The sequence below is a fragment of the Pongo pygmaeus genome, chromosome 15, assembly GCF_028885625.2.
Source record: "Pongo pygmaeus isolate AG05252 chromosome 15, NHGRI_mPonPyg2-v2.0_pri, whole genome shotgun sequence".
In the NCBI taxonomy this organism is placed as follows: domain Eukaryota; kingdom Metazoa; phylum Chordata; class Mammalia; order Primates; family Hominidae; genus Pongo; species Pongo pygmaeus.
In genome coordinates, this window is record NC_072388.2 from 64,093,959 (window position 1) to 64,670,674 (window position 576,716).

At 39.9% G+C, this 576,716-nt stretch overlaps 1 protein-coding gene and 2 pseudogenes across 11 annotated transcripts; 2 read left to right on the plus strand and 1 right to left on the minus strand.

Annotated features, from left to right (window-relative positions):
- Positions 1–13,995: 13,995 nt before the first annotated feature.
- On the plus strand, positions 13,996–15,990 carry LOC129012349 (polypyrimidine tract-binding protein 1-like; annotated as a pseudogene).
- Positions 15,991–22,381: 6,391 nt separating this feature from the next.
- Positions 22,382–479,122, plus strand: FUT8 (fucosyltransferase 8). 11 transcript variants are annotated; one of them, XM_054449583.2, is made up of 13 exons: positions 70,365–70,549; positions 109,481–109,605; positions 188,910–189,007; positions 194,149–194,212; positions 294,692–295,121; positions 351,326–351,441; positions 351,559–351,721; positions 370,834–370,948; positions 409,289–409,526; positions 457,817–458,063; positions 460,206–460,382; positions 469,246–469,396; positions 478,092–479,122. In XM_054449583.2, exons 5-13 carry the CDS (start codon positions 294,919–294,921, stop codon positions 478,407–478,409), a joined length of 1,728 nt encoding a protein of 575 aa, XP_054305558.1. In that variant the 5' UTR covers positions 70,365–70,549; positions 109,481–109,605; positions 188,910–189,007; positions 194,149–194,212; positions 294,692–294,918; the 3' UTR covers positions 478,410–479,122. The 11 variants fall into 11 exon arrangements, with proteins under 11 accessions (XP_054305562.1, XP_054305558.1, XP_054305557.1 ...); XM_054449582.2 differs by lacking the exon at positions 109,481–109,605 and adding an exon at positions 113,447–113,532; XM_063651682.1 differs by lacking the exons at positions 70,365–70,549; positions 109,481–109,605 and adding exons at positions 113,447–113,532; positions 195,397–195,500.
- Positions 262,019–262,771, minus strand: LOC129012351 (eukaryotic translation initiation factor 1A, X-chromosomal-like; annotated as a pseudogene).
- Positions 479,123–576,716: the final 97,594 nt, after the last annotated feature.

Consider the following 576,716-nt stretch of genomic DNA (forward strand, 5'->3'; position numbering starts at 1 on the left):
GTGATGGGATTACAGGGATGAGCTACTGCGACCAGCCTGGAGCCTCTTTATGACAGCACTAATCTCATTCCCGAGGGCTCTGCCCTCATGACCTACTTACCTCCCAACGGCTCCTCCTCTAAATACCATCGTTTTGGGGATTAGATTTCAACATGTGAATTTTGGGAGGACACAAACCTTCAGATTATAGCAGTTACCCTCCACAAGCCTCACTTTTCTTAATTTTGTAATATAGAGAATGGTAGTTCCTTCCTATTAGGATTTTTATGAGGAGTTAGTAAAATAATGCTTGTAAAGTGCGTTTTAAAAATTCAGTAATTACATTTCAGAGACACAGCCAACATTACTGCTATTTTTGTATTATATTTATTATTATAATTCCATACTTGGCCTTGTTTTCCAGAAGAATACTTACACAACAATTCAGGGTCTTTTTCCCCATGTTTTTGGATAGCTGCATTCATTCATCTATTACATAATAATAATAGAATATATTTTTATATATATATATATTTTTTTTTTTTGAGATGAGTCTTGCTCTGTTGCCCAGGCTGGAGTGCAGTAGCACGATCTCGGCTCACTGCAAGCTCCACCTCCTGGATTCACGCCATTCTCCTGCCTCAGCCTCCCGAATAGCTGGGACTACAGGTGCCCGCCACCACACCTGGCTAATTTTTTCTATTTTTAGTAGAGACGGGGTTCCACTGTGTTAGCCAGGATGGTCTTGATCTCCTGACCTCGTGATCTGCCCACCTTGGCCTCCCAAAGTGCTGGGATTACAGGCGTGATCCACTGTGCCTGGCCAATAGAACATACATATATTATGTAATAATAACAGCTGACATTTAAATAGTATATTCTATGTGCCAGGCATTGTTCTAAGTACTGGGTATACTCGGTATGTACAAAACTCATTTAATCTTCCCAATATTGCTGTGAAGTAGGTACTGTTATTATTCATATTTTATAGAGGATAAAATTGAGGTCCAGAGAAGTTAAGCATCTTGCCCAAGATTACACAGCTAGTAAGTCATAGAACTAGAATTTTTGGTCCCAGAGAGTGTGGCTCAGAATCCATGCTCTTAACTACTTGGCTATTGAACATGCACATTATTTTCAAAAACTCTGGGAAGAATGGAAGCACAAAAATATGAATTAAACACTGATCCTACCAGAAGGGAGATAGTAGCCAGGGGGAGTGATAAGACACAGTAAGATCATACCCACCCATGGAGGGTGATCATGTGGCCTGGAGGCCCATGTGGGCCTCTTGACCTGGCTGAGTTATCCACTGGAATCGGCTTGGGTCATTGGACGAAGTCCTTGTTGGAGCCTCTGTAAAGTTAGTTAACGCACTAACAGAGCATTGCTGGCATCTTTTTGCCACAGGTATCAGCACAGTTGGTGGTCCCTGGCCCACTGGAAGGCTGGATGATAGAATGTGGCTGGATAAGTATAAACCCACCCTAGTATTAACTGAAAAAATAACTCGAAGTACAGAGCCTACTGAGTGAGGGTTGAGTCATTGCCTCATTGAGACATTGTATCATTCACTGACTGGGCACCTGTTTTTTGCCAAGTTCTCTTCTCTGTGATGGATGTTACATGGAAAACATGTTTTGTTTTGTTTTTTCCCTCCTGAGCACACTCTCAAAATCCCTAGGATTATTCCCACTTGCCCCTTCCCAGCTTCAAATGGTTTATGCCTTAGTATAAACGTTTAGAAGGTTGGAGCTAAAAAGGTCCTTGATAGTGAGTGGTATCCTGGATACCAGTTTGCAAGAACCAATTGTTAAATTTTCAGGAATTTTGTAAGCTGATTGTTAAACACAGCCGTTCTCAAAAAATTGAATTATATAAACTTACAATCAAATAAACCATATTAAAACAAAAGTAATAAATATTCAAAACTGATTATTTCAGTAGAGTGCAGTGGCTTATGCCTGTAATCCCAGCACTTTGGGAGGCCGAGGCAAGCAGATCACCTGAGCTCAGGAGTTTGAGACTAGCCTGGCCAACATGGGGAAACCCCATCTTTACTAAAACTACAAAAAAAAATTAGCCGGGCATGGTGGCAAGTGCCTGTATTCCCAGCTACTCCAGAGGCTGAGGCAGAAGAATCACTTGAACCTGGGAGACAGAGGTTGTAGTGAGCCAAGATCGTGCCACTGCACTCCAGCCTCAGCGACAAGAGTGAGACTCCATCTCAAAAAAAAAAAATATATATATATGTTTTTATATATATTTATATATATATGTTTATATATTTTTATATATGTTTTTATATATTTTTATATATATATTTCTTTGGGGGAGAGGACACCACACTTCTCAATAAAGAGAAACATTTCTGTAGTCTAGAGGTCTTTTTTTTTTTTTAACATCTATTATGCCATGAATTCATAGGGAATAGGTTCCAGCAGCTCAGGCTCCTTCCCATTGGTTCTCACAAAGTGTGCTGCTCTGGATGGAGCAGGCTGGTGCTTCAGTTGAACCCAGGTACCTTTCTCTTTGGCTTCTTTCTTTTTCTGATCATTTTCCTTTACGTGTTTCAGGAAGCTATCTTGGCTCTTAGAGTGCTTAATGTGCTCAATACGCACATTAATTCTCTTGGCAAGAATCCTGCCTTTAACTTGTTTGTTTACAACAATGCCAACGGCGTGCTGGGTAACACTGCAGACTCTTCCAGTTTTGCCATGATAACACTTGCGGAGCATTCCTTTTTGAACAGTACCCATTCCCTTGATGTCTATGATATCTACAATATCACCTTTATTTCTTTTTATTTATTTATTTATTTTTTGAGACGGCGTCTCACTCTGTCGCCCAGGCTGGAGTGCAGTGGTGCGATCTCGGCTCACTGCAAGCTCCGCCTCCCGGGTTCACGCCATTCTCCTGCCACAGCCTCCCGAGTAGCCGGGACTACAGGCGCCTGCCACCACGCTCGGCTAATTTTTTGTATTTTTAGTAGAGATGGAGTTTCACCGTGTTAGCCAGGATGGTCTTGATCTCCTGACCTCGTGATCCGCCCGCCTCGGCCTCCCAAAGTGCTGGGATTAACAGGCGTGAGCCACCGCGCCTGGCCGATATCAACTTTCTTATAGATTCACATACATGTGGCCAAAGGAACAACTCCATGTTTTCTAAAGGGCCTAGAGAACATATATTGGGTGCCTCTCCTCTTTCCCTTTGTGTTCGTCATTTTGGCGAATTACTGGAAGATGGCGGTTCTGGCCAAAAGGAAGGAGCTATTTTATTTTTTATTAGGCAGAGGCAGAAATGGATATCAGGGCCTGCTCAAGGGCACATGGATGTGTTGGCGGGTGTGTGTGTGTCGTGGCGGGGACTGGGTGATGGGGAAGGTGGAAGGGTGGCGAAGTGGAGGGAGAAGAGGATATGGGAGTCAACAGATAAAAAAGAAACATTTAAAGGAATAAATTTTGGGGGTTAAAAAAATAACTCTGGGTGTGAAGGAGTGTACAATTTCCCGAGACTTCATAAAGTCCTGCCAACTGCTTCCCTCTAGCAAAACCTGATTCCGTGTGTTATCAGTCAGTTGTGCCTTGTTCTGTAATCTCAATCACACAGCGCCCAGTAAGAACAACAAATGCATTGCACAAACACATCTTTGTGGTAACACCACAATGAAGAATTCTGTAAGAAATGTGGAATGAGTTTGCTAGGGCTGCCACAGACAAGGGGGCCTAAACAACAGAAATGTGTTTGCTCGCAGTTCTGGAGGCTAAAAGTCCAAGCTCAAAGCATGGTAAGGTTTGGTTTGTTCTGAGGCCTCTCCTTGGCTTGCAGATGGCCGCCTTCTCGCTGGGACCCCACAGGTCTTTCATCCATGCCTGCGAACATGTCTGTTGTCTCTCTCTCTGTCCAAATTTCCTCTTCTTATAAGGATACCAATCATACTGTATTAGGGCCCACTCTAAAGACCTCATTTTCACTCAGTCATGCCTTTAAAGAACTTATCTCCAAATACAGTTACATTCTAAGGTAATACAGGTCAGGAATTCAACATAGGAATTTTATGGGGACACGACTTGGCCCATAACAAATGTTTAGACACTGTTCATTCTATACTGCATGAATATGACCCCAGTCACACACTTAGATATTAAGGGTATCTCCTCATTGACCCCAAGAGGTTTTATTATCTACAGAAATTGACTGTCATGCCTTGGGCTAAGAGCTTATCAGATGAAATGCCTTTAAAAGAAAGTATTGATTCCTCCCTTTCTTGTTAGGCACGAGCCAGGTGAAGCAAGAATTGTAGACCCCAAACTTCCTGTTTTCATCGTGCAGAAAGCTCTACTGCAAAGATGGTCAGTGTGCCTAAAACCAGAAGAGCTTTCTGTAAGAAGTGTGGCAAGCATCAGCCTTACAAAGTGCCCCAGTATAAGGGCAAGGATTCCTCCTATGCCGGGGGGAAGATGCGCTGTGATCAGAAGCAGAGTGGCTACGGTGGGCAGACCAAACTGATTTTCTGGAAGAAGGCTGAAACTACCCAGAAGATTGTGCTAAGGCTGGAACGTAGTGAGCCTAACTGCAGATCCAAGGGGATGCTAGCCATTCAGAAATGCAAACTTTTTTTTTTTTTAAGACAGGGCCTCACTCTGTTGCTCAGGCTGGAGTGCAATCATGGCTCACTGCAGCCTTGACCTCCCTAGCTCAAGCAATCCTCCAACCTCAACCTCTCGGGTAGCTGGGTCTACAGGTACACACCATTATGCTTGGCTAACTTTATTTATTTTTTGTAAAGGCAAGGGCTCACTATGTTGCCCATGCTGGCCTTGAATCCCTGGGCTCAAGTGGTCCTCCCACCTTGGCCTCCCAAAGCACTGGGATAATAGGTGTGACCCACCACACCTGGCTGGGATTTTTTGGTGATTTTTTTTCATTTTGAGGAGAAAAGGTTGAAGCTATAGAAAAATTACCTGTTCGTACCCCAAACCTCATCATCATGCAATCTACACAGGTAACGAAGTTGCACATATACCTGAATCTAAAATAAAAGTTGAAAAAGAAAAAAAGAAAAATTACCAGTAGGAAAATAAATACAGTGATATTCTTGCTTAAAAAAATTTTTATGCTGACTTAAAGAATTTTGAAGGTCCCATTTCTCCTTCAAATTGCCTTTTTGTCTTGTTTTTATAGGAATTAATTTAGGTGGGAGGTCCTGAAAGGGTTTGCAATATTTGCAGAAGCTACTAATGCTGTAGAAACAGGTGCAGTGGCTGAGCATGGCTGAAAGGAGGTAGCAAGACAAGATCACTGGTCACGGTAGAGAGGGTGGGTGAATATCAAACTGTCCCTCATCTAAAATGCATTGTGTATTTCCTCTTGGACTGTGTATTTCCTCTTGGACTGTGGCACCCCTTCCTTCACTCTTCCCTAGATCCGTTGGCATTTGTCAGACATCTAACAAAAATGGGCTTGGCAACTGCAAATACACAGGTGAGTGATATCATCAACTCCCTGCCTGTGTGGCTTTACAGTTCATCTGGTTAGCTACTAAAAAAAATGATTCAAAAAAACATAGTCCCTTCCTTCCAAGCAGAGAGGTCCCTAACCAGAGGGGTCACAACCAGTAAATCTCTTTCAGTCTCCAGAAAATGACTTAAAAGATTGTAGGTTGGGTGTGGTGGCTTATGCCTGTAATCCCAGCACTTTGGGAGGCTGAAGTGGGAGGATCAGTTGAGTCCAGACGTTTGAGACCAGGCTGGGCAGTAGTGAGACCTCATCTCTATAGAAAAATTAGCTGGGCCCCCATGGTGGCATGCGCCAAGAGGCTGAGGCAGGAGGATTGTTTGAGCCCAGGAGGCAGAGGTTGCAGTGAGCTGTGATTATTCCACTAAACTCCAACCTGGGCAACAGAGTGAGACTCTGTCCCCGCTGCCCCCCAGAAAAAGATGCAGTTTAAAACTTTTATGAACTGAAGTAAAACTCATTCCTATCTCCCCATACGCACACATTCAAATGAATCAGAAATATGAATTTTAGATCTTCCTTTAATGACCTGAGTAGTGAAAAACAAGAAAAAGCATTGTTTACACACGAGATGATAAACCACTTGGGGATAAGAAACAAGATGTGTACTCTACAGCCCCGTGCATTCTTTGCATGAAGCAGATACTCGATATATATTGACTGATTGGATCTGAATCTCCAAGAGGAAAGATAATTTAACCAAAACCACTACAGTCCTTAAAAAATGTCATCACTGTTTCAGACTGTGGAAGGAGGTGAGGCCTGATTTCTCCAGAAAGCAAGCCCAGGTGACAAAAGGGAAGACGGCACTCCTCTTTCTTCAAGGGCATCTAGAAGTCTTTGTTTTTTTTTAAGTGATGAATTGGAGACAAGGGTCTGACAATGAGTTCCATCTGCCCTTCCTGCTGCCATACCAAGGCATGCACTTGAGTAGCCAATAGCTGAGGTGTAATGGCTTTGTAGCCTACTCTCCATCAGTAGTGACCCAGGGCTGCCTCTGAAACTGCCAGACTCAGAATTAAAATCCAATCAGTTCAACAGATATTTATCGTGTTGTTCATAATAACAGATATCACAGTTGTTGTTATTCAACAGATATTTAATGTGTTGCAGAAGAGTGCTAGTTTAGATTATAATTAGAGAAGAACCCAGGAATCTGGTGAGGTAGCTTGGAAGAAGATTAGCTTTTAAATGTTGAAGATTTCTCTCTAAGACCTAGGCATGGGGTCCCAAAATAATCAGCAGAACCTAAGCTGCTAGATGAGAAAATATATGTCTAAAAAGCTAGGATGCTCACCATTCCACACTGGTTATTTGACGATTAGCGTGATCTCAACATGGACAGTGTTCCCTTGGTCAGTGATAGTTTTAGGTATAGGTATGTGACCCAATGCTGGTCAATAAAAAACAAAAAGAACCAATGCAGGAAGGCAGGGAGCGGACAGCAAAAGAGAAGGTTTCCAAGAAAGGTTAATACTGATAAAATGCTCCTCCATCACTCTTTATATATCAGATAACAGCCACCACTTGAACACTCTAAGAAGAAAAGAATTTAATTCAGGAAATTAGGTGCTTAAAAATTCACTGGTAGGCTAAAGGAGCAGGTCCTAGGCTATGTTGCCAGCAATAACCAGCAGAACATTGCAGAAATGTGTGCTAAAGAAGCTGCTACCTGTGTCCCCGTCAAGAAGCTGGAGGGACCAGGAAGCCACCACAGCAGGTGTGGCTCCAGAATGACACCTGCGGAAGTCCAATCCCCCTGTGCCCATATTTGCAAGGAAACAGCAGACAACACAGACCACAGCCTCCTTCCAAATTTCAAGCAGGCGCAACTGATGTGCATTCTTCTGTGTGAAGAATCCTACCCACTAGTCTATTAATGGAACACTCCTGCCCCTGTTCCCTCCCACCCCTCACTCCGTCCCAGGAGAGGTAAGTGAGGTATCTGACTGGCAAGTGTAGAAGAAGAAACTTGACATGCATGGAACCATCCCCTCCTCTTCTCTTTTCTGCCCACAGGAAGTATGCTTTGTGCCCTGTACAGACATTTCCCCTGCAGGAGATGAATATTTGGAGTTACCCATAGAAAACTGAAAAAAAACACATTTATATGCACACACACACACACACATCTCACTATGGAAAAAGTATGAGGCTGCTGGCACCAGAGGTAATTAACCCAGATGTTCTAGCTGCCCTAGGCCTTGCATTGAGAGGATCAATATCTTATCATACTTGTAACCCACTCCCTGCCCACCAGTTAGGAAGTTCTGGCTTGGAGAAGTGTGCTAATTAGTTCAAGGCCACAAAGTTAATATATTAATAGTTGATCTTTGAATAACACAGGGACAAGGGCACCAACTCCTGTGCAGTAAGAACTTCACATATAACTTTTAACTCCCCCAAAACTTAACTACTAATGGCCTACTGTTGACTGGAAATCTTACCAATATTATAAACAACCAATTAACACATATGTTGTATGTCCTATATACAATATATACGCTTATATACAATAAAGTAAGCTAGAGGAAAGAAAATGTTATTAATTATAGGCCTTGCATGGTGGCTCACACCTGTAATCCCAGCACTTTGGGAGGCCAAGGCAGGAGAATCACTTGAGTCTAGGAGTTTAAGGCCAGCCTGGGCAACACAGTGAGTCTCTATCTCTACAAAATAAAAAATAAAAAAAATTGGCTGGGCACGGTGGCCCAACACTTTGGGAGGCTGAGGTGGGCAGATCACCTGAGGTCAGGAGTTTGAGACCAGCCTGGCCAACATGGTGAAACCCCGTCTCTACTGAAAATATGAAAATTAGCCAGACATGGTGGTGGGCACCTGTAATCCCAGCTATGCGGAAGGCTGAAGCAGGAGAATTGCTTGAACCTGGGAGGCAGAGGTTGCAGTGAGCCGAGATAATGCCTCTGCACTCTAGCCTGGGTGACAGAATGAGACTCTATCTCAAAAATAAATAAATAAATAAATAAATAAATGAAATAATTACCTGGGTGTGGTGGTGTGCACCTATAGTTCCAGCTACTCCAGAGGCTGAGACAGAAGGATCACTTGAGCCCAGGAGTTGAAGGCTGCAGTGAGCTATGATTGTGTCACTGCACTCCAGCCTGCATGACAGAGCAAGACTCTGTCAAGAAAGAAAGGAAGGAGGGAAGGAAGGAAGGAAAAAGGGAAGGAAGGAAGGAAGGAAAATAAGGGAAGGAAGGAAGGAAGGAGAAAGAGAAAATATATTTATATGCATTATATCGAAGTGTATCATCATTTCCACTTCATCCTTATCATGTTCATGTTGAGTAGGCAGGCTGAGAAGGAGGAGGAGGAAGAGGAGGGTTTGGTCTTCTTGTCTCTGGGGTGGCAGAGGCAAAAGAAAATTCACATATAAGTGGCCTGTGCAGTTCAAACCTGTGTTGTTCAAGGGCTAATTGTATATAGAAATTTGAGCTCAGATCCTCTAAGTCCAAATCCAAAGAATCTCAAACACAGTCTGAGGTGGAAGAGGCATTTGTTACCTGCACACATCCCCACTATAGCTTACTGGGTCAGAGAAGGTTCAAAGGGATGGCCTTTCCTTCCAGCCTACATCTACTTGACCAATCTCTATCTAGAGATGCAACTTGCCTCCTATCAGGTCTCTTCATTTCTGAGCCAGAGCAGGTTTTTCTAGTTATCTTCTGGAGAGGGGAGATCAGAGGAGTCTGCATTAAGGCTCATGATCTGGGTAGTCCTCTGCTGATCTGGAAATCCACCATGGGGTGGGCAGTGCCTATTAGATAACCAAGATGCTGTCCCCACTTCTGAATACAAGCTAAGCCCCCCTGTCCAATGTGGTCAGGACAGTAGATATTTCTCTAAATAAAAATATCTGCAAGGGGAACCAAGGAAAATGGTAAAAGCATACCTTAAACTTTCAATTTTAACTTAAAGCACATAAAGGTAAGTTTAGGTACCATTTTCTTTAAGGGTAGGATCAAGGCATTTTCTTGGAGCAGGTATCTATTAATTGGAGTTCTGCTTTATCTTTCTTGCATTCACTGTATCTACAGTTTATTTATTTATTTTTTTGAGACAGAGTCTCGCTCTGTTGCCAGGTTGGAGTGCAGTGGCACGATCTCAGCTCACTGCAACCTCCACCTCCCAGGTTCAAGCAATTCTCCTGCCTCAGCCTCCCGAGTAGCTGGGATTATAGGAGTGCGCCATCATGCCCAGCTAATTTTTGTATTTTTAGTAGAGACAGGGTTTCACCATGTTGGCCAGGCTGGTCTTGATCTCCATCTCATGATCCGCCCACCTCAGCCTCCCAAAGTGCTGGGATTACAGGCGTCAGCCACCATGCCTGACCTACAGTTTATTTATTCTACAAATATGTGTTGTGTTCCTACTATGTGCCAGACATAATTTAGGTGATGAGGACACAGCAGTGAACAACACAAAGTCTCTGCACTCACAGAGCTTACTTTTCTCTTGGAATCTACCATACGTTCCAGTTTGGGTTTCATTAGAGTATAATGAGAACTTAAACACACAAGGCAATCCGAGCCTTACTCTACATTACTGAGAATTACCCTAAAATGTTTATGAATTTTTTGCTAGTCTTCACCACGTGTCTTTCCCACACTAATTCAACAGCAACTCTTGTGTGTAACTTCTTTTTATCAAATCTTTCCAAAGCATACAACTCCAGTTTTCATAGGAACAAAAACTCATTTTTGCACTCATATTTCATTGGTTTTCATGATAATTAAATTGCACTATCAGAATTGCAAGTACAATGGGCAGATGTGGGTTGGGAACCAATAGCCCTGGCTTCTCGTGAGTGCTTAGCTCAATTTGTGGGAGCAGAAGTACCTGAGAGTGCCTCTACTAGTTGGGTATCTGGCACGCCGTGGGCATTAGCGGGTTCTATAGAGGCAACACGGAGCATCTGCTAACCGGATGATTTGGTTAGGTGGAGGTTCGCTTCAAGAGCTTCTGCCATATTGACCCACGTCTCTTCTCCAGACCAAATGCCACTCTTCTGTTGAAGGGTTCAAGTACTTATTCTAAAGCTTTACAAAGGTGGAGGAAACAAGACATACCTTTGTTTAGCTACATTTTGGTTTTTATAAAATTCATAAAGGCGACAATATGTTTCTGTGCTGCCTTTTGTGTGCTCTTATGTGAATGTTCTCCTTTTCTCTGCAATCCTCTCTCACATATGGCCCTTGTCAGGTGCCCCAGGCATACCACTTCCCTTAGGAAAATGCAGTCCCAGCCCTGCAGTCCCTTCATTTATTTATTTATTTATTTATTTATTTATTTATTTGAGATGGAGTCTCTCTGTTGCCCAGGCTGGAGTGCAGTGGTGCAATCTCGGCTCACTGCGAGCTCCGCCTCCCGGGTTCACGCCATTCTCCTGCCTCAGCCTCCGGAGTAGCTGGGACTACAGGCGCACGCCACCACGCCCGGCTAATTTTTTGTATTTTTAGTAGGTCGGGTTTTCACCATGTTAGCCAGGATGGTCTCAATCTCCTGACCTTGTGATTTGCCCGCCTCAGCCTCCCAAAGTGCTGGGATTACAGGCGTGAGCCACTGCGCCCGGCCTGTCCCTTCTTGAGCCTCACAAATTCTGTCTCTTCAGGCGTCAGCTTGGATCACTGCATTTTGCCTTAGCTCAGGCTTTTGCTGGCTCTGTAGAGGCAAGAGGTAAATTCTGACACATGAACAGGGCTAAAGGAGAAGCAGGAGAATGCTGGCTTCTTTCCATCAAGGCAAATGTACATCACCACCACCAAATAATGTAGATTTCTTCAGAAAACCCTCCAGTCTGGTCTTATTTTTCATGAAAAATGCACATTTCTCTTATTATTATAGCTTGGCCCCTATTTTCCTGGCTGAATTTCATGACAAAGAGCTCCCCTCCCCCAACACACATTAACTGAAAATGCCCCCACTCCGGGAACAATTTGGGACCAAAGGCTCAGTGTTCAAATGGCATACACGGATGTCAAATCTTCTCCCCAAACAGTAGAGGTGGATCATTCACCTCATTTTCTACAATAGAGCTCCCGCTCTACAGGAGAGCCAGTTGCCCTCCCTTTGTAAAGGGATAAGAAGAGAATATGTGCCTATTTATCCTGACAACACAACAGAACAAGCCATATTAGAGAAAAACAGGAAAAATAATGATGCTAAGAAGTCAATGATAAAGACTGTTCCATGCTCCACAGTGTTCCTTAGGTGACAATGAGGTGATAGAGATCATTTAATCCAACCAGTTTATGTCAAAAATAAGAAAACCAAGACACTTGGGTGAAATGACTTGCACAAGACAGAGCCAGCCTGAGGCAAAGTTGGGGTAAGAAGTCTCTGACAGTGAGTCATTTGTTGCATCCACTACACCAGCTGTTCTCAAAGTGTGATCCATAGACCCCTGAGGGTTCCTGCCATTCTTCTGAGGTATTCCTGAAGTCAAAACTACTTTCATAATAATCATGTGATGTTTTCTGCCTTTTTCACTGTGTTCGACAATTTGTACTGGTGGTGGGTAAAACTACTGGCATTTTAGCATGAACCAAAGCCTAAGCATCCAACTGTACTAGTCATCACTGTCACACACTTGCAGGAAAAACGAATGCCAAATTCACTTAAACAAATGCCCTTAGGCTGGGTGCCTTGGCTCACCCCTATCATCCCAGCACTTCGGGAGGCCTCAGCCAAGGCCAGAGGATCACTTGACGCCAGGAGTCTGAGACCCTGCCTCTACTTAAAAAAAAAAAAAAAAAAAAAAAGAGAGACAGAATGTCTTTGGTGAAGCAGTCAAAATTAGTTATATTAAATATTGACAATTTTCAAAATAATCTGTGTGCTATGGTTTCAGTATGTCCCCCAAAGTTCTTGTGTTGGAAACTTAATCCCCATTGCAACAGTGTTGAGAAGTGGGACTTTTCAGAGGTGATTATGGTCATGAGGGCTCTGCCCTCATCAACGGATTAATGCCATTATCACAGGAGTGTGTTGCTGATAAAAAGGAGGAACTCGGCCTCCTTTCTCCTCTTGCACATGCAGCTCTCTCGCCCTTCTGCCTTCTGCCATGGGATGACAGAACAAGGAGGCCCTCCCCAGATGCGGGTCCCTTAACTTCTCAGCCTCCAGAACTGTAAAAAATACATTTCTTTTCTTTATAAATTACCTAGTCTGTGATATTCTGTTATGGAAACACACAACAGACTGAGACACTGTGTAACAAAATGAGAAGTATGCATAAAGTACTTTTGCTGTGTTCCAAACTATGATAGTTATCTCTAGGAAAAACACTTAGGCGATTATTTGAGTTGTGAGTTGAACAAACCACTTTTTTTCATGGAGCATCTTTTTTTCTTTTTTCTTGAAAGAACAAATGACAAAGAATGCTATTTCAGACTAAGCATTTGGCAGACATTTTCTTAAAAATGAACAAAGGGAGCCTGTCACTTCAAGGAAAACAACTGATAGTATTTGTTGCTGATGATAAAATTTGAGCTTCCAAGCAAAAATTAGAATTTGGAAAAACTTTTGTTTACCACTGTGGAGCTCGACAGCTTCTCAATACATAAGGATTTTTTTAATGAAGTAGATTGGTGATATTAACGACCGTGATTTTTTTCTGATATGGTATAATAAAATGTGTCAACATTTGAAATACCTGCATAATTCAAAGACAAATATTTTCCAATGACCAAGGAATGCATTGTATTACAAAATCATGCATGGGTAAAAGATCCATTCTAAGTACACAACAAACCAACGGATTTTAACGTAACAACACGAAAAGTTAATTGACATAATTTCAGACTTCACATTGCAACTAACCTTTAAGACACTTGTTTTGGTGTAGTATCAAAAAAGAATATCCAAAATTATCTAAGAGGACTATTAAATACTCTTCCCTTTTCCAGCTACATATCTGTGTGAAGCTGGATTTTCTTCACACATTTTGACCAAACCAACATATTGCAATATACTGAATGCAAAAGTAAATATTTGAGAATTCATTCATCTTCTGTTAATGCACACATTTTAAAAATTTCAAAATATTTCACAATGCAAAACAATGCCATTTTTCAAAACTGTAAAATAATCTCATTTTTCTTGCTGAAAATTTTGTTTGGAAGATATGATTTTTAAAAATAGAAATATGGGCCGGGCACGGTGGCTCATGCCTGTAATTCCAGCACTTTGGGAGGCTAAGGCGGGCAAATCACCTGAGGTCAGGAGTTTGAGACCACCCTGGCCAATGTGGAGAAACCCCCTCTCTACTAAAAATACAAAAAATAGCTGGGCATGCGCTTGTAATCCCAGCTACTCGGGAGGCTGAGGCAGGAGAATCGCTTGAACCCAGGAGGCAGAAGTTGCAGTGAGCCAAGATCGTGCCACTGCACTCCAGCCTAGGCAACAGAGTGAGACTCCGTCTCAAAAATAAATAAATAAATAATAAAATATTCTGGCGCCTCCACTCCATTCCCCGCGGGTCTGCTGTGTGTGCCATGGACGGCATTGTCTCAGAAATAGCAGTTGGTTCAAAGCGGGGATCTGACGAGCTTTTCTCTACTTGTGTCACTAACAGACCATTTATCATGAGCAGCAAGTTGGCCTCTGCAGCAAATGGACACGGCAGCAAGAAGTTCAAAGGTGACAGAAGAAGTGCCGGTGTCCCCTCCAGAGTGACCCACATCCAGAAGCTCCCATCGACGTCACCGAAGGGGAGGTGATTTCCCTGGAGCTGCCCTTTGGGAATGTCACTAACCTCCTGATGCTGAAGGGGAAAAACCAGGCCTTCATCGAGTTGAGGACGGAGGGGGCTGCCAACACCGTGGAGAACTACTACACCTCGGTGACGCCCGTGCTGCGTGGCCAGCCCATCTACATCCAGTTCTCCAACCACAAGGGGCTGAAGACCGACAGCTCTCCCAACCAGGCGCGGGACCTGGCGGCCCTCAGGCCGTGAACTCGGTCCAGTCGGGGAACCTGGCCTTGACTGCCCCGGCGGCGGCCGTAGATGCAGGGATGGCGATGGCCGGGCAGAGCCCGGTGCTCAGGATCATCGTGGAGAACCTCTTCTACCCCATGACCCTGGATGTGCTGCACCAGATTTTCTCCAAGTTCGGCAAAGTGAACACCATCACCTTCATCAAGGACAACCAGTTCCAGGCCCTGCTGCAGTACGCGGACCCCGAGAACGCCCAGCATGCCAAGCTGTCGCTGGACTGGCAGAACACCTACAACGCCTGCCATAACGCTGTGCATTGACTTCTCCAAGCTCACCAGCCTCAACGTCAGGTACAACGACAAGAGCAGCGACTACTACGCCCAGACCTGCCCTCCAGGGACAGCCAGCCCTCGCTGGACCAGACATGGCCGCGGCCTTCGATCTTTCAGTTCCCAACATCCACGGAGCCCTGGCCCCCCTGGCCATCCCCTTGGCGGTGGCAGCAGCTGCAGCAGCAGGCCGGATCGCCACCCCAGGCCTGGCGGGGGCAGGAAATTCTGTCTTGCTGGTCAGCAACCTCAACCCAGAGAGAGTCACACCCCAAAGCCTCTTTTTTTTTTTTTTTTTTTTTAGACGGAGTCTTGCTCTGTTGCCCAGGCTGGAGTGCAATGGCATGATCTCGGCTCATTCCAACCTCTCCCTCCCGGGTTCAAGTGATTCTCCTGCCTCAGCCTCCCGAGTAGCTAGGATTACAAGCGCGCCACCACACCCGGCTAATTTTTGTATTTTTAGTAGAGACGGGGTTTCACCATGTTGGTCAGGCTGGTCTCGAACTCCTGACCTCGAACTCCTGACCTCATGATCCGCCTGCCTCAGCCTCCCAACGTCCTGGGATTAAAAGTGTAAGCCACCACGCCCAGCCTCCAAAGCCTCTTTATTCTTTTCAGCGTCTACGGGGACGTGCAGTGCGTGAAGATCTCGTTCAATAAGGAGAACGCTCTGGTGCAGATGGCGGACGGCAACCAGGCCCAGCTGGCCCTGAGCCACCTGAACTGGCACAAGCTGCACGGGAAGCCCATCCGCATCGTCTCGTCCGTATCACACCCTCGAAGCACCAGAACGTGCAGCTGCCCCGCGAAGGCCGGGAGGACCAGGACCTGACCAAGGACTATGGCAACTCGCCCCTGCACCGCTTGAAGAAGCCAGGCTTCAAGAACTTCCAGAACATATTCCAGCCCTCGGCCACCGTACACCTCTCCAACATCCCGCCCTCAGTATCCGAGGAAGATCTCAAGGTCCTCTCCTCCAGCCATGGGGGCGTCATAGGATTCAAGTTCTTCCAGAAGGACCGCAAGATGGCGCCGATCCAAATGCGCTCGGTGGAGGAGGCGGTCCGGGCCCCCATTGACCTACACAACCACGGTGTCTGGGAGAACCACCACCTGCGGGTCTCCTTCTCCAAGTCCACCATCCGTCCCCCCACGGCCGGGCCCTCTGGCGACAACTTCCATCATTCTAGAAAAAAGCCACGTTAAAAAGCAGCTGAAGTGACCTTAACTGACCAGTGATTTTCTTTCTTTCTTTTTTTTTTTTTTTTTTTTCTTCTGAGACAGCGTCTCGCTCTGTCGCCCAGGCTGGAGTGCAGTGGCGCGATCTCTGCTCACTGCAAGCTCCGCCTCCCAGGTTCACCCATTCTCCTGCCTCAGCCTCCCGAGTAGCTGGGACTACAGGTGCCTGCCACCACACCCAGCTAATTTTTTGTATTTTTAGTAGAGGCGGGGTTTCACCGTGTTAGCCAGGATGGTCTCGATCTCCTGACCTCGTGATCTGCCCGCCTCGGCTTCCCAAAGTGCGGGGATTACAGGCGTGAGCCACCGCACCCGGCCTTTATTTTTTTAAAAAGAAATCAGTTTCCCTGTTTTTTAAAAAATTAAATCTAGTTCACCGTGCTAAAATTAATTAACTTAATTTAATTTAAATAGAAATATGTTATTTATATTAACATGTAATGGGTTATTATTGTGATCTTAAAATTGACAAATATTTTAAATTTTCTGCCACTAACCTACATACATTTTAAGAGTATATACAGGGGTCCTGAGACAAAAACGTTTGAGAACTGCTGTATTACCCCATCTTGCCCTCCAGAATGTGGACTGAAGGGAAGTACTTCTTTCCTTTCTACTTAAATAACCCAGTGCTGTTACTGTTTTATTTTAAAATCCAATCTACCCTCTTCCTCCAGAACTATTAAAAAATAGACTGCAAAAGAACCATAGCTTCCTGAAATCAAAGGACCCAAAACAAAGAGAAAGCAAAAGCAGCGAATAAAAGGACTTCTCCAGAGACTGGCAGGCCGACCAAAGACCACTTCCCCTCCAGCCAGCCTGGTAGGAGTTGCCTATTCCTTTTTGCTTCTTTGTTCTCACACCCAGTCACCCACTCCCATCCCCTACATCCCAACCCCCATCCTGGAAAGCTATTGTTCTCCAGGGCCTCAAAACACAAAGGGACTTCATAAATCTTTGGGCTGATTCCCCACCCCATCCTCACTCTGAGATTACAGTGCAGGGAAGGGCACTTTCAGATTCTGCCTGAGCCTCCACCAGCCCCCTGTTCTCAGGCTTGGGGCTGAGATGAAAAAGGAACACCACTGTTTCTGGCCTGAAAAGGAAATGTAAATGCCTTGCAAGCCAGAAGCTGCCAGAAGACCATTTCCCTGTTAGTAAACAGGGCTGCCTGAGCCATCTTTCTCCTCTTTAATAACCTGTGGGGCACCTATTGATTGCGCATGCTGGTCCCTCATAAATTAAAACAGGGATGCCTTCCGGTTGCTCTATAGCTGCGTAGATGGTGAAATTGGCTCACTAATACTTCATGCTCATGGAGCACAGTGTATCCCGCCACATAAACATGAAGAATATGTATCATCAGGCTCTGGGAATGCACGGAAAACAACCCAGGAAGCTTCTGGGCATGCTGCAGACTTTAATTAGGCAGTTTCGTCCACTAGGATTGGAGACCAGCAGAAACACCAATTGCATGCCTCCTGCCGCAGCCTGTTCTGCTTTCAAATGGAAGGGAGGAGCAAGCCCTGGTGGGTAGGAGATGAGCCTCCTCCTCTCTCTTACCAGGATGGGCACCCGTAAGCAGAAAGGAATGTTCATCTCTCATGCTGTGGTAGAAAGAGCACCAAGTTAGCAGTCAGCAAACATTCAAAACTTCTGCTTTAGCCACTTACAGCTACATGATCATGGGCGCAAGTGCCTTAACCTCTCGGAATCACAGCATCTCATCTGGAAAGTTGACAAAGTAATAACACCTAGCTGCTTGTGAGGCTTGAGGAAAATAAGTCTTTCCTGGTGTCCAGTATGGTCTCAGTAAATACTGAAACTGAAATTGAAGCAGATGAAGAACAGGGTGGCAGGTACAGGGCTGATACTATTTCTTTCTCTCACCTCAAAAATCTGGCATCAGGAACTTTCCACCACTACCCCTAGCCAACATTTTGCTCTTTAAGTAAGAAGTGAGGCCCTGCAACTCATAGCTTGGTACATTGGAAATGTTTCTCTTACCCTTCCATCTTTCTGTGCCCGCTCCTGAGCTGGCTCTCAACTGAAAATTCATTTAGTAGGAAACCTCTCTAAAATGCATGGTAAACATCGAAAAACATGCTAGCATAGTTTACCATTCTACCAAAAACAGCTTGGCACCCACATACCAACACTTGGCAGAACCTTCCGAGTTTCTCTAACTTTAAACAGACCCTAGGCGACCAGATCCATTTATACTTCCCAGAGTGTGTAGCATTTCATTAAAGTTTTACCACAGTCCCCTTCCTCTGCCATTGCTAATTAAAATGAACAAGGACAATGTGGAGAGCCATATTTTGCTATTCCTGGAAATATCTGCTGCTCCAGGGAGGGTGTAGGACATTGAATGGTCCCCTCACCCTAAAGAATATGGTCGCATCCTGGAACTCATGGGTGGGTCCAGGATGTGATCAGGTATGAGAAAAATGAAGCAAAAAAGGTCTTGGCAGATGTAAAAATAAAGGATCTTAAAATGAGATGATCCTGGATTACCTGAGTGGGCCCTAAATCCAATAACTAGTGTGTTTTTGTTTTGTTTTGTTTCTTTTTTAGACAGTGTTTAACTCTTGTTGCCCAAGCTGGAGTGCAATGTCGTGATCTCGGCTCACCGCAACCTCCGCCTCCTGGGTTCAAGCAGTTCTCCTGCCTCAGCCTCCCAAGTAGCTGGGATTACAGGCATGTGCCACCACACCCGGCTAATTTTGTATTTTTAGTAGAGATGGGGTTTCTCCATGTTGGTCAGGCTGGTCTTGAACTCCTGACCTCAGGTGATCAACCTGCCTCGGCCTGCCAAAGTGCTGGGATTACAGGCGTGAGCCACTGCGCCCAGCCATGACAAGTGTTTTTATAAGAGACAGAAAAGGGTCCGGTGCAGTGGCTCATGCCTGTAATCTCAGCACTTTGGAAGGCCAAGGTGGGAGGATCGCTCGAGACCAGCCCAGGCAACATGGTGAGACCCCATCTCTACAAAAAATTAGCCAGGCACAGTGGCATGCACCTGTGGCCCCAGCTAGTCAGAAAGCTGAAATGGGAGAATCGCTTGAGCCTCAGATGTTGAAGCTGCAGTGAGCAGTGTTCACACCACTGCACTCCAGCCTGGGCAACAGAGCGAGACCCAGTCTCAAAAAGAGACAGAAGAGGAGAAGGCACAGAGGGGAAGTCCATGTGAACATGGAGGCAGAGGCTGAAGTGATGCAGCCACAGGCCAAGGAAAAAGAAGCCACCAGAAGCTGGAGAGGCCAGGGAGGATTGTCCACTAGAGGCATTGGAAGGAGTGTGGCCCCACCAACACCTTGATTTTGGAGTTCTGGCTCCAAAACTGTGAGAGAATCAATTTCTGGTATTTTAGGCCACCCAGTTTGTGGTCATTTGGTTACGTGCAACATACAGAAAAATGTCTGGTAGGATACATTCCATGGCAGATTGCTGGTAGTTGCCCTGTCCATTTTTCCTTCCTTTTTAGTAAAAAAAAAAAAAAAAAACCGACTTTTGGGCGGATGGTCATGTGCTCAGTGAAAGCTTCCCTTCCCCAGCATCTCTTGCAGCGAGATGTGGCCATAAGACTAAGTTTTGGCGAAAGAAGTATAAACAAAGAAGTGTAAGAGACTTCTACAAAGTCGCTTTATGGGAGAGTGTTGTGGGTTAAATTGTCTCTCCCCAAAATTTATATATAAAAGTCCTAATCCCTCGTACCTCAGCATGTGACCTTATTTGGAAGAGGGCACTCGCAGATGTAATTAGTTAAAATGAGGTCATGAGGGTGGGCCCTAATCCAATATAAATATGTCCTTATATAAAGGGGAAAATTGGACACAGAAACACACACACAGGGAGAATGCCATGTGACGACCAAGGCAGAGATTGGGGTGATGCTTCCACAAGGTAAGGAAACTCAAAAGATTTCCAGCCAATCACGAGCAGCTAGGGGAGAGGCATGGGATGGATTTTTCCTTACAGTTCTCAGAAGGAACCAATCCTGCCTGATACATTGATGTTGGACTTCTAGCCTGCAGAACTGTGAGAACTGTGAGACAATAAGTAAATTTCTGTGGTGTGAGCTGCTCAATTTGTGGTCCTTTGTCACAGCAGCCCTAGCAAACTAATACAGAGAGATATGCCCTTCCACTTTTCCGTCTTGCTACCTAGTCCTAATATAGATAAGAGGGGTGGTTCTCCATTAGCCATTGTGCTACATGAGGATGGGGGCCACACTCACAGATGGTAGGGCAGGGAGCTAGAAGAAACTTGGGATCCTAAAAACTTCATGGAGGTGCCATATTAGCCCTGGACTGCCTATCGCTTGGCTTATCTTTCTGAAAAATAAATAAAATTAAAGCTTTTGTTATGTTTTTTGAAACATGTAGTTGAATTTTTTTTTTTTTTTTTTTTTGAGATGGAGTCTCTCTCTGTCACCCAGGCTGAAATGCAGTGGTGCAATCTCGGCTCACTGCAACCTCCGCCTCCCAGGTTCAAGCAATTCTCCTGTCTCAGCCTCCCGAGTAGCTGGGATTACAGGCATGCGCCACCACGCCTGGCTAATTTTGTATTTGACGTCAGGTGATCCGCCTACCTCGGCCTCCCAAAGTGTTGGGATTACAGGCGTGAGCCAGTGTGCCCGGCCAGTTGAATATAATCTTAACCAGTACACACACAATTTTGATAAATGAGTTCTTTGGGGAGAGGACTGAGATTGGACTGTCATAGGTAGGAAATGTTTGCTTTACCTGTATGTTTCAATTTTGATATCAGGAATATACTCGTGTACTCCTTTGTAATTAAAAATAAATCTGTTTTATAATAAATAAATTACAAGGAAAAAAGAGGGATGGGAACCTGTAGATTCAAGGAGACCTAAGAAATATATCAACTATAATGGATGATTGGATGCAGGAAAAAAACAAAAATAAATATATCAACCAATTGCAATGTATGAGTCTTATTTGGATCTTGATTTAAACCCCAAATTTTTTAAATGTACAAGATAATTGGGGAAATTTTAATATTAATCAGATATTCGATATTAAGGAATTATTGTTTTTATGAATGCTAACAATATTGTAGTGATGTATTTAGAGTGTTCTTATCTTTTAGACTCTAAAACATGGTTTTCAACCTTGTCACAATTGTTATTTTGAGCCATGTAGTTCTTTGTCGTGAGGTGCTGGCCTGTGCATTGTAGAATGTTTGGTAGCAGCCCTGTTTCTACCCTGTCTTCCAGCAGCTAGATGCTGGGTGCACTCCCCCTCCCCACAACGTTGTAAAAACAAAAAAGGTCTCCACATATTGCCAAATGTCCCCTAGGGGGCAAAACTGTCCTGGGCTGAGAATAACAGCTCTAAAATTTAGAGACACTGACTGGACTATTTATGGGCGAAATGATTCGATGACTGGATTTTGCTTCAAAATAATCCAGGTGATGGGGAGGGAAGACGGTGGGTAAAATGTTCCATAATGGAAAGTTAAACATACATTTAAAATTTTTGAAAGAGTCCATTTGGACTTCTCTTTCCATCAATATGGGGAACTTAATATTCTTAAATAGTCTCTCACTATAAGACAGGAGTATACTGGATAAAATGCAACAAATGTTCACCTCCTTGGTCCAAGATCTTGTCTCATGTCTCCCACAAGAGCATTAAAATCCAAGGATCTAGGTTCCAAGTATGACTGGGCAAGCCCTCCCTCCCAACCCTCCCCGCCAGGCATCCTCGATGCTGCACCCCGGGCATACTCAGCTAGGAGCTGCTCCTGCGTCTTCTTCAGCTGCTTGGTAACCCTAACTCCTGAGATGTCCTCTCAGCTCTGCCCCCTGGGCCTCCTCCTTTCCTAGTCCCCAAGCTTAAGCTGGAGGGGGTGTGCTTGGAACCAGATTCATTAGGGCCATGTCTTGCCCATCCCCCAGCCCATCAGCCACCTCCTCACTGTTTGCAGGTGCTCTCTACAGAGCACTGAGCAGCCCACCCTTTCACCAGGCTCACACCTGCGCCCGTGTTCTCCACCAGCTGCTTCACTCCAGCCCCTGCTCAGGACAGCCGGGCCTTTCTAGGGCCCACTCGCCCCTGGGTGTCTCCTCTCAGACCGGCTTTCACGCCCACCTGGTCTTCCCCAAGACATGGAGCCTTCAGAGGTTTCATCAGAATTACCTCAGGATGTGGGTTTTGAGTTGTCATCCGAGCCCATCAGGGGCCAGAGTGTAGGTGGGCCCAGGGGCCTCTGAGCTAGAGGGGAATGGGGCTTGAAAGGCCTCTGAGCGGAGCCAGGAACCCGCCCTCTGGGAGCCTGGGAGCCGGGCTGCGCGCTCAGGTCCCAACACGAGGTCCGAGGAGCTCTCTGCTTGCTTCAGGGGCCGCAGAGGGAGGCTGACCATACCTGCGACACCACCTCAGTGCTGGACACCGGGCGGGAAGCCTCTCTTGCACCGACTAGACCAGAACGGCAGACATTTTCCCGACAAGGAAGGGGAGCAAGATTGAGTAAGATAAGCCCGGTTATTTTTATACAGACATTGTTCCAACCACAATGACTGTTTTCGAAGGTGGGCGGTATTTGTTTGGTGGAAGGATCTTTGAGGTAAGAGGCAGCAGGATGCTTTAGCACCACCACTTCCTTTAATTTTCTGTTCCCTTATCAAGCCACCAGTTTGGGTTCTCCATTTTTCTGCCTGGTAAAGAAGTAGAATGAGGTGAAATCTGGCTACCTACTTCCCCTGGGGGGACAGTCATGGCTGCTGGTGAGTTTCAAGTGATTTGAGAGCTGTTGGTAGACTTAAGTGAGGAGCTCTTTCCCTCCCCTTCATAGAAATGGAATAATGTGCAGGTTTCTAAGGGGACTTAGGAGTCGGAGAGCCGTGGGTTCAAATCCCAGAGCCTCCATATTTTGGTTGTGTGAAAAAAAACAGTGGGCAAGGTAGTCAACATGTCTGTGCCTCACCTTCCCCATACATAAAATGGAAATACGCCTACTTTTTCATAAGGTTGTTGTGTGGGTATTCTCAGTAGATGCCTACTTGAAATATTTGGGGGGGGACAGCTGTGGCCAGATGCGGTGGCTTATGCCTGTAATCCCAGCACTTTGGGAGGCCGAGGCAGGAGGATCACCTGAGCCCGGGAGTTTGAGACCATCCTGGGTAACATGGTGAAACCCTATCTCTACAAAAAATACAAAAAATTAGCTGGGTGCCGTGATGTTTGCCTGTGGTTCCAGCTACTCTGAAGGCTGAGGAGGGAGGATCACTTGAGCCCAGAAGACAGAGGTTGCCGTGAGCGCCATGACACTCCAGCCTGGGCAACAGAGTGAGACCCCCATCTCAAAAAGTAATAATAATAATAGTAATGTGGCTGTGCCTATGATCACAGGCGTTATAAACAATAGCTGCAATGTATTGAAAGCCTGCTCTCAGAGATAAAGACTCTTTCCATCCCCAGGCCCTGTTGTCAAGCAACTAAGTAGATTCAGAGAAGGAAGAGAGCTGACTAGCAAAGAGGGAGCAATGGAGAGCCATTTAAGATGTTGGGGCAAGAAAGTCATTTAAATGATCAATTATAGGCACAACGTGACTAATACTATTTGAGGGCGGAGGCCTATTGAGTTCTTAGAGGTGTTTGTGGTTAGGGCTCACCAAAAATGGTGCTCCTAGCCTTTGATTGTGGTCACTTGTTTTTGCCTGCCCACCATCCCTCCTCCATCCTGAATACCAAGTGTTCCTTTGGGAATCACCCATCTTCCACTCTCTGTCCATGTAGTTCAAGTGAGGTTGACCTCAGTCCCTGACTCCAGGGGTGGGTGTATGACCCAGGACCGACTAACTGCAGTCATAATGAGTGGTTGAGGAGTAATCCCTTTGTCCAGAGTGAGCCAATGAGAGTCAGCATTAGGACTTCTGAAAGAGGCACCCTTTCTCCACTGGGGTTGCAAAGCTGAGGGGGATGTAAGCTGTCTTTACCACTGCATGAGTAGAGTTTGCTGGAGAGTAAGAACAACAGAGAGAAAAAGCAAATCCAAGAGAAAGATAGATTTCTTGTTGCCCTTGCTGAGCACCTGGAGCTAGCCATTCCTGAAGATGTCAAATATCTATCTACGTGAGCTAACATATATCACCTTCTGAAAGATACTTGAACTGAGTTTCTGTTAGTGGCAACTAAAGGAGTTCTGACTAATTCATCTTTCTATTTATTTTTTATTTTGATGAAAAATTTGCAGTTGTTACATTATGGCATAAAAACAGAACTCTGACATGTTTGACAACATACTTTTGACAGTTTTATCTATTTCTGACAAGGACATGCTGGGAAGTTGTGGGAACATATCTCCTGTGTCCGTCCCCCTCCTTTCGAAGTATATTTTTATTCAGAGATACATAAATGTATGCTAATGATCTTATGATGATGATGATCAGAACTGTGCTCCAAGAAGATTATAGCAACCATGAGTAGGATTAGAGTAGGGAGAGACAAGGGGCAAAAATACCCCTCAGGAAGCCAATATAACAATTCAAATGATAAGTAGGAAGGATTGTCTCAAGGTGGTAGCTGCAGAAATGGGAAAGAGAGAGGTGAGATCCTTGTGGTTTGGCAACAAATTAAAGGGTAAATGAGTGAAAATAAAATGCTTTTATCTACAAGGCCCTACAGAAACTGATTTCCCCCCACCCCTGCTTTATCCCTGATATATTTCTTATCATTCTTTCCCTGGCCTGGTCTGCCCAGCTACATTGGTCTTTGCATTTACTGTGCCCTCTGCTTGGGACACTCTTACTCCAGAGGTCAGGTAGTTCAAGGAGTTCAAGTCCAGCCTTGAGCCCCAGAGGCAGAGACTGCAGTGAACTGAGATCACACCATCTATTCCAGCCTGGGTGACAGAACAAGAGCGTGTCTCAAAAAAGAAACTTTAAGGAAATAATTTTTTTTTTCTTTTTTGAGCGGCGTCTCACTTTTTTACCCGGGCTGGAGTACAGTGGCATGATCTCAGCTTACTGCAATCTCCAGCTCCTGGGTTCAAGCAATTCTCCTGCCTCAGCCTCCCGAGTAGCTGGGATTACAGGTATGCCACCACACCTGGCTAATTTTTGTATTTTTAATAGAGATGGGGTTTCACCATGTTGGCCAGGCTGGTCTCGAACTCCTGACCTCAAGTGATCCACCCGCCTCAGCCTCCCAAAGTGCTGGGATTATAGATGTGAGTCACCGCGCTCGGCCATAAAAATTTTTGAAAAATAATGTTGCCCACAGTACTTAGCTCTCTCTCTCTCTCTCTCTCTGTCTCTCTCTGTCTCTCTCTCTCTCTATATATATATATATTTCTTTTTTTTTTCTTTCCTGTCTCTCTTGACTAAAATGTAAGTTCCATGAGGGCTCCATGACTTTTGCTCACTGCTGAGTCCCCAGCACCTAGGACGGAACCTGGCACAGAGGAGGTATTCAATGAATATTAGTCAATATTACAAATCTTGAACAACTGAAACAATGCTGTGGCATTGACAAATGCGGAAATACGGGGAAGATGAGTGGGAGCAGGGTTGGTGAGGGGGAGGCGTGAGAGGGTGACTCATTTAGAACCCATGGAATTTAAGGTTAGCTGTGTAAATGACAATAAAGCCTGATGGTTGAAATGCTGGCCTGGTGCTCAGGAGCAGCCAGAGGTGAGGGTCTTTTGGGGAATTATGCATCAAAAGTTGGTGAAAGCTGTGGAGTCAGTGAAATCTCTGGGGATACCATGGGAAAAGAGACAGGTGAGAACCGGGGACAAAGTCCCAGAGGTCCTAAGATGACCAACCTATTTTTTTTTTTTCCAGGACTTTACTGGCTTAAAAACTAAAAGTCCAGGCCAGGCGTGGTGGCTCACACCTGTAAACCCAGCACTTTGGGAGGCTAAGGTGGGTGGATCACCTGAGCCCAGGACTTTGAGACCAGCCTGGCCAACATGGCTAAACCTGCCTCTACTAAAAATACAAAAATTAGCCAGGCGTGGTGGCGCGTGCCTGTAGACCCAGTTAATTGAGAGACTGAGACATAAGAATCTCTCAAATCCAGGAGGCAGAGATTGCAGTGAGCCGAGATCCCACGACTGCACTCCAGCCTGGGTGACAGAGCAAGACTGTTTTAAGAAACAAAAACAAACAAACAAAAAACTAAAAGTCCACATCTTGGGAACCCCCTTGGTCCCAGGCAAACTGAAATGGTTGGTCAACCTAAGAAGGTGGAAGAATGGGGAAGTGCCAGGTGGAGGAAGCAGAGGCCAGCAGCCCAGAGCTTCCTCCCAGAACCCGAGGAAGGGAGGGCTTAGGAGGACAGGGCTCCTTCCTTTTCCTGCCCAAGACCAGTTTGGTTCTGACCTTCTAAGCCCAGAAAGGCTGAATTACCTCTGAGTTCCTGACCCCCACACCTCCCAGCAACACTGGATAGCTTCCTGATAAGCCAGGTAACTGGTTTGGTTCCAGGGCTTGGTCCCCAGCTCCAATCAATTGGAGAAAGTATGAACCCTTAAATTTTGAGTCAAGGGGGCTTTGGTGGTGCCCTGGCTCAGGAGTTCTCAGTTGGTGATCGTTGTCTGCTTGTCCTAAGATGGAGCTTAAGAGTGTAAGTGACTCTGCAGCCACTGTGGCTAAGGAAACAGGAAGCTGCCTCTCCTCTTGTAAACAATGCAGGCCAAGATTAGTGGTACTTGCAAGGTGCCAGCTCTTACAAGTGGGCACTGAATTGTGCTCACCACTAAATTTCAAATAAGGAAGATTATTGCTGGATGTGTAGAAACTAAAAAGAGACTGGGTGCGGTGGCTCACGCCTGTAATCCCAGCACTTTGGGAGGCCGAGGTGGGCGGATCACAAGGTCAGGGGTTCAAGACCAACCTGGCCAATATGGTGAAACCCCATCTCTACTAAAAAAATAGAAAAATTAGTGGGGTGTGGTGCTGGGCGCCTGTAGTCCCAGCTACTCGGGAGGCTGCGGCAGGAGAATCGCTTGAACCGGGAAGCAGAGGTTGCAGTGAGCCAAGATCACGCCACTGCACTCCAGCCTGGGCAACAGAGCAAGACTCTGTCTCAAAAAAAAAAAAAAGAAACAGAACAGAAAAGAAAAGAGAAAAGAAACAAGCAACACAAAAGAACTCAAAGGAACATTTCCAACTTCTTTTTAACTTGGCAGTACAGTGACCTAAACCAGGTATGTGGAGCCTTGATTACTATAAAGAGCAAATAAGACAAAAATTAGAAAATATCTTGTACATTTTAAATAATGGTGCAAATATAAGGTCCTGTCACTGAGTCTTGTTTGAAATAACAGAACTATCAATATTTGATCAATAGAAAACATGGTCCTTGTCCTTAGAGAGCTTTATGGCTTACCTGCAGAGGCTCATAAGAATTTAGCTATATTTACTCCGCCATATATAAGGGAATAGAAATAAATATTGTGTTAACTCCCTGACTCTCACCCCTTCTCAGTTCCCTAACCCACAACACACATATCTTTCTTTCTTTCTTTTTTTTTTTTTAAACAGGGTCTTGCTCTGTCACCCAGGCTGGGGTGTAGTGGCACGATCATAGGTCATTGCAGTCTCAACCTCCAGGGCTCAAGCGATTCTCCCACCTCAGCCTTCCAAGCAGCTGAGACCATAGGTGTATGCCACCACACCCAGTTAACTTTTTTATTTTTTGTAGAGATGGGGGTCTCGCTATGTTGCCCAGGCTGGTCTTGAACTCTTGGGCTCAAGCAATCCTCCCTGTAAACCCAGTACTTTGGGCCTCCAAAAGTGCTGGGATTACAGGTGTGAGCCACCATACCCAGTCATATCCACCTTTCTAATGAGCATGGACAAAGATGCCCTAGTTCATTCAGACCAGAAGGTGATGGGGAATGTTTCCAGTCACCTTTCTTTACCCACAGACCTATTCTCGGAAGAAAGGATCAAGAATGGCCGGGAGCAGTGGCTCGGGCCTGAAATCCCAGCACTTTGGGAGGCCAAGGCGGGCAGATCACCAGGTCAGTAGTTTGAGACCAGCCTGACCAACATGGTGAAACCGCGTCTCTACTAAAAACACAAAAATTAGCCAGGCATGGTGGCAGGCGCCTATAATCCCAGCTACTCAGGAGCCTGAGGCAGGAGAATCACTTGAACCCGGGAGGTGGAGGTTGCAGTGAGCCAAGATAGCACCGCTGCACCCCAGCCTGGGCGACAGAGCGAGACTCCGTCTCAAAAAAAAAGAAAGGGTCAAGAATGTGGCAAGTCTGGGCTTTAATACATTGCCTAGAAATTTAATTCAATAAATATCTATAGGCCATCTATTTGAGGCCTAATGCTGCATTAGGCCCTGTGGTGATCTAAAAGAAAGTCCCTGCCCTTAATCTCACCAGAGTGATACAGCTAAGGTCCCTAAAACAAGATCTTATATTACTAAGTGTCAATGTTAACTATAAGTGCAGTAAGATTCTAGAAAAGGGAAACATGAACTTTGTTGGGTTTTTGTTTTTTTTTTTTTGAGACGTAGTTTCATTCTTGTTGCCCAGGCTAGAGTGCAGTTGTGCAATCTTGGCTTACCATGACCTCTGCCTCCTGGGTTCAAGTGATTCTCCTGCCTCAGCCTCCCGAGTAGCTGGGATTACAGGCATTCGCCACCACGCCTGGCTAATTTTTGTATTTTTAGTAGAGAAGGGGTTTCTCTATGTTGGTCAGGCTGGTCTCAAACTCCCGACCTCAGGTGATCCTCCCGCCTTGGGCTCCCAAAGTGCTGGGATTACAGGCGTGAGCCACTGCGACTGGCCATGGAAACATGAACATTTTAAGCAGACTTTATACTTCATGAAGGCTAGGCCATCAACTGGACAAACTGACAAAACAAAAGGAAACTTGATGAGTCAAGGTGTAGAAGAATGAATGAGTGTGGCATTTGGAAAAATAGCAGCAAGACTTTCTGCTGAGATCCAGCTTGAGAAGGAAGGGGGAATGTTTTATCTTTCCTTAAAAAATATAGGTTGCTGTTGGCAGTATAAAAAGAATCTGTGGCTCTTAAGAAGTTAAGAGGCGGCTGGGCGTGGTGGCTCACGCCTGTAATCCCAGCACTTTGGGAGGCCGAGGCGGGCATTTCACGAGGTCAGGAGATCGAGACCAACCTGGCTAACGAGGTGAAACCCCGTCTCTACTAAAATTACAAAAAAATTAGCCGGGTGTGTTGGCGGGTGCCTGTAGTCCCAGCTACTCGGGAGGCTGAGGTAGGACAATGTCGTGAACCCGGGAGGAGGAGCTTGCAGTGAGCCGAGATCGCGCCACTGCACTCCAGCCTGGATGACGGAGCAAGACTCCATCAAAAAAAAAAATAAAAATAAGAAGTTAAGAGGCTTAAATGGAGAAACCTCCACAGCCTAGGACTTGAGTAGATAACCTAGCACTTTAGGCATTTAAGACTCCAAGTCTTGGAACACAAAGGCCCATGGTGCCTATCCATCAGGACAGGACAGATTATGCTTTGGTAACAATGAATCTCTAATGTCACTGGCTTGATACAGTAAAGCATTCATTTCTTGTTTATGCGCCATGTCCAGTGTAGATAAGGATGGGGTAGAGGGGAGATTTGCTCCATATAATCTCTCAAGGACCCAGGCTGATGGAGGTTCTACCATCTTAGAATGTTGCCATCTCATGTGACTTTCAGGATTGCTGCAGCAGGGCAAAAACCCTGTAGAATGTTTGTAAGTGCCAAGACTGAGGGTGGCTATCATTTCCACCAGTAATCAATTGGCTAAAACCTAGCTGTACGTGAAAGGAACAATGCAATATATAATCTTCCTTTCTGCCCTGAAAGAGGAAAAATGAAATAGGATTTCATAAACACATATAATATCAATCATGACCAATTATCCAAAGAATCTTACTTTGTTAATAATAGCTAACACTTATATTTTGCTAATCTTTACAATCATCCTGTCAGGCAGCTTTTATTATTATCTCTGTTTTATTTTATTTTACTTTATTTTATTTTTTTTAAACAGGGTCTTCCTCTGTAGCCCAGGCTGGAATGCAGTGGCATGTAGCCTGGAATTCCTAGGTTCAAGTGATCTCACCTCAGCCTCTTGGGTAGCTGGGACTACAGGTGTGCTCCACCACACCTGGCTAATTTTTTAATTGTTTTGTAGAGATGAGGTCTCACTATGTTGCTCAGGCTGGTCTTGAACTCCTGAGCTCAAGTCATCCTCCTGCCTCAGCCTCCCAAAATGCTGGGATTACAGGTGCGAGCCACTGTGCCTGGCCATCTCCATATTAAAGATAGGAAGGTGAAGCAAAAATAAATTAAATTATTTATTCATGGCCCCACAGCTAGTAAGTGGCACAACATGGAGTCACTCAAGAAGTTTTTCTCTGGAGTTCATACCATGCCCAGGCTGGAGTGTAGTGGCAGATTCATAGCTCACTGCAGCCTCAATCTCCCCTGGCTCAGGTGATCCTCCTAACTCAGCCTCCTCAGTAGCTGGGACTACAGGCATGCACCATCACACCCAGCTACAGAGTTCATGTTCTTAACAACTATGTTCTACCTCCTTTGTCATGGGCTCAGTTAAAATGGAAGTCAAATCATGATTCCATGTACCCTGCATCTCTTACATTGGGGTATAGAAAGCTTCTAGCAATGGTGTCATACTTGACTCTGACTAGTCCACCCTGCCAATATTCCCATAGCATCAGTTGTATATATACACTCACCATGCTCTTGACTGGCCTGTCTTGGTACTCTATCTGTTCAAAGGGATGTGGATGAGAGCTTGATTGTGTGTAAGCTATATGGATATACATATATATATACACACACTATATGGGTATATATATATGGATATAGATGCTGTTTCTAAATGCAAACATTCTTGCATAGGCATCAGCAATCCTCAAGAGCATTGTGTCGTCTGTTTCTGTCCTCGTTCCCCTGTTCTCAACTGCTCTCCAGCACAAGTTATTCTCATTCTTTGGAAAACAAAAGTGAACTATGTTTTTCTCCTAAATCAGTGTAATGGAGCAGATTATGTACAGATGAGTAGTTGGGGGAGACATTGGCAGCTGGCCCTGAGCAGGGCTGAGTAATGGAAATCCAAGTTATCTCAAGCCTCAGAATTATTCAAGTTTCCTTATGTAACCTGTGTGTCCAAGGTCAGACTAGTCTGAAAACAACATAAGGTTACAATTTCAATAACTTCCAGTCTTTAAACCTAATGTGATCAGGGATTTTGTTTATGTTGTTCATTATTATATAGTGAGTGTCTAGAACAGTGCCTGGAATATAGTAGACATGCAATAAATGTTTGTTAAGTAAATTTATTGACCACATTCTGGTCCTCTTTGGAGGCATGATAGTGTAGTGGTAGAGTGATATAGTTTGGCTCTGTGTGCCCACCCAATCTCGTGTCAAATTGTAATTCTCAGTGTTGGAGGAGGGACCTGGTGGGAGATGATTAGATCATGGGACAGAATTCCCCCTTGCTTTTCTCATGATAGTAAGTTCTCACGAAAGCTGATGGTTTAAAAGTGTGTGGCACTTCCCCCTTCGTTCTCTCTCTCTCTCCTGCTCTGCCATGGTAAGACGTGCTTGCTTCCCCTTCGCCTTCCACTGTGATTGTTAGGTACCTGAGGCCTCCTCAGCTATGCCTCCTATACAGCCTGCAGAACTGTGAGTTAATTAACCCTTTTTTCTCCATAAATTGCCCAGTCTCTGGCATGTCTTTATAGCAGTGTGAGAACAGACAAATACATAGATCATTGACTTTAGAATCAAATAGACTTGTGTTTGAACTTCATAAGCTGTGTGACTCCTCGTTAGTTATGTACCCTCTCTGACCTCTTCCTTCCTCATTGGTACAATGAGGCTAATATTACCTACCTCTTGGATTGTTATGAGAATTAAATGTGATAATTGATGTCAGGCATTCAGTATATTGAAGCTAGCTATGGCTCTGCCCTATATCACAAAAATCCTTGGAGCCCAGCCTGGTCACACACACCTGTAGTCCCAGATACTCAGGAGGCTGAGGCAGGAGGATGGCTTGAGCCCGGGAGTTTGAGGCTGTAGTACGCTATCATCGTGCCTATCAATAGCCACCTGGACAATATAGCAAGAGCCTGTCTCTAAATAAATAAATACATTTTCAAAAAGAAAAATCTCTGGAGACCTTGTTGTTCCTCAGGGTTCCCCTCAGACATTTCTGAAAGTCTTCATGGGTATCTCAGGTATGTTCACCAGTAAGTCTTCTTAGCTACCAAATCTCACATTTATCTTGGATTCTCCACCAACCTCCACCTCCTCTACTCTGCTTACTTTTGGTCTTGTCTGACTCTGAGCTCTCGCCTACCATTTTGCAGTGCCTGCCATGTAGGGTGCTAATATCTGAGCAAATAGTGCTGCCTCCTGCTTAAAGTCAATGATGTCAACACTGAGTCAACAGCACCGAGGCCGCTGCAACTGCCACTCCCTAAAGCTTAAGGTATTCACCAAAGGTACCACCATCCCCCATTGCAGCTGCCTTGTTCCTGTCTCCTAGGTCACCTCGGAGAGCCTCCCAGCTGAGACTCTACCCATTGAAGCAGGAAGTGTTCCTTGGTGGCTCCTATTCCACAGGTCCCATGTGGATCTGCACATTAAGGAATATCCCTGAACCATACTCACTTCTGCTTGTCCCCACAATGCTGTCTGTGTGTCCTCAATATCTCAAAGAAATTTTGTGTGACTGTGTCTACATCAGCTCTCCATCACCTAAGCCTCCTATCCTATTCTATGTGATTAGGACTTAATCACAGCTGTGGGATGCTGGGTGGGAAACAACTGGAGAGACATACAGCCAGCAGTTACTTGAAACCACTCCTTCCCCCCACCAGAAGCCAAGGGCATTATTACCAACTAGTGTTTTTCAGTTTCTCTCTCTTATTTATTTATTTTTAGATACAGGGTCTTGCTCTGTTGCCCAGGGTAGAGTGCAGTGGTGTAAGCATAGCTCATTGCAGCCTTGAACTCCTGGCTCAGTACATTGCAGCTAGCTATGGCTCTGCCGTGTATCAGAAAAATCCTTGGAGCTCGGCCTGGTTGCACACGCCTGTTGTCCCAGCTACTCAGGAGGCTGAGGCAGGAGGATGGCTTGAGCCCAGGAATTTGAGGCTGCAGTACACTATCATTATGCCTGTCAATAGCCACGTGGGCAATATAGCAAGACCCTGTCTCTAAATAAATAAATAAATAAATAAATTTTTAAAAAGAAAAGATCTCTTGGGGCCGAGCGCAGTGGCTCACGCCTGTAATCACATCACTTTGGGAGGCCAAGGCAGGTGGGTCACCTGAGGTCAGGAGTTTGAGACTAGCCTGGCCAACATGGTGAAACCCTGTCTCTACTAAAAATACAAACATTAGCCGGGCATGGTGGCGCAAGCCCGTAATCCCAGCTACTCAGGAGGCTGAGGCAGGAGAATCGCTTGAACCCGGGAGGTGGAGGTTGCAGTGAGCTGAGATCGTGCCATTCCACTCCAGCCTGGGTGACAAGAACGAAACTCTGTCCAAAAAAAAAAAAAAGAAAGAAAAGGAAAGAAAAGAAAAAAATCTTTGTAGACCTTGTCATTCCTCAGGGTTCCCCTCAGACATTTCTGTAAATCATCAGGGGTGTCTCAGGTATGTTCACCAGTAAGTCCTCTCAGCCCAGGAGTTTGAGACTGTAGTACACTATCATTATGCCTGTCAATAGCCACCTGGGCAATATAGCAAGACCCTGTCTCTAAATAAATAAATAAACAAATAAATAAATAAATAAATAAATATGTTTTTAAAAAGAAAAATCTCTGGAGACCTCCACCTCAGCCTCCTGAGTAGCTGGGGCTACAGGCACGTTCGCCGTGCCAAGCTATTTTTTTTTTTAATCTTTATTTTTGTAGAGACAGGGTCTCACTATGTTGTCCAGGGTGACCTCAAACTCCTGGCCTCAGTGATTCTCCCACATCAGCCTCCCAAGGTGCTGGGATTACAGATCTGAGCCAACCCACTCAGCCTCTCACTCTCATAGAAAGAGTTCTTTTCTGGTGGCTTCTAGGTCCCTCATACAAAAAAAAGGCTCCTGACAGGGTTCTCCACTGGCCCTATACCCAAGACCAGACATGTCTGAGCCCCCAGCTAAAGACAGCTTGTTTCCAGCCCAGAGCCTCATTACTTTTAAAAGGGAAAAATTCGACAGTAAAATCTAAAAGCATTAACTTTCTTAGGCATTTCAGATTTGATCAACCAAAAATTAATACCGAGATTTACAAAATTAAGGGCTTCTTGGATAAACATTAGAAAAACAAAACTGATTAAGATTATTTGGTAAAAAGCAGAGGTAGAAAGTTCTACCCTTTAAGAACAGATTAGAGGAAAAATTGCACAGAAGCCGGTAAGGAAGGAGTTATCTGCAGAGCTGGCGTCTGATATGCAAAATGCTGATAAGGCTTAGAAACTCAGAAGACCTGAGGAGGCCCCCTTTGATACTGTTTGATAAAGCAACAAGCGCAATCACAGTGCCAGGGCCTGTGCTAGGAATTGTACGTACCCTGTCTTTAATCTTCAAACAACTCTGTGTTACTGGAAAAAACACCTGCCCACACCCACTCCCTCCCCTACTCACCCAACAGGGCCTGGGAGGAAAAGAAGGCCTGTTTCTCAGAGCAAATGTAACCTGGCAGCCCTTAAAAATACAATTGGTGGCCAGGCATGGGGGCTCATACCTGTAATACCAGCACTTTGGGAGGCTGAGGCGGACAGATCATCTGAGGTCGGGAGTTCAAGACCAGCCTGACCAACATGGAGAAAACCTGTCTCTTTTAAAAATACAAAAATTAGCCAGGCATGGTGGCACATGCCTGTAATCCCAGCTACTCGGGAGGCTGAGGCAGGAGAATCTCTTGAACCCAGGAGGCAGAGGTTGCCGTGAGCTGAGATCGTGCCATTGCACTCCAGCCTGGGCAACAAGAGCGAAACTCTGTCTCAAAAAAAACAAAAAACAAAAAACAAAAAAAAAAAAACAAAAAACAATTGGTAATTTTAAAGCTTTAGCAGAGTCCTTGGATATGTGGAGGGAGAGCAAAGTTTGCAGCAGGAATTGGAGAGAGATGAATTGGTTGTGTTATGTTATGCAGTTGTTATCCTTTAGGAAGGGTCTGTGTTTCCTCTAGAAGGTGAGGGCAGAGGAGGAAGAGAAACGAAAGAAAAGGAAGACAAAGTGGCTTGAGAACATAGCGGGAGACTGGATCCAGAACAGGGAAAAATGCCAAGGGACAGACAGACTGAGAGAATATATAATATATATGTAGAGAGAGCTTATATCTATAGAGTTCCATATGTGTGTGTGTGTGTGTGTATAAATTTTGTATAGAGAAAGGATCTCGCTTTGTTGCCAGATGGGTCCAAAACGCTTAACTTCAAGTGATTCACCCACCTCGGCTACCAAAGTGCTGGGATTACAGGTGTGAGCCACCATACCCAGTTAACAATATTGATTTTTTAGTATGCCTAGCACGATATAAATCCCTCCATGTCAAGCTTGTCTAACCCACGGCCTGTGGACTGCATGTGGCCCAGGACGGCTTTGGATGTGGCCCATCACAAATTTGTAAACTCTCTTAAAACATTATGAGATTTATGCACGGACCCTTTGTTTTTGTTGTTGTTGTTGTTGTTCTTAGCTCATCAGATAGTGTTAGTGTATTTTATGTGTGGCCCAAGACAATTCTTCTTCCAATGTGGCCCAAGGAAGCCAAAAGATTGGATACCTCTGCTCTATGCAAAAGCTTTAGGTGACTGAGTTTTTGTTGAAATTAAGGAAAGAACTGAGCTCTACAACTGGATTGACATGGCATAGGTTAGAGGCAGCGTGTGAGAGGTGATGAGCCAATATTCCAGAATTCAAATAATCCTGGGGAAGCAGGAGTTCACAGCCAGGGTGATTGTATGCATAGGACGATTGTATGCATCTTCAGAAAGTTTTCAGAAATCCCAGGGGGGTAATGGACTGCCTATACCCCTGTGACGGGTATTTGAGGACATCTTACCTAAAAATTAAGGGCCAGGAAGACTCTCCAACCTCTGTTTATATCTAAAATTACATAGTATGTATGATTTTTGAATCAAGTTGTCATTTTGCATCACATTTATAAACATTTCCAATGTCATTAGAATGTCTTCACTTTAAAAGTTTAGCGCAATGTGGGTACACCTTAATTTTAATTGTATAAAATTGAGTATTCTGGCTGTTTCCGGCCTTGTTTTATGTTTTGTGGTTTTTTTTGCAATTATAACTACCGCTATGATAAACATCTGTGCGATAAATTTTTACTAGGCAGCAGCTTAACCATGCCAACGTAATCCAGACTGACTAGGATTCTCAAATTTAGTCTCCATCGAGAGACCAGATATGCAAATGGACAATGGCCAGACCATATATGAAAACTGAACTCTGATCCACAACCTCTGTAACGACCAGCCCAGGAAGCCAAACCACAGCCTCTGTAGCAATCAGCCCCCAAACAGTCAGGACTTGGTCAATCATTGCCAGCTTCACTAAATTTTGGCCCTCCTTCCAACTCAGGACCAACCAGAGAAAGCCAGATATGCTCTCCACACCAATTCTATAGGGCACCCTGCTTCTCAGTAGCCTGCCTCCAGCTCTTTCATGCCAACAACCTCCTATCAGAGCACACCTGAAGCCCTCCCCTTTTTTTCTCACTCTAAAGCTTGCCTACTCCCCCGCCTGACTTTGACTATCTGCCAAAACCAAGTGCTAGTGGCTGACTCCCTCGCTATAGAGAGCTCTCCATAAATCTTCTCTGCTTGTTCTCATTCGGGTTTATGTCTACACTCCTGGCAAAGCGTATCTCAGGTCAACCTGGTAGATACTGAACCCAAAGGAATATCACAGGCCAAACACTGCATAGGAGACTTTTCTACCATGAGCCATTGGAAAATTCCTGGCCATTTCTAGAAGGATATCTAGCAGAAAAACACCACCTCCACACGCCATGCATACCTACCAGATAGAAGGCCCTGGGCCCCATGTCGGCTTTGACCACTTGACGCCTTTGCAGTACCAGAAGCAGCAGAAGCAGAAAGCCACAGAAAATAAGTCAGCTGCTGAGTTCAAATTGCCCCAGTCCATCACGCTGCCGTGTTGCCAGCCTGTGGTGCCAGGCCAATTACTACCACAAGCACTGAAGTCACTTTTCAGAATATGGTCAAACAAACTCCAGCAGGGCCAGCCAGGTGTTAAAACACTCAGACACAATTGTCAAAGCAAAGAATTATGTGCCAGTAAATATAAGTCAGGGCTCCAGTTTAGTAATCACCTGGCTGACAGCCTGAAGGTTAACCCCTTCTGGACAGACCTGACCCACTGTCGATTCAGAGAGACAAGAATAAAGAGGGCAGAAGGGGATGGGGTGGGAGGGACCAGGCGTGGGGTCCAGTCAGACTGAAACTGGGGTGATTTTCTGTGCTGTCATTCCTAGGCCACCACAACTTTGGGGGCCTTGGGTGACTGTCAACTCAGGTCATCTGTGAGGCAGGTATGACTGTTTCCTATGTCTTAAGCCTCTTAAGTTCACACAGTTACCCAGAAACATCAGGAAATGGAGAGAGATTGTCTCCCACTGTGTGTCCAGCACTGAGGTTCCCTTAAGGTTTGCACGTTTCTTTTTAGTATTTAACTCCTTGAAGGACACATGACAAGTAGACCCACCCTTATTTGATTAGGACTCCCTCACCAGGGGTGTTACAAGTGCCATTGCAGATGCTTACATTCTAGGCACACAAGAAAAAAATCTGAAAAGCTCCTCTCGCCCAGCATTCTGAGAAATGATGCTGTCTAACTTTAAATAGGCTTTTAAAGTCTATTAAGCGTCGTTTACAAATCCCATTGGGTTTTAATCTCTGCAAACCTTCCGAGTTGGTATCACCATTATCATTATTCCCTTCTGAGGCTCAGAGAGTTTGACTGACTTGCCCATGAGCACGAAGCTAGGAAGGGACACAGCTGGGGCTCATCTGACTCCAGAATCCAGTGGTACTTTGGGATGGGGCTGGAGGATTAGCGGCGGGAGGCGGGTAGGAAATCCAGCTTTCACTAGAGCTGGAGATGCTTGCCCTAAGCTTCCTGATACAAGGGGAGGGTGGTGATTTTGAGGGTTTACAAGGCTCACAGGGAGACCCATGGCTGGAAATCACCTCTGGGTTCTCTTCAAGCCCCGGAAAGGGAGTGCCCGAATGAAACAGCTCTTCTGGTATTTTAATGGAACAAAAAGCCCGAAATACAAGGAGCTCGCTGGTTGCTGGGACGGCCCCTAACTTACTCTGTAACTGTAATGAACTGGTCATTTCCTGGATGTAAAGGAAAAGTTTAAGAAAAAAGTGACAGAGAAACCCCCTCCCAGCCCCCCAGCCCCCCAGCCCAGCCAGCTGCAGCGAGGAAAACAAATGAGCTTCTATAGATGGAATGGTTTGTTTGAATAGAGGCTAATTGTGGCTCCTCTTTGCTTGTAACCTGGGGTCAGGTGGCTGACACCCAAACGGTTCCCTCAAGGCAGTAACTACGAGCCCCTGGAAGAATGAGCACATGAGGGGACCACTTACAAGAAAGGTCTGAATCTGGAAGAAGCAAAGGATCAAGTCAGACGTGTGAAGAGTAAGGAGCCCGAGGATCTAGAGAGAAAGGACATTTTTCTGTGAAGAGTTCCCCCTCCTTATCCTCTCTCCCTGCCACATTTAGGTAAAAAGACCCAGTGATGAATAGCACCTGCCAGCCATGGTAGGCATGACCAGAGTGGCAGGTGGTCTGTGCACAGGGTGCTGGATGAGGGCAGAGGAACCCATGGAGGTGCAAGCCTGTTTTGCTGCCCCTCCTGACCCCAGCATCCCTAGCCACCAGTGTGATAAAGTGAGTGCCTCCAGGGGGCAGGAAGGCAGAGACCCTGCCCAGCCCCTTCCCCTGTCCTCTGGCCTCCTCATCTGCCTCGCACCACTTCCTCCCACCTAGCTCTTCTCTCCTGGCCAGCCTCCCACACGCAGGTGCCAGTGAGAATAACACTTGCACTTAGATTGATTCTGTATTTTCTCTCCTTTTTTTTTTTTTTTCTTTTTTGAGATGGAGTCTGTCACTGTGTCACCCAGGCAGGAGTACAGTGGCGTGATCTCGGCTCACTGCAACCTCCGCCTCCCAGGTTCAAGCAATTCTGCCTCAGCCTCCTGAGTAGCTGGGATTGCAGGTACCCACCACCACGCCCGGCTAATTTTTGTATTTTTAGTAGAGACGGGGTTTCACCATATTGGCCAGGCTGGTCTCAAACTCCTGATGTTGTGATCCACCTGCCTCGGCCTCCCAAAGTGCTGGGATTACAAGTGTGAGTCACTGTGCCCAGGCTTCTCTCCTTTTTACTAAGTTGTCCAGGACACGCTCCCCTCAGGGTGCTAAACACCCTCCTGGCCTGAGAACAAAAGAGAACAGAGCTGGAAGTGGAGGAAGCCATTCTTCTGCTTTTCTTGATCTCTGATCCTATACCCTTCTAGCACCCCAGCCAGCTTGTGCCCCCCTGAGTGGCATCTTCCTGCTGTGGGACTCTTGTGAAAGCCACATCAGGGCCCTGTGGTAGTGAGGGGGAGAGAGCTACCAGTGACTCTGATGGGAAGGAGATCTCTCTGTGCTGTTGCCATCACAGGGCTGGGCCACGTGCTTCAGAGACTGCCTAAGAAGGGAGCTCAGGATGCTTGAGGTGGGACTGAGTTTTGACCTGAAGACCTTTGAAATGTTTATGAAAAGAGGAGAAAACACACAGGGAAATTCAACAATAAACCTAGGCTTTTAAAAGAATCCAGAAGTGAGTCTTGAATTTTCTAAGAGGCAAGACATGGATACAGCTTTAGGGCAGATGGTTACTTAGTTTTGGAAAAACCAATGTAATGGCTCATTTAATTGTGCAAATGTGGGGATATAGTAGCTGGAAGGGAAAAGTGCTGTAGTGGTAAAGTGAATGGGTGTGTCTGTGTTAGAGTCTGCCATAGATCTCTGCTGCTTCCTTAGGAAAAACTAGATTTGCTGAGGAAGAAGTTGACCTGTGCCAGACTGATGCTCCATTGTAGCTGCCTGTGTTCTTGTACTACTCATCATAGATGAAGACTCTGCTTTTGTGAAGTCTTTGTGGGGACCTGGGTACACACAGTTGAGATTTTTTTTTTTTTTTGAGACAGTCTCGCTCTGTCACCCAGGCTAGAGTGTGCAGTGACGCCATCTTAGCTCACTGCAACCTCCGCCTCCCAGGTTCAAGTGATTTTCCCACCTCAGCCTCCTGAGTAACTGGGATTACAGGTGCCTTCTACCACGCTCGGCTAATTTTTTTGGTATTTTTAGTAGAGATGGGGTTTCACCATGTTGGCCAGGCTAGTCTTGAACTCCTGACCTCAGGTGATCTGCACATCTCGGCCTTCCAAGTGCTGGGATTACAGAAATGAGTCACGATCCCTGGCCAGTTGGGGAGATTCTATATGCAGCCCAGCCCTACAGACTGCTTTGGGATTCCCAGGAGAGACCCTGTTGGCCAAGACATTGGTGTCCCCATCATGGGCATTACTAATAATGAGGCCCTTTTGAGTGGCTTCTCTAGTGTCAAACATTCACTAGGTAAGGCTTAGGATTTCTTTCTTTTCTTTTCTTTTCTTTTTTTTTTTTTTGAGACAGGGTCTCGCTCTGTCACCCAGGCTGGAGTACAGAGGCGCAATCTCGGCTCACTGCAACCTCTGCCTCCCGGGTTCAAGTGATTCTCTTGCCTCAGCCTGCTGAGTAACTGGGATTATAGGCATTCGCCACCACGCCCAGTTAATTTTTTTGTATTTTTAGTAGAGACAGGGTTTCACCATGTTGATCAGGCTGGTCTTGAACTCCGGTTCAGGAGTTCTTATCCTGAGTCCATGGACCCGCCGTGAAGTCAGTGAATAAAATTCAGAGACTCTATGTACTTGAATGAAAAAAAAATATTTATTTTTACTAACTTCTAAATGATTTTAGCGTTTTCTTGAGTAGTAATACAGGTAGGAAACTACAGTCGTATTAGCAGAACTGGTGACTTTATCACTGCTATGGTTTAGATATGGTTTCTTTGGTACACCCCCCCCCCTCAAAGAAATTGATCCCCAGTGTTGGAGGTGGGGCCTAATAGGTTTTAGGGTCATGGGGCTGAATCCCTCATGACTGGCTTGGTGCCTCCTTGAGGTAATGAGTTCTCACTCTACTAGTTCCTACAAGAGCTGATGGTTAGAAAGAGCCTGGCACCTTCCCCCTCTCTCTTGCTTCCTCGCTCACCACATGATTTCTAAACACCAGCTCCCCTTTGCCTCACACCATGAGTGGAGGCAGCCTGAAGCCCTCACCAGAAGCAGATCTTATGCCATGCTTCTTGTACAGCCTGCAGAATCGTGAGCCAAATCAACCACATTTCTTTATAAATTACCCAGCCTCAAGTATTTCTTTATAGCAACAAAAAACAGACTAAGATAGTCACCAATAGAAACTATAGATATTTTCATGTCACCTTACTGTTGTTGATGTTATCTTGAAATATTGTGTACATTCATTACTGCTTGAAATTTACAGTAGCTATTAGGCCTGTCCCTAGAAACTGGCAGGGTTAAACTCAACTTCCAGCTGGCATCAGGTGATAGAATTACTTGCAGGTAGATTAACAGTGGACCAGACTCAATCCTTGGCTTAGGCCATCCTGAAAGCCTATAAGCTACGGATCCATTTGGGGAAAGGTGAGAGTACCTATGGAGTATTTACAGCCAATGCACCTATCTTGAACACAACTCATTTTACCAGTGAAAATTAATATCTAACATTTATTATGCTAGCTAACAAGCCCTCTGGTGTTAATATGAAATAAAGATGGTTGAAGTTGTAGTGGTGTTGCCCTCTGGTTAGATCTTTTTTGTTTAGAGTTCTGCTTATAATCTTTCAGATGTTATTCATTTCTGAAGAGTGCATTTCTTTTAGAAGACTCCAAATGTTAATTAACTGCTCCTAGTGTGTAGATGACACATATATCATATTAATTATGCTGAAATATTTAAAAGTAAATGATCGCAATATAATGCAAATCAAAACTGACCCAGAAGTTTGGTAGAAACTGTAGGTTATCTGACACATCCAGTGAATCCTTGTGCTTCTTTTGGGTAGCTAAACATCAAATGTCTTCTTGAATTTACAGTTGAAACCACTTGGGAAACAGCACCAGGTAAATGGCCTCATGTATTAGTCTGTTCTCATGCTGCTATAAAGAACTGCCTGAGACAGGGCAATTTATAAAGGAAAGTGGTTGGTTTTTGTTTGTTTGTTTGTGTGTTTGTTTGTTTGAGATGGAGTCTCTCTCTGTTGCCCAGGCTGGAGTGCAGTGGGGTGATCTCAGCTCACTGCAAACTCTGCCTCCTGGGTTCACGCCATTCTCCTGCCTCAGCCTCCCAAGTAGCTGGGAGTACAGGTGCCTGCCACCAAGCCTGGCTAATTTTTTTTGTATTTTTATTAGAGACAGTGTTTCACCATGTTAGCCAGGATGGTCTCGATCTCTTGACCTTGTGATCTGACCGCCTCGGCCTCCCAAAGTGCTGGGATTACAGGCATGAGCCACCACACTCAGCCAGGAAAGTGGTTTAATTGACTCAGTTCAGCAGGGCTGGGGAGGCTTCAGGAAACTTAAAATCATGGCAGAAGGGAAAGCAAACACATCCTTCTACACATGACGGCAGGGAGAAGATTGAGAGCTAGGTGAAGGGGGAAGCCCCTTATAAAACGATCCGATATCATGAGAACTCACTCACTATCACGAGAATAGCATGTGGGAAGCCACCCCCATGATTGAATTACCTCCCACTGGGTCCCTCCCACCACTTGTGGGGATTATGGGAACTACCATTCAAGATGAGATTTGGGTTGGGACACAGCCAAACCATATCACCTCACATACTACTGTACCCCTTGGTCAAGAGTGGACTGTCAGAGCAAGTCTGGCAAACTTTCTAATGCTGGGTCATTAGAAAAAGAAATTCCTGGAGCAGAAAACCACTGCTGCATCTCTTTGTTCTTTCCTTGGAAAGAAACATTATTTCACAGAAAGACAACAGATAAATGCTGAATGGTTGCTTTCCCCTGCTCTTAGCTATACATTGCAAATGTCCTATTCTCAAAGATGCTAGCTCTAGCTAAATATAGCCAAGGTATTGAGTCTAAGAGCAGGGGATGCCGATCTTTATCACTCTTGGTATCGTTTTCAAATGTAAAGAGGCTCAGTGCCCTTTAGCAACTAGAGACCAGGATTCAGTCTTCTCCTTTTTGAAATTGAACTACCTTTTGGCCAGAAAGAATGAAGTTATTTAAAACCTCAGCATTATTAATGCAAGAAGGGACCACAAAGAGTACTTGGTCCCTCTTCCCCACTTAACAGATGTGGAAGGAAAGGCCAAGAGAGATACAGGGTGATCATCCCTAATCTGAAAATCTGAAATTCAAAACATTCCAAAATCCAAAACTATTTGAGTGCTGCCATGATGCTGTAAGTGGAAAATTCCACACCTAACCCCACGTGATGGGTTGCAGTCAAAACACAGGCACGCAACATGCAGTTTAAATTCGTGGGGTTCTTAGGGTTTGTTTTTATTTGTAGTTTGTTTAGAAATAGGGCCACCCAGGTTGGAGTGCAGTGGCTCAATCAAAGCTCACTGCAGCCTTGAACTCCTGGGCTCCAATGATCCTCCTGCCTCAACCTCCCACATAGCTAGGACTACAGGTGCATGCCACCACATCTGGCTTGTGTTTTTTTTTTTTTGGGACAGTCTCGCTCTGTTGCCCAGGCTGGAGTGCAGTGGCGCAATCTTGGCTCACTGCAAGCTCCGCCTCCTGGGTTCATGCCATTGTCCTGCCTTAGCCTCCCAAGTAGCTAGGACTACAGGCACCTGCCACCACGCCCGGCTAATTTTTTGTATTTTTAGTAGAGACAGGGTTTTACCGTGTAAAGCCAGGATGGTCTCAATCTTCTGACCTCATGGTCTGCCCGCCTCAGCCTCCCAAAGTGCTAGGATTACAGGCGTGAGCCACTGCACCTGGCCTTTTTTTTTTTTTTTTTTTTTAAATTAATGCTACAGTATTTTTTACTTTTAAGTACTTATGTGTAAGTAAATGTTAGAAAATTATTGCTGGCCATGGATGGCAGCTCACACCTGTAATCCTGGCACGTTGGGAAGCTGAGGTAGGAGGATCACTTGAGGCCAAAAGTTCAGGACCAACCTGGACACTATGGTAAGACTCCATCTCCACAAAAAAATTTTAAAGTTAGCTGGGCATGGTGATTTGCACCTGTAGTCCTCGCTACACAGGAGACTGAGGTGGGAGAATCGTTTGAGCCCAGGAGGTTGAGGTTGCAGTGAGCTATGATGGCACCACTGCACTCCAGCCTGGGCAACACAGCGAGACTGTGTCTCAAAAACAAAAACCAAAAACAGGGAAATGATTGTTTATTGGTAGCACATAAATTCAGTCAGGAGTTATGGTGATGCCAAATAACTACAGGTTGTCCACATACGTGGCTGCGATAATGACACCTTTGCTTTCTGATGGTTCAGTGTATGCAAAGTTTTTTTTAACACAAAGCTATTATTACTATTATATTTTTAGAGACAGTGTCCTGTTCTGTCACCCAGGCTGGAGCACAGTGACAAAATCATAGCTCACTGTAACCTTAAACTTCTACATTCAAGGTATCTTCCCACCTCAGCCTCCTAAGTAGCTGGTACAATACGCTGGCTGTTTTAAATTTTTTGTAGCGACGGGGTCTCGCTGTGTTGCCCAGGACAGTCTTGAATTCTTGGCCTTGAGCAATCTTCTTACGTAGACTTCCCAAAGCACTGGGATTACAGGTGTGTGCCACTGAGCCTGGCCCAAGCATAAAATTATTAAAAATATTGTATAAACTTACCTTCAGGCTATGTATATATGGTATAGATAAAACATACATAAATTTCATGTTTATTTAGACTTGGGTCCCATCCCCATGATATCTCATTGTGGATATAGGTAAATACTGCAAAATCTGAAAAAAAAAAAAAAAAAAAAAAAATCCCAAACATTTCTGGTCCCAAGCATTTCAATTCAGGGATACTCAAGCTGTATTTGTTTAATGGCTACAGAGCAGGCATACTGACCAGTCTGAGAGGGTCTTCCTTCAACACAAATATCCAGTTTCCGCTGAGATGAGACAGTGGGAGATGATAAAATTGTACCTTCAAAGTAAATGTGTAGCCTATATACTGGCAATAACCACTCAGAAAATGTGACAGGAAAAATACCTCACTTATAGTGACAGCAAAAATGATAAAATTCCCTGGGTAGATTTCTTCAGATCGTCCACAAAAACACATTCTGGATGGATTAAAGAGCTAAGTGTAAGAAACAAACAAACAAACAAACAAAAAACCCCACAAAGCTATAAAGTGCTAGCAGAAAAAAATAGGAGATTATTTTTATGATTTTTGAAGAGGGACGAATGACCTTCCAAAGCAAGAAACAAAACCCAAATCATAAATAAAAAGATCTACGGATATGATTGAATAAAAATGAAAAACCACTGTAAATAACAGCAAATGACAAGCAACAGATTAAGAGGAAATATTTGCAACATTTATAACAAGCAAAGAGTTAATACCCACAATATATAAAAAAATATTTGGCCGGGCACAATGGCTGACGCCTGTAATCCCAGGACTTTGGGAGACTGAGGCAGGTGGATCACCTGAGGTCAGAAGTTTGAGACCAGCCTAGCCAACATGGTGAAGCCTTCTCTCTACTAAAAATACAAAATTAACCAGGTGTGGTGGCAGGCGTCTGTAATCCCAGCTACTCAGGAGGCTGAGGTGGGAAAATTGCTTGAACCCAGGTGGCAGAGGTTGCAGTGAGCTGAGATCATGCCACTGCACTCCAGCCTGGGCAACAAGAGCAAAACTCCATCTCAAAAAAAAAAAAAAATTTTTTTTTTCAAAGAATAAATATAAAAAACAAAAATAATTCAATTAAAAAAATGGACAAAGAATGTGAACCGGCCAATCACATAAGAAATACAAATTTTCACTGGGCATATGAACAGATGATTTTAGGGAAATAGATTTTTAGTTGTGTATTTCAGATTACACTCAGCTTTAGAACCATCCAAACAAGAGTAGTAAATCACAGGCTACATTCTCTTTGCCTTTAAAAAGTAAAAATAAAAATAAAATCATAGGCAAAGGATGGTCTTCGGGGAAAGGCGCTTTCCGGAAAGTTGGAAAGGTACAGGTGGAGTTACTGTTCAAGGACAGCTGGACATGTTAAGTTTATTTCAAGAGCCAGGAGAACACAAGGTTGGTAACATCCCTGTAGACAGAAACATGGCTTGTGTGTATAATGGTCTTCTTAAAAGGCGGTAAAAACCCTGGGTATAGTGAGATTAAAGCATAAAAAGACTTGAACTTTTCCATATCTGCTTTGACTCCCCTTGGGTGCACAGTGTACCCCACTCTGAGACCTGGGGACCAGGGAAAGCTGCTTGGAGACATCCACCTTTGCTCCACGCAGCCACTCCACTGCTGATAAGATTTTATATTGTCAGCTACTTAAATCCAGACCTTAATTTTTTCTGCATTGGGTGTGTGTGTTTTCTCTGTGTTCTCATCCTATCATCTGATAACTACCTGAAATGCTGCAATGTTTATCCTAATTAATCTGAGAAATGCAAATTAAAATGTGCTATAACAAGCCTAATTAGAGTACATCTATTTTTGTTTAATTGATCAGAGAAATATTTAAAATACTTCTAATAGCCGGTGTTGGCAAGAGATGGGGTAAAGTACACTCTGATAAACTGTTGGTAAGGATGTTATTAATAAAACCATTTGAGGATCCAGTTTGGCAGTATCTCTTAAATACCAAATATTTATTCCCTTTGACCTAGCAATTAAAATTCAGGAATATGTGCACATTTTTTAGGCAATATGGATGAAGATTTTATTGCAGTGTTATTTTTGTTGAAAATCAGAAGAAACCTAAAAATTGCCATTAATAAGAAATGATGAAATTAACTACAGCATATCCATGCTGTTTTAGTTTATGTTCTCTCAGAATCAGACCTTGTCAGTAGGATTCAAGTGCAAGATGTTTGGAAAGTGTAAGTAGGGAAATGGGGAAGTGATACAGGGAAGGGCAGAAAACCAATGAAGGGTGTGTTATCAAGCCAGTTATAAAGATAAGAAACTAGAGTTTAATCTTTTAGAGAAACTCCAAAAACAGTACAAAGCACATGCCTCAGAATTAACCTAGCTAAGGGGTCAGAGAGCAGGAGTAGTTATACTCCTACAACTTTTAGTCATTGGCTAAAGGCTGTCTCCCAGAGGACCATTCGTTCCCAAGTACTTCCAGCCAACCATCCGTTGGCAAACCAATTTCAGTGGCTGGAGGGAGCCATCTAACAATGATACGGTTTGGCTTTGTGTCCCCATCCAAATCCCGTCTCAAATTGTAATCTGAGATTGGGGTGTGGCCTGGTGGGAGGTGATTGAGTCGTGAGGGCAGATGTCCCCTTACTGTTCTCCTGATAGAGTGTTCCTGAGATCTGGTTGTTATGATAAGTCTCTGCTGCTCCCTCCCTGCTACCGCTCTCACTCTCTCTCCCTCCTGCCGCCACGATTGTAAGTTTCCTGAGGCCTCCCCAGCCATGCAGAACTGTGAACCTCTTTTGTTTATCTCAGGTAGTTCTTTATAGCAGTGTGAAAATACACTAATACAAACACGACGGAGGGACTGGCCATTGGAAGTCAGGCTGTTATAGGTGGAAATGACGAGAGTTCCTAAGAGGATACGCACATGACACAGACAGTGTCTGCTATACATGCTAACAAATACAAAGAGGACATTAAGAGAAACAAGGCGTCTATGCTACAAGACGGACTAAGGAGCAAATAATTAGATATCAAATGCTTCCATTTTAGCAATACAAATGATACATCAAATTGTCTGTAGTGGTTATCTCTAAAAAAAAAAAAAAGGCTGAAGGATGTGAATTTTCATTTTTTATTTCTTTGTTTATTTATTTATTTATTTTATTTATTTTTTGAGATGGAGTCTTGCTCTGTCACCCAGGCTGGAGTGCAGTGGTACAATCTCAGCTCACCAGAACCTCTACCTCCCGGGTTCAAGCGATTCTCCTGCCTCAGCCTCCCAAGTAGCTGGGACTACAGGTGCCCGCCACCATGCCCCGCTAATTTTTGTATTTTTAGTAGAGATGGGGTTTAATCATAGTGGTCAGGCTGGTCTCGAACTCCTGACCTTGTGATCTGCCCACCTTGGGCTTCCAAAGTGCTGGGATTACAGGCGTGAGCCACCGCGCCCGGCGTTTTCATTTTTTAGTATATACATTTTTGAGTTTTGTTTTATTTTTACAACGAGCCTATAGAGTACTTTTTAAATTAAAAGAAACAATGAAAAAATGAGCAAACGTTCATGGGAAACAAGAAAAAGGTAAGGAAACGGAAAATACATTCATTACTTTAGTCATTCCACAAATTTGTATAACGTACCTTATGTGCAGCAGGCTCCACATTAGGGACGGGCTACAGTGGCCAGTAAATACTTTCCTAATGGGCTTACTATACTCAACCTAAGAGTCACCTCTTGCAAGTTCTTGGCATTGGTGGAAAGTTAGGTTTTTTACCCCTTGAAGCAGTAATGCCATTCCCAAAGCTTCTGAAGCTAAATGTTTATACTTTTGGGGGATTTCTAGGTCCAGTTAAAAGGGAAAAAAGCACAAAGCTTCAGAATACATGTGAATTTGCTTGAAAAAGTTGAAAGCACTATGCACATAGTAAATTGTGATTGTTTTCATATGTATCCTGAACAGCAGTGAAGTGTTCATTGACAAATAAAAAGGGTGGTGGCTTTTTCATCCATTGGGAATTTTAACTGTATTTTCCAGGTACAGTTCTTAAGTGTTTGTGCTAGGTGTTAGCAAATTCTTCTTATTATTTTTCGAGGCAGGGTCTCTGTTGCCCAGGCTGGTGTGCAGTGGCATGATCTCAGCTCACTGCAACCTCGACTTCCTGGGTTCAAGTGATCCTCCAGCCTCAGTCTCCCAGGTAGTTGAAACCACAAGCACAAGCCACCGTGCCCGGCTAATTTTTGTAAAAATGGGTTTCGCCATATTGCCCAGGCTGGTCATGAACTCCTGAGCTCAAAGCGATCAGCCCACCTTGGCCTCCCAAAGTGCTAGGATTACAGGCATGAGCCACCACACCCACCCAGCAAATTCTTTCTGAAAAAAAAAAAAAAAAAAAAAAAATCTATATTCCCCTCTCCTGAAATCAAAGATGCCAACTCTGTGGAAAAGAAGAATGCCCATGGAGAGGCCCTTTTAGTTCTCAAACATTGACCTCTACAACTTTTGTTATTTCCTGTTGAAAACCTTAAGAATTTTTTTTTTTTTTTTTTTTAAACACAGTCTCACTCTGTCGCCCAGGCTGGAGTGCAGTGTCATGATCTCAGCTCACTGCAACCTCCACCTCCCAGGTTCAAGCAATTTTCCTGTCTCAGCCTCCTGAGTAGCTGGGACTACAGGCGCACAGTACCATGCCCTGCTGATTTTTGTATTTTTAGTAGAGAAGGGGTTTCACCATATTGGTCAGCTGAAAATCTTAAGAATTTAAGAGGGGCGGCAAGGCACAGTGGTTCACGCCTGTAATCCCAGCACTTTGGGAGACTGAGACGGGCGGATCACCTGAGGTCAGGAGTTTGAGACCAGCCTGACTGACATAGAAAGACCCTGTCTCTACTAAAAATGCAAAATTAGCCAGGCATGTGGCACATGCCTGTAATCCCAGCTACTTTGGAGGCTGAGGCAGGAGAATCACTTGAACCCAGGAGGCAGAGGGTGCAGTGAGCCGAGATCTCACTATTGCATTCCAGCCTGGGCAACAAGAGCGAAACTCTGTCTCAAAAAAAAAAAAAAAAAAAAAAAAAGAGGGGGCATCTGTGCAGCCTTGTGTGAATTGCTTCAACCTCTTTGCTCTTCAGCCTCCTCATTCAGAAGGCAGAGATAATAGTGGACCCTCACAGGGATGTTAGAGGACCAAAGGGGAAAGTGGATGGCACAATGCAGAGCCCAGGGCAAGTGCTCAGTTTGTGTTGGTCCCTGTCCTTTCCTGCTGGCAAGAACCCCTTCCTGACCTCAGTGAAAAACTATCAAAAAAGCTGCTGAGTGAGTATTGCCCCACCTTCTGATGAGACCTCTGTGGCAGACAGACCCTAAGGTGACCACTGATGATTTCCCGTCTCCTCGTGCCCACACCTCTGTGTAATCCCCTCCCCTTAAACCACAAGTAGAACCTGTGACTTCCAAAGGTAAAGAGGTGTCAGTCCCTTAATTAGGTTACATCACATGGCAAGGCAAAGGGATTTTGCATTGTAACTAAGGTCTCAAATCAGTTCATTTTGAGTTCATAAAAAGGGAGATTATTCTGGGCAGGCCTGGTTTATTCAGGAGAAAGCCCTTTAAAGAGTGACTAGGACCTCCCTAAGTCAGAGAAACTCTCCCCATTGTCAGCCTTGAGGATATAAGCTGCCATGTGGTGAAAGGACCTAACAGAGAGGGCCACATGGCAATGAACAGTAGGCAGCCCCTAGGAGCTGACAGTAGCCAGCAAGTAAACTGAGATCTCAGTCCTATAGCTGCAAAGAGATGAATTCTACCAACAACCAGAGGGATCTTGGTAATATATCCTTCCCCAGCCAAGCTTCTGATGAGACTGCAGCCCCCTAGCCAATGCCCTGACTAGTGAGTTCCTGAAAGCAGAGAACCCAGCTGATCCACAGAAATGGTGAAATAATAAATGTGTGTTGTTTTAAGCTCTAAGTTGTGCAACTTGTGCAACAGTAGAAAACAAATACAATCTCCCCCAGCTCTTCTGCTTAATATTAAGCTGATAAAAAAAAGATTAAGGGCCAGGCCCAGTGGCTCATGCCTGTAATCCCAGCACTTTGGAAGGCCAAGGTGGGTGGATTGCTTGAGGTCAGGAGTTCAAGACCAGCCTGACCAACATAGTGAGACCCCATCTCTATTAAAAATACAAAAATTAGCCGAGTGTGGTGGCAGGCACCTGTAGTCCCAGCTACTTGGGAGGCTGAGGCAGGAGAATCGCTTGAACCTGGGAAGCAGAGGTTGCAGTGAGCCAAGATTGTGCCACTGCACTCCAGCCTGGGCGACAAAGTAAGACTCCATCTCAAAACAAACAAACAAACAAACAAGGATTAAAAGGGTGATGAGCATAATGAAAGAATAGAAGAAGAAGGAAGGTAAATAGAAAAATTTTATTGAATACTTATTATGCATCAGGCACATTAGTCAAGGTGCTGAAAGAAGACAACTGGGACACTCAAATGGTAAAGTGAAGAGAATTTAACATAGGGACTATATGCAGAAGTGTGCATAGGGTTAGGGTGCTCAACAAGGAATGCTGAGGCCATTAGCATCTCTAGGTCTGAAAGGGTAAGAGGAGAGAGCAGAGATAATGGGACCATTATGGATCTTCTTTGAGGGAGAGGACTGCCTGACAGTGGCTGGGGATGGAGGTAGAGATATACAGCCTCTGTTGAAATGGTGACCTAGCATTGTGAAAGCCAGGGAATTAAACACCCTGGGCTCTTTCTTATCCTTCTGAGCAGCCAATGTCTTCTGCCAGTAGCTCCTTTGGATGAATCCAACTAGAAGCCAGAGGGCAAAGGACACTGGGTGATACAGTCTTAGAGGTTGGTCTCTTAGGGCACAGAGCAGGGATGAAGAAATGGATAGAGAATGGAACTGGAAGGGCAAATGGAGAGGGATGAAACTTCATGGATTAGCTCATTGATGTTCATGACTTTTGGCACATGAGGATTTAAGCACAGCAATGTTAAGTAACTTGCCCAAGGTAAGATAACTAGGAGGTGGTAGAACAAAGTTTGGAACCCAGGCAGATCTAGCCCCAGAGCCTGGACTCTTGACCACTACAGATACAGTTCTCAGGACCGCTTGTCTCTGCTGCCTTTCTATTCTGGGTTTTCCTTTGAAACCAGACAATCCCTTCTACTGTCAGCAGCAGTGCAGGCCTGGCACCTCTTTCTTCTCAGTGTCTGGCCACATTCACATTATCCAAGTGAAGTGCTAGCATCTTGCTTGTGGTTGACAGGAAAGGACCCTCCATCATCAATGTGTGTGACCAGATGAGAAAAGAAACAAGCCTTTTCTCATGAGATTTCCAGCCTAGTTGTTCGGGACCAACAAGATCAGAACTCTCCAATGTTTTAAGAACCATGAAGCACAGCCTTTGACATTTCCTCCCGGGCATCCCCAAATTACTTCAAAGTGTTTGTTCACACCTGGCAGGCGGGCAGGAGAGGGAGCGAGAAAGCCATCTGTGGAGATTTGTAGCCCTCACTTTCATCGGCAAAGCCTCCCCCTCTGAAGACATGATGAATTCAGCTATTTTGGGAGCAGGGATTATAGATGTGACCCACCTGCCTCAGCTCTGAGTAACTGCCTAAAATTCTTGACAACAGCAAAAAGTAAGGAGAATGAAAGTTAAAAAAAAAAAAAAAAATCTCTCAGTATAGTTCACTAACCTGCCAAATGCTCGATTGGCTTCTTTATAGGCCCACAGCTCATTTTCTTCCAGAAAATGTCCCAGGAGAACAGCAAGGATATGGGATCTGTGGAGACGGAGGTCTTGGTTCTGGTCCCAGTTCTGCCATGTATTAGCAGTGTGACCTTGGGCAAGTCATTCATCTGGCAAACATTTATTGAGGGCTTTATCTATGAGAATCATGGAAATGAAAGGTACAGTTCCTGCCTTCAGTGAGTGTACAGAAAATTGAGTAGAAAAAGATATAAGTAAGTAACTGTATCACAGTGTGATAAGCACTAAGACAGAGGTCCCATGAGAGAAGCCTAGAGGAGGGGTACCTAGCTCAGCCTGAAGGTGTGGTCAGGAAGTCTCCTAACCTCTCTGAGTTTCAGTTCCTCAGCTGTAAAATAGGGAGCTTTTATATATTTGTGAAGGGAACTGATAGAATGAAATGTACTTCATCTCCCAAATGAAGCCCCTTCAGTGACTTGCACCTGTTTCTGTTTGTGAAAAGAAAGCTCGTCACTGATCCTACTATCCCTCCATTCAGGACTCTTTTTTTTTTTGAGACAGGGTCTCACTCTGTCACCCAGGCTGGAGTGCAGCGGCATGATCTTGACTCACCACAACCTCCGCCTCCCAAGCTCAAGCAATTCTTGAGCCTCAGCCTCCCAAGTAGCTGGGATTACAGGCATGCGCCACCACTGCCTGGCTAATTTTTGTATTTTTAGTAGAGACGGGTTTTCACCATATTGGCCAGGTTTGTCTTGAACTCTTGACCTCAAATGATTCACCTGCTTTGGCCTTCTAAAGTGCTGGGATTACAGGTGTGAGCCAGCGTGCCTGGCCACACTCAGGACTCTTTTGAGAAAAGGTTCTTGCCTCTCCCTGCTCCTACCTCGGTTTCCCCCACACACACCATGTACTTTCTTGGCTACCCATATGATCCATATGTATTAAATACTTTCCACGTAAATGTGCTAATGTGCTAAACTGAGAGAGATGAGATTTACTGTACTGGGAGAGGCAGGGAGCTGCTGGACAAAAGGGATCAAAACTCAACTGGGGCAAAACAAAGAACAAGGAGGAGAGGTGAGATTTGACAGGAGGAGGACAAGGAAAGCTGAAGGCAAATTAGACCAGCTCCTGGGAGAATCCTGACCTGTGCCCAGATAGGAACATAGGAAATACCTTGACGGATCCAGAAGTTCAGGACTGTTTGACACTACATGAGGAAGAAGAAAAGCCAGCAGAACTGCTTCTTTTTAGTAGCCAGATTCGTTTAGCAAAAGCTCTGTCTTCTTAAGGGAACAAAATCAAAATGAAATTAAGAAGAGAACACAGACTTCTTGGATAATTAGGAAGATGATACCACTGCTTGCAAAGGCATATGCTTTCCTTCAAAGGCAAATCAAAAAGTGCATTTGTCATTCATTAATGCCTGCAGGCACTCATTCACTTAGTGCTGGGCACTAAATGGAATACAAAATTGTATAAGACTCAGCTCTTGCCTTCAATTTTATCCTAGTAAGCTTTTCAATATAATTGTTTGAAATTTTTTTTTGTAGAGATGGGGATCTTGCTATATTGCCCAGGCTGGTCTCGGTCTCTTGGGCTCAAATGATTCTCCTGCCTTGGCCTTCTGAAGTGCTGGTATTACAGGCATGAGCTACCATGCCTGGCCCTAGCAAACATTTATTGAGCATCTCCCTATGTCAGACACTGGGCTCCATCCCAGGATTTAAAACTAAATAGCTGGGCGTGGTGGCTCATGCCTGTAATCCCAACACTTTGGGAGGCCAAAGTGGGCGGATCACCTGAGGTGAGAAGTTTGATACCAGCCTGGCCAACATGATGAAACCTTCTCTGTACTAAAAATACAAAAATTAGCCGGGCATGGTGGCGCATGCCTGTAATCCCAGCTACTCGGGAGGCTGAGGCAGGAGAATCACTTGAACCTAGGAGGTAGAGGTTGCAGTGAGCTGAGATTACCTGGGCGATAGAGTGAGACTGTCTGAAAGAAAGAGAGAGAGAGAGAGAGAGAGACAGAGAAAGAGAAAGAAAGAGAGAAAGAGAAAGAAAAAGGAAGGAAAAAAAAATACAGCACAATTTCTTACCTTAAGTAGAAAATCTGGTGGATTTGCTAATAAAATGTCTTCACACTTCTAATATTCTAAACATTGACTTGAACAGATATTATTCTTGCCTGTGATTCTGTCAGTTTTCTGGCCCTTGTTGGAAGAATAAATCCTCTGAATTTATTCTAGAGGCCTGGCAGTTCAGCTCTGAGCTCACAGTAGTTGTGACTGAGAGAAAAAATGGTCTGTTTCCCTATCTCTCCCCTACAGGTCTAAAAACGTACCTGGCTGGATCAGGAACATCCACTTTTTTCTCCAAATGAGAGGTTACACAAAGTGAGTCATTTTTCTAGCTTTTTAAAAAGCTTGATTCAACCCTCCAATTTCCCACCTTTCTCTTCCACCTGCCTTGTTTAATAATTAGGCTGTTTAATAAATGCGTTTGATGAAGAGGAGCGGGAGGAGGATGGTGATTGTTAGGCCTTACACGTCCCTGGGTAATGTAACAGCGTCCTCAGCCAGAGTCACTATGTTCTGGGTTGTCCCCTGAGCATCTTGCTGAGTGAAAAGGCCAGAGGCCCTTCCTGCTTTAGGGTCCAGGTTTGACTTACCTTGGGTCATTCTTTCCCTAAGGGCCCTGCCAAGAAACCAGGTTTGGTTCTTATCTCTTAACTTCCTTTTTGTTCTGCTCCTAGTTTAGCTTTCATTTTTCTTACTTGGAGCTTTTACTAACAGCAGATGACCACTACTTTTCAAGTACCTGCTGGGTTTGGAAGGTAGACAGCAAACTAGACTGGGTGAGGTGAGAAAAATCATCCAGGCCAGCTTGTCACAATGCAGAAGGGTCAGGAGGCCTCACTGGTGAAGCACATTTCAGTAGGCAGGCACGCAAGGCATGGACTTCAGGAAAGGAAGTGGTGGGAACCTACCCATAGATGAGAGAGAAACAGACAGCGAGACAGGGGGAGGTCAAGCTGGAGACAGACAGACACACACGTGTACGGGGGCCAGTGGGGAGGAGAGGAGAGAGACTATGTTCACAGTGACAGGCTACATAGCCTGGGGGAAAAAGGAGTCACAGAGATATGGGTTCATATTTCAGCTCCACCATTTATTAGCTCTATGTGACTTGCATATTACTAAGCAGGTCACTTAGACTTCTCTAGCTTCTGTTTCCTCATCTATAAAATAGAGCTAATAATACCTATCTTGCACAGTCATTGTGAGAACTAGTGATAAAATATGCGAAGTCACTTGCACACAATAGGCCCTCAATTAGTGGAAGCTGTAGTTATTTTTGGAGTACTTTTTATGTTCTAAGTACTTAGCTAAGTTTGGGGGATATGGGTAGAAACTGTGGTGTGACAAATAGGAATATCCAATGAATGGTCCTAAGAACTCTTTTTGGGGTTGCCTAGCAATGGGCTACCTTCTTCTTTCCCCAAGAGGAGAGACTGGCTGTGCCCAACTTCAACTTCCTGTGGTACCAGGAGACCTGAAGACACTAGCTGGGCATTTCATAGCACTTCCTTAAGCCATGGGCCCCTAAGCTCATGCTGATCAGTGTCTGAACCCTGAAATACTTTCCCACCACAGCAAAGACCCTCTCAAGTTGACCTATGAAAAGGAAGAGCCACCAGGGGTCCCTCCTCAGATGCTTGATGGTGCATCCAAAAAGCCAACAGGATCCAGGGAGAGCAGAGGACCTGGGTACCTGCACCTTTCTTGAGTTTTACCTGCCAATACCAATTAGCTTTTGTCTTAAATATATCTTATGGCTAGGTGCCGTGGCTCACGCTTGTAATCCCAGTGCTTTGAGAGGCCAAGGCAGGAGGATTACTTGAGGCCAGGAGTTCAAGACCAACCTGGGAAATATAGCAAGACCCCACCTCTACAAAAAAACATTTAAAAACTAGCTGGGTGTGGTGATGTGTGCCTCTAGTCCCAGCTACCCCGGAAGCTGAGGTGGAAGGATCACTTGAGCCCAGGAGCTCAAGGCTGCAGTGAGCCATTATCAAGCCACTGTACTCCAGCCTGGGTGACAGAGCAAGACCCTCTGTCTTTTCAGTTATCAAATAAACTAATATTTCTTTGTAAGACCATATTGAAGGGTTTCCCTGAATGAGACATGTTCTGGAGAACTTCAGTACCGCCACTATTTACTGATGGCTTACGATCATAGAACATCATGATAAGGTTTGTGTGCAACTGGATCAAGTAAGACCATGGATCTGAGTGCATTTTACAAACTGTAGGGTGCTGTACTAATGTTAGCCAACAAAATGTCTTATGTTGGCCGGGTGTGGTGGCTCATACCTGTAATCCCAGCACTTTGGGAGGCCGAGGCGGGATGATCATAAGGTCAGGAGTTCGAGACCAGCCTGACCAACATGGCAAAACCCCGTCTGTACTAAAAATACAAAATTAGCCAGGCGCGGTGGTGCATGCCTGTAATCCCAGCTACTCCGGAGGCTGAGGCAGGAGAATCGCTTGAACCCGGGAGGCGGAGGTTGCAGTGAGCCGAGATCATGCCACTGTACTCCAGCCTGGGCAATAGAGCGAGCCTGCGTCTCAAAAAAAAAAAAAAATGTCTAATGTAGTATGAGGACTACATTTATACAGAAGTAGGTTGAATGGTTCTCGCAGTGTTTTTTCTCAATACCTAGGGAGATATTTTGCACTCTGGAGCAAGGGAAGAGTAAACGCTGAGGCTGATGTTGTAGGTTGCTGCGTCTGCTATCAAGTGCCCACCATGGAAGGAGCCTTTATAAAGCCTCAGTGTCCTTTTGCCTCTGAGTGCCTCTGGCATCTAGCAACCTCTGTCTCCCAAACCACTCAGGTGATTAATCTGAGGTTTCCTAACCACATGGATTTCACCAAACCACCAGATCCTACCTGCAATGGGAGCAGAAATTCCTCCCAGTTTCTCCCTGGGCATCCGGGGTCTGAGTGCAGCTCTCCCTGCCACATAAGGAGGGTTGACTTGGTGGAGAATATGGGAACAAGTATAGCATCTTAAAACACCCCTCAGCTTAACATTTTACTTCTCTCTGCTTCAGCTGACAGCTTGAGGAAAACCAAATTGGTGGTTGGCTGGTTGGGTTTTTTTTCAACCTAACAACAAGCCTGGCTTAGAACTATTCATTCTTCAGCTCCCGATACTGTGTGTCTATAGATAAACAGGCATATATATTATCAACTTTTGTTTACTTCTCCCCTAATGGAAGTCCATTAATTTCCCAAAATATATTACAGAATGACTTGCCTGTTGCCAGCATTGGGAGGATAAATTAATCTTTAGTCCCTAGATGTTTAAGTTGGAAAATAATGGGAAATAGAAGAAATAGAAGGACCGAGATGACTCATTTATTTCAGATGCTCACCCTAAACTACTTCGGAAATGCCAGCCGTGAGTTAAAACCCGAATTCTAGAAGAATGACCTAAATCACACTTTACCAGAGAGACTCTTTAATTCCTTAGCAAAAATTGCACTTTATGTCTAGAATGGAAGAGGTTGATGATGGCTCGAGTCAAGTAGCATGAACTTAACTCCATCTGATCTGGGGATAAGGAATCAATATTGTCTCTCTAGAGAGGGCAGAAACCTCTTTAGAAGAAGATAAAGGGAAGCCACCGTCAAGTATAAGATACTGACATCCTAAGCCAGGCACGGTGGCTCACACCTGTAATCCCAGCACTTTGGGAGACCAAAGCAGGCGGATCACTTTTGGTCAGGAGTTCGAGACCAGCCTGGACAACATGGTGAAACCCCATCTCTGCTAAAAATATAAAAATTAGCCGGGCATGGCGGCAGGCACCTGTAGTCCCAGCTGTTTGGATGGCTGAGGCAGGAGAATCGCTTGAGAACTCCAGCCTGGGTGACAGAGTGAGACACTGTCACAAAACAAAAACAAAAAAATTAGCCTGGCATGGTGGTGTGTGCCTCTAGTCCCAGTTACTCAGGAGATCAAGGCAGGAGGATTGCTTGAGCCCAGGAGGTTGAGGCTGCAGTGAGCCCTGTTCGCATCACTGCACTCCAGCCTGGGCAACACAGCGATACTCTGTCTCAAAAGAAAAAAAAAAAAAAAAAAGATACTGACATCCTATAATATGTTAGTGCTGAGAAAGAGAGAAGGAGAGCTGGCTTGGGAAAAGAGCAAAGAGATCTTTTTTACTCACTGAATCACAGGCCAAACCTGCTCCCCTGTTTATTCTGTGGTGATCCTCCTAACTTAATTTTCCCTAGGTACAACAAATGAGGTGGCCCTACAGAGATACGTTAACTGATTTTTCTATAAAGTGATCTGAAGTCTAAGGATCTCAGGATGTAATGGATAGTAAAGCCCAAGATTATGATTTAGGCAAAAATCAGAAAGGAGACTCAGCTAAAGGAAGAGAAATTCTTGGCTGGGCACAGTGGCTCACCGCCTGTAATCCCAGCACTTTGGGAGGCCAAGGCGGGTGGATCACCTGAGGTCAGGAGTTTGAGACCAGCCTGGCCAACAGGGTGAAACCCTGTTGCTACTAAAAAAATACAAAAATTACCCAGGCGTGGTGGCAGTTGCCTGTAATCCCAGCTACTCGGGAGGCTGAGGCAGGAGAATCGCTTGAACCCCAGAAGCAGAGGTTGCAGTGAGCCGAGATTGCACCATTGCACTCCAGCCTGGGCAACAGAACAAGACTCCATCTCAAAAAAAAAAAAAAAAAAAAAAAAAGGAATAGAAGTTCTCTTTATTGAAAGTTAATAAGAATTCATATTTTACTAGCTACTGCAGGGAAGCAACTAATCTTACAACATAATAGATGTTGTTAATAATGTTCATTACCTCCTTGGATGCCACCAATAAATGACTGTCAATTTTATACATGTATTGTCCAAGTTGTAAATCTGGTCTTGGAATAACAGGTGGTAAAGTGGTAAAGTCCTGGAAAGCTTAATAAGGGAGATTGTTTACTTTGTGTATAAATAAAGGGAAGGCTTTGAAGGAATGATGATTATTATGTGGGAACACGAACTGGCATAGTCATTATGGAGAACAGTATGGAGTTTCCTCAAAAAACTACAAATCAAACTTCCATATGATCCAGCAATCCCCCTACTGGGTATATACTAAAAGGATATGAAATCAATGTATTGAAGAGACATCTGTACCCCCATATTTACTGCAGTACTATTCACAATAGCCAAGATAGGGAGTCAACCTAGGTGTCCAACAAAAGATAAAGAAAATGTGTTATATATACACAATAAAATACTACTCAGCCATAAAAAGGATAAAATCCTGTCATTTGCAATAACATGGATGGAATGGAGGACATTGTGTTAAGTGAAATAAGCCAGATAACTTGAACAGAAAGTTAAACACCACATGTTCTCACCCATATGTGGAAACTAAAAAAGGTCAATCTTATGGAAGTAAAAAGTAGACCAGAGGATACTAGAGGCTTGGGAAGGTAGCGGGAAATGGGTATAGGAAGAGATTTGTAAAGGATACAAAATTACAGCTAGATAGGAGGAATAAGTTGGAATAAATTCTAGTGTTCTACAGCACTATAGGATGACTATAGTTAACAGTAATATATTATATAGTTTCAAATAACTCAAAGAGGTTATTGAATGTTCCCAACACAAAGAAATGATAACTATTTGATTAGCCTGGATAGTAGTAGATAGTCCTAGCTACTTTGGAGGCCGAGGCAGGAGGATTGCTTAAGTCCAGGAGTTTGAGGTTACAGTGAACTATGAACTATGATCAAGCCACTGCACTCCAGCCTGGGCAACAGAGCAATACCCTGTCTCTAAACCAAAAAAGATACATGTTCAAGATGATGGATATGCTAATTACCCTGATCTGCTGATCACTATATATTATGTGTATTGAAATATCACTATGTGTCCCATAAAATGTATTGTTGTGTGTGTCAGTTAAAAATGATTTTTGACCGGGTGTGGTGGCTCACGCCTGTAATCCCAGCACTTTGGGAGGCCGAGGCCGGCAGTTCACCTGAGTCTGGGAGTTCAAGACCAGCCTGACCAACATGGAGATACCCCATCTCTACTAAAAATACAAAATTAGCCAAATTAGCCAGGCACGGTGGCACATGCCTGAAATCCCAGCTACTCAGGAGGCTGAGGCAGGATAATCGCTTGAACCTGGGAGGCAGAGGTTACAGTGAGCTGAGATCGCGCCATTGCACTCCAGCCTGGCAGCAAGAGCGAAACTCCGTCTCAAAAAAACAACAGAAAAAAAGATTTTTAATAAAAAAAAAACTTATAAATGGAAGAGAGAAGAGAAAAGGAGAGAGAGAGAGGAGAGGGAGAGAGAGAGAGAGAGAGAGTGAGAGTGTGTGTGTGTGTGTGTGTGTGTGTGTGTGTGTGTGTCAAAGTCTAAACCTAACCTAACCTTGGGCTGGTTACTTAGGTGGGCTCCTTGAGAGCAGCATTATGTTGGTGAGGGTGGTCTTGGGGCCAGGATTGGTCCTCAGCCTTGCAGATGTAGGATCTCCATTTTATTAGTATACCTGGCAGTGGGCAGGCTCTAGTAGGGTTGACAGAAAAATACAGGGTGCCCAGTAAAATTTGAATCTTAGATAAACAATGAATAATTTTTAGTATAAGTGTATCCCATGTGATATTTGTTTTGTTTTAGAGACAGAATCTCTCTTTGTCGCCCAGGCTGGAGTACAGTGCTGCGATTGCCGCTCACGGCAACCCTGAGAACTCCTGGGATTAGGAGATCCTCCTGCCTCAGCCTCCCAAACAGCTAAGACTACATGTATGTGCCACCATGCCTGGATGCTAATTTTTAAAATTTTTTGTAGAGACAGGGTCTCACTATGTTGTCCAGGCTGGTCCAGAACTCCTGGCCTCAAGTGATCCTCCCAACTCAGCCTTCCAAAGTGCTAGTATTACAGGCATGAACCATTGCACTTGGCCCCAATATTTGTATTTTTATTTGCTAAATCTGACAACCCTATCTAGGAAGCATCCATTAATTAACTCACCAGAGACTTATTTGTAAACCAGAACCCCAATGTGTGGGTTTACAGGGCAGGGCACACCTTTCAACACAGCAGAGCCTTTGTGCCTACTATTTGCCCCTCTCTCCTTTAGGTGTTTGGAAAACCAAGTTTGTCATTGGTGAATTTCAAATTGTAGTAAAGCCTGTTGAGTAGCTTCATGGGCTATGCATCCAGGCTACAGTAGAACATAGGAACTCTGGATGTTTGACTGCAGGGACACCACTCAGAACCTGGAATAACAATCCAGTCTAACAGACACAGTATCTTTCTTCCCTAGACAGTGTTGCAGTAATGCTGGGCTTCCACTCCCCTTTTTCACTATTTATTTATTTTTATTATTATTATTATTATTTTTTGAGACGGAGTCTCACTCTGTCACCCAGGCTGGAGTACAGTGGTTCCATCTCTGCTTACTGCAAACTCTGTCTCCTAGGTTAAAGCAATTCTCCTGCCTCAGCCTACTGAGTACCTGGGATTACAGGCACCCATCACCATGCCCGGCTAATTTTGTATTTTTAGTGGAGATGGGGTTTCACCATGTTGGCCAGGCTGGTCTCAAACCCCTGACCTCAGGTATCTGCCCACCTCAGCCTCCCAGAGTGCTGGGATTACAGGCATGAGCCTGCACCCATCCTCAATATTTAATTTTCAATGTTTTTATGTCACTCAAAACTGCTTGTAAACACACTGCCATTTTAAAGATATCTGCTGATTCAATCTATTTCGTGTTGATTGTTGTGCTACTTTTTAGGGAGCCATACTAAGTCTTGCTCGTCTTGCTGAGTTTTGGGAAGCTTGGTAGTTCTAATGATTAGCAGGCATTAATTTTATGAGATAGTTTCAGATATGTACGGATACATCTGTGATTTTCTAAAACAGAACATAATTTTGATCTTACACTCTCATTCTGTGTAATGCAGAAAAATTAATCCAGTAGGAAATTCATTCATTCATACTCATCCTCTCTTCTTTGATCTCCTTTAGCTGGAATCTCAGTTGCAGGAGAGTGGGAAGGGGGAACCCTTGTAATACCATGTGCTCAGAGTTGGTAGCTCCAGAGATGGGGAACAGCTTATCCCAGGACATCCAGAGATACTAGCATAGCCCCGTGTTGTCCCCTAAAGCAGCTGCATGCCCATCTAGTTTGCTCAGCTCATGCTGCTATTGACAAAGGGTCAAACTCTGTAAACTATTTGAAGAGATTTATTCTCAGCCAAATATGAGTGGCCAATGGCCCATGACACAGCCCTCAGGAGATCCTGACAACATGTTCCCAAGGTGGTCAGGCTACAACTTGGTTTTATACACTTTAGGGAGACATAGTATATCAATCAATATCTGTAAAATATATATTGGTTTGGTTCAGAAAGGACAACCAGAAGCAGGGGCTTCTAGGTCATAGGCAGATTCAAAGATTTTCTGATTGGCAATTGGTTGAAAGAGTTATTATCAATAGAAAGGAATGTCTGGGCCAGGTGCAGTGGCTCATGCCTGTAATCCCAGCACTGTGGAAGGCTGAGGTGAGCAGATCGCTTGAGCTCAGGAGTTCAAGACCAGCCCAGGAAACATGATGAAATACCATCTCTACAAAAAATACAAAAATGAGCTGGGGTGGTGGCTCATGCCTGCAATCCCAGCTACTCGGGAAGCTGAGGCAGGAGAATTGCTTGAGCCCAGGAAGCGGAGGTTGCAGTGAGTGAGACTGTGCCACTGCACTCCAGACTGGGTGACAGAGCGAGACCCTGTCTCAAAAAAAAGAATGGCTGGGTTAAGATAAGGGGTTGTGGAGACCAAGATTTTGTCATGCAGGCGAGGCCTCCAGGCAGCAGACTTCAGAGAGAATAGACTGTAAATGTTTGTCAGACTTAGTCTGTTAACAAATCTTAAGGTCTATGCTGATGTTAATGCTGGTCAGCTTTTCCTGAATGCCCAAAGAGAGGAAGGTATGATGAAGCATGTCCGACCCCCCCTTCCCATCATGGCCTGAACTAACTTTTCAGGTTAACATTGGTATGTCCTTTGCTGAGATGAGGAGGTCCATTCAGGTGGCTGGGAGCTTAGAATTTTTGGTTTGCACTGCCATCCATCATTGTTTCTCCATGGCATGACCACTTTGAGCTGCCAACTCTCCCTCTCAGCTCACTTCTGAGCACTTCTCGGCATGACAGTGGGGCAGTCCAGCTACTTTCCCACAGCTACCACAGCCAGAAACAAGGCTGTCACTGAGCTCTCTCCCCCATCACCCGAACAACCATCTGTGCTCTGTTGACCCCATATCACTGTAGCATAAGCAAATCTGTGGGGTCAGCTGCCCTCCCTAGATAGGAAGTAGACACAAGTTTCCTCTATTCTTAGTTTCCTCAAGGCTTATCTTGTGTTCTACTTGCCAGCCAGAGTTCCCTCTCTGCTAAAATAATTCACCCTGGGAAGATGATAGGGGCCTTCCTTGGAGACCACACATCTCTCCAATCTAGATAACCCTACGAAAGTATCTAGGGGCTGGTAATCTTGCATGGAGGAGTGGGGAGAGTTCTTTCAGACCATTCTTATTTGGTTCAAAATAACTATTTAGGGCCAAATAGTTCCTGAATGCTCAAAAAGTATTTTCTCTCAAATCTAAGTCTTGTGTTCAGCAATCTCATTTGAATCTCAAAAGTTAACCACTGACTTTCTTTTTCTTGGCATTCCAGCTATGATAACCTCACTTTTCCCTGGGGCAGGGCATGCCTGGGTCTGCAGAGCAGTAGAATGTGGTGAAGTGTGTTTTGTTGATGGTAGAAGGGAGGACCTGTTTAATGTCTCAAAATACCTTCTAGAGTTGCAATGTTCCTGCCTCTATTTTTATGCTAAGTACCTTAAACCCATGTAATCTTCAGAACAATCTCAAGAATTAAGTATAGTCATTCCAACGCAGATGAGGAAATGAAAGTTCAAAGGGAGAATGGGGAATTTGTTAAAAGATTCCTGTTTTAAGTGGTGGCAGAATAATGAACCTAGGATAACCTGATTCCAAAGTCTTCATTTTAAACCCCAACAGTGAGGCTGGGCATAGTGGCTCAAGCCTGTAATCCCAGAAATTTGGGAGGCCGAGGCAGGAGAATCACTTGAGGCCAGGAGTTCTAGACCAGTCTGGGCAACACAGTGAGACTCTGTCTCTACAAAAAATAAAAAAATCAGCTGGGCATGGTGGTGTGTACATGTAGTCCTAGCTACTTGGGAGGCTGTGGCAGAAGGATCGCTTGGAGCCCAGGAAGTTGAGGCTGCAGTGAGCCATGACAGTGCCCCTACAATCCAGCCTGGGTAACAGAGGGATCTTGTCTCTAAATAAATAAATAACCCCCAACAGTGGCCTCATATCTTGTTCAACAACTAACTCTCTAGGAGATTTGTTAAAAATAATTTTGATATGCCAGGCTCTCGCCTGTAATCCCAGCACTTTGGGAGGCCAAGGCGGGTGGATCGCTTGAGGTCAGGAGTTTGAGACCAGCTTGGCCAACATGGTGAAACCCTGTCTCCACTAAAATACAAAAATTAGCAGGGTGTGGTGGTGCGTGCCTGTAATCCTAGCTACTCAGGAGGCTGAGGCAGGACAATCGCTTGAACCCGAGAGGTGGAGGGTTGCAGTGAGCTGAGATCATGCCACTGTACTCCAGCCTGGGTGACAGAGTGAGCCTCCATCTCAAAATAATAATAATAATAATAATAATAATTTTGATAAAGATCCACTCCAGGAGATCCTGATCCAATTGATCTCGGTTAGAGCCTGGTCATTAGTATTTTGAACAGTGTCAACCTTGTGAAAGGAAAATAAATCTTGGGCCCCTCCCCAAAGAGAAAAGTCAAGCTGGGAACTGCTTAGGGCAAACGCCTCCCATTCTATTCCTTAAAGGAGTTAGCTACTAAGATAAAAAAGCTATATACCTGCCTCACGATTTGTCTACAAGGAAATTCCTTTTGGACAAAGGACAAACAGAACTCAAAGTCATCCCTCTGCTCACTGAGATAAATGCATATCTGATTGCTTCTTTTGGAAAGGTTAATTGGAAACTCAAAAGAATGTTTGTCTGTCTATGACCTGGAGGCCCCCTCCCTGCTTCAAGTTGTCCCACCTTTCTGATTGAACCAATGTACATCTTACATATATTGATTGACGTCTTATGTCTTCCTAAAATGTATGAAACCAAGCAGTGCCCCGACCACCTTGGGCACATGTCATGGGACTTCCTGAGGCTGTGTCACGGGTGCATCCTTAACCTTGAAAAAATAAACTTTCTAAATTGACTGAGACCTGTCTCAGATATTTGGGGTTCACAACCTAAATTAATGAGATTCTGAAGAGATGATTAAATATAGAGTTTGTAACCATAATCGTTTCATTGCCCAATGTGCACAGCAAGTCAATACGCTGAAACACCTAGTTGCAGGAGAGAAAGAGGTTTAATTGTAGGGCAGCTGAATGTGATGGGAGGAAACCTCAAATCAGTCTCTCCAAGGAATTTGGGGCTAGAATTTTTAGTGATTTTGGAGTGGGCTGAAGTGTGGAGATCTTTGCTTGGCCCAGGGGTGCAGGATGAAGTCATAGAACAGGCAGATGAAGAAACTGTATTCTCATGCTGATTCTGCTCTCCTCTGGGGGTCTTCAAACTTGTTGGCATCAGCTCAAATTTGGGATCTGAAAAACATCTTAAGCAATTCTTAAACAAAAGCCTTATGATTCTAATGTCAGAGATTATATCTATCTTAATCAGAGGACTCATGATTCTAACCTCAGACAGAAATACTATCTGTAGGAACAATGAGGATGCAAGTGGTCAGGATCTAGTACTCCGTAACTTTCACTTCCTGTTGTTACAAGGAAGTGAGCCAAAGTGCAGCCTAATTAATGCTTAATCATAACTATATTTCTGTCCAGAATTCTTGTTAACACGGTGAGGATGGCTTCAAGTTTATTCAAGCTCAAAGCTTGAGGGTGGCCACCCAAGAGCATAGATTCAAGTTGCCCTAAACCCACACTCTGATTAGAAATAGCTACAAGAGGATTTTTAAGGAATAAAGAAGAGGCAGCTTCTAAATTGTTTACCAAGAATTCATACTAAAATAACATAAGCTATTGATTGGGTATGTGTTATTCTTTGCATCACAAATTCCAACATGAAGATAATGGGTAAGGCAGTTAAGCAGGAACAAAATGCCTTTACACAGTTGCCCTGGACATGGGCGCAGAGATGTGACTGAAGCCCCATACTCCTGTCTCTCCAGGCTTGATAAATTTTGCATACTTCACATAGCTCGGACTGATCTGAGCTATTTTTCTTTCTCAACAGTCTCTGTAGTCTCCATAATTCAGAGGCCCACCAAAATTTGAAAGCCAGCTCTACCACTGACTAATTGTGTGGTTTTGGACAAATTAGTTCATCTCCTAGTATCTCAGTTTCCTCATGTGCTAAATGGGGGATAATAACAGCTCCAACACCATTGAGCTGTTGTGGAAATTAAATTAATTTAAAATGAAAGCACTTGGAAGAGTACTTGGCACATAATAAATGCTCAGTAAGTGTTAAAGATTGCTACTTTTCCTGTCCCTTAGCAGCAACTAAAAAATATCTTTTAAGGAGCGCCATTTCCCGGACATATTACAAAAAAGGGGAATTGCCTGCATTTACATAGATTTTTTGATAGTTGATGTCTCTGAGAGCAATATTCTTTTAGCTTCTTCTCTAAATCCAGGTTTATGCCTAATTTAGATCCCACGGTCTCCTGTGGTCCTAACCACCTTGCGAACATGTTATGAAGGTAAATTGAAGTTAATCTAGGGATGGAATGATGAGAGCAGGTAAAAGATAAATAGTTCAATGGTTCTCAATCTTGGCTGTACCTTATAACTATCTGGAGAGCTTTAAACAATGCCCAAGTCAGCTGGGCGTGGTTGCTCATGCCTATAATCCCAGCTGTTTGGGAGGCTGAGTCAGGAGGACTGCTTGAGGCCAGGAGTTTGAGACTAGCTAGGCAACATGGTAAGACCCCCTCTCTATTATATATTAAAAATAATTTTTTAAAAATGCCTAAGTCATACCCCAGACCAATTAATATCAGAATCCGTGGGAACAGGGCTCAGCTATCAGTCTATTTTAATCTCCAGATGATTCCAGTGTAGCCACTGGCCTCATCTTAGCTCGGCCGAGCTGGTGAGACCCAGTAATCTGTATTCTAACAGCCTTCTGCAAATCTCAGGACCTTTGGTGTGAACCATGCCATCATCCTCCCAATGTCCAAGCCTCTGATTTCACTTCTCTGCCCAGTGGGTGTGACTTGAAAGCAAGACAGGAGGTGCAGCAACCCTTTGTTTCTCTAAGAAGGTACAGGGAGATCAGTTCTGTATATCAAATCCTGGTTTATTCTAGCCAGACCTGTCTTAGGGACAATGAGGGTCTTTCAGCCTAAATGCTTGCTTCTCAAGAAGCAGGTGAACCAGTGAAGAAGGGCCCCACTCTCTCCAAGTGGAGACTATAGCATTTGCCTAAAATACCCCTTCTCTCCAGTCCTAACTGTCCTGGAAGCTTCTCAGAGGCCAAATATGTAAACAAGTTCCAAACCAACACATCTGCTTTTCATTTCCTGCGGAATGCTAAAACGAGTCTTTTAAGGTTGCTTAAAATATGTTCTCTCCTCCCGCCCCACCCCCCAGGGCATTTGCTGTGCGTCCTCAGACCACCTCAGCTCCTCCTTCCCTACACCTGGGACTCTTCTGCGCAGACTTGGCTTCAAAGAAGGCTCACGGTTCTTCCTGGCATTTGCTTTTTGGGCTTAGCGAGTGCACATTCAATATCTTTTTCTTGAAAGCACTGTCTTCAGTCTCCTCACTTGTCCCTTTCTCCTCTGGCAAGTGTAATGCTATCAACATTTGAAACTGGCCTGATTCCCTTGTGTCCGGTAAATGGCCTTGCTGCTGAACTTCTTTAGGAGAACTGCAAAGAAACTAGAGCAGGGGCTAAAGAGAGCTGCTCTCTTGGGGCTCAGATGCCCCTCCTGGGGCCCCACCTCACGCTAGGTGGGTTTCCTTCCTAAATTTGAGCAACGATTCTGTGTGACCTTAGCCACCCTTAAGTTTGCTCTGCTTCTGTTTAGCATCTGTTGAGGAGTGACCTTTGCCACTAATTAATGAGGGTGAGGCCCCATTCAGTTGCAAAGAATGTGGAATTGCAAACAAACTTCCAAGTGGAAAGACTAGTTCTAGGGGGAATGTAAGTAGGAAAGGTGCTCCGCATTCTCCTTTTAGTATCAGAGAGATGCCGCCTTGCTCCTCCTGTTCAAGGAGCAAGGCGGCATCTCTCTCCTAAATATGCTGCTGTGTCTCATACCTCAGCTTCTCAGGGCCCTGCCAAGAGCCAGTGAGGTAACATAACAACAGCTGTTACTGCCCCAATGTATCCTCCCTCCAATGTCAACAACATACACTTTGGAGTGGCCTCTTTATGTTAAGGCCTTGAGCTTTAAGACTCAGCTCTGGCCTTTAAGAATCCTATGTTCCCATTGAAGAGACAGGATGTTTGTAAAGATAGCAGCTAGAGACCATGCCCAACAGATAACAAATGTTAAAGGAATACATAAGTATTGAACAAATATATATGGAGCACTAATTGTGTTTTGTTGTAAGCTCTGAGGCTAAAGTGTTACAGGACTTTCTCCTCAGTTCAGCTAAGAGCCAGATTCTTGGCACACAGCCACGAGAGATTAGGCTTGCAGACACTTTGAAGGGTGAGAAAAATGGAACTTATTGGGCAAAAAGGAAAATAAATGGAAACAGGGACTCTCAGCAAAGTGAGAGTCCTGCTAGCTGGTTTTTCCTGCCTCACTGATTGAATCCCACATACTACCCTGGATCAGGAGAGGCCAGGCTCCTTCCTGCTGCAAAGGGTGTGAACTTCTGCAGCTCCACCCTGTTCTCCCAGTGCGCAGGCCAGTCGGAGTTTCTCAGGGGACCCCTTTACACTTGGCTGTCTCAAAAACAGGGAGCAAAACAGATAAAACCCCTGGCTTTATGGATCTTATGTTCCTTATATACATAAGGAACACACACACATATATATATGTGTATATATATATATGGAACACACGTATATATGTGTATATATATGTATATATGTATTTTTAGGTTCTGGGATAAATGTGCAGAACGTGCAGCTTTGTTACATAGGTATACACGTGCCGTGGTGGTTTGCTGCACCCATCAACCTGTCATCTACATTAGGTATTTCTCCTAATGCTATCCCTCCCCTATTCCCCCACCCCCCGGATCTTATGTTCTAATGAGACAAGACATACTTTGAGAGGCCAAGATGAGTGTGAGCACATAAATATGTGTAATACACCAGCTTCTGGGAAGTACTTTGAAGGCAAATGAAGCAGATTAAGGAGGGTAGAGTGACATGGTTAAGAGAATGTGGTTTTTTAGATGGGAGATCAGAGAAGACCTCTCTGGTAAGGAGACATTTGAGTCAAAATCTGAAGAAGGAGGGAGTGAGTCATCAGAGTCTGTGAAGAATTTTCTAAGCAAGGCGAGCAGCAAGCACGAAGGCTCTCAGGAAGGAGTGTGCTTGGTGAGTTCTAAGAACAAGCAGGCCAGTGTAGCTGGAAAGTAATGAGCAGGAGACCGTGGGCAGGAGAAGACATGAGAGAGGTGACAGAGTGGATCACTGAGGACCCTGCAAGTGGTGGTAAGGACTTTAGATTTTCTTTTGAAGCCATTGGAGGGTTTTGAGCAGAGCAGTGACATGATTGGACTCACACCTTGGAAGGATCACTCTGTGAGCACGGACTCCAAGAGTGCACAAGGAGAAGCGTGAGGCCAGTGAGAAGGATGCTGCAATAATCTAGGATGAGATGAAGATGATGGTGGCTTGGACCAGAGAGAAGGGACTAAGGGTGGTGAGATGAAATTAGATTCTGATATATAATGAAGGTAGAGTAGACAAGATAGATGAGATATAGGGTTATGATTTATGACATAAAGAGAGAAATCAGGAATGAGTCCAATGTTTTTGGCCGTTACTCAAGGTTTTAAATTCGTAGGAGGGACAGGCTGCCTCTGGTTAAGATAATAAGGGAAAAATTAATGAAAGACCCGAGATTTGAGCTGCACTTTGAAAAACTAGTAGGATTTTGTGACTTATAAAAAGTCTCAAGGGCTTATTTTGAGACCATTTTATCTCCTGGAGTGCAGCCTCCTACCCTAGTTCCACTTCTTTCAGTTATATCAACCAGGAGCTCTGGGATGGGGGACTCAGTCAGCCCAAGGAAGGTGAATCTGGATTCTTTAGGCCCATCATGAAAATTTTCTACTCTTGCCAGTAACTGGTTTAGAAATGGGCTGGTTTAAGAATGGGCATGTACTGGCCTGGGCATGGTGGCTCATACCTGTAATCCCCATACTTGGAGAGGCCAAGATGAGAGGATTGCTTGAGTCCAGGAGTTTCAGACCAGCCTGGACAATATAGTGAGCCCTCCTCTCTACAACAATAAAAAATAAAATTAGCAGGGCGCGGTGGTGCGTACCTTTAGTCCCAACTACTTAGGAGGCTGAGGTGGGAGAATTGCTTGAGCTCATGTGTTTGACACTGCAGTGAGCCATGATTGAGCCACTGCACTCTAGCCTGGACCACAGAGTGAGACCCTGTCTCAAAATAAAATAAAATAATGGGCATATGCTATAGTTCTGGACAATGGAACATAAAAGGGAACTCTGCAGAAGGGACGTCTGGGAAAATCTCTAAGTCTTCAAAAGGAAACAAGGTACTCTGGCCTTGAGATGTTGTTAAGGACATAGAGCTTGAACTGCTATTGCCATCTTGCAAACATAAAGGGGAAGGTAAAGGCAACAGCTGCAGAGTGGCAGAGAGAAAAGGTGGACAAGCATGGTTCCTTGAGAACATCGCTGAGCTATGGAATTACCCAACCCTGGAACTACACAACTTCTGAATTTTTTTTTTTTTGAGACGGAGTCTTGCTCTGTCGCCCAGGCTGGAGTGCAGTGGTGCGATCTCGGCTCACTGCAAGCTCTGCCTCCCGGGTTCATGCCATTCTCCTGCCTCAGCCTCCTGAGTAGCTGGGTCTACAGGTGCCCGCCCCCACGCCCGGCTAATTTTTTGTATTTTTAGTAGAGATGGGGTTTCACCATGTTAGCCAGGATGGTCTCCATCTCCTGACCTCATGATCTGCCACCTCAGCCTCCCAAAGTGCTGGGATTACAGGCGTTAGCCACCTCGCCCGGCCCTGAATTTCTTTTGTAAGATTAAAAAAAAAAAATCTCCTTATCATGAAATGCTTTTGAGTTGGGCAGTTTCTACTCGAAGCTCAAAGTACATCGTTTTAGATAAGCAATAAAGATTCTGGTTAGAAGAGGGCAAAAACAAACACTTTGAGGCAAGACTTTCTTGGAGACAAGAAAGCTCAAAGCGTATTTGGGGAGGATTGGTGAAATAACTTGACATTCATTCATAAATTCATTCAGTAAGTATTTGTTGATGCCTACTGTGTGCCAGGCACTGTTCTAAGATCTAGGATTCTGCAGGAAACAAGATTGACAGGGTACCTCTCATGGAGTTTATTACCTTGTGGAGGAAAGAGGGGTGCATGTGGACATTGGCTACTGTATTGGACAGCACAGGCATAGGGTCTGGGAAGGCCTAATTCAGGGAAAGCATGAAAGGATGAAACTGTGAGTTTTGGCAATGGCTTTAGGCTTCTGCTGCTCTGCTCTGGATTCATTCTCCAAAGAGATTTATTAGGTCAAAGGGCATAAATATTTTTAGGATTTATAATTACTTTCTTAATTGGTTACATCAATTTATGGTACTACCCAAGGAATACAGGTCCTGATATTACTGGGTTTGGATTTGGGGATTTCCATTTTAATTTGGTAGGGATTAATTTAGTAAAGGAGTTCATTTAATAAAGTTAATTTAATTAATTTAGTGAAAAAAAAACCATGCTTTTAATTTGTTTCTTTTTGATAATTAGTAAAATTGACTACTTTTTTGTGTTTGTTAATACTTGTTCTTTTGTTAATTGTTTTGTTAGTTTTTGTTCAGTTATCAGCTAAGGTCTTAATGGGATTCTTATCAACTTATCTGAGTTCTTGACATAGTTCTTGTTGTAAATATAACTCCTGGTATGTTGTTTGTTGTTAATTCTGGTGATATGTTACATATAAAATTTCTTTAGAAAGATTTTTTTATTTTTTTGAGACAGAGTCTCACTCGGTCACCCAGGCTGGAGTGCAGTGGCACGATCTCGGCTCACTGCAACCTCCACCTCCTGGGTTCACGCCATTCTCCTGCCTCAGCCTCCCAAGTAGCTGGGACTACAGGCGCCCGCCACCTCGCCTGGCTAATTTTTTGTATATTTAGTAGAGACGGGGTTTCACTGTGTTAGCCAGGATGGTCTTGATCTCCTGACCTTGTCATCCACCCGCCTCAGCCTCCCAAAGTGCTGGGATTACAGGCGTTAGCCACCGTGCCCAGGCTAAAAAATTTTTTATGTAGTTAAGTACTTTAATATTTTCTGTGTAGTATACTATATTGCTATACTAGAAGCAATATACTATTGTTTATACTATAAGCAATTAGTATTGCTTATAATTATAGTCATCTTCCCATTACTGTTTTGACAAATTTTCAATCCTATTTTCTTCTGAACTTTACAGTATTATATGTTTTTAAGACTTTAAATCAAACAAAATTAATTTTAATATATAAGGTGTGGATCTCAATTCTTCCCTTCCCTCTTAAACTGCTGGTCAGTTATCCATCCACCATTTATTGAAAAATATTTGGCCAGGCATGGTGGCTCATGCCTGTAATCCCAGCACTTTGGGAGGCCAAGGCGGGCAGATCATCTGAGGTCAGGAGTTCGAGACCAGTCTGGTCAACATGGAGAAACCCCGTCTCTACTAAAAATAGAGAGATTAGCCAGGAGTGGTGTTGTATGCCCGTAATCCCAGCTACTTGGGAGCAGGAGAATCACTTGAACCTGGGAGGTGGAAGTTTCAGTGAGCTGAGATCGCGCCACTGCACTCCAGCCTGGGTGATAGCAAGACTTTGTCTCAAAAGAAAAAAAAGAAAAGAAAAAGAAAAATATTTGTTTATCTCATTGTATCATGATAGCTTTATCATACACTGGGTTATTTATGAAGAAAAGAGATTTGACTCACAGTTCCATAGGCTTAACAGGAAGCATGACTGGGAGGCCTGGGGAAACTTAAAATTATGGCAGAAAGTGAAGAGGAAGCAAAGCATATCTTTCCATGGTGGAGCAGGAGAGAGCTAATGAGCGAGGGGGGAAGTGCCACACACTTTAAGACATCAGATCTTGTGAGAATTCACTCACTATCACGAGAACAGCATGGGGGAAATCCACTCCCATGATCCAATCACCTCCCACTAGGTCCCTCTCCCAACATTGGGATTTATAATTCAACATTTGATTTGGGTGGGGACACAGAGCCAAAGCATATCAGGGTGTATATTTGTTATGATCTTTCTATTATATTACAGAAATCTGTCTTTATTTTTTTTTTTTTTTGAGATGGAGTCTCACTCTATCACCCAGGTTGGAGTGCGCTGGCGCAGTCTTGGCTCACTGCAACCTCCACCTCCTGGGTTCAAGTGATTCTTCTGCCTCAACCTCCCGAGTAGCTGAGACTACAGGCGTGTGCCACCATGCCTGGCTAATTTTTGTATTTTTAGTAGAGACGGGGTTTCACCACGTTGGCCTGGCTGGTCTTGAACTCCTGACCTCAGGTGATCTGCCTGCTTCGGCCTCCCAAAGTGCTGAGATTACAAGCACGAGCCAATCTGTCTATTCTTTTTTTTTTTTTTTTTTGAAATGGAGTCTTGCTCTGTCACCAGAGCTGGAGTGCAGTGGTGTAATCTCGGCTCACTGCAACCTCTGCCTCCCGGGTTCCAGCAATTCTCCTGCCTCAGCCTCCCGAGTAGCTGGGATTAGGTGCCTGCCACCATGCCTGGCTAATTTTTTGTATTTTTAGTAGAGACAGGGTTTTGCCATGTTGGCCAGGCTGGTCTTGAGCTCCTGACCTCGTGATCGCCCACCTTGGCGTCCCAAAGTGCTGGGATTACAGGCGTGAGCCACCGCGCCCAGCCTGTCTATTCTTAAATCAAGACTTCAATACAGGAAGCCAGGTGTGGTGGCTCATGCCTGTAATTCCAGCACTTTTAGGGGCTAAGGTGGGAGATTGCTTGAGGCCAGGAGTTCAAGACCAGCTTGGGTAACAGTGAGACCCCCATCTCTACAAAGAAAAAAACTTCAATATTTTATTTTTTTTATAGGTTTTTACTTTTGGTAGATCTCGTTCACCCTCTTTCATTCCCTTCCGCAACAGATTTTCTTTCTTTTTTTTTTCTTTTGAGTCAAGGTCTCTCTCTGTTATCCAGGCTGGAGTGCATTGTGCAACCATGGCTCACTGCAGCTTCGAACTTCTGGCCTCAAGCAGTCCTCTCACCTCGGCCTCCCAAAGTGCTGGGATTACAGGTGTGAGTCACTGTGCCAGGACTGTTTTCTTTCTTGCCTGTTTAGAATTTTCCTTTTCTTTGTTTCTTTTGTCATATGTTTAAAAACATCCTTCTGGGATTTTTACCAAGATTCTGCTAAATATGTAACTTAAATTGTAGGAAACACATATTTATATAATATTTAGGTTTCCCATCCAGGAACTTCTATTTTTCCATTCATTCACATCTTTTCAGACAACATAGAAGTTTTTTTTTTTTTCTTTTTTGAGACAGAGTTTTGCTCTAGTTGTCCAGGATGGAGTGCACTGTTACGATCTCAGCTCACCACAACCTCTGCCTCCTGGGTTCAAGCGATTCTCCTGCCTCAGCCTCCTGAGTAGCTGGGATTACAGGCATGCACCACCACGCCCAGCTAATTTTGTATTTTTAGTAGAGATGGGATTTCCCCATGTTGGTCAGCCTGGTCTTGAACTCCTGACCTCAGGTGATCTGTCCGCCTTGGCCTCCCAAAGTGCTGGGATTACAGGCGTGAGCCACCATGCCGGGCCATCACATAGAAGGTTTTATAGATTTCTTTATAAAGAAATGTATGTATATACATATATATGTTTGCATACATACATTGTATCTTAGACTGGGTGCCATAGAAATGCACTCTGAGATGGAGAGTTGTCTGCAGAGGGTGTTTTACAGAAGACACACCTGTAACAAGATGGCCTGCAATGGAGCTGTAACTGGGAACTTAGCTGATTCCAGGGTGGGAGGTGGTGGTGGGGATTGGGGGAGATCCTCTGAAACTGGAATGGGACTTTGAAGTTTAGCAGTTTACAATTAAAATACAATCTTTGAGTGGACTAGGATGCTCAAGTCAGCCTGACCATTATATGTTCTTTCCTTAGATAAACCTCAGAGACAGCCAGGTTATCCAGAGATGCTTAAGAAACATGAAATCAGATCAAGGAGTGAGCTAACTTCAAGAATTATCTCCCAGCTAAGGCAGGTTATGGCTAAGTCTGGAAGTATACATGGAAGTCTGCTTGGCAAAGAGATTCCTCCCCACTTAGCCATGTTTAGGGGGAACTGATGTGTTTGCCTGATTGACTAACTCCCCCACATGCACTAGGTCTTTTTCCAACTAGGGTTCAAGTTTCCGTTTGAGGCATTACTGTTATGTTCTTCTCCTGCCTCCCAGAAATTATTCCCAGAACACCTGGACTGGAATACTGTCTCTTCTTAATCTCTTCAGTCACAAATTACAATCTTTAGATTTACCTTCAAATATGTAGCTAATCACATTTGTGGTATGAGGATCTTACTAATTTAATTTTGAGATTAATTTTCTGTCTAGTTTTTTTCTGGAGGCAACTTATTGTGATCTCTAAGGATTGACAATGGCTTCTACAAAAATCATAATTTAATATGATGTCCAATATTAGGTACTCTTTATTAAGAAGACTCATTCTAGCTCTACTAGCACTTAAAAATGAATGTATATTGAATATTAAATGCCATTTTTGCATTTATAGAAAAAATCAAACGATTTCTTTTGAGCTTAATAGGTTGTGATATTTCCAATTAAGATATCCTTTTATTTGAGGAATTAAGTCCTCCTTCTGTTAATGAATTATTTTGAATACACAATGTACGTACATGGCGCAAAATTCAGAAGGTATGTATAGGTATCCAGTGGAAGTTAGTCTCCTTTCCTCCCCTGACTTCCATCTACTTAATTCGTTTCCTTGGGGCAGCTGATGCTATCAGTTTCTTGTGATTATTCCAAATGTGTCTTATGTATTTTCAAATATTCTTCCCTGTATACATAAATAGTAGCATACCAGCTCGAACCCAGGAGGCAGAGGTTGCAGTGAGCTGCGATCATGCCACTGCACTCCAGCCTGGGCAACAGAGTGAAACTATGTCTCAAAAAAAAAAAAAATTAGTAGCATACGATTCTGTACTATTTAACATATTGCTTTTCTTGATTAACAATATTTATTTGATATAGTTCCATATTAATAGGTATAGAATTGTTTCATTCCTTTTAATGGTGGCATATAATTCAATATGAATGTAATAATTTATCACTCCCTTATTAGTGAACAATTAAATAGTTGTTAGCCAATTTGCTTTTACAAACAATGCTGTAACTAGCATCCTTGTGCAGGTCATTTTCCATACATCCAACTATATCTGTAGGATAAATACCTGAAACTGGAATTGTCGGGTCAAGTTCATTTTTGGTTTGAAAGTTATTGCCAAATTCCTGGCCATAGATTTATGCCATTTACCATCCCATCAGCAACAAATGGGTGTGCTGGTTTCTTCTTGACAATATTGGATATGATGAAGCTTTTTGATCTTAGTCAATCTGGAGTTGAAAAATGACATCTCATTGTAGTTTCAAAGTGCTTTTATCTTTAATAGTGTGGTCAAGTTTTTCATATGTTTACCAGCCATTTGTATCTCATGTTGAAGCTAAAGTTTGTAGTATAGTATGATTTGGTCTCTGGATCTCAATTTTTGTCTTGCGGAACCCAGAACATGCCTTTTCCATCTCTATAGCTTTTGCATTCATTTAATTATTATTATTTTAAGAGATGGGTCTCACTATGTTGTCCAGGCTGGCCTAGAACTCCTCAGCTGAAGTGATCCTCCTGCCTCAGCCTCCCAAATAGCTGGTAATACAGGTACACTCAACTGTGCCCAGTTCGTTTAAGTTCATTTTGACTACAAGTAACACAAAACCCTGACTCAACTGACTTTTACGATGAGGAAAATCAATTAGCTTACATGATGACATCATGTCGTGGGATAAAGTAGCTCTAGGGTTGGTTAATTCAGCTACTCAACAAAGTCATTGAAGTCCCTGGTTTTTCTGTCTTTCTGGTTTGCCACCCTCCAGGTAGATTATCTCATGGTCACGAAATGACCACATTACAGCCAGGAATTTCACTGACACAGTAAAGCATCTAGCTGAAAGAAACAAACTGTTTCTTTCTTTCTTTTTTTTTTTTTTTTTTGAGATGGAGTCTCGCTCCGTTGCCCCAGCTGGAGTCCAATGGCGCAATCTCGACTCACTGCTGCCTCTGCCTCCTGGGTTCAAGCGATTCTCCTGCCTCAGCTTCCCGAGTAGCTGGGATTACAGGTGCCTGCCACCATGCCCAGCTAATTTTTGTATTTTTATAGAGACAGGGTTTCACCATGCTGGCCAGGCTTGTCTCAAACTCCCGACCTCAGGTGATCGGCCTGCCTCGGCCTCCCAAAGATCTGGGATTGCAGGCGTGAGCCACCATGCCCGGCCAAAACAGACTCTTTCTTACCATGAGTCTCTTTAAGAACAAGGAAACCTTTTCCCAAGCCTGTTCCTGAAAGTTCTTTCCTGAAATTTCATTGGCCAAACTCGGGTCTTATACTCATTCCTAAACCAATAATTGGCAAGGATCCTGGGATCATAATGATTGGCTCATGTTAGTCAGGATTTCCCCCTAAATTATATAGAGCAGTAGTAGACACTCTCTCTCCATGCCTTCCCAAAATAATTGACATACTGCAAGGAACACAGGGATTCGTTATAGGACAGACAATCAACTGTGACTGCCACAGCATTGCACAAGCTATTCCTTTTGCCTGAAACCTCTGTCCTCCATTTATTTTCCCACCTAACTTACATCCTTTGAAGTCTAGACTCTGAGTAGCTCCAAGGAAACCATCTTTATGCCCTCTAGGTTGGGTAGATAACTTCCTTCTCCTCCCTGGCAGCATGTGCTACCCTCATCACACTGCACTGTAGGCTTCACTTCTCAGCCTCCCACCACTCCCCAGCTCCTTGAGGGCAGGGCCTGGGTCCCATTTGTTTCTGTATCTCTAGCCACTAGGACAGTGCACAGCACTGGACAGACACTTAACTTGTGCCTGCTGAAAGAAATCTATTTGCTAGTATTTTATTTTAAAATATCAAGTCTAGATTCACAACAGAGATCCATTTCCAGGCTTTTCTTTTGTGTGCGCATGTGTGAATGATTTGTTTGTTGGGATTTGGAATTAGGATGATCTTTTCCACATAAACCAAACTGGAGAGTTTCCAGAACAAGTTGTTTAACTTGTGGATTATTGGTTCCTTAAAAGCCCAGAGGCTCAACACATATTTCCTGAACACGGACTATGTGTTGGGGCACTGTATAAGTTGGCACTTTATACAAGAGTAGTATGAGAGCTTGTCTCTGAATGCGTAGTTTATGCTTTAAGGCAGCATTTTTCAATTGTGGGTAATGAAATCAATTTCGTGGGTCAAAACCATCATTAAAAGGGGAAAAAAAGAATTCAGTGGAGTAGAACAAAATATATCAGAGTATATTACTTTTGCTAAAACTTTTGGCCCAGTTGTGTGTGTGTGTGTGCATGTGATGTACCAGATCAAGATATAAAATGTACTTTTACAAATGGGTCACATTTGTAAAAGTTTAAAGCCATTGCTCTAAGGGTAAGTATATTTTCTTTTCTTTCTTTCTTTTTTTTTTTTTGGAGACAGAGTCTCGCTTTGTCACCCAGGCTGGAGTGCACTGGCGTGATTTTGGCTCACTGCAAGCTCCGCCTCCCGGGTTCACGCCATTCTCCTGCCTCAGCCTCCCGAGTAGCTGGGACTACAGGCGCCCGCCACCACGCCTGGCTAATTTTTTGTATATTTAGTAGACACGGGGTTTCACCGTGTTAGCCAGGATGGTCTCGATCTCCTGACCTTGTGATCCGCCCGCCTCGGCCTCCCAAAGTGCTGTGATTACAGGCGTGAGCCACCGCGCCCGGCCTAGTATATTTTCTTTGCTCTTTCTCTTTGGAGTTTTTTTTTTTTTGAGATAGAGTCTCGCTCTGTCTTCTAGGCTGGAGTGCAGCAGCACAAACTCAGCTCACTGCAACCTCTGCCTCCCAGGTTCAAGCAATCCTCCCACCTCAGCCTCCCGAGTAGCTGGGACTATGGGCGCCCACCACCACGCCCAGCTATTTTTTGTATTTTTAGTAGAGATGGGGTTTTGCCACATTGGCCAGGCTGGTCTCGAACTCCTGACCTCAAGTGATCTGCCTGCCTTGGCCTCCCAAAGTGCTGGGATTACAGGCATAAGCCACTGCACCCAGCCCGAGTATGTTTTCTTTTAACTTGCAATGTCTGGGCTCTATGAAAAGAGGGAAAGACAAGGATTTGAGATTCTGTCTCCCACACTACATTCCTGCCCTGCCAGCTGCCACCCTTGGATTTGTTAGCCTGGCATAGACTTTAGAGTCAGGAGGCAGAAGTCAATTCTCAGGTCTAGGACCTACGAACTCAGCAGCCCTGAGCAAGTCACTGGACCATTCAGAACATCTGTTTCTCTCTTGTGGAATGGAGATAATAATACCTGTTTCACAAGGCAATTAAGAGGATCGAGTGAAATATGTGAAAATATTATTTAGTAAACTCCCTTTAGGTCCTCAGAGAAGAAAAGCAAACTTCATCTGTAGGTTAAAAAACATCCTGTCTCCTGTGAAGAGGGGAATGGCTTCACAGAGAAAGTTGACGGGATGCTAACACCCACAGGCTGCAGATATTTAAATCAAAAAAGGGGAAAAATCAATGGGAAAAGGTCAGGACACTCTCATTTTTCTAACGAGCAGTTATTTTTTATTTGTCCATGGAGTGCAGTGTCACGGGGAGGCTGGAAGTGCTGACAGTGCACGCTGCTGAGTCAGGGGAGGGGATACGTTGCTGACACTGTTTCCTTTTCATAAACTTAGCAGGAAGGACCAGCCACTGGACTCTGTCCTCCCTTTCACCCTTGGCAGGGGGTGCGGTGGGGGTCATCCAGCCTGGTGATCACTCAGGTTGGAAACTGTGGTTGAAGGTTGAGGAGAAATAGGGTGAGGGTGACAGCTCACAGCAAGCCAGTCAGAGCAGCGGGTCCATCGTGAGGGTCAAACCTCACACTTCTGAAATTCTCTCTTATATGGCAGTCTCTGAGCAATGGTCACAGTGGAGAAGTTGGGCCCAGGCTGTCCCATGATTCATTTTCTCTAGCTACAGGCAGCCTACCTCCCTTGCAAATGCTCTGTAGGCTTCATAGCCTGGGTTCTCCTGTTGTCAGCTGTATTAACAGGGAGCCATAGATGGGCTTCCTTAAATAAAAAGTTAACTTATTTGTCGTTACCCTCGAATTGCTGAGACTTTTTTTTTTTTTTTTTTTTTTTTTGAGACAGGGTCTCACTCCAGGATGGAGTGCAGTGGAACAATTGTGGCTCACTGAAGCCTCGACCTCCTGAGCTCACATGATCCTCCTACCTCAGCCTCCCAAGTAGCTGGGAATACAATGTGTACCACCTTGCCCGGCAACTTTTTGGTATTGGTTGTTATTTATTTATTTATTTATTTATTTAGGTAGAGATGAGGTCTTGCAATGTTGTCTGGGCTGGTCTTGAACTCCTGGCTTCAAGCAATCCTCCAGCCTTGGCTACCCAAAGTGCTGGGATTACAGGAGTGAGCCACCGTGCCCGGCCGAATTGCTGGGATTTGGAAGAAAGACTTTGTAGGGGATCCTCCCCTATACACACACACACACACACCCACACACACACACATACACACACAGACACACACACCCCTTGAGACAAGACAAGGAAATGAGAAGCTGGCTCACCTTGGCAGGCAGGCAGAGCAGCGGAGGTCACTACCTACCTGGGCTAGGACTTGTCCTTAAGGGACATCCTAAGGGAATGCAGAATAAGAGGAAGAGGTAATTCCCAGTGTTTCAGGTGAAGACTAGGGATCCCCCAAAACCTAGTGGTTCTTCAGTTGGTTGGTTGTTTTTTTTTCCAGACACTCTGTCCTTAGGGAGTCACATCTGGGATCATGGCACTTCACACCCTGTTCTTTAACACACTTCAAATCTGCCTTGGCCCCAAGGGTGCCAGGGTTCCCCAGTGTGCTCAGTAGAAGAAGATTGTGAAACAGGCAGGGGGGTCAGACTCACACCCATACAGGGCAGGAGAAAGCCCTGGGCCATGTGTGAACAGCTGCTGCTCCATCTCCCCAGCACAGCTGGGCACATCTGTGTGCCAACACTCATCTCTAGTTGTGCTTTCTTGAAGGTCAGCGGTGATCTTTTAGTCATCAATTCCAGTGACCTTAACTCAGGCCTCATCTTCCAACCGACCAGCTGTTCTTTCTGAAATGCTCACCCAAGTGAGCTAGTTCTTTCCCTACTCCTATCACAACTCTTCCTTGGGTTCTTCTTTCTCTTTTTCTGCATTTTATGTCTTTCTCAAACCTCTGTCTTTAGCCCTTTTCTTTCTCTGCCATCTCTCTCTCTCTAGGAAACTTCGGTTTCTTTTGCGACACGAAGTAGTATCTTGTCAAGACTTGATTTTTGTCAAGTAACAGTACCTACTCCAACTAGCTTAGGCAAAGAATGAGTCTATAGGGCCCAGTAGAGAAGTGTGGGTACTCTGGGCAGGGGCTGAAGCCAGGACAGATAGAATTTGCCGAAGCACTGGTTTCTGCACTCTGTGTGTCTGCTCACATCTGCCTCCCAGATAATCTCTATCTCTCCCTCCTCTCCTCTCCAGGGCCACCATTTTACATGGAGCTTTCATGACCTCTTTAGTGATTTCCCTACTGTTGGTTGTATCTTCCATCTAAGCTATCTTATTTCACCAGCTATGCCCTCTGCCTATGGTCCCATGTTTTAGAGGGTCCCATGTTTTAGAGGGCCTCACTCTGGCCCACTTTGGCTATACCTCTCATGGCGGAAAGAACCCACCAATGGGATGTTCCCACTCAGAGCCCATATTCACCTTCTAGAGCCTAATTCCTGGGCTTGGGCCAAGTACTTCTCCAGGTACACTTCCCCAAGGACAGACCATACCACTGTTGTACTTATTCCTAGGCATGAAAGGTGCACAATAAGTGTGATGAGGTAAGAGTGGGAATGTGGATGGAGCTTGGTCATGTCTATGTGAATGTACTCAAGGCCCTTTGTCATGTGGGACAGTGCCTGGGCTAGGAAGAGAAGTGGGAGGTGGGTCAGGGGCCAGCTCTTTCCATTCCACCATGTCCCCACATGGAGCTCTGAGAAGTTCAAGAATTTCATATTTGAGCTTGGCCTTCCAGATTAGCCCTTTTCTTTCTCTTTTTCAAGGGCTGTATATTTGTATCTGTGTGTATATTTTGTGTTTATGAGGGGATATTTGTCAGTATAGGGGAATTGAAATATTTTATTTATCATTTTTTTAGTGTAATTTACAACTTTTATATATGTAGTATGTGGACTTCCATCTGCACTTGTGCCCAAGGCCCCGCAAATCTTAGGGGCAAGTCTGTATTTTATTATGGCCAGACTTGTAAAGAATTATATTCCCCAAACAAAGCTCTATGTAATCAACTGTTTGATGATAACCACTACTGCATACTGGGAAGTAAGAGGCTCTGGCTGTTCATTCCTTTGGATGAAAATAACAGTCAAGTGGGACCTGCCTTTCAGTAGAAAAAGGGTCAGGCCAGGCTAGAGCTGGTGAAAACTCACTGGGGACGACCAGCCTGGCCAACATGGCAAAACCCTGTCTCTATTAAAATTAAAAAAATTAGCCGGGCATGGTGGTGCACACCTGCAATCCCAGCTGCTCAGCAGGCTGAGGCAGGAGAGTCGCTTGAACCTGGGAGGAGAAGGTTGCAGTGAGCTGAGATTGTGCCACTGCACTACAGCCTGGACAAAGAGCAAGAGTCTGTCTCAAAAAAAAAAAAAAAAAAAAAAAAAAGAAGAAGTAGCCAGTCTGAAGTTGCTGAGGAGAATGAGGAGAACAGGTCACACATCAATGTAAAGGAGACTTCATTCCTAAGGTCACTTTTTGCCTCTGTTTCAGATTTTCCTATAGTTCCCATGTGCTGGAACTCATCCCAGCCTAATTCACGTAAGGCCCTTCTAGGGTGCAGGAGCAGACCACAGAAACCTGGCTTAGTACTTAGCATTACTTAGCAACAGCTTCTAAGGAGCAGCTCAGGACAATAATGAGCATACAGTGTGGATAATCCATCTCCTGTTGATATCTTTAAGGGGAAAAATTAGGGGGATAATCCATTTGGACCAGGAAGAAGTATAAGTGGGTAAGACTGGAAGTCGGGGGAGATGAACTAGGGCAAGATGAAGTTCCATAACGTTCTCCACACTTCCGAAGTCGAGTCAGGTGCTTGTGCTGGGCGAGAGGACGGAATCCAGGATAAAGCTTCTGTTCAGCACAGCTCCATCTGCCAATGCAGATAACTTGGGATATTTTCATGCCAGATGTGCAAGGATCAAGAGCTTCACAGAAAAGTTGTTGAGCTTGAGAGACAAAGAGGTAATTTTTAAAATAGGGAATATGGAGGAATGTATATTCTAGGAAAAGCCTTGAGTATAAAACTTTTAAAGTTTTTCTTTTTTTTTTTTTTTTTTGAGACGGAGTCTGGCTGTCTCGCCCAGGCTGGAGTGCAGTGGCGCCATCTTGGCTCACTACAAGCTCCGCCTGCTGGGTTTACCCCGTTCTCCTGCCTCAGCCTCCCCAGTAGCTGGGATTATAGGCGCCCCACCACGCCCAGGTAATTTTTTGTATTTTTTAGTAGAGACGGGGTTTCACCATGTTAGCCAGGATGGACTCAATCTCCTGACCTCGTGATCCACCCGCTTCGGCCTCCCAAAGTGCTGGGATTACAGAGATGAGCCACCATGCCCAGCCTAAAGTTATATATATATACACACATACATATGTGATTTAAATATATAGATAGATATACATGTGTAACTTTTTTTCTCTTGAGACAGAGTCTCACTCTGTCACCCAGGCTAGGTGCAGTGGCGCGATCTCGGCTCACTGCAACCTCCACTTCTCGGGTTCAAGTAATTCTCCTGCCTCAGTCTCCTGAGTAGCTGGGATTACAGGTGTGCACCACCACGCCTGGCTAATTTTTGTATTTTTAGTAGAGGCAGGGTTTTGCCATGTTGGTCAGGCTGGTCTTGAACTTCCGACTTCAGGTGATCCACCCGCCTCGGCCTCCAAAAGCGCTGGGATTACAGGTGTGAGCCACTGTGCCTGGCCCATATTTAACTTTTTAAGTTAAATAACATACACAGCTTTCCTGGACTTCAAAACCTGGTGTTAAGGACAGACTTTCCAAAATAGAGATACCAGGCTGTTTTTACATAAAATTGCTTTATCTCAAACTCATTGGTTAGGCTCTAATGGAGGGAAGGGGATGCTGATGTCTTAGGACAGCTGCCTGTGAGAAGCTTGAAGAGCTGACTTGTGCAGTGCTTCTTAAGCCATAGCATGCGTCGGAAACACCTGTCAGTGCTGGTTTAAAATGCAAAATTTGCAAGACTTTTTTTTCCTTATTTATCTACTATGGTTTGAATGTGTCCCCCAAATTTCATGTGTTAGAAACTTAATCTCCAAATGTGACAGTATTGAATCTTTAAGAGGTGATTGGATCAAAAGGTTTCAACCCTTATGAATGATTAATCCATTTATAGGTTAATGGATTAATGGGCTAATAGACTAGTAGGTAATCATGAGAGTGGAACTAGTGGCTTTTTAAGAAGAGGAAGAGAGACCTAAGCAAGCATGTGAGCTCACTCAGCCCCTCACCATGTGATTCCCAGTGCAGCCTTGGGACTCTACAGAGAGTCCTCACCAGCAAGAATCCCCTCACAGATGCAGCCCCTCAATCCTGGACTTCCCAGCCGTCATAACTGTAAGACATTAATTACTTTTCTTTATAAATGACCCAGTTCCACATATTCTATTATAATCAACAAGGAACGAACTAATACATTATCTAAAATTATCTCCTGAAAGCAATTATAGTAAGGATCTTGCTTTTTAAAAAACAAAAAATTATTGTATATATTTAAAATTTTAAAAAACTACTTTAGCCAGGCGTGGTGGCTCACGTCTGTAATCCCAGCACTTTGGGAAGCCAAGGCAGGTGGACCACGAGGTCAGGAGTTCAAGACCGGCCTGACCAAGATGGTGAAACTCTGTCTCTACTAAAAATACAAAAATTAGCCAGGTGTGGTGGCAGGCGCCTGTAACCCCAGCTATTTGGGAGGTTGAGGCAGAGAACTGCTTGAACCCGGGAGACAGAGGTTGCAGTGAGCCGAGATCACGCCACTGCACTCCAGCCTGGGGGACAGAGCGAGACTCCGTCTAAAAAAAAAAAGAAAGAAACATAACATCAAGTGTTATGGTTTTGTATTGTGTCTCATTCCAGAAAAAGCCCAGAAATCTGAACTTCAAGTAAGAACTCAAGCTGAGGGCAGTGGTTCACATCTGTAATCCCAGCGCTTTGGAAGGGCGAGGTGGGAGGACCGCTTGAGCTCAGGAGTTTGAGAACAGCCTGGGCAACAGCAAGACCTTGTCTCTACTAAAAATAAAAAAGGAGTCCCTAGAACTCAATGACAGTCTCTCTTCTCTTGGTCCCTGTCAGGGCTGTACAGAAACCCCAGAGTCTCCCAAGCCAGCTTAGTCCTGCAACAGACATGCAGAAGGAACATCTGTAGCCTGAAAGAGGAAGGTCAGACACTGACCTGGCTTCACAGGACCCTACGAGTCTTTAGGTATGAGTGGGCCCAGGCTGCTGGCACTGACCAGGCTCACCTTATCTTGGCTCCTGGGCTGAATGGCTGAGCTTTCCAGGCTTGGGCTGGGGAGGTCCCTCTTATTTAGCTTCCTTGTCAGCAGTTTCCAGAAGGTGAGAATTACCTGCCCAAGGTAGTAACCTTAAACTGCAATAGAAATAACTCTCTGGGCTAGAGATGCCAAGGTTGTACCGAAAGTTTCCAAGGAAGTAGAGCACTTATTCCAGTCTCTGTGGACAGAGACAGTCTCTGTCTCTGTGTCCCCATGAAGGCCCTAGTCTTCCTCCTTTGACTGGTGTGTTGGCTATCTGTAAAGCTTGGGCATGGGCAGGGCAGGCCGCAGGGCCCAGTCTGGCTTCCCGTGGAAGCCAGTGAGTTTCCTGCAAAGAGGAAGTTCTGGCTTGTAGGCCTCAAGGGCAGGGAGAGAGGCCTTCTTTAACCCCAGCAGTAAGAAAATGCTCATTCTATTCTGTGTAAAGGGACCCTTAGTGTTTCCTGGGCTGACACAGAGAAGAACTATTTATTTCTCAGCTATCGTTCTCTGACTTGGCAAGCTCAGGCTGGAGTGGGGAAAAGCAGATCCAAGACAATCATGTGACGGAATTACACCTGCTGAGGTAAAGAACGGTGCTGCTCCCCAAGCAAACATTCTTGCAGACTCTGCACTGCAAACTCAGCTCAGGAGGCGCTGGGCTAATTTGTCTTTTGCCAACTAAAGGCAAATGGAGGAGGGCAGAGCCTGGCAGCTTCTCCTACTGCCTGGTGATTTGAGGATCACTCTGCCTCCCTCCCCGCTCTACCACTCTCTCACTGATGCCTAAATAACAGGTAGGAATTCACTCCACTTTGCCAAGGAGCAAGGAAATGCACATCTTTACTTTTTAAAATCAAATGGAATCATGCTGTGAGCCCCACCTTGCCCTGGCTGGTGCAATCCCCAATATTAATGATTATTGAAATCCTCTCTTTTCGGTTGGGCCATACTAGAATCCAGGGCCCTGCTTGGTAATAGCAAAATGGGGCAGGGGATTGAGTTAGCCAATAAAATAGCCACCATTATTAATGTTGCTACTTTTGTTATGTGACACAGCTATTGGACTAAAAGGTTTCCCCTCAAAGTGCCTACTTTACCTGCAGGCTCTGCCACAGGGGCCCTTGTTGATATTTCCAAGGTTATATAGCTAGAGATTGTCCTTGAGGTATTAGTCATGTGCCAGGTTTGAGTGGTGTTGGTAGTAGAAGGAGTGTTGAGAAAACTTTAGATCTTCTCCCCATAATCTAGGTCAGCATCCCCTGTTCCTTGTTGTAGGTAATTAATATTTTCTCATTTTCATGTATGTAGCTATGTAAACAGCTTAGAGCATCCTCTTTCCCTCCCAGCCTTTCAATCAGATTGCTGCCCGTAAACCCCTCCTACAGAGACATTCTGACTTCCAGGCACCAACTGCTCCCCTAGACACCAGCAACCTCCAGAGCCCTTTACAGAAAAGGCGCAAGGCTCCATTATTTGAGGATGCCTCTCCTTAATGTCCTCCCAGACTCATAGAATCCAATTCTCTCTCTCATCCACAAAGCCCTAGCTTCTCTCCACCCAATCCCCACCTCATCCTCTGGGGTACTGCCATCTAATTCCTTCTTGGGTTTGACCCTTGAATTATAGAGAAACCATTAGCTAACTGCTGCCACCACTACCCCCAAGACAAAATGAGGAACAAAGACTGACCGCTAAACACAAAGCCTTAGCTAACTGGGGAGCTAGGAGTTCAGTGAAGAGGAATAGAACTTTTTCTTCCGCCGGGTATAGTGGCTCACGCCTGTAATCTTAGCACTTCGGGAGGCTGAAGTGGGTGGATCACCTGAGGTCAGGAGTTCAAGACCAGCTTGGCCAACATGGTGAAACCCCATCTCTACTAAAAATACAAAAATTATCCAGCCATGGTGGTAGATGCCTATAATCCCAGCTACTCAGGAGGCTGAGGGAGGAGAATCGCTTGAACCTGGGAGGCAGAGGTTGCAGTGAGCCGAGATTGCTCCATTGCACTCCAGACTGAGTGACGTCAGAGTGAAATTCCATCTCAGAAAAAAAAAAAAAGAAAAGAAAAAGATTTTTTTCTCTTTTTTCCTATAGCAGAAAGGGAAAAAAAAGCCTCATTCGATTATCATCATTTGATTATCGTTCTGTTACCAGCGTCATTCCTTTGGGTGAGTCATTGCTGCCTCCAAGGGATCCCATATTAGGATGCCCCCTTGGGAGGGGTAGGAAGCATGACTAACACCTGAGTATAAAGAGGTTCACCCTACACTTCCTGACGTGGCAGGTGAGAGAGTGTGGGTGGGGAATTGGGAGGGGACTGCCTTTCCTTACTTTAGAGTCCTGTCCAATGGCTGGCTTTGTGGTTGGCTCCATTAGGGAGGGCCCACCAGAAAGCCTTCTCTTCTTTCCATTGAAGACAAGCGTGCAAGTTTTCTGTGGTTTGTTAGGGCTGGGCCACCATGTCCTTAGTAGGCAGCAAGGTGGGGCGATGACCTCTGATATCAAACCATCTGGGAGTTACTGCTGCTTTGTAAAAAAACAGAGGCCCAAAGGTAAAATGTTGAGAGAGCAGGGTACTGGAACACCGGCTCACATATCTGGCAGAGGCACTGAGGCCACTACTGCTGGCCTCTTTCTGTGCCACCTGAGTTGATTTTATTCAACTCATATGGTCAGGAGCAAGCACTGGGACAAAGTTCTCCCCAGGAGAGGTGAGAACCAGAAGGGAGCTTCTGGGTCTCATCTGAATTAATAGAAGCCATGAGTACTTACTCCGGCAGGAGCCAGGTTCCTTCACTTACTAGGTGTGTGACCTTGGGCATTTACTTATGTTCTGTGATTCAGTGTTCTTATCTCTAAAATGGGGATAATATGTCTACTCCACAGAAGTGTTGCAGGGATTTGTTAGTGTATTTAAAGTACTTGGAAGAGTGCTTGTCACATAGCAAGTATTATAAAAATGTCAACTGCTGTAGTTACTGTTGTTGCTGTCTGCAGAAGCCAGGTGTGGACCACAGAGCCAGAAGCCTTGGGCAAGTCTCCGGAGCTGAAACTAGAAAGAATTATTTATAACAGTTCCCATCCCGCCTAGGGCTACAGATAAGACAATAGCTGTAAAACAGTCTCAGCTTCCCTGGGAGGGGCAAAATACCCAGATTCACTGCTAGAATACTCGAACAGAGGCTATTTCTTTTGGGCTCTGCAGCCTAAGCAGACCCTACCCTTAGGTGGTTGAGATACCCCCTTAATGGCCATGATTTGAGGATCCCCAACACATCTCCATCATAGTCTTGCCTCAGCATCTAAAATTTTCTTCAGGGCTTCCAGTTTGGAAGATGTAACCTATTTTACAGCCAGACTGTCTATGTGTAAACCCCCGCTCTGTCACTCAGTAGCTGCATAATTTTGGACAGGTTATTTAATGTCTGCACCTCAGTTTCTCATCTGCAAAAGTGAGGGTAATGGCAATAGTCTCTTGATAGAGCCAGAGTGCGAATCACATAAAATAGTGTGTGTGAAGTTTTAGCAAAGTGCCTGGTACACCCTGAACTGGTGGTAATGGTGGTTTGACTAGAGAAGGCATAAATTTGCAATTTAATAGTGACTACTGGATGAACTTGGAGGACATTATGTTAAGTGAAGTAAACCAGGCACAGAAAGACAAACACCACATGATCTCCACACATATGTGAAATCCAAAAGAGTTGATTTCTTAGAAGCAGAGAGTAGAATAGTGGTTACCAGAGGCTGGGGAGGGTAGGGAGGGGAGGAGAACAGGAGAGGCTGGTCAACAGGTAAAAAGTTACAGTTAGGAAGAATAAGTTCTAGTGTTCTATTACATGGTAGGGTGACTGTAGCTAGTAACAATGCAGTCTATGTTTCAAGATAGTTGGAAGAGAAGATTTTGAGTATTATTACAAAGAAATGATAAATGTTTAAAATGATGGGTATAACAATTACCTTGAGTTGATCATTATAAAGTATATACATGCATTGAAAGATCACATTGTATCCCATAAATATGTACAATTATTTTGTCAATTATAAATACATTAATTAATAAAAATATTTATTAAACCATAGATACTCAATATTTAAACATTTTATAATAACAATTATCACATGTACAAAAATGTTGAAAACTAATACAAGTAACACCTTTAAACACATCATTTACTTTTTTTCATTATTATTATTATCATTTTTTGAGATAGGGCCTCACTTTGTTGCCTAGGCTGGAGTGCAGTAGTATGACCTCCTCAGGCTCAAGCGATCCTCCTACTTCGGTCTACAGAGTAGCTGGGACTACAGGTGCATGCCCGGCTAATTTTTGTGTGTTTGGTAGAGATGGATGGGGTTTCTCCATGTTGTCCAGGCTAGTCTTGAACTTCTGTGCTCAAGCGGACAGCCCCATCTTGGCCTCGCAAAGTGCTGGGATTATAGGTGTGAGTTACCATGCCCTGCATCATTTACACTGAATAATTGTTTTATCTATGTCTTTGCCATTTTGTTTTCTGCTGTTATTTGTGCTTTTTTGTGCTATTATTTAACTGTTCGGTGAGTACATATATTTTCCTCTTAATAATTTGAAAATAAGTTGCCGAGCATCATGACACTTTAAATACTTCAGCATATGGTTGCCCCAAATAAGGACATTCTCCTACACAACCAGAACACTATTACCACATCTACAATAACTGATAATTATTCTTTAATATTATTTAATACTGAGTCCATATTCACACTTTTTCAGTTCCTCCCAAAATGTCTTTTAGAACTGTTTTTTTCCTATTAAGAACCAATCTTTTCTTTTTTAGGGGCACTGACTTTTGAAGAGACCAGGCCATCTGTTTTACTTTTGGGGTTTGTCTTACTGTTTTCTTGTGGTGGTGTTTTTAGTGAAGTTTTGAAGAAGAATGAAAACAATCTGGAGCTTGAGCTGGAATCCCTGGGCTGCCCCAAGGACACATGCTCTGTTGCCCATCAAAAATGAGGGAAGAAACCAATAAACAAGGGACATTCATTTTCTTGTTTATTGCAGCAAAACATACATAACATAAAATTCATCATTTTAACTATTTTTAAGTGTACTATACAGTTCAGTGGCATTAAGTACATTCACATTTTTGTGCAACCATCACAACCATACATCTCCAGAACTTTTTCATCTTCCCCAGCTGAACCTCTGAGCCTGTTCAACACGAACTCTCCATTCTCCCCTCCCCTCAGCTCTGGCAACTGCTATTCTACTTTTTGTCTTTGTGAATTTCACTAGTCCAAGTATGTTACACACTACTTGTCTTTTTGTGATTGGCTCATTTCACTTAGCATGATGTCTTCAGAGTTCATCCATGTTATACCGTAGTCAGCATTTCCTTCCTTTTTAAGGCTGAATAATAATCCATTGTATGCATGGAACACATTTTGTTTATCCATTCATCTGTTGACTGACACTTGGGTTGCTTCCACCTTTTGGCTAATGTGAGTAATACAGCTATGAACATGGGTTTACAATCTTCTGATTGCATCCCTGCAAGGCACACTCTTTTTTTTTTTTTTTTTTTGAGATGGAGTCTCGCTCTGTCACCCAGGCTAGAGTGCAGTGGCGCGATCTCTGCTCATTGCAATCTCCACCTCCCACCTCCCGGGTTCAAGTCATTGTCCTGCCTCAGCCTCCCGAGTAGCTGGGATTACAGGCACATGCCACCACACCCAGCTAATTTTTGTATTTTCAGTAGAGACAGGGTTTCACCATGTTGGCCAAGATGGTCTTGATCTCCTGACCTCATGATCCGTCCACCTCAGCCTCCCAAAGTGCTGGGATTACAGGCATGAGCCACTGCACCTGGCCAGGCACACTCATTTTTACCTTATGTTGTGGGACTAGCCCTCATGCATCCTCTGATAACTGGTAATTTTGCAAATCATGTTTCAAATCTGCATGATTCTCTCCCTTTTATCAAAATCTAACATGAAACAACTCTGTCAGTCTTGCCATTAGCTGGGTTTACAGCCATCTATACCAACAATAGAAAAGTGGGCACGACTCACAGCAGGTGTTTCTGCATTGCTTAATGTGGCAAGTATACTGATTATACCATTTTGGAGTAAGAAGACAAACATTCCAAGCTTTTAAAGCTAAATTCAAAGGCCAGAGATGCCTTTTTAAATCAACCTAAAGCATTTTTAATCTGTTAGGCTCCCATACGTCAGAGGACTGGCCTATTAAAGGCACTTGTTCCAAGATTCCAAATGTACACATGTGATTTATATCTAGCTATCCACAAAGTATGAGAGGAAGCAGGGCAAAGTAGAATGAGCTCTGAACTGGATAATGAGGAGATGGGGATCCAGTATCCGGACTCTGTTGATAACCATGTGACCTGGGGCAAAGCCTCAACTTTTTTGTGCCTGGGTTTTCTCATCTGTCAAACGGGAAGTTGGCTTATAGCCCTCAAATGCTATGATGGGCTGAGCTACATTTTATTTATTATTATTATTGTTTGCAGAAGTCTATAATAGGAAGTCAGGTGTGGAAATGGGGAAGCACTGAAGTTGAGTTCACAACTTAGTGAACACAAATTAGTTGGGTGACCCTGGAGAGATTCTGTAATTTTATGAGCCCATATTTTCTCAAAAAAATTGTTCTGCAAAATGGGGATGGTAAATGCTGCAGAGCAGTGATGAAGATGGTAAGTCATCAGGTATGATGAAAGAACTTTGGAAACTTTTAAGGTGCTATACAATCACATGAGAGTGATTACATGGTGATTTTAAACTGTAAAGAGCTCTATAAAGCCAGGCATGGTGGCTCATGCCTGTAATCCCAGCACTTTGGGAGGCCGAGGCAGGCGGATCACGAGGTCAGGAGTTCGAGACCAGCCTGACCAACATAGTGAAACCCCGTCTCTACTAAAAATACAAAAATTAGCCAGGCGTGGTGGCGTGCACCTGTAATCCCAGCTACTTGGGAGGCTGAAGCAAGAGCATTGCTTGAACCCAGGAGGCAGAGGTTGTGGTGAGCTGAGATTGTGCCATTGTATTCCAGCCTGGGCAACAAGAGTGAAACTCTGTCTCAAAAAAAAAAAACAAAAGCTCTATAAATGTAAGGAACTACTAGAGACCTTGTAAGAATAGTAAGACTAAATTACTATTGTCCTAAGTAAGGGCACTAACCTTACTGACTCATACAAACTCAGTATTTTACATTAAAAATAGACTACGGCCAGGTGCGGTGGCTTGCGCCTGTAATCCCAGCACTTTGGGAGGCTGAGGCTGGGGGATCACCTGAGGTCAGGAGTTGCAGACCAGCCTGGCCAACATGGCGAAACCCCGTCTCTACTAAAAACACAAAAATTAGCCGGGCGTGGTGGCATGGGCCTGTAATCCCAGCTACTTGGGAGGCTGAGGTTGGATAATTGCTTGAACTCGGAGGTGGAAGTTGCAGTGAGCAGACGCTGTGCCACTGCACTCCAGCCTGGGTGACAGAGCAAGACTCCGTCTCAAAGAAAATAAATAAATAAATAAATAAATAAATAGATTATAACTCCCATTCTCCTCTCCCCAAGAATCCACTTTTAGTGGCCTTGAGTATTTCCTGAAATCACTGGGAATGTTGTGGTAGATCCTCCCCTATCTCTATTTTATAAACTTTCATCAGCTGTTTGAAATGCTTTCTTTCTTTCACTCCAGAACTTGTTGCAGCATATCTTGTTTCAACAACCCTCCAGCCTGCCAATGGAGCTTTGGTTTCGCCAGTTGTGATGACTCTGAAGCTCTTTGTCAGTTCTTTTTATTCCTGGAACACTTGATCAGCTAGTTGGGTTGCATGTTGTTTTAACCCCTGAAGAGCAGATTCCCAGGCTTTGCTGTTTTACAATCTATGATTTAGCTATGATTGTTTTAACAAGTGTTTCCTGCCAAAGCTTCAAATAGTCCCTGTCAACAGTTGTTCCCTCTACTCTTTCCAATAGCACAACGCTGTCTTCTAAGGAGCATGCTGTGTTTTCAGTTCAAAAGGGGGACTGTTTGAGGGAAAGAATACAGGAATCAATGAGCTGAGAATTAAGCTAATGACTCAATGGATTACAGATTGCTTTAGAAGCTGGATGTGGTGGCTGTAGTCCCAGCTACTCAGGTGGCTGAGGTAGGAAGATTACTTGAGCCCAGGAGTTCGAGGCCAGCCTGGGCAATATAGCAAGACCCCCATCTCAAACAAACAAACAAACAAAAAGCCCAGATTGCTTTAGGGTCAAGGGTGATACGCAATGCTAAACAATTAGTATGCATAGGAATCACCTGGAATTCAAAATAAAAGTACAGATTTCTGGACCTGACCCCAGATATCCTCTGATTAAGAAATTCTGTCCTCATAAGCCAGGCGCGGAGGCTCACTCGTGTAATCCCAGCACTTTGGGAGGCCGAGGTGGGCGGATCACAAGGTCAGGAGATCGAGACCGTCCTGGCTAACATGGTGAAAACCCGTCTCTACTAAAAATACAAAAAATTAGCCAGGCGTGGTGGTGTGTGCCTGTAGTCCCAGCTACTCTGGAGGCTGAGGCAGGAGAATGACGTGAACCCGAGAGGCGGAGCCTGCAGTGAGCTGAGATTGTGCCACTGTACACCAGCCTGGGCGACAGAGCAAGACTCTGTTTCAAAAAAAAGAAAAAAAAGAAAGAAATTCTGTCCTCATAAATGAGACTGAAAAAAAAAAAAGAACTTCTGGAGTAGGTAATGAGGTTCAGGACACACTACCTTAGCATATTGGACATTTTAAACTGAAAGAATTTGAGACATGGCAGGTACAGAAAGGACTTTCTTTTCTTTTTGAGATGGAGTCTCACTCTGTCTCCCAGGCTGGAGTACAGTGGTGTGACCTCGGCTTACTGCAACCCCTGCCTTTTGGGTTCAAGCGATTCTCATGCCTCAGCCTCCCGAGTAGCTGGGATTACAGGTGCCCGCCACCAAGTCTGGCTAATTTTTGTATTTTTAGTAGAGATGGGGTTTCACCATGTTGGTCAGGCTGGTCTCAAACTCCTGACCTCAGGTGACCCACTGGCCTCGGCCTCTCAAAGTGCTGGGATTACAGGCGTGAGCCACTGCACCCGGCCTAATTTTTGTATTTTTAGTAGAGACGGGGTTTCACCATGTTGGTTAGGCTTGTCTTGAACTCCTGATCTCAGGTGATCTGCCCGCCTCAGCCTTCCAAAGTGCCGAGATTACAGGTGTGAGCCACCGCGCCTGGCCAGGAAGGACTTTCTGACCATCTCCTGAAGGAGGTCATAAAACCCTCATGTGAGAGACGCCCTGTCTATACTGGCAAGAAATGAGCATCCTTGCCTCTAAAGACAAAGGGACACAGAGAAGAATCTGAACTCCCAGGCCTTGCTGTTTTCCTCAGTTTACCATGCTTAGCTCACACCCTTTTGACCTATCTCATTTTTCCACCACTCCCCACTCTTCATCAAACCTAGCATAAAACCACTCAGGTTTTACCACTTCTTTGAGTCTCCATTTCTTTATGAAGGCTGCCATGCTTTCTATTTACACTTATTAAATAAATTTGTATGCTTTTCTCTTGTTAACCTGTCTTTTGTTACAGGGGCCCCAGCCAAGAACTCAGAAGGGCAGAGAAAAGCTATTTTCCCTCCCTTACAGTGGGGTCATTTTACACGTGCTCCTGGGTGATTCTGATGCAGGGGTCTACATTTTTAGAAACTTGGTGGAGAACGCTTGTTCTCCTACTATTGTAAATAAATTGATTCTGAACAGACCACAAATTTACTTTGCTTCAGTCTCCACACTCACAAATGGCTATAAAAGCAGTAACCATCTTTCCTACCTCACAGGTTTAAAATAGGAGTACAATGAGATAACAGATCCAAAACCTTTTTTTTTTTTTGAGATGGAGTCTTGCTGTGTCACCCAGGCTGGAGTGCAGTGGTGAGATCTCGGCTTACTGCAACCTCCACCTCCCGGGTTCAAGCAGTTCTCTTGTCTCGACTCCCAAGTAGCTGGGATTACAGGCACCCGCCACCATGCCCAGCTAATTTTGTATTTTTAGTAGAGATGGGGTTTCACCATGTTGGCCAGGCTGGTCTCGAACTCCTGACCTCAGGTGATCTGCCCACCTTGGCCTCCCAAAGTGCTGGAATTACAGGTGTGAGCCACCGTGCCTGGCCTCATTTTGAAAAGTAAAGAGCTCCTGCTAGTAGTGCAAGGCACCCTTATCCTTCTCAGCATTCTTTTGCATCAATGGAGCAGACTCCAGCCAACAACCCATCTTGCCTTGTCCCCCATAGACACTTTTAGGTATTCGCTTGAAGGGATGAAAGCCTCAAGAACCTGCCTTTTGTCCATCTGGTCCAGACAGGCTCACATAAGTTTATTCCCTTCCAAAGAGAGTATGACAGGACCACACACATTTCTGCCTGAAATCTTGCCAAGATAGAATCTGAAATGACTCTCCTAATAGGCCTAAGTCTTCCTTGAAATCTAGGCACATCTGCATCTTTAATGATCCCATTAACTTCATTTTCCACAATGTCACATCATTCCTGGGCCACACTCGATTGCACGCGTGTCTTCTCTGTGAGCCAGGGCTTACACCTGAGGGCTTGCAGTCCACACACACCCCGCATGCTTTGGCCGTGTTCCCAGGTACAGTATGTACCTTTTGAAGTTTTGAGTGATCAACTTCACATTAATCTATTCTCCCTCACTCTATTCTAATCCTTTTGGCAAAAACCTGTTCCAAGGTATTCTCCCCTTATTTGACCACATTCAGCTTGAAACAGAATAATCAGTTTTACTTCCAGTTAAAGCAAAATGCTGTTTTCTTTTAGATATATTAGGCAGCCTACTGCTAGACCCTCAGCTGCTTTGCAACTTCACTAAATACTCTGCAATGTCTGATGAGTGTCTGAGTATCTGCAATTACCCTGCCCTCCTAAAGAGCAAAGAGGGGCATGATTCCCCTCCTAAGACCTAATAAATTCTTCCTCTCTCTCTCTCTCTCTCTCTCTCTCTCATTCATTTAACAAATAATTATTGAGCATCTAGTATTGTAAGAGGCATGTGAACAAGAGCAACTCCATCTTGAATAGGAGCTGGGTAAAATGAGGCTGAGACCTACTGGGCTGCATTCCCAGGAGGTTAAGGCATTTTAAGTCACAGGATGAGATAGGAGGTCAGCACAAGACACAGGTCATAAAGAGCTTGCTGATAAAACAGGTTGCAGTAAGGAAGCCAGCTAAAACCCACCAAAACCAAGAAGGTGATGAGAGTGACCTCTGGTCGTCCTCACTGCTGCACTCCCACCAGCGCCATGACAGTTTACAAATGCCATGACAATGACAAGAGGTTACCCTATATGGTCTGAAAAGGGGAGGTATGAATAATCCACCCCTTGTTTAGCATGCAATCAATAAATAACCATATAAATGGGCAACCAGAAGCCCTTGGTGCTGCTCTGCCTATGGAGTAGCCATTCTTATATTCCTTTACTTTCTTTTCTTTTCTTTTTTTTTTTTTGAGACAGAGTCTTGTTCTGTCGCCCAGGCTATAGTGCAGTGGTGCGATCTTGGCTCACTGCAGCCTCTGCCTCCTGGGTTCAAGCGATTCTCCTGCCTCAGCCTCCTGAGTAGCTGGGACTATAGGCATGCGTCACCATGCCCAGATAATTTTTGTATTTTTAAAAAATAAACTTGCTCTCACTTTATGGACTCACCCTGAATTCTTTCTTGCACAAGATCCAAGAACCCTCTCTTGGGGTCTGGATCCAGACCCCTTTCCTGTAACAGTATGTGTCTAGCACTGGAGAGACAGCGCAAGACAAAGTTTCTACCCTTATGGAGTTTATGTTCTAATAGAGAAGACAGTAAGTAGTCGAATGAGAAAATTTAAGGTAACAGTAAATATTATGAAGAAAATGAGACACCGTAATGTTGTGCAGAGTGAACGAGGCAGGGAAGTTGCTACTATAGATTGGGTAGTCAGGGAAAGGCATCTCTGAGGAAGTGAGATTTGAGCTGAGACCTAAATGGACCAGACTTAGAAAGACTGGACATTGGAAAACTATTACACTAGTTTTTCCCCTGATGGCTTTTGTGGGGTTTGTTTGCTTGTTTGTTGGCAGAGAAAAGAAATCCTGTCTTAATGCTTTGATCACAATGACATTATATGTTATTGCTAGGATATGTACCCAACAGCCCACCAGAATGAGTATTCAGCCTATACCCTACCACAGCTCTGTGCTTTTCAAAGCATCTCTTTGGTTAGTAGTGGCAAGATGATCCAAAGGATCCCTCAGAATAGACTTTTAAAAGGCCTACCTCATCTAATTAAATTAAGCAGCTTACTATAGTGTTGTGTCTTAGAGCCCCAGGAAATGACTCCCGCCCCTCAAAATATCCTAGACTTTCCAGCTATGCTCTGGAGATTGAAATTCTTTTAAACCAGTTTTTCATTGTACAGTCAGTTAAAAGGTTTAAAATGCAATACCCTCAGGAGAAGTGGCAAATTGGTCCTGTGCACACGCCATGGTTCTGAAGAGGCTGCTGTAGATTGGTTCTGCACATGCCATGGTTCTGAAGATTCCTTCTGTAAGAAGGGAGGGGAGAGGAAGAGACATGTGCTAGAGACTACTGGAAAAGCAAATGTAGAGGAAAGCGTAGAGCTGAGAAAGGGGAAATGGAAGAGAGAAAAGATTCTGTGTCCTTAAGCAACTGATTCCCTAAGGACTGCAACATCTCCAGATTTCTCCAGAGCTCTAAGAAGTCAGGTGTACTTTGGAGCTGGCCAGAGGGGTTGGCGGTGGGCTGTCTTCTCCTGTCCCCATCCTGAAGACTCGTTTCTACATTACAGAAAGTGGATTTCCCCATGGGATGGAGCAGTGTGTATCCTGGACCATTTTGCCTTGGAGGAAGTTTAAAGGGAAGGCCTGAATCATTAATTTTATAGGGAGGATAAGAAAGTGGCATTTCATTAAGGAAATGACTCTTCATCTTTAGAGTCTAGAGCATAAGAAAGCCTCAGTGGGATGAGATCTCCATTAGAAAGGGACCACTGTTAAGAGTCCATTCCACAGGAACACTGTGAAGTCTAATGGGACAGGAGATGGGGTAGGATTGAAAATCTGGAGGGATCCTCCCAGCACTGAGCAACTACCCTTATTTTGTAACCCTGGGCCCAATTTGGAAGGGTGGTAAGCATGGAAGAAAAGGATGGAAAGAAAAGTCCTAAAAAGCTCTGTGGAGTGATTTAAGGACTATTTAGAATAATAAAGTAACCCAAATAAATTCTGAAGCCCTCAGGAGGCTCAGTTTCCCCAAATCATAATCAAAGAAGGTAATCCAGAAACCAAGAAGAAATTTAACATGCACTCCAATCTTTAGAGATGCAAATCTCTAAAAGAACACTGCAGGGAATTCGATTCAGAACCCAGAGAACACTTCTGAAATTCTCTTTTCTCTCCTTAATCCACATCTGACAAAGGCTTTTACCCACCAAATCCTGCAAATTGTCCCCAATACCCAGGCCATGTGTTTATTCCCTTCCTTCATTCCCCCATCTCTTTATTCCCACTTCTCCAATCCCATTTCTTTATCTCCCCCAGTTCTTTCTTCAGAAGAAAAGCTGGCAAACTGATTTGGGAAAGAAAGTATCTTTATAGCAGTGCTGTTTCATGGAAATATAATGTGAGCCACATAATTTAAAATTTTCTGGTAACCACTTTAAAAAAGTAAAAGAACATAAGCAAAATTACTTTTTTTTTTTGAGATGGAGTCTCGCTCTGTTGCCCAGGCTGGAGTGCAGTGGTGCGATCTCGGCTCACTGCAAGCTCTGCCTCCCGGGGTTCATGCCATTCTCCTGTCTCAGCTTCCCAAGTAGCTGGGACTACAGGTGCCCGCCACCACGTCCAGCTAATTTTTTGTATTTTTAGTAGAGACGGGGTTTCACCGTGTTAGCCAGGATGGTCTTGACCTCCTGACCTTGTGATCCGCCCGCCTGGGCCTCCCAAAGTGCTGGGATTACAGGCGTGAGCCACCTTTTTTTTTTTTCTTTTTTTGAGACAGAGTTTCACTCTTGTTGCCCAGGCTGGAGTGCAGTGGTATGATCTCGGCTTACTGCAACCTCCGCCTCCTGGGTTCGAGCGATTCTCCTGCCTTGGCCTCTTGAGTAGCTGGGATTACAGGCACCTGCCACCACGCCTGGCTATTTTTTGTATTTTTTTTTTTTTTTTTTTTTGAGATGGAGTCTTGCCCTGTCGCCCAGGCTGCAGTGCAGTGGCGCGATCTCGGCTCACTGCAAGCCCCGCCTTCCGGGTTCACGCCATTCTCCTGCCTCAGCCTCTTGAGTAGCTGGGACTACAGGCGCCGGCCACCACTCCCAGTTACTTTTTTGTATTTTTAGTAGAGTCGGAGTTTCACCGTGTTAGCCAGGATGGTCTCGATCTCCTGACCTCGTGATCCGCCCCGCCTCGGCCTCCCAAAGTGCTGGGATTACAGGCGTGAGCCACTGCGCCTGGCCTATTTTTTGTATTTTTATTAGAGACGGGGTTTCACCATGTTGGCCAGGCTAGTCTCGAACTCCTGACCTCAGGCAATCCACCCACCTTGGCCTCCCAAAGTGTTGGGATTACAGGCGTGAGCCACCATGCCCGGCTGCAAAATTACTTTTAATGATATATTATGTCTAACCCAGTATGTCCAAAATACTATTATTTCTACACATAATCAATATACAAAATTATTGAGATATTTTACATTTTTTATGCTATGTCTGAAAGTCAGCATATATTTTCCGTGTAGAGCACTTAAAATGAACTAACCACATTTTAAGTGCCTAATAGCCACATGCAGCAAGTGGCTACCCTGTGGGGCAGTAAAGCCTTACAGATTAGGTGAATGGGCAGGAAAAGAGGAAAGACCGGGCCCCAAATATGGGAACATGGCCTGCTTCATGAAGAAATTGTCACAAGTTGGTGCAATGGCAAAATGATAAGAATAAGGACAAGGTACCAAGTTTTTCTTAGAGGCAAATATATTCAATTTTTAAATTTCGAGATTGTGTCTCTGCCAACGTGTCAGAGATGTTTAAACCAGAGTGACTTCATCTTGTATAGGGGCTGGGTAAAATAAGGATGAGACCTACTGAGCTGCATTCCTAGGAGGCTAGGCATTCTAAGTTCCGGGATGAGAAGGTCAGGTCAGCACAAGATACAGGTCACAAAGACCCTGCTGATAAAAGGATGCCGTAAGGAAGCTGGCCAAAACCCACCAAAACGAAGATGGTGACAAAAGTGACCTCTGGTCCTCCTCACTGCTCATTATACACTAATTATAATGCATTACATGCTAAGACTCTCCTACCAGAGCTATGACAGTTTATAAATGTCATGGCAATATCAGGAAGTTACCCTATATGGTCTAAAAGGGAGAGGAAACCTTAGTTCCAGGAAATGCCCACTCCTTTCCCAGGAAACTCATGAATAATCTACCCCTTGTTTGGCATATAATCCAGAAATGACTATAAGTATATTCAGTTAAGCAGCCCGTGCCACTGCTCTGTCTATGGAGTAGCCATTCTTTATTCCTTTACTTTCTTCATAAACTTTCTTTCACTTTATGGACTCGCCCCAAATTCTTTCTTGCTGGAGATCCAAGAACCCTCTCTTTGGGTCTGAATCAGGACCCCTTTCCAGTAACAAAGATGAGACGCTCCTCACAGAAATAGTCATTTATGAAATTATAATAATGATAGATGCTAGTATTATTCTTCTTCATGTCATCGTGTGGCTAAATAAAAAAATGGTAACTACAGTGTTTCTCCCATTAAAAAAAAAAAGTTTTATAGGATCATGAAATCCAAATGGCAGGAAGTCACTGCTTTAGAGCACACATAGTCTTTTTTTTTTTTTTTTTTTTTTTTTTGAGACGGAGTCTTGCTCTGTCACCCAGGCTGGAGTGCAGTGGCACTATCTCCGCTCACTGCAAGCTCCGCCTCCCGGGTTCACGCCATTCTCCCGCCTCAGCCTCCTGAGTAGCTGGGACTACAGGCGCCCACCACCAGGCCCGGCTAATTTTTTGTATTTTTTAGTAGAGACGGGGTTTCACCGTGTTAGCCAGTATGGTCTTGATCTCCTGACCTCGTGATCTGCCTGCCTCGGCCTCCCAAAGTGCTAGGATTACAGGCAAGAGCCATTTCACCCGGCCACACATAGTCTTTTTAAAAACACATTGGCCCATTTAATCATCACAACTATATGATACATATAAATATATATAAACAAAAATATATATGTATAACTATATATATAGTTATGTACAATTTGTCTATATATAAATTATATATTATGTATATAATTTGTCTTGAAACTGTAGAAGAAGAAAAAACTTTTTCCTCTATTCTCCTAGGGTCTCCAGCTGGAGCTCTGGGAATTAAGCTGACAAAAAAACAGATTAGCAAGAGAAAAACAAATCGTTTATTAACATGTGCAGCATGCGATAGAAACTCAGTGATGAGCAGTGATAAGTAACTCAAAGTGGGGTGGCTAAAACTTGTTAACATTTGAACAAAGAACAATATGTTGAGAAGTGACAAGACAAAGGAAAAGGGGTTTAGGCTTTTCGGGGCAGCAAACTGTGGGACGCTAAATATATGGGTGAAACTCCTGGAAGATAGAAGTTGGTTTAGTAATGTTTGTCATGTAGATTTCTCTCAGTGCCGTCTCTGGGCCAATAAGAGTTTCAGATGATTAAGAAACTAAATCTTCTTTTAGTCAAATGGGAGTGTGGGAGGGGTGGGCAGAGAGCTTTTTTCCATTTCTCAGTTGTCTTCAGCTTAAAATAATCCTGTGTCAAAGGGCCATATTTGGGTGTAGCCCATTCTAGTCCCCTGCAAAACGACCACACACCTTCACAGTTGTACAGAACTTTTCTTCCTGAACTATTTGAGAGTTAATTGTTGATCTGACGCCCTATCACCCTACAAATTTTAATGTATATTTCCTACAAACAAGGATGTAACCTACAAAAGCCATAATAAAGCTGTGAAAATTAGGAAATTAACGTTGATGTATTACTATCGTTCAATATTTAGATCCCATTCAAGTTTTAGTAGTTGTCTCAATAATGTCTTTATTAGAAGAATTAATTGGTCTTTATTAGAAGAATTAATTGGTCAGTCTCTTTGACTTATATGACCTTGGCACTTTTGAAAATTACAGACCAGTTATTTCATAATAAATAAGTAATTATGAGGGATTTACTTAGAAACTGCAAATACTGCAGTCCTCATCAGACTTTTAACTTATTAGTTACATATTTTGATGCTCAAATTGTTTCCAGCTTAGTCATTAGGAGTCCTTCAAGCTGACTTTCATGTCCTTTGACATGTCACCATCATTCTTTAAGCACTTTCTTGTTTTCTGGCACAACACATTTTCCAGGCTTATTTTGTACTTTCCTTGACCCAGGAGTCAGCCATTTCTCCAAAGAGCCCTAGTGAACAATTAAGTTTAGAAGCCGAGATCTGGGTGCTAGGTGTGCTTGTTACTACTGAGGCATCACTGTTGCCCAGGGCTGCTCAGTGAGCAGAGCTAAGGAATGTATGTATGTATATATATATATATATATATACACACAAACACATACATTTACATCTCTAGTTTTCTATTTATCTCTCCTGTGTTGGAAACCATGTGTTCATAGTGATACCTCCAATTCTAATTCAGTATCACAGAGCACATCTTCATTTTCTCTGTTTCTGTATTTGTACCTCCCTTCTCTGGCAGTAGAAACCTGACCCTCGTTATCTGTAATTTATTTACATATTTGATCAATCCCCCAGGTGTAACCAAGCTCCTGTTCCCACTGCCACCTCCTCCCCTACACAAATTCTTTTCTCTCCTCCTTTGACCTCTGATGCCTTGTGCTGGGGCATTCCCCACATGGAGATCCTCATCCACCTTGGCCTTCAACATTGCAGACCAGGACTCCTCTACTTATCTTCCAACGCTTCTAGTAAATTTTTAAGAAAACTGAGAAAACGGATTTCTGTAACTGAGATAATTGAAAAAATGATTTCTATATTTTCAAACTATCTTAGTTTCATAACTAACTTCTTTCTCTTCCTTCTTTTTTTTTCTTTTGGGACAGAGTCTTGCTCCGCCACCCAGGCTGGAGTGCAGTGGCACGATCTTGGCTCACTGCAACCTCTGCCTCCCGGGTTCAAGTGATTCTCCTGCCTCAGCCTCCTGAGTAGCTGGGATTACAGGCGCCCACCACCATGCCCGGCTAATTTTTTGCATTTTTAGTAGAGATGGGGTTTCACCATGTTGCCCAGGCTGGTTTTGAACTCCTGAGCTCGGGCAATCCGCCCACCTTGGCCTTCCAAAGTGCTGGGATTACAGGCATGAGCCACCGTGCCTGGCCTCCTTCCTTCTTTAGTAGAATGCTGTTCCTGTTTCATGGTGCAATTTTTCTCCTATCTCTCTGATAATACTTTCAGTTTGTTTAGCCTCTTCTGCTTCCTTCATTGTTCATTTCTCCTGAGTTCCTTTGTACTGTTACTTGCTTTTGGTCTCTCTTTCCGGTTGGAGGCTTTCCTCACATACCTGGTGTGTTCCTAGCTTTCTGTTCCTGTATGAGAGTGAGGCACTGAGGAGCCAATTCTAGGCTGAGGAGCCCTAGAATTCGGGGTAGGGAGTAGAGATGCCAGATAAAATATAGGATGCCCAATTAAACTGGAATCTCAGATAAGTAATAAATAATTTTAAAATATAAGTGTGTCCCAAATATTACTATGAACATATTAATAATAAGAAATTACTCATTGTTTATCTGAAATCTGAATTTATCTGGCCATTCTACCTGGGATCTTAGTCAACAGGATCCCTGTCCTTAGATATGGACAGGATGCAGGAGGGGGGGGTCCCTGGCGAGGGCTCCACCCTCAAGCTTGGACCTGCAGCCCTAAATGAGAACAGGCATTCCTGTTTTTGCACCCAAATGTTGCCTTTTGGCCTGTCATGTCCCCCTATCCTGTGGCCATATAAACCCCAAACCCCAGGCTCCACAAGCAGAAGAGTGGCAGAGTGAGAGAGCAGCAGAGTGGCACGGCAGAGAAGGAGAGAAGAAAGGAAGCGTCTGAATGTTGAGAGGAGTTCGGCTGGGGCAGTCAGAGAGGAGATAGGATGCAGAAAGACCGAACTCCAGGGGAACGGCAGGGCTAAAAGAGCGGTGCAACACCACTAGACACTGCTGTGGGGCCAGAGCCCAAAAGTGCTCGCCCCAGCTCCTGCACCTGCTCACCTGTGTGCTTCCCCTCCCATAAGGTGTTCCAGCATGCAGCGGCCAAATAATGAGCCACACCTCTGTTGCACGTACCACAGTGGGTCAGGGAACTCTCCCATTTCAATTGTATGGGATCCCAGTTTTTCATAGGTTTATCAGTTTTCTCTGAGAAAAATTCTTCCATTCGCCCCTGGGGGCTATAAGCCTACCTGCTAATGCGCCAAAAGCCAGTTGTAGGAGGGCAACAGTGTAGAGATGGTCTTCAGTGCCACCGTCCGTCCTTTTTCCAGCTGTGCCAGATCTCCCTCTCCCAGGCAGAATCCTGGAGGAATGGGGCAGGGACAGCTGCCTGGCAAGGAGAGTTAAGAGGAGAAGAACCGGAAGGGATCTAACTTGGTTTTATACAAACTTTCAACCAGTGCTCCTGTTTTCAGGCCTGCCCAGCACTCCCACCTTCGGAGGAACCAGTTGCCCCCAAAGGCCAAATCTTTCTGGGATTCTCAGACTCATTATTCTGTTTTTCCTATAGGTTTAGGTTTCAGCTTTCTCTATTGTTTATTTCTCTTATTTGCTGTGTCTTTGTCTAATGCTGTTTGTCTTTGTGTGTTTATGTCATTTAAAAATTTCTTTGCTGAGTTTGTTTTTGTGAGAATAGAGATAAATGTGAGTATACAGTCTGCCATGTTTCACTGGACAATAATGATTTTCCATTTATTTTATTGGTTTATATACCTGGAGGAGAAATTGTCTATAATGTACTACATATTCAAATGTCCTGGGAAAAAGGGGTTTGGATAAACATGGATTTTTCTCTGATTCTCTCTTTCCTTTATACCTCCACTTCCCCTGCCCCTGCCCACACCATGAAAGACCGAAGGTGACTCTGACTGATATGAGTTCTTTGGCTTTCCATACTTGGTATTTTGGCACTATTGGTTCCTCAAGTTCCCCAAAGACAGCTGGACCAGTGTGCCTATAAACCTTCAATCCTAACCAACGGTGAGTTTTTTTTTTTTTTTTTTTTTGACGGAGTCTTTTTCTGTCACCCAGGCTGGAGTGCAGTGGTACAATTTTGGCTCACTGCAACCTCTGCCTCCTGGGTTCAAGCAATTCTTCTGCCTCAGCCTCCCAAGTAGCTGGGACTACAAGTGTGTGCCATCACGCCTGGCTAATTTTTTTTTGTATTTTTAGTAGAGATGGGAGTTCACCATATTGGCCAGGCTGGTCTCGAACTCCTGACCTCATGATCCACTGGCTTCTGCCTCCCAAAGTGCTGGGATTACAGGTGTGAGCCACCTCACTGGCTTACCAAGGGTGAGTTGTAAACCTAACTATTCCCTGAAGGTCTGTGGCTTAGAGCAATGAATTTAGATAAGGTCAGGGTTTACTGTTGTTTATTGCCTTACAATAAGAGCTGTTTGTTCATTGTAATTGGTTTACAAAAGCTCTTGAGTTACTAATAAATAAACACAGGGGTGGGGTGGTCATTTCTTAAGTAGAAGGTGAGAAATCCTAAGGGTATATGAAGTCTGAGAACTCTTGTCTTTGTTTAGTTCCTCAATACACCCTTTAAGATGAGCCCAGGAAATTTCAGATATCTGATTACTTCCAAAAAATTATTTTCTGCCAACTCATATCATCATAATTAAACTGGTTGTCACATGTGGCAAATATTGTAGGCAATAAAATTCAGGCTAATCACCATAGTTAAGACATGGACATAAACAGCAAGACTAGGGTGGAGAGGACCAGGTGGGGTGGCTCACACCTGTGATCCTAGCACTTTGGAAGGCTGAGGAGGGAGGATTGTTTGAGCCCAGGAGTTTGAGATCAGCCTGGGTAACACAGCAAGACCACATCTCTACAAAAAAAGTTTTAAAATTAGCTGGTTGTGGTGGTGCGTGCCTGTGGTTCCAGATACTTGGGAGGCTTAGGTGGGAGGATCACTTGAGCCCAGAATGTTGAGGCTGCAGTGAGCCATGGTGGTGCCACTGCACTCCAGCCTGGGTGACAGAGCAAGACCCTGTCTAAAATGGAAAGAATAGGGCGGGAGTACTAATAGCTCTCACTTGGCTTGGCCCCATTTTACAGATGAAATAGGCTCAGAGAGCCTTGTAGCAAGTAAGTAGTGTCACTGGTATTCAAACTGATGTTTGTCAGACATTGCCTCTTAGAAAGGAATATTTTGAATTCAGAATCTAAAAAGTTTGTATTCTGTGGCTGGGTGCAGTGGCTCATGCCTGTAATCCCAGCACTTTGGGAGGCCAAGGCGGGCAGATCACTTGAGGCCAGGAATTCAAGACCAGCCTGACCAACATGGTGAAACCCTGTCTCTACAAAAAACACAAAAGCTAGCCGGGCATGGTGGCGCATGCCTGTAATCCCAGCTACTCAGGAAGCTGAGGCCGGAGAATCGCTTGATCCAGGGAAATAGAGGTTGCAGCAAGCCAAGATCATGCCACTGCACTCCAGCCTGGGTGTCAGAGTGAGACCCTGTCTCAAAAAAATAGTAATAAAATAAATAAAATAATAAGAAAAGGTGTGTATTCTGGAAAGCATAGAGTAAAACCAAAGAACTTTCTGCAGAAGAAAATTTCTATTTGTCAAGTATGGTTTTCCATGATTATTATTCTAGCAAATATTACAGGGCAGTGAGACTAGGAAGACAGTTGGCAGAAAGGCTTCTGTTTTGGTGGAGAGAGATGGAGCAAATACAATATTTTGAACCTGATTTTAGTATCAGCCAAACAAAATCAAGAAGAACATGTGGTGGTGGTAGAAGCAAGAAACGAAAATCTCTCGTTTCATCCACAGGTTTTTTTTTTTTTTTTTTTTTTTTTGAGACAGAGTCTCTTTCTGTCACACAGGCTGGAGTGAGGTGGTGTGACCTTGGTTCACTGCAACCTCCACCTCCTGGTTTCAAGTGATTCTCTTGCCTCAGCCTCCCAAGTAGCTGGGATTATAGGTGCCTACCACCATGCCCGGCTAGTTTTTGTATTTTTAGTAGAGATGGGGTTTCACCATGTTGGTCAGGCTGGTCTTGAACTCCTGACCTCAAGTGATCCACCCGCCTTGGCCTCCCAAAGTGCTGGGATTACAGGCATGAGCCACTGCGCCCTGCTCACAGTTATTAAAAGCACTGATTTTTTTTCTTTCATAGCAGACAAGTTCATCTTCAAGAAAACTAAGAGATCTCTTCCCCTGACAAAAAACAACTCCATGTTTGATGGGACTCAGACCTGGGCTCTTCTGTCACCTCTAGGTAGGGAGGTCTTGGAGAGCAAGGTGAGTTCCTATGAAGAGTTTCATGTGAGGGATAGAAAAAGATGGATGTGTCAGTTACTCTCAGGTAGCCCGGAAGAGCCTGGCAATGTTAGATTTTTATGTTCATTTTAATTGTTTTGATGTCTTAACCTAGTAATAAATTGTCATTTAATCACTTTTATGCAATAATAAAAGGTGCATAAAATGTTACTGCTGCTTCCTGCTCAGGCTCCCCTCCCCAGCATGGAGTGTTATTGAGATACATTTCATTCAGATAAGTTGGCAGTTTTATCAGAGCATAGAGGACACCCTGACAATTATCCTGCATGCTGCAGCAGACAATATGAAAAACCTCTAGGTCCAAACTCCCTCTGGCTCCCTAGAGTATATTTTACAAAAGTTGCAGCTTTGATGGAACTGGAGAGTTTGGTCACCAGGTTATTTGATTGTAGGAAAAGTCCATATTCTGCTCCAGGACTTAGAGACTAAGGTCAGTAAATGGGGAGATAAGTGATTAACAAATGTGATATTCTTGCCTGGTGGTAAAAATAAAAAAATTTTTAAAAACCCAAATGTGATAAAATGGGCATTCTGTGTTAAATCAAAGCTGCATGGGTTTTAAAATCAGGTTTATGTAATAATATTTTGGAATTCTTTCCAATTATAGTGAGATCAGAGTGTTCATGGAAAGTCACCATCCACAGACATTGGAAAAATAGTCGTTCCCAATTTCTGCTATGTGATCCTGATATGGCCTTGCTGATTTGTTTGCTTTCTAATTCCTTGGTTTAAGTGGAAAGTAGGATCCTCTTTACAGTGTTACTGTGCAGAGTAGTAATTGTCAACCTCGATCTTGTAAAAAGCAAGAACCTTTCTGAGGATGTTGCAAACTCTCAAGAGGTTTGAATCTAGCCTAGTATGTCCCTCCCACCGAGTGCATGACATCAGGAGAACCAGTTGTGAAATTAAACAATGATAGGGTGATGCAACTTCAAAGAAGTTGGAAATTTTTGATATAATACGGTTATAAAGCTACAGGTTATAAGAATAAGTGACTTGAATTTATGGTGAGTCATATGACAATCTCAGCACTTCACTTGGTGGCTGTTTCCAAAGGAGGGAGAAGGAAAAGACAGAGAAGAGATGAGGGGCAGAGGGAGAGCTGCCTCAGTTGTGACAGTTCTACCAGACCATAAATTAAGCTAATTATTAGTATCAGCTATTACTTATTATTTACCTCAATAGTGCTGCACTGTAATTCTACAACTCTTAACTTGGCAAACATGTTGTAATGGAGCTAGCTGTATGAAAGAGTCTATATAAAATTAACTTTACTATTCTTGTTATTATAGTTTAGGAGTCACCCTACCAAGTGGGTATGATGATGAAGGTGAGCTGCTAAGAAAGAGTTTGAGAGACAGCTGATGTTTGTTTCAAGCCAATCTTCTTTAACCCGAGGCACCAGGAGCAGAGGGCCAGTGGGTAAAAAGGTTAAGTAGGATGGAATCTACAATAAAGCCAAATGTGTAGGTTCTATTGCTGATCTTGTCATTATTTTGGATTTTTGGAGTGGAGATGAAATGAAAATGTTTGTTTTGTATCTACCTGCCCAGGATGCAAGAGGGAAGAACAAGACTCTACGAGAGAAATAGAGGCTCCCCTAAAAAAACACATTAAGTAAATGTCAGGTTATGTCACCCATAAAGTCTTCCAGCCATAATAATTTCACCTGAAAGCTATTTATTTTGGAAACACAGAAAACCCTGTCTGTTTCACATTAAAGTTTCACATTAATACTCCCTCAGTTTGCCGATGTTAGAATACTTCCAGGACTATAGGTGAAATAAGTCTACTAGAAGATTAGCCAAACATCTGTTTGTCTACATAGTGACCCTTACAGCATCAAAATTTTTCTTTGACTCTTCCATGTAAAGAATTATGAAAAATACAGTAATACTTCTAAAAAAATTTCACAAGGGTTTTTTTTTTTTTTTTTTTTTTTTTTTTGAGATGGAGTTTCACTCTTGTTGCCCAGGCTGGAGTGCAGTGGCACGATCTCAGCTCACTGCAACCTCCGCCTCCTGGGTTCAAGCGATTCTCCTGTCTCAGCCTCCCTAGTAGCTGGGATTACAGGCACATTCCACCATGCCCGGCTAATTTTTGTATTTTTAGTAGAGATGGGATTTCATCATATTGGTCAGGCTGGTCTCGAACTCCTAACCTCAGGTGATCTGCCTGCCTCGGCCTCCCAAAGTGCTGGGATTACATGCGTGAGCCACCTCGCTCGGCCAACACAAGAAGCTTTTTAAACAAATAAAAATAACATGCAGAAACACAAGAAAGCAGCATCATATAAGCAAGGTTCAAACATTCAATAAATATCTAGTGAGTGGCCAGGTGTGGTGGCTCATGCCTGTAATCCCAGCACTTTGGGGGGCTGAGGTGAGCAGATCATTTGAGGTCAGGAGTTTGAGACCAGCCTGGCCAACATGGTGAAACCCTGTCTCTACTAAAAATAGAAAAAAACTAGCTGGGCATGGTGGTGCACGCCGTGGTCCCAGCTACTCAGGAGGCTGAGGCAGGAGAATCGCTTGATCCTGGGAGGCGGAGGTTGCAATGAGCCGAGATGGCACCACTGCACTCCAGCCTGGGCAACAGAGGGTGACTCTGTCTCAAAACCAAAAACAAAAAAATATAGTGAGTACTAATTACCTTATGTGCTTGGAGCTGAAATTGTAGTGGGTGAGTGATGCAAACCAGGATCCAGTCTCCACAGCACTGCATGCTGTTCTGGGTTCAAGAAAAGGGGGCCTGATTATTTTGAGTCTGTTTTTTGTAAGTGAGTGTCTTACTCTGATTGTGTTGCTATAACAAGATACCATGGACTGAGTAATGTATAAACAATTGAAAGTTATTTCTCATAGTTGTAGGGGCTGGGAAGTCCAAGATCAAGGTTCTGGCATTTGATACCTGGTGAGGGCCATCTTGCTGGGCATCCTCACATGGCAGGAGGGGCGAACACTGGGTCCTCACCTGGAAGAAGGCAAAAGGGCAAAAAGGGCCTGAGCTAGTTCCCTAGCCCTTTTATAAGGTACTAATCTATTCAGGAGGGCTCTGCCCTCATGACTGAATCACTTCCCCAAAGGCCCCGCCTCTTAATACCAGCAAAATAGGGATTAAGTTTTAACAGGAATTTTGGAGGAGACACATTGTAATAGTCCATTTTTGCGCTGCTGATAAAGACATACATGAGACTGGGAAGAAAAAGAGGTTTAATTGGACTTATATTTCCACATGGCTGGGGAGGCCTCAGAATCATGGCAGGAGGTGAAAGGCACTTCTTACATGGCAGTGGCAAGAGAAAAATGAGGAATGAGCAAAAGCAGAAACCCATCAGATCTCATGAGACTTATTCACTATTACTAGAATAGCATGGGAAAGACAAGCCCCTATGATTCAATTGCCTCCCCCGGGTCCCTCCCACAACACATGGGAATTCTGGGAGATACAATTCAAGTTGAGATTTGGGTGGGGACACAGCCAAACTGTACCACACATTAAAACCGTAGTAGAAGGTTAGACAAAAATAATAAATGGATAGGGATAGAATAACGTAGTATTTTAGAGGCGTGGTTCAGAAGCCTATGGCAGGGGTCCAACAGCAGCTTTGGAAACAATTTCTAGTGGTTCAATATTCAAGCTGTGGAGAGCCAAGTAGGGATGCTACCCTTATTTTATCCCAACCTCTCCCAGCCTTCTGCAACCTCATCGCCAACTTTACTCCCACTTGAAGGGTCATCCCTCTGGGGTCCTCCAAGCCTCCTTCAGGCAGGCTGGTCATGTTTCTTGCCTTTTCTTGCAGCTACCCCCAATCCCAACTTGGTTCACTTGGATGTCAGTGAAGGAAATCCTTGGCAGCTACTTCTGAATGTATTGATCCCAATTTTGGTAAGTGTTTCCCAGAGAAAGGGACAGTCAGTGTCACAAGTTTCCCATTTAGAGGTTCCCATTTACCATCTGGAAAATTAGAAGTCTTCTAGCTTGCTGGTCCGCTTGCCTGTACCACATGGCATCGATAATAGCAGGAGGGTCAGGCAATGCAGGATGGCTCAACCTCAGCTGCCATGCACTGAGCCTCCACAATTGCCTAGGCATTGTAGAAAGAGGTGGCACAGTCCTAGCCCTTGATAGATTTGGAATCTAAAGTTACATTTTTTTACGTTTAAAAGAAGAACTTAAAAATATGCAGGTTAAATCCACTTCCTAAATATTTATTGATTGCCATTAACTTGGACCATTTAACACTATCTTTTTGAAGCCCCATCTCCCTTTGCTCTCACTAATGGAGTGTTCTCAATAATAGGCTTTTTCTCTTTCTTAAATGATCTTCTACAGCTCTTTCCTTTAAACTAAACGAAAGGAATATTATCATAACTGAAATATTTTCCTATTCAGCTAGAAATGAGCATTTAACTTAAAACAAATTGCAGGCCAGGCTTTAAAGGGCCATTAATTAGTAATGGTACCAGAGGATCAAGGTGACTAGATGGCTGAAATTGGACAAAGTGGGCCTAATTTTTGCTTCTTATTCCATCTGACAACATTTGTCCTTGAAAAGCACATTTAATTACTGAATGAGGTACTGTGGTAAAATTTCAGTATGGTGCCTGGCACATGGAAAGCATCAGTAACTATTCCAGGCCTCTTGACCCTTTGCCTTCTACCTTCTTTGCTCTCAGCAGTCATTCATACCTTCCATCTCATAATGAAAATAATGGCTTGAGCTCACTCAACTTTCCTCAACTTAAAGCTTATCTTTTTGGTATTCCTTTCCCAGGCTGACTACTACACTGATAATTTTGATGCCACCCACCCCAGGCTGCTCCAGGACCATGTTCTTCCAATAACTTCTTCTCTACTGTGTATCTTCATTCTCTCTTCTTTGTCTCCTTACCCATAGTCAACTCATATGCTCTAAATTAAAATCCAGCAACACTTTCTCTCCACCTTTTTAATTGTAAGTTACTGGCTGTTTTCTCCTACCTATTGCACCAAACTTCTTGAAAGAGTAGTCTACACTGTCTCCCTCCAGGTCCTCATCTAAAATCTACCCCTTGCCTATTGCAACTTGGCTTCTGCTACTACTAAAACTGTGTTCCCAGAGATCTGTAATGACCTCCTATTTACCAAATCTAAAGGCCTCTTCCCATTCTTCTTTCACCTCTCTGTGGCATGTGATGTGCTTGTCCACTCCTTTGATGAAATTCTCTTTGCTGCTTTTATCTGCTGTTCTTTAGCATCTGTGCTCTTTATAACCTCTCTGTCAGTACCTTAAATGTTTGTGTTCTCAAATGTCCACCCTTAGCTGCTTCTGTTTTGCTCTGGATTAGTGCTTCTCAATCTGGATGCCTCTAAGAATTATCTAGGGAGCTCTTTGAAAACCCAGATGAAATCCCATTAAATCTGAGTAAATATCTACTGATTTTTCTTTATTTTTGAGACAGATTCTCGCTCCGTCACCCAGGCTGGAGTGCAGTGGCGTGATCTCGGCTCACTGAAACCTTCGCTTCTCGAGTTCAAGTGATTCTCGTGCCTCAGCCTCCGAGTAGCTGGGACTATAGGCACACACCACCAGGCCTCGCTAATTTTTTAAAATGTTTTTAGTAGAGTTGGGATTTCACCACATTGGCTAGGCTGGTCTTGAACTCCTGACCTCGGGTGATCTGCCCGCCTGGACCTCCCAAAGTGCTGGGATTACAGGCGTGAGTCAGCGTGCTCGGCAAGTTACATCTGATTTCTAGCTTCACCCAGAAATTCTGTTTAATTGATCTGGGGTTGGGCCCTGACATCTCTTTTTTATAACACTTCTCAGTGCAGCTAGGAATGAGAACCACACCTCGAGAATAGCTGCTTTTATCCTTAGTTCTTGCCTCATTCCTGATACATAGACTCTATTGTCTAGCTCTTTGCTGAGCATCTCAGTCTAAATGCTCTGTAGTATCTCACTTTCTATGTGGTCCAGATCAAATTGATTAAACCCCAAATCTTTTTTTTTTTTTTTTTGCCCCAATTCTATGAACTTCTGTGTTATAGGGTCACCATTTTCTCATGCTGCCAAGCTGGAGACCTGGAAATCATCTTTAAAAATCCCTTCTGCTTTGCCCTTTCTCTTACTTAGTTGCCATATCCTGTAGATTTTATTGCAGATCCTTTTGAAATCTGTTCTCCCTACCACCAACCAATGCCCCATTTTAGAATCTTATTGCAATCACTTCTTACCTGGCCTCCCTGCCTTCAGGCTCTTTCCTATTCATTCCATCTTACACATGCTAGTAGAGAGATCTTTCTGGAACACAGTTCTGTTGATACCTACTCAATAACCACCATTGGATTTTTTTTTCTTTGTCTTTTTTTTTTTTTTTTTTGAGACGAAGTCTTGCTCTGTCACCCAGGCTGGAGTGTAGTGGCATGATCTCAGCTCACCGCAATCGCCGCCTCCCAGGTTCAAGCGATTCTCCTGCCTCAGCCTCTCGCATAGCTGGAACTACAGACATGTGCCACCACACCCAGCTAATTTTTATATTTTTAGTAGAGATGGGGTTTCACCATGTTGGCCAGGCTGATGAACTCCTGACCTTGTGATCCGCCTGCCTTGGCCTCCCAAAGTGCTGGGATTACAGGCGTGAGCCACTGTGCCTGGCCCCATTGGATTTCTTTTAACCAAGAATAAAATAGAGATTCCATAGTAAGGCCCTCGTGATCTGGCCCCAATTCTCTAAAACCATTCCTAGATTCCCATCTCTATGATGTTACCTAAATTGCAGTTGTGTTTCCCCAATCACGAGTTCCTTCTTGTCTTTGCTTATACTATTCTCTTTGATTAGGACTGGTTTCAACTCAGGTGGTTCAAATGAAGGGATAATTTACAGAGATATAGTCAGGGTAAAGGGAAACCACAAGAATGGTTGAGGTAACCAAAGACTAGCAAAGTGGGAACCTCTTATCTTCCGTAGGCCCAAAGGTCCCATGGGATGAAACGCTGCCATCATAGCTCAGTGCAAGTTGGAGCCATGGGAAAGGGGCCATCAGTAGGAAATGTAGGCAGAGAGGGTGGTAGCCACTGCAACAATCACAGTGTGGAAGCAGAATGGGCACAGTGAAGAAATATCCCAACTTCTCTGTCCTCCTGCCCTGTAATCTCCAGCCAGTGTCTTCACTGGCCGAACTCAACCAGAAGCCAATGAACCACCAAGGATAGTCAGTTAAGGCAGGATACTAGTCAGTTAAGTCAGGATACTAGTTAGGAAGCAGGGTAGTGAGAGGTGCGGAATAGATGGTGGTGCAAAGGACGAGAAATTAAATGGAGAATAACCACAAAATTCTCTTCTTAAAATTAAATTTATTAATTTTGAGATAGGGTCTTGCTCTGTCACCCAGGGTGGAGTGCAGTGGTGCGATCATAGCTCACAACAGCCTCCATCTCCTGGGCTCAAGTGATCCTCCTGCTTTAGCCTCCCAAGCAGTGGGACTACAGGCATGCACCACCATGCCTGACTAAAATCCTCTTTTATATATAGTAAAATTCCTTTTCTCTTCTAGGACACAGTTCAAATGTCACCTTTTATGTAAAGTCTTCCACCATTTTTGTCACCCTAAGATCCAGTTATTTCAATTCTCTATGTTCCTTTAGCTGTTGTAATGCCTTCATTATTGAAGCTATCAGTCAGATTTATGATACAATTATTTATGAGATCTGCATCCATCTCTCGTATAATATTTTGTGATTTTGGATGAAAGGGATAGTGCTTCATTTGGTTCAGTGTCTTGCAGGTAACAGGCACTCAACTCTTGGTTGCATTTAAATACATTTTCATGTTATCACCTTCTCAGCCTCTGTCGGGAAGATTTGTATATACTTGTAAACCATTGTCCTCACATTTTAAAATATTTCTAATTTTCATATGAGTTTGTTTCTTGGTTCTACTTCCACTTCTTGCTGGACTTTTCCCTTCTCTTTACCTACATTTCTTAGGTTAGATTCTTTTTTTTTTTGAAGATAGAGTTTCACTCTTGTTGCCCAGGCTGGAGTGAAATGGCATGATCTCAGCTCACCGCAACCTCCACCGCCCAGGTTCAAGCAATTCTCTTGTCTCAGCCTCCCGAGTAGCTGGGATTACAGGCATGTGCCACCATGCCTGGCTAATTTTTTTAAATGTATTTTTAGTAGAGACGGGATTTGTTTATGTTGGTCAGGCTGGTCTCGAACTCCCGACCTCAGGTGATCCACCTGCCTCGGCCTCCCAAAGTGCTGGGATTACAGGCGTGAGCCACCGCCCCTGGCCTTAGGTTAGATTCTTAACTGTAGCTTATTAACAGTTTGTTGGGAATAAGCCCTCACTGATCCTGGCAAGGGTCTAAAAATCGCTAGCTTTTTCCATATCCAAAGTGTTGCATATAAAAATAGTTTTCTTTCATTTTTGCATGCACTATGCTTAAAAATGAAGTCACAGAAACCAATTTTTATTCTCCCTTAAACTCTGAACTCTTCTGAATAGAAGTTATGCTTGGCTTAACATGTTTTGCATATAGAAAAGGCTGTGTGATGCTCCTATTCTTTATAAATACCAACACCAAATGCAGACAACATATTTTTACTATGCAAACACTATTGTACATTAATGGTTTTGACTCACATTTGATTGTGCCTTTTAGATTTTTTATATGAAAATGGCTGTTTTCAGGCCCAATGAAAATATTATTTTTACGTTTGTGGTATTGAAAATGATAAAATAATGGCAGAAGTTATAATTGTCAGAGCAATTCTGAGTTTTCATGTCAACTATTGTATTTTTCTTTGTCTTTTTTGTAGAGACAGTGTCTTGCCATGTTGCCCAGGCTGGTCTCAAACTCCTGGGCTCAAGCAATCCACTCATCTCAGTCTCCCAAAGTGTTAGGATTACAGGCGTGAGCCACGGCACCCAGCCTATTATATTTCACATTTTAAGAAGTTCAGTCCAGCCACGGTGGCTCATGCCTGTAACCTCAGCACTTTGGGAGGCCGAGGCGGGTGGATCACTTGCGGTCAGGAGTTCGAGACCAGCCTGGCCAACATGGTGAAACCCCGTCTCTACTAAAAATACAAAAATTAGCTGGGCGTGGTGGCACGTGCCTGTAATCCCAGCTACTTGGGAGGCTGAGGTGGGAGAATCGCTTGAGCCCAGGAGGCAGAGGTTGCAGTGGGCAGAGATTGCGCCCTTGCACTCCAGCCTGGGTGACAGAGTAAGACTCCATCTAAAAAAAAAAAAAAGAAGTTCAGTGGTGTGCGCCTGTAGTCCCAGCTACTCAGGAGGCTATGGCAGGAGAATTTTTTGAACCCAGGAAGTGGAACTTGCAGTGAGTCGAGATCGTGCCATTGCACTCCAGCCCAGGTGGATGGCTTGAGCATAGGCATTTGAGACCAGCCTGGGAAACATTGTGAAACTCTGTTTCTGCAAAAAAATTAGCTGGGCATGGTGGTGTGCACCTACAGTTTTAGCTACTCAGGAGCCGAGGTGGGAGGATCTCTGAGCCCAGGGAGGCAGAGGCTGCAGTTAGCTGCGATTGCGCCACTACCCTCCAGCCTGGGCCACAGAGTGAGACCTCGTCTCAAAAAAAAAAAAAAAAAAAAAAGAAAAGGAAGTTCAACTTGGGTCTTTGTTTTTTAATATCTTTTCTTAACATGCTCATGCCTTCCTCTACTTTCTGGAACATATGGAACATAGTTATGATTGCTGTTTCAATGTCTTTGTCTACCAATTTTATTTATTACCTGTATCATATCTGGATATGTTTCTATTGATTAATTTAGTTTTTTCCCCATTATGGATTATATTTTTCTGATTCTTTATATGCCTGGTAATTTTTTCTTGTATTCAAGTATTGTGAATTTCACATTGTTGGATGCTGAATTTTTGTTTATTTGTTTTTGTCTTCCTTTAATTTTTTTTTTTTTTTTTTTTTTTTTTTTGAGACAGAGTCTCACTTTGTTGCCCAGGCTGGAGTGCAGTGGTGCGATCTCAGCTCACTGCAACCTCTGCCTCCTGGGTTCAGGCGATTCTCCCACCTCAGCCTCCCCAATAGCTGGGATTACAGGCGCCTACCACCATGCCCGGCTAATTTTTGTATTTTTAGTAGAGACAGGGTTTCACCATGTTGGTTAGGCTGGTCTTGAACTTCTGACCTAAGGTGATCCGCCTGCCTCGGCCTCCCAAAGTGCTGGGATCACAGACATGAGCCACCATGTCCGGCTAAATATTTTTGAGTTAAATATTGAAATATCCTTTAAGTATTTTGACACTTAAATTTAAGTGACTTGGAAACAGTGAGCCTTCTGAGGCTTGCATGTAAACTTTGATAGGCAAGTGCAGAGCAACTTTTAGTCTAAGGCTAATTTGGCCTCACCTTTCTGAATCCTCAGCCTGATGCTCCACATATCACCAAGTTTTTCCATTCGGGGAATGTGAGCTATTTCCATTCCTGTGTGATTGCCAGTAACCGCTCCATTCAGGTGTCTCTTTCCCTGGTCAAAGGTAGTTTCCTCACATATGTATGCTGACAGATACTCAGCTGAAGACTCAAGAGGAAGCCCCTGCACAACTCTAGAACTAGCTCTTTTTGTGCAGCTCTCTCCTATCTGGTAATCTACCCTATGAATTCAAAATGGTAACAGGCACAGTTATCAGCAGTTGTTGAGTGCCTGTAAATTCAGGACTCTGCCTCTCTGAATTCCCAACTTCATCTGTTCAATTCAGAATATCTGCCAGGCTTTGTTGGGGTTTCTCTTGCCTGTGCTATAGCCTGGAATCTTTCCAGGCAGTGAGCTGGGGCAATTATAGGTTCACCTGATTTGTTTTTCTTCTTTCAAAGATCATCGTCCCATGTTGCATGTTGTCCAACATCTGAAAACTGTTTTGTATATTTTATCTCATTTTCAGTTGCTTAAGGTACAGAGTAAATCAGGCCCATGTTATTCCATCATGCCCACAAGTAGAAGTCGCAGTTTTGGTTTTTAAATAGGGGATGAGGAGGTATGTTTAGCCAATTTTGTGTCAGAAAAAGAAGCCGGAGTATGATCATGGCCCAATTATTCATCTTCTTCTTAGCCTTACGGTCTTTATTTATAAGATGAAGAGGTTGGTCTATATGATTATAAAGTTCTTCTCTGCCTCTTAAATTCTGTGATTTTATAAGTAAGCACAGGAGTATCTTTATAGAGAAATTGCTGTATCTTTCCAAAGTGATAAAGTTTCAGCAGTATGGAACTCCCATTTTGCCATAGTCGAGCAAATTTAGGAGAGATTTGTGTTTTAATAGATAAAGAAGGAGTCTTTAGTTAAAAACTTGAAATGGACAATACCAATCCTACAGTACACACATGAAAAATGACCAAATAATCTGAAGATGAGGAAATGTATAGGAATATTCTTTGTTGCATTATTGGGCCTAAGCAAACTGTATTAGATATGTAGTAAGTGTTCAGTGCATATCTGTTGACTGTCTCAGTGGCACATGGATCCATTTACCTAATAAGGAAAACTAATTGAAAAAGCTTCCACTATAGCAAAAGTAAAAATGTATCAATATCTGCCGGGCATGGTGGCTCACGCCTGTAATCCTAGCGCTTTGGGAGGCCAAGGCGGGCAGATTGCCTGAGCTCAGGAGTTCAAGACTAGCCTGGGCAACATAGTGAAACCCCGTCTCTGCTAAAATACAAAAAATTAGCCGGGCGTGATGGCTTGCACCTGTAATCCCAGCTACTCAGGAGGCTGAGGCAGGAGAATTGCTTGAACCCAGGAGGCGGAGGTTGCAGGGAGCTGAGATCGTACCACTGCACTCCAGCCTGGGTGACAGAGTGAGATTCCATCTCCAAAAAAAAAAAAAAAAAAGAAAAGAAAATCCATCAATATCAGATTTGCTAGTGGTACATCCACATAATGGAATATTGTGAAGCAAACATAGTGCAGCTGAGTGGTATGCATTAATATGGAATAGTTTCAAAGAAAAATTGTTAAATTTTATAAAATATAAAAACAAGATCACTACATTTTATATATATAAATGAATATATTAAAAAATATAAATGTATATATGCATACATAAATGAATACATACGTATATATATTTGAGACAGGGGCTTACTCTGTCACCCAGGCTGGAGTACAGTGGCATGATCCTAGCTCACTGTAGCCTTGGACTTAAGTGATCCTCCTGCCTTGGTCTCCCAAAGTGCTGGGATTACAGGTGCAAGCCACTGTACCTGAAATACTATATATATACATATATATATATAAAATATTATTTTTTATTTTTATTTTTTATTTTCTTTTTGAGACAGGGTCTCATTCTGTCACCCAAGCTGAAGTGCAGTGGTGTGTGTGATCGTGGCTTCCTGCAGCCTAAACCTCCCTGGACTCAAGCGATCCTCCCACCTCAGCCTCCCAAGTAGCTGGGACCACAAGAGTGTGCCACCACACCCAGATATTTTTTTTTTTGAGTCAGAGTCTCACTCAGTTGCCCAGGCTGGAATGCCTCAGCCTCCCAAGTAGCTGGGATTACAGGCACTTGCCAACAAGCCCGGCTAATTTTTTGTATTTTTAGTAGAGATGGGGTTTCACCATATTGGCCAGGCTGGTCTTGAACTCCTGACCTCAATTGATCCACCTACCTCAGCCTCCCAAAGTGCTAGGTTGACAGGCTTGAGCCACTGTGCCCAGCCCTGGCTAATTTTTGTATTTTTAGTAGAGGTGGGGTTTTTGCCATATTGCCCAAGCTGGTATCGAAATCCTGAGCTCATGTGATCTGCCCGCCTCAGCCTTCCAAAGTACTGGGATTACAGGTGTGAGCTACCATGCCCAGCCATGGCATACTGTATACATTTTTGTTCTCTTTAATTTATATAATAATTTTATAATAAAAAAGATTTAAAAAGGAAAAAGCAACGTGCATAATAGTATATACATACTATATATAAAAATATGTTTAAAGGCAATATATAAGTACATTTGGGAGGCTGAGGTAGGTGGATCACGAGGTCAGGAGATTGAGACCATCCTGGCCAACATGGTGAAACCCCGTCTCTACTAAAAATACAAAAATTAGCTGGGCCTGTTGGTGTGCGCTTGTAATCCCAGCTACTTGGGAGGCTGAGGTGGGAGGATCGCTTGAGTCCAGGGAGGTTTAGGCTGCAGGAAGCCATGATCACACACACCACTGCACTTCAGCCTGGGTGACAGAATGAGACTGTGTCTCAAAAAGAAAATAAAAAATAAAAATAAAAAATGATATTTTTATATATGTATATATACAGTATGTCAGGTATAGTGGCTTGCACCTGTAATGGCTTGAACCCAGGTGGTGGAGGTTGCAGTGAGGTGCAGTGAGATTGCGCCACTGCACTCCAGCCTGGCGACAAAGCGAGACTTCGTCTCAAAAAAAAAAAAAAAAAAAAGTACATGCTTGTAAGTAAGATAATACATCTAGAAGGATAAACAAATTGGTGACACTGGTGCTTCAGGGGAGGGGGACTAGGGGACAGTGTAGAAGAGAGGTTCACTTTTCCTTTTATGCCTTTTTATATAACTTTTGAATTTTTTATCATGTGCATGTTGTCTAGTTTTCAAAAAATGCAGCTACTAGATATACATAAATTGACTTTTTTCAATGAAGTAATTCAAGTTCTCTAAAAGGGTTATTATATTCCTACATATCAGTTTGAGAAAATTTCCACATCTCTAAACTAGATGATGTATTTAAGGGCGGCATACCACACCCACTTTTACTACTATCACCCCCAGGAAAGTACAGGGCACCGCCAAGTCTATGATTAATTTCCTATTCTTTTTTTTTTTTTTTTTTTTGAGATGGAGTCTCGCTATGTCGCCCTGGCTGGAGTGCAGTGGTGCCATCTCGGCTCACTGCAACCTCCGCCTCCTGGGTTCAAACGATTCTCCTGCCTCGGCCTCCTGAGTAGGCACACACCACAACACCCGGCTAATTTTTTGTATTTTTAGTAGAGACAGGGTTTCACCATGTTAGCCAGGATGGTCTCGATCTGCTAACCTCTTGATCGGCCTGCCTTGGCCTCCCAAAGTGCTGGGATTACAGGCGTGAGCCACTGTGCCCGGCCTAATTTCCTATTCTTTGTGAAAATAATTGTCATGCTAGTGATACCTACTGGCATCTGGAATATGAGGGAAAGAACAAGACCATTTGTATCCTATGGTCCTATGTACATTTTTATACTATTTAATTAATCTTTATAATCTAACCCCCCATATTTCTGGCTTCCAGAGGGGCTACCAAGAAATCACAGGGTATGAGAGCTGGACAGTGAGGCTGTGTGATTTACAAGATGTTAACTTTTGGCCAGTTTGCTACTTTCATATTCTACAGATGATGTAGCTGTTTGAAAGAGAATAAAATTACACCCACCCAGTGGAGATGCTAACTTTTTTGTTTTTTTTGAGATGGAATTTCACTCTTTTTGCCCAGGCTGCAGTGCAATGATGTGATCTTGGGTCACTGAAGCCTCTGCCTCCCAGGTTCAAGCGATTCTTCTGCCTCAGCCTCAAGAGTAGCAGGGACTACAGGCAAGTGCCACCACACCCAGCTATTTTTTTGAGTTTTTAGGAGAGAAGGGGTTTCACCATATTGGCCAGGCTGGTCTCAAACTCCTGACCTCGTGATCCACCCGCCTCAGCTTCCCAAAGTGCTGGGATTACAGGCATGAGCCACTGTACCTGGCTAATTTTGTATTTTTAGTAGAGATGGGGTTTCACCATGTTGGTCAGGCTAGTCTCGAACTCCTGACCTCAAGTGATCCACCCACCTCAGCCTCCCAAAGTGCTGGAATTACAGGTGTGAGACACTGCGCCTGGCCAGCTAACTTTTGTTTTGTTTTGTTTTGAGATGGAGTTTTGCTCTTGTTGCCCAGGCTAGAGTGCAATGGTATGATCTCGGCTCACTGCAACCTCCACCTCCCGTGTTCAAGTGATTCTCTGGCCTCAGCCTTCCGAGTAGCTGGGATTACAGGCATGTGCCACCACGCCTGACTAATTTTGTATTTTTAGTAGAGTCGGGGTTTCTCCATGTTGGTCGGGCTGGTCTTGAACTCCCGACCTCAGGTGATCCTCCTGCCTCGGCCTCCCAAAGTGCTGGGATTACAGGCATCAGCCACCGCGCCTGGCTAACTTTTTTGTTAGAGGGCAGAATTACTCCTCTGGCAAGCTAACTTAAAAGAAGGACTTCTAGACATAACCTGTGTTCCTTTGAGTGTCTGATACCCCTCAGGTAAAACCCAGCTAAGTATTCCCTGGAAGATATGGAGAAATATTTGGAAACGTGTGCAAGGCCACAATTATAAAATCCATGGCTCATTATGCAAGTCAGAAAATTGCTATGCCCAAGGTATTTTCTTTTGACTCTTATCTGCTTTAAAATTTCTGGTGCTGTTGCTGGTTTTGACTTCCTGAAATACCAATGCAGCAAGTAGGTAGTCAGTTCATGAAAAATGCCTCCAAGATCCAGCCAGCCAATGAAAGAATATGAAGAATAAGATTCCTGACTTCACGAAGTTTGTTTTGTCACATGAGAGGCTTATTATTGTGTAGAAATCGCTATAATACATGAATAATAGGAGGGAAAACATTACTGTTCAAGGAGAAAAATGTTATTTAAAATGGCAGTGTTTTTCGTGGATTACACATTGGCTGGAAGCGTCCTGCTTCTTCCTCTAATCTGAGCAAAAGATTAAGAATTTAACAAAAAGGGGCCCACTGTTAGTGTTGCCAGATTTAGCCAATAAAAGTGCAGAACACCCAGTTAAATCTGAGTTTTAGAAGACAACAAATGATTTTTTAGCATAAGTATGTCCCAGGCGATACCTGGGGCGTACTAAAAAATGATTCGCTGTTTATTTGAAAGTCAAATTTAATGAGCATCTGTATTTTATCTGGCAATGTTAGCTGCTACAGAGTAGGAGTGGATGTATTGTTGCTGTCTTTCCTTGCCTTTTGGTTCCTTTGTGATAAGGTGGGTGCTCCTGACACCCTCCACACAAGTAGGATGCGACTAGGGGTGAGAACACAGCTGAGAGTTCTTGCTATGCTGCAGAGCCAGGGTGGAAGAACAGGTGTAGAGTGAACTAACTGAGAAACAACTGTGAGACATGCCTCCATTTTGCCCCCAGATAACCCAGATGGAAGTTCCTTTATAATATATAAGATGGAAATTTAGCCCTTTAATGCCAATACTAAAGGGAAGGGTGGCCCAAGAAGGCAGAAGGACCCAAAGAGATTCTGTGCTGTGGAAATTGTGGAGTAAGTGATTGGTAGAGATTCCGTAAACTAGGAGGATGTGAGATGGGGTGCATCTGCTATGTGGAGTCAGGCTGAGGGAGCTCTTTGCCTCATGCCAGCTAGATGCCAGAGCTGGAGAACACAGGTATGAGAAGACAAAGATAGTGAGTGGGCCGCATAGGTGGATTTTTTTCAATGAATTGTGGAGGATTTTGGAGACCATGTTAAAGATTTGAGTGTTAATCCATGAAGCCATGGGGACTTTCTGAGGGTTTCTGAGCAGGAAATGGCCTTAGCAGAGCTTGCTTTAGAATCTGGCATCTCTTTATAGTGGGATTATAAAGGGGAAATAGAGTGGAGACAGAGTGATCATGTGGGAGGGGAATAGTCAGGGCTACTTCTAGTCTGTGTGGCATCTGTATTAGTCTGTTCTCACACTGCTAATAAAGACATACCTGAGACTAGATAATTTATAAAGAAAGAGAGATTTAATGGACTCACAGTTCCATGTGGCTGGGGAGGCCTTACAATCATGGCAGAAGGCAAAAGGCATGTCTTACATGGCAGCAGGCAAGACAGAGTGAGAGCTAAGTGAAAGGGGGTTTCCCCTTATTATTATTATTATTATTTTAGATGGAGTTTTGCTCTTGCTGCCCAGGCTGAAGTGCAATGGCGCAATCTTGGATCACCGAAACCTCCACCTCCTGGGTTCAAGTGATTCTCCTGCCTCAGCCTCCCACGTAGCTGGGATTACACACATGCACCACCATGCCTGGCTAATTTTTTTGTATTTTTAGTAGAAACAAGGTTTCTCTATGTTGGTCAGGCTAGTATTCAACTCCCAACCTCAGGTGATCTGCCCACCTTGGCCTCCCAAAGTGCTGGGATTACAGGCATGAGCCACCATGCCTGGCCTGGGGTTTCCCCTTATAAAACCATCAGATCTCATGAGACTTATTCACTACCATGAGAATAGTAGGGGGAAACCACCACCATGATTCAATTATCTCTCACCAGGTCCCTCTCACAACACATGGGAATTATGGGAGCTACAATTCAAGATGAGATTTGGGTGGGGGTACAGCCAAACCCAATAATTCTGCCCCTGGCTCCTCCCAAATCTCATGTCCTCCCATTTCAAAACCAATCATGCCTTCCCAACAGTCCCCCAAAGTCTTAACTCATTTCAGCATTAACTCAAAATTTTACAGTTCAAAGTCTCATCTGAGACAAGGCAAGTCCCTTCCACCTATGAGCCTGTAAAATCAGAAGCAAGTTAGTTACTTCCTAGATACAATAAGTTACAGGCGTTGGATAACTACACCCATTCCAAATGGGAAAAATTGGCCAAAACAAAGGGGCTAAAGAACCCATGCAAGTCCAAAATCCAGGGGGGCAGTCCAATCTTTTTTTTTTTTTTTGAGATGGAGTCTCACTCTGTCCCCCAGGCTGGAGTGCAGTGGCACAATCTCGGCTCACTGCAAGCTCCGCCTCCCGGGTTCACGCCATTCTCCTGCCTCAGCCTCCCGAGTAGCTGGGACTACAGGTGCCTGCCACCATGCCCGGCTAATTTTTTGTATTTTTAGTAGAGACGGGGTTTCACCGTGTTAGCCAGGATGGTTTCAATCTCCTGACCTTGTGATCTGCCCGCCTCAGCCTCCCAAAGTGCTGGGATTACAGGCGTGAGACACCGTGCCCGGCTTTTTTTTTTTTTTTTGAGATGGAGTCTTGCTCTGTTGCCCAGGTGGGAGTGCAGTGGCACGATCTTGGCTCACTACAAGCTCTGCCTCCCAGGTTCAAGCGATTCTTCTGCCTCAGCCTCCTGAGTAGTGGACTACAGGCACATGCCACTATGCCAGACTAATTTTTGTATTTTTAGTAGAGATGGGGTTTCAGTATGTTGTGCAGGCTGGTCTTGAATGCCTGACCTCGTGATCCACCTGCCTCAGCCTCCCAAAGTGCTGCGATTACAGGAGTGAGCCACCGCACCCAGCTACAGTCAAACTTTAATGCTTCAAAATGATCTCCTTTGACTCCATATCTCAAATCCAGGTCACACTGATGCAAGAGGTAGGCTCCCACGGTCTTGGGCAGCTCTGGCTCTATGGCTTTGCATGGTACAGCCTCCCTCCTAGCTGCTTTCATAGGCTGGTTTTGAGTGTCTGTGGCTTTTCCAGGCACATGGTACAAGCTGTTGGTGGATCTACCATTCTGGGATCTGGAGGATGGTGGCCCTCTTGTCACAGCTCCACTAGGCAGTGCCCCAGTTGGGACTCTGTGTGGGGGCTTCAACCCCACATTTCCCTTCTGTACTGCCCTAGCAGAGGTTCTCCATGTGGGCCCCTCCCCCACAGCAAACTTCCGCCTGGACATCCACACATTTCCATACATCCTCTAAAATCTAGGTGGAAGTTCCCAAACCTCAATTTTTGATTTCTGTGTATCTGCAGGCTCAATACAATGTGGAAGCTGCCAAGGGTTGGGGCTTGCACCCTCCGAAGCCATGGCCCAAGCCATAGCTTGTCCCCTTTTAACCATGGCTAGAGTGGCTGGGATGCAGGACACCAAGTTCCTAGGCTGCACACAGCAGGGGGTCCCTGGGTCCAGGCCATGAAACCATTTTTCCCTCCTAGGCCTCTGGGCCTGTGATGGGAGGGGCTGCCGCAGATGGCTCTGACATGCCCTGGAGGCATTAACATTTGGCTCCTGGTTACTTATGCAAATTTCTGCAGCCAGCTTGAATTTCTCCCCAGAAAATGGGTTTTTCTTTTCTATCACATTGTCAGGCTGCAAATTTTCCGAACTTTTATGCTCTGTTTCCCTTTTAAAACTGGATGCTTTTAACATCACCAGAGTATCTCTTGAATGCTTTGCTGCTTAGAAATTTCTTCTGCCAAGTACCCTAAATCATCTTCCTCAAGTTCAAAGTTCCACAAATCTCTAGGGCAGGGGCAAAATGTCATCCATCTCTTTGCTAAAACACAGCAAGAGTCATCTTTACTTCAGTTCCCAACAAGTTCCTCATCTCCATCTGAGACCACCTCAGCCTGGATTTCATTATCCACATCACTATCAGCATTTTGGTCACAGCCATTCAACAAGTCTCTAGGAAGTTCCAAACTTTCCCACATTTTCGTCTTCTTCTGAGCCCTCCAAACTGTTCCAACCTCTGCCTGTTACCCAGTTCCAAAGTCACTTCCACATTTTCAGTTATCTTTACAGCCACACCCCACTCTTGGTACCAACTTACTGTATTAGTCTGTTCTCATCCTGCTAACAAAGACATACCTGAGACTGGGTAATTTATAAAGAAAAAGAGGTTTAATGGACTCACAGTTCCATGTGGCTGGGGAGGCCTCACAATCATGGCAGAAGGCAAAAGGCATGTCTTATATGGAAGCAGGCAAGACAGAATGAGAGCCAAACAAAACAGGTTTTCCCCTTATAAAACCATCAGATCTCATGAGACTTCTTCACTACCACAAGAACAGTATGGGGGAAACCACCTTCATGATTCAATTATCTCACACTGGTCCTTCCCACAACACATGGGAATTATGGGAGCTACAATTCAAGATGAGATTTGGGTTCGGACATCAGCATCTGTGAGTAAATTAGAAATGGCTGGGAGGATGCAGCCTAGGGCACTCAGTTTGGCAAGACTATGCCAAAGCACATGGTTTGGTGACTAAATCAGGGGCTGGATTTTAGTTCCCCATTATCCTCTAATGTTAATTAACATTAGTGGCTTAATGCAATAACTATTTATTTAGTTTTAGTTTTAGTTATTTTAAGAGATGGAGTCTTGCTAGTTTGCCCAGGCTGGAGTGCAGTGGCTGTTTATAGGCGTGATCATAGCTCACTGCAGCCTTGAACTCTTGGACTCAAATGATCCTCCCACCTCAGCCTCCTGAGTAGCTGGTACTACAGGCCCATGCCACCAGGCCTGGCTAAGATTTATTTCTTGCTCATGTCACAGTCCAATGCCTATAGGGTTGCTCTCCTCATAGTGGATAATTAAGGATCTAGGCTACCACTATCTTATAGTGGGATGATTGGAATATGTAGCCTCTAAGATCACCAAGGCAGATGAAGAAAGAGCTGGAAGTTCTTGAAGGGGCACTTAAGACCAGGCTTGGAAGTGACTCACTTCTGCCCACATTTTATTGGCTAGAGTGTGGTGTGAACCTGACTACCATGGTGGCTTGGAAATATAAAGGAGCACAGTAACTTGTAATGTTCTATGGCTAGAAAGCACTAGAGGATGATTCTAGTAGTTTGAGAGGATTATAGGAATATTAGGGGAAATCTGGTGTACAGCAGATCCTTGAATAATGTCATGTGGTTCAATGTAATTTCATTATAATGATGATGAGAAAAAAATTCTCCAACACAACCGGGGGCCACTGTCTGCAGAGTTTGCATATTTTCCCCATGTCTGTGTGGGTTTTCTCTGGGTACTCTGGTTTCCACCTGTATCCCAAAGATGTGCACATTAGATGGATTGCCATGTCTACACTGTTCCAGTCTGAGTGTGTCTGTGTGTGTGTGTGTGTGCACGTGCGCGCACGTGCCCTGTGATGGGACAGCATACTGTTCAGGGCTGGGTCTTGCCTTGACCCCTGAGCTGCTGGGACAGGCTCCAGCCACCTGTGATCCTGAACTGGAATAAATGGGTAAATAATTATCTTCCTTGTTTTTATTAATCCTTCTTAAATGTATGTATAGCTCACATTTATTTCAATGGTAAATATTAGAAGTGTTTTGGTCTTTATTTAGAAGTTTGGTGATTTTTCGTGACCAGAAATATGCCATAGGAACTTAACTCTTGTTTATATCAATTAGCCTATGGTACAATTGCTTTCCTTATATGGCATTTTGCTTAAAGTTGCAGTTCCCAGAAGCCTATTGATGCCTTAAGTAAGGACTTGCTGCTGTTCATTCAATTTTCATTTTGACTATAATAAAAGTGTAATATCCTTTCTCTTATACACATCACTGTAGAGATTTAATGAGCATCCATGTCTAGCAATTTAGTTTTTCTAGAACATATGGAAAATGGAGTCACAAATACAGAAGGACCTCCAGACATTATATTTATTTATTTATTTTGAGACAGGGTCTCATTCTGTTGTCCAGGCTGGAGTATAGTGGCACAATCATAGCTCACTGCAGCCTTGACCTCTGGGGTTAGGTGAGCCTCCTGTCTCAGCCTCCCAAGTGGTGTGTGTCACCACACCCTGCTAATTTTATGTATTTGTTTATTTATTTATTAGAAGACCAAGACACTACCAACACTCTGCTTATTAAAAAAATTATTTATTTATTTATTAGAAGACCAAGACACTGCCAGCACTCTGCTTATTAAAAATTGTATTTATTTATTTATTTATTAGAAGACCAAGACACGCCAACACTCTGCTTATTAAAAAAAATTTTTTTAGGGCCAGGCATGGTGGCCCATACCTGTAATCCCAGCACTTTGGGAGGCCGAGGTGGGTGGATCACAAGGTCAAGAGATCAAGACCATTCTGGCCAACATGGCAAAACTCCGTCTTTACTAAAAATACAAAAAAATTAGCTGGGTGTGGTGGCACGTGCCTATAGGCCCAGCTACTTGGGAAGCTGAGGCCAGAGAATTGCTTGAACCCAGGAGGTTGCAGTGAGCTGAGATCGCATCACTGCACTCCAGCCTGGGTGACAGAGCAGACTCTGTCTCAAAAAAAAAAAAAACAAAAACAAATAAACAAACAAAACACCCAAGTTGGCATCTATGTGTAAAAATGTTCTTGTTTCATCTGCATGTGACACTAGAGTTCTAGATTTACTGTGATGAATGTAAAATTTATCCCAGTTCTTTTGGTGAGCAAAATGGTAAGTTGTGATTGGGAGACAGTCAAGGAAGGATAAAAATTTCCCCACCACAAAATCAAAACTATCTGGGTTCAAACCTATTTACCATAGCTTCAGTTAGCCTCTCTGTTACTAAGTTAAGCTCATGGAGGATAAAGACATTTTTTGGGCCGGGAATGGTGGCTCACACCTGTAATCCCAGCACTTTGGGAGGCCAAAGTGGGTGGATCACGAGGTCAGGAGTTTGAGACCAGCCCGGCCAACATGGTGAAACCCCGTCTCTAGTAAAAATACAAAAATTAGCTAGGCATGATGACGCATGCCTGTAATCCCAGCTACTCAGGAGGCTAAGGCAGGAGAATCGCTTGAACCCAAGAGGCGGAGGTTGCAGCAAGCCACGATTGCGCCACTACACTCCAGCCAGGGCGATAGAGTGAGACTCTATCTCAAAAAGAAAAGATATTTTTTGAATATTATTGCATAGGCTCAGACAATCAAAACAGACCACTGACCAATGAGAATTTTGCCATATTGGTGAACATCAGCCCTGACAAACAGCCCAGGACACTTGAAATCCAAGGCCATGAATGTTCATAGGTCTTAGACTTTCATGATAATCCAGATTTTTAATATTAGACTTAGTTGTTGGATCACTTGCCATTTGGTGAAAAAAATATGGTCATCACAGGCATAGTTACATGGTAGGAGCTGGCAAATGCATTCCTTATAAGTTGCAGAGGAAAGTTAACCACGCATAGTTTTGTGTTAGAGGGACATGGAATATTAAAGGTAAAAGGACTGCATGGATTATTTTATTAGGGTAAGAATATTCTTCATCTTTAAAATAAGGCCAAGGAAGGAAAAAGTTAATTAGATTTCTTCTATTATTTAGAAATGGGGACATAAGCATGTATAAGGTTTCCTATGATATTTTAAAAACAGCTATTTTAAAAGCTATTAAAACTTCATTGGAAACCATTTGCAAGATCTAATAACAAGTAAAGACAAAACTTCTTTCATTTAGTCTGTTGTAATAAAATCTACTTTCTTCATTCATTCATTCACTCGTCTACTTATTCAATAACTGTTCATTGAACATTTCCCATAGGCCAAGCACTGTTCTAGACACTGGGGATATCATGGTCAACCCATCTGATTCCAGAATTTTTAAAAATATATTTTGCTATTTTGTACATGAAATATGGAGCCTGAAAGAGTGAATAGAACATTGGGTTTAGGATTGGAAGACCTGAATTCTAAATGCAGTTATCACAAGCATAAACTATTTTTCTTTTTCTTTTGTTTTCATACCCTTCATGTGGCATCCAGTCAACCATAAACTATATCAATGGTATCAAATAACTATTCAACCATGCCGCAAATCTCATTAATCTTTAGTTACTTTTTTACCCAATCATCAAGTTCTTCAAAATTTTTGAAATTTGCCTTCTGCTATCCATTCCATTATTCTCGATATTTCTTGTTTAAGTTGTTATCCAGAGCCATACCACATATGGGTGTGTATGTCATGTACTACAAGTGGCAGAGACATTAGTGTCCATCAAATATCCATATACTCCTCTATATTTCCCTGTTAATTCCGTTAGTCTTCCCTGTTGGTTCAGGGGTATATGACTTCTGTTGCCATTATTTATATAAACTCTTTGCTTCAACACATGATAGCATTAGCTTTTGATAAACCTACTCTGGAGATTAGCTTTCCAAATGGCTGTCTCAAGGCTGGGTGTGGTGGCTCACACCTATAATCCCAGCACTTTGGGAGGTTTGGGAGGGAGGATTGCTTGAGCCTAGGAGTTCAAGACCAGCCTGGGCAACATAGAGAGACACTGTCTCTACAAAAAATTAAAAATTAGCCAGGCTTGGTAGTGTGCACCTGTGGTTCCAGCCACTTGGAAGGCTCAGGTGAGAGGATTGCTTGAGCCTGGGAGGTTGAGGCTGCAGTGAGCCAGGGTGGTGCCACTGCACTCCAGCCTGGGCAACAGTGGGAGACCCTGTCTCAAAAAAAAGGGCTGTCTTTCTTATATGAAGACAGTTTTGTACCATTATCATACAGCTTTCACCTTTTTGCTATTTTTAAAAGAAGCCATGAGGGTTGCACTTATATAACTCATAACTTCTCCTGAGCCCACATTTTCCCAGACCAATGTAAGGGAGGCTGAGTCAGTTGGTGAGAAGCTACGTGGTGTAAAGATGAGCTCCAAAAGCCCACTTGACTTCATAAACAGAACCAAATCCAACAATTATTGGAAACAACACACTGGGGAATTTGCAAAAACCAATATGAGGACTGACACTGAACTGAATTGCTAAGTACTGAGAATAGAAGGAGGGAATGGTAAGATCTATGAGTGAATATTGGAGAGATTAGGAGAATTGCAGAAAATTGAAGGAGAAAGCAAGGGAAAGGAGTATAGCAGGGTACCAAAGATGTCAGCCAGTTCCTGTGTTTGCTACGCCCACGCCCATAGTCCTTGCTGAAGGGGTAGCCACCACCACCTTGAAGTAGTTTGGACCAAAATAACACCTGATTCAAGGCCAGAAGACCCATGACATGGCTTGGAAGGAAGAGATATGCAGGCCCAACAAGACTTCCTTCTCTGGAGAATGTGTAATAGGAAACTGAGAATTTGCAAGTTAAGATAGTATCTATGCCATAAGGAAGATGAAATTATAAGGGATCCAAAATTATAAGGAAGCAGTAACCAAAAGGTAGAATAAAGAATGAAAAGGCTGGGCATGGTGGCTCACACCTGTAATCCTAACACTTTGGGAGGCCAAGGCGGGCAGATCACTTGAGGCCAGGAGTTCGAGATCAGTCTGGCCCACATGATGAAACCCCATCTCTACTAAAAATACAAAAAAATTTGTGGTGGTGTACACCTGTAATCCCAGCTACTGGGGAGGTTGAGGCACAAGAATCACTTGAACTCGGGAGACAGAGGTTGCAGTGAGCTAAGATTGTGCCACTGCACTCCCTCCAGCCTGGGTGACAGAGTGAGACCCTGTCTAAAAAAAAAAAAAAAAGGGATTGAGTTGGTATTGAGAGAAGAGCAGGAAAAGGAATGCCATGGGGAATGCAGAAACGTGAGAGACATGGAGGGGCAGCTTTTTAGGTGCCTCAGTATCCGACAGTGTTTCAGCTCTGGGGTAAGTCTCAGTTTTTGTGTTTTTAAACAAGCCCCTCTTCTTTTGAAGTAAACTGAGTGATTCCTGGGTCCTTGCACTTTAAAGAGCTCAAGTAAGTTGCATAGTCTTCTCAGCCATTTGATATGTGAGTGTAGGAGCCCAAAACATGGAGTGTGATTTTTTTTTTTTTTGAGAATGGGTCTTGTTCTGTCGCCCAGGCTGGAGTGCTGTGCATGAACACAGCTGTCTGCAGCCTCAAACTTGGGCTCAAGTTATCCTCCCACCTCAGCCTACAAAGTAGCTAGGACCACAGGCACACACCATCATGCCCAGCTAATTAAAAAAAAAAAAAAAAAATCTGGGGCTGGGCATGGTGGCTCACACCTATAATCCCAGCACTTTGGGAGGCCGAGGCTGGTGGATCACAAGGTCAGGAGATCAAGACCATCCTGGCTAACACGGTGAAACCCCATCTCTACTAAAAACACAAAAAATTAGCTGGAGGTGGTGGCAGGCGCCTGTAGTCGCAGCTACTTGGGAGGCTGAGGCAGGAGAATGGCATGAACTCGGGAGGCGGAGCTTGCAGTGAGCCGAGATTGCACCACTGCACTCCAGCCTGGATTACAGAGCGAGACTCCATCTAAAAAAAAAAAAAAATTGTACAGATAGGGGTCTTGCCATGTTGCCTAGGCTGGTCTCCAACTCCTGGACTCAAGCAATCTCCTGCCTCAGCCTCTTAAAGTGCTGGGATTTTAGGTGTGAGCCACTGTGCCCACCTGGAGTGTATTTTAAACTAAATGATCAGTCTTGAAATAAATACAAGTTAACCCCACTTGACCTCTATCTATGTAGGTTTATAAGTCTACTTGTAAATCACACCAGTACAATTTATAGGGAGTTGTTTTTAGAACCTTTACTCCTTGCTTTAAATACCAACAGTTGTGTTATAGCATGTACTGCAGAACTGAAATGACATTCAGACTTTGGTCTAGGAAATCTTGTCAATCACTTCTTTCTTCTGCTTCCTTAGATTCTGTTTTCATGTTATCTTGATTTTGGATTTAGATCAGATAATTATAGGGTCTGCAAAGCCTTGCTTTAGTTTAGGATTTTTGTAGAGCCATAAATGGCTAATATTTATGGTGTACTTATTCAGTGTCAGGCTCTGTTCTTAGGAGCATTATATGTAATAACTTATTTAATACTAACAACAACCCTATGATGTAGATACTATTATTATTTCTACATTACAGATACTAAAAAATGAGACAGAGAGAGAGTTTTAAAGTTTCCCAAGGTCTCACAGCTATTAATTGGTGAGCAAGGATTCAAATATAGTTAGAATCAACATTCTGAACCATGATTTTATATGGCCTTGTTCCCATGGAAACTAGAAGATCCTGACTAACCAGAGGTTATGTTTCTCAATCCTGTTGGCAGTTATATTGCAATGAAAATTAATTAACTCATTCAATAAATATGCTACATGGTGGGGATCAAGACAGATAGGCAGGATCTCTGCTTTCAAGAGGGCCTCTGGTTTTTCAGACTTTTGTCAGTTTGGTTAGAGTTAGTGTTTTCCCATCAGACTCTAATTTGCCCTTGGGTTAACATATAAGGTAGAATTTTTGCCTCTGAAAAGCTGAACATTGGAACTTCAGTGACTTTAGCAAGGTTATTCTTGCTGGAGCAAGTATTTATATCATACTGATAGTGGTTAATTTTTTTTTTTTTTTGGCTGGAATTTTTCCTTATGACCTTGCTCCTACCCATCCTTCCCCAGATTGTCTATTTTTGGATTTTTAATTTTTAAAATATAATAATATGTACTTGTTTCTGTAATAGTTCTTTCAAGATCCTTTTTAGATTTATTTCTTTTTCTTTTCTTTTTTTTTTTGAGATGGAGTTTTGCTCTTCTTGCCCAGGCCGGAGTGCAATGGCATGATCTCGGCTCAGTGCAACCTCCACCTCCCGGGTTCAAGTGATTCTCCTGCCTCAACCTCTTGAGTAGCTGGGATTACAGGTGCTAGTAGAGACAGGGTTTCACCATGTTGGTCAGGCTGGTCTCGAACTCCTGACCTCAGGTGATCCACCCGCCTCAGCCTCCCAAAGTGCTGGGATTACAGGTGTGAGCCACTGCACGGGGCCAGATTTGTTTGTCTGTTTGCTTTTCTTTGAGACAGAGCCTCACTCTGTCGCCCAGGCTGGAGTGCAGTGGTGTGATCTCAGCTCACTGCAACCTCCGCCCCCTGGGTTCAAGTGATTCTCCTGTCTCAGCCTCCCGAGTAGCTGGGATTACAGGCGCCCACCATTGCGCCCAGCTAATTTTTTTGTATTTTTAGTAGAGATGGGGTTTTGCCATCTTGGCCAGCCTGGTCTCGAATTCCTGACCTCGTGATCCACCCACCTTAGCCTCCCAAAGTGCTGGGATTACAGGTGTGAGCCACTGCACCCGGCCTTGTTTCTTTTTTTTTGAGACAGAGTCTTGCTCTGTCGCCAGGCTGGAGTGCAGTGGCGCAATCTCAGCTCACTGCAACCTCTGCCTCCTGGGTCAAGTGATTCCCCTGCCTCAGCCTCCCAAGTAGCTGGGATTACAGGCATGTGCCACCACACCTGGCTAATTTTTTGTATTTTAGTAGAGACGGGGTTTCACCATGTTGGTCAAAATGGTCTCAATCTCCTGACCTCGTGATCCACCTGCCTTGGTCTCCCCAAGTGCTGGGATTACAGGCGTGAGCCGCTGCACCTGGCGCCAGCCCTGCTTCTTTTTATACAGCCTTATTGATCCAGCCTAACTCAATATAGTTTATTAAATCGCAATGGTATTGCATCAATAGTATCAGAATTTATTAAACTGCAATAGTATTGTATCAATAGTATCAGAATTAGTGGCATATAACAGTAAAACCTAGATAATAGTGGCTTAAATAAAACAGCAGCTTATTTATTTTTTTACATAAAATAATTTTGGAAATGAGCAATCCAGGATTGGCGTGGAGTCTTGACAAAGTTGTCAAGGACCCAGCTCCCTCTCAGTCACTATTATGTTATTCCCAGGATACAGCTATCCTCCTCATGGTCCAAGATGGCTGAAAGGGCTCCAGTCATCACATCATCATGCCTCAGGTAATAGGATGGAGAGAAGTGATAAGAAGGGTGCATCTCCTTCATTTTCATGATTTTTAAAAAAAATGTAAGCACTGCACAATATTTCTGCTTAGATCTCAATAGGCAGAACTTAGTCATGCGGCCACATCCATTGCAGGGGAGACTAGGAAAAGTAAGATTTTAGTTGAGTTCCAATAGGACTATCCAGAAATGGGGATTTGTGATTATGGCAAAATGAGAGAAAAGATATAGGAAGGTAAATCTGAAGTGTCTTCTACTGGGAGCTTACATATAGTTAGTATCTTATAAAAATTTGTTGATTCACTTTCATAAACTTGATGGTCATATTCTTAGTGGTATCATCCAGGTCATTAATGAAAGGTAATACAACTAAGAATTTTTCCTCTTCTTATTTTTTTACTCTATGATAACAGAGCATATTATTGCATTAATTGCATCTACAATAAACCCACCTGGAAATAGCTTAGGCAAGATGGAAACAATATTGGAAGGATACAGGGAAAGCCTAGAAAGAGAGGAGCCTAAGCAGAAGAAAAGGCAGAAATTCAACTACTGGTCAGGAAAATCTGGAACTGAGAATTCCAGTATAAGGATACTTCTGTCTTCTCTGCTTCCTCTGTCCACTGACTTTATTCTCTAATGCAGAATGAGTTTCTCCACTTGGCAAATGACTAATGGCTTCTCCCAGATTTTATGTCTAGGCGAGGCATGAGATAATCTCTCTTCTCACATCTAAATATCCTGGAGGAATGGGTTCATTGGCCCATCTTGGGTCAGGTGTCCCCCTCTTGACCAATTAGGTGTGGGCAACGGACAGCAGTAACACAGCTCTTGTTGCTGCCATCATGATAAAAGTGTGGGCATGAGAGCAGTAGTTCCTATAGGAAAGGTGGATGCTGGCCACACACTAATATAGGTATACATTAAAATTATATGAGATGATAAAACACAGGTCGGTGGTCTGAATTAAATGAATGGTAAAGGAGAACAGCATCTATCCTAATGCATAAAAATGGTTTAGCTATGAATAAACATCATTTAATAGGGCTGCAATGTATACAACATTTACTATATGTCAAGAATTGTACTAAGTGCTTTTTGTATGTTGAGTCATTTATTTTATACAACCCCATGAGCTAGGGGACATCATCCCTTCTTATACATGGAAAAACCAAGGCTCAGAGAGGTTAAGTAACTTGCCCAAGGTCAGATTGTTACTGAGCACTGTTTAATGTGCATAGAGGCCAATGGCCAATACCATGGCACTGGCTTTTGAGAAAATAAAAGCTTTATTGCAAGTCAACTGCAAGGAGACAGGAAGATATGCTCAACTCTGTCTCCCTATGCAAGGCTTGTTTTCTTTTTCTTTTCTTTTCTTTTCCTCTCTTGCTCTCTCTCTTTCTCTCTTTCTTTCTTTTTTGAGATGGAGTCTCGCTCTGTTGCCCAGGCTGGAGTGCAGTAGCACAATCTCGGCTCACTGCAACCTCCTTCTCCTGGGTTCAAATGATTCTCCTGCCTGAGCCTTCCAAGTAGCTGAGATTAAAGATGCCCACTACCACGCCCAGCTAATTTTTCTATTTTCTTAGTAGAGACAGGGTTTCACCATGTTGGCCAGGCTGGTCTTGAACTCCTGGCCTCAAGTGATCTGCTCACATCGGCCTCCCAAAGTGCTGGGATTATAGGTGTGAGCCACAGCGCCTGGCCTGGGCCAGGTTTTATAAGCATAAAGTAATGAGATGTGATCTGATTGGATCTTGCAATGAGGTGATGCTGGGAGGTATGATTTGATTGGATCCTGCCATGGTGTGATGCCAAGCTTGATACAATTAGATCCTCGATCCTACAATGTGGTGTCCCCTTCTTAATTCAGTCCTCACTCCTCAGTCAGAGCACTTAGGTTCCCGCTGTGGTTGCAGACTCGGTTCATCTGGGCATGTTCAGGTTAGGTGACCTTCAAACTGGGGGGCCATTGGTAACTGAAAAACAACTCACAACTTTGTTACATAAAAGTTGAACCAGATTGGTGTGATGTGGTTACAAAATAGCTAGTAAGTCTGAGAGTAATATACTGGCTCAATACTTCTCTATCCTAAGTTGGAAACTACAGTCAATTTTGATGAAGAAATTATTAGCTATTTCCCTACTTCAATTTTGCCATACCAAAGCTATATGAACTTGATAAACCTTGTAATGTCTTAGAAGGTTTTAATCTCTTCATCTGTGAGAAGATTGGATTGAATCAAATTACTCTTTCTCCTTGTTAATACAGATAATACTTTTTTTCTGAAGGCAAGAGTATGATCTATTACATTAAAATTTTTTTAATGTATCCAATATATTAAAAAAAATAGAGAACAGGGGTCTTGCTATGGTTGCCCAGGCTGGTCTTGAACTCCTGGCCTCAAGTGATCCTCCCACCTTGGCTTCCCAAAGTGTTGAGGTAACAGGTATGAGCCATTGTTCCTGGCTATATCCAATATGTTTTAGTGCTTCTTGAGACATATCTGTGTTAGGAACTGAGATGAAATTAAAGATATACAAGATAGAGTTTTTGCTTACAGTGTTATGGTGGGAACAAACAAACATAATTATTATTTTGTAGAATTAATAGTCCAGGAAAGAATAGTTTTCAGGAGTGTTATGACCACAGCTCAATCAAATCTTCAAGGGTTTTCTATCTGTCTGCCATCACCAGTAGGTTGACTTCATTTTCAGGTTAGTTCCTCTTGCAAGATTTCTGCCAATGGCAATCTGGGTTACAGGTTGACTTGCTCATATCTGGCAGGAAAGAGAGAACTCCCTCCCCCAGATATGGACTGAAAATCCTTTCCTTCAGTCTGATTGGGCCAGTTTATCCTGGTCCTGATGGTTTTCAAGTGTATTAATTAGAATAGTCTAGGACTATTCTAATTCTAGCATATTCTAGTCTAGCATAACGTAGATGCTAGGTCATACTGCAGTGAAAAATGCCCCCAAATCTCAGTGGCTTAAACTACAAAGGTGTATTTCTTATTAAAACCAGATGAAAATGGGAGGCAGGCTGCTCTACCTTGTCCTTTTTTTGGGAACTTAAGCCGAGAGAGGCTTTACCAATACTTTCAAGATAATACTGGTGTTGAGTCTGGGGAAGAGGAAACACTGTAAGGACTTATGCTGGCAATGAACTGTTCTACCTGGAATTGACACATACCACTTCTGCTCACAACCCACTATAGACTGGTGGCAGTAGCTAGTCAGTCACATGGTCCAGCCCAACTGCAAGGGGAGGAGGGTATCTGGGGGTGGGTGTGGAAAAATACAATCTTTTTGTATGTCTGGAAAGACAGAGTAAGCATGATAAATCTCCTACCATATTAGGGAACCCATTTACTGGCTAATTGAGTTGCCCTTCTGTAGTTGGAGTTTTGGGTGGTTACCTAAAGAATTGGCAGATGAAAACAAAAATAAACAGCCCTATTAATAAGGAAGGACAGGAGTGAATGTTGAATAAGAAATCAATAGTGTGAACTATATGCTGCTTTATCCCAGTGGAGAAGACAGAAATTTCAGCCACGGAGGCAAGTCATAGAGAGGGATAGTCTAGCTAGTTTCATCAGTCTTCAAATCAATCACTTCATTTACTCTTCTAATGGGAAAGATTTGCTCTGGCTTTTTAATGAGTAGGTATAGAGTTTGTTTAAGGAGCTGGCTCAAAAGTGACTTAAAACACATTGAATTTGAAAATATAGATTCTTAGCTATTCAGGAGGCTGAGGCGAGAGTACAGCTTGAGGCCAGGAGTTCAAGACCAGCCTTGGCAACATTCTGCGACCTTGTCTCTAAAAAATAAAAATGAAAATATAGACTTTTTTCCCCTATATTTCATTTTTGTAGTTGTTGTCAATGGTGTGTCAAGTTGGCTAGATTTATAGTTTTAGAACTGATGAACAACTAAAACTTACCTAGTCCAACCCTTTTATTTTACAAATGAGAAAACTGAGGCCCAGATGGGTAAAATGATTATCTCAAGGTCACCCCTTCTTGCTCCTGGCAATAACAACGCTGCCCTTTGGATGACTTCCTGGAAAATCGGATCCTGTAAGTGAAATGTAGCTAGAGCAACAATTATAAAACAATGAGAACAATGAACAATTATTCAGAATGCTTCCATGGCTGACAGTCAGTTGGTACACATTGGTAGAGACAGAAAAATTTCTAAACTATTTGGTAAGTAGCTTATGCTAAGCCTTCTGAGTGCCTCAACCCCTTGCTGGAACTCCACAGATCTCCCCACCATAATAATAGTATCCACCTCAAAGGTTTGATTTGAGAATTAAATGGTGGAGGTAAAGAGTTTTGCATGAGGCCTGGTGCTCAGCACTATTACACTTTGGCTATTATTTTTATTACTGTCATAATAAAATGGTAGTAAATTTCAAACCAGTTTCTACATGAATGTTCACAACTCAGGAAATGTGATAGCATTCACGTTCATTAACTTTGATCTCGCTAATCTCTCAATAAAATGGCCACTCATGTACTCACTTTAACTTTCATTTTGATCTTTTCCATTGTCCAAGGGTTGACTCCTTCTTGCCCCACACTCAAGTCCCCATAGCTCTAGCTGATGGTTAAGAATTTGACTGAGGCTATGTACAAGAAAACAATGCACTGACAAGGCCCTGTTAGTTGTTAGTATAACAGATCATAACGATAGTTCTGTCTAATCTTTCGTTGAACAGAACTTATCTTTAACTTTTGGGATAAGCAAAGATGGGTCCAAAACCTAGTTTGGTGAGGGAGGGGTGGAGTAAGAGGTGGAGTACCTGTACTTACTTAAGCAACTATTACAAACTGGCAGTGATGAGCAGCAGAGGCAAGCAGTTGGGAGAAGAGAATGAGAGAGCCCAGCAACAGGGTGGGACCTGCAGCTTGTGGAAAAATGCTTTTGACACAGATACTTTCTGATGGCCAGTGACGTTTAGAACCTTTTGGGGGATTCCTTCTCTCTCAGAATTTAACCTGGCAAGAGAAGGACTGAAGGAATTTTCTTTGGAGAGAGTAAAAGAAATGTATTTTTTAAAAGCTGGGACTGTTGTCCACAATGAGAAGAGGCAGGGTATAAAATTCCCTTTCATAAGTGAATTTCCTGAATTCATGATTGGCTTGGAACTTAATGTGTAAAGACTTGTTCTCAAATATCAGCTGTTTGACAGAGACCTCCAGTTTTGGGATGGCAGCTAAATCCTGAGCCTGCCTTGGAAAGGGTTTTGATAATAATGTTCTGTCACAGGTGGAGAAGCACATTGATTCAACAAAGCAGACTTCAAAATCACTGAAGAATTAGTTTCTGAGTGTATTCAAGAGATACCAGAGTTATTTGTTATTTTAACGTATATTATACTGTTCTATACAAATGCACCAAATCCTGGGCAAAACATTCCTAGGACAGGTTTTTTTTTGTTTTGTTTTGTTTTTTTCAGTTGGAAGGAGGTAGGGAAAATAAGTGCTTTAATTCCTAGGATTTTGGAAGTAAAAATGGAACACTAGACAAAAATGGAATTTTTAGGCAAATGTAAAGCTTTGTACTTGGATATCTCAAAGTATTATACAGTGTAAACTATCATGATTATTAACCAACTAGAAATAGTTCTTTTTTTTAAATTTTATTTTCAATTTTAGAGATGAGGGTCTTGCTATGTTGCCCAGGCTGAAGTGGCTACTGACAGGCATGATGTGGCACTGCAGCCTGGAACTCTTGGGCTTAAGTGATCCTTCCTGCTTCTTCTATCTTAAAAAAAAAAGTTACGTTTGCTTGTTAAAATATTTTTAAAATGCCGTGTTTAAACTAAAAAGTAAATATCTACCCCACCTCCGACTTCTAAAAATTATCTAAAGTATGACTGATAAGATTTTTACCTTTAATCCCACATTAAGCCTAAAATTTGTGTTCATTTCCAACAACCAAAGTGTGTCAATTTTATACCAGAATTTTGTCCTGCTTGTACGTTTAGTACAGAAATCTCATAGGAGAGAGCATCCATGCATTTACAAATTGTTATTGAATTATTTTATTGAATGATGACACCGAAACTGAGCTAGAACATAATTCTGGCTCTGCTAGTACATCTTCTGTGTGATCTTGGACAAGTCACTCTACTTTCCTTTCAATTTTCTTTTCTCACAGGGAGATAACAATCATAAAAACGACTGTAAAGTACAGCACTTCATAGAGTGCTTCTTGTTTAAGGAGCTGACAATAAATACGAGTCACAAGGTCTAGGAAAGCCTCCCTCAGAACCTGAGCTGCTTGAGGACAAGCGATTTTCTTGTTTTGAATCAGCAGTACCTTATTTGTGTATCTGCAATAGAGTTCCTGGTACATAAGAAGGTCTCAATGAATATGTGAATTTATGAATATTAGGCAGATTGCAATCTTGACAGGCCACTGCCTCTTAAATCTCTTTTCTGTGATCTTTTAATATTTAACATCTAAAAGGACGCCGCTACTTGCTTTGGGATAAGTATCCCCGGTATGTACTTTAAAATACCGAAGCCTAGAGAAATGATTCCTGTCTTAAGGGCACCATTTCACTCTCCCACCGTAAAGCGCCCCAGGCTTGGGATCTCGGTCCCAAGGCTACAGGGAAGAGTTTGGAACGGGAAGCTCATCTTCCGGTCCTCTGATTGGCCGGCTCTCACTCCACTCACGCGGCGCGCGGCTCTGATTGGCCCCGGCGGCACCCCTCGGCCCGCGACTACTTTGTGTGCTGGGGCGCGCTGCTCAGGTCCTCCCGCTCAGCTGGCGGTCTGGGCTGCTCTGAGGCAGCCCTTCGGCCCACTGCTCTGCATCGCGGGCGCCGGGAATTTTCCGAGTCCGAGCGGGTAGGACGCATCCTAGGGCAAAGCCTCTCCCCTCTCCCCGTGCTGTTCTCTTTCCCGTACTAAATAAACTTCCGCCTCAGAGGGGCTGTAGCAGCCGCGGGTCGGGAGAGGCCGGGCATCGAACTCAGGCCCTCGTGGGGGGGGGGTCTTTCTCTTCGAGTGAATGTGGAAACAGCTCTCAGAAGATAAAGTAGGGCTTCGCTGAGTCTCCTGGGGGAGCGATGCCATTGTAGGATCGCGCTGGAAGCAGCGGCCAAATGCGGGCTGCAGGGGCTGAGCAGCAGCAGCGCCCACCCCTAATAGTAGCAAGGAGCCAGCTTCAAAACCTCTAGTGCGGGTGCCCCCTAGGGCCGCCGACTGAGCTGGCACGGGCTGGTCCGTTCCCGGCGCTGTAGGGAGCACAGCATTCTCTGGAGGCGGCTCTCCTCCCGGGATCCAGCATCCGCTCGCGCCCTGCTCAGCCTCCGGCCTTCAGGCGGTAGAGGGCGGCCTACGCCTGTGTGCGAGCCGGCGCCGGCGTGCGTAGCCGCTGCCCTGCTGGAACTGTGCCGTCCCGCTGTGGCCCGCGACTCTGCTAGGCGGTGGATGCTGCTGCTACGCTCTCCACGGGCGCAGCGAGGAAGGGGGCGGGGAGAAGCCCTGGCACATGCCAGGGTCGCCGTAGGTGGCAGCGGCCGGCGCATGCGCGCCCTCTCCCAGAAGCCAGGAACGCCAAGGGGCGCGCGTCCCCATTCGCGCGCGCACGCCGGCGCTGGCCGAGGCTTCCCCGCCTGCGCTGGTTGTCAGAGCCGCTCCGGCGCGTGCGCGCGTTATCTCCGGCCGACCCGAGGAGCCGGTTCCCTCCGCTCCAGTCCCCCTCCTCATCCCGCCCCCGCCTCCTGGCCCCAGCCGACCCGTCCCTTCCTCTCCCCGCGGAATGGGGCCGGCACTGCTCGGGGTCGCGCGCCCTGGACCCGGCTCGCTCTCGGTCCCGCGCTGTCAGCGACTGCCCGGCTCGCGCCGCCTCGCGCTCTGCCTCAGTCAGTGGCGCCGAAGGCTCCGTTAAGCGGCGGCGGCGGTTCCTGTTTCCGTTTCTTCCTCTCCGTTCGGTCGGGAGTAGCATCCTCCACCCAGCCACCCTTCCCACTGCCCCAGCGTGGGGCAGCTGCGGCTGAGGGCTGTGGCTTTGGCAGCTGCGACGGGGAGCGGCGAAGACCGCCTCTGCTCCCGCCTGGGGTAAGGGGGCGTTTTGGGAGCCGGGCCCCGCGCGCCTCGGGGTCTTGGGCTGGGCTGCGCGCGGGATCTGAGGAGGCTCCGCGACTGTCCCTGCTCGTTTCCCCGGGCGACCCCCGGGCCTGTTGCTGCAACTGCTGCCGGTTAACCAGCGGCTCTCGGAAAAGTGGGGAGGGAGCCCCCGGGACGCTCTGGCGGATGCCTTGGCGCAGCCCCGGGGGCGCGGGCAGAGGGTGAGGGGCATCCGCCTCTCCAGTCGGGACGCGGAGCTGCGCCGCTGCTGCCCTCGGCGTCGCGCATCCTTGCCTAGGGCAGGGGCCAAAGCCTAGGGAAGGAGAAGGGTTGGGGGCGGGGGTGGGAGGTGTCCGTCGTCTCCCCTCCACACCTACCTTCCCTTCGTCGGCAGCTCGGTCCCTGGAGTCGCGGTTTGTGGGGAGGAAGATTCCCGTGCGTTATGGGCTCTCTGAGTGCTGCTCGGGCTAGAAAGCAGGGAGTGGACTCGCACAAAGATCCGCGAGGGACTGATGCAGGGCAGTTAAAGGCTTGAGTGCAGCTGTACTCCCTTTTGATGTGCAAATGACGAGCTGGCGGCTTTTGAGTATCTAAACTTATTTGGGAACGTTAAATGAGTCTATATTTATCAGTTCTAGGAGGTTTGTCCTGCAGGATTGAGTGGGTTGTCGGGTGCAGCACCTGTTCTTTCTTCACAGTGGGGATTGCAATCTTCAGAGACGCAGTGTATTTCTTAAGTTAAGTGGCAGTGTCATGCTTAGGGTTTGTCCCTGATGAGGTTTTATTTTAGCATTTTGCCGTATGATAGAGATTGAGGCCTTGGTTAAAGGCACGGAGAGGTGGTGTTTTTTTCCTTCCTATGTTTTAATTATTTACAGTTTATTTAAACCCACTCAGGAAGGTGGACCCAGAAAAGCCAAATTCTCCAGTAGATAACCCCAAATTTCAAGGTTTTGCGAAACAAATTCAACACAAGTTTTGTATCAGTTTAGAGTTAAACGCATCTCAAGTAACTGACTTAACCGGCTTGCCTCTATGAAAACTGTGGGCAGATTTCATTATAATTTTTTTTTTCTTGTTATTCCGGCGGTTAGGTGCATGTTTATTTTCTTGATTGAATTTAAATTCCATGTTTTATGACTAATTCTTTAAATAGGTGCATCATATAGAAAGTATTTTAGGAGAGAAATTATTATTTAAGCACTACAGTATATCAGATATATAAGAAATAATGGAGTTGTAGTCTCTGCTCTTTAAAATAACTGTAAAAACATCTTAAAACCCTATGCCAAATAATAAGGCCCTGTACCTTGCTGTCCTTGTGAAATCTGCTATGTGTATAGAAAATCTTAATTACTTGATTTATAAATACTACAGTAGTGTTGAGAAGGTGGGAATTCAAGCATTTGTCATTGTGATTTTACAGGTTTAGTGTGTAAAAAATGCAGGGAGTTGGAGATGAATAGGCTATAAGGCACTTACAAAGGTAGTTCCAAGACATGGATTTTCTTTTTGCTGCCTTATAAATTGAGAATTCTCTTTGAATTCAAGAGCTGAACAGCTGGAATGAAACTTGCATAGATTGCAGAAACAGATGCAAAAATGTATCTTTGGTCAAGTTGTGAGTTAACTTGAAGAGTGTCTTGTGTAATAGGATAGTGATTCAAAATAATTTCCATAAAGTACGGCCTTATATAGGTTATATTTTGAGGATATTTTTGAATTTAAAAAGTCACCTGAAGTTGTTTTCCTACAAATCAGTTCTGTTTAAGATGCATAGAATCGAAAAAAAACAAAAAACAGTAATTCTGATTACATCCTGCATGGTTTTGTTGCAAATTCTTACCGGTTATTTTTACGCAATTGGAGTGTCCTTAAAAGTGGTGAATCTTAAAATTTGCTAGTGGATTGGAAAAACTTGTTACTTATTATTATTTTTTAAAATGCTGTTATATTAGTACGTTGGTCTGGAGGGGGAGCTAGTGCCAAAGCAAAGTATAGCTTAATAGCTGTTTGAACTTTTAAAACACCTAAAACCAGATTTTTATGACCAAGAGAAACATAAATTTTTAATTAAAAGAGTACGAAATCGATGTGGGCATATATATGTACATAGTTATTTGTGGAGTGAATATATTGTGTATTACAAATTAGTTTAAAAAATCTTTTCATGAGCTGCAATAATGGAAAGCTAAATGCTTAAAGATTTATTGGATTTCTCATTTAAAAATCTCTAAAATGTGTCCCCGAACTTAGAGTATGTTATAGTATTTTCTTAACCTTCTTGTCCTGTTCATCAGAAGAGAAGGCATGTATTCTTGACCCATTGTGCATGTTGTGTGTTCTTAAATTTTGTTTTTATAATAGCTACAATACTAAAATTTCAAAAACGAAGCTTCAAGTAGAATCTTATATGGGCGAAGGTATTAATTGTGTGGTAAGCTAGGTATTTATCAAAAGTAGATATAATTCCTTTTTTTTTTTTAAAGTAGAGATAATTCCAATAGAAAAATGGACCCTTTAGACATCTGGAGAACAGTATCCCCAGGTCACTTAACCCTTATCTCCTGCAATATAATGCAGTGTGCCTTTGAATAAGAAGCAGTTGTTTTGTGGCCTGTGGCATTTCATTTAGGTTTCTAAACTGTAATAAATTAGTATGTTAGTTTACTTCTGACCATTCACATATTCTTTAAATCCAGCCCTAGAAACTGATAATTATATGTATATTAAAATCATTGGAATATTGGTTTTTTTTGCAGATAGTGTTTGGGCTGTTTATTATCCATAACTCTTCATTATGTCAATAGAATCTCAATGCTGATAAAGTAAATAGATTCTTCCATTTCATTAATGGTTATTTTTGATTTATGATAAACTGCGTTTAATAAATCTCTTGATTTAGTTAAATGGTGGATACATCATTTCATATTATAGCACATTGATAAATGTAAAAGAAAGTTTTATAATCATAAGAGTAAATATTTAAAAAAACTTGAATAAGTTACTTTACTAAACATAAAATTAAGATTTTTAAACAACTCTGAAACTAAAAGTATTACTATTATGGTACCTTTCTTTTTTTTTTCCAAAAGAGATGGTATCTTGCTATTTTGTCCAGGTTGGCCTTGAACTCCTGGGCTCAAGCGATCCTCCTACCTCAGCCTCTTGAGTAGCTGGAACTATAGGCATGTGCTACCATAGCCAGCTTTATTATAGTACTTTTGTAGCCTGCATCAATGCTGCTTCTGTTGATCCTTTTCAAAGGAGATATCAACTTCTGGTCTTCAACAGTAGTGTAGCATCCTCTTATTGATTCTCTGGCTTATATTTCACTACCATATAGTATAGAGTTTCTTTCTTGGAGTTTGAATTGTTTTTACATTGTAGCTTGTTATAGTGAAACAATTAAACATTTTTAAAAGTAAAAGATATTTACAACTGATTTTTAAAGAACCTGTAAAAAAAATCCCCAACAGAAGAATATTATATGGGGATGTGTAGATTTAACATTTTATTTTCTTTAATTTTTTTTTTTTTGAGATTGGGGTTGGGGGTTGTCTCTCTATGTTGCCCAGGTTGGAGTGCAGTAGTGGCGTGATCACGGCTCACTGCAGCCTTGACCTCCCTGGTTCAAGCCATTCTCCCGCCTTAGCCTCTGGAGTATCTGGGATTACGGGTGCATGCCACCATGCCTGGCTAATTATTTTTTAATATTTGTAGAGATGAGACCTCGGTATGTTGCCCAGGTTTGTCTTGAACTCCTGGGGTCAAGTGGTCCTCACACCTTGGCCTCCTAAAATGCTGGGATTACAGGCGTGAGTCACTGTACCTGGCTCCTTTATTTTATTAGAAAGATTTTTGTTTGTTTGTTTGTTTCTAAGTTTAAAAGAGACAGGGTCTTGCCATGTTGCCCAGGCTGGTCTTGAACTCCTGGCCTCAAGTGATCATCCCACCTTGGCCTCCCACAGGCGTGAGCTACCATGCTTGGTCGTAAGATTTTTAAAAAATTGATTAGTTTCAAATCTCAGCTTCTCTTTCTTTCAACATTCTAATCTCCTGCCATTTTTTCCTTTCCCCAGCTACCCCCCATCATCCAACAGTCTTCCATTTGGAATAATGGGAAATCAAACCAATAAAGTTAACCTTACCACCCACCAGACAAAGGTTTTTCTTAATCTCTACAGTATTCTGAACGTAAAACCCATATAAACTTTATATGATACTACACATTTTCTTTTTAATGGAGGAAGAGCAAATAGGACCTATGGAATTATGTCGTATTTGTCAATATAAGGGTTACTTTTGAACTCTTACTGAAAGCAAAGTTATAGGGCTAATTTCATTTAAATTTTCTTACCCATCTACTTTGAAAAAATACCTCTTTGTGGTAGTCTTTTTTTTTGATCAGAAAATGACAATGTGAAGGAGAAATACGTTTTGAATTTATAAATCTTCTTTTAATTAACAAATTATACCAATATAAGGGTAGTGCTAATGTGGTTCAAATTGCCTTTGCTATTCTGCCTTTTCTTCCGTAGTGATTCTATAGTATAACTTCTTCATCGAAGCACTGGAATAAAAGAAAAACTTTTAAAGATCACTACTGAAATGCTCACTCTATTTGTTGTATTTTATAACTTGGGTTTTTAAAATTTATTTTTCCATAAACTGAATAAATATGAAAACGAACTTGAAAGATCTTGTCACAGCCTTGATGACTGGTCAGTATAAATAAAGTTCACATTATAAAGTAATAAAACATTGATATTAATCTTAGATGAAAATGAAAAATTAAGCTAATGTTTATTTTAGAACCTGAGTAATGAGTTTATATCATGTAGCAATGAGGCACATGAAGAAGGTTAGAATTAGTTTTTCTAATGAATAAACTTCATGATATAAACTTGAAAGTGCATAAATGCTATAACTTTCTGATTGTAAACTTGAACAAAAGTAAAATGAAAATGGGAGAGTCCTCTTAATTACCTTAAACGTATAACTAAAATGAACCTGTGTATCTGTCTAAGTCTTATTTGATCAAGACTTTCAATGGACAATGAATGAGTTTTAAATTTTTATCAATGTTGTGACTGATTTTTCCATAATATCCCTTAAATGAGATATCAAATTCTAATAATATCTAGAACCAGATTAAATTTGGTTAGAGTATAAACAATATTTACAAACCATCAAAACTATAATAAAAGCATTGCCGTGTTATTTAATGACTTAAGTCAACATTCCATAAGCTAATCTAAGCATTTTTATAATTGTTGAATACAATTGATAGTAATATCTTAATTAGTGGTAAAGTGGACAGATATAATTTATAGATTCTGTATTGTCTGGGACCTTGGGGCAGTCAGTGAAGAGAGGGAGATAGACAGAGGAGCATACTGGTTGATGAGCTTGCCTTATTTGGAGATGAAGGGGATTTATTCAGTTTTTCTCTTTCCCTCTACTTTCTTCTCCTTGTTTGTCATCCTCTTCTAGCAATGGTAAGAAATGCGGGAATTGACTATCTTTACAGTATACTTTTTTCCTTAGAGTTCATAGAACATTTCCAGGTAAAACATTAGTTTTTATGTTATAATAGGTTTATTAAAATGATTTCATTTCCTTTTGAGGTGGTAGGCAAGAGACTAGAAGAACTTCATTTGTATAGCATTTAATATTATTTATTAAAAATGATTTTATAGGCCAGGTGCAGTGGCTCATGCGTGTAATCCCAGCACTTTGGGAGGCTGAGGCAGGTGGATCACCTGAGGTCAGGAGTTGGAGACCAACCTGACAAACATGGAGAAACCCCATCTTTACTAAAAATACAAAATTAGTTGGGTGTGGTGGCGCATGCCTGTAATCGTAGCTACTTGGGAGGCTGAGGTAGGAGAATCACTTGAACCCGGGAGGCGGAGGTTGCGGTGAGCTGAGATCTTGCCATTGCACTCCAACCTGGACAACAAGAGTGAAACTCCGTCTCAAAAAACAAAACAAAACAAAAAAACAAAAACGAAAATTCTAACCTTCATGTGCCTCATTACTATAATGTAAAAAAAACAACTATGTTCATTGAAGAGAACTAACATATTAAACTAAAAATGAAGCACAGTGTTCTCCACTCATGGGAGTACTGTTAGGAGGTTTAAGACAGCTACTGTGAGAAGTTCACAAGGCGAAAGTGTCTTTGATAATTAGGGCCTAATCAATTGGGATTTGACTTAATTTCTCCAACACATGGAATTGTACTGGCACCTGAAGGAGAAAAATATATAATAGAAGTTGTATTAGTTTTTATGTCTTGAGCTCTCTGAATAACTACTTAATTCATTCAGTTGCCAAATGTCAAAAGATTGTAATTTTGAGAAAGTTGATTCTTTACAATTAGAACTAAGCCAGGGTAAACAATTTGCTTTCTTTTTATAAGTTTTAGGTTTTTCTTTCTCTCTTAGGAAGTTTAGTGAAACTCTAGGGGTTAGGCGGGTTGTAACTGAAATTCTTGAGGCCAAAAGGTCCTGTCTTATGCTTGGTAAACTGACCCCCTCAACAGCGTGAAAAATTTAGATTTACTGATAATCCTGATTGCTTCCTGACATAATTACAGACATCCAGCCCTCTATCAACTAAAATTCCGTTTATTTTTAAGGTTCAAATATTAGAAGTATCTGCTTGATACTTCTCATAGGTTGTCAAGTGTGCATAGGATGAGAGATATGTTACTTTTAATTTGTAAGTAAACAAATACACAATATTATGTTCCCAATGCTGAGTAAGCTGAAAAGATGTATACCTACTGAGGATGCACCAAATAATGAGCTAAAGAAACCTGGTAATGTGCAATTAGGAATAGTTCCTCTTAATAATAATAAAAAAAGATTAGTGTTTAGGTTTTAATGGCATAAAGATGTAATGAAAATAAAATTACCAAAGAAGTCTATTTTGGAGAAATTTTTGTCAGACTAGATAACAAAGAAAAGAACACATCCTTTTTTTATTTTTATTTTTTATTTTATTTTAGAGATGAGGTCTTGCTCTGTTGCCCAGGCTGGTGTCGAACTTCTAGGCTCAAGTGGTCCTCCTGCCTTGGCCTCCCAAAATGCTGGGATTACAGGTGTGAGCCACCAAGCTTGGCCAGAACACACCCTCTATATGACTGTCTACAGAGGCTTACTTAGAGTAGTACAGGAGTACCTGAAAGGAAATAATGATAAATAACTAAAATGTTTTAATAGGGATTGTGTTCATTTCTACATGTATATTTATATAGTACCTGTCATTTGCTGTTTCTGCTTGTAAATGCATGGTTGGAAAATAAGGTACCCAACTTTTGGAAATTATTCAGGGAAGTGCATCTAAAGTTTAGAGAAAAGTTGGTTTCCTCATATTTTAGTGACACTTTTCAGCATGTATAGTTCACCCCTGAACAGCACAGGGTTTGGGGCACAGACCCCCATCAAGATGAAAATCCACATGTAACTTTTATCTCCTCAAAAACTTAATTACTAATAAACTACTGTTGACTTCCAGCCTTACCGATGACATAGTCAACTAACACATTGTACCTTATGTGTATTATATACTGTGTTCTTAAAGTAAGCTAAAGAAAAGAAAATGTTATTAAGAAAATCATAGGCCGGGTGCGGTGGCTCACGCCTGTAATCCCAACACTTTGGGAGGCCAAGGTGGGTGCATCTCGAGGTCAAGAGATCGAGACCATCCTGGCCAACATGGTGAAACCCCATTTCTACTAAAAATACAAAAATTAGCTGGGTGTGGTTGTACGTGCCTGTAGTCTCAGCTACTAGGGAGGCTGAGGCAGGAGAATTGCTTGAACCTAGAAGGTGGAGGTTGCAGTGAGCCAAGGTTGCGCCACTGCCCTCCAGCCTGGTGACAGAGCGGGACTCCATCTCAGAAAAAAAAAAAAAAAAAAAAAAAGAAAATCATAAGGAAGAGAGAATGTATTTACTCTTCGTTAAGTGGAAGTGGATCATCACAAAGGTCTTTATCCTCATTGTCTCCACATCGAGTAGGCTGAGAGGAGAAGGAAGTGGAGGAATTGGTCTTGTTGGTCTTAGCATGGTAGAGGTGGAAGGGGGAAGGGGAGGCGTGAGAGGCAGGCACATATGGTATAACTTTATGGCAATACGTCATACTTTTGTCTTTTTTGCTTTTTCATTTCTCTGAAAACATTTCCATATGGTACCAATCCTTCTTCCACCGTTTGCTTTAGTTTCAGTGCCCATATCAGAGAAGGGCCCATGTCATGAAGGAGTCAAAAGCAGCCTTGAACAATCAGTCTTCTGCCAGATTGTCTGATGTCATTTTGTTTTCTGGCATTCCTTCTACATTACCTGGTACTGGATTGGAAGCACTTATCGAATCATCTTTTTAAATTCCTCTTGTGTAATGTCTATTTCTTGAATTTCTCCAAGATTTGTATCTTGAAACCCTTTAACCCACACTTTTTTTTTTTTTTTTTTTGCCATATCCACAGTCTTTTTCGTGATTTCCTTGATTGGCCCTGTGGCAAATCCTGTGAAGTCATGCACAACATCTGGACACAGTCTTCTCCAGCAGGAATTTATTGTTTCAGGCTTGATGGCTTTCATGGCTTTTTCCATAACAACGACGGCTTCTTCAGTGGTGTAATCCTTCCAGACTTTCATGATGGTCTCTTTATTGGCATTCTCTTTCATAGAGTTGACAGTACTTTCTGTAGTGTACTGTGTCCAGTGATCCTCATGACCCCCTGATTTAGAAGCTGAATTAGAGACATTTTGTCTGGGGGCAAGTAGACTACTTCAGCACCTTTGGTGTTGAACTCATGGGGTTCCGGGTGGCCACGGGTATTGTCCAGTAATGAAAGAACTTACAGGCAAAATACTTCCTGACTTCAGGGACAAAGCATAAATGGAACCAATCCAGAAAAAGGGTTCTCATTGCCCAGGCTTTTTTGTTCTATGACCAAAAGACTGGGAGCTGGTGTTTACCTTTTCCCTTCAAGCCTTGGGAGTTTGTAGCATTATAGATAAGGGCAGTTCTGATCATAAACCACACTGCATTTTCACCAAACAGTAGAGTTAGCCCATCCCTTCCTGCCTTTAATCCTGGTGCTTTTTCTCTTCCTTACTAATTAATGTTTTTTATAGCATTGTTTTCCAGAATAGGGCACTTTTGTCTATATTAAAAACTTGTTTAGGCAGATATTCTTTCTCCATATTTCTTTTTTTTTTAAGAGATGGTGTCTTGCTCTGTCGCCCAGGCTGACATGCAAATGGCATGATCATAGCTCACCGCAGTCTCAAACTCCTGGACTTAGGCAGTCCTCCTGCCTCAGCCTCCCGAATAGCTGGGATGCAGGTGTGCACCACTATGCCTGGCTAATTTTTAAATATTTTTTATTTTTTTGTAGAGACAGGGTCTCACTATGTTGCCCAGTCTGGTCTTAAACTCCTGGCCTCAGGTGATCCTCCCACCTGGGCCTTCCAAAGTGCTGGGATTACAGGTGTGAGCCATTATGCCTTCCCCCAGCTAATTAAAAAAATGTTTTTTGTAGAGGCAGGGTCTCGCTGTATTGCCCAGGCCCAGGCTGATCTTGAACTCCTGGCCTCAAACGATCCTCCTGCCTCATCTTCCCAAAGTGCTGGGATTACAGGAATGAGCCACTGCACCTGGCCTTCTCAGTGATTTTCTTTTTCTTTTTCTTTTTTTTTTTTTTTTTTTTGAGACTGAGTCTCGCTTTGTCTCCCAGGCTGAAGTGCAGTGGCGCGATCTCGGCTCACTGCAGCCTCTGCCTCCTGAGTTCAAGTGATTCTTCTGCCTCAGCTTCCTGAGTAGCTGGGACTACAGGTGCACACCACCACGCCTGGCTAATTTTTGTATTTTTTTGTAGAGATGGGGTTTCACCATATTGGCCAGGCTGGTCTCGAACTCCTGACCTTGTGATCTGCCCACCTCGGCCTCCCAAAGTGAATGATTTTCTTTCTTTTTTTTTTTTTTGAGATGGAGTTTGGCTCTGTCGGCCAGGCTGGAGTGCAGTGGCGCAATCTCGGCTCACTGCCAGCTCCGGCTCCCGGGTTCACGCCATTCTCCTGCCTCAGCCCCCTGAGTAGCTGGGGCTACAGGCACCCGCCACTACGCCGGGCTAATTTTTTGTATTTTTAGTAGAGACTGGGATTTCACCGTGTTAGTCAGGGTGGTCTTGATCCCCTGACCTTGTGATCCGCCGACCTTGTGATCCGCCCACCTCGGACTCCCAAAGTGCTGGGATTACAGGCGTGAGCCACCGCGCACAGCCTAAGTGAATGATTTTCTTAATGTCATCTGGAAAGTCGTCTGCTGCCTCTTGGTTGGCAGAAGCTGCTTCTCCTGTTATCGTGACGTTTTTAAAGCCAAAACTCTTTCTAAAATTATCAAGCCATCCTTGGCTGGCATTATATTCTTCAGCTTTAGATCATTCGCCTTCCATTTGTTTTAAGTTGTTGTATAATGACTTTGCTTTTTTTTGAAACTTATTAAAGTTTATAGGGATGCCTTTCTTTATAGCAATCCTGTACCCCTATAAAAGCTACGTTTTCAATACGAGATAAAAAACTATTTCACAAAACATGCACGATTTTTGCATCTGCTGGTGTGTCTTCAGCAATGGCTTCATGAATTCTTTTTTTACAATGGCCCTTATGCTGGATTCATTTATCTTGAAGTGGCGGGCAACTGCAGCTGCAGACCTCAATCTACAGTACATATCAAGCAATTCAACTTTTTCTTGTAATGCCATGATTTTTCTCTGCTTCTTGGGAGCACTTCCGGCATCACTAGTGGCACTTAGGTGTCATTTGAGGTTTATAGTATCGTACTAAGCATAATAAAACCGCGAGAGATCACTTTTTACTGAAATATACAATTTATTGGAAAGATGAACTGCTTGCTTGGAGATGATTAATGTCACATGGTACTTTAAGCAGATATTCACACTTGAGCTCACCTCATTAACAACAGGAGGTGGCTACAAAATTATTTCAATAGTACAGGGTGTAGTACAGCTAAATTTATGTAGTTACGATTTAATACTGCATCTTTAGTTTTTTGAGACAGGGTTTCTCTCAGTTTCAAATGCCACCATGTGTGGCTAAGTGTGTGGTATAAGTTGTGACAATTTTTAACTTTTTGTAATAGATTTGTATATATTTTGTAGTAATGATAAAATAGACTAGTATCTACATATATTTTAAGCACTCATGACATAGCTCTATTTTTCTTTTTTTTCTTTCTTTTTTTTTGGATGAAGTCTCATTCTGTCACCCAGGCTGGAATGCAGTGACACGATCTCGGCTCACTGCAACCTCCACCTCTGGTGTTCAGGTGATTCTCCTACCTCAGCCTGCCGTCTTTTTCTTTTTTTGACCCAGGGTCTCACTCTGTCACTCAGGCTGGAATGTCATGATTCAATCATAGCTCACTGCAACCTCTGCCTTCTGACTCAAGCGATTCTCCCATTTCAGCCTTCCAAGTAGCTGGGACTGCAGGTGCATGCCACCATGCCTGGCTCATTTTTGTGTTTTTTGTAGAGACAGGGTTTTGCCGTGTTGCCCTTGCCCAGGGTGGTTTTGAAGTCCAGTGCTCGCGATCCTCCTGCCTCGACCTCCCAAAGTGCTGGGATTACAGGTGTGAGCCACTGCATATGGCCTACTTTTTTGATATTTCTAGGTTATATGGTTCGTCTGTGAATTTTTTCAAGTTGTCACAAACCTCCCCCAAATTTATCAATATATTTATTGAAAAACATTAGCATATGAGTGGACCCTCAAAATTCAAACCTGTGTTGTTCAAGTTTTAAGCCCTGAGAGCTCTAAGAGTTTAAAGCTAAAAACAATTAGAAAAAAACTGGAGTTTCTTTTTTTTTTTCGAGACGGAGTTTCACTCTTGTTGCCCAGGCTGGAGTGCAATGGCACGAACTCGGCTCACCACAACCTCCGCCTCCTGGGTTCAAGCGATTCTCCTGCCTCAGCCTCCCAAGTAGCTGGGATTACAGGCATGCACCACCACACCCAGCCAATTTTTTTGTATTTTTAGTGGAGACGGGGTTTCTCCATGTTGGTCAGGCTAGTCTAGAACTCACGACCTTAGGTGATCCGCCCGCCTCGGCCTCCCAAAGTGCTGGGATTACAGGTATGAGCCACCATGCCTGGCCTTTTTTTTTTTTTTTAACATGAAATGTTCTTCTTTTTCCCCCTGGTTTTATTGAGGTATAATTGGCAAATAAAAATTATATATATTTAAGGTGTACAACTTGATGTTTTGGTATATGTGTAGATTGTGAAATCTTTACCACAATCATGCTAATTAACACATCCATCACCTCACATAGTTATTTTTGTGTGTGTGTGTGGTGAGAACATTTAAAATCTCCTTTCTGGCTGGGGGCGGTGGCTCACGCCTGTAATCCCAACACTTTGGGAGGTTGAGGCAGGCGGATCATGAGGTCAGGAGTTAGAGACCAGCCTGGCCAACATAGTGAAACCCCATCTCTATTAAGAATACAAAAAATTAGCTAGGTGTGGTGGTGGGCCCCTGTAATCCTAGGTATTTGGGAGGCTGAGGCAGGAGAATCGCTTGAACCTGAAAGACGGAGGTTGCAGTGAGCCGAGATCACGCCACTGCACTCCAGCCCGGGTGACAGTGCAAGACCCTGTCTCAAAAAAAAAAAAAATCTACTTTCTTAGCAGATTTAGTGTGTACAATAAATATTATTAACTGTGGTCACCATGCTGTACATTAGATCTCTAGAACTTACTCATCCTGAATAACCCTTTGGCCAACATCTCCCCATTTCCTCCTCACCCCAGCCCTTGGCAACCACCATTCTGTTCTCTGCTTCTATAAGTTCACCTTTTTTAGATTCCATATATAAGTAAGATCATGTAGTATGTGTATTTGTCTTTTTCTGCCAGTCCTATTTTACTTAGCCTAATGTCCTTCAGGTTCATCCATGTTATTTGCAGTGTAAAGGGGCGCAAACTTTACCTCCACCTTTTTAAAGTTTTTTTTTTTTTTTTTGCTTGGCCTCACAATTAAATTACCATAAGATAGATTATCAGGAGAAAAGCACACAAATTTATTCAATACAAGTTTTATGTGGCACAGGAGCCCTCATGAGGAAACAAAGACCCAAAGATACAGTTAGAATTGAATACTTACATACTGAATTGGACAAAGGATAGTAACTTGTGAAAAATAAACTGGATTATATGGGGAGGCTTAAAGGATAGAAGTTATTTTAACAAAGTCTGTATGGAATTCTCTTCGTCTCCATATCCCATCCTTGATGATAAAAATGTTGCTTTCCTTTTAGTTTAAGGAGGACATCTTTCACATGGGAATTTCATCTGCTTTTAAGAAATAGAAGAAAGGAAAGAGTGCTCTTCTTAACCTGCTGTTTTTCAAGTGCCTTTGACTCAAAATAGTCAATATGTCAGAATGGCATATTTAAACTCCAACAGGATTGTCTTACTTTTTAAAAGCTGAATATGAATCCTGTGTGTGTATGCATACACACACACATGCACACATAACACATTTTCTTTCTTTTTTTTTTGAGGCGGAGTCTCTCTCTGTCGCCCAGGCTGGAGTGCAGTGGTGCGATCTTGGCTCACTGCAAGCTTTGCCTCCCGGGTTCAGGTCATTCTCTTGCCTCAGCCTCCCTAGTAGTTGGGACTATAGGTGCCCGCTACCATGCCTGGCTAATTTTGTTTTTGTATTTTTAGTAGAGACGGGGTTTCACCGTGTTAGCCAGGATGGTCTCAATCTCCTGACCTCGTGATCCGCCCGCCTTGGCCTCCTGAAGTGCTGGGATTACAGGCGTGAACCACTGCTCCTGGCATTTTCTTTACCCATTTATCCACTGGTGGACACTTACGTTGACTCCATATCTTAGCTATATGAATAATGCTTTCATGAACATTGGAATGCAGATACCTCCTTGACATACTGATTTCGTTTCCTTTGGATGTATACCCAGAAGTAGAATTGGTGGAGCATATGGTAGTTCTATTTTTAAAATTTTGAGGAACCTCCACACTGTTCTCTTATAATGGCTGTCCCAATTTACATTCCCACCAACAGTGTACAAGATTCCCTTTTCTCCACATCCTCATCAATACTTATCTTTTGTCTTTATGTGAATAGCCATTCTAACAGGCATGAGGTGATACAGAATTGTGGTTTTGATTTGCATTTTTGTGATGGTTAATCAGTATTTTTTCATATACCAGTTGGCCATTTATATGTCTTCTTTTGAGAAATGTCTATTTAGGTCTGTAGCCCATTTTTTAATTGCATTATTTGTTTTCTTGCTATTGAGTTGAGTTCCTTATATACTGAATTCCTTTTTAGTAATTTTAAAAATAGCATTATTAAGGTATAATTTATTTACCATGACATTCATAGTTCAAGTTTTAGTAAATTTATACAGTTGTGCAACAATTATCACAATCCAGTTTTAGAAAACTTTCATCTTCCAAAAAACTCATTCTTGTCTGTTTGCAGTCAGTCCCTGTGCCTATCCCCAGCCCCAGTCAACCACTGATCTGCTTTTTGTCTCCATGGTTTTGCCATTTCTTGATTTTTAATATTAATGGAATCATACAATATGTAGTCTTTTGTGTACTCCTCCTTTCATTTAGCATGATTCTGTTTAGTAATGGGAATGAATGGATAAAGTACAAAAGCTTTGAACTTGGAATCAGGACACTTGGATACTACTCGTGTGTGCCACCAAATATATAAACATGGTTAACCACTTGTCCCCTCTCGGCCTCTGCTTTTTCTTCCATAAAATGAATTATTTTGACTTTCTTATATCCCACTTTTCACGGCTGGGTAGACATTCACTGACCTTTTCTTAAAAGGTACATTACTCTTCCTCTTAAATGTAGCCACTGTGTGTGTGTGTGTCTTTTTCTGGATCAAAAATATGAGGCTTATGTCAGCTATGGTCTGAATGTCTCTTCAGAATTCTTATGTTGAGAGACCTAACCTTCACTTTGATGGTTTTAAGAGGTGGGGCCTTTGGGAGGTACTTACGTCATGAGGGCAGAGCTCTCAGGAATGGGATTAGTGCCTTTACTATTAAAGAGGCCTGAGGGAGCTTGAATCCCCACTTTCTACCATGTGATGACTCAGTGAGAAGATGCCATCCATGAAGCAGAGTGAGCCCTTACCAGACACCAAATCTTGATCTTGCACTTCCTAGCCTCCAGAACTGTAAGCAATAAATTTCTGTCATTGATAAGTTACCCAGTCTAAGGTATTTTGTTATAGCATCCCAAACAGACTAAGACATGGTCTAATGGATGATTCAGCAATGAACAAATTTGGGATTGTCTGGAAGAATCAAGATGGGTGATTAAACATTTTCTTGGGCATTTCTTAGTTCACACATACAACTCTGAGGATGGGGATAATCTTAAATGCTGAGTTAATAAAGATTTTTGACGAGAACAAAGCCATAGTTGAATAATTCTGTGAGGTAGAGCTTCAAAAGTGATTGAAACTTATTATGAAGAGAAGTACAAGACTTATGTGCTGTTTTAGTTTTTTGTTTTGGGAGTAGAAAATGGGGTGGAACAATTTCAGTGAAGTTTGTGCCAAGCTGCACTCAAGGTAGTCAAGTGGGGTTAGATTGTTTTTTAAGAAGAATGAAAGAAAGTGCATGACTATCATTGGGAAGGTTGTCCTAGAGGCAAAGCTGACAGGTAACATTCAGATTATAAACTAGGAAAACAATGCATGTATAGGGGATTTAAAAAATAGGAGTGTACCTGTGTATATGTGTGTGTTTGTAACAGGAGTAGACAACTGACTGAGTAGGCTGGTGTCAGGTATACGCTAAAAGAGTAATGTTCATTTTCAGTATAGTATAAAAAAAGAAAGAGAATTGAATCACAGCTGCCTAAATTTAAAAATCAGTGTTGTAACTGCTTTCAAATAATCAATAATTTGACTTTTAGAAACCTTCAGGGCTTGTTATTTTACCTACAGTAGTAGGAAGTATGGCTATTAAATGATTGAACTTTACCCAACATACTAGAGCATATGAGTGATAACCCACAGAGCAGACACTGGAGGAGGGGAATGTAGCTATAAATATATTTTAATGATGGTGTCATTACAGCAGCATAAGAAAATTTGTTTCATGTTTTAGAGTCACACTTTTTGTTCAAAAGTAGCATTTCTAATGTAGGTAAACCACTTTTTGATAACAAATATCTCCAAATCAAAACTATGTTTATTATATGAAGATTTGTTCTGACAATATTATAAACATTATATGAAGACTTTAAAGCAGGCCAGGTGTGGTGCCTCATGCCTGTAATCACAGCATTTTGGAGGCTGAGATGGGAGGATTGCTTGAGCCCAGGAATTTGAGATCAGCCTGGGCAACATGGTGAGACCCCATCTTTACAAAAAATTAAAAAATTAGCCGAGTGTGGTGGTGTGTGCCTGTAGGCCCAGCCGTTTGTGAGGCTGAGTTGGGAGGATCACTTGAGCATGGGAGGTCAAGGCTGCCGGTAAGCTGAGATTGCACCACTGCGCTCCAGCCTGGGTAATAGAGTGAGACTGTCTCAAAAAAAAAAAAAAAAAAAAAAAAGACTTAAAAAAGACTTTAAAGCAGTTACAAAAGTGGAATCCCAAAGCTTTTTATGAAATGTCAGTGTCAGCGTTATGGAAATAAATGTAGAACTCTCCGAGGTGACTGTTTTTATTGCAAGAATCCTTTTTTTTTTTTTTTTTGAGTATCACTCTGTTGCCCAGGCTGTAGTGCTGTAGTGCTTTCATGGCTTACTGCAGCCTCGACCTCTGGGGCAGAATCTATCCTCCCAGCTCAGCCTCCTGAGTAGCTGGGACTGTAGACACATACCACCATGCCCAGCTAATTTTTTTTTTTTCGATATTTTTTGTAGAGACAGGGTTTCTCTGTGTTGCCCAGGCTGGTCTCGAACTCTGAGCTCAAGCGACCTGCCCACCTCGGCCATCCAAAATGTTGGGATTACAGGGGTAAGCCACTGTACCAGTCAAGAATGTTCTTTTGGAAATGTGTTATGCCATATTTATTTTAAAAGTCCCACTGAATTTTTAATACATATAAAATACTGAAGTATGAGTTGTATAATTGGAAAAATGTCAATGTAAATGAAAAGAGACACTTTTTCTATTACTTCTGAAGCTTCAAAATATTAAAGATCGTCATTCATATTTTCCTGGGGAATTTTTATTTTTAGTCATAATAGTAAATGAGCAGCTGTCAGAAGATATAGCCATTTCTAGGTTTAGAATTCCTTTTCTTTATATAGTTCTCTTGAATACTTGTCTTTAAGAAAATAGACATTAAGGATTTCTTGAGTAATCAAATACTACTTTGATATTTGTACAGAGCATGAGAGCAAGACTAGAACCACATTAAAGCAGGAAGAATAATTAAAAGTTTTGTAACATAGCAAAGAATAGATGAGGTAATTTACAATGGAAAAGTAGACATACAGAACATCATTAGATGGGATGTAGAAGGCTGTCTTTAAAAAAGGGATATCAGATCAAATAGACTGAAGAATTTGTATCCTTCTACAAGTTAAGTAAAAAATGAGATGAGCAATTAATGAGAAAATGTGCTCTAAAATACTTGGTTGCATTGATTGGCAATTCTTTTCAACTTCCTATAGGGGCTATTTCAGATCTTTTCTACTAATTTGTTTTTTTTTGAGACAGAGTTTCACTCTTGCTGCCCAGGCTGGAATGCAGTGGCGCGATCTCGGCTCACCGCAACCTCCCGCTCCCGGGTTCAAGTGATTCTCCTGCTTCAGCCTCTGGAGTAGCTGGGATTACAGCTACTCTGGATTACAGGCATGCACCACTATACCTGGCTAATTTTTTTTTTTTTTTTTAAGTAGAGACAAGGTTTCTCCATGTTGGTCAGGCTGGTCTCGAACTCCCAACCTCAGGTGATCCGCCCTCCTCGGCCTCCCAAAGTGCTGGGATTACAGGCGTGAGCCACTGCGCCGGCCTTTTTTTTTTTTTTCCCAAATGAGACAGGGTCATGTTCTGTTGCCCGGACTAAGGGGAGTGGCGCAATCCCAGCTCACTGCAGCCTCAACCTCCTGGGCTCAGGTGATCCTCCTGCCTTAGCCTCTGGAGTAGCTGGGACTACAGGCATGCGTCACCATGCCCGGCTTTTTTTTTGGTATTTTTTTGTAGAGGCTGGGTTTTGCCCCGTTGCCGGGGCTGGACTTGAACACCTGGCCTCAAGTGATTTGCCTGCCTTAGCCTCTTAAAAGTGTTGGGATTACAGGCGTGAGCCACCACTCTACTTCTTCCTAGGGCCTGATTCCAGTGTACTGCTCTTAGACTTTGTAGGTTCACTTACTTTTTTTTTTTTTTTTTAATGTAAGAAGATCAAGACTATCCAACAGAAGCTTCTTCAGCTTTGCTTTTCTCTCTCTCTAAATTGTGTAAGTTCTGTCTCCCATTTGGTGTCAGGGATATGCGATATGCCCTTTAGGCTTTCATGGCTACCTCTTTTATCCATTCTACGGTTAGAATGTATAGGATCATTAATTAACTCTTTTATCATTTTTATTTTAATCTTCCCTAGCAACAATTTAATGGCTTAAACAAAAACCTTTCCTTATTATTATTTTTTTTCATACTGTGCAACAGGCCAAAGGAAAAGAAACAATTTATGTCTGTTGTTTCAATTTGGTTACCTTCTTTTTTACTAAAACTGTTCTTTCTGTTGTTACCAATGACCTTCTGAATTGCCAAATGGGGACTCTTCAGTCTTGTTGCTTCAGATTTAACACTGTGAACCACTTTTCCTCCTCCCTTCTCCTTATAACTTTGCTGTCCTCCTGGCTCATTTAAAGTCAACTTGTTTCTCAAGTATTTGCCTTACATGTTTTTCATTCTCTAGATTCTTTTTCTTGAAATGTTACCTATTCTTTTGGCTTTAGTGAGAATCTCTTCCAGGTGACCCCTATACTGTAAGTTCCTGAACATCAGATTCCACCTGGAGATTGTCATCTAATTGTCATGCCGTCATGCTTAACCCACTCAAATTTGAATTTTCTTTTCCTTTAAAATGTATTTTTTTCTACTTTCCTTTTTTTTTTTTTTTTTAATTATTGGCTTTTCCTTCCCATTATCTAAACTTGAATTGTGAATCATCTTTGTATTCCCCATCAGATTCATTCGCTTGTCAAACTGTCAGAGGCCTGTGAACCAGAGCAATTGCATCTTAAACAGGAGCTGGGTAAAATGAGGCTAAAACCTACTGGGCTGCATTCCCAGACAGTTAAGACATTCTAAGTCACAGGATGAGATAGGAGGTCGGCACAAAATACAGGTCATAAAGACCTTGCTAATAAAACAGGTTGCAGTTAAGGAGCCAGCCAAAACCCACCAAAACCAAAATGGCAATGAGAGTGACCTCTGCTCATCCTCACTACTACACTTCCATTAGCACCGCTCCATGACAGCTTACAAATGCCATGGCAATGTCAGGAAGTTACCCTATATGGTCTAAAAATGGGAGACATAAATAATCCACCCCTTATTTAGCGTATCATCAAGAAATAGCCATAAAAATAGGCAACCAACAGCCCCCGGGGCTGCTCTGCCCATGGAGTAGCCATTCTTTTATGCCTTTACTTTAATAAACTTGCTTCACTTTGCACTGTGGACTCGCCCTGAATTCTTTCTTGTGTGAAATCCAAAAACCCTCTCTTGGGATCTGGATTGGGACCCCTTTCCTGTAACATATTTCTCTGTCCTGTAACCTATTTCTGGCAACCACATAAGAGACTATAGTGCAGAAACCCTGACCCAACGGCTACCTTTGGGTAAGTGTTGGGATCCTGTAACAAAACTGCGAATTCTATCACTATGGTGTTTATCTCGTTCATCTGCTTTTTTCTGTTTCATTTTTTTTTTGGTAACAGTTCAGGTTCTCATTACCACTAACATATAAATATATAATTATAATTCGGTAATTGCTATGATAAAGGGTGAGGTGGCAGAGGAAGTTCTAGTAGGATATGGTACATAGTAATGATTAGCTTAGCATCAAAAACAAGTAGGGGCATTCCAGGAAGACAAACTGAAGAAAGGCTTATTAGGAATGTGCTATGTGTTGTCAACTTGTGAGACTTTTTCTTTAATCCTTACTGCAGTTGTGTGCTTTTCCTATTTCCATATGCTATTGCCTTTCTTCAGATATTGATTAAAATTTGTGAATGAGCATGCAATGGCAGAATGACACAAAGTAACATATATCTTTATTACCTAGCTTTGAGTGAGTAGGGTGGTAAAATGTAAGGTAATGAAAAGTGAGCACTGCCTGCACTGAAGATTTAAAACCTGATATAATTTGCATTAAAAGCTGTCTTGAAGGTTTTTCACTATTTGTAATGTAAATTTTCAGTAGGCAGCTGTTCTCAGTCTACTGTTGTTATATGTGGCTTTATCTTTTATTTCTACCTCTCTTCTCTCCTCTCTCTTCTCTCTCCTCTCTCTCTCCTCTCTCTCTCTCTTTCTCTCTCTTTCTCTCTCTTTCTCTCTCTCTCTCTCTCTCGCACGCGCGCCCGCACTGTGTTGCCCAGGTTGGAACGCAGTGGCTATTCACAGATGTGATCATAGAGCACTGCAACCTGAAACTCCTGGCCTCAAGCCGTCCTCCTGCCTCAGCCTCTTCAGTAGCTAGGTCTAAAAATGTGTGCCACCAGGCTCAGCTATTTCTACCTCTTTCAAACGTGTGTGATTGCCCTACAGTGGGGTTGGGTAATGTCTTGATATTAGTGGCCACTAATACTGAAAATAACTGAAGGCCACAGCAAGTAAAGAGATAATTTACTATTTTTGTTTCCTTAGAGAAGCCAAATATTTAAAATGGGAAGCATTAAAAACAACAATTCTAAAATGCCTTAAACAGAAAGGTGATTTATTGGCTATGTAAATAGGAAGAATAGAGATGGAGAAGTCCAGGAACAACCAGATCCAGGAACTTAGATGCTGTCTTCAGAGTATTCTAGCTTCATTTTATTTTTTCTCCTGTTGGCCTCATTTTCTGCTTATGTTAGAAAGCTTCCTTCATGGCAAGGATGCATGGCCTCAGACAGCTGAGAACTTAGTTCCCTAGGATGGCCTCTGACAGGCTTATCTCTGGGCTAATCACTGTGGGGAATTGTCGTTGACATTAACATCAGAACCACACAAGTGGGGGGGTAGTGTCAGTTCCCCAGAGGATAGATATTGTTAACCAGAGAAATAGGGAAAAGGAATTTGAAGTAGCAAAAACAATGTAAAACCATTACAGAGGCAGAAAAAAGAAAAGGCAATAGTAGACACAGTGAAAGAGAAATACTTACATAGGAGAGAGAAGCGGGGAAAGGGAAGGGAACTAGAATTTAAGAATTCTAAACTAAGAATTTACTGTGTGGTAAGCCTGTGTTAAGCGTTTTACATTTTATCTTTACAGCTCAGTGGAGGCAGCTGTATTATCTCCAGAGGATAACCGTTTGTAGATCTGGTAGTGAAAAGCCCCCCCACCTTTTTTTTCTTTTTTCCCAATTGGCATATTTCCTTTATTTTTTATACAACTTTTTTCATTTTTAAATTATGCATTAATACATTAAAATTTATACTGAGATACACAGTTCTATGGATTTTGGCAAATGCATATAATATGTATCTACCCTCATAATCAAGACACAGAACTCCTGCTGCCCCTTTGTAGTTAACCTCTCCCCCTAAGTTCATCCCCCTGGAAAACGCTGATCTATTCTCTATGGCTACTGTTTTACTTTTCCGAATGTCATACACAGTTGTCCCTCCCTATCTGAGGGAAATTAGTTCCAAAACCCCTTCAGATACTAAAATTCACAGATGCTCAGGTCCCTTATGTAAAATGACCTAGTGTTTACGTATACACACACATCCTCCTGCTACTCCAGTCATCTCTAAATATAATATCTTATACAATATAAATACTATATACATCGTTGTTATACTATGTTGTTTATATGTATTATTTTTTGTTGTATTTTTTTTTACTGCAATATTTTCTATCCATATTGGTTGAATTCTCAGATATGGAACTAGTGGATATGGAGGGCCAACTGTGACATTGTAGTTGTATAGACTTTTGGATCAGCCTCTTTTACTTAGAAAATTCATTGAGATTCATTCATGTTGCATGTATCAATAGTTTATTCCTTTACATTGCTGAGTAGTAATCTATGGTATGAATGTACCATGGTTAGTTTATCCATTTGTCTGTTGAAAGACGTTTGGCTTATTGCTAGTTTTTGGCAATTATGAATAAAACTGCTATAGACATTCATGTATAGCTTTGTGTGTGATCATAAGTTTTCATTTCACTTGGGTAAATACCTAGGAGCAGATGGCTGGATCATATGGTAAGCATATGTGTAATTTTGTATGAAACTGCCAAACTGTTTTCCAAAGTGGTTGTACCATTTTGCATTTCCACCAACAATGTTTTTGAGAGTTCCAGTTGCTCTACATCCTTACTAGCACTTGGTAGTATCTGTTCCTTTTTCTTTTTTCTTTCTTTTTTTTTTTTTTTTTTAATTTTAGCTCTTATAATAGGTGTATAGTTGTATATCATGTGGTTTTAGTTTGCATTTTCTTATGATTGACTTTTGGTGTATTTTTATTTTCGTGTGCTTTAAGATATCTTCCCTTTTTTTAAAAAAGACAGAATCTTGCTGTGTTACCCAGACTGGAGTGCAGTGGTGTGATCATCCTTCACTGTTGCCTCAGACGACTCTGAGCTCAAGCAGTTCTTCTACTTCAGTCTCCTGAGAAGCTGGGACCACAGGTGTGTGCCACCATGTCTGGCTAGTTTTTAATTTTTTTGTAGAGACAAGGTCTCACTGTATTGCCCAGGCTGTAAAATATCTTTCTTGAGCTGGTCCTGATGGCACAGTGTGTAATCCCAGCTACTCAGGAGGCTGAGGCAGGAGAATCGCTTGAGCCCAGAAGTTTGAGATCACCCTGGGTAACATAGCAAGACCCTGTCTCAAAACAACAACAACAACAAAAACTTTTCTTTAACATTCTGAGAATGCTTATTGGCTTTAAAAAACAATGATAGTGGCCAGGCATAGTGGCTCACACCTGTAATCCCAGCACTTTGGGAGGCTGAGGCAGGCAGATCACGAGGTCAGGAGATTGAGACCATCCCGGCTAACATGGTGAAACCCCGTCTCTACTAAAAATACAAAAAATTAGCCAGGTGTGGTGGTGGGCGCCTGTAGTTCAGCTACCGGGGAGGCTGAGGCAGGAGAATGGTGTGAACCCGGGAGGTGGAGCTTGCAGTGAGCCAAGATCGTGCCACTGCACTCCAGCCTGGGCGACAGAGCAAGACTCCCTCTCAAAAAAAAAAAAAAATGAGAGTTTTTTTTCCAAAATAGAATAGTAAATGGCCCTGACAAGGTCTTTGACAAGCATTGGGGTTGCACACTCAACTGTATCACACAATTCCAGGGGACATCATTCACATAAAATTTTTTTTCTTTTTCTTTTTTTTTTTTTTTTAAAAACAATACGAGTAATTTATTTAGCTGTGCTTATTGCATATAGATAACTATTAATACATTAGTAAACAATATGTCATTTTATATTTTAATAACTTTGCTATTTCTTTATTCTCATGGTTTAAATTCAAAATGCAGTGTTCACCTATGCCTAATGATTTTTTAAAAAATCTCTTATGCATTTTTGGGCTTAGCACAGGGAAAAAGTATGAACTGGATACATAAAAGTCAGCAGTGTGACATGTTTCCATAAGGTTCTATACTATGATACAGTTAATATATAAAATTTTTTTTTCTTTTTTCCTACTGGAGTTGTGCAGTGTAGCAGTCTGGGCTATATATTTACAGTTATTATCTAGGATTATCAGTGATTAGGTTCCATGGAAAATTTGAGTACTACCAAATGATGCATTTAAAAAGCATTTTTCAGTGTTTCTCTGAAATGAAATTTTTGTCCAGGAGCTAGTTCTGAAGAAATACATACAGGCAGTATGTCTAATGGATCAGACTTGGGAGACATAAAGGCCTATTTCAGGTACTCGACTCTGCCATTTACTGCATGAGTGACCTTGGGCATCTTGTCTAGCTTCTTTGAGTTCATTCTTTATCAGCAAAACAGGGTTGATAATCTCTCTTTTTTGTAGATGTAACAAGAATTATAAATAATGCATGTAAAATATCTGATGTAGAGCAGACCTCTTCAAGTTGCAACTGCTTTTACTTCTGTTAATTACCACTTAGTCCTGATTAGCCACAGCATATCAAACAAAAGCTTAGGGTATCAGCAAAGCAGAAGGAAAAGAATTTGAAAAACAATTGAAAGCATTTACTATCTAACATTTAAAAAAATACTGAAGTAGAATTAGGAAAGAAATAAGAATTTATTGGATTAAATGTTAGCTGTTTAGTATTGTTTTTATTTTGTATTTAATAGGGAGAGAATAGAGGGCTATACTATTGTATTTTCTGTATTTGGGACCTCCAAAGGTCTTAATTTGGTCTTACCACCACTACCACCACCACTGCCATCTCCATGTCATGCTTGTGTTAAAGAAAGACTCTTTGAAATACGTCACCTAATGTTTAGGGTCTTAGAAATGCAATTTACTGGTTTGAGACTAGAGTACATGAATTCATATTACTTGACATCATTAGTTCTTCCCAGTAAAATGAGAATATTTGAGGTCCCAGAGAATTTTATAAGGTTTTAAAAACTTCATAATTTCTTAATAATTTTTTTGTTATTACCGATAGTGAGTACAATAAAATCCTTAAAACAGCAAGGAAGGAGAACCAAGGAGATTAGATATGCTTTATGGATGCAAGGAGAGAGGTTTAGCAAGCAGTGGAGTAGGGAGTGAAGAAGAGGAGTTTAGCCTGAGTTTCTGGATCTAGGAAGTAATTTAGAAGTCTTAACTGTAGAAGAGTCTTTATAGTGATAGTGTTTTTTTTCTTTGATTTTAAATTATTTCTGCTTTGGTGTTTTCTGTTTGTTGGACATGTTGGTTTCATACCTCTGTATAGTAAGGAGATTTTAAAACTTTGACCCAAACTATTTTGGCTCACACTTTTACTTCTCATATGGGTTTTTATAATAATATGGAGAGAGGGGATAATAAATTGTCTAAAGTAAAATCAAAGGTTGTTTGTCCATTTCTTCTCTCAAGTAAGTCTATGAAGAATATTTCAGTCTAGCCATTTTGTAGCTTGAGATTAGAGAAGGAAAGTTTACATTCACATGTTACCTTCATCTGCCTTTCTTGTCTTTGACCTGTTACAACAGAAATTGGCAGTTTTTTTTTCCTCAAATATTCATTCTCTCCTTCTCTCAAGTTAATGAAACCTAGATAGAGGGCCCAATTGCCACTTGCTGAAAGAACAAATTTCTGAAGTTCTCTTGTAGCAAGGTATTACCTTGTGACTAAATTCTGGTCAGTTAGATGTCAGTAGAAGTATTTGGTATTTCCCAAAAGTCTACTTAAAGGAAGAGATTTACCATTCTTTATCATTTTTTCCAGCTGCCAACTTAGATCATGAGGATAGGGGCTATACTTATAAGGATGGTAGAATAGAGAGCTGGAAAGACCCTGTATATTTATTTATGTCATGGTAGAGCAGCTCTGGAGTATTATCAGATTATTTTATGTGAGAGAGAAATAAACTGTTTTGTTTATGCCATAGTTATTTTGGGTTTTCTTATTATGCATTGCTGAATCCACGATCTTTCCCACCTCCATCTAAGGCATCTTCCCTTCTGCTTCCTGTTCTGTGGTTGAACTCTTGGTGCTGTTTCATCTCTCCACTGCTAAATCCCTGAATTCTCTTGCTCTCCACATTTTCCATAATGTTTGTTCACAGGCACAGTGTTGCAGTTAGAAGCTGCTATGCATTGCTAGTTATGTAGCACCTGAAATTTTAATTTTTTTAAAAGAAACTTTAACAGGAATATGAAGGAATGTGTAAGCACAGTTACACATATTTTATTTCCTAATGAAAAATATAATTTCTAAAGAACAATGTGTCCATTAAGTCTCCCCTGCCCTCCAATTTTAGTTGATACAGATTAGTTTGGCTAATTGGCTGCCAGCAGTTCCTCCAGAGAATATGTCTAGATCACTAACAGACCCTTTTTACTTGCCTCTTTTGGAAAACTCATCCTATCCCTACCCTAGTAACATGATCCAAATGGAGGCTTGTTACTGTCACAGTTATTGGTTCAAGGATGGATATGTAAGTAAAAATACCAGCTTTGTCCTGGGTTTTTAGAACTGCATCTAGCAGAAAGGAGATCCTCTCTACTTTTGAGGCTATAAGGATGTGGACAAACTGGTTTAGGAGGATCATACTAATAATACTCAGAACAGAAGTAGAGATGGAGGGAAACAAGTCAGTCTTCCTCAGAGAATGGACATGTACCTCATATAGGCTAATTAGAATATTTTGTTTAGTAACTTGATAATTTCAAGTCAGACTCTGCTGGACACTTGAACTGGAGGGTCATGTGAAGGACAAGTTTCTTTAAAGCCATACTCCTAAATGTAAATAAATATATTTAAAAAATTTTAAAGGGTGATAGAAACTATTTTCTTTCTTACGTTGAAGGGGGTTCCTACCTGGTACATAATTCATACTGTCTCGGTTATTCAAACAAATTACTCATTTAATAAAGCATTTCATGGAGAGGAAAAGAAACTACAAGTTTTTTCTCTATGGATGTGGAATACTTTTAAAGGAAAATAAATGCTCCCTTAAACACCAATAGCAACAATAAAATATGCACAAAAGCCTCCTAGTGTTGAGAAACCATCATGTAAGTGCTGAGCACTCTAATTCTGCTCGTGGATCTCTTTACAAATAGAAAATTATCTTATCTCTTATGTTTGTTAAAGCATTATTTGCCATAGCTAAGATATAGAATCAACCTAAGTGTTCATCAACATATGAATGGATAAAGAAAATGTGGTATATGTATATGTGTATATATATACACACACACACACAATGGAATACTGTTCAGCTTTTCAGGAGAAGGAAGTCTTGATATTTATAAGAACATGGAAGAACTTGGAGGACATTATGCTAAGTGAAATAAGCCAGACACAGAAAGACAAATACTTCATGGTCTCACTTATATGTAGAATCTAACAAAGTTAGACTCATAGAAGCAGAGAATATAATGGTGATTACCAGGAGCTGTCAGCTGGGGAAAAATGGGGAGATGTGGTTAAAGGGTACAAAGTTTCAGGTATTTAGAGGAATAAGTTCTGGAGATCCAATGTACAGCATGGTTGACTGTAGTTAATAATAAAGTGTTGTATACTTGAAAATAGCTTAGAAAGTAGTTTTTTTTTTTTTTTTTTTTTTTAATTGAAATGGGATCTCACTGTGTTCCCCAGGCTTATCTAGAATTCCTGGGCACAAGCAATCTTCCTGCCTCAGCCTACTTAGTAGCTGGGATTACAGACATATGCCACCATGCCCAGCTAGAGAGTAGATTTTAAGTGTCCTTACTATTAAAACAAAAAAAGGTTGGATATATGAGATAATAGGTATGTTAATTAGCTTGATTTAATCATTCCACAACATACACATATATGAAAACATCCAGTTGTACACAATACATATGTGTAACTTTTATTTGCCAATTAAAATGAAGTTTAAAAATTGTATCCATCTGGAGTTCCTCTTGTGGGAAAATGACTTCTTTGGCCACCTAAGGTCTTTTTTTTTAAACTCTTAAATTTGAGACATCTGTAGTTGGTATAATTGGTAAGTCACAAGTATTAGTGAGAATTTTATTTGGGTCCATGAAGAACCAATACAGGCAATAAAACACACCAAGAATTAGGGAAAAGCTAAAGCATAGTACAGTTATCTCAATTATTATAAATGAGAAGTACCCTTCACCTAAATGAGGCCGAGTAGAAACTTCCTTACCTCTGCAACAATTTATAACTGTGGAATTAGAATTTAGATTCAAGCTAGCAAAACTAGAGCTACATTTTATACTCAAAACTATATCTGCCACTTAAAAGAGGAAAAAAAATGAATGAATATAAGCTGGTTATATTGAAGTATATTTTACACAGGTTTTTTTTTTTTAGTAGTTAATTTCTTATTTAGATAACTAGGAAGGGTAAGTGGAAAGATACATATATTTTTAAAGAGGGGCAGGTAACTTTTAATTTTCTTTGTAACTTTTAGAATTTCTTTCCCTACTTGATATATGGAGACCTACTGTAGAGGATGTTTGTGGAGTTAGAAGAGATTAGGGTTGTTGAAATACAGAGGTCAGCTTAATTGTAATTCGTAGTATTGAACCTTATAATAGTGACCATTTTCTGTTTTCACAAATTTTAGAAAAGTATACATATATATTGATAATTATTAAAAAATTTGAACCAAGCTTTCGTTCACAGTGAGATTTGTTTAGTAGGTAAATTATTTTATGTTTAAAAATGAGTACAGGTCTGGGCATGGTAGTTTACACCTTTAATCCCAGCACTTTGGGAGGCCAAGGCAGGTGGATCACCTGAGGTTGGGAGTTCAAGACCAGCCTGGCCACCATGGTGAAACCCCATCTCTACTAAAAAAAAAAAAAAAAAAAAAAAAAATTAGCCGGGTGTGGTGGCACATGCCTGTAATCCCAGCTACTTAGGAGGCTGAAGCATAAGAAGTGCCTGAATCCGGGAGGCAGAGGTTGCAGTAAGCTGAGATCGTGCCACTGTACTCCAGCCTGGTGACAGAGTGAGATTCCATCTCAAAAAAAAAAAAATCAGTTTGTATTTACTCAGATTTTTTTTTTAAATTATACTTTAAGTTCTAGGGTACATGTGCACAACACGCAGGTTTGTTACATATGTATACATGTGCCATGTTGATGTGCTGCACTCATTAACTCGTCATTTACATTAGGTATATCTCCTAATGCTATCCCTCCTCCCTCCCCCAACCCCATGACAGGCCCCGGTGTGTGATGTTCCCCACCCTGTGTCCAATTGTTCTCATCGTTCAGTTCCCACCTATGTTTACTCAGATTTAATGGGATTTAATCTGGGTTTTCAAAGGGCCCCCTAGATAATTCTTAGATGCATCCAGATTGAGAAGCATGAATCCAGAGCAAAACAGAAACAGCTAAGGGTGGACTTTTTTTTTTGAGACTGAGTCTTGCTCTGTTGCCAGGCTGGAGTGCAGTGGCGCGATCTCGGCTCACTGCAGTCTCCACCTTCCGGGTTCAAGTGATTCTCCTGCCTCAGCCTCCCGAGTAGCTGGGATTACAAGCATGTGCCACCATACCCAGCCAATTTTTCTATTTTGTATTTTTAGTAGAGACATGTTGGCCAGGATGGTCTCAATCTCCTGACCTCGTGATCCACCTGCTTCAGCCTCCCAAAGTGCTGGGATTACAGGAGTGAGCCACCACGCCTGGCCAAGGGTGGACATTTGAGGACACAAACATTTGAGGTACTGACCATCATACATACATACGTACATACATACATACATACATACATACATACAGCATAGGCCCGGTGTGGTGGCTCACACCTGTAATCCCAGCACTTGGGGAGGCCGAGGCAGGTGGATTACTTGAGCTTAGGAGTTTAAGACCAGCCTGGGCAACATGGTGAAATTCTGTCTTTACCAAAAATACAAAAAATTAGCTGGGCATGGTGGTACGTGCCTGTGATCCCAGCTACTTGGGAGGCTGAGATGAGAGGATTGCTTGAGCCCAGGAGGCAGAGTTTGCAGTGAGCCAAGTTGGGCCAGCTGCACTCCAGCCTGAGTGACAGAGTGAGACCCCATCTCATTTAAAAAAAAAAAAAATTAAGAATACAGTATAGAGGGGCATCCTACAAGGAAACCTGACTAGTGCACCATAAAACTGGTCATCAGAAATAGGGAAATCTATAAAACTGTCACAGACAGGAGGAACTTAAAACTATGAGCTTTAGTTAATATATCAGTATTCATTAAGTATAGAAAATGTACCATACTAATATAAGATGTTAATAATAGGGAAAACCGGATAGAGGAGTAGTATATGGAAACTCAGTGTATTATCTTCAGAATGTTTCTGTAAACCTGAAACTGTTTTAAAAAGTGAAGAGTTTTGGGGCGGGTGTGGTGGCTCACGCCTGTAATCCCAGCACTTTGGGAGGCCGAGATGGGTGGATCACAAGGTTAGGAGATCAAGACCATCCTGGGTAACTCGGTGAAACCCTGTTTCTACTAAAAATACAAAAAATTAGCCGGGTGTAAAAATACAAAAAATTAGCACCTGTGGTCCCAGCCACTTGGGAGGCTGAGGCAGGAGAATGTTGTGAACCCTGGAGGCGGAGCTTGCAGTGAGCCGAGACCGCGCCACTGCACTCCAGCCTGGGCGACAGAGGGAGACTCCGTCTCAAAGAAAAAAAAAAAAAAAAAAAAAGAGTTTTGAAAATCAAGGCTGGGTGCAGTGGCTCACACCTATGATCCCAGCACTTTGGGAGGCTGAGGCAGGAGGATTACTTGAGGCCAGGAGTTTGAGACCAGCCTGGGCAACATATAGCAAGATCCCATCTCTACAGAAAATTTAAAAATTAGCTGGGTGTGGTGGTGTGCGCTTGTGGTCCCAGCTACTTGGGAAACTAAGGCAAGAAGATTGCTTGAGCCCAGGAGGTTGAGGCTGCAGTGAGCCATGATTGCGCAACTGCTCTCCAGCCTAGGCAACAGAGCAGGACCTCGAATAATAAAAAAAAAAAGACAAAACACCCCAAAAAGTAGTTAATTTTCAAAAATCGTGAGTAATATAAACTCCTTGAGTTCAGAGTCATTTGACTTAATATTGGTATGCTTAGGGTTTAGCAGAGTTAACACAAAATAAGCTTTAAAGAAGTGCTAAGTGACAATGTTACACTTATTTTGTAGAAATGGCTTTTGGAAAGATGAGAAGTAACTTGACAAGCTTTTTAATGTTCTCAATAAGTTTTTACTAAAAATTTATAAAAAATTTTAATTTAGTAAAACAAATTGAAAATATTTGCATAAACTTTCTCTTATTGCTTGAGAGGCCACTTTGAAACTCTTAATGTTGTACATGGTTCTGAAAAGACATCAAACTTAGTTTAGTTTATGAAAGCATTTCATTTCATTAACAGACTGGGTGCTAAATAGTAAACATAGTCCTTTGACAAGTAGAGTTAAATGTAATATTTCTTTTAAAAAACTGAGTACATAAACCTATTTATCCAGTAGGAAATGCAAGTAGAAATCACGAGATACCATTACTTACCTATTAGAAAAGCAAAACAAAAACAAACCAACAAACCTAGACAATAGCAAGCTGACAGAGATATAGAGCAACTAGAACTCTCCTGCCTTGCAGATGGAAATACAAAAAAGTATACAGCTACTTCAGAGAACAATTTGGTGGTTTCTTATAAAGTTACCATATGAGCTGGCAGTCCCACTCCCAAGTATTTACCCAAGGAAATGAAACATGTTCCTGCAAAAACCAGTAATGCTCTGTTCATAATTGCCAAAAACTGGAAACAACCCAAATGGTAATGTACACATAGACAAATATTAATGTGTGAATGGACAAACTATGGTACATCATACAATGGATGATGTACCAATTATAAAAAGGAATGAACTGTTGATACATGTGGTGTAACAATTTGGAGGAATCTCGAAGACATTATACTTTTTTAAAAAAGCTAGTCTCCTGATTCCATTTACATGATATTTTCAAAAATATTAAACTGTAGTGATAGAGAATGTGTACTGGTTGTCCAGTGCTATGGTTTGGATGTTTTTGTCTCCTCTGAAAATTCATGTTGAAACTTAATCACCAATGCAACAGTGTTGGGAGAGGGGCCCAATGGAAGGTGTATGTATTGGTTCATATGGGGGAGCCCTCACAAATGGATTAATGTTGTTATAAAAAAGGGCTTGCGGCCGGACATGGTGGCTCATGCCTGTAATCCCAGCACTTTGAGAGGCCGAGGTGGGTGGATCATGAGGTCAGGAGTTCAAGATCAACCAGGCCAAGATGGTGAAACCCTGTCTCTACTAAAAATACAAAAAAAAATTAGATGGGCGTGGTGGTGGGCGCTTGTAATCCCAGCTACTCGGGAGGCTGAGGCAGAGAATTGCCTAAACCTGCGAGGCAGAGGATGCAGTGAGGTGAGATCACGCCACTGCACTACAGCCTGGGAGACAGAGCGAAACTCCCTCTCATCGATAAATAAAAGAATAAAAAGGGCTTGCTCTCTTCTGCTTTTCTGCCATGTGAGGATGTAACATTTGTCTCCTTTTGTCCTCCACCTTTCACCATGAGTGTTTACAGCCAGAAAGATCCTCACCAGATGCTGGTGCCTTGATCTTGGACTTACCAGCCTCCAGAGCTGTGAGAAACAAATTTCTGTTGTTTATAAATTGCCCTCTCTCAGGTATTCTGTTATGGCAGCACAAAATTGACTAAGGTACCTGGGGTTATGGGTGGGGAGGGTGTGTGACTATGGAGAGATAGCATGAGGGAGTTTTTGGGGTGATAGAACTGTTCTGTATCCTGAGTATGGATATACATGTGTTGAAATTCATAGAACTGTATACTCCTACTTCCTCCCAAAAGTCTGTTTTACTGTATGTTAACTTAAGAAATAAAATGGAAGACATACAAAGAAACTGAATGTGTGTCTACTTTATAAGGCATTTGGTCTAATTACTGGTCAAATAAACTTATATAAATACTGTCTAATGTTTTCTCTATTAGATTTTTTTTAAGTCTCAAGGATTTGTATGAAAAGTGACTGGAGCACAGAAAACCTTTATTTTTTATTTTTTAAAAAGTAGAAACAGAGTCTCACTGTTTTGCCCAGGCTGATTTGAACTCCTAGTCTCAGGTTATCCCCCTGCCTTGGCCTCCCAAAGTGTTGGGATTACAGGTGTGAGCGACTGTGCCCAGCTAGAAAACCTTTCATATTCAAATAATTAGCACTATAATCATGTGCAAAGAATTGGGATGGTCACCTAGTACAACTTCACATTTTTAAATAGGTAACAACTATCATTTATTGAAATAATGCTGTTCATTGGTTTTATCACCCAAGTGATACTATATCCTTAGACACTGTAATACTACGTATATATATATATTTTGAATTTGGTATGTCTTTTAAGCCTTTTAATCTACAGATCCCCCCTCTCATCTGTCTCTTTTTCTTACAAGTTAGCTATTGAACCCTGGGCTGTTTGCCTTGTAGAGTTTCCCACAGTTTGCATTCTGCTGATTGCATACTAATAGTGCAGTTTAACACTTTACTCTGTTCTCTGTATGCCCTGTAGATTTTCAGCTGGATTCAGAGGTTTGATCCTAATTAGGTGTGATCCCTTTGGCAAGGCAATAGGAAGTGTGTCATCAGAAAGGCACTTGGCTGTTTGGATGACTCTCTTTGTGACGTTAGCAGCCATTGATACTCACTACTTAGATGGATTAATTCATTGGAGGTTGCAAAATAGTGATAGTGATATTCTAAATCATTTCTTTTTAATTTATTACTTAGCATACTTCCATAGAATATTTTCTTCATCACTGTTTGGTTATTAAATAGTATAATTCACAAGGAAAGCCAGGATAAATACTTGATTCTTTATTTTTATTTACCAGTTTTCAAGATACTGAAATTGTTACATCTAAACCTGTGAAGATGTTTTAGGGCTTTTTTTTTTTTTTTTTTAAAACATGTTTAGATTTTCATTCATTGCAATTAATATGCTTAATGAAGCTCAAATTGTTGTTACATCTCTGACCAGTGGGAGCCTGCCCCTCACCCTCTCTTTTTTTTTTTGTAAAGACAGGGTCTTTCTCTGTTTCCCTTTCCTTACTTTTCAGGCAGAGTTTTGCCATGTTGCCCAAGCTGGACTCGAACTCCTGTGCTCAAGCAATCCTCCAGCCTCAGCTTCCTGAGTAACTGGGACTACAGGCACATACCACCACACCCGACTCTGCTATTGTTTCTTTAAATAAACGTTCTGCCCCTTTGTCTGTCTCTTCTCTTTCTTCAACTCTTATAATCTGAAAATTTTCTCTATGCTATCCTATAAATCTTGTAACCTTTATTTTTTTTCATGTTTTTCCCTTCTGGGTGGTGAAATCTGGTCTCTACTAAAAATACAAAAAATTAGCAGGGCGTGGTGGTGCATGCCTGTAATCCCAGCTACTTAGGAGGCTGAGGCAGAAGAGTCACTTGCTCCTGGGAGGCAGAGGTTGCAGTGAGCTGATGTCCCACACTGCACTACAGCCTGGGTGACAGTGAATGAGACTCTGTCTCAAAAAAAAAAAAAAAAAAACCCAAAAGAAAGTAAATTTTGAGTTTGTTACTAAACTTGGTGAATATAAGCTGCATTTTTTAGTTTCCAGTAAATCAAGGTGCAATGTAATGATTGTACATTTTATGTTGAAGAGTTATAGGAAAATACCTTTATTTTATAATAATGAAGGAACAGGACTTTTTGGATTGGAAAGGAATGTTTTGATAATAGATTAAATTAAAAGATTAAAAAAAATTTTTCTTCTGAAAATTTTTTTTCTTCAACCAGACAAGATACCATTTTTTCAAATACATACATTTTTTAAAATGGTATCTTGTCTGGTTGAATTATTAGAATGTTTTTGGCATGTTTAGTAGCAAGTGGTAAGGTCAATTGAAATACAAGCTGAAAAATTCTGATGGCCCCTGGAAGATGGCAGTATAGGCTTTTCATCTCAGAATTTTAGATCTGGAGGAGACCTTTAAAATTTATTCCAATTCCTTCATTATAGGAGAATATCTAGAAGTCTAGGGATAATGATATGTTATTTCTGAGATCACATAGTAAATTGCTGTTTAGAGCTGGGACTAGTACTAAGCCTCTTCGTTTCTATTTCAGGATTAGTTTCTCAATGCCAGAATGTGTTTCTTGAAAGGCACGATAACCGGATCCTGGGCTCCTCATATCTTACCTAAATTAGTGCAACTAAGGCAGTGTGACATATTTATATTGGTATTTTTATAAAGGCACAGAAACAGACATGATTTATTCAGTATCACAGGGATAGTGTTAGGTCATAAGACCCCTGACCTGTTGATTCTACCTCTTTATCTTACCCATTAAGAGATAGCTTAGAGATAGTAGCCAGAATATCCAATGGTTATGAACTATAGATTGGGAGCTGGAAGCGGAGCTGGTACTAGAAACCATAAAAACGCCAGATGATGTTTGTGGTGTGGTGAAGAGTGCTGGGATGATGCGGGCAGGGGGTGATGAAAGCTTTGGTCATGAGTAAGTGAGTCTAGAACCTATTGAATGGGGGGCGGAATAAAGGAGGCAATGGAGCCACCATCAAACTCATCCTTATCAGGAGGATAGGTTGTTCTGTTCTCATTCCCTATAGCATATTGCTACTTGCCAGCTAGGATTTAGAATAATCATAGACAATAATGAAATAAAATACATCTGATATCCGCACAATATTTTAAGCACAGTACTCATAAATATTGTACTATTTGATCCTTGCAGTATCCTTGTGAGATAAGTAGAAGAGATATTGGTGAGTAGAAAATATTAAGTATAATATGTGTTAAGGTAGTGTGCTAGAAACCACTAAGAGGGATATAAAGGTGAATAGACACAAGCTCTGTTCTCATGGTGTGCCCAATCTTTTGGGGATGGGGTGGGAAAAATAACCAGTTACAATGTATAGGAAGTTGAAAAGGATTTAGAAATTCAAACTGTGTCCCATGGGAATTTAGAAAGCGTGATGGTATTGTAACAGAAATTTTGGTATTTTGCCTTCTTAATTCAGACTAACTGAAAGGATAATGACTATAAAAGCATCTGGACTGTAATAGATACTGATACGATTTTCCTTTATAATTTTCAGATTATTTTTTATTTTAGGTGATTTTACACAGCTATTTATATGAATGAATTTATGAATTAAGGATGACAGAAATCACTTAAATTGTTTTAGTGATTTTTGGCATATTAGCCTGGTTTGAGAAGGAGGAAGAAAACAAAGGAATTGATTTTGTAATGTCAAACAGAACTTACAAATTTAGGACAGATTTACTTAGACCACTATGAATAAATAAATAGATCCTTTTAATTGGTAAGAAACTAGACAAAATTTAATATAGTTGATTTAGTACTAGTTTATGTTGATGATGCAGACAACTTCACCAAAGGAAGGAGAGTAGTGAATAAATTAGTTATAACTTATTTTACTGTAAAGTAATGTTAATTGTCTGAATAATTATAGGAAACATTTGCTTACCAATAAATATGACTTTGACAGTCTTACATTGATGAATTCGTTTTTGTTGAAATAGTGGACAAAACAGACTTTTTCCTTTTTTTCACTTATTCCTAGAATCCATTTTAGTCTCTAGTTTTTGTTAGTATGTATCACCTACCTTAAGTATTTTTCTTTTTGCCAAAACAGAAAGAATGTAGCTTCCATTGATATATTGGAGTCACTTAGAATATCAATATCAACACTACAGAGAAAGGAGAAGGAAAGGAAGCAATATACCATTGTCAGTGTGCTTTTCTCCTCTGAGGCTTTCATCCTTCTTGTGTTTTCTCTCTTAACATTGGCCCATAGCTAGAAGACATTGAGGTCCTGCCTTACTGCTTTTTTATCTTAGCCATGAGCAGCATACCCCATACTATATTTAGGTTGATAAATTTTCAATAGTAAAATTCTTCATAGTGAGCAGCCTCTTCTAGGCTGTCGTCACCCCTGCCTTACCCTATTTCACTGTGGAAAGCTCACTTTCTTGGTTGAAGCATCTCCCTGTTTGAAGTCCAGTTTTGGGGAAACCTAGAATGGCCTTAGGACCATCAGTGTTACGAGACTCAGTAGTGCCTGAGTCATACTTAGCTTTTAAAACATGTTTATAGCTTTCACTTTTTATGGGTAAATAGCCCTTTTATTATCAACACAGTACTTTTCTCTTTTTCTTAAAAATGACCAGTTTCACCACTGATAGAGTTTATTTTTGTCATCTGTTAAACATGTTTTCCCATGACTTTGGTTTCTTCTTCATTTCATATGTGATTTTGTGTGTATATGTATGCATGTGTGTGTGGTTTTCTTTTTTAGAACAAGATGTATTTCTTTGAAGATGAGACTCAATGGACCATTTGCTCTTTTTCTTTCCTCACCTAGGGTACCTTCAGTTTAGCTCACAGTCTTCTTTCTTCCTAACGGTGTGGGTAAAAATGACTGACTCTGTTCAACATTACAGATTGAAAATAAAACCTGTGATTCCTTAGCCTCTTTTTTTATACTTCTTTATTTTAAAGTCTTAACATTTTTCTTTCTTTATGCTTTCTTTTTTCTATCATGGAGATAACTTAAGATGTTTATTTAGTTCTATAGGTATTCTGTTTCTCCTGAAGACTTCTACTTATCGTTTTACTTCTCTTCCTTTATTATGTTCATGTTCAGTTAGCCTACAGCAGATCTTGTAACGTTCGACTGAATTCTAGTGCCACTAATGATAAGCAAGTATAGCATTTCTTCTTCAGTGAATAATTTCTTCCATATATTTGACGTGGATATGATATTATATGCTGCACTTTTGGTTGTATCTTTTCAGGTATATTTCTTTTTCTCAGAGAAATCTTTCAGTTTGTATCTTTTCTAAAATGGGGTTTTTCTTACGTTGGGTTTTTATTATTGCTGATTACTGGATATTGTTTATTCTTTGGATGCTGTTGATATTCACCTATCATGAAGGTAAACTTTCGTGGTTAATCATTTTTTTCTATTACGTAATGAAGCAGGATATTTCCCTGACTCCTTTGTGGGACTTGCAACAGGGGTGCCTTGTTTACCCAGCCCACCACCCTTCCACCCTTCCACCCTTTTTTTTTTTTTTTTTTTTTTTTTTTGAGACGGAGTCTCGCTCTGTCGGCCAGGCTAGAGTGCAGTGGTGCTCACTGCAAGCTCCGCCACCTGGGTTCATGCCATTCTCCTGCCTCAGCCTCCCGAGTAGCTGAGACTACAGGCGCCCGCCACTGTGCCCCGCTAATTTTTTGTATTTTTATTAGATGCGGGGTTTCACCGTGTTAGCCAGGATGGTCTTGATCTCCTGACCTCGTGATCTGCCCGCCTCAGCCTCCCAAAGTGCTGGGATTACAGGCATGAGCCACCGCACCTGGCCCCAGCCCACCACTCTTAACTCTTGTGGAAGGGAATGCTCAAGTGAACGGGTGTGGGAATTGGAGTGAATGAGTCCTGAAACCAGCTGGCTGCTTTGGCGCCAGAGGGCTCAACCTCCACTCACTCAGACCCACTGAGTTCTACCCCTCGCAGGAGGGAGTGTGCATATGAGTGGGTGCCGGAACGGCCGGATGCTTTAGCCACAGCAGGAGTGAACTCTCTGCAGGCCCCACAGCAGTGTCCAGGAGCGGGTGCCTGTGACTATTGAAGCTCCAGAGGGTGTGTTACAGTGCTCTTTTAGCTCTGCTGTCCGTGGACAGCTTAAGTGTTAACAGCTCAGTGGACCCTTTGCCTTTTTTTTGTGAAGTGGCTGCCCTCTGCCAGTGAGGGCAAAGGGCCACTGTGAAAGCCTTTTGTATCCACACTTGTGGCTCCTGAGCTCTTGTCTGGCGCCCAGGAAAAATGAGGTTGCATGAATGAATTGAAGGATGGTAAATGCAGGGGATTTTATTGGAAATGAAAGGGACTCTTAGTGGAAATGGAAGCTGAAAAGGGGACAGGGTGGGTAGGTAATCTTCCTCTGGGAAGTTCAGCCATCTCTGGCAAGATTCTTCTCTGTAATAATGCCATCAAGCTGTCCTTCTGAAGTCAAGCCACCTCTCTCCAATATCTAGCCATAGTCTTGTCTACCAGCTGAGTCTGGGGTTTTTATAGGCACAGGATGGGATGGAGCAGGGCCCTGGGTGGTTTAGGAAAAGGCAGCATTTGAGCTGGAAAACAGAGATATAAGTTCTCACTTTGGGCCATGGTTACAGGCTTTTTGGCTTGAGGATGAGGTTTTGCTGGGGACCTGCCATTTTCTGCCTAGAATTTCTCTCTCCCCCATTCCTGTCAATGATATGCGTTTCTTAAATACCTTTAGTTTCTCCTATGGTAATATTTTGTTTTCATATGAGTTCCTTCTCATTCTTAGATCCTATTTATGCTTCTTTGCTTTAGGATAACTTATTGACATATAAGTGGTATTTATTGAATACATCTAATTTTTAGAAAATTTCAGCATTCAGTACTGTTACAAAGTTAATTAAGTTCGTAGTCCCCCTTTAAAATACAGTGTTTCCAGGTAAGATGGGCTAATAGGGATGGTCTTTCCACCCAAGACAACTAAAGAATGGGACGAAATAATGAAACAACAGTTCTCAAGACGTTTGCCATCAAGCAGCAAAAGACATTGATCCCCAAGGGATGGGAAACAAATTAGGCGAGATCATGCGGTTGCTCTAGCTCCCGCCTAGAGAGGGTTTGTAGGGATGGAACAAAGCAGTGGAACCCAGGAGGAACCTAGAGATTTCTCTGTATTGAAGAGGTAGAGCTAGCTGGGAGATTGGGGGGGCCAAGGCAGCTAGAGTTCACAAGGTAGAGTATGAGAGAGGAGAAAGTTGCAAGAGACAGAACTTCACAGATCTGTAGAAATTCCTTTCAAGAATTCAATTGACTACTGATCAATACATGCCTGTAAGGAAACTATAGGAAGCCGCGGAAGAACCACCAAAAAGGAATTGAGGGAATAATACAACACTTAGAGCTCACACATGGCTAGGAGTAGGGCCTGAATCCATCAGACAAAAAAACTTCATAATTCAACAGGTTTGTCAGGTAGAGGACTTCCAACATTCTAGTTTTTATATCTAGATGTTCAACTTGGCTCTTTTTTATCTGTGTCTTAATATACTTAACCTTTCTTCTGGCTTTTAGTACATATGGAACAGATATATAATAACTTTTAATGTCCTAAGTCTCCTAGTTCTATCAACCCTGTCATTTCTGGGTTGGTTTTGATTGATTGATAGCTCTCCTTCTGGCTCTATTTTCTTGCCTTAGTTTTTTTAACCTGCTTGTTAATTAATTGATGCATATCAGGCATGTAAAATAAGACATTGTAAATTGTGCCTTGTTGGGTGCTGGACATTTTTATATTCCTATATTCTTTTTTTTTAAGAGATGGGGTCTTGCTCTGTTACCTGGGCAATAGTGCAGTAGCATGATCATAGCTCATGGCAGTATTAAGCTCTTGGGCTCAAGTGATCCTTCTGTTGCAGCCTCTCGAGTAGTTGGGACTACAGGTGCGTACCACCAGCCCTGGTGCCTGCGGATATTTTTGAACTTTTTCCTGGTCTGTATTGAAGTTGTTTGAAAGCGTTTTTAAACTTTTAGGTATTGCTTTTAATCTTTGTTAAGTGTAACCACTTAATTTAATTTTCCCCACTACTGAGGCAAAACCCTTCTGAATATTTTATGCTTCATGAATTGTGAGACTTTTCCATTCTGGCTGTTGGTTACAGATGTTAAATTGAGGATCAGATTCTCCTTTCATGGCTTGTTTTTAAGCTCTGTTGGGATCATTATAGAGTAATCTTTATTCTAGGGCAAATTTAGCCCTCCTGAGGCCTGTACCTATGGCCTAGAGTGTAAAGAGATGTCTCTACTGTGGCTGGATGGAACTCAGATGTCTCCGAGCTCGGTGTCAGCCCGGAGTTGTTCATATTATAGCTCCTGGCGGATGTTTTTTGTCTGACTTTATGGAACTTCACCCTAAGCATGTGTAGATTAGTATTTAGTTGATGACTCAAGTGGACCCCAATGTACATGTCTGTAGCTTTTTTCTGCTTAAGTTTCTCCTTTCTGGTATATCATTCTAGTAATTCTTGCCACCTTCACTGTTCCAAACTCCGTTCTTTTCAAGTTAGCAAGACTGCTGTATTCTGCTTTGAATTTCCCTGTTGGCAATAGTGTCTAGAACATGTCTCTAGGCAGAAAGCCAGGGTGGTCATAGGCCTTATCTAGTTTGTTTTCTTGTTTCAGGGAACACACATCTACACTAATTGTTGTTCGCTGTCTGGAAACTGTCATGCATTTTGTCTGGTCTTGCAGTTGCTTACCATCTGAGGGTAAATCTGTTACCAGTTATTCCATAATGGCTGGAAGCATACATTTCACACTGTTGGATTATTGAGGAGTTTGGCAAAGACTTTTGGGTGAAGTTACAGGAAAGAATTACAATAAACCTTCGCTGATTTTAGACTTGATGGCTATTTAGTAATTGTACGTTTATGGGCTTTGGGAGTAGTTGACTCTGCCTTCTTCAAATAGATGTATGAGATAATGTAAATAATAAAGCATTATACAAGCTGGGCATGGTGGCTTATGTTTGCAATCCCAGCACTTTGGAAGGCTGAGGCACGAGGATTACTTGAGCCCAGGAGTTTGATACAGCCTGGGCAACATAGCGAGACCCAGTCTCTACAATAAAGTAAAACAAAATAAATTTTAAAATCTTTAAAAAAAAGTAAATAGTTGTATTACCTTTGTGGTGGGAGGAGTTTAAGTTGGTGATATTGCTTTTATATTAGTTGTAATTGCCTAAAATTGTTTTTAGTAGACTTTGATGTCATTGGAGAAAAACTGCTTCTCACAATTAATAATGTCAATCAGAGAAAAATCTCATGTTGTTGATATAAGAGTAAAGCGAGTGGCAGAAAGACACATTTCTATAGAATGTGTTGTGTCTTTGTACTGTTCTTGGGTTTTTGTACTTGGTGACTTGCGCATATTACACACTCAGTGAACATTTGATGTGCGAATCTTTATTAAGGCCATTTCACTTTTCAGTTAATCATATTGATTACTAACTGTGTGCCAAACATGATACTGGATGAAGGAGAGGCAGCAACAAATGAAGTAGGAGAAGGGTCCCTGATCAAAAGACTGCATGAGATGGTGCATGTATAAGGCAGCAAAATATTCTAGTGAAGATTAATGGAGTATAGAATGATTATGTCAGCTCTCAGGCAGGGAGGTATAGAGGGGCTGGATTTTGAGAAAGTTGATGGATATGCATTTATTGATAAAGGAGAAAAAAATCCCTGTTTTTTAAAAAAAGGAATGTTGTATTGCAGGGCGACAGCTGAGAATAAACAAATTGTTCTATGGAAAGAAAGCAAAATTAAATTGGCTTTAGTGGAAGTTTGCGTAGAAGATAGTAAGAAACTAGGTTATAGAGCTAACCGAGGTGTCATACAAAATCGAGGGGAAATACAAAAGATTTTGAGCTTTGGTCTGAAAAGAGGTACACTTCTGAATGCCTTTTATGTTAAAAGATAGACAAAGTTAAAGAATTTTATATTCACAAAGCAAGTTATATGAGCACTAACTTATTTTAAGTTGAACTATGAAGCAAATTAAGCCACTGAGTGTTACTGAGTTTGGGTATAATTTGCAAAATGAAAACCCATTTTTTGTCGACATTTGGAAAGTGCTACTTACAGAATAAGTCAATGTACAAAATAAGTGAATTTGCATGTTATGACTGGCTACATAAAGAAAAGTTAAAGGCATTTAAAAAATTATATAATAATGCTAACTGAAGCTTGAGTAGGGCTGAATTTCATATATTTTTATTTTGTTTCAGGTTGCTGCTTTTGCTCAGAGGACATCCATGACCCTAATGGTCTTTTTGTTCAAGATAAAGTGATTTATTGCCTTTGTTGATTAACTGGACAAATTCAGGTTAGTGTATTTTGTGGACAGCACTTCCTTGTTCTAATTATATGTTAATATTTTGAGAAATAGATAATTTTGTGGTTAAAGCTACATGTTATGTACCAGTAAAGCAGAAAGGCCAAGTCAGTCTAAACTCTGTTGAATTGTGTATTAGTTAAGAAACATTTTCTTACTGCCTACTATATACAATATTCACTGCATAAATTGAAAATATTTTACTTCCTTTTAAATAGTTTTGTACTTTAAATTATGGGGCTGGATAAAACAAATTGTGGTTGAATGCAGTACACTGAACTTTTGGCATCGTTGTGTGGCATATTTGGTGCTAAAAATAAGCAACTCATCTTAAACATTTCTGACATTTTTAGTAGCTGGCTTTTAAAGGTATTCTTGTCCAGATTTCAGTCCTACATTAACATTTTTATTTATTTTTAGTGTTCATTCTATTAATTTTGACAAATATATATCGCCACAATTAAAACATTCTCTGAACCTTCCAAATTTGCTCATGTTGCCTATTTGTAGTTAACCTCTCCTTATACCTCAATCCCTAGCAATCACTGATCTGCTTTCTATCCCTATAATTTGCCTTTTCCAATATGTCATTTAATTGGAATCATCTAATATGTAGTTTTTAAATCCTGGCTTCTATGACTTAGAATAATATGTTTGAGGTTTATTCATGTTGCTGTGTGCATCAGTAGTTGTGTATCAGTAGTTTGTTCTTTTTTATTGCTGATTAGTGTTCCACTTTATGGATATACCATAATTAGTTTATTCGTTTACCTGTTTATGGATATTTAGGCTGTTTCTAGTTTTTGATGATCATAAAACTGCTGCAATCGTACATTAAAAAAAAAATGTGACTCTATGTTCTTTAAAAAATTTGGCGGGGCGTGGTGGCTCAAACCTGTAATCGCAGCACTTTGGTTGGGAGGCTGAGGCGGGCGGATCATGAGGTCAAGAGATCGAGACCATCCTGGCCAACATGATGAAACCTCATCTCTACTAAAAATACGAAAATTAGCTGGGTGTGGTGGTGCACGTCTGTAGTCCCAGCTACTTGGGAGGCCGAGGCAAGAGAATCACTTGAACCCAGGAGGCAGAGGTTGCGGTGAGCCGAGATCGTGCCATTGCACTCTAGTCTGGTGACAGAGCGAGACTCCGTCTCAAAAAAAAAAAAAAAAATTTTTTTTGCATTGATGCATGTTAGGTGTACATATTTATTTTCAGGGTACATGTGATAATTTGATACCTTTATGTAATAAAATTAGGGTAATTGGAATATCCATTAACTTAAATATTCATTTTTTCTTTATATTAAGAAAATTTGAATTATTCTCTTCCCTAGCTATTTTGAAATGAACAGTCAACTAAGTAAGGTTAACTATAATCACCCTATTGATCTATTGAACACCAGGTCTTATTTCTTCTAAGTGTATGTTTGTACCCATTAATCAACCTTTCTTCATCCCCTGACCGCATATATTTTTTACTAATAGAAATTACTTTTTGTTGTTGCTAATGTTAAAGCACTGTGATGATTTAACTATTGCCTTTTAGGCTGTGGTTGCATTTCTTTTTAAAAATGTTATTAAAACATAATGAGAACACAATTTAACAGACATTGTGGCTAGGGGAAGAAACTTGCAATTTATGGTCATTTTGAGTATAGAAAGAGAAATGATGTAAAATTATTAGAAAGGGGATCTATTGGAACTTGTGGTGTTCCCTGATTTTGGAGATACTAGGTAGCCTTCTTGAATATAGTGGTAGTGTAGCAGGACGAGCTGCAGACAAAACCTCTCAGACACTGAGTTGTAGAAGGAAGGGCTTTATTCAGCTGGGAGCATCGGCAAGCTACTGCCTTAAAATCTGAGCTCTCCGAGTGCACAATTTCTGTCCCTTTTAAAGGCTCACAACATTAAAGATTTCACATGAAAGGGTTGTGATTGATTTGAGCAAGCAGGGGGTACGTGATAGGGGCTGCATGCACTGGTGGTCAGAGTGAAACAGAACAGAGCAGGGAGTTTCACAATACAGTGCCTGAAATCTATGGGTAACATCGGGTTCTAAGTCATGAGTTGATTTTTAACTACTAGGTTTAGGCCAGGCAGGCCCAGGCCTGGTTTTGGGCCTGGCGCCGGACTGCCTGTCTTTGATTTCACTTCCTTGTTTTTTTTTCTTAAAACAGGTACTGAGTATAAAACCATATAAAACAATATGAGAGGGTCTCTCTCTTCCCTCAGTAGATGAGAAATATACAGGTAGATTAATAACGTCAAGCCTCATATAGGTAGCTTCAAAAGTCATCTAGAAGAGTCAGGTAAATTAGAATTCTATATTAAAAACATACTTGAGGGTAAAGGTTGGGCATGGAAAAGTCAATGTAAACTTTCTTGAATGAATATGTAGGATGAAAGTGATAGAAACTGTCTTTCTGCCTTGGGGAAATTAATGACCTCAAAAAGTAGCTTGAAACCCTATTTGAATATTTATAAGGAAACTAGTTCATTATTTGTTATAGAAATAAAAAGGTCTTGAGAAAGTATTATGCTCTGACTCAGAAAATGGTGGATGGTTTAGACTCTAGCTTCTAAGCTTGGACACTAAAAGACTTACTGCAACTTTAAATTGTTTTCTTGTTTCTGAACATTTTTAGATGAATTATGTAACTTTCATAGTATCTCTATAGATAAGTGGCCTGCTGTATTGTGTTCTCAGAAAACATTTTTTTAAAACCTTATTTTCCTTTCATTTCTTTTTTTTTTTTTGAGACAAGAATCTCTATCTGCCACTCAGGCTGGAGTGCAGTGGCTCAATTTCCACTCACTGCAACCTTCACTTCCTGGGTTTAAACAGTTCTCATGCCTCAGACTCCCAAATAGCTGGGATTACAGATGTGCGTCACCACGCCCAGCTAATTTTTGTATTTTTAGAAGAGATGGGGTTTCGCCATGTTGGCTAGGCTGGTCTCAAACTTCTTGGCTCAGCGGTCTGCCCACCTCAGCCTCCTGAAGTGCTGGGATTATAGATGTGAGGCACTGTGCCCGGTCAGAGAACATTTCTTAAATAGACAAAACGTTTTAGGCAGAGTCAGAGCATTTCAGAGATATTTCTGAAAGAGAATAGTTATCTGTTCAACGGGCAAGTGCAACACAGAGTCAAAGATAATGCTGTGCTCAGAAGTCATGATTTCTTCAGGATTTTAGGGTATTTAGATTTTAAACCACAATTCTAAGGTCAATATGTAAAGTATTTATGAAAATAAAAGCCATATTTAAATTTAAATTTAATATACTTTAATTCACATAAAATATTTTGAGGTTGTTACAAAATAAAAAAATTTAGATTTTTCTAGCTATATATTCAATATCAGCATATTTTTTTCATATTTGAAAATTGAGATTCTATCTTGTACCGTTTAAATAGTAGCCTGTTTAATTTAAAATTAACTGTAAAAGAAATAAACAAAAACTGAGTTTTTGTAAATAATATTAAATTGAATAATTTGACTTTATTCCACCCATTAGGTTAAGCAATGATCCCAGGATAAAGAGAGAGAGAGAATGATGAGTAAAATGAACTCTACACTGCAATGTCTCTAGATAGCTGTATGAGTAAAAGCTTACCATCTCAGCTCTTGGGTCTTTATTTTCTTATTTTAAAAAAAGGCGTTAAGGTCCACATTAAAGTCAGGTATAATTGGTAAAGTTTAAAACTGCTAGTCTCTTTTATTTCATGAACACTGCCAGGCCTTGGAAATTATTGATAAAACTTGATTCACTGTGAGAAACAGTCAAAAAATAATAAAAAAATAGCATTTTATTTTAAAGTTAAAGAATAATAAAATAAAAATAAAAACTTGTTTGAGATACTTTTCTAGAAATGGAACATTTTGAAATGAAAATAGGATCCAAACATATAAGTATTTACTTTTGGATATTTGATATATAGGCTTATTATAAGATTGTGACTCAGCTGAAGTGGTTTTAGTTTATACAGATTTTTGAGAGAAGAAAGTACACCTTTTTGTTCTGTATGTTTTCTCTGGAAACATCTTCTCATTGTATTGTACCAATTTTGTCTTGATTCTCTAAGAATCTTTTTATTCTCTTAGGACAAAGGAAATAGGTATTGAGAGAGATTTCTCTTCAATCTATGGATCTCTTCTGTTTCTGCACATTCGCTGAGCAGAGTACTGATAGCTTTTGTTGGGGGCTATCTTTTTCAAAGAAATCTGTTTAGCAAACAGCCTAGGAAGATAGAAATAGTGCTTCCATTAGGACAGATGGCACTTTCTTTGCTGTCCAGGGTAATTAAGATAATCCCTCTAGGGAAAAAGGTTGGGCATATTTGCTTGTAGCTCCTTTTAAAGATTGGAGTTTCATTAAGCTCAGGTTTTCTTGTCCTGTAATGCAACCCACAGTATGTGCACTTGGTTTTCCTTTCATTGGCTTTTAGGAATTAGAGCTTGAGGAACCAGTACAAAATATGGTACTCTGTCTATGCTATTGTTGTGAGTAGTAAACTGTTCTTGGTTTCTGATCTAGGAGTGTCATAACTTCTGCCAGGATTATCTGATGCTAGCTTACCGGATACCACTAACACATCCTATTGATAAAACAAAGCTGAGTTAATTGCTTATTGTGGTAAGGGAGAACACCTAAAAAAAACTTTGGTAGGGTCTTAGAGAGGTCAAAATTTGAGAATTTGAAGTTTGGTTTAAGTTGGATCTTTCAGTGGTGGCGATGAGGCTTGATTAGGATTGGGTAGGTATCATGATAAAACAGTTTAGGTTTGGTGGAAACAGTAAGATTTTGAAAACCGCCGAAGAATTGATGGGTCTTTCCAGAAGGTCTGTAATGAACAATCATATTATATTTCTGCTGTCTCCTAGAAAACTTTTGAAAACTGCCAAAGAGTTGATGGGTCTTTCCAGAAGGTCTGTAATGAACAATCAAAATCACATTATATTTCTGCTACTTCCTAGAATAGCAGTTATGCTAATTAAGACAGTGGACTGGTAAAGTCATGTTAGTGTACCTAGAAAGCTGTGTGTGTGAGTGTATAAGTTTTCTAGGGCTGCTATAACAAAGCACTGTGAACTGCGTGGCTTAATATAACAGAAATTTATTCTTTCACAGTTTTGGAGGTTAGCAGTCTGAAATCAAGGTGTTGGCAGGGCCACACTCTCTCTGAAGGCTCTAGGTAAGAATCCTTTCCTTCTTCTTTTAGCTTATGGTTGATGCCAGAAATCCTTGGTATTTCTTGACTTTTGGTAGCATAACTCCAATCTCTACCTCAGTATTCACATGACATCTTCCCTCTGTGTGTGTTTGTGTTCAAATGTCCTTCTTATAAGGATTCCAGTCACGTATTAGGGTCCATCCTAATCCAGAATGACATTATACCAACTTGATTATATCTGCATAGACTCTATTTCCAGCAGTTATACATTTTGGGAGGACACTTATTCAACTCAGTGTAGGGGACATGTAGTTTCAGTCTTCAGTGTCCAAACTGTATGTAGGTACAGTGTTTGCTCTCAGTGTCCATGAAACTATGGCAGACTGATGTTAGCTTGCATGTAGGGTAAAATCTTAGGTTCTTCAGAGATCTTGACAACAGCATGGTATAGTAGAAAGAAAACCAATCTGGAAGTCAGAGTACCTTAGTTCTGCTCTGTTAATAACTAGCTTAAGAAAGTTATTGTCTTCTTCAGCTATTAGTTTGTTAACTGATACACCAGGAGTTCAGTCTAGGTCCTGCTGCTTGCTGCATAGAAAGCCAATCACTGAGACAATGAGTATTGCCAAGGAAGAAGGCTTTAATCAGGTGCGGCAGCTGAGAAGATGGGAGCTCGGTCTCAATTCCATCTCCCTGACTGAATAAAACCAGGGTTTATGGCAGGGAAGACATAGATTATAACAATGTGTAAGAAAACAGAAACTTGGGAGGGGCAAGGAAGCAATAATGATGAATGAGGGGTCTGGCATCTGGTGGGGTGATCTGGTTTCAGTTCTTTGATACTTTTTGTGCCAAAAGGACTGTCTGTGGGACTATTGGGTTGGTTTCGATTTCCTCATAGATAAAATTTGAGGCCTGAGGAAGAGAAGAGTAAACCAAATGATCTTTAAGACATTTCTAGTTCTCAGATTCTAAAGTTTTATAATTACTGAGTGCCTGCTACATACCGTATTAATATTAGTCTTGTTGGAGTCACAAAAAGGGAATAGAAAATGCTTTAAGTGCTAATCAGATAGGCTATAACTTGTGAATGTAGCTTGCGTAAATTAATTTGTTTTGTTTATTTGGGTGAAGCTAATTAATGAAGACATTAGGTAAACATGATGTTTGCCCTGATCTCTCTGACTTACCATTTTGTTTTTCAGCTTGAATAGTGTATTTGGAAGAAGAGCATTCTTCAGGTCACTTAAAGTTAGAAAAATGCTGCACGCTCAGGCTGAGTTCACAAAATGAAATAACCTTTCCTGAAGTGAATATGAGAATGTGGTTCCCCTTCCCCCTTCATTGCCCATGTTTGTCTGTCATGTCATTCTTGTGGTCAAGAGATTTTAGAAAAATTCTTACTAGAGAATGGTAATAGTACTGTGAGGTGGAGCATGGTGTTAGAATTCTAGGTGTAAGTGAATCATGTGCTATTGAATTTTCTTTGTGTTTTAAATAGGTCACTGTAGTATTGTATTTGAATTCTTTGTTTGAATCATGTTGGAAGTATGTAATAATTACTTCACAGAGATATTGTGGGCACTGAAAAATTCTTTGGTACTACCAAAACCCTCTGTGGTCGTGTATGTGCTTGTTCTTTGAAGTTACAAATGAACAATGACTACATATTGATGATAAGTATAAATACAGATTGAACCAGTGTTTGTAGATCTGGACAAAAGTTACTGAAGTAGGAGAAAAGAGGGATTTTTATTCATTCCATATGGAAGAAATTCAAAACCATATACCAGGGGGAGATAGGATTGTCTCACCACTTAACTTAAGGATCTTCCTGTATGTAGCCCTTCCATCGCACACAAATTGTACTAAGTGTTTTCATAGTGGATATTTGGGCAATTCAGAGACTCTCACTAGATGTTGTAAGAATGGTAATGTATTTAATTAATTTTAGAAGATACATTAGAATATAGAATTAACAGTAACACTCCAGCAATACCTGAAATAAAATGTGTTAAAACAGAATATAGAAATTAAATAGACATTATAATTACAATAATAAAAAGATATACCTCTATCATATTTCTATTCACATTTCTATTCTAGTCAATTAAAAGAGTAGGAGAATTTTTTATCTTTCTTTCTTTATTAATTTTTTTGAGACAGGGCCTCACTCTATTGCCCAGGCTGGAGTGCATTGGCGCAGTCACGGCTCACTGCAACCTTGACCTCCTTGGCTCAGGTGATTCTCCCACCTCAGCCTCCTGAGTTGCTGCGATTGCAGGTGCACACCACCATGCCTGGCTAATTTTTTGCTTTTTTTGTAGAGATGGAGTTTTGCCATGTTGCCCAGGCTGATCTTGAACTCCTGTGCTCAAGCAATTCCCCACCTCAGCCTCCCAAAGTGCTGGGATTACAGGAGTGAGCCACCGTGCCTGGCTAATATATTTTCTTAATGTTAAAGAAGAGAATGTTAAGGAGTTACTCAGAAAATAACTTGACCTTTTGGTGTGGGCTATTTTGATGATTGTTGGGAAGATTTTCTTTTTTTCTTCATTCCTGGGGCCATGGTGGCTGATCATCCAAGCTTGGATTAAACTCTGTTCCTTGTACTTTTCCTTCTCATTTTAGGTTTTGGAGTTGGTATACTTATATTACCAAGAAAATAAGGTTCCTCCAACTTATAAGAAATATTTTCTAGTTTCAGAGAATTATGAGTTGGTAAAGATCAAAAAAGATGGTATGGATGTGTTTGAATTATTCACTTTTATGATGTATAGTCTTCACTTTCCATGTTGTGTTTTATTGGACTCAAAGATGCTTGAGAAGTTAGAGAGATTCTCCCCGGCTCCCCCAGCCACCCCTGCAGCCCCACTGGGGAAAAAAGGAAACAAAGGAGGAAAACCGTGTTGACCACATATTTTTTTCTTAAGCACCTATACTGGATTAATGTATTACTATGAAAGTTGTTTAATTGGAGTTTTTTAAAAATAGATTTTATTTCTTAGGGCAGTTTTAGGTTTACAGAGAAATTGTAATTTCTTACAGAGAGTTCCCAAATATCTCCCCCTTTTATCTTACAATCTGTAGTAATCGCTTATTATTTCCAGGAGTTTGTTGGTCAGTACTTTGGGGTTTTTTTTTTTTTTTTTTACATAGATGATCATGTCATCTGCAAACAGAGAGTTTTATTTCTTTCTTCCCAATTTGTGTACCTTTTATGTCCTTTTCTTGTCTTACTGCATTAGCTAGGATGTCCACTATGATGTTGAATAGGAGTGGTAAGAAGGGAAGTCCTTGCCTTGTTCCTGATCCTACAGGGAAAGGATCTGGTTTCTTACCATTAGGTATGGTGTTTTTGCTGTAAGTTTTTTGTAAATTTTATTTATCAAGTGGAGGAAATCCTCCTCTATTTCTAGTTTGCTGAGAACATGTAATTATTAACTGATGTAGAATTTTATCAAATACTTTTAATGCATCTATTGATATGATCTGATTGTATGATTTTTTTTTCTGTTTCCTGGATTACATTAATTGACTTTTAGATGCTGAACCTACCTTGCATACTTGGAATATACTCTACTTGGTTGTGGTGTATAATGTGATTTGCTGAGATTTTTGAGAACATTTGTCTCTGTGTTCATGAAAGATATTGTTCTGTAATTTTCCTTTCTTGTAAGGCTGTTGCCTGGGCTTATTATCGGGGTAATGTTGGCCTCTGAGAATGAGTTAGAAGTGCTCACTCTGCTTCTACAGATTGTAGAATATTGGTATCATCTGTTCCTTAAATATTTGATAGAATTCATGAATGAATTATCTTCAGTGTGTTGCTTTCTGTTTTGGAAGATTATTATTTATTCAGTTTTAAAAAACTGATTTAGGCTTATTCAGATTATTTGTTTCTTCTTGTGTGAATTTTGGTAGATTGTGTCTTTTAACGGATTGGTCCATTTCACCTAAGTTGTCAAATTTAAGGGCATAGAACCAGCTTTGAGTCTTGTTGATTTTCTTTGTTTTCCTGTTTTCAATTTTGCTCTGATTTTTATTATTTCCTTCTGCTTCCTTTGGATTTAATTTGTTCATTTTCTAGTTTCCTAAATTAAAAGCTTAGATGATTAATTTTACCTTCTTTTTTAACATATACATTGAATGCTAAAAATTAATCTCTTAGTCCTGCTTTGCTGCATCCCACATTTATTTACTTACTTATTTATGAAATGGGGTCTCATTAAGTTGCCCAGGCTGGTCTAGAGCTCCTAGCCTCAAGTGATCCTCCTGCCTTAGCCTCCCAAAGTGCTGGGATTACATGCATGAGCCACTGTGCCCAGCCATAAATTTTGGTGTTTTATTTTCATGTAAATTTAGTTTAAAATATTTTATAACTTCTCAAGACTATTTTTTTGACCTATGAGTTATTTATAAGTGAGCTGTTTAAACATCTCCAAATATTTTGAGATTTTCCAGCTATGTTTTTGTTTAACTAATTTAATTCCATTGTGATGTGTCTATTTGTATGGTGTCTATTCTTTAAAATTTGTTAAGGTGTATTTTGTAGTCTCTCTTTGTGAAATGTTCCCTGTGGATTTGAGAAGAATGTGTATACTGCTGTTGCTGGATGAAGTGTTCTATAAATGTCAGTTAGATCCAGTTGATTGATGGTGTCATCAGTTCTATGATACCTTCCTGATTTTCTGCTTCTGTCAATTACTGATAGAGGGTTGTTGAAACTCCGTCTATAATATTGAATTCATGTGTTTCTCCTTGTAGTTCTATCAGTTTTTATTATACCTTATGTATTTTGACACTCTGTTGTTAGGTATATACATATAAAGATAATTATGTCTTCTTGGTGATAATTATGTCTTCTTGGTGAATAATAACAGATTGACCATCTGTTATTATGTAATACTCCTCTATCACTGATAATTTTTCTTGGCCTGAAGCTTGCTCTTTCTGAAATTTTTATAGCCATTCCAGGTTTCTTTTGATTAGGTTTAGCATAGCCTTTCTCCATCCCTTTACTTTTAATCTGTCTTCATCTTTATATTTAGAGTGGGATTTTTGTAGACAGCATATAGTAGGGTCTTGTTGTTTGACTTACTCTTGACAGCATGTGTCTTTTAACTGGGGTATTTAGACCACAGATGTTTAAAGTAATTATTGATATAGTTGGATTAATGTGTTTTCTACTCATTGTCCTTGTTCTTTCTTTTTTTGTCTTTCACTTTGTCTCTGCCTTCTTCATTGTAATTGAGCGTTTTATATAATTCCATTTTGTCTCCTGTTTTAAAATATAAATTATACTTAATTTAAAATTATCTTTTAGGCTGAGCATGGTGGCTCACGCCTGTAATCCCAGCACTTTGGGAGGCCAAGGCGGGTGGATCACCTGAGGTCAGGAGTTCAAGACTAGCCTGGCCAAAAGACTAGCCTGGCCAACATGGTGAAACCCTGTCTCTACTAAAAATACAAAAGTTAGCCAGGTGTGCTGGTGCATGCCTGTAATCCCAGCTACTCAGGGGGCTGAGGCAGGAGAATTTCTTGAACCCAGGAGGTGGAGGTTGCAGTGAGCCAAGATCGCACTACTGTGCCCTAGTCTGGGCGACAGAGCAAGACTCTGTCTCAAAAAAAAAGAATAAAATAAAATTATTTTTTAGTGGTTGCCCTAGAGTTTGCAATAATTACACAGTTAAACTGATCCAAGTTCACTTTTTAAATAACACTATATACCACTTCATGGGTAGTGCAAATACCTTACAACTTAGTATTGTCAGTTCCTTTTTCCCATTCCTTATAACATTACTTTTATTTGTTTTACTTTTCCATAATTTACAGTCACTAAATATATTGTTGCTATTATTATTTTGAACAAGTTGTTATCTGTTAGATGAATTAAGGATCAGAAAACACAAAAGATTTAGTTTTACCTTTATTTTTTTCTCTACAGTCTTTCTTTTTGTAATCCATATTTCTGATCTATATAATTTTCCTTCTTTCTGAATAACTTCTGTTAACATTTCTTGCAAGTCATGTTTATTGGGTTTCATTTCTCCCAGTTTTTATTTGAGAAGGTCTTTATTTCTTCACTTTTGGAGGATAATTTTGCTGGGATTCTATAGGCATTCTAGTTTGGTATTTTATTTTATTTTATTTTATTTTTTTAACAGTCCAGAGGTCTTATTTTATTTTATTTTTTTGAGATGGAGTCTCATTCTGTTACCCAGGCTGGAGTGCAGTGGCACGATCTTGGCTCACTGCAACCACTGCCTCCTAGGTTCAAGTGATTCTCCTGCCTCAGCCTCCTAAGTAGCTGGGACTACAGGTGCACGCCACCACGCCTGGCTAATTTTTTGTATTTCTTTTCTTTTTTCTTTTTTGAGACAGAGTTTCACACTGTCGCCCGGGCTAGAGTGCAGTGGTGTGATCTTGGCTCACTGCAACCTCCACCTCCCGGGTTCAAGCCATTCTCCTGCCTCAGCCTCCTGAGTAGCTGGAATTACAGGCGCCCACCACCACACTCAGCTAATTTTTTGTATTTTTAGTAGAGACGGGGTTTCACTATGTTGGCCAGGCTGGTCTCGAACTCCTGACCTCATGGTCTGCCCGCCTCAGCCTCCCAAAGTGCTGGGATTACAGGTGTGAGCCACCGTGCCCAGCCAGTCTAGAGGTCTTTTATTTTTTTTTTTTAACACCTGTTATGCTATGAATTCACAGGGAGTAGTTTCCAGCAGCTCAGGCTCCTTCCCATTGGTTCTCACAAAGTGTGCTTACCTGGATGGAGCAGGCTGGTGCTTCAGTAGAACCCAGGTACCTTTCTCTTTGGCTTCTTTCTTTTTCTGATCATTTTCCTTTACGTGTTTCAGGAAGCTATCTTGGCTCTTAGAGTGCTTAATGTGCTCAATACGCACATTAATTCTCTTGGCAAGAATCTTGCCCTTAATGTGTTTGTTTACAAGTTGTTTACAATACCAACAGCATGCTGAGTAATGTGTTTGTTTACAACTTGCTTAAAGTGCCAACAGCATGTTGGGTAACACTGCAGACTCTTCCAGTTTTGCCATGATAACACTCGTGGAGCATTCCTTTTTGAACAGTACCCATTCCCTTGATGTCTACAATATTACCTTTCTTATAGATTCACATACATGTGGCCAAAGGAACAACTCTATGTTTACCAAAATGCCTAGAGAACATATATCAGGTGCCTCTTCTTTTCCTTTGTGTTCGTCCTTTTGGCGAATTACTGGAAGATGGCGGTTCCGCCCGAAAGGTTGGATTTTTTTTTTTTTTTTTTAACGCTAAATATTTAATTTCACTCTTTTTGCTTGCATGGTTTCTGAAGAGAAAGTTTGATCTAATTCTTATCTTTATTTCTCTGTAGATAAGATGTTTTGTGTGTGTGTTGATTTTTTTCTTTACCTCTTCTTTCGAGATATCGTATTGGTCTTAAAGTTAATAAGGAAAAAACTAAAATTTTGCTTTTGATTTAGTTTTCTCTTTGTCTTATTTTCTGCAGCTTCACTATCATTTGTCTATGTAAATATTTTGGTGTTTATCTTGCTTGGTGTTCTCTGAACTTCCAGGTTTGGCGTTTCTTACTAAAGACATTCTTTCCTGTCACAGTGTTATTGATTTGTACACTCCCCTTCCTCACCTCCCCCCTTCACTGTTTTTTCCTTCTCTTTACTCTTCTTTTCTTTCCACAGGATCTCACTCGGTCACCCTGGCTGGAGTGCAGTAGTGGTGTGATCATAACTCGCTGCAGCCTTGAACTCCTAGGCTCAAGTGATTCTCCTCAGCTTCTCAAGTAGCCAGGACTATAGGTGTGTGCCACCATGCCTGGCAATTAAAAAAAAAAATCGTAGAAACAGGGTCTCCAATGTTGCCCAGGCCGGTCTTAGAAAAAAGGACTTAGCTGGGCATGGTGGTGGCATGCACCTGTAGTCCTACTTGCTTGGGAAGCTGTGGCAGGAAGATTGTTTGTGCCTAGGAGTTCAAGGCTACAGTGAGCTGTGGATCACCACTGTACTCCAGACTGGGTAACAGTGAGACACTGTCTCAAAACATATATATATAAAAATTTCTGGTGATAATTTGATAATTCCTGGTAAAAATTCCTGCCACATCTGAGTCTGTTTTCGAGGCTTGCTTTGTTTCTTCAGATTGTATTTTTTGCCTTTATAGTGCCTCATAATTTTTTTTCATAGCCAGACAGAATGTATCAGGTAAAAGGAACTGAGGTAAATAGGCCTTTAGTGTGAGGTTTTATGTTTTATCTGTTTAGAAGTCAGGCTGTGTTTAGTGTTTCTTCTGGCTATGGTATCAGAGGCAAATGTTACGGGATCTTTAAGGTGTTGCTTTTCTGTCTAGAAACCTCTGTGGCCGGTGGCGCGTTTGCCCGAGTTCTTGTCCTGTGTCCAGGAAGAATTATGTATGCAGACAAGTGGAGGGTGAGCAAGACAAAGAGAAGCTTTATTGAGTGTTAGAACAGCTCAGAGGAGAGCTGCAGAGGGCAGCCCCTCTCTGTAGGCAGGTTGTCTCGTCCAGTGTTCAGGTCTCAGCAGAGAGGAGGCCCTGGAGTGAGTGGCTCCTCTCTGCAGGCAGGTCCCCATTGACTTCCCAGCTCTCAGCAGAGAGGATAGCTCCTCTCTGCAGCTGGTCATCTGGCTGTCTCTCTGGCCTCTGCCCTGCTCTGGCTGATCCCGGGGCTTTTATGGACCTCAGCGGGGAGGAAGTGTGTGTCAATTGGTACATCGGTGGCCATGGGTGGGCTGGAAAAGGCACCACAAGCCCCCACTGCAGTCTGCGGGTCTGGCAGCCCGGTCCCCAACCTTCAGGCCCTCCCTGGCCTGAAGGTGGGGTCTGCCTGGGGACCTGCCCTCTTCCACCCAGGAGCCTGTCTGCCTCCTGCCACTTTCCATGGTTCCCAGGCTGCTTGCGCCAAGGAGCACCTGCCCGCCAGCATGGAGCAGCTCTCCACCTCAGCTTCCCCAGAGAGGGCCTAGGCGGTAGGGCCTGAGCATGCGCATATCCTGTTGGGCTGTGATGGTGTCCAGGCTTGGCTCCAACCCCGCTCTGAGAACCTGCCAGATTGGAGCCGGTGCGGGAAGTGGCAGCGGGAACAGGCATTTCCGAGCCTGCAAAGGCAGGGGGGGCCTTCCAGAGCCCCCAAGAGCACACGGAGGCCTGGGTCCACAACCCTGACTTGGGTAGCTGCAGCTGTATGGGGTTGGGGGACAGGGCTCCTGCCTGTTTCCAGTCCCCAAGAGCACATGGAGGCCTGGGTCTACCACCCAAGCTTGGGTGGCTTGGGCTGCTGCCTGCTCCTGGCTCCCACTGGTACTGTGGAGCATGCAGCCCTGGCTCCGCCCCCTTTCAGCTTGAGGCAGGGGCTCCAGATCCTTGCTGGACCTGGGCTGGGATCCGGGGCAGAGGTGACATCGCTGGGAGCTACCCCAGTTGCCCTGGCGCTTCAGTGGCCCAGGCAGAGCAGATAACTGTCCGGCCTGGCTGTTGGGAGTGGCAGGCTCAGCGTTCGCCTGATGTGGGGTGGACCCTGGGGATGTAGCCCCGGGCAGCCCTGCACAGAGCCTCCTCCTGAGGCCCAGGAACCTGGCACTCTCAGTGGGGTGGGCGCAGTGGCTGTGTCACTAGCCGGTCCCTGAAGTGGGCACCGCTCCCACTTCCTGCCTCAGGCCCCTGAAGCTCAACCTCAGCTCTGCATCGGTCCCTTCTCTGCTTGACTGTGCTGCACGGAGGGCGGCGAGCTGTTGAGGGAGGGGGTCTGTCCGCCTCTCCCTGTGCCCTCCATGTACCAGAAAGCCACCGCCATCACTATTAGAAGCTAAAATTTCTTCTAGTGTCCTTGCTTTTATCTGCCCTGTTGTCTTTGGGTTTTTGTAAAGAATCCTTAAATGGGGTCTGAGGCTTGCAGGTTTTTAAGTTGTAATCCTGTGTTGTACAAGAGCTGTATTGATGTGGTGGTAAGGGTAGAGGGATGAGGGGGAAAGTTCTATAGTCCTGTAATTAGATCTCAGGACTATAGAACTTTCCCCCTCATCCCTCTGCCCTCTACCAACTGTGAGCCTGAGTTGAGTAACTGTCTCTTTTTTCCTGTCAAAGGATAGATGGGGCTGGAGTTGGGTATTTCCCTTCCCTCCGGTTGGTTAGGCACTATAAAACCCTAGTAGGTTAGGCAATTTAAAAGCCCAGTTGGTTAGGTTCTGGTAAAATAGTTTCTTTTTCTGGAATACCGTTTAAGAGAAACAAAGTTCCTGGCATGTTTCAAAATGGTTTTCTTCTTCCCCTGCTGCAAGCAGGAGGGGATTTTTTCAGATCTTTACCACGAGAACCTGGTAGGGCTCCTGGAGGTAAAACTCAAGAAAGTATGGGGACCCCTATAAGACTGGTCCCCTTGCAGTTCTTAACTCTCGAGCTAGTCCACAATTACTGTTTCAACTGTTCCTACTGATGCTGGCTTCAGTTGAGAGCTTGTATTCCTGGACTTCTGCTTCCCGCACACTGTAATTCTCTATCTGCCTGTCTGTCTCTCCAGGTTTTAGAGCAGCAGTTTGCCCTCTGACCTCAATTCTCTGATGGCTCTAAGAAGAGTTGTTGATTATCAATTTTTTTTTTTTTTTACCCCCAGCTTTTTTTCTTGTTGTGAGGTTCGGAGTGATGAATTAAAAGCTCTTTACAACCATACTTAAGGTTATTTTTTGACTATTTTTGATGCTTTTGTAACTAGTCAAAAGACTTATTACAGTATCCTTTATCTCATTTGGCAGTATTGTTCATTAAGAATTTTATTTCTCTCTGACATCAGGTCTGCACATTTTGGGGATAATATATTCTAATTTGCAAGAAAGATTAAAAAACTCCTCCAGAGGGAAGTTGATCATAGGACTGATTCTTATTATTGATGAATTGACTGTCTTGTCTTGTTTTGTGTTGCTATGTAGGAATACCTGAGGCTAGGTAATTTATAAAGAGTTTGATTTACCGCAGTTCTGCAGGCTGTACAAGAAGTATGGCACCAGGATCGGCTTCTAGTGAGGGCCTTAGGCTACTTCCACTGATAGCAGAAGGCAAAGAGGTGCCAGCTTGTGCACAAAATGAGACAGGAGAAAAGGGTGGGAGGAGGGGCCCTGTCTCTTTTTAACAACCAGCTCTTGGGGGAACAAATAGAGTGAGACCTCAAGCATGCCTGAGGAAGAGCATTAATTTATTCTTGAGGGTTCTGACCCCTCCCCACCATGTCCAACAACATCTCCCATTAGGCCCCACCCCCAACATTGAGATCAAATTTCAACAGGAGGGACAATCATCTAAGTGATAGCATAGACTCAGACTATTTACTATTCTGTTTTCAAGTATAGATTGAGGGCAACAGCAGCCTTTGTTTTCTATGTTGATGGCCAAAGGTTTATTTTTATATTCTTATACTGTAAAAAAAAAAAATACTTTATTTTTGTAGCCTTTTTGGGTGTAGGGTCATGTCAGGCTTTACTAATTGCACTTCTGATAAGTATACTGATGATGCTGAGGATGGTTATTAAAGGCCTATGCTGATACTTTGGATTTATGGAACCAATTAATTTGATGACTCATTTACATTGAATTTCTTAATTAGTAGATTGCCCACTAATTATTTTTATGAGCACAGAATAAGGTAATGTTAATTCTTTTTTTTTTTTGTGATATGGTAAAAAACTTAGTTCATATAATTAATTTAGTGCTCAAATATCTTAGTAGAAATTGAAGTAGAAAAAGACATTGTTGTAAATTAAATGTAAGATATAATTTTATTTTCTTTAGAAAACTTTACATTGAAAAGATCACATTATAGATAATTTAGACAACTTATTTATAACTTTTATTTATTATTATTATTGAATGTAAAAGAATTACATGCAGTCCCATGATCTTAGCATAACTGTGGTTACCATGTTGGTATATGTGCCTTTTAGTCCTTTTTCATACACAATTTTTTTTTTACAAAGTTATAATAATAATTTGTTTTCAAATTTGTGCCTTTTTTCAGTAAACAGTGTAAATGTTTCCCGTTTCTAACAATGTTTTCTCATTGAGTGAGGTACTGTTAGGTTGGTCAGACTGATAGTTTATTGTATGTATTGCTGTAATATCTTTGTGCATTTAGCTTTTCCATGTTTGTACCATATCTTTGGGTTTTCAGAAGTCTCTCTCTCTCTCTCTGTTTCTCTCTTTGTCTGTCTTTTCTATCTCTCACCTTTATTTGGGGAGCGTTTTGTGTTCTCTTTCACAGGGCTAATTAAGTTTTATTGGATCTTGAAAAATGGGATTAGAAATTTTTTGTTACTTATATAATTAGAAAACAATGCTTTTGGATTTACATTCCCAGAGCGGTTTACACAGTTTTATTCCAAAAAATTGTAGTTTTGTGACTAGGTGATAAAAATGATCTCCTATATGTGCCAAACTTGGTATTCTAGATACTCATACTTAGGATGTAAATTGACTGTAGTACAATAATTTAATATCTTATGTTTAATTCTTGTGATATTTTACTCACAAATTGAACTTTTCCGTACCAATTTAATGTTTGTAGGCTTAATTTGGCGTCTTTGTCAGGATTATTAGACTTCTCTGCATTCTTCTGACTTCTTCCTAAACTAATGTTTAGAACTGAATTGGGTCCAGCAATTTAAGTGGAAAATCAGTATGACTAGAGACTTCTAGAAACTTCTGGTGTCACTGAGATGGTGAATTTGATGATTCTGACCCTACTTGCTCATCTGTAAAAGCTATTAGAGGATTGTTTTAAGTGTTTCTATTCTATACAGGTATATGTACACCATGTAATACCACTCAGCCATAAAAAAAAAAGAAATAACATTTTTGCAGCAATTTGGATGGAGCTGTAGGCCATTATTCTAAGTGAAGTAACTCAGGAATACAAAACCGAATACCATATGTTCTCACAAGCAGGAGCTAAGTCATGGGTACGCAAAGGCATACAGAATAGTAAAATAGACTTTGGAGACTGAGACGCGGGGAGGATAGGAAGAAGATAAGGGATTAAAAAACGATATATTGGGTACAATGTATGCTACTTTGATGATGGGTGTAGTAAAATCTCAGACTTCACCACTATACATTTCATCCATGTAACCCAAAACCACTTGTACTCCAAAAGCTATTGAAATAAAAAAAAATATTAAAAAAAAAAGAGGCCAGGCAGGGTGGCTCACGCCTGTAATCCCAGCACTTTGGGAGGCTGAGGCGGGCGGATCACTTGAGGTCAGGAGTTCGGGACCAGCCTGACCAACATGGTGAAACCCTGTCTCTACTAAAAAAAAAAAAAAAAAAAAAGCCAGGCGAGCTGGCTCACGCCTGTAATCTGAGCTACTCAGGGGGCTGAGGTGGGCGAATCGCTTGAACCTGGGAGGCAGAGGTTGCAGTGAGCCGAGATTGTGCCACTGCACTCTAGCCTGTGCGACAGAGCAAAACTCTGTCTCAAAAATAAATAAATAAATAAAAAATTAAAAGAGAGTTTCTATTGTACCTAATCTTCTAGCCTTAGTATTTCTTAGAGATTTTATAAATGCATGTAGCTTTTTTACTCTTGTCATCGTCAAGTTGTTTGCCAAGATTGAAAAATAACCATCTTTCTCCTAATACCTTGGTGAGCCTGAGAGAAGAAGATATTACACAGTTCATTTTATTGTAAAAGTAGTAAAATTTCTCAACTGATATTCATCCTTTGTTTTTGTGGATTCGTTCAGGGAAGATAAGATTTATTGTTTATTTTTATTTTGCTGAATTGCCAGGCTGGTCTGGAACTTCTGAGCTCAAGCAGTCCTCCTGCCTCGGCCTTGCAAAGTGTTGGGATTATAGGCGTGAGCCACCGCACCTGGCTGGAAGACAGGATTTTTTTTTGGGAAAGTAAATATCACTTAAGAATATCTACTAGTATGGGATCTAAAGTTATGCATACAAGGATGCTCACATATTTCTTTGTATCTTGTTCCCAGTCTTTCCTCCAATTTTGTCTCGCTTTTTCCTCAACAAGCGTAGTTAACAACTACTATGAATTTGGAATACAAAATGATAACGACCCTGCCTTTAGGAAACTGACAATTTAGAAGGTGAACTAGAAATGTAAGTTAACAATTACAGTACAGGAAGTCCCCTAATTTCCTCTATAATAACATGTCTCCCAAAATGTGATTGAGAATAAAAATTCCACACGTCATAGGCGTAGGAGGTATTTGGGTGTTTGTATGGAAAGTCATTTCACAGAGCTAAAATTTATTATTATAAAATACTCAATTCTAGTTCGTGGGCATGTTATCTCCTTTGGAATTAGAAATTTTAGTTGCTGCATAACATTAAAAGTGTCAGGATGATGCCTGTAATCCCAGCACTTTCGAAGGTAGAGGCAGAGCATTGCTTGAGGCCGGGATTTTGAGACCAGCCTGGGCAACATAGTGAGACCCTGTCTCTACCAAAAAATCTAAAAAAATTAGCCAGGCATGGTGGTGTGTGTATGTAGTCCTAGGTACTTAGGAGGCTGAGGCAGAGGATCGCTTGAGCTCAGGTATTTAAGGCCGCAGTGAGCTATGGTAGAGCCACTGCACTCCAGCCTCCGCAACAGAGTGACACCTTGTCTTGGGGGGGAAAAAGTGTAAGGATGGGATTTCTAGGCATATTTGGGGCTGAGGAAATCAGTCCTGGGCCCAACCTCCTTGTAGCGGGTGAGGTGGCAACCTCTGGAATTTGAGGCCTGCTACTGGGATTGTAGGTATAGGAAGTTGAGAGGGAAAGGGTCTTTCTCACCCTGCTGTGGTAGTAAGAGCTTGGTGCTTAATGGGTGCCTTTTACTTGTTTGATCACCTAGGATTTCTGCTTAGAACCCAGCAATACTTGTAGGCCTGCACTGTCCTGAGAGAGAAATCAGAGACTTTTGGTGGTAAGTCAAGGGTAAGAGATGAGATAAGAGAACACCTACACTATAGGATATTAGAACTACAACTCCAATTACTCCTTCACTCTCATCTTTTTCCCTCTCCCAGCTTCCAAGTATGTGTGACTAGTGCTTTGTCCAGAGCAGGACTGGAGGATGGGGTAGGAAGAATTATTTTTTTTTCATCATAGATCAGGATACTGTCATGTCCCCCTAAACTTCAGGGAGGTCTGGCTTCATACCTCTTCTTCCAATTTCCTAGCATTGTGCAATGACAAAGCTTCATGCAGTAACTCAAAATCATTGTTAATAAGGTGATATCTAAAAGATTGAGTTTGATGTTCTGAAGTTAGTATGAGGATGTCAGTCTGTTAATGTGTGAAATGTTTTGAGCTGTGTGAAACTCAATTTTGCTTAGTGTGTTAAGTACAACTGAAGTTAGGTGTAAAAGTCAGTAGTAGCACACAGAAAGGAGTAATGAATTGTGTCTAGAGGGTCAGGAAAGATCTCACAAAGGAGAAGATCCTTGAATTCTTTGTTCAAGTGGTAGATTTAAGGAAGTAGATTTTTTTTTTTTTTTTTTTTTTTTTTGAGACAGAGTTTTGCTGTAGGTCTCCCAGGCTGGAATACAGTGGTGCTATCATAGCTCACTGCAATCTCTAAACTTCTGGGCTCAAGCGTAGAAATAGATCTGATAGTGGAAGTCTCTGCCCAGTAATACTGAGATCTTGGAACCTTACTCATTTCAGAAATGGCTCTGGTCTGAATACATTATATGGGACTAAGCTCTTCTAAATATCTTTATGCATAAACTTCAGCAACTTCTAAGCTACCATTAGGAAATTTTCACTGTAAATTGTATATTGGATGATTGAATTTTTAGAATTAGATTTATTCCAAATGTAAGTCAACCTAAATGTAAAGTTTTTCTCTACTTAAATATAAGCTTTTTTGGCACTCTTGAAGATTCTGAGTATTTCTGTGGACAGTTATGGCCATCAGGGTGTTTGTTTGAATTCTGGAATTGCCCTAGAGAGCACATAAGCTGTGGAGTAAAGCAGGTGTGTGGTCTGACTCCTGACTTGGTCACTTAAGATCTGTGCAACCTTGAATAGTAACTTTGATGCTAATTTTCCACATCTGTAAAACATGGATAAAAAATGCAGAGTCTTCAGCACAGTGCCTGTCATGAAGTAATGGCTCAGTAAATGTTAATTATTACTATTATGAACTAAATAAGAGTTCCCTAGGTCTCTGGCTTCAAACATATAGATGTTGGAGACTATGAATAGCTTGAGGCCACCTTGAGCTAAGACTAGATGCTCAGGACCACCTTTTTGATTAGTCATTTATTCATTGAGCATATATTTTTGCATTGTTTAAACTTTAGCAAAATACCTAAGTCAGTCAATTTTATTTCTATACATATATTTCTATATAGAGGAGATTTCCTATAGGATGACCTGTTCTGGGTGTGTCTGTCTGACCTGCAGCTAATCAAGTGACTACAGCTTTGCTAATTTTTTTTGAAAAACCCTAATACTGTAAAACATCAGTACAGAGGAAATAAGCTGTTGGTCAGCTTCTAAATTCTGGCACGGGTTAGATTTGCCTAAGAGCAAATCACATAGCAAGAGTTGATGAGAGAACTTTTCTCATAGCTTCTAGCCTGGATAAGTTTGTCTCACTTGGTGTTAAGTCAGAGGAATCTGAGCTATAGAACCAAATTGTAGGGAAAGATGACTAAGGGTTTGTGATGTCTTTTTTTTTTTTTTACCCCCCTCAAAGGAGTTCTAGGTGTAAAAAGCATCATGGTTTAAAAGTTACGAGGCATCAGTGAAGGCAGCAGAAAAGTCAGAAACTAATATAGCCAAGTCTAGATTATATCTGTTATAAACTTTTTAATCAGAAGATTCTAGGTTCTAGAAGCAGGTCTGTAAAATATTGAGAGCCCTCTAAGTAAACTCCGTTATAGTCATTTAATTGATTTTTCTTTGTCTTTCTTCTTGGACATACTCTTCTTTAAAGAGAGTATTCCCCCCTCTACCCCGGATAGTATCTATCTTTGAGGTTTTGAGAACAATAGTATTCTTGTGCTTTAGGTTCTGAGTTGCTGACTTGAGGGAATTTGATACACAGGAGTCCCCAAGGCCCCCCAGTGGATACCTGAAACCATGGATAGTACTGAACCCCGTATATACAGGTCAGGCAACCTAAATCTGAAATCCAAAACATTCCAAAATCTGAAACTGACGTGACACTCTAAAGAAATGCTCACTGGAGCATTTTGGATTTGTGGATTTGAGATGCTCGACTGGTAAGTATAACACAAATATCCCCAATAGGAAAAACTCCCTATTCCCATTAGTTTTACTTGATATTCTGAATTCTTAAGTGTGATTTTTTTTTTTTTCTAATTTGGGGATAGCTCCTATTTTTATGAGAGAAATTAATGGGAAATTTTGAGATGGTAACTAGAAATTGTCTTTGCAGTGTTAAATTTTTAGTTGGGAGGCTACTAGGCTGGGTGGCTCTAGCTGTTTAAGTTCGTATCTAGGCAAACCAAAGCCCAACTTAGAAAGTAAAAGGAAACTAGATATTTTGCCAACTAGAAACCACCTAAGTAATCTCTAACTAGTGTCTTTCCACTCTGACCAATGAGATATGTTTTCTTTGTCTTCCTTCTGTGTTCAGCCTATAAAGCTTGCAGCCCACACTGCTGCGAATGAAGCTCTTCAAACCTCTTACGGTTCAGAGTGCAGCCTAATTGATGAATCATTCTTTGCGCAGATAAACTCTTTTGTCTGTTTTTGCTTTAAACAACAAAGGAACATAAATTCTGTTAACTGATTATTTGAATATAACAGTGAAAATTCCCTGTAAGGCTTTGGATATCAGTATTTTAGGAATACTTTTTAAAACATCCCCTTTAGCTTTTAATGTGTTTTGGTTAGACAAGATGATGTATGTGTCAGTATAATGCCAGGCTCACAAAAGTTGCTAACTAAATGTTAGTTCCTTCAATACATATATTCATTCCCTGGGACATGGTTCCAAAAGTAGATTATCATAAGAATTCTGTGAGAAGCTTTGAAAAACTACAGATGTCTGTGGCATATATTAATATAATATATGGCGTCTATATCAATACATGTATGTAAATGTACGCAAACAATTTTATCTACTTTTTCCTTAACATTAACTCCTTCAGATAGAATGGTTGGCCCAAATGATTTAATTATTTTTGAGGTTGTTGATCCATAGAAACAAATCCCCTGCAGAAAGGTTGTACCAATTTATACAGTTACCTTTCCTCACGTTTTCTCTAACACTGGGTATTCTTGAGCTTTTAGTATTTCTCAGTTGGTGGAAAGGATCTCTTAGTTTGTTGGGATCTCTTTGATTATGAGTGAGATTCAGCATTTTCCATAATTTACTGATGTCTGCATTTCTTCTTCCCTCCCTCCCTTTCTTCTTTCCTTTCTCCTTCTCCTACTTCCACTTTCTCCCATCCTGTCCTCCCTTTCCCCTGCTCTTCCTTTTTCTTCCCCTTCTATCCCCCTCCCCTCCTGTTTTTCCTTCTTTGCTTGTTTTTGATCTCTGTTCTTTCACATATGAAGATTCTATTTTGACCAGCAATAAGTTGAATTATGGGGCTAGAAGATAAGGACTAAAAACAAGAATTAGTGTCCAGAAAGGTGGGGTAATTTTGATTACTATGCCTGTTGCAAATATGAGCAAGATGTTAAATGTATCATAGATCTGCAAGGTTTTTTTAAATACATATTTTTTATCTATTGTCTCATTAATGTTATCTTTGAGAAATGGTTCTTTTCAGTTTGAGAATGGGGGAATTGGATTTAAAATTTTCGTATATAAAGAAACCAACTATCCTTTGGAAACTTCTTATTATGATTGGTTCTGGGTGGTATTGGAATCAGTTTGAAATGATGCCATTAATGACCACATGTTTGGATTTCTTGACTGTGGGTAAATGTGATTAGAACAGAAATCCCTTAATAATAGGGATTCTTTATCTTTGTGTCCCTAGTGCCTCATAGTATCTGGCCCTAATTAGGAGCCTTAGAAGTGCTTATTGACTGTGATTGCTTTTTTATCTGAATCTGCCCTTTCTATCCCATCATTATGATAACATCCATCTTGGTAGTAGTAAAACTGTTGCAAACTGCAGAAATGAACTGTGATTTTTTTTTTTTTTTAAGACGGGGTCTCACTCTGTCACCCAGGCTGGAGTGCAGTGGCATGAACATCTTAATAGCTCACTGCAGCCTTGACCTCCCCAGGCTCAGGTGATCCTCCCACCTCAGCCACCAGAGTAGCTGGGACTACAGGTACACTCCATCATGCCCAGCTAATTTTTGTATTTTTTTGTAGAGACAGGTTTCATCATGTTGCCCAGGCTGGTTTCAACCTCCTGGGCTCAAGGGATCTACCTTGGCCTCCCAAAGTATTGGGATTACAGATGTCAGCCACTGTGCCTGGCACAAATAACTTTTTCAGACACTACTTTTGATTCTTTTTTTTTCTTTTTTTTTTTTTATTATTATACTTTAAGTTTTAGGGTACATGTGCACAATGTGCAGGTTAGTTACATGTGTATACATGTGCCATGCTGGTGTGCTGCGCCCATTAACTCATCATTTAGCATTAGGTATATCTCCTAATGCTATCCCTCCCCCCTTCCCCCACCCCACAACAGTCCCCAGAGTGTGATGTTCCCCTTCCTGTGTCCATGTGTTCTCATTGTTCAATTCCCATCTATGAGTGAGAACATGCGGTGTTTGGTTTTTTGTCCTTGTGATAGTTTACTGAGAATGATGATTTCCAATTTCATCCATGTCCCTACAAAGGACATGAACTCATCATTTTTTATGGCTGCATAGTATTCCATGGTGTATATATGCCACATTTCCTTAATCCAGTCTATCATTGTTGGACATTTGGGTTGGTTCCAAGTCTTTGCTATTGTGAATAGTGCCGCAATAAACATACGTGTGCATGTGTCTTTATAGCAGCATGATTCTTTTGGGTATGTATCCAGAAGTGGAATCACTGGTATTATACTGTAATTCTATTTTTTTTTTTTTTTTTTGAGATGGAGTCTCACTCTGTCACTCAGGCTGGAGTGTAGTGGTACTATCTCGGCTCACTGCAACCACTGCCTTCCGAGTTCAAATGATTCTCCTACCTCAGCCTTCCAAGTAGCTGGGATTACAGGCGTGTAACACCACACTGGCTAATTTTTTTTTGTATTTTTAGTAGAGATGGGGTTTCACCATGTTGGCTAGGCTGGTCTCGAACTGCTGACCTCAAGTGATCTGCCTGCCTTGGCCTCCCAAAGTGCTAGAATTATAGGCATGACCATCGTTTTCAGCCTCTGTAATTCTTTTTTAAATTTTTTGAGGAGACATCATACGGTTTTCCACAGTGGCTACACCATTTTACATTTCCATCAGCACTGCAAAGGGTTCTAATTTCAGCACATTCTTACCAACACTTATTTTCTGCTGTTTTTTTTTTTATAATCATCATCTTAATGGGTGTGAAGTGGTATCTCATTGTGGTTTTGATTTGCATTTTTGAAATGATAAGTGATGTTGAGCATCTTTTCTTATGCTTATTGTTGATTTGCATATTTCTTTGGAACATACCTATTTAAGTCCTTTGCCCACTTTTGAATCAGATTTTTTGTTGTTGAGTTTTAGGGATACTTTTTAAAGATACTAATCACATGAACTCCTTTTTAAGTGATTTATACTTCCGTAACATATACTTTTTTTTTTTTCTGATCGACTTCTATATAGTTTGTATTCTAGCGGGTCAATGGAGTGTGATTTTTCTTTTAAAACAGCTTTGCTGAGGTATGATTGGCATACAAAATACTGCACACATCCGAAATGAACAATTTGATTAGTTTTGACATATGTATACATCTGTGAATCCATCACCACAATTAAGATAGTAAACATACTCATTACCTCCACAGATTTCTTCTTGCCCCCTTGTAATCTTTTCCCCCACTACTACCCATCCTTCCTTGTCTCCAGGAAAATCCTGAATTGCTTTTGGTCACTATAAATTTAGTGCATTTTCTAAAGTTTTTTTTTTAAATGGAACTTATAGTATACACTTTTGGGCAGGGGCTGTCCATTCCTGTGTTTATTTATCATTTGTATATTTTCTTTGGTAAAATGTCTGTTCAAATCTTTTGCCCATTATTTAAATTGGGTTGTTTGTTTTCTTATTATTGAGTTTTGAAAGCGGTTTATATTCTTGATCAAAGTTGTTTATAAGATACGTGCTTCACAGATGTATTTTTCCTGGACTGTTGCTTGTCTTTTCTTTCTCTTAATAGTATCTTTTGAAGAGCACACATTTTTAATTGTGATGAAATTTGTTCTCATATGGATTGTGTTTATCTATCAGTTTGTTCTCATATGGATTGTATTTTTGTTTATGTATCTAAGATATATTTGCCTAATCCAAGGGCATAGAAGTTCTCTCCTGGAAGTTTTATGGTTTTGTATTTAGACCTATGATGCATTTTGAGTTAATTTTTTTATATGAGATAAAAATTGGATAGAAATTCTTTTTTGGCGGGTAGAGACATGCAGTTATTTCAGCATCATTTACTGAAGTGGTTTGTCCTTTTGATTTTTGTCAAAAATCATTTGACTGTATATGCGTGGGTTTATTTCTGACTCTTATTTTGTTCCACTGACCTCTTTGTCTGTCTGTCTTTTTTTTTTTTGTCTCTCGTACCAGCTCAATTTTAATTTTAAAGTGACAAATATACAGGTGGAATAAAACTTTAAGCAACACCCTCCAAATTCCTCTTACATGACGAGAAGAAGCTGAATGTAATTTTGCTCTATAAGCAACTAAACAGTAGCTCAGGATAGACATAAAACCAATTTTTCCAACTAAGCCTTTGTGAAGATCAATTTATAAATGGACCACAACTCCAGGATATTGTTTCTGTGCTGTGATTTCTTTGTCTTTCTTGATGCCACGACCATGCTTACTACTATGGCTTTATAAGTCATGAAACTGGGTCACGTTAACCCATACAACTTCTTGTTCCTTTTCAGAGCAATTTTGGCTATTGTGCTGGTTACCAGTCTGTTGCCTCTCAGCTCCAAATGCATCCTTTTTGCCTGCTCTGTGAAAATAGATCAGGCCCTTTAAATATTTTTATTTTGTCAGCTGACAATGTTAAGTTTTGCCAGTACAGAGTGCTGGAGAAACACCGTGGAGAAGTTTTGCTTGTTTGTTTCTGTGTACTTGCTTAGTGGACTGTAGCAACACACTCAGCTTCTCCAGTGTCAACCCACATTGGCTTTCCCACTCTACAGTTTCTGTAGGGTGCATGTTTTCACCATTATCAGGCTTCTGCAGTGCTCAGAGGGCAGCAGTACCCAGCAACCAGTGACCCAAGGCCAGCAACTTCTTTTACTTCACCCTCAGTTGGATTTGTAACAGAGTATCTTTTGGTGGGACACTTCTGTGTGAAGAGATTTTGCTAGCACCCTAAAGAATGGATTTCTGGCAAGTTCCACAAGGTGGACTTCCAGTAAGTTCTGCTGGTGTAGCACTACAGCAGCTTCTCTGCTATTCAGTGAGAGGACTGTGTTCTCTCCAACAAGGTCTGGATCTCAGCCCTGGGATGGTTTAGGGTTGGAGGAAGCTCTTGCCTTGGTGTTCTGTGTCAGCCTAGGGAGCATTGGCTACTCTTAAGAGTTCTCTTTATTTCTCATTAGTTAATTGGCTGTTTCTCCAACCCCATGTTAAATAGTTAGTGATCCTTTTTATTAAGCTTTCACTTTTCAAATTACTGTGTGGCTTTTCTCTCCGGAATGGCTTTACATTTCCATATGAATTTAAGAAACAGTATGTAAATATTTGATTGGAATTGCATCAAATCTATAGATGAATTTGAGGGACAATTGACATCTTAACGATATCAAGTCTTCTGACTCATGAATAAGATGTCTCCATTTATTTGGATGTTTAATTTCTTTCAGCAGTATTTTATTGTTTTCAATGTACTGATCTTACCCATATTTTATTAGGTTTAAGTATTTTATATTTTTTGATGCTTTTATAAATATTTTAATAACATATCAATTTTTTTTTTTGAGACAGAGTTATTGGCCAAGTGTGGTCAATGACTGTCACCCAGGCTGGAGTGTGGTGGCGTGATATCAGCTCACTGCAGCCTTCACCTTCTGGGTTCAAGTGATTCTTCTGACTCAGCCTCCCGAGTAGCTGAGATTGCTCAGCTACCACACCCAGCTAATTTTTGTATTTTTAACAGGGACAGGATTTCACCATCTTGGCCAGGCTGGTCTTGAACTCCTGACCTCAAGTGATCTGCCGTCCTCGGCCTCCCAAAGTGCTGGGATTAAAGGCATGAGCCACCACACCCGGCCAACAACATACAATTTTTAATTGTTCATTACTAATGAATAAGAATGCAATTGATTTTTGTATAGTGGCATTGCATCCTGAAAACCTGCTGTACTCATTCTGGTAGCTTTTTTTATAGATTACAATGGCTTTTCTGCATAGACAAAGCATGTCTTTTGTGAATAAAGAGAGCTTTATTTCTTCCATTCTAATAAAAAGACAATCCTTTTATTTCATTTTCTTGCCTGATTTCACTGGCTAAAACCTCTGATATAATGTTGAATAGAAAAAGAGCAGACATCTTAGTCTTGTTTCTAATCTTAGGGGGAAAGCATCTATTCTTTCACAATTAAGTATGATGTTGTAGATTTTTCAGGATGCACTTTATTGGGCTGAGGAAGTTTTTTTCCATTCCTAGTTTGGGTAAAGTGTAAAAAAAAAATTAGGAATGGATTTTGAATTTTGTCAGTTTTTTTTAATGTGTTGAAATGATCCCATGTTTGTTTTTTTTAAAGTTTTTTATTAGCCAGACATGGTGGCACACACCTGTAGTCCCAGTTACTCGGGAGGCTGAGGTGGGAAGATTGCTTGAACTTGGGTGGTAGAGGCTTCAGCGAGCCAAGATCATGCCACTGCATTCCAGCCTGGGTGACAGGGTGAGGCCTTGTCTCAAAAAAATGAAAAAGTTTGTTAATATGGTGGATTACATTGCTTGATTTTTAAAGGTTAATCCAACTCATGTTTCTGAAATAAACCCACTTGGTTATGATGTATATTTGGCTTCTTGATGTTGCCCCACAGTTCACTGATGCTCTTTATATTCTTTTTGTGTTCTTTTCTCTTTTTGTGTTATATTTTTGGATCGTCTTTATTGGTATTTTTCCAAGTTCATGGATCTTTTCTTCCACGGTGTCTAATCTGTTGTTAATTCTATGTAGTTTTTTTTAATGTTAGATATTATAGGTTTCATCTTTAGAGTTTTGATTTAGATCTTTTTTATATCTTCCATGTCTCTTAATGTTTTGGCTCTATGAAATACATTTAGAATAACTTTTAGACTAGGCATGGTGGCTCATGCCTGTAATTCCAACACTTTGGGAGTCTGAGGTGGGAGAATTGCTTGAGCCCAGGTATTCAGGACCAGCCTGGGCAACATAGTAATACCTCGTTTCTATTTTTAAAAAATAATAATAATTTTTAATGTCCTTGTTTGCTAACATCTGGGTTGGTTTCAGTCAATTGATTGCTTTATTCATGTTTTCATGCCTCTGCATATCTGGTAATCTCCAACTGACAGACATTGTGAATTTTACCTTTTTTGAGTGTTAGATATTCTTTTATTATTAGAAATACTGTTGAATTTTGTTCCAGATATGTAGTTATTTAGAGATAATTTGAGGCTTGCTTTTATGATTTTTTTAGGAGGCCTGGAGCAATGCTCAATCCAGGGCTAGTTATTCCTCACTACTGAGGCAAGACCTTCTTAAGCACTCCACTCAATGTCCTGTGAATTAAGAGCTTTACCAGTTTGGCTGGTAGTAACAGGCAATATCCCTAAGTCTGCATGATTATCCATCACTATTCTCTCAAATTCTTTTAGATGTTTTTTTCCCCAGCCTCCAGTAGTTGTCTCACACTTTGAGCTAATCAGTACCGTGCTGAATATTTGAGAGGCCCTGCTGCAGATTTCTGGGTTTTGTTCTCTGCGTAGCCACCCTGCTACTTTCCCAGGGCTAGCTACCTTTGTCTTCATGGACTCTAAGCTCTTCTGTTTCATCAACTCAAGTTAGTTTATCCATGCACCTAGCTCCCCTTGGATTTCTTACTCTTCCCTGGGCCTTAGCCTGAAAAGTCTCTAAAGGTTGTAAGCTGGGACAGTTGAAGGGTATTGCTTGTTTCCTGTCTCTCTAGAATCACTGTTCTTTGTTGCTTAATGTCCAGTTTCTTGAAAAATGTTGTTTTCTATATTATGTTCATTTTTCTTTTAAGTGAGAGGACAAACCTGGTTGTTACTGCATCCTGACCTCCATATATAGTATATTTTAACCCCATTATTTTCCATTTTTTAAAACTTTTTTTCCCATTATTTTCTGTGGTAAAAATAATTCTGGTTTGAGAATTACAATTTCTTTATGTTTTAGCACTAGCTAATGCAAGTATGTATTATATACAAATTATATTGGCAATTTTCTTTCTAAAAAATCCCCCCAAACTATTATTCTGCATATATAATAATACTTACATTTTAAAAGGTATTTTTTTCCAATATTATTTTCAGTTGGTTAAAATAAACTACAGTACATACTAGTGGAGTCTGATTGAACTGATGTGAAGAATAAAGAAAAATACTTAGAAATGTTTAGAGAACGCATCGTGATGAAATCTGTTAGGAGTACAATTGTTTTAACTGTAAAGCTTGGCATTACTGGATGGGAGACAGCTATAGGATACTTAAGCCTTATTGGTGAACATATAGGGAGAGGTGGAAATAAGAGATGAATTACATGAAGAAGTCTTTAAGTCATGGAGGCTTACTGAAATATTGAAAAAAGCAAATAAGTAGACCTAACAAAACAGAGGGGGCTCAGAAGAATGCATTTGTTTCTTATAGATGGTAGCTGGAGCTAGGGCAGTGTAGCTTATGGCTTTGCTTGAATAGAAAGAGTTGATTTGGGATAATTGGATTTAAATCCTCTATTTACCACTTGCTAACTGCGTAAGTTTTTTAAACTAAATTTCTGATTTTGCATGTGTAAAATGAGGATAAGCATATTTATCCCGAGGGTTGTAGTGAGCCTTAAATAGAATCAATTACATAGAAGTATATAGCAGTATATTCATGTGCTTAATAAGTATTTGTCTTTATTATTTTAAAGAAATGACCAGAGAAATCTTTACTTTTCTGTTGCATATTTCCCTAGTGATTATATGGACATAGAAGCAGTGCTTACAGTTACCTTGGAACCCATCAAGAAAAAATGAAGCAAATTCCTGCCCTGTTGCCCTTCTGGAACATTACATAGTTTGGATGAAAATCAGCTAGAGCACAGTTAGACTCTATTAGCATAAGATTATGTTAGAAAATAGTGGGCATGAGAAGGCCCTGAAGGAGAGTTCTAACTTGGAGAAAGATGGTGGAATTTTTTTATAGGGCTTTGACAGGAGGGGTCAGGCAAAGTTCAGTTTGAGGAGTCAAGGATAGCTCTCAGAGGAGGGGAGAATTGATCATGTAGATTAGCAATTATTGGGCAATTTGAATTTTATTAAGAATGTCGGGGCTGGGCATGGTGGCTCACGCCCAGCACTTTGGGAGGCCAGGCAGGCGGATCACTTGAGATCAGGAGTTTGAGATCAGCCTGGCCAACATGGTGAGACCCCGTCTCTACTAAAAATACAAAAATTAGCCAGGTGAGGTGGTGGGTGCCTGTAATCCCAGCTACTCGGGAGGCTGAGGCAGGAGAATCACTTGAACCCGGGAGGCAGAGGTTGCAGTGAGCAGAGATTGTGCCACTGCACACTCCAGCATGAGCAGCAGAGCGAGACTCTGTCTCAAAAAAAACCTCAGTTTTTAGTGTCTTCACAGTAGATTTTTTTGTCATTGGCTCTTGCGGTCTTTCTTCTTGTCTCCCCCAGTTCCAGCCCCCCAAATAGAAGGGCCCATTATCTTGCTCATGATTTTAGATTCCTAGCTCTTGATTTTGGAAGGCGCTGTCTTTGTGAAATTTCAGAGATCAAGGAATTAATATTTTGTGGTGCGGGAAATTTCTCTCAGTCTTTGCTCCTTGCATTCTTTGTGCAGTTTTTTCTTTATTTTAGAGACAGGGTCTTGCTCTGTTGCCCAGGCTGGAGTACAGTGGTGTGATCATAACTCACTGCAGCCTTGAATTTCTGAGCTCAAGTGATCTTCCTGCCTAGGCCTCCTGAGTAGCTAGGACTACAAGTGTGTGCCACCACGTCTGGCTAAAAATTTTTTGTAGAAATGGGTCTTGCTATGTTGCCCAGACTGATCTGAAACTCCTGGCCTCAAGCAGTCCTCCCACCTCTGCCTCCCAAAGTGCTGAGATTAGGGGCGTGAGCTACCTCACCCAGCCTGCAGTGTGTCTTGGATCCTCTTATGTAGGTGCTCTGTAGTAGAGGAAGCAGTAATATATGATAATGAAAAGCTTCGAAGTAGACATATGGCTGAAAGGGAGATTTGAATAGGGTTTTGCAGCAGCTATTTTAGTTGATGACACATCTTCAACTTAAATTGCAATTGCCTTTTTTCATTTTGCTTCATCCTTCTGTGATGATCCTAGTAGAAGTCAAATGAGATCATTTTTGATAGTTGGTTTGCAGGCTTCGGTGTATGCACCCAACCTTTCAAAGCCTGCCTGTGCTTTTCAGGGAGCTCAGTTTTGTGACTGAAAGGATCAGCTATTCTCTTCTACCTTTTTAATGCACTACTGGTTTCTAGCAGCTGCTGCTTAACGCTGTTCATTCTTGAGTTTGGTGAATTGTTTTCTGTGCTCCGTGTGATTTCTTTGTCTTTATGAGGTACATTTTGACTACAGGTGAGCCAATTTCCTGTGAATATAATCTGTGCTTTGAAATTAAATTATCTTTATCCTCTTTAAATATGTAAATCATCTTATTATCTGCTAGTTTGCCTCTTGCTTTGTGGCTCCTTGTGTTCCTCTTGTAATGCTTGCTTAGCTTTTAATTTAAATACCAGACTGTGTTGGTTAGCATCCATAGAAGACATAGGCCTATTCAGGAAAGTGTGAATATTTGGCCACCATATTTAGGATTATTGGGGCATTTCTTTCCAATTTTTCAGAATACAGAAAAAGAGGTGAGTTTCCTATTCCTTCCTAATCAAGTTCACCATCAACCTTGTACTTTTTGAACCAACTTGAATAGAAAAAAAACAACCTGAAGAATAATATATTTACTATTTCTACATGGATATACTGACTATAACTATGGAAAATATATTTGATTAGTTACATGAGGCTCTCAGGGTAAATGTGTCAGATATAGTCAATATTTTAGTATTGTCATGTAGTATTAAGTATTTTTCCATCAATGATTAGAAAGTTATGATTTTTTGTCGTTCAGCAAAATATCATGAAAAATTCAATAATGTTGCTTTTTCTTTTTGATAGCCAGAGGAAGTTAGAGAACAGATTTATCTAACACTAAATGGTCACTGGCAAGAACCTTTTCTTTGTAACGTGTTACTTTGTTCCCTAACCTCATTCTCCTCCACCTGTAACAATGGTGAATATGAAGCAAGTGTTCAGTATCCTAGCTTTTTTTAATTTTCTGGGACGTATCTCTTTTCGTCTCCGTATATTAAATCTTAGGGAACTTGAAAGGCTTCTTTATTAGCCTTTTTTATTTCTCCCTAAAAGTATTGATGTTTTTATAGGAATCTCTGCTATCCAGGGATAAAGCATAACATGCAATTAAAAAAATTTCAGCCATTGAGAATGTTTTTATAAATGGACAGATCAATTACTTAAAAAGTTCTATAGATTTGTGATTAAAAAAATAATTCCCTATTTGAATAATTGTCCAGGAAATTAACTGTTGATCATATTTGAAATATAATATAAAAATTAGTCTTAAAATATGTATAGCTTCATTTGTGTTGATTGATGTAACTTTTTTTGAGTAAAATGCATCATTAGAAAATGTATTTGGAATTACATTAGAAGGGATTCTATGTTTTGTTTATTGGTATCACACATATATGTCATGTGGGTCATAGACTTGTTTCATAGTAAAACAGATGGCATGGCAAGGGAGAAGAAACTTATATGCAAGTTTTTGCACAAATATCAAAGAAATTCAGTGTACTTTCTTTTCAAAAAAACATTAAAAACTCCAAAACCCAAGGAAGAAAAAGCTTCTTGCATTTATATAACAATTCTTAATCTATTAGTTGCAGGGCAAAAATAATAAAATATTAATTATATAGTCAAAAATAGCTTTTAACTATGAAGAAGTCTTCCTATCAATTCTTCTGTTCATTAAACCTACTTTTGGTTATTATTTAAATGTAATTGGGCAGTTCCAAGAAAAGCTTCAGAACAGCTGTAATTACAGCTGCAGATTTAGTCAAAATAGGGGCTGTAAGAGGCTGTTTACTCTCCTTTTGCGTCTCTTTCACCCCCACCCCAAATAACCCAAATTTAGTTGTAAAAGTTTTTGGTAAGCTCAGGATTTCTGAAACTGGAGTCTATGTATTTAACTGCATGCAGATGTGATGATTACATGTGACTTTTAAGGTTCCCATAAACTTTTAGTTCTTCTGTTGCTCTATGCACAGTTAAGTGATTTTTGTCAGCTGTGTCTGTATTGAATTTTACAGATACACATATATTTTAAACACAGTTTAGTGATTTTTATCAAGGCCCAGGCATCTGCTCAAACTACTGAGAAGGGTAATAGTTTTCAATCTAAATTTGAGCTAATGTTGACATTATTACAAGTTGACTGGAAACATTTACAAAAGCCTGTATCTGTGTTAAAAGATATATTTCTTCAAATTTTACTCTACTAGGAAATTGCCTTTGACTTCATCTGAAAACAAATTTGGCAAATCTCTTAATTTTTAGAGAAAGACCTACTATGGTAAATCAAAAACTAAATACACATCTATGTCACATCCCTCCCTCCTCCCAGAGCTTTGATCTGGGGAGTTGATGGCATTCTAAGGTCTGGTTTTTAGTTAATCAGTCAGGGATTATATATAAGGGTTATGGAAGACTGCGGCAAAGAGCAAGGTTTAGAGCCTTTTTCCCTTTCCCAGTTAATTACCATTTCTTTTGCAGATGGCAGTTATGCTGAATATTGATCATAAGATACAATAACATGTCTTGGATTCTCACCACAGTTTTACAATGTTACCTACTCAGAATCTGGTTCAAAATTGTAGTGACTTGTTGAATTGCACATAGGGAAATTTGAAGAGCCTTCTGCTAAAGCCAACAATTTAACACTTTTAGTTAGAAGACCAAGTGAAACTTGCCTGTATTTGCATTGCACCATATTAAAAGTGGTAAGGGTATAAAATTATATAGGACATGGTTCTTACCTCAAAGTACGGTGGGTAGGCAAGGTGCAAATATATGCATTAAAATAATACATCAATGATTAGGGTAAATAAACTTAGCTTTAAATCCCCAGACTCAACAACTCTTTAAATCTTGAATTCTAAAGATCAAGACCAACTTTCTTACAGATGAGGAAACAGATTCAGAGAAGTGCAGTGAATTGTCATTAATCAAAGGAGGGTTTATAGGTCATTCTAAATATGAGCTCAGGAATGACAATAGGTAGCAAGTTAACTTTGCTTTTTAAATCTTGGATGTCAGCTAATGTTGACTGATTGCTTATTGCAAGTATTTTTACAGAGAAACTTCTGGTCCTTTTCTCATGTGAGTCCAGTGGGAATATCAGCAGCATGGGGACAATAGGTTATTTTCAGACTGGATAAAATTGAACAGAAGCCATTTCAGAGAATACTGGAGAACTGAAAAGAGTAATAAAACACATTCATTAAAACAAAATAAGGGAACTATATTTATAAAATCACATAATTTTTAAGGCACGAATTGATTTATAGGTATGAGGAAAGATAGCAGGTAAAATGTGATATGGAATATAATTTTGATGATGAAGTATAACTTAATAATTATGTGAGGAAAAAGGAATTAACAGAAAATCTTTTAGGAAGGTAAATAGAACTTTGAGACTTTAGTAAGACAGGAAAAGTGAAATGTGAAAAACAAGTTAATTTTATATAGAGAGGCTATAGATTTAACTCATTGTTAAAAACTTGTCATCATCACAATCTTTTTTTGCCTTCTTCCTTACCCCACTGGTTCTCTCTTAAGAGAAGCTCTGGTGTCATGTGGTGTGATGTAATATAGTGCTGTAAAGTTCTGATTTTGTCACTTACAACCAGCCTGGTCTTGGAATAAAATTTTGCTTATGAAGACATTAAAAAAATGAATAATTTTGAATTAGTTACTTGGACTTGTGAGCTTCAGTTACTTAGCAAAAAATGAGACTATGTCTTCAATGTGCCTAATTATACAATTGTTGGGACAATCAAGTGAAATCACATGAAAGTGTTTTAAAAACCGAAGGTAAGTAATATTTTTTTCATATTAAAACTATAGATTCAATCCAACATGACAGATATTTATGAGCATGTTAAATCAAGTTTAGCCAAAAGCTGCCTTCTTACTTTAGTTTAGCCTAAAGGTTTTTCTGTACATTGTGAGCTATAACAAGTGGAGGCAGAAACAGACTGTAGCCACACTTGTGCCAGTCACTAAGTTTTGGCCAATCAAATGTAGTCAACTGTTCAAACTGTGTTCAAATAAGGCAAACACCAACCTGTAACCAGTCCAGCTGTTTTTGTACGCCACTTCCTTTTTCTGTATGTCACTTCCTTTTTCTGTACATCACTTTCATTTTTCTGTCCTTAAATCTTCCACGATGTGGCTGTGCTGGAGTCTCAGCGCCTACTCTGGCTTACGAGTGTGCCTGATTTGCAAATTGTTCATTGTTCAATTAAACTCCTTTAAATTTAATTCTGCTGAAGTTTTTCTTTTATCAAGTACCTAATATATCAGATGCAGTGTTGTAGACTTTAGAATTCAGGAGAAGGAATAGAAAGGAAATAAAACATAATGTAAATGTCTATAATATATGACAGAATATGAAAAGGGTAATAAGAGATTCAGCTTACCTATATTTTGGCTTAGGCTAAAGAGTTACCCTTACCCACCTGAATCTGTTCTAAGTCCATGAAGCTTGTTTACCACAAGTGGCAAAGTAGGAATTTTGACCATTTCGTGTCTCTCTCTCTCCCTCCCCACCTGCTTTCCTCCTCTCCTCCCCTTTATCTCCCCACTCCGTCTCTGTCTCCCCCTCTCTCTCCCTGCCATAAGGTGAAAGTTTAAATTTGGGCTTTCCAATAATTGCACATAGGAGCTTGTTGATTTTTTTGTGTACAAGCGTGAATCAGTGGTCAAATCAAAGTCCCATAAGGAATGTACAATATTTAGACTTTGAGTATTGCCAATGAGATAGCTTCTAGATTTTAATATCTGCATTATATACCTTTCCAGGGCATAGAGGATTAAAGGGGGACTTTAGAAACAACTATTTCAGTCATCTGTGAAGATACTTTTCACAGAATCCCAGACTTAGCTTGACTCCTTTTTATAGTGAGGAATCTATCATGTGATGCAGACCACTTTATTATGGGCTCCAGTATTTAGAGTTCTTTGTTTTTGTCAGTCCCAAATGACCACCTTCTCCCTCTGTTATTCTGTATTCTTTCCATTTTGTTAGATATATTTTGACTTGACTGAAGAGAGAACCTGTTGATGGGGAAGCTAGGAATAGAAAGAGAAGGGATAGGTTCAGGAAGCTTGAAAAAAAAGGAAATAATGGTAGTAATAATGGTTAATAATTCTTAGCACTGAGGTCTCAGGTACTGTGCTAAATGCTTTTCTTATATTATCTCATAACCTATAGAATTGATGTTTTAATATTAAATATTAAATGAAATATTAGTTTGATAGTAAATAATAGTATTTACCCTCTGTTACAGACAAAGAAACTGAGCTACAATAATTTGCCCAGCAAAAAGTAGAGTTCTTGCTGGGCTATTGATTCTAGAGACCAAACCTTTAACATTGCCATGTATTGTCTCTTAGGGATAACCTTGGAGGCCTCTTTGGGAAAAATTTTCTCCTTTTTTTTTTTTTTCTAAGTATGATAGTGTTTGGAAATAAAAGATTAATATTTCAAGGCTGGTAATTTGGGTGGAAGTGGGGAGGAGGTGAAGAAACATAAAATTTATTCAATATTTTAAGGTTAGATGAAGAGATAAGAAAGGAAGGAACCTGGCAACAGATAAGTGAATGTAATATACTTTGTAAGTCATGGGGAAAGGAAATTTTGGTTTAGCTGTTGTAATGACTACATTTTATAATACTATATAAACATGCAAGTTTGATCTAGGTATAGTTTAGTAAAAGCTATGGTCATTAGTTTATAGTCCAGTGCTGTCCAATAGAAATGTAGAGTAAACCACATATGTAATTTTTTAACTTTTTGTTAGCTACATTTAAAAAAGCAAAAAGAAGCAGTTAAAATTGGTTTCAGTTATTTAACATAATGTATTCAAAATATTTCAACAACTAATCAATATAAAAATATCAATTAGATTTTTACATTCTTTTATTCATATTAAGTCTTTGAAATCCATGTGTATTTTACACTTACAGCACATCTCAGTTCAAACTAACCACATTTCATATGGCTACATTTGGCTTCTGAATACCTTACCAGACAGTGCATTTACATACTATTAAAAGAGAAAAGGTTTATTGTAGTTGCTATGTTCATAAAAAGTTTCTGATTGAATTACAAGTAGATGGCTTATTCTCCCTGTGTGTGTAACAAACAAGGAGTGAAGAGGAATCTGGGGCTGCAAAGCATCACTCTCCAGTTGTATCCAGAGAATCTGCTCAGGAGGGGCAATATATTTTTTTATTTATTTTTTTTAAATTTTACTTTAAGTTCTGGGATACATGTGCAGAATGTGCAGGTTCGTTGCATAAGTATACATGTGCCATGGTGGTTTGCTGCACGTATCAACCCATCATCTAGGTTTTAAGCCCCGCGTGCATTAGGTATTTGTCTGAGGAACGAAACTATAAACATATTAAATCCTATAAAAGAAAAAAAAGTAAGGTTCTGAAGGATTCCAGAATTCAGGAGACGGAAGAGAAAGGATATTTTTTATACTTAAGGAAGTGGGGAGGAAGGTTTACCAAATATTTAGGTTTCTGCTGATGGAGGCTTTGTTGTATAGTTGGAAGGACTTCCAAGAGACTCCAGAATTTCTGCTATCGTAGTTCTGGGCTCTGGTTTTACCTAATGACTGCTTTTTCTCTAGATAGAGCTCTGTAGGAGAGGCACACAGTTCTTACTTAGTGTGAAACGTGGTGTTTGTTGGTTTAGGGACTTTGTACCTCTTTCTGGAACCTTTCAGAACCTTTCTTTTTTTTTCTTTTTATAGGATTTAATATGTTTATAGTTTCATTCCTCAGGCAGGAATTACTAAAGTTTGCTTTTCCCTTAAAAAAAAAAAAACCCAGTAAGTTAAATAGTCACATTTAAAAAACTATAGCAAATCTTTTCTAACTATGAAAGTTAAAACAAGTTATGTATTCTTTGTGAAAATTTAGGTAATTGAGATACCTGTTTTTACATATTAAATGAACAGATCTCAAGCAGGGTTTTCACTTTGGCTGCTTCTTCTTGCACTGGGGTTCCTTGGGCAGGAGCACTCTGGTGAATCGTCACCTCTGGTTTGGATGTAGTAGTACTGGAGATTTTGTTTCCTTTAAGGAGAGTGTGAACAAATGGGAGTTATGTGTTCCTCCAGGCTGCGGTCCATTTGTATATTGCTCTTTATCTATGTATCATATTTTATTTGGCTAAGAGCCTAATTATAATATATTTAATTTTTAAAAATCTTAGCTATTTGTAGGGTTTAAAAAACTAAACAGCAATAGGATTTGTATTGCTGATTGAGAGATACCAGGTTAAAGTACAAGTTTTCCATATAATTTAGCAGAATAAAACACACTTTTATCATTTTTCCATTTTATGAATTTGTAATATGCTAATGTTATCAGTATATAATATTTTTTGCTATGACTAATTGTGTTTTATTTGTTGTGAATGTAGTCTTGGTTCAAGTAGGGGTAAGGAGGTATTTTAGAAACCAGTGCTTACCATTTTGGGGATAGGTGGTGGGAATAGACAAGCTAGAAATACACTTGGAAGGAAGAAAACCATTTAGTAGGAACTTGAGATGAGGGGAGAAACAGACATTTTTAGGAAAGTGTAGTGTTTTAAAAAATAAATTTAGACACAAAAAATTAATCATTAGGAACATAATCAGATTTTAGAAAAATTTAAGTAGAAAAAAATCACGTTAAATAGAGAACTTTGAAGTAAATACTAATTATGTTTATATTTTGAGGGGAGGAAATAAGTCTCTTAGTTGGCCCCCTTGAGGCTGCCTAGATGTGGAGAACCATAAGACTGAGTTTGTACTGTCTTTGAGTTAAAAAGCTAACCCTGAGTGATTTTGGAATAGATTCCTTTAACATATTTTCAGTCATATTCCTTTTAGAGTTATTATTACATAGATTTCCTAATTTGTAATTCTCAAGTGCTGTGAAACATTAAACATTTTTAGCAACCTCAACCCATCGTAGTTCTATGACTGCCCTTCTTTCACTTTTAGTCATATAGGAACATTTGTAAGAGTATGTGATATGGTTAGACTTTGTCTCCTCACCCAAATCTCATCTTGAATTGTAATCCCCATAATCCCCACGTGTCAAGGGGGAGACCTGGTGGGAGGTGACTGGATCATGGGTTCATTCCCCCATGCTGTTCTCATGTTAGTGAGTTGTCATGAGATCTGATGGTTTTATATGTGTCTGACAGTTCCTCCTTCACACACTCGCTCTCTCTTGCCTGCCGCCATGTAAGACATGCCTCTTCCCCTTCTGCCATGATTGTAAGTTTCCTCAGGCCTCCCCAGCCATGCGGAACTGTGAGTCAATTAAACCTCTTTTCTTTATAAATTACCCAATTTGGGGCAGTTCTTCATAGCAGTGTGAGAATGGACTCTGGCCATGATTTTCCTGGTATGACTCAGGAAAATTCTTCTATGGCATATGACTGTGGAGTGGTTTTGTGCCTGCTGTTGTTGCCCTGGTGCTTCAGGAAGTTAGCCTAGATTAAGGTTGTCTTGAATTCTGTCTCTGACCCTTAACTACCCCTGTGACTTTGGGCAAGTTACTAGACCTCAGTTTCCTCAACTGCAAATTGGAAATAATAGCAACCACCTCCTAGGGTTGTGATAAAGTTTAAGGATAATCAGTGCTCCTTTTATTGAGCATTTATTTATTCCAGCCAGACACTGTGTTATATACTTCATATGCAGTATATAATTTAATTTGTATGTGTATATTAGAGTATGTAAAAGTTCATTTCCAACAGTAATATATGTCCAGTAACTGGTTGCTATTACTTTTTCTATATGTTGATTCCTTAATCAGAAGTTGATGTTCCTAAGATGGGAATGGGCATTTTGATCAGACCTGAAGGACTTGTTTGGAAGTTGACAGTGGTTTGAAGATGAAATATTTACTAGAGTGTGGTTCAAGGATAATCTGCATGGTAATTACCTTGGAAGCTTGTTAAAATGTAGAGTTTTTTGTTTGTCATCTGAAACTCTGAGTCTGAATCAGGATCTCTGGCCATGGAGCCCAGACCCTGCAGTTTTATAAGCTTAATCATAATTCTTATTCTCTATGAAGTTTTTGAATCTTTTTAATTTATTCTTCCTGATGATTAAAAAATGATTCTAATGATTTTTAAATATTTTTCTTGGATGTAATAAGCTTTCCATTTTATTGGTAATGGAGGTGGTAAATTTTTTCCATTTAAGTGTTTACATATATGTGATTTTTCTATGTTATAAGAGTTTAATGGGTGGTGACATTCATTCAGCTAATGTTTAGTAAATATTAAAGTATTATATTAAAATTTATAAAATACAATTTACTTATTTCGAGTATTTTAAAATGAATATATCATTTTATTCAGTTGTTCAAACAAAGTGATTGTTGAGACTATGAGTAAAATAGTCTCAATTTACTATAAAATATGTCATATTTTACTCAATTTATAGTCTCTGAATAGGGTGGTAAAGGAAAGCAGATTGAGAATGTGCTGTTATGAAGCTAGGTGGAGAGGGGAAAGGAGCGATTTTCTGCTGCTAACTAGAAGAAAAGCATAACTACAAATAATTTATATAACTAATAAGATTTCAAAGCAGATAGAAATTTTCAGGGAGTTTTGGTCAGAGTCATTTTATTAGTCATATTATTTAATGAAAGAATAATCAGGAATGCTCAGCCTCTGTGTTTGCGACTGTTGCTTTGCTCCCTAAGAACGCTCTTTTGGATTTTATCTGTCTATTCTTTTGAGTTTTATCTTTGCCTTCCTGGGAAGTCTCACTCGACTTTTTAGGAAATCAAGTTGTATCCCCACAGTGCTTCACATGACCTTATCTTTTTTAGATTCTTCAAGTAAAATCTTACTCAAAGGAACCAATAAATTGCCTCAAGTCATAATTTTAAACTTAAGAGTTTGGAAGACTAATTTCAGTGAGTCTTTGCATTGTTATCTTTAGCCCACAAATCTTTTTGGCTCCAGTATCCACTTTAATAATTCTTATGGGTTAAGCAACTGTATTTTTAATATCTGTAGTTTTGTTCATTATCAGAAACTAGGTCACCAGGGTTTGTTGTGTCATTGTTAATTAAAAAGGTATTGTATGCTTTTTTTTTTTTTGGAATGTGCTTGTATTGAATGAAGCTAAAATATCTTAGTAATGCTCTGCTTTAAATACTCATAGAATATAATTTAGCATATTTTAAACTCAATCTATCTGCCAGTGCAATAATGTTATTTATCTCTGAGTATTTTGACTATTCTTTCATGCTATTTAGAATTCAATGAATTGTTAAAACTTCTAGTAGGCTTTTTACTGACAGTCTCTGTCTGACCTCTCCTTTACAAATTTTCCTCAATATTTTCAGAAGTAACATTTGGGTCTTACTGAAATAGGAATTTTTGGTTCTATAGTAACAGATGGAAACAGTAGACTTTTTCAGAGGTTGGAAGCAGTGGGATACAGAGAAGGAGAAAAATCAGACTAAATTTATGTCATGCCTCTTTCATTGTGAAAAATAATTATAGCCTCATGTACATTACTTTTCTGAGGGTTGTAGTGGTGGTAATGATTGTGGAAGTAGTAATAGTTGTAGGGATGAATTAAGGAGGCATTGGGGAAGAATGTGTCTCCCAACATAGGGTTTCAGTTACTTCCCAAATATAAATAACAGTGGTTATTACCAAAAATTTTTCTTCAAGAGACAGGGATCTCACTATGTTGCCCAGGCTGGCCTGAAACTCCTAGGCTCAAGTGATTCTCCTGCCTCAACCTCCCAAGTTGCTGGGACTACAGACACACACCACCATACCTGGCTGAATTTTTTTTTAACCAGAGAAGAGCACACTAATTTTGTCTTTACCCGTATAGCATTTTCATTACCAGTTATTATACTTTCATTCTGAATGATTTCAGAATGTTTGGGGATGGTGTTGATAAACTAGTATTATTTTGTGGTTAAGTATAGGCCCTCAAACAGACTACAGCTCAAGTCTCAGGTTTACCACTTTTTTTTTTTTAAGTAGTACATGGGCCAAATTATTTAATATCTTATTTTGCCATAACTAATTATTAATAAATATCTACTTTATAGGTGTGTTGATGATTAAATCAATTTGTAAAGAATAATGGGCTCGGTGCCGTGGCTTGTGCCTGTAATCCCAACACTTTGGGAGGCCGAGGTGGGAGGATTACTTGAGCCTAGGAGTTCGAGATAATCCTGAGCAACATAGTGAGGCCTCATATGTACACAAAATGAAAAACTTAGGCTGGAGCAGTGGTGTGTGCCTGTAGTCTCAGCTACATGGGAGGCTGAGGCAGGAGGATTGCTTGAGTCCAGGAGGTCCATCCAAGCTGCAGTGATCTGTGATTGTACCATTGCACTCCAGCCTGAGCAACACAGCAAGACCGTCTCAAAAAAAAAAAAAAAAAAAAAAATGCCAGCAAATAGTATGTGTTGAATATTTAGTTATAATTATTATTCACTCTCCAAAATAGTCTTCTTAGTAAACTCTAATTGACTTTAGGGTAAAAAAATTTTTATATTTAAAAGCTCAGAAAAATTCAGCTTAGTTATTTTTAGGCTGGTGTTTGGTCTCACATACACACGCCCCTTTCAAACTGTTATAGAACAATGTTTTTCAAACTTTAATGTGCATATGGGATTGTGTAGGGATCATAATAACATGTAGATTCTTATTCAGTAGTTTTGGAATAGGATGAGATGTTGCCTTTCCAACAAGCTCCTGTTGGTAATCTAGATATAGCTCATCCTTACAACACACTTTGAGTAGCACAGTTATGCAGTGTTCCATTAAGTGGTTCTCATTCCTGCTTTCAGTATATTATAAACACTTGGATATTTTTTGTTCTTTATGCCTGGGCTCTGTGTCATACCAGTTAAATTAGAGCTTTGCCTTTGGGGTTCTGGGCATCATTGTCGTCGTCATCATTGTCGTCGTCATCATCATCATCATCATCATCATTTTTTCTTTCGGTAAAAATATCCTGGATCATTCTCTTGTGAAACTAGCATTAAGAGCCACCACTTTAGTTATTTGAAGGAGAGTCATAAGCTAAGAAGCTACATTTTAGGTCTTCTCTTACTTTGTTGTCTTCCATTTTAAGCTCATTTCCTCTGTAGAGATGATGGTGGACAGCTGGTTAGAACTCTAACTGGAAGGCAGTTAATATGTCGGCCTGAAGTTTTCTTTTCGCTAGACTAAAAGGTTTGACTGTTGAAACTTTCTTTATGGATCCTATTTCCTATCCCCTTTCATCATTTGTATAATCTTCTTTGGACTTTCCCTAATTTCTCAATAGCCTCCTTAAAGTGTAATAACCCAAACTAGATATAAAACTGCTGTAACAAAACTGAACAATGGCAGAGGTAGAAGAATATAAATCTAAAAATCTGTGGTTTTCATTAGCGTTGAAAACTTGTATTTGTTTCAGACTTTTTATTGGCCTTTTCTTTATGTTTTTCAGGGTTAAAATATGTTTTATACCATGATATTTGTTTCAACATATTGCTTTCTTAGGTTATGTTTCTTCTTTCTTCCTCAACTGTGCTTCTTGTATCCATTTCCCATCTTGCACCTATTTTGGAGGAGAGGCAGTAAATATTTTCTTATGGACTATCATGTTTGGGAAGACCGTTTTCCAAAGTGATCAAGATCATGTTAAATTTTATTCCATCTAGCCGTGATGGCTCAGTTAGGATCAGGTCAGGAAAACAGTCCACACTAAATACTCGAGGCAGGAGGATTTCTTGAGACCAGGAGTTTGAGACCAGCCTGGGTAACATAGTAAGACCTGTCTCTACAGAATTACAAACAAAAACAAAAAATTTCAGCCCAGAAAATTTCATACAGGGAAAGGATTATACAGGTATTGGAGGGCTGAAAAAGCAAACAGGGAACACCGGAGTAACACAGAGACAGTATTTGCAGGAATTAACCAGTATTCATATGGTTGAGGGGGAAATAAGAACTTGGAGTTGGGACCTCATAGAATTGGGGTTCAGAACCTCTGGAGGGGGTACTTCCTGACAGCTGTTGGTATGTCTGAGGGGAATTTCTGAGAGTGCCAGAAAAAGCTGGTGGTTATCACTGCTACTGCTGGGGTGGAGGACCTATGCTGGGCAATGCTGACTGGAAAAAGCATGTACTGCATTCTCCCTCTAGTGTCCTTATTGGCAGTATGAGGAAGCTAGCTGCAGAAGAGAAAAGTAGTTTTCAGAGTTTTATTTTCAGTATTACAAAGATGAGTATTAAAGGGTAGATTTGGATCTGAGAGAAAATAGCTGAATAACCAGTATATATAGCCTTCTGGTCAAAGGAGGCCATAGGCCTTTGGTCTCTTGGTCTCTTTTCCTAGCTACTTGGACCCCAGACCCAGATATTCTTAATGCTGAGGGTTTGGAAGGAAAGTTGTTGTTATTATTTAAAAAATTAATTTGTTTAGTTAATGTGATGGGGGAGGGGGCATGAGACGGGTCTACTTTGTCTTTTCTTTTCTTTTCTTTTTTTTTGGAGACAGTGTCTTGCTCTGATGCCCAGGCTGGAATATAGTGGTGTGATCTTGGCTCTCTGTAGTCCCGAGCTCCCGAGCTCAAGCAGTCCTCTCACCTCAGCCACCCAAGTAGCTGGGACTACAGGCGCCCGCCACCATACCCAGCTAATTTTTGTATTTTTTGTGGAGACGAGGTTTTGCTATGTTGGCCAGGCTGGTCTCGAACTCCTGGCCTCGAGTGATTCACCCATGTTGGCCTCCAAGTGGTCTGGGATTACAGGTGTGAGCCACCATGCCTGGCTGGGTCCACTTATTTATTGTTATTTTTTTTTTTGAGACAGAATCTCACTCTGTCACTCAGGCTGGAGTGCAGTGGTGGGATCTCAGCTCACTGCAATCTCCACCTCCCAGGTTCAAGTGATTCTCCTGCCTCAGCCTCCCGAGTAGCTGGGATTATAGGCACCCACCAGCATGCCTGGCTAATTTTTGTCTTTTTAGTAGAGATGGGGTTTCACCATGTTGCCCAGGCTGGTCTCCAACTCCAGACCTCAAGTGATCCGTCCGCCTTAGGCTCCATAGTGCTGGGATTACAGGTGTGAGCCACCGTGCCCGGCCCGGGTCCACTTATTCTAAGATAATTCTGTTACAGCTTTTTTTGGGAACTTACATTTAATCATTAGATACTCCTTTGCCTCTGGAGGTATTTCTGTTTTTTAAAAGCTGTTATTTAAAATGTAAAATAAATTATGGTAAAAGTAATGATGTTACCCATAAACAAAGTTTTAAAATTGGTTGCTTATTAGCCAAACAGTGGTCTGCAGTGGTAACCAACCTCTGAAAAGATTATGCCTTTTTTACTCATTCAAATATTCCCCCTCCTGCAGAGCTTCTTCAATTTTAATGTGTATATGAATCACTTGAGGATCTTGGTAAAATACTGATTCTGATTCAATATGTCCCTGGGTAAGGCCTGAGATTGTGCATTTCTAACAAGCTCCCAGGGGAGGCTGAAGCTACTGGTCCCTAGACCAGACTTTTTTAACTCCCTTCCCTCCCTTGAGAACTACTGGTTTGGCTTAGATCCAGTGTTGGACTTGGACGGCTGAGTGGTGAGTGGTCATAAAGTAAGAGTTTCTGTTGTAAGCCTGCCTGTCTAGAAATATTTTGAGCAATTTTAGTAGAGCTATTTATAGCTGTTTCTTTCCAGGCAGGATCAGAGAAGTATATGCTTCTGAACAGGTTAAATTTTCTTCCATAATATAATGCTGCCCTGAATGCAGAAACGTGCCTATCACTTGTAATTTTCCTGGAAGGCGTGAGGCTGCTTGGTAATTGTGTACATATTTAAGGGAAACTGAGTAATGGAGGACAGAATAGAACAATTAACAAATTCATGCATCAGATAACTTGCTTTCATTATAGCCATTGTTAGTCTTATTTATTGATTGTTCCTGATGATAGGACATCTGTAGATTTCAAAAAGTGTGTTTGGTGTGAATTTCATACTGATAGCATTTCTCCGCTTTTGACAGTTTCATATACTTAAACTTGTCATCACAACACAGCATCTTGCCTTGAGCCAAATAAATAGTAGTCTTTCTTAATGAAACTTTGAATAGAGCCCAAATTTATGAAATTGTTAATTGCTGTTTACATCTAGATTTTACTTTCAGTAAAGTAATTTCTATCTGCTAACGCAAATGGAAAGGTAATCTTTGATTTGGTTGCCATGCTTCAAGAGCCTCTCTCTGCCCTTCCCTCCCTCCCTTCCTGGATCTTTCCTTTTGTCTTTATAGACCTAGATTTTGAAAGGTTCTAGGTTCCTTTTGTCTGTTGATACTATGTGAATGTTATCCTTAAGTTTTTAATTCAGGCTACAACTAGACAGATAATGTGTCTCATAATTAGCTGGGGTGAGAGAGTTAAAATGAAAGTTAAGGATTCAGGGGATTCCTACAGATGGGTGAAGAAAAAGCTCAATGTTAGTATCCTTAACAAAGCATTTTGATTGGCATATGGAGACCTTTGCATGAACACAAATGTTCATATTTGAATATTTATAGAAGATAATCTGTCAAAATTACTGTTATTTTAATTTGCCAAGCTTGGCTGATTGCCGCAGTTGGATGTTAGTTGAATTTAAGATGAAGAGTTGTAAATATGTTCTGGTGTAGGACATGCTTTTTGTCCTTGAAGCTGTTTGAATTTCTTACTTCTCCCACCTACATCCCCTTCTTTAAAACTGCGAGGCTTTTTTGTATTAGTCGAACTTTATGTTCTTTTTTAGTAAAAAATATTAAAGTAGGATGTTAACTGTATGGATTAAAAAAATTTTTTAACTAAATTTGTTGACATTTGGTGATCAGGAATTGTTTAAATAATTTTAACTATTTGTCCAATCTTTGCTTCAAAGGACCTGTCCCTGGAGACTCAGTTGTAGGGATATATATCTTACTTGAATGGTTTTGTGTGAGATATGTTTCACATTAACAGCAAAGAAAATGTAGACTTCTAGATAATTGATGTTTCCCCTTTCTTTTATCTCATTTGAACAGCTAATAATTTTAGTGACCCAGATTCAAGCAATAATACCTGTCTTCATAATTGTCATGTGGTTTTGTCAGCTTCTTATATTCTAGGGGAAGGAAGATAAGACTTTTTTTTATATATTGAAGTAACTTGGTTAATAAATACTTTTTTTCTCTTTTTAGAAGCTAGGAACCTGTTCTTTTTCCATAGTGTCTCCTCACTCAGAAAACATTGTATTCTCCTGCCTCAGCCTCCTGAATAGCTAGGATTACAGGCGCCCGCCACCATGCCCGGCTAATTTTTTTTTGTATATTTAGTAGAGACGGGGTTTCACCTTGTTGGCCAGGCTGGTCTCGAACTCCTGACGTCAGGTGATCTGCCTGCTTTGGCCTCCCAAAGTGCTGGGATTACAGATGTGAGCCACTGTGCAGGAGAATGGCTTGAACCCAGGAGGCGGAGGTTGCAGTGAGCTGAGATTGTGCCATTGCACGCCGGGCTGGGCAAAAAGAGTGAAACTCCGTCTCAAAAAAAGAAAGAAAGGAAAAAAAAACCCAACACATTGTATTACTTGTTGATGCAGTATCACTATTCCTACTGAGACTACATTATTTTAGCTTTAGAAATGATATAGTGGCTTTCTTAAAGTTATATGACATTTTTTTGGGAGCAGGACTGTATTCTGTGCCCCATGTACTAAGCTATCTTCTCTCATATAACTAGCCACTGTTAACTGAATAGTTTAGTTTTACGTGTATAACCACTTGACCTGATTAATTTTTTTCCTGATGTTTTTATTTCTTTATCTCTTAGAAAATGACATAATTGAATCAGTTTTGTTGTTTATTACTTTAGCTAGAAACTATGTCAAGTACTACATTTCAGTTTTTTTGTTTGTTTGTTTTTTTGAGACAGAGTCTCACTCTGTCACCTAGGCTGGAGTGCAGTGGTGCGATCTCGGCTCACTGCAAGCTCCTCTTCCCAGGTTCACGCCATTCTCCTGCCTCAGCCTCCCAAGTAGCTGGGACTACGGGTGCCCGCCACCATGCCCGGCTAATTTTTTGTATTTTTAGTAGAGACGGGGTTTCACCATGTTAGCCAGGATGGTCTCGATCTCCTGACCTCATGATATGCCCGCCTTAGCCTCCCAAAGTGCTGGGATTACAGGAGTGAGCCACCGTGCCTGGCCTACATCTCAGTTTTATTTAGACTTTGTTTTGGAGTTTCAGGAATTTGAGGTCTCAGTAACATATTTTGTATTTAAAAAATTAAGAGTGGAACTTTTATAGTATTTTCTGTCTTTCACAATCATCCATCTTCATTCTCATTTGACTTGTTTGCTATATTATTTTTTTTCTAGAAGAGTTTATATAATCTTTTCCTTGTTTCTACTTTTGCCTATTCTTTTTGTGACCATCTCCAAGTCATTTCCCTTGTACCTTACCCTCATTCCTTATTATCTTCCTAGGAAAACTTATTTGTCCAACTCTGTAGCTATCCTCTGGCTGGATAACAAAATTATTAATAATTCCTTAAGATGTTACCCTAGCTACTAATTTTGTAATAGTCCACCATGTGTTCACTGTGTAAAGGGTTCAGAGGTGACTGTTGTACCTAATGCACCACAGATGTGGAAGTAATAATAAAATTTACATATATGTAAAGTGAAAATATTGCTAATACTTTCCCTTGGGTCTGGCCATTCTGATATGCTTGCTAAGTCTGGAGGCTTATTTTTTAATGGTTCTTTCGGATTTCTTAAGGTGAATTAGACATTATGTTTACCTTAAATTTTAATTGGTATACTTTTGGTTAAGTAGGTTAAAAGTCAATGGAATAAAAGTTAAGCCAGCAATATAAAAAGTAATAAGCCATTTTTCAGTGTGATTTGAAAAACAATTTAGCTGTGTTTCTTGCTATAAAAAAAGAAGTAAAGAACACTATACAGTGGACTAAGATTCTCTAAGTAAACTAATTTTGATAAAGGTTAATTCCATGGTGATAGCAGATGTTGGGGATTGGCATCCATATGTCAAATTTCACATAAAAATTTAGCTTTCTACTGTTTTTTATTTCCTTAGGAGGAAGAACTATAAAACTTAAATTTGTATAGAAGGTATGATAATGCTGTTTTAATAAACAGAATTTGTTATTTTGAAAACTGGATAGTAAGGACAACCAGTGAATTGTACTACTTGTTGATTTTTTTAAAAAAATGTATTTTTAATTTTCGTGGATACATAGTAGGTATAGGTATATGTATTTATGGGATACATGAGATGTTTTGACACAGGCGTGCAATGTGTAAAAATCACATCATGGACAATGCAGTATCCCTCCCCTCAAGCATTTATCCTTTGTGTTACAGACAATCCAGATACACTGTTAGTTATTTAAAAATGTACAATTAAATTATTGATTGTGGCAGCACCCCTCACACAGGGGCACCAGCTGCCGGGGTCTGCCCGTAGACCCTTACTCGGCCACGGATGAATAAAGTACACTGACAAACAGATATTCTGTTTTGCCAGTCCAGCTGAGGGTGTCTCAGCCGCTTACAGACTCCCTGGAGAGTTCTGTAAACAGTTGTGACCATGACCTCGATCAGCAAGTGAGACTCGCATTTATGCAGTAAGATTAATTAACAAAGGCTTGAGTCAACACCATTAGAGGTAATTGACATTGTGGACTTTCCAAGTAAAAAGCACTTAAGCACCCATAGGTACATCAAAGGTTAGTCTTAAGATTATATGAGTAAACAAGCTAGCTAGGTAAACTACTCTGCCTTCCTTTATTACTAGTTTAATTTGTTTAAAGGTAAAGATCAGGTTGCCTTCAACCATATCTATTACTGAAGTTATGCAAACTTCTCGGCCTTCCAAGAAGATCTGTGTCTGTCTCTGTAACTATCTTTAATATTTTTCCCACCAGCTTGATTGAACCCCAGTAATTGATTATAGTCACCCTGTTGTGCTATCAAATACTAGGTCTTATTCATTCATCCTGTTTTTTTGTACCCATTAACCATCCCCACCTCTCCCTCATCCCACCACTACCTTTCCCAGCCTCTAGTAACCATCCTTCTTTTTCCATGGGTTCAGTTGTTTTGATTTTTAGATCCCACAAATAAGTGAGAACATGAGATGCTTGTCATTCTTTGCCTGGCTTATTTCACTTAACACAGTGACCTCTGGTTCCATCCATGTTGCAAATGACAGGATCTCATTCTCTTTTATGGCTGAATAGTACTCCATTGTGTATATGTACCACATTTTCTTTGTTCATTCGTCTGCTAATGGACACTTAGGTTGCTTTCAGATCTTGGCTATTATGAACAGTGCTACAGTAAACATGGGAGTGCAGATATCTCTGATATACTGATTTCCTTTTTTGGGGCTATATACCTAGCAGTGGGATTGCTAGATCATATGGTAGCTAAAGTTTTAGTTTTTTTAAGGAACGTCCAAACTGTTCTTCATAGCAGTTGTGCTAATTTACATTCCCACCAACAGTGTATGAGGGTTCTCTTTTTTCCACATCTTTGCCAGCATTGATTATTGCTTGTCTTTTGGATAAAAGCCATTTTAACTGGAGTAAGATGATATCTCATTGTAGTTTATATTTGCATTTCTCTGATGATCAGTGATGTTAAGCCCTTTTTTTTTTTTTCGAGATGGAGTCTCGCTCTGTTGCCAGGCTGGAGTGCAGTGGCATGATCTTGGCTCACTGCATCCTCCACCTCCTAGGTTCAAGCAAATCTCCTGCCTCAGCCTCCCGAGTAGCTGGTACTACAGGCGCACACCGCCATGCCTGGCTAATTTTTTGTTTTTGTATTTTAGTAGAGACAGGGTTTTGCTGAGGCTGGTCTTGAACTCCTGAGCTCAATCTGCCTGCCTCAACCTCCCAAAGTGCTAGGATTACAGGCGTGAGCCACTGTGCCCGGCTGAACACTTTTTCATATGTGTGTTTCATATGTGTGTTTTTGCTAGTTGTATGTCTTTTTTTTTTTTTGAAAATGTCTATTCAGAACTTTGCCTGTTTTTTAATTGGATTATTAATTTTTTCCTGTAGAGTTATTTGAGTTTTTTTTTTTTTTTTTTGAGATGGAGTTTCGCTCTTGTTGCCTAGGCTGGAGTGCATTGGCATAATCTCGGCTCACTGTAACCTCCACCTCCCGGGTTCAAGCAATTCTGTTGCCTCAGCCTCCAAAGTAGCTGGGATTACAGGTGCCTGCCACCACGCCCAGCTAATTTTTTGTATTTTTAGTAGAGACGGAGTTTCACCATGTTGGCCAGGCTGGTCTTGAACTCCTGACCTCAGGTAATCCACCTGCTTTGGCCTCCCAAAGTGCTGGGATTACAGGCGTGAGCCACCGTGCTTGGCCTAGCTTCTTTTATATTCTGGTTATTAATCCTTTGTCAGAGGGGTAGTTTGCAAATATTTTCTTCCATTCTGTGGGTTGTCTCTTTGTTGGTTGTTTACTTTGCTGTGGAGAAGCCTTTTAATTTGATGTGATCCCGTTTGTCCAGTTTTGCTTTGGTTGCCTGTGCTTGTGGGGTATTACTTAAGAAATCATTGCCCGGACTGATACCCTGGAGAGTTTCCCCAGTGTTTTATTTTAGTCGTTTCATAGTTTGAGGTCTTAGATTTTTGTCTTGAATCAATATTTTGATTTGATTTTTGTATATGGTGAGAGATAGGAGTCTAGTTTCATTCTTCTGCATATATATATCCAGTTTCCAAGCACCGTTTATTAAAGAAACTGTCTTTTCTGCCGTGTATGTTTTTGGCGCCTTTGTCAAAAATGAGTTCACTGTAGGTGTGTGGATTTTTTTCTGGGTTCTCGGTTCTATTGGTCTGTGTGCCTGTTTTTATGCCCGTACCGTGTTGTTTTGTTTACTATAGCTCTGTAATATAATTTGGAGTCAGTTAATGTGATTCCTCTAGTTTGGTTCTTTCTGCTTAGGATGGCTTTGGTTAGTCTGAGTCTTTTGTGGTTCCCTATAAATTTTATGTTTTTTTTTTAATATCTCTGTTAAGAGTGTCATTGGTATTTTGATAGGGATTGCATTGAATCTGTAGATTGCTTTGGGTAGTATGGACATTTTAACAATATTGATTCTTCCAATCCATAAACATGGAATATCTTTCCATTTTTTGGTATCCTCTTCAATTTCTTTCATCAGTATAGTATAGTTTCTGTTACAGAGATCTTTCACTTCTTTGGTTAATTCCTAGGTGTGTATTTATTTATTTATTTTGGTGGCTATTATAAATGGGACTACTTTTTAAATTTCTTTTTCAATTTGTTCACATTTCACATAGAAATGCTACTTATTTTTGTATGTTGATTTTGTATCTTGCAACTTTACTGAATTAGTTTGTCAGTTCTTAATGGTATCAATTCTAATAGTTTTTTGGTGGATTTTTTAGGTTTTTCCAAATATAAGATCATATCATCTGCAAACAAGGATAAGTTGACTTCTTCCTTTACAATTCGGATGCCCTTTATATCTTTCTCTTGTCTAATTGCTCTAGCTAGGACTCCCAGTACTATAATGAATAATAGTGGTGAAAGTGGGCATCTTTGTTATGTTTCAGATCGTAAAAGACAGGCTTTCAGTTTTTCCCCATTCAGTGTGATACTAGTTGTGGGTCTTTTGTATATGGCTTTTATTATGTTGATGTGTGTTTCTTCTATACTCATGTTTTTGAGGGTTTTTATTATGAAGGGATGTTGAATTTTATCCAATGTTTTTTCAGCATTAATTGAAATGGTCATATGGTTTTTGTCCTTCATTTGTTGATATGGTATATGGTGATTGACTTGTGTATGTTGAACCATTCTGGTGTCCTAGGGATAAGTCTCACTTGGTCATGATGAATGATCTTTTTAATGTGTTGTTGAGTTCAATTTGGTAGTATTTCGTTATGGATTTTTGTATGAATATTCATCAGGGATATTGGCCCTTAGTTTTCTTCTTTTGATGTGTCTTTTTATGGTTTTGGTACTAGGGTAATACTGGCCTTGCAGAATGAGTTTGGAAGTATTCCCCCCTCCTCTATTTTTCAGAATAGTTTGAGTAGGATTGGTTCTTCTTTATATGTTTGGTAGAATTCAACAGTGTAACCATTGGGTCATGGGCTTTTCTTTACTGTCAGACTTTTAATTATGGCTTCAATTTCATTATTTATTATTGGTCTGTTTGGTTTTTGGATTTCTTCATATTTCAATCTTGGTAGGTTGTATGTGTCTAGGAATTTGTCTATTTCTTCTAAGTTTTCCAATTTATTGGCATATATTTGCTAGTAGTAGCCACTAATGATTCTTCGGATTTCTGTGGTATCAGTTGTAGTGTCTCCTTTGTCATCTCTGATTTATTTGGATCTTCTTTTTTTCTTAGTCTGGCTTAAGGTTTGTCCGTTTTAACTTTTCCAACAACCAACTTTTTGATTCATCTTTTGTATTTTCTTTATTTCAATTTCCTGTATTTCTGCTCTCATCTTTATTATTTATTTTCTTCTACTACTTTTTTGTTTTCCTCTTGCTTTTTTAGTCCTTAAAATGCATTGTTAGCTTGTATATTTAAAGTTTTTCTTCCTTTTTTTGATGTAGGCATGTGTAGCTATAAAATTCCCTCTTAGTACAGCTTTTGCTGTATTCCATAGGTTTTGGTATATTATGTTTCCATTATCATTTGTTTCAAGAAAGTTTTCAATTTTCTTCTTAATTTCTTCATTGACCCACTTGTCATTCAGGGGCATATCATTTAATTTACATATATTTGTATAGTTTCCAAAATTCCCCTTGCTATTGATTTCTAGTTTTATTCTATTGTGGTCAGAGAAGATGTTTGATATTATGTGGGTTTTTTTTTCTTTAAATGTTTTAAGACTTGTTTTGTGACCTAACATATGGTCTATCCTTAAGAATGATCCATGTGCTAAAGAGAAGAATGTATATTCTGTAGCTGTTGGAAGAAATATTCTTTAAATATCTATTAGATCCATTTGGTCTATTTCTTTGTTGATTCTCTGCCTGGAAGATCTGTTCAGTGCTGAAAGTGGGATGTTGAAATCTCCAGCTATTATTGTATTGGAGTCTTTCTCTCTTTAGCTCTAATAATATTTGCTTTATATATCTGGGTGCTCCACTGTTGGGTGCATATATATTAAAATACTTACAATTTTTATATCCTCTTGCTGAACTGACCTCTTTATTATTATATAGTGACCGTCTTTGTCTCTTCTTACAGTTTTTATCTTGAAATCTATTTTGTCTGATGCAAATGTAGCTTCTCCTACTCTGTTTTGGTTTCCATTGGCATGGAATATCTTTTCCATTTCTTTATTTTCAATCTGTGTGTGTCTTTATAGGTGAAGTGTGTTTCTTGTAGGCAACAGATTAATGGGTCTTCTTTTTTTTAATCCATTCAGCTATCCTGAGTCTTGTGATAGGAGAGTTTAGTCCATTTACACTCAGTGTTACTATTGACAAACAGGACTTATTCCTGCCATTTTGTAATTTGTTTTCTGGATGTTTTGTGGTCTTCCCTTACGTCTTTCTTTCCTTCCTGTCTTCCTGGATGTTACAGCCTACTACCCACCTAGGGTATATGGTATAGCCTATTGCTTCTAGGCTACAAGCCTGTACAGCATGTTACTGTACTGAATATTGTAGGCAATTGTAACACAGTAGTATTTGTGTACCTAAACATAGAAAAGGTACAGTAAAGTTATGGTATTCATAAGCTTTATTTTTGTAGACAGAGTCTTCCTCTGTTGCCCAGGGTAGAGTGTGGTGGCGTGATCTCGGCTTACTGCAACCTCCGCCTCCTAGTTCAAGCAATTCTCGTGCCTCAGCCTCCCAGGTAGTAGCTGGGATTACAGGTGTGCACCACCATGCCCGGCTAAGTTTTGTATTTTTAGTAGAGACGAGGTTTCACCAAATTGTCCAGGCCGGTCTTGAACTCCCAGCCTCAAGAGATCCCCTGCCTTGGCCTCCCAAAGTGCTGGAATTATAGGCATAAGCCTTTGTGCCTGGCTGGGTATTTATAATCTTATGGGACCACTCATATATGCAGTTCGTTGTTGACTAAAAACATCATTATGTGGTACATGACTTCGTATGACAAGTTGCTGAACATTCTAAAGGAGATATGAAAGTAACTTAGGTTTGATTTTTGTTTGAAATTGTGATATTTTGGCCGGCCGCGGTGGCTCACGCCTGTAATCCCAGCACTTTGGGAGGTCGAGGCAGGTGGATCATGAGGTCAAGAGTTCAACACTAGCCTGGCCAAGATGGTGAAACCCCGTCTCTATTAAAAATACAAAAATTAGCCGGGCGTGGTGGCCAGCGCCTGTAATCCTAGCTACTCAGGAGTCTGAGGAAGAGAATTGCTTGAACCTGTGAGGCGGAGGTTGCAGTGAGCCGAGATCACGCCACTGCACTCCAGCCTGGGCGACAGAGTGAGACTCCATCTCAAAAAAAAAAAAAAAAAGAAAAAGAAATTGTGATGTTTCTTTCCATTCCAAGACCATCCTTTTCTTAGTACTCTTTCTTTCCTTTAGAGCTAGGCTAGTGGAGAGCAGAATCATGAGCTTAAATTAGTGGAATATGTGGACATTGGGTAGCATGGGGAGAAGTGTTTCAGCTTCTTTCTCTAAACTTTAATTTCCATTCTTTGGTACTTAAAGTGGTGTTTTAATCACTTGCATCTGGTTCAAGAGAGTGTCTGATTCTTTGCAAAGCTATTCTATTGACAAAAAGCATTCACAGTGTTTCCTAGTGGATTAATATTGGGTTGACATCTGTTTGCATGTTAAGTGCTATATTGTTATCATATGGCATTTATTAACTAGCCTTGATATACTGTGCATTAGTTGGCATTTATACATGTTTTAGTCCCTGCTCTAGAGAAAATATCCTAAAAGGGAGCTAATTGTGGGAAATAGAGCCTTTTCTCATATATCCAGCTGCCTGGGAGCTTTCCTCTAAAGACCTTTAAGCATTGGAAAGTCATTCTTCAAGTGGTTAAGGTAGGAAATGACAGTCGTGTAAAATAGGGCCTTAAAAACAACTACCAGGTAGACTCATGATAGTGACCCTACAGGGAATTACCAACATAGATATGATTTTCTCAAGGAGTTGGGAATCTTCTTATTAAAATTAGAGCAGTGAAATTGTTCCCTTCTCTGTAGAATATAAAAACAAAAACAAAATAAAAAATCAATCAAACTTCTCTCTGTGTGTTAACAAAACGACCATGAGATCTGTGGAGGAAGGAAAAAGGAGAAAACTTTATTTTCAGAGTAACAATCTGCAGATAAGGGAAAGTAACCTCTGGTGGAACTGTAAGCATGTGCTTCACAGAAGGGGTGTGAACAGTAGTATTTAAGCCTTCTAGGGTGGGTTTGTTTTATGTGCATATCCATCATGTAATATGAATTGTTTGAGGAATGTCTATGAGTATATATGGGGAAGTCTAGTGCATGCACAGTGAGTTGACATATAAGTAACATACATCCCATCTTCGCTTCGGGGCACAATTTTAGCATTAAAATGAGGTGGAATTCAGCTCTTTATGTCAACAGGTGAACTATAGAACACAAAGATATTTTGTATGCAGTCTCTAAGCTGGCTAAAACTGGCTTAGGGTCTGTAGCATTTTACCAGGAAAGAATGTTTGTAAGACTGGCCTCCTGTCCTATCAGTGCTGCTGGCAGGACCCTCAAGGCAGGGTTGTCCCAGTTGTCTTTAGCAGGCAGTCTACCAAGATCGGTTGGGCAGTGTTTCTCTAGAACAGATTTCTGCCTAATAGAAGAGGAAAACTTCATGGCAGTTAACAAACCCTTTGGTAGTTAGCAATGTACGTGTGTATGACCAAACCCTTGTTCCTGCTATGGCCATTTAATTTTCTCTCTTGAGGGTCTTATCTTAGCTACAGAAAGTCCATCTTATCTATCATTGTTGACATTTGGATCACAGCTAGTAGTGGTTTGAGGACAGAATGTATCAATGTATCAATAGTTTCTGTCTTGTCTTGACCGCTGAGTAGGTATACAAAACTTAGTCAAGTCAAATCACTTCTTTACCTCAGTTTTCTCCTCTTCAAAATGGAGATAATGCCTACCTTACAAATTAATGGTGAGAATTAAATGAGGAAATGTGTGCAAAAATGTGTTGTATGCCTGGTACCTCTTTGGCATGCAACTTTGTGTTTTCCTCCTTCCTTTGGCATTACTAATATTTGGATTTCACTCTTTGAATTCAGTGGTTACTTGGTTGTGGAATCAAATTACTTTGTCTTTCCAAACCTCATTTTTCTCTAATATAAAATCAGTAATACACAGTTTATGAAGTAGTGGTTGAAATTCACTTCCTAGTGTAGTCTAGGAAGTTTTTCTTGAATCTGAATGTCAAATTGCTAAAAACTTGTATGAATTTGTGAGTTTTGCTGTGTAGATCTTTTGGACATGAAAATACAATATCTTTTTAAGAATTAAACAGTAGGAGAAATAAACTAAGGGAAAGTAAGTCTCTAGAGTGTTTTTATGGGGGACTCTACAATAGCTTACTGCATTACAGTTACTATAATTCATCAAGATAATAGGGAAATTATGCATCCAAAGGATTTATTTACTTGAAATAGCACCTCTAGAAGGGGTATTCATAGAGCAGTAATTTAAGAAGTGAGACACTTGAATATACCTTTTTCTTTGCTTTTTTTTTTTTAATCTTAGATAACTTTAGATTTTAATAAGATTTCACTATATAATGTTTTGTTGGCAGATATTGGAAAATCTACTGAAAATTTCCCAGTTTAGTAATTACCAAAGAAATAATAAACCAACATTAAAGTTCAGTTACAAAATTAAAGTCAGGGCTCATAAACAAATCATGTTAAATGAGTTATGAATTAAATTAATGTTACTGTTGAGTTTAACTGTGTGTCAAATCAATATAATGTCTTTGACATAATCACAGAATAGAAATCAATGTATGTGTGGTACATTGTATTGAAGGGTTACAAAGTGATGAACTAGTGAGTATGTATTTTTAAGGATGTTATAGACCTATGAATTTCAATTATATTTTTTAAAATGTGAATCACTTTTATAAGCAGCAGCAAAATATCATTGCCTTTGTATTTTGTAGCAGGTGAGTCAGCTTTTGTGTATATTCAGATAAATATAAATTTTAATTTATTTTATTTTGACTAAAGTTTAAGAGATAATTTAGCATATTGTTTGCTAATCACTTTTAAGTAATCTCAGTTTAGCTGGTTGTGGTGATGTGTGCCTGTAGTCCCAACTACTCTGGAGGCTGAGGTGGGAGGATCCCTTGAGCCTAGGAATTTGAGGATGTTGTGTGCTATTGTTATGCTTGTGAATAACCACAGCATGGTACTCTAGCCTAGGCAACATAGCAAGACCTTGTCTCTTAGAAAAGGAAAAAAAAAAAAAATTTCAGTTTATAATTTTATTTGACATGTTACAGCTCCTTATATGACCCTGAAAATGTTGCACTGAGAATAGCTTTGCATGCATAGTCCTTAACCCTGAAGAAAAGGGTAAAAGAAAATAAAATCAAAACTTAGTTGAAAATCAGGAAGTGCGGACAAGCTTCTGCCGAGAAAATGGAGGTGAATTTATGTGTAAATGTTAAAGACATATGGATATGTTGATTATAGCCATCTTTAAGTGTTTGTGTTATAGGCAAACGGTTTGCAGAGTTAGAGTAAATGGATTAAAGATATTGCTGAAATTAAAATAACTTTATTTTTCAAGTTTTTTTGGTATTATGTTTGTTTTTTCAGGAAACCAGATACTTAAATATAAAACTGGGTAATTATTTTTGTAACTATTTTTTGATAATTTGATGTTAACTACTAGAAGTCTATAATTTTACATGAAATATACAAAATATTATTTGGGCAAATGATTATTAAAATAATATCATAGTAATATCCATCCCCCCTTTTTATTGTGGTAAAATATACGTAACACAATTCGCCGTTTAATCATTTTTAAATATACAGTTCATTGTTATGCAACCATCATCACTATCTATCTCCAGAACACTTTCATCATCCTGAAATGAAACTCTGTGCCCATTACACAATAATTCCCCGTTACTTATTATCTCCCCTTTAATCACTGTTCTACTTTCTCTCTCTGTGATTTTGACTGTTCTAAGTATCTCGTATGAGTGGAACCACACAAAATATGTCCTTCTAGGACTGGCTCATTGTATTTAGCATAATGTCTTCAAGGTTCATCCATATTGTAGCATGTATCAGAATTTCAGTTCTATTTCATGCTGATTAATATTCCGTTGTATGTGTATACCACATTTTGCTTATCCATTTATCAGTGGACATTTACATTGTTTCCACTTTTGGCTATTGTGAATAATTCTGCCATGAACATTGGTATGCAAGTATCTGTTTGAGTGTGTTAATATATTTTTCTATATATTTTAACAGAAATTTGTTAGTTTACATATTTTTACTTAAATGAGCTAAATATCTGAATTTTCAGTGTTATCAGTGAATATTTATTGAATACCTTGTGTATTGTAAATATTGTGGGGATATAAAGAGTAACAGTATCATGAAACTATTGTTTTAAAGAATTTACAGTCTAATAACAGTAATAGGGTGTGTTTATAAAGACAAAGAACCTGGTAGCATATGCTTTTTGAAGCTGAAGAGATATCTGAGCTCTGATGCAAACCACCATCGTTTCTTGCCAAGATTTTTGTTTGTTATCCTGAACAGTTAGGAGGCAAATACATGGCCACAGTCAACATATGCATATTCCATTCAAGCATAGCATTTAACCTTCAAGGATGAATTTTGGGGTGATCATATCAACATGGAAATTAGATCATGACATTTCTTTAAAGTCTTCTCCATGGACCTTGTCTTTAGGTGACTTACTTTCCTTCTCCCAAACTGCCACCTTAACTCTGACCTCATCTCCTATCCCCCACTCCCACCTTGCACTAGGTAATTTTTTGTTGTGGATACATTTCTTATGTATGTAAACTGGCTTAAGTGTAAACGAGGTAAAAGGCATAAGGAGGAACTACATATATATTTCAAGGTTCTTTCCAGCTTTGTGATTCTAATTTAATCCCTGTGGTACCTGTGTGTTGCCAGTGAAGGAAAACAGAGTTAGCATACTTAGAGGTTTCACAGCAGAGCTACTTTGTGGTGATTTTAAAGGCTAAAACTTTGAAATAAAAACAGTTTGGTATGTTTCAGTGGTCTCTTTTTCTTCTCTTTCAGAGTACTTTTCCTGGAAAAGCAGAATAAATCTTTTATGAATTTCGTCATAATTTTGCAGTTTAATTGGACTTTTAGGGTTTTTCTATGTGTGCAAGCTGGACCTTTTGAAGTTTAACACTGGAATACTAGCTTGAGAGTGTTCCTACTCTTAATTTCCACTGAGTTAGACCAAAGGAAAACATATATTTTAGACTCATATTTTCTTTGAATGATGTTTTGAAGCTCAAGATGAACTTTAAAAAACACAGCTAAGCAGAGCTTCTAAAAGGTAATACTGTAGTATTGTTTTTTTCCTCCATATTAATCTACTTGGCTCCCCATAGTGAGCTTGAACTGTGACTGGTAAAGACTCATTACTTTGTAGGGTGTCCTGGCCCTAAAAATAAAACTTCTTTCTCATAGCCTTCAGCCTATGAATGTGATGATTCTGTAAGCCTCTTAAGAACAGTGACTGTGGCTTCATTTTTATTTATTTTATTTTTCTTATTTATTTATGAGACAGAGTCTCACTCTTGTCGCCTAGGCTGGAGTGTAGTGGCTTGATCTTGGCTCACTGCAATCTCTCCTCCTGGGTTCAAGTGAATCTCGTGCCTCCACCACCCAAGTAGCTGGGATTACAGGTGTGCGCCACCATGCCCGGCTAATTTTTGTATTTTTTTGTAGAGATGGTGTTTTGCCATGGGCCTGTCTCAAACTCCTCCTCTCAAGTGATTCACCTGCTTTGGCCTCCCAAAGTTCTGGGATTATAGGCATGAACTACTGTGCCAGGCTTGTGGTTTCATTTTTGTAAAACGTTTAGTAGAGTTGGTGCCTTGCACATAATAAAATGAATCTTCTGAGGTTATGATTCCACATAAAAAATGAAAACTTAAAAAAGGAGATAATTGCAGAAGTGAGGAAAGATGAATGAACAAGGATGGCCATCTATTCATTCAACACATAATGAAGGTCTACTATGTATCAGACACTCCACTAAGTACTGGAAATAACAGCAATGATAAATTAGATAAATTAGGGACTTTAGGTTGTCTAGAACAGTGAATGGCATGTAATAGGCACTTAAAAATATTTGAATACATGAAGGTCTGTTTTGTAGAAAATGATTTATGGTATGGAACATTTTAGTGAGGAAGTGGAGCGTGTCCCATCGTATTAGAGATAATTCATTAAAAAAATGGAAACAAACTGTTTATTAATATGGAAAATACTTAAGTTGGTTATGGTAATACATAGAATGTAGTACAGAAAAGCCCTTAAAAAATGAGATATATATTGGCTGACACAGAAAGATGTTCTAATTTACCTAATCTTGAATTAAACAAAGTAAGCTATTGAATAGGATGTGTGGAATGATTCCTTTAATGTAAGGTTATATTTCTATAAAATGTCACAAGGTATGGTGGAGAAATGATAACAATGAATGATTCTAACAGGAGGTAAGTTTTTCGCTGATCTTTGCTCTATTCTTTATGCACTTCTGTGATTGTTTTACCATGATCATGTGCTACTGTTTAAAAATAATAAAGCTGCTTAAAAATGTTTCTGGATAAATTTTTTTAACTTAATATCTCTATCTATAAATAGAGTTACCGGTTGATGGTCCGTTGTCCTGTAAATGTAAAAGTGTCATTAAAGAATTCTGCATTTTCTTTCTAAAGAAATATAGTTAACCAGAGTTCACTTTTGATACTCAACATTTACCTTTAATGTTTATTATTTATTATTTATTTTTTAATATTTTTTTTGAGACGGGGTCCTCCTCTTTCACTGAGGCTGGAGTGCAGTGGCATGATCTTGGCTCACTCCAACCTCCATTTTCTGGGCTCAAGTGATCCTCCCACTTCAGCCTTTCAAGTAGCTGGGGCTACAGGAGCATGCCACTGCACCTGGCTAATTTTTGTAATTTTTGTAGAGGCCAGGTTTTGCCATGTTGCCCAGGCTGGTCTCAGATTCCTGGGCTCAAGCAATCTGGCTTCCTTGGCCTCCTAAAGTGCTGGAATTACAGGCATGAGCCACCATGCCCAGCCTACCTTTAACATTTAACAACATTTACCTGTAACACTCATAGAGTGTAGTTTTAAAATGAATAATAACATTTACAAATGTGTAGTACCAGGAATATATTTAATAATAATTTAAATTTTGTTTTGGAGGTACTTTGGGGAGGTATGTCTACATAATTAAATGGCAAAGAACGGAAGTTTTTAAGGTTTTTTTTGTATACTTATAAATTTAATTTGGATTTAGTTATTAATAAATATTAGGTTGAACTACACTTTTAATCTAAAGATTTATTTTGGCACTCATTTTTGCTTATTATGACTTCTCATTTTCTTAATTAGAGGAGGGAAAACATGTTCTTTGGGCGTCCTGGTTATGTCTAGTCAATAGTCTTAGTTTTCACAGGATAGTACGGAATGTTAAATTATTACTACCTATTTTCTTAATTTATTTCAATAACTTGCTGTTTTTATCAGGAAAAATTACTGAACTAATCAAAATGTTCCATTCTATACATAGTTTGCTCATAACAAACTCATTTTATTAGAAATGTTATAACAACCTTATTTTTTTTTGTCCTCCACAAGATCATTTTAGTGTAGTTACTGGAGTTTCAAATCATATGTAATTCAGTTTGAAAACTGTGTCTATGGTTCTGTTTAGTAACATTTTAGATGATATTATTAAAAAAGGTTATCATTGCTTAGTTAAAAGTTATCATTATTCTTTTAAAACAAGTTTTATTTTTCAGACCACACAATCGTTTGAATTCTGATGCATCAAGTTTCAAACAATTTTTTGTTTTGGGGGATACTTACCTATGAGATCTCCAGAAATTGTATATTTAGCTATGAAAATCTTCAGAAACTGTGAGCATATGAAGCACACATATAAGACTGTAAACCTTAGAGGATGATTTTAGGTTTCTTTCTTTTTTACTTTTTATTTTTGAAAAAATAAGGCCAGTCCAGTTTAATGAATATGATAATTTGAAATCCAGGTAGAATAATGTATCTCATTTTTGTCCTCATATTTTAAAGTGAGATAGTTTATAAAATGGAGAATAAATCTTGTTGTTAGATGTTGACTCTCATATAAAAGTATGAATCTTATATAGTGATATCATTCTATTTTAAATGCTTTATATGTTTAAATAATTTATAAGAAGGGAATTATAGAAAAGCTGAAACAAAATGCTTGAATTAATACTATAAACATGATGTTAGCATTTATAATTGATATTTTAAATTGTTACATAAAGACGTATGAGTATGGATAAAAACATTATATATATTAGTCTAAATGAAATTAATGGCTTCTTTTATACACTCACAATATTTATACTTTTCTTTAAGTATATCAGATGTTTATAAGTGTTCTAGAGAAAAGTAAGTACATTAGGGATGGTAATAAGGAATGTTGGAATTGGGAAGATGCCATTTTTATATAGAATGGTCAGGGAAGGTTTCACTAAGAAGGTAATAGTTGAGTGATGCTCTGAATTTGGTGAGGGACATAGCTGTGGGGATATTTGGACAAGTGTGTTTCAGACAAGATCAAAAGCCCTATGTTGAGTGCAGGCTCTGCATATTTAGAAACATAAGAAATTTAACTGTGCATGGCAGAAGGTGGTCTTACATGTTAAAAAAATGCATTTTTTTGGTTTCATTTTTGCTTTCCTGGTACGTTCTAAGATATGCTGAAATTGAGATTTACTTGTCTTGCTTATTGTATCTTGGGCACCCACTACAGTGCCAAACACATGGCAGGCAATTTGTTACGGATGGTGAGAAAGAATTTTGGAGGAATCTTCTTTTTTTTTTCTAAAAAAATTCATACTACCAAATTATTTCAAGCTACAGAGGTCTTTAGAGATCATTTAGATAACTCTTTTGGATGTTACACATGAGAAGACATGTCATTAAATAGAATGACTTCTAAAAGTCACCATTAATTAGTAGCAATCTTGAGTTGGCAAAGATTTTTAGTCTCTTAGTCTAACTTTAGTCCATTGATGGGGTGATCCTTTTGTTTCAGATGTCTGATCTGTGCATGGGAAGATACTTGCTATGGAAAACCTCCTTGCTGTGGAAGAACTCCTTGCATCTGGAATCAGATTGCTTGGTTGAAATTCCTGTTTGACAGTGCTAGCTTTGTGATTTTCTCCCTCTCCCGACTTTTCCTTTTGGTGCCCTGGTTTTCTTGTCTCTTAGACAGATATTGTTATTCTCATTCCAGTATTTTTTACACCATAAACATTTTCTCATTAATCTTCTAATTTACCAACTCAGAGTGTTATTTCCCTTTTTTAAAGGAAATTATGATGAAGAGAATAGGAGTTTGAAATTAGATGTTCTTGGGTTCTATAAAAGTTTAATTCTTAAGGTTGTTAGTATGTATCAAACTCTTATTTAATGAATGAGGAAAACATCAGCAAGACAAAAGAACTGCTTTCAAGAGTATTTGAGCATCAGGAGTTCGTGTATTCATTTAGGAAAGGAATGTCAAAATAAAATTTTTTTAAAATTATACTTTAAGTTCTAGGGTACATGTGCACAACATGCAGGTTTGTTACATATGTATACATGTGCCATGTTAGTGTGCTGCACCCATCAACTCGTCATTTACATTAGGTATATCTCCTAATGCTATCCCTCCCCCCTCCCCCAACCCCACAACAGGCCCCGGTATGTGATGTTCCCCTTCCTGTGTCCAAGTGTTCGCATTGTTCAATTCCCACCTATGAGTGAGAACATGTGGTATTTGGTTTTCTGTCCTTGGGATAGTTTGCTGAGAATGATGGTTTCCAGCTTCATCCATGTCATTACAAAGGACGTGAACTCATCCTTTTTTATGGCTGCATGGTATTCCATGGTGTATATGTGCCACATTTTCTCAATCCAGTCTATCATTGATGGACATTTGGGTTGGTTGCAAGTCTTTGTTATTGTTAATAGTGTCACAATAAACATAACGTGTGGATGTGTCTTTATAGCAGCATGATTTATAATCCTTTGGGTATATACCCAGTAATGGGATGGCTGGGTCAAATGGTATTTCTAGTTCTAGATCCTTGAGGAATCACCACACTGTCTTCCACAATGGTTGAACTAGTTTACAGTCCCACCAATGGTGTAAAAGTGTTCCTATTTCTCCACATCCTCTCCAGCACCTGTTGTTTCCTGACTTTTTCATGATTGCCATTCTAACTGGTGTGAGATGGTATCTCATTGTGGTTTTGATTTGCATTTCTCTGATGGCCAGTGATGATGAGCATTTTTTCATGTGTCTGTTGGCTACATAAATGTCTTCTTATGAGAAGTGTCTATTCATATCCTTTGCCCACTTTTTGATGGGGTTGTTTGTTTTTTTCTTGTAAATTTGTTGGAGTTCATTGTAGATTCTAGATATTAGCCCTTTGTCAGATGGGTAGATTGCAAAAATTTTCTCCCATTCTGTAGGTTGCCTGTTCACTCTGATGGTAGTTTCTTTTGCTGTGCAGAAGCTCTTTAGCTTAATTAGATCCCATTTGTCAATTGTGGCTTTTGTTGCCATTGCTTTTGGTGTTTTAGAATGAAGTCTTTGTCCATGCCTATGTCCTGAATGGTATTGCCTAGGTTTTCTTCTGGAGTTTTTATGGTTTTAGGTCTAACATTTAAGTCTTTAATCCATCTTGAATTAATTTTTGTATAAGGTGTAAGGAAGGGATCCAGTTTCAGCTTTCTCCATATGGCTAGCCAGTTTTCCCAGCACCATTTATTAAATAGGGAATCCTTTCCCCATTGCTTGTTTCTGTCAGGTTTGTCAAAGATCAAATGGTTGTAGATGTGTGGTATTATTTCTGAGGGATCTGTTCTGTTCCATTGGTCTACATCTCTGTTTTGGTACCAGTAACATGCTGTTTTGGTTACTGTAGCCTTGTAGTATAGTTTGAAGTCAGGTAGCGTGATGCCTCCAGCTTTGTTCTTTTGGCTTAGGATTGACTTGGCAATGTGGGCTCTTTTTTGGTTCCATATGAACTTTAAAGTAGTTTTTTCCAATTCTGTGAAGAAAGTCATTGGTAGTTTGATGGGGATGGCATTGAATCTATACTTGGGCAGTATGGCCATTTTCACGATATTGATTCTTCCTATCCATGAGCATGGAATGTTCTTCATTTGTTTGTGTCCTCTTTTATTTCATTGAGCAGTGGTTTGTAGTTCTCCTTGAAGAGGTCCTTCACATCCCTTTAAGTTGGATTCCTAGGTATTTTATTCTCTTTGTAGCAATTGTGAATGGGAGTTCACCCATGATTTGGCTCTCTGTCTGTTATTGGTGTGTAAGAATGCTTGTGATTTTTGTACATTGATTTTGTATCCTGAGACTTTGCTGAAGTTGCTTATCAGCTTAAGGAGATTTGGGGCTGAGACAATGGGGTTTTCTAAATATACAATCATGTCATCTGCAAACAGGGACAATTTGACTTCCTCTTTTCTCAATTGAATACACTTTATTTCTTTCTCCTGCCTGATTGCCCTGGCCAGAACTTCCAACACTATGTTAAGTAGGAGTGGTGAGAGAGGGCATCCCTGTCTTGTGCCAGTTTTCAAAGGGAATGCTTCCTGTTTTTGCCCATTCAGTATGATATTGGTTGTGGGTTTGTCATAAATAGCTCTTAGTATTTTGAGATAAGTCCCATCAATATCTAATTTATTGAGAGTTTTTAGCATGAAGAGTTGTTGAATTTTGTCAAAGGCCTTTTCTGCATCTATTGAGATAATCATGTGGTTTTTGTCTTTGGTTCTGTTTATATGCTGGATTACGTTTATTGATTTGCGTATGTTGAACCAGCCTTGCATCTCAGGGATGAAGCCCACTTGATCGTGGTGGATAAGCTTTTTGATGTGTTGCTGGATTCAGTTTGCCAGTATTTTATTGAGGATTTTTGCATTGGTGTTCATCAGGTATATTGGTCTAAAATTCTCTTTTTTTGTTGTGTCCCTGCCAGGCTTTGGTATCAGGTTGATGCTGGCCTCATAAAATGAGTTAGGGAGGATTTCTTCTTTTTCTATTGATGGGAATAGTTTCAGAAGGAATGGTACCAGCTCCTCCTTGTACCTCTGGTAGAATTCGGCTGTGAATCCGTCTGGTCCTGGACTTTTTTTGGTTGGTAGGCTATTAATTATTGCCTCAATTCCAGATCCTGTTATTGGTCTATTCAGAGATTCAACTTCTTCCTGGTTTAGTCTTGGGAGGGTGTGTGTGTCTAGGAATTTATCCATTTCTTCTAGATTTTCTAGTTTATTTGCATAGAGGTGTTTATAGTATTCTCTGATGGTAGTTTGTATTTCTGTGGGATCGGTGGTGATATCACCTTTATCATTTTTTATTGCGTCCATTTGATTCTTCTCTCTTTTCTTCTTTATTAGTCTTGCTAGTGGTCTATCAATTTTGTTGATCTTTTCAGAAAACCAGCTCCTGGATTCATTAATTTTTTGAAGGGTTTTTTGTGTCTCTATCTCTCAGTTCTGCTCTGATCTTAGTTATTTCTTGCCTTCTGCTAGCTTTTGAATGTGTTTGCTCTTGCTTCTCTAGTTCTTTTAATTGTGATATTAGGGTGTCAATTTTAGATCTTTCCTGCTTTCTCTTGTGGGCATTTAGTGCTGTAAATTTCCCTCTACACACTGCTTTAAATGTGTCCCAGAGATTCTGGTATGTTGTGTCTTTGTTCTTACCGGTTTCAAAGAACATCTTTATTTCTGCCTTCATTTTGTTATGTACCCAGTAGTCATTCAGGAGCAGGTTGTTCAGTTTTCATGTAGTTGAGCAGTTTTGAGTGAGTTTCTTAATCCTGAGTTCTAGTTTGATTGCACTGTGGTCTGAGAGACAGTTTGTTATAATTTCTGTTCTTTTACATTTGCTGAGGTGTGCTTTACTTCCAATTATGTGGTCAATTTTGGAATAAGTGTGATGAGGTGCTGAGAAGAATGTATATTCTGTTGATTTGGGGTGGGGAGTTCTGTAGATGTCTGTTAGTCTGCTTGGTGCAGAGCTGAGTTCAATTCCTGGGTATCCTTGTTAACTTTCTGTCTTGTTGATCTGTCTAATGTTGACAGTGAGGTGTTAAAGTCTCCCATTATTATTGTGTGGGAGTCTAAGTCTCTTTGTAGGTCTCTAAGGACTTGCTTTATGAATCTGTGTGCTCTTGTATTGGGTGCATATATATTTAGGATAGTTAGCTCTTCTTGTTGAATTGATCCCTTTACCATTATGTAATGGCCTTCTTTGTCTCTTTTGATCTTTGTTGGTTTAAAGTCTGTTTTATCAGAGACTAGGATTGCAACCCCTGCCTTTTTTTGTTTTCCATTTGCTTGGTAGATCTTCCTCCATCCCTTTATTTTGAGCCTATGTGTGTCTCTGCATGTGAGATAGGTCTCCTGAATACAGCACACTGATGGGTCTTGACTCTTTATCCAATTTACCAGTCTGTGTCTTTTAATTGGTGCATTTAGCCCATATACATTTAAGGTTAATATAGTTATGTGTGAATTTGATCCTGTCATTATGATGTTAGCTGGTTATTTTGCTCGTTAGTTGACGCAGTTTCTTCCTGGCATCGATGGTCTTTACAATTTGGCATGTTTTTGCAGTGGCTGGTACTGGTTATTCCTCTCCATGTTTAGTGCTTCCTTCAGGAGCTCTTTTAGGGCAGGCCTGGTGGTGACAGAATCTCTCAGCATTTGCTTGTCTGTAAAGGATTTTATTTCTCCTTCACTTATGAAGCTTAGTTTGGCTGGATATGAAATTCTGGGTTGAAAATTCTTTTCCTTAAGAATGTTGAATATTGGCCCCCACTCTCTTCTGGCTTGTAGAGTTTCTGCCGAGAGGTCTGCTGTTAGTCTGATGGGCTTCCCTTTGTGGGTAACCCAACCTTTCTCTCTGGCTGCCCTTAACATTTTTTCCTTCATTTCAACTTTGGTGAATCTGACAATTATGTATCTTGGAGTTGCTCTTCCCAAGGAGTATCTTTTTGGCATTCTCTTTATTTCCTGAATTTGAATGTTGGCCTGCCTTGCTAGGTTGGGGAAATTCTCCTGGATAATATCCTGCAGAGTGTTTTCCAACTTGGTTCCATTCTCCCTGTCACTTTCAGGTACACCAATCAGACGTAGATTTGGTCTTTTCACATAGTCCCATGTTTCTTGGAGGCTTTGTTTGTTTCTTTTTACTCTTTTTGTCTAAACTTCTCTTCTCACTTCATTTCATTCATTTGATCTTCAGTCACTGATGCCCTTTCTTCCAGTTGATTGAATCAGCTACTGAAGCTTGTACATTCTCAGGTAGTTCTCATGCCATGGTTTTCAGCTGCATCAGGTCATTTAAGGACTTCTCTACACTGGTTATTCTAGTTAGTCATTCATCTAATCTTTTTTCAAGGTTTTTAGCTTCTTTGTGATGGGTTTGGACTTCCTCCTTTAGCTTGGAGAAGTTTGATCATCTGAAGCCTCTTATCTCAACTCAACAAAGTCATTCTCCATCCAGCTTTGTTCAGTTGCTGGCGAGGAGCTGCGTGCCTTTGGAGGGAGAGAGGCACTCTGATTTTTAGAATTTTCAACTTTTCTGCTCTGTTTTTTCCCCATCTTTGTGGTTTTATCTACCTTTGGTCTTTGATGATGGTGACGTACAGATGGGGTTCTGGCGTGGATGTCCTTTCCGTTTGTTAGTTTTCCTTCTAACAGTCAGGACCCTCAGCTGCAGGTCTGTTGGAGTTTGCTGGAGGTCCACTGCAGACCCTGTTTGCCTGGGTATCAGCAGCAGAGGCTGCAGAACAGTGAATATTGCTGAACAGCAGATGTTGCTGCCTGATCATTCGTCTGGAAGCTTCATCTCAGAGGGGTACCCGGCCATGTGAGGTGTCAGTCCGCCGTTACTGGGGGTTGCCTCCCAGTTAGGCTACTCGGGGGTCAGGGACCTACTTGAGGAGGCAGTCTGTCCGTTCTCAGATCTCCAGCTCTGTGCTGGGAGAACCACTACTCTCTTCAGAGCTGTCAGATGGGGACATTTGAATCTGCAGAGGTTTCTGCTGCCTTTTGTTCGGCTATGCCCTGTCCACAGAGGTGGAGTCTACAGAGGCAGGCAGGCCTTCTTGAGCTGTGGTAGACTCCACCCAGTTTGAACTTCCAGGCCTCTTTATTTACCTACTCAAGCCTCAGCAATGGCGGGCACCCCTCCTCCAGCTTTGCTGCTGCCTTGCAGTTCGATCTCGGACTGCTGTGCTAGCAATGAGCGAGGCTCCATGGGCATGGGACCCTCCGAGCCAGGTGCGGGATATAATCTCCTGGTGTGCCATTTGCTAAGACCATTGGAAGAGCACAGTATCAGGGTGGGAGTGACCCAATTTTCCAGTGTCGTCTGTCACAGCTTCCCTTGGCTAGGAAAGAGAATTCCCTGACCCCTTGAGCTTCCCACGTGAAGCGATGCCTCACCCTGCTTCAGCTCACGCTTGGTGGGCTGCACCCACTGTCCTGCACCCACTGTCCGACAAGCCCCAGTGAGATGAACCCAGTACCTCAGTTGGAAATGCAGAAATCACCTGTCTTCTGCGTAGCTCAGGCTGGGAGCTCTAGACTGGAGCTGCTCCTATTCGGCCATCTTGGAACCACCGAGGATCAAGATAAAATTGATAAGATACATAGAAGACGGGTTAACTTTCTGTATGACAATGAAGCCATATAACTTAAGGGAACTGAAGTTATATGGCTTCACTGGAAACTTGGATGTAAATCTTTGAATGTAATTTAGATATCATCAAGATCTTTATCATCATCTTGAATATCATAAGATACTGGATTTTATCATCTGTAGGACCAAGTATATTGGTTTTATTGATTTTAGCAGATTCTAGAAACTTGCCATATGCCTTTAGACTTCTAGCTTCATGTGCATTGTATTTTAAAATAACATCAGATTTGTTATCCTGATCAGTCTCACAGACCAACCAGTATAGTGTCTGAGGTATTTATTCACCTCTTTTTTCTCAATTTTCCTCTCATATGACATAACCTCTTTACACCATCAAAGCACATTGATTCTAATCATCTGTTTCCCTTCATTTTGATTACCTACTCTTGTCTATCCCCTTTATATGCCAACTCTCCTTTTTAGGGTTCTTATTTTTACTCCTGCATCTATTTTTCTTTTTCTTTTTCTTTTTTTTTTGTTTTTGACACAGAATTTTACTCTTGTTGCCCAGGCTGGAGTGCAATGGCACAATTTTGGTTCACTGCAACCTCCGCCTCATGGGTTCAAGCGATTCTCCTGCCTCACCCTCTGGAGGAGCTGGGATTACAGGCGCATGCCACCACGCCCTGCTAATATTTTGTATTTTTAGTAGAGACGAGGTTTCACCATGTTAGTCAGGCTGGTTTCGAACTGCCGACTTCAGGTGTTCCATCTGTCTTGGCCTTCTAAAGTGCTGGGATTACAGGCGTGAGCCACCACTCCCGGCCTCCTGTATCTGTTTTTACTTCCCTTACCTTACTCTTGGGCATGGCAGCAATGGCAGCCTTACAGTGTCCTGGGCTCCTCTCTGGTGGTTATGTTGGCTGTGGTGGCTGCTATTTTGAGGGGTGTGCATGAATATGTAGTCCCAGGAGGCTTGGTCACCTAGGGGGGATGTTTTACAACCAAGGTCTTTAGAGGTATGCTCAGTGGCAGCAAATCTTTTAACTTCTTTTTTCATCTTTTGTTTTTTATGCTAATGTTTTTAAGGTTTTCTAGGACAGTCTAGAGTAACATTTACTCTTGTGCATTCTTACCCTCATTTCTAAGATGGACCTCTATTGAGTGACTCTCTGTTGAATGTCCCAAGGATTCATTGAGGACTCTGTCTTGCTTGTGAGAACTTAAATGATTCCTGGCCCTTTGTGAGCTCTGGAAATTACTCAGCGCTAACTACGTCACAATTTTTCTTTCCTGGAAATTGTTTTTGCTCTATATCATTGGTTTTCACCCTATGCACATGTAGATTAGTATTGATATTCAGGTAATTTAAGGAGATCCTTTTTTTAAAGAAAATAGGTCTTTCTGTAACTGTCTAACTTCAGGAACTTTTCCCCAAAATTCTTGTTGTTTTGGCCTTTCTGTATTATGACCTCTTGTGTTTTTTAACTCAGCAATGGCACTAGATTCTATGTAGGAGGTTTCACCTCCTACATACTACAGTCCCAAAAGTGCTTTCAGAAAGAAATCCCAGGCAATTATAGGGCTCACCTTTTTGTTTGTTTCCCTTATTTCAGAAATCAGTTTTGAGCTGACTTTCAATGTCATATCATCAGTTGTGCAAAGTCATATACATTGTTTGTCCAATTTTCTAGTTGTTTACATTTGGAGGGTAATTCTGGATCCTATTACTGCTGCATGGGTGAAGGTAGAGGTCTCTTAATACTTTTAAAATTGAGAAAATCCTTAGGAAATGATATGTCTCACCCATTTCAAAGTGAGTTCAAATGCTATTATATGTAAAATTTCATTTTTAAATGTCGTTTAAATTAATTTTAGTAACAACATTTGTGTTATTCTTTCATACATAACTGTTAAGTAAAGCCTGCTTTGGCTGCTTTTCATCAAATATTAGTTACCAGTCAACTGATGCGTTAAATTAAAGTTGATATAATGCTAATGATTTATAAGAGTTGAATCTTTTTGGTACTTTAATGCCCCATTGATGATCACTGCCTGTTTTATGGTGCTCTTGCGTGTATGCTCTTATGTTCTCTCTCTCTCTCTCCCTCTCTCCCCCTCTCTCCCTCTCTCCATCTTTCCCCAGAATTTGATGTAACAACACCAAAAACCCCATGACTCTTAGTATGGGAACTTTTTACCAGTAAAAAAAATTGGTCTTAAATTCTATCTGTTGAGATATAGTAAAATATGGTGTAAGTTTACTACTTCTTACTCTTTCAAATTCCTTCGAGTAGCTTAAAAGCATTGGAAATTGTAAGCAGAATGCAGATGTAAATTGGTGGGAAGTAATTGAGAATGTCTCATTAAATATGACATTAAAAAGACGTTTAAAAATTTTTTTTGAAAGAATATGAGGTACTCATGAAAGATTTAAATTAATGGCTCTTATGCTTGTGATTGACTCATTTGGTGACATTAGCTTCATTCTTTATTATTTAGTGCTTACAATATTTGAGTTCCTGTACTAGGTGTGAAGTGTACCATATCTGATTATTATATGTCTATGCTATTCTTAGAAGAGGAACTTGAAAATCTTAGGGGAGTGTTTGAAGATGAGCCAGTTAATTAGCATTGTGATTTATGTGTTGTGTGCCCAGGGCATCGGAATTGTACACTGTGAGTCTTAAAAAAAATTGAGGAAATGTATAGCCATAATTTGGATACCTCTGAAGAGATGAGGGTCAGGGTTGTAATTTTAGGTGAGAAAACTACAGATGCATTAATTCTGACAAATGGCCACAAAATTTGATTTCATTACCTTTTACTATTTTTAAACTATTAGTTTAGGTTCAGAGGTATCTGTACAGGTTTGTTATATACGTAAACTTGTGTTATGGGTGGTTTGACGTACAGATTATTTCATCACCCAGGTACTAAGTCTAGTGCCCAGTAGTTATGTTTTCTGTTCCTCTCCCTGCTTCCATTCTCCACCCTCTGGTAGGCTCCAGTGTCTATTGTTCCTTTCATTGTGTTTATGTGTTCTCATCATTTAGCTCCCACTTACAAGTGAGAACATGTGGTATTTGGTTTTCTGTTCCTGCATTAGTTTGCTAAGGATAATGGCCTCTAGTTCTATCCATGTTACTGCAAAATACTTGATCTCATTTTTTTTTATGACTGCATAGTGTTCTGTCGTGTATATGTACCACATTTTCTTTATCCAGTCTACCCTTGATAGGCATTCAGGTTGATTTCATGTCTTTGCTATTGCGAATAGTGCTTCAGTGAACATATGCATGCATGTGTCTTTATGATAGAATGATTTATATTCTTTTGGTTATATACCCAGTAATGGGATTCCTGGATCGAATGGTAGTTCGATTTTTAGCTCTTTGAGAAATGGCCACACTGCTTTCCACAATGGTTGAACTAATTTTACACTCCCATCAACAGTGTATAAGCATTCTCTTTTCTCTGCAACCTTGCTAGCATCTGATTTTTTTTTACTTTTTAATAATAGCCATTCTGATTAGTGTGAGATGGTATATCATTGTGGTTTTGATTTGCATTTCTTTAATGATTAGTGATGTTGAGTGTTGATCAATGTTGGGCTTTTTTTCATACACTTGTTGGCTGTATATATGTCTTCTTTGGAAAAGTGATCACATCCTTTACTCACTTTTTAATGTGTTTATTTTTTTCTTGTGAATTTGCTTAAGTTCCTTATAGATGTTGGAAATTAGACCTTTGTCAGATGCATAGACCTTTACAGTTGCAAAATTTTCTGTCATTCTGTAGGTTGTTTGTTTTCTCTGTCGATAGTTTCTTTTGCTGTAGAGAAGCTCTTTAGTTTAATGAGATCCCATTTGTCAGTTTTTGCTTTTGTTGCAGTTGCTTTTGGTGTCTTTGTCATGAAATGTTTCCCAGGTCCTATGTTCAGAATGGTATTGCCTACGTTGTATTCCAGGCTTTTTCATAGTTTTGGGTTTTAAGTCTTTAATCTGTCTTGAGTTGATTTTTGTATATAGTATAAGAATGTGTCCAGTTTCAATCTTCTGCATATGGCTAGCCGGTTATCCCAGCATCATTTTATTGAATAGGAAATCCTTTCTCCATTGCTTGTTTTCGTAGGCTTTGTTGAAGATCAGATGGCTGTAGATATGCAGTCTTATTTTGGGCTCTCTGTTCTGTTCCATTGGTCTGTGTGTCTGTGTTTTTGTTTTTGTTTTGTTCGTTTACCAGTACCATTCTGTTTTGGTTACTATAGTCGTATAATATAGTTTGAAGTTGGGTAGCATGATGCCTCCTGCATTGGTCTTTTTGCTTAAGATTACCTTGGCTATTTGGGCTCTTTTTTTTGATTTCATATGAATTTTAAAATAGTTTCTCTAATTCTGTAAAATGTCATTCATAGTTTGATAGGAATAGTATTGAATTTGTAAATTGCTCTGGGCACTATGGCAATTTTAATTTTAACGACATTGGTTTTTCCTTTCCACGATCATGGAGTGTTTTCCCATTTGTGTCATCTCTTGATTTCTTTGAGCAGTGTTTTGTAATTCTCATTGTAAAGATCTTTCACCTCTGTGGTTAGCAGTATTCCTAGGTATTTTATTCTTTTTGTGGCAGTTGTGAATGGGACTGTTTTCCTAATTTGGCTCTTGGCTTGGCTGTTGTTGCTATATAGGAATGCTAGTGATTTTTGTACATTTAATTTGTATCGTGAAACTTTGCTTAAGCTGTTCATTAGCTTAAGGTGCTTTTGGGCAGAGACATTGGGGTTTTGTAGGTATAGAATCATGTCATCTCCAAACAGTGATAGTTTGACTTATGCCCTTTATTTTTTTTCTCTTGCCTGATTGCTCTTGAAAGGACTTCTAGTACTATGTTGAATAGTAATTGGTGAGAGAGGGCATCTTTGTCTTGTGCCAGTGTTCAGGGGGAGTGCTTCCAGCTTTTGCCCATTCAGTGTGATGTTGGCTGTGGGTTTGTCGTAAATGGCTTTTATTATTTTGATGTATGTTCCTTCAGTACCTAGTTCGTTGAAAGTTTTTAACATGAAAGGATGATGACTTTTGCCGAAAGTCTTTTCTGTATGTATTGAGATGATCATGTGGTTTTTGTCTTTAGTTATAGTTGTGTGATGAATCATACTTATTGATTTGCGTAAGTTGAACCAACCTTGCATCCCAGGGATAAGCCCTACTTGATCATGGTGAATTAGCTTTTTGATATGCTGCTGGATTTGTTTCGCTGGTATTTTGTTGAGGATTTTTGCATCAGTGTTCATCAAGGATATTGACTTGAAGTTTTCTTCTCTTTTTTTTCCTTGAGAAACAAAGGTCCTTTTTTTTTTTTCTTTGTTTTTTGAGCCAGGGTCTCACTTTGTCACCCAGCCTGGAGTACAGTGTGCAAACATAGCTCACTGCAGCCTTAACCTCCCAGACTCAAGTGATCCTCCCACTTCAACCTCATGAATAGCTGAGACTATAGGCATGTGCTGTCATGCCTGGCTAATTTTCATTTTATTTTATTTTATTTTTAAAGATTGAGTTTCACCATGTCACCCAGGCTGGAGTTCTCTTTCTTTGTTTTATGTCTTCCAAGTTTTAGTATCATCATGATGCTGGCCTCATAGAATCATTTAGGGAGGATTCCCTTACCCTCAATTTTTTTGTAATAGTTTTAGTATGGTACTAGCTCTTCTTTGTACATCTGGTAGAATTAGGCTGTTAATCTGTCTGGTTCAGGGCTTTTTTTTTTTTTTTTTTTTTTTGAGTTGATAGGCTATTTATTACTGATTAAATTTTGGGGCTCATTATTAGTCTGTTCAGGGATTCAGTTTCTTCCTGGTTCAGTCATGAGAGGGTGTATGTGTTCAGGAATTTATCTATTTTTTTCTAGACTTTCTAGTTTTTGTACCTAAAGGTGTTCATAATAGTCTGGTTATTTGTATTTCTGTCCAAGCTGTAATAATATCCCCCTTTGCTGTTTTTGGTTGTGTTTATTTGGATCTTCTCTTTTTTTCTTTATTAGTCTAGCTAGTGGTCTATGAATCTTGTTAATTTTTTCAAAAAACAAACTCCTGACTTCATTGATCTTTTGAATGATTTTTTTTGTGTGTGTTTCAGTCTCCTTCAGTTCAGCTCTGATTTTGGTTATTTCTTGTCTTCTGCTAGCTTTAGGATTGATTTGCTCTTGCATCTCTAGTTCTTTTAGTTGTGATATTAGGTTGTTAAATTGAGATCTAATATATATGTATATATGTTATATATACATATGTATATAAATGTTATTATTTTATTTTATTTTTTTTGAGACAGTCTCGCTCTGTTGCCCAGGCTGGAATGCTGTGGCATGATCTTGGCCCACTGCAGCCTCTGCCTCCCAGGTTCAAGCGATTCTCATGCCTCAGCATCATGAGTAGCTAGGATTACTGACGTACACCACGATGCCCAGCCAATTTCTTATATTTTTAGTAGAGACGGGGTTTCACAATGTTGGCCAGTCTGATCTCAAACTCCTGGCCTCAAGTGATCTGCCTGCCTTGGCCTCCCAAAGTGCTGGGATTACAGGTGTGAGGCACTGTGCCCAGCTCTTTCTAACTTTTTGATGAGGGTGTTTAGTGCTATACATTTCTCCCATAACACTGCCTTAGCTGTGTCCCAGAGATGCTGGGTATGTTGTATCTTTGTTCTCACTAATGTTAAAGAACTTCTTTGATTTTTGCCTTACTCAGAAGTCATTCAGGAGCAGGTTGTTTTATTTCCATGTAATTATATGGTTGTGAGTGATTTTCTTAGTCCCAACTTCTATTTTTATTATGCTGTGTTCCGAGAGAGTAGTTGGTATGATTTCGGCTCTTTTGCATTTGCTGAGAATTGTTTTTTGTCTGACTTTGTGGTCAGTTTTAGAGCATGTGCCATGTGCAGATGAGAAGAATGTATATTCTTTTGTTTTGGGGTAGAGTTCTATAGATGTCTGTCAGATCCATTTGGATCTATTTGGCCCAGTGTTGAGTTCAGTTCCTAAATATCTTTGTTAATTTTTTATCTCAGTGATCTGTCTAATACTGTTGGTGAGGTGTTGAAGACTCCCACTGTTATTGTGTGGGAGTCTAAGTCTCTTTGAAGGTCCTAGGAACTTGATTTATGAATCTGGATACTCCTGTGTTGGGTGCATATATATTTAGGATAGTTAGGTCTTTTTGTTGAATTAAACCCTTTACCATTATGTCATGCCCTTTTTTGTCTGTTTCGATCTTTGTTGGCTTAAAATCTGTTTTTTTCTGCTTTCCATTTGCTTGGTAGATTTTTCTCCATCTCTTTATTTTTTAGCCTACGGGTGTCATTGCACGTGAGATGTGTCTCTTGAAGACAGCATACCATTGAGTTGTGCTTCTTTATTTAGCTTGCCATTCTGTGCCTTTCAATTGGGGCATTTAGACCATTTACGTTCAAGGTTAGTATTGATATGTGTGGATTTGATCTTGTTATTGTGTTGTTAGCTGTTTATTATACCTACTTGTTTGTGTGGTTGCTTTATAGTGTCACTTGGTCTGTGTACTTCAGTGTGCTTTTGTAGTGGTTGCTAATGGTCTTTCCTTTCCATATTTAGTGCTTCTCTAAGGGGCTCTTGTAAGGCAGGTCTGATGGTAATGAATTCCCTCAGCATTTGCTTGTCTGAAAAGGATCTTATTTCTCCTTCACTTATGAAGTTTAGTTTGGCCAGTTATGAAGTTCTTGGTTAGAATATCATTTCTTCAAGAATATTGAATATAGACCCCCAATCTCTTCTGACTTACGGGGTTTCTTCTGAGAGGTCTGCTGTTAGTCTGTTGGGCTTCCTTTTGTAGGTGGCCTGTTCTATCTCTCTAGCTGCCTTTAACATGTTTTCTTTCATTTCAGCCTCATAGAATCTGATGATTATGTATCTTGGGCATAATCTTCTTGTAAAGTATTTTGCAGGGGTTCTCTGCATTTCCTGTGAATGTTGGCCTCTCTCTATAGGTTCAAAAAGGTTCTCATGGATAATATCCTGAAAGGTGTTTTCCAGGTTGCTTCCAGTCTCCCCATTTCTTTCAAGGATGCCAATGAGTTGTAGATTTGGTCTCTTTACATAATCCCATATTTCCTGGAGGTTTTGCTATTCCTTTTTGTTCTTCTTCATTTTCTTCTTCTTCTTCTTTTTTTCCTGTCTTATTTCAGAAAGCCAGTCTTCAAGTTCTATGATTTTTTTCCTCAGCTTGGTCTGTTTTGCTAATACTTGAGATTCTTATAGAGGGTTTTTCAGCTCTATCAGATCAGTTATGTTTTTTTCTGTACTGGCTATTTTGTCTTTCAGCTCTTGTATCATTTTATTGTGCTTCTTAGCTTGCTTAGATTGGCTTTTAGTGTTCTCCTGAATCTTGATGCTCTTTTTTCTTATCCATATTCTGAATTTTATTTCTGTTGTTTCAGCCATGTCGGCCCAGTTAAGAACCCTTGCTGGAGAACTAGTGTAGTCATTGGGAGGAAAGAAGACACTCTGGTTTTTTGAGTTGTTGGAGTTTTTATTATTATTACTATTATTATTATTATTATTATTTATTTTTTATTTTTTTTGACGGAGTCTTGCTCTGTTGCCCAGGATGGAGTGCAGTGGCGTGATCTCAGCTCACTGTAAGCTCCGCCTCCCAGGTTCATGCCGTTCTCCTGCCTCAGCCTCCTGAGTAGCTGGGACTATAGGCACCTGCCACCACACCCGGCTAATTTTTTGTATTTTTAGTAGAGACTGGGTTTCGCTGTGTTAGCCAGGATGGTCTTGATCTCCTGATCTCGTGATCCACCCACCTTGGCCTCCCAAACTGCTGGAATTACAGGCATGAGCCACTGCGCCTGGCCGAGTTGTTGGAGTTCTTGTGCTGGTTCTTTCTCATGTTTGTGGGCTAATGTTTCTTCAATCTTTGAAGTTGCCGTCATAAGAATGGGTGTTTTTTCTTTTATCCTGTTTGACAACCTTGGGGCTTTGATTGTGGTGTAACATGGGTTCTGTGAACTGTTGTGCTGGAGTGGCCGAGGTGCCCTCGGACTGCTAGTCACAACACTCTGATAGGTGGTGCCAGCCAAAGCACTTCATAGGGTGATGGCAGCGGGACCTATCCTTGTTCACATGTGCCAGCGGCAGTGGCAGTGGCAATGTGGCGGGGTGCATGTTCATTGGCTGTAGCAGGGTGTTAGTGGGTGCTGGCCTCCCTGCAGGCATTCGGAGCAGTGAGTTCAGGTCTGACTCTTTAGTCCCCTAGGGCCAAAGTCTCCTATGGGAGCAAGTCGAGCCTAGTGGGTTAGGTGTCCCTGGCTGTGCTCCACTACAGATGCTCCCACACCAAACCCTCTGGGCTCTATCCTTACCACTTCTCGAAGCAGCTTTCCCTGCCAACTCAAGTGTCCGTGGTGGTTAAGGGGTCTCCTTCTGCGGGGATTCCAGAGGCCTGTGGCGAGAGTGGGTTGCTTCTTGCCTGTTCAACTCACCCCCTCTGCTGGAGCTGTTGGGGACCAATAATGAGCCTTAGTGTGCGGTAGCCCCTGAAGAGTTTCCAGCTTCCTCTCTCTTCAGATCAGCCCCTGTTCTTTCAGTGCCTTCCCTCTGAAGATCTGCTAGAAGTGTGTCAGTCTCCCTGATGTCCTGGTCCCTCAGTTGGAGAGGTTCCTCCTGGCTGCATCTAGTCGACCATGTATGGCTCCTGGAGCTGAGGACACGAAGCAGTGAATACAGGACCCCAAGCTCTGGCTGGAGTGAGACAAAGACCCCACCATATCCCTGAAAGTCGCTACTGATACCTTTAAAAATTGCTGCTTCTAGGCCGGGAATGGTGGCTGACGCCTGTAATCCCAGTACTTTCGGTGGCCGAGGTAGGTGGATTGCCTGAGGTCAGGAGTTCGAGACCAGCCTGGCCAACATGATGAAACCCTGTCTCTACTAAAAATACAAAAGTTAACTGGGTGTGGTGGCATGCACCTGTAATCCCAGCTACTCAGGAGGCTGAGGCAGGAGAATCGCTTGAACCCTGGAGGCGGAGGTTGGCAGTGAGCTGAGATCGCGCCGTTGCACTCCAGCTTGGGTGACAGAGCAAGACTCTGTCTCAAAAAACAAAACAAAACAAACACAAAAAAATTGCTGCTTCTAGATAAATCCATTGAGTTTGGTGTAGCAAAAAATTGTTCCCCTTTAATTTTCTGCTGGCTGATATAAAATGAAGACATTTAATTATTCAAGATCTTTTAGATATTAACTGTTATTCACTTGTGAGAAAACTCACATTGATGCATGGTAGTCACTACATACATTTGCCAAAACTGCTTTTGTTTTTGTTCTATTATGGCTAAAAGAGATGGGTCTACCTGTAGTGTAACCTAGGCAATATGGATGTACACTGTATTTCATCGTCCTAAATTGCTTACCATTGAAATTCATAGATTATGTTTGTTACTCTGGTAGTGTGTTCCCTTGTAACTCTGCCCCTGAAGAGTAATAATCCCTTGGTCAGCCATACCGTGTTTCTTTGATTCATTTGAAGTTGAGAACAAGGGCTTCATCATTAAATAAATCTTTGCTCTTCCTGGTTTTGTGATCTTAGGCAAATTAATTAACCTTTTGTGTTTTACCTGATATTAGCGTAGTTTAGTAGTTGAGTGGACTCTAGAGCTAGCTTGTAGGTATTTGAATCCTGGCTCTACTACTTAAAAGTATGTACGACTCTGGGCAAGTTAATAAATTTTCTGCTTCTTCTTTCTTATCTGTAAATTAAGGATAATATGGGAACTTATTTATGTACTAATAGAGATAATAGAGAATGTTTATTGAGTGTTTACTATGTGCCAGATTTAAACCTGGGTAAAAATAACGTAATAGGGTTGTTGTGAGGCCTGAATGAATAAAATAAGTAAAACACTTTGTACAGGTTCTTAGTACATTTTCAGCCAATTATGTATAAAATGGGGTTGTGATAATTATAATGAATCATATATGTCTGTGGAATAAGTATGGATCCAATATTTGTGGCAGAAAAAGACCACACTGTGTAACTCCATTGATTGGCTAATTGGTGGAGACACACAGAATGAGTCCCAACATTCTGTTAGGTGATTTGTATAAAACATATTAACTTTTCTCTCCCAGATCATGCACAAGATGTGGTAGATCCAAGAATCCTATCCAATGATACTTCAAAATTGTGACCTTAGTATACCTGTTGTGTTAAAAGTATTGTTTAGAATTGGCCACACTCCACAGATGGCCAGGGAAGTAAAAGAAATTATTGGCGATAGCTTTGACACCAGCTGTATTATATTAAAGATATGATATAAAACTTTTCTCAACATCAATAGTGATTCTGAAGCTGTCAGAAATAGATAGGGAGTCATGATTTCCCTAAAGTTCATTTTGCCTTTCCTCTGTAGTAATAGAACCCTGATTTTTGTTTGTTTGTTTTAACTGGGTACGTTGATGCCTAGAAGAAAAGACTGTATTTCCCAGCCATGTGATTAAATTCTGGCAAAAAAGAGATGAAAGCGGAAGTATTATGTGTGTACTTCTAAAAGGCACTGGCTCAGCTGGGAAGGCATCCCTTTTTATCATTCAGTTTTGTTCCACTTTATTGAAAGTGTGATAACTGGAGCATTAACAATCATTTTATACCATGAGGCAATCTTGAAGATGGAAGCCAGGCATCTAGAGTGGTGGAAGAGAAAGCTAGAAGCTGGGGTCCCTGAGGACTTTGTGCAACCATCATCTCTACATCACCTATCTCCAGACTTCTTTTACAAAAGAAAAAAACAAATCTCAATATTGCTTAAGCTATTGCTATGTTGAGATACTCTGTAATGTTCAGAATTGTATCCCTATACCAAGAGGAAGAAGTGTAAATAATGAAACACTGTTGAGATGTAATGGTTTATGTACACAGGAGCATGTGTTGTGTATGGAGAGCTGGAGAGTAGCATAAATAACTAACGAAGTGAGAAGATTGTAGATCTACTTTAATCATGCTAGTGAAACTGGAAAATTGTATTAAAGGAAAATGTGAAACTTTGGAAAAAAGGAAATATGTAATAACTCGATGACATTTGTACAACTAGTTATCAGGTCACATTTTGATGGATATTAGGGATGGTTAAGAAAGCTAGGGGGCACAGATCACTCTGGTCTTTGGAATATAGATTAATGGTTTTTCATATGATTCTTTGTTATGCCATTGTTAAATGAAGTATTTATAACCTTATTTTTTTCTGGTAAATCATATTTTATTAATGATACCTCAAATGTCTTATCTCAAAATGTTGGATTGGTAAATTTGAAAAAAATGTTAGAAAACATTAGCTATTTCCTGAGGGAGAGGTTGAGCCTTTACAACAAATGTTGATATTCTTTTACTTGTTAATATAAAGATGCGTAATTGTCAGGGTTCTCTAGAGAAACAGTACCAATAGGATATAAATAAATAGATACATAAGAGGAGATTTATCATGGGATTATAGTCATTCAAGATGTCCTACCATATGCCATCTGCAAGCTGGAGAACAGGAAAGCCAGTGGTGTGAATTAGTCCAAGCTCAAAGGCCAGAAAACCAGGGGAACCCAAGGTCTAAGTCTCAGTTCAAGGTGGAAGGCTTTCGGAGGGGATTGCTGCTGCTGGATAAGTCTTGGAGTCTGAAGGCCCAACAATTAGTAGCTCTGATATTTGAGAGCAGGAGGTGAAAGTACCAGCTCAAGAAGAGAGTAAGAATACACCCATCCTCAACCTTTTTGTTCAATTCATGTGGTCCTCAAAGGACTGAATGATGCCTGCTCACATTGGTGAGGGCACATGTTCTTTACTCAGTCTACTGATTCAAATGCTAATCTCTTTTGGGAACACCCTCACTGACACAGCCAGAAATAATGTTTTACCAGTGATCTGGGTATCCCTTAACCCAGTCACATTGACATAAAAAATTAACCATTATAAGATATTTTGGTTTTCATTCACAAATCATAAAAAATATTTGTGGTTTTCACTCACAAATATAAAAATAATTGTGGTGTTGCCTGTCCTTATGTTAAAAGTATACATAGAGGAGATTTTCTAGTTTTCTCTTGCAATTCTTAAAGTCAGCATGTTCTTAATAATAGAAAAAAGCTGCCATTGATTCTGGTTCTGCTACTTACTGGCTTTATGACCTTTGGGAAGTTATTTAAATTCAGCGTACCTTAATTTTCTTCACTGTAAAATGGGGATAATAGTACCTACCTACGTCGTAAGGGTATTGAGAGGATTAAATATTATGATATCTGTGAAGCAGTTAGAAAAGGGCCTTGCATTCAGGAAACGCTATATAAATGTAATCGTTATTATTATACTTAATGAGAGACCAGCATAATAGGAATTATTACAGTCATTTTAAAGACAAAGTAATGCAGGTTCAGAGATGTCCTGCTTGATTCTTTAGTGTCCCATTTCTATATTAGCGGTGCCAAGACTTAGACCTTGTTCTGTCTAACCTTAGAGCCTGTACTTTCCAAGATCTTATACCATCATCCAACATTATCAGATCCCTCTGTGTCCTAACTGTTCAACTAACATGTGTATTTGTCTTTAGTGTATCAAACTGAGCCATAGTATCCCACAATGGTTGTACCATAGTTTATTTGTTTCCCTTATTTTGTGAGATATATACTCTATGCCACTAATCTGGCCTATGTGTTAGTGAATTGAATACCAGCCAGTGATACCATTATGATATTCTTCATACATGCAGTAGTAAAGATTAGCCTTTAAAGGGCTTTCATGTCTCTTGTATGAAGAGTGCATGTTTACTGCACTTTTGAATCTCTACTATTCTGTAGAAACAGTTTTGAATGTGTTTGAATTTGCACCTTTGAATCTATTGTTCTTTAGAAACTGTTCTCTGGAAAGATTGTTAATGTTTATTCATTATTTGTGTTGTATATGACTAGGAAGTTTTTATTTTTTTGAGACGGAGTTTTGCTCTTGTTGCCCAGACTGGAGTGCAATGGCGCGATATCGGCTCACCGCAACCTCTGCTTCCTGGGTTCAAGCGATTATCCAGCCTCAGCCTCCTGAGTAGCTGGGATTACAGGCATGCGCCACCATGCCTGGCTAATTTTGTATTTTTAGTAGAGATGGGGTTTCACCATGTTGGTCAGGCTGGTCTTGAACTCCTGACCTCAGGTGATCTGCCCACCTCAGCCTCATAAAGTGCTGGGATTACAGGCGTGAGCCACCGCGCCCGGCCATGACTAGGAATTTTGTTTGCAATCCATTTATCTCTCCTTATAACTATTAAATGTTGTGTTTAAGGACCCTGCAGCTTATCAAGAGTTGACTTGAATGCAAGTTATTTCTTCGAAATTACGTTTGGACCTATTTCTGAACATCTGCTTTTGACGTTTTATGCACGTAAATATAAATGAGTAAACATATGAAAATGACTTTGAATCTTAGTTCTGATTCTTCTAAGGCCTGATTTAATTTTTATTTTGCTTAGGATTTTGAGTATAGGTATTAAATAAATATACATTTGGATAATATGTATGGGCTTATTCAACAAATACTAATAAAGAGCTTGCTCTGTTTTAGGTGCTATGTATACTTTTAGCTCTCGCTCTACTGATACATACCTTTTAGTGTAGGAAATAGATAAATAAGCCAATTTGTGTTATAATAGAGAATAATGGAGGAGGGTGAGTGTTTTTTTTAAAAAAACATTGAGTGTTGTATGTAGCATTCTTGTAGGGTATTACAGTCATTCTTTCGTTCTTTCTTGTTTTTAGGGTCCCAGTTTTGTTTTGGAGCCTACCCTCAGGGATAAATTCTGATTAGTCTAAGCTGGTAATGGGAATCTATTCCGTTTGTCAGTGATTGAGTTTACAAGGAACAGGTGACTCACTCTTGGCTAGGAAGATGTGCAAGTCTTCAGGGGAGACGTCTGTCAGTGGTTTCCTCTCTCTTAAAATTAAGAGACAGGTTCCCAGTTGTTCTTTTGCACATAATTGCATATGGCTGGAATTGAGGCAGCTAACTTGCTACCAGGAAGAAAGTTAGCTAGAGGACAAAAACAGATATGCTAAGGTAGAATAGAAAGATGAAAAGGGATTTTTCACAGTTTCATTGAACCTCATTGAATTAGCTTTTTTGCTGTTGAGAAACTAAAATTTTCTTATTTTTAAAGTCACCTTCAGTTGCAATTTCTCTTGTATCCAATTGTGTCATAATTGATACTGGTTGTCAGGGACTGTTTTTTGGAAAAGAAGTATAATTTAAGTAGAGATCTGAATTATAAGAACGAGCCAAAGATGGAAGGAATAGCAAGAACAAAGGCTGCATGTTGGGTAAGAACTTGGCATATTCCAGAAACTGGCAGAAGGCTGATCTACTTGGTTTCTAAGCAAGGGAAAGATAATAACTAATATTTATAGATTGTTTTACTGTGTACAAATCACTTTTATGCATATTATCATAATCTTCACAATTATATGAGTTTCTACGATTATGACTCCTACTTCATAAGCAGGGTAAACTGTCCATATGTGATTGATTTGAAATGGTTGCTCTTTCTAATATTAACACATCATGGTGCCAATCAAGTTTATATTATTTATGTGCATACACACACACAGTCGGAGAAAATGGTGATATATATACATTTCATTTGAATTTATTAGTATTACCATTTTTCAGCAGTATTTATTTATTTAGGGCTGAAGGTACAGATGGCAAGTCCAGATTTCTAGACCCATTTGAGTAGTTAATTGTATCAGTAAACGCAGCCTGGTGTGTTATTGTGTGTAATTGTTAAGGTGAGTGAGATATTCTTGATAAGAACCTTATAAATGTGATTATGTATTTGTACTTTATAACTAGGAAGATTAATTTCTAAGATATTGGCTGATTTCAGTGAATTAGTATTTTGTATTCATGTATTTATGATGCTGGCATTTTAAATTCATATGTGTATACTATGACACTACTGATAAGAAATATGAAGTATGATAGATGAGTATAAGTAATGAATGAAAATCAGATTTTATAATCTTGGTAGGAGTTATCTGAAAATTTTCTTTTTTGTCTCCTGCCCTGCCCTCTTTTCCTCCCTGTCTTACCCTCTTCTTTTCTCTTTTCATCCTCTCCTCTTTCTTCCCCTCCCTCCCCCCTCCTTTTTCTTTTGTTTTCTTCATTTCAGTTTAGTTGGTTTTACCAAATGCTTTTACATAAAGTAAAAATTTATTTCAGCTAGCATTAAAGGACCATTTTAATTTATAATACTATTTTTACTTGTTCCTTTCTACTTCTTTCTTACATTAATAAACATATCATTTGTAAATTGCCCTTTTCCCATATAGGGAGCAAAGCAATAAAAAAGATTTTAATAAATTCTGTAACAATATTTAATTAAAAAATGAATTTCAATTAAGGGAGAAGATATTTAAAAAATAGAGTCTTGGGCACATATTAATCCTGAATTGGATTGGATTATGTATGTACTATATATGGCTCTTAAAATGTTTGTACATTATAATTGATAATTAGCTTTTCTTTAAAAGTTTTATTTATAATTCTCCTTATCAACTTGAAAAATTTTTGTTTTCTAGTAGTTTGTTAATGAAGAAAATGAGTTTAAAATATGTCATGCTCAATCTGTTACCTTGTAACAGTCATTCGTTAAATTTGCTAAATAAATGACTTCACTTTTCTGTTAAATTTTTCAGTTTATTATATTGAATTACTTCAAGAAACACTTTGTAATAATGATTTTGGTTTTTACTCTTTTCAGTTGTTAAAAAAGTAAATTGATAACTCTTATAACTGCAGTGTATATTTATTGTAATTTAGGAAATCACTATTATTTGAATAATTTATGATGATTCCTTTTATTCTGAGAAAAGGTTAGGTTACTAAGAAGGTTCAGTACAATTTCTCTGGTTTGTTAATTATATTAGTAGTTATTTAAGTTGATTCTTACTGTCTGAAATTTGTGAAAAATATAGTTTTCACATTAACATTTGGAAAGTTGATTACATCTATATAATAAATGCTGTTGAAATTTTTTTCATTAAAAGTAAGAATGTACTAGATGAAGATTTGCTGAAAAAATCTGTCTCATTGAAACTTAAATGCCAGGGCATAATTTAGGCATTTAATGAAATAACAACTTTCAATTATTGACATTTTCAATTATAGTCACAAAATAGGGGTAATTTAAACTTTCTCTTAAAATTTTTGTCAACCTTATTGGAACATAATTTACATCAGTGAACCCATATTAAGTATACAGTTAGATGATATTTCTTAAATCTATATCCTCGTGTAACTGTCATTTCCTTTCTTAATCAGTCATCTTCGTACTTGCAGGCAAGTACTAGTCTGATTTCCATCACTATCTGCTAGTTTCTTTGTTGTAGAACTTCATAATTTTATGAATTTAAGTTTTTAAGTCATGAGGCTCTTCAAGTAATCTATTCTTTATTGAGCTTCAGTAGTTTGTTTCTTTTAGGGAATCTGTCCATTTCAGGTATGACTTCATATTTATTGGCCAAAAATAGAGTCATACAGTGTGTATTTTTTTTGTCCCTGGCATTTTTTGTTAGGCATGTTTTTGAGATTTAACCATATTGTGTATATCAGTAGTTTTTTTTTTTTTTTAACTGATGAACAGTTTTCCATTGTATGAATGTGCCATAATTTGTTTATCCATTCACCTGCTTGAAGACGCCTGGATTGTTTCAAATCTTTGGCTGTTGTAAATAAATAAAGTGACTATGAATACTCATGTACAAGTCTTTGTATGGACATACATCTTAAGTTCCTTTGTAATACCTGAATAGAATTGTTGAGGTATATGGTAAGTATATATTTGCAAGAAATTGACAAGCTGTTTATTTTTCTTTTTCCATTTTCTAGAACTCTTTGTGTAGAATTGTTGTTATATCTACCATGTTATATAAATGGTAGAATTCGCACATAAAGCAATATGGGCCTAGAGTTTTCTTCATGGGAAGATTTACAAATACGCATTCAACTTCCTTAAGCTTTAAGTTTTTAAGTCATTAGGCTATTCAAGTAATCTATTCTTTACTGAGCTTCAGTAGTTTGTTTCTTTTAGGAAATCTGTCCATTTCAGGTATGACTTCATATTTATTGACCGAAAATTATTTGTAATATTTCCTTATTACTCTTTTGTAGTATCTCTAGTGATACTGTGCCTCTTTCACTCCTAATATTAGCAACTTATGTTCTTTTTTTTTTTCAGCTTGTGTCCTTATGCCCTTGATTAGTCCAACTGGAAGATTTTTAATTTTATTGATCACTTCAGGGAACCCATTTTTTTGTTTTCATTGATTTTTCTTTGTTGTTTATCTGTTTTATATTACATTCATAGAGCTTACACTGTGAACCTTTTACGTATTTCACCAAACTTTCAAATACTTTTATACCTCTTGAGGTATAATACAGGGACTTTAAAACAGTGTCCTTCCTTTTTTCTGCTTGTTATGTTTTGTGTAAGTATTGTCATATATTTTACTATTGTGTGTGTTGTAAACCCCATAATACTTTGTTATTATTTTAGCTTTGAGTCAAATTTATTTTGAAAGAAATTAGAAATGAGGAGGGGCAGGGTGGAAAAAAGAGAAATTACAAATGAGAAAAAATTTTATTTATATTTACCCGTATATTTAACATGTCTGTTTAAATCCATCATTTACGTTCAAGTTTCTATCCACAATCGTTTCTTTCAGCCTGAAAAGTATCCTTTTAAATATATCTTGTAGTATGTATCAGCTGGCAACAAGTTCTTTCCATTTTGTGTTTTCCAAAAATATACTTATTTTGCATTTATCTTTTAAAAGATTTTTGTTTCAGAATAATTTTAGAATTATAGAAAATTAGCAAAGAGAGTACAGTCACTGTATACTCTTTGCCCATGTTCCCCTAATGTTAACATCTTACATAGCCATGGTACATTCGTCTAAACTAATAAATTAACAGTAGTGAAATACTCTAAATACAGACTACATGTGGATTTCAGCAGTTTTTCCATGGTGTCCCTGCCCTGTTCCAAGATTCAATTCAGGGTACCACAGTACATTTAGTCATTATGTCTCCTTAGACATCTCTAATCTATGGCAGTTTCTCAGTTGTTTGTTTTTATGACTTTAATAGTTCAGTACTTTTGAAGAGTACTGGTTAGGTATTTTGTTGAATGTCCCCAAATGAGGATTTGTCTGATATTTTCTTTTATTATTAGACTGGATTCATGGTTTTGGAGGATGAGTACCACAGAATTGATATGTCCTTTTTTAATATCGTTTAGAATAGTTTCATCATCATTTAGAATAGTTTCATCACATTTGTCTGATATTTTCTTTTATTATTAGACTGGATTCATGGTTTTAGAGGATGAGTACTACAGAATTGATGTGTCCTTTTTTAGTATCATTTAGAATAGTTTCATCAGTATAAAAGTTACTCTTGAAGAGACTTTATAATCATCCCCTCCTTGTACTTTCAACTCTTGGGAACCACTGAACTATTTTTCAACCTATAGTTTTTCCCTTTCTATAATGTCATGTAAATGAAGCACACAATATGCAGTCTTTGGTTTTGTCTTCCTTCACTTAGCAACATACATTTAAGATTCATTTTGTTGAGTAAATCAATGGCTTATTTCTTTTTATTACTAACTAGTATTCCTTTGTTTTCTATGTATCATGTTTGTTAATCTGTTCACCTGTTGAAAGCCATCTTGATTTTTTTTTTTGCAGTTTTTTGTCTGTTATGAATAAAGCTGCTGCAAACATCTGAGATTAATTTTTTGTGGAAAACTATGCTTTCGTTTTTCTTGGATGGATTAACTTTGAAACCTCAAACTAAAACTTCTTAAGGAACCCATAGGAGAAAATATATGGGATTTTGGGTTTGGCATTGAATTTATAGACATAGTACCAAAACCACAGTCTATAAAAGAAAAGTCAGTATATGGTATTATATTTAAAAAATTTAAAAATTTTGCTGTGTGCAAGACCCTGTTAAGAGAATAAAAAGATAAGCCACAGACTGGGAGAAAATATTTGAAAATCATATATTTGATAAAAGACTTATGTTCAGAATATATAAAGAACTCAAATCTCAGCAGTAAGAAAACAAGCAATCTAAAAAATGGGCGAAAGATCTCAAAAGACACTTTACCAGAGAAGATAATACGGATACAAAATAAGCACATGAAAAGATGGCCAGATGTTCAGTGTCATTTGTTACTAGAAAAATACACATTGAAACCACACTTTGATACCACTACACAGCTACCAGAATTGCCTTTAAACAAACTGAAAATACCAAGTGCTAGGGAGATTGTGGATCAACAGGTGTTCTTATTCATTGCTTCTGACAACTCAGAATGGTGCAGCCACTTTGGAATAGAGTTCCGCATTTTCTTGTAAACATACATTTTTCATGTGACCCAGCAATCCTACTCCTAGCTATTTGACCCAAGTTAGCTGAAAGTTCACATTCACAGAAACCTACTTTTATTTTTGAATATATTTTTACTGAATAACAAAGTGTAGTTTTGTCGTTTCTTTTTTTTCAGCATTTTAAAAAGATGTTGTCCCATTGTCTTACTAGATTGTATTTTTTTCTGATTAGAAGCCACCTGCACTTTTTTGTTACCATGTATGTATTGTTTACCCCCAATCTTGTGGCTGTTTTACCCTCTAAATTATGGTTTTATTTGTATTTAAAAATAGATTGGAAATTCTATATATACCCATGGTTAAACATATTTTCAATGTACATTACTTCAAATTTGATGATAAATTTTGTTCTGAGAAGTCCTTTTCTGAAGCCAAACTGAAAAATGGGGAAGTGCTTACAGATTTCCAACTGGCCCCAAAACAGATATTGTAAATGGCTTTTTGCCTAACTAATGATGATGGATGACTTTCATTTACCTTTTATCATTTGAACAGTTTTTTGTTCACAATAATAGCTACTGTAAGGTGATGCAGCTGTGGTGAAACTGTAAAACGCTGTAGTATCTGACAATAAGTCCTATCAACAGTGGCTACCTATATTAGTCTGTTTTTCATTGCTCTAAAGGAATTCCTGAGACTGGGTACTTTATAAAGAAAAGAGGTTTACACAGTGAAAACCCGTCTCTACTAAAAACACAAAAAATCAGCTGGGCATGGTGGCACGTGCCTGTAGTCCCAGCTCCTTGGGAGGCTGAGGCAGAAGAATCGCTTGAACCCAGGAGTTGGAGGTTGCAGTGAGCCAAGATCTCACCACTGCTCTCCAGCCTGGGAGACAGAGCGAGACTCTGTCTAAAAAAAAAAAAAAAAGGGTTTGCTTGGTTCCCAGCTTTGTAGTCTGTAGGAGAAGTGTAGTGCCAGCATCTGCTTCTGGGTGAGAGCCTCAGGAAACTTCCTCTTACGGTGGAAGGCAAAGGGGGAGCCAGCGTATCACATGGCGAGAAGGGGTGCAAGAGAGAGAAGGGAGGAGATACCAGGCTCTTTTTAACAAGATCATTGTGTGTTCTGATGAACCCATCATAAGTTGAAAGTATCATGAGTCGCAATATGTTTAATACACCTAATCTGAACATCATAGCTTAGCCTACCTTAAATGTGCCCAGAACACTTATATTAGCCTACAGTTGGACAAAATCATTTAACACAAAACTATTTTGTAATAAGTTGTTGAATATTTCGTAATTTATTGAATACTTTACTGAAAGTGAAGAACAAAATGGTTGTGGGGTTACTCAGAGTGGTTTCTACTGAATATATATTGCTTTTGTACCATCATAAAGTTGAAAAATTGTTAAGTTGAGCCATTGTTAATTTGAGGACCATCTATATGATATTTTTTGTTCTGCAAGTTATATATTTTTGTTGTAGTTTTTTTTTCAGCATTTTCATTTTTTCTTTTAAATCCTAGCACATATTTTGATACTTGTTTCAGCGCTCTTGTCTGTTGTCATCATCATCATTTCTGTTTCCTGGATCTGTTTAAATGGACTAATTTTCTTCCTGGTTATGGGTTACATTTTCCTTCTTGTTGGCATCATAGTATAAAATAGATATTTTTGGCAAAGTAATTAATACTTTATTCAACTGTACTTCTGTTGATGGGCAATTATGTTGTTTTTCCAGTTTAGTGCTGTTGCAGACAATGATGTAATGAATATGTGAATGCATTTTGTTTACATATTAAAATACATCTTAGCATACATTTTTGTGTGTGGAATTTCTTGTCAAAGGGCATGTGTATGTAAATATTTGATATATAATGCCATATTACCCTTTGCATAGGGTACACATATTTTTATTATTTAAATAAGTGCTGAATTATTTTTGAGTTTAAAAGGCAACCCTCCTTTGACATGGCTCATAGCACAACAGGCCAGGCTTTTAGTTGTTTGGTTCTTCAGCAGATTGTCACATACTCACCTTGTGGCCTCAGCATCAAAGTCAAGCTACTTGAATGTGATTCTTGGAAACATCCTTTTCACACAGTCATATGCCAAATGTGGCCATTGTTCATTTTCTTGTTAGACTTAAGAAGTGTCAGTTTGATCGTATTATAAATGGTACTGCATTTTTTGTTATGTCTAATGGAATAATTGAGCTATATCTATCTTTAGGAAATGTAGGAGGGGGAAATGAGGAAGTATTAGTCAAAGGGTACAGAGTTTTGGTTATAAAGATAAGTCTCAGAAATCTTTTGTACAGCATGGTGCCTATAGTTCACAATACTGTATTGTATGGTTAAAAATTTCCTAAGAGGATAGATCTTACTTAAAGTATTCTTACTACAAACACACAAATTAGTAATAGTAAATAAGAGAGTGGGAGAAAACTCTTGCAGATGATGAATAGGTTTATGGCATAGATTGTGGTGATGAGTTCACAGGTGTCTACTTTGCAAACTCATCAAGTTGTATATATTATGTATAGCTTTTTGTATGTAAAAAATGTTTAAAAGAATGTTGAATTTTAAAAAAGAAAAAGACAGCACATCCTAGCCTGCTTATATTTTTGGGGAGTTATGATGATGGTAATGGTCACAACAATGACAACACAGTTATCATAATCATTGTAAATTTAATAGAGACTTGGTTCTACTTCTGAAAATTTTTTTCAGTATGGTTGGATCTTACAAAGGTGCTAAATATTTGTGATAAAACTTTGAAAGTAGCTTAGTTTCAGCTCTGCGGTAAAATCTTGACATAATGATCATCTGTTTATATATATAATTTTAAACATTGTGTAATACATAAGGATTTTGAAGATTGCAACAATAAATTTACCGTGTTTTATTCTGACACTGTACATATATTTTGATTTTCAAATTATAGTATTATAACTGTGGTATGCAGATGGCAGTGTTCAATTTTATGCTTAAAAATAAAATGATAGCAAAAAGTGCAATTATTTGTGGAATAGTTTATATTCAGTTTCTGTTGAGTCACTCAGAATGTTAGTTGCTGTAAGAAGAGGCTTTTTTTCTTTTTTTGGTTGTTTGTTTTAGTGGCATTACTTCACTTTGCAATTAGAACCTACTGTAATATTACCTATTGAAGGCAGGGATTTGTGTCTGTCTTGTTCACTGCTACATCCTCAATACCTGAGATATGTAATGTATTTTATGTAATAGAAACTGAATGAGTAGTTTTTGAACATATGAGTGAATGGATCATAGTGTTGTATAGATTTAGGTAAAATGCGTGGTAGATTTCTTCCAGTTGCTTTCCATTATAAATGTTGATGAAAACCATGCTGCATATTTAAAAAATAAATAAAACTTACATAACATGAATGACTGCACTAAATGAAGTATATTATTTAGGAGGTCAGTTACTTACTGGTGGCATAGTAGAGGGTGCTTCCGAAGTGATCATCCTGAAGAATGGAGACTGCAGCTCATTGTCATTTCTTTTATTAATACTTCAAATGTGTTCCCTTCTCTACTGCAGCTGTGAAACTTTTTCTGGTCTTCTCAAGAGCTTTCTCTTCTCTGTTTTCTCTAGTGAATCATACTTTCATTTTTTAATTCCATTTTATCTTCACCACTGGCTTTTTCTTTGCTATACCTTTTTATTTTATTTAATAAAAACTACTTGTCGCTCTGGGGGAATGCCATCTGATGTTGGAAATGCTCTGGTATCTACACCATTCATAATGGTAACCACTAGACACAGGTGGCTATTGAGCAATCAAAATGTGGCCTACTGTGCCTGAGGAAACACGTTTTTTTTTTCCCCCAGACGGGGTCTTGCTCTGTCACCCATCCTGGAGTAGAGTGGTGTGATCACGGCTCTCTGCAGCCTCAACCTCTGGGGTTCAAGTGATCCTTCCACCTCAGCCTCCCAAGGAGCTGGGACTATAGGCGTGCACCACCAGGTTTTAATTTATTTGTAGAGACAAGGTCTCACTATGTTGCTCAGGCTGGGGAAATAAATTTTTAATTTTAATTCTACTTTAAATAGTTGCATGTAGCTATTAAAGCAGACAGTGTAGCTCTGGGTCTTTATATGTATATATATGTATATATAAAATTATTAGTCTACTTTCAAATAATATAGCAGTTCATGTGTAGTGAGACAACTTGACTTTTGTGCACCTCCATTTCCTCCGTCTCATCTTTTTTATATTTTGTCATATGTTTTACATCTACATATATTATAAACCCGGTGATACATTATTGCCATTTTTTAGTTTAACAGCTTTTTATCTTTTAATGTGGTTAAATTAAGGGAAGATATCTCTGATTTTTTAGATTTCACCATTTCTGGTGCTATTTTTGTGTGTGCAGATCTGCATTTTTATTTGGTATCATACTCCTTCTTGAAAAATTTCATTTAACATTTTTTATAGTACAATTTTGCCGGCACAGAATATTTTTTAACTTTTTTTTTCTGGAAGAGTTTTGATTTTGCCTTTATTTGCCTTTGTTTTGCCTTCATTTTATCCAGTGAAAGGTATTATCTAGAATGCTCAGTTGCCGTTTTTCCCCCCTTGGCATTTTAAAGATTATGCTCCATTGTTTTTTGACTGGCCTTCTTTATTACATGTAGTGTGTTCTCATTTTTTTTCTCTGTATGTAATATTTCTTTTTTTCTAGTTACCTGAAAGATTTTTCTCTTTCAGTTTGTTTTTTAGCAGCTTTTTGTCTACATTTTAATTTTGCCCTACTAGCAATTCTCTGCATTTCTTTAACCTGTGGTGTTTTATCATTTTTTTACTTTGGAAAATTCCCAGCTAACATCTCTTTAAATATATTTTCTTCTCTGTTCTTGTTTTCTTCACATTATTAAACTCCAATTACACCTGCACTAGATCATTGGATATTATACTACAGCTTTAAAATTCCTATTCTATTTTTTTTTTAATTTCAATCTGTTTGTTCTGTTTGCGTTTCATTTTGAATAATATCTATTTACCTCTCTTCAAGCTCACTGAGTTTTTAGCTTTGTCTAATCTTCTGATAATTCTGTTGAAGATTTTCTGATATTTCATTTTTATGTCCATTTAGCATTTCTTCTTTGCCAAATCCCTTATCTGTTTTTGTATTTTGTTCATATTTACCATGAGATCCTTTAATACATCAATTACAATTATTCTAAGTTTTCTGTCTGATAGTTCAAGTATCTGATTCATTTATAAGTCTGGTTCTGGTGTTTGCTTTGTCTTTTGACTATGGTTTGGGTTTTTTTTAACTATATATATGTCTATATATCTATATATTTGTATCTATATATCTATATCTCATGGTTTTTTTGTTGCATGACAGACATTTTAGGTAAAAGGCAACAAAGATTGAGGTGAATAGTATTTATGCCCAGAAATGGGTACCCTTCTTCTTTGGTGATGTTGGTGTATATGTGGATTGGGATGGGGCAGAGATTGAGTCAGTCCAACAGTGATTTGAGTTGGATTTTTTTTTGTTGTCATTGTAATAGTTAAATTCACTGAATCAGAAACTTGAAATTCCTGCAGTAGTGGACTGCTTGCTGCTTCTTCATTCTTGGTTTGGAGCCTCGGTGCTGGAGTGTTTCCTCTGTGTTCCAGCTCCATCCTTAGCTTTTAGCAGGTCTTTGGATGCCTGCATCACAGCATGACCTCTGTTCATATTCTTTGTAACTTTTGATAATATGCAACTTCTAGTTTTGATTGTCTGTATTTTCTTATCTTTCTTTGAAGATCGTTGAGTTTTATTTTGACAGGCAGATAATTTACTTTTGGATTACACTGATCCTTTTGTAGCTTGTATTTAAGCTTTGTTAGGGCTCTCGTTGGCATAGCTTTTATTCTATAACTGGAGTCAGTAGACTTTGGTTTGTGAGCCAAATCTGGTCCACAGCCCATTTTTGTATAGCCCATGAGCTAAGAATGGATTTTTCATTTTTAAAGGGTTATAAAGAAACAAAAATAAAAATTAAGAAGTATATGTGACAGAGACTATATATGCCTCACATAGCCTAAGATATTTATCTTGCCCTTTACAGAAAACATTTTCTGATCCTGCTTGTTTAATTTTAATTTCTAAGGTGTTTTATTTCTTGGATTTTTACCGAATGCTGCAGGTTTTCTCTGCGGTATTTTTATTGTACCTGGTTGGAACTCACAGGTCTCTCAACTTTGCCTAATCTTTGAGATGTGTTCAGCTTTTAGCTACCCAGTATTTAATTTTTCTATTTCTGATAATTGTCCTTTGCAAGCTTCATGAGTTCTTACTATAACTTGATTTCCTGCCAAAGACTCAAAGGATCTCCTGTGCAAATTTTGGAGCTTTCATTCTGAGTATCTACCTCCTCTTTAGTATAATGATCTGCAAATTCCACCTACCTTAAATTCCCTGAATTTTGGTCTTTGTCTTCTCACCTAAGGAAGATGGCTGTGTTTTGTTTGGGTTCTTCCTTTCTGTGCTGGTGTTCAGCAAATGCTTCTAGGCAGAAGGCTAAAGTGATCATAGGGCTTACTTTTATCGTTAACTTTCTCTCAGACATTACAATCTTCTTTGACCTTTGCCCAATATCTGAAAACAGTTTTTCTAAATATGTTTTTTAAAGTTTTCTAGTTTATATGTGAGGCTAATCCAGTAGTTATTCTTTCATGGTTGGAGATGGAACTCTGTTTAGCAGCTATTAATAAATATGCTTTTTTACCTCTGGTATTAGTATAAAACCAATAATTGTAATTGTATCTGTTAAATCTCTTATTTGCTGTAAATTGAGTTTTGTTTTATGGTATGTATAAGAGGTATTAGCAGAATACATAAGGAAATGTGATTAAGATTCAGTTCTGTCCTGCAACTTGAATGCCTATTCTGTGCCCAAGGCTTTCTATAACTTGCTAGAGACGGAAAATAACACATGAAGTGAAGATCAGGCTTTTAACCTACTAGAGGAGGTAGAAATATGTATTAATTATTTATTGCTACATAACAAATTACCTTTAGACTAAGTGGTTTAAAGCAACAATTTAGTATCTGTTGGTCAGAATTTAGGGATGGTTTAGCTGGATCCTCTGGCTAAGCTCCATCTCCTAGGTGAGGGTCTTTAAAAAGCCTGCATTCAAGATGTGGACCAAAGCTACAACTGTCTAGAGGCTTGACTGGTGATGGTGCATTTCTAAGCTTGCTCACATTCACATGGTCATTGGCGGGATTCAACAACTTTGTGAGGTACTTGTGGTCTTAGGACTGAGCACTTTAAATCTTGGTTGGCTGTTGTCTGAAAGCTGCCCTCAGCTCCTTTCCACATGGGCCTCTCAGCATGATGGCTCACAGTATGGTAGCTTGTATCATCAGAATAAGCAAGCAGGGACAATGTGAGCAAGATACAGAAGCTCCAGTCTTTTGTAACCTTATCTTGGAAGTGAAATTCTGTCACTTTTACAGTATTCTATTTAAGAAACAAGTCACTAGGTCCAGCCAACACTCAAGAGGAGGAGATGATACAAGGGCATGAATAGTGGCACAGAGATAGTTGGCAGCCATTTTAGAAGCTGCCTACAACAGCATGTGGCGTATTAATTATATAAAGAATTGTAAATGGGTCTATAAAATAATGTAACAACATCAATATATACCACATAATAATTTGCTGCATGGTATGCTGAGGTGCCTCACCACTGATGATTATTTTATTTAAGCCTTTTCCAGTATTTTCTGGGAGAGGTGGTATTTATTATCTCCAGTTTACAGATTGATGTTCAGTGAGGTTACCTAGCTATGATGTAGCAGAACTGAGACTCCAGTCTAGACACTGCTGATTCTAGCACCCATACTTTTAATTTCTATGTCTTGTCAGCATTAAAATAAAATTACTTTTTTTGGAGCACTTCTTCTGTGCCAAGCATTATGATAAGTGGTTTATACATGTTAACCTTATTTAAGGCTCATGGCAACTCTATTAAGTCTCCTTATCTTACTGATATTACACTCTACCTTCCAGATTCAGAAAAAGTACTTTGAAAAATCAAATATATTTATTGTTCCAGAGACATTAAACAAATATTACCCAAGGAATCTCTGTAAATACAAAAAGAAATGAATCATTTAAATACCTTAGTACTTTAAAAAGGTGATATCAATCTAGCCTAGGCAACATGCCGAGATTTTGTCTCTCTCTATCTCTCTCTCTTATTTTTTTATTTTGAGACAGAGCCTTGCTCTGTTGCCCAGGCTGGAGCGTGGTGTTGTGATCTCGGCTCACTGCAACCTCCACCTCCCGGGTTCAAGCAATTCTCTGCCTCAGCCTCCTGAGTAGCTGGGATTATAGGCACCCACCACCATGCCTGGCTCATTTTTGTATTTTTAGTAGAGACAGGGTTTCACCATCTTGGCCAGGCTGGTCTTGAACTCCTGGCCTTGTGATCCACCCTCCTCAGCCTCCCAAAGTGCTGGGATTACAGGTGTGAGCCACTGTAATTTTGTAAGTTGTTGAATCCCGCCAATGACCATGTGAATGTGAGCAAGCTTAGAAATGCACCATCACCAGTCAAGCCTCTAGACAGTTGTAGCTTTGGTCCACATCTTGAATGCAGGCTTTTTAAAAACAAAAGTGATATCACTAATTAAATAAATTTGCAGAAAGAATCCTGGCACATTTCAGTACATTTAGTATATTTAGTATTTTGCAGAAGAAGGGTACTATGTGAGTCTTAAGTAGTAATAAATTTATAAATTCTTGAAAAGAAAGCCCACTCTGAGAAGAAATCTCAACAAACACTGCTATATAAATTTTAGTCAGAAATTAGCTGATATATGTAATTTTTAAATATTTGTACTAATTTGAACTATTTTTACTAATACTTTCACAAATAAGTTGAGTGGTTTTCATATCAAAGGCTGTACATACTTTCTTCAGTCATATCGTCTTTGCAAAGTGAATCTTCTAAATGAAGAAAATAAGATACATTATTTTTTCATCGTTAAAAGGTAAACCATAAGACTCTCTTGGCTGGGTGTGGTGGCTCACATCTGTAATCCCTACACTTTGGGAGGCTGAGGCAGGCAGATCACTTGAGGTCAGGAGTTCGAGACCAGCCTGGCCAACATGGTGAAATCCCATCTCTACTAAAAATATAAAAAATGAGCCGGGCACCATGGCAGACACCTGTAATCTCAGCTACTCAGGAGGCTGAGACAAGAGAATCTCTTAAACCCTGGAAGTGGAGGTTGTAGTGAGCCGAGATTGTGCCACTGCACTCCAGCCTGGGCAAGAGAGTGAGACTCAAAAAAAAAAGACTCTCTTGGTCTTTTAGGCCAATTAAATTTAATCAATCAAGGAATGTCTTTTATAAGATATATGTTGACAATAATAAATATGAAAGTTTATTAATGACTTTATTTTTGAACCATTTCCTTATAATAGCATTCTCTCACTTTCTGCATTACCACTTGCTGTCTTAAGTAGGGCATAAATGCAGTTTAAGCTGTATTTATTAGTGCCAACTAAGTGCCAAATACCATTCTGAGTGCCTGGGATACATCAGTGAACACAATGAACAAAAATTATGGCGTTTATATTTTAGCAAGCATGGTTCAGACAATAAACAGTAACCATAAGTAAGTAAGCAAGCATTCATTGTAGTTAGTAGATAGGGAAAAAATTCTGTACTTGTTCTTTTAAACCTTGCAGAGGAAAATTGCATAGAAAACTATTTGTTTTTCAGCTTAACTTGGTTTTCTTGACCCCAAAACTGGGGATTTAAAAAATACTGGCAAAGACAAAAAAAATCATGGGAAACATTCTCTCCAAAAACATAGTTCAAATGATGCTATTAATTAAGAAAATGACCATGTTTTGCTCTTATAAAAATGTATTGCTTTTTATAACTCAAGTATTATCAATATTGATGTATAATATAGTAATTTAATCTCAGATATTTTTGGTAATGGTTTATAAAAAATGGAAAGTATTTTTTGTTGTACAAATTTTGTTATTCAAAATTTATGTTTCTGTAAACTTTTGTTACTATTCAAATTATGCTGGCTTTAAATATTACAATTTTTATTGTAATCCCAAGGAAAATGTTTCAGCATGTCTTTTTATTATTTAAATTACTCTTTTAAAGATAAAGCTACCTTTGCTTTGGTTGTTTATCTCAGTTGTCTGTTTTCTGCATTACTTTTGCAGTGAAGGGAAAGAAAAAAATTTTAATATCTGATACATAGTTTATCCTCTAGCTGCAGTTTTAGTATTCTTGATTCAGCCAACTACAGATCAAAATATTTGCCAAAAAATACTCCAAAAATTGACTGTCTACATAGCATTTACATTGTATTAGGTGTTATAAGTAATCTAGAGATGATTTAAAGTATTTGGGAGGATGTGTGTCGGTTATATGTAAATACTATGCCATTTTATGTAAGAAACCCGAACATATGTGGATTTTGGTGACCGTGGAGGGTACTGAGGGACAACTGTATATCTTAATAGCTTGGAATTAACTAGGATATAGTATAGTTTCAGCATATAAGTATAGTAACATTTTACAGTGTTGCATATGTTGTCACAAAATTATTATTAATTGAAATATTAATACTTATATTTTTTGGCTGACTTACTGAATTGAATCAATTTCTTATGCCATCCGAATGAATTCACTTTTTATTTGGTTTTAAAGTCACAGAGCCCTGGATATCTGTATTTTTTTTAACATAAGATGAAAAGTAGGAGATACCTGAGTTTAGAGGAGTGGGGATTTGAGAAAGTTTTAAGAAAGGGACAGGATGAACAATGGAGTCAATAAAAAGAGTGTTCTTGATAGATTTAAGAATAGTTATTAAAACAACAGACAACTTTTTACTTGGATTATTCCTTTTTAATTTGGTTTTCAAACAGTTCTGAGCAAGTACAATTCTTTTCATTCTATGTTTTAGCCAGTGGAAATCAGTAACATTAAGGTAAATGCTGTAGGAGTAAATGGGAAGGAAGTAGAGTGTTTCTAGGACAGCCATTTGAAGAGATTTTCTTCTCTTTGAATATTTGGTGTTTTAAAAACAATTGAGATTTAAGGTGCAAACATAGAAAAATAGTGGCCCTGTGCTCTGATTTTTGAAGCCTCTTCTCCATCTTTTCTGCTAATCTTTTTACCACTGTTTGATTGGTGGTCAAGTGCCCCTTACATTCAGTCTTGTATACAGAAACTATTTCTTGTTTTTTCTCTCTTCTCTTGTATATGGAACTCTGTCTAGACATATGATTTCTCTTCTATAGCTTTAAAATTATCAAAACATTTTTAAAATTAAAGAAAAAAATTTTTTTATAGCGATGGGGTTTCACCATCTTGCCAGATTAGTCTCGAACTCTGGGTTCAAGCAATCCTCCTGCCTTGTCTCCTTCCAAAGTGCATGGATTACAGATGTGAGCCACTGTGGCTGTCCTGTCAAAAGGTTTTAAATTATATTTTTGCCTACAAATTCTCTGGGGAGAAAATAGTTTTGTTTCCAAGGGAATTCTAAGCCTAATGATGGAGAAATGACAAATAATACTTGTAACCAAGCCTGGAAAAGAATGTGCATTTGTAGTTTAAGATGCACAGTAACTAAGATGTAACTGGTACTAGACGTTTGCTGTAATTGTTGGTATTTTTAATAAATTTGAGGAAGCAGTAGTCTAACCTGATCCATTTGAACCTTTGCTTCTGATATTTGGAATGACTGCCAGCTGGTTAATGGCTGTGATAACCTTAACTTGGCTAATATGCATGTCAGTTTTAGAATTTATCCTAAAAGTGACAATTTGCCTGTCACCTGCAGAGTTAAGTGGTATAATGGCAGCTGAACAATGAGGAGAGTGGAGTTGAGAACTGGTAGAAATGAAATCACTCATACAGGGAATGTGTTTTTTCTTGAGATAATGAACATATAGCCCAAAATATGTGATTGATTACATTTTGTTTTTGATTGATTGTTCAAAGATATAATTTTTAAGTCTTCATATATAAGCTATTGTATAATTATGTAAGAAGGAAAAGAAAGTGATGATGGCACTTTGAAGACTTTCAGGCTTAGAGCTAATTAGTCTGTTATCTGGTAGAGCACTAATATACATGGCTGATTTAATATACAGATTAACAGATTTAAAGCTTTTACCCTTTACTTGTTATTAGGCAGTTAGGTTATCTTCCAGCTTGTTGGCCAGTCAACACCAATGTGTTTCCTTTAACTCCAAGAATCTCAGCATATGCTATTTTATATATCTTAAATAATTTAAATACATTTCTTACTCTTTCCACAGCATGTAGAGCGCATGAAGTACAGGACAATAAAGCTTCCTACACATATCACCAGAAGGATCTCTTTGAAAGATTCACTGCAGGACTACCAGAGAGAATAATTTGTCTGAAGCATCATGTGTTGAAACAACAGAAGTCTATTCACCTGTGCACTAACTAGAAACAGAGTTACAATGTTTTCAATTCTTTGAGCTCCAGGACTCCAGGGAAGTGAGTTGAAAATCTGAAAATGCGGCCATGGACTGGTTCCTGGCGTTGGATTATGCTCATTCTTTTTGCCTGGGGGACCTTGCTGTTTTATATAGGTGGTCACTTGGTACGAGATAATGACCATCCTGATCACTCTAGCCGAGAACTGTCCAAGATTCTGGCAAAGCTTGAACGCTTAAAACAGCAGAATGAAGACTTGAGGCGAATGGCCGAATCTCTCCGGTAGGTCCTAAAATACTGAACGAAGAATGATGAAATATTATACTTTGTTTTTAGGTGTAGGGCTTCATTCCGCTAGGAACAATAGTTAATTATTTTTATAACCTGCTGTCTTTGCCAAAACTTAGCATGACAGTTTTCTATCTCTGTATATTTAATACAGAACAAGCGTGTCCAACCCACAGCCCATGGGCCACAGGTGACCCAGGACAGCTTTCAATGGGGCCCAGCACAAATTTGTAAACTTTCTTAAAACATTCTGAGATTTTAAAATTTTTTTAAGCTCATCAGCTATCGTTAGTGTTAGTGTACTTTATATGTGCTCCAAGACAATTTTTCTTCCAGTGTGGCCCAGGGACACCCTGATATAATTTCTCCATAGTGGCATCATTATTTTGCACATGCATTCTAATGTAGAAAAACTATGCCATTTCATTTGTGTACTTACATTTCATTTACAGTTATGTATTTTAAAAAATTGATATATTAAATCCAAACTATGTTTTAAACTAGTGTATATTAAAAATTTTATATGAACTGTAACAAAGATATTATAATAACTGGGAGGCTGAGTAAGTCTAACTAGAACTTATTAAAATGCAGAAACAACAGTTTAAACAACTGGATCTGGAATGCGGAGAATGATTATCGTTGCTAATTCTAGTCTGTAAAAAATGTGACATATATCTATTAGAAGGCATCAACTGTTTGAAAACTAAAGTCTCCTATATATTTTCAGGGAGCAAGTAAACATAATATTACATAGGCGATCTCTGTATTTTTTTCCAAAGTTATTGAGGTAAAACATTACCTAGTATCTTGTATGCAAAGATGATCATGTAGTACTCGCTCTCTCAAACTAGAGAAGCCAGAAATGAAGATTTGAGAGTCATTACTCCAGAGGTGGTAATTGACCCTAAGGGAAGTAGTATAGAGAAAAAGAGCTGAAAGTTCATTTCTCTTTGAGAAACACATAAATCAAGTAGTAGAAAGTGGAAACATCCAATTGTGCAGAAAGCCTTTAGAATAGTTGGGGAAGAATAGTGGGAGAGAGCTGTTACGGAAACTGAGGAACATTCTGTGAAGGAAGAATGTAGTTGGCAGTGTTAAATTACCCTTGATGCTGTAGAGAGGATGCCCATGGTCCTCTCATTTTCTACTCTCACTGCCCTTCACTCTTTGTTTAGAACTCGGATTTTTCCCTTTGTCTAGTTTCATAACTTTTTCTTCATAATATTATTTGGGTCCTTTTATGTCCTTTGAAAGACAATGCTAGGTGTTAAGACAAAAATGAATGAAACGTTATTCTTGTCATTTGTACCATTCAAGAAGATAGCAAGCGGTCAGGGATTAGAAAGTGGACAGAACTTCTGGAATTTGTCTATTATTTTCTTTCCTACTTGGGGTACTCAGGGAACATCATGGAGGAAGGTGATCTTTCAGTAGAGTCTTATTCATTCATTCTAAAGATTGATAATTTAGGGGTTAGTAATAATAGCTGTCATTTATTACATGCCAGGTACTATGCCAAGGACTTTGCATGGATCATCTCATTGAATTTCACACTATCTTTATGAGATGTTAGTACCATTTTTGTAACCATTTTACAGATTAAGAATTATAGAGATGTTAAGTAATTTAATTTGCTGAAGGTCACACTTTTCACAAGTGGTAGAGCCTTTGAATCCCAGTAGTATGACTCCACAACCTAAACTCTGAATAACTGTATTGCCTTCCTGAGTAAACGTCTTAGGTATGAGATCACCAAGAATAGCTACTATTCTAGTTGATTTTGGAGTTTGCTTTGATTGTAATCAAATCTTCTTCTATATCATGGGAATTTTGCTCCTAAAAAGATTTTTCCCCTTAACAATTTAGACTCGTAAATAATTGCTCACTTTTCTTACGGTTCCATCTTCAATACTGATATTTCAATTTGTTTATTTCTGACTGCCAAATGTTTTTGTTGCATGAAGGCAAAGCTTGCTTTAGTATGGGTTTTTCCTTCTGCAAAATAATCTTTAGGTCTATTAAGTCACTTTCTTTATATTCTTATATGTTGAAATTAATTTCTCAACTACATTTAAATGTAGACTACTTCTAAGAGCTGAATCGCTTAAGTCATGTGGTAATACCATGTAATTACAGTCTGAAAACAGATTAAGCAAATGAGCCCATGTTTATATAAGGGAATATAATTTCAGGAAAATAGTTTATAGTTATTTTCCCTCATTAGGGAAGAAAACCTCGTTGGGCCCTTTCATTGACTTTACTGCTGGGGCCATTTGTGTTTCTTCCAAAGGAATGTTGTTTTAGGGCCCTCTGGCATGAAAGGAAGAGCAGTGGAGGTGCTACTAGCATTGGGATTTTTTTTCCCTTATAGTAATTAAGTTAATATTTTGTATTCAATTTGCTATGTCTTTTTCTTACAAGAAAATGTGTTCACAAGTCAGACTACAAAAGATTAATTCAGATGTTTATAACTAGGTCGTTTCTTTGAGATAGGGCATATGGATTGGAGTTGGAAAGCAACACAGAAGCTTGAAACTACAATTTTTTAGATTTTCTAGATTCAAGTCAATAATTTGAAAAGGAATTAACAAATCTTTCAGCTAGAATTTTCTGATTTTGTTGATAGTGTTAGAAATTTAGGAAAATAATTTAAATATCGTATCTTGGAGGGATGCAAATGTAGAAGCACAATATATAGGAGGTTGCAGTGTATTTGTGTAAATCTGATCTATTGATGAGTAATGTCCGTACATAAAATTCACTCACTTTATCGTAGATGTCTATGAGTTTTGGCAAATACAGTCACGTAACCATCACAAAAATTATAGATGAATTCTACCTCCCTCTAGAATTCTGTTGTTCCCTCTTATGGTCAAATTCTGTCCCCACCTCCTGTCCCTGGCACTTACTGATCTGATTTCTGTCACACTTTTTTCCTGTTTCAGAATGTCATATAAATTGAATTACATAGTATGTAGCCTTTTGAGTCTGTCTTTTTTCACTTACTATAATGTTTTTGAGATTCATCAATACTACTGTCTGTATTAGTAGTTCATTCTTTTTTATTGTTGAGTAGTATTTTTATTCTTTTTAAATGTTGAGTAGTATTCCGTTATATTATGTGTCTTAGCCCATTTAGCATTGCTATCACAGAATGCCTGACACTGGATAGTTTATAGAGAAAGAAGTTATTTGGCTGATGGTTCTGGTGGCCGAAAAGTCCAAGATTGAACAGCTGCATCTGTTGAGGGCCTGAGGATGCTTCAATTCATGGTGGGAAGTGGAAGGAGAGTAAGCATGTATAAAGAGATCACATGATAAGAGAGGAAGCAAGGCAGAAACTGAGGAAGCCAGACTTTTTTAAACAACCTGCTCTTTTGGTAACTATTCCATGCCCATGAGAAGGAGAACTCAGTCATCTCTGAAGGAGGAGCATTAATTTATTCATGAGGGATCTAGCTCCATAACCCAAATACCTCCCACTAGGTCCCACCTCCCAACACTGCCATGTTGGGGATCACATTTCAACATGAGCTTTGATGAGGACAAACCACATCCAAATCATAGCAAGATATATCACTGTTTTTTTTTTTTTAATCCATTCACCAATTGGAGAATGTGAGGTTATTTCCATTTTGGGGCAGTTGTGAATAAAGTCACTATTAACCTTTGTTCCATAAACTTTTGTATGACCATAGTTTTTATTTCTCTTGGGCAAATACCTAGGAGTGGGACTGCTGGGTCATATGTTAACTGCATATTTAACTTTATAAGAAGCAACCCAGTTCTTTTTCTAGAGTACCTGTATCATTTTGAAATTCCTAGCAGAAATTCTTCAGAGTTCTACTTGCTCTCCTCCTACCCAGCATTTGCTATTGTCAGTTATCTTTATTTTAGCCGTTGTAATAGATATATAATACTATCTCATTGAGGTTTCAATTTGTATTTCTGTAATGAATGATATTGGCCATTTTTTTAATGTATTTATTTGCCATTCATATGTCATCTTTGGTGAAGTGTTTACTCACTTCACCAAAGAATCTGTTGTCTATTTTAAAAAATTGAACTGTTTTCTTTTAATAAGTTCTTTGAAAAAATTATTTTTTAAAAATATATAAACACAAAATTATATTTATTAGTAATATAAAATATGGTATAATATAATAAAAAACAAAAACATGGTGGCATAAAACAACAATCATTTATTTGCTCTTGATTTTTCCAATTTGGGTTAACTTCAGCTAGGCTTTTTTTCTAATTATAAATAGAGTCACTCATGTGGCTGCAGTCATCTGGTGGCTTGGTTATGGTTGGGCAGTCCAAGATAACCTCACTTACATATTTGGCAATTAGGTCGACCATTAACTGGCTCGCTTCCATATTTCTTTTCTGGAAGGATAGCCCAGATTTCTTACATGGTAGTGTTCCAAGAGGAAAATAGCAGGAATTGCATGGCCTCTTGAGACTGAGCATCAGAAGTAACACAATGTCAATTCTGCCACATTCTGTTCATTGCAAGTCGAGAGGCCTACCCATATTCAAAAATGGAAGAAATAGATACTGTATCTTGGTTGATGGAACTACAAAGAATGTGTAACCACATTTAACCTACCGTTCTCACCACAGAAGTGAAGTTGAATAGATTGGATTAGGTCAAATCATGGTGGGCTTATATAGCCAGAGTTATGTATAGACCTGATTGATAGATAATAGAGAACCATAGTTGGTTTTCAGCAGAGGAATGACACAGTGAAAATGGTTGAGGAAGATTTAGATTTTCAGGTGGATTTGGTGCATGTGCCAGACTGGAGTTAAGATATTTCTTGGGAAACTCTTAAAGTATTAATCTAGATAAGAGGTAATGCAAACTTATACTGAAATTAATGATTGAATCTGTTGACTTTGATGCTTAGGTTTTCAACATGCTTGTGTTTACATTTTCCCAGACATCTCTTTCTTTCTTGTTCATTGGTATCATGTTAGAACACATGTAGTGGGTCTTTAAAAAATTTAGAAATTATCACTTTCTCAGTCCTTTTATGCTTCATGTTTGTTTTGTTTCAAGTTTAATAATGTGAAATAGCTATTTGCTCACAGAATTTTTGCTCCTTGGGACTTGAACCAGCCACATTGCTTCCCAGAGTTGAAATTTACCAGAAAACACCCAGAAAATTGTTGGTTTGTGCAGAAACCCGCTTGAGCAGTGAACCTCAACCTGGTTAGGTGTCAATCTCATGGAGTTGTAAAATCTAAAAAGTGCTTAATTGACAACTTTCCTTTTAACCTAATCCTTGTTATTCTAGGGACATTTATTTTTGAGAACAGAAGTTAAAAAAATTCAAATGTGGCTTTTGGCCTTTTGGCCGATTAATAAAGTTTTTTTGTTTGTTTGTTTGGTTTAGGAAAGGAGAAGAGATTTCTTCTAGAATTTAGATGCTGGCTGTAAAACTGTAAATTTAAAAACCACAAAGAATGTATGATTAATTTCCGATTACCTGTTTTTCTGAGCTGTGTATCATCTGCCAATACGAGTTACAGACAAAGCACAAATCTTCTGTTGGAAAAATTTGTCCCAGGCAACAGAAGTATACTCAGTTGGGTAGAAAGGAAACTGAAGTGGTTCTTCACAGGTCATGTTTTACTGTTGTTTGAGAAGATTGTGTTAAAAAGTGGGTTGCCTTTGTTCTAGTTGGTTGGTTGGAAGATTTTGCTCTAGACCCTCTTCTCTATAACTGCTAGTCTCTCATATAAGAAGTGCACATATATTCTTAAAGCAAGTGAGATGTATTGGAATGTGTACAGCACCCGCCATCTAATTATAACCTTTCATTATATCAGCCTTTTGATTTTTCAATCTTGTATCCATTATTCCTCATGTTATCAAGAATATCTTATTTTTAAGATATAATGAAAGATACTCCTTCCCTGAGAACATTGCAGTGGGAACAACATTCCTATCCTGATCGGCGCGATTAAGCAGATATTCTCTCCCTGGAATTTCTTGTAACTTTTTAATATTTTACTGGATTAAATTTGCTAACATTTTGTTTTGGATTTTTTCTATATAAATGAGATATTTATTTATAATTTTTCCTTCTTGTGATGTCTTTCAGGTTATCAAGGTTATGCAGGCCAATTCTGTTCTCTGGAAAAGTTTATGTAAAGTTGATATTCATTCTCTTTTAAATATTATAATTCTACCAGTGAAGTTATCTGGGCCTGGAGTCTTTTTGTGGGAAAGGGTGGTGGCGAGGAAAGAGAACATATGGGAAGATTTTAGATTCTGGATTTCATCTCTTTAATATAAATTGGATTGTTCAGCTCTTCTATTTTTTTTTATGTCAGTTTTGGTAAGATGTGTTTTTCAAAGCATGTGTTCATTTTTTCAGCATGTTCAAATGTTCTAATATAAAATTGTTCTTAGTGCCATTTTATTTTCTTCTCCATATTTGTATATCTATAGTAGTGTCTCCTTTTTCATTCTTAATATTGGTTGTGTTTTCTCCTTTTATCTTGCTAACAGTTTATCAATTTAATTTGCTTTTTCAAAGAACCAACCTCTGTGCTTTTTTTTCTTTATTGTATATCTGTTTTCTATTTTATTTTCTTTTATGTCCTGGAAAGCCTTAAATTTCTCTCTAAGCACAGCTTTCAGTTGTATTCCATAAGTTTTGATATTCTGTTTTTGTCATTAATTTAAAATATTTTAAAATTTGTATTGTGATTTTTTTTCTATGACCCATAGGTAATTTAGTAGTTGTTACTTAATTTCCAAATTGGGCTATTCTGTTTATCTTTCAGATTTTGATTTCTAGTTTGTTCTTCAACCAGATAGAATTATATTCTGTATTTCAGTTCTTTGAAATTTATTTAATGGCTCAGCAAATGACTTATGTTGTTGAATGCTTAAGAAACGGGTATTCTCTTGCTGAGTCTGATCTAGTATATATGTCATTTAAGTTAGGTTGGTTAATTAAGTTATTCAGATTTATTAATTTTTATAAACACTCATACTCTTTTATAATTGGTCACATAGTTATTCTTTCTAGTGTTCTTTACTCCTTCCTGTTACTCAGTTCTTTCTTCAGCCTTAATAATATCCTATAGTATTTATAGTGCAGGTTTGATAGCAATAAATTCAGATTCTCTTTTTAAAAACTTTATCTTTCATTTTGTTAGATATTTCTATTGAGTATAGAATTTACTTCAGCAGTAATTTTTATAAGCATTTAAAACATGTCATTTCATTGATTCCTGCCTTTCATAGTCTCTGAGAAGTCTGCAGTTTTAAGAAGTGTATCTTTCTCTTCGGCTGCGTTTACTTTTTTTTGCCTTTGGTGTTAAGCACTTGACTATGAGTTCCTAGATATGGCTTTATTTGTTTTTATTCAGGTTGAAGTTCACTGAGCTGCTTAAATCTGGGAGTTGATGTATTTTATCAATTTTGGAAAACCCTCAGCTACTATTTCTTCAAATACTGCTTCTGAAGCCATTGTTTTGTATTTTTTTCCTTATGGAATTCCAATTATATGTATTATTAAACTTATTTTTATGGTATCTCACATGCCTTTATGTGTCTTTCATGATCTAATTTCTCTTTGCACTTTATTTTGTATTATTTTCTATTGAACTGGCTTCCAATTTATTTCACCTATCTTCTGTTTTGTTCATTGTGCCGTTAATCACACACAGTTAGTAATTTTTTATATTTTTTGATTCTAGAGTATTCACTTGATTCTTTTTGATAATTTCAAATTTCTTTGGAAATTCTCCATTTTTCATCTGTCTTGTCCTTGTTTCTTTTAATTTCTTTAAATAGTTATTCTAATATAACTATTATATTTTCTCCTAATTTCGATTTCATGGATCACCTTTTGGTTGATTTCTTTTGATATTTATTTTGATTGTTAGTCAAATTTTCTGCCTCTTTGCATGTCTAGTAATTTTAAATTTAATATATTGTATGTAAAGGCACTGTGGGGGCTACAGAGGCTTTTCTCTGTTACAGATTGGGCTTAATATTTCAATCCAATACAATCAGTGATTGAACATGGCTATGTTGTAGTTTTAGTAAAACCTAGCCCGCTTTGTTTCTTCCTTGTTCCTCAGGTATAATTCTTCTAGGCTTTTTATGGACAGTTTGGTAGATTTCTCTTCAGATTTGAAGTATAGGACATTTCTTCTGCCCTTCAGAGGTTTTGAGCTTTGCTCTTTGATCTTTTGCTCCATGTAGCATCTAAATTTGACATACATTGAAGAGAAAACTAGCTGTGAGTTTAAGGTAGGCCTCAAGCAGGACTTTATCTTGTGAATATCGTAAGACTATGAGAAATTTCATTCTGTCTTAAAATTACTGTCTAGCCTTGGAGCCATAGAATCCAGCAAATCAACCATGGAGAAAACTGGCTATGTGTTTACTGCTCTTGCAGTTTCCAGATTTTCACACCACTCTTTTGTGTGTGAAATCAGCAAATGCTTCCCAAGTAAGAACATAGCTAGTTCAGCCTGCTCTGGAATTTTAGTTAATTTAATCCCTCACTTCCACAGCTCTCTAATGCCTTTAAAAGGATTATATTTGCAAGTTTTTTTTTTTTTTTTTTCTGGGGGTGGTGGGGAGTGCTTATTGTCATTATTACAGTGAGAATGAGAATAGGATTTGCCATGTTATACTGTATTCTACTTATAACTACATATACTCCTACATATACTCTACCTGTATTAAAAGTGGAGTTCATTTATCCCAGTGTTGCTGACATATACGATTTCCATTAGTTCCTGTGCCTAGATCTCTAGAGCCTTCTTGGTTCTTGCTCTTTTAATGACCTGGTTCTTCAGGCTTTCCTTTGATTCCCTTTTAACCTTCTATTGTATACCTTAATTGTGTGGTAAAGGAAAGGAAGAGTGTAAGTGGATTCGAAGTTTGTCTTGTTAAAGCGAATTAAATATGGTCTGAGAAGGACTTTGTCCTCTATATTTGAGTCCTAGTGGACGAACTGTAACCTAACTTAATAGGTAGACAAGATTGAAAACCTGACTTAGGAGTATGCACCTGTAATAATAGCTGAGTCTTGCGCAATCCCAGCAGCCATATTTCAACCATTAACACACTGCTGAGCATTCAGACTGTTCAAATAAGGCAAATGCTGAGCTGTAACCAGTCCAGTTGTTTCTGTACCTCACTTCTGATTTCTGTATATCACTCCCCTTTTTTGTCTATAAATCTTCTTCCACCATGTGGCTGCACTGGAGTCTTTCTGAATCTGCTGTGATTCTGGGTGCTGCCGGATTCGTGAATCGTTCATTGCTCAATTAAACTCCTTTAAATTTAATTTGGCTGAAGTTTTTATTTTAACAGTAACTGTCAGTAATCTTTTTCAGTGACTGATATAATGAACCTGTTAGGAGAAAGACCAGGATGAGATTTAGGTAGGTTGAACTTGATGTGCTTGCTGAACCTATCCAAAAGAAAGTTGGAAAGTGAGTCTAGAACTTAGGAAGAAAGCCCAGGTGAGAGAGAAATATGCCTTTGGGAATCACGCACATAGAAGTGATTGCCAGAAAATGTGTGGCACAAAGTAAAAATTTCTCCATGCACTTCAGATGATCCATAGTTTCCCTAAACACTGTGGACTTGCAGAGAAGGAAGTGTGGGAACAGCATCAACATACTCTTAGGTACAGGGCCTGCAAGAATCTCACATGGTAGGAAAATTCATTTTTCAACCACTACACCTGTTCTATGAATACAGCAATTGGTTATATGTAGAGAAGCATAGTATCATATGTATTTTTACATACTATTGCCATTACTAGGTTTTATTAGGGACAGAACCTTGGTAGAATAAAAGCACATTTAGAATATAATGCTACTTTCATCATCATTTGTTATATTGTTAATATTCTTCTTCACACCCAAGACTTGAAAATATGTATATATTAAAATAAATATATATACATATATAAATATATGTATATATGTACACACACACACATTTGCATGGAAGTAAAGTTTACATGGAAAAATGCCAAGGAAGGGGTTTTCAGGCAACAAAAGTATTATATCAGTTGTTCTATTTAGAACACTGTGATATAGCATTGTTACCTGTCTTTTCATGTGTACTGAAAAGTATAACCCCACTTAAACTCAATATATGAAAATCTAGGTTTACACAGAGATAAAATGTAAAATAGTCTTTATAAAATAGCAGATTCTTAGTGAATTTGGATTCAAGATTTAACAATCCACTTCGCCCATAGTCTTACAAGTTTTTTGTAAATCTAGGCCTACCAGTGTATGGGCACAGTGAATGGCTTATAATCCTGTTCATAGAAGAGTTGCAGCTCATAATCGTAATTTTATCACACTTTTCTCAAGGTCTAATGTGGCACCCTATCAACTAGGTGTTGGATTGCAGTGGGAAACAATGCAAGAAAAGCTGTTAGCTTGTGCTTTTACTCTTAGCATCTCGATTGTCCTAACAGTAACATTAGCAGCCAGCAGGAACAGCAAGACAACAAAAACAACAGCTGTTAATATGTGTTACTATGTATCAGGTCGCATTCTAAGCTTTGTATATATATGAACTCATTTAATCCCTATAGCAGGCCTGTGAGTAAGTACTCACATTATCCCCATTTTGTAGATGTAGACAGAGAAGTACAGTTAAATAGCTTGCTGGAATGTATACAACTGTGAGTGATGAATGTGGAATTCAAATCTAGGCTCTCTTGCTTCATATTCCACATTCTTAATCGTGTTGGTATGGTGGCTCTAAAAGTCACTGCTTTTTCACAGAAAATGTGCAACAATCCTTTCTTTCCTAACACCCTTTGTGTGTTTTGTATATGGCTTCAGTAGACTAGACCATAGGGTATAATGTACATTCTCTTTCTACCACATTCCTTTTTTCCCCATTTATCATTAAGCAGACTTAGCAAGGAAAATTATCAGCGATAAAGGTGGGTCATTCTGTAGTGATAAAGGAGTAATGAGGACATAACAGTCCTTAACATGTATGCACATAACAACAAAGTATGAAATACCTGAGGCAAAATATGTGAGATAGGAGAAATAGATAAATTCACTATTATAGCTAGAGACTTCAGCACCTCTCTTACACTAATTGAAAGATTAAGCAGGCAGAAAATCAGTAAAGATATAGCTGATGTGAATAGCATTTTCTTCAATCAGCTTGACCTAATTGACATTTACAGAATACTGTTTTCAACAACAGCAGAATACACATTTACCGTTGAAAACCTGTCTGTCCTGATGGACTCTCTGATATTTGGATTGGGGAATTTCTTGTAAAAGGTTGTCTTGTTATAATGAATAGGGAAGTCTGTGTATTTGGAGTTGGCTCAGTGGGGAGGGATAGGGCTGTAGAAATTTATTCTTATTTATAGTATCAGCTAGAAGTCTATCATGTAGAGAAAAATTTCTTTTCCCCTTCATTTCAAGCTTTGCCTACTCCCTACCCACAACAAAGATGGTTCAGTAGAAACTGGCTATGTGGAATGTAAGGTAAGATCATGCTTTCTCATTAGGAGTCATGATCACTTTCCTCATTCATTTTAATATATTCATATGTAATATCAAAATCACCACCAAGAAAAGAAAATTAGAATAAGGTAACTTTCAATATTTGGAAAATAATACATGTGCAAGACTTCTGGAGATAGCTATATGATTTTGAAGAGAAAGTAAAATTTCTTATAAATCAAAAAGTATAAACCATTAATATTACCAATAGGAGGGAAATTGCAAAGCTTAGCGAAAGGCACTGGATAGACTGTGGCATAAAAAAGGGGGTCCACGTTGGATGCAGTGGCACAAGCCTGTAGTCCTAGCTGCTAGGGAAGCTGAGGCAGGAGGATCACTTGAGTCCAGGAGTTCCAGGCTATTGTACCCAATGATCGTGCCTGTGAATAGCCACTGTACTCCAGCCTGGACAACATAGTGAGACCCCATGTCTAAAAAAAAAATAGGGTGTCAGGTTTAGTGATTCATTCATTTATTCTTTTAGTTATTTATTTTAGGTTCTTTAGAACTATTAGAGAATAAAATGCATCTGATTGTTTATATCTTGTCTGTTAAATGGTATTCAGTTATCTTTTGCGGTTCAACAAATTATCAACCTAGTGGTATAAAACAACACAAACTTACTCTCACACAGTTTCTGCGGATTAGGAGTTCTTGCACAGTTTAGGTGATGTCTCTGCTTTGGGGTCCCTCACAAAGGTACAAAAGGTGTTGACTGGGTCTGCAGTTTATTTCAAGGCTCAATTGAAGAATGATACAGTTCTAAAATCATATGGTTGTTGGCAGAATTCACTTCCTTGATATTGTTTGGACTAAGGGCCTCAGTTTCTTGCTGTCTGCCTGAGGCTGCCCTCAGTTCCTTTCCAAGTGGACCTCTCCAGAGGGCAGCTCACACCATAGCTTGCTTCATCAAAACCAGCAAGGAAGAGAATCTGCTAGCAAGATAAAGTTGCAACATCATTGACGTTGCAAGATTAATATTGTATACTCTTTTTGTGGATGATGGCTTTGGTTACAGGATTCCAAAGGCCAGTATTCTTTTCTATGAAATGTTTTCTAATTCATATAAAGCTAATTCTTTTTCCTCTTCATTCCTGTATTTTATTTTATTTTATTTTATTGCTTATAATAGTCTAGGAGTGCCTCTGGATGGCTGTGTCCAAGGGTATAAATTTGCAAGTAGTAAAGAAATTTACCATTACTTAAAAATCATTTACCTTTGTTGTGAAGTTCCTTTCCTCTCTCTCCCTCCTTTCTTCCTTCCTTTTCTTTCTCTCTTCTTCCAATTTAGAGTGATTACATTAAGTTATTGTACCCAGGGATTATTTTGAACTTGCCTTTAATTTCATTTATGTGTGACTTTTTCCTGTGATTATATGTATACAGTACATATGTAATCTTTCATACATGGGCATTAATTTCATAGCTATGAGTACAGAAAATGCCATTTTGATAGGATATCCAAGTAGGATACTTTTTGGATAGTCTGATCTTTTGCTTATTTAATGACAAGTTGATTACCTCTGTTCACTTAGAACCAACCAGCCTCCCTCCCTCCCTCCGTCCCTCCCTCCCTCCCTTCCTTCCTTCCTCTTTTTTTTTTTGCCCCACACTCTTGCTCTGTCCCCCAGACTGGAGTGCAGCGGCACATTCTCTGCTTACTGCAACCTCCACCTCCCGGGTTCAAGCAATTCTCCCGCCTCGGCCTCCCGAGTAGCTGGGATTACAGGTGCGCACTGCCGTGACCTGGCTAATTTTTGTATTTTTAGTAGAGACGGGTTTTTGCCATGTTGGCCAGGCTGATCTCGAACTCCTGGCTTCAACTGATCTGCCCACCTTGGCCTCCCCAAGTGCTAAGATTACAGGTGTGAGCCAGAAGCAGATATTTTTGATGAATACTTTATAATTCAGTTTTCAAAATATAGATAAAAATACAAATGGAATTAGTCAACAGTTGGCTGCAAATAAGTATAGCTTTTATATAAATAATCACAACTATTCAAGTGTATATTAAATTTGACTTTCTCCTCACCACAGATCCTTATAATAGCTCACTTGCTGTGGATAGTTGTCTGCTTTTTTTGGTTTGCTTAGCTTTAACAGGGGTTGACAAACTATGGCCAGTGGGACAAGTCTACCCTTCGCTGTTTTTTTTTTTTTTGTTTGTTTGTTTCTTTTTCAATGGCTTCCAGGCTAAGAATGGTTTTACATTTTTAAATGGTTGGATCAAAAACAAATTCAAAGCAGAACATGTAAGAGGCCATTTGTAGCCACAAAACCTATATAGTTTACTCTCTGACCCTTTATAGAAAAAGTTTACTAACAAGGTTTGTGTGAACCAGGATGGTTTCATTATTTTCATTATTAAGTCTTGTCTTTTGTAGTCTCTGAATTGTTAGGCGTGTTACATGTTGATATGGACATGCTCTGAAATAAAGGTCCAAATAGTAATATTATTCTTAGGCTCTTGTTTTACTGTACATCTTTTGTACTTGTTTCCGTTTTTGTTTTTTTTTCCCCAAGACAGGGTCTTGCTTTGTCTCCAAGGCTGGAGTGTAGTGGTGCAATCATGGCTCACTGCAACTTCGATCTGCTGGGCTCAAGCGATCCTCCTACTTCAGCCTCCCAAGTAGCTGGGAACACAGGTGTGCACCATGATGCCCAGCTTGCTTTTTTTTTTTTTTTTTTGAGACAGAGTCTAGCTTTTGTCGCCAGGATGGAGTGCAGTGGTGCGATCTCGGCTCACTGCAACCTCCACCTCCCAGGTTCAAGTGATTCTCCTTCCTCAGCCTCCTGAGTAGCTGGGATTACAGGCACGTGTTGCCATGCCCAGCTAATTTTTGTACTTTTCATAGAGATGGGGTTTTTACTGTGTTATCTCCTGACCTCGTGATCTGCCTACCTAGGCCTCCCAAAGTGCTGGGATTATAAGGCGTGAGCCACCACGCCTGGCCTATGCCCAGCTAATTAAAAAAAATTTTTTTTTTAGAGATGGGGTCTCCCTATGTTGTCCAGGATGGTCTCGAACTCCTGGGCTCTAGCAATCCGCCTGCCTCAGCCGTCCAAAGTGCTGGGATTACAGATATGAGCCATTGCGCCTGGTCTTACTATAAATCTTTATAAGCTTATATTTTACCTCTTATTTCTTCTTGCTTTTATTATATGTTCAATTATTCTAACGTTTTTGTGTCTCTGCCTCCTAGAGGCACCTTGTATTTAGTGCTGAAGTGGCTCTTAGGTGGAGGAGATCTGATCAGTTATGCTTAGAAAGGAACAATCTAGTGAAATGAAAGGCCTGGGCTTCTCAGATTTGGATTTGGATCCCAAGTCGACCACTTACTAACTTAGTGATCTTAAAAAAGTCATGTAAGGGGGCTTTTTGATCTTCAGTTTCTTCACTTTAAAAATGGCAATAACATCTATTTTGCAATAAGTTTAAAATGAGATTAAAAATATATAGAAGAATTTTTGTGTATTAGTAGGTCCTCAATAAACAGATTTTTAGCTGCTACTGGTAGCTGATAATCCAAAATGCATGATTTTACATACTTTCATAGAACTCAGAATATGTTTTCATTTTTTCTAATGTAAAATAGTTAACACAATGGATGAGATAATTTAGAAAACTTACACATTCTTCAGAGTGATTGCTCACCCTGAGATAAATCACTTAACCTCTTTGGGTCTAGGATCTACAATTGTAGGAAAAGTAGATTGGGGTAGGTGATCACATTCAATAAATGTATTTATTGAAACAGAATAGTTAAATATATACTAGGTTAAATGGAAGCATAGAATAGGCTTTATTTCTCATAATTCTTCTCTCATAACTGGACAATGTGATTTTTAAAACTGTTTGATGCTTCTAAATATGGAAATTGTAATTGCCCACCCTGAGCTTTATTTAGAATATAGAAATTTTAATTATTCATTATCACTACCCAGACCTCTAGGGAAGAACACACCATTCTTGGAGAAAGGTGTCACATGAACAACTGAACAACCTGCTCCTGAATGACTACTGGGTACATAACGAAATGAAGGCAGAAATAAAGATGTTCTTTGAAACCAACGAGAACCAAGACACAACATACCAGAATCTCTGGGATGCATTCAAAGCAGTGTGTAGAGGGAAATTTATAGCACTAAATGCCCACAAGAGAAAGCAGGAAAGATCCAAAATTGACACCCTAACATCACAATTAAAAGAACTAGAAAAGCAAGAGCAAACACATTCAAAAGCTAGCAGAAGGCAAGAAATAACTAAAATCAGAGCAGAACTGAAGGAAATAGAGACACAAAAAACCCTTCAAAAAATTAGTGAATCCAGGAGCTGGTTTTTTGAAAGGATCAACAAAATTGATAGACCGCTAGCAAGATTAATAAAGAAAAAAAGAGAGAAGAATCAAATAGACGCAATAAAAAATGATAAAGGGGATATCACCACCGATCCCACAGAAATACAAACTACCATCAGAGACTACTACAAACACCTCTACGCAAATAAACTAGAAAATCTAGAAGAAATGGATAAATTCCTCAACACATACACCCTCCCAAGATTAAACCAGGAAGAAGTTGAATCTCTGAATAGATCAATAACAGGAGCTGAAATTGTGGCAATAATCAATAGCTTACCAACCAAAAAAAGTCCAGGACCAGATGGGTTCACAGCCGAATTCTACCAGAGGTACAAGGAGGAGCTGGTACCATTCCTTCTGAAACTATTCCAATCAATAGAAAAAGAGGGAATCCTCCCTAACTCATTTTATGAGGCCAGCATCATCCTGATACCAAAGCCTGGCAGAGACACAACAAAAAAAGAGAATTTTAGACCAATATCCTTGATGAACATTGATGCAAAAATCCTCAATAAAATACTGGCAAACAGAATCCAGCAGCACATCAAAAAGCTTATCCACCATGATCAAGTGGGCTTCATCCCTGGGATGCAAGGCTGGTTCAATATACGCAAATCAATAAATGTAATCCAGCATATAAACAGAACCAAAGTCAAAAACCACATGATTATCTCAATAGATGCAGAAAAGGCCTTTGACAAAATTCAACAACCCTTCATGCTAAAAACTCTCAATACATTAGGTATTGATGGGTCGTATCTCAAAATAATAAGAGCTATTTATGACAAACCCACAGCCAATATCATACTGAATGGGCAAAAACTGGAAGCATTCCCTTTGAAAACTGGCACAAGACAGGATGCCCTCTCTCACCACTTCTGTTCAACATAGTGTTGGAAGTTCTGGCCAGGGCAATTAGGCAGGAGAAGGAAATAAAAGGGTATTCAATTAGGAAAAGAGGAAGTCAAATTGTCCCTGTTTGCAGATGACATGATAGTATATCTAGAAAACCCCATCATCTCAGCCCAAAATCTCCTTAAGCTGATAAGCAGCTTCAGCAAAGTCTCAGGATACAAAATCAATGTACAAAAATCACAAGCATTCTTATACATCAATAACAGACAAACAGAGAGCCAAATCATGAGTGAACTCCCATTCACAATTGCTTCAAAGAGAATAAAATACCTAGGAATCCAACTTACAAGGGATGTGAAGGACCTCTTCAAGGAGAACTACAAACCACTGCTCAAGGAAATAAAAGAGGATACAAACAAATGGAAGAACATTCCATGCTCATGGGTAGGAAGAATCAATATCATGAAAATGGCCATCCTTCCCAAGGTAATTTACAGATTCAATGCCATCCCCATCAAGTTACCAATGACTTTCTTCACAGAATTGGAAAAAACTACTTTAAAGTTCATATGGAACCAAAAAAGAGCCCGCATCGCCACGTCAATCCTAAGCCAAAAGAACAAAGCTGGAGGCATCATGCTACCTGACTTCAAACTATACTACAAGGCTACAGTAACCAAAACAGCATGTTACTGGTACCAAAACAGAGATATAGATCAATGGAACAGAACAGAGCCGTCAGAAATAACGCCACATATCTACAACTATCTGATCTTTGACAAACCTGAGAAAAACAAGAAATGGGGAAAGGATTCCCTATTTAATAAATGGTGCTGGGAAAACTGGCTAGCCATATGGAGAAAGCTGAAACTGGATCCCTTCCTTACACCTTATACAAAAATCAATTCAAGATGGATTAAAGACTGAAATGTTAGACCTAAAACCATAAAAACCCTAGAAGAAAACCTAGGCAATACCATTCAGGACATAGGCATGGGCAAGGACTTCATGTCTAAAACACCAAAAGCAATGGCAACAAAAGTCAGAATTGACAAATGGGATCTAATTAAACTAAAGAGCTTCTGCACAGCAAAGGAAACTACCGTCAGAGTGAACAGGCAACCTACAAAATGGGAGAAAATTTTCGCAACCTACTCATCTGACAAAGGGCTAATATCCAGAATCTACAATGAACTCCAACAAATTTACAAGAAAAAAACAACCCCATCAAAAAGTGGGCGAAGGACATGAACAGACACTTCTCAAAAGAAGACATTTATGCAGCCAAAAAACACATGAAAAAATGCTCACCATCACTGGCCATCAGAGAAATGCAAATCAAAACCACAATGAGATACCATCTCACACCAGTTAGGATGGCAGTCATTAAAAAGTCAGAAAACAACAGGTGCCGGAGAGGATGTGGAGAAATAGGAACACTTTTACACTGTTGGTGGGACTGTAAACTAGTTCAACCCTTGTGGAAGTCAGTGTGGCGATTCCTCAGGGATCTAGAACTAGAAATTCCATTTGATCCAGCCATCCCATTACTGGGTATATACCCAAAGGACTATAAATCATGCTGCTATAAAGACACATGCACACGTATGTTTATTGCGGCATTATTCACAATAGCAAAGACTTGAAACCAACCCAAATGTCCAACAATGATAGACTGGATTAAGCAAATGTGGCACATATACACCATGGAATACTATGCAGCCATAAAAAATGATGAGTTCACGTCCTTTGTAGGGACATGGATGAAATTGGAAATCATCATTCTCAGTAAACTATCGCAAGAACAAAAAACCAAACACCGCATATTCTCACTCATAGGTGGGAATTGAACAATGAGAACACATGGACACAGGAAGGGGAACATCACACTTCGGGGACTGTTGTGGGGTACGGGGAGGGGAGGGATAGCATTGGGAGATATACCTAATGCTAGATGACGAGTTGGTGGGTGCAGCGCACCAGCATGGCACATGTATACATATGTAACTTAACTGCACGTTGCGCACATGTACCATAGAGCCTAAAGTATAATAATAATAATAATAATAATAATAATAAAAAGAAAAAAAATTAGCATACCAAAAAAAAAATCTTAAATAACTAAATTGTAAAAATTTAAACTTTGAATTTTTTTCTCCCGTATATAAATGCTACATAGGCAAAGTAAATTTTCATTAAATATTTTATTTAATGTAATATATGAATAGTTGAGCTGAGGGGCTTGATTAAACATTCTTTATATTTTATTCTTTTATCCTACTGTATCGAGCTGATGATGACTTCAATAACTTCTTGATAGTTGAAGATAAATAATAGTAGGATATACAGCAATTGTGGCATATTGATTTCAGTATCACTTGATTTACAGATGACACATCTGCTACAAAGTCTTTAGAAAAAAATTACCCTGGGCTATTTCTTACGTTTCTTTTAGGCAAATTTGTATTTCAGTATGAAGATTTATTTTGTTTTTGAAATTGTTATATTGACGTCTTTTAATTCATTTAGCTCAAGCTTGTCCAACTCGCATGTGGCCCAGGACAGCTTTGAGTGCAGCCCAACACAAATTCCTAAACTTTCTTAAAACATTATGAGATTTTGTTGCGATTTGTTTTTTAAGCTCATCAGCTATTGTTAGTGTATTTTATGTCTGGCCCAAGACAATTCTTCTTCCAGTGTGGCCCAGGGAAGCCAAAAGATTGGACACCCCTGATTTAGATAACAAATGAAATAAAATGGTTGTTTAGTTTGGAGATCGGTATTCTAGGCAAAGCCGTCTGAAGGAGAACAAATATAAATAGGTTTCAATGTATGTATTAGAGCTAGCCTGTGAATTACAATGGCTACAAGGAAATATAATGTAAAATAGCACACTGTGCTTTTCTTGTTATTGTTGCTTGTTCAAATAGAATGAATTTGATTTTAACATAGTCTTTTTGTTCTTTTTAAAAAAATGTATGCAAAAGCTGTTGCTTGGCGGGGGTATTTTACGTCAGAAATGCATAAGAGATTGTAATAAGGTTGGCAAAAAATAGGTACATTTAATGAATATGGAATGCTGTATCTGCAAATAAAGACAAAAGGGACTTTCAAAAGTGTAATTTAATGTTAATTCTCAGTTTTACTTAATAGCACTTCAGAAATATTATCTATTTTACCATTTGTTATGTGCAGAAGCTAAGAGACTTATTTTTATGCAGGTCAGTGGCAGAAGAAGAAATCAAAATCTTCCAAAGAATTATGAAGTTGTATCTGATTTTCAGTGTACTGCCAACACTGTCCTCTTTTATACTTTTAAGTTTCCCTTCCTTTTAGAATTAATTCAGGACAGTGTGGTTTATTAGCCTGTAGATAATGACAGAATATCCAATTTTATATTACAGTTACTTTTGGTATTTGTTTTGTGTGATCAGAGATCCCCATGTAACAGTATTGAAAATGGCCACTTGAATCATTACATCTTTGTTATATGGATATACCTGTATAAGCCTATAGAGACCTTGTTTAATATTTATTGAGATTAACCGTAATGATAGGTTAGTGTCTGTATAAATAAGTAGAAATGGCACATTAAACACACAAGTTTGCTAGATTAGGTAATTGCTGTATTTCATGTGGGTCATGGGTCTGTGGGAAGAAACTACATACTGTAAGTTAAAATTAAGTCCCCAGTTTGTTTGATCAGTAATACAAAAGCTTATTGGACATGGTAATGCCATATGGAGTAGAAATGATGTAGTATATCTAAAAATAGCTTCCTGTGGTCCTTTAGAGTGGGGTCATAAACTGCCTATGCAGTTGTCCACACAAGGTAACATCTTGCCAGATCTAAGCTCATTTCTTGCTATGCCGTAATCCTTTTATACCTGGAGCTGATGTCACCTTTCTACAAGAATATGCACAATTTATGTACTTCCATTTAAAGGAATGTGTACAAGCTTCTAGGATCTATTAGTTCTTAAACCAAACCTGTGTCAGTAATACCCTATTCTGATCCTTGAGAAGAAAGCAAAAGTCATTTCAAGGTATCTCAATAATAAATACACCTTTGGCTTCCCTGCACTGTGGGAGGTGCATCTCTTCAAAATACTGATAGTGCTATATTATATATATATATATAGTCATGTGTTGCTTAAGGGCGGGGTTACATTCTGAGAAATATATCATTAGGTGATTTTTGTGGCTGTATGAACATCATAGAGTATACTTACATCATAGAGTGTAGTAGGCTAGTGTGTACTACATACCTAGGGTATATGATATAGGCTGTTGCTCCTAGGCTACAAACTTGTACAGCATGTTACTGTACTGAATACTGTAGGCAGTTGTAACATGATGGTTAAGTATTTGTGTAAACATATCTAAACATAGAAAAGGTACAGTAAAAATATAATCTTGTGGGCCTACTGTTATATATGCGGTCCATTGTTATGTGGTGCATGACTAAATATATATATATAATATGTATATAATACTGTATATAATACATATATATGTATTTTCTATCTTATATTTTACCCAGCAAAATACTATTTCTAGAGTCTATTTAGCTTACAATAAACTTGCTGGTTTTGGTAGGAAATAAAGCTTACTGAACAGCTTGATATTGCTGCTGCCTTTGGGATGTAGGCGTTTGGTGATATAATAGTTAATTAATCCTGAAGTGTTAATTCTCAGACCTATTGAGTCATAAACTCTGGTGATGAGGCTCAGTAATCTGTATTTTAACAAGCTCTCAGTGTGCATCTGATGCACACTAAAATTTGAGAACCACTGAAAGTACAATAACATTTTGGTATTTAAATTACTGACAGAGAAAATTCATAACAGAAAAAGAAAACTGTTACTAACAATGAGTCATCTTTGGGATTTTATTATAAGCAGTTAGCCTCAGGTACCTGGTGTTTACCCATGAAGTAAACATTTATATCTTGTGTCCTGTTCAGTGTAGCACATAATGCATTATGATGGGAGTGAGGTTCAGTTCAAAACCTACTCAACACCTTCTATTTATTCATTTTAGGATACTGCTGCTTTTGTAAGACTTAACTCATTTATACAGCCAGAGCTTTTAGTCACAGCAAGAGCCTTGAAAGAAGAATGTAAATAGAATATTGCTATGCATGTTTGTGTCAAAGGATATAAACTGACACATGTAAATTTTAAATATAATTTATCCATTCCAGTTGTGTCCAGTTAAAACCTACTGGAATCTTTTTTTTTTCATAGTTTATCCATGTATGATATGTGAGTTCGTATATTTTATTATTAATGGATGTCAACCATTTTTACCTTTTTTGTTCTACCCATAATTTTCTTCCTCGAATGATACCACTATTGCCAAATTAGCAAGAAGATATTTATGACTTTTCTATTTTCTAAGAGGACTTTTGCATATTCACATATAAATTGTGGTTTAAGAAAGATACACATTGACATTTTGACAGATTTTAATTTTCTTAGTCTTGGCAGGATACAACTTATTCTGTCTATTACATCTGGATGAGACCATTAGAATCTTGTTGCTGTAACTGTAAGTCATGGTGTTGAATTTGCCTTTGCGGTATAGGAAATAGAGCAGTGTACTTGAATATACTCTGCAGCATAGAGACATAGCGTGAAAGGAGCATAAGTGTCAGCATGATGAGTTGAGCTAGCATTTTTTTCTTCCATCCAATTAAAATAATATATAAGGTCATGAATATCCAGTTATGATTGTATATCCATATTCTATTTGTGATGAACACATGATTTCTTCCATTTTAAATTTATATTTTTTTTTCCTGGAAGTGTTAAACTATTCTGAAATATTTTGATATAAAAATGTATTTACTTCATTATTTTTAGACAAATTTATAATGTTGGCATTTCGTGATCTCTGTTCACCTCATTAATGTTTACTCTTAATACTTTCTAATTTGCATCCTAAACTTGCCTTTATGCTGAACAACCCACTATGCTTCATGTCTGTGCCTTTACACATTTTACTATTTTACTGATTCAGCCCCATCCCCAGCTGTCCTAATAAGCATTTTTAGTAAGTGTTGGTGGTTCTTTAAAATTCAACCTAAGCATGTCTTCCTCTGAGAATCCTTTCTTGACCTCATTCATCTGAATTAGGTGCCCTTTCTATATGTTCACCCAGCAGCTATGGCCTGCTCCTGTCATTGTACTCTCCACAGTGTGATAACTTTTAATGCATTTGTCTTTTAACTGAATTTTAAGTGAGTATCTTGATGGAATGGATTATATCTTATTCATCCTTGTATCATAGTGTTTAGAATCTGGCATCTTTAATAAAATGAATTAAATGCTCATTGAATGAATGAATGAATGAATGAATGAGCCCAGTTGATTTGGGGAGCATTGTATCTGATTAAAAAATCATTCTTTGTATTCTCAGCAGATAACGGTCATCTTAGACATGCTGATCTATGCCTGTTATATCTTTGATACCACATATTACTTAGTCCAGTACCTTTGGCATAGTGAATGCTGCATGAATGGATTGGAATTAAGGGCTGTATTTTATATAAATCATAAACATTTTCATCTGTAGATTTAATTATTTTATAATTAAAACAACATCTTTAGATGCCATCTCTTTTTAAAAAAAGATTTTATTGATCTGCCTTTTACCACTTTGATCAAAGTACACCTTTTGGGTTTCATGGTTTTATTTCTTTTTTTGTTTTTTTCTTTTTAGACAAGATCTCACTCTGTTACCCAGGCTGAGTGCAGTGGTGTAATCACTAGCATGCTCACTGCAGCCTCAACCACCTGGGCTCAAGTAATCCTCTTGGTTCAGCCTCCCAAGCCAACTGAGACCACAGGCACATGCCATCAGGCCTGGCAAATTTTTGGGTTTCATTACGTTTGACTTTTGTTGTTGTTGTCCAGCCATAGAATTCTTGTCAATATTATATAGTAGTTTCCTCTGAAATTTTGCATTTTCGTGTCATTGTGAAAGGTATTAGAGATAATATTTTTTTTTAGGTCAGGCCACAATCACAGTTATCACTGTGATAAAATAAAAAAAAGTATACTGCTATTCATAACCAACAGGAAGATCTGGTAAAACTCTGGTAAGTACCTTATGGGTTCTAGGCAACATAAGCGACATTTAATTTATTTAGATTGCTGAAAATAATAAGCAAAAAAAAAAAAAAAAGAATGCTGAGTCAAATGCAATTAATTTAGCATCTATAGTAACTTGGTTTTAGTGATTTTAATGATTAATTAGGAAGTGCATAGAAGCTGTGAAGCTGTTTGCTCTTCCCAACCCTATATTTTGATATTAAGGATCTCATCTTTGTTGTGTAGAATAGGCAAATGTTTAGGAAGACAGCATTTATTTCCATTAAAATATCTGAATTAGCCAGCTAAGAGTCTTTGTTTACTTCTTCTTCTTCTTTTTTTTTTTTTTTTTTTTTTTTGTGAGACGGAGTCTTGCTCATTCACCCAGGCTGGAGTGCATGGGTATAATCTCAGCTCACTGCGAGCTCCGCCTCCCCAGTTCATGCCATTCTCCTGCCTCAGCTTCCCGAGTAGCTGGGACTACAGGCACGTGCTACCACGCCCGGCTAATTTTTTTTATTTTTAGTAGAGACGGGGTTTCAACAGCCAGGATGGTCTCAATCTCCTGACCTTGTGATCCGCCTGCCTCTGCCTCCACCTCCCAAAGTGCTGGGATTACAGGTGTGAGCCACCGCGCCCAGCTTTTTTTTTTTTTTGAGACAGAGTTTCACTCTTGTCGCCCAGGCTGGAGTGCAGTAGTGCACTCTTGGCTCACTGCAAACTCCACCTCCCAGGTTCAAGCGATTCTTCTGCCTCAGCCCCCTGAGTAGCTGGGATTATAGGCGGCCATCACCACACCTAGCTAATTTTTTGTATTTTTAGTAGAGATGGGGTTTCGCCATGTTGGCCAGGCTGGTCTCGAACTCCTGACCTCAGGTCATCCGCCCGCCTCGGCCTCCCAAAGGGCTGGGATTACAAGCATGAGCCACCGCTCCCAGTCTGTTAACTTCTTAACATCAAACTTTGAAACTCCTTATTTAAAAGATTAAAGAAAGTGAATTACTGTCTATCACTGTTGCTGTTTGCTTATTAGGGATATAAAAAATGGGATAAAGATAGAAATATGATAGATCAGGTGGTAACAGAAGGAAGTAGAGAAATTCAAGAGATTGAAGACATGTAGATTCAGAGTCAAGTTCTAATATTTTAATGCATCTTCTGTGTTAGGATCTAAGTACTTTCACATATATTACTTGTAAGTTAATATCAAGTGAAAATTAGTTTGTTTTGCCTTAGGTTCTCCTTTGACATCTTTCAGTACTTAACTCCTTAGTTTATATATGTTTGTATTTGGCATCCGGTTTGTAAGACTTCATCCATTCACGTAGTCCTTCATTCAGGCTTTGTAGTCAGACAGATCTAATTTATATTCTATATTGGCTGTGACAATTTCTTAAAATAAGACAATAAGTACGTATTGCATTTTGGAAATATATGTAACCTAAATAATTATTTTAACAGATATTCCTAATTGTTTATACATTTCTTGATTAAACTAATTTATTTACAAACAGATCTGTTTCATTTGCCTCCCAACTCAACGGTTAGGATGTATGCGCCTGCATGCTTTCGTGGGTTTGCATTTGCCCCCTCCCCATTTTATAATTCCCTAACCTGCAGAATGATTGATTTCTATATTATTTATTTATTTATTTTAATTATTAAATTAAGTTTTCTTTAAAGGCAGGGTTTCACTGTGCTGTCCAGGCTGGAATGCAGTGGCATGGACATGGCTCACTGCAGCCTCCTGGGCTCAAGTGCTCCTCCCACCTCAGCCTCCCAAGCAGCTGGAGGACAGGCATTGAGTCACCATGGCTGGCTAATTTTTAAATATTTTGCACAGGCAGGATCTTGCCATGTTGCTCAAGCTGGTCTCAAACTGCAAGTCTCAAGCAGTCCTCCCAACTTGGCCTCCCAAAGTGTTGGGATTACAGGTGTGAGTCACTGCACCCAGCTGGAATGATTGATTTGAAATGATAGCATAAAGTTCTGTCTGTATGTAATATGAAATGACAGGAAGTAACATAAACATGTACTTCTAAAAGTATGGATATTTTAAGCTGTTTGTTCTTTTGATGCAACTATGATTACTTGTGTTTTAAAATATACTTTTAGACAAGGAATAAAAAAAGTAAATATAAATGTTTTTTCATAAATTGTTAAACAACAGTAAAGATTGGAGATTGGTGGGCATGTCTAATTAGCATAGTTTCCTTTGGAAATATTGGCGTTTGATTTCCTCAAAGCTGACACAACTCAGCATGTGGAAGTCAGGCTGCCTTGCCCCAGAAGGAAACTTGCTGCATGGTACCTTGTAACATAATTACTGAAACAATAAGCAAAGTAGTAGAAATAGCAAGGGGTGGAAACAGTTCCTAAAAATTAAATATTGAGACTGAAGAAAGACTTGACATAATCAGAGAGAATGTGGACAAGCAAGAGATTAAAACATAGAGAATGAAATAGATATGGATAACCAGTAAAGATCCAGCATTAAGATAATTGCATAGAGAATAGAAAATATGGAAAAGAAAAATTATTCAAAATAATCAAGTCACTTTCCCTGAAAAGGAGAAACACATCTTCAGGTCAAAATGATATTTTGGGTCCTGTGAATTTTGATTGCTTGACATATCTAGGTTAAATGATAAAACCGATATTTCTCCAGGTATCCAGAAAGAAGAATATATCATTTCAAAGAGGGGGAAATCAGGCTCTTGCTAAATTTCTTCCTAGGAACAGTCAGTGCTGGAGATGAATGTAGCAATCTTTTTACTCTTTTGAAATAAAGAAAATGTGATCTAGGAATGCTGTTCTTAGCTAAGATACCAGCCAAGTATAGATTCAATAGGCAGACATTCCCAAATACCCTCAGTCTCTCTTGAAAAAATATATAATTTAATTAGGATATTGAGCCATTTAAAAGATAAATTGATAAAATTGGCAGTAACATCATTTAATATGAAATGCTAGACATTTATGTAAGTTATGATTTTGGAATCTAACGTATTTGATATCAAGTTTAACTGTGAAGAATAACATGCCAACAAAATTTGGAGTTGGAAGTATTTTCATGTTTCTGTTAATAACATCTAAAATTTAAAATATAAAGACATTAGTCCAGTGTATTAATGTTTTTGACAGTTTTTTAACCTTAGATCTTTTTAAAAATATCCATTTGAAATTGAAGAATTCGTGCATTTTCACTGAATTTGTGCTTCTATTAAATAAAAGTAAAATTAAATGTACTATATTTTAAAAGGACAAATAATTTCCTCTAATTTTGTAAAAGCTTTTTAACCTATTTTGACATATTTGAGGGGTTTCCCCCCCTACACGTTTTCATCTCTATAATTCTTTTAAAGAGTATGTGCTGGGCGCGGTGGCTCATGCCTGTAATCCCAGCACTTTGGGAGGCCGAGGCAGGTGGATCACGAGGTCAGGAGATCGAGACCATCCTGGCTAACACGGTGAAACCCCGTCTCTATTAAAAATATAAAAAAATCAGCCAGGCATGGTGGCAGGTGCCTGTAGTCCCAGCTACTCGGGAGGCTGAGGCAGGGGAATGGCGTGAACCCGGGAGGCAGAGCTTGCAGTGAGCTGAAATCGCGCCACTGCACTCCAGCCTGGGCGACAGAGCGAGACTCTGTCTCAAAAAAAAAAAAAAAAAAACAACAAAAAACTAATTTTTACAAAAATAGGAAATATTTGTATATTTAGGAAAACGTTATTCACTGCAAAAGACAATTTTTATGTATTCAGGAAATAGTTACGATCCTCACAGATGAGAAAAAGTGAAGTTCAGAAATGATATGACTTAAGTCAAATATTTAGTTAATTTTATAAGCAGGCCAATAGTCCAAGTCTTTTGAATCTTTGGTAACTAATCTGTTACTGCGTTACACAGGTGATAATATTTAGGAATTAATATGTTTCTAGAGCAGTGCCATATGTAGCCACAGTGTGTCACAAAGAGAACAAATAGTATGTGTGTGTATAGGCTGAAAAATTTTACCAAGACAAACGTCTATATAGTACCTGTGCTATTAATATTTTATGAATAAAATTATATTGTCTAGGTAACTTTTAGGCATAAAGATGGCAACACAGTCAATCTGTGAGATTCAGGACACTGACTCTCAAGGACACTTGGACTATTAAAATATTGCTAAATATGAATATTTCTGGGGCTTAGAGTTGCACAATTACTTTGAATGTATGCATGCCTGATTTTATAAAGGCAAATGCATCCATATATTAGTTGTGTGGTTTGTAGTCAGTCTGAATTAATGACAAATGTGAGTTCTGTAACATTTGATGATAAATACAGCTTTATTGCTTTCAGGTTCATGTAAACCAAAGTAAATCTTCACTGTTTCCAAGTGGACAGCCCACTGAACCTGATATAATTAATAGATGATGGTAATTGGTAAATAGTGCCATCCATTTTTACTGATAATTAATGTATTCACTTGTGTTCTGAAGAAATTTGTTTTTAAAACACTGCCACCAACTTTTACCCCAGCAAATATTTACAGAATTTACTTTTAAAACAAACATTATTTTAGAGTTTAAGAAAACTGATGCTACCCACTGTTCTAGCTTAATTTTCCACTACTCCTCCTTCCATCTTAACCTCGCTTTTCATCTTCATTTCCTGTTCTCCCCTGTACCCTATGCTCTAGCCATATAAAATAAGTTCATCTTTACTGAATGTGGCATGCTCTTTCACACTTCTTTTCCTTTGCACATGCTCTTCCTTCTGTTTGAAATGTCTTTTCCTTCATCACCCAACAGACTTTTCCTTGACATGGTTCACTGTGGCTATCCTTTTAAAGTTCTTAATTATACCAGGCATTATTTATCTCTTCTTGCTGTGGTCTAAACTCTCATACCAAATTATCGCTGTTATTACATGTGCTGCAATTCGTAATTTGTGTCAGACTTTTCCACAAATTATGAATCTGACATTTCCAGATTGTAAAATATTTGAGGATAGTGGCTGTGTTTGTTTCATGTTTGTGTGCTTAGGTACTTGGCATGTAACAAGTACTTGGCAATTTTTAAAAAATGAGTTGTGACTCTTAGTCCTGCAGAGATCATATTACTGTGGTCCCGTTTATCCGTGGTTTTGCTTTCTGCAGTTTCAGTATACACAGTCAACTGTGGTCTGAAAATAAGATATTTTGAGAGAGAGAGAATGCAAGAGAAAGACCACATTCACCTAACATTTATTGCATTATCTTGTTATAATTGTTGTATTTTATTATTATTCTTGTTAATCTCTTAGCTGTGCCTAATTTATAAAGTAAACGTTATAATAAGTATGTATGTCTAGGAGAAAACAGTATATATAGGATTTAGTACTATCTGCAATTCAGGCATCCACTAGGGGTCTTGGAACAGTATCCCCACAAATAAGAGGGAACTACTATGTCACATTTGCCTTTTCTTTCTCAGCCCCTTTATTTCGCTCCTTTTTCGTGTTGCTCTCAATCTCAAAACTTTCCTCCTCTTTCCCCTACTCCCTCCTTTTCAACTTTGTTCTTTTCTTCAGTGTTATACAAAGGACAGACATTTTTAGAAGTGTTTGCCAGGAAAAGAGTGTTATAAAATCCACCAGTGGGTACTGCTTCTTTGTTTTTACATGTAATCTAGGTAGATTTATTTATGATGAAATATTTAGAAAAGGAATCCTGATTTCAGTAGAAACTTCTCTTTTAAATGTCAAAATCTACAATAGCATTATTTAATGAAATTCACATAGAAGAAATAAAGGATCATGGGCCTATGTAAACTTGAAAATAAGAACTTGGCATAGAGACTTAGAATTCTATAGAGAACACCATGGCACTTCCCAGACCTTTGCTTTGATATTCACCCTTTGCTTGTCAAGGGCCTTGCCTTAAATCTTTTTTTTTTTTTTTTTTTTTTTGAGATGGAATCTCGCTCTGTCGCCCAGGCTGGAGTGCAGTGGTGCAATTTCAGCTCACTGCAAGCTCCGCCTCCCAGGTTCACACCATTCTCCTGCCTCAGCCTCCCGAGTAGCTAGGACTACAGGCACCCGCCACCACGCCTGGCTAATTTTTTTGTATTTTTAATAGAGACGGGGTTTCACCATGTTAGCCAGGATGGTCTCGATCTCCTGACCTCGTGATCTGCCCACCTTGGCCTCCCAAAGTGCTGGGATTACAGGCGTGAGCCACCGTGCCCAGCTTGCCTTAAATGTTTTGACTCAGACTGGTTCAACTTCACTCACTCAGTTTAAAGACCTCTCTTCTCATTTCTTTCTCTTCACAGTAATAAACTTACTTTAATTAAATTTTTGACCCAACAAGAGATTTTCATTTTTTAAAAGATGATGCATAGACATGGTAAAGCATCCAGAGAGTACAAAAGGGGTATACATTGGCATGATATTTCTGCCACAAACCCAACCCCTCAGTTTCTCTTTCTAGAGGTGACATCTTCTATTACTTTCTTCTGCTTCCTTTCAAAGATATCCTCCCTATCTTAGGGGAAAGAAACAGAAAGATATGACATACCAATGGGTAACACCATCTGTTGGAGTAATTTCCTAGCATTTTTTTGTTGAGAGCTCTGATTACTTGATTTTGTCCTTATAAGTTAACATTTTTTTTCTTCATAACCTTGCACAAAATAAGAATCATTTGATGACCGTGAGTTCATGGCAGAAAATTGAGTATTTTAATAACCGTTTAAAACAGGAAAAACGTTGGTTCTCAGTCTTTGGAATTAGAAACTTTGCAATGAGTATGTTTTCACCCAGCATATCCAGTTCATTTATCATATGGTATAAAAAGAAACTCACATGGAAGGGGATGAGTTTATGCTGAAATCCAAACATCTTGACTTAACCTGCAGAATTGTTTTTATGTCTTTGTGTCATGGAGCCAAAGAATAGGTACCAATGGGAAAAATCCCTTAAGATGTCTCTGTGTTTCTCCTCTTGACCAAACTGTGGGGAATAATAATAATGAAAAAGGTTTAATTGCCTAGATGAGAGCATGGTAGAACCCAATGTGTCATTCATCCATTACCTAAATGTGGATTAGTATCTGGAATACATTAGGTAAGAATCACAATATAGGGTAATTCTCACCTCCATAGAAAATAAAGGGTTCTAAAACACTACCACATAACTTAAGGGTTCAGTAACTCAGAGAAATCCTGCATAAACAATTGTTTTTCTAGTCTCCTGGTATTTGTTGGAAATAGGCTTCATACTTCAAGGTGATACATGTCTAAGGGCAAAGGATAGTAGTGTTCTTTCACCTTCTGGCACTCCATCTCCCTGGATAAAATTCTCCATGGGGAAAATAGGTGGTGGTATTTCTGTACTTTGGGAATTTTAGACATTTGTCATTTCATTGTTGGGGAAGAACAACATTTCTGGTTTTGACTTGGCAAAATGTTATGGCCTTCAGTTTGTGTTCTTTTACCTGTACTTTATTTGAAAAATACACGTACATACCCACATAAAACATACACTTTCCTATAGTAATGGAAGAAAACAGAAACTACTTCGTCAACATTTTGGAAACAAAGCCTAGAAGTATTTGTGCAAAAGGTTAATTCCTCCTTCACACAAAGAATGGTGTGAATACATTTAAGTTATTTAAATGAATGTGAAGTTAGTTTAAAATTTTTCCATTTTAGTATGGAGAAACTCGGATTTACTTTTGGAGTTGGTATTAATGGTCTATATGGGTTTCTCTTGGCCTATCACTTGTCATTGTTTTCCAGAAAAGGCAAAAGCAGTTGTTCAGGTTTAGATTGACGTATTTAAGAACATGAAAGGGGCATGAGATTCTACTTCTGAAAGCTTATGATACATTATATCTTTGAAATTCAACTCCCTTGTTCTGACAAGTATGTTACACATCAGCCAGGCAGCAAGATAATATACAAGAAAAATCCAAGTCTTTCTTTGAAAGGATTAACCTTCACTTGGTAACTTACCTCCCTGGGGTTTTGTGTAGCTTAATTAGCATTGGCAAAGCAGCTTGATACTGTTGGATGAAAGGCAGGTAAGTTATTAGAGGTAAGATAGAGTTATGATTGTGATTTTGCAAACAGATAATCATTTTTTTCATTGGTGACATGAGGGGAAGCCGAGGAGGATCTTTATCTTGGGTCTTAATCTCAGGTAGTATAGTTTGAAGCTAGAATGCTTTATGAAGGAGCTCCATGTTTAATATCTCACCTGAAAATTAGTTGTTGCCTTTCTCTTTAAGTATTGTGGCATGTAAACCAAGAGAAATGTGCACTATTGAAGCATTGAAGCAGGCTTTTATTTTATTTTTTTTTTGGTGTATATCATATGTAATCTAGTAACAGCATACTTTACTGATGTGATTAACACCACAGGCAAGTCACATATTGTAACAATTTGCATGAGTTGGTTGTAACTAAAAAAAATGTAAACTCTATTGCAAGATATTAAAAAAAACTGGGAATAAACAAAAGGACATTGCTTCTAGATCTCACCTCCTAGTTCTTCAGGAAGTTTCTTATTAACTGAGGGATTAATTATGAAGATTTTTCTGCGACTTTGCATTTGCAGCTGTATATACAATTGGTTTTTTCTCAGCTTCATTTTTAAAACAGGCACTGAATCCCTTTGGATATATATGAGAGCTTTCATTTTGGTTTTGTGTTATAATTGTTCCTCTGGTGTAAAGTAGTTCATGAAAAAATGGTTGTTTGAGTGTAACTTGAAATAAAGTATATTTAAATTCTGGACAAAAGAATGACTAGATTTGGGTGGTGGGGGAGAACTGACCTATTATCTATTTTTTTTTCCTTCATTCAAGCATAAGTGGCTTCCTATAGAGGAATTAATTGTGTTCTCTCAGAGATACCTAAGTGGTGAGGTCTGCTTGCTAGCTAGCTAGCTACCTACGTACCTACCTACCATCCTATCTATCTGTATTAGATAGATAGATATATTAAAGGAGCTGTTCAAACTTCAGCCTTTGGTGGAAGGCAAAAGTAGACTCTACCAGAGGACCTGATACTAAGCTTACATTTAAGGGATTTTATTCTTTTGAGTAAATAGCCTAGTTCTGTCTAATGATACTAAAAGACATTTCATTCTGAGTAGGACAGTTTATCTTCTAGAATATCCTTAGAAGTTTTCATGCATATTCAATCTCCTTCTCCCCTTAAAATAATCCCTATTGATCTGCAGTCTGTTGAGTTATTGAAACTTTATTTGAACCTGAATGTGTTGTCAGCATTGGGAACAATGCATCTCATGTATTTCTGTCTTTTGTGGAAGATATTCCTCTCTTCTACTTGTTGGGAAACTAGTATCTCGAGTCATTCTTTAATGCATCATTCATTCAATAGACATTTCTTGGACACTCACTATATGTCAGCATCTGGGCTGGACCAAGGCATGTTCTATACATGGTATTGGTGTGGTTTTGGTAATTTGGTAATTTCTTTTGCATTTTCTTCACATCCTCTGAGATCATGTAATGTATCCAGTTTAATTTATTTCTATAATACTAGTCTTTAGGCAATTGGTCAGTCCTTCTAGGCTCTAATAATGTTTATAATCCCCAACATAATTCTATAGGATTTCCAGTGTAATCCTAGATTATTGATTTTACCTTATTTTCTGAATTATTTCCTTGAATCACTGTAAAACATAATCACTTGCACCTCACTCCTTTTTTGAATCTTTATGTGTCAATACTTGTATGCCTTTTACTTAAAGTGATAAAGAGTAGCTTAATAGTTGTAATAAAGAATAATATAACTTAAATAAATATTGGAGTTAAGAGGGGAATCTACTGCATTCATTTTGAAATAGGAAAAATTGCAATAGCAATCAAACCAGATTTTCTTTTGTTCTTGAAATGTTCAAAATTTATCATGAACGTTATAGATCTGTGTTTCATAGTGTATAGATACAGATTAATATTGTCTGTAGAATACCCATGTAAGGGAATGTGATATTAATATAGAAATTAAAATAGCTGTAAAATGATGAGCTTCTCTAAGGTGTGCTTTTCTTTTTTCTTTTTTTTCTTTTCTTTTTGAGACGGAGTTTTGCTCTTTTTGCCCAGGCTGGAGTGCAATGGCACTATCTCGGTTCACCGCAGCCTCTGCCTCCTGGGTTCAAGAGATTCTCCTGCCTCAGCCTTCCCGAGTAGCTGGGATTACAGGCATGTGCCTCCACACCCAGCTAATTTTGTATTTTTAGTTAGAGACGGGGTTTCTCCATGTTGGTCAGGCTGGTCTTGAAGTCCCAATCTCAGGTGATCCTCCTGCCTTGGCCCCCCAAAGTGCTGGGATGACAGGCATGCGCCACCACACCTGGCTAATTTTGTATTTTTAGTAGAGATGGGTTTTGCCCTGTTGGTCAGGCTGGTCTCGAACTCCTGACCTCAGGTGATCTGCCCACCTTGGCCTCCCAAAGTGCTGGGATTACAGGCATGAGCCACTGCTCCCGGCCTAAGATGTGCTTTCTAACAAATTTCACAGTGCCAGATTTGACTTTTAGTAAATCTCCATTAAAACTAGTCAGAAAATAATTAGTGAAAAACTGATGTAGGATATTTTCTTGACCCCTTTGTGGGGTGTATGACAGGGGTGCCTCGTTTACTCAGCCTGCCCCGCTTAACCCCTTGTGGGAGGGAGAGAGTGTGCAAACGAGTACAGGAACCGGAGTAAGCGACTGCAGGAACTGGCCAGGGGCCCGGCAGTTTACTTGGGTAAGCTTACTGTTCACTTTGGTCTGCCTGGCTCCACTCCTCACAGGAGGGAGCATGCAAGTGAGTGAGTGCAGGGACTGCCAGCTGCTTCAGTGATGACAGGAGCAAACTCGCTTCAGGCCCTGTGGCAGCATCCAGGTAGGGGTGTCTACGATCCCAAGGCCCCAGGAGGCATGTTGCAGTGCTATCTTAGCTCCATTGTCTGCAGACATCAGTGTGTTATCAGCTCAGTGTGTCCTTTGCCTCATTGCGTTGGGTGGCTGCCCTCTGCCAGTGAGGGCAGAGGGCCAGTATGACAGACTTTTTGGGTACCGGCATGTGGTACATCCCAAATTCTTGTCTGGTGCCCAAGAGAAATTAGGTCATGCAGATGAACTGAAGGATGGTGAATGTAGAGAATTTTATTGAGTCATGAAAGCAGTTCTCAGTGGAGAGGGGAGCGAGAAAGGGGACGGGAAGGGCAGATTGCTCTCCCCTGGAGTCAAGCCGCCTCTCTGCCTCTCTCTTCTGAAGTCAAGTTGCCTCATCCAGCCGCTGTCTCTGAAGTTAAGTCCTCTCTCTTCGATATCCAGCCACTTTTCCCCTCTGCCGGCTGAGTCTGGGGTCTTTATAGGCAGAGGATGGGGGTTGGGATGGGCCATAGGTAGTTTTGGAAAAGGCAGCATTCAATTGGTAAAAAGAAATTATTGAGAAACAACCAATTGGGAGAGAGCGGGCACACAGGGATGGAAGTTTTCACTTTGGGCCCCCGGTTTCAGACTTTTCCACTCGAAGGTGGGATTTTGCCAGGGACTCGCCCCTGTCTGCCTAGAGTTTCTCTGCCTCCTCTGCCTCCTGTTGCTATCAAAACCACTTTCAAATGTGTATTCTTGAAGTTTCATCTTATGCATTAGACTATTTTATCTTTGTTAACGGCATTTATCTGGCACCTTATATTTACTGTATTTATTAATTAATGATTCCTAAGTCTCCTGAAAGTGTCTGGATATGGTTAATATGAGAGGATGTAATAATCAGAATGCTATTAACTAGCATAATTTCAAAAATATTTTCTTGAACCCTGTTGTGTCTAATTGTCTATTTTAATATGAACTAAAATATTAGCATTTCTTATTTGAGGTGAAATTATAAAGAAAATTTGTTTCCAGGGTTCACTTCATCCTTCTTAAAAGTAAAGTATTTTGTTTCCTCACTCTCATGATATATACCTCAGTCTGGATTAGAACTAAAACCACTTACTTGATTTTGAGAAGAAAGTTCACTTTGAATTAAGTAGAATTGACATATATTCTTTATCAAATAACTTGACGATTTATCTTCCACACCATTCTCTCTCTTTTTTTTTTTTTGGCGACGGGGTCTCTCTCTGTCACCCCAGGCTGGAGTGCAGTGGTGCGATCTCGGCTCACTGCAAGCTCCGCCTCCCGGGTTCATGCCGTTCTCCTGCCTCAGCCTCCAGAGTAGCTGGTATTACAGGCACCCGCCACCAGGCCTGGCTAATTTTTTTGTATTTTTAGTAGAGACGGGGTTTCACTCTGTTAGCCAGGATGGTCTCGATCTCCTGACCTCGTGATCCGCCCACCTCAGCTTCCCAAAGTGCTGGGATTACAGGCGTGAGCCACCGCGCCCGGCCCACACCATCCTCATATTATTTCTAGCCTAAAACATTCTGCTGTGGATGATAAACAGTTACTATGACTGCCTTTGTTTTTGAAAGTATCAGGATAAATAGTATCACCTGGGCAAGGAAATATAAATGTATCTAATAACAGTAGAAATGAAGTTTGTAAAATGACCTGACAAACTGGTAATCTGGATTCTAAAACCTTTGGCAGTAGAATTGAAGATTAATTTTTGTCCTCTTCAGGCTCCGTGGGTTTTTTTTACCCTTTTGGAATGATTATTTTAACTGGGTTAGAGAAAGTATACACGGAGATGAACACATGCACATACATATGCAAAATGAAAAGTTGTAATTTTGACGTGTTTTGATTTTAAATATAGATTTGCTATAATAAAAACTACATTTTTTTATTTGGATGTGAGTGTGTATAGTTTGAAGATTAAACATACTTATTAATCATTGCTTTGACAGCAGCAATATTCACTTAGAACTCTTGATATTATCATATAATTTTATAGTATTTTTTCCAAAATTGTTAATTCATTTATAGCAGTTATCCAAACCATTGTTCTGTAGGAGGACTGTCTTCCTTTCTTACATGATCAGCTATTTTAATGTTACTGAAGTTTTTAAGAGCCATCTTTCTTTCATTCTTCAGGTTTTTGAAGGAGATAATGGTATGGATTTGCAGAATAGTTAGGGTAGTTACTTATTTTTTAGATAATTTTCAACCAATACCTTTAGGGTAGCATAATAAGAAACCAAATATACAAATATCCAACTTCAAGAATATCAACTACAGAATTCTTTGGTGATATAAGACTTTTTTTAAATGAAATCATAGTTTAAAATGCATGGTTGTTTCTCTCATAGGACTTGCTATATTCTAGTCTATTGAGTTTTGCAAGCATGGTCTATCTAAACACTTACTGTGATATGTAGAATTTTCCTAAATTTTCTCTAGACCATAGACATCCTACTTAGCTCAGCAGCATAATTCGTAAGAGGAAGGTGTTATCATATTCCTTATAATCCTTTTAAAATTTGAGGGCTATACCATAAAATTGTTTACCAGTAATCTGTGCTGTTCCACAATAGAACACAATAAATAATGTTGATAGGTAACATTTATTGAGCCCCTACTATTTTGGAACATTTAATCCTCAAAATAAGTCTTTGTGATACTATTATTATTTTCATAGTACAGATAAGGAAACAGAGCTTAGAAAGGTTAAATACTTGCCCAGAGTCACACAGCTAGGAAAAGTTAAGAGTCACATAGTAAGACTCTTACTAAAATCTGTCTTCCCGTAAAAACTGTAGTTTAAATCTCTATATTGTTTTTCTAGATAATGCAGCTAACCAGCATTTTAAAAGGCGCTGATTGGAATGAGCTTTTCAGTGATGGTGGTGGATTAATCTGATTTATCCACACTATCAGGCTGGGTTCGGTAGCTCACGCCTGTAATCCCAGCACTTTGGGAGGCCGAGGCGGGTGGATCACGAGGTCAGGAGATCGAGACCATCCTGGCTAACATGGTGAAACCCCATCTCTACTAAAAATATAAAAAATTAGCCAGGCACGATGGCGGGCACCTGTAGTCCTAGCTACTCGGGAGGCTGAGGCAGGAGAATGGTGTGAACCCGGGAGGTGGAGTTTGCAGTGAGCCGAGATCACACCACTGCACTCCAGCCTGGGCGACAGAGTGAGACTCTGTCTAAAAAAAAAAAAAAAAAAAAAAAGAAGAAGAATGATGCATATCACAGAATGGCTTGTCTTGGAATAAAGTCCATGATAGTGTAACAGAATTTTTTTTTGGAGGCTTGGAAACTCTAAACATCTGTTATACATCATTGAGGACAGTAGCTCTAGTAGCACTGACTAATATGGACAACTAAATCAGTTTAACATTGAGCCAGATATTTGTGACTCATGCCATCTCACAGTGAATTTGTTCTTAATGTGTTTTAATTTAAGCTGTTGGCCAGGCGTGGTGGCTCATGCCTGTAATCCCAGCACTTTGGGAGGCTGAGGCGAGAGGATTGCTTGAGCGCAGGAGTTGGAAACCAGTCTGGGCTACATAGTGAGACCTTGTTTCTACAAAAAATAAAAAATACAATTAGCTGGGCATGGTGGCGTACATGTGTAGTTCCCAGCTACTCTGGAAGCTGAGGTAGGAGGACGGCTTGAGCCCAGGAAGTCAGGGCTACACAGTAAGCTGTATTTGCACCAGCCTGGGCAACAGAAAGAGACCCTGTCTCAAAAATTTTATTATTCTATTATGTAACAGTCATACAGTTTGGCTCTATTTACTAAAAAAAAAAAATTTTTTTTTTCCGAGACGGAGTCTCGCTCTGTTGCCCAGGCTGGAGTGTAGTGGCGTGATCTCAGCTCACTGCAATCTCTGCCTCCCAGGTTCAAGCGATTCTCCTGCCTCAGCCTCCCAAGTAGCTAGGACTACAGGCGCACGCCACCACCCCCAGCTAAGTTTTTTATTTTTAGTAGAGACGGGGTTTCACCATATTGGCCAGGCTGGTCTCGAACTCCTGACCTTGTGATCCACCCGCCTCGGCCTGCCAAAGTGCTGGGATTGCAGGTGTGAGCCACTGCGCCCGGCCACAATTTTTTTATTCTGTTAAGTAATAGTGATGTGATGTGGTTTGGCTCTGTTTACTCTGTATACATCTATTTACTAATTTAGCTTTGAGTGTTTTTTGATAGAGGTCTTTTTCTCATTTCTCCAATTCAACTTCGTTTTAATTACTGAATTATGGAGGAAAATAATGTGTTTTCATAGTAGTATATGGAAGATATATTTTATTTAGAAGTTAAGTAAAAATTTACAAATACTTTGATGGTTCTTGGAACATATTTTTTTTTCCCTGAGGTCGAGTCTCTGTCTGTCACCAGGCTGGAGTGCAGAGGCACAATCTTGGCTCAGTGTAACCTCTGTCTCTGGGGTTCAAGCGATTCCCCTGCCTCACCCTCCCAAGTAGCTGGGACTACAGGCATGCACCACCATGCCTGGCTAATTTTTTGTATTTTAGTAAAGATGGGGTTTCACCACGTCAGCCAGGATGGTCTCGATCTCCTGACCTCGTGATCTGCCCACCTTGGCCTCCCAGAGTGCTGGGATTACAGGTGTGAGTCACCACGCCCGGCCCAGAACATTTTTTAATAAGTCTCTGAACATAAAATTTAATTTCTGCCTGAGCCTTGTTTCCTACCTTATAAATGAGAAATAAGCAAACACAGACTCAGTCATCAGCTTTAAAGTAGACAAAAAAAATATTTTCAGAGTATGGTATCAGTATCAGGCATATAAATAAGATAATCATTTTTCTGAAAAGAAAGAGGAGAAAACTAAAACTCATTGAGCATTACCATGTTTCCCCCCATCTCCCCACACTTCTAACTGTGGTTCACCTCTTCTTCATCTTTATTGTAAAGCATTTCTTAAAAATTGAAGAAGTACTTGAAAGGAGGCAAAAGTTCCTTTTTGGAAATTGATTTATTTCTTGGTTTGGTTATGAGTATTTTTAGAAATATTTTAAATTCTTACGCATGCTAGGGAATGGCTGGTACAGGATGATAAGCAAGCTGCTTTAGTTTGGACCTATGTCATATAAAGGCCTTACAGCTCTGTTTCAGGAAGCCCATACTTAGATTCCAGGATACATTCCTGGGCCAGACATCTAGAGATACTCTTTGGTATGCAAGGTTTACAAGTCTGTTATCAACATTTTGTCCTAAGTGTTCTGCTTCACTTCATAAACTAGTAATTGCAGTGTTATTATCATTTACCCTACCTTTGAACCTTATATTTAAAAGGCTTACAGTAGTGTGAATTGGCACATAACCAAGGTCTTTCCATTTCTTAATAAAGCCATTAACTGCTTTCTTTATTTGGAAAAAGAGATTTACAATAGTCGTTAATTTTATTAGGTCCACTTAATACATATGCTCTAACAAAAATTCAGTCATCTGCTGTAAATCCAGTGCCATAAGATATTTTCACCAAAGATCCTTGCTCTTTTGAGTACATGAAGAAAATTAAATGTTACTGTTGAGAGAAATGTCATTGTAGTCTAGAAAATTTTTTCAGAAAACCAATAGATTTTAATAGTAGAGTAACTTGATAAACAGGATTACTATTGTATACTTTAACCAAGTAAACCTAGAATAATGTGTCTAAATTCCCCACAACAATCCACTTCTTTCTTTAAAGATACTCATCTCTTAATGCAAAACCTGTTTGTAAAAGATGTGTCAATTGGATTTTCCATTTACTTGTATTTCAGTTTACAAATGCTCTATTTTCACTTCACTGATCTTTAGCTGGTTATATGATAGAGCTTTGTTATTTTGTCCTGCCTTTACCACTTCATACTTTTTTTTCTCCTAGCTCTGAGTAGTCAGTGATTTGTTTGTGTTACTTCATTTATGCAAAAAATATTAATGAAGCAACTACTATGTGTCATGAGAATGTGTCATGTGCTAGGTATAGAATAGTGCCCTCACAGATTTGAATGTAGCAGGAAAGAGTGACAAATAAGTGCTTACATTAAATAAGTGGTTATAGAAACAACTTAAATTTAAATATCAGTAGGGGATGGGTTAAGAGATTATGATGTCTCCATCGGATGAATATTCTGCAGCTGTTAAAATATATAAAACATTTGTAAAAATATGCATAAGACGATATTTGTAGTAACATGGGGTTCATGGGGACTAGACTTGTTATTATGTATAATCTTGTACCTTAAAAAATTTATTCACATATTTTCAGCTAAACTCTAATAAGATTTAAATAAAATTTGCAGCATATGGAATGAGCAAATAAGTAAGCAATTACATTTCCATTTAAAAAATCTGGAGATAAAACAGTGAATTATTAATCACTCATTGCCCTGATTTATACATTTTCTCCAAATTGCCTTCTTTTAACACATTTGAAGTGAGCACAGACAACTATTCATTCTACATTGTTCTGTTGTTGGCTGCTGGATGATGCAACAGTAGTCTAGTATACACTTGTCAAAGTAAATATGGACACAGATTTCCTTGGAGAATTGAGCCAGAAACCTTTTTAATGTGGATATCATAGTATCTTAGAGCTGAATTTAGATACAGATTATCATATGTGATTATTCTGTTAAAACTGATATTGTTGCTTGACCCTTTTACCCCTTCTTGGTTTGTGTTTGAGTCTGAAAGTTATAGTAAATTTTGAAAATTATAAATGAATAAATTCACACTTTCGCACATTAGGTAAAATGGATATGTATAGTCATAAGAAGCTGTTTATTTGAATAAAGTGATATTTTCTTTCAATAGTGGAACTGGCTTCTCCATGTATCGAATTTAACAAACTCTTACAAAGCTTGACATTTGAATAAATACAATTATTTGTTGTGCTTTTGCTGGGAATATTTCAGTCCTATGGGTGACCACTTAAAATTCTAACCAAAACAAACAAAACTGCATATCTGTAATTTACTGAGTATAACTGTACCTTTCAGCCATATTAGTTTATATTTAAAAGTGGTCCAAATTATGTTAATCTTAGTAGTTTGTTGACATAATGCCACTATTACAGATTTTCTTTATAGATTGTTTAAAAAATTTTTTCTTATTATCATGTGAAACAAAATGATGTTATTGTAGCAGCTCAACTACTATGTAACCATGACTAAAAATTTAGTAGGTGATAGGCAACGGTGTTGGTTAATTTCTTCTGAATAAAAGACATGCTATATAATATTTTTATAGTAATATTCTAATAATATATTACTATATGATGCCAGAATATCAGAATCAAGTATCATTAATGATGAGCAACTACTTATTTTTTATCTAATTTTATTAACGCGTTTCTGCTGTTAAAGAGTACTTCAAATATATATGCAAAGCTCAGAAAATAATATAACCCCATGTACTTCACTCAGATTGAACAAGTATTGATATTTTGCCATATTTGCTTCAGATTGCTAGAATAAAATACAGATGTAACCTTTTTCTTATCTTTTGAAGTTTTGATGGTTTTTAAAAAAAATTTTTTTATATCCGTAAGTTTTTGGAAGACAGGTGGTATTCCGTTACATAAGTTCTTTAGTGGTGATTTGTGAGATTTTGATACACTCATCACCCAAGCAGTATACCCTGAACCCAATTTGTAGTATTTTATGCCTCACCTCCTTCCCACCACTTCCCCTGTACCTTAAGTTTAAGGTACAGTCCCCAAAGTCCATCGTATCCTTCCTATGCCTTTGTATCCTCATAGCTTAGCTCCCACTTATGAGTGAGAACATAGGATGTTCGGTTTTCCATTTCTGAGTTTCTTCACTTAGGATAATAGTTTCCAGTCCCATCTAGGATGCTGCAAATGCCATTAGATTCATTCATTTTTATGGCTGAGTAGTGTTCCATCACACACACACGCGCGCGCACACACACACACACACACACACACAGAATTTCTTTATCCATTCATTGATTGATCGGCATTTGCTTCCACATTTTTGCAATTGCGAATTGTGCTGCTATAAACATGCATGTGCAAGTATCTTTTTCGTATAATGACTTCTTTTCCTCTGAGTAGATAACCAGTAGTGGGATTGCTGGATCAAATGGTAGTTCTATTTTTAGTTCTTTAAGGAATCTCCACACTGTTTTCCATAGTGGCTGTACTAGTTTACATTCCCACCAGCATTGTAGAAGTGTTCCTTGATCACCACATCCACGCCAACATCTATTATTTTTTGAGTTTTTGATAATGGCCATTCTTGTGGGAGTAAGGTGGTATCACATTGTGGTTTTGATTTGCATTTCCCTGATTATTAGTGATGTTGAGCATTTCTTCATATGTCTTTTGGCCATTTGTATATCTTCTTTTGAGAATTGTCTTATTCATGTCCTTAGCCCACTTTTTGATGCGATTGTTTTTTCCTTGCTGTGGATTCTGTATATTAGTCCTTTGTCAGATTCATAGTTTGCAGAGATTTTTTTCCCACTCTGTGGGTTGTGTTTACTCTGCTGACTGTTCCTTTTGCTGTGCAAAAGCTCTTTAGTTTAATTAAGTCCCACCTGTTTGTTTTTGTTACATTTGCTTTTGAAGTCTTTGCCTAAGCCGATGTCTAGAAGGATTTTTTCTGATGTTATTTTCTAGATTGTTTTATAGTTTCAGGTCTTAGATTTAAGTCCTTGATCCATCTTGAGTTGATTTTTGTGTAAGGTGAGAGATGAGGTTTTATTCTGCTACACGTGCCTTGCCAGTTATCCCGGCACCATTTGTTGCATAGGATGTCCTTTCCCCACTTTATGTTTTTGTTTGCTTTGTCGAAGATCAGTTGGCTGTAAGTATTTGGGTTTATTTCTGGGTTTTCTATTTTGTTCAGTTGGTCTATGTGGCTATTTTTATACCACTACCACACTGTTTTGGTGACTTATGGCCGTATAGTATAGTTTGAAATCAGGTAGTGTGATGCCTCCAGATTTGTTCTTTTTGCTCAGTCTTGACTTTGGCTGTGTGGGCTCTTTTTTGGTTCCATCTGAATTTTAGAATTATTGTTTTCTAATTCTGTAAAGAATGACGGCGGTATTTTGATGGGGATTGCATTGAATTTGTAGATTTGGCAGTATGGCAATTTTCACAATGACCATAAGCTCATTTTCTAATTGAGCCTCTTTGGATCTTCTCTCTTCTTTTCTTGGTTAATCTTGCTAATGATCTATCAATTTTATTTATCTTTTCAAAAGAACAAAAATACAGTAAAAAAAAATCCAAGGTATACAGGCAACAGATAGAACAATGAATGGAATAGTACCTCACATCTCAATGTTAATGTTGAATGTAAGTGGCCTAAATGCTCCACTTAAAAGATACAGAATTACAGAATGGATTCGAATTCACAAACCAAGCATCTGCTGCCTTCACCTAAAACATAAGGACTGACATAAACTTAAGGTACAGGGGTGGAAAAAGACATTTCATGCAAATGGACACCCAAAGCGAGCAGGAGTAGCTAGCTATTCTTACATCAGACAAAACAAAAAGCAACAGCAACTAAAAAAGACAAAAGGCCTTGTTGGACAAGGCCTTTTACAATCCTTAACATATACAAGGCCTTGTAACAATCCTAAACATATACACACCTAACACTAGAGCTCCCAAATTTATAAAACAATTACTACTAGACCTAAGTAATGAAATAGACAGCAACAAAATAAGTAATAATAATAACTCCACTGACAGCACTAGACAGGTGATCAAGACAGAAAGTCAACAAAGAAACAATGGATTTAAACTCTACCCTGGAACAAATGAACTTAACAGATATTTATAGAACATTCTACCCAACAACCACAGAGTATACATTCTCTTCATCAGCACATGGAACTTTCTCCAAGGTAGACCATTTGATAGGCCACAAAACAAGTCTCAATAAATTTAAGAAAACTGAAATTATGTCAAATACTCTCTTAGACTACAGTGGGATAATATTGGAAATCAACTCCAAAGGAACCTTTAAAACCATGCCAATATATGGAAATTAAATAACCTGCTCCTGAATGATCATTGGGTCAACAATGAAATTAAATGGAAACTAAAAAATTCCTCAAACTGAACAATAATAGTGATACAGCCTATCAAAACCTCTGGGATACAGCAAAGGCAGTGCAAAGAGGAAAGTTCTTAGCCTTAAATGCCTACATCAAAAAGTCTCAAAGAGCACAAATAGACAATCTAAGGTCACACCTCAAGGAACTAGAGAAACAAGAACAAACAGGAACAAGAACAAACCAGACCCAAACCCAACAGAAGAAAGGAAATGACCAAGATTAGAGCAGAACTAAATGAAATTGAAACAAAAACAATACAAAAGATAAATGAAGCATATATAATTTCTTAATCCCACTTTCCTTCCTCAATTTCCGGAGGAATTTTTATTCTGAGCGTTGTGCATACCTCCTGTCCACATTTTTATTCTTATATAAATAAGTGTGCATGAAAGCATGTTTTTATATCTTTTTAAAATTTGTAAGAATGTATCATCCTACATATATGTATGTTTTGCAACTTTTTTCACTCAACATTGTGAAATTCATGTAAGATCATGCATGATTGATACTTGTAGGTATACTTTGTTCATTTTAACTGTAGATTAAATTACTGTATATGAATAACCACAATTTACTATTTATTCTCTATTAATGGACATCTAGTGTCTCCTTGTGGACATGTGCTAAAATTTCTTTAGGGTAATCTTAGAAGGATACATTCTGGGTCTTATTATATGTGCATTTTCAACTTCAGAGCAATTCAGCAATATTTTCTAAACAAACTATTCTAATATTACGTTCCTACCTTTAATGTATATGGGCTACCTTTAATGTATGTTACGGGCTTAATTGCTTCCCCCACCCATGCAAATTCATATGTTGAAGCCCTAAACCCCAGTCCCTCAGATGTGATTATATTTGGAGTCCCTTTAAAGAGATGATTAAGTTAAAACCAGGTCATTAAGGTGGACCCTAATCCAATCTCATGGTGTCCTTATAAGAAGGGGTAATTTGGGCAAACAAAACAGGGGAGGCTTGTAAACAGAGGAAAGACATGTTGAGGATACAGTTGAGAAGAGGCAGACTTCTGCAACCCAATGAGTGAGTCCTCAGAAGAAACCAAACCTGCTGATACCTTAATCATGGACTTCTAGCCTCCAGAACTGTGATGAAATAAATTTCTGTTGTTTAAGCCACCCATTTTATGGTGTTCTGTTATGGCAGCCCTTAAAGACTAATTAATATGTGAGAGTTCCAGTTTCTCTGCATCCTTACCTCACTCAATATCACACTTTTTAATTGTCGCCATTTTAATAGAGGAGAGAATATCTCTGTTTCAATTTAAATATCCTGGTTACCAAAAATACTGATCATTTCTCAGGATTACTGATGAATAAAGTCCTCCTCTATGAACTGCTAGTTCATATACTTTGTACATTTTTCTATTACATTGCCTTGCCTTTTTCTTATAGATTTGAAGGAGTTCTTTATAAAATCTATATAATAATCCTACATTAATTATATATTTTCCATTCTCTTCTCTCTACCTGTGACTTATCTATTAATTTTATTGAACAAAAATTTTTAGTTTTTTTTTTTTTGAGACGGAGTCTCGCTGTGTCGCCCAGGCTGGAGTGCAGTGGTGCGATCTCAGCTCACTGCAACCTCCGCCTCCCAGGGTCAAGTGATTCTCCTGCCTCAGCCTCCCGAGTAGCTGGGACTACAGGCGCCTGCCACCAACCCCGGCTAAATTTTTTTTTTTTGTATTTTTAGTAGAGACAGGGTTTCACTGTGTTAGCCAGGATGGTCTCGATCTCTTGACCTCATGATCCACCTGCCTCAGCCTCCCAAAGTGCTGGGATTACAGGCATGAGCCACTGTGCCCTGCCCCCAAATTTTTAATTTTTAAGGCAGTCAGATTTATTAGTCTGTCTTTTTATGGTTTGGGATTTAAAAAAAAAAAAACCTTATTTAAGAAATTCTTTTCTCTCCCAAGATCATGAAGAATGCAAAATTTCTTCTAAAATTTTTTAGTTTTGTTTGTAAGATTGTTTGAATTTTCTGTGAAACCATCTCTTATTGAATTATTTTTCCTTTCCATATTAATTTAGAATGATACCTGTGTCATATATGCTAAGATCTCTTTCTAGGTGCTTTATTCTGTTCCATTAGTTTTATCTGGCTTTGTGCCAGTACCACACTGTTTCCATTATTAAAACTTTGTTTTGTTTTCTGATGGGGGGGAAATCCTATTTTTTTTCTTATTTTGCAAAATGAACTAGCTTATTTTGGAGATTTTGCTTTTTCATAAGTATTTTAGGATCACTTTGCTAAATTTAACTAAAAAATCCTTTTGGAATTTTTATTAGAATTGCATTTAATTTATAGATCAATTTGGGAAACAACTACTTCTTCAGAAAATTTATAATTTTTTAATGTATGAGGTATGTTGCTGTTTGTTAGATTTATTCCTTGAAAGATTATGATTCTGTTGTTACTATTGTAAATGTGATATTTAAAAAAAGACATTTAGTAATTTGTGGTTGTTGTTGTATAGGGACTTTAATTTCTGTACATTGATATTGTATATAGTGATGTCCCTGAACTTTATTAGTACAATTTGTAGATTATCTTGGATTTTCTGTATTAAAGTTTATGTTATCTGAATAGCATTTGTTTCTTCATTTTCTACACTTGTAAGTCTTACTTCTTTATCTTATTACCTCGGCTGAGGCCTGCAGTACAGTGATGAATAGAAGCATAGATGTCAGGCCTGTCTTCTATTGTTCTTAGCTGTAAAAGGAATGCTACTGATGAGTTGATCCATAGAATGTGATATTTATTATGAATTTCTAATATTCCTGACTGAATTAAAGAGTTTACCTTCCATTCATTCTTTATTGTTAAAGTGTTTATAATGAATAAGTATTAAATTTTGTCTAATGATTTTTTGTTTCCATTGAGATTGTAATTTTATTTTGTTTTAATTTGTTAATGTAATCAATTTAAATTAATAGCTTTTCTAATCGTAAACCAATGTAGTATTCTTAGGATAAAGTTGAGATAGTCATGTATTTTTAAATATATTGCTATATTTACTAATGGATCATTTGGGAGTTTGAAAATAAGCTTATATTTGAATTAGTCTTTAATTTCTTTGTTATCCTTGTCTACTTCTATATCAGTCTTATACTAATCTCAGGAATGGAATTTTAGAATTTCCTCTCTTTTTATATTTCCTAGATTTTGATTTGATGTTTTATGGATATTTGTAAAACTCATATAAAAATGCTAGAACCTGGCCAGGCACGGTAGCTCATGCCTGTAATCCCATCACTTTGGGAGGCTGAGGTGGGCAGATCATGAGGTCAGGAGATCGAGACTATTCTGGCCAACATGGTGAAACCCCGTCTCTACGAAAAATACAAAAAAATTAGCTGGGTGTGGTGGCGCATGCCTGTAATCCCAGCTACTTGGGAGGCTGAGGCAGGAGAATCACTTGAACCCGGGAGGTGGAGGTTGCAGTGAGCCGAGATTGTGCCACTGCACTCCAGCCTGGCAACAAAGCTAGACTCCGTCTCAAAAAAAAAAAAAAAAAAGCTTGAATCTAAAGTTTCAAAAAATTTAATAGATTTTTGACCACTGAAAATTTCTATGTATTATTGAGTTCATTTTGTAGTTTAATTCCTCTAGAAATTATGTTTTTCATGTTTTTAAAGCAAGTGCCTGAAAATATTCATAGTAATTTTTGATATTTTTTTAAAATTCCTTATCTGTGTTTGTGATTCTCTTTTCTTTCCTAATGTTTATTGTGCCTATGTTCTTTTTCTTAATTAAGATCTTTATTCTTTCCAATGTTCATGGCATAATTGTTGAAAGTATTTAAGAAAGGCAACCTGTTTTACATGAATTAAGTGCATTTTTGATGAGAAAAGTTTAATTTCTCAGAGAGCTGTGTAATCATTTCATGTAGGCTGCAACTCACTAGTTTTTCATATTCTGATTGCAAAGCAGTAATTTACTGTTTTCATATTATGTTTTATATGCATTGAATTCCTTTAGAATGGGGCTAATGTTTGGGTATTAGAAGGATACCTTTTTGTTTGAATAAATATTTTCATCAAATTTTTATTTGGGAGAATAATTTCTGAAATACATATCAAATCTCAGAAAAACTTAATATGTCGGCATCCTTAAAGGCTTTTAAAATAGGAATGAAGATCATCTACAGGAAACCCTAGTGATTAGCTGTTTCATGTTTTGTGATGTCAGATGTAAGCAGTGAACCAGGCCAGCCTATATACCTATTGCTGCAGCTGCACAGTCCAGCTTTCTTGGATTTACCTAATAATTAATGATGTCTAACATCTTTTAGTGTGCTTAATTCGCCTTTTTGTCTTTTTTGTTCAAACATTTATTTAAATCTTTTTGCTTACGAGGTTTTTTCTTTTTTTCCCCTGATGATTTGGTACTTTATGTAGTCTGGATACAAGTCCTTTAACAGATGTAGGATTTAAAAATATTTTCTTGGCCAGGCGCAGTGGCTCGTGTCTGTAATCTCAGCACTTTGGGAAGCCAAGGCGGGTGGATCACCTGAGGTCAGGAGTTGAAGACCAGCCTGGCCAACATGGCAAAACCCCGTCTCTACTAAAAGTGTAAAAATTAGCCAGGTGTGGTGGCGCACTCCTGTAGTCCCAGATACTTGGGAGGCTGAGGCAGAAGAATCACTTGAACCCGAGAGGTGGAGGTTGCAGTGAGCCGGGATCGCGCCACTGTACTCCAGCCTGGGCGACAGAGTGAGACTCTGTCTCGGAAAAAAAAAAAAAAAAAAAATTTTCCTCTGGTCTGTGGGTTATCTTTTCATTCTCTTAACTGTGTCTTTCTAAAAGAAGAGCTTTTAATTTTAGTGAAATCCAGTTTGTCAGTTTTTTCTTTTGTGGGTCACACCTTTCTGTCATAGCTAAGATGACTTTGCTGAACTGAGGGTCAGAAAGGTATATTTCTTGTTTTCCTCTTGTTGTAAAAACTGTCCTTTGTCTGCTAAGTTATCTTTGTGATTTTATTTAAAAAATAAATTGAGTGTCCATTTACGTGTGGGCCTATTCCTGGACTCTCTTCTGTTTCATTATGCTCTTTGTCATCTGTCTTTATACTAGTACCTCACTGTCTTGATTATTGTATGTAGTTTTATGATAGGTCTTTAAAAACTTTTTTTAAATTTTTTAAATTTTTGTTCATTCATTCATTCATTCAATCAGTCATTCAAACACCAACTCAAGCCAGATACAATAGGTCTTAATATCAGATGGTGTTTGCCTTTTAGTTTTATCTTTTTCTGATTTGTATTGGGTATTCTAGATGTTTGTATTTCCATATGAATTTTAGTACTGGCCTGTCAATTTCTAAACAAATTCAGTGTTGTTTTATAATTTTAAATTTACAAGTCGTGCCCATCTTTTGCCAGATTGATACTTAATTTTTTTCATTTTTTATGCTATTGTAACTAATAATGTGGTTTTAAATATTAATTTCCAGTTTTTTGCTAGAATATAGAAATATAGAATTGAATTTTGTATGTTGATGTTATATTCTGCAACCTTGTTAAACAACATCAGATTTTCAGCATAGATTATCATGTTATGTGAACCGAGGATAGCTTTGCTTCTTTCATTCCAATTTGAATGCCTTTGTTTCTTTTTCTTGCCTTGGTCTACTGGCTATGATTTCCAATATCGTGGTGAATAGAAGTGGTGAGAGAGGACATCTTGTTTTGTTTCTGATATTAGGGGCAATATATTTATGCTTTCACCATTAACCTATGGTGTTAGCCGTAAGTTTTTAATAGATAATTGATATCAGGTTGAAGAAATTTCCTTAATTTCCTAGTTTCTGACACTTTTTTTTTTTTTGAGACAAAGTTTCGCTCTTGTTGCCCCGGCTGGAGTGCAATGGCGCAATCTCAGCTCACCACAACCTCTGCCTTCCAGGTTCAAGCAATTCTCCTGCCTCAGCCTTCCGAGTAGCTGGGATTACAGGCATGCACCACCATGCCTGGCTGATTTTATATTTTTAGTAGAGACGGGGTTTCTCCATGTTGGTCAGGTTGGTCTCGAACTCCCAACCTCAGGTGATCCGCCTGCCTCGGCCTCCCAAAGTGCTGGGATTACAGGCGTGAGCCACTGCACCCAGCCATTTCTGACACTTTTTATCAGGAATTTACATTAGACTTTTGTTAGGTCCTTTTTCTGAGTGTATTCAGATAATGTGTTTTGTAAAATTTTGTTTAAAAAAAATTTTGTTTATGGGAAGAATTACATTGATTTATTTTTGAATGCTAAGCCAATCTTGCATTTCTAGGATAAACCTTGATTAATCATGATTTACTATCTACATTACATATGGTTGGGTTTGGTTTGCTAAAATTTTTTATAATTTTTATATTGGTGTTCATGAGAGATATTGTTCCGTAATTTTTTTTCTTACTGTATCTTTCTCTGGTTTGATATCCGGATAATACTAGCTTTATAGAAAGAAGTAGTCCCTCTAGGTTTTTTGCTCAGTGTGGCTACGATAGGGGTTGGCAAACTATGGCTCATGGGTCACATCCTACCAACCACCTCTTTTTTTCATGGCCAGCAAGCTAAGAATGATTTTCCATTTTAAGTTACATTTTAAGTGTTATATATATATATATGTGTGTGTTATATATATACACACACCTAAGTAATAGCCTTGATTTTGCTTGTTGGCCTATAAAACCGAAAATATTTATTAGGAAAAAGTTTGCCAGTTTAATTGATTTTCTTTTTTTTTAAAGAACCAGATTTTAGTTTTCATTGGTTTTTATCTATTTTTCTTTTTTTCCATTTCATTGATCGTCTCTCTGATCTTTATTACTTCGTTTCTTCCACTTAATTGGAGTTTCGTTTGCTCTTTTTTTCTTAGTTTCTTAGGGTAGACGCTACAATATATAATCTGCAGTAAATCTCATTCTTTATATTTTTCATTTCAGACATTATAGTTTTCATTTGTAGTAGTTCAACTTGGGTATCTATTAAATTTTTTTCTTTCTTTCTTTCTTTTTTTCTGAGATGGAGTCTCACTCTGCCACCCCGGCTGGAGTGCAAAGGCGTGATCTCGGCTCACGGCAACCTCTGCCTCTTGGGTTCAAGCAGTTCTCCTGCCTCAGCCTCCTAAGTAGCTGGGATTACAGATGTCTGCCACCATGCCTGGCTAATTTTTGTATTTTTCATAGAGACAGTATTTCACCATGTTGGCCAGGCTGGTCTTGAACTCCTGACCTCAGGTGATCTGCCTGCCTCAGCCTCCCAAAGTGCTGGGATTACAGGCGTGAGTCACTGCACCTGGCCTATTAAAAATTTAACATCTTTTTTATATTTTCCCTGTCTCTAACTTTTGAACGTATGAAAAACAGTCATAATAACTGTTATTTCTATGGTGATTCTAACATCTGTGTCAGTTTTGAGTTGGTTTTGATAGATTGATTTCACTCTTCTTTATGGGTTGTCTTTTCTTGTTTTTTTTTGCAAGCCTGGTAACTTTTGTGGATTCCAGACATGAATTTTACCTTGTTTGTTACTAGAAGCTCTTGTATAATTTACAAATATTCTTAAATTTTGTTCTGGGATGTAGTTATGTTATATTAAAATAATTTGATCCTATTTTGTCTTTTAGTAATTGTTAAGCGGGACCTAAGCAATGTTTGGTCTGGGGCACATTTTCCTGCTATTGAGGCCAAATCCTTCTGAGCATTTTCCCCAGCGTCCCATGAATTACGGTTTTCTAGTTTGGCTGGTAGGATCAGGAACTGTTTCTACCTAATCTGTATGAATGCCAGGTACTACTTCCTCTAATCCTTTTAGAGAGTTCTTTCCCCAGCCTGAGTAGTTCCTTATGTGTGTGTGCTGATGAGTACTCTGCTGATTCCAAAATAGTAACTTTGCAGATTTCTGGAGTTCTCTCTCCTCTACAGTTCTCTCTTATTCAAACTGTGTCTTGGTCTTTTTAGACTCTTAGCTCCATTTCTTCAACTCAGTGAATGTACTGGCTCCATCTGCATTTCCCCTCCATACACTGTGATCTGGAAACTCTCTGAATGCAGTACGCTGGGACAGTTACAGGGCTATCATCATTTGTTTTCCTTTCTGGTGATCACTGTCCTTTGTTGCCTGATTGCAATTTTATTAGATCATTGTTTAATACATCTAACCTGGATTTTGAGTTGTTTCAGGCAGGATGGTAAATGTCTTGGCTAGAAGTGGAAGTCTTATGTATCTGTATCTTTGGCATGGTGAATGTAAGAAAGCATTCTGTTTCCTAAGTATTCAGAAAAGACACTGTTCGTGCATACTGACTCTTTTCTGGATGGAGTTTGGAAAGAATAGTTCTCCTGTATTTTTTTTTTTAGAGTGATTTTTCCAGTACTTTTCTTTTCTAGTTTTTTTTTTTTTTTTTTTCACGGTTGGATTAGATTATTAGGCAATATAGATTACTAATTCCCTTATGTTTTGTTAGAATTAGATTGGAACTCTTTGTGGAAAGCTACTGAAAAGATCATATGCTATTTTTTTCATGGCTGTTTTGCCTCTGATGTTTATTCCACCAATATTTGAAGAAAGAGATAAAAAGGAGAACCTAGACATGATCTTTCTATTGTCAATTTTTCTATCGCTAACATATGTTCTGAAAAAGGACATTCCTATCCTATGGCATATTGCTGCCAAAATAAATCCCAAGAGATTGAAGTTTTATTCTATTTTCAAATTGTTTCCTAGAAACCAGCCACCTAATTAACAAAGAGATTAAGAGCCAAGTCTTAGAAACATAACTTTAAAAAACTATATACCAGGACATGCCTCATTTGTGAATGTATGCGTGCTCATAAATTGGGTAATTGTGCACCTAACTACTGTATTCATTTTATTATTATTCACTTTGTGCTTATACAGATGAAGGCTTTTTCATTCATATTCTTTAGCTTTGGACACTCATGATTGGAGGATAGTTACTTTTTTATGCTCCTGTTCAATGTTAATGCATACAATTTTACAGGAAATTATAAAATGTCTCCAATTACTTTGGTATAGCTGTAACAATAGCTACTTTATTAAACGTGTTCTGAAGTAGTGTAGGTAATTGACAGTTAATTTGGTTTTATCAGGTTATATAAAAAATGTTAGAGAAGCTATAAAAAACCTTTTGTATCAGAGTGTTTGCCTCAAAAGGCTATGTTGGCTGGGCGCGGTGGCTCATACCTGTAATCCCAGCACTTTGGGAGGCTGAGGTGGGTGGATCACTTGAGGCCAGGAGTTTTAGACCAGCCTGGCCAACCCAATGAAACCCTGTCTCTACTAAAAATTTTAAAAAATTAGCCAGGGATGGTGGTACATGCCTGTAATCCCATCTGCTCAGGAGGCCGAGGCACAAGAATCATTTGAATCTGGGAGGCAGAGGTTGTGGCAAGCCAAGATCCCATCACTGTACTCCAGCCTGGGTGACAAATCGAGACTGTGTCAAAAAAAAAAAAAAAAGACTGTGTTGACATCTGAATTTAAGTTCTGCCAACTATAATTTAAAACTTAAGTTCCCTTAAACTGGTCATGATGGTAAGAATAGATAGCCCCGACTTTTTGAGATTACAGCTCATCTCTAAAATGACAAAGCTCAGATATAATAGTAGCCTTCATAAAATTTATTGCCAGACACTGCTAAGTATTTTTACAGACATTTCCTCATTTAAATAGACTTTGAAAGAAAAATCAGCTATTTAATCTTTAGGACAATTTTGTAAAAGGATCAATATATATACGTATTAATTTCCTATTGCTGCTTTGACAAATACCACAAACTTTATGGCTTAAAACAACATAAATTTATTCTCTTAAGAGTTTTGGAGGCCAAAGAGCTGAAATGAGTTTCATTGGACTGAAACGAAGATGTCAGGAGGGCTGGATTCCCTAGAGAAGCTCTAAGAGAGCATCTAGGGTATTTTTGTTTGTTCGTTCGTTTGTTTGCCTTTTCCAGTTTCTAAAAATGAGTTCCTTGCTCATGATTGCTTCTTTCATCTTCAAAGCTAACAGCCACATAACCTTTTCCTCTTCTGTAGTAAAATCTTCTTCTGCCTTCCTCTTATGAAGACACTTGTTATTACAAAATGGCTCACCTAGATAATCCAGTCTCAAAATCCTTAATTATATATTCAGAGTTTCTTCTGCCATAAAAAGTAATATTCACAGATTTCATGATTAGGTTATGGATATCTTTGGGAGACCTTTGTTTAGCCTACCACAAAACTGTATTATGTACATCAAAGTGGAGTACAGTATACTGCCATAAGTCTCATAAAAACAAAACAGGAACAAGCACAGTTTGGAATTAAGTTGAACAGAGAGGTTGATAATATAAGTGAGAGATATTGGATTGCTGTTCTGTGTTCCAACTTTTATATTATTGACTGATTGTTTTTGTTGCTGATAGAAATGAATAGAACAATAATCTTCAATTTTTTATTTTTATTTTTTCGAGACAGGGTTTCACTCTGCTGCCTACACTAGAATGCAGTGACATGATCATAGTTCATTGTAATCTTGAACTATGGTTCAAGGATGGTTTAAGCCATCCTCCTACCTTAGCCTCCTGAGTAGCTGGGACTGCAGGCACACACCACCATGTGCCCAGCTAATGTTTTTATTTTTTGTAATGATGGGGGATTGCTGTGTTGCCCAGGCTGGCCATGAACTCCTGGGCTCAAGTGATCCTCCTACCTGGGCCTCCCAAAGTGCTGGGATTATAGGCATGAGCAGCTACACCTGGCGCAAATTTTTTCTAATATGTTTTATCTTCTACTCTTGTCTTTGTTTTTTCTATATAAGACCAATGCTTAGTAGTCTAACATCATGAATTGAAAGACAGATTTACATAGTCTGATATTGTAATTAATTTAGAAAACATTATATTTGATGTTTGAGCATGTCCTTAGACACATATTCAGATATGCTTCGTTATTCCCTTTAAGCCTTTTCTTTACTTTTTCCTTCACTTTTGTTACTCTCAATGCTAATGAAGAATTGCCCTCTTTGCCACTGATCATGGTACTCTGGGGATGAAAGATTTTTAGGAAACAGCTCTAGAGGTTTGTTAACTCCTAGAAGATCATAGATTTCTGAAGTAGATTATTATTTTCTATTTTTCTTTATTATCATTTCATTGTCCATTTCACTGGTTAATCATATACCTTTGAAGAGAAAATTCCATTTGGTACTACTTTTGTGCTATATGGTTCAACAACTTATGGAGTTTACAGTATAAATGTTTTAGAAAGTGAGCTTGTATTTTGTTGCACAGTTTAAAAGCTAAATGTTTACATTTTCTTCCCTAAACTACAGGATACCAGAAGGCCCTATTGATCAGGGGCCAGCTATAGGAAGAGTACGCGTTTTAGAAGAGCAGCTTGTTAAGGCCAAAGAACAGATTGAAAATTACAAGAAACAGACCAGAAATGGTAGGTGATTATACATTGTTTTTCCCTCCTCAGTATATGGGCTTTAGCACAGATAATTGAAAGTTTCCTTTTATCAAAATGTTAGAAATCCTACAACTCTCTATTCTTTGACTACAGGTCTGGGGAAGGATCATGAAATCCTGAGGAGGAGGATTGAAAATGGAGCTAAAGAGCTCTGGTTTTTCCTGCAGAGTGAATTGAAGAAATTAAAGAACTTAGAAGGAAATGAACTCCAAAGACATGCAGATGAATTTCTTTTGGATTTAGGACATCATGAAAGGTACTATTCTCCTTTCCCATTTTATTTGGGCTTCAGAAAAGATTATAATCTAAGAATGAGAAACAGACTTGTTAATCCATCTGTTGAGTGGTAAATATTGTAGGTAAATAGCACCTACAATATTTAAGAGGAGAAGAGTACCTGAGGTCCCAAAGGATGGTAATTGCCAAGTGCAGTTCATCAACCAAAATATACCACCAAAAAGTATTAATTAAAATGTATTTCTAGAAATCTTTACATTCTAAATAAATTCTGAAGGTAGTGGTACCAGCCAACAATACATTAAAATATCTTTCTATAAATGTTCTTTATATATAATCAGTATTTGAAGTGGAGTGTGCAGTTTTGCATTGCGGTACATTGGAACTCATAGTGAGTCCGATGGTTACATTTCTAATTCAAACATTAAAAACTTTAAAATAGCATTTTTTTAAGGATTTCTAATGAAAGGTTAACAGGATTTTTTTTTTCTTTAAGTAAAAAGGAGCATTCTGTTCATTGTTCCTCCATTAGTTGCTGGAAAGAGGTACCTGAGATCTGCCTGGTTAAATTTGTTTCTCCTATGCACACATTGCTAAATAATATGAAGTTTATCTTCCACAGAAAAGAAAACATTTTGGTGCTGTTGTATTCATGCAGAACAAAACGTATCTGAAAATCATTATAAATACAGTGAAACCTGTCTTTAGGCCTGTTATATTTAAAAGTCTATGTTCCCAGTAGGATTCTGATGGCAATTACTGTCTCATTAGTGAACAATAAAAGAAAAATTGTTGTATTAGCACAGCCTACTACTGTGAAGAGGAAAAGAATTACCCCATACAAGTAAGAGATTTCATATTAACATCAGCAGCAATATTATAATGATTTTGAAAAATTGCTTGGTTGTTTTAGGTGAAATTATAAATAAAAATCTGTCTATTGGAATCATTTTAGCATTAATGAATCTACAGAAATATGATAGCATGGATTTCAAGGGGCAGTGAATTATTAGGCCACACATTGGACAGACTTTTTGATATGTTTGGCCCAGCTTGCAGTCAGGCCATACTTAGACCACTAAACCAAATGCTGACTAATTCTGTCCTTAATATTTCTCTACCCTAAAGCTGATTCTAGGCACGAAGCTTCTCTGAAATGGAATTTTGTGCTTGTGTTCTTTGCTTATCACAGTTTTTTAGGCCAATTCACATCTGAAGAGGATTTGACTTGGGTAGACTATGCTGTATGTAAAGGAGAATTTTGGCCACTGACTTCTGATGGAATGTTTAATTTTAAGATTTGAGTAATTGGGCTGGGCGTGGTGGCTCATGCCTGTAATCCCAGCACTTTGGGAGGCTGAGATAAGAGATCTCTTGAGGCCAGGAGTTCGAGACCAGCCTGGCCAACATGGCGAAACCCCGTCTCTACTAAAAATACAAAAATCAGCCAGGCATGGTGGCGCATGCCTGTGATCCCAGCTACTTGGGAGGCTGAGGCCCAAGAATCACTTGAACCTGGGAGGCAGAGGTTGTGGTGAGCAGAGATCATGCCACTGTACTCCAGCCTGGGCAACAGAGCAAGACTCTGTCTCAAAAAAAGGATTTGAGTAATCAAATAACTTGAGAATTTAATTTTCCAGTCTTTTTAAAAATTAATTCATATATATATATATATATATATATATATGTATATATTTATTTATTTATTTTTTAGATGTGGAGGTCTTTCTGTGTTACCCAGGCCAGTCTTGAACTCCTGGTCTCCAGTGATCCTCCCTTTTCAGCCTCCTGTGTAGCTGGGATTATAGGCATGGGCTACCATGTCCAGCTGAATTGAAATAATTCTTTAAGGAATTATTTTGTAAATATTAATATAATTTGTGTATATAACTCACATATATTTTGTGACCATATGTACAAATGAAAAGTGAATATAATAAATGGGCTCCTGAGAAACTGATATAAATCAATTTTCCATTTTGTTGTTGTTGTTGAATTATGATTCCTTACAGTGCCATTTAGTATGTTAAATAATGGTAGTTCATTGAAAACAAAAATGGTAAGTAAAAGTACCCAAGTCAGTTTATTTTCCTGTCTTAAACAGAAATGACAGTGAACCTGGGATATAACTTCATAGGGTAGTAATTTAACTCCAGGAAGCCAGATTAGAATGCAGTAATACAAATAATGAGCAAAACACAATCAAATATTAGAGAAATAACCCTTAAACTGACGGACGTACAAATAGAAAGGACTTCTATTATGTAGAATATACCCTTTTACTGACCATTTTCAAGATCCTTAAGTATGAGAATTAAAATCAAAACAAACTTTTATGTTTGCCTCTGGTAATTTTTATACAATACAAAAGTCCATTTTATTTTTACATTGGCTCAAATGATAGTGTATGGGTTTCTAGGTGTGTAGCTGGGACCATAGTCAGTGAGGCTGCCACCTGGGTATGGGCCTGCCTTCTTAAAAGGGCCCTCTTGAGTCTTGGGCTCTATTAGGGTTTTGCAGCCTTCTACCTGGGTTAGAAGATTATTAGCAGATTATTGAACTTGAGTAGTTCATTGTGGGAGCCCCTGATGTGACAGAGTGTGGGTACCCTGGCCACTTTGTACTTGCGATGGCATCTGAAGTGGGGTGTAGTATTATGGAACTGAGAGGTCTGGGCTAATTCTGGGTAGTTTGTGTCACTACCTAGTTGGTGTCCACAGAGATTTGGAGAATTTTCTGATGTGGAAAACGCACACATTTGGTGTCAGAAGTGTTTGTGGTGAAAAACAGATCATAATGGTAGTAGTAATACTAAGGGCTGCTAAAGTTGCTGGTCTTTGAGAACTACAACTACAGACTCCCTGTTTCTCTTTGTGAGTTCACCACCAATGCCTGTGTTTCCTGGTAGAAATCACATTTCTCTGTAGGTTAGTGACCCCATCAGTGAGCTGTGGGAGGAAGACTCCTCCTTCGTTGCTCACTTGAAGCTGTTTCCTAGTAGTCAGGGCACCATGTTTCCTCTCCTGGAATCTGGCTCCTGTTGTTCATCACTTGCATTACCAGGCATTAAAATGCAGCCTGGGGGCCAAATATCATAAGTTTGATCTAAGATTCAACTCACCTGAGATTTTTAGCAAAATACTATTTATTTACCTGATTGGCCTTGATAGCTAATAACTATTAGAGCCTAATCTCTGCCTGCAACCACAGATGGGTAATCAACTGGTAGTAATTAGTAATATTCTTGGGCTTTTAGAAGCTTTTACAGGCTGTTTTAAGAATTTAGAGGTGTTGGGGGGGAGGAGCCAAGATGGCCGAATAGGAACAGCTCCGGTCTACAGCTCCCAGCGTGAGCGACGCAGAAGACGGGTGATTTCTGCATTTCCATCTGAGGTACCGTGTTCATCTCACTAGGGAGTGCCAGACAGTGGGCGCAGGTCAGTGGGTGAGTGCACCGTGCGCCAGCCGAAGCAGGGGCGAGGCATTGCCTCACTCGGGAAGCGCAAGGGGTTAGGGAGTTCCCTTTCCAGGGGTGACAGATGGCACCTGGAAAATCGGGCCACTCCCACCCAAATACTGTGCTTTTCCGACGGGCTTAGGAAACGGTGCCCCAGGAGATTATAGCCCGCACCTGGCTCAGAGGGTCCTACGCCCGCGGAGTCTCGCTGATTGCTAGCACAGCAGTCTGAGATCAAACAGCAAGTCGGCAGCGAGGCTGGGGGAGGGGCGCCCGCCATTGCCCAGGCTCGCTTAGGTAAACAGAGCAGCCCGAAAGCTTGAACTGGGTGGAGCCCACCACAGCTCAAGGAAGCCTGCCTGCCTCTGTAGGCTCCACCTCTGGGGGCAGGGCACAGACAAACAAAAAGACAGCAATAACCTCTGCAGACTTAAATGTCCCTGTCTGACAGCTTTGAGGAGAGCAGTGGTTCTCCCAGCACGCAGCTGGAGATCTGAGAATGGGCAGACTGCCTCCTCAAGTGGGTCCCTGACCCCTGACCCCCGAGCAGCCTAACTGGGAGGCACCCCCCAGCAGGGGCAGACTGACACCTCACACGGCCGGCCAGGTACTCCAACAGACCTGCAGCTGAGGGTCCTGTCTGTTAGAAGGAAAACTAACAGAAAGGACATCCACACCAAAAACCCATCTGTACATCACCATCACCAAAGACCAAAAGTAGATAAAACCACAAAGATGGGGAAGAAACAGAGCAGAAAAACTGGAAACTCTAAAAAGCAGAGTACCTCTCCTCCTCCAAAGGAACGCAGTTCCTCACCAGCAATGGAACAAAGCTGGACAGAGAATGACTTTGACGAGCTGAGAGAAGAAGGCTTCAGACGATCAGATCACTCCGAGCTACGGGAGGATATTCAAACCAAAGGCAAAGAAGTTGAAAACTTTGAAAAAAATTTAGAAGAATGTATAACTAGAATAACCAATACAGAGAAGTGCTTAAAGGAGCTGATGGAGCTGAAAACCAAGGCTCGAGAACTACGTGAAGAATGCAGAAGCCTCAGGAGCCGATGCGATCAAATGGAAGAAAGGGTGTCAGCCCTGGAAGATGAAATGAATGAAATGAAGCGAGAAGGGAAGTTTAGAGAAAAAAGAATAAAAAGAAACGAGCAAAGCCTCCAAGAAAGGTGGGACTATGTGAAAAGACCAAATCTACATCTGATTGGTGTACCTGAAAGTGACGGGGAGAATGGAACCAAGTTGGAAAACACTCTGCAGGATATTATCCAGGAGAACTTCCCCAATCTAGCAAGGCAGGCCAACATTCAGATTCAGGAAATACAGAGAATGCCACAAAGATACTCCTCGAGAAGAGCAACTCCAAGACACATAATTGTCAGATTCACCAAAGTTGAAATGAAGGAAAAAATGTTAAGTGCAGCCAGAGAGAAAGGTCGGGTTACCATCAAAGGGAAGCCCATCAGACTAACAGCGGATTTCTCGGCAGAAACCCTACAAGCCAGAAGAGAGTGGGGGCCAATATTCAACATTCTTAAAGAAAAGAATTTTCAACCCAGAATTTCATATCCAGACAAACTAAGCTTCATAAGTGAAGGAGAAATAAAATACTTTACAGACAAGCAAATGCTGAGAGATTTTGTCACCACCAGGCCTGCCCTAAAAGAGCTCCTGAAGGAAGCGCTAAACATGGAAAGTTACAACCGGTACCAGCCACTGCAAAATCATGCCAAAATGTAAAGACCATCGAGACTAGGAAGAGACTGCATCAACTAACGAGCAAAATAACCAGCTAACATCATAATGACAGGATCAAATTCACACATAACAATATTAACTTTAAATGTAAATGGGCTAAATGCTCAAATTAAAAGACACAGACTGGCAAATTGGATAAAGACTCAAGACCCATCAGTGTGCTCTATTCAGGAAACCCATCTCACGTGCAGAGACACACATAGGCTCAAAATAAAAGGATGGAGGAAGATCTACCAAGCAAACGGAAAACAAAAAAAGGCAGGGGTTGCAATCCTAGTCTCTGATAAAACAGACTTTAAACCAACAAAGATCAAAAGAGACAAAGAAGGCCATTACATAATGGTAAAGGGATTAATTCAACAAGAAGAGCTAACTATCCTAAATATATATGCACCCAATACAGGAGCACCCAGATTCATAAAGCAAGTCCTGAGTGACCTACAAACAGACTTAGACTCCCACACATTAATAATGGGAGACTTTAACACCCCGCTCTCAACATTAGACAGATCAACGAGACAGAAAGTCAACAAGGATACCCGGGAATTGAACTCAGCTCTGCACCAAGCCGACCTAATAGACATCTACAGAACTCTCCACCCCAAATCAACAGAATATACATTTTTTTCAGCACCACACCACACCTATTCCAAAATTGACCACATACTTGGAAGTTAAGCTCTCCTCAGTAAATGTAAAAGAACAGAAATTATAACAAACTATCTCTCAGATCACAGTGCAATCAAGCTAGAACTCAGGATTAAGAATCTCACTCAGAACTGCTCAACTACGTGGAAACTGAACAACCTGTTCCTGAATGACTACTGGGTACATAACGAAATGAAGGCAGAAATAAAGATGTTCTTTGAAACCAATGAGAACCAAGACACAACATACCAGAATCTCTGGGACACATTCAAAGCAGTATGTAGAGGGAAATTTATAGCACTAAATGCCCACAAGAGAAAGCAGGAAAGATCCAAAATTGACACCCTAACATCACAATTAAAAGAACTAGAAAAGCAAGAGCAAACACTTTCAAAAGCTAGCAGAAGGCAAGAAATAACTAAAATCAGAGCAGAACTGAAGGAAATAGAGACACAAAAAACCCTTGAAAAAATTAATGAATCCAGGAGCTGGTTTTTTGAAAGGATCAACAAAATTGATAGACCGCTAGCAAGATTAATAAAGAAAAAAAGAGAGAAGAATCAAATAGATGCAATAAAAAATGATAAAGGGGATATCACCACCGATCCCACAGAAATACAAACTACCATCAGAGACTATTACGAACACCTCTACGCAAATCAACTAGAAAATCTAGAAGAAATGGATAAATTCCTCAACACATACACCCTCCCAAGACTAAACCAGGAAGAAGTTGAATCTCTGAATAGACCAATAACAGGAGCTGAAATTGTGGCAATAATCAATAGCTTACCAACCAAAAAAAGTCCAGGACCAGATGGGTTCACAGCCGAATTCTACCAGAGGTACAAGGAGGAGCTGGTACCATTCCTTCTGAAACTATTCCAATCAATAGAAAAAGAGGGAATCCTCCCTAACTCATTTTATGAGGCCAGCATCATCCTGATACCAAAGCCTGGCAGAGACACAACAAAAAAAGAGAATTTTAGACCAATATCCTTGATGAACATTGATGCAAAAATCCTCAATAAAATACTGGCAAACAGAATCCAGCAGCACATCAAAAAGCTTATCCACCATGATCAAGTGGGCTTCATCTATGGGATGCAAGGCTGGTTCAATATACGCAAATCAATAAATGTAATCCAGCATATAAACAGAACCAAAGACAAAAACCACATGACTATCTCAATAGATGCAGAAAAGGCCTTTGACAAAATTCAACAACCCTTCATGCTAAAAACTCTCAATAAATTAGGTATTGATGGGACGTATCTCAAAATAATAAGAGCTATCTATGACAAACCCACAGCCAATATCATACTGAATGGGCAAAAACTGGAAGCATTCCCTTTGAAAACTGGCACAAGACAGGGATGCCCTCTCTCACCACTTCTATTCAACATAGTGTTGGAAGTTCTGGCCAGGGCAATTAGGCAGGAGAAGGAGATAAAGGGTATTCAATTAGGAAAAGAGGAAGTCAAATTGTCCCTGTTTGCAGATGACATAATAGTATATCTAGAAAACCCCATTGTCTCAGCCCAAAATCTCCTTAAGCTGATAAGCAACTTCAGCAAAGTCTCAGGATACAAAATCAATGTACAAAAATCACAAGCATTCTTATACATCAATAACAGACAAACAGAGAGCCAAATCATGAGTGAACTCCCATTCACAATTGCTTCAAAGAGAATAAAATACCTAGGAATCCAGCTTACAAGGGATGTGAAGGACCTCTTCAAGGAGAACTACAAACCACTGCTCAAGGAAATAAAAGAGGATACAAACAAATGGAAGAACATTCCATGCTCATGGGTAGGAAGAATCAATATCATGAAAATGGCCATCCTTCCCAAGGTAATTTACAGATTCAATGCCATCCCCATCAAGCTACCAATGACTTTCTTCACAGAATTGGAAAAAACTACTTTAAAGTTCATATGGAACCAAAAAAGAGCCCGCATCGCCAAGTCAATCCTAAGCCAAAAGAACAAAGCTGGAGGCATCACACTACCTGACTTCAAACTATACTACAAGGCTACAGTAACCAAAACAGCATGTTACTGGTACCAAAACAGAGATATGGATCAATGGAACAGAACAGAGCCGTCAGAAATAATGCCACATATCTACAACTATTTGATCTTTGACAAACCTGAGAAAAACAAGAAATGGGGAAAGGATTCCCTATTTAATAAATGGTGCTGGGAAAACTGGCTAGCCATATGGAGAAAGCTGAAACTGGATCCCTTCCTTACACCTTATACAAAAATCAATTCAAGATGGATTAAAGACTTAAATGTTAGACCTAAAACCATAAAAACCCTAGAAGAAAACCTAGGCATTACCATTCAGGACATAGGCATGGGCAAGGACTTCATGTCTAAAACACCAAAAGCAATGGCAACAAAAGCCACAATTGACAAATGGGATCTAATTAAACTAAAGAGCTTCTGCACAGCAAAGGAAACTACCGTCAGAGTGAACAGGCAGCCTACAAAATGGGAGAAAATTTTCGCAACCTACTCATCTGACAAAGGCTAATATCCAGAATCTACAATGAACTCCAACAAATTTACAAGAAAAAAAAACCCCATCAAAAAGTGGGCGAAGGACATGAACAGACACTTCTCAAAAGAAGACATTTATGCAACCAAAAAACACATGAAAAAATGCTCACCATCACTGGCCATCAGAGAAATGCAAATCAAAACCACAATGAGATACCATCTCACACCAGTTAGGATGGCAGTCATTAAAAAGTCAGGAAACAACAGGTGCCGGAGAGGATGTGGAGAAATAGGAACACTTTTACACTGTTGGTGGGACTGTAAACTAGTTCAACCCTTGTGGAAGTCAGTGTGGCGATTCCTCAGGGATCTAGAACTAGAAATTCCATTCGACCCAGCCATCCCATTACTGGGTATATACCCAAAGGACTATAAATCATGCTGCTATAAAGACACATGCACACGTATGTTTATTGCGGCACTATTCACAATAGCAAAGACTTGGAACCAACCCAAATGTTAAGCAAATGTGGCACATATACACCATGGAATACTATGCAGCCATAAAAAATGATGAGTTCACGTCCTTTGTAGGGACATGGATGAAATTGGAAATCATCATTCTCAGTAAACTATCGCAAGAACAAAAAACCAAACACTGCATATTCTCACTCATAGGTGGGAATTGAACAATGAGAACACATGGACACAGGAAGGGGATCATCACACTTGGAGGACTGTTGGGGGGTGGGGGGAGGGGGGAGGGATAGCATTGGGAGATATACCTAATGCTAGATGACGAGTTAGTGGGTGCAGCGCACCAGCATGGCACATGTATACATATGTAACTTACCTGCACATTGCGCACATGTACCATAAAACCTAAAGTATTATAATAATAATAATAATAATAATAAAAAGAATTTAGAGGTGTTGATGGTATAATAAATTTAGAGTAGCATATTAATTATTATCTGCTATATTTATATCAAGTTTTAGCATCACTGGATTTCTAAATGATGATTTCATTCTAGTGATTGCATATGACCATTCTTCCCAGTAATACAGTTAAATATACTTGTAGCTTTTGATATCATTGATGATGAATTGACCCTAGCCTACCTCTTTGCAGTAGAGAGAATTAAGTGGTTTAGAGTATTTTTGCCATCGTGGTTTTACTATTTATCTTGTATTGTAGGTTCAGTGCTTGGATTTATGGCAGTTTAGATGTGTACCTCAACCTCTAAGCATATCATGGAGTCTTGTCTTATCAACCTTTCAGGCTGATGCAGAGACATGTTTAACTTAATCACTGTTGGTCTGATTCTTTTTATCATCTTCATATTGCCAAATACCAGTTTATGGAAAGGGTACCAAAGCTGCTTCTTTCTGCTTTTTAAATTACCATAATTTTTAAAATTTATTCATTTATTTCATTTTTTTTACCAAGTTCTGTTTATGGTAATTTATAACAATTATAAAACTAAAGTACAGGAGATGAGCCATTTTTCAACTGTGTTGACTGAAACTATTGAAAAACAATCTGATAAAGTAGCAATGTCATCTCCCTTACCTAGTTTGTATCATCTCATTATCAGTAATATATAGGGCAGCTGTGCTTAGACTAAATTGTGTTCTCCAAATAGTGAACGATACTTATGTTAATTACGCTGATTTGCTAATGTACAAAAAGACACTGTGGGGGCTTATGTAACAAAGGAAGTGACTGTGACTCAAGGGGTACAGTGGGAAAGATTGATAGATTAATAGCTTACAGATTTTTTTAAGTTTATGATCATAGTTGTTGTTGCCCAATAGCTTGTATTTTCATTCTCTTTGGAAGGTCCAAGAATTGATATTCCCACTCTTGAAAAGTTAAGTTTGGTGAACCTTCAGACCTTCTATTCTTTGTGTTTTATTTCATATACACACAAACATACAGAGAGAGAGAGAGGAAGGGAGGAAGGAAGATCTTACTAAGTTCTTTGAGATGTGATCTGATTGAGACTTGCCTTAAGCTGGGATGTGGATATTCTTTCTTGAATTTTGGATTTCTTTCAACAAAATGTTTTTGTATGATTGTCTTTCTTCTAAGGAATCCAAGGTTATTTTCAAGTGGTGCTAGACCATTCATCTTAATATTCATGTGCAAAGGGATACATTTCTTTATGAAGTCATCCTTATTCTGCTCATCACTTAGTCTCTGTCAGCCAGATAATGATTCTTCATCTCCTGTAATGGAACACTGTCTCCTAAAATAAAGTTTGCATTGGAAGAAGAATCTCCAGGTGGAAAGGGGTGTTTTTCATCTAGTAGTTCTAATTCTGTTTTGCTTCCTATGACCACACATCTTTTGGGTGTGATTTCCAAACTTAAGAATGATTTTAGATTAAAAATAATCACTTACTAAGGATTTCTTACATGCCAGTCACTATGATAAAGGTTCTGCGTTCATTATGTTACTTTATCAGCACAGTAGTCCTACAGAGTATGCATTATTTGTTCCTGTTTTTTGTTGTTTGTTTTCTGAGACAGAGTCTCGCTCTGTTGCCAGGCTGGAGTGCAGTGGTGCGATCTCGGCTCACTGCAAGCTCTGCCTCCCGGATTCAAGCGATTCTCCTGCCTCAGCCTCCTTAGTATCTGGAACTACAGGCGCATGCCACCATGCCCAGCTAATTTATGTATTTTTAGTAGAGACAGGGTTTCACCATGTTGGCCAGAATAGTTTCAATCTCTTGACCTCGTGATCCGCCCACCTTGGCCTATTTGTGCTAGGATGCTAGGATGACAGGTGTGAGCCACCACGCCTGAACTATTTGTTCCTTTTTTTTTTTTTTTAAGATGGAGTTTCGCTCTTGCTGCCCAGGCTGGAGTGCAATGGCACGATCTCAGCTTGCTGAAGCTTGCTGCAACCTCTGCCTCCCGAGTTCAAGCGATTATCCTGTCTCAGCCTCCTGAGTAGCTGGGATTACAGTCGCCTGCCATTACACCCAGCTAATTGTATATTTTTAGTAGAGAAAGGGTTTCTCCATGTTGGCCAGGCTGGTCTTGAACTCCTGATCTCGGGTGATCTGCCCACCTCGGCCTCCCAAAGTTGTTCCTTTTTGTTTTTGAGACAGAGTCTCGCTGTGTCATCCAGGCAGAAATGCAGTGGCACAATCTTGGCTCACTGCAACCTCCGCCTCCCAGGTTCAAGCAATTCTCATGCCCCAGCTTCCAGGTAGCTGGGACTACCCGCACACGCCACCATGCCTGGCTAATTTTCATATTTTTAGTAGAGATGGAAATTCACCATGTTGGCCAGGCTGGTCTCAAACTTCTGACCTCAGGTGATCCGCCTACTCCGGCCTCTCAAAGTGCTGGGATTACAGGCATTAGCCACTGCGCCTAGCTTAGTTCCGTTTTTATAACTAAAGTTATATTCAGTTCTAGAGAAATTAGGTGGCTTAACACAGGCTAAGTAACAGAATGGTTTTACTCCAAAATCCGTTCTCTTAATTGCTAAATACTTAGCTTTTCTGAGCTTTTTCTCTTCTACATACGGGGATATAATTCCTATAGCACAGCATTGTGATGATTACATGAGGGAAAATATATAAAATACTTTACATAGTGCTTGACACATTATAGATTCTAGTGGGCTCTGGTCAGACCTATTAATACATTAGGAAAACTTAACTCTTAGACCCTGCAGAGCTGGCACAGATAAAGGCAGATTATTGAAAGACTCTGTAGGAAAAATGTTAAGGCCTGGAAACTAAATGTAAGCCTAGTGAACATCACTCACCAAAGTAACATAAGTGTTGTCTTATATATGATAGTATAAGCTATTTTTGTTGTCATCCTTCTGGAGTTTTCCCCACATGTGTCAGTTGTCAAGATGGTGGCATCCTAAAGTTCCTCCTTGAGATAAGGGAGGCAATAAGGAGCCTTGTTTTCTTGCCTGTCTCCTTTATCCTTAGCATTGCTTATTTTTGCTGCAGGAGCAAAACCGAAGTAAAAGCAGCTTTGGACAAAACTCAAGTAATTTTTCTTGCCCGTGATGCAGATTTGCCCATGGATTTGACTTTGAGAGTAAATCTTCGTCACATTTACCCCCAAAAGTGTTAATTCCTTCACCTTCTTGCCTGGATTCCATCTCTGTGCTGGCCCTTAGGGGGAATTTCTCTTTTTTTTTTTTTTCCTGAGGCAGTGTCTCTCTCTGTCACCCAGGCTGGAGCACAGTAGTGCAAAAACGACCTGGGCTAAAGTGATCCTCCTGCCTCAGCCTCCCGAGTAGCTGGGACTATGGGCGTGTGTCCCTGCACCCAGCTAGATTTTTTATTTTTTGTAGACAGGGGGACTTGCCATGGTGCCCAACTCGGTCTTGAACTCCTGTGCTCAAGTGATCCTTCTACCTTAGCTTCCCAAAATGCTGGGATTATAGGCATGAGCCATCACGCCCGACCAAACTTCTCTCTTTAACATTTTGAATCAGGTGTAAACAAAAAGCCCTCTTTGTGTTTGGTTCCTCGGTGGCATAGAGGCAGACTAGAAGTCTTTTTTTAAAATAGTTTTATGACTATTAAAATAGAAAAAGAGAAATTAGCAGAAAATACAAAGAACATAAAACATAACCAATTTTTGAAATAGAGGTTTTAATACCTGTCATAGGTGGCTTGCTTTCAGAGTCATAAATTCTACTCTACTCGGCCGGGCGCGGTGGCTTATGCCTGTTATCCTAGCACTTTGGGAGACCGAGGAGGGTGGATCACATGAAGCTGGGAGTTTGAGACCAACCTGGCCAACATGGTGAAATCCCATCTCTACAAAAGTACAGAAAAAGCTTGTCAGGCATGTAGCTCATGCCTGTAATCCCAGCTACTTGAGAAGCTAACACAGAAGAATTGCTTCAACCCAGGAGGTGGAGGTTGCAGTGAGCTGAGATCGTGCCACTGCACTCCAGCCTGGGTGACAGAGCGAGACTCTGTCTCAAAAAACAAAAAACAATGACAACAACAACAACAAATTATATTCTACTCAGTGTCTTCAGGCAACTTTATTGTATCCTCAAATGGCCAGCACTATTTTGCTGGTACCTTGCTAGCTTTGTTATTTCCCAAACCTTGACCTGGTCTCATACAAGGTCTTTAGTATGCCCACTTACTAGATTTCTTGATATGTTCATAGTCAAAACCACAACAGCCAGATTCCCTGCTTTCTGGGACTCTTCTAGGAGATCTGGTTTCAGGGTAGAGTTACTGAAAACCCAGAGCTTCTGCAGAATGGTTTTGAGTCACCATGGTTCCCTTGCTGATTTGATTATCTTCTTGTCTTTGACCAAAAAATAAATACTGCAGGATGATAACTTTCAAACATAATTGAATCAGTAAAGAACTAGTTTGAATTTAAGGTTATATCCTGGACTTAATTGTCTTGCTTACATGGTCTCCAACAGAGAGGCCAAGAAACAAAAGATTTTAAAAACAAGCTTAATTTTAGTGGATCATGAAGTTACAGTAACTTATATTGATACCCTAACTGCATTATCACAAAAAATTAGTGTACTCTTTTTTTTTTTCTTTGATGTTTGGTCTTCTAGTTGCTTGGTTATTCTGCTTTCTAGGTAGAGACAGATGAATATGAATAATTAATTGCCAAGACTTAGTACTGATGTAAACTTGGTAAAAACATTGACATAAACTAATTTATTAAAAAAAATAGAGATCAGCTTTCATTCACAATGGTAAAGGAATGTCTTGATTCCTATGACAAGAAAGTATAAACCATGCTAGTGCTTAATATTTCAAGGGACTCTTCTCTCTAAATTAGACCTAATGCAGTTTTTACCTCCTTGTGGCTATATGATGGTTGTCAATGAAATGTAATGTTTTTTGTTTCTGTATCTGTTCCTGTGCAGTTGTGCACCCATGTGCATGTGTGTAGTGACACATTTAATGTAAAACTAAGAGCATATTGAATTTCCTTTTTTACTTCAACAGACATTTGCTGATAAACTGGTTATTCCATTGTATGACATCTCCAGAACAATACTGTTATTTAAAACTGAGACTTGCGCCTGCGCAGTGGCTCACACCTGTAATCCTAGCACTTTGGGAGGCCAGTCACCTGAGGTCAGGAGTTCAAGACAAGCCTGACCAACATGGTGAAACCCTATCAATACTATAAATAGAAAAAATGAGCTGGGCGTGGTGGTGCATGCCTGTAATCCCAGCTATTTGGGAGGCTGAGGCAGGAGAATCACTTGAACCTGGGAGTTGGAGGTTGCAGTGAGCTGAGATTGTGTGACTGCACTTCAGCCTGGGCAACAAGAGTGAAACTCTGTCTCAAATGAATGAATGAATGAATGAATGAATGTAAAGTTGAGACTTGCAACAAGTTTTGTGATTACTCCTATTTGATAGGTAGGAAAAAACAAATGACCACATTCTATTATGATGAGACCTATGAAATATAAAGAATAATGAGTGTGATGAGGGTGATGGGAAAGAGGCTTATGAAACTGAGAATATGTTTTAAATGAAGTTTTAGCCGAGCCCTCTAGCCCTATTATAGTTAAAGACTTCTGTGTTTTAATGAGCAACTCACAATTTCATACAGATAGTGACTTTCCCCCTCAGTAACTATAAAAAAATATTGTAGTCTACATAATAGTCCATAGAGGACTCAGTTTTATAATCTGAAAAACCTTTAAAGTTGAAACTTTGCCTAGTCTAAAGACTTCAGGTTAATTTCTTGCATTGTAGGTTTGGTTTTTGCAGCCAAAGTCTCTTTCATGAAAAGAAAATGTTTTGAATCCTAGCTGAGAATAACAAATAAGAAAATGGACAAGGCATCACATATTGGCCTCTTGCCCGTTTAAAAAGGGTGAAAATGGAAGTAGATAAGCTGCAAAGTGTCCTGTGTGTGATTAATGTTGACACATGAAACAAATGTCTAAAGTGCTTCACAAATGGAACTGTTGTTCCAAAGCATTGTTCAAAGTTGTTCCACTATTAATTTAGGATGAATAGTCTAAATGGTGGCTAAGATTTTTAATTTTTAATTGAATTAATAGTTTCACTTTATTCAAAAGGGGCTATTATCACGTATTCTCTGTTAATCATGTGTACTTCTAATGGCTTTCTGTGATAGTAAATAAGACTTTCCTGTGGGCTGCCATTGCATTTTTACTAAATAGTTTAGCATCTAGTTAAGAATCAGGAATAAAAGAGTACTAAGACTGTGTCACATACTCTTAGGCAAATCACAGTTGTTGAGGGCATATTTGAGCATCTCTTAAGTGATTCCTTCTCATTGATCAATCTCCTTCTTCAGGGTGTTATATGGAACTCAATATTGGATCATTTTTATAATTGATTATCAATACCACATGTTACTGTTACCCACATCTAATGGCTCCTTCCTCTTGGTAGTAGAATTATTAGTAGGTGCTCTTCAGACACAATGTAAAAGCTCAGAAACAACTCTCTGAGGACCTCTAGCATTAAAAAAAAAAAATAGCAGCTACCACATGTATTACTATTTTGTGTGTATTTTTTAAAGAGCTTTAGAGAAGGTATTTTGATATTTTGGCTCAGAGATGTCAAAATAATTTTCCTAGGACACAAAATTAATAGGAGGTAGAACCAAAATTGAGAAATTGGTGTCTGGCTCCCAAAGCTCTCTCCTCTGATTCAGACTTTCTGATTTTTGGATATTTACATTGAGCAGAGTACACATTATTGTGCTCTGGACCTCCTACTTTGATATTTGTTAGTGTAGTAGTTAGAAGCCTGGACTTTAAAATTCATTGCTTGGGTTTGATTTCCTACTCTGACATTTCTGAGGTTTGTGACTTTAAGCACATTATTTAACCTCTCAATGCCTGCCATTTCTTACCTAGTTTGTAAGATTATTGTGAGATTAAATGAAATAATGTAAAGCACTTAGAATAGGTGTACCTATTTATTGTTGTTGTTCTTTTTTGGAATCTCCAGCTAATGCTTTATGTTTTTAGTTAATACAATCATTGTAAGTGATTTCTAGATGTGTAATTTTTCTGACAATATAAGTACATTTCTGACTTTATAATTTGCATAAGCAAATAATCCATAATCTTAAGCATGCCTTGAACAGAGGAGTTAATGCAAAGTGTTGAGAAGGGATGAAGCTGGAGCTACACCTGGGTAAGGATTATTCACCAAACCTGTGTACCATCAAACTGGATTTGTAAAAGATAAAAATTATCACCGTTATCTCATTATATAAACTCTTGAAGGTTTTTCTTTTCCTACTTTTTCATTCATCTAAAGATATTTATTGAATATTTTGTCTGTGATATGCACTGTTCCACATGCTGATTTTAAATAACAAAAAAACAAAAAAAGAAGCAACCAAAAAAAAGTTCATTCTTTTGGAGCTTAAATTCTAGTAGGGCAGAAAGATAAGAAGTAAGTAATATTGTATATTGGAAAATGATAACTGCTTAGAAAACAAAACAAAAAAAAATAAGCAGGGAAGGAGTGTTAGCAGCAGTGAATCCATACGGGCCTGCAGCAGCTCGATTCTTGCCTCCTTGGAGGAAAGAATTTGGCCAGGGGAACATAAGGCAGAGTGAGAGATTGAGGCAAGTTTTAGAACAGGAATGAGAGTTTATTAAAATGTTTTAGAGCAGGAATGAAAGGAAGTAAAGTACACTTGTAAGAGGGCCAAGCGGGCAACTTGAGACGGTCAAGTGTGCTGTCTGACCATTGACTTGGGCCTGTGTATATTGCTATGGTTCCGGGGTTTGCATTTCTTCTTACCTGATTTTTCCTTGGGGCAGGCTGTCTGCATGAGCAATGGCCTGCCAGCACTTGGGAGGGATCGCATATGCAGTGTGTTTACCGAAGTTGTGCACATGCTCATTTGAGGCTTTTTTCCCTTACCAGTTGAGTGTTCCTAGAGGAAGGTCGTATAACAGTTAAAGTCTGCCATTTTGCCTCTTAGTACACATGCTTGAGCCAGCTCACACAACTCTTGAAAACTTATCAGGAAGCGGCTGATGACCAGCTTCAGTTGTTTTCTATCTGTTTAGGAGACTGCCTTTCCCTGGCACCAGCTGTGACTAGTTAAATTATTTTAGAGAGATAGTTTAACAACTGCCTGACCATCACCTGATGGTCGCCTGACATTGCTTGGGGGTTAAGGGGGTGCCTTCTCCTGCCCTCTCATGTCTGCCTAGCTGCCTGCTCAAACAGGAGGAGAGGGAAAACCAAGGGTTGAGGGTGATGGGAGGGAGTGTTGGATTTTTAAGTGGGATAATCTGGGAAAACCTTATGAAGATGGTGACATTTGTGCAAAGATTTCAAGGTCATTTAGGTGAGCCATGTGGATAGATATCTGAGAAAAGAGCATTCCAGGGCAGGGAGGATCAAATAGAAAAGCTCTGGAGTAGGAATATACCTGGCACTGTCAGGGGTTAGCAAGAAGACCAGTGTGACTGAAATAGAGAAATCAAGGAGGATGGTAGTGGGAGATGAGATCAAAAAAGTGAGCCATATTGGGTGGGGTCTTTTAGGTCAAAGTAGTAATTTTGGCTTTGACTCTGAGTGAGCTGAGGAGCCAGTTCATGTTAAGAACAAAGTAGTAACATTATTTGCCTGATGTTGTAACAGGATCTGGCTGATATATTGAGAATAGACTTTAGATGTAGGCAATGGTGGAAGCAGGGAGACGTTGTTAGGAGGCTGTTGTAATCCAGGTGAGAGAAGATGGTGTCTCAGTTGGTAAAAGTGCTGGTGGTGATATGTGAAAAATTAGAAATTAGCTATAAATTTGCTGGGGATTTGTAGGGGATGTTAGACAAACAGAGACTCTTGCTTTTTACTTTTCTTTCTTGCTAAATGCAAGTCATAATTTTTATTTAATGCAATATAAGTAAAACCATTTCTAGCAGCCCTAAAGTTTCTCTTTTTAGTTTACTGGAGATTTTACTTTACTCTGCAGGTAATCCGGCATGTTGTAATTGAAATTACTGATGCTACACAGAATGGGAATTACTGATGCTAAACGATCATTTTATTAGTTTAGACCAGGACTCAGCAAATTATGGCCCAGAGACCAAATCTGGCTCATTGCCTGTTTTTATAAATAAAGTTTTATTCAAACACAGCCACACCTATTCATTTGCATATTCTCTATGGCAACTTTCTGCTACAAAGGCAAAGGATCTTAGAGATCTGTAGAGACTAAAATATTTACTGTCTGGCCTGTTAATGAGAAAATTTGCTGACCCTTGGTTTATACTGTTAAGAGTTGTGTAAAAACTTTCCTCTGATCTTTTTCCAGTCACTCAGAGTGTTTAAATATGAAGAGAAAAATTAAAAGGGGGCATGAAATGATAGTAGAGAGAACCAAGAGGTACTAACAAATACTAACATCAACTTCTTTCTCTATGTTAATTTACTCATTTGTTTGCTTTGTGTATTCACTTTCCTCCAGATCTTTGTAGTGCTTTGCCTATGTTGAGAAACAAGTGCAGCTGACTATCTTGAACAAAAAAAGTATATTTTCTCAACAGTGAAAATTTACTATAGGAATGAATGTTGGATTTTAAGAGACTAATTTTTGAATTGCACAACCTTGATAGAAAATAAAAGATGAGTACCAGCATCAATGTGAGCATCAGTCTTTATGAGGAATCTGGCATTCTTTTTAAGACTTTGTGTAATCCAGTGAAGCAGTACAAATAAGTTAGACCTCCACTGTTGTTTGTTTTAACAGGTCTATAATGACGGATCTATACTACCTCAGTCAGACAGATGGAGCAGGTGATTGGCGGGAAAAAGAGGCCAAAGATCTGACAGAACTGGTTCAGCGGAGAATAACATATCTTCAGGTAAGAAGGTTGGGTTAAGAATAAATTTGAGTGAAAAAAAGAAGGATCATAATATAACTAAGAGTAATAATTTCAGTTGTTTTTAGTCTTCCTGGCTCTTGAAAATCAATACTCACACATTTTACATATTTATTCAGAAAGACACTATGTTATGCCTTGAGTGGAATACAAAGATGGCTAAAACAAAGACCCTGTTCTAAAGGGAGCTGCTTCTTACACACGTACACACACACACAATACAATACAAATATAACATCTTATATTTTATAGGAGAGAAATAGATGAAATGCTTATTGGAGTTTTGAGTAAGGAGACATCAGGGATAGTCTTGTAGATAATGTATTGTTTGAACTAAACTGTAAAAGATAGTTAAATAGGATTTGGACACACAGAAATGAAGGAAAAGAATGTACCAGCTGGAGGTTATCAGGTAAGCAGTGGCTCGTAACTGGGAAAGAACAGTACAGGAACTCATATGATAAGTGTGGGAGTTCAGTTTGTCTGGAATTTTAGGTTGTGTGAAAGGAGGGATGGAAAATAATTTGGAAAGATAGACTTGGAAACAGATTACAGAGGTTAAGTTTTATGGTACATAGGCAGTAAGTGGTCACCGAAAGATTTTACTTATTTGTTTTATAAATGTTATTATAACAAATAGAAAGTATTGGTAAACATCAAGTCTCAGCCCCTTTAAAATTAATTTCTCTTAGTTTTTTGTGTTCTTTTCTAGTTCTTATTAATATGTACACACCGTCTTACATATTTGTAAGAAAATAATTTATTTTTGTTTTTGTTTTTCTGCTTAATATGCCATAAGTATTTTTCTATTTTGGAGTCACAACCTGCTTTTGAAAGGTTTTACATACAAAAGTGGTATGATGAGAGTGGTACTTAAGTGATATTAATCTGAAAGTAGTATTTTAGTTGAACTTGATTATTTGAAGAGACTAGAAGCAGGGAGACCATTTAAGATAAGAGGACCATAGTGCAGGTAAGAGGTATTAAGGTATGTGGCAGTTTGCTTTGGAAATGAAGAGACAAATTTGAGAGAGATTGGGAAGATAAAATTGATAGGCCTTTCCAAGTAGATGAAAGAACTGAAACGGCTGGAATAATGGGAACATCATTATCTGATAAGGTGCTGAGAGACAGAATAGTTTTCAGGGGAAAACAACGAATCAGTAGAATCTTCAAATCTCAAAATGTTTGAAGTTGAAATGACCATGGAACATCCTCCACCCTCATCCTTTTCTAATGCTGTAGATGGCATACTGTGTACGCTCTAGTTACCCTGTAAATAAAGTATTGTATAAAAGCAAAATGACAGCCAGTGATATGGTTCTGTATATTTTAAGGTGCACATTTTTCTACACTTAAATAGAAAAAAAATAGAAAATCAAGTGTTTAAAGAGATAATTAAAAACCAAACTGATCTTGGCACGCTATCTTGGTCTCATACCCACATGGCCATTCATCAGAGGTGTCTGCAGAATGAGAAACACTTCACCTCCTGTAGGGAAGAGGTAATTATCTCCTATCAACTAGAACCTCACTCAGTGAACTATAAACAGCTGGTGGTGCAGAACCATCATCCTTATTTAAAATGGAAATAACTGTGGTTTCTGAGCTTCCTCCATTTCCTCATATTCATTAAATTTTCACCAGCTATATCTGGTGATAGTTCTAAACTATGATCTAGTGATAGTTCAGCTACCTAAACTGTAACAAGTACCTGCCACCTGTTTTAGTTTCTTTTTTTTTTTTCCCTCTTGGTTTGTAGGTGGCCAAGTGCTTTCACCTGTAGTGCTAATTTGATCCTCTATATGCTGATTTTTGTGGTTCTGTATTAGAGAATTTCATTTGCAAATCATGCTAATAATTTAAAGCTACATTGGCTTTTTAAATCTTTTAAACTATAGCGAAACCTAGCACTTGGACCTTACCTTCAGTTTCAGATATTGCTATTTAACTTTACTTTCATGCTTTTCCTTTTTCCCCCCATTGGGAGGAAAAGGTGATTTTTTTTTTTTAAATTTTCAAGGAGATGGGGACAATCTCAGTAGAAAAAAAGTGCTTTGGAAAAATATTTTTCTTTTTTTCGTAGGTTATTGGGGTACAGGTGGTATTTGATTACACGTTCTTTAGTGGTGCTTTGTGAGATTTCTGTGCGCCCATCACCTGAGCAGTATACACTGCACCCTATTTGTAGTCTTTCATCGCTCGCTCCCCTCCCACCCGTCCCTCCAAGTCCCCAAAGTCCATTGTATCATTCTTATGCCTTTGTGTCCTCATTAGCTTAGCTCCCACATATCAGTGAGAACATATGGTATTTGGTTTTCTATTCCTGAGTTACTTCACTTAGAATAATAGTCTCCAGTCTCATCCAAGTCACTGCAAATGCCGTTAATTCATTCCTTTTTATGGCCAAATAGTATTCCACTCTGCGTATGCATATACGTATACACATACATATACATATGCCACAATTTCTTTATTCACTCTTTCATTGATTGACGGGCATTTGGGTTGGTTCCACAAGTTTGCAATTGCGAACTGTGCTGTTATAAACATGCGTGTGCAAGTAAGTATCTTTTTCATGTAATGACTCCTTTTACTGGGTAGATACCCAGTAGTGGGATTGCTGGATCAAATGGTAGTTCTACTTTTAGTTCTTTAAGAATCTCCACACTGTTTTCCCTAGTGGCTGTACTAGTTACATTCCCACCAGCAGTGTAGAAGTGTTCCCTGATCACCGCATCCAGGCCAAACATCTACCATTTTTTGATTTTTTGATAATAGCCATTCTTGCAGGAGTAAGGTGGTATTGCACTGTGGTTTTGATTTACGTTTCCCTGATCATTAGCGATGTTGAGCATTTTTTCATGTTTGTTGGCCATTTGTATATCTTCTTTTGAGAATTGTCTATTCATAGCCTTAGTCCACTTTTTGGTGGGATTTTTTTTCTTACTGGTTTGAGTTCTTTGTAGATTCTGTGTATTAGTCCTTTGTCAGATGCAAACTTTGCAAAGATTTTCTCCTGCTCTGTGGGTTGTGTGTTTACTCTGCTGACTGTTCGTTTTGCTGTGCAAAAGCTCTTCAGTTTAATTACGTCTGAGCTATTTATCTTTGTTTTTATTGCATTTGCTTTTGGGTTCTTGATTATGAAATCCTTGGCTATGCCAGTGTCTAGAAGGGTTCTTCCAATGTTATCTTCTAGAATTTATATAGTTTCAGGTCTTAGATTTAAGTCCTTATTCCATCTTGAGTTGATTTTTGTATAAGGTGAGAGATGAGGATCCAGTTTCATTCTCCTACATGTGGCTAGCCAATTATCCCAGCACCATTTGTTGAAAAGGGTGTCCTTTCCCCACTTGTTTGCTTTGTTGAAGATCAGTTGGCTGTAAGTTTTTGGCTGTAAATAAATTTCTGTGTTCTCTATTCTGTTGCATTGGTCTATGTGCCTATTTTTATACCAGTACCATGCATTTTGGTGACAATGGCTTTATAGTATAGTTTGAAATCAGGTAGTGTGATGCCTCCAGAGTTATTCTTTTTGCTTAGTCTTGCTTTGGCTATGCAGACTCTTTTTTGGTTCCATATGAATTTTAGAATTGTTTTTTCTAATTCTGTGAAGAATGATGGTGGTATTTTGATGGGGATTGTGTTGAATTTGTAGATTGCATTTGGCAGTATGGTCATTTTCACAATATTGATTCTACCCATCCATGAACATGGGATGCGTTTCCATTTGTTTCTGTCATCTGTGATTTCTTTCAACACTATTTTGTAGTTCTCCTTGTAGAGGTCTTTTGCCTCCTTGGTTAGGTGTATTCCTAAGTATTTTATTTTATTTTTATTTTTTGCGGCTATGATAAAAGGGTTGAGTTCTTGAATTAAGTCTCTGCTTGGTCGCTGTTGGTGTATAAAAAAGAGCTACTGATTTGTGTATGTTAATGTTGTTTCCGTAAACTTTACTGAATTCTTCATCAGTTCTAGCAGCTTTTTGGAAGACTCTTTACGGTTTTCGAGGTAAACGATCATATCGTCAGCAAACAGTGACGGTTTGACTTCCTCTTTACTGATTTGGATGCCCTTTATTTCTTTCTCTTGTCTGATTGCTCTGGCTAGGACTTCCAGTACTGTGCCAAAGAGGAGTGGTGAGAGTGGGCATCCTTGTCTTATTCTAATTCTCAGAGGGAATGCTTTCAACTTTTCCCCATTTAGTATTATGTTGGCTGTGGGTTTGTCATAGCTTTTATTACATTGAGATATGTCCCTTGTATGCCAATTTTGCTGAGAATTTTAGTCATAGAGCAATGCTGGATTTTGTTGAATGCTTTTTCTGCATCTATTGAAATGGTCATGCAATTTTTGTTTTCAATTCTTTTTATGTGGTGTATGACATTTATTGACTTGCGTATGTTAAACCATCCCTGCATCCCTGGTATGAAACCCACTTGAACATGGTGGATTATCTTTTTGATATGTTATTGGATTCGGCTAGCTAGTATTTTGTTAAGGATTTTAGTGTCTATTTTCATCAGAGATACCAGTCTGTAGTTTTCTTTTTCAGTTATGTCCTTTCCTGGTTTTGGTATTAGGGTGATGCTGGCTTCATAGAATGAATTAGGGAGGGTTCCCTCTTTCTCTGTCTTGTGGACTAGTATCGAAAGGATTGGTCCCAATTCTTCCTTTGAATGTCTGGTAGAATTCAGCTGTGAATCCATTTGGTCCTGGACTTTTTTTGTTGTTGGTAACTTTTTAATTACCATTTCAGTCTCGCTGCTTGTTATTGTTGTGTTCAGGATATCTAATTCTTCCTGATTTAAGCTAGGAGGGTTGTATTTTTCCAGGAATTTATCCATCTCCTCTAGGTTTTCTAGTTTATATGCATAAAGGTGCTCATAGTAGCCTTGAATGATCTTTTGTATTTCTGTGGTGTCAGTTGTAATATCTCCTATTTCGTTTCTTATTGAGCTTATTTGGATTTTTTCTCTTCTTTTCATGGCTAATGTTGCCAATGATCTATCAATTTTATTTAACTGTTCAAAGAACCTGCTTTTTGTTTCATTTATCTTTTGTATTTTTGTTTGTTTCAATTTCATTTAGTTTTGCCCTGATTTTGGTTATTTCCTTTCTTCTGCTGGGTTTGGGGTTTGGTTTGTCTTGTTTCTCTAGTTCCTTGAGGTGTGACCTTAGAATGTCAGTTTGTGCTCTTTCAGTCTTTGTGATGTAGGCGTTTAGGGCTATGAACTTTCCTCTTAGCACCACCTTTGCCGTATCCCAGAGGTTATGATAGGATTTGTCGTTACTGTCATTCAGTTCAAAGAATTTTTAAATTTCCATGTTGATTTTGTTTTTGACCCAGTGATCATTCAGGAGCAGGTGATTTAATTTCCATGTGTTTGCATGGTTTTAAAGGTTCCAATTGGAGTTGATTTCTAGTTTACAGTCATATATAGCCCAGTTGTGACAAGAAGTTTGGTCTCAATTTTATTAACCTATATATTGGTTTTACTTGAGAGGAGCAATTTCACAGGACATAATGGAAAATTGAAAAGGCACTTTGGGCAACTAGAGTTTAGTGGGACAAAGTTCATGGTTGTCAAAATCATTTTCTCTTTAGAGTTGAAGGCAGTATGGCATGGTTTACAAAGATTAAACTGATTAAAAGATTATAATAATCGGATTGAAGACAACCCTAATAGACAAGTATGCTATTAGGCTCAAATAGAATGGATCAAGCAAATCTCCTAAGGGCTTTAGTCTTTTACTGTATATGTTTATCTCAAAAGTTTTTTCCCGCAAAGCGAACATATAATATTGGGTAGTATTAAATGCCATTTTGTCCTGGTCTTACTCTTGTGTTATATAAATCATAACATTGAGAAAATGCTATTGTTTCTATTTCTGTAGTCTCTGATGAAGTCCGTTTTTAAAACTGCACGTTGCTGATATATATTCATTATGAGTCCACATTTTACCGTAATGTAAGTCATTTTCCTAGACTTTTGGGTGATTTTATGTGGAAGAGATTATCTTTAGAAAATTTATGTTGTGATTTCTGATTAGCTCATGTTAAACAGGCACGATGAGTGAGATCTGTATACTTCAAGCCTTAGTTTTTTAACTTGTTTGGAGCAGTTGGAAGTTGGCAGTTCTCATGTAAAGTGCTGCTAGTTAGAGCAAATAGCCTCTGCGGAAGGATGTCTCCCAGTTTAACTTGAAATTATCTGTCTTCTGGTATACGAAAATGGATTTTGTTTTCTGCATAGCCCCAAAGTGGATATTTTAAGCAAAATTAAGCCCATTTCAGGTGAATAAAGTATGTAAAAAGAAATAACAGTAAAGATTTATTTATATTTATTTATTTATTTTGTGGAGATGGGATCTCCCTATTGTTGCAGTCTGTTTAGTCCCTAGTTCAGCTAGGTCTGAGTTCTTGTTCCACAACCAAGAAGAATAAGGCGTTTGGACACCAGAGAGTGAGTAGAGTAGGATTTCTTAAGCAAAAGGAAAGCTCTCAGCAAAGAGAGGGGCCCTGAAAGCAGGTTGACAGAAACGGGACTTACTTCTGGGTCTTTTGTGTGGCAGAGGCCGGGAGGTCGTCTGTGGATTTTGCCCAAATAGGAGAGGTAAAGCTCCCTCCTAGGGGTGTTGCACCTGCCCACGCTTGGAGTTGGCCAGAGTGACTCCATCTTGGTATTACTCATGAGAGCCTAAACCAAACCCACAGGTGCTAAAACCACAATGTTAATGTCATGTTAATGACGTAATGAGCTTGGGCAAGTTAACAACATTTAGGTTGATTTATTGCACCTGCGCCTAAGTTGGGACAGTCGTTTCTGAGCAACACCCTGGCACAAGGGGAAGTTCTTAACCACATTTCTTCCTGTTAGCTGCAGAAGCAGTGTAGGTGCTGTCCTACAGTTGTTCCTGTGAACATTGTCCTTCTCCCAAGACCCTCCGTCTCTATCTGCCTAACCAGCCCCTAACTGCCTCCTCTCTCACTGTGTTGCCCAGGCTGGTCTCAAACTCCTGAGCTCAAGCAGTCCTCCTGCCTCGGCTTCCCAAAGTGTTGGAATCATAGGCGTGAGCCACTGTGTCCGGCCAAAAACATTTTTTTGGTTTGCTCCCGTGTTTTGCTTGCTTTGGTTTATGTTTTGAATAGGACTTTTACTGGAAATTGATAGATTCTTTTTCTTTTTTTTTTTTTTGAGAGAGAGAGAGGAAAAAAGATGTGAAAATGGAAAACAACTATTTCACTTTTTAAATGAGGATAGGGATTTTTTTTCCATTCAAAAATAAGTTTTATTGGAGAAATAGAAAACTTCTCCAGTGACAGTATATGATCCTTTGGAATAAGGAGAATGTTAATGCTGGGGATACATTATTGAGGCTGTTAAGCATACATTTCAGCTTATGGAACCGCTCACTCCAACACAGGATTTGCCTGATCTCATTTTTCTTTGACAGGACTAATTTGTTAAGATAGATTTAAAGCTAGAATATAACTATAGACATTATTTATGTGCTTGTATACTGACTCTGAGATCAAATTATTTATCACATATTCTTAGAGTTGTGAATTGTGTTCTACCAAGTAATTCAGATTGCATTTGTATTTCTGCCTAACCAAAATAAAGCCAGAAGCGGTAATATCTGTAACTCATTAGAAAAAGTTGTCAGCTTAACTACATTAAAATATTTGCTAAATATTTAATACAACTGGGGTGGGCAGAAACCTTCAGAGCTTTTCCCTATTTGAAAGAAATTTTTAGTTTAAGAGGAGACCATCTAGGAAAAAGCAGGCAGTTTCTCAGAAGTAAAACCTAAGAGTATACTGAGAAAGAAAATACCTTTTCCAAGATAAAAAAAAAAAAAAATGAACAACTTGGCTAAGGACAGAACAAGAAGTGGTAGTGGATATAGTGGCATGGGTAGATTTCATGAAGTAACAGAGGGGATTGCTGTACTGGAAGTTGACTAAGGACATAGGCTGGTGATAGGAAGTAAAGAAGAAAATTTATTGAAGGAAGTTTTCTAAGCATTATTAAAAACAACTTTATCTTGAATTCTTACAGATTTTACAGAGCTCTTGCTTGTGGGAGCATAGGTCCAATTGAATAGTTCATTGGTGCATTCATTCCTTAAGTATTTGGATGTACTGGGCATTAGGTACATTGCTGGTTATATAGTCATAAATCAAATAGACATGGTGTCTGCCCTTAGGAAGTTTAAAGTCTAGTAACTTAAACTTCCTGAGAGTATTAGTGGATTGTCTTCAAATCCACACACACACACACACACACACACACACACACTTTTGAAACTTCCCTACAATTCTTTGTTTTGATAGTTATATTTCTGATCCTTTTTTTGAATCTTTCTACTATTTCCCGTATCTGTGGTACACTAAGTTTTCCTATGGGCTCCTTCATCATTCCTTTTTAGAAAACTTTTATTATGGAAAACTTTAACATATGTAAAAATAAGAGCTGGTGGACCCTTTTGTCCTCATCACCCAGCTTTATGATCAGTTTTGTTTCATCTCTACTACCAGTGCTACTTACCATTTCTAGGTTCGTTTTGAAGCAAATTCCAGACATTTTATAATTTCATTTGTATTTATTTCAGTATGAATTTCTAAAAGATAGTTTTTCAAAACATAACTACATTCTGTTTTACACCTAAGTAAATTAAGAATCATTGTTTAAAATCATGAAATAACCAGTTGTTGATCAAGTTTCCCTAACTGCCAAATACATTTTAATGTGCCATTTAAAAAGTGATTATCAATCATCACAGGAGCAATTTGATTGTAAGCTCTGCATATACTTTTTCTTCCTGGAATGGAAAAATGAGAGAAGTAAATGGTCAGAAGAAAAATTAGTGTGGCTTGACTTGAAATAAAGAAATAAAGCAATAAAGAAATAAATACAAGCAAATGATGGTAGAATAACTTAGAAGAATGCAAAAACTAAAAGCAAAATTAAGATGAAGAAAAGTAAAAGGACCAAACCAATGGATCTAAGAAGAAAAGAAAAAAAAAATGCTACATGTCATCTCAAGTGAAAAAGCAGATGGTAAATACTAGAGCCAGTTTTATAAAATTATAGTTATCATATTGATTTTTTAAATCATTACTTGGTTGAATTTCTTCAGCTAACAGCTTCTATTTCTCTTAAGTGTTTAACATTCTTGGTCAAAATACACAATATTTTTGGAACATATTTTTAATGTAATTGTTACTTAATGCCTTCCTAAATAATGATAATGTGAACTTAAACTCTTTATTGACCTTCATACAAAAGTAGAACTCTGTCAACAGTATTTACTCATATTATTTTATTTAATTTGAAGATAAGAACTTGGAAGAATAACATCATATCTGTGTTCTCTAACATAATACTTCATTTAGCTTTAAAGAATTTCCCCCAAGACAAAGTGCTGCATTAGAGAGTATTAACATAGAATGTATATAAATAAATGAGTTAATGAGTAAATGCATTATCAGTGTAACACTAAGAGAACCGATGTATTATGGTACCTTTGATTCTGTGCTATACTCCAGAGCCTGGAACAGTGCCTAGCATAATTATAAATACTCCATAAATATTTTTGTATGAATAAATTAAAAACCTAACCTGAATTGACTATAGAAAGGCATTTAAAACAAAAGAAAAATAGAACCAGATGTTTAACACAAATATGAAGGCTTACTGATGACTTAAACTCAAGGGTAATCTCTTTATTGTTTGGCAGTAGTTTCTTTTTCTTTTTTTCTTTTACAGCCTTATTGAGATATAGTTGACATATAATAAACTGCACATATTTAGAGTATACAATTTGTTAAGTTTTGACATATACATACACCCATGAAACCATCACCACAATTGAGATAGTGAACTTATTTAACACTCTGAAGTGTGCTCATGTCCGTTTGTGTTTCCTCCACCACTCCCCACCTTCATCCACAGGTTTAACACAGATCTGCTTTCTATCATTATAGATTGGTTTGTGTTTCGTAGAATTGTATATAAATGGAGACATACAGTACATACTATTTTGTCTGGCTTCTTTTACTCAGTGTAATTATTTTGACATTCATCTATGTTGTATGTATTAATAATTTGTTATTCTTAATTACTGACTGGTATTCTATTATATGGTTATGCCAAAATTTATTTATTTGCCTGTTGATGAACACTTGGTTGTTTCCACTTTGGAGCTGTTATAAATAAACTGTTGTGAATATTTGTGTACAAGCCTTTCTGTGGCATATACTTCCATTTTTCTTGGGTAAATACCTAGAAGTGGAATGGCTAGGTCATATAACAGTGTAGGTTTAACTTTTTAAGAAACTGTTTGAACTGTTTACAAAAGTGATTGTACCATTTTATATTTTCAACCAGCAGTGTTTGAGAGTTTTAGTTCTCATACACCCTAACTAACACTTGGTATGGTTATCTTTTAAATTTTAGCTATTCTAGTGTATATGTAGGGGTATGTCATGGTTTTTTTTTTGTGTGTATGTGGTTGTTTTTTTTTTTCATTTTCCTGTAAGTATTGTCGAATATCTTTTCATATGCATATTTTCATCTGCATATCATCTTTGGTGAAATATCTGCTTAAATCTTCTGCCTATTTTTTAATTGGGATGTGTTTGCTTTCTTCTTATTGAGTTAAGGTTCTTTATATATATTCTAGATATGAGTCCTTTGTCTGATGTGTGTTTTGGAAATTTTTGTTTGGAAATTCTAGTTTGCAGCTTGCCTTTTAATTTTCTTAACAGTGTCTTTTGAAAGGCAAAAGTTTTTAATTTTGACAAAGTCCAGTTTATTAAATTTTTAAATTTATGCTTTTGTATTTTGTATTTATGAAATTTTTGTGAAGCCTAAGGTGACTAGAATTTTTTTCTGGTTTCTTCTAGGAATTGTATAATTTTAGCTTTTACATTTAAGTCTATGATCCATTTTAAGGAATCACGTAAACCAAGAGTTGAGGTTCATTTTCTTGCATATAGCTATTCAATTGGTCTAGAATCATTTTTTCAAAGATTATGTCTTTCCTGTTAATTGCTTTAGAACTTTTATCAAAAATCAATTGACTGCCGGGCGCAGTGGCCTCATGCCTGTAATCCCAGCATTTTGGGAGTCTGAGGTGGGTGGATCACTTGAGGCCAAGAGTTTGAGACCAGCCTGGCCAACATGGTAAAACTCCGTCTCTACTAAAAATACAAAAATTAGCCAGGCGTGGTGGCGCACACCTATAATCCCAGCTACTTGGGAGGCTGAGGCAGGAGAATCCCTTGAACCCAGGAGGCGGAGGCTGCAGTGAGCCAAGATGGTGCCACTGCACTCCAGCTTGCGTGACAGAGTGAAACTCCATCTCAAAAAAAAAAAAAAATCAATTGACCGTACATGTGTGTCATGTGTGTCTGTCTTTCTGTTAGTACCACACTGTCTTGGTTACTGGCTTTGTAGTAAGTGTTACAACTGGGTAGTGTGATTTATCGTTCTTTTTTTGAAATTTTGTTCATTATATGTTCTTTGCATTTTCATTTAAATTTTAGAATCAACTTGTCTGAGTGTTGCTAGCACATAGAAATACAATTGATTTTTTGTATATTGATCTTGCATCTTGCCACTTTGTCAAACTCACCTGGTGCTTTTTTGTAGATTTCATCAGAGTTTCTACATAAAGTATCATGTCATCTGCAAATAGATACACTTACTTCTTCATTTCCAATATGGATTCTAGTTGGCAGTAGTCTCTTTGAGTCATTAATCTTAATTAAATAGTACAATTTACTATTAGGATAACTTACAGTAAGCCACAAATTAATTCCTCCTTCATTTAAAACTAAAATCCTTACCAAAGTCCAAATTTCAGCTTTTAGGTTTTCTTAGCAAGAGTTTTAAAATATTCTGAGATTCCTAATGGTAATGAAGGAATTTTTTTAATTCCTGAGAGTACACTCACTGAACTGCCAGCATTTTGACATTTTTCAGTTTACATATTTTTATATATTCAAATTCTCTTAATTATCAATAATAAAAGACTTTCACAACATCATTCCTTATTGAGGGTATATAAAGGAATACATATTTAGGTCATTAACATCTGTGACCTGGAAATAAAATTAACAGATTCTGGCCCAGCGCGGTGGCTCATGCCTGTAATCCAAGCACTTTGGGAGGCTGAGGCAGGCGGATCACGAGGTCAGGAGATAGAGACCATCCTGGCTAACACGGTGAAACCCCGTCTCTAATAAAAATACAAAAAATTAGCCAGGCGTGGTGGCGGGCACCTGTAATCCCAGCTACTCAGGAGGCTGAGGCAGGAGAATGGTGTGAACCCGGGAGGCGGAGCTTGCAGTGAGCAGAGATCGCGCCACTGCACTCCAGCCTGGGCAACAGAGCGAGACTCCGTCTTTAAAAAAAAATACACACACACACACCCCCCCCCAAAAAAACAGATTCCATTCTAGATGCTTTTCCCTAACTCATTTAATCCTTGAGAGTAGCAACACCTAGTAGAAGTTTTATCCTTTTAACTTTCTTGAATATACGTTGAACTTAAATTCAAATTTCTTTAATTTAGGTATATCAGCCCAATATGCACTTGTTTTAAAGTTATTTCTAAAGTATTTTCTCTTTCTAGAAATACACCTCATTTTTTTCAAGAAATGGCGGGTTTCGCTGTAGTTCGACTCTGACCTAAGTCACAATACAGTTCTAGAAACAATTTTCCAAATCTTAAAGCAGGTCTGGTTTCCACATAGAAATAGAGTAATAATGGAAGTTCTGATGTAACTACCAAGTCTCAAGATGGAAGTTCTTCTTCCATAATCCTGGTATGAGTTCCAGCGAAGCAAGAATTATGGAGTAGCAAGACGCCTATGAAGGGAATACGTAGGCTCTTGAGCAGAGGCAGATTCAGGTTTGGGGGATTCACCTGAAACCTGTTCAACTTCTAGTGCTGTCTTTATGAAAAGGAATACAAAATATTAAATGTTTACAATTGGCTGTCATTATTCATGTTATATTCTTTTTGTTTTTGAGACGGAGTCTCGCTCTGTCACCCAGGCTGGAGTGTAGTGGTGTGATCTCCGCTCACTGCAAGCTCCGCCTCCAGGGTTCACACCGTTCTCCTGCCTCAGCCTCCCGACTAACTGGGACTACAGGCGCCCACCACCACCTCCTGGGTTCATGCCATTCTCCTGCCTCAACCTCCCGAGTAGCTGGGTCTACAGGCACCCACCACCATGCCCAGCTAATTGTTTTGTATTTTTTAGTAGAGACGGGGTTTCACCATGTCAGCCAGGATGGTCTCGATCTCCTGACCTCGTAATCCGCCTGCCTCGGCCTCCCAAAGTGCTGGGATTACAGGTGTGAGCCACCGCGCCAGGCCAGTTATATTCTTTAATACTGAATTAGCAATAGTGAACCACTATTCCTAGGGGAAATACAGAGTTAGGTTCCTTTGAGATCAACATTTTCATCAACTGATTAACATATATAACCTTGTTTTATATGTGTTTCTATTTCAGGAAACCTTATTTAATGTGTATTGTTGATTCATTAACATTGATAACTCATATGTGAACAAAGCTTATCCAACATACGTACTTTCTCTGTAAAGCACACACAGCTTTCTTGCCCTTAGGAACACTGGACAGCACTTCACTACTATGTTTGGGGGCTATTTTCAACAGTGAAATCACTGGAAAAAACACAAAAATGGGAAAAACAGCCCTAAATATACTGCAGAAAGGACATTTGTTTATAGTAAGAGATTGGAAACAAGAGGGCAGAAAGCCACCTTGGCTGAAATTATGTGCCTTGGAGTACTCAAAATTTTCATTGCATGTGTCCATGAATGACCATGAAAGCACCACAAGTATTGATTTGGGTGTTACAAATAAATTTTAGTAGGTAAATTCACATGGAATCTGTGAATAGTGAGGATTGACTCCAGGATGAAAAAAGAACTCCTAACAAGTTACAATTGTATAAAGCTGACAAATACCAAACCCCAGAAAAATAATTTTTAATTAACTGCTTGATACTCTTTATAATACTGTTTTCCCTTACATTTCTTAGCTGCATACCCTTTGATTGTATGACAGTGATTTGTGATGTTTTCTTTAAAGAGAATTGAGAATGACTTTGTAATATTAATATTGTCTATAAAGAGAATGGAAAATCTGAATAGATTTTTTTCTCTAGCATGGTTGATTTAAAATGTTGTTTTTAAATTATTGATATTTGTGGTACATAACATTTGAAACTTCACATACATACATACTTCATATTTGTAGTACTGCTGTAAGCTTGTGCCGTTTAGACAGGATTTCAGATAATTTTATTTTATGTGATTCTCATCAGAAAAGGAAAAAATGGTTCATATAATTGCTTGTGCTACATTTTTAATTGTCTACACTACATTTTCAAGACTATTAGTGACAGAAGAGAACTTCTATTTTGACTAGGCATCATTGAGAAATGCCTCCTTCATTTCTGTTATTACCTTGTACTTACCATGCTAGGAACCATGGGACACATTCATATCACATTGCAATCTCTCACCCTGTATCTATTTATGTCACAAAAATATCTCTGCACAAAAGCAACTGTGAACTACATAAATATATCTCTAAATCCAAACTAAATAGTTCCCAGCTTAATTTCTCCATCACAGGATCCCAGAAATGCAGCTGGCCACTTTATTTGCTACCCAACACTAATACCGACGCTGGGAAAGTGAGATGGCACCGAATCCTGAGAGACAGATATCTTAACTTATTTAACTTAACTCATTTAACTCATGATGGTGAAATTTTACAAAAACCCATCCAGGTAACGTAGTACAAGCCTCTCCCAGGGCCTTTGAAGGGAACCGTGCAAGCAAGGGTCCCTTAAGCTTACATTTCAGCAAATCTCCTAAGGAAGCTCTTCTCATTGAACTAGGAGGGCACCTCAAGTTCCTAAGGGGTTCTCAGTCCTGCTCCCAAGATAGGAGATTACTTGAGAAAACCAACATTAAGAAGCCTGAAATAGGGAAAGATATATTGCAAAATTAGATGAAAAGTAATAGATACTGACCCTTTAAGATTGAGTGAGTTCTGTCTCTAATACACAGATATAACAGAGAATGTCCAGATTGCCTCTAGTTAAAATTTTGTTTTAATTTAATGCTAGAACAGCAGCTTTCCATTAAAAAGTGCTAACCTCTGACTAGGACTCACTTTCCATGTCTCCTTAGAGCCTGCAGCACTTTCTCAGATTGACCAGCCTACAATTGTGTATCAACTGCTTGTTTACTAACTGCCAAGAACCTTTGTGTAAGTCAGCCATACCCTAGGTGTGAGTCTTGGCGATGGCAGACCATAACTGAGCAGCCTTTCCAATGACTTTTTTTTTTTTTGGTCTCTGTTCAGTAACCTTCACTGCCTCCTCTTCCTCTACCCCTCCCCTCTAATTGCCTAGCTAAGGATAGATTACCAAATGAGAATGTAAGATCAAGTAAGTTGTAGATATGGCTCATTGATAAGTCATAAATGCATACAAATACATATCTGTGCAATCGATTAAAACATATGGATAAGCTCTAACCCTGAAAAATGAACATGGTAATTCTCACACATTAAATATTATTCTGTGGTAGGATGTCTAAAAAAGTTATTTGGATGTTTGTGTACTTGGATTATGCAAATTCATGTATCATAAATTTGACCTATCTAAACCTAAAATACCAATTTTGATAAGTAATTTAACAGGAGTGATGTATGTGATTTGCATAGCTTGTATCACTTGAAAAACCTCTCTGTGAAAGGTTTGCACTAATTTCTTTTCTATAGAAAATTGTGACATTCTAGTCATTACAGTGATGTTATACTAGGCTCAAGGCTTAGCTCAATTGTATTTGATAGATGATAAAATACCCAGATCACTCAAGGTCTTATTAAAGTCCTTTGGTTGTGATAGAGAGCAGGTGTTTCTTCTTGTTCCTCTAGCATGTTAAAGTACGTTAAAGGAAGCTGTGAGGTTGAAGAACATTTGTAAGCTGCCATTTCTGAGCACTTTCTGTATGCTTAGTATTATGCAAAGTAACTCTTATGATGCAGGTGTTGTAATGTTCAATATGCAGGAGAGTAAATTGAGACTTAGAGAGGTTTGTACTTATCTTTGTCTTTAATGATAGTATGAGAGATGATTTTTCTTTCTCTGGGTTATAAAAACTTGAACTTAATAGTGATAGAATGTAGAATTATGTGCTAAGTATATTAAAACTCTGATAATCAGAGGTATGGGCAGAAAGCCTGACATTTTACAGTTGAAATATTAAACACATCCTAATCTGTCCATTACATCTATGGGACATCTTCTTTCCAGCTTATAGGAAATGAGTAATAGTTGCTCTTAAATTTTGTTCCATATATAGTAGAGGTATCCTGGAAGATTCAAAATATATTTATGGTCTAAGTAAATGTTATCAGGAAAATGTCAGTTTTAGCAGATCAGACATTAGGAAAATATTGCTACTAGTGTGAATAGAAAGTAATGTGGACATTGGAGAATTTCCTTAGGTTTACTGAGGACCTAAATGTATGTGTCTCATTAAAGGTTAAAAAGAAAAAAAGAAGTCTCAGAAGTTATATTAAAGCAAAATACAAAATGGAACAAGACCTTGGGGCTTTGCTTAGGGAGCATATATTTCTGCCCACTTTGTTGGAAGTTGCTTTTCCTTTTTGCCACCATGTTTTTACAGATTTTATTGGCCTAGACCAGAGGTCAGCAAACTACCACCCTTAGGCCAAATCCAACCCAACTGTTTTTATAAATAATGTTTTTTTGGAGCATAACTATGTTCATTTGTTTATATATCACCTACTTTCAGGCTACAGTTGCAAAGTTGAATAATTTTGACAGAAAATGTACAGCTTGCAAAGCCAAAGATATTTACTGTCTCCTCCTTTTCAGAAGAACTTTACTGACCCTGGCCTAGACAGTGATGAAAATAATTCTTAAGTGTTTTTCCTCCTATTTTCCTTTTCTTCCTCTTCCTGTTCCTTCTATTCCTTTAGCTATATATGAACTCTTGTTGGTATTCCAGGTGTCAGCTTTCTGAGCATGTGCCTTTGTCTGCCTCCTGTTGAGGTTCCCACCTCCAAACAGTTAGTTATTTTTTTCCATTTTTGAGGCTAAGGATTTTTACTTGTTAGAGCGACAGGACTAGACATCAGGAGTTATGTAAGTACTCAGGAATATACCCCTTGCTATGTTACAGACTGACCACCATTTGTTTGCCTTTTGAAGAGCACAGCGATCTTCTTAAAATGTAGTAACGTTACTGATGATAAAGCTGTCAAATGTACAATGATGTCTTTTTAAATATTGGGACCAAATCCTAATTTATTCTGACTAATATCAGGTTCCACAAGAGGGAATTTGAAGCATCTCTGCTAATGAAATCAGTTTTCATTTTAATTTGTCTTTGATTTTTTGCATGTTGGAGGTGAGGAGGGAATGAGGGTAACACTTTTCATTTAGTTCTTAATTTTCTTCTGTTCTACTCTACAAGAAAGTTTTAATGGTATATTGGAGCTATTATGGTCATGCTATCACAAGAGGCTCTAGGATCTAACAGTCAGAAAGATTAAGTGCAAATGCAAAAGGAACCATACAGATTTCAATTTGGAGAAGTAGGGATTCTCTGACTATATTTGAATGGAAAGAGACATGTCATTATTTTTACCATTGCTTCTTATTTTCTCTCAACTATTCCATGTATTTTCCGTAGTTCTTACACCTTTTATTCCTTTCTTTTCATTGGCATAAACATTGTTCATTGTTAAACAAAATATATCACCTATAAACATCTGACACTTTTGTATGCCCATAGACTACCATTTCTTTGATAAAGATGAAGCATATCAGAAACTGTCTAGGATTGTTAGAATTCTAGTTAACATTCTGCCAATAAAACAGCCCTAAGCTTTGGACATTTCTCTTTCTCAGATCTACCTGAGGTTGGTGATTTTTTTTTTTGTTTGGTTGGGGATGTTTTGGTGGGAAGGGATTGTTTTATTTTATTTTTAATCTGAATCTTCTTCCCTTGGAGTGATAGCCGAACTTGCTGAGTTTGTGAGTATCAGGGATAGAAGATATCCTGAAGCCACAAGTCACATCTGAAATAGAAAACTTGCTATTGTGTCCCATGTGAGATGGTTGATTATGTTTAAAGGGCTAAGGACAAGATAGATACTGTGTGTTTGGCTTTGCAACCAAAGGACCTAGTGCCCTGCCTTTTGTAGTTAAATAATGGATGAAAATGGAAATAAAGCTGAACTCTAAGGAAAAGCTTTTAAATCTAAAAGAGACCATTCTGTATTCAAAGCCTACACACTACAGAGGCTTTGAATAATCTCCTTAAGTTTTCACTACGAGAGTTCATTTCAAATAAATGTTATATTTTCCTTTTAAATAAAAAGATATAATGATATTGTTCTCAAGATTGAGAGATTGTTGAAAAAAGTTGGTTTACCATTTTTAAAAGAAACTTATATTAGCAAATGCCTCTGAAAATACAGTTATTAGTTTGCCAATAAATGAGTAATGTTACAGTTGTGAGTTAAATGTGCATTAAATGTTTGAGAATATATTGGGCTTAAAATACAGTTTTAGGCTTCTGTTTCTGGATAAGATGTAGTAAACACATCATACACTATATATATTAGTCTGTTCTCACACTGCTATAAAGAAATACCTGGCCAGGTGCAGTGGCTCACGCCTGTAATGCCAGCACTTTGGGAGGCCAAGGCGGGCAGATCACAAGGTCAGGAGATCGAGACCATCCTTGCTAACACAGTGAAACCCCGTCTCTACTAAAAATACAAAAAAAAATTAGCCGGGCGTGGTGGCACGCACCTGTAATCCCAGCTACTGGGGAGGCTGAGGCGGGAGAATGGCGTGAACTGGGGAGGCGGAGCTTGCAGTGAGCCGAGATCGCGCCACTGCACTCCAGCCTGGGCGACAGAGTGAGACTCTGTCTCAGAAAAAAAAAAAAAGAAAAAAGAAATACCTGAGACTGGGTAATTTATAAAGAAAGGAGGCTTAATTGGTTCACTGTTCTGTAGGCTGTGCAGGAAGCATAGTGGCTTCTGGGGAGGCCTCAGGAAACTTACAATTATGGCAGAAGGGGATGTGAGATGTCTTACATGGTGGAGCAGGAGCAAGAGAGAGAGCAGGAAGGTGCCAAATACCTTTAAACAATCAGATCTCCTGAGGACTCTATCGTGAGAAAGACACTAGGGGGTGTTAAGTCATTTGTGAAAAACGGCCCTCATGATCCAGTCACCTTTCACCAGGCCCCACCTCCAGCACTGGGGATTGCATTTCAACTTGAGATTTGGGTGGGGACACAGATCCAAACCAGATCACTGTAATTCCTAATTACAAAAAAAAAAACCTTGTAATTTCCTGTTTTTTGTGTGTTTACTTATTTATTTTACTTCCTATATATCCCAGCCAAGGGTACTAGAGGCCTACAGCTAGAAACCCCAGTGGACAGAGGAGGGGAAAAAACGCCCCATTTTAATGATATCTATCCAGTTGCAGGCAAGTCATTTTAAAAGTTGCCTCCCTCCCTTCCCCAGGTGCTGTAGGTATGGAGATTGTGCAGCCCTGTCCCTCATTCCTGTCCTGCAATAATGTGGGTGCCCCTCCCACTCCCACTGAACACTGTTCCTACCACTCCCACTGGGCACTGCTGCCCTGGAAACTGTGGATGGAGCTGCAATAACAAGTTGGCAGCCCTCCCCAATGGATGCTACAGCCACAGAGACTGTGGGCAAAGCCCTGACCACCGTTTCCATCCCCTAACCCTCCCAACTAGAATGTGGAGGGAGGATTAAAAAGAGGAGGGAGTTAGAGAAAGAGACTTAAAAAAATCTGTGTTTGAAATCCTGGGCAGACTTCTTAGCATCCCTTGCATGAAACTGATTAGAATCAATACAGAAAAAGGTTTTAGAATTGGGCTCTGCTGTGTTATACCACCCAGGTTTCAGACTGGCCTCTGGGTAGCCCAGTGGGGCAGAACAGAACAACACTAAAAAGACCCTAACAACTAAATTGACATTTGATTCACAGCCCATAAAAGTTGGCTAAGACATGCATTGTGAATCTAAACAATTTGATTGCCTATCAAAATAGAAAATTTAAACAACAGTCTCCTAACATAATATTCATCATATCAAGAACCAAGAAAATCTCAATTTGAATGATGAAAGATAATCAGCTGACCCTACACTAAGATGACACAGATGTTGGAATTGTCTGACAAGGATTTTAAAGAAGCTATAATAATAAATACACTCCAATTACAATTACAGTCTTGAAACAAATGAAAAAATAGAAAGTGTCACCAAAGAAATAGATGATATAAGGGAGAAACAAATGGAAATTTTAGAACTGATAAATATAATAAACTAAATTAAAAATTAGCTCAGTAGTAAAATAGAGATGACAGAGGAAAGAAATGGTGCACTCAAATTTAGATCAATATAAATTATCCAGTCTGAACAACAGAGAGAATAAAGATTTAAAAAAGGTGAAGAGAGTCCTACAGGGACCTCTGAGAAAATTACAGAAACATCTTCATATTTGTATCATTGAAATCCCAGAAGAAGAAAAGTAGGAGTGAGAGATTGAAGAACATATTTGAAGAACAGAGAGACACAGGGAAAAAGCCAGTGAAGTCAGGTAGTAATTGGAGAGATGTGTCTACAAGCCAAGGAATGACAAGGATGGCTGGCAACCACCAGAAGCCGGGAGAGACATGGAACAACTTCTTCCTTAGAGCTCCAGAAGGAGCCAACCCTGCCAACACCTTGATTTTGGACTTCTGGCTTCCAGAACTGCCAAGAAACCAAAAGACAGGATGAGAATCAACACTTTGTGAGAGCCTTCAGTGGACCAGAAGCTGGAAAGGCCAGATACTCGCTTTCCTAGCACCCTCCCTGTCTTGTATGCCCTCTGCTAGGATGGCTGTGTGATTTGCTCCTGGTTGATTCAATATAAGAGGAAGTTGGCTGGTGGGAACATCAGAGAAATGTTTTTCTTTCTGATAAAAATGGAGAGCACATAAGAAAAAAACTCTTAGTGTACATCTTCTTCCGGCCTTTGGATATGGTGTGAGAAGCTTGCGAGGACATGATGCTTTGGAGCTGTTGCAACCATCTTGTGACCATGAGGCATTCAGATAAAAAGCTAACATTCTGAGGCTGGTGAAGAAGAGACTGGCTGGAAACAGGAAAACATTCCTGGGACTGTCTTCTGATTTTCTTATTAGGTAAACAACGTGTTCTTAGTGCTTAAGCACCTTTTTTTTTTTTTTTTTTAAATACAGCCAAAAGCAATCTTAACTGATGCACAAGCCATGTGCCTGACACAATGGAGTTCAATATGTATTTATTGGATAAAGGAATAAGAGAAAGAATGAATGAAACTTCTACTTCTACTAAACCTACCTATACTCCAGCTGTCCTTGTTAACAGGACCTCATGTGGAAGACTTGAAGGCTGAGCTGGAATTGTCTGAGAGCCCATTCTCTTGGCTGATGCTGGAAAGAGCCAAACATCTAGAGCATGGAATAGCAGGGGATCATTGGCCATCCCTCTCTGTATTGGTCTTTTCAGCATTGCGACTTCAAGGTAGTAGGATTTTTTTACAAGGTAGCTGAGGGCTCCAAAGTTGGTCACTTCAAGAGGCAGAGATAGATGGAGAACAAGCCAGGAGGAATGTGTGTCCTTGATATAACCTAGCCTCAGAAGTCACATAGCATCACTTCTGCCCTACTGTATTGGTTAGAGCAGTCATGAGCCCCACTAGGTGGAAGAGGAGAGATAGAGATCTCCTCTTTTGATGGAGAGGGGATGGTTGTAGAAAAGCATATGGAACTGGAAATATTGCCGGGGCCATTTATTTATTTATTTATTTTTTTGAAAATCCGGTCTGCTACAGTGCCTTATATACACCTGTATTATCAGATTGACCATCTTGATGTCATTCATGTCTTTCATGTCTGTCCTTCTGACTGAAGGATGCAAGCACCTGGAAGTTTTAGTCTGTGATTTATTAACTTTAGTATCTCTGATACCTTTATAAAGATATGTTTAATAAATGCCTTATTTTGAAGAAAAGAAAAGAAATTGAAGAAATGACAGAAAACTTCTTAAATTTGGCAAACCTAAATATTCAAGAAGCTGGGCAAACTCCTAACAGGAAAAACTCAAATCCATTCCCAGGTACTTTTTAAGTAATTTGCTGAAAACTGAAAACAATGAAAAAAATCTTGAGAGCAGCCAGAGAGAAGCAGTGCATTACTTATAGAGGAACAATTTGGATGACTCTGAGTTTCTTATCAGAAAACATGGAAGCCAAGAGAAGTAGCAAAACTGTTTCGTTTGTTTTGAGCCAACATCTTGCTATTTTGCCCATTCTGGTCTCAAACTCCTGGCCTCAAACAATCCTCCTGCCTTGGCCTCCGAAAGTGCTGGGATTATAGGCTTTAAACCAGATTTAAAACACTTTTATAGTGCTGAAAGGAAAGAATTACCATCCAGAATTTTTCACCTGGGGAAAATACAACGAAGTAAGAAAAAGACATTTTCGGATGAAAGAAAACTCAGAGACTTCATTGCCAGCAGACTTGTGTAAAAAAGGAAGTTATTCAGACAGAAAATGATGACAGAAGGGAATTCTGCTGGAACATCAGAATGAAGAAAGTACAAATTAATAGATATAGAGAATTGCCTAATCTTCTCCTGTTGAGTTTTTAAAATGTTTGGTAAGAAGCAAAATTTTTAACAATGTCCGATGTGGTTCTTAATGTATATAAAGGTGATTTTTAAAACAACTATATCATAAAAGCGGGGAGAGTAAAGGAACCTAAAAAGTAGGAAGGTTTCTGCGTTCCATTTCAAATGGCAAAATATTGAGTAGACTGTAATAATTGTTGTATATAGGTATAATTATCCCTAGAGTAACTACTAAAAATGCTCTATAGGCCAGGCACAGTGGAGCACGCCTGTAATCCCCGCACTCTGGAAGGCCGAGGCAGGCGGATCACCTGAGGTCAGGAGTTTGAGACCAGCCTGGCCAACATAGTGAAACCCCATCTCTACCAAAATACAAAAATTAGCCGGGCATGGTGGCACGTGCCTGTAATCCCAGCTACTCGGGAGGCTGAGGCAGGAGAAGGGTTGCTTGAACCTGGGAGGCGGAGGTTGCAGTGAGCTGAGTTCATGCCACTGCACTCCAGCCTGGGCGACAGAGCAAGATTCTGTCTCCAAAAAAAAAAGCTCTATAAAAAGATATTTTAAAACACTATAGAAGACCATACTTTACAGGAACCATTTCTGTAGTTCCTTAAAACACTATAGATAAATCAAAATTAAATACCAAAAAAGGTTCAGAGTATGCACAGACAAGGAGAATGAACAAAAAACAAAGGGAGCAAATAAAAAACAATAAAGTGGCATACTTAAATCCCAACATGTCAATAATTGCATGAAATATAAATACAAATGATCTAAACATACCAGTTAAGAAAGAGAAAAAAAATACAGGACAGAGACCGGCAGAATGGTGTTTTTTGTTTTTGTTTTGTTTTGTTTTGTTTTGTTTTTGATACAGAGTTTTGCAGAGACAGGGTTTCTCCATGTTGGTCAGGCTGATCTCGAACTCCTGACCTCAGGTGATCCGCCCACCTCGGCCTCCCAAAGTGCTGGGATTATAGGCGTGAGCCACTGTGCCTGGCCTATTTTTTATTTTAATGATCCAACTATATGCTGTCCCCCCAAGAAACTTAACTTCACATATAACGATATAGGTAGATTAAAAGTAAAATGATGGGCAGATATACCATGCAAACAATAATCAAAAGAAAGATAGAGTGACTGGGCTGGGCATGGTTGCTCACGCCTGTAATCCCAGCACTTTGGGAGGCTGAGGCGGGCGGATCACGAAGTCAGGAGATCGAGACCATTCTGGCTAACACGGTGAAACCCCGTCTCTACTAAAAATACAAAAACAAAATTAGCTGAGCATGGTGGTGGGCACCCGTAGTCCCAGCCACTTGGGAGGCTGTGGCAGGAGAATGGCATGAACCTGGGAGGCGGAGCTTGCAGTGAGCTGAGATCGCACCACTGCGCTTTAGCCTGGGCAACAGAGCAAGACTCCGTCTCAAAAAAAAAAAAAAAATACAGTGACTGTATTAATCTCAGACAGAATAGACTTCAGAGCAAAGAAAACTAGCAGAGACAAAGGAAGACATAACAATAATAAAATGATCAATTTACCAAAAAAATGTAATTTTAAACATGTGCACTTAACAGGTTTTCAAAATATATGAAGCAGAAACTGGCAGAACTGAAAGGAGAACAGACAAATATAGTTGGAGACTTTAATACCCCTCTTTCAATAATTGATGGAAGCATTAGACCGAAAACAAATAAGGTCATTCATCATGACCAAGTGGGATTTATCCCTGGGACACAAGAATTGTTCAACATACACAGATCAATCAACGTGATACATCATTATCAACAGAATAAATGACAAAAGCCGTATGATCGTTTCAGTTGATGCTGAAAAGCATTTAATAAAATTTAACTTCCCTTCATGATAAAAACCCTCAAAAAACTGGGCATAAAGGGAATATACCTCAACATAATAAAAGCCATATACAACAGACCCACAACTAGTACCATAATGGGGAGAAACTGAAAGACTTTTCTCTAAGATCTGGAGCATGGCAAGGAGGCCCACTTTCACCACTGTTATTCAACATAGTGCTGATTACTCTAGGTAGAGTAATCAGACAAGAGAAAGAAATGACCAACATCCAAATTAGAAAGGAAGAAATCAATTTATTCTTGTTTGCAGACTATATGGTTCAATATTTGGAAAAATCTAAAGACTCTACCAAAAAAAACTACTAGAACTGATAAATTCAGTGAACTTGCAGGTACAAAGTCAACACACAAATATCAGTATTGTTTCTAAATGCCAACAGTGAGCAATCTGAAAAAGAAATTTAAAAAAGTGATCTCGTTTGCAATAGCTACAAATAAAATTAAGTAACAAGAAATTAACCAGAGAAGTAAAGGATCTCTACAATGCGAACTATAAAACATTGATAAAGGAAATTGAAGAGAACATAAAAAATGGAAAGATATTCTATGTTCATGGATTGGAAGAATAAATATTGTTAAAATGTTTATACTATCCAGAGTAATCTATAGATTCAGTGTAATCCCTATCAAAATAACCAGTGACACTCTTCACAGAAGTAGAAATAAGAATCTAAAACTTACATGGAATCAGAAAAAAACCAGAATAGTCAAAGCTATCCTGAGCAAAAACCTCAAAACTGGAGGAATCACAGTGCCTGAGGAAACTGGAGGAATCAAAACTGGAGGAATCACACTGCCTGACTTCAAATTATATACTATACTACAGAGCTACAGTAACCAAAACAGCATGGTACTGGCATATAGACCATAGACCAATGGAACAGGTAGAGAACCCAGAAACAAATCTGTATATCTACAGTAAACTCATTTTCAACAAAAGTCACAAACTTACACTGGGGAAAGGAAAGTCTCTTCAATAAATGGTGCTGGGAAAACTGGATATCCATATGCTCAGGAATTATATTAGACCCCAGTCTCTCACCATATACACAAATCAAAATGAATTAAATACTTAAATCTGAGACCTTATACTATGAAACTACTAAAAGGAAACATTGGGGAAACTCTCCAGGACACTGGTTTGAGTGGGTAAAGATTTCTTAAGTAATACCCGATAAGCACAGGCAACCAAAGCAAAAATGGTCAAATGAGATCTTATCAAGTTAAAAACCTTCTGCCTGCACAGCAAAGGAAGCAGTCAACAAAGTGAAGAGACAGCCCACAGAATGGGAGAAAATATTTGCAAACTGCCCACCTGACAAGGGGATGAATAACCAGAATATAAAAGGAGTTCAAACAACTAAATTTGATCAAAAAGCGGGCAAAAAATCTGAATAGACATTTCTCAAAAGAAGACTTACAAATGGCAGACAGTCATATGAAAAGGTGCTCAGCATCACTGATCGTCAGATAAATGCAAATTTTAAAAACCAACAATGAGATATCATCTCACCCCAGTTAAAATGGCTTTTACCCAAAAGACAGGCAATGGCAAATGCTGAGAAACAAATAACAAATGTAGAGAAATAACAAATGTGGAGAAAAGGGAACCCTCATACACTGTTAGTGGGAATGTAAATTAGTACAACCACTATGAAGAACAGTTTGGGCGTTCCTCATAAAAGTAAAAATTGAACTACCATATGATCCAGCAGCCCAGCTGCTGGGTATATAATGAAAAGAAAGGAAATCAGTACATTGAAGAAATATTTGCACTTCCATGTTTACTGCAGCACTTTCCACAATAGCCAGGATTCGAAAGCAACCTAAGCACCCATCAGCAGATGAATGAACAAAGAAAATATGTGATACCTATACACAATGGAGTACTGTTCAGCCATAAAAAACAATGAGATCCTGTCATTTGCAACAACATGGATGGAACTGGAGATCATTATCTTAAGTGAAATAAACCAGGCAAAGAAAGACAAACTTGGCATGTTCTCACTTATTTGTGGGAGCTAAAAATTAAAACAAATTGAATTCATGGAGATAGAGACTAGAATGATGGTTACCAGAGGCTGGGAAGGGTAGTTGTGGGGGCGGGTAAGGGGACATGGTTAATGGGTACAAAAAATAGAAAGAAAGAATAAGTTAGAAAGAAAGAATATTTCACAGCACAGCAGGGTGATAGTCAATAATAATTTAATTGTACATTTAAAAATAACTAAAAGAGTATAATTGGATTGTTTGTAACACAAAGGATGGCTACCCCATTTGCCCTGATGTGATTTTTCATGCATGGTATGCCTATGTAAAAATACCTTATGTACCCCATAAATATATATACCTACTATGTACTCAAAAAAATTAAAAATTAAAAACAATGCTAGAAAAATAAAAACTGTTTACTTAACCAGCAACCCTGTTAAAGAGGATGAAAGAGAAGCCATAGACTGGGAGAAATCTTTGCAAATCACATGTCCAACAAAGACATGTATAGACAATGTATTAAGAACTCTCTAATCTCAATAGTAAGAAACAATCTAATTAGAAAATAGGCAAAAGTCTTGTACAGACAGCTATACAGAAGACATTTACAGATGACAAATAAGCACATGAAAAATGTTCAAAAATCATTAGTTATTAGGGAAATGCAAAAGACATGATGAGATACAATTAGTCACCTGTCAGAATGACTAAAATAAAAAATGCCAAGAATGTGGAACAACCAGCTCTTTCATGCATTGCTTATGAGAATGTAAAATGGTACAGCCATTCTAGGAAACAGTTTGGTAGTTCTCCATAAACATACCATTAGCAATATGATCCAGCAGTCACATTCCTGTATATCCTAGAGAAAACCCATGTCCACACAGAAACTTGTACACTCATGTGCATAGCATCTTAGTTTGTAATAACCAAAAAGTTGAAACAACCCAAATGTCCTTCAGTGGGTAAATAAATTGTGATATAATCCACACAATAGAATACTACCTAGTAATAAGAAATGAGCTATCACACACAAGTTGGATGGATCTCAAGAGCATTGTGCTGAGTGATAAAAAGCCAATCTCAAAAGATTAACTACTAATTCCATTTATAATGCTCTTAAAGTGACTAAATTATAGTGATGGAGAGCAATTCAGCGGGTTCCAGAGATTAAGGTTTGGGGAAGAGTGTACCTCTAAATTGGAAGTATAAAGGATTTCTTTGTTTTGATGATATAGCTTGTATCCTAATTTCGGTGGTGGTTGCATGAGTGTATACATGTTATAAAATCTGAAAAATCTAAAAAGGTCTGTAGTTTAGTTAATAGTATTGTGTAATGTCAATTTCCTGATTTTGATAATGTACTATGGTTAAGTAATACGTTCTCCTTGGGGAAAGCTTTTTGGAAGGTACACCGTAAGTATAGTAACTCTCTGTACTATTTTGGCGGTTTATTATGGATCTTAAGTTATTTCAAAATAAAAGTAAAAAAATACAGTGTTAAAAATTTTTGAGGAGTAAAGAATAAAATGAACTGGTTACAGTACTGTTCATTGAGATAGTTTGAGAAAAGTGATCTTGAGGTGTTTTTTTCCCCCCATTAAAAAAACAATAATAGCTGGGGATTCCAGAGAAATTCATGCTCAGCTAACTGTATTTTTCATGTATGGCTGGCTGCATGGAGAAATGAGACAAAGACTTGGTCTTTGAGAAGAGGTATCCAGATTTGATATCTGGTCTAATTGTTGTTGATGGTTTGGTTTTAAAGCCAGTGAATAGACAAGTGCTGTAAGTACCAGTACTACCCAGAAGAATGGTACTTAGCAGAATGGAAAAACCGGCAAAACTGTGTAACTTAAACTCTGACTTTTATTTAAAACGAAACATTTGGAGCAGCTTTTGCACAGGAACAGTTTCAACCGTTGTTTTCCTTTTGCAAGTACTTCATCTTTTACACTTGATCTTAGCCAAAAGGCCGAGAACTCATACTTTATCTTTTTACTCCTGTGTAGTAAGACAGGGCTAACTATTCATAGGCATGCTTTTTACTCCTTTTCCCCTTCTACCCTCTTCCTCTTCCCCTTTCTGTCCTCTTCTCTCGTCCGCCTTTCTTCCCCTCTGTTTTCCTCCCAACTCCCCTTTTTTCTCTCATTTCCTCCTCTCCTCTTTTCCCTTCTCATTCCCTTTTTTAAAAGAGTACCTGTCATATCATACTTGATGATATGTTTTGAGGAAAGAGACTAATGAATTCTGTCAACTAAAATGATGATGGAGGACCTTTCTGAAATTCAATCTTAATTTTGTAAGCATGCTGTTTATAACCTCAACAGTTAAATTGATTCTGAGACCTGGGAATTAGGGTATAAACTTACAGAGAAAAGTTGAGGTGCTTGAGAAGATACATTTTCTGTGCATTTATATAGGATTGTCAGATTCTGGCTCCCCATGTAACTCAACTTTTCTTCTGTATCCTTGGAGGTAGTTTTATTTACATTATATTCTTGAATGAGAATATGCATCATTAATTATCTGCCTTTCCTTTGTGGCCCTTCTGGTGGCAGAAAAATATTACCAAGGTTATTCTAGCATGCAATTGTCTTGAATCTAAGTTGAGGGTTTTCTAGAGACCACCTGGAACTCCCAGAGATAACAGAACACTGTCTTGAAAGCCTCAGTGGAAGAAATGCCCCACATTTGCTTGTTGCTTTCTATTGGATTTATGGAATTTCCATCTTCTAAAAATGACTTTAAAGCATTTAATAGAGACTTTCAGGTAAAGAGCAAAAGTTTTAAAAATGTGTTATTTAAAGTAAGCTAAATGTGGCTTTACTTACCAAGATAAGCTTTCCTCTTCTATGACTGTATAGTAACTATCTGCCTTTGCTGCAGTCTTTCAGGCTATATAAACTCTGTATCTTGGTATCTTTCCTCCCTTTAGTTTCCACTCTTAGATTTTACAGAATACCCATAGGGAAATTGATTTCCTGAAGCACTTGGTAAACTACTTGGGCCTGAGCTATTGTGTTGTCCTTACTACTTGGTACAGATTGTTCTTTGCTAGAGGGGTGGAAAGGATGCCTTAGTACACAGTCTTAACTTTGCTATGGAAATATTCTTGTTTAATATGTTAAGAGACAATAATTTCTGGTCTTGGCTTTTAAAAGTGAGCATGCTTTTTAACTGTCTCTTTCATGGTTATTAACTATGCCTACAGTCTTCATTTTAATTACCACAATGGAGTACTTCAGTTCTCTTATTTGCTTCATTACCTTTTCTCCTTGGTTTTGAAAATAATGTTAGAGAAATAAAATCAGATTGTTTCTAATATAATGAAATGCTTTCACCACACTATTAATGAATTCTTTCTTCATTACCAACACAAAGCTAGATATTTCAAATCTTTTTAAACAAATAAATTAAAAACTGTTTAGTTTTCTGATTAGAGCAGACAAAGAGCACAGTAAAATTTAACTCACCTGGCCTGATCCATTTTTTTGTTTTTTACTGAGCTGTCTTCACTGGAAATAGGAGCTATCTTTGACTTAACTCCTTCCAATAGAAGGAACTTCTTAGAGAGGAGCTGGAAGGATCTCCTGGGGTTCTGATTCTTAATTTTCAGTTTACAGAAATAGCCAGATAGGTGTTTTGAGCCTGGACTTCTTGCTGCATCTTGTATTGAAGACATCATGGTGAAATCGATAAGGGCAGTGGACAGTGGATCAGAAGACCTGAGCAGGTCTCTTGAACAGGTTTGCCACCTGTTAATTTATTTTTATGACTACGGACTTGACATCACCTTTGTCTCTGTAGATGTAATTCAGTTGAACTAATGGTTATTGAGCATTTACTGTTTGCAAGAGGCAGCTGGAGATATTATGTCCAGTTTATATTTATTAAATGTTTTCTTTGTTGTTAATTTAGCCTTTTTCTGCAATGTTTTTGGTCAGTAGTAACTCTGGGCAGGTGAGGGAAATTACATTGTGGCTGGAAAATTTATACTCTGAAGTTGCTTTTCTTGGTGTGTAGGAAAAATCTTTATTAAAAGTCATAGAAAAAAATCATTTAATTTAAAAGCCACAAAATCAGTACTATTTTGTAATATGTTGTAATTCACATTGCTACTGATTTACTAAGTGGAGTCAGTGGAAACCCATAAATCCTAGTAGTAGTGCCTAAGTAGTAGAAGAACGCCTATGGTTTACTAGTTGATTGAAAATTGTTCTTTTTTTGCAAAGTGGAAACTAACCTGGTGTCCTAATTTGAAATATGTCTAACAGTGACTATTTTTATATTTTAACCTAAGTAAAATATCTCAGCGTTATGATGGTGTCTTTACTGAATTAGTAATCATTTATTTCTAAGGACTGCTGCTTTGCTTCAAATACCATTTTGGTTAGAAGCTTATTAATTCAAGTATTGTTCCCAATTGTTGATTTACAGGGCAGAGAGAGCAAATACAGCTTTCAGCTCTGTTGAAGCAGGGTCATTCTTGGAAACTAATAGTGTCAGATGAAATGCCTCAGATAGTGTAAAAGAAAATAATTGGGCCAGGAGTGGTGGCTCATGCCTGCAATCCCAGCAGTTTGGGAGCCTGAGGTGGGAGAATGGCTTAAGCTCACAGGTTCGAGATCAGCCTGGGCAACATGGGAAAACCCATCTCTACAAAAAAATTAAAAAGTTAGCTGGGCTACTTGGGGGGCTGAGGTGGGAGGATGGCTTGAGCCCAGGAGGTTGAGGTTGTGGTGAACTGCGATTCAACCACTGCACTCCAGCCTGGGCAATAGAGCCAGACATTGTCTCAAAAATAATAATAATAATTGAAGAAAATAAAAGGGGAACTGAATTCAGAAGAATCCTGTTATGTCTTAAATCCTTATTTCTTGATTTATATGTACTGTGGTGACAGCTTTGCTGATGAATTATAATTACAAAAATGTTACGTAATGTTGTTAGCATATAAAGACCCGTGATTGAGCTACCTTGCAACACTAACTAATACTCAAAAAGAACACACACATACAAAAAACTGGATTTATTCAATGTGAAATAATGTCTCTTGAAATTATGAGAATAAATAAGTATGTTCAAATTAATTTTGTGCATACACCAGCTCATTTATTTAGCCTCATAGCAGCTCTGAGAAAGAAGGGTGAGTGAACAGGGAGAGGTTGTGTAGGGAGGTAATTTTTGTGTCTATTTTAAACTAACCAGTTGAAACCAAATCACACAATTGAGTTCATAACAGAACCTTCATTGGACCAAAATCATATCTTTAACCTCTCTATCCAAGCTCTTTCATTAGAGAATATTGCCTTAAGTAATTTTCACAAATTTACCTTGTATTTCTAAAACTTGAATTATCATTATTGCAAGGAACTAGAATATATCTGCCTATTAGTGAGTCTGACTTTTAAGTAGATCCCATATGCAAAAATCTCATATTATAAAATATAATTTATTGTGTTTATAGTTTAGAGTAAAGCTTCTTTTAGTAATGAGTCCCTTCTATATATCTTGCTCATGGATATGACACATTTTCTAGTCTTTTGCAGACATCAACTGGATAGTATAAAACTAGGATCAGTGGTAACTGACAAGAGCTATTTGGCAAGAAATTTGAAAATTACAAAACTATGGTTCTGTATCCCTTTTATAGAGTCCCATAAATCTCTTTATGTTTGTTGCTATTCTGGAACAATGCTGGATAACAAAGACTTAGCTCAGAAGAGGGGTTTTCTATAAAGTCTCAACAGAATAAATTCCTGTTCATTTCAGAGTTGTTGCTTTATTTTTTTTTCTAGATACGTACTCTGATAAACCTAATCTTGTGTTAGGAACATAAATACCTTTTCTGTTCTTTAGTGTCCTCTGCCTTTTTCTGGAACTTTTATGAGCAAGTTATTTTGAATTTTCCAGACTTTTAAGTATTATTTGGACAAAAAAATTGGGCTGTGGCTGTGAGCTTTTTCAGTGTTTCATTTACTGTTAACAGTACAGTCATTCATTTTCTCGTATCACCCTTCGAGTCTTCCATTGATTACCTTATATGTATAGACCTTTCTAATTTCAGAATCAAGCATAATGGAGTTTCCCTCTTTCTTTATGTCCTCTATGACATAAACAGAAAAGAATTAATATAGTCTATCTTCAGCTTGATTTGAGATATACTAAGCATCATTAATTAAGCCACTTGTACAGACTGCCCTTTTAGGTCTCAGCTCTTGTGCTCAAAGCGTTAGGTTCTAGTCAAACTGTTCTCAACACAGTGAATATACTTCCTTAAATGCAGATGTAAGTCTTCTTTTAAATAGAAAATCTATAGTTTCCAAGCTAAAGGTCAGATGTTTCAATTATTATGTTCCTTCACTCTTTTTTTCCTTAAAAAAGAAGAAGACTAACATAAGATGTAATAATAGGGGAAACTGGGTGTTAGGTATATGGGGATTCTCTGTACTATCTTTGCAGTAATTCAGTACATCTAAAAACTGTTCTAAAAGAAAAGGTTTATTGAAGAAGATATGAGGGACATTTTCTTTTTCATTCATATGAATTTTAGTGATATTCAAGTACTCTATTTCTCATGAAAATCTGACACATGTCAATGTTGTTTGTCCACTCTTTTGATAAACTGAGTCAATAATAAACCTTTGGATCAGTTTGAGAATATTATTTATTCCCAGGATCCTTATATAATATTGTGCAGAAATTAAATGATGCAGATCTCCCATTCCCATATGATACCACACTCCTCTGTTCCTCTCAGATCTTTTGTGGCTATAGCAACAAGTGTGAGAATGCTTATTGCTTTAGGAGTCTGCCATGAATTCATAGTTTCAAAGAATCAGCAACTCTACTACTTGATTGTGGAAGCAATATTGACCAAATCTTGCTGAATTTTGTCAGGGTTCTCTCAGATTCAAAAAGGCTCTTAACTCTTCCTAAGGTTCCTGATGGTATGGGTTCTGCTTTGATCTAAAAAAAGACCAGCTTGCTGTGACACATTTGAATATGAAAGGTACCTCTTCGGGAGGTGACTTGTAGTTTCCCTTCTCAGTCTTTCCTTTGGAATCATTTTATAGACTGCAGCTTTTGTTTCTAGGGCTCTGCTTGACAGGACAGATAATATCCCTGGAAAAGAGTTTGAGTTGATATTTGGTGACTGCATTATTCAAGGCTCATATAAATTGAGAACTGGTTACATTGCCTCTTGCTATGTAGGATAAAAGCTTCTGTTCTTGGAGTTACCCATCCTCTCTCTTGTAGACAAAATAGCTAGGAAAACTGCTCAGAGTAATTTTGTTATATGAAGAACTAAGATGCCTAGGAATAATTTAGCAATAGCTCATCCAAATTAAAGCAGAGTTGAACTTTAGAATGGAAAAAAAAAAAAAAGAAATTATCATGTTAGCTAAACATTTGCTGTCTGGATCTCCCAATTAAAAAGTGGCATAATACTTCTCAAGTTAGCCAGTATAGAACATGTTCTACATTCAGTTGTGAAAATGGCTGTTAGCTATTATCAAGTATGATTTTTTTAAATGTTCCATGCCTGATATTTTGTAATTGTTGAATTCAGATATCCCTCTACTCAGTGGCTTTTACTTCATAATGAAAAAGTAGATTTTGTTGTAATATATAAAATTGTGGAGATAGATGGAATTAATAGAGAAATTAGAGTTTTTCTTTTAAGATAATTTGAGTTTCATCATAGAAGGTAAGCTCAGAGTGCTGAAATGCTGCTGGAATAAATGAACTGTTTTACTTTTTTCTAAAGATATTGATGTGTGCAACTTTGAATTCAGAGATGATTCCATTTGCATGTTCTGAGTGATGCATAAGTGAAAGAAATGAAAGACTGAGGAATAAAGAGGTGAAAGAAAGAACTTATACACTGCTGGTAGGAGTGTAAATTAGTTCAGCCATTGTAGAAAGCAGTGTGGAAATTACTCGAAGAACTAAAAACTACCATATGACCCAGCAGTCCCATTACTGGATATATACACAAAGGAATATAAATCATTCTACCGTAAAGATACACGTATGCGTATGTTCATTGCAGCACTATTCACGATAGCAAAGACATGGAATCAACCTAAATGCCCATCAGTGGTAGACTGGCTAAAGAAAGTGTCATACATATACACCATGAAATACTATGCAACCATAAAAAAGAATGAGATCGTGTTCTTTGCAGGGACATGGATGGAGCTGGAGGCCATTATCCTTAGCAAACTAATGCAGAAACAGAAAACCAAATGCTACATGTTCTCACTTATAAGTGGAGCTACATGAAGAGAACACCTGGACACATAGATGGGTACCACAGACACTGGGGCCTATCGGAGGGTGGACAATGGGAGGAGGGAGAGGATCAGGAAAAATAACTAATGAGTACTAGACTTAAAACCTGAGTGACTAAATAATCTGTACAACAAACCCCCATGACACAAGTTTACCTGTGTAGAAACCTACACGTGTACCCTTAAACTTAAAATTAAAAAAACAAAATGCAATGTTAAAAAAGAGAAGTGAAAGAATTTTTTAAATGTAACTGCTTAATTTCACATTGTTTACAGTTCTTCTCAAGTAACCTTCTTTTGACTGCAATCTCCTTAAATATGTACATAGAGTTTTCATTGGATTCACTGAACTCCAATCCAGCAGGATTCTTTCCTAAATAAGAAACGTACTGGATCAGTCCTGACCTATTTTATGATTTTTGGTACTTGTCACCTGTAAAGAGAAGTTAAGGGAACATCACCACCAACCCCACAGAAATACACAAATACCATCAGAGACGATGTTCATAACACCTCTGTGAACACAAATTAGAAAACCTACAAGAGAAAGATAAATTCCTGGAAACATACAACCTCCCAAGACTGAACCAGGAAGAAATTCATACCCTGAACAGACCAATAACAAGTTCTGAAATTGAATCAGTAATAAAAAGCCTGCCATCCAGAAAAGTCCCAGGACCAGACAGCTGAATTCTGCCACAGGGATAAGAAGACCTGGCACCGTTCCTACTGAAGCTATTCCAAAAAATTGAGGAGGAGAGACTCCTCCCTAACTCATTCTGTGAGGGCAGCATCATTCTGATACCAAAACCTGGGAAAGACACAAGAACAAAAAGAAAACATCAGTCCAATATCCTGATGAACATAGATGCAAAAATCCTCAACAAAATAATAGCAAGCCAAATCCAGCAGCATATCAAAAAGTTAATTCACCACGATCAAATAAGCTTTATCCCTGGGATGCAAGATTGGTTCAACATACACAAATCCATAAATGTGATTCATCACATAGGCAGAACTAAAAACAAAAAGATTATCTCAATAGATGCAGAAAAGGCTTTCAATAAAATTCAGAATCTCTTCATGTTAAAAATCCTCAACAGACTAGCCATCGAAGGAACATACCTATTAATAGTAAGACCCACCTATGACAAACCCACAGACAACATCATACTGAGTGGACAAAAGCTGGAAGCCTTCCCCTTGAGAACCAGAACAAGACAAGGATGCCCACTCTCACCATTGCTGTTCAACATAGTTCTAAAAGTCCTAGCCAGAGCAGACAGGCAGACAAGAGAAAAAAATTAAAGGCATCCAAATAGGAAGAAAGGAAGTCAAACTACCTCTCTTTGCAGGCAATATGATCCTACACCTAGAAAATCCCATGGTCCCTACCCAAAAGCTCCCAGATCTGACAACTTCAGCGAAGTTTCATGCTACAAAATCAGTGTACAAAAATCAGTAGCATTTCTATACATCAGTAATATCCAAGGTGAGAGCTCAATCAAGAATGCAATCCTAGTCAAAATTGCCACAAAAAGAATAAAATACCTAAGAATACTGCTAGCTAGGAAGGTGCAAGATCTCTACAAGGAGAATTACAAAACACTGCTCAAAGAAATCAGAGATGACACAAACAAATGGAAAAACACTCCAGGCTCATGGGTAGGAAGAATCAATATCATTAAAATGGCCATAGTGCCCAAAGCAATCTACAGATTCCGTGCTGTTCCCATCAAACTACCAATGACATTCTTCACAGAACTAGAAAAAACTGATTTAAAATTCATACAGAATCAGAAAAAAGCCTGAATAGCCAAAGCCATCCTAAGCAAAAAGAACAAAGCTGGAAGCACTGCATTACCTGAATTCAAACTATACTGCAAGGGTACAGTAACCATGGTATGGGTACCAAACACCATGGTACCCGTACCATGTATCACCATACCAAACAGCATGATACTGGTACAAAAACAGACATATAGACCAGTGGTACAGAATGGAGGTCCAGAAATAAAGTCATATACCTACAACTTTCTAATCTTTGACAAAGCTGCCAAAAACAAGCCAAGGAGAAAGGACTCCCTATTCAATAAGTTGTGCTGGGATAACTGGTTAGCTATATGCAAAAGATTGAAACTGGACCCCTTCCTTTCACTATATACAAAAATTAAGTCAAGATAGATAGAAGACTTAAATGTAAAACCTAAAACCATAAAAACTCTAGAAGAAAACCTAGGAAATACCATCGTGGATATAGGCCCTGACAAAGATTGCATGATGAAGATGCCAAAAGCAGTTGTAACAGAAACAAAAACTGGCAAACAGAACCTAATTAAAGAGCTTCTGAACAGCAAAAGAAATTATCAGCAGAGTAAACAGACAGCCAACAGAATGGGAGAAAATATTTGCAAGCTATGAAAGGTCTAATATTCAGAATGTATAAGGAACTTAACAAGGAAAATGCAACCTTATTAAAAAGGCAAACACTTTCCAAAAGACACTCTTTTCAAAAGGCATATACACAGTCAATACATATCAAACATCACTAATCATTAGAGAAATGCAAATCAAAATCATAGTGATATACCATCAGAATGAGAAAACAGAATGCTGTTATTAAAAAGTCAAAAAATAACATGCTGGTGAGGCTGCAGAGAAAAGGGGCATTTATACATTGCCAGTGGAAATGTAAATTAGTTCAACCATTGGAAAGTGGTTTGGCAGTTTCTCAAAGAACTTAGAGAGCCACCATTTGACCCCGCAATCCCGTTATTGGGTATATAACCAAAGGAATGTAAATCATTCTGCTATAAAGACACATGCAATTACGTGTTTATCACAGCACTATTTGCAATTGCAAAGACATGGAATAAACCTAGATGCCCATCAGTGGTAGACTGAAAAAAGAAAATGTGCACATATATATCATGGAATAGTATGAAGCCATAAAAAAGAATGAGATCATGTCCTTTGCAGCAACATGGATGGAGCTGGAGGCCATTATCCTAAGCAAACTAATGCAGGAACAGAAAACCAAACACTTCATGTTCTTATTAAAAGTGGGAGCTAAACATTGAGTACATATGGACACAAATAAGAGAATAATAGACACTGGGGCCTACTTGAGGGTGAAAGGTGGGAGGAGGATGAAGATAAAAAAACTGCATATCACTTACTATGCTGATTACTTGGGGTGTATACCAAACCCCATGACACACAATTTATCTGTAGAACAAACCTGCACATGTACCCCTGAAGCTGAAAGATTAAAAAAAAAAAAAAAGAGCAGTTGACCTCTCTGTACAACTTATCTTTATTTTCGTTTCTCTTTCTCCCTGACAGAATCCCAAGGACTGCAGCAAAGCCAAGAAGCTAGTGTGTAATATCAACAAAGGCTGTGGCTATGGCTGTCAGCTCCATCATGTGGTCTACTGCTTCATGATTGCATATGGCACCCAGCGAACACTCATCTTGGAATCTCAGAATTGGCGCTATGCTACTGGTGGATGGGAGACTGTATTTAGGCCTGTAAGTGAGACATGCACAGACAGATCTGGCATCTCCACTGGACACTGGTCAGGTAAGGAGCTTGTGCAGCATATGAGATCTCTGGGCTGATTCCCTCAATTACCAGATTATTAGATTTCTAGGTAGACCTTCATGGAGCATACTTATCTTTTCCTCTGGATCCGTGAATACTATACATTATCCAGATAAAATCTAGAAGAACAGTATTTTATCTTAAAAGTATTTTATTATGTATTTCATTTCTGATGCTCATTTTTATGTGAATTTAGCAAAATCACTGAGTTTTTTTCAGGGAGCATAATTTAATCTTTTAGTAATAATGATATGACTTTCACTCTGTAGGATGATTTCACATTATTGAACTCATTTTAATATGAAGTAATCATCATATAAAGTAGTCCAGTTTATATGGACTACTGTATATGAGTAGCATGAGCATGCATGAGAATCATCTGGAAGGCTTCATAAAACTCCATTTTCTGATAAGGAAGGTCTGGGGTGCAGCCTGAGAGTTTTAATATCTGACAAAAGTTTTAGGTTTAGGGACCGTGCTTTGAGAACCACTGAGGTGGACCTTGCTGGTAACTTTATCTGCAAATGAAGCCTAATTTGTTTATGTGATTTTAATTGTATTCAGGAAACATTTAATGAATAGTAATGTGACTAAGGTACTATACTAGGCATTATAAGCAGATAGAAACATCAGTAAGAAATTTCCTTTCTCTCCAAGGAAGTGGTGAAGGAGTAGAATATAGAAAAGAATTTCTTACTGCTAGTCTAGTGCTTTTCTTTCTACAATCATGATCTTTAAGATCTAAAGTTGGGCTGCCTTATTAAAATTGTGGCTTTATTGTTTTGTAATCTTGGACAAGTTACTTAACCTAGGTCTTAGTCTCCTTATCAGTAAAATGAAGAGTAATAACTTTACTTTATTGAATTGTTGGTAGATTAAATGAAATAATATATGTAATGTACTTAGTACTGATATATGAACTTATATCTAGTAATTTTTAGCTATTATGAATAGCCTTTATTCATTAAACAAATGTATAATGAGTGCCTACAGTGTGACAGATACTGAATTAAGTGATCAGGATAAATACTAAGCAAGACAATACACATCCTCTGCACCCATATCTTGTGGGAAGTCCAACATTTTTCAAAAAACTGAGGCACTTCAGTTAATATCATTTATTGTGGGGCTAAGCACCTTTTTTCACAAGCTACAACACTAGATACGAAATAGGGAGCTATGTCATCAGCAAAGTAACTTTGGTTCTTTCATTTCTTTTGCCTCCTTTGAAAAAAAATCGGTAATATCTGACTCTTTGCAGAAGTGTCATGAAACTTAATTAAGTACTTTCTGTAAAATACTTTGAGTTGCTCTGCAAGAGGTCCTGTATGGATTAAAAGTATTGTGTTTTGTCTTCTCTAGGGTGTTTTAGAAGCCTTATTTTATATATCAACCGATTTTTTATTTTTAACTCACTTCAGATTTTAAGGTGAACCTCTTTATCTAGAACCTAGTTAAGCTTTAGTTTTAAGATTATGTCTTCCACTGATCTGGTCTGTACTTTTCACGGCTAGTGCCAACAGATTAGTCATAAAGGTTAGGAAGATACAAAATTTGTCATTCAGGAAAAGAAACTCTACCAGCCCCACTATGGCTAACTTTTTTCATTTCATGGACTTAGTTCAGTTTAAACTTCCATGATTGTGGAAATAATAGCCAGGGCCAAACTATGTTTCTCTGGTTCTAGGGGGAGACAACTTTTTGTATGGTAGTCAGAAAAGTGAAAAGTTACCAGATTTATCAGGTTTAATATATAGTTTAGCCCTGCCTGTGTGCTACAAGTGGTTATTTGGTTGGTTTGATTTTTAATCCTTACTTGTACATTTTGTAGTCTGTAGTGAGAACCACAGGGTATGAAAATTTAACATGGCTTGAATTTCAAACACTCAAGAATTTCTTAATGTTACAACTAAAGAGGATGTAGAAAGCATCCTTTTTTTATTCATCTGGAATCAAAGGCTTAGTTAAGGCTAAATGACTTACCCAGGGTCATACAGCTTATAAATGCCAGAACTCTGGTTAGCACATTCACTTCTGCATATCCCCGGTCTAAGTCCTTATCAGTAAACTCATGCCAAACACTTTACCTCGTTACTAGCAGAATAATTTACCATCATTACTAGCAGAATGATGATTAGAGGCACAGAAACTGCCTGGAATATCTAGGAATTAAATAATTTTAATAATTTAAATACCAATCTTATATCTGAAAAGAGATTTCTTTTAAGCTTAGAATGTTTTTGTTTTTATGAAGAGTATGGCTGCCATCAATTTCTGTCTGCTTATTTACATTATCTATATATGTACCCTTTAGAGAAACTATTGAACATATTTCCAAGAATTAGAGGAAATAGTGAATTTTAATAAGCTCCTTGACATTAATTCTTTAGTTAGTCATAAATCAGCTGTGTCTGTTGTCATTCTGAGTTGTACAAAAAATCTTGGGATATTTCCTTTGTCACCATTACTGTGAAATTATTATTGTTCGTACATAACTTGACATGATGTCCTTGCAGATGGAATTTAGTAATTCTTCCACCAGTGCAGGAATTAGTTTGTACAGTGATCATTTCATAGCTATATCATACTTTATTATAGGTTGATGTCTGTTTTTCTTCTGCATTATTTTATGTTTGTGTATGAAACTATATCCTTTGTACCAAGTAAAATGGTTAAGTGAAGGAAAATACTAAAGGTAATGCTTCCAGTAAAAAGTAATAGAAATATTTCCCATCATCTGTACATGCCATGTCTATTCCTAATACTTTGTGTGCCCTAAGGTTGGTGATGAAATGATCAATTTAGTTTTTTACACCACAAGATGTTTCTTCAGCCTGAACTAACTACACATACTAGACCTGATTCTTCCACATTGATTGCTTGTGATAATTCAAAATGGGAATCTTGCCTTTATGTTTAATGGTTTGAGGTACCTTTCAACAATATTTATTTATTGTTTTTTGTTTTGTTTTGTTTTTAGAGACAGAGTCTTGCTCTGACACCCAGGCTGGAGTGCAGGGGCATGATCCTAGCTCACTGCAGCCTCGAACTCCTGGGCTTAAGCAGTCCTCTCACTTCAGCCCCCACAGCACCTAGGACTACAGGCATGCTCCATCATGCCCAGCTACTTATTTTATTTTTTATTAGAAATAGGGTCTCACTATATTGCCCAGGCTGATGTCAAACTCCTGGCCTCAAGCAGTCCTCCCGCCTCAGCCTCCCAAAGTGCTGGGATTATAGGCATGAGCCACTGTGCCTGGCCTCAACAATTTATAATTTGGTTTTTTAAAGGATATTGACTATTTTAGGCTATATATGATGACTAGCTTTCAAAATGCTATTCTAGCTTATATAAACACCGTTGAATAGATGATTTAGTGATAGAGAACTCCACTTAAATTCAGTTCCCCACTTCAATCTTTTTCCTTGTAAAAATTAAAAATTATTCACCTTAACAGTTAAACTACCTAGGCTGTTTTGTCTTTCCTTCTCTTGTCTTTTTCCCACTGTGTTAATAAATACATAAGTTAAACTGAATTCTTAATATGATAAATGTAACTGGAAAATTTTATTTGTAAATGAAAATAATGACTAGTAAAAAAATAATTTATAAATATGATGAAGTTTGATGCCCTGGAGGCGAGGTGCCTGGTTTAAATACATGTTTAGGTAGATGACCGTTTGGTATATCCACTTACCTAAACTGAACGGTTACCTTCTCACCATGCCTCATTTCCAAAAGGTTTTAGTCAAAGAGTTTTATTTGACATCCTTAAGGTTTATGTGGAGGCAGCCTTGAAATAAAAGTAATTCAATTAAAGTATTTGCTATTTGCTAGATACCTATGCTGGACTACATGAAGACAGACACAGTCTCTTTCCTGTAAAGGGCAGTCAAGGGGGAAAGATAGACAACTGAATAAGCAATTAAAATATGTTGTGCTAATGTGGTGGTATGGTTAAGTTAAGACTACCCTGAAGCAAATATCTAATGCATATTTGGGGTTCTTTTGGAAGAAATGATTTTTAAGCTGAGACCTAAATTATGAGTAGGAGTCAACCAGGTAGGGACATGGTGGAAGAATTTTCTGTCAGTGGACACAACATGTAAAAAGAGAGGCAAGAGAACATGGAGTCACTGGGGGAACTAGTAGTAGTTCATTGTAAAGCTTGAATACTGAGAGACTAGCTAATGTTTCCTTTTGAAAACAAGCATCACTTACAGGATTTCCATTTTTATTTTTGTGTATTCTTGTTCCTCACTAAAACTGACAGGTTTTAATTTGAGAGTCAAAGCTGTTTTTTTGATTTTGGTTTAGAGAGTAGACAGAGTTATAAGAAATTGATTTCAGATGGCTTTTTTGTTATCTCATAACTATTAAACTGTTTATTCAAATATCTCACTCAGGTCAGAAGGAAAATCTTTAGCAAGTAGAACACAAATGAAATTATACTTTCAATCTTTCCTTTGATACTAATATTTTACAAAACTTTACAAGACTACTAAGATGTCTATTGGAATCATCTAAATATTCTAACCAAGTTGTATCCTTAATAATGATTGACGTCAGGTAGACTAATTTATAAACTGATATTAAGCAATAATGTGATTAAGAATATATAGATATAATATACATATTAGGCTATAGAGATGCATATGTTAAGTCTTTTTACAGTAGTATTTTCAGTCTTTGATAATTGTATTAATAGAAACTTAAAACAAGTACATTTACTATTTTTGATCCCTTATGCTGCAAAAAATCTTGATTTCTCTGTTTAGGGGATCTGAGGGAGAGGAAGGATATTGGACCGTGAATCTGATCCAGTTCTGTTGTTTTTAGCTTTCTGAACTTTGTGAATTAACTTAGCTTCTGAACCTCAGTTTAGCTCTTTAAAAAACTCATGATACTCATTATCTACCTCCCTGTCCACCTGGAATATATTATTAGGTTATAACCTGCAACAACAGGAAAGTTATCCTTTTATTCTGAGATGAAAGTCATGCCTTTATAAGAGCTTCATATGTAGTTTTCTTTTTAAGTTAAATGGAAAAGTTGAAAGAAATACAGAGAAGCAAGATAACTTCTGAAGAATAACTTCTAGACATTCAGAATATCTCTATGCTTAATAAACCCACAATTTAATCAAAATAAAATTCTGGGCCACTCATAGAGTCTCTCCGCAGCTACCTTAAGCCTTCAGCAGTTCTAAGTATTTTTTCTATCTCAACATACCTGAGATAGAAGGTATACTCTTTCTTATAATGGTTATTCTGTGTAATTAGTGAAACTGGCTTGGTTGCAGCAAAGATCTGGTTGTGCAGGGAGGCTATTTGGAGAGTGAGTTGGTACCACATATAGTTGAAAAGCTAGCTGTCTCCTCTCCAAGATTCTAGTAGGTTTCTCTGCGCTTTACCTGACTACTTTTAGAATCATTAACCTAAACAAGTATCACTGCAGGTACATAAGGACTTTTGATTCAACTGCTATAAAATTTTTTGTTTTACTACTTATGGGCCATAAAAGAAAAAAAGATCTTTGCTTCAGGAATTTAAAATTCCAGTTAGAATATACTTATGTCTCAGAAGAAGTTACACTGCTTTTCACTATTACATCTTCTTTCATTTCCCACTTAAGGAGATAGAAGTCTATGGTATCTCATTAAAATCTAGTGGGATCATCAGGAAATACGGGAATAGGGAACTGAAGCTTTGTCCACATTGTTGCCTTGACCCTTGTGAGCCTACACTCTTAAAATTACAGATATTTATTTTCATATTTATCCTGTAAGTGCTTCTCAAATTGAGTTGTGAGTAAACCTGGGGAAAGTGAATTAGAGATTTGCAACCTACCAGGATAAAACATGGTACATTTTCTTGGACTATTAATTTTATTTACTGGTAGGTAAGCTAAATCATTTTCAAATAATAAAACAAGATCTGTAATGGTATAAAATGAAAATTTGATCAAACTCCAGCCCATTGATTGAGGCCAGACTTCATATTCTCAGTAGCATGAATTTACCTTCCTCTGCTGTTTAGGAGCATTTTGGTGGAAAATTTTAAGAAACACCATCTATGAGTTTTTTAGCTGTTTATTTCACCTTGACAGAGACTCCATATGGCAGCAAAGCAGCAAGGCACTTCTAGGTTATTTACCTTCTAGGTTATTTACACAGTGCCAAGCATTTGACCAGAGCACATTAGATGTAATAAGAGAGGCCAGGCGCAGTGGCTCACGCCTGTAGTCCCAGTACTTTGGGAGGCCGAGGTGGGCAGATCACCAGAGGTCAGGAGTTCAAGACCAGACTGGCCAACGTGGTGAAACCCCATTTCTACTAAAAATGCAAAAAAAAAATTAGCCGGGCGTGGTAATGGGCGCCTGTAATCCCAGCTACTCAGAAGGCTGAGACGAAGAATCACTTGAACCTGAGAGGCGGAGCTTGCAGTGAGCCGAGATTGCGCCACTGCACTCCATCCTGGGCGAGAGAGCAGGACTCCATTTCAAAAAAATAAATAAATAAAAAATAAATGTAATAAACAAATAAAACCTGTCTCCCCAGATCCCCATCCAAATTTCAAAACATTACCCTTCTAGCTGTGTGAGGCACTTTTATTAAACTGTAGATTTTGTTTTGAAAAAATCATCTATTACCAAGAATGAATCTTTTAAGCAATTTATTCTCCCCTTTTTAGAAAAGGTTCTGGCAGAATGAGTTCAGAGATAAAAAGAGGTGTGATTTAGGAAAAAAGCAATACGTATTTAGCATCCACCTCACTATGGAGCGCAAACTATTTCATTGGAAAAGTTTCTGAAAAATCTCCTAACGTCTATTTAGGACCTATCCAAGGTTGTTAGAGCTAGAGATAGAATCCAGGTGTTCTTAATTTCCTGTGGGGTGTCTGGGCCACATAGCCTTGATAACTGTCTCAGAAATTATCAGTGTTTTTATAAATACTGATATACCTATTATGATAGATGTATTCCTTAAAGATTTGGCATAAATTATTACAAATTGAGTCGTGCTTGAAACATTCCAGTGGAGCTAGATTACAAAGTAAATAACCTTTTTTCTAATAGGAGCTAGTAGTCGGTCCCCTGAGTCACCCCCCACCCTTCCTTCCTTCTTCCTTCCCTCCTTCCCTTCCTTTCTTCCTTTTGTAAGTATTTGGGTTTTTCTGTTTTCCTCAGACATACTTATGTGAATCTTTGAGTCTCAGTCACAGTTGACCTTCAACTCAAACATCAAAGTATAGAAAAAGAAGATTGCAATCTTTTAGTAGCATTTTGATAACAGAGCCTTGTTTGCTTAAAACATGTGGATCATGTTAGAGTGATTCTACAAACAAGATAATTGTTGAAATTTTGAAGAAAGTAAAGAATGCATCCTGTCCCTTTTGGTTAGTTTTATATGCCAGAGCTCTGAGTATGATGTGAATCTGTAATTTCTTTGTCTCCCTTCCTCAGGGTTATATAAATTGTAGGCTAATTTCATGGAATAGGAAATAATAAAGTCCGTGATCTTTAGTGGAGTTACACATATTTTTTTCCCTCCAAAAGGTTGTTGCTCAGTAGGAAAGTTCTATAGTGGTTTATACATCAGTTCCATTGGAAAGAAAGACATATTTGTGTGTGTGTGTGTGTGCGTGCGTGTGTGCGTATGTATGTGTGTGCGCGTGTGTGTTTTTAAGTAATAGACTTTATTCCTCATGCATTTTTGTTGCCTTAGCAGAAGGGCAAAAGCAGATTACAGAATTATAAACCTTCTTAGATGATACTTTGGTATCAGGCTTCTTTCTTTTGTTGTGCTTCCCAAAATACAAAGATCAAAAATATCCTTAGCAGTTATTGAAAATAATTAGAGTTGAGTCTTGCACCTCTTCCTAAAGAGGTCTTTCTTTTGATTCAATTTAAGTTTAGTCTCCTATTGTAAGTAGCCATTAAACTTAATGCAGGTTATATTCTCTGGAAGCAAGAAATTGCAACTAGTGATACTATAAGTCATACTGATTTTCCCAAAAGATTTATTACAATTAGAGTTATCATTTTTGTTCAGATTTTGATATCCAACTTTACTTTTGAAAAAGTACAACTGCCAGCAAATACTGTATTAGGTATAAATAATGGGCACATTTATATTTATAATGTTTTTAATTATAAAGTTTCTTTAAAAAAAATGGATCAGTACCATAAACAGGGAAGTACACTAGTCATTCAGTAAAAATTTGAATGTTTCTAGATGCCATGGGAAATATAAAGATGACTCTTCAGGAACTTGTCATTGAGTATCATGAGACCCATACATCTGTAAATGTAAAAAAGGTAGTGTCATAAGAGAGGTATAAGGTCCTGTGGGCCACCAGAGAATAGAAAAACTTTCTGGCTAAAGGAATCAGAGACTTCACTAGATCCATGAGCTGGGCTCTTAAAGAATGAAGAACATCATCTACCAGGACAGATCAATGTCATTGATTTGGAGTCAGAAGTTATTAGCTGTGTGACTTTGGGTAGTGTCCCTTAACCTCCCTGTTCTGTTGTTATGAACAGAGTTCATAACAGAGTTGTTATGAGCATTCAGAGTGATAATATATTTGACAGTGCTTTATATATTAATTATATATATATTATATATATAATTATATATATAATATAATAATATATATTATATAATAATAACACCATACGTTATTATTACCACTTTAGTTTTATGGGAACAAAGCAAAATAACAAGAATAGCATGATTGGGTTATAGAGTTTCAGCAGGGCTTCTTTTAATTTTAACAGCCAACATTAATGAAACTCAGAGCTACTTGATGGCTTTTTGTGTAGCCATCCTCCCGAGGAGAGCCAGCTTTGGCTCCCTAGCTCCCCCAGCCCACATGAGGATCATTCTCCACTTCTGTTGGGTTTTATTTAGGTTGCCCTGTAAAAATCTCAGTGTCTAGGCTGATTAAACATCAAAAATATGCTCCTAATCAAGGAGTTGACCAGTTTCTGTTAGTTTCTGGGACACGGTTGCTTTCTTAGCTAGAGCCATCGCTGACCCCAGTCAGAGAGCTCTCCTGACAAAACAGTCTTCAGATAGTCTTCTTAAGGTCTCCAAGTTGATAGGGTGATGGCTGGGAGTAAAGGGGGGTACTAGGAATAAACCATTTTGTCTTGGAGCTCTAATATGTATATAATACTAAGAGAAGCAAAAATAGGCCCCTGTGAAGGCTCTACTCTGTGGGAGCTAACGCTTAGGAATCTGAACATACCCCAGGTGGGAATTTCCAAGTAAATTTTACCTAAAAGTCGAAAGGGTTTTTTCATTTAAAAGTCTTTTTTCTAAACACTAGCAATGGAATTGTACAAATCCTAAGGATCTGAGTATTAGAAATACATAAAAGTGAGGGCCTTTGACTGATAAAACATCCCTTTGGTACCTCTCTATTGACTAGAAGGCGCTACATAATGCCAGACCAGCAGAGATTATGTAAGCAACCAAAAACGTAGTATTGAAGCACTGCAGCATGATCCTTTCCTCTCTAGGTTTTGGGTCTTGTATATTATATTTGAAGCTATTATTTAGTGCATCTAGGTTCTGGCTAGGAATGAACTGGAACACTTCAGTGGGATTTTAAGGCATGGTGAAAAAAGTAGTTGATGAAAGAGTAAATCACCGTGTTTTTCTTTCTTTGCTGCCACTGCCTGTGTTGCTGTGTTCACTGAAATCAAGTGTAGGAGTTGGGGAGTAGGTTAAATACCTGCCTCTGCTGCTACATCTGGCAAATCTTGATCCATATAATTTAGAATTAATAATATGACATTGGCAAAAATAGGCATTATACTGTATGTTCCTCTTTTCTAGATTAGATCCAGTACCAACCATGGGGCCACCCAAATGGAGACATTAGAATCTATACAGCAATCTTTCTGCATTCTTTGGAAATATAATACCTAGATTGAATTCAGAATATGATATCTAAATTTTAAAAGTTATATGGTGTCTCTATTTCAGAGGGAAGATTAATATTTTATGGCCTGTCATAAATGACCATCTTAGAGGCACCCATTTGTTTTATGTATGCATTAATAATGGAAATTGAGTTCATTCAACTATTGTAATTTTTGTACATCTGTATCATGATTTATATATTGCCTCATTGATGAACATGTAAATTATTTCAAGTTTTTGCCATTATAAACAGTGACAGTATCTTTATGCATATCTCTTTGTGCATATATATTAATTTCCCTAGGGCAGTGCTTACAAACTGTATCACATTATACTATATGTAAAAATTATTTTTACTGCCCATATTATCACCTGGGGGATGGTGGCAAAGCTACAGAGGTCTCTGACAGCGTGTTACATATAAAATCTTATGCTCTAAAAAAGGGCTTGACAAACTATGGTCCTCAGACCAAATTTAGCCCCCTACCTATTTTTGTAAATACGGTTTTATTAGAATACATTCATGCCCATTTGTTAGTGTGTTGTCTATGGCTGCTTTTACACTACAGTGACAGAGCTGAATGGTTCCAACAGAGGAACCATTGTATATGGCCCACTGTATTAGTCAGGGTTCTTCAGACAAACTGAACCAATAGGATATATAGTGAGATAGAGCCTGAAAGATGTATTATAAGGTCAGTACCTTATAATTAGCTCACACAATTATCAAGTCTGAGAAGTTCCACGATCTGCCATCTGCAAGCTGGAGACCCAGGAAAGCCAGTAGTGTATTATAGTTAAAAGGCCAGACAGAGAGCTAGAGGGCTGATGGTGTAATGATTCCAGTTCAAGCCTGAAGGCCTGAGAACCAGGAGTGCCAGTGGCAGAAGATAGATGACCTAAAGATACTCTCTTATGTTTTCTTCCAGAAACTTTATAGTTTTAGCTTTTGCATTTATGTCTATGATCTCTCTAGTGTTAATTTTCATGTGTCACATAAGATAAGGGTTAAGGCCATGGTTTTCTGTATTTTTATTCAGTTGTTCTAGCCTTATCTGTTGAAAACTTTTCCTATTTGAATTGCCTTTGTGCCTTTTGTCTAAAATCAGTCAGTAATATATGGATCTATTTCTGGTTTCTCCATCCTGTTCAGCTGCTCTATTTATGTCTATCCTTACACTTTAAATTTTTATCAGCCATCAGATATTTCACAGCATGTTGATTAGAAAGCTGTACATATGCCTAGAAGTGGTATTGTTAGGTCCTATGAAAGTATACGTTTCTTTAACTTGCCTACATATGCCTAATCCCTCTATGGAAAAATTATTTCAGTATCTCCTCTGCTTTCAGAATCCTTCTCTTTTTAATCTGTCTTCCACAGTGCCATCAGAATGATATTTTCGAAACCAAATATGACTTTCTCTCCTAAGGCCTTCCATGGCTGCTTAGTGTGTAGAAACTCCTTGCTTAGAATATAGGATATAAGCACCTTCACATAAACAGCCTGCTTTTCAAAATGTGCCCTGCACTCCATAATTCACTAGTCCACCTACAAATGTTTGTGGACTTTTTGAAAGTTTTGTGTACTTTTACTGATATACTGGGAACATGTAATTCTTTCTCTCTAGAGAATATCTTTCCTCCACTTCATCCCATGAAATCCTATTTATCTTTTAGTATCATTCCCTTTGTGATATTTCCCTCCAATTGACCCCATGTTTTCACTGTATTTAAACAGTTCATGTTTCTTTGACTACATTGTGAGTTCTTTAAGAAGCTTGTCCTATTTATTTTTGTTTCCTCATTGCCTAATAATACTGGCCAATACTTGTTACTCAGTTTTTTTAAATTAAATTGTCTGTGATAAGCAGAATGGTCCTTGAAAAATTTTAATCTCCTGAATCTATCAAATAAAGAAAATACCACCTTACCTATGTTATTCAAAGGTTTCTGGTGAAGAGCAAATGAAGTAATAGGCATGGAAATGTTTGAAGAATGTTTTAAAAATGTGATGGCCTTATTGTTGTTTATAACAAAATTTCACTAGAATTAATCCTCTTGGTTTCTTACAAGCTTTATTATGGTGGAACTTTGCCTTCATATATTTGCATTGGTTAAAATTATCCTAATATTAAAAGACTTTAAAGATTTTTATTTCTAATGTTTCCAGTAAAACTGAAAATAACTTAGTTAAAAAATATTTTTGCGTTTAAAACTATAGACGAAATAAGGCATTTTATTTATAAAATCTCAGTTGTATGTGTGTATGTGAGTGTCTTTTTGGGTATCTTTGATTCAGTGAATATACTGAGTACTGCTCAGTTCAGGCACTATGATCGTGATCACATTACAGTAATAGCTAATATTTAGTGAACCATACTACGTTACTGTGCTAAGAACATTACATATAATCTAATTTAATATTCACAATAACCCTTATTATCCACATTTTATATAGGTAAGTAACTTGCCAGAGGTAGTACAGCCACTGATACAGAAACTCAGTCTGACTTCAAAACCTGACCTTTAAATATTGTGCTCAGGGATCAGCAAACTATAACACCCACAGCCTGGTTTTGTAAGGCCTGCTATATTTTCAAGAGGTTGTTTTAAAAAGAAGATGTGACAGATACATATGTGGCCTGCAAAGCATAAAATATTTACTATCTGGCCCTTTACAGAAAGTGTTTGCCAGCCTCAAGATGGTTAAAGAGAGTCCCTGTAACTCTGGAAGCTCCCAATCCAAATAGGAAATAAACACAAACATTTTAAAAGTCTGCCTCATGAGGCAAAACGTAGTTAGTAATGTTATTATAAAGATTTAAACAAGAATCCCAAGGGGGCCAGGCGTGGTGGCTCATGCTTGTAATCCCAACACTTTGGGAGGTTGATGCAGGAGGATCGCTTCAGACTAGGAGTTTGAGACCAGCTCATCAACATAGTGAGACCTGGTCTCTTAAAAATAAAATTTTTTTTAAATTAGCTGGGCATGGTGGCACATGCCTGTAGTCCCAGCTATTTGGGAAGCTGAGGTAGGATTGCATGAGCCCAGGAGTTCAAAGCTACAGTGAACTAGGATCATGCCATTGCACTCCAGCCTGGGCAACAGAGCAAGACCATGTCTCAGGAAAAAAAAAAAAAAAAAAGGAACCCCAAGGGATTGGAGGTTGTAGTCATTCCAGCCAGAAAACTTAGAAGAAATGGTATTTGAACTGGTTTTGAAAAAGTTGTAAAGTGACCAGAAATCTTAGGTATAGAAATCTGCACACCTGGGGTACTTGGCAGGTGATGATAAAAATACTTGCCCATGACATGCCAAGATACCAGAACTCCTGGGCATTATTTTTCCTTCTACCTCTTATTTGCTGAATTATGTAGAAGAGTGCATCAAAACATCTGCTTCTTAGCTTAGCCTTTAGTCAGTTGTGAATAAAAAATTGGTTCTGATAGTTATCTTGCATTTTTCAAGTGAATCAAAAATCTGGTAGAGGGTGCTTCAGTGCAAATATTTTTTAAGCTGTAAAAATGTGAAAATGGTAGTGCTTTAATTAAATAAACCTTGCATTTTGTATTCAGTCTTAGCTGTCATTGGATTGGCAAAACTGAAAACCAATGTTTACATTTACAGTAATTGCAATATTTTTTTTTTTTTTAGATACGGAGTTTTACTCTTGTCACTCAGGCTGGAGTGCAGTGGCGCCATCTCGGCTCACTGCAACCTCCACCTCCCAGGTTCACGCCATTCTCCTGCCTCAGCCTCTTGAGTAGCTGGAATTACAGGCGCCCACCCACCATGCCTGGCTAATTTTTTGTAATTTTAGTATAGATGGGGTTTCACTATGTTGGCCAGGCTGGTCTCGAACTCCTGACCTCATGATCCACCCGCCTGGGCCTCCTAAAGTGCTGGGATTACAGGCGTGAGCCACCACGCCTGGCCAGGTTTCTTATTTTTAGGAATTCAGCATGTAATTTTATAATACATTTGCATTAATTTGGGAGAAAAAAATGAAACCATGCTTTTGAAGAATATTGGCAAAAGTTGTCAAGTTAAGATAGAATTGCTTGTTAGGAAACTTTTTAATTGAATTGAGGAAATGACACAAGATTGGCATTGTTATTACTCAACCCTTGGTTGTAAACAGTGCCAAAGATATAATAACACTACCATAAAAGATTTATATTTTGTAAATTAAGCACACAGAAAAATATTAAACTACATTGGGAGATGCATTTTCTGCCAACATAATTTAGAATATTACAGTTAAATAATCAAATATTTGGATATTGAGGAATTTTATTCTCAAAGAGAAAAAAGGATAAATTACTTTATGTGGATTGAAAAATATTCCAGACACCAAAAATAAAAGCAGAGGAGGCATAAAGATTCCCTGATTTTACAGTTTGTGTAGAATAGCGTCCATTGTATGAGTAATGAATATTATGTCTATATTCATGACATTTTTTAAAAATCTGATAATAGCTTCAAGCTATTTTTCTGAATATCATTAATATTAATATATAATCATTAAACTAATTAATGTGTATGTGGGCAAATCACTGTTCCCTATTCTATTGTGGATATATAATTTAAATTAAATGTTTCTCATTTGAATAAGTGAAATCTGTTCTTTGAACATTTTTCTTAGCCTGAAAAGAATATATACTAATGATAAGTAGCAACTTTGGTTTCTTTGTTATACGTTGGTGCAGATATTTTGGTTAGCATTGATTTTATATTAAAATATATAGATATATATGTTTGATGGCATTTTCAGTTGTTTGATAAAAAGACTTCTACTATAATAACTATAATATACCCTTAAATATTTATCAGTACATATTCCTCTGTATTTTAGTAGTGGAATTATCTATGTAATTGAGTGAAAACAGGAGTAACCACAGATGCATAAAAAAACACATCTGTAAATTATTGCATTTGCCATCTTTTATTAAAGACTGCCTTGCAATTCTGTTTCACGGAAATGAATTACCAGTAGGTCTTTAGAATATGCTAAGATCACGAAAAGGGAAGAAAGAATCCTTCTCAAAAGATTTGAATGTAGTCTTTGAGTTGTGGCTAAAAAATAGTCTGAACCCTCTATCTACTCATGTCATTCTTTAAAAATAATGGAAAGAAATGGTTCCAAAAGCTATATTTTGAAGCTATTATCTGTTGTCAAGGGCAAACTAGCATTTTAAAGCTATTGCTTTGATATGGTTTAGCTATGTGTCCCCACCCAAACCTCATCTTGAATTATAACCCCAAGGTGTTAAGGGAAGAACCTGGTGGGAGGTGATTGAATCATGGGGGCAGTTTCCCCCATGCTGTTCTTGTGAGTTCTCACACACTTCATAAGCATCTGGCATTTCCCCTGCTCTCACTTCTCTCACCTGCCACCATGTCCGACATGCCTGTTTTGCCTTCCACCATGATTGTAAGTTTCCTGAGGCCTCCCCAGCCATGTGAAACTATGAGTCAATTAAACTTCTTTATAAATTACCTAGTCTCGGGTATGTCTTCATAGCAGCATGAAAATGGACTAATACATGCATTTTGGTAAAACAGTATGTTATTATCCAGTTTCATGTTTAATTCGTTTAATTTAAATTAATCAAATGCCATTTTGTATTAGGGGCCACAGGTAAGAGAAACTCACAGAAAAGGATTGTTGAATTTGTGGATTTTTAAAGGCCATTGCTGTCTCCTTTCCTGCCTCCTCTCTATATTTAGGCTAGTGACTACCAGAAAGAAATAGGAAGAGAAAAGCTCACACTTAAAACAAGCAAACAAACTTATTTACAGTCTTTTATCAATGGAGTATGAGACAACATATTTCCTAATTCAAAAAGGAGATTTGGACACAGTTTTCCCTGGCAGCACTGAAAGAAGAATTTGCTTTCTCTCAGTGGCCATATAGAACAGTGAGAATAATGCAGTCAACTCTCTAAATTAATTTAAAGAAATATAGTTGTAGATAGTTTGAAATGGTAAATATTCAAAAAATTAATTTTCCTTCACTTTGGACAGTTGTGTGCCATGCTATCGTAGGTTAACCCTATTACCGGAAAGGGGGTCCCAATCCAGACCCCAAGAGAGGGTTCTTGGATCTCGCACGAGAATTTGGGGCAAGTCCATAGAGTAAAGTGAAAGCAAGTTTATTATTAAAGTAAGGGAATAAAGAATGGCTACTCCATAGGCAGAGCAGCCCTGAGGGCTGCTGGTCGCCCATTTTTATGATTATTTCTTGTTACATGCTAAACAGAAGGTAGATTATTCATGAATTTTCTGGGAAAGGGGTGGGCAGTTCACGGAACTGAGGGTTCCTTCCCATTTTAGACCATATAGGGTAACTTCATGATGTTTCCATGGCATTTGTAAACTGTCAGTGATGCTGGTGGGAGTGCCTCTTAGCGTGCTAATGTATTATAATTAGCATATAATGAGCAGTGAGGATGACCAGAGGTCACTTTCCTCACCATCTTGGTTTTGATGGGTTTTGGCCGGCTTCTTTATGCAAGTTGTTTTATCAGCAAGGTCTTTATGACCTGTATCTTGTGCTGACCTTCTGTCTTATACTGTGATTTAAAATACCTGACCTCCTGGGAATGCAGCCCAGTGGGTCTTAGCCTTATTTTACCCAGCCCCTATTCAAGTTGGAGTTGCTCTGGTTCAGATGCCTCTGACAACTCCAGAGTAGAGAAGTGGTGAACAGAGGCCACAGAAATGATGAGCAGTCTACCATGTGGAGAAGACACCTCAGAAATGGAGAGATTTTATATTTGTGTTGCATGATGGTAAACAGCTGTAACCACCAGCTTGGCCTTTTTGGCAGCTGGCTTCATTTAGCATTTTAAGCTTTAAGTTTGCCTCTGGTGCCTGGAATTGTTCAATTAAAATTTTAAATTTATTCTTATCATTCTCTAACACAAAGCTTACTTATACAATATCAAATCTAGCCTGAGACACTTGTTCTTGAATCGATTCTTTTTTAAATAATAAGTTCAATATGAAATAAATCTCTGCTGAAATGAAAGAAAGCACCCATTATCATGGAACTGTGGTTCCTGAAAGCTACTTAGGTAGGTTAATAATTGAGGCCTATTAATGGATATGCCATATTATTACATTAAAGCCATTCTCAATGAAGGATTAAAGTTGTTAGTTTTAAGAGTTGTTTTTGTTTTGTTAAGAACAGTTTGTACAATGATTGATTTTTGTCAAAGAATTGAAAATGCCATCTAATACAGGTAGGGAGAGGAGCTTGATTGTCAGTTTGATTTATTTTAAGTCTTAAAAGTTCATCAATTAGCAAAGAACAAGAAACTGTTTTTTTTAAGAGGGCAAATTTTATGTATCTGTTTACCATGAAAGAGAACTTTAGAGAAGCTATATTTCCACTTTTATCAAATTAGAACCTTTATGTCAATATTAACCAGAAAATCCTTAGTTACAAACTTGAAAACATCTATACTTAAGGACAGTTGTTCTGTTCATTCAGACAGAACAAGTTTCCTCCCAGGTTGAGAAGTCTTAGGTAACCTGTGACTCATGCTTTAATTTAAACTATTTCTTCATATGGCCTTTCAGTTGAACTAAAAAGGCCTTAGATTTAGTAGAATGCTCTCTGTGTTTCTAATTTGTGATAAGTTTGGCCTTTGTTAGTTGATGAGGTTTCCTTGAATCATTCCAGGACTAGCCCTCTCTTTAGTCAAAGAGAAAACCTTTTCCCATCCTTAATAATATTTACCAGTTACTAGGATATCATTCTTTTTTACTTTTAATCTTTAAAGAGTTTTTCTCAGTTATTCTTTCCAGAAAATCACATGGTGAGGTATCATTATTTTTAATTAATATAGAAGTGAAGAAAAAAAGAGAGATTGTGTTAATTGGACAGTAGTGTTAGGGATTAGAATTTTCTGGATTTAATTACATTTGTATCATATTGTCATTTTGGTGATGCCAAATCTGTTTATTTAGCATAATTTCCTTTAAATAAAACTTTTAAGTTTAAAGCAATGAACACCTATTGCTGAAAAACCTAGAAAGTACAGAAAATCCAAAAATAAAAATACCACTTAAATATATATGTGCATATCTATATGTATTCTTTTTGGTCAGTTTTGAATGAATATATTTTTAAATATTAGAGTTTATTTCTTAGAGCAGTTTTAAGCTTATAGAAAAATTGAACAGAAAATAAGAGTTCCCCTATATACCCCCCACTCCCCCTACCCCCTGCACCAAGTTCTAGCCATGACTTATTCCCCCCAACCTTTTTAAGAGAGTCCCACTCTGTTGACCAAACTGGAGTGCAGTGGTGCGATCATAGCTCACTGCAGCCTTGAACTCTTGGGCTCAAGCAGTCTTCCCACCTCAACCACCTGAGTAGCTGGGACTATAGGCGCGCTACCATGCCTTGCTAAGTTTTAAATTTTTTGTAGAGACAGGTCTTGCTATGTTGCCCAGGCTGGTCATGAACTCCTGGCTTCAAGCAGTTCTTTTGCCTGGGTTTCCCAGTGCACTGGGATTACAGGCATGAGCCACCATGCCTAACCCTCTATTATTAATATTTGTATTGTCATGGTATATTTGTCATAATCAGTGAAGTGATATTGATACATTATTAACTGAGATCCATAGTTCACATTAGGGTTCACTTTGTGCTGTACAATTCTCTTGCTTTTGCCAAATGCATAATGTCATTTATTCACTGTAGCATAATCATACAGAAGTTTCACTGTCCTAAAAATCTCATGCTCCACTTATTTATCCCTCCCCACCTGCCTTGCCCCTTAACCCCTGGCAAACTAATCTTTTATATCTCCACAATTTTGCTTTTCCCAGATGTCATAGAGTTGGAATCATACATTATGTGTTTTTTTTCTGACTGGCTTTTGTTTTTTTTAAGGTTCCTACATGTCTTTTTGTAACTTTACAGCTCATTTCTTTTTATTGCTGAATTGTACTGTATTATATGGATGCATCACAGTTTATCCATTTAACAACAGTTAGTTGGTGCTGGAACTGGACATCCACATGCCAAAAAAAAAAAGGGCAGGGGAGTTGGGATTAGACACTGACCTTATACCTTTCACAAAAATGAACTCAATATGGATCATAGATGACATCTTGATTGCTTCCAATTCTTTGGCAATTTTGAATAAATCTAATGTAAATATTTGTGTGCAGGTGTGTGAGTGGGCATACATTTTCAACTCACTTGGGTAAGCCGTAGCAGTGAGATTGCTGGATCATATGGCAAAACTATGTTTAGCTTTGTAAGAAACTGCCAAATTATCTTCCAAAATGGCTGTCTGTCTAGGCTGTTATAACAAAATATAAACTGGGTAGTTTAAACAACATACAGTTTTGGTGAGGGCCTTCTTCCTGGTGTTTACCTTCGCATTGTGGAGAGAGAACATTCTGTGTCTCTTCCTCTTCTTCTAAGACCACCAATTCCATCATGAGAGCTCTACCTTCATTACCTCATGTAACTTAATTACCTCCCAAAGGCCCCATCTCCTCATACCATCACATTGGAAGTTAGGACTTCAACATATCAATTTGAGGGGAGAGGAGGGACTCAAACATTCAGTCCATAACAGTCATTATACCATTTGGCATTTCTAGCAGCAATGAATGCCAGTTCCTATTTCTTCACATCTTCCCCAGCATTTGGTGTTGTCGCTATTTCAGATTTTAGCCATTCTAATAGATATGTGGTAGTATTCTTTTTTAATTTGCAATTCACTAGTGCCATACAATGTTGAGAATCGTTTCATATGCTTATTTGTCATCTGTACATCTTCTTCGGTGAGATGTCCGCTCAGATCTTTTGCCCATTTTATAATTGGGTTGTTAGCTTTCTTACTATTAAGTTTTAAGGGTTCTTTTTATATTTTGGAAAGAGTTCTTATATATTTTGGTTATAAGAGTTCTATTTATATATAAAGTTGAGTTGGATATAAGTTCTTTCATCTGTGGGTTTTCATTTCATTCTCTTAACTGTGTCTCATAGAGCAGAGGTTTTTTTGTTTGTTTGTTTTGTTTTGTTTTTTGTTACAGAGTCTCGCTCTGTCACCCAGGCTGGAGTGCAGTGGTGCAATCTCAGCTCACTGCAACCTCTGCCTCCCGGGTTCAAGCAATTCTTCTGCCTCAGCCTCCCAAGTAGCTGGGACTACAGCCACGTGCCACCATGCCTGGCTAATTGTTGTATTTTTAGTAGAAATGGGGTTTCACCATACTGGCCAGACTGGTCTCGAACTCCTGACCTCGTGATCCGCCCACCTCGGCCTCCCGAAGTCCTGGGATTACAGGTGTGAGCCACCGCGCCCAGAGGTTTTTAACTTCACTGAAGTTTAAGTTCTCAATTGTTTTATTTTATGGATTGTGCTTTTGGTGTTACATCTAAAAACTCATTGCCAAATCCACAGTCACCTAAATAATCTCCTGTGTTATCCTCTAGAAGTGTTACAGTTTTGCATTTTACATTTAGGTCTGTGATCCATGTTGAGTTCATTTTTATGAAAGGTATAAGGTCAGTGTCTAGATCCTATACCCTGTTTTTGTTTGTTTGTTGTTTTTGCAAGTAGATGTCTAATTTTTCCAGCACCATTTGTTGAAATGCTATCTTTTCTCCATTGGATTGCCTTTGCTCCATTTTCAGAGATCAGTTGACTATCTCTGTGTGGGTCTTTTTCTGGGATCTTCTGTTCCATTCATCTATTTGTCTGTTTTCCAATATCACACTGTCTTGATTACTTTATATATAAAATAATCTTCAAAAAAGTCTTTGAAGTCAGGTAGATCAGTCCTCTTACTTTGTTATTCTTCAATGTTATATTAACTCTTTTGGGTGTTCTGCCTTTCTGTATAAGCTTTAGAATCAGCTTATTGATAGTCATAAAGTAACTTGTCAGAATTTCAATTGTGATTGTGATGAATTTATATATAAAGTTGAGAAAAATTGACATTGACAATATTGAGTCTTCTGTCCATGAACCTGGAATAGCTCTTTATTTATTTGGATTTTCTTTGGTTTCTTTCTTCAGTTTTATAATTTTTGTCATACAGAGCTCATAATGTATTTTATTAGACTCTAACTTCTGTCATCCCTTTATCTCTCTCTCTCTCTCTCTCATTCTCGTGCTAATGTAAATGGTGGTGTGTTTTAAATTTCATTGCCCATTGGTGGTATATAGGAAAACATTTGACTTTTTTTTTTTTGAAACAAGAGTCTTGCTCTGTCACCCAGGCTGGAGTGTAGTGGCTTGATCTTGGCTCACTGCAACCTCCGCCTCCCGGGTGCAAGCTGATTCTCCTGCCTCAGCCTCCCGAGTAGCTGGGATTACAGGCGTGTGCCACCACACCGGGCTGATTTTCGTAGTTTTAATAGAGATGGGGTTTCACCATGTTGGTCAGGCTGGTCTCAAACTCCTGACCTCAGGTGATCTACCCGCCTCGACCTCCCAAAGTGCTGGGATTACAGGCATGAGCCACCGCACCCAGCCACATTTGACTTTTGTATTTCAACCTTGTATCGTACAACCTTGATATAGTTACTTATTAGTTCCAGCAGGGTTTTTTTGCTGTTTTTTTGGGGGGATGGAGGGGCAGGGGCGAGTTGCCAACTCTTGGGATTTCCTACATAAATGACCATGTCATCTGTGAACAAAGATAGTTTTATGTCTTCCTTCCCAATCTGTATACCTTTTCTTTCTTTCTTTTGTCTTATTCCATTGATTTCCACTAGTGACTGACTCCTTTTATTTTTAGTGTTACATAGAAATGGTGAGAGGGGCCATCCTTGTGTTGTTCCCAACTTAGGAAGAAGGTATCAAGTTTCTCACCATTATGCAGTTTGTTAGCTGTAGGTTGTTTGTAGATGTTCTTTCTTGCTGAGAGTTTTTAATCATGAATAGGTGTTGGATTTGGTGGACTACTTTTCTTGCATCTATTGATATTATTAAATTATTTATCTCCTTTAGCCGGTTGATTTGATGGACTATCTTGATTGATTTTTCGATGATGAACTAGCACTGGATGTCTGAAATAAATTCCAATTGGTCATAGTGTATAATTCTTTTTATACATTGTTAGGTTTGATTTGCTAATATTTTGTTGAGGATTTTGCATCTACATTAATGAGAGATTAGTCTGTTTTCTTTCTTATGATGTCTTTATGTGGTTTTGGTATTAGTGTAATATTAGCCTCATAGAATGATTTAGGAAGGATTCCTTCTGTTTCTGTTTTCTGGAAGAAATTACACAGAATTGGCATCATTTGTTCCTTAAATGTTTAGTAGAATTCACCAGTGAAACTATCTGAGTGTGGTGCTTTCTGTTTTGGAAAATTATTGTTTATTCTATTTCTTTGATCAATATAGAGACCTATTCAGATTACCAAATTCTCCTTGTGTGAATTTTGGTAGAGTAGATCTTTCAAATAATTGGTTCAATTCATGTTAGCTATCAAATTTGTGGGTACAGTGTTATCCATAATATTCCTTTATTATCGTTTTAATGTCCACGTGATTAGTTGTTGTGGCCTGTCTTTTATTTCTAATATTAGTAATTTGGGTCTTCCCTTCTTTCTCAGTTAGCCTCACTAGGGGTTTATTCATTTTACTGATATTTTCAAAGAACTAGCTTTTCAGTTTGTTAATTTTCTCTGTTGTTTTTCTATTTTCAGTTTCATTGATTTCTTCTGCTTACTTTGGATTTAATTTGTACTTTTTTCTAGTTTGCTAATATGGAAGCTTAAGTAATTGGGTTTAGCTTTTTCTTCCTTTTCATTATATGTATACAGTGCTACGAATTTACATTTAAGTACCGCTTTTGCAACATTCCACAAATTTTAATGTTTTGTTTTCATTTAGTTTAAGATATTTTTTATTTCTTGACATTTCTTTGATTCTTGTGTTATAAATAACACAAAGTGCTTCAGCTATCTTTTTGTTAATGATTTCTAGTTAATTCTATTGTGGTCTGAGAGCATACTTTGTATGATATCTGTTCTTTTAAATTTGTCAAGCTGTGTTTTGTAGGCCAGAATATTGTTTATCTTGGTGAGATGTTCCCTGTGAACTTGAGAAGAATGTGCATTCTACTGTGGCTAGATGAAGTATTCTATAAATCAATTAGATTGATGGTGCTTCTCAGTTCAACTGTATCTTTACCAATATTCTCCCTGCTGGTTATGTCAATTACTGATAGACAGGTATTGAAGTCTCCAAGTATAATAGTGAATTTGTATATTCTCATTGCAATTCTGTAAGTTTTTACCTTATATATTTTGACAGTCAGTTGTTAGGTGCATTATACGTATTAGGAATAGTTGTGTCTTCTTGGATAATTAACCCTCTATCATTATATAATGCTGTTTATTGCTGATAATTTATTTGTTTTTTGTTCATTTTTTTAAAAAACTTTGTTATTCAATATTAGAGCTCAGGTAAGATATTGCTGATAATTTTCCTTGCTCTGAAATCTACTTTATTTGAAATTCGTAGAGCTACTCTAGCTTTCTTTTGATTTGTATTAGCATGGTGTATTTTTCTCCAACCTTTTACTTTTAACCTATGTGTATATCTTCACATTTAAAGTGGGTTTTTGTACCTAACATGTAGTTGGGTCTTCTTTTTTTTTTTAAATCCACTTGGACAGTCTCTGCCTCTTAACTGGTGTATTTTGGGCTATTTACATTTAAAGCAGTTATTGATATAGTTGGGTTGTTTCTATAATTGTGGCTGTTTTCTATTTGTTGCCCTATTTTTGTGTCCTTTTTTATCTTCCTCTAGTTTTCTGCCTTCTCTGGTTTTAATGGGTCATTTTATAATGATTCCATTTTTTATTATGTCTTAGCATATCAATTATAACTTCTTTTAGTGGTTGCCCCAGAGCTTGCAATATATATTTACAACAAATCCAAATCCACTTTCAAATAACTTTATATATCCCTTCATGGGATATATAATGCCAAGACCTTATAACAGAGTATTCCTAATTTCTCTCTCCCATCCCTTAAAGCATTGCTATCATTCATGTTAGTTATGCATAAGCTATGATCACCAAATACATTGTTGCTAGCATTATTTTGAATACACTGTAGGCAAATTAAGAACTTAAAAAAGATTTCATTTATACCTCTCTAACACTCTTCTTTATACATATTTGAGTTTATGATCTATGTAATTTTCCTTCTCTCTGAAGCTAGCAACAAATTTCCTGTTTTGTTTATCTGAGAAATTCTTAATTATCCTTCAAAAGTGAAGGAGAAATATTGCAGAATGCAGAATTCTAAATGGGTGGTTTTATTCTTTCAAAAGAATTCAAACATCTTTATTCTATTCCACTCTCTTCTTGCTTGCATGATTCCTGAAGAGAAGGCACATGTAATTATTTTTCCTCTCTAGATAAGGTTCCTCCAGCCCAGCGTTTTTCAAAATTTTTTTCTGACTTTTTGCAGTTTGAATATGTTATTCTTAGGTGTAGTTTTATTTCTTTGGGGTTTTTTGTTGTTGTTTGTTTGTTTTTTGTACGGATACTTGATGTTCTCTAGGTTTTATAGATTCATGGTTTAGTGTCTCTCATTAATTTTGGAAAATTCTCAGGCATTATTATTTCAGAAATTTTTTCTTTTTCTTTCTTCTCCTCTGGTACTCCCATTACATGTATGTCCACCTTTTGTAAATTGTCCCACAGTTCTTGGATATTCTGTTCCATCCTTTTAATTCAGTTTTGTAAGTTTATGTTTACATATCTTTAAGCTGATTCTTTCCTTGGTCATATCCAACCTACTACTGAGGCCATTAAAGGCGTTCTTCATTTCTGTTATGGTGTTTTTTTATTTCTAGCATTTAAAAAATTTTTTTTTCCTTGGAGTTTCCATCTCTCTGCCTACCTTACTCATCTGTTCTTGCATGTTGTCCATTTGTTTATTATTAGGTTTTTAGCATATTATTCATAGTTAAATTCCCAGCCTGTTAATTGCAAACTCTCTGCAATATCGGAGTCTGGTTCTGAGGGTTTGTATCTTCAGACTATATTTTTTGCCTTTTAGCATGCCTTGTAATGTTTTTATTGAAAGCCAAATGTGAGGTATTGGATAAAAAGGAACTGAAGTAGATAGGCTGTTAGTATGAAGTTTTGTGTTTATCTGGCTAGGAGTTGGGGTGTGCTTACTGTTAGCCATAGCTGTGGTATCAGATGCTAAAATTTCTTCTAGTGTCCTTGTTTTTGTCTCCCTTGTCTTTAGGCCTTTTAGAGACTCCTAAAATAGACAGTTCTTTTAGCTGCGATTTCTCATTATTGTTCATCACCCTTATTGATGTGATGGTATGGTTTGTGGGGAGGAGGAAGTATTCTGTAGTAATATGGTTAGGTCTCAGTCTTTTAGTAAACCTGAATTGGGTATTTCTCTTCCCCCTGGTGGGTTAGGCTTTGATAAAACCCCAGTAGATTAAGCTCTGGTAAACTAGCTTTCCTTTAGGCCATGCATTGTTAAGGATCTGTTGAGTATAAATTGAGCTAAAATGTGAAAATTCTCTGGAACTGAAGAAAAGTACAATTATATTTTATTATAATGATAGTAATGATCACAAACAGCTATAAAAAGGAATATGAGGCCAGGTGCGGTGGCTCACGCCTGTGGCCTGTAATCCCAGCACTTTGGGAGGCCAAGGCAGGTGGATCACCTGCGGTCAGGAGTGAGGCGGGTGGATCACCTGAGTGAGGCAGGTGGATCAGGAATTCAAGACCATCCTGGCTAACACGGTGAAACCCCATTTCTACTAAAAATACGAAAAACTAGCTGGGAGTGGTGGCACATTCCTGTAATCCCAGCTACTCCAGAGGCTGAGGCAGGAGAATCACTTGAACCCAGGAGGTGGAAGTTGCAGTGAGCTGAGATCACGCCATTCTGAGATCATACCATTCCACTCCAGCTTGGACAACAAGAGCGAAACTCCATCTCAAAAAAAAAAAAAGGATATGAAAATAAGTTGGTTTTAAATGTAATGTTTAATTTTTGTAACTTCTATTATTATAATGTGTAGAAATATTCCAAGTGAGATTCTTATAAATGAATTTCATTATTTATTTCAATATGAAACCTACAAAATTCTGAATGGAGGGACAGACATTCTAGCAATAATACTTGCCTAGCATAATTTCATCTGGCTCTGCACTTCATATAAAAATTAACCATAACTTCTTACATTACTTAATAACTAAAATATAGATTCTATAATGTTTATCGAAACCCTCAAAGATCATTCTTTGGTTCCAGGAAATTAGAGTCAACTGCCTGGAAAAATGTACAGTAAAATAATAAAATTAACAAAAACAAGAATAATATCTCTTTTCCTGTCATGTACTATTTCAGCAGTATGTATTTATGAAATAGTTGATGGGTCTAAGGCAGAAGACCTATATATTTCTGAAGTATTGTGCAAGCAGTGAGAAGAATAGAAGTGTCCATGTAGCTTAGCAAGTATTTATATTCCCTTTTTGTAGGTATTTGAGGTCTTAAACTATTATCTAAGAAACTGGTAAAGTTCTTAAATAAAGGTAGAAGAACCTGAGTAATATTAACGTTTTGCATCGTAAAGTAATAAAACTGTGGCATTTGCAAATCTCAAAAATTACCAAGAATGATGCAGTTGTGATGCTGGATGATAGGCTCATCTATTGTCTAGGTAAGCGATTATTTCCTGTAACAAACTGTGGGATCCCTGTTAGGTACGGCACGTTATATTATTAAGTTCATTTATTCAATTACGCATTTATTTTGTGCTTTTTGTTTGCCTGCAATAGTGGTAGTTACTAAGGCAACAAAATGAATAGGTTTATGTTTATGTCCTTGTTCCAGACTTATGGGGGAGACAGATACACATAAAAACATGCAGTTTGCTAAATGCAGTGATTGAGATACCTCTGAGAGTTAAATTTCTGAAAATTTTAATTCCTGAAAGCCAAAGGTTTACTGTACCACTTCTGTGTGGAGTATATATCAAATGTCGGGACCAGGAATACTAATTATTAACTCTCCACAGCCCATCTAATAGAATCTGTTTGAGGAATACACCTCTCGCTGTCTTGTGTATGTCATGTAAATACTCCCTCCCTTCTACACACACACACACACACACCCCCCCCGCTGTCTTGTGTATGTCATGTAAACACTCCCTCCCTTCTACACACACACACACACACACACACACACACACACGGGCCCATGCAGAAACATATGCCCATTCACACCTGTTCCTAACCCTGGGAAACTAATCCTTTAGGCTGGGCTCTGCCAATAAAATTCCCTGTTTAGAGGTAATGTAACCTGGTAGTTGAGCCCTCCAACTCTGGAGTCTGACTGGTCTGGATTCTGTCTCCTTCACTGGTCATCTGTAAGTGTACTTGCCCCATAGGATTGTTCTGGCAATTAAAAGAAATAATATTTCTAAGCATGTGGCACACTGCTCAGCACATGGTCCTAGTGTTAGAATCATTACAAAATAGGGACTCTAGTTTACATGGAGGTGAGACTAAGCTGTAAAATGTTGTAGACTGATGCTGATACCTACAAGGTGGGCTGTGAGCAAGAGATAAGTCGCTTAGCAGAAAGGAGAGTATAGCAGACCCACCCAGACCCCACAGCCACATAGAAATGGGTAAGAATTGCAGATTTCTCATTGCGGGAAGATCAGTTACACTTTCTGCTCTTCATCTCTTGGCAATTCCATTGTATGCTTTCAGTAATCTTTCTTTTCATTTGAGCTAATTTGTCTAGGTTTTTATTCCTTACAACCAGTGAACCTTGACTAACACCATTCTCAAAGAATATTTACTGGTTTTTTAATATAGGTTAGAGGAAATAATCATACACAAGTTACGTTCCATGTAGTACTAACTTCTGAACTCCAGTATTCTTTATGAATTATATATTCTAGACTAACCCAGCAGGTAGCATTTATCAGGCATAAGTAATATTCTGTTTTTCCTCTTCTTATACTTTTCTGGTTTCTGTGGTATATCTACCTCTTATCTCCAATACTGCAAGGAAAAGAAATAATTTGTTGGTACACTAAGAAAATGCATCATTTAGAGCCAAAATGTAACAGTCTGATTATGTTGTATATGTTGTTTCCTGTGCATTGAAGCCTAAGAAGAGCATTTTGGGTTATATCACTGATTCATTCCATTCACTACTCTGATTAACAGTGATTCTCAGTGACTTTGTAGGACATATGGTTGCTATCCATGACATCAAGGCCTGAATATTCATATTTTCCCCCAAACATATCATCTCTGACTTTCATATTCTGTTGTGATAATTAGTTCTGTAAGAATTTTGCATATTGTATAAAACGATGTTTTATTTTACATGCTCTTAAACTGCTTTCTTTCTTTTTTTTTTTTTTTGAGACGGAGTCTTGCTTTGTTGCCCAGGCTGGAGTGCAGTGGCTCAATCTTGGCTCACTGCAACCTCCGCCTCCTGTGTACACGCCATTCTCCTGCCTCAGCCTCCCGAGTAGCTGGGACTACGGGCACCCGCCACCACACCTGGCTAGTTTCTTGTATTTTTTTTGTTTTTAGTAGAGACGGGGTTTCACCGTGTTAGCCAGGATGGTCTCAATCTCCTGACCTCGTGATCCGCCCGCATTGGCCTCCCAAAGTGCTGGGATTACAGGCGTGAGCCACCACACCTGGCCTCTTAAACTACTTTCAATGAAAGGGTCCTAATTCTAAGATTTAATTAACACATTCTTGAACCCCCATCCAAATATTTGGATTTTTGTAAGCTTTGAACATACTGCCTCTCAGCATTCATCTTTTTAGATAGAAGAGAATCATCCTATTGTCATTTGGGGGGATCTCCACTCTTTTAAATAAAATGATTTGTCTTCTTTATTAGACCATTCTTTGAGCTGCAGTGGTTGAACCACACATATTTATACATAACACATCATGTATGTGTGTCCAACTTAGTGATCTGTTGAATTAACTTTAAAATCATTTTGCATCCCCTCTAAAAGTTCTTTCTCTAATCTTTTTAATCTTTTATAAATTTCACTGACAAGAATAATGTTAATTTTAATGATAATCAGGGTTGAAATTTATTTCTGAAAACATAAAATATTTGTATTCATCTTGTGATTCATTTTGGATACCATCAGTTGTTATATCCCAAATTTTGGATCATATCATCAAGAGTAGATACTTTAATTTATAAGGTCTTCATGAGTAAACTGAAATTTTTTATCCCTAATTATGTCACTTAAGAAATTAAAGGAGGAAATATATTTAAGGACGGAAGCAAAATGTGTGTGCTTTAATGTTTAATAGTTAGAAGTAAGTGTTTAAATAGATAATAGGAAGAGTGGTTTACAAGTTTAATAAACCTCTTTATGATAAATTTGCTCCTGGGTTTTCTGTCCCAAAGTAAGCTATTTTTCCTTCATGGAAAGCTTATTATGTAATTTTACATAATTATTAGAAAATACGACTGTCACAGGACAGCTGATTCTCATTCTCTAAGGGTATTATTAACTCTTAACCATGAGCTTTAAAATAACTAAAATGCACCCTAAATGTGTCATACAAATAAATTAAATTTGAGATAAGCTGTCTTTAGCTATTATTTTTCTTTCTTTGGGGATCCCAGTATGAACCCAAAATGACAATTTATGAAGTTGTTAAGCCACAATTCACATCCACTAATTGCTTTATATGGCTATACATGATGATGCATGTTTGAAGTTTATATCATTTATGTAAATTCCTAGATCTAGTACACATTATAGAAAAAAATTTGTATCTTACCCATAGGAACTTCTCTAGAGCCCCTCCTTTTATCATGCTATTTAAACTCACACCTGGAGTAGCCACCTCGCCTCTCCCTTTTTTATTCCATGAAGAGTCATTTTGATTCTCACTGAAACTATGATAATGGAGTGGGAATGGAATAGGACTAAAGATTCTGGAATCAGAATGTCTGGATTCAACTCCTGTCTCTGACTCCTAGCTGAGTGACCTTAAATAAGGTGCTTAACCTCAGCTATAAAATGGGAACAAGAGCCCGGGCGTGGTGGCTCACGCCTGTAATCCCAGCACTTTGGGAGGCCAAGGTGGACAGATCACCTGAGGTTGGGAGTTCAAGACCAGCCTGACCAACATGGAGAAACCCTGTCTGTACTAGAAATACAAGATTGGCTGGGCATGGTGGTACACGCCTGTAATCCCAGCTACTCAGGAGGCTGAGGCAGGAGAATCGCTTGAACCCGGGAGGCAGAGGTTGCTGTGAGCTGAGATCATGGTGTTGCACTCCAACCTGGGCAGCAAGAGCAAAACTCCATCTCAAAAAAAAAAAATGGGGAACAAGAAAGTACCTCATCACAACTTTGCAGATTAATTGAGATAATGCGTTGGAAACATTTAGTGTAGTACCTCGCATACAGTTGGTTCTCAATAACTGTTAACTCTTAATTCCAGTTGCTAATAGAGAGCTGGGACAAGGAGGTATAAATGCAGCGGCTATGTTAGAAGCATCTTATAGCATGGCTCATTGAGAAAAGGTGAAGTAGTATATGGAAAAAAAAGAGTCTGGCCCTTCATCCCTGCCAGAACCTTTATGACCTCAGGTGAATATAGGATTATGGTAAAATGATTTGGAGCTACCAGGTAAGATGTTGTGGCCTACTGATAAATAACTGTCTACAGGTTGAGACGCGTGTTACATAGGGTAGAAATTTTTGTGTTTTTTTTTTTTTTTTAAATGGAGTTTCGGTGTGTCGCCAGGCTGGAGTGCAATGGCACCATCTCGGCTCACTGCAACCTCCACCTCCCAGGTTCAAGTGATCCTCCTGCCTCAGCTACTCAGCCTCCCAAGTAGCTGGGACTACAGGTGCGTGCCACCACGCCCAGCTAATTTTTGTATTTTTAGTAGAAACGGGGTTTCACCCTGTTGGCCAGGATGGTCTTGATCTCTTGACCTCATGATCCACCCGCCTTGGCCTCCCAAAGTGCTGGGATTACAGATGTGAGCCACCGCGCCTGGCCTAGGGTAGAAAATTTTAAGTAACCTTCTAGGCAAGGAGTGGCAGAAGTCTTTCTTTGTAAATTCTAGTCCAAGTTCTAAAGAAAGTTGTCATGATACTGTCTTTGTTTTAAGCTCAAATGAGAAATTGTATGAGAAACATAATGTCAAGTATCAAATCTGTACAAAGCATTGTCTTTTAAAGCAATGGCAAGCCAAAGACTCCTTCCCACCATATCAGACATCTCCTCCTTGCCCTGTTTGCTACATATATCTTCTTCTCTCCTCCCACTTGCATGCTCTGTTAGTTAAGGTTTCATGCCTTTTGCTTCATAGTTCTTTTTCTTCATTTATGGATATCACCTCTTCTTCCCAATTAAACCCAAAAGAGTAAAATATAGCCATTTTTTTGAGTAATACCTTTACACTATTTGTTTCAGCTATGCCACCAGAAGCTATAGATTGTAAAGTATTAATTAGCTCTCTTGCTAGAGATTTTACACAGCCCAAAAGGAAGGGAGAGTGGAGTGACCTATGTCAGGTCATCAGTAGCAGTGACAGTAGCAGCTGTGGTTTGGCACATAAGACCATACTCCACACCCCATCATCTTTCTTCCGCAATGGAAGCATAGTCAGTTGGGGAAGAAGATACATTCTGCAGTCTGAGATGGCAGCAAGAGTTAAAGATGCAAGTGTAATGGTAGGGTGACCATTGGAGCTACTGGTACTTTTTAGATTGGTGGAATTTATGATACTAGGGAAATTTGCTGCTCCAGTTCCTGTTTTAGTAGGCTAAGATGTACGTCTGTTTTATCAGCAATTTGTACAGCACTTTAGCTATGCAGTACTAAATTAAGCTATACAGTGTTACACTAACTGCCCTCTTTCCTCATATTCCACAGAAATCTTAAGTGTTTTGTTTTTGCTTCCTTTAACATGACTCTGCGTTTTCATTTTCTTCTCTTATGGTGTGGCCAGAATTTCTACTTAATAATTCTTGTATCTTAGGGTATTGACCTTTACATATAATGAAGAAACCCAATAGGTCTCCCTGATTTAACATAATTGGATGATAATTTAGCAGAAAAATTACAAATAGCCTTAAATCCATTGTGAAACATCTCATTCGTAACTCCTCAAGTATGCTAATTACAGAGGCAGCTGTAAAATTCACCCAGAGCAAAAAGGAATCCAGTATACTGACAGACGGCTTCATCCTGCGAGATCCTGATGGCATAGCTGCTTATTCTAGTCCTCTCTTTCAGGGATTCTCAAGAAATAAAAGGCCTTGAGAACCTCCCCCCTGGCTATTTCTTTCAAGGGGGCATGACATGTAGTGAAGGAATAAGAGGAACTAAGAGTGGAATTGTGATTTTTTTTTTTAAAATAGGGCAATGGAGGAAAGTGAGGCTGGAATTTAGCTCTTGGGTAAATTTGATGAAATTAAGCCTTGCCTTCCTACTGCTTTCTGTTCCTATATTCTTGTTTCTTGCCAATGAAGAGAAGCTGTTCTAGTATCTTTGCGATCCTTTGAGCCGGAAGGAGGTTCTAAGTTAGGAGAAAGTACTAACTTATTAAAAAAAATAGAACAAACAAACAAAAAAACTCCCTCAAACGTCTAGCCATGGACTTATAGGGCCTTATGAATCATCAAAGAGACTGTTGGCAGTATCCCCTTTATCAGCAAGCTGTCTGTAGTCTGCAACTTCTTGGCAAAGCAGCTTTTATATGTTTATAAGTTAAATGGCTAAATTTGTTTTAGAAATATTAAGAGTGACTTCAGGGAGCCTTCTGTTTAGCGGCATGAAGCAAACAAACCTCTTTTGTCTTTTTTCTTTTGACACTGTCTTGCCTGCCTTGTCCTGAACTGCATAACTCACTAAGATATTACCTGTTTTCCATTAGCCGTTCTTCTGGTCCCCAACCCAGAGTTAAGTTGTGTCAGAATATCGTTGAGATGAGTTAACCATGAGTTTAGCTGCCTTTGCAAGGCATGTCTGTTGCTGTTAAAAGCAGCAGGTACCTCATGAGAATGCTGCACAGTCATTCCCAGAGTGTGATATGCTAATTCTTAAGAATGTTGCTAACACTGCACTATGTTTCATATGATTCAATTTAGAACTTTTTATTCAGTTGGTTGGAGGCTTCAAGTTGACAGTAATAATAGTCTTTCGAGTTGTTGACTAAGTAGAGCAGTGATAGAATTCATATGACAGGCCATAGTTGCTCATTCAAGTTCAAGAAGAGATCTCTACAGGCCACAGTGGCTGAAAAACAAAAGGAAAGTAGCCTAGATGTTCACTTTTTAATAGTATAACATATCTTTCCTCCGTATTTTAAGTGAAAACAGATCTCTGTCATTAAATGAGGATATAAATATTTATGTCATCATTGTTGAAATCCCAAAGAATAGACCTTACACATTTCTGTGTTCGTTTTAAATGGTCGTCTTTTGTGTCCAAGTTAAATTTAAAAAGCTCCCCCATCCCTCTAAAGGTCTCACCATAGCTAGTTAGCTTTCAGCCTTGATCTCCTTTTACTCTTGCCTCCTCTAAAAACTCTTTGATAGTTCTCTAAGAACCTAATCGGAGTCATACTTGGCTATACACTGTTAAAGAAAATGTGTATCCCAGAAGTCCAGATAGTCTTTGTAGATATAAATTAAACATACAAATCCCTTGCTGTAATATGAGCAGAAAGTGTTACTGTTTTAGACAAGTAGCTGCTATTCTGTGTTTCAGTACAGAACAGGGTTTTGGTCAAATCAAGGTAGTGATGACAGAATGTCAGAACTTTACAGTAGCTAGGAGTCCCTACTCTTCATTGTAGTCATTTATTGAATATTTTGAAAAGGTAAAAACTGCTCATTGTTTTATTGTCTGTGGTAAACGGCATGAATTAGATATACTTTGGGCATAAAGTGCTCACTGAAATGGGGTCCTTTCATATATTTTTCAGATAATATGATATTTTGGCAAATAATCTCTTCCTAGATCAAACTATAGCTGGCTTATTGAGAATTGTTCAGCAGAATCGGCCCCAGAATAAAGAACTAACATTTTTTGAGAATTACTTTGTGTCAGCCATTGTGCTAAGCTTTCTACATGTAACATTTTATTTCATCCTTAAAATAACTTGATGAGTAAGATACTATTATCAGTCCCATTTTATAGATGAGTATGGTGCTAATATTAATGCCATTTTCCAGATGAAGAAACTGGGATGAAGTTAAATATAACTTCTTTAAGGTCACACAACTGGTAAGTGACAGAGGATTTGGACACCAGTTTTTGTGCTTCCAAAGCCCATACTCTCAGCCACTACATGATACGGTCAAAGACTGCATGCATAGGCATTTGCCTTCATATATTTTGCTTGATGTGCCTCTCTGCTCCAGCCTCCAGCAAGACTATGGGTTTCAGCGATCTCCCCTTTGCTAAGGGCAGATAAGAGTGTTACCTGTCCTTAGTAAAGAGAATGAATGACCTTATAAAACAGGATTATTAACCAGAGGAGTGTCAGTCCGTTTGGGCTGCTATAACAAAATACTATAAACTGGGTGGCCTGTAATCAACAGCAATTTATTTCTTGTAGTTCGAAAGACTGTTGGCACCAACAGATTCAGTGTCTGATGAGGGCCTGCTTCCTTATGGGTGATACCTTTTTGCTGTATCCTCACGTGGTAGAAGGGGCAAACAAGTTCTCTGGGGTCTCCTTTAAAAGGTTATTAATCCCATTCATGAGGGTTTTGCCTGCTCTTATGACTTAATTACCTCCCAGAGACCTCCTAATACCATCACCTTGGGAAGTAGGGATCCAACATATTGGGGGGAAAATAAACATTCAGACCATAGCATGGGGACAGACTTGAAAAGGTTCCTGAAATAATCAGTAATAACCATATTAATTCATGTTGAACGGGGCTAGTTTCTACTGATTCTTTATAAATGTATAGTGCTAACTTATGTATGATTTTTACATATGAAACATTTTCTTGCTGGAAGGTTGGTACAGTGTATTCTTTTAGAGCCTTAAAGTCTTGATGGAATGGCAGGGCTCTCTTGATTAAACTGGCCATACTTAAATTATTTTTTTTTAAATATAGATTCTAAAATGGCTGAACTGATTTACATTCCCACCAATAGTGTACAAAGGTTCCCTTTCCTGCACATCCTCGCCACCACTTGTTATTGTCTTTTTGGTAATAGCTATTCTAACAGGTGTGAGGTGATAACTCATTGCAGTTTTAATTTGCATTTCTCTCATGATTAAAGAGCATTTTTTTCCATATATCTGTTGACCATTAGTATCTCTTCTTTTGAGAAATATCTGTTCAGATCCTTTGCCCATTTTTAAATTGGATTATTTGCTTTCTTGCTATTGTTGATTGAGTTGCTTATTATTATAGATATTAGCCCTTTGTTGGGTGTATGGCTTGCAAATTTTTTTTCCAATTCATGGATTATCTCTTCACTCTCGTTTTCTTTGCTGTACAGAACCTTTTATTTTGATTCAATTCCATTTGTCTATTTTTGCTTTTGCTGCCTGTGCTTTTGGAGTTCTTTCCAAGAAATTGTTGCCCAGACCACTGTCATGAAGCTTTTCCTGTTTTCTTCCTATAGTTGTATAGTTTCAGATCTTAAAGTCTTATAACCATTTTGAGTTGATTTTTGTATATAGTATAAAAGTTCACTTTCATTCCTCTGCATATCCAGTTTTCCCAATACTATTTATTGAAGAGCCTTTTTGCATTGTGTGTTGGCACCTTTGTCAAAAATCAATTGACCATAAATACTTGGGTTTATTTCTGGGCTTTCAGTTCTGTTCCATTGGTCGATATGTCTGTTTTTATGCCAGTACCATGCTGTTTTGATTACAGTAGCTTTATATTTTCAAATCAAGTGGGTCTGGTGCCTCCAGCTTTGTTCTTTTTGCTTAAGATTGCCTTGACTATTTGGGTTTTTTAGTGAATTCATACATATGTTAGGATTGTTTTTTCTATTTCTGTGAAAAATGACATTGGAATTTTGATAGGGATTGTATTGAATCTGTAGATTGCTTTGGATAGTGATATGGTTATGCTTTACATCCCCATCCAAATCTCATCTTGAATTGTAATTCCCATAATCCCCACATGTCAAGAGACCTGGTGGATGTAATTGAATCATGGGGGTGGTTTCCCCCATGCTGTTCTAATGATAGTGAGTTATCACAAGACCTGATGGTTTTATCAGGGGCTCTTCCCTCTTCACTTGGCACTTCTCCTTCCTGCCACCTTGTGTAGAAGGTGCCTTGCTTTCCCTTCGCCTTCTTCCAGGATTATAGGTTTCCTGACGCCTCCCCAGCCATGCTGAACTGTGAGTCAATTAAACCTTTTTTCTTTATAAATTACCCAATCTCAGGCAGTTCTTTATAGCAGTGTGAAAATGGACTAATACAGATAATGTGGACATTTTAATAATATTAGTTCTTCCAATCCATGAACACGGTACATCTTTTTTTATTTGTCTTTTTAATATCTTTTGTCAATATTTTATAAGTTTTCAGTGTATGGATTTTCACCTCCTTGGTTAAATTTCCTCCTGTTTTATTTTTTGATGCTATTGTAAATGGGATTGTTCCCTTAATTTCCTTTTGGAATAGTTTGTTGTTAGTGTAGGGAAACACTATTGATTTTTGTATGTTGATTTTGTAACCTGCAACTTTACTGAATTTGTTCATTAGTTCTGACAGTTAAATAAGCCAGTCACAGAAAGACAAATACTGTATGATCTCACTTACATGTGATATCTAAAAACGTTGATCTCATAGAAAGAGTAGAAAGGTGATAACCAGTGCCTGCTGTGGTGGGGGGATGGTGTGGAAGGGGATGGGGAAAGGAGAGATGTTGATGAAAGGGTCCAAAGTTTCAGTTAAACTGTAGGAATACGTTTTAGTGGTCTGTGGTACTGCATGGTGACCACAGTTAATAATAATGTATATTTTAAAATTGCTAAAAATTTATTTCTGATGTTCTGATTACAAAAGAAGGATAAGTTGGTGAAATAATGGATATGTTAATTAGCTTGATGTAATCTTTCTACAATGTATACAAATATCAAAACACCACATTGAACCCCATAAAAATACATATACAATTATTAATTTTCAATTCAAAATAAAACAAAACAAATATGTAGGTTTCATAAAGTAGGTTGTAGCATAAGTAATGAGTAAACATTAGGGTCTGATCTTGGCCGTTTTATTAACAATATTACCTTTGAGAATTTCTTATAATCTCTCTTAGTCTATTTCCTCTGTAAAATGAAAGTTTGAATAAACCTTTGTTTCCCAAACTCTGAAAGATTACTAGAGATAATTTTAGGTGGCATATGAGATTACTTTAGGCAGTGCCTTGATAAAACGTTAAAATAAACATTGAATCATATAGTAAGAAAGTCACTCCTTTTTCAGTCTTTCTGATTACATCAAAAAGAAAGTCTCAGTTTGGTATTAAGATATCTTTAATAGTTCTCTAACACTGGATAATTGTTTGGTTGTGGGGGTAGGGTAGGGGTGAGAGTGAACAGGTACTATGAATTTTATACTCCTCAAGAGTTTCCACATAAGAGTCACACAGAACAATGAAAGTAAGAAGAAAAAAAGTTTCTACAGAAGCGAAATTAATTCCCTTAGAAGGAAAAAGTACAGAAATGCTTTTTTGCTCTTTCTGTTGACCTCATTTCCCTTGCACTTGGAACGAAATCAATGTGTTATCCAACTGGCAAGTTTGGGAGGAGGAACCAAACATGTGAGGCACAGCCCTTTCCGACTTCTCTCATGGTGTGGCCCATACTCAAGGCACTTCTCTTCTACCATGTAATAGGCTTTGGTTGACAAACTTTGCTTAGGACAGGATGGCAACTATGAGAAAGTCCACGAAGCCATAAATCCAAACCACAAAATCACATTCTGCAATTCATCGATATTGGTTATCAAGCTGATATTTTGATTGTCATTTTATTTCTCTCTTTTTCAGTTGGTTTCAAACTCTTAGGAAATGTAAGAGGGAAAGCAATTATTACCATTTAAAACCTCACTAATAATCTCCCTTTTTAACCGAACTTCAGCTTAGAGTTTTCCATAAGCAATGGTATTCATATAGAATTTAATAACATGTTTTTTTCAGTGAATTTATATTTATGGTTAACATCTATAAAAGAAACTCATTTAAGTTTTAAAAGATGAATTGGCTTTTAAACTATTAAATAATACATATGGTACATGGATATAAAAATCATAAAGGTGGTACACAAATGACTAAAATTTAGAAAATACTGAACAAGATTATTTCTGAGATTTCTTTTAGATTAAAATTCTTTTGCATGTATATTTGAATAGAATAGATAATGTTATGTGGTAAACCAAGTAAAAGAAGGGCTTTCTAACATAGCATGTACTATGTTATTTTCTTTCATTTTGAAATATGTTGTTATTGAGGAAATTAAGCTTTTATTCTATGCCAATTTTCTTCTATAAGTGTAAATATCTTTTAGTAGTTTACTAGACAGTAGACTGTATCTTTTTGATAGCATATTTGTTGGTGATGATTTTTTTTAATTCATCTATTTTTCTTTCATTGAATGCAGTCTAGTCTGGATGAGGGTTTTGAACTGGAAATCTCGAGTAGTTATTACTTAGAGGTGAAGAATCAATAGCACAGTGTTCACATAGTAGTTGTTTTAGCTCGTTTTGCATTGCTATAAAGTAATACTCAAGGCTGAGTGATTTGTAACAAAAAAAGATTTATTTGGCTCATGGCTCTGCAGGCTGTGTAAGAAGCATGGTGCCAGCATCTGCCTCTGGTGAGGGCTTCAGAAAGCTTGCACTCATGGCAGATGGTGAAGGGACATGGCCAGAGAGGAGGGAAGAGAGAGAGGGAATGAGGAAGATGCTGGGCTATTTTTAACAATCAGTTCTGCTGAGAACTAGTAGAGCAAGAACTCACTCATTACCTCTAGAACAGCACCAAGTCTTTCATGAGGGATCTGCCCCTATAACCCAAACACCTCCCACCAGGACCAGGCCCCACCTCCAACACTGGGAATCTAATTTCGACATGAGATTAGGAGGGGGCAAATGCCCAAACTGTAACTGTAATGATCACTAAATATTTAAACAAGTGAATGAATAAATGAATGAATAAAGAATAAAAAACTGAGTTCTCTGTCCTGAATATGTGGGCAGTTTTTATTTCTTTCTGAAAGCTGTTAATAGAGCAATCTGTAAGGAAACTGAGGCCTTGGGTTAATCAGAGGATAACACTTTCATATAAGTAAAATTTGGAGCTAGTTACACTGAACATTTAGAATAACCTTGTTAGGAAGAAGTTGGAAAAGGAAGGCAGCCCTACTAATTTTGCTTTTGCTTATAGGAAGCTGAATTTATGGTCATATGTAAGAGACTAGGGTTTTCCTTCCTTTCTGTCTTTTTTATAACAAAAAAATTCTCCTTCTTGCTCTTTCATTCTTCTTTTTCTTACAGCGTGTACTATATTTCTGATCATCTTCACCTCAAGGAAAGCATCCCAGTTTTCCTTACATTAGGAGAGACTATTACAGCTTAATTTAAAATGCAGCTAATTATTTACTCTTATACTCTTAATTATAGTTTCTTGTCTGATAAAGGTGCCCAGCTCTTAACTGGCACCCTAGATGAACTGCAGTACTGATGGTGAATTATTTTACTGCCATTTATTCAGGCAACAAATGTCATGTTTCAAAGATTTTGTTCTAAGAATCCTAAAATGAGTTTTACATATCAGAGGGAGAGAATATGAAGAAGTTATTAGCCAAACTGACTTTCTAATAACCATGTAGTTGGCTTGATTGACTATATTATATTCCTAGATCATTTCATTTATTTTAAAACATTTTGCATATATACAGGAAAACAATTTGAAAACTGTGTTTTGTTCTGGTGAATACATTTTAAACATATTCTAGGTTTATTCTTTACAAGTACATTATTTATTTAATGGTACAGTGATTTTTATTCTAATTCATTATAGTCAGAGACATCTTAACTGGAGTTATTTTGTATGTTCAGGTTAATATTTTTTGTTATAAAAAATTTAACTCAGTACATTTTATGATAGTGAAATATTTCTGGTATCTTTGGGTCTTGTAGTTACTACTATGTGGTCTTTAATATGTAAAATAAACTCTAGGGTTGCTGGCTATCACATTCTGGGTTATACTTATCATTGGATTATAAAGGTGATAGAACATCAGTAACATTCATGATTTATGGAAATTTAATTCTGAAAGTAATCATAATCTGTAAAAATTAGCATCTAGTCTCTGAACTTTAGAGTTCAAGGTAAAAAGCAATACACATTCTATTATCATATTTGAAAATACAGTTTTTTTGTTGTGATGGCGATGGTGGTGGTTTCGTTTTTGAGACGAAGTTTCGCTCTGTTGCCCAGTCTGGAGTGCAAATGGCATGATGTCGACTCACTGCAACCTCTGCCTCCTGGGTTCAAGCGATTCTCCTGCCTCAGCCTCCCGAGTAGCTGGGATTACAGGCATGTGCCACCACACCCGGCTAATTTTTGTATTTTTAGTAGAGATGGAGTTTCTCCATGTTGGTCAGGCTGATCTCAAACTTCTGGCATCAGGTGATCCTCCTGCCTCAGTCTCCCAAAGTGCTGGGATTACAGGCGTGAGTCACTGCGCCTGGTGAAAATATAGTTTTTTCTTTTTAATTTTTGAAAAAATTTTGTGGGTACGTAGTGGGTATATATATGGGGTACATGAGATATTTTGATACAGGCATACAATGCATAATAATCACATCAGGGTAAATGGGGTATCCATCACCTCAAGCATTTATCCTTTATGTTACAAACAATCCAATTATACGCTTTTACTTATTTTAAAATGTACAGTTAAATTATCACAGTAGTCACCCTGCTGTGCTGTGAAATACTAGGTCTTATTTTATCAACTTTTTGTACCCATTAACCATCCCCCCTTACCTCCCACCTCCCACTACCTTTTCCAGCCTCTGGTCACTGTCATTCTTCACTCTATCTCCAAGATTTCAATTGTGTTAATTTTTAGCTCCCACAAATAAGTGAGAACATGGCAAGTTTGTCTTTCTGTGCCTGGCTTACTTCATTTAACACAATGACCTCCAGTTCCATCCATGTTGTTGCAAATGACAGGATCTCATTCTTTTTTATGGCTGAATAGTACTCCATTGTGTATATTTACCATATTTTCTTTGTTTATTCATCTGGACACTCAGGTTGCTTTCAAATCTTGGCTATTGTGAACAGTGCTGCAGTAAACATGAGAGTTCAGGTATCTCTTTGATATACTGATTTCCTTTCTTTTGGATATATACTCAGCAGTGGGATTGCTGGATCATATGGTAGCTCAATTTTTAGTTTTTTTGAGGAATGTCTAAACTGTTCTCCATAGTGGTTGTACTAATTTGCATTCCCACCAACAGTGTATGAGGGTTCCCTTTTCTGCACATACTTGCCAGCATTTGTTATTGCCTGAATTTTGCCATTTTTTCTGGGGTTAAATGATGCCTTGTAGTTTTTGATGATCATTGATGCTGAGCACCTCTTCATGTACCTGTTTGCCATTTGTACATCTTCTTTTGAGAAATGTCTATTCAGATCTTTTGCCCATTTTTGATTGGATTATTAATTTTTTCCTGTAGAGTTGTTTGAGCTTCTTTTATGTTCTGGTTATTTATCCCTTGTCACATGGGTAGTTTGCAAATATTTTCTCCCATTCTACGGGTTGTCTCTTCATTTTGTTTATTGTTTTCTTTGTTGTGCAGACTTGAGTCGGTCCCATTTGTCCATTTTTGCTTTGGTTGCCTGTGTTTATGCGGTATTACTCAAGAAATCTTTACCCGTTCCAGTGTCCTGGAGAGCTTCCCCAATGTTTTCTTTTAGTAGTTTCATAGTTTGAGGTCTTAGATTTAAGTCTTTAATCCATTTTGATTTGATTTGTGTATATGGTGAGAGATAGGGACCTAGTTTCATTCCTGAGCATATGGATATGCAGTTTTCCCAGCACCATTTATTAAAGAGAGTTTCCTTTCCTCAGTGTATATTCTTGGCACCTTTGTTGAAAATGAGTCAATGTCAATGTATAGATTTGTTTCTGGGCTCTCAATTTCATTCCATTGGTCTATGTGTCTTTTTCTATGCTAGAGCCATGCTGTTTTGGTTACTATAGCTCCATGTTTTTATGCTAATGCCATGCTGTTTTGGTTACTGTAGCTCCATAGTATAATTTGAAGTCAGGTAATGTGATTCCTCTGGTTTTGTGCTTTCTGCTTAGGACAGCTTTGGTTATCCTGTGTCTTTTGTGGTTCCATATACATTTTATTTATTTATTTATTTATTTATTTATTTATTTATTTATTTATTTAGTAGCCACAGAGTCTCATTGTCTTTGCAAGGTTGGTCTCAAACCCTTGACCTCAACCCATCCTCCCGGTTTGGCCTTCCAAAGTGTTAGGATTATAGGCGTAAGCCACCACATCCCCATTTAAGTTTTAGGATTTTTTTTTCCATTTCTGTGAAAAAGTCATTGGTATTTTCATAGGGATTACATTGAATCTGTAGATTGCTTTGGATAGTATGGGCATTTTAACAATATTGATTCTTCCAATCTATGAACATGGAATACCTTTCCTTTTTTTGGTCTCCTCTTCCATTTCTTTCATCAGTGTTTTATAGTTTTCATTGTAGAGATCTTTCACATCTTTGGTTAAGTTAATTCCTAGGTATTTAACTTTATTTGTAACTATTGTAAATTGGATTATGTTTTGGATTTCTTTTTCAGGTTGTTCGCTGTTGACATATAGAAATGCTACTGATTTTTGTATGTTGATTTTGTATCCTGCAACTTTACTGAATTTATCAGTTCTAAATTTTTTTTTATAGAATCTTTAGGTTTTTCCAAATGTAGTGTCATATCATGTGCAAATAACAAGAATTTGATTTCTTTCTTTCCATTTTGGACCCCCTTTATTTCTTTCTCTTGTCTGATTGCTCTAGCTAGAACTTCCAGTACTGTGTTGAATAACAGTGGTGACAGAGAGCATCTTTGTTGTGTTCCAGATCTTAGAGAAGTGGTTTTCAGCTTTTCCCCACTCGGTATGATATTAGCTGTGGATCTATGTATATGGCTTTTATTATGTTGAGATATGTTGCTTTTATACTCGGTTTTTTAAGGGTTTTTATCATGAAGAGATGTTGAATTTTATCAAATGCTTTTTCTGCATCAATTGAAATGATCATGTGGCTTTTGTTCTTCATTCTGTTGATATGATATATCTCATTGATTGATTTGCATATGCCTAACCATCCTTGCATCTCTGGGATAAATCCCATTTGGTCAAGAATGATTGTTTCAATTTCATTTATTTCTGCTCTGATCTTTATTCTTCTCTTTTACTAATTTTGGGTTTGATTTGCTCTAGTTTTCTGGTTCTTTAAGATGCATCATTAGATCATTTATTTGAAGTTTTTCTACTTTTTTGATGTAGACACTGCTATAAACTTCTCTGGCAGTACTGCTTTCACTGTATCCCATAGGTTTTGGTATGTTATGTTTCCGTGATCATTTGTTTCAATAAATTTTTTTAATTTCCTTCTTAATTTCTTCATTGATCCACTGGTATTTAAGAAACATATTATTTAATTTCCATGTGTTTGTATAGTTTCCAAAATTTATCTTGTTATTGATTTCTTGTTTTATTTCATTGTGGTCTGAGAAGATACTTGAAGCTGAGTGCAGTGGCACATACCTGTGGTCCTAGCTACTCAGGAGGCTGAGGTGGGAGGATCACTTGAGCCTGGGAGGCAGAGGTTGCAGTGAGCTGAGGTCACACCACTGCACTCCAGCCTGGGCAAGAATGAGACCCTCTCTCAAAAAAAAAAAAAAAAAAAAAAAAAAACACTTGATAGTATTTCAATTTTGTGAATGTTTTCAGACTTGTTTTGTGACCTAATTTATGGTCTGTCCTTGTAATACTATCCATGTGCTGAGGAGAAGAATGTGTATTCTGCAGCCATTGGATGAAATGTTCTGTAAGTATTTATTAGGTCCATTTGGTTTGTGATGCAGATTAAGTCTGATGTTTCTTTGTTGATCTTTGTTGATTTTTTTTGTTGAAATCTCCAGCTATTATTATTTTGGGGTCTACCTCTCTCGTTAGCTGTAATAATATTTGCTTTATGTATCTGGGTGCTCCAATGTTGAGTGCATATATATTTACAATTATTATATCCTCCTGATGAACTGATCCCTTTATCATTATATAATGACCTTCTTTGTCCCTTTTTATAGTTTTTTTTCTTGAAATCTACTTTGTCTATTACAGGTATAGCTGCTCCTGCTCTTTTTTGGTTTTCATTGGTGTGAAATATATTTTTCCATCCCTTTATTTTTAGTCTGTGTGTCTTTATAGGTGAAGTATGTTTCTTGTAGGTAACAGATCATTGAATTTGTGTTTCTTATCTATTCAGCCACTCTATGTCTTTTGATTGGAGAATTCAGTTTGTTTACATTTAGTGTTAATAATAAGTAAGGTCTTACTCATGCCATTTTGTTATTTGTTTTCTGCTTGTTTTGTGGTCTTCTCTTCCTTCTTTCCTTCCTTTCCATTTTCCTTTTAGTGAAGGTGATTTTCTCTGGTGGTATGTTTTAATTTCTTGCTTTTTATTTTTTGTGTATTCATTGTATGTTTTTTGATTTGAGGTTATCATGAGGCTTGCAAATAACTTATAGCTCGTTATTTTAAACTGATGACAATTTGGCACCGATTGCGTAAACAAACATGCAATCACAAAGAAGTCTAATAAATACTCTGTCCCCCCAACTTTTTAACTTTCTGTTATTTCTATCTTATGGTACCAAGTATGTCTTGAAAAGTTGTCGTAGTTATTTTTGATCGGTTCATCTTTTAGTCTTTTACTTAAGATATCAAAAGGTTACATACCACAATTACAGTGTTATAATATTACGTGGTTTTTTGTGTACTTAGTATTACCAGTGAGTTTTGTACCTTCAGATCATTTTTTAATTGCCCATTAACACCTTTTTTCTTTCAAATTGAAGGATTTCCCTTAGCATTTCTTGTAGAACAGGTCTGATGTTGATGAAATCTCTCAGCTTTTGTTTGTCTGGGAAAGTCTTTATTTCTTCTTCAAGCTTGAAGGATGTTTTCACTGAATATACTATTCTAGGGTAAAAGTTTTTTTTCCCTCAGTAGTTTATGTCATACCACTCTCTTTTGGCCTGTAATGTTTCCACGGAAGAGTCTGCCGTCAGACATATTGGAGCTCCGTGGTATGTTATTTATTTTTTCTTTTCCTGCTTTTAGGATCCTTTCTTTATCCTTGACCTTTGGAAGTTTGGTTATTAAATGCCTTGAATGGTAGTCTTCTTTGGGTTAAATCTGGTTGATGTATAACTTTCTTGTACTTGAATATTGATATCTTTGTCTAGAATTGGGATGTTCTCTGTTATTATCCCTTTGAATAAACATTCTGTTCCTATCTCTCTCTGCCTCCTCCTTAAGGCCAATAACTGTTAGATTTGCCCTTTTGAAACTGTTATTTAGGTCTTATAGGCATACTTCATTGTTTTTCATTCTTTTTTTCTTTTGTCTCTGTTGACAGTGTATTTTCAAATAGCCTGTCTTTAAGCTTACCAATTCTTTCTTCTGCTTAATGACTTCTATTAAGAGACTCAGTATGTCAGTTGCATTTTTCAACTCCAGAATTTCTGCTTGATTCCTTTTAATTGTTTCAACCTCTTTGTTAACTTTATCTGATAGGTTTCTGAATTCCTTCTCTGTGTTATCTTGAACTTCTTTGCATTTCCTCAAAACAGCTCTTTTGAATTCTCTATCTGAAAGGTCACATATCACTGTTTCTTCAGGATTTGGTCCCTGGTGCCTTATTTAGTTTGTTTTTCAAGGCCATGTTTTCCTGGATGGTCTTGATGCTTGTGGGTGTTCATTGGTGTCAGGGCATTGAAGGTATTTATTGTAGTCTTCACAATCTGGACTTTTTTGTACCTGTCTTGGGAAGGCTTTCCAGGTATTTGAAGGGAATTGGGTGTTGTGATCCAGTTTTGGTCATTGCAGCCATATCTACATTAGGGGGCACCCCAAGCCCAATAATGCTGTGGTTCTTATAGACTTGCAGAGGTACTGCCTTGATGGTCTTAGATAAGGTCTAGAAGAATTCTCTGGATTACCAAGCAGAGACTCTTGTTCTCTTCCCTTACTTTGTCCCAAACAAACGAGTCTCTGATTCTGTGCTACAAGCCTCTTGTAGCTGGGGGAGTGGTGACACAAGCACTTCTGTGGCTACCACTACTGGAACTGCAATAGGTCAGACCTGAAACCAGCATAGCACTGGATCTCACCCAAGGCCCAGTGTAACCACTACCTGGCTACCTCCTGTGTTGGCTTAAAGTTCTAGGGCTCTACAATGAGCAGGTGGCAAAGCCAGTCAGGCTTTTATCCATCCCTTCAGGACAGCGAGTTCCCCTGGGCCCCAGGCAGGTCCAGAGATGCCATCTGGGAGCCAGCATCTGGAGTTGGAAACCTTAGAACCCTACCTGGTCCTCTGTTCTCCTGCAGCTGAGCTGGCACCCAAACCATAAGACAAAGTGCTTTCCACTTTTCACTCCTCTTTTCATAGGCAAAAGAGTCTCTCCCTATGGCCACCACCACTACAAGCCCACAGGGATTATTGCCAGGCTACTGTTAATGTTCACTTAAGGCCCAAGGGCTCTTCAGTCAGCTTGTGGTGAATGCTGCCAGGCCGGGGACTCACCCTTCAGGGCATTGGGCTCCCCTCTGGCTCAGGCAGGTCCAGGAATGCCATACAAGAGCCAAGGCGATCAGGGACCCCAAGAGCCCACTTGGTGCTCTGTTCCACTGTGGCTGAGCTGTTATCCAAGTTGCAAGATAGAGTCCTCTTTACTCTTCCCTCTCCACTGCTCAAGTGGAAGGAAGGAGTCTCTTTTGGAGCTGTGAACTGCGCTGCCTTAGATTAGGGAAAGGGTGGCATAAGCACTGCCCTTAGCCATCTCAGCTGGTGGCTCACTAGGTTACGTGCCCCCTAGGTCCAATGACTCTCGAACCCAGCACAGCACTAAAACTTGCCTAGAAATTACAGTTCTTGTGGCCTAGACTGCCTTTCAAGTTTATTTAGGGCCCCAGGACACTTCAGCCTATAGTGGTGAGGCTTGTTGAAACTCATGCTCCAACTGCTGGGATGGACATTTCCCCTCTGGCTAGGCCAAGGGCACATCTAAGTTCTCCCTCCATGGGCATTGGCTGAGTTCTTTGCTAATGGCCTGGGTGTTGCTTGCCAGTTGGCCTGGTGTTGCTTTCTGCTGTGACATGGTAACACTGAGTTCCAGTGCAAAGTCCCACAATCACTGCGCTCCCCCTCCCCCAAGCACACAGATTCTTTGCACCACACGGCCACTGCATGGGGGTGGGGAAGGGGTGGCATAGACAATCGAAAACTGTCTTTCCTACTCTCTTCAGTCCCTCTTTCAGCAGTATGGAGTTAAAATCAGGTACTATGATCACTCACCTGATTTTTGGTTCTTGTGAAGGTGCTTTTTTGTGTAGATAGTTGTTAAATTTGGTGTTCCTGTGGTGGGGGCAGCGATTGGTTGAGGCTTCTATTCAGCCATCTTGCTTCATCTCCCTCCAATAGATTAAAAAAAAAAAAAAGACTTTAGAATTATCTAATTTTTTTCTTTAAAAGATGTAGATGATTGGCTTATAATTATAATCTTCAGGTGTTTCCAGAGTCATTGTGTTCTGTCATGAAAGTAATGCAAGAGCAATTTGCTGTAATGAAAAGCTAGAAGTTTTGAGAACACTTTATTTTCTAATTCCATAACAACAACAAAAAATAGAACTTCGCTAGCTGGCTGTGTCTACTGTCATTCTTTGATTAGATACTTTGAGTTCTGGATACCATGAGGTGTTGGTATGACAGCATGTTATGATAGAAACTTTTAGAAAAGACCAGAGACTTGAGAGATAGACTAACCTGCATGTGAAATTCACCTCCGTCACTTTTGCTCTGGTATTTTGAGCAAGTTATTTAACTTCCTTTGTAAAGTGAAGATTATACTTCTTTAGAGTTGCTATGAGGATGAAAGCACTCAGAATAAGTTCTTGTTGAATAGTAGATGTATAAGGAATACCATGTGGTAATGATTATATGTTTTGATATTGTCAGGTGAAGTGAAGGACAAAAATGTTCAAGTGGTCGAGCTTCCCATTGTAGACAGTCTTCATCCCCGTCCTCCATATTTACCCTTGGCTGTACCAGAAGACCTTGCAGATCGACTTGTACGAGTGCATGGTGACCCTGCAGTGTGGTGGGTGTCTCAGTTTGTCAAATACTTGATCCGCCCGCAGCCTTGGCTAGAAAAAGAAATAGAAGAAGCCACCAGGAAGCTTGGCTTCAAACATCCAGTTATTGGGTAAGAATCTGATTTTTTTCCTCAAACTGTGATATGTAGTAGTTAGGGTTATGTATCTTTACAATATATTGTGAATTTTACAATATATAGTTTAATTTTTATAGTCCCACCAAATAACAGAGGTTCTAGAGCTATCCTAAGGGCACATGGAGACTATTCTTTTTTTGTTGTTTACTTAGAACAGCTAAGAAAGTTGCTTAGTAGTGCTCTATTACTGTCTCCATTTCTCATCTTCCTTTGCTTCTTTCTCCTCTTATCACAGCTCTCTTTTGGCTTTTGTTGTTGTTATTTTTGAGATAGGGTCTCACTCTGTCACCCAGGCTGAAGTGTAGGACTCACTGCAGCCTCGACCACCCTAAGCTCAAGTGATCCTCCTACCTCAGCCTCCCAAGTATAATAGCTGGGTCTAAAGGCATGTATCACCATGTCCAGCTTCTTTTTATTTTTATTTTCATATTTCGCACCCCACATCTTTCCTTGTGTCTTAGTCTTCATATGTAGAGGAGTTATTGACCCCATTCTAAGTGTTAGACCTAAAGAAGGTATATGTGAAGTCAGAATATCAAATCATATTTCTTCTCATGTAACTTTTGATTGAAATTCAGTGGAATCATTCATTCTGCCCACTTCATCTCTGTAGAGCCCACTGAACAATTCCAATTTCCCCAGAGAAAGTGATTATGAAGGATGTGGGAAGGAAAAGATGATAGAATAGATGTTCATATGATTGTATCCACATCTGGGTTATAGTCTGGAATGCAAAGCAAAGAATAGCCATGAAGATGGCAGAGTAACTCTAGTGAAATCAAACCTTCACTCCAGATTCAAAATAAAAAACTGGTCTTAAGCTTGGCCTAAGGCATATCCATATACTGTGACCTAAAGGCATATAAATCTACCTTTTTCTACATGTGAATAGTGATTTAGTAATTTGGGAGGAGGGGAAGGCAAGGCAAGATTTAAGGAGGGTGTTTTAATTTATGAAAATAAACTGTTATTTTTATTTCCATTAATATTACTTTGGAGCCAGGCATAGTGGCTCATGCCTGTAATCACAACACTGGGAGGCTGAGGCAGGTGGATCACTTGAGCCCAGAAGTTTGAGAAAACTCAACATAGGCAACATGGTTGAAACCCCATCAATGCAAAAAAAAAAAAAAAAAAAAGCAAAAATTAGCCAGGCGTGGTGACACATGCCTGTAGTACCAGCTGTTCGGGAGGCTGAGGTGGGAGGATCACTTGAGCCCGGGAGGCAGAGATTGGAGTGAGCCATAATCACGCCACTGCACTCCAACGTGTGCAACAGAGCAAGAACTTGTCTTAAAAAAAAAATTTACTTTGGAAACACTAAGATGGGAGGAGAGAGGAGAATACTGTGGAAGTCAGTGCCTTATTCAGTACAGGGCAGTGTGAATCTGTGTCCCCAATTTTACAATTTTGGGGCTTTTCTTAAATATGACAGACGAAATTAATATCTGCTGTCGTTTGATATGGTGAAAAACAGAGAAAGGAAATTCATTATGCCCACAACAGAAGGGCTGGAATCAGTTTCATTTACCTAAAATAGTAAAAACCCTTAAAAGGTTTGCCGGTCTTAACGGTGCTGTAAAAGTTTATCCAGGTCTGTGTTTTCCTGGGACAACTTTTGAATTCTACAAGCTGGCAGTTATGGTGACTCTACAGGGTAAAATAAAGAGGAAAACCCTTGGTATTAGAACTTTACAAATAATATCTCTAATGTTCTTTAGTAACAACTGTGAATCCTGGTATCATCCTGGTAACAAAAATCTTAAGTTATATTCAGTTTTTTTCCAGACAGCTAATTGCTGCCTAGTATGAAATGCAACTCTGAAATTTCCCATTTATTCCTAAGATGTGAATTATTTTCTCTATAAGAAATCATTCTTCAAAGGCTTTACTTACTTTCTAATTCCGCTTGTATTGTTTAGCCTGCAAATATATTTAGAATATGTATTTTTGAGTTTTTAAAATACTATGTGTTTTACTTTTTCTAATGGTGAAAATGAAAGAAAAATCAGTTAAAAATGCCTATAATGCCACCATAAGTAGGGGTATAAATTGAATACCCTCAAAGCACCCAGTGTCAGTACATTACCAGTAGAATCTGAATTTCTCCCCCAGAGTCCATGTCAGACGCACAGACAAAGTGGGAACAGAAGCTGCCTTCCATCCCATTGAAGAGTACATGGTGCATGTTGAAGAACATTTTCAGCTTCTTGCACGCAGAATGCAAGTGGACAAAAAGAGAGTGTATTTGGCCACAGATGACCCTTCTTTATTAAAGGAGGCAAAAACAAAGTAAGTTAGACCAACTTGTGATTCTAGAGTGGGGGTGTCTCTTTCAGTTTAAAAGAATTCTTACTTCCCATGACTTGTGATTTTTGTATATTATTATTGCTAATTATTAGGGTTTTAAAAATTCAATTGACTATGTACTTGTGTAACTGTCAGTCTAATCAAAGCGTTTTTATTAGCCATATCCAATAATGTGTTATAAGAAGTCTAAAATGAACTGGACCACTGACTTATGCATTGTGACCAGCAATAATCATTATCATCATTAAAAGTATCACCCTACTTCTTAGTACTGAAATCTTCACTAGTCTGTTGGAGCTGCCATAACAAAATAACATAGACTGAGTGGCTTAAATTACAGAAATTTATTTCTCCCAGGTCTGAGACTGGGAAGTTCAAGATCAAGATGCTAGCAAGGTAGATTTCATTTTCTCTTGGCTTGTAAGCAGCCACTATTTCACTCTGTGCTCTTGTGACCTCTTCTTTGTGTGTGCAGGGAACAGGAGAGGAAGTGTTCTGATGTCTCTACATATAAGGACACTAATCTCATCATGAGGGCGCCATTCTCATGACCTCATCTAAGCCTAATTATTTCTCAGTGGTCCTATTTCCAAACACCATCACATTGGGGTTAGGGATTCAACATAGGAATTTGTGCGAATGTAAACATTCAGTCAATAACACTAGCCAGCTATACAGACTGTTAGCAATAAAACCAGGTGCTTATCGTTTTGATTTCACTGTCTTCATTAACAGTTACAGGCAACTGAACACATATGTAGAGTTTTGTCTTATAATAATTTCTGGAATTTGAAAGTTATACTAAAGAAAGGTAAGGAATCAAAAAGTAAGTTTTGTAAGTTGAGGAATAAAGACTACTACTGTGTATGGAACAGTAACAATTATCTTTTGAGCTTGCCTGTATTTCAGGCACTGTGCTGGGTGCTGGGGATTTCATGATAAGATACTCCCTGCTGTCAAGGAATTCCCAAATCTAATAGGGGAATAAACAATTAGCCCACAGTGTGAGTAACACTATTATAGGGTTAACATGGGGTATTATGAAAACACATAGATAAAGCACAAATCCTAATTGGATACTTCTTATAGGATCTGAGTAAACCTGGAGTTAGTCTTTATTTACTATCAATAAATGAAGGATGTATTAAATGTATGTAAAAGTAGGAAATTAAGGAGAAGAAAATTCTAGTCTTAGTTCTGCTCAGATACTATCTTCTCCAGAAGTCATCCCTGAACCCTTGACTGGCCTGTGTTCCCCACTCTGTACAGTCCTCTGTTGTAGTGTTTAGCACTTGCTTACTTCTGTCTCCTTCACTAGATTATAAGTACTTTGGACATAATACCTAGCTGTAGTTAAACGCCCAGTAAATATTAAATGGTGTTAATTTCAATCCCATCAGTTTGAAAACATTAACACTTAATCATTTAAGCTTTTTGGCTATTTAATTAATGTATTTGTTGTCCCCCATGTTCCAAATGGGGATAAGGAAAATAAATAACTTTAGAATGAGGACTATAATGCAGGTATTAATCTAAGTCATTAGATAATAATTTAAATCCTCTTTCTACCTCTGAAGAATCCAAATGAACCTCAAGTAAATTGCCTTTTTTATTCAAGGCTCCCTCTCTTGAGCATATACACACACTACCATATACATGCGTGCACACGTGCACACACATACACACTGAAATATGTATATATGTAAACAAAGGCCAAATAATTCATCAGCCAAGTATAAGAATGAGTTAATGTAAGAGGGATTAAATGAACATTTGGGCACAAAACACAATAAAAAAAATGTATAGTTTACCATGTTTCTTCAATTTAAAACACCAAACTGAATTTGTAGCTTGGTTGAAGAAAAAGATACTAATTTTGTCTACTCTTTCACTTGTTCTTGAATGCATCACAAGCTTTTTTCCTGGTTTTCTTGATGAGCAAATTAATTCATGCTCACTTAAAAATATGCAAGTTGGTAAATACCCTATTCATTTTCACACTGCTGATAGACATACCCCAGACTGGGCAATTTACAAAAGTAAGAGGTTTAATAGACTTACAGTTCCACATCCCTGGTGGGGCTCACAATCTTGGTAGAAGGTGAAAGGCATGTCTCACATGGCGGTAGACAAGAGAAGAGAGCTTGTGCAGGGAAACTCCCATTTTTCAAACCATTAGATCTTGTGAGACTATTCACTATCACGAGAACACCAGGGGAAAGATTTGCCCCCATGATTCAATTACCTTCCACTGGGTCCTTCCCACAACACCTGAGACTTCAAGATGAGATTTGGGTGGAGACACAGCCAAACCGTATCATTCCACCCCTGGCCACTCCCAAATCTCATGTCCTCACATTTCAAAACCAGTCATACTTTCCCAACAGTCTCCCGGAGTCTTAACTCATTTAAGCATTAACTCAAAAGTCCACAGTCCAAAGTCTCATCCAAGACAAGGCAAGTCCCTTCCACCTATGAGCCTATAAAATCAAAAGCAAGTTAGTTGCTTCCTAGATACAGTGGGGGTACAGGCATTGGATAAATACAGCCATTCCAAATGACAGAAATTGGCCAAAACAAAGGGGCTACAGGCCCCATGCAAGTCCGAAATCCAGTGAGGCAGTTGAATCTTAAAGCTTCAAAATGATCTCCTTGGACTCCACGCCTCACAGCCAGGTCACACTGATGCAAGAGGTGAGCTCCCTTGGCCTTGGGCAGCTCCACCCCTATGGCTTTGCAGTGTATAGCCCCCCTCCTGGCTGCTTTCATGGGCTGTCATTAAGTGTCTGTGGCTTTTCCAGGTGCATGGTGCAAGCTGTTGGTGGATGTACCATTCTGGAGTCTGGAGGATGGTGGCCCTCTTCTAACAGCTCCACTTGGTGCTGCCCCAGTAGGGACTCTGTGTGGGGGCTCTGACCCCACATTTCGCTTCTGCACTGCCTTAGCAGAGCTTCTCCATGAGAGCCCCATTCCTGCAGCAAACTTCTGCCTGGGCATCCAGGTGTTTTTATACATCCTCTGAAATCCAGGCAGAGGTTCCCAAACCTCAGTTCCTGACTTCTATGCACTCACAGGCCCAACACCACATGGAAGCTGCCAAGGCTTGGGGCTTCCACACTCTGAAGCAATAGTCTGAGCTGTATACTTTAGCCCCTTTTTGTCATGACGGAAGCAGCTACGACACAGGGCACCAAGTCCCTAGACTGAACACAGCAGAGGGACCCTGGACCCGGCCCACAATATCATTTTTTCCTCCTAAACCTCTGGGCCTCTGATGTGAGGGGCTGCCGCAAAGGTCTCTGACATGCAGTGGAGACATTTTCCCCATTGTATTGGTGATTAACACTCGGCTCTTCATGACTTTACGCAAGTTTCTGCAGCTGGCTTGAATTTCTCCTCAGAAAATGGGATTTTCTTTTCTGTCACATGGTCAGGCTGCAAATTTTCCAAACTTTTATGCTCTGCTCCCCTTATAAAACTGAATGCCTTCAGCAGCACCCAAGTCACCTCTTGAAATCTTTGCTGCTTAGAAATTTCTTCTGCCAGATACCCTAAATCATCTCTCTCAAGTTCAAAGGTCCACAAATCTCTAGGACAGAGGCAAAATGCTGCCAGTCTCTTTGCTAAAACATAACAAGAGTCACCTTTGCTCTAGTTCCCAACAAGTTCCTCATCTCCATCTGAGACCACCTCAGCCCATACTTTATTGTCCATATCACTGTCAGCATTTTGGGCAAAGCCATTCAACAAGTCTCTAGGAGGTTCCAGACTTTCCCACATTTTCCTGTCTTCTTCTGAGCCCTCCAAACTGTTCCACCCTCTGCCTGTTACCCAATTCCAAAGTCACTTCCACATTTTCGGGTATCTTTTCAGCAGCACTCCACTTCTTATACCAATTTACTGTATTAGTCCATTTTGACACTGCTAATAAAGACATACTCAAGACTGGGCAATTTACAAAAGAAAGAGGTTTAATGGACTTACAGTTCCACATAGCTGGGGTGGCCTCACAATCATGATGGAAGGTGAAAAGCGTGACTTATGTGGTGGCAGACAAGAGAAGAGAGCTTGTGCAGGGAAACTCCTGTTTTTGAAACCATCGAATCTCATGAGACTTATTCACTATCATGAGAACAGCACAGGAAAGGTTTGGGGACCCAGCCAAACCATATCATTACCGAATCAAGGAAAAAGTATTATCCTCAATCCCATTTATGTAGTCTCATTTTCTAATACAGTCATGTACCACATAACATTTCAGTCAGTGATGAAACACCTGTATGATGGTAGTCCCATAGATTATAAAACTGTACTTTTACTGTACCTTTTCTATGTTTAGATACACAAATAGTTACCATTGTGTTACAGTGGTATTCAATACAATACAATATTCAATACAATAGCTTGCTGTACAGGTTTGTAGCCTGGGAGCAATAAGCTATTCCATATAGCCTAGGTGGGTATATATGTATAGCCTAGGTGTGGTAGTTGGCTATGCCATCCAGGTTTTTGTAAATACACTCTATGATGTTTGCATGATGATAACATTGCCTAATGATGTATTTCTCAGAACATATCCTCGTTGTTAACTGGAGCATGACTGTAGTTGATCGAATTCTATGTAATCTAAACCCTTTTCACTTAATACGCAATAGATCCATTCCCCCAGGTTGCTAAAATAGTCATTGTAAACATCTTTTTTTTTTTTTTTTTTTGCTTTGTCACCCAGGCTGGAATGCATTGGTGCAAGCATGGCTCACTGCAGCCTCAACCTCCTGGGCTCAAGAGATCCTCCTTCCTGAGTAGCTGGGACCATTGGCATGCGTCATCATGCCCAGCTAATTTTTTGTGGGTAGAGACGGGATCACATGTTGCTCAGGCTGGTCTTGAACTCCTGGGCTCAAGCAGTCCTCCCGCCTTGTCCTCCAAAGTGCCGGGATTACTGACGTGAGCCACCATGCCCAGCCTAAACATCTTTTTTAATGACTACATACATATACACTGTACAGATATGCCATTGCTTATTTGACCAACCATTCTTCTAATATTAGGCAGTCAGATTATTTCCAATGTTTCGTTCTTATAAGTAATGCTATGACGTATGCCTAAAATTATCCACATTATTTCCTTAGGCTAGATTTCTGGACTTGGAAGTATTTAGATGCAAGCATATAAACCTTTTTTTTTTTTTTTTTAAATACAGGGTCCAGGCTGGAGTGCAGTAGCACAATCTCAGCTCACTGTAGCCTTGACCTCCTGGGCTCAATGATCCTCCTACCTCAGCCACCTGAGTAACTGGGACTCACTTGGCTAGATATAAACATTTTACAGCTTTGATCCATAGCACAGCATGACAGTTTTATACCAAACAACCCTTATAGTACAGTTGGCAGCATCTCCTTGGACTGCAAGAATAGTAAAACCAGAATTTCCTCCTTGTAGCCAACAGCTATAACTCCCCTGCCAGTGGTAGTCCAGGCAGCAATTTTCTCCATATTCTGTTATAAATATAGTAGTAGCCTTTTATGCATAATTTTTTCTCTTTGTAAATCCTTTTATTTTTATTTTCGACTTGAGTCATTTCTTGGGGATTTAACTGATGGGTTTTTTTTCTTTACTCTTTTACTTAAATGTTTTTCTACTCTGATTTAATTCTGCTTTAAACCACTCAGGATTGGTTTTGATACCTAAGCAAATCATAAAAATCTCTGCCGTTGTTTTAAAAGACCAAAAGCATGAATTAATCTATTATCAAAGTATATAGTGTCCAAGGTAATCATTGTAAGACTTTTCTGCTTCAAGAGGGTGAAGAGATGAAAAATTAAACTTAAATGATGTATAGTGTTCACATAGTCAGAGGAGAATCTATTTTCTGTGTTGCTCATTCTTTGAAAAGGGATTAAAATTAGCTTTATACACATAGCTTCTGTGTGAAGATGATTGGTTAATGCTTTGTAGCTTGGTATTACACTTCAGATTTCTCCGTGTTAAGATTGAGTCCAACCGGACGCAGTGGCTCACGCCTGTAATCCCAGCACTTTGGGAGGCCGAGGTGGGCGGATCACTAGGTCAGGAGATTGAGACCATCCTGGCTAACATGGTAAAACCCTGTCTCTACTAAAAATACAAAAAATTAGCCGTGCATAGTGGTGGGTGCCTGTGGTCCCAGCTACTCAGGAGGCTGAGGCAGGAGAATGATGTGAACCCGGGAGGCGGAGGTTGCAGTGAGCCAAGATCGTGCCACTGCACTCCAGCCTGGGTGACAGAGCGAGACTCAATCTCAAAAAAAAAATTGAGTTCATCCACAAGATTTTACCACCAGCATCCCAGTGACTGTGGCAGCCATTGCTATTGTGGCGATCTCTTAAGTAGTTCAGTATTACAGTGTTTGAATCACAGAATCATTGACAGTCAAAGAAATAAGAACTATTAAAGTTGGCTATCCAATATTGCATTCTAAGATTGTGGAGATTAGGGATGGGGTTAAAATAGGAAGAAAAACAAGCCTTTAAAAATTTCCCAGGTAAAATATTTACAAATTAAGTTTATTCTTTATTTTTAAAATGCTGGATGAGTTCTTTCTAAAAGTAGGTACGTTGAAATGAATAGAGACAAGAACAATTTGTTAAAAGTTTTTTGTAAAGTATTTGGTTGCCGTGTGAAACAAAGAATCAGCAATGAGTGGCGTATTTGTTCACTATTTTATTGAACTCCTATAATATGCTGGACACAGCACAGAGCACTAGGAATACAAAGGCAAAATATAATGTGTGGCTCCTTATCTCAGGGAGTAACCAACAGGTAGGCGATATACATATAACACATATTACAGTAAATTTAGATACGTCTCCTGAAGGAGTTTATGTACCAGGTACAGTGAAGTCACAAAGAGAAGTATCTCCCTCAGTCGAGAGAAGAACTTCAGAAAAGAACACCAGATATTAGTTTATAACTGCAAGCTAGTCCTTTGTGGGTGATATAAAAATAAATTTTTATAAAGTGGAAAAAGAAAAAAAATTATCATTCCCAGTATCTGAAACCTCAAGGTAGAAGAATTCCTCCACTGACATACTTGAGGGCAAAAGACAAGAAGCATGTTTGTGCAAAAAGTTTCATGCTCGTTATGAAAGGTGTAAAATTTCCTTCTTCCATTATTTACTTTGTTTTGTTTGTGTGTGTTTTGTTTTGTTTTACACTTAGGTGTCCTTTATGAAGCCATAGAGATAGGCCTGAGAACTCTTTTGCATGTAGACATGGGCCTGAGGAACTTAGGTACCTTTTTTTTTTTTAAATAATGGTGGGGTTTCACTGTGTTGCCCAGGCTGGTCTCGAACTCCTGAGCTCCAGCAGTCTACCTGCCTCAGCCTTCCAAAGTGCTGGGATTATAGGGATGAACCACCACACCCAGCCTTAGGTACCCTTTTGATTTGGTTCCAGAGAGAGCTCTTTTAGTAAGGAAGGCCATTAATGTTAGTGTTACTTCTTGGTAAATTGATCACTCCTTTGTTTCGCTGAGCATCCAAATCATGCTGACAAAGTTGGTCTTTATTCGAGGATAAAACCTATGCTGGTTTTATCAGTTCCCCCCTTTCTTTTTCTCTAGCATTTCGTATTTCTTTGTTGTTGTTTCTGCTCCATGCCTGGGTATGCAGCTTCCCAAGAATCACATTAAAACTATTTCTGGTTGTTTTCTTTTCCGAACAAATGTGACATTTTCTTCATCTCCTTGATTTTGAGCTGAAGAGGGCAAACTGTCAAAAATAATGAGGCCAAATGGATTTGAACACTGAATAGCAGTCTGAAACAGTGCTCAGAGACTTTGCCTTTACAATCATTATTACAGAGGCAATGAGGGAAAGCTCCTTGGTGGCCATGAAATGAGAGAAACTGAAACAGCTCTTAGGGGATTAGGGAAAGTCCCAGGCATAGGTAGCACTCACTTGTTCATGTATTTATTCACACAGCATTGTGTGGAGTGCTAGATGCTGTGATGCAAAGAAAAATAAGTCATGGTCCTAACCTTTTTTGGAATACTGTTTGGAAGACAAACATGTAAACTGACTCTTGATGCTTCAGGGTTTCTATATAGGAACTATTATTCCTTCAGCAAATATTTATTCCTCCTCTATTATATTCCAGATTCTTTTCAAAAGACATCCTGTATGAATACTTTTAAACACACACTCTATCTCTAGCAAGACTACCAAAATATTACTTGGTGGACATCTATGGAATTTGCTTCCATAAATATTAGAATGGGCTTTCTATTACTGTTATTAGGTAAGAGTAGATGGTTCTTCAAGAAGGATGCAGGTTAAGGGAGACTGTTGGTTCTCACAAGTTTTTAAAATATTCATCTCTTAACTTCTTTTTATTATTAACTTGTAATGTCAATGAATAAGACATTTACAAAGTCTAACCCAAATCTGAACTATCAAAAATTCTAAATTAAAAATTTAAGTGAGGTTTTATCACAGTATTTATATTCTAAAGGAAAAGCTCAGTGACTAAATATGAAAGCAGTTTGAATAAACTCTTAAAAGTCACTCATTACAAAAAGAAAAAGGAGACTTCAATTTTCAGCTATTTCATGAATTGATAAAGGACATTTTGATGTGTGCATGTGTGTTTTATATGATATGCCAATAAAATTTAATATACAGGGCATTCCAGAATGGTTTCTGCCCCACTGATGGACTTCAAATATGTCTCATCAACTACAGTATTAAATGCCATAATTAAAGGTCTCCTTTCTGTTAGAAGCTCTTAGTCAAAGAAGAAAGTCTGCCTTCTGATAGGATACAGTGATATCTATGACCATCTGTAAATTAATTTATTTTTTCAGGTACCCCAATTATGAATTTATTAGTGATAACTCTATTTCCTGGTCAGCTGGACTGCACAATCGATACACAGAAAATTCACTTCGTGGAGTGATCCTGGATATACATTTTCTCTCTCAGGCAGACTTCCTAGTGTGTACTTTTTCATCCCAGGTAAGTGTCAGTAGGGCATTTTAAAATAACCAGTACTTTTTGGTTGTATAGGAGTCAGAAAAATTATTTGTGTGTCTGTGTGTTGTTAATGTTCATTATTGTGACTCAGGTGCAATTTTTCTGATACTCAGTAATGATCCCTTTTGTGAAGGAATGGAAAGATCCCATAAAATAGCCATTCACATGCACTGAATATTTAGTTGTTTGCAAGTAATGGTTGACTACATCTCCACTGAAGCCAGTTACTGGAGTTGTTTAAAGTACTTGGCTTGTTCACAGCATTTAACAGAAACAACAAGTAATTAAGCTTACTTAATACTTTCTAATTTTGCATATAGTCACTATGTAACCAGAATCCATCCATTTCTACACATCAGCGCACTGATACTGAGAGGCTTAAATGCCCTAAATTTTGCCTCAGTTGATTGCTTTATAGAAAAGAGAGTAAATGTAATTCCGTTTCAAGTTCTATTACATTTCTACCAAGTGAGAAACTATGTGTTAAATTTAAGCAATATAATATCACAGTCATTGTTTGAATTTAATTGTTGCAGATGATTATATTTTATGGGTTTGGTATATGTGTTTTTATGAGGGTCCAACCAGCTTTATATACCCTGTGGAATATCAGGATAACAATATTTATTGTGGATTTTATTCTGTTCTCTCATTTATGCACATATTATTGGTTAGTTTATTCAACCAGCTGTTAAATGCGCTCAAAATTATACTAGGTGCAGAGGAGATTTCAAAGGAGATTGAAGATACAGTTCTTGCCCTGGTCCAGAATCTAATAAGCAAAATACGCACATGAAATAACTAGAGAATAATTACCAGAACATATAAATTGGTATAAGATAAATGTATGCTTAAATTCTGAGAAGCAGCAGAGAAAAGAAAATGTGAAAAAAAGGAAAGCCACATCATTTTTACAAGAGTATACTTCGGAGAGTAAAAGGAAATGGAGACTTTCTTATTATATGACAATACACATTGTCATGATGGGATGGCGATATGATTTTTGGAAAGATACCTTGCCAGGCAAAGGTTACAGATTCCTTTAATATGGAATAAGAATACAACTTACTGCCCAAAGATAGCTGCACAGAACACATAGCAGCAATCTTAATCAGAAGGAAAAATGTCTTCAAGTTCCCATGAAGGCATCCACTATTTATGTTTCTCCCTAATTGGGGTGTGGATCCTATCTTTAAGAAACTCTCATTTCCATCGTTATCGCAAGAGAGGGGCAAGGTTTATAACTACTTGGTTCCTTCCAACTGTTTTTGAGAGTCTGACTATGCATCTGCCTGATAACAGGTACATGCAACTGGTAACAACCTCCAAACATTCTCGATGCTTATTGTTAGAATGAGTGAATCAAGAGTCACTTCCCCAGGTATGCCACCTTCTCTGTAGGCTTGGATTTTAGGCCTACCTGAAGTCAACTCCTCTAGTCCAGGTTTCTCAACCAAGGCACTATTTTAGACCAGATAATTCTTTGTTGTGAGGAGCCATATTGTGCATGTAGGATATTTAGCAGCATCCCTGGCCAGTAAGACCCTCACTTCAAATTATGACAACCAAAAATGTCTCCAGACATTGCCAGATGCCCCTGTGGAGCAAAATTGCCCTGGTTGAGAACCACTGTTCTAGTCACAAGATTCTAAAATTAAATAAATATACACATGTCTAAATGTTTACCAACCTCATATGTAGGTAGGCACTGAGACTTACAGGGTTGTACTCAGTTTTGCTTTTCTTCTCCCAACCCTCCTTAGTAATACCATTAGGCTCATTCTGGAATAGAAAGAAAATTTTTTGCTTTACTCTTTTTTTCCTTTTTGAAGTTGTACTTTAGAATTTTGGATCCTCATAACTCTAATTTTGACCTACAAATCAGGATCTCTGTCACTTCATGATGGTAGAATTCTGTCTAGGCTTGAGGAGAATATTGTTCTATTACTTTGTTTGGTTTTATGCATAATGTCAACCTCAGTGTATTCAGACCTTGGGTCCAGAGAAGCAATTCATATGAAGAAAGAGTGGTGCTGAGAAGACTTTCTGTATCCAAAGGAATAAGGCTCATACTTGTATTTCACATTGTTCCTAAAAACTCTTGGCAAAGTTTGCCCAAAATAATTTCACTCATTTGAACCTAAGCAAAATTAAAACAATATTTCATAACCCAAAATAGACTTGAATACCTCAAAATATTTTGTTAGGATTCACAATAAAAGTTTAACAGTAAAAATACCTTACATTTATATAGTGAGTAGCAGTTTGCCTAATGTGATTACCTCCTTATCATGTACCTTATTTGATGACTAACCGCTGTAGCATTTGAAATTGTAGAGTAATTCCATATTCAGTGATAAATCTTTGAGCTTACTTGCACCTCATTATTTTTTTCAAATATTTTTAGTAAAGAAGTATTTAGTAAACTTTAATGTTTTTGTAGTGTGAATGAAATTGTTTGCAGGATTATTATATAGATTCCTTTACATAAACCAAAATTGGAATTGTTTGAAAATGCCCTAGAAATATCTTGCCATCATTGCCAATAGAGCGTGAGAAAAAGTGACTGATGGCATAAAATGCCAAACCATTGACCACTGATCACAGAACAAGAAAGAGGCAACCTGTGCTGTAGTCAGGATATCTGTATTTGCATCCAACTTTGACCAGTTACTGGCTGTGTGTCCTTGAACAAATTGCTTAGCCTATTTCTTAACTGGTTTATTTTTCTACATGTGAAAAAATAATAGTACCTATAGTATAGAGTCTTTTTGAGGATTAAAGAGTTATAAAAAGTAAAGCACTGTGAATAGTACCTAGCAATACAGTGTTAAACACATAAGCTGCTATTATTATATATATGAATAGTTATAGGAATATCTTTGCCTGTTAGAGACACTCTATAGTATTTATTTTGCAGCTCTTTTTCACATGGCTTCATTTCAGACTGTATGCTCTCACATTTTAGAAGGAGCATGAAACGAGCTATTCAAGGCCTCCATTAGCTCTGCTTGTGGTCATGGGTAATGCTTAGGGTCTGTAAAGACAAGGAACTGTTAACATTCAGCATGTACAACTTCTCTGGGCCAATGTACCACCTCAACTTCATTTTGTTTAGCTTATTGAAAGAGAATATTGCCATATGATGTGATTTTTCAGAAACAAAAGTTCTTCATTCCCAAAAGGTGAGTGAAGACAGTATTTGAAGTAAATGTGTGTGTGTTGACTTTAGTGAAATTAATCTTCAGACTTTCCTATATATGTCATAAGCATTCTAGAAAATGGAGGAAGACTAAAGCCATACATCCAGAAGAGTGACAGAAGATAAACACTGAGAATAAGTTCAGCCCAGAATAAAAACATGGATAGCCAACTCTCAACTTTCTTAGATGATAATTTCATGTGCCAAGAGATGTTAGGAAGTGATGCAAGTTTAATATCTCCTTCATAATTCTTTGACAGTCTTGAAGTTTTATTCATGTAAACTTTCTGTCTCCTATACACTATCCTTTCAGGAATTTTATACCATATAATAACAATAGTGAGAAAGAGTTGACCTGTTGACCATGAGCTATTGTAGACAATACTGCAAGAATGAAATGCCATGCTAGAAGGAAAAATACAAGGCTAGATGTTTGGAAAACTGCAGGCAAAAATGTCGTGGCACTTTAATCGGGATTTCTCATAAGTTTTTAGACCTATCTCCCTCAGTCTCAGGACTTCTGATCTTTCTTGGTTTTATATCCATAAGTGAGGTCTGGGAATTCTCTCTTCTTCAATGAAAAGTTTTTAAAAGCCAACACTGTGGCTCTGCTCTCTAATTTTGTTACTATTATTGTTCTTAACTTTCATCAGATCTGTTTCTCAAAGCCAAGTTTGTCCTAAAAGCCTCATAAATTGAATAGCACAGTCCTCAGGATTTAATATGAAAATTGGAGGCAATATTAGCATTTTTTCAAGTGCATCAGGTGAATTTTGAAAGCTATGCAACTACATTCTAAAACATTCTACCAAATACATTAATCCTGTTCTGTGTTACTGGAAATCGCCTATATGCAAAGCATCTCCTTTGTCACCTATTTTCTTATTTGAATCTTAAATCTAAAGCAAATAATTTATAGTTGGAGAATAACAGCAGTTGACAGCCCAGTTGTAGATAGGCACAGTATCAGAAAGGTTTTCTGAAAATATTGCTTATCAGGTTCTGGGATCAATTTTTATTTTTCTGAAATCTGACTTACAAAAATGGTTGCAGATGCTCACTTTAAAGACTAACATTGTTAAAGACATTGTTTAAAGAGCAGTCAATGTTACTCTGTAGTTTCAGCCATTAAAAGTCATCATAATACAAAATCCCTTTTTTCCCCCTGTGACACCTCCCTTTATGGCAGTTATTGTAATACTCTCATGAGCCTCTCTTGGTCTAATTCCAAATCCGCACGCAATTCTACTCCCCTTATTACACTTTGAATCAGATTTTGGAAGCCCAGAGGGCAAAACCGAAAACTACGTTAACTATTCCAGACAGATGGCTCTGGATAGGAATTTCCATTGAGATGTGGCTCATGAAACAACAGTGGATACCTGTTGAGAGTACCATGGAGGAAAGCACAGGGTGAAATCCCAAAGTGTGAACTCTGTGATTACTTCCCAGAGCAGAAGACAAGAAAAGTATTTGCATCCACAGAGGCTCTATCTAGCTTACAATGCTGAGTGCTGTACAGTGCAGCTGTTACTGCATTAATCCTTCTGGCGTTTCTCACAACAAAGAAAAGACCTGGGTCTTATTCTCTTATTGTGTAGTAAAACAAAGCAGATTACAGGAAAAGTGCACAGATCTCTCAACCACTTCCAACTTCTCACACTAGGAGATCCTCCTGCCCCTATCTATCTATTTTGACAAAAATAAGATCCCATCTACTCTGAGAAAGCTTTGGAGGCTTATGTAAACTCAGGCTACTTCTAAGGGATGAAATTCAGACTAATAGATTCCTCCCCCTTTAAAAATTTTTTTTTAATACAGTCATATCTGTTTTATCCTTTGGCAGGATTTTTGCTGTTACCCATTACTGTGTGCTTTACGATGTACTAAAAATGATACAGTGCCATGTCAATACAGAATAAAGTTAAACATACTACATGTAGCCACGCACTGCTTTGCAAACCATGGACTGCTCTCAGTCATGCCACCTGTCAAGCATCAAACCTGAGTATGGACGTCAGCTGCAAGCCTTCATTTACCTGCCATGTGATTTGAACTTGTAAACCACATGGTAGGTAAGGAAAGAAGAGAGGAAGCATAGAGTGACTAAATGCAAACATTAACACTATAGTAATCTTTTTAGCCTTTTGCAGTAAATTGTCCCATGGTTGATATAGACAGTTTTAAAATTACTTCCTCTTAATGTTATATATGGATCTTAAGGGTTAAATATCACCCATGGACTTGTGTCTCCATTACTGGGCTGGTATTATGCCTGGAGCAATAGTCATTCAACAAATACTTATTGAGCACGTACTTTGTGGCAGGCATTGTTCTAGGTGTTTATCCTAAGGGAATATATACTCAAGAGCCTGAAAGAGTTCTAACTGTGGATCTGCCGTTAACTAGTTCCTTTTTGGATTTTTATTTTTATTTTTTGAAATTTACTTAATCTTTCTATGGCTTAGCTTCTTCATCTGTAAAATATGAATAATAATAATACCTCACAGATTTGTCATAATAGTTAAATGAGTTGAGACAAGGTGAGGGAAGAGCACACTATTATGACACTGCCTGGGACATAATCAGTGCTCATTAAGCTCAGCTGCTATCCTTAATGGTCATTCTTATGAGAAAAATAAAGGGCCACACCTGTGTAGCACTGGTATGCTTGCAGAGGCCTACAGTCACATTTGTCATTTTTATAATGGGCCACCTCAGTGTCTGAAATCTCTACTATTATTATAATAGTTATTTCTTTGGTTTAAGAAAACAGTTGTTATCCACCAAGGTTAACACATGAACAGCTCTTGATAGCAAAACATACGCTAATTGTTAGGATTATCCCCAGAAGAAACAGGTCTCTAAGGGTGTGGGACAGGGTGCGATATTGTTTTTATGAGAGTAAGACGTTTAAGAGTGGAGAGGAGGAAACACATCACGGTTCATTGTCACAGTAGAGATTGTGGTCATCCTAAGAGTAACACAAGGTCCTGCATTCCTGGCTAGGGATGACTGAAGAGTGGGTGAAGACACCCTGAAAAGAAGACTGTCAGGTTTACCCAAGACTGTCTTTGGTCTTGTGCTATATCTTTCTGGTGTTACAATATGAACATGGAGAATAAGATTTACAAGAGAAAATACATATAGATAGCGGTTACAAGCATATGCAGACTGCCTGGGTTCCAACCTGAATCTACCACTCGTTAGTATAACCTTGAGCAATGCCTTAACTTCCCTTTGACATTTGTAAAATGAACATAATGATAGAATTTTATGGGGATGCTGAAAGGAATCTAATTACATTAGATAATATCTAAAAACAATGTCTGACAGTTAGCAAAAGCTCAGTAAATATTAGCCTCTGTCATTGTTATTGTAGTTTGCTATTGTTGGAGCTGCTTTCATTATTTAGTTTCTTCTTTTCCTGAGTCCCACTTAATTTTGCTTGCCTTCTATGAGCCTTTGGCTGAATTTGAAGTTCAAAAGTTCCAGATCTTTTTGATCCCTATTTTATTATAGTCTCAGTATTCTACCAGTGACCTCAATTGTAAAATGACATTGCCAATATAACCTTTGTTGAACTAATAAATCTGAAAGCAAGGTTTTTATTATTTTGGTTCTATATCTAGTTGAAATTCTATCACTAAAATTTGCATACATCACTTAATCTCCTTGTGTTTTAGTTGCCTATTTGCAAAATTAAAAATATTGTCTAAATGTGGTTTCATTTGCGAATTATATATAGCATTTGAGAATTGCCCCTCAAGTTTTCTGAAATTCAGATTCTCTAAGTTGAGGTGATGATTAACCTAGTCAGATTTTATTTGATAAGAGTTAAGAATAGGCATCTCCATTTGTATTAGTCTGTTCTCGCATTGCTATAAAGAAATACCTGAGACTGGGCAATTTATAAAGAAAAGAGGTTTAACTGGCTCATGGTTCTGCAGGCTATACAGGAAGCATGATGCTGGGGAGGTCTCAGGCAACTTACAATCATAGCAGAAGGCAAACAGGGAGCCAGCACTTCACATGACTGGAGCAGGAGGAAGAGAATTGGGAGGTGCCACATATTTTTAAACAATGAGATCTCACGAGAACTCACTACTGTGACCACAGCATCAAGGGGTGATGGTTTTAACCATGAGAAACCGCCCACCATGATCCAGTCACCTCCCACCAGGCCCCATCTTCAACACTGGGGATTACAATTCAACATGAGATTTGGGCGGGTAACACAGATCTAAACCATATCACCATTCAAGTTTTTAATCTTCATAAATGCCAAGGTTTTAAAAGACTGCCGGGTAGTCCTAAATTTCTCCACTGAGCAGATAAACAATTACTATGAGTAGCGTCATTTTAAATAAATGCAAAAGTATTGGTATAGTGACAATAAAACGTTATTAACCGAGATTACCACAACTGGAGATTTAGGAAAATTTCATCTGAGTTGCATTGTTCTCTATTCATAATGTATAAATTGCTTAAATTGGGTGATAGTTTAGTTTAACTTTATTACTAAGCATTAACCTCAAGAATTGAAGCTCAGATTGTGGAATTTCACCTGCTATCCAGTGGGCAGAAAAGGTATTCTTTGGACATAGGGACCTTTTAAGTAGCCTTAAAACTATAGTAATCAGGGTGATGCATTTCCTCAAAGGCTTGCCCAGTTTATGACATCCAAGCATGCCACTCTCTACACAGCACACTTAAAACTTTTTAGAACAGAAATGGCCGATGTGTTTTAGCTCACTTGCCAGTGTTTGTTGATTGTCAGTAATTACATGAATCTCTCTTGAAAACAGTTCTGGGAGCGGGGAGGGATAGCATTTGGAGATATACCTAATGTTAAATGGTGAGTTACTGGGTGCAGCACACCAACATGGCACATGTATACATATGTAACTAACCTGCACATTGTGCACATGTACCCTAAAACTTATTATAAAGTATAATAAAAAAAAGAAAACAGTTCTGACACCAAGTTATAAATTAGCAGACGAGAATGTGTGATTGATTTACAGCGTATGAAGGAAAGGGACCATCCGTATTTGTGTTAAGTTTTTTTTTTATCCTAATCCTAAACTTCAAATTCTTTAAGAGCACAAACTATGTCTTACTCATTTTGGTATCATGAGTGCCTAGCTTGGACCACTGTGTATGTAGCTCTTAATAAATGTTTGTTAAAATTAACTAATTCATATTCTTAAATTCTTTTGTACTATATAGAGAGACTTTAATTGTAATAATCTTTCGTGAGTTTTTCTTTTTTATTTGAAAAAGGATCCAGACACAGAGATGAAGAATGACTTGTACCATCTTCTGAGAGCAAATGGACTGAAAGCTTGTGACTGGAATCCACTACTTTTCAACCTCTTACTCCTACAGCCCATCCTTTTAGCCAAGGGCTTTTAGATTGCTGTGAAGGAGAGTGTTTATATACTAACAATTTCTTTTAAATTCTTTCCCAAGGTCTGTCGAGTTGCTTATGAAATTATGCAAACACTACATCCTGATGCCTCTGCAAACTTCCATTCTTTAGATGACATCTACTATTTTGGGGGCCAGAATGCCCACAACCAAATTGCCATTTATGCTCACCAACCCCGAACTGCAGATGAAATTCCCATGGAACCTGGAGATATCATTGGTGTGGCTGGAAATCATTGGGATGGCTATTCTAAAGGTGTCAACAGGAAATTGGGAAGGACGGGCCTATATCCCTCCTACAAAGTTCGAGAGAAGATAGAAACGGTCAAGTACCCCACATATCCTGAGGCTGAGAAATAAAGCTCAGATGGAAGAGATAAACGACCAAACTCAGTTCAAACCATTTGAGCCAAACTGTAGATGAAGAGGGCTCTGATCTAACAAAATAAGGTTATATGAGTAGATACTCTCAGCACCAAGAGCAGCTGGGAACTGACAGAGGCTTCAGTTGGTGGAATTCCTCTTTAACAAGGGCTGCAATGCCCTCAAACTCATGCACAGTACAATAGTGTACTCACATATAACATGCAAACAGGTTGTTTTCTACTTTGTCCCTTTCTTTCAATATGTCCCCATAAGACAAACACTGCCATATTGTGTAATTTAAGTGACACAGACATTTTGTGTGAGACTTAAAACATGGTGCCTATATCTGAGAGACCTATGTGAACTATTGAGAAGACCTGAACAGCTCCTTACTCTGAGGAAGTTGATTCTTATTTGGTGGTGGTATTGTGACCACTGAATTCACTCCAGTCAACAGATTCAGAATGAGAATGGACGTTTGGTTTTTTTGTTTTTGTTTTTGTTTTTTTCCTTTATAAGGTTGTCTGGTTTTTTTTAAAATAATTGCATCGGTTCATTGACCTCATCATTAATAAGTGAAGAATACATCAGAAAATAAAATATTCACTCTCCATTAGAAAATTTTGTAAAACAATGCCATGAACAAATTCTTTAGTACTCAATGTTTCTGGACATTCTCTTTGATAACAAAAAATAAATTTTAAAAAGGAATTTTGTAAAGTTTCTAGAATTTTGTATCATTGGATGATATGTTGATCAGCCTTATGTGGAAGAACTGTGATAAAAAGAGGAGCTTTTTAGTTTTTCATCTTATTTACTTTGTTTTTTTTCCTGTTTCTGATATAGTAACTAATTCTTAACTCAGAGACATTGGTCCATTTTAATACTGAAAACCAATTTTCATTGGTACACATTACAAAATTGCTAAGAACACTGTTTGGGAGCTTTCATTCTCATATTTTGGACATTGTTTTAATTGAGTGAAATAATCATAACTCCTTGCTCCCAGAGAAGCTATCACCTCCATTTCTAAAACCATTTCAGGTTTGTTTGGTAGTCTTTCTTAAAGTATTTATTATTGCTTTTTGTGAGTAGGGTCCTGTTTTATCCAGGAACCAATTTCTGCCCTAACCTATCATGCCCTGCTTTTGAGAGTACCAGGTATCTTTGGGATTGGGAAGTTGGCTGTTTCGGAAGTATATGTCTCATGGTATGCAGGACTTGGTGACCAAGTGAGAAGCGGGACCAGTGGGAGACTCACAATGGATTGAGTCTTGGGATTATCTCTTCCAAATACTTCCATGTTAGAATCACTTCAGAAAATAAGACTTTGATGCTTTGTCTCTGAGCATCATTTTTCTCCTCATAAAAACACTTCCTTATTGTATGTAGCCTGCCTCCTACAGAGGCCTGGTAGGAGTTACTACATTCTAAAAGAAAAATGTCATCTCTGTAGGAATGGCTATCAGGCCTAGTGTTAAATATTAGGGATCCTAGGCAGAAAAGCTATTAGTCCTGGCCTTCATATCTTCACCAAATGAAAATACTGTATATAAAATTTCTCCACCAAACTTAACTAAATTCTTTTTCTCAAGTCAAGCCTCCCAAAGAAAAAAGAAATTAACTTCCTACAGTGTCAGCAAGCAATTTTCCATTTAGTTTTGGTACAAATAAAAGTCATTTGAAACAATCTCCAACTGAGCAGAGGTAATTTTGATTATGAGTTATTTTGCAACTCGCATCTCACATGTCATTGGAACATCAGTAACTGTGGATCTGATTTGTGCCCTTATAGAAGATCCAAAGGTAAATTAAGTTAGTCTCTTTTCCTTCTAAATTGACCGAGTTCCAGGGGTGAAAGGACCAAAGAACAGAGATACGAAGGAAATAAGGAGTATTTCCCAAAGGGAGTCTTCAACTGAAGACTTAATTTTTGACATTTTATCATTTTGTTCTAGAATTTCTCCTTAATTCTTTATATTTCTCTACTGAGATTTTTTTATTCACTACATGCATGTTTTCATTGAATATAGTTATGTTCAATGAGTTTAAATTATGCTTTAAAATTCTTTTCTGGTAAATTTGACATCTGGATAATCTTAGAATTGGTCTCCATTGTTCCTCTTTACAGAATGGTCAGATTTTGCGGGGAGGTCCCTCATATATTGAGTGATTTAGATTGTGTCCTGGACATTGTAATGTTTATGTTGTAGATTCTGTTATATTGCTCTGAAAAGTGCTGTGATATATACATATACACACATATATATGTGTGTATATATTTTTTTGTATATATATATTTTTGTGTGTGTATATATATACACACAAAAATATGTATATACAAATATATATATACAGCATTTGTGTATTACATTTGTGTGTATATATATACACACACAAAAATATATATATATACAAAATATATATATACACACAAAAATATATATATATATAGTGTGTGTGTGTGTGTATATATATATATATTGCTGGTGTTAGCAGGCATTTAACTTTATTGGACTCAAATTGTAAACTGTCTTGGGCAGCAGCTGAAAATCTCAATTCAGTTAGCTGGAGTCTATGCCGCACATAGTTCAAGGCTCAGCCAGAGAGCTGGGTAGAATTTATGCACAGAATTTGTGGTGCTTTTTCTTTGGCTCTCTTTCTTCTGAGATTCCCCCCTCATTTTCCAGCAGCTGTGGTTGCACTGATTCTTAGACCAGAAAAACTGCAGTTTTCTTTCAGCCCAAAAGCTGTACAATGGGAAACTCACTTTGTGCCATTCCCTTCTTTAAAGTTTCAATCTCTTTTCAGAACTTGCCTGTTTTTATTGTCTCCTGCCCTCATGTATTTTTTGTATTTTATTGAGAGTTTATGGTTGTTATTCGTTGGAATATTGGTTCAGTGGGTGCTTACTCCACCATTAACTTAAAATGAGAAAACAGCAGGGGAGAGGAGAGGTTTAGTCTTGTGAAACCCCTGTTGAGACTCTGGCCTCAATAGCCAAGTAGCCAGTAGCCTTACGTAAGAAGATGAAGAAGTAACCAAACTGTTAAACCTGCACTTGTGAAGGGCTAATGAATACTGTTGACCACATCTTTCTGAATAGCCTTTGTAATCATCATGTACATGATGGTGATTCATTCAATACATGTTGCCAAGTTGAGAAGGCTGACATTTTTCTTACCACTATTGTAATTTCTCCATAAAGCCCTGGTACTTAAAAAATCCTGCATGATTTTGAATTGAGTGGCCAGTGCTAGGTTAGGATTTGGGTCTTTTCCTTGTTGAAAGACCTATTTCTGAGAGACTTGCCTGGAATTAAATTATTAGCATGGGCTCATTGAATGTGGGTAACAAAATCCTGCTTATTAATGACAAAGCAGTTACGAAAGATCTCACCAAGGCTTTCCTAGTTCTTCCACTCAAGTCTGATTTAGTGCTCAGCTGGGCACTTAACGAATTCATGCCTGTTGTGAAAGCCCTAATCCAGGATTTCATTGTACCTAAATGAATAAGAGACTAGTTCCTTTTCTGTTGAAGCTTCAGGTTGTTGTTGTTGTTGTTATATAGAGCCAATCCTGTTTACTGGGTTCCCTCTTCGTAAAGTTGAGAAGATGAACAGCCCCAGCTTCTAAGGGAGTTGAGAGTTAAAAGAGGAAAAAGAAGCACATTTTAAAAGCTACCTCATACAATGATTATTGTCATTATTATTTGGTTCTGAGAGAATACAGTCACTGTACATTCGGTGAGCAGGAAAAGTGTTGGGGTCTAAATGGTGCATCTGGAAGAGTCTCTTCTGCCTCAATGAGAGCAAATCTCTCAGGGGAAAAAGACAAGTCCCCTTTGGCCAATTGCCCGATACTTCATTTATGCTCTCAGGAGACTGTGCAGTAGGTTCCATAGACCTGCACAGAATAGACATGTGGCTTGAGGATTGGTGAAATTGACAACTTGGCTACAATACCCTAATTTATGTCAGATACAGACTTGTATGGAATTTTTAAAGTACGCTGCTCAGAAAGGAGCACAAAGAATTTGCCTCTATACTTACTGGTTCCTAGCACCAGTCTCTCTCATGGCCACATGGAAGAGCTGTTCCAGGATCACAGGCCTTGGAAAGTTTGGGCTTTGAGTTCCTGGCTAGTCTTACCTCCCTATTGACTTGCATAAGAATTTCTGGCCCAGTAAGGAAATAGAACATAGTGAGTGCAGAGGCAGAAGACCTAGTTTTCAGTTTTGTTTTTCCTCATCATAGTGCCTACAAGCACGTAATATCCCTGTATTTCAGGTTCTTTAGGGAAAAAGCAACAGTTCTCATTGAAGATCACTGACTGAAATTCAGAATATCTGGCTTCTGATTTTGATATTGTCATTAAATTGGGACAGGCCAAACAATTTTCTCAGAACTTCATTTTCTTCATAAGTGAAATGAATTGGTTGGATTTATTCAGGGTTTGCAAATTTGGTTGACTGGTTCAGTTTCACATGTCTCAAGGGAGTAGCTTCTACTCAGCCTCAGCTGATTGTTGTTCTAAGGACATAATGTGGACAGACATTTCTGTTTTTCCAGACAAGCAAAATGTAGATCTTTCTGTGCAAAATCTTCAGATTTTGAAGTATCAGCAACTAATTAAAAAATATATAAAACACTAAGGAGTCCAAATAAGTATCTGTGGCTCCTTTGGGCCCATGGCCCATTAGTTTATAACCTCTGGACTAGATTGGGAAAGCTCTTTTCTAACTTCAAGATTATATCTCTAGCTAAAAGTGGACCATTCGATCCAGCAATCCCACTACTAGGTATCTGCCCAAAGGAAAAGAAGTCATTATATGAAAAACACACTTGTACACGTACGTTTATAGCAGTTCACAATTCACAATTGCAAAGATGTAGAACCAGCTAAAGTGCCCATCGACTAATGAGTGGATAAATAAATTGTGGTATATATACACCATGGAATACTACTTAGCCATTAAAAAGAACAGAATAATGTCTTTTGCAGCAACTTGGATGGAGCTGGAGGCCATTATTCTAAGTAGCACAGGAGTGGAAAACCAAAAACGATATAGTCTCACTTAAAAGTGGGAGCTAAGTTATTCCCCTATATTGAAAGAAGGTAGGGGAATAACTTTCATCTCCTGATTCTTCAAGTTGTCGATTAGTACGGAAAGGCATACAGATTGATATAATGGACTTTAGAGACTCAGAAAGAGGAGGGTGGGAGGGGAGCTAGGGATAAAAAACTGCATATTAGGTACAATGTACACTACTTGGGTGATGAATCCACTAAAATCTCAGAATTCACCACTATATAATTCATCCATGTAACAATAAACCACTGGACCCTAAAACCTATTGAGATAAAAATTAAAGCAAATTGATATGTGTGGTAAATATAAATTATGCATCAGGTTGGTTAGTATAATAGTATAAAGAAAAAATGTAAAATATATTTTGGGTACATTGGGTTAAATAACATTATTAAAATTACCCATTAAAAATTTTTTTAAATAAAATTAAGATTATATCTCTGGAAAGGATTGGTAAGAGGGTAACAGCTGCATAATGCTTTCAAGTTCAGTTGCTGCACGTGTCCCAATTCCTCAGAAATACCTGCTTAGCTGGCTGTCATCCTGGGCTCAGAATACCCCATTCATAGCATATTCATAGCATATTCATAACAATATGCTATGAAGCTCGTAGGCTGGGCCCGTCTCAGACTTGGCCTTGAGGACCTCAAGTATGTAACAAGGGTTAGGTAACTTCTAAGTTCTCTTCCAGCCCTAAATTTCTAAGAAGGTCATGGTAGAGCCTGAGATTGTAACAAGGTCATATGTGGTACCAGGGTACAGCTGCCTGGATTAGGAACCTGGGTGGCTGGATCTGGTTGCAAGAGGAACAAGGGTCATTTTGTTAGAGCAGCTGACTATGTCTTTTCCTAGACCTCTGTTAAAATAGAGTAACTTAATTCCTGATCTAATTAACAGGCTGTTCAAACTCACCTGTTATATTTAGAAACTCCTTTTGTTGTGGTTTTCTTTCCCACCTTTTGTTTCCTGGTAAAGTTTCATTCATAGAATCACAGCTTTGTTTGAGCTAAACTAAGAGAAGAGGGATTTGTGGGCATAAAAGCCAAGAGAAATGAGGTGTCAGTGTCTCCTTGGAGGCCAAAGAGTGGGGACGATATCCCGCTCTGGCTCAGGTCGGACTTTCCCATACCGTTCAGGAAATCAAAAGAAGTGTGAATGAGTACCCACCATGATGAGTCCCATCTAGTCTATTTCATTATTTTTTAAGTGATATTCAAAAACACTGGAATTTGTTCGCAAACATACTGCACAATTGATTGCCAGATAGTGGCGGGTCACACCACCAAGAATGAGAACATCTTACAGGTGTTAAGTTTAAAGAACAAGGGGTTTGAAATCAGCTCTAATTTCAAGTTTTGGCTTCACACCTTTTCAGCATCAACAGGTTCTAACAAGTTATGCTCTTTCCAGAAACTCCTGTTGGTAATTCAGATGACCAGAATTCTCTAAGTCAGTCATTGGGAAGCTGCGCCCACTGCTTGTTTTTGTAAGTTTTATTGAAACATAACCACACCCATTCACTTATATATTGACTGTGGCCACTTTGGGGGCTACAACAGCACACTTGAGTAGTTACCACAAAGCCTAAATGTATGGCCTACAAAGCCTAAAATATTTACTATCTGGCCTTTTGCAAAAGATGTTTGGTGGCCCCTGCTGTAAGTAGTCCTGTCTTTTAGATTCAAATTGATAATCCAGAATGGCCCAACATCACAAAACACTGACAGTCATCAGAGAAAAATTTGATAGTGGTGGTAGTATATTAGGGTCTCTGCTAATCTGTATGGTGCCTTTGTGAAAATTGGATAAAGATGCTCCTAAGACAGTTGTTGTAATCCATTGATTTTTAACAAAATCAATAAAACTCTTACTGCCATCCACCAGAAAATTGCTCAATAAATATACAAACCATCAACGTCTACAATATGAATTGCACTCCCTGTGCAACCACATGCAGGAGTTTCACTACTGTAGTGTGATCTGGTAAAAAGAACACTACTTTTTTTAGACTTAAGTTCTGCTTCCAGCTCTGAAACTGACCTGCTGATATCTTGGGCAAACTACATAATGTGCCTAGGCCTCAGTTTTTCTCACCTTTAAAATGGAGGTAGCTTCTGGTTGTTGTTTTGAGAAATAACAGGCATAAAATTGCTTTGTAAAGGCTATCAGCTCTGCAAAAGCAATCTCCAATCATGTTTTGGAAAATTTCTATAGTTCTGGAACTATAATAGGTCCTGAAGAGAATGAAATCAGTTTAAGGAGCTTACAGTCTAACTAGAAAGTTGTGCACATATGAACTGCACTAGAAAGTCGGAATCTAACATAAAAAGTTACGCACATTTTAACTAATTGGAGCACTAGTCATACTGCTTCGCACTTACTGACCTACTTTGTGTCATACCTACTAAACAATTAACAGGTGCTATCTCATGTATAATCTTCACACCAACCCTATCAGGTAGATATTATCCCCATCTTACAGATACGGAAAAAATAATAGCTGGCATTTATTCATTTACTATGTTCCAGACACTATTCTAAAGTTATTTACATATTTTAATTCATTTCATCTCCAAAATACCCTATGAGATATGTACTATTATTCTCATTTTTCAGATGAGGAAATTTGTTCACAGAATTTAAATAAGTGCTTTCCCAACTTTTTTACATAGAAAATTCTATTTATTTGGCATTCTGGGATAAATGAGGGGATTTGGGAAATAGAGCTCAGTGAAAAATTCAGTACACCTCTATTGATAATTTGAGACGATTCAGTAGAGCATCAGGAAAGGTGTATGTGATGTGGTCACCTCAGGTTGCTCTCTGCCAATGGGTACTAAGTGTAAAGTGTACAAAATAACAGTATATTCAAGCCTCAGGGAGTCATACAATGTAATCTCAACCAGTATAATGTTGAAGAGTTATGACAATTGCTTTAAATATTGTATCATTATAAAAAATTTACAACCAACTGCATTTTATGGTACACCTTCAACCTATTTGTTGTTGGGAAGCTATGGGTTAAATTACAAGGCAAATTCAGGACTATGTGTCTCTGAAGTCTGTTCTTCCAGCCTATAAACAGTCTTTCCCTTCTGCAGTGAAAAGCCAAACTGCATGACCCAGACTCCATTTATCCTTACGGTACTGATTCTTTGAAGTTTGATCATCCAGACTCACTTTAAGGGTGACTTTTTTGTTAAGCATGGTCTTTAATCTTGTCCCCTTACCCCATTGTCAATCAGTTTTGAATCTAGCATCCCATACTTCTTTCTACTCACTCTCTACCCGTATCCACAACAGGAAATAGGTGGGCAGGTGGGCCAAGTGAAAATTCTTTGAATCGATAGCAGACTGCCCCTGGGCTCTGGAGTCATCTGCTTGGTCACACTCTCCCTGTGGACTTCTGCTTATCTGCATCCACCGGAAGGTGAGCCCTGAAAGAGTGTCCATTCCCAGCTCAGCCAGTTGTGTTTACATAGAGACACTAAATTATAATAAGTGGCTACTTAAGCTATCATTTTCCCAGCCCCGAAGTGCAGGAGGAAATCCACGTGTGATTCTGTGCACCTTCTGTGCTTAACAGGATACGTCTCAGAGCAGAAACAGTTTCCCTGTTTGTGCTTCAGAGAACGCACTGTCTCATGCAGGTTGATATTCTGTGGCTGAATTTGACATTAGAATTATTTATGTACATGAGAGCACAGTGTTTTAATATGAAGTCTGGTATTGCTTGTGTTTTACCCAGTTATGGCTTGTCTAATTCCAAGCCCACTTGCATCTGAATTTCACTCCAGGCTTCTGCAGGGTAGAGAATGCTGAAGGAAGTAGAAGGAATACACAGATGGTATTTTTTTTCATTGCTTTGTCTGGCTAGCTGAATGGCTGATGTGCTGGTGGTGATATGTGGCAGGACATCTGGGGCAAGGTCAGTGACCCATTAAGGTGTCCTGAGCTCTGATTAGAGAGAACTTGGAGCCAGAAGAGCTGTCAACAATCAGTTTCTTTTTGATTAAGATGCTGCCTCTTAACCCCTGGAGGCCATTTTACCCCCCTTCAGGAAAAGATAGAATTAAAGCCTTAGGTCATCGCTTAGTAGAAGCCCCAGGAGCTGACTAGACCAGAAAGGGCCTCTCTTAGCCTCTCTCAGCAGCTGTTCCATTATCAGTTTCCTCTACTGATGGGTAAGCTCATCCTCTGTGATACAGTGCTCCTAAACTAAAATGGCTCTCCCAGGAGCTGCTACTCGAAGAGTGAAGATGCTTAAGAAAGCTCATTAGTGAATTAGGGAGGTCAGGAAAAATAAGGTTATTAATTAGTATGGCCATTTTGGCTGTTGCAAGGATGTGTGTGTGTGTGTGTGTGTGTGTAAGAAAAGAGTTCTGTTTTGTCATTGCGATTCAGTCTGATGTATCTCAATAAGCTTTAGTCTGTGAGCTCCTCAGCTGCATCTCCTTAAAGACAAAAAGCATACCTTATTGTATTCCTAGTGCATGCACAGTGACTGGCACATAGTAAGTGGTTGAGAATGTACTGTGCTGAAATAATTACAGATTTAAAGATGCAGTGTCTCAGATTTGCTTCAAAGTAATATGAGTGGGAGGAGGAATTGAGTGTAAGTATAGATGAAACAAGATGGATCGTGAGATGAAAACTTTTTAATCTGAGTGATATGTTGTAGGGATTTGTTACTGTTTTTTCTAGTTTCGCGTTTGTTCAATGTTTTCCACAATAAAAAGTTTTTTTATTAATATCTGTATTAAGTATAACAAAATGTTGAAGGATATGGCAAAGACTGGCCTAGTGCTCTCCAAACAGTCTCATCTTTTTGCTAAGCACATAGCTGGGTTGCATTTTGTAGTCAGGCCACATAATTAAACTTCTGGCCAACAGAATGTGGACAGAACTGATATAAGCCTCTTCCAAGTGTGACCATTATTCTGAATGATCCTCTAAGCATTCTCTCTTCACTTGCCTCCAGTCTGGATGTAGGAAATCAGTGAAAAGCTCCAAGCTCCTAGGCAATGAAAGAGCCTAGACGCCTGAATGATTTCATGGAGCAGAACCATCTCTCTCTTCTACTGATGAATCTATAATAGACTATAAGGTGACTGAGATAAGCCTTTGTTGTTGTTGTTGTCATAAGTACAGTATTGAATTGCCCATAATCTTGCAAACCAGGTTTTCAGCCTACCTATTTCAGACATGGGAGGAGACTCTCAGTAGTTATTTGATGTTTTAGAGAATCCAGAGCTATAATTAAATACCTCTGAAGACGATGATAATAACAAAACTAGCATCTTTTGAATAGGCACTATATGTCAGGCACTGTTTTAAGTGCTTTCTATATGTATTAACTAATTTCACTCTCACAACAACCCTATCAGGGAGAAACTAGTATTGTTCTAATTTTATAGAGGAAGAAACTGGGAGACTAAATAACTTGTGTAAGTCAAACAAATTTTAAGTGGCGAAGTCCAGATTCAGATCCAGGAAGTTTGCCTCCCAAGCTCTGCCTCCACCAGCCCACAATACTTCCTCAATATTTTGGACTTTGCCATGGGAGTTGAGTCCTGGCATAAAGCAATATGTGAACACATAATGTCACCTGCAGAAGCAATGCTGGACTCCCATCCTAGGGAGGAGTACACAAAACGGGAAAAGGTCCAAAGTCTGCTGTTCCACTGCACCCGTAAAGGGCATTCTAGTGAGCAGAGTTTAACAATGGGATGATCCGGGATAAAACTAAGTGTCAGTGCTTCGTCCACTCTGACTGATTCTTCTTTTATTCAATTTTCTTCCACTCAACCTCGGCTTCTGCATTTGCCACAGGGGGGGAGATATTTGTCATCTGTTTTACCTGTATCTGCCACTCTTCTACACCCCCTTCCTCACCCACCCTTCATGACCCCTCTCCTGGATCCCAACCCAGAGCTTATTTCTCTCCTTTTTCAAGCAACTTAGAGCACATATTAGGGCAGAGAGTCATATCAATGCTCATAAAACCTCCAAATGACAACAGTGATTAATTACTCCCTTGCTTTTTGACCTCACTTGCCTGCTGCAGACACTACCTATCTTCAACAGCCAGGAGAGCTGAGGAGGGGCCACCACCAAGCTTTTTGCCAGTGCACTACCTAGGACAGAATTTTTCAAACTGCATTCCATGGAGAGGCTACAAGAAGCATCTGAGAAGATGGGAGAAGATACATAAGCATTGAATGAATGGGGCTCTATATCCCCCAACTCCACTTCTGTCATGGCAGTTCCGCTTTATCGGCTTCATGTTAGATTGCATTTGGAGAATTGTTCCATCCTTGAAAGAGAGAGAGAAATAAACCCCTTATTTTGGAAGATCCTTTGGATCGCCAAACCTTTGAGCCCCTTAATTTCTTGAACCTCTCAGTTTCCACCATTCCTGCCCACCAGGAGCAGAGGTAGGAAAGACCAGCCCAGCAGACACTCCCAACTCCTAACAGCCCACTTTCTAGGTTCCAGAGCCAAGGAGAATTACAGCAAAGCAGAACTCATGGATGGAGTAAGGGGCTGTGGGTTGTTGCTTCCCCCACAAGTCCTACAGTTCTGAATCTTACCTATCCTTGCATAGAGTAGATTTTTAAATGAACATGGTATGACTGGATGGATGATCCAATCTCTATTACTCTAGATCATTCTGGGGGGAGTGGGGGGATGAGACTGGCCTTAGATCTCAGAATGGCCACAATATTCATTCTTCAACATGCAGAGAGGCAATTTGGCATAGACATTAAGAATATGAGATCTAGAATCAGACTTTGGCTTCAAATCCTGGCTCTGCCACTTCAAAGTATGTGACCTTATTCTTGTAAATATGAATACCCTTGCAATGATGATAATAATGTTTCTGTCATGAGGATTAAATAAGTTAATACGTGTAAAATACTTGGTTACTTGGTGCCTGGTATGTTAGTGTCAGTAAACATTAGCAAATGTTAGCCCTCATTATTGTTGTTACCCTGTTCAAACACCTTCCTCTGACTCTTCCAAGCAGTATTCATTATTCTCCTCTGCACTTTTTAGCAGTTTGCTCAATAAAGCAGATTCTTTGAAATCAGGATACATAGATATCATAAATTCAGTCCTTACTCCCATCATAGCACTTGTGGTTACATATCTGTCTCTCCCTCTTAACACCTGGTTCCTTGGGGAAATATTCCATATTTTATTCATCTTTCTATCCCAAAGACCTGGTATATTATAAGTGCTCACTGCAGTTTGATTGAATGAATGAGCAGCATTGGCATTTGTCTGGAGTTGGGAGACTCTTGACCATTTCCTCCTGGCCTTCCTATCTTCTTTGCATCCCAAAGCCTCAGCTCCTTTCTCTGCCCCAGCATGAGGATGAGGTGAAGAGTCTGGGCTGGGTCCAGGGCATCTCTCCTAGGCTTGGCTGTGAGGCTATGGGAATTCAGGGTGCACAGAAGAAAATAACATTTGCTGGGCTCTTTATCACACTTAATTCTCACAGCAGTTTAGTGGAGGCATATTCTTGTTGGTCCCATTTTTACACATGAAGAAACTGAGTTTAACAATTTTCGCAAGGTCACATCTGCCTAAGGTGGAATTCAAACCTGAGTCTGCCTCCTCAGCTTGTGCTCTTTCCACTCACTGGCTCCCACTGAAGCAAGCCAAGATCTGCACCCCATCCCACCTTCCTGTTCCACCCCACCTCTCTTCTCTCCTTGGTCTTATCTTTGTTCTTCCATATTAGCCTTCTACTATTATTTTCCTTCCTGAGTTGGCTTATGTATCACTTGGCCATGTCTTCTTATTAATATAACCAGAGCTTAAACATTATGCATCCCTACTGCCTCGTTTGCCAGCACGGTGCTGAGCACTTACGAGCTTTGCAATTAGACTGAGCTCAAAGGGGCCATAACATCTGCATCTTCATGGAGAAAGCTGCTTTCATAGGGAAATGGGGTGGAGAAGAAAGGATGTGAGATGGGCAGTACAGGGCAGTGTGCGGCATATGCATGGTAAAGGAGGGACCGAGGTGGGGAGCAGAGTAAAAACACTACCAGGAGCTACTCCCTTGCTGCTTAGCCTTAATTCAACATTGCCCTGCTTGTGACTTGGAGCTATGAGCCTCCAGGAAAATCCTCAGGTTATTTCTAACAGAACCCCCTTCCATCTTATTCCTATGGCTAATATCAACAACAGCATCAGTAGTAACCCTTCACTTACTGAGAACCTACTATGTGCTTTACACACATTTAATCTCATTTAATCCGTGCAACAATCCCATGAGTTAGATGCTAATATACTCCATTTTATAGATAAGGAAGCTATACTTCGGAGAGTTTAAGTAACTGTTCAAGCTCACACAACTAGCAAGTGACATAACAAAGAGAAATGGTAGAAAGGCCTGAAAAGGAAGAGGAGTTGGAGTGAGGGGCAATTGACATCAGAGTAGGCCTCTTTAAGCTGCTCCTGTTTGAGCAGCTGCCCAAGTGAGCTGGCAGAGTACGGGAACAACTGAAAACCCCCCTCCCAGCAGCTCACCTCATGGCCTACCTGGGAAAGAAGGATCCCTGGGCCCCAAAGGTTGACGCTCTCATCTCTTCAAAGGAGACTTCCAAACTAGCAGAGGTTGTTCAGGGACCAGGGGCACTTTATCCTCAGGAAGAAGATAAAGACCATCATGCTTTATACTTCGTGGACCAAGACACTTTACCTTTCCAGTGGACACCACAAGAGCACCTCTAAAACGATGTCTGCCCAGCTGATTGATTGTTCTCTCCTAAGACTGTTGTTTTCTATCAGCTTTCTCCCGTCTTTTCCTTCTTTAGCCTCTCATTTCAATCTTGTGGCTTCGTGGGCCCAAGTCTTTGAAATCAATTTGGAGCCCCTCTAACAAGTGTTGCAAGACAGTTCCCTCTGAGTTGTGACACAAGGCCAATTCTTAACCAGGCTATCGGATTTTATTTGTTCATATTTTTTTTCTCTTAAATTTTAGGCTGTCTGAAATTTTGTCAGTTACCCTGAGGTGGTCCCTCCTTCTAAGGGTCTCCCGGAACCCAACACTGGTCTAATTCAGAGATTTGGGCTAAGCCGTGTAGCTCAGGAAAGCCTATCCCAAGCATCTTGCGGAAGCAGCCCTCAATAAAAAAGTAAAAAGCATTGATAGAACAATTGGCCTTTTTTTTTCATGCTTAAAACCTTAATAGATTGATGTGGTTAAATAATGCAGAGCCAAGTATTAATAAGTCTGTAGGTGAGACAGGTTATGCTCAGTGGCTCAGAGCTTCTCCCACCATTCCCCTCCTTTTCTTCTCTCTCCCTTGTTTCTCTTTCTTTCGATACAAACAAGTTGGTAATTGGCAATTCCCATTGCCAGTGTATATGCTCAGTGAGCAGCAAAGTAGTGCTCATTGGATTCTTTCTGTGATGTTATTAAGGAACACAGTGGTAGCTGGAAGGACCTTAGAGACTATTTATTCAACAAATACTGTGCACGTATTATTTTCCAGACACTGTTCTGAGTCTTAAAGCAGAAGACCAAAAAAGTTTCTACCTTCATGGAGCTTATGATCAAGTAGGGAGACAGACAACGAATAAATCTATGAAATTTATAGTATCTGAAACAATAAGAATTGCTAATGAGACAGAAGAGTATAAAGAGTGCTACCACGGGTTAATATTTTGAATAGAGTGGTCAGAGAAGCCCTCTCTTAGAAGGTGGCATGTTAGCAAAGAGCTGAAGGAGACGAGGGTGAGGAATATAGCTAGCTAGGGGAAGAGCATTACATGCAGAGGGAACAGCAAACACAAAGGACCTGAGGCAGGAGCATGGCTGTTCAGAGAATAGCAAGGAGGCTGGTGTGACCAGAAAGGAGAGAAGCAGGAGACAAGGTGAGAGGTCATGAAGGTCTGGATAGTATAGAGCCTTGCAGACCATCATTAGGACTTAACCTAAATGAAATGAGAAGTTTTTGAATGGTTTGGAGCAGTGGATTGACATAATCTGACTTATGTAATAAAAGTGATTATGCTGGTGACTGCCTTGAGAATAACTTAGAGGTAAACACAGGGGGACTAGTTAGGAGATACTGTACTCATCTGGAGGGGTGATAAAGCTTAAGTATTAAGAGCAGAGTCCCTGAAGCCAGACGGCCTGGATTCAAATCTCAGCTATGCCCTTACTAGCAGCATCATCTTGGGCAAACATCATAACCAATCTCTGTGTGTCTGTTTCTTCATCTGTTGAATGGAGAAAATAATTGTACCCACCTCATGGGGTTTTTGTAATGATTTAATGAGTTAACAAATGTGAAATACTTAGAACACAGGGTTGTTGTGAGGGGTTGAAACACTTAGACTAGTACATAGCAAAGACTGTTTGTGTGTTTGGTGTTATTATTATCGTTATTATTATTGTCTGAATAAGAGATGATAGTGAGTCAGGCCAGAGCAGTAATAGTGGGAGAAAAGTGGTCATATTTGAGGAAAAGTGGTCATATTTGAGGAATGTTTTGAAGGTAGAGCCAATAGGATTTGCTGACAGATTTGATGTGTGGAATGAAAAGAGAGGGGTCTAAATGCACCACATTCATATTACAGTTGAGGAAACTGAGCACAGCTAAGGCCACCATTGTAGCAAATAAGTTTTAAGGAGTACTTGTTGCTAAACATGAACGGAAATCAAAATTAAAGAACAAGGCCACTCATGGTCTAACTTACAAATCCCTATGTAATCCACTATTTTCATTTTAATATATTCCCTTCAGTTCCTATCTTTATGCATGCATGATTTTTTAAAATCTACTTCATTTTTCAGCTTTATTGAGGTAGAATTAACGAATAAAAAATTGTATATATTTAAGGCTGACTAATATTCCATTGTGTATGTATTTTTTATATATACCACATTTTCTTTTACCATTTACTTACGTTGATTCCATATCTTGGCTATTGTGAATAATGCTGCTGTGAATTTCTGCACAGCAAAGGAAACAATCAACAAAATGAACAAAATGAAAAGCCAACCTATGGAGTGGGAGAAAATATTTGCAAACCATGAATCTGACAGAGAGCTAATATCCAAAATACATAAGAAACTCATATGACTCAATAGTCAAAAAACAAATGGCCCGATTTAAAAATGGACACAGGACGTTTTCCAAACAAGACATACAAATGGACAACAGATATATGAAAAGGTGCTCAACATCACTAATCGTCAGGGAAATGCAAATCAAAACCACAATGAGATATCATCTCACACCTTTTAAGGGGACTGTGATCAAAAAAAGTAAACCATAAGTGTTGGTGTAGATGTGGAGAAAAGGAAACCCTTGTACACTGGGAATGTAAATTGGTACAGCAATTATGGAAAACAGTATGGAGGTTCCTCAAAAGATTAAAAATAGAACCACCATATAATCTAGCAATCCCATTTCTAGGTATATTTCCAAAGGAAATGAAATCAATATCTTGAGATATCAGCATTCTCATGATCATTGCAGCATTATTCATATCATGCATGATTTGTAAGTAATTATAATTGCATCAACATAATGTTATATTCTACAAAAGATAAATATGTGGCATTTCTTGACTCTAGCAAGGGCTCATTGGTTAAATGTTAAAGAAATTAATGTGATTAATACCATTTATACTCCAGGATATAAGCAGGGCACAGAATTCCCCATTTTGAGATGAAAAAGCATACAATCCTTTTATCAAGTGAGCCCATATAGATTGGTAAGTACATCACATCTTAAGGAGATCACAGTCTTAGGGGGCAGATCAAATCACTGTAATTGAGGGTTATACTGGATATATATATATATGTACAAGTTACCTTGAAAGCACCATGGAACATACACTTAACTCTGCTTATAGAAATAGGGAGGCTTCCAAAGAGAAGAGACATCTAAACAGATGAAGCTTATTTTCCACACCTTTTATTTTATTTTATTTTTAAGTTCCAGGGTACATGTGCAGGACGTGCAGGTTAGTTGTTTAGGTAAACATGTGCCATAGTGGTTTGCTGTAGCTATCAACCCATCACTTAAATATTAAGCCTAGCATGCATTAGCTATTTTTCCTGATACTCTCCCTCTCTCCACACCACTGCCCCCACCAACAGGCCCCAGTGTGTGTTGTTTCCCTCCCTGTGTCCGTGTGTTCTCATTATTCAGCTCTTATGAGTAAGAACACGCAGTGTTCGTTTTTCTGTTCCTGTGTTAGTTTGCTGAGGATAATGGCTTCCAGCTCCATCCATGTCCCTGCAAAGGACATGATCTCATTCCTTTTTATGGCAGCATAGTATTCCATGGTGTACATGTACTACATTTTCTTTATCCAGTCTATCACTAATGGGCATTTGGGTTGATTCCATGTCTTTGCTATTGTGAATAATGCTGCAATGAACATATGTGTGCATGTATCTTTATAATAGAATGATTAATATTCCTTTGGGTATATAGCCAGTAGTGGGATTGCTGGGTCAAATGGTATTTCTGGATCTATGTCTCTGAGGAATCTCCACACTGTCTTCCACAGTAGTTGAACTAATTTACATTCCCAACAACAGTGTAAAAGCATTCCTGTCTCTCCACAGCCTCTCCAGCATCTGTTGTTTCTTGATTTTTTAGTAATTGCCATTCTGATTGGTGTGAGATGGTATCTCATTGTGGTTTTGATTTGCATTTCTCTAATGATCAGTGATGTTGAGCTTTTTTTTTTCATATGTTTGTTGGCCACATAAATGTCTCCTTTTGAGAAGTACCTGTTCATGTCCTTAGCCCACTTTTTAATGGGTTTTTTTTTTTCTTGTAAACTTGTTTAAGTTCCTTGTAGACTCTGGAAATTAGACCTTTGTCAGATGGATAGGTTGCAAAAATTTTCTCCCATTTTGTAGGTTGTCTCTTTGCTCTGATGACAGTTTTTTTTTTTTTGCTGTGCAGAGCTTTGTAGTTTAATTAGATCCCATTGGTCAATTTTTGCTTTTGTTGCAATTGCTTTTGATGTTTTCATGATTAAATCTTTGCCTGTGCATATGTCCTCGATGGTATTGGCTAGATTTTCTTCTAGGGTTTTTATAATTTTGGGTTTTACATGTAAGTCTTTAATCCATCTTGAGTTAATTATTGTATAAGGTGTAAGGAAGTGGTCCAGTTTTTGTTTTCTGTATATGGCTAGCCAGTTCTCCCACCAACATTTATTAAATGGGGAATCTTTTCCCTATTGCTTGTTTTTGTCAGGTTTGTTGAAGATCAGATTGTTGTAGATGTGCGGTCTTATTTCTGAGTTATCTATTCTGTTCCATTGGTCCATGTGTCTGTTTTTGTACCAGCACCAGCTGTTTTGTACCAGTACCATGATAAATAGTCCAGCACAGATGACCTCCCCCAAGTCTTATCTGTGAGAAGAAAGGCTTGCACAGCTCTGGTAACATTGAGCTTTACTTACCCCACCTCTAGGAAGCTGTCATATTCACTTGAAACATCTTCCTGCAGGAGCAGTGCAACAATACTTTGAAAATTTCCATTCAATCACATCTTAAAAACCCACCATTGAGTAAGCAGGCCCAGGTAGTGTGGGGTAGTGGAAAGAACTCCAGTTTTGGGGGCAGACATACTGAGTGCTAATCTCAGCTATACTCCTTATTAGCCATGTGAACTTAAGCAGTTATTTAATCCTTCTGGGAAAAAGTGATTATAAAGTAATCAGAGCTATATAAAATATGTATAAAAGAATGTTCATAACAGTATTTTAAAATACCAAGTTCATTTAAAAATTGTGATGCATCCATATGAAACAATATCATGCACCCTCTTAAAATTACCTTGTGGAAGAATAGCATTGACATGGGAAGATGTTCATGATATGGGGAGAAATGAGAAAAACAAGTTAAAAGAGAGTATGAACACTGCAATTCAGTTTTTATAAAAACAACTATAAAACTATAAAAAGACTACACCAAAATGTTGACAATAGTTATTTCTGAGGGTAATGGGAATTAAAAGTGGTTTTTTGCAAATGTGTATGATTTGCTGCATTATATGTTACTTTTGTGAGTTTAAAAAAATTATATACAAATAAAAGCACCTGATAAGATTATTAACAGAAGTAAACTAGACAACATATGTGAAGTACCTAATACACTTTTAATAAATGATAGTTCCTTTCCCCAATCACTTAAAAATAATTTTACTTCATTTTGTATTTTGAGTACATAATAGTCACATTCAATTTTTTTTTGAGGTGGAGTCTCGTTCTTGTCACCCAGGCTGGAGTGCAGTGGCGTGATCTCGGCTCACTGCAACTTCCGCCTCCCGGGTTCAAGTGATTCTCCTGCCTTAGCCTCCCGAGTAGCTGGGACTACAGGCATGTGCCACCACGCCTGGCTAATTTTTTGTATGTTTAGTAGAGACGGCATTTCTCCGTGTTAGCCAGGAGGGTCTCGATCTCCTGACCTCGTGATCCGCCAGCCTCGGCCTCCGAAAGTGCTGGGATTACAGGCGTGAGCCACCATGCCTGGCCACATTCAAAATTTTTTAAATATAAAAGTGAAAGTTCTCCCTCCTGCCTCAGACCTCCAGCCACTCACTTCATTTTCCCATAGGCAACCAATGTTATTAGCTTCTTAACATATCTTTTAGAGAAAATGTGTGCCTATATAAGCAAACATGTAGTTATGTATTCTTTTACTTCCTTTTTTACATAGATGGTAGTACAGCATATTATACTACCTTTTATGCCCCTTTGTATTTTTCTTTTATACTCCTTTTTTGGTGATCTTTCTGTGTCAGAATATACAGAATTAGAATAAATAGCTGAACCATCATTTACTTAACCAGCCTCCTATTAGTAGACATTTAAGCCCAGTCATAGTGAAGGTAGCCTCAGATACAAGGATGACTTGTACTTTAGGGATGACTTGTACTTTAGGAATGACTTCTCTGTCCCTGATCTCTTCCGGACCTGCAATCATCACCCTCTCCATAGGCTCCAGTCATATCTAGGCCTCAGCTTCTGAGGCTGAGGGGCTCCAAGAGACCAGGGTGAGCTCAAACCCATACCTATTTATTTTTACCCATTTTGTTGGCAGTGACTGGGTCTGCTATGGTTCCAAAGATAACCTTGTGAAAGTTCTAAGAGCCGATAAGCCGTGTGCCACGTGTTTAGTGATGTTCCCTCTATGAGGCTCTCTTTCTCTATCACTGTTTACTTCTGCACTGTTTTCTGCCCCCAGTCTTTTCTCTGGAGAAGTCAGTGCCCCGTGAATCCCAGAGTTCCCTCTCCTGCCTGAATCCTTTCCTCATCCTCTTTCCCATCTTGGAAGACCTGGAAACATAAGGACCACGTTGTTGTCCTCTAACCTCACCTGGGTGACAAATGGAGTGTGGTGACAATGAGAAACCAGACCTGAAGGTGCAATGGTGACACGGATGGGGTGGTAGATGGATCTTCTGGGTGCTGACAGATGATTAGGAATACTGATGTGGGGATTAGCTGAGGAGAGCTTACCCTACAGTAAGTCTTCTGGATGGAGAATCTCTTTGGTGGTAGTTAAGGAAAAGTAGTTAGGACCTAAGCCAATAAGAATGACTTAATTTCTATCCTTATATTAAGTCTGTAAAGAAAGACTCTTTTGAGTAATTGGCTAATTTCTTAATTAAACTGATATGGATTGAATACCTATTACTTGCAAAGCATTCTATTGGATGGTTCTGCAGTCTCTGTTTTATCGTTTTACACATTGTGGTTTTGCCTCTCTTGCTGGGGTCACTATTTCATGCAGACCCTTTCATTGCTATTGCCACAAACTTTTGTGGTCTTTCAAGGTCTGTGAGTTTTTTTCCCTAGGGTTCAGCCTGTCAGCCAGAGGGCAAGTTCTTAAAAGTCACAGTTTAAATCAGGTAGTCACAGAAGTTGATATCTGATTAGGATGGCACATAGTACGTACTTAATCAATGCTGTCTAACTTAAACCGATCAGGGTCAATGAAAGCCCTTCTGTAAAACCACAAAGGGTGCCATGTGCCCTTACTCACTGGAGATAATGGCCTTGGGAACAATTATTAGCCTAATTTCTTTTTACCTCAATGTAGATTTGATGTCTGGTAATATATGTGTTGTACCTTTAATGGCCTTTTAATGATGAAGAGGATCAAAAGCATTTTAGATGTGAACCTGCACCATTAGTCTCCATTTCAGAAATTCACAGTAATTACTGCAGCTGCTTCTCCAAGCCCTGCAAGAGCACTGAGTTCCTGTGAGTGTATCTGCACAGTTAATCACAATCAACACAGAACCAAGTCGATGTAGGTTCCAGGGGGTGGTTGCTGAAGGTGGAGAAGGACAGAGGGAGTGACATTGGAAAGGAGTGGAGGGCTGTGATTCAGGGCCTAGTGTGTCAAAATCTCTCAGAACAGAGGTCCTTTCAGCCCTGGACATCTCATAGAGAATTCCAGATTTAGAGTGAAATATGAGTTGCTAGAATACCCTGTTGGATTCTACAAGTCATATTGGAAAAAACTAAAGATTCATAATTCTGCATACTACTGCAGCACATTTATGAACATTTGGTAGGGGCAGGGAAGAGTTTGGGGCATGTGGCACAGGGTACACAGCTAGGGTAAGTAAGTGAATCTGGATAGGCAGAGTTTAGGGAAGGGAGCACACAGGGAAAGACCCAAGGGCCAATGATGCTTCCCAGGGAGGGGAGGTTAGATGGAATGGTTCAGTGTGCTGTTTATTCTTTGACTGTCCATCCCCAAGATTCATTGTCTGCCATTCTCTGTGCCACAGAGGCTGACCATTGTGGACTGCATCACCCAGGCTCTCTTACTCTGTGGCTTCCAGTTGGCTTTAACCATAGGGAGGCATTGGCAGGAGACTGAGGTAGGAGAGAGAGGTCAGGGTATTTCTTCCTCCACTCCCTTTCTGCTTAATTGTTGCAGTGCTGACAGTGGGTGTATCCCTCTACAGCCATTGTTCCTATCAGAAGGCCCTTCTTCCACGGCTCCAGCTCTTACTGGGCTCTGATAGTATGGTTCCCTCTACTTGTCCCAAGACTAGCAGTGGTATAAACTTCCTGTTTTTCTAGTCCTTGGATGCCTCAACATCTTTAATAGGTTCCAACCCTAACCCTATTCACATGGTACCTCCATTAAATTCAAAATCCCTGCTAGACATGCCTGCTGTTTCTGGGAGAACCGTGGTTGATACAATGGGTACATCAGGGACTGATGAATGTTTACCAACTCTAATTCCTTTTCCTGGACACACAGGAAGATTACATTTTCCATTCTCCCTTGCAGTAGGTTGAGGCTGTATTAGTCATAGCTAATGAGATAATAACATCTCCAAACCTGATCATGAAACCCCCTGTGCACTTGAGCCCACCCTCTTCCTTTTCCATGCTAACAGTGGAAGCCGTATGTTTAAGGTTGCAATATCTCCAGCTGGAAGAAGCTTGGATGCCTAAGTTGCTGCTTGGAGGAGAATTGCCCAACTGTGTCCAACTATGATATGAGTGAAAAATGAGACTTTATTGTGTTATGCCACTAAGATTCTGAGGGTGATTTGTTACAGCAATTAGGGTTAATTACCTTGACTAATACAATGCAGGCGCTAAAGAAGAGGCCACCAAGAACATTGGAGCATCTAAGGCATAAACATAAGGAAGCACATAATCTAACTTGGGTGACACTGCAATGAGAATTAACAAAGAGCATAACATTATTGCTTTGTGCAAAGAGCAGGGATTTGGATGTCAGAGTTGAGTTTAAATCCAGGCTTCACCACTTCTAGCTATGTGATCTTGAGCAATTACTTTATCTTTTTTAGTTTTCTCATGTAAAATGGGGAAAGTAATGCCTATCTCACAAAATTCTTTTGTGGATAGATGATTTATTTATATAACATGATAACTGGTACTTGATGATATTTCCCTCCTTTTCCTCTCAGCTGTGAATTCTAAACTCAGTGCCTCCAGTGACTGGTAAGTAATTTCAATTTTGGAGGGCATTTCGCCTCTTGAGTGGTATGTTCTAATTTCTAATGGCCAAGGACAATTCATACTGTCATAAGCATCCTGGTGAGTGAATTTGAATATGACCAGGAGAGAGGGATTTTCTTTAGGGCTTGGACTTGGGCTTTCCCTCTTTCACTTCTCTACCTTCTAGGGCACCATCTTGAAATTTGGAGGTCATCTAACACATTTGTCAAGTCAAGCAAAATTAGGGCTTTAGAGTCCCAGTTCCATCCCCTACTTCGTGAGTGAATGTGGATCCTGGGACTAAAATGTCTTCTGATAAAGTAAGAAGAAAGATTCCCCATGGAAACTTTGTTCAGCATCAAGCAGGCTTATCTGTCCACTCATCCATCTATCCAGAAAATAGTTGTTTAGTGCCTAGCATTTGTGAGGAACACTTCTAGATCCTGTAGTAGATACAAAGATAGATTACACACAACTTGCCCTGAAGAGCTTACAGTCTTGCAGAAGAGAAGGTAATTTATCTTCCTAAATAATTTTAAGACAAACCAGAATATGATGATAAGCAGGGTAGGTACAAAGTGTTATGAAATTCAGAGGAAGGGAAATCCCTTCTAGCTGGAGGGATCAAGGAGCATTTGAGTAAATCTTGAAGGTGGGGCATAATTTGAACATATGGAGATGAGGGACAGATCAAACATGGAGAAGTAGGAGATGTCCATAGCGGGGAAGTGGTGGTGAGAGCACAGCTACTGAAAGTAGAGGGAAACAGTTTTAGAAGTGTCACCTGAGAACAGATTATACAGAGCCTGAATTCTAGGCCAAGACCCTTATGATGAGGGCAAGTCATGAAAGATTTCTGAGCACTGGAGTGCCATGTGCCCTGTGAAGGCTATTTGGGAAGCCGTGTGCAGCCTGCGTCAGATGCAACAGGGGATGGAGATGAGGAGGCCAGTTAGAAGAGCTGCCACCATCTATGTAAACCTTAGTGTGGGATTAAGCAAGGCCGGAGGCTGACTAGTGTAAGGAATGTGTGGGAGAGTCATTCAACAGGTATTTATTATGTATCTGTTCTATTCCCCAGTTGTGTCAGTCACTATGGGGGTGAAAACTCAAAAGTGACACAATTCTTGACTACTAGGTGCTTGGAATATGACATGAGGGATGAATCAGGCAAGGCAAAGCTTATCCTTCCTGAGCATTTGCCCTTTATGGCCTCATGGCATAAGCACAAGCTAGTTTACCCCCCACTCATCCCCCACTCAGCACCTGTGAACAGTCCCCACTTCTACCCAATACCACCAAGGATAGAGGTTTAAAGTTTTAAGGTAAGATGCAGTCTGCTGTCCATCCTTTGTTGTTTTTGTTTTCTTTCCAACTTTTATTTTAGGTTCAAGGGGTACATGTACAAGTTTGTTACATGGAAAAATTGTGTGTCCTGGGAGTTTGTTGTACAGATAATTTTGTCACCCAGGTAATCAGTATAATACCTGATAGGTAGTGTTTCAATCCTCACTCTCCTCCCACCCTTCACCCTCAAGTAAGACCCAGTGTCTATTGTTCCCTTCTTTGTGTCCCTGTGCACTCAATGTTTACCTCCCACTTGTAAGTGAGAACATGTGGTTTTTGGTTTTCTGTTCCTGTGTTAGTTTGCTTAGGATAATGGCCTCTAGCTCCATCCATGGTGCCACAAACAACATGATCTTATTCTTTTTTCTATGGCTGTATAGTATTCCATGGTGTATATGTACCATATTTTCTTTATCCAGTCCACCACTGGTGGGCAACTAGGTTAATTCCATGTCTTCGCTATTCTGAATAGTGCTGCAATGAAAATACACATGTATGTGTCTTTATGGTAGAACAATTTATATTCCTTTGGGTATATACCCAGTAATGGGACTGTTGGGTCAAATGGTAGTTCTATTTTAAGTTCTTTGAAAAATCTCCAGATTACTTTCCATGATGACTGAACTAATTTACATTTCCACCAGCAGTGTGGAATTCCCTTTCCTTTGCAGTCTCACCAGCATCTGTTATTTTTTGACTTTTGAATAATAGCCATTCTGACTTGTGTGAGATGGTATCTCATGATACTTTTGATTTGCATTTCCCTAATGATTAGTGATATTGAGGATTTTTTCATATGCTTGTTGGCTGCATGTGTGTCTTCTTTTGATAAGTGTCTGTTCATGTCCTTTGCCCGTTTTTAAATGGGGTCATTTGTTTTTTGCTTATTGATTTAAATTGCTTATAAATTCTGGATATTAGATCTTTGTCAGATGCATACATTTTCTCCCATTCTGTAGGTTGTCTGTTCATTCTGTTAACAGTTTCTCTTTCTGTCCTCCTGTTAATCCTTATTTAACAAACATTGTATAACACTTAATGTATTCCAGATATGATTTTAAAAGCTTTATAAATACAACATCATTTTATCCTTGTAAAAATCTTAATGAGGTACATATTTTTATCATTCCCATGTTATAAATGAGAAAAACAGAAGCATAAAGAGATTATATAATTTTCCTAAGGTCATACAGCTAATAAGTAGAGAATCCTGGGTTTAGAACCCAAGGCGTCTGGCTCCAGAATCCTTGCGCTTTTCCACCACATTATACCACCTCTCTGCCTTGCTGCTTTCTCTTCCACCCACCTGCAATGAATCACAGCCAAAAGGGAATTATTCTTGGACTCTGCCCATCCCTGCTGAATCAGTTCTGTCTTCTTGGCTCATGATGCTGTCCAAGGTCACAGTCATGGCTGGAATGAGACTCACCGATATAGTTGATGCTGAACTTCACTGTCCCTCCTGCTGTGTAACCAATGAGAAAGTGGATGGAACAAATCAATGAATTGGAGAGGGGCAGCGGTCTTACAAAAGATGGTTCTGGGCTGGGCGTGGTGGCTTACACCTGTAATCCCAGCACTTTGGGAGGCCAAGGTGGGTGGATCACCTGAGGTCAGGAGTTCGAGAGCAGCCTGGCCAACGTGGTGAAACCCCGTCTGTACTAAAAATACAAAAAATTATCTGGGAATGGTGGCAGGTGCCTGTAATCCAGCTACTTGGGAGGCTGATGCTGGAGAATTGCTTGAACCCGGGAGGTGGAGGTTACAGTGAGCCGAGATTGCATGGCACTCCAGCCTGGGCAACAAGAGCAAAGCTCTGTCTCAAAAAGAAAAGAAAAAGAAAAAGAAAAAAAAGACAGTTCTGAAACTGTGGGACTTTTCACCCTCCCTGCCAAGCTGCCAGGCTTATGCCACCACTCAGCATGCTGCTTAGGAAGAGGCAGAACGATGACCGTGCTTACAGCATGGGCTATGACTCTCACTGCCTGTGGACTCTGGGACAAGTTATTTAACTTCCCTAAGAATCAGTTAGGGAAGTTTCCCAGCCATAAAATGGGGGTATTACATAGTATTTCCCTCATAATATTATGATATCATTTCCTCATCTGTGAAATACCTTCATCTCAACACTCAATACAATGGATGGTCTCTAAGTAACATCCACCCAGCTCTACGATCCCATTAAGTGTTGGAACAATAATTCCATTAGGAGTTCAAAGGGGGAACAAATCAATGGAGATTGAAGTAATCAGAGAGGGTTTCATAGAAGAGGTGAACCTGGGAGGATCTGTGTGGGCTGAAGGGAGGAAGAAGTCACCTTCTAGCTCCTGTGTCCCATAAACTCTAATCTGACAGCTGGTGACCGTTCTGGGTCCACTCAGGCCAGACGAACATCTCTCCAGGGAGTCCCAGCCTTCCTTCTCACTCCAAGATGCCATCAGCCACACCAAGGGGACCAGCAAAGCCTCAAGCTGTGGTGTGCCCTGACTGAAACGTCACCTGCCTCAAGACCCAGCTACCCGACACAGTCTTTTTTCTGGTCAGAGGATTGCTTTCCATTTGTCATTATCAACTAAGCACTGTCCAGGTCAATGGAACCGATGTATCTCAGACTGGAGAGATTGTCTTAAAAACAGGACGGAGGCTTCTAACCAGGGTTGGGTCCCGTAGTTGCCTCTGAAGGATGATGCCCATTTGTGGGTGAAGGATACTCAAAGCACTGGGATCCCTATGCTTATCCTCATCCCCACAAAGTCCCACCAAGGAAACTGTCCTGGTCACCTGCTTGGAGAGAAACCTACCCCTTTGGATCCCACCCCTTAAAATGGCATCACCTGGTAAGTGCTGCCAGCCTCCTTGCCAAGTCCAATTTAGTGACACACAAGGCCTTGGCTGTTTTTCTAAGCCAGTGAGATTTCCAGAAATGGTTGGAAGGAAAGGAGAGAAATCAGACCCCGAGAAAATGAGACTTATGGGACCGTCATGGGGAGCCTATGGGAGGAGTTAAACCTTATGCTGTGTGGCTTTGCTGTGGCCTCAATTTTTCACTCCCAGCTCTTTTTTAGAGTCTTTCTCTACCTCCTTGAAAAGCTGTACGGTGAGGTTATTCTTCATCACAGGGGCCATCTTCCTATTACCTGTGCTAAGGGAGGTGAGATTTTTCCCTTTTCTCCTAAAGGTCAAGCTAAATTTATTCCCATATGAGGGAACCCTGCATGCCCGTCATGCACGGCAGCGGGGCTCTGAGGGATACCAAGTGGCTGCAGTAGCTCCAAGGCAGGAACCTACCTCTTCTAGGTGAGCAGCCAAGGGGGCCGCAGCTGCTTCAAGCTGAGAAATTGAGTCAGGGTGGACGTTCAGAGGCCCCTCCATAAACCCCCTAATTATCAGTTTACTGCACCCCCATCCTTTCAGTCCTCAGTTCTTCCATTAGCCTCCAGAGTCAGTTGGGAGCAGCCCAGATCATTAGTGGCAGTTCGCTGGAGCTGCACTCAGATTTTCCTGGCTAGTGTCATTTCAGGTGTGACAAGCAAAGTGTATGCCTGCATCTTTGCTTCCATTGCTACCAGAACAGACTGCAGCAGAGAATGGAGGTCTCCTTCTGTGAGTTATTTTTATATTTATTTATTTAAAAACAGGGTCTTGCTCTTTCGCCCAGGCTGGAGTGCAGTAGCTCAATCAAAGCTCACTACAGCCTTGACCTCCTGGGCTCAAGTGATCCTCCCACCTCTGCCTCCTCCTGAGTATCTGGGGTCATAGGTGCACACTGCCACATTCCCTGCTAATTTAATTTTTTTTTTTTTTTGTAGAGACAGGGTTTGGTTTTGTTGCCCAGGGTGGTCTTGAGCTCCTGGTCCCCAAGTGATCCTCCTACCTCGGCCTCCCAAAGTGCTGAGATTACAGGTATGAGCCACCACGCCTGCCCTGTTTTATTTTTTTAATATACCTCACAGTTAAGATCTTGGTTCCTTCTATCACACATTGTTTTCTAAAAATAAGAGGTGGTTAATGCTGACAACATTGTACCACAGCAGAAAGTAATGAGGCCCGCTTTCTAGGATCAGACTTGCTTCTCACTTGCTTATTTTTACAACACCTCCTTTAAGGAAAAAGGCCACAATCACAGAATGACCCAGCTGGAAGGGACCTTAGAAATGATTTAATTCAGCCCCTTTACATCTTTCCCTCAGTTTCTAGATGAGAGAATGAGGTTCAGAGAGGTGAGGGGACTTGGGCCCTCAGGACACCCAGAAAACAAGGTCTGAGAAACACAGTTCCCGGTGACCTGCTGCTCCTCCTCTGTGGCCTGGGAAGAGTTGCATGCTCTTTACATTTCTACTTTTGGTATCTGACTCCATCATCTTGGAAAAACTAATACAAAACAAAGAGATGATGTAAAAAAACGAGTAATATGTCCACTTCAGAGTCTCATAATTAGGAAACGCCCTTGTATGCCCTCTCTGACTCCACAGACCCTCCACCCTTAGTTTCTTAGGCTGTCTGGGTATCTGTTTCAGTATGTGTATGTACTGGATCTTGGCTGTTTGACTAGGTGTATCTGATATCCACTCTCTGCTCGCACTGATTGAGACCCCAAATATAGCTGATTGCAGCAGAGAGCAACATCTGACCCTGGGGATCCCCATTCAGAGGTTGATTATCTGCCAACAACATGGCCTAGTTCCTGGCTGAACTCAGGGACACAGAAATTGTGGTTTGTCGGTTGTTAAGTGCTGGATGGAAGTAGGTGTCACATAGATCCAGGTACAGGGTGGTCACATTGGGCCTTGCGCAGGAATAGTAAGCAGAAAAGGCTGTTTTTCTGTTTTTTGGGGTTTTTTTTTTGTTCTTTTTGAAGAAGCAGGAGGGTGGAATCCATACAGAGAAATATGGGCCTAAAAGACCATGTTCCCCTGAGGCAGAAAGAAGGGCTTCAGCTCCTGGCAATTTCTGGTATCATGAGGCTCTGCTAAATTTCCTTTCTTATCCTTGACTGGCATGGATTTTTACAATCTCCTATCTCCTACCCTTTATTTGTTTTGGCTTTAGTCCCTTACAACCACAACTTCCCTAATCAGAACATTATCTTGTACAGTCTGCATGTGTTAAGTCTTGTTCCTCAAACCAGAAACAAACTCTCAAAGTGCAGAGATTAATGTCTTAGTCTTTTGAAAAATCTTTCTAGGTAGCTTGTAGATATGACAGCTGTTGAAAGGTTAGGCTGAAAGGCTTTCTGGAAATCCAGTTCTATAAACCTGTTTAAACATTTACATCAATTGGCCCTGAGAAAGCCTTTTTGAGGTTTCCAACATAAAGCAGCTCAGTATTAACTGTCATTGGAAGTTTAAGAGAAATGAATGCCAATATGTCTGATATAGCCTTAACTTTCCCAGACCTCTTCAGCTGGCAGGCTGAGAAGGGATTCCAGGCACTGTAGTAACCAGAAGTCACTGGCTCATGTAGCACCATGGCTCCTGAAAGCATCCCTCTACTACTTTTGTGAGTTTCAAGGGGTGTCTTACTTGGGTGCATGGAGAACTTTGCTTATCTGGGGCCACTAATGCTGCACCATCTCCCCTTACCTACTTTTAATCTGCCTTTCCATCTACCCTCTGTCACCTCTTTATTGCCTCCTTCAGTCCTTCTTCCATGTTGCTAGCAGGGATGTCTTACAAGTACAGATCTCACCATATATTGTCCTGCTCAAAGCCCATCTGTGGCATATACTATTAGTTGCTTGTTCTCAGCAATCCCCAGTGCTAACCTATCCAGCTCTGTTGGTAGAGCTGGTCCCCTATGAAAGATGCTGAAAGTGCCAAATATGTGCCCTCTCAGATTCCCTTACATCTAGGACATGGGGACATGACCTGATTCTGACCAACTGGATCTGAGGGGAAGACTTCTGAGGGTTTCAGAGAAATATATCCCTTCTTCATATAAAAGACACATCAAAAGAACATCCCTTTTCCTTGTTTGGGGCTTTGTGTGCTTAAGCCGTGATGCTTGGACTTGTACTCCCATACTGTGGTCATGGGGAGACAGTGACCCAGAGCCCTATATTGATGAGTTCCTGAAGCTTTCTACCACTGGACTTTTTATTACGTAAGAAAATTCAACGTTCTTATCATGTAAGCCACTTTTACTTGGGCCTTCTGGTGTTACTTGCAGGCAAAAGCAACCCAAGATGTTTTCCACAGATCCCTATTGGAAAAAGTTCAAACTCCTTATCATGGGTACATGAGGCCTTTGCTGTGAGAGCCTCCCAGAGGGAAAGGGCAGAGATGCTATGTGCCAACTGAAATTACAGAAAAGACTGGATGAAATCAAACAGAGTTAATCTAAATAATGACTGTAAACATGGATGCAAACAATGTAGATGCCATGATAATAAAGATATGATAGACAATACGTAAGCTATAATGTAAAAAAAAGTTGAGAACCGAAACCTTCTACTTGCACACAGCCAACTTTGTATATTAGCATGACTTTCCTATTCCATTGTCTTTATTAGCATAACTTTACTGCTCCAGAGGACTCATGTTCAGGAAGATAAAAACTGCAAACAGCTTTATTGTCTATGTGATAATAAATTTTAAGTTTCACTGTGGCTATGTTATGGTACCTTGTTGTTGGGTCAAACACCAGTCTAGATGTTGCAGTGAAGGCACTTTTTAGATGGGATTAACTTTTCAATCAGTAGATTTTGAGAAAAGTAGATTACTCTCCATAGTGTGGTTGTGCCTCATCTCATTCATTGAAGGCCTAAAGAAAAAAGGACTGAGGTCCCGAAGAGAAAGAAATGCCTCCAGACTGCATGCAGACTCCAGGCTTTAACATGAACGCCTGCCGAAATTTCCAGCCTCCCAGCCTGCTGTGTAGATTATGGACTTCCAAGCCTCCACAATGGCATGAGACAGTTCCTTAAAAAGAAATCCCTCTCTGGTTCTGTTTCCCTGGAGAAGCATGACCAATACAGTTTATTACAGGAATTTCTGAGAAGACCTTTCAACTCAAACAGAAAACATCAACAGATATCCCAAGATGTCCCTTCCCTGAACATCCTCATCTTGCCGTGTCCATCAAACATTATCCTCACTTAATCTTCTTTTACCTTTCCTCCCCATTGAAAGACAGGCTTTATGCCAAATTTCACGGCAAGGTCTCAACAAATCAGACTTTACTTTCCCTTGCAAGATGCTATCAGACTCTGTAAGTTGTAGATAACTGATAGCAATGCAAGATAACTCTTGTCTACAGATATACAAATAAATTCCATCAGGTGGATATTTACTTAATTTCTCAAATGTGAGGAAAGCCAGTTTTGCCTCCATTTGAAAATTTCAATATTCCTGACGTCTCTATGTCTGTTTTTTACATTTTCCTTTGAACTAATTGTACCTTCTACCTGGTTCCTGCATTAGTAATAAGTTAAATAAGTTCTTTAATGTGTGTGTTTTTTATCTTAATGAGTCATGATTTTACCCTTTTAAAAAATCATTCTTCAACATCAATTTAGCTTTTCATTTTGGAGGGATGACCTATTAACCAAGGACAGGAAGCTGAAGTTGGCAAGAAGAGAGGGAAACTGGGGCATTCTCTTAGGCAGTAAGCCTATTTCCTTCCCTGTTTCTCTGTTGAATAAGGACATGAAGAGATTGAGGACAAATGAGGGAAATCTAACCATCTACCTCTGGGAGTCTATGAAGATGTGGACCCCTGAGTCCACACCCAGGAGTCAGGCAGCATAGGAGTGCAGCTGCTTTGGAAAAACATGTGTTACACACTCTTAAAATTCTTTTTATGCTTGGAGTGATGACATTGAGTCCCTCTGACGCCTTTACATCTGGAGTCCCTCCTTTGGTTAATTCACTGCACCCTTGCAGCTTGTATGCTCTTTCTTATTGCTTATCATCCCATATTACGATGTTTCTATTACTCTGTCTTGCATCATATTGTAAACTACATGAGAGCAGGGTGCATCTTGTTCATTAGTATGCTAGTGCCTGGCACACAGCAGTCATTCAATGTGTTTTGTTAATGAAGGAATAGATTAATATATCTTACTAAATAATTTGAAAAGTTATCTTTTCCTTTTATGAACAGGTCACAGGACAAATTCCCAAGTGTATTTGGGGCTAGATTTTTCCTTTATCTAGAGGCAACACAAAGTGAAGTCCTTGCATAGCAGTTCCCGGGGATCCCCTATGAAGGATCATCCTGGCGGCCACAGTTCTCAGGCTTTCTGGCTCTTCGGTCCCAAGGTAGCAAGTCTTTGTCTAGAGCACAAGGATGTGTATGATATCATGTATTAAAAGATTTTCCTCTAGGTCCGAGGACAAAGAAGATTCTGGCAGGTGCTCTTTGTCTTCTCAGAATTCTCTCAGACCCTTGGATTAGACAGAGGGCAACAATAGCCACAAAAAAATTGGAGTCTCCTGAGAAACCTATATGACTTCTGAGAGAGAAAGGCCCTGGAAGAAAGCTGAAGAAGAACTTTTGGAGAAACAGGAAAATGATGATAAACCTGGAGAATGGGAGTTTTATTCACCTTAATTTTACATGATCTGAGGACCTGGTAGAGGCCTGATGTGAGGGGAGAGTAGGCGCTTGGGTCCCCTGCTTTCTTCTCACTTTGGAAGAAATGGTCCCTACTTTTGTTTTTCCTTTTTTTGAGACAGAGTCTCACTCTGTTGCCTAGGCTGGAGTGCAGTGGCACGATCTTGACTCACTGCAACCTTGGCCTCCCGGGTTCAAGTGATTCTCATGTCTCAGCCTCCTGAGTATCTGGGATTACAGGCATGTACCACCATGCCCAGCTAATTTTTGTATTTTTAGTAGAGACAGGGTTTCACCATGTTGGCCAGACTGGTTTCGAACTCCTGACCTCAGGTAATCCACCTGCCTCAGCCTCCCAAAGTGCTGGGACTACAGGCATGAGCCACCGTGCCCAGCCAGGCTCTACTTTTGAATGACCTGTGGATACGGGGTCCAGGAGGTGGAACAGAGAGTTCAGAACATTTGCCAACATCACTAGCATGCACAAACTGAATGAAAATGATTTGGAAAAATTTGTATTGTAAATCGTTCATTGCCATATTTAGGAGCTGGACTTATCCTTATGCCATCTCCAGTTTTCTTCTTTGGGGAAAATTTCTTTATTTTTTTTATTTTTTATTTTTATTTTTTAATTATTATTATACTTTAAGTTTTAGGGTACATGTGCACAATGTGCAGGTTAGTTACATATGTATACATGTGCCATGCTGGTGTGCTGCACCCATTAACTCGCCATTTAGCATTAGGGGAAAATTTCTTAAAGGGACAGCAGATTGAGTTGCTGGGATTGAGGCTTGTCATATGAAAAGGAAAAAGGAAATCAGGGTCCCATTTCTCTCTTTATTATTGTGCTCCCATTTGAGGCATTTAAAAATTTTGCTTATTGAAGGGGGCTTTCATCTATGCCTGCAGAAAATTACAGGGCTAAGTTACTTTATAATTCTATTGTGCTATCTTTTCCCTTCCTCTGTTTCAAAATGGTTTGCTCAGAAGAAATAGGAATATTTCTGCATTTGTCATAGCATACAGAAGAATTTCTGAAGCTCTAAGAAAACCCTGACCCGGGCCACTTCTATTTTATTTTTATTTTTTTCAGTTTTATTTTCAATTGATAGATAATAATTGCATATATTTTATGAGATTCAATATGATTTTTGATACATGTATACACTGTGGAATGATCAAATTAGGGTAATTAACGTATCCATCTCTTAAAATATTTATCACTTCTTTGTGGTGAAAACATTTGAAATACTCTCTTTTAGTTATTATTATTATTATTATTTGAAACAGCATCTCACTCTGTCACCCAGGGTGGAGTGCAGTGGTGCAATCATGGTTCACTGCAGCCTTGAACTCCGGGGCTCAAGTGACCCTCCCACCTCAGCCTCCCAAGTGGCTAGGATTATAGGTGTGTGCCACCAGACCCAGCTCTTTAAAAATTTTTTTGTAGAGAGAGGGTCTCACTGTGTTGCCCAGGCTGTTCTCAAACTCGTGGGCTCAAGCAATCCTCCCACCTTGGCCTCCCAAAATACTGGGATTACAGGCATTAGCCATCATGCCTGGCTGTTCTTTAGCTATTTTGAGATATAAATTATTATTAACTTTAGTTATCATGTTGTATAAGAGATCACCAGAACTTATTCTTCCTAATGGAAACTTAATACCCTTTGACCAATGATCTCCCCTTGCCTCATCTACCCCTGCCCCAGCCTCTATTAACCATTGTTTTCTTTACTTCTATGGGTTTGACTCTTTTAGATTCCACATTTAAGTGAGATCATGTGGTATTTGTTTATCTGTGCCTGGCTTATTTTGTTTAGCATAATGTCCTCCTCTAAGTTCATTCATGTTGTTGCAAATGACAGAATGTCCTGCTTTTTAAAAATGGAAGAATATTTCATCATGTATAAATACCACTTAAAAAAATCTATTTATCCATTGATGGACACTTTGGTTGTTTCTATTTCTTGGCTATTGTGGATAACGCTGCAGTGAATGTGAATGCAAACATCTCTTTGACGTGCTAATTTTAATTTCTTGGAATATATACTCAAAAGTGGGATTGCTAGATCCTACGGTAATTTTATTTGTAGTTTTTTGAGGAACCTCCAGTCCATTTTCCATAATAGCTGTGCTAATTTACAATCCCACCAACAGTGCACAAGAGTTCCTTTTTCTCCACATCCTCGCCCATACTTGTTATGTTTTATCTTTTTGATAGTAGCCAATCCAACAGGTGTGAGATGAAATCTTACTGTGGTTTTACTTTGCATTTCTCTGATAATTAGAAGTGTTGGGCATTTTTTCACATATCTGTTTGGCCAACTTTTAGAACTAGTAGAAATGGTGCATGGAAGACCACTGGGAACTGCCAAATTATTTAAATCGGATAACTTGACAGTGTAAAATCTCCAAGAAGTGTCCCTTCCTTGGTTTTGGTGTCTGCTTCTTCCTACACCTCTACATTTTGAGAAAGAGTCAGAATATGGAAACGAGAAGACCTGTATCAATGAGGAAAACACTGAACTGCTAGTAAAAGGAAATCTAACAAAAATGGTCTAAATAAATAGGAATCATTTTTCTCTCAAACAAGATGTCTCAAGATAGGCCATTGCCAGTCTTTGTTCAGAGCTTAAATGATACCAGGGCTGAGGCCCTAGGGACCTTGGCATTTCTCTCAGGGTTGCCACATGACTGCTGCTGGAGCTCCAGCTATCATGTCTTAATTCAAGGAAAAAAGAAGGCAGAGGAACAAAAGAGTAGTACTTTTGTATTGGGAAAAACAAAAACCTGCCTGGAGGCCCCAGCAGGCATCATTGGCAAGATGGTGTCATCTGGCCATTCCTAAAAACAGGGGAGACTGGGAAAACAAGAATTTTGCCTTCCCCACTTTGTAGGAGAGCTTGTCAAAAATGGGGCTGGGAATGTGTCCTGTCTCCACCCACCTTCAGTCTCCACCCACCTTCAGTCTCCACCAGGGTCCACAGCCTTGGGTCTGAGACATCCTCTGCTGACCATCGGCTGTGGGGCATTGTTCTCCTTGCCAGTTCACTTTAGTCAGCACAAACAGCTCGGTTTTTAGACCCTGTGCATTTTCTCCAATAGACTTAACCTTTTGCAAAATGAGAGAAGTGCCCAGTTATGTAGGGGACAGGAGTGTGCAAAGAAGGCTGAGCGAGAAAAAGCTTTGGAGGAGGATGCCGTCAGAGTGCCATCAGACTTGGGACTACATCAGCCTAAAATACATTATTGTCACTCCCAAATTGCTGGAAGCCAGTCCTGGCATAAACCAAGCTCAGAAGCTTATAGGTTTAGGGGCACAGAGGGAAAGGCCATTTCCCAAGTATTCATCAGAGGAGAAATTGGGCTTCTCTTAGCGTCATCTGGACTTGGAGCCCTCAGAGCAAATTGCTTACTCCTTCAGCACTTTGTTGTAGAGCCCATTAGAGTGTAATGGAAAAAGAACTCCACAAGAGCACACCAGGAGTGTGAGAAGGGCCAGATAGTGATTAATCTGTGTGTGAAGTGGCTGCCTTTCCATCAGAAAGACTTCACTGGAGTATGGAGAGTGAGCTGGACAAGCCAGTCATTTTCTTAAACTGGGAGGCACTCTGGGGCTCTCTCTGCACCCATCCATCTGTAACTCTGTAACCCAACAATTTCCTCAGTACCAGTGGCTCCTGCACCCTGATGGTTAAAATTGTCCATCACCATAGCAACCTCAAGAATGGCTTCAAATGGGATCTGTGATCCTTGAGGATGCAGGTGTGCTTTTCTTTCTTTCTTTTTTCCTCTGTGAGTCAGGGCAAAGCAGTGGTGGAAGGATGATAAAAGAGAGGGCTTGAATCAGCAGTTGAAGTTGTCCACTCCAACAAGAAATGGCACATGCCTCGAGGCAGAGGATGAACAGATGGCGTGTAACTTGGACTATCAGCCTCTTGAGGCAGCTGCCCTCACGCAGGTCCTCAGATCCTCATACAAGGAAAAGGGGATTTGCATTATGGCTCCAGGAAGTAAGAGAAATGGGATTGCTCTCCTAGGTAGAATTTTGATACATAAACAAGAAAATAAGGAGAATGTTTTTCTGTTATTGCTCTCTCTTGTGCTTACTCGTTTTTCAGAAGCAGTCTGGTTTATGTGTAAAGATTTGACAATTCAATAAATTCAGCAAACTTTTATGGAGTGTCTTCTCTTTATTTTTATTTTATTGTTTATATCCCACTTTTTCCAACAGGAATTTCAGGCAGCTTACAACCAAGGTCATAAAAGACAAGATCAATAAAATAGAAGATCAGGACCAAGGAGAGAAAAAGAAAATATTCTAAACACAAGAGTTAACATAGTGGCAACTGAAGATTAAAACTTAACCTTGAGAATCTTGCACACAGGGAAAAAATATATATATTCTCATCAGTTTCCCTTGGAGAAAACATTTTTTTCTCTTACTAAATGCTAAAAGACTGTTCTTTTGAAGGATTAGGCTTTAGTTGACATTGAATGACATATCCTTCCTCCTCCTCCTCCCCTTCTTCATTGTCCTCATCACTGACATTTATTGAGTGCTATTTATTGAGATTTATTTGTTGATATTAATTGAATGTGCTAGACACTGTTCTAAGCACTGTAGATATACTCATTTCATTGAATCCTTGAATTACTCCTCCGAGGTGGGTGTCGTTATTATCCTCATTGTGTAGATGGAAAAATTAAAACATAGTGGAGTCTTCCAGTATTCTATGTGGCAGACTTGGTTCCTGGGCTTCGCTTCTTCCAAGAAGGCATGTTCTTTTGCTGAGCCTAACAGTGTGGTTGTCCTTAAGGACCAGGACCGACTTGTCTCAGGAATCGTCTAGGCCATTCCCATGCCCCAGGAGAGCCCATGGGCTTTTTTAGGCAGAGGAACAGGGGGCTTTGCCTCAGTCAAGATGACCTTGACTTCAGCTTGATCGACATATAGACCATCAACCTCTTCAGCTGTTTCCTTATCTCTTGGACCAGTTTTTTGGTCTTCACAAAGCTGGACCTTGTAAATACCTAATATTCTACCATCCTAAAGGGGTTCAGAAAGGAGATCCATGAGCATTGGTCCTCCACATATGCCCTGTGAAACTGTTGAGGCTGAGAAATGCCCTGGCCATTTTCAGGATCTAATGGGCAGAACATGCATGACCTGGACATTCTGTTCCTCAGTTGCCTGAAAAACAGTGATCCATACTCTGAGCTGACATTTTCTGATTTAATTTCAAATAGTGCCAACCCTGGGCCAGCATGAAGATTTGCATTTTTGAAGCCAAATGGTGAGACTCTGGTCTGAGAACTGTCTAACCAAGATATCTACCTGATTCCAAAGCATTCGGAGGCCCTGGGGTAAGCAATTCCCAGAATCCATTGATGCTTAGCAATGCTTCAACTCCACCTTTGGGTTTCATATCCCCAGTATCAAAGCTTCTCCTCAAAAGGGTCACTTTGGCCCTCATTCTGGCAGAGCCCCCTTGATGGTACATGGGTCAGATCAGGTGTTATTCTTGAGTCATTCAAGATGGACGCATAATCTGGGCTGCTATTGCTTAGTGAGTAGGAGGGTTGAAGTCTGGGTCCCTCTTAGCAGAGGAGATTTAAAAAATCTTGGATCTATCATAAAATCAATTTTCTTTTTCCCTTTCTGGCTTTATATTTGATTTCAGGTTTCCTTTAGTTTTTTCCCCCCATTTAAACTCATTTTGCACATTTCTTTCTGCTTTTTACTTGAGGCCTTTACCTCTGATTATAGTCCTCCACCAGAATGTTTGCTTAAGCTAAGATGCCAGCTCAGTTATGGCTTATTCAAAATACCAACCATAGTGCCCAGGGCTGTTTAGTGTCCCCCAGTGGACACAGTATACTCTAGAACACAAATATTAGGGCACCAGTAAAAAGCTGGAGTGGTCTGAGCAACAACTTCTACTCTCTTTCTCTCTCTCACTTTTACACGATTAGAGTCTTCTCCATAGGTCTATGGTTGTGTCTTTCAAAGAATTCAGCAGCCTGTCTCTCTAACTCTACTGAATGGCTCCTTCTTCTAACTTAATAGCCATCTTTATCTTTCATCTCCTGCCTTTCCTAGGTGAAATATTCCCTTTTCCAATGGTGGAAGCGAAGCATAGCTGATGATCTTTCCCTCTAGAGTCTCCCTGCCCCCACTCTCCAGCCCTGTCATGGTTCACATGGGCATGTTTGAAATTTATAACATTCCTCTTCATAATAATTATTACTGTTCCTCAAGTGCTTATTTATGTAGCAGGTATGGAACTAAGATACTCATATAAATTAACTTACTTAATCCTCCACTTTATAGAGTAGAGGGTGATCATTGCCATTTTACATATGAAAAACCAAGGTTCGGAAAGGCCGCATTACCACCCAGCGTCTCATAACTAACAAGTGGCAGAATTGGGATTTGATCCCAGGAAGCTGGACTGACTCCAAAGCCTGGATTCACACCACTACACTAAGCCACTTTCACCTCACACCATTCATTATGCAACTGTGATGCCAAGTTTCAACAAAAGGCACACAGAAGCTATTTTCCACACACCACTACACGTTGCTTACACACACTAAAAAGGACATTTTAAAAATCAACATTTAACTCAATTTAATGATAAGTATTAGGTTGTATTTATGTATGTTGCCTTTTAACTGTTTATGAATGGATAGCTGCTCCAGAACATAAATCTCTTAAGACTCAACATGAAAAAAATCCTTGTTAAATATTTTGTTAAAAGCCATTTTGTTTTGCTGCCAAATCAATAGAAAATAATTAAATTCCTTTCTATTTTATGATGTAATTTACATAAGCAGTCATGCTCTTCCTATCTGTAAATGTCAAGTGTCCTAGTTTGGGCCCCCTATGGTAACCTGTGTCAGTGTAATTATGATTTCAGTGTTGTGAGCCAAGGCTAGATGGTGACTTGGCAGTTCAGTCTACACATAGGAGTCTGTGACTAATTCTTGGAAACTGACTGTGTGGACCTGGACTGGGAAAAGGTCCTGTCAGCCCCAAGAATCCTGAGAAAATTAAAAGCCACAAAGATTCCCAGGCCAGCAGCTTGCACTGACTGCTCAAACTACTGCCTGCCCTGCAGCAGCTGCTCTGAGAACATCACTGTCCACAGTGCTGCATACAACGCAACTCTGGAAAAAGACCAAGGGCCACACTCATTCTACTCCTGACTCTCAAATGTGACCTTGGGCTATCTTCTATCTGTGTCTTGGTTTTTCCATTTTTATAAGCAATTCTCCTGTATCAGGAAATGGCCATTTTGGAAAAGGCCTTGCATTCCTTGGAGGAGGGAAGTCTTCAAGTAAACTACTGCATCCATGTCTATGTTCCTCTTTGGTTAGACACAATTGCTAATGTATATCAATGGGGTGTGTGGGGCAGGTGGAGTAGTGAGTGGGGGGAGTGGAGCAAGGGGAGTCTTCTCCATGAGGCACGAGGACAGAGAGCATAAAACTTCTGTTTCCTCCTCCTGCAGTACTTTTAGTACAGCCAAATGGTCTGTCTTTGGGCTTTGCGAGGGGGCCTTAGGTCAGCCGCACAGAACTGCGGTGGCTTTTATGGCCTTCATCGACTATGTTAAAGTTAGCCATATTAATCAACACCTCATTGGTGTGTCGTGGGAGCTAGGCATTTTTAAATGTTCTGAAAATTTCACCCACCAGCTGATGATGGCTTGGCTGCTGTGGTCACACAGGCCACCATAAACACAGAATCTAGTGGCAGGACACTCGTAGGAGTTTAACTACTGTTGGCTGCTGGGGGACCCATGGAGCGTCCTAGAAGTTCTTAAATCACAAGGAAGAAAGAAAATGTTATGGCTTGGAAAGAAGACAAGGCAACCACTCTAAACCTGCTGCTTCCTATTAGCAAGGAAATGATTGGGGAGCCACAGGGAAGCTCCAGTGCCAATGACCATAAACCGTGAGGGTTCAGCAGGAAAAGAAACAATTTTATGAGCTCCAGCCCCAGGAGGGATTGGGGGAACAATGAAGGAAAGGAAACGAAAGAAAACCTAAAACCAGAAGGAAAATTGGAAAAGGGAAGTTCCCTGGGTAATTCATTAAAGAGAGGAATTAATTTCAGGTCTTCTCTGATGAAATGAGGCAATTACTCTGGGCCCCATCCATTCCACATGTAATTCAGGGATGTGACTCCATTCTGATGAGTTTCTGGGCCAAGGGCCCCATAGCCATGCCCTTCAGCTGTAGAGAGGTGCCGGGACTGAAGAGGAACTCACAGGGACAGGAGAGCTTCTGATGAGCCACAAGGGGATCTGGACAGAGGACACCGGAGACCTCCAAGACTTTAGTGGGGTTGCCTGCAATCCAACCTCAGCTCAATTCTCTAACTTTGCAGATGATTACGCAGAAACTTGTGGGTCACAGAGAGGAAACATTGGCTAATCAAACACGGAATTCAGACTCCAAGAAGCAGCGAAGGAAAGCAATCTGGAGTCCAACTGGGACAGGTGTCATTACTTAGACTGCTTCTCTTTTTTGCATGCTGTGAGAACCAGAGACTAATTCATCTTTGTAGTCAAAAGATTTTATAAAACCCTTTCTGAGGTATTTTTTGGTACCTGGACACTTCTGGCCGCTATGCTACTGAGAACCTCTTTTGATAGTTGAGGGGCTTTCTACTTTCTCTTCTCTTTCTCTTGAAGGTGCTGGGATATGCCCAGCATGTGGAGGACAGCAGGGCAAGAGTGTTCCAAAACCTGGGTGTGTTCACGTTAGAATGAAGGAAAAGATCACTTGGTTTAGTGTTTCTTCCCAAGAGAGCAATCCATGATGCTTTCTTAGCTCGAAGACAAGTTACAATGAGTTTAAGTGACTACAATGTATTAAAGTATGTGTGAGAATGTTTAAGCACATCAGTATATCCTAAGGCCACACGGCATAAAACAAAACCAAGATGTCTAGTAAGATACAATTAAGGCAATAGGAAAAGAATGATTATTACAGAGTAGATAAAAGAATATTTGAATAATCTGAACCTATGTAAACGAATAAATCACCTTGCATCCTTGGGTGATAATAAAATCAGACAAACCGTGGGATTGGAGAACTTCTATGGTTGCAGAGGACTAAAGAGGGAAAATAGTTAGCTTGGCTTTGATTTTCAATAAGTGCTATTAGTGATGTCTAAAAATCATAACTGAAGAACTCTACTACTGGCAATTGGATAAATCAAGTAAATCCAGGGCAATGGGAAAAAAGCCTGGTATGAATTTTTAAAGGACAGTTCATATACCTTGCATAATATGGGGGGGTCTGAGAAGCCAGCAGTGCAGAGCCTAAAGATGTCATGTTGGCCTGCTAGGGTGGGTGGTGCAAGATTGGAATGGCTCCCTAATGGCAACACACGGAGAAATTTCTGACCCTATCCCTCACATGTTACTAGGTTCAGAATGTATTTATTCATGGATGTGTTCATTCCATGAATAAATAAAAAGTTAGTATATATGATCTATCAGGCTTTGCACTGGACACAGGGGACATCAGGGTAAATGAGCAACAAGGTCATTACTATCAAGAGGCTGATGTTCTATGGAGGCGAGGTAGACGGAAAGTAAACAAGTAAGCCCAGAGACAGACAAGATAAAATCAGAGGGTGATCACTGCTTGGAAGAAAGAAAATTATGTGATGGGACTGAGATTGACGGGAGGTGGGGATCAGGGCAGCTGTTGGATAAGGAGGTCAGGGAAGGTCTCTCTTGGGAGGTGAGTGGCATTTGAGCAGAGCTCTAAATAGATCTAAGGATTTGGCCGTGTGGAAATCTTGGGGGAAGACTTTTTATGGGCAGCAGGAATGACACATGCAAAGGTCCTGAGAAGGCCACAAGCCTGCCATGCTTAAGAAGCAGAAAGCAAGCCAGCATGTCAGCAGGGGTGAGAGGCCTGGGGAGGGTCTGAGGAGCAGGCAGGGGCTGGATCTGGGTGGGACTTGTAAACAAAGCTAACACATGTGGATCTTACTCTAGGTGTCATGGGAAACCACTGAAAATGGGGAAGGATGTGATCTGGCTTACATTGAAAGTCTAGGCAGCAAACTTACATCTAGTGCTTATAGAGACCTTTCCAGCAGAAGAAAAGAATCTAGAACAGGATGCGATGGCCTTGGGCGTGAGTCAGGCTGCCTCTCAGGCCTCTTTCCCAGGCCTCCTCCTCTATCCACATGGCCACAAGGGTAGCCTCCCCACCCAGGCTGGCCAGAAGATGCTTCTCCAGCAACTTGCAGTCACCAAGAAGAGGTTCAGCCACAGCCCAGGTAGCTCTCTGGAAGACAGGATTTGGGAAAACTCTGGAGTAGTCAGCAGCTGTGTCTTCTACCTTGTGGACAGAATAGCAGGAGAAGCTACGCAGGGAGACTAATACTAAAACCTAGCACTGTCATACTGTCTTCTTCTATGCCATGCTACACACTTTATATGTATTAACTCATTTACCCTCACAGCAACTCTATTCTCATCCCCATTCACAGATAAGGAAACTGAGGTATAAAAAGGTTGATTTGCCCCAAATCACACAGGTAAGGAGGATTTATGTCCTGTTAGGCTGAAGAGCAAAGTGGGTGTGCAGAGAAACAACATAGAGAATGAGGCTTCCTGAATTCCCCACAGCCATCCAGATATTGGTTTTCAAGCCTTCTTGGAATTCCTGCTTTTGTTCCTCCATTTTACTCACTGTCTCAGTCCATTCAGGCTGCTGTAACAGAATACCATAGACTGGGTGGCTTTTAAGCAATGGGAATTTATTTCTCACAGTCCTAGAGGCTGGGAAGTCCAAGATCAAGGCACCAGCAGATGTGGTGTCTGTGAGGGCATCCTAGTTGCCCTGAGGCATCCACCTATGAACATCCTCGTTCATAGATGGCTGTCTTCTTGCTGTGTCCTCACATGGCAGAAGGAAAAACAAACTCTCTGAGTTCCTAACTATATCACCAGTATCACTCATTCGGGCTCCACCCTCATAATCTAATCACTCCAAAGTCCCCACCTCCAAATACCATCACCTTGGGGGTGAGGTTTCAAAATATGGATTTTGAGGGGACACAAACATTCAGTCTATAGCACCAACTTGCTCTTTCTGCCAATGCTGGCCTGAGTAGATTTCTGCTATATTCAACCAAGAGTCCTAGCTAGTGAATATCTAAACATCTATTCACTTGTTTCTTTTCTTTTTCTCTTTTGAGATGGAGTCTCTCCCTGTTTCCCAGGCTGGAGTGAAGTGGGATGATCTCGGCTCACTGCAACCTCTGCCTCCTGGGTTCAAGCGATTCTCCTGCCTCAGCATCCTGAGTAGCTGAGATTACAGGCGCCCGCCACCACACCCAGCTAATTTTTGTATTTTTAGTAGAGACAGGGTTGCTCCCTGTTGCCCAGACTGGTCTCCTGGCCTCGGGTAATCCACTTGCCTTGGCCTCCGGAAGTGCTCAGATTACAGGTGTGAGCCACCACATCAGGCCTAGTCATTTGTTTCTATAAGAAAATAGAGTCTCTTCAGCGAGTGTTTTAAAAAAAAAGGGACAATTCCCTCTCTTCTGCAGACAGTTATAATGACAGCATTATTAATCACCTACAAATTTATCGGGCTCTTACTCTACACCAGGCACTGTTCTAAGCCCTCTCCATGTACTAAATTATTCAATCCTCATAAACACCCTATGAAGTACAGCCATGTGCTACACAGCAACGTTTCAGTCAATGACAGACTGCATATATGACAGTGGTCCTGTAAGATTATAATACCACATTTTTACTGCACCCTTTCTGTCTTTAGCTATGTTTAGATAGACAAATACTATTGTGTTACAATTGCCCTCAGCATTCAAGACAGTAACATGCTGTGTAGGTTTCTAGCCTAGGAGCAATAAGCTACACCGTATAGCCTAGGTGTGTAGTAGACTATGCCATCTCGGTTTGTGTAAGTACACTCAGTGATGTTTGCACAACAACAAAATCACCTAATGACACATTGCTCAGATCAGAAGCCTGTTTTTAAGCAATGCATGACTGAATTTACTATTATTCTCTTCCTTTATGCCAAAGAGAGGCACAGAGATAGATATGGGTCGAATTGTGTCCCCTGGAAAAGATACGTTGATGTCCTAACCCCCCAGTACCTCAGAATGTGACCTTATCTGGATAAAGTGTTATTGCAGACATAATTAGTGGAAATGAGGTCACAGTAGAGTTGGGTTCATAACCTATTGTGATTGATGTCCTCATGAGAACAGGAGAGAGAGAGACACGGAGAATGCCATGTGGACAGAGGTCGAGGCTGGGTGAGGCAGCTACAAGTCGAGAACACCAAAGATGGCTGGCAGCCTCCAGAAGCCAGGGGAGAGCCTAGGGCAGCTTCTCTCAGAGCCCTCAGAAGGAAACAACACCGACGCCACTCTCATGTCGGGCTTCTGGCCTCCAGAACTGTGAAAGATTACTTTTCTTTTGTTTCCAGCCACCCGGTCTCTGGTACTTTGGGACGGCAGCCCTAGGCAACAATGTAGAGCTGTTAAGCCATGTGCCCACGGTCACACAGCCAGGTGGGTGACTGAGAGGATGCAGGCCCGGGGAGTCTGGCCAGGGTTGATGTTTTGAGCCCCCTCGCTGTGGCAGTGCTGGAGGAGTGAGGAGCCGTGAGGAATGTGGAGCCCTCTTCCCCTCTTCCCCTCTGCACCTTTCCTGCCTTCCTCACTCTGGGGCGAAGGCAGGGAGATAAACAGTTAACACGTGTGCAGGAAAATCTGGACTGGGCAACTCTGCTGGAGCCCATCCTCCCTCCCGGAAAGGAAGAGCCTGCCTCTGTCGCAGACAGATGGTCACCCAGCGTCTGCCTAAATGCCTGCTGGGAAACAGTGCTGTGCGCGGGTGTGCAGAGGGGCTGAGCGCTGGACATGGAATCCTGATTTTGCCTCCCATAGGCTGGGTGACCTTGGCCGAGGAGCCTAACTTCCCCTTGCCTCAGTTTCCTTATCTATAAAATGAAGACAATGAATCCTACCTCCCAGTGTCATTATAGTAAACGTGGCAGTGAAGGTGACCCCACGTGGCCTGAAGCAGGCCCTTAAGGACAAGAGAGAATCAGCAGAGACCCTCCACTCTGTCAGTGCCCTCAATGAGGGCCACAGGCCAGGGCCACTGGGCTTTTTCTCCATTCTTTCCCTCCTTGGTTTTGTCTAAGCCAGGCCAACTGTGTGGCATTTCAGGCTGTTAGTATGCACAGCCCTTCCTAAGCTTCCGAGTGGGATGATCTACATGAAAAATTAATTGTGTATTTTTTTTCCTTTTTTTTTAAGTGGAGAAATTATTTAGGGCTTTGGGGAAGAGGGGGCAGCTATTTGCTATGCAGCAGCTCGTCCCCTTAGCCCTCACCCCTGCATGTTCAGCAAATGACTCTTCTATTCTCTTCCTGGCAGGTGGTCTCACAGCTACATGTGTTCCGTGCTTGCAGCAGGGTGCTCCGGGGAATGCGACATGGTGATGACTGCTGTTTCTAATTACTGCCCTATCAGGAGGCAGAGGAAGGAGCCAGCTTGGTGGGCCACTGAGGAAATGCTGACGTTCCTGATTGTTGGGTAGCTGGGGTTGGTAGGGCCTGGCTGATGCCTGCCTGGTCACTTGGGAGTGAGGACTTGCCTTTCCCCAAACAAACTCAACATCTGAATGATTGACAGGGACACAGCGATCAATAAGTCCTTATTTCCTGAGCACCTAGTGTGCTCCTGGTTTTGTGCTAAGCACAGGGGCTGGGGACACAGATGCAAGCAGTAGCAACACACAGCACCATCCTTCGGGAAACTTACATTATAGCTGGGGGCAAGGGCAAAAGAAACAGAGGGAAAAAAATAGCTCTATTCATTCACCCAATGGCATTTATTGAGAATGGCCCGATAGTATTTGTAACTATGTATTTACAAATACTATTGTAAACGACCAGAATGTAAACTCCCACAGGGGAGTTTATAGTGCAATGGAAGAGAGGGACATTAATTAAATACTATCAAAAATATGTTGTTACAAGCCATGGCCAATTCTATAAAAGTACAGGGGCTATTCGAGTATAAATGGGGACCTGATTTCTTCTGGGGTTAGAGAAGGATTTCTGGGTGAAGTGCTATAATCTCTAATTGTGGAAATGGAAAAAAAGGTTGGCTCCAGGAAGTGTTTGGAGAGAATTGACAAGCTGTGTGGACAGATATAGGAGTGAAGGAGATAGATATTAAATATGACTTTCTAGGTGCTGACCAGAATAACAAAATCAAAGGCGCTGCTGTCAGACAGGGCAGTTGGGGTGGGGAGCCAGTTTTGCACGGGAAGCAGCATGGAACATGCTGAGCTCCGTGGACCCACTGATACACCAGAAGCTCTGTGCAGGGGTGGGGAGGGCTGGGCCGGGGCGAGGGCCTATTTGCTGCTGTGACTCTACAGGAAACAAGACTCTAGGGAAGTGGAGACTGGAGTAAGTTCTCAAGCGTGAGAGCTGCTCATAGTGAAGGCATTAGATGGGAGACAAGGAACTCGCACTAAAGGAGCCTGCTGTGCTCTGGGTCTGTGTTGGATGCACCACCACCATGTGGGCTCGGCAGCAGCAGGACTCGGGAACCTGCTCCAGGCTTTCCAGAAAGTGTGTGTGTAGGGGTTGGGGGATGTAAGGTGCATGTGTGTGATGTGTATGTACGTGTGTGGTGGTGGGGGTGTGTGGTCTGTGTGGTATGCATGTAGGCATGGTGTAAGCTGTGGGACTGTGGTGTGTGTGTGGTGGGTGATGTGTGCATGTTATGCATAGGCTGTGTGTGTGGTGTATGTGTGTGAGGTGTGTGGTCTGTGGGATTATAGTGTGCATGGAGTGGGGAGGTGTGTGTGATCTGTGTGAGGTGTGTGTGGTGTGTGTGTGTGAGGTGTGTGATCTGTGGGATTATAGTGTGCGTGTGTGTGTGAGGTGTGTGGTCTGTGTGAGGTGTGTATGGTCTGTGTGTGAGGTGTGTGTGGTCTGTGGGTATATAGTGGTATGAGGTGTGTGTGGTCTGTGGGTATGTAGTGTGTGTGAGGTGTGTGTGGTCTGTGGGTATATAGTGTGTGAGGTGTGTGTGGTCTGTGGGCATATAGTGTGTGAGGTGTGTGTGGTCTGGGCATATAGTGTGTGAGGTGTGTATGGTCTGTGGGCATATAGTGTGTGAGGTGTGTGTGGTCTGTGGGTATATAGTGTGTGAGGTGTGTGTGGCCTGTGGGTATATAGTGTGTGAGGTGTGTGTGGTCTGTGGGTATATAGTGTATATGAGGTGTGTGTGGTCTGTGGCTATAGAGTGTGTGTGAGGTGTGTGTGGTCTGTGGGTATATAGTGTGTGAGGTGTGTGTAGTCTGTATGTGTGTGAGGTGTCTGTGGTCTGTGGGTATATAGTGTATATGAGGTGTGTGTGGTCTGTGGCTATAGAGTGTGTGTGAGGTGTGTGTGGTCTGTGGGCATATAGTGTGTGAGGTGTGTGTGGTCTGTATGTGTATGAGGTGTGTGTGGTCTGTGGGTATATAGTGTGTGAGGTGTGTGTGGTCTGTGGGTATATAGTGTGTGAGGTGTGTGTGGTCTGTGGGTATATAGTGTGTGAGGTGTGTGTGGTCTGTGGGTATATAGTGTGTGAGGTGTGTGTGGTCTGTGGGTATATAGTGTGTGAGGTGTGTGTGGTCTGTATGTGTGTGAGGTGTCTGTGGTCTGTGGGTATATAGTGTATATGAGGTGTGTGTGGTCTGTGGCTATAGAGTGTGTATGAGGTGTGTGTGGTCTGTGTGTGCATGGTGTGTGTATGTCTGTGGTGCTGTCATATCGCAGGCAGGAAACAGCTGGACCCCCTGGGACTTGGCCTTGGCCGTCAGGAGCAGTGCTTCTCCCCTCTCTCTGGCGTCTGCGCTCTCCGGGAGCAATGTGTCTGCTTCCTCTCCCTGCTGCTCTCTGCTGATCCCTTCCTTGCTTCCCCATGGCCCGACTGTGGCTTTTTAGTTCAAGAGTTCAGCATTATTCATCTAATCACTCATTCAATACAAATGTATGTCAGGAGGTATTTTTTGGCACTGGGGATGCAGTGAATATCAAAGTGGAGTCCCTGATCTCAGGAGGTGACATTCCTGTGGAAGAGACAGATATTCAACAGAAAGAGAGATATTTCAGGTTGCAATCCTGCTGTGAGGAAAAAGGAAGCTGAAGGAGGGTCTGGAAAGCGGCTGAGAGGTGTGGGCTGGGGCTGTCTTGGTAACTGCTGACCTGGGAGGCCTCTCTGCCCCAGTGACATCAGAGCAGAGACCCGAAGGATGGGGGTGCAGCAGCGGAAACGGGAGAATCTGGGCAAAGCCCCTGAGGTGGGGCATTGTCTGAGGTGTCCACAGAGCAGTCAGGAGACCCGTGTGCTTTGGGTGGAGTGGAGACAGGGAGTCATCGGACACGAATGCCAAGAGATAACACGGGAACAAGTCATGCAAAGCCACAAGAGGTACAAGACAGGAGTGGTGGAGGGACATAGTGCCACTTCCACATAGCTCCGAGCACTGTGCGGAGACAGAAGTTGGGAGGGAGGGTGCAGCCGGGAGAGCAGGTAGGAGACTGTCTCAGCCATCTGCGTGACACATGTCGATCCGGACTAGGGCAGAAGCTGAGGAGGTGACAGAAAAGGTTAGATTCTGGACACATGTGAAGATTGCACAGATACAACTGCAGATGGATCTAACTGATTTGCTTCTGGATCTTACAGTTCGACTCCTTAAGAAAATCTTAACGGGTCCAGCACAGCCTATGAATTGACTGACCAGAGGGAGAAGGGTAGGGTCAGGAAGTACAAAGCAGCTCCTCAGGCAAGTGAGTGAGGAAAGACTCCCACATACAGGGCCTGGGTAGTCCCCTGGTTGGAATTTTCCCATTCTCATGCCAGCCCAGTTAGTGATGCTCACCACAGCCTGCAAGGGAGGTTTTTTTTTTTTTTTTTTTTTTTTTTTTCTGAGACAGTGTCTTACTCTGTCACCCAGGCTGGAGTGCAGTGGTGTGATCTCGGCTCACTGCAACCTCTGCCTCCTGGGTTGAAGCGATTCTCCTGCCTCAGCCTTCCAAGTAGCTGGAATTCCAGGCACCCTCCACCAGGCCTAGCTAATTTTTTGTATTTTTAGTAGAGATGGGGTTTTGCCACGTTGGCCAGGCTGGTCTCGAACTCCTGACCTCAGGTGATCCACCCACCTTGGCCTCCCAAAGTGCTGGGATTACAGGCGTGAGCCACCGTGCCCGGCCAAGGGAGGTGTTTTTATTCCAGTTTTCTATTTACGAACCCGGGGCTCAGAGAGGATGAGTGACTTGCCCACAATCACACAGCTGGTGAAAAAAAGACTGTAGATTTGATCTTGTGGAGTCTGTCTGATTGTAAAGCCTCTGCCGTAACTACAAAGTCAAGGCTGCCTGGGGGGGGATAAAGAAATGCCAAAAGAGGTCCGGAGAGAGGCAAGGTCATGGAGGTTCCCACGGGAGCATTTGAGGAAGGAGGAAATGGTTAGCAGCGCCTGTGCTAAAGAGAAGCCAACCGAGGTGAGAAGTGAGGGCTGCCTTTGTCGTTGGCTTTCATGGAGAGCCAAAGCCAGGTAAGATGCGCATGAGGGCAGGTGGCTGAAGAGGGGCAACAGGGAGAGGGTGTCCAGGAAGGATGTGGCGACATGCTCACTCAGAAGGACGCTGCCACCCGCTGGCAGTGTGACCTTGGGTCATTACCCTCTCTGAGCCTCCAACAGCCCCATGATAATGTCATAAATACATTGTGTGGTGTTAAACAAGCACAAAGGTTTATTTCTTGCTCATGCTCATGTTCATGGTGAAGCAGTTGCAGCTCTGCCACTCCCTGTCATCTTCTCTCTGGCCCTGGCTAACACAGGAGCACCTGTCTGGGTCCCTTGCCATTTCAGTGACAGAAGGTGGGGTGGGGGGGATCGTTGATGACATCCAAATCAATGGGGAAAAGAGTATACCGTCTCCCTTGGAAGGGCAGTAAATACTCAGATGACAATACAATTGACCCCAGTACCTACCTGCAAGAGTTTTAAAAGCATTTAGTGCGGCATCCTGGCAGTTGGTGAGAGCTCAGCGATGATTGCTGTTACTATTATTAACAGGCTACAGTGCCCTGGAAAGCAACTTGCTGGTAGTCCCTAGGAAAAGCTCCAGTGGCTCTCATTAAGTAGTTTGTCACTATGGGGCAGAAGAGGCAGTGGAGCCCGCGGCTTGCTCTGAACGTAAGCCCCATGGTGACCATAGAATTCTGCCCTAAACTCCCCACACTCCTCAGCCGTGGCCTCTGGACTCTGGGCATCTTATCCTGCTCCTTTGCTGTCTACATCTTCAAAGTTTCTGCCTCCACTTCTCTCTCCACCAGGCACTTCCCTCCTCTTCTTAGAATGTGGTTTGTTTTTAACAGAAATTTGAGTAGAAACCATTTATAATTGCAGGTTTTGGTTAAGATCTCTAGCTAACCAAGTTGCAATAAAGTAACAATTTCTTACTTTCAAGAGTGCAGAATGAAGAACATTTCTCTTCCATCTTGATTTCTAATGGAAAAAAAAAAGCGAAGCTCAGAGAGGATCTCGGTTCTCCTAAGCCCAGGGGACTCCACTTTGAGTGGGCCCATCATCGTCCCTCTGGGTTGTGTTGAGTGTGTGCCTCCATGCTATGGTCTGAGGTTAGGTACTGTATACAAATTTATTTTTTAAAAAACTGAGATGGACGCAGTCTAATTAGGAATTCACGTTGTGAAAGGATGATCCTACTGACCCTGACATACCTGTATTTCATCTGGCGTATTTCATCCAGACCCGTGATGGTAGCTGAGAAAGGGCAATTTTACTCACAGTGACTATAACAGCGGGAAGGGAGGGGGAAGCAGTGAAGAGAATAGCTAAGCCAGGAGGTAAGAGGAAGAAGAACCAGTTAGGAGAAGACAGTGCCCATAGTTGGCTTTAATTTTTGCTTGGGCCACAGGCCCAAAGTTAATGATTCCCAAGGCATTTTTTCATTTGATTTTCTAATTTGGACCTCACAATCACCTTGAGAAGTAGAAAGAGCTGATATTATTATCTGTATTTTTACACACAAGATCAGTGAAGGTCAGGGAGATTAAATGATTGAGCTGCAGATACACGGCCAGTAAATGAGAGAGGCCAAATATTTTGACACCTTGCCATGTGTGGTTTTTATTACTCTGAGTAGCCTCTAGAGGGTAAATGTAGGTTTTACAAAATGAGTAGCCATGATTCCTTTCTTCACTAGGAATTTTGAACATGCTCAAATGATTTTGGTGGGGAATGGACATAAGTAGTAAAAAGTAGGTTTCATAAAAGCTAACTTTTGACTGGAGTTGTAATAAACTGCGTCAGTTAAGATTAGGTTCACTGGTCCATGCTGCACCATATTCTTACAAACTGAGGTGACGACAAGATTTATTAATATGTGAGTTTTAGGCCAGGTGCAGTGGCTCACGCACGTAATCCCAGCACTTTGGGAGGCCAAGGTGGGAGGATTGCTTGAGCCCAGGAGTTCGAGACCAGCCTGGGGAACATGGCAAAACCCCATCTCTACAAAAAATAAAAAATTAGCTGGGCGAGGTGGCATGTGCCTGTAGTTCCAGCTACTTGTGAGACCGAAGTGGGAGGATCACCTGAGCCTGACAAGGTCAAGGCTGCAGTGAGCTGAGATTGTGCCACTGCACTCCACCCTAGGTGACAGAGTGAGACCCTGTCAAAAAAAAAAAAAATTAATTAAATTAAAAAGTGAGTTTTAGGTATCAGCTTGTGTTCTTTGGTTGCAAACAACAATAATCAACTTGGGTAAGTTAAGCAGACAAATTTGTTGGAAGTACTTTAGACAGCTCACAGAGTCTAAGGGAAGACAGAAGAATTAGGCTGGGAAAATGATGGCAGTGATCTGGGCAGCTAGAGCTGGTGAGAGGCAGGAACCAGCCAGGGTAGCACCAGGGACTGCCATGAGAATGAATGGGGAGGGTTGGCCTCACCTTGCCTGAGTCACGTGCTCTCCCCTTGGCCAGGTACTCATTGGCAGTTCCACTAAAATAACCCGCAGTCAGCAAAGGAAAACAAAATTTGCAGCTACTAAAAGAGGAGGCGATGGATGCTGGGAAGACAATGACCACCTTCTACCCAGACTACTTGCCTCCATTCAATCCTCCAGGAAAGGAGAGATTTTGCCAGCCCTGGTCCAGGATCTTTTGTGATGTGGAGCGAGGAGGATAAGTAAAAAGAGTTGGGGGTGGGATGACAGAGGAACAAATCAGTCAATACAGAGAGTGACTGCGGAGGAGACACGAGAAAGGTCTGTCTCCCTTCTCAGGTGCTGGGGCTGAAGGAAGAATTTGGGGTTTAGAGGATCTCCCAGACAGTATCACACAGAGAGGAGGTGTGTTGAGATGTGTTGTGCTGAGTTAGGAGTCGAATCTGTTTAAATGTACTCTGTGAGCTACAAGTGAAGATGAGCAGTTCCCTTTAATTACATGTGGCCCCTGTATTGTGCAATTTTGAATGTGCACAGACTGATTGTGTAGGGCCCTAAATTTTATTAGGGTCATAATGATGTTTAGTGTTTGTCATCAACATTCTTGGGAAGTGAAGGGCTTGGGAAGTGAACAGCTAGAAAGGCTTATAGAATGTGGTTGAGTTGATCCATTCTTTCTTTTCTCTGTCCTGGTTCTAGAATTACTCATTTTAGTTTTTTCCCAAGGAGCGTTTAAAATTTGCTCAAACTTTCCTTAAGGAAGCAGAACATGTGACGGCTTTATTTTCTAGAAACTATTTCTGGTCAGGGGTTAGGATGTACTTAGATGGGCCCTAAATTTCTATTATTATTGTTCCCTTGTAAATAGCTCATCATTTTTATCATATAATAAGAACTTGAGTGTAGTATTTTATAGATAAGAAAATTGAAGCACATGATCTAGCTCATAAAAGTTTAATTAAGCTAGTCTGTAATGTTATTTGGAAGCCAATATTATTATCCTCATAGTAACCAACTTTTGAGTAAGCATTTCACATGCATAGTAACCCTATGAAGTAGATCTCCTATTATCTCCACTTAACAGATGAGAAAAGTTACTTGTTTACAGTCATGCAGGTGATAAGAGGGGGTCCTACACTAGCCCAGCTGATGGCAGAGCCCACACTCTGAATGCCTGCTTAGCACTGGACTGCAGGCAACAATCCAACTATTAATACTCACTGCACTGGACCCTGACACGACCCCTGACTAGGTCTAGCTGCTAGGAGCACTCATTGACCAGAACCACTATAATATTCAGAACCATCTATTATATTAGAATAATAAAAGAACTAAAAAAGAAATCCATTGGTAAATGAATGAATCAGTTTTTGATTAACTAGAGTTTGCTAATTGAAAATCTTTTTGGGGAAGCTATTTACCATATGTGCTAGGTCTGTGGACACAATAGTGAGATTAAAAAAAAATAAGACCCCAGCCGGGCGTGGTGGCTCACACCTGTAATCCTAGCACTTTGGGAGGCTGAGGCGGGTGGATCACCTGAGGTCAGGAGTTCAAGACTAGCCTGGGCAACATGGTGAAACCCCCATCTCTACTAAAAATACAAAACTTAGCCAGGCATGGTAGTCCCAGCTACTCGGGAGGCTGAGGCAGTAGAATCACTTGAACCCGGGAGGTGGAGGTTACAGTGAGCTGAGATTGCACCATTACACTCCAGCCTGGGCAATAAGAGTGAAACTCCATCTCAAAAAAAAAAAAAAAAAAAAAAAATCCCTGCCTTCAGGGAACTTAGAGTCTGGTGGAAATGTCAGATGATAATCAAATAATTGCAAAACAATAAATAAATAATTACAAATTCTGATGGCGACGTGTTGTTCGCGGTTGAATTACAGTAGCAGTGGCAGGCGGAGAGCAGAGGAATGAAGGGGAAGCATTGAGATGGTTCTGCTTGCTGTCCGTTCAGCAAACGTTTAGTGAAGGTGCTGCAGGTGGCCCACACTGTGTCAGTTGCCACGCAGGATATGAAGACGATACAGGCGTAGTCCTTGCTCTCAATGGGGACCTGAGGGAGGAAACACATACACACAAGTCACCACAAAAACACAAACAGAGATGACAGGATGGCAACGATAATTACAATGGCTTACATTTATTGGCACAATTTCAAGTACTCCACATGAAATAACTCATTAATTCGTAAAACATCCCCGCATGGATGGGGAGAGGGGCTAGAGAGCAACCAGGCAAGGATACCTCTCAGGTTAGCCTGGGGTGGGAGATAAGGAAACGAAGGCTGGGAGTTCGAGGAAGGGCTAGGAAATGACGACATGGTACAGGAGTCAGAGGACGGAGAGCATCCTTCTGGCTGGAGGAGTTGGGACAAACTTACTGGAGGAGTGGATGTTTGACGTGGGCCTGGGAGGATGAGGGGGCTGTAGTAGGCAGAGACTGGAGCTGTTGGCAGAGAGAGCAACACTGAGGCGAGCATATGTGGTGAATGTGGGGGGCTGGCCAGATTCTCTTTGGCAGGCATGCAGGATACACCGCTGTGCTTCGGCCACTTGGAGAACTTTTTACAAATGCAGAGTTCTGGTGTCCACCCTGAGAGAGGGTCAGTAAGTAAGGCTGTGTCGGCCCTGGAAATCCCCACGTTTATAAAACACCTGGGTGATTCTGGCCCTTGGGCAGATATTTGGAGCATTAGTGTGGCACCATGCAGGACAGTAAGGTGACGCAGGATATGACCAGACGTCGCGTGGCCTGGGACCTGGGGCTGAGCCGTTTGCTTTGTGAAGTCGGGGGTAGCTGAGAAGGGGCACCATTGGGAGGTGCCTTCTGTCTGCTGAGCTCCTCAGAGAGGAAAGTCTGAAGGCATGGAGACTCGTTAGTGGCCAGTTAACTGTCCATGCGAGAGGTGCATGGCCTGCAATGGTGGCAGTGGGTGTGGCAAGAGAGCCTGCGTATGTCACTGGGGCAGAGTCAGCAGGACACTGTGCCCAAATGGATGGGGAGGAGACAGAGGATGGCTGGGGCCACTTGTGGACAAGGTAGCCAGCCTGATACCATGGCCTCTAGTGAGGTTTCTGCTCCATGAGGGAGGATGAGGGAAGGGTTGTCCTGCCAGAGGCCTGACTTCCTCATAGGACAGGTGTCTGGCCTGAATCTTTCTCTCCTCACTGTGTCTCTAAGAATCCTCCCTGGAGGAAGCTGTCTAAGTATCTTAGAAGCTCAAGCAACATTCCACAAACGTTCTGCCTAAAAGGGACGGATTCTTTAGTTTATAGAATAAGAAAGGGAGGTGGATGCAGGAACAATGATGCCAAGACCAAGACTGAGTTAAGACCTACTAGTTGAGTGGTTTGCTTTGGCTCCGAAACCGAACAGTTTCAGCCAAGTAACAATAATATCAATAATTAAAACAATAACAGCTATTGGGCACTTACTATGAGGTGTCTGCTGTGCCAGGAGCTCCATCTACCTCATCTCATTTATCTCTTGAAATAGCCTGGAGGAATATTGACTGGGTTCTTCTTAGCTCCAGTTAACAGATGAAGAAATGGAGGCTTAGAATGACAGAGTAATTTTCTCAAAGTGCCGCAGCTCCTGAGTGGCAGAGCCAAGATTCTGCTTAAGCAATGGAGAGATTGCACTGCCTGCAGTGGAATGGTGCTTGATGGGGACACGAGGAGGAGGCAGAAAGGAAAGAGCCCTGGGTCTGGAGCCAGAGCCGTGGCTTAATCCCAGCCCTGCCGTCTCCAGAGTCACTGGATACAAAGCCCAGTTCTCACCCTTGTAAAATGTAGCACCTGCTCTCTTACCCTCACTGGGAGGTTGTAAAGCTCAACCACAAAGCAGAGGTGTTCATAATGCAGGATGCCCTGCTGTACCTGCTGCCCGTGCAGAGAGGACCCAGGAGGTGGCCACTTATTAATTTAAGAGAACAGCCTCAACAGCAGGCAGGAGGGACAGTTACACTCAGCCTTGTTCTCCTCGGCAAACCCTGGGGCCAACTTGGTGTCCGAAGTTGTACCTGGAAGGTATCAAAAGATTCTTGGAGATTGGTCCTCATCTGAAGGGGAAGGAGAAGGACAGGAAATAAGTGTGGCAACCCTTCTACATGGCTGTACCAGGACAGTGCACAGGAACAGTGGGAATGGGCAAGACAAGGGAGATGTCCTTTTCCATGAGCCCCAAAACCTGGGAGATGGCTGGGTCAGTAGACTCATTCTGAAAACACCTGAAGGAGAGGAATATAATGACAATTGGTAGAATGCATGGTTTACTAAATACATATCTTGTAAAAGGGAAACATTTTCTTTCCATCAGATAACTGGTTTTTGCTTGGGGCCAACAAAAATTGGATTTGGAAGCATATTGTGGCTCAGTGAAGAAATAACTTTTAGTTTACCTTACCCTTAATACTAACTTGGGGAACAAGCAGATATACCAGTTCTTTTAAGTTGAGGGCGGAGAGAAAAAGAGAAGGAAAATAGCATCTCAGTTGGAATTTGTTTATCTTGAGAACATACCTTCAAAGGTAAAATTCTTCCACTGAGGCAAGATTGTCCTGGGGCACCCGAGCTGTGAAAGAAGGATGTTTATTGATTAAGTTCATGCATTTTACAAGGGGAGAATTGCCCTGTATTGCTCTGAACCTGACTTGTGGCCTAACTGTTTTTTATAGCAAAGTATTTTGTTCTGAAGCCTCACTCCATGTGGCCTGGTGGTCCTCAGCTGCTTCAGGCAAGTATTAAGTATTTTGGTTTTCTAAACTAGACACCAGGAAAATTTAGGGCAAGTGTACAACCTTCTCCTCTGCAGGCTGCCTTCCTCCAGCCCATCTCTGATCTAAGGCACAGCTTTGAAGAACACTGGTTCTGGGACGGAAGCTTTCTTGCCCAGCCTCTTAGCACCAAATGCAGCATAACCTCCAGGTTGCTGCGGGTGCCTGCCAGGGCTGATTGTTTAATCTTTCACTGTCTGCCTGATATATGACTAGGAGGCTCTGTCAGATGGGGTTTATCTTGCCTCACTAATAAATGCAATAAAGCCTCTGCGTGTCACGGTTTGTAGCATTCAGGGTTGACAAAACATCAACAAGTCTGTGTATCTGGGTCTCCCCATATGGTATTTTTATATTATTTATAGTTTATATGTGTTTCATCACTCATCCATCTATCCAACATCAACTGAGCACCTACCATGTGCCAGGCACTGTGCTAGAAGCTGCTTGATATGGTTTGACTGTGTCCCCACCCAAATCTCATCTTGAATTGTAGCTCCCATAATCCCCATGTGTTGTGGGAAGGACCTGGTGGGCAGTAATTGAATCTGGGGGTGGGTTTTTCCCATGCTATTCTTGTGATAGTGAGTAAGTCTCATGAGATCTGATGGTTTTGTAAAGGGCAGTTCCCTTGCACAAGCTCTCTTGCCTGCCACCATGGGAGATGTGACTTTGCTCTTCCTTCACCTTCCACCATGATTGTGAGGCCTCCCCAGCCATGTGAAGAACAGACTAATACGCTGCTGATATGAAGATAATTAAAAGACACCCCTGTCCTTAAAAGCCCAGTGTCTGGGAGAGAAGACCGGCACAGGAACACATAGTCGTAGTTCAGTGTGATAAGTGCAAAGATGGAGGTGAGGGATGTCCCAGGAGAAAGTGAATAACTGCTCTCAAGGGTCATTCTAGAAGAGGAAGGAGATAGTTTATCTGGTCTTAAGGGACTCCTAAGTGCTCCTGGGGCAGTCCGGGTTGTAAAGCCCTTGGAGATGGGCTGTGCCAACACAGACTGGGAGGGAGGGAAGGAATGCTTGTGGGAAATCTGATGCTGTTGCCAGAAGGAAGGGAACAGGCTGCCAGGCAGGCACAAATGGTAGCAGAGTTTTACCTCCTGAATTCCCAGCAAGATCTAAGTTCCTTGAACTTGAAACCTGGGTCTTCAATTCGTCTTGCCTTCCCCATAACAAGGGCTAGCCCGCCTTAAACACCTGCTGCAGGGGCAGCCTGTCTGTCCAGCTGCTGTGCATGGCCAGCTGGGAAGTGGCTGTCAATGCAGACTGACCTGAGAAGAGACTGAGGAATTGCTCTGAAAGTCCAGCCACCTTTGTCCCTCTTCTTGGCTTTCTCTTTGTGCCCCAAGGATAGCAAGCACCTTGTACCTTTTTCTCAGGGGCTGCCCTCACTGTCTTTCTGACTGGGGGCTGTCACTGCAGTCCTAGCTGGGCTCACTTCCTGAGTGGTCCCTGATCCTCCTCATCTGTTCCAGCCAAACAGGGCTGCATAATGATTCACATCACTTACAGCTAAAACATCTTTAAACAAATGGGAACTGCTGCTATAGGGAGCTTCAGACAGTGCACTTTACATTAATTATAATGGCAGTGAGCTATTTGGCACTCAGCTGAAATTTGTATCTAACAGATGATTTGGTATTCGGAGTTTCCACACTTCATGACTCAAGGCAGACTGAGAAGGAAGGGGGGTTGGAGTGGGAGCACACACAGCTGCTTGGAGCATGGATGAAAGACCCCCAAGGAGCAGGGAGGCCTTTGGAAGCAGTGCTCCAAGCTGGTATGGGCCAAGGTCGGTCCAGTGTCACAAATGATCCAATTTACTTAGTACCTCTTCCAGTGGTTTTCTGGCCAAAGGAGAGACCGTGAAGCTGAGGGGAAAGAGTGCCAGACCTGGAATTGGGAAACAGAAAGTCTGGTCCCACTCTGCTGGGAGTTGGCTGAGTCCATTGGGTTAAATTACTGTCTATGTCTCAGTTTCCTTATTGGTGAGATGGGTGCTGGCCTACCCTTGAACAGGATTGTGAGGTTTGTCCAGGATGTTAGATGCTCTGAGCTTTGTCTGTTTCCTCACCTGTGAGTGAGAGATAGACTCAATCTCTCAGCCCTTCCAGCTCTAAAATCAAATGAGAAATTATGATAAAAATACTGTACTTGTTATTATTACCATTATTCCAAATGGTAAAGTAAAGATTGTGCTAAGGTACTTAATAGCCTGCTCTCCTCCACTGGCCAATGCTTAGCGAAGGGAGCGAGGCAATCCAGGGCGTCTTCCTTGGGGAACAATGTCACGACAGCCTGCTTGGAAAGGAGGACTCCATGGCAAAGGGAATTGTAAAGGAAATTGCCACTATCTCCCTCTTACAAGTTACTGAAACTCATTTGGCAGCAAAAAAGATACTTTTGCTAAGAAATAGGTTATTGTCATAAAAAAATTAATCTGACTTCTGGCTAGAATAAAAAGCAAATCTTCTAAGTTTGAACTGAGGAGAGGTGCAAAGAGGAGCAAGACAAGGCCCCTTGCATTTGCATTGGGGAGGCGGCCATCTGCGCCTGAAGCATTTAATAGGGGTAAGTTAAATGAGAACACAGTGCAAACACATGCGATTAGGAGGTTGTTCCAAGGTGAGCTGGTGAATGAGTGGCACAGAGTAGCCTGTGGGGGCTAGAACAGAGACATTAGTGGAAGCCAAGTTCATGGAGTCTGAGGTTTAAGAACACAGTGAGTGGCCAAGACTGCAGCCTTGCTGGTTCCTACAGAAGCAGAGGCCCAGGGTGGCAGATGAAGAAGGGAGGCGGCATACTTCTCGGGAAGGCCATACTTCCTAGGCACCTCCAGAATGTGACCGTTGGGGCTTTGTTAAACACAGAGAGGCCATCTGCCCGCTACACTGATGCCGTCTTATAACTCTACTTTGCAGGATTCACTCGGGAACTTGGCAAATTTTGAGATCTCCTAATAAGTCTTTCAAGAAAGAGGCCTCTGATTTAGGAAAGTCTTTACCAACAATAGGAAAAATCACCTATTTGTATCATCCAGACTTTCTCCTGGAATGGGCAGGAAGCAGCAGGCATCGTGGAAAGCACACTGAGCTCAAAGTCTGGATGGCCCAAGCTTTGGATCTTGGACAAGCCACTTAAACTTTCAGGTTCTCAGTTTTCTCATTTCTATAATGGGGTTAATTCTTACAGTCAGTGTGAGTCTCTGAATCAAAAAGAAATGTTCTATGTGGAAGAATTTTGAAACTCTGAAGTTGTTACTGAAAACTGAAAATGTCTGATGCAGCTTCCCCGCTTACTAATTCTTTGAGCCCTGTTTCCTTGTCTGTAAGACGGAGGTAATCGATAACAACACCTACTACTCAGGGGCATTTTGAAGGTTAAATGAGGTGATGTGTGTGGAGTGTTCAATATGGTGCCAGGCTCACAGCCTAGAGAATCCAAGTTTGTTCCTCCTCCTTCTCCAGTGGTTCTGCTAAGTTACAAAGCTCAGTCATAGGGAAAACTTGAAGTTGCCAGCAAAAGTCTCCATTGTAAACACTCTGGTAACTGTCGCCTCTGGAGAGGACCTAAGAATTAAAACAACTTTGGTCCACCTGTTCAGTCCAGCAATTCACAAGCGGACAGACATCTTTACAGAGACAGCTCAAGCCACTTAGCAAACTCTATGAGTTTGCAGGCAGCAGCCTACCCTGACTGTCCCCTCCTCCTTTCTGGGCCTCTGAAGGCAAATGGGGAGCAGGTGACAAAGGGTGTGAAGCCAGCAGTGAGGAACCTCAGGAATCTGCCTCCCATAGGTGGCTCGGCTCCCGTTCAGGCTAAGGGGGCCCCTCTGTGGTCTGGCAGCTGCATTGCTGAGGACTAAAGGTGATGCCAAGTAGTCCTGCCAGCCCAGAACTCCATGATGAATGGGGTAATTTAGTGTCGCGGGTTCTGTGCCGAGCAGGCAGTAAATCCTTGTTTGTTAGATTGCCCTAAGTACCAGGTAGTGCTTTGCACTGGCTCAGGAAACCTCAAATTATCCAACATGGAAGCTTGATTTGCCTCTCTTTTGGGTGCTTTCTTGAAGTCTTTGAGACTGCCTCTCCTCTGCCTTTTGACAGATTGTTCTGATTCCACCTCCTGGTCCCATTTCCTTCGCCATCGCTCAGCTGGGTTGGCTGCACTCAGAGCTCCACCACAGTCCTTTCTCTCCAGAGGCAATGCCACCCACTGCCTTGGCTTCCACCCTCACATCATGCTGATGCTACGTGACTTTCTATCTCCAGTCCCCACTTCTCTCCTGAGCTCCACATCTGTATCTCCAGTTGCCTGCTAAGATGGGTTCATTTTAATGTCCCATATGACCTCACGCCCAGAGCATCTCAGATCCAACTCATTGTTTATTCTACATTTTGGTAAAACAATTTTTCCTGCTTTATTTACTGACTTGTTTTATAGCATCATCACTCAATTGGAGATCATTTTTGAAACAACTTCCTTCTCATCTCACCAGTCATCAGGTTAGGAAAAAAAGCCCTCAAACTCATTTCCTTACTATTCATCTTCGACATTGTCACCAGGATTGTATTGTTAAAAATCAGCTCTGTATTAGTCAGAGTTCTCTAAAGGGACAGCACGAATAGGATAGATGAATATATGAAGGGAAGTTTATTAAGTAGTATTGATTCACATGATCACAAGGTGAAGTCCCACAATAGGCCATCTGCAAGCTGAGGAGCAAAGAAGCCAGTCCAAGTCCCAAAACTTCAAAAGCAGAGAAATCAACAGTGCAGACTTCAGCCTGTGGCTAAAGGCCCAAGAGCCCCTGGCAAATCACTGGTGTAAGTCCAAGAGTCTAAAAGCTGAAGAACTTGGAGTCTGAGGTTCGAGGGCAGGAAGCATTTGACATGGCAGAAAAATGGAGACCAGGAGACTCAGCCAGTCTACTCCTTCCATGTTCTTCTGCCTGCTTTTATTCTGGCCAATCTGGCAGCTGATTAGATGGTACCCACCCAGATTGAGAGTAGGTCTGCCTCTCCCAGTCCATTGACTCAAATATTAATCTCCTTTGGCAACACCCTCACAGACACACCCAAGATCAAGACTTTGCTTCCTTCAATCCAATCAAGTTGACCCTCAAAATTAACCATCATCGTTTCTATCTTTCCATTGCTCAGAAACCTCTTTAGGCCCTCCATGGTTTATAGGAGGAAGACTAAGCCTGTTAGTGTGCCTGTCACACTTTGACCTGCATTTCCCACCTGTACCGGTGTCTCTCAGCCTTTTCCTTGCCCAATGACAACCAAGGGATCAGGAACAGTGACTCGTTACTTTAGTAATACTTACTGAGGGTGGGGGGAGGGAGCCTCCTAGTTCAGTATTCAGAATCTGGGATGGAGGCAGGGTTAGTAAACATCTTCCTGCAGGGCCTGGCCCATAAGCCCCTCCTGCATCTGGGACATCTTTCTTGCTACTTCCCCTCATCATCCTGCTCCATCATGGACTCTGGCAGCTATGTGCCTCTGGCCGTGCTATTCTCTAGGCTTGGGATTTCCTTCCTTTCTACCCTGCTTGTTGCCAGATCTTGCTATATTGAGATGTCTTATAAAGTTGGAAATAAGATTGTTCTCTTGAGAGTTATGCAAGAACGGATCATGTTTTTGCCTGGGCTCCTCTAGAAAGCAGAGCCAGAAGCCAGGATTAATGTGCTGCTGCTTTATGGGAGAGGTAGAAGCCAGGGGATGAAGGTGAGGGAAAAAATGGTGGTGAGAAAAGGGGAGATTGGAAGTGATGTGAGGCACTACTCAGCAGCATTGGCCCCACTCCATTGCAAGCCATGGAGACACGACAGGTCACCTGGCAGGCAAGGGTAGCAAGGGGAAACCACATTGCAGGACAGTTCCTGGGAAGGAGAACTGAGGAAACTCACCTGCCCAACTCCTTCCCTTCTCTCTGTCTCCGGTTATTTGCCCCACACCAGGTTGATTTCTCTGTGCTTCCAGGTTCATCAGTTAGCCCCTTAGTGGCCACTCAGGGAGCCAGATTCCATACTTTATGGGATCGCATTCCATCCAAGTCTATATGTGGACTGATGACTTGGGTGAATCAGGGCTCAGTGTGTGGAGCATGACATATAGTCCTGGGGATCCCATTTGTCCTGGCAGGTAGGAAAAATGCTGCAGCATAGAATGAAAAAATCTATATTAAATATTAAGGTGGCACTTAAGACTTTAAAGTAAATGTGTCTGTAGGAGTTTTGTTATACTATACCCCCAGCTTTCTATGGGGCACAGATTTGTTTTTTCCACAGAGGATCTGAGTTGCCTTGGATAAGAGCACGGGCATGTGAAGGTATCTGTAGGAGAGAGAATAAAGAACTTCCAACCAGGAGGCCTCGGTTGTGATGGACTAAATGTGTTATGTTAGCTGCAGTTGGTGAGCAGTGGAGCCCCAGGAAAAGAAGTGCATGTCCATGCACTAACCAGGAAAGGGAGAGTCTTGACCACAGGCTTACTGATGAGGGCATGCATAATGTGGAGACTGGGTGCAGGAGTGTGCACAGCAAACTAAGTTTTCCCACTGTCTTCACAAGAGCATATCATCATAAATTGTAGGCTGTGAAAGATGTTAATTTTTCTTCATAGTATCTGTTCATCCTATTTTTATTAGTAGTCTTCAATTAATGTTGTGATTCACCCTCCCTCATTCTAAGGCCACATATTTTAGGCATGGTCCCACCCCCAATTCAAGGGCTGGAGCATGGGATAAGCCTAGGCTAGTAAGCACTTTTCATTCCCCCGACTATAATGTGTGAATCTTAGGACTTTTGCAGATCTACTAGAAAAGGAACTGTGTCCTAACCTAGTTTTGGAGTTTAGAGTGTGATGCTGGAGCAACTGCAGCCACATTGCTGTCATGGTGGAGAGAACTTGTGTGGGGTAGAGCTAACCAAGAGGAACCAGGACAAGAGATATAAAGAGAGGAACTAGATCCCTTTGGGTTCTTATATTAAGTCATGCCTGGGATCAGCTCTGCTTCTGTTTTTCTCAATTGTATGAACCCTTTTTTGCCTAAGCCAGTTGGGTTGGGTTTTTTGTCATTTGCAACCATAAGAATTCTAATGACCACTCGTACATCAGACCGTCGAAGCCTGATGGCAATTACACATTTGCTTCCTCTCACTTTCCTTGGTTTCGTTTCATTATTACCAAGCTGCCTTCTGATTATTGTTGATTTTCCAAGTGGGTCTTTCCAGAGGGAGCGAGTTTACTGATCACTTACGTTCATAGGCTCTTCTCATCCAAATAACAGGTGTTTTTGTTTACTATTTGTGTGTGTGTGTGTATGAGGAAGTAAGTGGGTTTTCTGAGTTTATTATTTGGTTACTGTGAGCCTGATTCTTCAGAGAATGTGAAAACTGGGTTTCTGGTTTAGAAGATTAAGGGGCAGATTCTGGATTGTGGGAAAATTGACCAGAGTGGTAAATACAGCCTCAGGGCCTTTTCCCTTGAAGAAAAACCTGGTATCAATGTGTAGATATGTGAGTATTCAATACGTTTCACTCCCTTGTCCTTCAAGAACCGTCTGAAATATCTCTTCCTCCTCCTTTTGACGTACGATTTTTCTCAATCACTTTGCCAGCTGAGGACCTCTAGCCGATGACGCCCCACCCCAGGCCTTGCTTAGGCACACCGCCTGACACAGGAGGCACCATGTTCACTCAGCCCACCCATGCTTAGTCTAGCTTGTGCACTGGCTTAGCCTGTGGCTGGGCCAGGTGTGCCCCAGCCCACCTGTGTTATAGATTGTACTCATGTGCAGTGGTTCCTGAGCTCTTGTCCCATGTCCAAGAAGAGTGAGAATATGCTGACAATTGAAGGGTAAGGAGGATGGGGAAGAATTTTATTGAGTGATGGAACAGCTCTCAGCAGAGAGGGCATGCTGAGAGCTGTTCCAGGGCACGCTGAGAACTGAGGGGTTCCCCCACCCCCACAGTCAGGTGATTTCTGTCTCAGTGTGGCTGAGTCCAGGGCTTTTATGGGCTCAGAATAGGGGAGTGCAAGCTGATTGGTTTGTAAGTATGCAGAGAAAGGCTAAAGCAAATGCAGCACTCAATGGTGAGTATGGCAGTATAGAAAACCAATTAGGAAAGGGTAGGTATATGTAAAATAGTTGAAGGGTGGGGATCAATCAGAGGAAAGCATGCCAAATGGGAAGACAGGTTTTTAATCTGGTCCATGGATTTGACTTGTAGCTTGGCTTTCAGGCTTTAAACTGTCTTTGGCTTGGAGGTGGGGTTTTACCAGGTACTTACTTGCCCCATCTGCCTAGGCATTTGTCTGACTCTTGCCACTATCACTTTCATGTTCATTGACTAATTCAGTCAACAATTACTTACCAAGCACTGGGAACACATGGTGAAAAAAACAGGCAAGCAGCGCAGCTGTGGAGGGAAAGCTGAGGACCAATGTTGGGTGGCACAGAAGACCCTGAGCAGTTTGGAGGTTACAGAAGATTAGGGCCTTGGGGTGGGTGGACTGGGCATGGTGTCAGGAGCATCCATGGTTTTGAACTGTGGCAGTTTGTCTGCAGTAGCACATAGCACAGCAGAAACTAGCTGCCTGGAGACAATTGGCAGAAGCAACAGCCAAGAAAAGCATCCGGATCAGTAGCCTGGGAGAATAAGGTGCACCAGGCATGGTCCACCAACTAGGGCCAGCAGAGTAACAGCAGACAGTGGAGTAGAGTTGTAGACAGAGACTGGAGTGGGGACAGAGACTCTGTAAATGGAAATCACTCTCCCTTCCTTTGAAGATTTTTTTTTAAGAGACAGGTTCTCTCTCTATCACCCAGGCTGGAGTGCAGTGGTGTGGTCTTGGCTCAATGCAGCCTCAACCTCCTGAGCTCAAGTGATCCTCTCACCTCAGTTTCCCAAATAGCTGGGATCATAGGTGCATGCCAGATAACTTTTAAATTTTTGGAGAGACAAAGTCTTGCTATGTTGCCCAAGCTGGTTTCAAACTCCTGATTTCAAGTGATGTTCCTGCCTCAATCTCCAAAAGTGTTGAGATTACAGGCATGAGCTACCACACTCAGCCTTTGGAGCTTCTTAAGGAGACACAAGAAAGCAGGACTGAAATCCTGCACCTTGGTAGGTGGGGGACATTATCTAGAGCAACTATTAAAACAACTTTGCGTATGGTAAGACCTAAGGGATATTTTGCTTTATAATTGTTCCAGTAAAGCAATTCTGTTGATAACTACCAATCTCCTCTGTCCTCTACAGGTATGAGCAGTGCTAAGGTGGTTTCATTCTGGGTCCAAACCTTTCCTTTCTTTGCCTTCTCTTTAGCTGTTGTGTGCTGATGAACCCTAATGACCCATGTCCCTTACTGGCTCCTGCTGCTCAACACTATATTGGTTGCTCCCTTACCTCAAAGTTTGTAGACAGATTGTTGTGTACTCTCAATCTTTCTGTCTGCAACTGTTTACAAAGATTAGGCTTTAATGTACACAGACTTTCTGCCTCAATTGTATAGGCTTAATCAATTTGGCTTCCTTTATTTCTTTTTTATGAGATCTATTGTCTTCTGATTACAAAAGAAATACATGCCCATTGTAGAACTCAATTGATTTTCTCAGCTTTTATTTTAAATTTGCATTTCCTATGAATGCCCATCTGGGCAATTTGGGAGATGCTGGAGGGGCAACTCTCCTTGAATGCAAATGCATCCTAAGCAGCCTTTGCTGGGGAAAGGGCTTCCGGAGGAAAAGGACTGTTCACAGCTGAGTGCTGTCTGGACAACTCCTTCTCATTGTGCAAACATCCTGCCCGTCTCATTGTTTTTTTTTCCCCTCTTTTTTCAACCTGCTTTTAACAACAGCTGGAATTAAAAGGCGTTCACTTACCAGAAAATATGGTCTCACCAGGGCTTTGCTATATACTTCTTTCATGCTTTCCTCTTGGTTAGTTGACATGTGATTTGAAGGGCTAACTCATTTGTATGAAATCTTGTTCATTCATGTGCTGGTTTAACTGGGTACACTCTTAGACTTCTGAGTATGCAAGGGTATTACATTTATGTTCACTTGGTCAAAGTAGGAAAAATTAGGTAGTTAAAATCTATTACATGCTACACATTTTCTTGTACTCTCTTCCTCTTCCTGAACCTGTTATGTACTGTAGGGTCCTATACATGAAAACCAGCTGTTCTGATAAATGCCAGTGGGGGCAGATAACATTTATGGAACATCCAGTCTGTGTCACTTGTGTATCTTCCACCACAACTCTGTGAGGAAAATGTTGTTCCTAATTTACAAATGTCCCTGTCGTATGGATGAACACACTGGGACTCAGAGAGGTTAAGTACTTGCCCAGGAATTTCAAGTTTGGTCAGTGAAGTTGATGTGACTTTGGATAAGTCCTTTAATACTATTTCAGGGATAAGACCAGAAAAATTGCAACTTGAAGAGAACAAATTAAATTGTTAAACTGCAAAGACCAAAGGTGTTGCTTCTCTGTCCAGATTTTTTTCAGCTCTTTCTCCATTCTACTTTCTTCTCTTAAACAACCCGACCAGCCAGTTGCCAGGGATTGATGTACTGCTGGGTGCACAGCTGTGTGTGCATAGACAGGAGAGCTAGAAGAAAACCTACTGGCTTGGCTGATGGAGGTGACAGCTTGGTAATGGACCTCGGAGAGTATATATATGAATTAAGCACCTTTCATTTCCTTTGCTGTAAAAGCATCAATTAAGCTTGAATAATTCATCTATGGGTTTTCCCCATTTTCAGACAAGAAAATCAGCACAAATTGGCTGGAGTGTCTTTTCCTCTAGGGTTTGGTCATTAATCGTCTTCAGCTCTTTACTTCCCTCGCCATCCCCTCCTTCCCCAAAAAAACGAACAGCCATGTGCTGCCATTTCTGGCATTCACTGCAAACATTTACTAGGCAATTTGTTCCATCTCGAGTATAATGAAGATATGCATTCAATGTTTTGAAGGCTGATTCTAGGGAGAATGTGCCAGTCTGTTCAGCTTAAGATTTGTGTAGAGCTTATTCAGAGCCCCTTTTCCAGGTTGGCCATATTGATTGGCTTTGACCTCACAGTCTGGTCTCTGGCTGGTGCTGTCCTGCGCTTTAGCCAAACAGATGCGTCTCTGCAGGCCTCTCCATCAGACACGAGCCAGAAAAAGCCTCATCTGTCTTTGAAAGGTCTCCCCCAATCCATACTCTTGTTTTGAAATAACACTGGAAATGCCGTGCTGTAAGAATTGATATGGGCAAGTATCTTTCCCTCATCCTAGAGCCCCCTCTTCCAGTGGTTTGGGTGACTCTGGGCTCACCTGATAAGACTGTGGTTGCCTAGAAAGAGGAGCCCCCAAGAGGTCATCCAGCTCCTCCTTTGCTTCTAGGCAGGGATACACTCAATCTTCCAATGCAACGTATCTCTTTTTCTTTTCTTTTCTTTTTTAGATGGAGTCTTGCTGTGTCACCCGGGCTGCAGTGTAGTGGTATGATCTGGGCTCACTGCAACCGCCACCTCCTGGGTTCAAGCAATTCTGTCTCAGCCTCCCAAGTAGCTGGGACTACAGGCACCCTCCACCGTGCCCGGCTAATTTTTGTATTTTTAGTAGAGACAGGGTTTCACCATATTGGTCAGGCTGGTCTCGAATTCTGACCTCAGGTGATCCACCCACCTCGGCCTCCCAAAGTGCTAGGATTACAGGTGTGAGCCACTGTGCCCAGCCCGTTTTTTTTGTGTTTTTTTTTTTTTTTTTTTTTTTTGAGGCAGAGTCTCACTATGTTGCTCAAGCTGGAGTGCAGTGATGGGATCATGGCTCACTGCAGCCTCGACCTCCCAGGCTGAAACAATCCTCCTGCCTCAGCCTCCTGGTTATTGAACTACAGTTGTGTGCCACCATGCCTGGCTAATTTTTTTGTATTTTTTTGTAGAGATGGGGTTTTGCCATGTTGCCCAGACTTGTCTTGAACTCCTGGGCTCAAGCGTTCCACCGCCTCAGCCTCCTAAAGTGCTGGAATTACAGGCGGGAGCTACCATGCCAGCCTCTCCTTTTCATAAGGGCAGCTATCCATTGAGTGCCAGATGAGTGGTTCTTTACTTGAGCTCTCAGCACGGCTCGGCTGAACAAAGTTAGGCTGAACCATGAAGTTGCTGAAGTGCAAATGCATTTGTCCTGCAAAACAGGCAATTTCATGTGGTTTAAACTAATAGGTATTATTAGCCCCATTTTCCAGATGAAGGCATTGAGGCTCAGAGAGATTTAATTTTTTTTCTTTTTTTGAGGCAGAGTTTCACTTTTGTCGCCTAGGCTGGAGTGTGAATGCGCAATCTCGGCTCACTGCAACCTCTGCCTCCCGGGTTCAAGCAACTCTCCTGCCTCAGCCTCCTGAGTAGCTGGGATTACAGGCGCCCGCCACCACACCCAGCTAATTTTGTATTTTTAGTAGAGACAGGGTTTCTCTGTGTTGGCCAGGCTGGCCTTGAACTCCTGACCTCAAGTGATTCGCCCACCTTGGCCTCCCAAAGTGCTGGGATTACAGGCGTGAGCCACCGTGCCTGGCCGTGAAGGTTTAACATTTTTTTTCTAGTAAGTAGAAGAGTCAGAGTTTCTACCCAGGGTTGAGTGGTTCTAAGTCCCACTCTTTTCTTTAGTTTTAAAAAAGTCGTAAAATTTTTAATCACCCAAAGCAGCACAGTATACATAGACATCACATTCATATAGAATTGAAGTCTTCCTTATTTCCTGTCTTCCAGAGAGGTGCACCATGGCACTTAGGTCCACATCAGCCCCATGCATGACTTACATTATTACGCCAAGTAAATGTACCTGTGGACATGTGATTGCAGTTTTTCATTTTTAACTTTTATTTGTGTGATCAAAAAAGTACCTAAGACAGGTCTCAATCAGTTTAGAAGTTTATTTTGCTAAGGTTAAGGACATGCCTGTGATACAGCCTCAAGAAGTCCTGAAAACGTGTGCCCAAGGTGGTCAGGCTACAGCTTGGTTTTATCGTTTTAATAAGACATCAGTTAATACATGTGCTGTACACTGGTTCTGTCTGGAAAGGCAGGATAACTTGAAGTGGTGGGGAGAGAGGAGGGCTTCCAGGTTATAGGTGGATTCAAAGAGTTCTTGATTGGCAGTTGGTTGAAAGAGTTTATCTAAAGACCTAGAATCAGTAGAAAGGAGTATCTGGGTTAAGATAAGGGGTTGTGGAGACCAAGGTTTTTATTATGCAGATGAAGCCTCCAGGTGGCAGGCTTCAGAGAGAATAGATAGTAAATGTTTCTCATCAGACTTAAAAAGGTGCCAGACTCTTAGTTAATTCTCTTCTGGATTAGGAAAAAGATCTGGAAAGGAAAGGGAATATCTACATTTTCCTCATAAGAGACAGCTTTGCAGGGCCATTTCCTTTTAGTGTCTGCTGTCTGTCATGTTGGTACCTTATTGCTACGAACAGTCTGCTTTGTCAGTCTTAAGGCCTCTGTTTTAATGTTAAATGCTGGTCAGCTGTGCCCGAATTCCAAAGGGAGGAGGGTGTAATGAGGCATGTCTGACCCCCACTTCCCATCATGGCCTGAACTAGCTTTTCAGATCAACTTAGGAATGAATGCCCTTGACAGAGAGGAGGGGTTCATCCAATTGGTTGGGAGGCTTAGAATTTTATTTTTGGTTTACAATTGGTATCAGACCGTGACTTACTCTTTTTCCTTCTGTAACTTGTTTTTTACTCAACTTTTATGTCTTAGACATTTCCATGCTTCTGTGTCTAGTTCTAGTTCATTTATTAACTGCGGAATCATTTTTTATTATTTGATAAGCCACATTTTATTTATCCATTTTCTGGTTGATGTGCATTCTGGTTATTTCCAATTTTCCAGTATTACAAATGGTGCTGCAGTGAACATGCTTCTATGTGTCTCTGTACACACATTTGAGAATATCTCTAGAAGTGGGATTTCTGGGTCATAGAGCACAAACATCTTCAATTTCATTGATTATTTCTGAATTGCATGCCAAAATGCCCACATCAATCCATACTCCTCTTAGCCACATATGAGTTTTCATTTCTTTGCATGCTCATCACTGCACGGCATTGTTAGAATTTTACATTTTGCTGATTTAATGGTGTAAAATGGCATATCATTGTTGTTTTCCCTATTTTCTTTAATGAATTTAGAAGAAGAGCTGCCACAGTCTGCAAAGATGTTTCTGTGTGCTGATTTGTTTCCTAAGAAGGGAGAAGGAGGAACACTGGGTGTAGGTTTTATTGAACAGCTGTGTGGTTTTTTGCTCTGTACCATGGATGCTTGAGGTGCATAGCACCCAGTAATGCTGACCACCCTCTTACGCTGGAAGAATTTCCCATATCATGTGTCCTGCCTCCCTAGGTAGAAATCAGAAACTCACTTCACTAGTCACCGAAGGAAGAGGATTTTAGGCAGAGCTTATGACCTGCAAGCAGACATACCCACATAAAACAAATCTGGAACCGGAAGAATGAGGTGCTGTATTGTACGGGTCTAGTTTGGAAAAGGGGTAGAGAGACATCTAGTTTCGGAGGCCACAGTGGTGGAGCTCCTGAAGGTGGCATCCTGGAGCTATGCTCAGCTATGATAGCTGCTGTGATGGTGTGTTCCCTGGAGCAGTCTAGAGTGCAACTGTGTGCCATTCCAGAAGGCAAGCCTTCTTCCCCAACCCTCTTAGATATTCTCTGAGCTGTCCTTTATTCGATGCCTTTCTGCTTAAACTGGAGTGGATTCTGTTTGTGACCAAGAACCCCATCCAAACTCTCCTTTATTGAGGTCTTTTATATTTGCCAGCGTTTCCCACACAATCTCTAAGTATGTCTTAGAGATAAGAGCAGATACAGCAGATGTCTCTCTACCCCTCCTCCAGACTAGAACCCACACGGCGCCTCATTCTTCATGTTCCAAATTTGTTTTATGTCATATGTCTGCTTTACAGGTCTTGTGGAGTACTTGTTAGAGATTCGTGTGGGAGACACTGGCAAATAGAAAGACCTCAAAGAGTGAGAGTTTGGAAGGAGTTCTTGGTCACTAACAACAGAATCCACTCCGGTTTAAGCAGAGAGACATTGAATAGTACTCCATAAAGCAGATATTATTAGCCATTTTAGAGATGAGGAAACCAAGACACCAGGGTAACTAGCCCAAGGCCATGTGGCTACCAGGTGGTGGAGCTGGGTTTGAACCCATCCCCAACTGACTGCAGATCCCATCAGAGGGAGCTTGCCTCCTCCCACCTCTGGTTGCTCACCTGCACGTCACTGCTTTTTCTACTTTATAGCACTTATTGCAGCCTAGGGTTATCTTATTTATTGGCTTACTTATTTTCTGTCTCTTGCAATTAACATATCACTTACATAGACAGCAAAGACCAGTCCTTGTTCACAATTGTACCTCCAGCCTTGATATCATACTTAGCATAGTAGGCATTCAGTAAATATTTTTTGGATGAGCAAATGAATTGAACCAATCTACCATGGATTTCTTTGGGGGAGATAACGCTACTTAGCATTTCTGTTAAACTCAAAAATATGTTCAGTACTTTTTAGCATGTGTTTTTTTCATTCAATAGTAACAGATTATGAGGTCTCATGCCTCTTAGAATCTGAAGCTGTATCTAATGCCTGTTTTTCCTGTATTTCCTAGAGATTTTAAGTCCTTCCAATGTCTGTTCAAATGTGCTGCAGTGCTTGTCCCCGGGGTCTACATCCCCACAGCCCAGATAGTTTCAGGGTCTCCGGGGCTAAGTGACAGCCTGTGGCAGAACTGGACAGGAGTAGAGCCACTCAGTCAATACCTTTCACTAACTGCATATCTTCCAAAGTCCTGTTCTGGACTGAATCTCGGCCTTTGAATTTGGATAAGTTATGGAACCAGAATAGTCTCAGCTTTTCACCTGTGGGAGATGCGGGGCCAAATGGCCTACTGAATCCATCGAACACCTGGCAGGCGTCTCCCACCTTGCACCCATTCTGTTTCTAATTCGTTCATTTCAGTCGAAACCCTCAAACCTCTTACCCTTATGTCCTTTCCCATAAATTCTCCATTCTATATTCTTTTGGACCAGTGTTTCATGATCACTGTTTTACAAATGAATAAAGACCAAACATAAGGGCTTTTTGCCCAATTCCTCCTCCAGCAAATTCCTTGAAGATGGCCATTTTGAGTTGTTTCTTCTCTTTCTCTTTTGTTCTCTGTGTCTCACTCTTAAGGTCCAGAGTAGAGAATTGTTGATTAGTTCCCAGAATAACCAGGATTGTAAGACCCAGCTCTATTTCCCTCCTCTTAAATCCACCCAGACAGGTAAATACTGATACTGGGACACATTTAATGGGTATAGAGAACTTTGGGGGAAAGGTACCATGAAAAGCAAAGAAATACTGATGCTATCTATTGATGTTTGTTTTCCCTAAACTGTTATATGGCAGACTACCTGATGCGATGGAAAGAATGCATGCTTGTGGAATTTTCCAGGCCCATTTGAATCCCAGTTCCTCCACTTACTGGCTATGTGACCTCAGACAAGTTGCCTAACCTTAATCTGTTTAAGATTCAGTTTCCTCAGTTGGGAACAATCCTTGTGGGGTTGCAGTGCAGTTTAGAGATAATGTGTAAAAATTACTCAAAGAGCAGGCACTGCTCTTACCAAAGCTAGGTCAGGGCCTGACTTGGGGCACCCTCCATTCCTTGCTCACTGCCCTGGCCAACACATACATACACACACCACACCTCACACACAAACACAACACTATACCATACAAACACATACATGCTACACACACACTACACATTCCATACACACACCATACACACACAGACACAAACACAAAACTATACCATACAAACACATACACACTGCCCACACACTACACATTCCATACACACACCATACACACACACACACACAAACACAATACTATACCATACAAACACATACACACTGTACACACACTACACATTCCATACACGCACCATACACACCACACACACCTCACACAAACACAACACTATGCCACACACATACACACTGCACACGCACAATACACACCATACACAGACCACACAGAGTATACACAGCATACCACACACACATACCCCCCCACACCACACACACCCCACACACAGACACACTATACTATACAAACATACACATAAACACTGCACACACACCACACACATTCCATACACATACCATACACGCTGCACACACCACACACACCACACACCTCACACCCTCACACACAAATACACTATACCACACACACACATACACACTGTACACACCACACACACACCATACACACCACACACATACACTATACATACATACCACACACACCCACACCTCACACACAAACATACTATACCATACAAGCACATACACATACACACTGAACACACACCACACACACACCACACACACACCACACACACACACTATAAACACATACCCCCCACACCACACACACATCTCACACACAAACACAATAACATACAAACACATACACATACACACTGCACACACACCACACACACCATACACACACCACATGCACATACTATACACACATACCATACACACATACCCCCCACCCTCCCCACACACAAACACAACACTATACCATACAGACACATACACATACCGCATACGTACCACACACACACCACACACACCATACACACCACACACGATACACACATACCATACACACACACCCCACACACACCATACACACCTTACACACAAGCACACTACACCACATAGACCACCACACATACCACACGCACACACCATACACACACAACACACACATGCATGATACACATATACCATGCACACCACACACAAACACATACACATACCACACACATACATGCACACACACCATATCCACACACCCACATACATGCACACACACCACATCCACACACCCACATACCACACACATACACACAAACACACATGTACACACATGCCACATACATATGCAATGCCACAGTAAACACAAACATAAACACACTACACACATACATACTCCACTCATACCACACACGTATATGACATATAAATACACACACTACATACAGATACACATCACACATACCACACACCATGCACACACATTACACCACATAAACACAAACATAGACACACCACACACATACACACTGCACACATGTACATACACCACACACATACCACACATACGCACTGCCAAAATATACACACATGCACGTATCATACACACATATATTATACATATATCACAGACCTCACACCAACACACAATGTGACACCAGACAAACACAGACATATACACATCACACACACACACACACAAACTCTTTAGGCCCCTTTCTCATCCTCCCAGCTGACCTAGTGAGAAAGGAGAATCTCTGCTATGCTTTGAACATCTTAAAGGCCATGTTGATTTCACTTAGAGAAAAAGGGATGCAATTTTGCATTCCACTGGAGAGGTTCAAGAAAGTAAGTGGAGGGAAAGAACAAAGTTACAATTTGGGGAGAGGTTAAAAAAAGGCTCATAAAAAACCCATCAACTTTTTGGTTGTAGTTCTGGCAAAAGGATCTTGAGGAACAGCAGATCAAAACTATTGCCTCAAAACACATAAGGATTTGGGGTGATGATTTGTCTCTTCTTTTCACAGCTAGGTTAAAGTTGGTTCCTGCTTTCCTTGGATGGGCTTGCTGGGAGAGATAAGCCCACACTAGCAGCATCACCTTCAAATTGCACGAGCATTCTTTTCTTCAGAATGCCTTGAGTGTATATTATGTGATGACAGAGCAACTCTTGGGATGTGTCAAAGCTGACAGCCATCTGCAGTTGTTAAGCCCCTCGAGCTTTGGCAAAATAGCAACTTGTTTAGATTCATATTGAATTAGGCTTTTGGACCAGTCACTAACCAGGCAACGTAAAAAATATACACAGTCTTTTTACAGGTATATTTCATTCCATGTAGTGATCTTTGGGGTGGAGGCAGGATGAACCGGAGCACACCCTTTTCCAAGGAGAGAATTTAATTTCTTGAGTACTATTGGGCTCAGCACCTTACCACATTCTCTTATGACAGCCACACAAATTAGATGCTGTTATTCTCCCCATTTTGCAGATGAAAAAACTAAGTCAAGTAGCCTCCTCGGGTACTCAGAGTAATGCTGCTAAATATGGTAGAGTCAGGACTCAAACCCAGGCAGTTCAACTCTAGAACGTGTGCTCCCACCTACTGAGGTATAAGGATGCCATCCAGCACAGCGACGCTGGGCCTTACTGTCATTAAGGGGCAAGGTCAAAGACACACCATCAGGAGAAATAAGCTTCCTCATAGGAGACTGGACTACATTTTCTATAAGGAAAATTAATGTTTATGTTGGAGAAACATGAACATTAATTCCTAGACAAGGCAGTGAGAAAATCAGCTGTGAGGCTCGGTAGTGGGAATAAGCTGGGGTGTGGGCTCTGTCTCTGCTCTCACTCTCGGTGCCTAAGTGATTCTTACTGGGATTAGTTGGTGCTTTGGCTGGAAAAAGACCGTCTCAACCCTTGTTGGACGTTGGCATCCCTGGCCCTGCAGCACTAAATGCCAATAGTGTGCCCCAGTCACTGTGGCTGTCCCCAACACTCCCTCCATTTCCAAATCTTCCCACTCTACTTGGGAACCAGCCAGAGGACATGAGATGCTGGAGTTGGAGGAGGTGGGAAGGGAGGGGACAGCACCCCTCCTCTGTGTTTGTGGAAAGGGGTGGAGTTTCCACTGTAAAGAGGAGGGCTGGGTGGGGTACCTGAAGGAGAGGGGTGGCATGAAAATGGTAGAGAGTGAAAAGGGGAGAGAGACGGAGATCTGGGGAAAGGAAGCTTTGTTAGAAGGCTCAAGCTTAGGAAGCCTCCCCTTTGTAAGTTAAAGGGGTCATTCTGCTTTCTCATGGCCTGCGGCTCTCGGAGATTATAGTATGCTCTGGGCTTGACCTGGGAAAGGTCCAGTAGCCAGAAAGTACTCTGGGAAGGGACCACAGTGCTTCTGAACCACCTTGCAGTGGCTCCAGCCAAGAAGGGACTGGAGGCAGCCCTCTTCACCTCATAAGGGCTCTGCGGGCCTGCTGTGGCACAGAGGACACCTCCGAGAGTGGGGCATGGCAGAGCTGCACCACTGACATGAGGGATTTAGGAAGGTGCTCCATTTGGGAGGGCATTTCAGAGAGAAAGCCACACTTAACATTGAGTTATATGCAGTGCAGTATGAGCTTATCAGGCTAATTCAAACCCCTCACCTTGTGTAGGATATACCAGGGGAAGTTGACCATGGAGGTGCTATGCAAACCTGTGTCTTTTCTCATGTAAATTTTAAAGAAAATCAGTCATTCCTCAAGGAAGAAGGCAGGTGTGGGTCCCACATGGTGTGGTAGGGTGGTGGATGGACTCAGCTAAGCCTGCTGCTCCTGGGCCATGGTGAGAAACCAGCTGTGGTGATTGGGTGGGTTAGGCGCCTTCCCACAGCCTGCTGCTAAGGTGGTACAGGGCAGCTATGGGCTGGTAGTGACACCCTGGATATGAAACCCAGGAGTATGTGTGGGAACTGTGGCTGACCATCCTAAGGAGGTGCTGCAGGGAGGGAAAGCACCGGTGACAGAGCCATAAAGGAGGGAACGTGGATTGGAGGAGCCAGGAGCAAGGGAGGTTTATAGCTCAAGGCGGCAGATGCACTGGCCCCAGTGAACAGCAGCTCAGAAGCAGCGCAGGTAAACAGGCATGGCTAGGCCCTAGGCAGGGAATACGGCGTTTACTTTTTCATAAATTCATGAAGTAGTTATATGCTTTTGACTGGAAACAATAGGAGGCCCAGTGAAAACAAAGAGACTTAGTAATCCAGGCTTTTTAGGATTGGATGCTTGCTTGAGATGCCTAAGCACATAGAAGACATTCGGATGCCCCTGGGGTCAAAGTGTCTACTGGATGTAGACTTACAAGGGCCACGGCAATGGAGGATGGTGGGGGAAGTGATCCCTGGGAAAAGTCAGCTTGCAGATACACCTGTCCTCCCTCTCACCACACCAGGCACCTTCTTCAAGTTTGAGTCCCTAAGTAATTTCTTAAATCCGACCTAACCAAAATCCAGTCCCCATACAATCCAGACATTTGAACACTCAGTGCTCCAGAGCTCTGTCCTTACTTCTTTTCTCCATCTCTACCCACTGCCCTGGTGACCTTGGTGATCTTTTCTGGTCTCACAGTTTTGATTACCTTCTATTTGCTGAGGACTCCCAAGTTATATCTTCAGGCTGGATCTACTCGGCAACCTCACTAGATGTCCACTGGATTTCTCAAACTTGACACACCCAATGGAAACCTCTGATCTTTTCCCAAAACTCCCACGTGACTTGCGGCTCTCTCCATCTCAGCTGATGGCCACTCTGGGACCTGGTGGTCAGTCATCCTTGATTCCTCTTTCTCACACCCGTATCTGACACGTCGGCACACCCTGCTGATGCTTCCTTCAACATCTCACTTGGGCTCCTAGCACTTCTCATCACCTCCACTGCTCCATTCCTGGTCCACATCGTCATCAGCCGCTACGTAAATATGGCGATGGTTTCCTAACTGTGTTCTCTATTTCCCCCTTTGCCCCTTGCAGGCTAATCTCAACACAGGTGCTGGAGTGGTCCAATTAAAGTATAAATCAGGTCATGGCACTCAAACCCTCTTCTCAAAACCCTCCAATGGTTCCCTATTTCACTCAAAGTAAAACCGAAAGTCCTCACAATGGCATTACATGCTCTGCCTATTTTGGCTATGATGACTTCTCTGACCTCGCCTTCTTATATGACTCCTGTCATTCCCTCTGCTCCAGTTAGGTTCCTGTCTTCCCACATACTGTGGCCCCCTCAGGGCCCATGCACTGGCTGCTCCTCTGGCTAGAATGTGTCTTCCCTACATATCTGCATGGCTCTCTCCCTCACGTTTTAAAAATCTTTGCTGAAACATCATATTTTTAGCCAGGCCCACCCTGACCACCCTAGAGGGAAAACAGATTTTCCCTGATCGCTAATCCTTCTTATCCTCTTTACCTTACTGTATATTTTCCACAGCAGTTTCCACCAGTATCTACCATTCCCAATCATGTGTTTATTTCATACATTTAGGCTCTTTTTCCTCACAGGGACATAAGCTCCATGAGAGCAGAGGTTTTTGTCTAACTTGTCTAGTGGTATAGCTCTAGTATTTAAAACAGTGCCAATAGGAGCTTAATACATATTGTTGAATGAAATTTTCCCCTTAAGTTGGAATTCCTTGGGGGAAAGGAGCTCCAGGGATCTCACCAAAGTGCTTTCTGATGCGTCTCATGTTTCTACTTGCTAGCCCTTCTTTCAGTATGGTTGTTTTCCATGTAATCTTTGGGCAGCCATGGCATCTGAGATTCTAAGTACCCTCCTCACAGCCTTGCCTGTTTTCTCTGCTTTCCAGATTAGGTTGTGCTGATCTAGCGAACTGCCCTTTGGAGCTCACCTTAGCCAGGTCATACCACCACTCTGGGAACCCTGGAATGGTATTTGTTAGTACGGGCTTTCTGGGCCTCCTGCGTCCCTTACCCAAGCCCGGACCTGACAGTCCGTGAAACTGAATCCCTCCTGTCCCTGAGTGGAACTCCGGGTGCACATTCCTAGTTCTCCTAGAGTGTGGCTCTGCTTTTTTTTCCCCTCTGAGCCAGAAGCTTGGAAACAGAGAGGTAACGAAATGGATGAGAAATAGGGAGTACATTTGAGGACACTTAAATACAACCAGGCAAGAAAATTAAAGAATTTCTTCAAGGCTGGGGATGAAAATTGCTGTGTGTTCATTTAATGAAAATGACACAGAAGAGCCAGTGTTAAGACAAAAAATAATTCAGAGATTCTAAAAGTTAGAATTTATCAGTATGCTGAGAATTCTTTAAAATTCTAATAAGCTTTCAACATTTGTGCCGTTTGCTGGGCTTAAAGAAACACAAGAAACAAAGAACAAGAATTGCCTCTTAGGTAGGACGATGATGTCTAATGCATCTATTTCCCTTGCTACATTCTATTTCCATTTCATTCTGAGATCCTGCTAAATTTGGAAGGTTGCCCTTGGGTTTTCAACACTGCAGGGGATGATTTAAATCTAAATAATAATAAAAAGCCACTGCTTTTATTGGACTTTTATAAGTTGATGGAAACATTTCATATACACATTAGGTTTTGTAACCCAATCTTGGTACTTGCTGGGTCCCAGAGGGGCTGTTTCACTACTTGGGAGTTCCCTTGTGTTTGCATTATCCCTCCAAGGCAGAAGAGAAAATGCTTTCACTGAAGCCAGAATAGTGTTTTATTTGAAATAATTCTCATTTAAGGCAAGGCACACACATTCCAAGTGCACACAAATGCACACACAGTCTCTCTTATATAGGCTGCATCATAAAATCACAGAGTTTTGGAATTGAAGGGACCTTAGAGATCATCTGTTCTAACACCAGCATGTTACCTATGAGGAAGCTTCTGCCAGACAGGTTAAGTACCTCATCCAAGGTCACAGGCATCTAGTGAAAGAGACCAGACTACAATTCAGATTCCCCGACTCAAGTCTAATTTTCTTTCTGCTATACCATATTGACTCCAAAATAAGATAATGTATATGAAATCACTTTGAAAACTGAGATGTATTACACAGGTATTCAGTGTGGAGGAGAATTATAATGAGCTTGCTTTCTTCAGAGGTGAGCATGACTTGCTCGGGTCTCTTCCCAGATAAAGTAAGTTCATGGTGTGTGAATCATGAACCATATTTCTAATTACGTTTCTGGGTATAGCCTCCAGAAAATGAGCATCAAAGGGGTCAAACCAAAACAGTCTTCATTCAAGTCCAGCTCGTGTATAGCTCATCTTTTTTCCTTCTCACCCTCTCTGTCTACCTCCCTCTAGTGTCCACCTTTAGTTATTGCATGTGTGCCCCGCAGAAAGGTTGCATGCAGTCTACCATCCACCATGTTCACTATTATTTGTTCAAATTACCCTCCTATTTGATATCAGTAGCTGTCATCAAGACCAAATTAGGATGCTTTTTATATCAACAGGAATAAATGACTAACATAAAGACCTGGATATTAAGAAAAGTCTTTAAAATCGTTTTGTGATTGGAATGATAACACATTCAAAGTTTGGTAATTAAATTGTCTTTAATAGAATTAAATCACATAAGAAGCCCTTATAATTAATTGAAATGTTTTAATTACAAACATAATTATTTTTAAGTTAGAAGGCCTATTAAATTAACTAACACGATTCATTAAAAAAATTACTACTTTACGTGGAATGCTGTCAATTACTAAATATTATTGAAAATTACTTGAAGGATTAAAATTTTATTTTGGTACTATTAATAGATTAATGTATTAAATCATATAGTGATTATACATAATATTTAATTAGTCCTATGTTGCCTTCTTTAATATATAGACATATCTATATATCTATATTTATCCCTCAGTCATTGTAATGTGTTCCCTTGAAAGAAACATGTCTAACTTCATATTCTAACTAGGACCCTTGTTAATGTGTAAAATATTGACAAGAACACTCACAACTCATTGGTAGGAGATTCTTTGGTAGCGTTGCCTAAATGCTCTGGATCAAGTAGAACAAATTGGCTGCTAACAAAGCCTGTAAACTATGGATCCCATTTCCTGATCTTAAAAGATCCATTCAAAAGTCTGAACGATATTTACAAGTAAGAGCCTTCCACCATGTTCCCAGCTCTTTTCAGCCTGTGACAAATAGGTCAACGTGCACAGTGAGAAGGGGAACTGTGCATTGTTCTCCTGCCTCATTTCTTGAGTTGGCTCTACCTCCTGCCTTGATCCTTCACCTGTCCCTCCACACTCCTCATTGTCTAGAGATGCACACATGGCACCAAGCACATCCGTGCACATGCACGGGCACACATGCACTCTGAAGGCCAAAAGGCAAGAAGTCGTTCAGTTGGATGGCTGTAGCTGGGTCTCAGAGGAGACGGTGTGCAGCTGGGAGTGCCATGCTTGCTGGTTTACTTGCCGCTCAGCAATAAGGAGTGCTTTGCCGACAGACTCCTACTGCTTCTTCCCCTCTTGACGAGAAACTGTCAAACAACACGAGGATAAAAATTAAGCTACAAATAAAAATGTTTACAGCTTTCAATAGAAAGTCAATCCTATTTTAACACTCCAAAAGTATGCTCCAAAAAGTTCAATGACACAAATCGCGAGGGTGCTTTATTGCCGGGTGAATGAAATGACCAGATGCCCGCGATCTGAGTGGGGCTTGTCAGGGATGCTTTCGGGAGGAGTTTCACTGGACCTCTGAGGTAGGGAGTTGGGGGTGAGTATTGTTTCCACTGCCTATACTGTTTCCTTTACCTTCTTCTGGCGACAGACCTCTCCTTCCTCCCTGTTGGGTGCATGTGTGACCCAGAAGAGACCAGTCACAGCTGCTCATCCCCAGCCACAGGGGTGAGTCCAGGGACAGACACAAAGCAAGGCAGAGTCCTTCCCCGAGATTGTGCTTTCTTCATGAATCTGTAAGGGCGCAAGTCCAGATCTCTGGTAGCAAAGGAAGCAGCCTTTAAGGATGTGCAGACCAAGGGAAGAGGCAGGAGTGGCTGCCTAAGAAAGAATGCCCCAGTGCCACCATCCCCAGGGCCAGTTACACCCGTATTCTTTCTTTGCAGCTTAGGATTTTCTCCCCATTTTGGCATAAGTTAACTTGAATAGAGTTTCTGTTACTTGCAAGTGAAAGAACCTTAAATAATACAGAAATGACTCCAGGATTTAGGTCAGAAGACACATTAGTGAGGCAGCAGTTGCAAGTGACAAAATTCCGTCTTCAATTAGTTTAAGCATAAAAAATAAAGGATTGGCTTGAGGAACAGAAATGTTCAGGAAAGGCTTTCAATTTAGGTTCCCCTGATTCAAGCACTCAGATGATATCTTCAGGATCCCACTGAAGGCATTCTGGAAATGCCAGCCCCAAATATGCCACTGTGGTGTGCTGATGACTTTGAAGTCAGGGGACTTGGGGAACAGTGGTGCAGGCAGAGACTTTCTCTGAGCCCCTTTATCTGCCTAAAGACAGATCCTCCAAAAGGAACTCAATTGTCATGAATCCCCTCCTGGGAATCTTCTCAACTGGGGAAGATTAACTCAGCTCACAGGAAAGAAGAATAGAGGTTGGCACCAGCCCAGGCAGATTGTCACCTCTGCTCCTGAGACAATATTTGTTACCGGAGAGACTTTTAACTGCATAACAAGACAGCCTTTATTCAGCACACATTTCCTCCCCTCACGCTCCCATAACTTGTGTCCCCACCACCCCCAGAAGCCCCAAGCCCCTATTCCTTTCTGTAGCTCAGGATGCTGCATAAGCTTCAATCACCTGGCCCATCTTCAAGGTTTATTCTGCAGGACTGCCATGCATATGTACATAATTAAACGTGACTTTTCTCCTGTTACGCTGTCTTATGTCAATTTAATTCATAGGCTGGCCAATGAACCTAGAAGAGTTGAAGGAAACCACTTTTCGCTCCCCTGCACCACTTTTTCTTCAACCCTCTTCTCCGTCTGTCTTCCCCAGTGTTAGTTTTCTTCCCAGGGTGGCTCTCTGGCTATCTCTGCACATGGTAAATATCTGCCACCTTGCACCCCGCCCCACCTGAGGAACTTCGAGCTTGCAAGGTTCTTAGTTCCCACAAAGCAGAAGGAAAATGCTCCTCCCTCCCCTGACACCCACATCACCCCCAAAGTGAACCAATCACTGAGTCCAGAGGTGTGGGTGCTCCGCTTGGTCAGACTTGCTCTGGGCCTGACCTGAAGGTGCAGCTACTTTCTCACTGCACAAGCAGGATTTTTGCTGTAGAAATGAGAGAAGGATGACCCCCACCGACCCGCACCTCTTTGGGAGAAGATAAAACTTGTGGTAAAGGGAAGATTGAACATAGAATACAAGGAACAGGCAAAGCAGATCAGAAACTATGAAGCAGCAACAGAGGCGGCCGGAAGATAACATGTCAGGCATGCAACCTACTGGCTGCTGAGACACCGGACATCCACAGAGCGTCTGCTGTGCGCGCAGGGCAGCACCAAAGCACTGCACGTTTTGGTTGCTGAGCTATCTCCTGAAAGGGAATCAGTGCAGGCAGCTGGCAAAGCAGTTCAAGGTGGTCAAGGGGCGGATGGCAAAAAGGAGGACGAGGTGAAAAGCACCAACCAGCCATCCTACATCTGCTCATCTGGGGTGGCGGCATCCTCCTGGGCACATAGGATGTGAAATCTGCTGGTGGCATTTTGTTTTTCTCTCCCTTTTGTTTGTTTAATCGACAAGAGTGTGTTTCTCTTTCTCTTGGCTTGACTATCGTGAGAAAGGAGGGCGGGCTCAGTTAGCTGTAGATGCCTTTCCTGGAGGCCTAGGAGCTGTTTAAAAAGGCACAGGTGTGTGGTGGCTACACAGTATCACCTGGGATTTACTCCCATAAATGGGTCAGGTGTAAAAGAACGGCCGTTAATTAATGCTGATGAGCTGAAGATGCATTGCTCACCCTGACTGCTCGGCATGGAATGTGTGAGTTGATTCCAGGAAATCTAATTACTGAAGTTCCTAGTTTGCCTCGCCCTTCCCTGCGATGCTAGCATTTGAAGCGTTGAAAGCATCTTTAGGGAGCCTGGGTGTTGCTTTAGACTCATCTCTCCTCCCTGCAGTATGTGGCCTTGGAGAAATGGGTTGGCAAGAAATCCCAGCCTGAGAATTGAATTAAAGGGAAAGGAGATGCCTGGCTTCAGAGGAGAGCTATGATTTTGGGGGTAAAGGAGATAATCTCCTCTTTTTCATAGGAAGGACTTTGCCCTTGGGGGGACCCAAAAGCAGAAAGAGATTCAGAGGTTGGTCTGGTTAGCTGTGGAAGTCATTGGCAGGGCAATAAATCCATCCCAGCTGAGAAAACTGTTTACGTACAGAACCAAACCAAGCAAGTCAGGCCTTAATAGGCTAAAGCTGGTTGGCTGCTTCCAATCCTGAATTTGGTTCTGTCCTCCAAATACTGATTTAAAGCACTTTTGATTTCACAAACTCCTCTCAAACCTGGATCAGGAGATAGTATAACCTTGGCTGTAAGCAGGTGGAAAGGCAGATGGAATGAGGAGGGCACAAGGAGTCAGTGAGGGTTTAGCTCCATTCTCCAGGTACCAAGTTCTTGCAACGGGGCTGCCATGTACATAAAGTGGCCCTGGGACTTTAGAGCTCTGCCTTTAAACTGGCATCAGCTGGAGATGCTAGAGGAGTAGAAGACAGGTTCTTGCCCTTCTGGAGCAAACAAGCAACAAATAACAAACCACGGCAAGAATACCTAGAAATGTTCCTATTAACTGGGATAAGAGCAACTATCAGTTAATGCAGCCTAGGTAGCCCAGCAAGGGACTTGGGCAGTTGGACATGCAGATGCAACAAAGAAAAGATGGAGCTGGGCTAGTCCTCTGGAGGGGGCAGGGCAGGGGTTCGATTTAGGTTCTAAATATGGAAAGAGAAAAATTGGCTAAGAAATCACTCAGTACCCACTGAAAGCTCACTCTGAGCAAGACGCAGCACGAAGGATTGGAGTTCAAGCCAGAATGTGTCTCCTGATTCTGCTGAAACAGGGCCTCTCCAGCCACCTTCACCCAGACCCAGCTGAGAACCACCCAGGAGGACAGGACTGGGGAGGGAAGTCAGCAGGGTCACTAAGGCAGAGTCAAATTTTCACCTGCTGCATGATTCCCGTAGTGGCCAAGAGAAAGCTTCCCCTTCATCCTCTGAAACTTCACGGAAAAATCAACTCACAAAAGGCAGATCAATGGGAGAAATGGCATATAAATTTATTAACATGCATTGGAGGGAATCACAAAGGGATTATCTTATGTCTGCCTCACAAAGGGGTACGGATAGTTGTATACCCTTTTTCTTAGGAGAAAGGGAGATGGGGAAGTGTGGATGATTTTAGAGGGGCAATAAATGATTTTTAGGGGAATTCAATGGGCTTGAAGAACATACAGTGACCTGGGACAAAGTCTGTTGGGCCCACAGAGCAGACCATGGTTTGTGTCAAGTCTGTCCAAGTCCGTTAGACTTCAGTCTTTCTTCCCGTGATATGAGTTCAGTTAATGAAGACTCAGGGAAGGGACTGGAAGTAACTCTTTTCTTCTTTGGTGGCTCTGGACGTTAGGCAGATGATACGGTTTGGCTTTGTGTCCCCACCCAAATCTCATCTTGAATTGTACTCCCATAATTCCCAGGTGTTGTTGGAGGGACCTGGTGGGAGATAGTTGAATCATGGGGGCAGTTTCCCCCATACTGTTCTCGTGGTAATGAATAAGTCTCATGAGCTCTGATAGGTTTATCAGGTGTTTCTGCTTTTGCATCTTCCTCATTTTTCTCTTGCCGCTGCCACGTACGAAGTGCCTTTCACCTCCTGCCATGATTCTGAGGCCTCCCCAGCCATGTGGAACTGTAAGTCCAATTAAACCTCTTTTTCTTTCCAGTCTCGGGTATGTCTTTATCAGCATCATGAAAATGGACTAATATAGCAGGCGAGGGAACTTCAGAGAGCAGCTTCCTCCTGTGCTTTGGGAGAGACAGAGGCTTGAGAGACAGGAGGGAGGCGAAGGCCAGAGAGACCTAGAGGCCGTTTTTTCAGTTCAGCATGTCAAGGTGCCAGATTTTGGGGTATTGGTTTCTGACCCTTAACAGTATCGATTCTAAATAATAATTAGAAGCTAGGAGGAGATCCTCTGTTGTTGTGCAATGGGATGTGTTGGCTGTACTCAGGTCTGGGATTCAGACTCCATGGATGGGTGACGATAAATATCATATCTCCCCTAATTTCTCTACCACATTCAGAAACAACGGCTGTCACACCATTTAATTTGTTCTAAAGAAAAATCAAATATGTCTCTGAGCTCCCAGGCACCAGTGATAAGAAGTCAAGATTGGTTATGGGTTAGCCCCACCTCTCCCTGAGGATCTTGCAGAAATCCAAGGAACCCAGGTGGAGCGTGATGTTCTGGGGCAGAGTCCCTGGTCGCCACCCCCTTAGGGTCAATACTGAAGAGATGAGGGGAGGAAGGGTGTGCCCACTGCTTCTGGGCTGAGTAGGATCTTGGCAGAGGCTCCCAAATTTCCAAGTCTGGTGTCCATCTCCTGGTCACCTACACATGAATGGTGGCATGTGCCATGGTAGGTTTAGCAGGTGATCCAAAATGTAGATCCCCATCCACATTGACAGATTGGAGTGGCCCTGCCCTCAGTGACCCAGGCTGATGGTTTCAGATGTTGAGTAGAAGGAGCTATGCATGATGGGGGTGCATCCTGAGCCCTTGGTGGAGCCTTCTGCAGCCTCGACTGCAACGGCAAAGGCTAAACCTGGGAAGGCTGGGCTAGGCGGCTGGTAAGCCATGCTTCTGAGCAAACCATGGCCCTGAACACTGCTCCTGTCTCCAAAGACCCTGGCTGCTTTTCTGTCTGGGCAGGGGTGGTGCCTAAGTAAGTGAATCCCTCAGGAGAGGCTGGTAGGGCAGGGCTGGGGTATGTACCCTCAAGGGACCCGCCTGGGGTCTTGGCCCTTCAGCAGGCTGCGGTAGGGCAAGGGACCCTCAGGAACCAGGCAAAGCCTGGAGACCCTGCCAGGAAACTGGGTGGGGGTTGGAGCTGCTGAGCTCTGGGGCAGTCATGTAAATATCATTTATTTGCAATGGTTGTTGTTAAATGCCAGATAGATCTGCTGCATCTCATTCTCAGTGGCATTGAGATACCAACGGTTCCTCACCACTCTGGGTAAGGCATGGAATGGTAACATGTTCTAATAGATAATGAAGATTGTGTCTCTGGAGGATTTCCTCCTAAATTATAGGCTGTCATCTGAATTATGTGGTACATTTGGCATTGGGTTTAGCAGGTGATCCACATTATGCATTAATGTAGCCATAGAGAAAAAAATAGATTCAAATAAGAAATATGGGGCTGGGCATGGTGGCTTATGCCTGTAATCCCAGCACTTTGGGAGGCCGAGGTGGGTGGATCACTTGAAGTCAGGAGTTTGAGACCAGCCTGGCCAACATGGTGAAACCCCGTCTCTACTAAGAATACAAAAAATTAGCTAGGCGTGGTGGCAGGTGCCTGAAATCCCAGCTATTCAGGAGGCTGAGGCAGGAGAACCCAGGAGGCAGAGGTTGCAGTGAGCCGAGATCGCACCACTGCACTCCAGCCTGGGCGACAGAGCGAGACTGTGTCTCAAAACAAACAAACAAAAAATGACAACAACAAAAAAAGAAATATGGAAGAAAGACTTCCCAGCATGAAACTCGATTACTACCTGCTCATCAATGGCTTCTTTCTATCAGGTTGTTAAGCAGGTAGCAATAATTTGTTTTAAAAATAAAATAATTAAATCTTCTCTCAGAACATGTGCGGTATTTGTTATTGCTGTTGTCACCCCCATTATTGCAGCTGTCAATTACTTCAGAAAGCAGAGGTGTAAGTAACTATTTAGGTCATTTCTAATCTCTCTCTGGAGGACAATTGCTTCTTCTAGCATGTTCTCCCAGGCTTTGGTAGGCCTGGTTTTAAAAGTATCCTGAAATGAAGTCCTGGCCCTTCCCCGGGGAAAGCCTGTTCCATGGTTACATCTGATCACAAGGATGAGTTTCCTCTTGTTACTCTCTCAACTTTCTTTTCTAAATGTCATCCTAGCAATCATTAATCACAGTGAATAAAAGTTATAATTAATAGAGGCCCAAATCATTCAAGTGGAAGATTACTCTTTTGAATTATTGTATTTTTCTTGGAAGATGTCCTCGAGTTAATTATTTAGTATTTAGGGTTTTTTTTTTTTTTTTTTTTTTTACCACAGTTTCGCTTTTGAGAAGAACAAATTGATCACAGTAACTTGGGGGTGAGGGGATTATGTATAATGTATGCAGGAGACCCATGTTAAAAATAAACAATAAACACAAGGCTGGAGGCTTTGCTGCTCCCCCTGCTGGCTTTTTAGAAAGGAAAAAGATAAGCAGCCTAGACTCAGAGCTGTGTAGATCCTAAGGAAGCTGCAGGAGGCTGGTGAAACATGCAACCGAGAGATTCCCATTGTCGGGTTCCATTAGATGTTGAGCTGGGCTCTAGGTGAAGAATCACAGTGGGTGAGCAGAAGAGCTCGCTTCCAAGCATACAGGAGGGTGTGGTGGCTGCGGGGCCCCTGAGGCCTGCCACTCAGCACACTAAGAATCTGTATCTTTTAGATGGAGCCATCTTGTGTCCCCAGGATTAAAAAACCTTCATCTACATTGGGAACAAGGGACATTTCAAGTTCTAACCCAAAATACAGAGGCAACCGTTCAAAAGTCAGCCATGAAAGAGTGCAAACTAGAAACTATACGCTGTGAGTCTCTGGTTCTGTGGTTGAGGGGAGAGGCAGAGAGTGCAGAAGTGTCCTGAGCCCCTCCCTGTCCCTGACCTGCTGGCTTGGCAACTCAAGACAGCGTCCCTCCTGGGGCTAGCGTTAGGATTATGTTCCCAATGTTCCCAGGTAAAATTCATATTTATATCCTACGTTCCCTTGTTGGCTCATTGGTGCCACTTGTTTTAAAAAAAGACATTGCTGTGTATTCTCAAGCTCAGCAACTTCTGGGCTACAAAGCCCCAGGGAGGAGTCCTGTTATGCTGCTGGGCTCTGTGTTGTTTGCGGCATCTTGCTGGCATTGGGTTACAATGTCTGGACCTCATTCCCGCTGACCTCAATTCACCCTGCTGGCCTTGGGAAAGCCCTGAATCAAAGAACTGTCAATTGTGACGGAGAAACAGAGTGGCTTGGGCATCTCTGCTGAAGTCCTGTACTATGCAGGGGTGGGGACAGAACGGCAGTGCTTAACTCCGAGTCTAAGGGGCTAACATTCATTTGTTCATTCACGCATTCACCCACTCACTTAAAAGGCATTGATATAATTACAAATTAGTTCCTGTAATACAATATACTGCAAAGTGAGTCCCTGTGCCTTTTCATCTTTCCACATTGTGAAAAATTGTTGGCCATAAATGGCCTCGTTGATTCCTCCCTATATACACTTTTTAAAAATGTGGCTTTGCAGTTTTCTCTGTGGAAGAGAAGAAATCTGTTTCTCCTGCCTTTGAACCAGGCTGGTCTTGTTACCTTCTTGGATCCAGCAGGCACAGCAGGAAGGATGGTTTGGAGCCAGGGCCTCAGGAGGCCTGGCCCACTTCTGCTCTCACTCTTTCAGAATCCTGCCACCTTGAGAGCAGGCCCAGCACAGTGCTGTTCTCAACTGGAAGAATAGAGAATGGAGGAGAGTCCAACTGTCCCAGCTTGAGGACATCATAGATCCTCTTACAGTCTGCCGGCCCCCGACCTGTGTGAGACCAGCCCAAGTAAGAAACGCTGCTGACTGCAACCTTCAGCTGACTGCAGACACATGTAGGCTTGTGAACAATAATCAGTGCTTACTGTTTCAAATCACTGTTTCAGGATGGTTTGTTACACAGCAATAGCTAAGATACGCACACACAGAGAAGGAGCATGCATCAGTGGAATTTCCACTTTGGTGGGAATATAGAACAAGTGCTAAATTTCCCATCAAGCATGCCAAGTGCATTCTCAGCAATGGGCACACAGAATCTGTCCACTGACCCTGGAGGAGTCTGTTGTTACTAGGGATTCCAAGATTCCTTGTCCATCTGCAGGGCCATAGAAGCTAAAGGAGACTGTGGCATCATCGCTGGAAAGCCAACTTACTTCGGATAGCTGAAATGGGCTGGTTCCAACCGCAGCCAGGCTTTTAGAAATGGGGGAAGGGGAGAGTTGCCATGACAACCAGCATACCCTCACTGTGCTACCTAACGCTTACAGTGGTGGGGCTCAATGACTCTTGTCCACAGCAGGCCCAGGGTGAGGGTGAGGGTGAGGTAAGGCAGAGGGCTGGGCATATCAGGCAAGACAGGCCTGGTTTTGCCTAAAATGATGCCCCAGACTGACTGACTAGGTGAATACCGACCATTATTAAGGTAATACAAAGACTCTAAGAAGAGGATAACTCATTTTCAGGTGTGCAAAGTATGGAGAGCCCACCTGTGGCAGTGGTGAAGACAGCCGGCCGTGTGGAGGAGGGAGCGCTGGTCTGGCTTTGAGGATGCAGGAGGTCCCATTGCTGGTCCCTCACTCCCTCATCTTCACCACCTCCTGGAGAGGCCTGTGGGCTGTGCAGCCTCTGATGAGCATGTGAGAGAGACTGTTGCTGCTGGTCTCATTATCTGTCCTTTTAGGCAAAGGAATTCCTATATGTTTCAGAACAGAGAGCTCACTATGTGCCTGTAAATGCCAAGAAACCAAGACACCATCCATTAGGGAGGCTGCTGTGTGGCTGAAGCAGGAGATGGGGCACGTGGGCCATCCTCAAAGGCTCGTAGTGCTGGTATGGGACACCGCAAAGCTGGGCTTGGACTCAAGTCTGTAGAGGCAGGGTTTCCTCTCAGTGGTGCTTGGCCTCCTGCGTCAGGTTCCCATGGGAGGCTTGTTAGACATGTAGACTCCTGGGTCTGCAAACCTACCACCTCAGAATGAGGGGGACTGGGTCTGGGAATCTACAGGTTTAGCAATCTGCCCTGGAAGCTTCTAGCACACTAACTTGGAGAACCACCACCCTGAAGGAAATTGCCCCGGCCCAGGAGGACAAGCAAGAGGCCTCATGTGCAGGCTCCAAGGCCCTGTGGGCAAGTACAGTGCTCTCTCAGGCCTTACAACCACCCTGTTCTGCACACGTTTCCTCTTCTCTCCCAGTGGCTTCCAAACATACCTGCACACCAGAATTGCCTGGAAATATTTTTCTTAAATGTGTATTTCAAGGCCCCCTCCCAGATTAACTAAATCAAAATCTCAGGACCGGTGCCAGAAATCAACAAGTAATTTTAGAAAAAAATAAAAAATAAAAAACACTCTTTAGTAGTCTTTGATGCCCAATCAGATGAGGGGACCACTGGGCTCTGCCGATCAGGGTCATACACAGAGGACACCAATAGGCGATTCATTCTTAACTCAGTGCTCAAGGATCCAAATCCACCACCAGCCTTGGAGTGTGTTTACCCAGGATATGTATTTTTTCCTTTTATTTTGGGGGCGTTCTGAGTCAACCAGTTCTTGAGTCTTTGAAACCCAGAGGGAGAACAATGAATGTGAACTTACAGGAGGCAAACTAAAACAACATGCCATCTGCAACAAAATCAGCATAAATTCCCCAAATGGTATCGTGCTGCCAAGACAACTCTCCAAGCCTCCGCTGTCTGCCTCAGTAGAGTACAAGCCCTGGAGAGGTTCAATTATCCTCCACACATGTGCTCCTAGGGAGCCAGGCAAGAGAAGAGACTGGAATGTTCAACAATAAAGTTCCCAGGGTTTAGAATACAGGGAGGGGCAGGTAAGCCAGAACTCGCTTGCAGTTCTGTTATAGCTTTGATTGCTGATAATTGATCAATGGTTTGGTTGTGATACTTGCATTATTAACCTAGTTGAAAAAATAACTGATAGATGGTGCCTTTCTTAGGGACACATATCACAATTGAGTATCCATTCATTCATTTGACAAATATTTATCTACCATGTGTGAAACACTGGACAAACCACACAGCATCTGCTTTTAAGTTGCTTAAGGAAAGGGAGGGGTGACATCAGCGAGAGGCCACCAGTTAAGTAGTTAAGGGAATATTGTTCAGCTCAGGAAACATAAGGTCATTTTTAGGGAGCAGATTAGATTTGAGAAATTGGTTATGTAGTTTAAGGTGAGAGCAAGTACATCTGGTGGAGGAAGAAAGACAGCACAAACCACACACGGCCGCAGCGGGTGTGGGATAGGTTTGGAGAGCAGTGCTGCATTCTATTATTTTAGCACAGAAGATTGGAGAGCTCTCAGGGTGAAAAAGGGAGAATGGGGGATTGAGGGATGGCAGGCCGAGAGGTGGGGTGGCCTGTAGGCAGCATGGCTGTCCTGTGCTCCTGGACATGGCCAGTGATCCCGGCCATCTTTTCCACTCACTCCGCAGAGAGCCTTGGGGTCCTTTTCCACACTGCACACTCCACAGCCACCAATAATGCTTTGGAGTTAGCTTGTGAGGAAAACTCCTTCTCCAAACCCTTCCTCCACATGAAGGCTAAGGAATTAGCATTTTATTCTGGAGAAAATGACGGGAGAAAACAGTCTTCTTTTTCCCACTTGAAGAGGTGATATAATCAAACAAGATCTTCTGGATGGTTAATCTGCCAACAGACTCGGGAAAGAACTGGGATGGAGCAGGGCAGAGGTGAGCCTGGGAGGCCAGTGACGAGAGGATTGCAGCTGTTTAGCGGGAAAAGAGGAAGCACTCGCTTAGGGAGGCAGCAGTGACAGAGGGAGCAGGAAGGAGAGGACAGAAGCAAGGGCCCCTTGGAGGGGAGAACTGGAGGGGCTGGGAAGCTCCTGGAATATTGGAGGCTGGGAGATCGGAGAGATCAGACGGCTTGAATTTCATAGCTGAGATACGATGGTGCCCCAGCAGAGGAAGTGGCCTCAGGAGAAGCAGGCTTTAGAGGGGTACTGGATGAATTTAATTCTGGAATACTGAGCTGGAGAAGCCAGCACCACACTGGGGGATGGTCAGGAGAAGTTGGGAAGTGTGGGACCAAGATCAGCAAAGAAGAAGAGCTAGAAATGTCCCTTTGGGAGTCATGGCCCTACAGGTGATGGTAGGAGGCATCTGATTAGATAAATCATCCAGGGAAGGTCTGTAGAGGAAGCAGAGGAGGAAAGCACAGGAAGGAAGGCAGAAGACAAGGGCAGCCTGTGTGTTGAACCTGTCACAGGACAAATGGTGTTTGTCTTTATCCTCCTAAGTCTAGTTGTTTCCTGCCTGTTTGAAAATATCTACTTTGACGCATTAAAAGACTCTGGTGAATGTAGGACCCTCTCCCCAACCCAATTAACCAAGTTCAGGGAAAGACCTAAAACCCGGGTACCAGTTAACAAACATCCATGGTTTATCTCTGTGGACACTGGCTTTTTGTTGGTATGCGGATGCAGACATGTAAACATGGCCTATGCAGATGTGTTCAAGAAACCCCCTCCTGCATGCTGGAGCCCCGTGTGTTGTTTTCCTTAAAATGCCCCTTCACTGCCCCTGCAGCCTAGATGACAGAGCAAGGGAGGGAAAGCTCTGTTATCAGTGATCTGTTTTTTGTATTCCTGATCTGTTATCAGTGATCTGTTTTTTGTATTCCTGATCTGTTGCCATTTATAAGCGATTGAAGTTCTCCAGGGCCAGCCCAGTCCCTGCCAGGCAACCAGGTGGCGTTATGGTGTCAGAGGAAAGTTTCTGGTACAGAACCTTGGTGCAAAGGGCTTATCTACTGCTTGCTAGAGCATCTTCCATGGCTTGAACACTGAAATGGGCCACACAGCCAGGTTTGATCCTGAAACATGAGGCCTCCCACAGCCACAGATGCAGAGTGCTTTGGGCCTCAGGGACCAATCATTCCCACCCAGTGTTTAACCCGGTTAGCATCCTATGCATCCCCAAGCAGGCTGCTGAAACAGACAGCAGGAGCAACATTCTGCAGAGATGTGTGCTGAAAGCAACATCCTAATAAATGCGATAACACTATATACATTCACGGACAAAGGTGGACTCCAATACTGATTGCCCGAATTTCCTTTAAAACACACCTTGGTCATCTTTGCAGAAATTTTCAGCATCCAGATTCCTCACTGGCCACATTCCCAGCAAGAATTCTGGTCCCTCTGGCTGCAGAAGGAAGTGGTCATCTGCCACTTCCTCCCCACTGTCCGTCCTCTATGTCTCAGTCCTCTGGCTCCTCCTCCTTGCTTTGCTCTTTGCAGGATCTTCCTTGGCCTTTCTCACATTCATCGCCTCCTTGGCTGCCGGCTCCTTCGGGCCAGGCAGGGCTTCTCCTCTGCCTGCAGTGGCTTTGGGGTGGCTGCTGCATGGCTGGGGCCCCCTGCTTCTTGGCAGATGACATTCCTGCCCTCTTGGGGAGGTCATGGTGGCTTTCTTACCAGAGATGTCAACCACGCTTACTTTAGCTGGTGAAGGCACTGCCTTCATCCTTGAATTAGGCACAGGCTTTGCCCTTCTGAGGGACTACAACATCTTCACTCCTCCCCAGCATCGACCTAGGAAGGTAATAATGACAAAGATTTTCATAGCCATAGTACAGTAAGAACCAACATAGATTGTACTCACCATGTGCCGGGCCCTATTCTAATATCCTCACAAGGTGGACCCTTTAAATCCTTACAATAACCCTGCAAGCTTTAATAGGCATTATTATTATCATCCCCATTTTATAGATGGGGAAACTGAAGCACAGAGAGATTAAATAACTTTCTCAAGGTCCATGTAAAGCCCTGAATACCAAGACTGAAATGTGTGAAGCTCTAGACAGATGTGGCTGCTGTTATTTCTATTATTAGTTCATGTCTGCCTCTGCTTGGCTGTGATCTTGGGAAACATGCCTTGTCTTTCTCAACCTCAGTTTCCTCCTCTGTAAAGTACAGATCATCTATTCCAATTGTACTCTCCATGCTCTTAGCTCATCTTGTTCCTGCTTTTCTGCAGAAGGAATCCTGTTTTCTCAGAAATTCTCTTTCTCTGTTTTTTTCCTGAGTTTTGCAAATAATTGCTTGACTGTTTTGGAAACTTCCAGAAAGTAACTGGAAATAATGCTCTGGGGCCTTTTGTCAGCTCCCCTTTCTCTGAGAGGGCTGTGGAGTCACAGCTGCCCCAGCTGTCTCTAGGAACCTTCATTAAACCAGCGTTTTGATGCTAAATCAATGTTTTCCAACCCAAATTCCCTCTGGGAGAGGAGAGGAAGAGACAGGAGAGGCTGGGTCAGTCCTCAATCACACTTCTTCTCCCATTACATCTTGGATCTCCAACGCATTGGTTCCCCACACCCTGGGATGTGCCAGAACAGAGGTTAGCATCAAGGACTCCCCCTTGACCATCAGAGGATTTCCTTTTCTTGGAATAACCACAGTGACAGAGGGTGCATTGGTTTTCTTTCCTGATCTGTTGCCATTTATAAGCAATTGAAGTTCTAAGCTTCCAGTCCCCCATTGAGACAGGCAAGCCCATGGGCTGGTCATGTGGGTTTAATACCACTGTGCTAGCAGGATGTCCTTTGATCCTGTCCTGTAAAGTCTAGGCAAATGACCTCCTGGGGGCTCCGGAGGTCCCAGGCCAGGGTGCTGAAGGACAGAGTGTTGAAAAGAGAAGGCTGTCTTTCAGTACTGCAAAACACAATGCAGTGTCCTTGCCAAAGCAACGTGGTGGAAGCCTGCCTGGTATTAATAGCAACAGCAAACATTTATGGAGCATTTACAATGTGCCAGCTGCCATGCTAAGCACCATTTAATCCTCACAATGACCCTCATAAATAGGTATTATTATTATACCCCCACCAAGCTTTGTAGATGGGGACCCTGAGACTGAGAGAGGCTGAGCTACTTGCTGGATCACACAGCTATCGCCAGGCTCCCAGCACCAAAGCTCACGCCCTTACCCCCTGCAGTCTTCTGCCTCCCTCCCCAGTCCTTGGCGCTAAGGGCCTCCCAGTGCAGATAAGGCTTGCAGAAGACAGCGGCTGAAGGGCTGCCTTGGCTCCGTTCTCGAGTTTGCTCCTCAGGGCTGGGTCTTGGTGCTGGAGATTCAGAAGCTCTGTTATCAGTATCTGTGGGGGATTGATCCCAGGGAAAGAATGCCTATTGATCTCACAAGAGGATTCAAGACCTCCACATGCAGATGTTAGTATACAGGGGGATCCGTTCCAGCCACCTGCATGGTAATTCCTCCTGGCAGGTGGTCTGCCCAGGAGACCACACAACATGGCAGATAGGGAAGTTGCTCAAAGGACATTTCCACTGGCAAACAAGTCTTCTCTAGAGATCTCTCTGCCTGGTTTATGGATACCACTCTTTGGAATTCAGAGTACTTTCTGTTTTGATGTTTATTGGAGATGGTCCAATGCATTCTTACTCATCAACTTTTATTTTCCAATATTCTTCCTTAGGCCTTAAACCTTCTGTTGTTACAACACTGCTTTGTGAAAACCATGGTGGAATTTCTGAGATTAGTTTTGTTTCACACCAATACATTACAAATTCTGCCTTCCAAAGAAGAAACAGAAAGGAAAGTGGATTAGGAGGCAGGAAAACCCAATGCCAGGCTCAGTTCAGCCCCAGTGAGCCTTGTGGTTTTGGGCAAGTCAGCCCAATGAATGGGTTGGACTAGGGGTTGGTCCAGCCATTTCCCTTCCTGCCCAGATGCCCTGGCCTGGAAGAAGCTCA

Excerpts from the sequence above, each read along its gene's own strand:
- FUT8 (XM_054449587.2), top strand. The coding sequence starts at position 294,919 with ATGCGGCCATGGACTGGTTCCTGGCGTTGGATTATGCTCATTCTTTTT. Across the intron at positions 351,442-351,558 it reads CAAGAAACAGACCAGAAATG|GTCTGGGGAAGGATCATGAA; the intron begins GTAGGTGATTAT and ends CTTTGACTACAG. Across the intron at positions 351,722-370,833 it reads GATTTAGGACATCATGAAAG|GTCTATAATGACGGATCTAT; the intron begins GTACTATTCTCC and ends TTGTTTTAACAG.